Source organism: Erythrolamprus reginae, chromosome Z (genome assembly GCF_031021105.1).
Source record: "Erythrolamprus reginae isolate rEryReg1 chromosome Z, rEryReg1.hap1, whole genome shotgun sequence".
Classification (NCBI taxonomy): Eukaryota; Metazoa; Chordata; class Lepidosauria; order Squamata; family Dipsadidae; genus Erythrolamprus; species Erythrolamprus reginae.
The window spans coordinates 76191836-76768551 of record NC_091963.1 but is presented as its reverse complement, the minus strand read 5'-3'; the positions used below and the strand labels follow the sequence as shown (position 1 = coordinate 76768551).

Sequence of the window (576716 nt, the reverse complement as noted above, 5' to 3'; positions counted from 1 at the left end):
TGGTTACTTGGCCTTTTTGGCTTTTAAGCCAGAGAGATCTTTTTTTGGTTTGTAATTTCTTTATTGAGACAGATAAGTTATTTTTTCATTTACCTCTGGATGAAGTGAGTGGTACATGTAGTCGATAAGTCCTTTAATTTGGAGTAAGAACGTGTTGTAGAGATCATCAGTGGTGTTGTAGTTAGAGAACAGAGATTGCCAGTTAAGAATTGAGAGATTGGCATCCATGAGTTCATAGTTGGCTTTCCTAAAATTGTACTTAGGCGTCACGTTATTCAGGTGAGTGTTAGGATGGTGTAGATTGAGGTTGAAGTTAATCATACTATGATCACTGTTGGGGAAGGGTTCTTTTATATGCAGTCCAGAGATAGCACTTTTGCTATTACAGAATATGAGGTCAAGACAGTTGTTGAGTCTGGTATTGTTTGATACTAATTGTTCAAGTCCCAGGCTGGTGACGGCATTATAAAGGGCAGTATGTATAGGTTCTGTGGAGCATTTGTTTAGGGTCCAGTTGATGTGTGGTAGGTTGAGGTTGTTAGTAGGGAGGTTAATTTTGTTACATGATTAATATCGTAATTTGGAGCTCTGTAGCAAAGTAGGAAGCGGAGTGTAGTATTGAGGGAAAGATTGCATATTAAGGTTTCAGGAAAGATAATATCATGTGCAACTTGGATGTATTTTAGATTGAGTGAACTTTTATAGAATATAGCTACACCACCTCCTCTGTGGTATTCACGGTCCAACCGGAAAACTAGGTAGTTACTTGGTGTGATGATGGAGTCAGGATAGGATGTATTCAGCCATGTTTCACAAACAAATATTATGTCAAATATGTTAGTGTCAAGTAGAAGGAGGAATTCAGACAACTTGTTGATTATACTTCTGCATTGATTAGTTTATATTTGAGATTGAATTTGTGTTCAGGAATGAAATTGGATTGAGTTGAATTGAAATTGGATTGAATTGAGGTAGTAAGGGGTGCACTGGAAGTGCTGGGGATGTCCATTTGTTGATAAGGGATGGTAGGTGGAGAAGTGTAGGATGGTTGAGGAGGGATAGTGGGTTGGGAGATGAAGGGAGGGTTGTGGGTTTTGGTTCTGATGCATTCAGAGCGGTAGTCTATGTATAGGTTAGTTTTGCCATGACCACGATGTCTCTTAAGTTCGGCCCATAGTTCACGAGACCGGATGCGTTGAAGTAGAGTTAGATCTGGTCTGGATCTGAGTTTGTTGTATTTGGTGTTATTTCTGGCATTGGAGTTCATGGTCTTGATGAACTGTTGTTTGGTAGTTTCACTTTTGCAGATTATTCTGCAAAATCGGGGAGCCATTGATCCGTCACTGTACCTCAGTGCAGGGCTGTTTCTAGTGACCTCTAACATGTCATCAGGGGCAATTGTTTGAGGATTCTGGTTGCGGATGATATTACGTATATTTGTTAAATCAGTTTCCCCATTTTCCTCTAGGCCAAAAAGGATGGCATTCTGATGTTTTTGTTCATGTTCCATGGCATCTTTCACCAGGATGAAGATGTCGGTAGTAGGGTTTGGAGGTAGAAGTTTTGGTGGCCTAGGTGGGGTATAAAGTGGTGGTGGTGGGGTGGTATAGGGTACTTGTTTTGGTGTTTTAGTGTTTATCAGATCTTGGATTTTTCTTTTCTATGGAGGCAAACCGTGGTTCCATGCTTTCTGTGTATGATTGTTGAGTTTTAGAGACTGCTGATAGGATTACATCGGACAACTTGCCTAAGGAGTCTGGTTTGAGATACAAGATGGGCAGAAATAGTAGAATGAAGGATTATCTTGAAGAAAAGTGGTGACATGTTTATTTATGTTAAGGCAGGTATGTTGAGCTGATTTTTTGCAGGAGTGACATTTTATAAATCCTTTTTGTATATTAATAGTGTTGTTGCATATGAAGCAAATGTTATCAGAATCATTTACTTGATTTACTTGGGGTTTTTTCTTGCACAGCATAGTTGCTGAAGTGAGATTTAAAAATCTATCTGTTGATTGTTGATTGTTTGACTTGGTTGTACGTTCTGTTGAGATTTTTGAATGAGAAAAATTTGGAAGTGACTGCTAGGTTCCTTTGCAGCCACTATGGGGGAGTTGGAGCGTTGAATGAGAAAGGTTTTAGATATGACTGCTGGGTTACTTTACAGCCACTGGGGGGGGGGGTTGGAGTGTCACTGCTAGCTGAGAGATTTTAAAGCTATGAAGAACAGAGATTTTGAAGAGCAGAGACCAGGGGGGAATCACTTGGTCTTTTAGCCACGTGGTAATGGCGGATCACCCTGTTTATGTGTGGAGGCAGTTGGGATTTTGGTGTTGGACTCCTAACGCTGCTCGGATCAGTTTTTCAGCTTTTGGAAGGCACAGACATTTTTAGATCTGTAAAAGGCTTGCCTTACATCTCCCCTCCACCCAGGTCAGTTTGCAGGGCTGGGAGGGGGGGACTGGCTGCACTTTATGGAGGATTCACTTGAAAGTTGCAGGGCTTGGAAGGCTTCAAAGCTGTGAGGCTGGAGACAAACAGCAGCTTTTGCCTATTCCCATTGAAATTCGTTGTTTGGAAAATGAAAATTTCCCAAAAGTTGAGGAGACTCCCTGGTAACTCTGCTGGGCTTTTAGAAATCAGCTGGGAAGCGACGGAGAGGGAATTGGGGCTCTTCATGGTTCACCTTTCACCCACGTAGTTCAGGTCGCAGGGCTGGTGAAATGATTGCGCTTCAATAAATCTTCTCCCTCCCTCCAGTTGGATCTTATCTCACCCTCTCTCTCTGCTGAGGAATGTACCTCCATTTGGTGTCTTGTAACTTTGTAGTCGTTATCGGTTGCTTTGCTGCTCCTCTTGGGTTGTTGATGTAGCTTTGCTCGTAAAGCACTTTTCCTTTTAGATAAATTATCCTGATTTTATCCTGTTGTAAATTGGAGAATTTTTTTTAGCTTATTTCCTATTTTTAACCTATTTTGACCTAGCGTTAGGACTAGCGATGAGACCTAAGCATCTACCCGGATCGCCATCTTGGACCATCTTGGTGTGTCTGCACACCATCTTGTCTTGGTGTGCAGTTTTGAGGGTAGGAGTTGAAACAGTTTGTATCCAGGATGCGAGGGGTCAGTAAATATTTTCCCCACCCTCTTTTTGATTCATGCAGTATACAGGTCCTCAATGGAAGGCAGGTTGGCAGCAATTGTTTTTTCTGCAGTTCTGATTACCCTTTAAAGTCTTTGTCAGTCTTCTGGGGTTGCAGCACCAAACCAGACAGTTATAGAGGTGCAGATGACAGACTCAATGATTCCTCTGTAGAACTGTATCAGCAGCTCCTTGGGCAGTTTGAGCTTCCTGAGCTGGCGCAGAAAGAACATTCTTTGTTGTGCTTTTTTGATGATGTTTTTGATGTTAGGTGACTATTTTAGGTCTTGAGATATGCTAGAATCTAGAAATTTGAAAGTCTCTACTGTTGATACTGTGTTGTCTAGTATTGTGAGAGGTGGAAGGGTGGAAGGGTTTCTCCTAAAGTCTACCACCATTTCTATGCTTTTGAGTGTGTTCAGTTATAGATTGTTCTGGTCACACCACAAGGCTAGTTGTTCAACCTCCCGACTGTATGCGGATTCATCATTGTCTCGAATGAGTCCGACCACTGTTGTATCATTTGCAAACTTCAGTAGTTTAACAGATGGATCGTTTGAGATGCAGTCATTAGTGTATAGAGAGAAGAGAAGTGGTGAGAGTACACAGCCTTGGGGAGCACCTGTGCTAATTGTGCTTACAAGTATGTTCAGGTACTGCTAGTTGATTTAGTTTGGTTAAGAGAATGTCCGGTATGATGGTATTGAATGCTGAACTGAAGTCTACAAAGAGGACCCTAGCGTAGGTCATTGGAGATTCAAGATGTTGAAGGATGTAGTGTAGAGCCATATTAACAGCATCATCTGTTTGCTCGGTATGCAATTTGCTCGGTATGCAAATTGCAGGGGGTCTAACAGTGGATCTGTGATGGTTTTCAAGTGGAACATCACTAGCCTTTCAAAAGTTTTCATAACTACAGATGTTAGAGCAACTGGTCTGTAGTCATTCAGTTCCTTGATGGAGGGCTTCTTTGGCACTGGAATGATAGTAGAATGTTTGAAGCAGGAAGGAACATAGCACAACTCTAGTGATTTGTTGAAGATTTGGGTGAAGATGGGGGCCAATTGGTCGGCACAGACTTTTAAGCAAGAAGGGGTTATCTTGTCTGGGCCTGGTGCTTTTCCAGGCTTCTGTCTGTGAAATAGATCTTTTACTTACTTTTCTGTGATCACTAGGATTACAATGGGATGGGTTCAGTTGTAGAAGATTTAGCTGTTGTTGGTGTGTCTGGGATGGAGGTTGTACAGATAAGTGGTTGTGGTTTCTTTTCAAACCTGCAGTAGAACACATTCAGGTCATCTGCCAATTGCTGATCTCCTTTAGCTTGGGAAGGTGGTTTGTTGTAACTGGTGATGTTTTTGAGAGTTTTCCACATATTTGCTGCTTCATTTGTTGAGAATTGATTCTTTAGCTTTTCAGAGTAGTTCCCCTTTGCTGTTCTGATCTCCCATTTCTGACCTGATTGCACAGCATTCTATCACCTTTTCTGTAGGCTTCCTCTTTGGCATGATGTAACTGCTTGAGTTTGGCTGTGAACCAAGGTTTATTGTTACTGTATATTTGCAAGTTTCTGGTTGGTATACATAGGTCTTCACAGAAGCTGACATATGATGTTACAGTATCTGTGAGTTCATCTAGGTCTGCAGAGGTGTCTTTAAAAGTATTCCAGTTTGTGCAATCAAAGCAAGTCTGTAGCTTTAACTTTGCTTCCTCAGTCCAAGTCCACCCTGATTTAATTGTTGGTTTTGTGGGTATAAATCTTTGTTTGTAAGCAGGTACAAGGTTAATCATGCAATGATCAGAGTGGCCCAGAGCTGCTCTTGGTAAGGCCCGGTAAGCCTTTCTTACCGTTGTGTAGCAATGGTCTAAGATATTATTGCCTCTGGTGGGGCAATTTACATGTTGAAAGTATTTTGGTAGCTCATCTCTTAAGTTTGCCTTGTTTAAATCTCCCAAAATAATGGCCAGGGAATCAGGGTATTTGGCTTCAGCCTCTGTAATCTGATCAGCTAGGGTTCTTAGTGCCTTTTTTACAGATGCTTGTGGAGGGATGCAAATCACAGATATTAAGAAAGAATGAATCTCACAAGGAGAATAAAAGGGTTTGTAATTAATAATTAAAGACTCCAAGTTTTCATCAGAGAATTTTTGTATAATGGTGATGTCTTGAGACCAGCTGTTGTTGATATATATACATAAGCCTCCTCCCTTTCCCCCCTGATAATTCTGCATTCTGATCTGCGCGAAAAATCAGGAAGCCTGGTATATGCATATTATTATCATCTATTTCCTCATTTAGCCAGGTTTCAGTAAAGCATAGGGCAGATGCGTTGTGAAAATCAGAATTGCATCTAAAGCAGTATTTCATCCATCTTGTTGGCAAGTGAACATAAATTGGTAAGAAAGATGGAAGGAGCAGGGTTTTTTTAAATTCCCTTGTTCCTTAGAATTTCAGAAAAACAAATTTTAATGCAATGGGGGAATACTTAAATCCTGAATTAAAGGGGAGGGATAAAATGGCAGGAGCGAGCATCCAGTGGACTGTATTAAAAAAGAACAACTTAAAAGCCACTGGACTGTATGTAAGGCAAATAACTAAAGGTAAAAGGAAGAAGAAACAGCTATGGTTTAGCAATGATGTAAGGGCTATAGTCAATGAAAATATAGGAGGTATAAAAAGTCTGGAAGTATAGCTGATAGAGAGGTGTATAAAGTGAGACAGAATGAGGCGAAACAGATAATATATGCTGATAAAGCCTCAAAAGAGGAAGAAATAGCCAAATCTGTAAAGAAGGGGGATAAAATCTTCTTCAGATATATTAGTGATAGGAAGAAGAAACACTGCAGCATCACGAAGCTTAGTATCGGCAATAATACATACATTGAGGGGAATGAGGAGGTCACTGACCATTTCAATAGCTACTTCTGTTCAGTTTTCTCAAAAGACACCTTACAATATAATACTATAGATGGATATAGCATTGCTTCCAGCTGTACGGATTCAGCTCCAGTGATCTTAGAAGCCAATGTCTTAGGAGAACTTGAATGATTAAAGATAAATAAGGCAATGGGTCCAGATGGCATTCACCCCAAAGATCTTAAATAACTCAGATTTGTCATTGCTACCCCCGACTGATTTGTTTAACCAATCCCTGTTAACAGGAGATGTTCCTGAGAATTGGAGAATGGCCAGTGTTTTGCCCATCCACAAGGGCAATAGAGAAGAAGCTGGCAACTACAGGCCAGTTAGCTTGACATCAGCTATAGTTAAAGTGATGGAGACTCTACTCAAAAAGGGGATAAATCAGCACCTAAAAAACAATAACTTATTGGACCCAAATCAGCATGGCTTTACTGAAGGCAAATCATGTCAGACTAATCTCATTGATTTCTTTGACTAAGTCAGAAAGGTGTTGGATCAAGATGGTGCGGTGGATATTGCCTATCTGGACTTCAGCAAAGCCTTTGATACGGTTCCACATAAAGAGCTGATAAATAAATTAGTGAAGATTGGACTTAATCCCTGGATAGTTCAGTGGATTTGCAGCTGGCTGAAGCGTAGACATCAGAGAGTTGTTGTTAATAGTGAGTATTCTGAGCAGAGACAGGTTACAAGCGGTGTGCCACAAGAGTCTGTTCTGGGTCCTATTCTTTTTTAATATGTTTGTGAGTGACATAGGGCAGTGGTCCCCAACCTTTTTTCCACCAGGGACCAGTTTCAGCAAGACAATTTTTCTATGGCCCGGTGGGGGCGGAAAGGGGTGTGGTTTTGGGCGGGATTAAGCATGAGGGTATAGCTTATCATTCCATTGTCTCTGTTCCCTCCCCCCCCCTTTTTAATTTTGCGGGGGAACCGAGGTGACAGAGGGAGGAAGTGTAGGAAGGGGCGGTTTCCTGTCTCTTTCCTCTCCCGTTCACTCGGGACCGCCATTTGCCTTTCAGCAGATTCAGAGGACACCCCCCCCGCCACCGCCCGCTCTGGCTGGGATTCCAGCAAGGAATCCCAGAGGAGGGGGAGGTGCCTCCATGGACACAGTCACCTTCCTTTGTGATCGCTGCCTGCTTGGAGTGCCCACCACCAGATCCTGTAATTTTCTTGCAGCAAGGAATCCTTCCAAAAGAAAATTACCAGAGCTGGTGGTGGGGGTTTCATGGTCACACGCACACCACTGGCTTCGCTCCCACCCAGGACCCCGGGAATAGGGTGGGGGAGCCTAGCAAAAAAAGAGCTGCACAATGCCAAAGCCTTTCCGTTTGAGCTGCAGGCAGAGCAAGGGCTTTGCGAGGGCTTCGCAAGGAGGAAATAGACCACTTTCGACAAGAGAAGAAAGACAGGAAAGGAAGAAAGCAAGCAAGCAGGTAAAGGTTTTCTCAGCCCGAGGGAAACGGCGGTCCCGAGTGAACGCGAGGGGAAAGAGACAGGAAACAGCCTGGCACTCGCCGGCTCCACAGCAGCTGCTGACTCCGCGGACCGGTGCAACATGCCTTGCGGCCCGGTACTGGTCCGCGGACCGGTGGTTGGGGACCCCTGACATAGGGGAAGATTTGGTAGGGAAGGTTTGCCTATTTGCCAATGACTCTAAAGTGTGCAATAGGGTTGATATTCCTGGAGGAGTCGGTAATATGGTAAATGATTTAGCTTTACTAGATAAATGGTCAAAGCAATGGAAACTGCAGTTTAATGTTTCCAAATGTAAAATAATGCACTTGGGGGAAAGGAATCCTCAATCTGAGTATTGTATTGATAGTTCTGTGTTAGCAAAAACTTCAGAAGAGAAGGATTTAGGGGTAGTGATTTCTGACAGTCTCAAAATGGGTGAGCAGTGTGGTCGGGCGGTAGGAAAAGCAAGTGGGATGCTTGACTGCATAGCTAGAGGTATAACAAGCAGGAAGAGGGAGATTGTGATCCCCCTACATAGAGCGCTGGTGAGACCACATTTGGAATACTGTGTTCAGTTCTGGAGACCTCACCTACAAAAAGATATTGACAAAATTGAACGGGTCCAAAGACGGGTTACAAGAATGGCGGAAGGTCTTAGGCATAAAACATATCAGGAAAGATTTAATGAACTCAATCTGTATAGTCTGGAGGACAGAAGGAAAGGGGGTGACATGACCAAAACATTATATATGTTAAAGGGTTAAATAAGGTTCAGGAGGGAAGTGTTTTTAATAGGAAAGTGAACACAAGGACAAGGGAACACAATCTGAAGTTGGGGAAAGATCAAAAGCAACATGAGAAAATATTATTTTACTGAAAGAGTAGTAGATCCTTGGAACAAACTTCTAGCAGACGTGGTTGGTAAATCCACAGTAACTGAATTTAAACATGCCTGGGATAAACATATATCCATCCTAAGATAAAATACAGGAAATAGTGTAAGGGCAGACTAGATGGACCATGAGGTCTTTTTCTGCTGTCAATCTTCTATGTTTTTATGTTTCTATGTTTCTTAGTCTGTTTAAAATTCCCACCCTTTTACCTCTTCATTCCTGCCATCTGCATTTCTTTTTGGTGATCCATGATTGCTGGGAAATGGCTTCCTCCTATGCTAAGATCTCTTCTGTTTTTGTAAAGACAGGTGGGGTGAAGTTACAGATAGCTGCTCCTTAAAGAAATGTTCCTTAATTCTTAGCAGATGGTCTGTTGAGTAGGAAATCCGTTGAGAATTGCAAGGAATAGTAGAAAATAAAGGAACTGTTTGTGAGCATTTCGCCGAGGCAGCCTTTGTGGGTGCCATCTTGGTAGATCTAGATTTAGTTAGCTTAAATTAATTTTCAAACCAGGGAAAGAAGTTCCAAGGTTTGGAGAATAAGATGTATTACAAGTTTTTATCCTAGGTTCTGCCTCCAAGTCTTTTTCCTGGTGTTCTGGTCTCTGTGTTTTTAGTTTCTCTATGGTCGCTTGTCGCCTAGGTGCCATTACGTCAATTGGTATTTGTTCGTTTTTATCATTGACTTCTAAATTTGTTTATAGTTAGGACAGCCGTTGAGATTCTTTTCTGCTTCTTTCTGCTTTGATGTCACTGGGGTTTTTTTCATATGTGTCTCAGGAGTTAGAGTTGATTTTTGCTCCCCCTCTATTTCAGTTCTGTCAATTCTCACTGTCCACCTCTTGTTTCTCTGGAGGTTTGAAATTAGATTCAGTTTCTTGGCACCCCCTTGCCAGTACTGAATTCTGAACACCAGATGATCAAAATATTCAAAAGTCCTTTGATCATATGATGCTCTAATTGTCACCACCCCAGATTTCACTGGGTTTCACTATATTTTATATCTTCTACAGTAGAATTGTCTACCAATTTGTTTGCTCTGCTCTCCATTTTGCTCAGCTCTACCTGCTCCGTCGTTCTGCAGCTCTCCATGCTCAGCAGCTGATTGTCAAATTTGCAATATAAAAGAGCTCAAAACAGAGCAGTCCGAATCCTAATCAATCTGATCAAGCCAAATAAATAAATTGTACGATAATCAAATGGAGGATTAAAGGGATGAAATATTTTAGAAAATTTTATTAGATATATACATCTTAAAACAAGACAATGGGTGTTTCATCCTGTGATTATATTTCTATTGCATTATGTCTGATACAAAGACAGTACAACACATATGCCTAACCCCTCCCAAACTGTAACATGTATAGCAACAGAGTATCTTATCAGTTTAACATCGGCATTGAAACAATGATTATTATCTTAATCAATTATAGGCTTAATTTTGCTTATTTCTAACAATTTAGTATTTACATTATTTACAGCTATTCTTTTTCCTATTGTCAACCCAAGTGTAAAAATGTGTTGTTATGGCAAGATTGATTATTGTTTTTAAATTCTTGTGTTAGTTTATTAGATTCTGTGCAGTGAAGAATTTTCCTAATCATGTCTCTCTCCGTTGGTGCATCCTCTTTCTTCCAATTTTGTGCTATGCAAATCCTGATTGCAGTAATTACATGCTGTATCAAATAATAACTAGAAGAAAGACCTCCAGTTTTAGTTGAAGTTTAACTTTGTTTATTTCATAAATCCACATTCCAATTTTATTCCAAACTTTCCTAATTTCGGGACAGGCCTACCACATGTGAAAAAATGTCCCATTTTTGTTCCTGCATCTCCAGTAGTCTGGTTTTAGTTTGGGGTAAATTTGGGCTAGTCTTGATGATGATATATGCCACCTATAAAACATCTTTAAAATGTACGCAGTTGATTTAGTTGTACGCAGTTGATTTAGTTATTTTGTAATTTCTTTTCCAAATTGTCTCCCATTATGTCCGATATTTTTTGCCCAACTGATCATGTTTCCTTTAACCATTTCTACTTTCATTTTATAATTTATCAGAAAACTATATGTTTTTGTTATAATTTTTTTTCCTCTTCCTAATATTAATTTATCAAAATCTATGTTTTTCTCTTGGATCACTAATTTTTTTAATCTTTTTGCCATTTTGAGTAAATTTGTGTATAAGGCCACCTGCTCTAATAAATGTTCTCTTGATTTAATATTTCCTTCCGCATCTAATATTTGATTGTATTTTACCATTTTTTTTAGTTGTGTTGTGTTAGGATTTGTCAAAGCTTCCATACTAGAATACCATCTGGGGATTTTTATATAGTGTTCTTTTTTAAATTTTAACCATATTGTTAATAGGGAATCCCTAATTAAGTGATTTTTGAAATATGTTGGGATTTTATTATTTCCATTCCAGAGTATACTGTGCCAGCCACTTAACATATCGTGGCCTTCCAATATTAGTAGTTTTTCTTGTTTGAGTTCAATCCAATCTTTAATCCAAAGAAGAGTGGCTGTTTGGTAGTAAATTTCAAAATCTGGTAATCCCAGTCCTCCTCGTTTGGTTTTATCTTGTAACCATTTAATTCTTATTCTTGTTTTTTTGCCACTCCATACAAATTTAGAAATTATTCTGTTTAATTTGGTAAACAATTGTTTTTTTTATTTTATAGGTATCGTTTGAAAAAGGTAAAGGAATTTTGGTTAAATTGTCATTTTGATTGTTGATATTCTTTCTAATATGGAGTTTATTCCAATCAGTTAATTGTTTCTCTACTTTTTTTGTTAGTACCTCATAGTTGTCTTCCTTAATCATACTGCATTTTTTTGTTAATACAATACCCAGGTACGTAACCTTCTTAACAATTTGTATTTCCAAAAGTTTTTCTAATTTCTTATCTTGTTCATAATTCATATTTTTGGTTATAATTTTAGTTTTTTGCTTGTTCATTTTTAATCCTGCCACATCACCATATTCCTTTATCTCTTTCATTAAATGTTTCCCAGTCTCCATCAGATTTTCTAATATAAAAACTAAATCATTTGCATATGCATGTAATTTGAATTCTTGTCCTTTGATTTTCAAGCCTTGGATATCTGAGTTTGTCCTAATTTGATTTAACATTATCTCAATTGATAAGTTGTATAGTAGTGGTGATAGTGGGCATCCCTGTCGTACTCCCTTTCCAATTTGGAATTGTTCAGTTAAGTCCCCATTAATCATGATTCTCGCAGATTGGTTATGATAAATAGTTTCAATCATTGTAATAAGGTTGGAGCCAAATTTCATTTGTTTTATCAGTTCTTTCATAAATTCCCAACTCAAATTATCAAACGCTTTTTGTGCATCTAAGAGAAAAACATAGATTTTGATAAATTAATATTAGGAAGAGGAAAAAAAATTTTTCCTAAAATGTTTCATAAAATTCCAGTACATCTGAAATGGTCCTTGTGTTGTTCCTGATAAATCTACCTGGGAGAAAGCCATTCTGGTCTACATGTATTCTATTATTTAAAATTGGTTTTAATCTGTTTGCCATGATGTTCATGAATATTTTATAATCTACGTTGAGTAGGGATATGGGTCTGTAATTTTGTATTTTATGTTTTTCTGAGTCACCTTTTGGTATTAGACTCACCGTTGCTTCTGTCCAGAATTTGGGAATTAGTCCTTTTTCTAGTACCTCATTATATAAAATTGGTAGTATTTTTCCTAAGGAAGTTTTAAATTCTTTGTAAAATTCGCTAGGAATGCCATCTGGTCCTGGCGATTTATTGTTTTTCTGGTTTGTTATTCTAATTCCGTCAGAGTTATTTCCTTATTTAATATTCTTCTATCCATTTCTGCTAATTCTCCTATATCTGCTTTATTTATATATGTTTTTAGATGTTCTTCTATTTTATCTTCCTTTTTTTATAATTCCTTGAAATATTTGATAACGATCTGTTTTTTTGGTTCTATTGTAGATTGTTTCCTTTATTGTCTTCTAAGGAATGTATGTATCACTCCTCTTCTTCCTTTTTTAATTTATAGGCTAACCATCTACCTATTTTGTTTGCATTTTCAAAATAGTTGTTTAGCAATTCTCATTTTAAAGGCTATTTCGTCTTGTGTCAGCAAGTGAATTTTATGTTTAATTTTATCTCTTTCTTTTAATTCTTTGTTTGATATGTCTTCTTGCATGTCTAGTTCTATTTGTTTAATTTTACTTTGGTATTCTTTTAACTGTTTATTTTTAATTATCTTTATTTTGGCCGAATAAGATATTGTTGATCCCCGGACATATGCCTTCATAGTGTCCCATAAGTTTTGTATTGTTGTTTCCTTGTTCCAGTTATTCAAAAAAAAAAAAGTTTAATTCATCTTTTATATATTCTATATATTATTTTTCTTTAATCAATGCCTGATTTCCACGTTATCAAAAGGCCCTCCAGTATTAGCCATCTGAATGGGATTTCTCTTCTCAACAATTTGGCAGTTAGATAATGAAAGTCTCTGCGTCTTTCTCTAATTCTCCTTGGGATTTGTTTTAATATGGTTATTTCTTTATCTTTAAACATTATTTGTTCATTCCTTGTGCATCTATAAATTTCATCTCTAACTGCTTTCTTTGTGAAACAGATGTGTACTTCCCTCGGTACTCGGTTTTTTTTCGCATAGTTGGTTTGGATTCTATACACTTCATCTATGTGGGTCCTCACCTCTTCCTCATCTATTTGTAGGTTTTCTGTTATCAGCTTTACTATCTTACTGGGTAGGGCTTCTGCCGTTTCTGGTACATTTTGGAAGCGGAGGAAGTATGAAGACTTCTCCATTTCTAAAACAGTGATTGCGCCCTCTAGCTCTTTGTTTGTGGCTCTAAGTCTTCCCTCTGCATGTTCGATCTTATCATCTGTTCTAACTATGTTGGTTTCTATGCTTTTAATCCTTTGTTCGTGATTGGTGATGACCTCTTGTACGCCTTCCATTCTGGCTTCGAGTCCTTCAATCTTTCCTGCCATTCTTTCAAAGTTTTTGTTAGTCTCCTCCTGGTTTTGTTTCATTGTCTCTTGTGTCATGGCCGCTGATTCTTGGCTTCTTACCATAAACTCTTGTATTAGCTCTAATGAGGCCTGTATCAAGTCCAGAGTAGGTGGCTGACCCTGTTTATCTGTTGGTGCCATCTCAGTATTTAATTTGGTGCTTGAAGTGTTCGGGGTTCTGGATGGTGCTTTTTTTTAAGGTTCTAGTAAAGGTTGTTGACAGGTTAAAAGTAATTAGAAAGAGATTCCACAGTATCTTGATATCTATGTTTGTTACTTTAGTAATAACTAAACAATACTGTAGTAATAACTAAACAATAACTGTTCTGCATGTCCCAACTGCCCGTAATTACAGGGTAATTAGTCCAAAAAGACACGCACCACACTTATCTCCTGTAATAATTCTTCAATTGTTCTCTCCTATGCATCACTCTCCACATGTGTGGGTCTGTCCTAAGTCCTTGTTCAGAATCCAGGGATGATAAGGAAGATTGATCTCCTCCTGGGCTGTCTGCCAAACTCCCCTCTTCCCTGTCACTCACACTTCCTTGGTCAGAGGAGACTTCGTCAGCAGATTCTATCGGGAGCAAAACAGGCCTGTGGCATGTGGATGTTTCCCCCACATCCACATCCACATTCCTTGGGGCAGGAGCTGGGCCAGAGCTAACCAAAACAGTCTGCATGGAGATCCACCCTATTAAGTCTATTTAAATCTAACATCTTGCTATTTCCAATCCCATTTGTTAATTGCATATTAAAATCTCCTGCCAAAAACATTGTGCCCTCCATAAAGTTATCCAACTTCCTCTTTGTATTTATTATAAATTGTTTTGTTTTTGCATTCGGGGCATAAATTGCCACCAATGTCAATTTCTTTTGATTTATTTTCCCTTTAACAAACTACCACCTCCCTTCTCTATCTTTCTGAACTCCAACCTCCTCAAATAGAACCCTCTGATGAATAAGAATCGCAGTATCTCTACTACTTTGCATTCCTCAGATTCATATACCCATTTCCAATTTCTATCATTAACCAATTTATCCCTTCCTCCACATCTTTTATGCATTTCTGTCAAAATCATAATGTCTACTTTATTTTGCTTAGCCATCCTCAATATTCTGTAATGTTTCAAGTCTGATCCCAAATCATTCACATTTAAAACCATTATAATGCACTCATAATATAAGAAAATAACCCTTTTTCCTTCTTGTTTTGTTCTTGGTTTACTTATTTTCCCCTTCCTCCCCCCAATCCCCCCCAAAGTGCCTCCCCCCATGCTCCCCCCACAAAGGAGGGGGAGGACAAGAATTTCCCAATCATGAGGCACTTCTGCTGGTTACGTTCCTATGTCACTGAGCTCCCCTTTCAACCATTTTTTAATATATTTTTTGGGGGAAATACCCCCCTCCCACCCTCCTTTATTTAACCATTGAAAAAATACCTTCTTTTACTTTTTTCCCATTTCTCCCCCAAAGAGAATAAAAATTGACAATAATTTCTGAAAACATCTCCAAAAAGAGGAGACAGAGCCAGCTTCAACTCTTCACTTCTTTGCTCTCCTCTCACACTGGGCTCTTGGTTTTCTCTTCTGCTCCCTTCTAATGGCCTCCATCTGCTCCAACAACTCCTTCAACTGCTCCTCTCTTTGCCTTTCTTCCTCATCTGGGGTACCATGACCATTGGAATAATCTTCTCTTTTTCTGCTCCTTGTGGCTCTCCAACTGCATCGCTTTCTCCAAACTCGATACCCAGTTGGTTCAATAATACCTTCCCCTCCTCCAATTGTGCCATAAACATCTTATTTTCCTGGAACACCAGAATAGCAGCAGGGAAAGCCCAAGTAAACTTTACTCCACTTTGATATAAATGGCTTGAAAAGCAGCTCTCTTTCAAGGTTTCCCGGAAGAGATCTCTGAGGACTCTTATGCGTTTCCATCTTGATTCAGACCAGCACAACTTTTCAAATACTTGTAGATCATCTCAGCTTTCTTCTCACTGGCCACTGAGGCAGCTTCACTCCAAGCACCCTCCAACCTGCCCACCCCTTCCTCAGATGAGCCGGTCAAGTAGCTGTGGCAGGGGCTACCTCTCCCTGGCTGAGGCAGCTTCCCTGCTGAGCAGCTTGACAGCTTTAAGGCAAGTCTTTGGTGCATGAAAGCGGGCTTTCTGGCTGCACCATGTTGGTGCCAGACAGCCTGTGCAGCAAAGCTGAGGTGAATCAGAAGACACTGCGATGGCTGTTGGATGAAAATGATCAGCTGATCCGCTGCATTGTGGAGTGTCAGAATAAAGGAAGAGCTGCAGAATGTCTCCAACACCAGCACACATTGCACAGAAATCTTATTTATTTGGCTACTATTGCTGATGCATCTCCTTCCCCAAATGTAGAGAAGATACCAGAGTGATACCATTCTCAGCACATCTGTATTTACAGAAAATGAATAAGTGGAGGAAGGGACAGCCAGCTGCACCTGAAGAATCTCAGAACTGAGCTTCCTGTAAAAGGACATGCATTTGCATGATCAGTGAATACTGTTCGATTTCTCTCAGTGTGCAAAAAGAAAATGCAATTTAAGTCAGTTGTAATAACATTTCATTGCAGGAAGTCTTGGAGTCATAGTTTACACAGGCAGAAGTTTTTCATATTTCTTCATTTTGTCTTATGCCAAGAATGCTAAGCTTTTATTATAGACTATAATTTATTTTTAATCTGGAATTATCTTAAGTCCTTATGCATTTGGCAATCTAAAAATGTAAATGAGCTTTCAAGTGAAACTGGGATTGATGCAAAGAACGGGGTAACCTGCTTTCCAAGTGGCTTTTTTATTGTTCTTTTTAGATCCATTGCAATCAAGTTTGAAGATCCTGAGTTAGGGGTTAGGAGTGCAAGGATCTTCAAACCTGGCAAGTTTAAGACTTGTGGACTTCAACGCCTATTCCTAAGGACTGGTGGAGGAATTCTGGAAGTTCAAGTCCACAAGTCTTGAAGCTGTCAAGTTTGAAGTTTGTAAAAAGTATACAGGGTTTTTAAAAGTATACATGGCTGTAAAAAATATTCTGCTACACTGGTATTTTATTAAACAATACTACACCATTTGGTTTAGAATACTTTTTTCCTTGTTTTCCTCCTCTAAAATCTAGGTGCGTCTTATACACCAGAGCATCTTGAACACTAATAATATGGTAGTCCTAATTTGTCTAATTGGAAGAAATCCATTTTAGTCTGAATGTATTATCTTATTCAATTTTTTTTGTTTCTTTCTGCCAAGATGTTCATTAAAATTGTAATCAGTGTTTAGCAGTAAGAAGGGCTGGTAATTTTGTATTAAATTTGAATCCGTACCTACTTTCAACAATGTGTTGATGTGTGACATGCTCCATGATTCTGGTATTTTCCCCTTTGACAAAACTTCATTGTATAATTCTATTTGCAAATTTAATATTGATTGGCTGTTTTATAAAATTCCACAGGGAAGCCATCTGCCTCTTAATTGCATTTTAAAACTTTTCTATGGTTATTTCTCTGTTTAACATTAGTTTATCTTCATCAGTTATCTTAGGACTAGTTGCTTGATGCAAGTAATCTTGGATTATATCCTTCTTCCTCTCTTCTTGTTTATATAGGTTTTCACAATACTCTGCTATAATATCCCTTATCTTTTCTTCATTATTTTGTGAAATCCCTGTTTTATCTTTTAACTGGTATATTATCTTACTTCCCCTCTCCTTTTTAATTTTATAAGCGAGCCATCTACTGTCGTGTTTGCATTTTTGAACTATGTGTTAGCGAACCAAATAGCATTCTGAGAAATAAATCATTTCCACGCCTGTGCTTCTCTCAGTGTACGATTTATTAACAGCCAAGTCTGGATTCGACTTGGATCATTCCAACTCTGAGTCCCTTAGATTACATCCGGTCAAAACCCCATACATCACCATACCCACAAGTGCTGTCATGAGGACCAATCCTATGCAGGATTCCTGATTCCTTTCTGTGTTCATTTACTATGCATCTGCAAAAAGGAATGTGTGGTGGCATATCTCTCTCTCACTTCTCCCCATTCCTCTATCACTAGCAAACTGTGTCAGGCCAACCTTTGACTTCACATAATTACTTTGGGCCTGACACTATGTTTGTTTTGCCAATCTTATATTTCTCACATATTCCTTTTACTCCAAGATGTTCAGTTTATGATTCGCCTCCATTAATGATTCCTTTACCTTTCTATCACCTGCCTTAGTTTGTAATGTACCTACCAGTTGAGTAATTTCCTTTAATATGTTATTATATTGACTCCTTTCCCTCCTATTTTTCATTGCCATATATGATATTATTATACCCCTAGCATATGCTTTCATTGTGTCCTAGAGATTCTGTGTGGATGTAGGTTGCTTCCTATTTTCAATATTAAAAAATCTAATTCTTTCTCTATCATTTGTAAATATTGATAATCCTGGGTGAGTTGTGTGTTGTAAATCCATATTCTAATGTTTTGTTTTGTGTTTTTCTAAGTTATTTTATGGGATTGTGATCCGACCATATGTTAGGGTTTCTATTGTTTCTATATTTTTACTAAGTTCCCTGGATACCCATGCCATATCTATTCTAGTAAATGTCTTGTGTGGATTAGGATAAAATGTATATTGCTTAGTTCTTGGGTGAAGAATCCTCTATAAATCTATTAAATTAAATTATTCCACCATATTAAAAAAAGAAACCCACCAACTTTTGGTAAGGTAGCTTTCCCTGCCTTTTTCTTTTTCTCCCCCACACGATTCTTTTTCCTGTCTATTATCCTGTTAAAATCTCCAACACATTCTTTTATGGTTCTGGTGGCAATGTGAGGTGAAGCAGCTGTAAGGAAGGGATCTCTCCCTCTTGAGGTTGCTTTTTCCTTAGATCCCTGAAATCCTTCAAGACACAGATCATTTGGAGGACAACGTGGGCAAAGAGGGGACAACCAGGCATCAGTTGGCAGAAGGCATTCGCCTGCCAATGGGAAGGACACCCTCCCTATTGGAGATCAAAGGTGCTCGTTGTTGCTGATTTCAGCATGGTGGGCCTGAAACCTTAACGGGCCATGAAAGAAGGAAGCATGTGAGACTGACTGATCAACCCGTTTGCAGTATGTTCATATCTACATCTGGATTTTTATAAGGGTGTTCATAAGGACAGACTTTTTATTATAACAACAGTTAATAATTTGATTAAGAAAAAGATCATCCAATTAGGAGATTAAGGCCATTATAATATTGTTTTTATCATTGTTGTGAGCCGCCCCGAGTCTTCGGAGAGGGGCGGCATACAAATCTAATAAATTGAATTGAATTGAATTGAGAAAGAGACTCATGATCAAAAGAGGCAGCAATAAGTGTTTACCCTTGAGAGACATTCCACAAGAGAATTGTGTTGACTCCTAAATTGGGATAATATTTCATCCCTTTAGGAATTCCGGGACGGTGCGAAGCCCGTGCGACGTGCTGATTAGGGGCTCCTGATCTGCACCCGAGATTTTTCACTTGTAACCGTTTAAACAGTGACAGTTCTCCATGGAGAGGAGAACTAGCTTAAGGGGAAGACTTGAACACTGGGTGGAGGTGCAAACCCCCACTGTAAAGGTCAGGATCCCCGTGAACAAGTGACTCTCGGCCCATAGGCTTAGTGCGCCGATTGTGACAACAGGGAAGCAAAGGAGAGTAAGCAGTAGCAACTGCAGGTTCACCTGGTGCACCAGTTGCGGCCCTATTTGGACCGGGAGTCACTGCTCACAGTCACTCATGCCCTCATCACTTCGAGGTTCGACTACTGTAATGCTCTCTACATAGGGTGTTCGGAAATTTCAGAATATGCAGAATGCAGCTGCAAGAGCAAACATGGGCTTTCCCAAATATGCCCATGTTACTCCAACACTCTGCAGTCTGCATTGGTTGCCGATCAGTTTCCGGTCACAATTCAAAGTGTTGGCCATCACCTATAAAGCCCTTCATGGCACCGGACCAGGGTATCTACCAGACCGCCTTCTGCCGCACGAATCCCAGCAACCGGTTAGGTCCCATAGAGTTGGTCTCCTCCGGGTCCCGTCAACTAAACAATGTCGTTTGGTGGGACCCAGAGGAAGAACCTTCTCTGTGGCGGCTCCGACCCTCTGGAATCAGCTCCCTCCAGGGATTAGAATTGCCCCCACCCTCCTTGCCTTTCGTAAACTCCTTAAAACCCACCTTTGTCGTCAAGCGTGGGGGAAACTGAAACATCTCCCCCTGCCTATGTAGTTGTCTGTGTATGATATGAATGTATGTATGTTTTTTATATATTGGGGTTTCTTGTTTTTTAAACTTTTTAAATGTATTATTGTTATTTTAGATTCTCACTATTAGATTTGTCATTATATATTGTTTTTATCATTGCTGTAAGCCGCCCCAAATCTACGGAGAGGGGCGGCATACAAATCTAATAAATAATAATAATAATAATAATAATAATAATAATAATAATAATAATACAGCTAGATCCACTTACCCAGAATGAACGAAGGTGAAAATATTGGTGATAATTTAAAAAAACTGTGAGTCTCCTGGTTGAAAAAAGCGGCGATCGTTATGTGCGGAGCAAAGTGAGAGAAAGAAGGTGAAGGAAGTTGTTGATGGTGAGTGGAAGTGAATGGCAGACGGCCTGTGAGGAAGAAGACATGTGGAGAGTGGTGAGCGGAGAGAAACCCAAAAAGGAGACCTGCAATGTAGATTGAAGCAATAAAACCAGGTCGGTGATTCCCTATAGAGGAGAACTTGTGGAGTGGTGGAGTATGCGATAGTGTGGACAGAGGGAGAACTGACACCAGAGAGCGGTCAACGAGGGCGGATTTGAGGACAACAACGTGAGGGGAGTTACGGAGGCTGTGTTCGAGAGTGAGGCTGTGTTAGAGAGTGAAGAAAGACATTGAGGCTGGAGATCGTGGTTGGCGAGGTTTGCGATCGAGGCAATAGAGGCTGGAGATCGAGATAAGGCTTGGGGAAGCGTGAGGGAGCAATGATCAGAGGGGAGAACGGAGACAAACGGAGGCTGGGAGACAGAGGTGATAGAGGAACGGAGAGACTAGAGACACCATTGACACGTGGAAAGCTGAAGATCTTTCTTTTCTTAGTAAACTAAATCAACTTGATTTCAATCATTGCTAAAGGTTTGAACTAAATGAATTTGTGAACCACTGATTTTTCTATCTACCCTTATTTACTTATCAACCCATCAATTGACTACCCCATTAACATTTAAACTGTCAATTTTAATGGGTGGGGCTGCTGTAATTAGTGCTACAGATAAAAAGAGCAGTGTGATGGTTTAGCCTCATGGAAGTTTATCTGATTCATAGTTCGTCAAGATCGTGGTTTGTTGTTTCCCTGTTCAAAACTGTGTGTGGAATTTCTGGTCTTTTGGAATTGGACTCAATTTCCCAGTTACTGGGTGAGAAATTGGATTGCATTTAACCTGTGCCTTGTGTATATCAGAAAATCCCTTTGACATTTAAAAAGGGAGTTTTTTCTGCTTTTCTGTTGATAAAGACTTTTAGTTTTCCTTCTATCGTGTGATGTGTGTCTTTCTGACTAATTACCCTGTAATTATGGGCGGTTAGGACACGCTGGCAGAACGCAGACATACCAAATAGCCACTCCGAGTCTTCGGAGAGGGGCGGCATACAAATCTAATAAATAAAATAAATAAATAAAATAAAATAAATAAATAAATAGAGGTACTTACTATTCAGCAAAATATCATTCATTTAGCTGCATTGATTATATATTAATGAATAGGGTGGGCAATATACAAGTTTAAAAAGTAGATATAAAAAGCATTTGGTTGTCAGATCATGCACCACTATTGGCAGAATTGGAAATAGATCAGGAATGTAATCAAAGAATTTGGAGGTTCAATGCAGTGGTAACTTCTAATGAACAAGATAAAGATAAACTGCAGACAGAGTTATAGAATAGAATAGAATAGAATAGAATAGAATAGAATTTTTATTGGCCAAGTGTGATTGGACACACAAGGAATTTGTCTTGGTGCATATGCTCTCAACGTACATAAAATAAAATATACATTTGTCAAGAATCATGTGGTACAACACTTAATGATTGTCATAGGGGTCAAATAAGCAATGAAGAAGCAATATTAATAAAAATCTTAGGATATACGCAACAAGTTACAGTCATACAGTCAACATGGGAGGAAATGGGTGATAGGAATGATGAGAAAAACTAGTAGAATAGAAGTGCAGACTTAGTAGAAAGTCTGACAGTGTTGAGGGAATTATTTGTTTAGTAGAGTGATGGCGTTCGGGAAAAAACTGTTCTTGTGTCTAGTTGTCTTGGTGTGCAGTGCTCTGTAGTGACATTTTGAGGGTAGGAGTTGAAACAATTTGTGTCCAGGATTTGAGGGGTCAGTAAATATTTTACCCGCCCTCTTTTTGACTCGTGCAGTATACAGGTCCTCAATGGAAGGCAGATTGGCAGCAATTGTTTTTTCTGCAATTCTGATTATCCTCTGAAGTCTGTGTCGGTCCTGTTGGGTTGCAGCACCAAACCAGACTGTTATAGAGGTGCAAATGACAGACTCAGTGATTCCTCTGTAGAACTGAATCAGCAGCTCCTTGGGCAGTTTGAGCTTCCTGAGCTGGCACAGAAAGAACATTCTTTGTTGTGCTTTTTTGATGATGTTTTTGATGTTAGGTGACCATTTTAGGTCTTGAGATATGATAGAACCTAGAAATTTGAAGGTCTCTACTGTTGATACTGTGTTGTCTAGTATTGTGAGAGGTGGAAGGGTGGAAGGGTTTCTCTTAAAGTCTACCACCATTTCTACAGTTTTGAGTGTGTTCAGTTCTACATTGTTCTGGTCACACCACAAGGATAGTTGTTCAACTTCCCGTCTGTATGCGGATTCATCATTGTCTCGAATGAGTCCGATCACTGTTGTATCATCTGCAAACTTCAGTAGTTTAACAGATGGATCGTATGAGATGCAGTCATTAGTGTATAGAGAGAAGAGAAGTGATGAGAGTACACAGCCTTGGGGGGCACCTGTGCTAATTGTACATATATCTGATGTGATTTTTCCTAGCTTCACCTGCTGCTTCCTGTCTGTTAGGAAGCTTGTGATCCACTTACAAGTGTGTTCAGGTACCGCTAGCTGATTTAGTTTGGTTAAGAGAATGTCCGGTACGATGGTATTGAATGCTGAACTGAAGTCCACAAAGAGGACCCTGGCGTAGGTCATTGGAGATGTGAATATTACCGTATTTTCCGGCGTATAAGACGACTGGGCGTATAAGACGACCCCCTAACTTTTCCAGTTAAAATATAGAATTTGAGATATACTCGCCGTATAAGACTACCCCTCTTCTGACTGTCAAAAACTGAGTCTAGGTCTATGATGTACTTGCATTGAGAAAAAAATCATTTCTGAACATGATAACACAACATTTTAATTACTAATGATGAAGATCTTATTGTTAAAATTATGAATGAATTATTTAGAGAGAGAGAGCCAAGTGGGAGCACTCTTCTGTCTATCTCTCCATATGTCTCTGTCTATCTGTCTTGTCTGCATCTCATATTTCTCCTCACCACAATTAAGTTTATTATTATAACTCCTCATAATTTGTCAACACAAAAAGGTGAACCTGGCTATTTTTCTTTCTCCTACCATCTATTCTGCAGGTATCTTTCAGTCTAACATGCAGCATGCTGACACCTATGTGAGAATCTATTATGGAATGAGAATCTGTATGTGATATCATGATATGGCAATCCAAACAGCCGATCCATTTTTTCCTCTTTCCGCACTTTCTGTCTTTATCCTCTTGCAATGTCACTTAAACAGATTTTAACTTGTCGGGTTTAATTAGTGACCCTGCCAATTTTCAGTACTGTGCAGTGTGCTATGATACAGAGCAGGTTGAATAATATGACCTCAGCTTTTAAAGTTGTTTTAAAATGTTGCCTAAGAAATATGGAAAGATGATTCTTTTTGGAGGAAAAGTACATTTTCAATGGTTAAACATAAGAACAAATACAAACAGGCAGAAATAAATGCATCCAGTTTAACATTCAATTTTGCAACCACTAATAATGTTGGTCAAGTAGGTACAAAAATACCTGGGGAAATGATCAAAGTCTGGGAAATGGGTCCCTTGTCAGTTAAAAGGAGTGCTGATTTACCACCTGCTAGAGCAGTGATTTTCAACCTTTTTTGAGCCGTGGCACATTTTTTACATTTACAAAATCCTGGGGCACACCACCAACCAAAATTACACAAATCTAATAAATAAATAAATAAATAAATAAATAAATAAATAAATACACACACACACACACACACACACACAAATAACCCCCTCATATATACAATCCCATGTAACATCCCCTTATAAATACAGTCAATCATCAATCATCCCTCCTCAAATTTATACCACTGTCTCATTTCTGGGTTCTTCTCCTGTCTTTCCCCCTTTTCTCTCTCATGTTTCTCATTTCTCTCTCTTCCTCCCTTTTTCCCTCATTCCTTCTCCCTCTCACTTCTCCTCTTTTTCCATCCCTGTCTCTCTCCCCCCCTTACGTGTGTGTGTGTGTGTGTGTGTATATATATATATATATACACACTCGAACCATTTCCAAAACCAGTTGAGGGCTGGGGTTTTTTTCTCTTTTATTCTTTTCAAACACAGGTGTGGGCTGGGGGGGGTGTTTCTTATTATTTGTGTGCTTTTTACCATATGCTTCAAGAATCACCTCTCTCCCTCTCTCTTGTTCTCTCTCTCTCTCTTGTTCTCTCTTATTTTCTTTCTGAGGCTCCTCCCACAATGGTGGCTACAGCGGCGCTGGCGATCCGGCCGCTAGCCGCTCCGAGCGCTGTGGGAACGCCCACCCACCCCTCACAGTCCGGTCCCGGGCTGACAGTAAAGGGGCTGCTTCCCATCCTCCTTCTCAGAAGGTTTCCTTCTGAGCAAGCTGGCAGGAGGATGGGAAGCAGCCCCTTTACTGTCAGCCCGGGACCGGACTGTGAGAGGGGTGGGCGTTCCCACACCGCTCGGAGCGGCTAGCGGCCGCATCGCCAGTGCCGTTGCAGCCACCGCTAATGTAAAGGGGCTGCTTCCCGGCGGCAGGAACTGCGGGGGGTAGCCGGCGTACGCTCCGGCTAACGAGCCCTTGCCGCAGCTATCCGCCGCTTCTTTCTTCTCCGCCTCGCCTCCGCTACTCCCGCCGCCGCCTTTGCTCTCCCCGCCGGGCAAGAGGCAAAGGCGGCGGCGGGAGTAGCGGAGGCAAGGCGGAGAAGAAAGAAGCGGCGGATAGCTGCGGCAAGGGCTCGTTACGCCGGCTACCCCCCGCAGTTCCTGCCGCCGGGAGTGGCGCTCCACCCCAGCAAAGCCGGCGGCGGGAGTGGTGGTGTCCAGCCCTCTAGCCGGCGCCTCGCCAGCTATCCGCCAGATTCGAGTGCCGCCGCCTCAGGCGGCAGCGACAGCAGCAACAGCAGCGCTTCGATGAAGCCGGCGAGGGAGCTCCGGAATCGGTTGGCGCTCGCCCGACGCCTTGTTTTTTTATTTCCCCCTTTGGTTTCTCTTCACAGGCGGGAGTTCGGGAGGCAAGGGAGCGCTCGAGGAGACAGCGTCTTGCGGCATCGCCTCCCGTCGGGTTTACGACGAAGGGACGCTCAGCAACTTCTTTTTCCTTTCGGCGCCATAGCCACCCGCAGTCCCCGGAGCCGGCGGGTTGAGGCAAAGGGCTGCGTTTCCCTTCCCTCCCTCCCTCCTGCCCCCGTCCTGAATGGAAGCCCCGCTCGGCCAAGCAGCCCGGGATCTCCGCCGCTTGCAAACCGGGCGGGCGGAGCGGACCCGCGCTCACTTTCGGCTCCGGGGACTGCGGATGGCTATGGCGCCGAAAGGAAAAAGAAGTTGCTGAGCGATGCCGCAAGACGCTGTCTCCTCGAGCGCTCCCTTGCCTCCCGAATTCCCGCCTGTGAAGAGAAACCAAAGGGGGAAATAAGAAAACAAGGCGTCGGGCGAGCGCCAACCGATTCCGGAGCTCCCTCGCCGGCTTCATCAACGCGCTGCTGTTGGTGCTGTCGCTGCCGCCTGAGGCGGCGGCACTCGAATCTGGCGTGGTGGAAAATCTTTGCCTGCCTCCAGATTTTCCACCACGCCAGATTCGAGTGCCGCCGCCTCAGGCGGCAGCGACAGCAGCAACAGCAGCGCTTTTTCCTTTCGGCGCCATAGCCATCCGCAGTCCTCGGAGCCGAAAGTGAGCGCGGGTCCGCTCCCCCTCCTCAATCCCGCTCCCGGCCTCCTCCCGCCCGCGGCTGTGGAATGGGCGCAGTATCCGGCCTATAAGACGACCCCCCACTTTGGAAAAGATTTTCAGGGGTTAAAAAGTCGTCTTATACGCCGGAAAATACGGTATGTGAATATTTTAGATGTAAGCAATATTCAACAATCAATTGTTTGGGATGCATGTAAAGCTTACATGAGGGGACAATGTATATGTATGGAAGCAGATATAATAAAGAGAAAGGGAGAGTAAGATAAGGGAAATAGATTTGATACAAGAGCATTTGAGATTAACTAAGAGCAGGGAATGCCATATCCTATTAAAATTGAAAAGGAAACAAATTGAATTGCTTTTAGGGAGTTTGACGAGATCCAATGGAATAAAATGAGAATGACAATGCGATACAAAATATTTAGCAGGGGGACAAAGTCAATGCAACAAATGGCAAAATATTTGAAGAAGAGGAAAGAAAAATAATGTATATTGGCATTGAGAGACCCCAGTGGAGTGGTAGATATGGCAAAGAGCAGCTAGAGAAGATAATGAAAAAATATTATGCGGATCTGTATAAAGAGGAGTAGGTAAATATAGGAGTCCTTAATGCTAAGAAAATAGTAAGTGAAGAAGATAAACAAATATTGAATGCAGAAACTACACAAGATGAAATTGCTAGAGTAATTAAAGGGTTAAAACAAGCCAAAGCACCGGGCCCTGATGGCTTCAGAGGAGAATTTTATAAAACCTATATGAATGAATTGTTGCCGCATTTGGGGAAATTGTTTAATAATATATTGCTGTCTCATGATATTCCGCAGACATGGAAGATTTCAGAGATTGTTACCATCCCAAAGTTTGACCGAGATCCAAGAGAGCCAGGGTCCTACCGTCCTATTAGTTTGGCAAATCAAGATTACAAAATATTTATGAAGATACTGGCAAACAGACTTGAAAATATTTTACCAAAAATAATGGAAGAGGATCAATATGGGTTTGTGAAGGATAGGAAGATAAGTGAACCAATTAGAAATGTAGTAAATGTGATGCACCATGCTACTGTTACTAAAAGGAAATTGGGAATTTTGAAATTAGATGTCTATAAAGCTTTTGATAAAGTCAATCACAATTATTTAAATAAATTATGTAAGGAATTAAACATGGGGGACAAATTTTGCGGAACTATAAAAGAGATTTATAAAGGGAATGAAGCATATATAAGAGTGAATGGACAAAGAACCCAGAGAATCAAAATTCAAAACGGCTCCAAGCAGGGATGCCCATTATCTCCAATACTATTTGTAATAGCAATAGAGACATTAGCCAATAAAATTAAGACAAGATAACACTTGGGTAGAATATAAAATAGGGGATTTAGAGCTTAAATTAAATCTATTTGCAGATGATGCAATTATACTGACCCAAACCCAGACATGATTAAAGGTATAAGAAAATTTTTGCAAGAGTTTAAACAGGAATCAGGATTATTAGTCAATATAGAAAAATCAGAGATTATGTGTTTAAATACAGGTCCAAGAGAGCAGATAAAAATTAGGAAGGAATCAGGGTTGAAATTAGGAGAGGCAGGAGGGGAGGGGGCACTAATCTCTGGGGTGACAGAGGGTCAGAATATTCCGGTGTTGCTGGGGAGAGGCAGATATGGTGGGGGCCACAGAGTTAGCCGTTCCAGGGGAACGAGGGACCGTTGCTTAATAACGGTCCCTTGTTCTGGCTCTGTGAGCTCAATCTTGGGTACTGGTGATGAGTGTAATTCTGGCCCTGGGCTCAGGTTGCTGCTGCTTAATGCCAGGTCGGTGGTAAATAAAGGTCTCCTCATCCGGGACTTAATCCTGGATGAGGAGGCCGACCTGGCATGTGTTACTGAAACCTGGCTGGGCCCAGAGGGAGGAGTTCCTCTCTCTGAAATTTGCCCAGCTGGGTTTCAGATATGGCATCAACCTCGACCCCAGGGAAGGGGGGGAGGAGTGGCTATTATAGCCAGGGAGTGCCTTTGCCTACGTGGACTCATTGCTCCAGAGATTGCGGGTTGTGAGTCTCTCTTGATGAAGTTGGACTTAGGGGTTCAGGTGGGCTTGTTTCTCACGTACCTGCCTCCCAGCTGCGTGTCAAAAGCCCTGCCTGTGCTGCTCGAGGAGGTAGCCGGGTTGGCGGTGGAGTTCCCCAGACTTATTGTCTTGGGGGACTTCAATCTGCCGTCACTCGGCAAAGCCTCTGGACTGGTACAGGAGTTCATGGCCACCATGGCAACCATGGACCTGATTCAAGTAATACAGGGTCCGACTCACGAGGGAGGACACGCACCCGACATGGTCTTCCTCTCTGAGCAATTGAGTAATGGTCTGAGACTAAGGGGCTTAGAAGTGTTGCCTTTGTCATGGTCAGACCATTTCCTACTACGGCTTGACTTCCTGGCTCCAATCCTTCCCCGCAGGGAGGCGGAACCAATCAAGATGTTCCGCCCCAGACGCCTGATGGACCCAGAGGGCTTTCAGACGGCGCTTGGGGTTATTCCAGATGCACTCATCCACAGTTCGGCGGAGTCTCTTGCGGAAGCCTGGAACAAGGCTGCAGCGGAGGCTCTTGATCGGATTGCGCCTTTGCGACCTCTCCATGGCGCTAGACCCCGTAGAGCTCCATGGTTCAACGAGGAGCTCCGGGAGTTGAAACGCCAGAAGAGACGTCTAGAGAAGCGATGGAGGAAGAGTAAGTCTGAATCTGATCGAACACTTGTAAGAGCGTTTATTAAGACTTACAAAGTGGCGCTCAAGGCGGCAAGATGCGCGTACCATGCCGCCTTGATTGCATCAGCGGAATCCCGCCCAGCCGCTCTGTTTAAGGTGACCCGCTCCCTTCTTAATCAGGGGGGAGTTGGGGAGCCCTTGCAGAGTAGTGCCGAGGATTTTAACACGTTTTTCGCTGATAAAATCGCTCAGATCCGGGCGGACCTCGACTCCAATTGGAAAACAGAGTCGGCTGACAACGAGTCAGTTGAGGTGACTGGGGCCCGTACTTGTCCACCTGTCTGGGAAGAGTTTGATCTGGTGACACCTGATGAAGTGGACAAGGCCATTGGAGCTGTGAGTTCCGCCACCTGTTTACTGGATCCGTGTCCCTCCTGGCTGGTTTCGGCCAGCAGAGAGGTGACACGGAGCTGGGTCCAGGAGATTATCAATGCTTCCTTGGGGAGGGGATCTTTTCCATCATCCTATAAAGAGGCGCTCGTGCGCCCCCTCAAGAAGCCTTCCCTGGACCCAGCCGTACTTAATAACTACCGGCCAGTCTCCAACCTTCCCTTTATGGGGAAGGTTGTCGAGAAGGTGGTGGCACTCCAGCTCCAGCGATCCTTGGAAGAAGCCGATTATCTAGGTTCCCAGCAGTCGGGTTTCAGGCCCGGTTACAGCACGGAAACTGCTTTGGTCGCGTTGATGGATGATCTCTGGCGGGCCCGGGACAGGGGTTTATCCTCTGTCCTGGTGCTTCTTGACCTCTCAGCGGCTTTCGATACCATCGACCATGGTATCCTTCTGCACCGGCTGGAGGGGTTGGGGGTGGGAGGCACTGTTCTTCAGTGGTTCTCCTCCTACCTCTCCGGTCGGTCGCAGTCGGTGTTAGTGGGGGGTCAGAGGTTGACTCCGAGGTCTCTCCCTTGTGGGGTGCCTCAGGGGTCGGTCCTCTCCCCCCTGCTATTCAATATCTACATGAAACCACTGGGTGAGATCATCCAAGGGCATGGGGTGAGGTATCATCAGTACGCTGATGATACCCAGCTTTACATCTTCACCCCATGTCCAGTCAACGAAGCAGTGGAAGGGATGTGCCGGTGTCTGGAGGCTGTTGGGGCCTGGATGGGTGCCAACAGACTCAAACTCAACCCGGATAAGACGGAGTGGTTGTGGGTTTTGCCTCCCAAGGACAATTCCATCTGTCCTTCCATTACCCTGGGGGGGGATTATTGACCCCCTCGGAGAGGGTCCGCAACTTGGGCGTCCTCCTCGATCCACAGCTCACATTAGAGAACCATCTTTCAGCTATGGCGAGGGGGGCGTTTGCCCAGGTTCGCCTGGTGCACCAGTCGCGACCCTATCTGGACCGGGACTCACTGCTCCCAGTCACTCATGCCCTCATCACCTCGAGGTTCGACTACTGTAATGCTCTCTACATGGGGCTACCTTTGAAAAGTGTTCGGAAACTTCAGATCGTGCAGAATGCAGCTGCGAGAGCAGTCATGGGCCTACCTAGGTATGCCCATGTTTCACCAACACTCCGCAGTCTGCATTGGTTGCCGATCAACTTCCGGTCACAATTCAAAGTGTTGGTTATGACCTTTAAAGCCCTTCATGGCACTGGACCAGAATATCTTCGAGACCGCCTGCTGCCGCACGAATCCCAGCGACCGATTAGGTCCCACAGAGTGGGCCTTCTCCAGGTCCCGTCAACTAAACAATGTCGGTTGGCGGGCCCCAGGGGAAGAGCCTTCTCTGTGGCGGCCCCGACCCTCTGGAACCAACTCCCCCCAGAGATTAGAACTGCCCCTACTCTCCTTGCCTTTCGTAAGCTCCTTAAGACCCACCTGTGTCGTCAGGCATGGGGGAACTGAGACATCTCCCCCGGGCATATACAATTTATGAATGGTATGTGTGTATGTATGTGTGTTTAGAAAATGGGGTTTTTAAAATGTTTTTTAGTAGAAATTTAGATTTGTTATAAATTGTTTTTCACTTTGTTGTGAGCCGCCCCGAGTCTGCGGAGAGGGGCGGCATACAAATCTAAATAAATAAATAAATAAATAAATAAAATAAATAAAATAAAATTAAATACTTGGGAATTTGGTTATTGAGAGATCCAGTAAAATTGAGGGGGTTAATTATGGACAAATATGGAGGAAAATGTTAAAACAGATGAGGAGCTGGAAAGAGAAAAAGTTAAGGAGAAAATAAGAGCATTAAAAATGATGATAGTTCTCAAGATGATGTATCTGTTTCAGATATTGTCAGGGGGCTTATCAGCATCAAAGTTCAGGGAGTGGGACAAAAAAATTAATTATTGGGTTGAAGAAGACAAAAGACCAAGAGTAAGGAAAAAGTGTACAGAGAAGCATTTCAAATTGAAAGATTAATGGACAATGCAAAACTGCTACCAGTACATGGTGGATCACATTCAATTCGAGATTATGGATAAAAGGATGAATTCGGTTAATGAAACTGATTTGCGACAACTGATGGGACATTGGGACAAGGTAAGACGTTATATGGTTAGTAGAATCCGAGACCAAGCTATAAGGAATAAATTGTAATCACTTTATAATATGTAAATACATATTTTGCTCTTGAGTTAAAATGGTATATATAAGAAACACCCCGATTTTAGTGGTGGGCTGTGAATGGTTGCCTGGTGTTGGGCACTGATCACTGAGCACTTGTTTTATGTTGTGTGTGAGTTTTATATTCTATTTCTAAAAATTAATTCAATATAAATACCCCCTAAAAATATGACAATTCAACAATAAAAGAATTTGGAAGAAAAACTGGGTTTACAAACAGTTAAAAAAATTAAATATTTAAGTATTAATTTGACAAACAAATGCTCAAACAAATGCTCAACAATAAAGGACAACAATTATTAAAAATTTACATGTATCCTTTCTGGGTCGTATAGCAATAATTAAAATGAATATTTTCCCCAAAAATTATTTATTTATTTATTCATTTATTCATTTATTTACTTACTTACTTACTTACTTACTTAATTACTTATTGTTTTGATTTGATTTGATTTGTAAGCCACCCCTCTCTGTAGACTCTATACCTATTTCAAGTAGTTCTGGTTAAATTAGACAGATTTTTTTTTACAAATTTAGATAAAATAATAACAAGACTTATTTGGCAAAACAAAAAACCAAGAATAAAGAAAATAAATAAATATAATAAAAGCAGAGGTGGCTTTGGACATCCGGATTGGAAACTTTACCAACAATGGTAACACTAATTTGGATAAGGAATTGGATTAATCTGGATGGTAAACATATTTTGACATTAGAAGGTCATGACCTATTATCGGGCTGGCATTCCTTTTTACGGAATAAAGAAAAAAATCCCAATTGTTTTTTAAGGCATTTGGTGAGAGAAACATTGATTATAACATAGTTGGAAATTAAAAAAGAAACATATTAAAGTTCCAAACTGGCTCTCAACTATGGAAGCTATGTTTTACCCGAATGCATTTAACAGGAACAAAATGTTGAAATACAAGGACATTTTAGATAAAAACAGGAAACTCAAAACAGAGAGGAATTAATCAACCAAAACATGGAAATAGACTGATGGCCATATGGCCAGATACATTCTTGCTATAAGACAAATATGAAGGATAATGGAATTGGAACAGAATCAAGTATATTAGACAAACTTTTACAGGCTCGGAAAACAAAAGTATATCAAAATTTGACAATTATCTTCTATAATAAGAAAGAAATGAAGATCTAGTTAAAGGGCCCATGATAGCCTGGACCCAAAGTATAAGACATCATATCCACTTGGTGGATTGCGAACAGCTATAGAACAGAAATCTCAAATTATCTAAATCAGTATCATATAAAGAGAATTATTATAAAATGTGCTATAGATGGTATTTAGCTCCAACATGTTGGCAGTGTAAAAAAAATTAGGCATCTTCTTTCACATGTGGTGCTTGTGTCCTTATACAAAAAGATTTTGGACTTAGATACACAAATGGATACAAAAAATCATCCAATTACAAGTAGAATTTACACCAGAATTCTTCCTCTTGGGAATATTTAGGAAAAATTACAAGTGTATCAAGTATTTAATACTCCACATTACCACGGCAACTAGGATTACCTTTGTTCAATTTTGGAAAGAATCAGAACACACACCCACACCTGAGAATGTAATAATTTAAAAAATATACAAATGCACCAAAATGGATAGGCTAACAATTGACTTGCAGGGCCAGAAAGATTTGAATATTTTGAAATTTGGGACAGATGGTATCGATGGATCGAGCATAGAAAAACAAAAATGAAAAGAAAGAACTAAAATAGAAATATAATATATAAATAGAAATGCACAAGTATTTTAGCTATATGTAAGTATAATGTGATTAAATGTATATAAATGTATAAAATGTGATAACGTTCAAAGGAAAAATATGCAACAATGCAACAATACAGAATTACTCATTGTATTACTGTTTTTTGAAGAAAAGAATGGAAAATCAATAAATTCTATTTTTAAAAAATTCCAAACTCAGTTAAGGAAATACAGTAATACCTCGTCTTACGAACTTAATTGGTGCCGGGAGGCGGTTCGTAAGGTGAAAAGTTCGTAAGATGAAACATTGTTTCCCATAGGAATCAATGGGAAAGCGATTAATGCGTGCAAGCCGGCTGCCACCACCGAAGGAGGCTTGAGCCTCCCGATCCTCCCCGCCCCTTTGCCATGCATATCATCCTGGGTGAAGCGCTGGGGGGAGGGAGTCAGGAAGGTCCTCCTGCTCCCCCCCCAGCCAAAAACACAAAGGCAGTCTTCTGCCGCCCGCGGAACAATGGGAAGCTGAAGCCGCCGGCGGTTGGAGCCTCCCTTTGCTGCATGCTGCTTCGCCCTGCCTGTGGTGCTGGGTGAAGTGCTGGGGGGAGGGAGTTAAGAAGGTTCTCCTGATCCCCCCCCAGCCAAACACACAAAGGCGGTCTGCTGCTGCTCGCTTGAGCCAGGACAGGAGGGGCGAAGTGAGGTGGAGGGATGGGAAGCTGAATCCGGCGGCGGTTTGAGCTTTCCATTCCTCCACGCCGCTTCTTCCTCCTGGCTCAAGCGGATGGTGGCAGACCGGCTTTGTGTTTTTGGCTGGGGGGGGGAGAAGTAGGACCTTCCTCAATCCCTCCCCCCCAGCCAAAAACACAAAGCCAGGCAGCCCCCAGCCGCCAAAGGAGCCTCCTGATTCTCCCCGCCCCTCTGTCCCGCTCATTGCCCGTGTCTGGCAGAAGCTGCTGCCCGAGTGCTCTTGGCCAGCGGGATGCAAAGTGCTGGGGTGGGGTTGCCAGGCCGGCCCTCCTGCCTCCCCCCCAGCCAAGAACACAAAGCCAGGCAGCCCCCAGGCGCCAAAGGAGCCTCCTGATTCTCCCGCCCCTCTGTCCCGCTCATTGCCCGTTTCTGGCAGAAGCTGCTGCCCGAGTGCGCTTGCCGGCGGGATGCAAAGCGCTAGGGTGGGGTGTGTCCTGACAGCCCCCCATCCCAGTGCTTCGCCTCCCGCCGGGCAAGAGCGCTCGGGTGGCAGCTTCTGCTGGATACAGGCGATGGGTGGGACAGAGGGCGGGGTTAAGCCTCCTTCAGCGGCTGGGGAACTGCCCGGCTTTGCCTTTTTGGCTGCAGTGGGTGCTGTGGTGGGGACCTTTGGGTTTTTGGCTGGGGGGGGAGGTGAGGCGCTGGGGTGGGGTGGCCGGCCCTCCTACCTCCCACCCCAGCCAAATACACAAAGTCAGGCAGCCCCCAGCCGCCAAAGGAGCCTCCTGATTCTCCCCGCCCCTCTGTCCCGCTCATTGCCCTTGTCTGGCAGAAGCTGCTGCCTGAGTGCTCTTGGCCGGCGGGATGCGAAGCGCTGGGGTGGGGTGTGTCCTGACAGCCCCCCACTCCAGTGCTTCGCCTCCCGCCGGCAAATGCGCTCGGGTGGTAGCTTCTGCTGGATACGGGCGATGGGTGGGACAGAGGGGCGGGGTTAAGCCTCCTTCAGCGGCTGGGGAACTGCCCGGCTTTGCCTTTTTGGCTGCAGCGGGTGCTGTGGTGGGGAGCTTTGGGTTTTTGGCTGGGGGGGGAGGTGAGGCACTGCGGTGGGGTGGCCGGCCCTCCTGCCTCCCCCCCCCAGCCAAATACACAAAGCCGGGCAGCCCCCAGCTGCCAAAGGAGCCTCCTGATTCTCCCCGCCCCTCTGTCCCGCTCATTGCCCGTGTCCGGCAGAAGCTGCTGCCCGAGTGCTCTTGGCCGGCGGGATGCGAAGCGCTGGGGTGGGAGGTGTCCTGACAGCCCCCCACCCCAGTGTTTCGCCTCTCGCCGGGCAAAAGCGCTTGGGTGGAGCTTCTGCTGGATACGGGCGATGGGTGGGACAGAGGGGCGGTGTTAAGCCTCCTTCGGCGGCTGGGGAACAGCCCGGCTTTGCCTTTTTGGCTGCAGTGGGTGCTCTGGTGGGGACCTTTGGGTTTTTGGCTGGGGGGGGAAGGTTAAGCGCTGGGGTGGGGTGGCCGGACCTCCTGCCTCCTCCCCCAGCCAAAAACCCAAATGTCTCCGCTGTAGCAGCTGCTGCAAGAGGCTTCCCCGCCCCTCACCCGTGGCCGTCAGAAGAGCGCTCTTGCCCAGCGGGAGGCAAAGCGCTGGGGGGGGGTCAGGACACTCCCCCCACCCCAGCTCTTCACCTCCCACTGGTCAAGAGTGCTCAGGAGGCAGTTCTGCCAGCCACGGGCGAGGACGATCGGGAGGCTTAAGTCTCCTGCAGCGGGTGCTGTGGTGGGGACCTTTGGGCTTTTGACTCTGGGGGGGAGACAGGTGGGTCGGACTGACACCCCCACCCCAGCGCTTCATCTCTCACCAGGCAAGGGGAATCGCTCTGTCAGTAAGAGAACCCACGAACCCGGGCTCAGGTTCGTAAGACGGAAAGTGTTTTTAAGACGAGGCAAAGAAATCTTAAGCCCCGTATCTCGAAAAGTTTGTATGACGAGGCGTTCGTATCTTGAGGTACCACTGTACCATCAATATAATCAATACCTGTGCATTTGCAGTCATGAGATACACAGCTGTAATAGTGGACTGGACTCAAGCAAAACTAAAAGCCTGGATAGGAAGACCAGAAAAATAATGACAATTAATTTTTCTCCTCACAGCAATATTGGCAAACTTTATTTACCAAGGAAAATAAGTGGGCCAGGAATGTTGCAAGTAAATTAAACAGTTGAAGAAGAAAATGGCATTGGAAAAATATCTTACTGAACAGGATGCACTCAGTATGCCAGGAAGGGCTACTGAGTATTGATTGGAAAGACCAAACTGCTCCACAATTAAGACCAAATAAAGAAAGCAAAGAGATATGGGAGGACAAAGTGGCCAGAACATTTTTTTAAATAGGAGACAATAATAGATAATAAAAAGATAATAAAAAGACCTGGCAAACAGAGGGGCTGATTTTGGATGCACAAGACCAAATCTTAAGAACAAATGCATACAAAACCAGAACTGATAAGACAACCACACACAGCAAGTGCCACATTTGCAAAGAAGTTGAAGAAACAGAGGATTGTCTGGTTAGCTATTGCAAGAAGACTGTACAGACTGATTACAAACAATGATAAGACAAAACAGCAACAATAATACATTGGAAGATCTGCAAGAAGTACCAGTTACCTTCAGGGAAGAACTATGGGGCCATAAAATAGAAAAAGTCATAGAAAATGAAGACTTTAGAATTCAAAGACAGGCCCCTGCGACTTAATAGCAATAGCTTTAACACTGAATAGTGGATTTGGCAGACGGCAGAATAGAAGGAAAAGAACTGAGAAAAATTACAAAATACAAAGACTTGTAAAAAAAGTAGAATCATAAAATGTTATATAAAGTCATATAATGTCATATAAAGTTAGAGGGAGTAGGAAGCAGCAGCAGTAGTGCGAGAAAGAGCTCCGGAGTTTTAGAACGAGAACAAAAAAAAAGATATAAATAACCAGGGAGAAAGACTGCAAACCGGGGAAAGAATAAAGGGGGAAAAAATGACAGATATCCCACCTTCAAGCTGCAAGGAGAGTCAAACTGCAAAGTAAGTCTTAATAACTTTCGGGGGCAGCAGGAGCGGCAGCGGGTAAACAGAGACAGTGGAGACGGTTGCGGTGGGAAGGGAAGAAGGGAGCGTCAACCTCAAGATTACAAGAGGCAGGGGACTTAATCCAGGCGATCGAGGCCAGTTGGAGAGGAAGAAAGCCCCTGACGCCCTGGCTGATTCCTCCCTGAGCACTCGACATCACACAGACCCCTCCATCCCTTCATAACCCCTCAGAGGTCCCTCCAGCAACCCTACACCCTGCTTCATCCATTTAAGAGTGGTGGAGCCTCTTAAGGCCAGTTGGATCCCCTCGGAGCCCCTCAGCTACCTCCTCAGAACCCCTCCAGCCCCAACGTGACTTTTACAGACCCCAGGGAGTTGACTGGTCACCATTACGGGCAAACAAACCATGTGGCCGTCCAAGGACAAAAGCGATCACGTGACCAGAACCCGATAGAGCAAACCAGAACCCCCCAACCCGTACAAAACTTGTCCTGAACCTACTTACTCAGCGTTAGGAATCCTGTCAACAGCGAAAGGACTGAATAAATATTAAAAAGAGTCCAGCCGTTGCAAAAGGACTTCAGAAGATGCCTAACCCCCAGCTGTGCAGAGCCATAATTAATTACCTGACCTCAGCAGTAGGAGCCCAGCCTGCAGCGAAAGACCCTGCTAACGCCAGAGTCTAGCTGCTAGTGAAGGACCCTGGAAGATGCCTGATCCCCAGTAAAACGGAGGACTCTGAAAAAGCATTCCTTCCAACTTTAAAACTGCAAACTGCAATTAACTCTTACCTTACCTTGTAAGAGAAGAAACCCTCAAGCATCTCTTGCCATTCACATTCCACCGCCCCCTTCCCCAACCAGAGTGATACAAAACAATAAAGCTACAAGTGGCAAAGCAATAAACCAAGTGAATATGCTTGGCAAAAAAAGGCTCAAAACTCCCAGGCAAATAACATCAGCAACTTATGCTTTAAGTGCAACGACTCAATTATTATACAAGAAGAATCCAAAAAATACCACTCCTGCAACAAATTAGCACATCATATCTGCCTTAACATAAATAAACAAATTACCTCCTTTCTTCAAGATAATTCATTGTTCTATTATTTCTGTTCATCTTGTACTCCCAAACCTGACTCACTCTACAACTTATCTGACGAGATCCTCTCCCTAAAAGCAATAACAAAAGCTCAACTATCATACATAGAAAACCACGGCTTGCTTCCATTGAAAAAATTATCCAAGATCTGATAAAAGATAAATCATCAAATCAAATACACTATACTACCCCACCACCACCTGTCTATACTCCACCAAGTCCTCCACAATCTTTACCTGCAAGCTCAACTACTGACATCCCCACCCTTGTAAATGATGCCATGGAGCGTGAACAAAAGTGACAGAATGCCATCCTTTTTGGCCTTGAGGAAAATGGGGAATCTGATTTAACAAATATACGCAACATCATCCGCTGCCTACATCCTCAAACTTTTGCCCCTGATGACATCCTAGAGGTTACTAGAAATGGCCCGGCACTTAGGTACAGCGATGGATCAAAGGCTCCTCGTTTCTGTAGGATAGTCTGCAAAAATGAAACTTCCAAACAACTGTTCATCAAAACCATGAACTCCATCACCAGAAATAATGACAACTACAACAAACTCAGATCCAGCCCAGATCTACCTCTACTTCAATGCATCCGCTCTCACGAACTACGGGCCGAACTCAAGAGATATCTTGAGCTTGATGAAACTAACCTATACATAGACTACCACACTGAATGCATCAAAACCAAGACCTATCATCCTCCCTTCAAAAATTCCATCCCTCCTCAACCATCCCACACTTCCCAACCCTCATCAACAAATTGTCATCCCTAGTACTTCTAGCCAAGAATAGGAAAGCGCGCCCCTTACTTCCTCAGTTCAATCCAACCTCAATCCATTCCAATTTAAATTCAGCTCAACTCAGCCCAACTACAACCCAGAACTCAAATTCAATCTCAAATGTAAACTAATTAATGCAAGAAGTATAATTAACAAGTTGTCTGAATTCCTCCTCTTTCTTGACACCAACTTATTTGATTTGATCTTTGTCTGTGAAACATGGCTAAATACATCCTATCCTGACTCCATCATCACATCAAGTAACTACCTTGTCCTTTGGTCTGACCGTGAATCCCGCAGAGGAGGCAGTGTAGCTATATTCTATAAAAAATCACTCAATCTAAAAAACATCCAAGTTGTACATGATCTTATCCTCCCAGAAACCATTATATGTGATATTTCCCTCAATATCGCACTTCACTTCCTACTATGCTACAGAGCTCCTGACTCCAACATCACTCATGCAACCAAATTAACCTCATTGCTAACATGGGTAACCTCCTGCCCTTACCCCATTATTTTCCTTGGTGACCTCAAACTATCTCACATTAACTGGACCTTAAATGAATGCAGCATGGAACCAATCCACACTACCTTATACAATGCCGTCACCAGCCTGGGACTTGAACAATTAGTATTAAACAATACTAGACTTAACAGCTGTCTTGACCTCATATTCTGTAATAGCAAAAGTGCAATCTATGGTCTGCATGTAAAAGAATCTTTTTCCAACAGTGATCATAGTATGATTAACTTCAATCTCAATCTACACCAGGATAACTTTCACCTGTATAATGTGTCACCTAAGCACAATTTTAGGAAAGCCAACTACGAACTCATACATGCCAATCTCTCAATTCTCAACTGGCGAACTATATTTTCTAACTGCAATACTATTGATGATTTCTACAACACATTCTTACTACAAATTAAAAGTCTTGTCAGACTACATGTACCACTAACTTCAACCAGAAGTAAAACAAAAAATAACTTACCTGTCTCGATAAGGAAACTACAAACCCAAAAAAGATCTCTCTGGCGTAATAAAAAAGGCCAAGTAACCAACTTCAAAAGACGCTATAAAAGCATTTGCCAACAAATAAAAGCAGAATGTCTCAACTACCACAGTAAATAGGAGGAAAATCTCCTTCACACCAAATCTAACTGAGCCTTCTACAACTTTGTCAACAACAAACTCAAAGACTCTAGACCTATTACACCTCTCGTTGGACTCAACAACAAAGAATACCATGATGATCCATCCAAAGCTAACCTCTTCAACTCTTTCTTTGGCTCTGTCTTCGTTAACAGTAATGGCTCATCCCCCATCTTCACAAATCGCACCTCAAACTCTCTCAACGACTAAACCCAAGTAGACTTCACTATAGACCATGTTGAAAAAGCAATCCGAGACCTCAAACCTTCTCTATCAGTCGGACCAGAGAGTCTTTGCGCATACTTCCTAAAAAAACTTTCTTCTGCTATAGCTGAACCACTAAGCATCATCTTTCAAAATTCCTTCAGGACCAGCACACTCCCCAAGCTATGGTCAAAAGAAGTAGTCATCCCCATCTTCAAAAAAGGAGACCCTTCTCTCGTTGACAACTACAGACCAATCTTGCTATGCTGCGTCTCATGTAAAGTCATGGAATCAATTATAAATCAATCAATCACCCTTTACTTAGAATCTAATAACCTACTCTCTAACAAATAATTTGGATTCAGAAAGAAATGATCCTGCAACCTTCAACTACTTCACTGCAAAGACATATGGACTACGCACCTAGATCAAGGAAAATCCATTGATGCAATTTATATTGACTTTTGCAAAGCCTTCGATTCAGTGGTCCATGACAAACTACTCCTAAAACTCAAATCCTATGTCATCTCAGGATTCCTCCACAGCTAGATTACTGCATTCCTGTCAAACAGGCAACAAGTTGTCAAAATTAGAAGTGCCATTTCCATCCCCGTGCCTGTTAAAAGTGGTGTTCCCCAAGGCAGCGTACTAGGACCTACTCTATTCATTCTCTACATCAACGACCTCTGCAATCATATCACAGGCAACTATGTTCTTTTCACCGACGATGTAAAACTTTTCAACACCACGGACAATACACCCACTCTCCAAAAAGACCTTGACTTTGTCTCAGATTGGTCTAACACCTGGCAACTTCAAATATCAACCAGCAAATGTTCTACCCTGCACATCGGCAAAAAGAATCCGAACCTCATATATAAACTGAATAAACAAAATCTCACAGCCAACCACCACTCAGTAAAAGACCTTGGAATACTAATATCAAATGATCTAAGTGCCAAAGCCCACTGCAACAATATCACCAAAAAGGCTTCTAGAGTTGTTAACCTGATCCTACGCAGTTTCTGCTCCGGCAATCTCACACTACTCACCAGAGTCTACAAAACTTTTGCCAGACCCATCCTTGAATACAGTTCATCTGTCTGGAATTCATACCACATCTCGGACATCAACACCCTTGAAAATGTCCAAAGATACTTCGCCAGAAAAGCCCTTCACTCCTCCACTCGAAACAGAATACCCTACGAAAGCAGACTATCAATCCTAGGTCTAGAAAGTTTAGAACTACGACACCTTAAACACTATCTAAGTATTGCCCACAAGATCATATGCTGCAACGTTCTACCTGTCAATGACTACTTCAGTTTCAATCGCAACAACACAAGAGCACACAACAGATTCAAACTTAATATTAACCACTCCAAACTTGACTGTAAAAAATATGACTTCAGCAACCGTGTTGTCGAAGCATGGAACTCATTACCTGACTCAGTAGTGTCAACCCCTAACCCCCAACATTTTCCCTTAGACTATCCATGATTGACCTCTCCAGGTTCCTAAGAGGTCAGTAAGAGGCGTGCATAGGTTCACCAGTGTGCCTTCCATCTCCTCTCCAATTGTCTCTCCTTATTTCATTTATCTTTTCTTCCTTTCATATATGTTCTCCTATCCTTTTATATCTTTTCTTCTGTCCTTTTCTTTATTTATATTACTACATATCTATTCTCTTCAATGTGTATTATGTATTGGACAAAATAAATAAATAAGTAAAATAAAAATATGTGGAAAACTCTCAAAAACATCACCAGCTACAGCAAACCACCTTCCCAATATGAAGGAGGTCAGCAATTGGCAGATGACCTGATTGTGTTCTACTGCAGGTTTGAAAAGAAACCACTACCACTTATCTGCACAACCTCCATTCCAGACACACAAACAACAAATTATTCAAAAGAAGAACCGCTGAACTTACCTGAACGGTCTTCTCGATACACTGCAAGGAGAGTCCAATGTGGGTTATTCTCTAGTCTCATTGGTAGGGACTGAGTTCAATTTGAATATTAGGCAGGCCCCGCCCCCTAGTACCTCAGTCAAAAAACAAACGAAGGAGCAGTAATCATGAAACCTTTTTCTTTTACTAAATTACCAAAGGTAACAACCAAGATAACATTAAACTCATGAACCAGATAATGAAACAAAACTAGTGGTCCCAGACCCAGCCTGGTGGGTTTGGACTCTCCTTGCAGTGCATCGAGAAGACCGTTCGGGTAAGTTCAACGGTTCTTCTCCAATGCACTTGCAAGGAGAGTCCAATGTGGGATATACCCAAGTTCCAGATCAAAGAGAGGGAGAAGGCTGGACCACGGTCACTGGAGTTGCACATACCCGTTGCAGCACTCACCTCACAAAGGCTGCCTCCGTAGAGGCGAATGAGTCAATGCGGTAGTGTATAATGAAAGTTGATGGCGAAGCCCACGTGGCCGCCCTGCAAATATCCTCGAGTGACGCTTGTGTAGCCCATGCTGCTGATGTCGCTGAGCTATGGGTAGAGTGTCCAGTTATCCCTTGCGGGATCTGCTGACCCTTGGCTCTATATGCTTCTGAAATACAGTAACGTATCCTTCGACTGATGGTCTGAGACGAAACTTTGGAACCCATAGCTTGTGAGGAAAAGGACACAAACAAGGATTCGGAGGTTCTAAATGGTTGTGTTCTGCGAATGTATATTTTTAAAGCCCTTCGCACATCTAACTTGTGCCACCTCAATTCTGAGGGGTGCGTGCCATGAGTACAAAAATCAGGAACCACTATCTCTTGTGCCCTGTGGAACCGTGAATTTACCTTAGGTATAAAAGATGGGTCTAATCTTAATGTGACTCTGTCTGGGTAAAATTGACAGAGATCCGGGCGCACTGACAAGGCTGAAATCTCCGACACCCTCCTGGCTGATGTGATCACTACTAAAAAGGCGGTCTTGATATAAAACATAAGGAAATTGATCTGATTGGCTCGAATGGAGGACCTGTTAAAGCCTGTAATACTAAAGTCAAGTCCCAAGATGGAAATCTATGTATTTTCGCTGGACGAATATTTGAGGCCCCTCTTAAGAAATCTTTGATCCAAGGATGTCGTGTTGGGGGGCGGTCGAAGTCCTGGATTAAGATGGTAGATAAAGTCGCCACATGTCTCTGCAAGGTATTAGGGGCAAGCCCCTTGTCTAGTCCTGTCTGTAAGAAAGTTAAGACTATCTCGGGTGAAGCCGTCTGAGGATCTATTGCTTGTCCTTTGCAAAAGTCACAGAAGGTGGACCACGTGGCTTGATAAATACGGCAAGTAGAAGGTCTGCGCACCGCTTGTATGGTGGCAATGACTGTGTCTGGCAACTGATGACGTCTTAGGCGATCCCCTTCAAGTGCCACACGGTCAGTTGCCACCACTGAGGATCCGGATGAAGGATGTTCTCCTGTCTGAGGGAGATCCGATGGTTTGGGATTCTCCAGTATGGGGAGACAGACAGTTCGATCAAGTCCGCGAACCAAGCCCGGCGAGGCCAATATGGGGCTATTAGTAGTACCTCGGACTGTTCTTCCAGGATCTTTCGAATCACTCTGTGTATGATGCGGATTGGTGGAAACGCGTAAAGTAGATTTGTTGGCCACTGTAGACGAAGCGCATCCACCCCCTCTGCTCCCGGAGAAGGAAAACGGGAGAAGAATCGGGGAAGTTGTGAGTTCTGGGCTGTAGCAAACAAGTCCACTACTGGAGTGCCGAACCGGTTGCATATTTCCCAAAATAGACTGGGTTCCAGTTGCCATTCCACTGCATCCACCGTCCTGCGGCTCAGCCAGTCTGCGCAAACATTCTCTTGACCACAAATGTGCTTTGCCATGAGTGAGGCTAGGTTGGATTCCGCCCAACGAAACAGAGACTCCGACTCTCGCATCAACCTCCGGGATCTTGTCCCCCCCTGGTGATTGATATGAGCTCTTGTGGCTACATTGTCAGTCCGTATCAACACATTTTGCCCTTGAACTAATGGAGCAAAACTGCGAAGTGCTAGAGAAACAGCTTTGAGTTCTAAGAAGTTGATGTTCACTTCTTGTAGATCTTGATATTCCCATAGACCTTGGGTCATGTGAGAAGATAAATGGGCTCCCCATCCCGTCAGACTGGCATCTGTTGTTATAGCCAGAGGAAAAACGTTCTGGAAAGAGGAGCCGCGTTGTATCATCGGCGATTTCCACCATCGTAAGGAGTTCCTGATCTGTGGTCTGAGTGTTACCTTTCACTGTGTATGGCTGGACTTCCTTCTTTGAAATGGAAGGAGTAACCATTGAAGTGGGCGCAGGTGGTGTCAGGCCCAAGGGACTATGTCTATACATGACACCAAGGTTCCCAACAACCTTGATAGGAAGGCCAGAGAAGGTTTCCTTTGGTCCTCTAGAGTTGCTAATAAGTTGAGAATGTTCTGTTGTCTTTCCTGAGAGAGAAAGACCATACATGACTCTGTGTCGATGATTGTCCCTAAATGAGCCAAACGAGTCGTTGGGTTCAGATGACTCTTGCCCCAATTGATTGTGAAGCCGTGTGATTGAAGGGTAGTTAAAGTCTCCAATACATCTCGACGAGCTTGTGTCACTGATTTTGATAACACAATTATGTCGTCGAGATACGCCATGAGGCGTATCGATCGATGTCTGAGGCTCGCTGTAATGATATCTAGCAATTTTGTAAAGGTTCTCAGTGCCGAAGATAGGCCAAACGGCATTGCTCTGAACTGGAAGTGCAAACCGTCGATGCAGAAGCGTAGGAATTGTCTGTGCCAAGGATGGACTGGCACATGGAGGTAAGCTTCTTTGAGATCTATTGATGTAAGTAGATCGTTGTGACGTATGGCTGACAGGATTGATCGAAGTGAATGCATTTTGAACCTCCTGTATAGTACATAGAGGTTCAATTGGCGCAGGTTTAAAATTAAGCGACACCCCCCCGAGGTCTTGGGGACCACGAACACGATCGAATAGAAACCTCTGCCCCGCTGTGAACAAGGTACATGTTCGATTGCCTCTATTTGTAGCAGGTGAGTAATTTCGTGGTATAGTAATTTCCTCTTTTGATGGTCGACCACTAGGGGACACATCAGAAAACGGTTCGGTGGAAGGTGGGTAAATTCTATTCGAAGGCCTTGTGACACCGTAGCAATAGCCCAGGTGTCTGAAGATGTAGTTTCCCAGACACCTGCGAAATTCTGCAGTTTGCCCCCAAGTGGGTATAGGCCCGCTGAGTCACTTGGTACACTTGAACCCTTTATTGTTGGTTCCTCTAAAGGGTCATCGTCCTTGCTGGTAAGGTCTACTACGGTCTCCAAAGTATGGCCTGTATGGTCGGTAGTTGCCTTGATTGAAGGAGCCCTGGAAATATGGCCTCGAACCCTGGACCCCGGTTGAGGAGGGCTCAGACCGAAAGGGCTGCCGTCGGTTGAACGGGGTAAAGCGTCTCTCTGGTCTCTTGTTTGATTTTGGCATAACTTTCTTTTTATCTTTGTCCTCAATGAGGACATCTTCTAACACCTCTCCGAATAGCTTCCCCCCATGGAAAGGTGAGGCTGCTAAGGACCACTTTGATTTTATATCGGCCTGCCAGCTCCGCAGCCAAATTAACCTGCGTGAGGACACTGACGAAGCCATTGCCCTGGAAGCAAACTTCGCTGCGTTCACTGTGACATCCGCGGAATACTCTGTAGCAGCCAGAAGCTTGTTTAGGTCCTGGCGGAGGCGAACATCATTTGGGTCCACTCTGGCTTGTATCTCTTGGATCCATAATATCGTGGCCCTATTAAAAAAAGAGGCAGCTGAAGCAGCTCGCAATGCCCACGCCGCCATCTGATGAGTCTTCCTCACCACGTTCTCAGCCCTCTTGTCCTCGGCCTTGAGACCATCGGAAACCTCAGAGGGAACCAAGGCAGTAGACACTAGACTTGCCACCGGCTTGTCAATGGTGGGGAAGCCCAACAGTGTCTCCATATCTTCTTCAAAAGTATAGAGCTTAAGTTCCACCAGTGAAGGGCCTGGTGCTGTTGTTGGGTTTTCCCATGGGCGCTTTATGTTTTCTAAGAAAATTTGAGAAGATGGGATATGTTCTGTTTGTTTCTTTGGAAGAGTAAACAAAACTCCAGGTGGAACAGCATTGGCTGCGTTATCCATCTGCTTCCCCTCTCCCGCTTGTTCAATGGTCTGTTTGGCCTTATTTAGAAGAATTCTGAATAGAGAGTTCTTAAAAAGGCCCGAAAAGGCGGGAGGTTCTGGTGGCTGGTCATCACCAGATAAATCATTATCAGCATCGCTGTTCTCATCTCGGAAGGACATGAGTTCCCCCAGGGACTCTGGTGCTGACTGAGGGGCTGGAGCTGACCATAGATCTCTGCTTTTAGATGCGGTAGCTGTCGGTGGAGCATAATGTTGTGCTCCCGCAGCTATGCCTTGTGAATAGGCATTTGCTATGAGATCTTGCAAGGAAGAGGGCAAGTTCTGCCATGTATCTTGAGAATTGCAAAATCCTGAGAAGATGTAAAGGTTGCTACAGGTATATGTCCAAACTGTGGTAGATTGGTCATGTGGATATTAGGGGAATAATTAGGCCAGTTAGGTATCTGTCTAAGAGTATCGTTGGGATCAGGCCTCAATACAGGTGTCAGGAGAGTAGGCCGCTCTGGAGACCAATCTTTATCTGTAGCCGAGCCTACTACCCCTTCACTATTCATGGGGGAGGCCAGTGGAAGAGTAGACCCTGGAATTGTGGTAGTTGGTAACAGTTGTTTTTGTGCCTCTAATTGTTTTTCCAGTGCCCTGATTTTTTTCTCTGCCTCTCTTAGCGAAGATGCCTGAGAGGTCTTGGATTTCCCCTTTTCAGCTAAGGGTTTCCCTACTGGTGTAACAGGCTTAGCTGAAGTTGATCCTTCTGTTATGGGGATCATTGGATCTGCCATTATTCTTTATAAAACTTCTTGTTTTCACCACTCACTGTTAAATGTAAAAGGGAGTAGATTTTCCCTCACAGCCAATATCATCCGATATCTGTGCTCAGATTAGTAGGCTTCAACATGCATGCGTGTTGCCTGGGCAGAATTTACCGTTTCATTGCTGAGCTGATCTATAAATAGGGCAAAAAAATGGCGTTCGTAGCCATAGTTGCCATAGTAACCAGTGAGGTTTCTTGCGTAGCCTTGCTCTGCTTAACTAATAGTAAACAAAATGGCCGTGCCTCGTTGTCTAGGCAACCTTTTGGCAACAACAGTAAACTGAAGATCCTCTTGGCTGCCTGCCCGATCTGAGGCTCAGCTAAACATTTTGAGCTGATAGCCCCACCCTCCGTCCTCTCGGCTCTGCAGTCCTTCTCCTGAAGCTTTTAAATCGGGCCTGCCATCTCTTTTAAGGGCCTCCGATGTGTCATCTGGCTGGCGGTATATTCCACGGAGCGGCGGACCCCTCCGATGTCAACCGCCTCTGTCTCTCCGGGCGAGACCACGGAGGTCAGCAACCCGGAGGCTCTCTCCCGCCCTCATTATTCCAATCTTCAAGATGTGAGTTGAGGGCTTCATGGGGGAGGAGCGGTAGTTTTGAGGGAGACCCCACGGAGGGTGTCAGCCCCCTTCTACCTTAGTTGCTTGAAGGTCTTACCTGTTAAACAGAAGAAAGAAGAAAAATTATTTTATTGTATATTAAATATGTGTTAAATTAACAAAATTATTGAGAGAAGAAACTCAAAGTCCCTATACTGCGACTGAGTTTTTTTGACTGAGGTACTAGGGGGCGGGGCCTGCCTAATATTCAAATTGAACTCAGTCCCAACCAATGAGACTAGAGAATAACTCACATTGGACTCTCCTTGCAAGTGCATTGGAGAATGGAAATATTGCCTTGAATGCAATCCCAAAATATCTAAAGCACCACACATCACTGATATAGACAAAATGTCAGCTGGTCAGTTGCAAAAGACAGATTTACTTTACTTGGAATAGCTTACATATTGTGACAATATCTTTAACGCCATCAATATCTTTAACACTGTCTAACCCAGGGTTTTGGATAAAAATACATAAGTCAATCTGAACCTCTTGCAACCAGCCATAATGCCAAAGATGACAAGTGCTGGGAGTTGTAGCAACATCAGGAATTATATTCAGAAAGCCCTCTTAAAATTAGCAGGTTTGAAGAGCCAATTACTAAATAATTTGCTCCTATGAACCTTTATCAGTCACATTATATAGCAAAAAAAAGCTGATCTTACACTGAAATCAACATTATATATCATCTTTGAATATTCAGAGAAACCTTGGAAATAGTAATAATGCAACCTAACATTGCATCTAATGCACCTATAATATCTCAGGCTCACTTCTACATATCTGTACAGTAAATGTGTAATGTGCAAGTCCTACCTACACATACACTCTAAATATCTATTATTCTTGTTCACCACAGAAACAAAATTTCTTTATAATTTAGTTTGTGATAATTATATGAACTCTATCTCTGCATTTTTGTCACCTCAAAGTTTTTGTATCTTATTTACTGAAAAAACTTTTTTTAATCTGCTGGCAAATTCAATAGAAATAGGTATTTTCACTAACCACACTTGTACAGAGCAGTATAGAGAAAAAACAAAGATGTGCCCAGACTGATAGCTTGCCTAAATACAAAAATTTAAATGTAAAATGGGGGGAGGGGGACAAAGCTGAATAATAGAGGTGAGTTGCTTAGAAATAACTTTTATTTTATAAAGCTGAAGTTTGGTCTGTAAACATTTTAGTCACACTTTTAAAAAAGAGGAGGGAAGCTGAAAATGTTTCTTATATTTCATGGCTACACAGATCATATTTATAATATACATATATATTTATATTCAAAATTTGGAGGTCATAAAGATAAAATGAAGAACTGGAGCAAGGTTCATATTTCAGACACATGTTCATGTCCTACAAAGAGTGTCTCTTGACAGAAAGGGTTCACAAGAACCATACCAGTGTCCCTGTAATCCCCATTGGCTGGAGAGCGCGGCTCAGAAAGGTGGTCCTGGAAAACATTGAGGGAAGGAGAAAAAAGATATTTAAAAGTTTCATTACATATTAACTTTCATAAAATGAAATGTGTTATATTAATTCTTGCCATGTAATGGATTATAGCATTGCTTTATATAAAGAACTATATAATTAAGATTTGTATATAGATTAGCTGATTCTGAACTAATGCCCTCCAATTAGAACTTCTTCATAACAAAGCAGCTTGGGATTAAGATAAAGGTACTTCATATACGACTGAAGGACAAAAGCCCAAAATTTATATACTATCAATGCTAACTACAGTACAGTATTGCCATTCCCATGTCTTTAAAAAATAGATAGGTTTTTGTATCATTGATAAGGGTGGAAGGATAGGAGTTGCAAGACCAACTTTTTCATAATATTACTATCATGATAGAAACTAATTGTTGGGTATGCTTTCTGTTAAAATGTCATTGAATCTTCCTGAATTCTCTAGCCGCCAAACATTCAGTAGAATGTTTACCAACAATCAAGTTGAGTTGGAAAAGGAAAAGATCCAGTTGTGAAGATTGTGATACAGATATAAAAAGTGCTTTCAGATCAGGCTGTTCTGAAATAGATCCTATTTCATTCATTAGTGCACTAATCTCCCATTTGTATCACTCCCCCACTTTCCCATTTTCTTTCTTTTTCACCTTCCCCTCTACTACCGAGTGTTATGGAAGAAAATGCTATAGCTTCTTTTTCACCTTCCCCTCTACTACCGAGTGTTATGGAAGAAAATGCTATAGCTACTGTATGTAATCATAATAATCAGATCATTAAGATGATAAGTATGCTTAATGTATCACTATGTTGCATCACATGCAAAGTCATGGAATCAAATATAAACCAATCAATTACCCTCCACCTAGAAACCTACTCTGTGGGAATACGTGGGAACTGGTGTTGGGGTGTGCATGCAGAAAGCATAGTCTCCTTGAGCATGACATGTAAAGATATCAGTTCCCTGGCAGTTCCTCTGCCCCCTAACACTCCTTATCTTGTTTTTCCTCTTGTTAGCCTGGAAAAGTTTGCAACACTTTGCATCTTGAGGTGGGGTGATGAGGCCCCTCTCCCTTTCCTCCTTACTTTTTATCATGAATTAACACTTTGAAAATTGTTGCATATTTGTGTGGCTTTCATTGGTTGCATTTTGTACGCATTTTGTATGCTTAATACGTTGTGAGTTTGAATTGGTTTTAGGGACCCATGTGAAATGTAACATCACATAAGCGTGCCTTTCTTTGTTTGTTTTCAATAAAAGAGGTTTTCCTGGATTTGATCTGTGTTGTCTCATCCCAAGAAAGTGCCTGTCCGAAGTTTTTTCTCTCATTTGGAATTTTATGAGAAACCCGCAGTTAGCAGTGTGTAACTATAGTACTCTAACAAACAATTTACTCTATATGGACAACATATCTCAATCCGGTCAAATCAATAGATGCAATTTACATTGACTTCTGAAAAGTCTTCAGTGGTTCATGACAAACTACTTCTAAAACTCAAATCCTATGGCATCTTAGGATCCCTCCTTAGTTGGATAACTGCATTCCTATCGAACAGACAACAAGTTGTCAAAGTAGGGAGCACTATATCTAATCCTGTTCTAGTTAAGAGCAGCATACCTCAAGCAGTGTACTTGGACCAACACTCTTCATATAAAATAAATTACTGCTATAATGTCCTTTCTGTTAATGATTACTTCAGCTTCAACCACAACAAGACACGAGCACACGACAGATACAAACTTAAAGTAAACTCTGGGACCGCCTTCTGCCACACGAATCCCAGCAACCAGTTAGGTCCCACAGAGTTGGCCTTCTCCAGGTCCCGTCGACTAAACAATGTCGTCTGGCAGGACCCAGGGGAAGAGCCTTCTCTGTGGTGGCCCCGACCCTCTGGAACCCACTGCCCCTGGATATCAGAGTTTCCCCCACCCTCCTTGCCTTTCGTAAGGTCCTCAAAACTCACCTCTGTCGTCAGGCATGAAGGAATTGAAATTTTCCCTTCCCCCTAGGCTTATAGAATTTATAAATAGTATGTTTGTATGTATGATTGGTTATTTAAATTGGGGTTTTTTAGATTATTTTTAATATTAGATTTGTTTACATTGTCTTTTTATTGTTGTTAGCCGCCCCGAGTTTGCGGAGAGGGGCGGCATACAAGTCTGATAAATAAATAAATAAATAAACTGTTGTAAACTAGAAAATACTACTTTACTAACCGAATAGTTGATGCGTGGAACTCAGTACCAGATGCTGTAGTATCATCATCTAACCCCCAAAACTTTACCCTTAAGACTATCCACTGTTGACCTTCCCGATTCCTAAGAGGTCAGTAAGGGGCATGCATAAGTGCACCAGAGTGTCTTCTGTCCCCTGTCCTAATGTTTCTCTTTTACTAGTACCATGTATCATATTATTATATCTTTGTATACGGTGATACCTCGTCTTACGAACTTAACTCATTCTGTGACAAGGTTTGTAAGGTGAAAAGTTCGTAAGATGTAGGAATCAATGTAAAAGTGAATAATGTGTGCAAGCCCAAAACTCACCCCTTTTGCCTTACGCCGCTGGGAATCCCCATCTCCGGACTTATGTTGCCAGCCTTATGTTGCCAGAAGTGCCCGTTCTTGCGCTGCTGGGATTCCCCTGAGGCTCCCCTCCCTGGGAAACCCCACCTCTGGACTTCTGTGTTCTTGCAATGTTGCGATTCTCCTGAGACTCCCCTCATTGGGAAACCCCACCTCCAGATTTCTGTGTTTTTGTGATGCTGCAATTTCCCTGAGGCTCCCCTCGCTGGGATTCAAAGCAACGCCAGCAAAAATGAAGGGAATCCCAGCAAGGGGAGCCTCCGGGAAATCACAGCATCACAAAAACACGGAAGTCCGGAAGTGAGGTTTCCCAGCGAGGGGAGCCTAAAGGGAATCCCAGCAGCGCAAAAAACGGCGCTTTGCTGGCAACGGAGGTCTGGAGGTGGAGTTTCCCAGTGAGGGGAGGCTTCGGCTGGCAATGGAAGTCCGGAGGCGGGGCATCCCAGCGGTGGTGGTTTGGGTTCGTAAGGTGAAAATAGTTCAGAAGAAGAGGCAAAAAAATCTTAAACACCGGGTTCGTATCGCGAAAAGCTCATTAGCTGAGGCATTCGTAGGACGAGGTACCACTGTATCACCAATACATAGTTGACAAAACAAAATAAATAAATAAATAAATAAAGAAGTGTCATTCATATAGAAACATCAACTGATCCTCAAAGAGCCTTGGTGGTACAGTGGTTAGAGTGCAGTACTGCAAGCTACTTCTGCTGATCACCAACTGCCAGCAGTTTGGCAGATCGACTGCCAGCTGTTTGGCAGGCTCAGGGTTGACTCAATCTTCCATCTTTCCAAGGTTGGTAAAATGAGGATGCAGATTGTTGGGGACAGTAAACAGATTAGAGAGGGCTGTAAAACACTGTGAAACGGTTTATAAATCTAGATGTTATTGCTATTGCTATCCTGTCATTAATGAACTTCATTAAAAAAGCATAAGATAAGGCTGGCTGAACCCAAAAGAGCAGATAATGAACTGAAATCAGAAGCTGAATGTAAGGCAGATGCAAAATAAAGAACTGTAATAAAAAAAAGAAATAAAATGAAATGAAATGAGAAAAAACAGATTAAGTTGTGGTGCAATGTAGAAACCAGGTGGGCAAAGAGGGATAAGTTAGAGAAGTGGGGATAAGAGAAAGGAGTGGGGTTTAAAAGCAGGGGAAAGGATAGTAATGTAACAAAACTACTTGGAGTCATATATCAAAAACTATTGATAAAGAGTAATTAAATCTAGGAGGAAGAAAAAAGCATATGAAAAGGAATTATAGTTCAGGAAACCAAGGGATGATGAATCAATGTCATTTTTTTGTCTTTAAAGAACTGTGTGAAAATAAACATTTTTCTTGGTTCCCATCACCACAAGAAGAAAACCATGGGATATACATTAATGTGAACTTCCCCAATACTGCTTTGCCAAAAGGGTTGTAATCTCACCTCAGATGTATCAAAGGACTGTATTTCTCTTGGCAATTCTACTGCATGCCTGTTGAAGTATTCCATGGTGATTGCATTGTTCCAATAACTCAGGTTGTTTTCTGGATTTGATGTTTTCTTTTTTCGTCGCATGCAGCACACAGTTAATAGCACAGCTGTAAATACAAATATTTGGGTTTCTGTTGTGAATCAAGTGGACTTATTGTTGATATGAAACATCTAGAATCTTCTACTTTATCATTGGGCTCTTTCCAAACTCATCCATAATAACATTACATACTACAGCAACTTGATGATGAGATACCTCTGGAGGCTTCTATTTTATTTTATATCAAATAATTATTTACTGATTTAGTGATTGTTTTATTATAAAACTAGACAACATATGACCTATTGGGTCATCCTTTCAGAGTTATTTTCTTACACAAAAAGAGAATATTTAAAATAAATTATTCATAATAGCATTTATATTATATCACCTCCTTCTTTCCATATATAATATAAACTGGTGCTGTTCCCTTTCTTCTCAAAACCCTCCGTAGAGTCCCAGTTAAGCAGCCTCCTCCTCTCCTGTTGGAAAGAGGAAATGAGCTAGGGATCAGGAAGAAAATTACACTCTGTCCCCATCCCATCTGAGATTATCTCTAAAGGCCCCCTCCAGGAAGATAGCTGCTGTGTTCTCCCACTCCCAACTGACCATCCAGCCCAGTCACTATCTCCTTGTCTTTTGCTGTCCATTACACTTAATATATTTCAGATTTTGCTCTCAATTCAAAATCAGCTAGTCGCCAGCCATTTGGGCACAGGAGTCAGAGGAAGATGAAAAAGAAAGCAAAGGCATACCTCTTCAATGCTCTCCTTTGTGCCGTGCAAGCTACAGGTTTCTGAAAATGTAGTTGGGAATCATAGTCATGTATGAACAGGAGTAATAGGACAGGAGTAATAGGGTCCAGATTTTTGTACCTTGATTCAGAAATGTTTGTGCTTTGATGCATTATTTGATTGATTGAAGGTTATAAATAGATGAACAAGCAGGAGTGTTTTAGCAGTGTACTGTATACTGTATTCTTGAGACTATAAAACACGCTCCCCCCTCCAAAAAAAGTGGGTAGAAATGACTGTGTTTTCTTATAGAGTGAATGTTGCTGAAGCCCTGCCCACCCATCAGCCCCCACCTTTCAGCCTCTGCGTCCCAGCAATTTGGCACCTTGCAACAAACAACAAACAGCCTGGTCAGCTTCAGTACAGCCTGATTTAGCTTGAACAGATGATTGGAGGTTAGATCTGCCTCCAGAATACCACTGATCAGCTGTGGGGATCACCGCCACTACCTATCACTGTCTCCACATGCATTTTTGGCCTCTGTGGACCCCAGTTTTGGCTTCTGTGCATCCCGTTTTCAGCCCGTTCCAGGCGATGGGGATAGGCAGGGGTGACAATTTCATTTAAAATTGAAACCAACCACTTGATGTTACAAATATGAGTAAAGAGACCTTTCTCCTCCATCCCAGGTTTCAGATCAACTCTACACCTCCAAGTGAATTTTGAGTAGAAAATGAGCAGGTGGAAATATTAAGCTGCCTCTCCTTTTCAGCAGTTCTCCTTGCTGCATTTCCCCCAAAATATGTGTTTTTCTTGAGGAAGGCAATTTGATTTTCTCAGAACAACCAGCAAGCTAAGTTACTGTGGTTGTTTCAATAAAAGAGTTGGTTTGAGATGGCTTGCTGGTTGTTCTGAGAAACAGTAGAATAATTGGAAATGAATTGCCTCAGCCATGCTCTGACAGCTCTTTTATATGTGAGATGTCGGGTGCAGCAGCCAATAGCAGGCATAGGAGCTCTCGCTTCGCACAATGGCCAATCAGAAGGGTCTTGGCTGTTGTTAGGGACACTGGGACACAACATGTTATATAGTTCAATCTAAATATTGGTCTTCAGGTCTTCAGAAATGTTGATGTTCAAGTCCTAAACTTGAATGACTAAGAATATAAATGTAATCTGATTTCACAGCATGTTGTTTTCTGAGTTAAAATTAGCAATGTGTCTGCTAGAATAGACATTACAATTTTGATTTGGATTACTGGAAGGTTTCTCTTTTTATTTCCACTTGCGAATGGCAGCCATTTTGAAGGTTCCAACAGGGCAGCGGCCATTTTAAAAGCTTCATAGTAAGGGCAGTGACCATTTTGTTGTCATAGTAACTTGAGGCCTATTAATTTTCCTCTAATTTTAAGACCAAGACCTAGAAATTTATAACAAAGGTTTCCATTGCTGATTATTGCTGGCCTTGCTGAATTGCTGATTATGGCTGAGGCCAACAAATCACCTAAGCACAGGCCTGCCAAGAGGACCTCATCTAAATCGTCAGGCCATGGGGCGGATCCTGGTGCCTAAGGCGACACAACGGCTTTTCCAGGATCCTGGGTTAGCCTATCGAACCACAGCTGTTTATGAGTCCATTTGAGGACTGATCCTGATCTGGAGGGTCAGGTGAGAGAGGAGCTTCTGGTAAATCTGCAGGATATCACAAATCCTGCTGGTAGCCAGTCTTTTGACCTGCAGCTGACTGGAGGTGTTAAATCACCCATAGCCTCAGGATGGGATTTTTTCCCCGGCAGCAGAGAGGCTCTAAGGAGATGAAAGATTTCATCTGGGTGAGATCACCTTCTGTCTGATTTAAAGCTTATTTTGAGAAGAAGAAAATACAACTGAAGTTGCTTTTACTATATTTCTTTTTCAAGACTTTGTGAGAAGAAAGAGATGAGGAGATGACGGAACTAGTAATTTCTGGTTTAGCAGCAGGGAAAGTGTTGTGGAAAGGCGTCTCTTTCTGTTTTTTGTGTATTGGAGTGTCTGTGAGTGGCTGGCTAAACAGACAAAAACTGCTTAAGATCTTGGATTAAGGTTTCATTTTTCATGACTTTTTCTTAAAGAGAAGGAGATTAAAGCATGTATTCTTGTTAAAAGATTTTTCTTTTCTTCTTTTTTAGCTATTTATTTATTTATTTATTTATTGGATTTGTATGCCGCCCCTTTCCAGAGACTCGGGGCGGCTAACAGCGACAATAAAACAGTGTACAATAGTAATTTGGTATTGATGATTAAAAATAAATTAATATAAAAACCAAACATACATACATACATACCATGCATAGAATTGTAAAGGCCTAGGGGGAAAGAGGATCTCAATTCCCCCATGCCTGGCGGCAGAGGTGGGTTTTAAGTTGTTTACGAAAGGCAAGGAGGGTGGGGGCAGTTCTAATCTCTGGGGGGAGTTGGTTCCAGAGGGCCGGGGCCGCCACAGAGAAGGCTCTTCCCCTGGGTCCCGCCAGGCGACATTGCTTAGTTGACGGGACCCGGAGAAGATCCACTCTGTGGGACCTAACTGGTCGCTGGGATTCGTGCAGCAGAAGGCGGTCCCTGAGGTAATCTGGTCCGGTGCCATGAAGGGCTTTATAGGTCATAACCAACACTTTGAATTGTGACCGGAAACTGATCGGCAACCAATGCAGATTGCGGAGTGTTGGTGTAACATGGGCATATTTGGGAAAGCCCATGATTGCTCTCGCAGCTGCATTCTGCACGATCTGAAGTTTCCGAACATTTTTCAAAGGTAGCCCCATGTAGAGAGCGTTACAGTAGTCAAGCCTCGAGGTGATGAGGGCATGAGTGACCGTGAGCAGTGACTCCCGGTCCAAGTAGGGTCGCAACTGGTGCACCAGGCGAACCTGGGCAAACGTCCCCCTTGCCACAGCTGAAAGATGTTTCTCTAATGTGAGCTGTGGATCGAGGAGGACGCCCAAGTTGCGAACCTTCTCTGAGGGGGCCAGTGATTCTCCCCCCAGGGTAATGGACGGACAGATGGAGTTGTCCTTGGGAATTTGTTTTTGAATTTAAGAGTTCTTTGGATTCTTTATTTTAATCATATATTTTGATTCTGTTTATATTTTATATATTTTGCAGTCACCTTGTAGCTAAAAAGGTATATGGGAAAGAAGATCTTTTGCAATGTGGGAAAGCCTTACTATCTAGCTTTCTAACCTTGAAACCAGATAATAAAGCCAGCTGCAGTTTATTTACACAGCCTAGCTTGTGCTACAAATTTGATACTATTTTTTACTTTTGTTTAGAGAATCTATTTTGAACATACATAGAAACCTCTTTCTGTGATTTTATAAACAGAATATTGAAATCTATACTTTTTATTTTTATGTGTTTTAAAAATTTTGAGTTGGAGTTTGATTAGGAGAGTGACTGAAACCTTTTAGCATGATAGCTATATTCATATAGGTATAGATATATAATTAGATACTTTTTCTTTTTTCATATTTCTTGTTTTTTATTCAAGTTTTTTATTTAGATTTAAATCATTATAGAGATTTAAATTTATAAATGTTTTTTTTTATTTTTAAAGCCTTAGTTATTATTTCCTTTAAAAAAAAAATTCTGGTTCAGTTTTTCCCCTTTCTTCCTTCCTTTTTTGGGTGGATGATTGCTAAATTTCTTGGGGTTTTTTAAGTATACTTTCCCCCCCTCACTTTTAAATATTTATCTTGGAAGATTCAATTTTTTGGAGGTTTTTTAATTTTTTTCTTCTCCTTTTCATTTTCCTTTCCCTATTTTTTAAAGCTTTTTTGGCCTTTTTTTCCTTCCTCCCCTTTTCTTCTAAATCTTTTTTTGTAACTTTTTTTTCTCTTCTGGAAAACTGGATTTATAATCATTTATTATTTTATTTTTATTTGGTCTCTTTTTGAAGACCTGATCACTGATTCATAATTTGGATTGACTTTAAATTTTGGGTTTTTTTAAATCTTGTTATTTTTCTTTTTTTTAAAAAAATTGTTGGCTGTTTTTTACAACTGGTTTTTATACCCAATTTATTTGATTATTACCTGACTGTATTACAATCTGACTGAACTATGAAATGGCTGCAAAGAAACCTCCCTATGCTTCAAGTACACTGGCACAATCTTCAAATATTTCAGAGAAATTGGAATTTGCTGAAATTAAAAATGCCATAAAGGCTTCAAGAGAGGATGTCAAATTGAGTAGAGAAAGTGCAAATCAAGAGTTCAATATAGTCAAAGAAAACTTAAATGAGGTAATTAAAAATTTAGATCAAGTTAGTTGAGGTGAAAGAAATGAACATAAGAATGAACAACATATTCAAAAAGCAGGAAAAAAATTCGGTTTCATGATGTAAAGATAGAAGAACTGATAATGGAGAGGAAGAGACAAGAACGGATTTCCATAATTTTAGAAATGGATTGTGCTGAATTTTACTTAACGATTTCAGAATATCCCAGAAGAGAAGGGGGAGAATTTACAAGAAATTTTAGGAGATATTTTAGCAGAACCATTGGAAGAAAATAAAGGGAAATTTTTGACTGACATCAATGAAGCTTTTAGGGTGAGCACGAGATATGCTATGAGATACAATTTACCTAGAGAAATTCACATTAGATTTACAAAAAAGTCTCATAGAATTCAAATATTTCAGAAGTTGAGAGTTGATATTCTTAAATACTGCAAAAAAGAGATTACTGTTTTAAAACAGGTGCAAAGGAAAGTAAGAGATCTTCGAAAGGAATATAATTTTTTAACAAGAAAATTACATCAAAGAGGAATCAATTTTAGATGGTTGTTGCTGGAAAGCTTGTTCTGGTTTGGCAAGGACAAAGATATAGATTAGATTCAGTTAATAAAACACAACTATTCTATTGGTAGAGGTTTGAACAAACAGAGGAAGCTTTGAAGGAGATGCATGTTTTAAAAGAACCAATTGAGGGGGGACTTATAGAATTGAGAGAACTTACTGGATGTGGCAACAGGAAGAGTAGAACCTACATCTCAAGGGCAGGAACTGATGTTGATTGAAGAACAACTCTTTGCAATGGAAAGCAAGGAACAAAGAGTGATGACTAGAGTGGCAAAAGAGAGGCAGAAGTCATAACATAGGAAGACAAATACAATTAAAAATGGATGAAAACATTAAATGGATTTCAATAAATGTTAATGGACTTAATTCACCAATTAAGAAAAACAGAACTTTTAATAAACTCAAAAAATTGAATTTGAATATACTGTAATTTGCCTCCAGGAAGTTCATATTAAAAAAAACCATAAGAAACTTTTAGAAAATAATTGCTTTGGAGAGCTCTATACTACACTGATTGATCAAGCTAAAAGAGGAGTAGTCCTCTATATACAGAAGAAAATTGACTCTAAGCATATTTATTCAGACAAAGAAGGAAGAATATTGATGGGGGAAATCAAATTAAATTTGCAAATTTTTTTACTGATTGCTATATATGTTCCAAATGATAATGGAGAACCTTTTTATTAAAAACTACACAAGAAAATTAATGAATTAAACTATTAGAATGTTTGCATATTGGGGGCTTTCAATGCAATAGTAAAACCTGACTTGGTCTATAAGACTAACAAAGGAAATAGACAAAAAAAAAAGACATTGTGTCAGCGAACCAAATAGCATCTGAGAAATAAATCAGATTCCACTCCTGTGCTCACACACAAAGTTCGGATTTATTAACATGGCCATTTTGGCTTCGAGGAACGTCATTCCAACACTGAACCCCCCCCCCCCCCCCAGTTCCAGGCAAAAGTTCATTTCACATCCACACACCCACAAATGCAATCATGTGAACCAATCCGGTGCAGGGATACTAGCTTCTTCATTTTTTCAGTTGACCTCAGACTCTGCATAAAGGAATGTGTGTTGGTTCAATCTCTCTCAAACCCCTCCCGTTTCTAATTGCTGCTGGCTGTATCAAGCCAAAAAACTCTAGTTTCACATAATACTTTGGGCCTGACAGGAAGCCCCCCCTTCCACAAAGACCTATTTCCTGGAACGACAGAATATACATAAGGTATACATTCTAGGTTTGGGGAGAGTTGCCCCTGGTTCAAATTCTATCACACAGTCTGTGGGTTTGTGAGGGGGCAATTCATTGCAATCTTCCTCACTGAAAATTTTTCCCAAGTCTCTGTATTCCAGGGCACCTTCTTGAGATCTGGAAGTGTTCCCTCCTTCATCACAGCCGCTACTAAGGACCCATCTGGCCCATCCTGGGGAGGGGGTTTTCTCCTGTCAGTTTCTGGAATAGGGTTAGAGCCCAGGGGGAGGAAAAGCTTGCGGTATCCCCCCTTGCAATCAATGGTGGGGGTGAATGGTGTCCAGCCAGGCCAGACCCAATATGATTGCTTCCGACATCTTGGGGGCGACTATGAAGCTCAGGAATTCACGGTGTCGGCTTATCTGCAGCTCCACTAACTGAGTCAGGAGTGTAGCAGGAACTCCACCCACTAGAGAGCTGTTCACCTGTTGGAACCGGATGGGTTTCACTAAAGGCCGGGTCTGGATTTTTAACTCCTCCACTACAGTTTTACTGATAAGACATCTTGAGCACCCTGTGTTTATCAGAGCTTGTATTTCTTCCTCCTCTCCCATGGTCATTACGTTAATCCTTGCTTTACTGAGGAATGGATGGATGGGCTCACTCACCATTGGGTCGTCTTCTCCACCGGGCTCCTCATTCCAATTGGGGCTGGTTCCTGAAGGAATAGGTTCTTCACCCTCAATAAAACCCTCAGGAGGGCAAAGCTCTGTTGTTTGAAAGGCCCAGCGACCCTGCAGAGGGGCTTCTTCAGATCCTCTTTCTGCTACTGGGCATGGCTTGTGGGGAGAGGGGGCATGAAGCAGTCTGTCCCCTTATGGCCAGTCTGGTCAGATCGGTAGCAATTTGTTCCCCTCATAAACCCTGAGCAAGAGGAGCCCAGCTAGCAAGGGAAAAGGCGGCATCTTAAAGGATCATTTGGTGCATTGAGGGGTTCCTTCTCAGCAGGAATTACATACATTTAAAACCACTTTAACTAGTACTGTAAAAGCCATTTTCTATTTCTATTGCTTAAATTCAAAGGGGCTGGTGAGAAACTAGTGGCCTGTGCACCTGATGGCGTGCAAATCATATAGCTGTAAACCAAAAATAGTAATAATGCATTCAGGGGTAGTGCGCTTGAGAATGTGATTCTATTTTAATTAAAAATTAATGACTTAGATCAGTGTTATACTTGTTTTACAGCTGTGTAAAATTTCCTTGGTAAGTACTTGTTTTTTCAATAAATTGTTAAGATGTCTGGCTTGGTGCAGTCTAACACTTGTTTGGCTGTTGTGTTCTATAGTACTTTGTGGAATTTGGGGTGCTGCCCTCTTTGCATAAGGACATCTAGTTTATATGGTGAGATCTGTAGGTTGCAGTCCCTAGTTTGTACCCTGCAGTCAGAAGTGGAAAGATTGTCCCAGCCACGTGCTGTAATGCAGCCATGTGTGCAGCCTCCATTTCCTCAGCGCCCCTCGAGGAGAAGGACTGTGTGGACAACTGTTGGTTCAGATAGATTATGCGCAATGGAGCACAGACACAACAATTTTGGTCTCTCTTTATCTAATTTATCTAATTCCTGTAATGTTCTTGCAGATTTAAACAGTGAGGTTGCTGCAGACATTAGTGACCCCTCCCCCGGTAGAGGATGAGAGGATGTTCCAAAGGGAAGTTGTTGTAAGAGAGGTGCATAGTGTTACCAAACCATCAGGTGCAGTTAGTGGAAATAAAAAGAGAATGCATCTTCTTGTAGGTGACTCAACTGTTAGAAGTGTTGATTTGGGACAGAGTAAGGATGTGGTGAGGGTGATGAAGTGTCTCCCAGGGGCCACTGCCAGCAGGGACAGGAGGCAGATTACAAATATTGTGAAGGCTGTAAGTAAAGGGGGCGGGGCCTGGAACCTGAGGCAACACAATGTCTTTTCCAGGGCTCATGTGTTAGCCTGTCGAACCACAGCTGTTTACGTGTCCATTTCAGGACTGATCCTGATCTGGAGGGTCAGGTGAGAGAGGGGAGTTCTGGTGAATCTGCAGGATATCGCAAATCCTGCTGGTAGCCAATCCTTTGACCTGCAGCTGACTGGAGGTGGTAAATCACCCTTAGCTGCAGGATGGTTTTTTTCCCGGCAGCAGAGAGGCTCTACAGCAGATGAAAGATTCCATCTGGGTGAGATCATTTTCTGTCTGATTTAAAACTTAACTTGGGAAGAAGAAAACATAACTGAAGTTGCTTTTTTAAAAATGTTTCTTTTTTAAGACTTTGTGAGAAGAAAGAGATGGGGAGATTCCAGAACTTGTTATTTCCGGTTTAGCAGCAGGGAATGCATTGTGGAATGGCGTCTCTTTCTGTTTTTTTGTGAATTGGAATGCCTGTGTGTGGTTGGCTAAACAGACAAAAACTGCTTAAGATCTTGGACTAAGGTTTCATTTTTCTTGATTTTTTTTTTAAATATAAGGAGATAGAAGCATATGTTCCGGACTCTCTATTTCAACTATACACTTTATACTTTATATTTACTTTTTTATTATTAGACCTTTATTACAGTCAAAGACCATCAATATAATATTAATAATAATTTTAAAAAACAAGAAAAAACCAGAAAAACAGAACATCCAAGAACCGTTTCAGATTCTTAGAATCTAGACATTTTAGTATCTCTTTGATCATAGTAGCAGATTCTTGGGTGATAACAGTTCGTTGACCATCCAAAGTTGGTCGTCACCAAAGTCAACATAGACATGCTAGATGTTGAGGTTTTTGGACATCTGGAGACAAATGACTTACACAATTCATGACTTTTGGCTGAGCAACCAAATTTGACCCATTATAAATATACAAGAGATGTACATATCTCGCTATGAAGGCACACATTTGTGACTAATCCCCACTGCTGCTGCGCAGAATCTGGCCACCTGTGCTGTAATTATGGCCTGTTCATCTTTAAGCAGCCACTGGAGATAGGTAATGTCTGAGTGGCCGGGATACCTTGCAATTAGTGGTAAAATATGTTTTTTCCTAATGTCTGTATAAAAGGAGCATCTCAGGAACATATGTCCCTCAGTCTCCACCTCTCCTGAGCCACAAGGGCAAAATCTTTCAGTGGATGGTATTCTTTTTTACTTGCTGTACAAAACGGCGGATGGAAGCGCACGGCATCGTACAAGAGCAAATGCCCTTCGGTGGCCTGCTGATTCCAGCTGTCCAAGGTATCTGGCAGGAGCCACAACATATCTAGTGGCATCTGGGGCCAGAAACAGTGGTGCTTTACTTAAGTCCTCCTGCCTCTCAATGTCCTCCACCCTTTGTCGCAAGGTTTTTCTTGCTAAATCATAGTTCATCTCAAGTATTGAAGCTGAGGAGAAGCCTAATTTGTGAAGACTGAACTCGATGGCCTTAATCCATGAGGAGGAAAATTCGTCGTGACCTTGCGGAAAAATATTAAGCTTTATCCACATGTTTAGAGACGCTATACAGATTCTTGCTTCGACTTTTATCAGTCCAGTCTCCAGGCGCAGAAGTGCATTTGAAATGCAACATGGTATCTGGAGAATTGCTCTAATAAATTTGGATTGAACTAATTCTAGTGGTGTAAAGTGTAAAGCTGAAGCTGGCGGTCCAAGCAAGGACCCGTAAAGAAGCTGAGCTAGTGACTTGGCCTTAAAAAGCTTAATAGCAGCAGGAACATAATAACCTCCCTTTGTGCGGAAAAAATTGAGAATGGAGCTCACTGATATTTGGCCCAAGGCAGCTGCATATTCTCCATGTGCTTTCCTTGAGCTATTGGCCTGAAAGACCACCCCCAGGTATTTAAAGATGGTTACCTGCTCTATTTTGTGCCCATCAAGATACCATGAGTAAGTTTTTGGCCTTTTTGCAAAGGCCATGATCTTTGTTTTTTCATAATTTATACTCAGGTTATTGTTATTACAGTACTGAAGAAGGGCTTGCAAGGCTCTTTTAAGGCCTACTGGCGTCCTGGCGTCATCTGCATAGAGCAAAAGGGTGATGTTTCGGTCGCCTATTTGGGGGGGGGGGTGATTTGGTTTGTTCAACCAGTTTGCCATATCATTTATATAAAAGTTGAACAGTAGGGGGGCCAAGATGCACCCCTGTTTAACCCCTCTTTCAGTTTTAACTGGCTTTGAGAGGGACCCTTGCATATTACACCGTTTTGGTATGTAGGGCACATAGTAGGGCACGTAGTAAATGAAGAAGCCTTTGTTCAATGGAGGCAGCTTCCAGCTTTTCCCATAATTTAGTCCTAGTAACTGAATCAAAGGCTGCCTTGAGATCTATAAATCCAGTATATAGTGAGACAGGACTATTTGAGATGTATTTTTCAATAAGGTGGCAGAGAACTAAGCACTGATCAATAGTGCCTCTTCCCTCTCTAAAGCCGGCTTGTTCTTCAGTGATCAGATTCTCAAAATCCAGCCACTCCTTTAGCTTGCCTTGTAGGTGTTTGGCGTAAAGTTTACTAATTATATTTAATAGACTTATTGGTCTATAATTGGCAGGGTCATCTCTTTTCCCCCTCTTAAAAATTGGGATCACCATTGCCAAGCCCCAATCCTCTGGGACGTAGCCAGTGGAATCAATATACTGTACGTGAATAGCGCTGCCAAAACTGGTGTCTACCACTCCAAGTTATTCTTTAATATTTCTGAGGTAACCGAGTCAGCTCCCGGGGCTTTGCCAGACCTGAGTTGGCCGATGAGCGATTTGATTTCAGACTCTGAGACTGGGGGCCAATTTGGCAAGTCCTTCATTGTAGATCTTATACTCTCATTAGATGGGTCTTCGTACATCCTCTGAAAGTGAAGTTCCCAGGTGTTAGGATGTATAGGAACATCTAATGGAGTATGTATTTTATCTGAGTGTCTAGCTATTAAATGCCAGAATAGAGAGGAGTTCTTTTGCTTTGCGGCTCCAATAAGCTGTTCGCAGGAGGACCTTTCATCTTGTCTCTTCTTAAGGGCAATTGGTTGCTTATACTGTTTTTTGTGGGTAACAAGATGGTTTAGGCTTGTTTTGTTGCCATTCCCAGTCTCACCTTTGTACAGCTTATAAGCCAAGGTGAGAGCTTTCTTGGCTTCCACACAGTCCTTGTCAAACCATTGTTTCGAGGTAGTATAAGGACTTCTTAGCTGAAAAGTTTTGCTCATATCCTAGAATTGGTTGAAGCTTATAGATTATACTTGTATATGATTCTAGTAGGTTTTGAGAAGGGTTGGCTGTGATAAAGGCTGAGCAAAGTTTTTGAAGATTATCCTCTGATAGAGCTTTTTTCACCTTTTGGTCAAGTTGTTGGGACCATTTGACTCTACATCTTATTGGGCCTGCTGGAGAAATTGCAGGGATAAATTGGTCTGCGAAGGGCATCTGCCTGATGAGAGACTTCATGTATATACATAAAGATGATCGCTTTCCAAGTAAGGAAGGACTTCAAAAATTTTTACATAATGTAATAAGTCCATCGAGATTAGAATATAATAAATGGTGCTGGTTTTGGACCCTGCCATAAAAGTGATCATGCCAGGATAATCTCCAGCCCAGGATCCGTTGGCTATACAGTGATCCCTCGATTATCGCGATCTCGATTATCGCGAAACGCTATACCACGGTTTTTCAAAAAATATTAATTAAAAAATACTCCACGGTTTTTTTGCTATACCACGGTTTTTCCCACCCGATGACATCATACGTCAACACCAAGAGTCACTTCTCTGTCTCTTTCTCTTTCTTTCCTGTCATTCTCTGCTTCAATCATTTTCTCATTTCTCTTTTTTTCTCCCCTTTTTTCTATAATTTCTCTCTCTCTTCCTTCCACTCTTCTCTCTCTCTTTCTTCCTCTCTCTCACTGTCTTCCTTCCTTTCTCATCTTTCTTTCTCTCTCTCTTTCTCTATCTTGCTTCTTCCTCTCTCACACTCTCTTCCTCCCTCTCTCATCTCTTTCTTTCCTTCTCTCTCTTTCTCTATCTCTCCCCCTCTTGCTCTCGAGCGGCAAACGGCGGCCGGGCGGCCGGGCGAACAAGCGAGCGGCAAACGGCGGCCGGGCGGGCGGGTGAACGGGCGAGCGAGCGGCTGGGCAGGTGAACGGGCAAGCGAGCAGCCGGGCGGGCGAGCGGCGAACGGCGGGCGGGCGGGTGCTGGGGGGGCGGGGGCAGCCGGCATTCAAAGCAATCTGTCGGCTTCCGCACTCTCGTCGCTTCCCGCCTCCACCATCTGCGCATGCGCGGCCATGGGAAAAAAAGGCGCGCATGTGCGGTTTTTACTTCCGCACCACTATATTGCGGAAAATCGATTATCGTGAGAGGTCTTGGAACGTAACCCTCGCGATAATCGAGGGATCACTATATACATATTATGTTTATTCGCCATCTTTGCAAGACAGAGGCCAGCAAAATTTGCTTTCTTGTCTTTGAAGAGTCATGTGAGGGAGGAGTTTGTCCTTATGGGAGCCTCTGCTGGTGGATAATGATGATATTTTGCATATAATGTGTAATCATCTGGTCCCAACCTAGCATTGAAATCTCCCCCGAGTAAGACTCTAGCTTTTGGATGGTCCATGTGTAGTTTATTAATATAATTTATTTATTATTTTTATTATTTGGATTTGTATGCCGCCCCTCTCTGAAGACTTGGTCTGTCTCCAGGAAATATTATTTAAATAAAAATATCCAATAAAAATTGTTTAAAAGATTGTTAAAATAAAATAAATAATGTAGGAGGAACTGCTAAAAAACCACCCCACTTGATATAGATTTTTAAAAGTTGAAAAGTTAAAAATAAGTTAAAAGTATAAAATATTTTGTTAAAATGTTTAAATGTAAAATAGAGTTAAAAATTTACAAATAAATTAAAAGTATAAATATAAATGAGTTTTTAAAAAAGCCTATTTACTTTTGGAGGAGCTCTTTACAGCCAGTGCCACCTGTGGGGAAAAAAGTAGTATATGGGAAAAAAGTTTGTTTGCAATGTGCAAAAGTTTTACTATCTAGCTTTCTAACCTTGAAACCAGATAGTAAAGTCAGCTGCGGTTTATTTATACAGCCTAGCTTGGACTACAAATTTGATACTTCTTTTTTTTAACTTTAGTATAGAGAGTCTACTTTGAAGATACTTAGAAATCTCTTTCTGTGTTATTATAAACAGAATATTGAAACCTATACAGTGATATCTTGTCTTACAAACTTAATTGGTTCCAGGACGAGGTTCATAAGGTGAAAAGTTCGTAAGATGAAACAATGTTTCCCATAGGAATCAATGGAAAAGTAATTAATGTGTGCAAGCCCAAAATTCACCCCTTTTGCCAGCTGAAGCGCCCGTTTTCGCATTGGTGTGATTCCCCTGAGGCTCCCCTCCATGGGAAACTCCACCTCTGGACTTCTGTTGCCAGACGAAGCACCCGTTTTTGCACTGGTGGGATTCCCCTGCTGGGATTCCCCTGCAGCATTGCAAAATCCAGAGGTGGGGAATCCCATCAACGTGAAAACGGGTGTTTTGCCTGGCAACGGAAGTCCGGAGGCGGGGCATCCCAGCGGCAGCGGCGGGTTCATAAAGTGAAAATAGTTCAGAAAAAGAGGCAAAAAAATCTTAAACCCCGGGTTCGTATCTCGAAAAGTTCATATGAGAAGGGATTCGTAAGATGAGGTATCACTGTACTTTCTATTTTTTATCTCATGTTTATGCCATTTTTAATTACTATTTAAAGTTGGAGTTTGATTAGGAGAGTGAATCTTTTTAGCGTGATACCTATATTCACATGGATATAGATATATAATAATATAATTATTTTCTTTTTTTTCTATTTCTTGTTTGTTTTTTTAAAGTTTTTTATTGCAGATTTCCGATGTCTTAGTGTGGAGCTGGGCAGAATAACTGATTCAGTGACGTTCTCAGAGGTTTGTGGTCAGGAGGATAAAACAACTTGTATTGCAGAGTTGAATGAGTGGTTAAGGCAGTGATGTAAAACTGAAGGTTTTGGGTATGTTAGTCATGATGTTAGTAGGTGGTCTAATTGGGAGTTGTTTAAGAGGGATGATTTGCGTCCATCACACAGACGTACCCAGGTGCTTAGTGAGGAGTTCAGAACTTTTTTGGACAGGCATTTAAACTAGGTAAAGGAGACAGAGATGTAACCGATGTGGATGATTACTGGGTATAATTGTTTAATTGTTTTTCACCCCTTACAGAGATTCCAATTTATATACCTCAAATTAAAGTATAATACAATACAATGTCAAATGCCAAATTCTTAGTCAAATGAATCAAATTTTTCTAATTATTTATCCAATTATTTCTGGTATATATCATTCATCCTGTGCTACCTCTTTTCCAAATGTTATCATCCGGATTTTAGATAATGTTCTTCACTTTCATTTATATTTAAAGTGCTATAGCTATCTAAATTTATCTTGGCTATTTGCTATTTTTCCTAACTGTGCCATCATGCTTCAGTCCCTTTCTAGTGTTCTTAGAAAACACATTCCTACTTTCATTTGAAAAAACCCACATTTTATCGTAGCTGCCCTTGACAATAGAAAATATCCAAATTTACGTCTCTTTAAAAGCCCAGGAAGGAAAGAAAATAAAAAATTTAAAAAGAAAAAAGTAAAGAAAAAAAAGAGGGAAAAAGAAAAAAGAACACTATTCATATTGTATCTTAATCTATACATAGGAGGAAGGGTTGTTGTTAGAAAATTTAAAATACATTTCCTACTCAATTCATTTATTTCACTTCTTTCATTATATCAGTATATCGTTCCTACTTTAACAGATCAAATAAATATAAATCATTATTATTCCATTATTTTGTGCAACAAGTATCTTTCATTAAAAAGACCAAAGTATTAATACTTTTCCCTAATCTAGCTATTTTCCACTGCCGTTCTTAGTGTGATAATCTACCCTAATCTATAAACTCCACTGCCAATCCCAGTGTAATAATCTTCCCTAATCTATGTGTCACTGCCATATCAGTGCAATAATCTTCCCTATTCTAATTATTTTCACTGCTAAATGCAGTGCCATAATCTTCCCTAATTTACATATTTCCCTAATCTATATATTATCCCTTATTCTAAATATCTTCCACTATTGAACTCAGTGTGATAATCTTCCCTAATCTATTCATTTTAACTCTTTGTTGTTTCATCTGTCTTTCTTATGATGCCCAACATAATTAGTGCTAGTTATTATATCATATTAATCCTACTCCTATTATTATAGCTCTCCTCCCTTTTCTTTTCCCCTTTCCTCCTACTTTGTTTATCACCATGAATCAAATAGGCAATTTATACTTCAATCAATCAGAATAATTAAAAAAGAAAGAAGAGAGCAAAAAAGAAAAGAGGAAAAAAAGTCATCCAAAAATAATCATTATCATTATCAAATATCTCATCTATATTATGCACAATAATCAAAGCTATTTTCAATTTTCTCATTTATAAGCCATTACATTTTCTCCTCTTATATAATTCTTCCATTTTACACTTTATACCACTTGCTTATATATTTGTATATATATATAAAGTATATGTATTTTCATTAGTAAACTCCCATAAGATTAAAATATTAATAAATCCAATTCAATATCTATACTAAATTCCTTTTATAATTTATAACTTTGTGAGAGAAGAGAAAAAAGAAAAAGAAAGTGCTAATATCTTTTAGTAACTTCTAGATATTCTTACAAGTATTTTAATTTTAATTTTCTTAATCGTATTTAATTCTTAAGAGTATTTAATTTCAATTTATATTATTCAATTTAATTTCAGTCAGATCAGGCAGTCCAAATGTAATTTCAGTCAAATCAATCAGTCCAATTAGATCAAATGAATTCAAATCAGTTCAATTCAGTTCAGATAATTTCATCTTGAACATTTTCTTCCTTCCATGCATTAGCTAAACCATCTGCTCACAGCAAGAATATCAATGTCTTTAAACATATAGCAAACCGCTATATTTCCTCCAGCCACACGATGTCGGTAAGTGATCAATTTTCCAAGTCTTCCCTGAATAGCTCTTTTATAGTTCCTTCCGGTTTTAGTGACTTGCTCTTCCAGTCTTATGTTACTCTTTGTTTATAGAAGAAAAGAATAATAGGGATTCCACAACAGAAGTTTAGAATTCCAAATTCCAAAAGGCAAATTTCAAAGAAAACCTATTAGGTAGTTAGAAAAAATCGAATGATGGACAATTTCCTACTTTTCAAAGCTTCTGCTGAAATGCCACATCGCACAGATTGCTGCCTTCTTCAATCTCCGTCCAGCAACCAAGTGCAGAAACAAGAGTCTAAAATCCCACTGAGGCACTCTCCACTTACCACCATAGACAGGAAATCCCTTCTTCCCCTCTCTTAAGTTAACTCCTACAACTCTCTTTCCAGATGGAATTGTTCGGCTACTATCCTGGCATTGCATAGTCTCTGCAGCTGTGTTGGCACAGGCATGGCTGCCTGTCCGGCTTCACCACAGCCGGTGCGAAACGAGCCAGTTCGCGTGGCGGGGCATGCCAGCCCCTGCCAGGCCCCTGGCAGCGTCCCATGCATCACTCTCCCTGCAGGAGAGATCTGGTCAGGTCCATGAGACCCCCCCCCCAATACCCCGATGTGGATGACATCCCTAGACAACGAGGATAATTTGTTTTGTTGAAAACGGAGCTAAATGAAACAGATGTAGTCGTTGAGGATAAAGGACAAACAAATAATGATAACAATGTTTTTCAGGTAATGTGCACAAATGCTCGAAGCTTGAGCAACGAGCTCTGTGAGTTAATGGCCATAATATTTAGAGATAATTTGGATCTGGTTGCCATAACTGAGACATGGTTTAAAGACTTCAATGAATGGGAAATATCCATACCAGGATATACAATGTATAGGAAGGAAAGAGTAGAGAGAAGGGAAGGTGGAGTAGCCATTTATGTTAAGGAAAGTCTAAAAGCAACACTAATTCAAAATACATGTAAAGAGCTGGAGACTCTCTGGGTTAGCATGCAAACTAAAGAGGATTCTGTCAATAGATTTTATTTATTTATTAAATTTGTATGCCGCTCCTCTCCGTAGACTCGGGGCGGCATATGGACTACTCATCTTGACCAAGGAAAATCTATAGATGCAATTTATATTGACTTCTCCAAAGCCTTCGACTCAGTGGTCCACAACAAATGGCATCTCAGGAGCCCTCCACAGCTGGATTACAGCATTCCTGTCAAACAGACAACAAGTGGTTAAAATAGGAAGCACCATATCTACCCCTGTCCCTGTTAAAAGCAGTGTCCCCCAAGGTAGCATACTGGGACCAACTCTCTTCATTCTCTACATCAATGACCTTTGTGATCTCATTACAAGCAACTGTGTTCTCTTTGCAGATGATGTAAAACTCTTCAACACCACCGATAACACAACTACTCTCCAAAAAGACCTAGACTCTGTTTCTGATTGGTCTAACACATGGCAACTCCAAATTTCAACAAGCAAATTCTCTGTCCTACACATCGGCAAAAAGAATCAGAACTCCAAATACAAACTGAATAATCAAATTATCACAGATGACCCCCATTTGGTTAAGGAACTCGGAGTACTAATTACAAAAGACCTAAGTGCCAAAGCTCACTGCAACAACATCACCAAGAAGGTTTCAAGAGTTGTTAATCTAATCCTAAGTAGCTTCTGATCTGGAAATCTCACACTACTTACCGGAGCATACAAAACTTTTGCCAGACCCATCCTAGAATACAGCTCATCTGTTTGGAACCCATACTGCATCTCAAACATTAACACCCTCAAAAATGTCCAGAGATACTTCACCAGAAGAGCCCTGCATTCCTCCTCCTGTAACAGAATACCATATGAAACTAGAATTACAATCCTGGGCCTAGAAAGCTTAGAACTAAGACGCCTTAAACATAATCTAAGTATTGCCCACAAGATTATATGCTGCAATGTCCTGCCTGTCAATGGCTACTTCAGCTTCAACCAAGCGCACATAACAGATTCAAGCTCAATATTAACTGCTCCAAACCTGACTGTAAAAAATACGACTTTAGTAATAGAGTTGTTGAAGTGTGGAAGTGTAGTATCATCCCCTAACCCCAACATTTTACCCTTAGACTGTCCATCATCACCTAACCCCAACATTTTATTCTTAGACTGTCCACGGTTGACCTCTCCGGATTCCTAAGAGATCAGTATGAGATCACTAGAGTGCCTTATGCCCCCTGTCCTATTGTCTCTCCTATATCCTATATATCTTCCCTTCTATCCCTATATTTTTCTTCTATTCTCTCATTGATTATTTTATCCTATACTCTCTCTTCTATTCTTTCTCTAATTCTATTTCCTCGAAGGTGTCCTCTATTATCTTCATTGTGTATTATTGTGTATTGGATAAAATAAATAAATAAAAATAAATAAAATAAATAAAGATTTTTGGATGAGAAGCGAAATGTCTCCTTTTTTAAAAAAAAAGAAAGTCCAATTGTCTCTTGAAAAAGCACCTTTGGGACAATCAGGACCTGGATTATAGAGAATCTCCATAGAAATTTTATTTGTGACTTCCAGGTGGCGACGGAGCTGTGGCGGGAGATCGGGGACCGAGCTCCATCTCAGATTCTCCTTTTTTTCTTCCCAAAGGTCGCAGTTTGCGATTTGATCGGGCTTGGAGGGCTTGATCCAGAACTGGGGGTCTCCTGGATCCCAAGGGGCAGAACGCCACTGCCCTGGAGGGAAGGGATTGCCACGCAGCTTCGGGAATGAAGAACCGTGCCTCATCCATGGCTGGTGCGTGGCCATAGCAGCACGACCACATAGTAGGAAGGGAAGACACATTATAAAAAGTCAATTGAAAATAAAGATCAACAGAGAAGAAGAAAAGAAAAGGACAGTAAAAATCTTGGATTCCACAACCTTTGAACAGTTAAAGAAATTGAAAATAAGTAAGGTGAATAAAGAGAAGTTTCCAGAATTAAATCCTTGGGCGAGTGGAAAACTACCAGCTGAAACTTCTTTTTCCGGCTGGTAGCTGGTGAATGAATTGTAAGAAATAAAGAAAAAAGGATTTAAGGAAATTTCGTCTCTACATGTGATCCTATCACTGGAAAGAATAAAAGAACTTGTCTTTTTATATTAGAACTAGGGGATGAGGATTCGTACGTTGAGAAATTAAATCAAAGAAAATTTAAAAAATTCGAGCGGCTGCTGTTTTCTGGATTTTGGATGAACATTTTTTTAAAATAATAAGTTCAGCTTTAAAGAGACTATGAGAAAAAGTGTATAAAAGTTAAAAGGATTAGAATATGTATAGTGAAACAGATGATTGGACGTTGAAAATAGAGGGCTGAGCTTTGATGGATTAAAATGGATCTTATAAAGTTGATATATGTAGCTGGAATAAATACACAGGAGTGGACTATTTTGAAAAAGACCAGATCGTAAATGGATTAAATTGCATACTTTGGATTATTTTGATATACAATTATTTGAGTACTCGCATAAAAAATGGACAGAAATTTTAATTTGGATTACAATTGAAGATTAATTTTTTGGGCTGAAAGACTTTTGGACTCTTTGTTCATTTATTTGGAATAATTTGAGATTAATGGACTAAACAAAGATTAAGGACTAAGGACAAAGGGAACAAGGAAGAAAAGAAAAACTAAAAAGGATTTAATTAAGAACTCTTGAAATAGACTACACAGAAAATATAGTATAAGTATATTCATTGTTATTTCCTATGGTCTTTTTGGGTATTTTTCTTAGTAGACTGTTAAAGTATAGAATGAAGTGCTCTATTTCCTCCCTCTTGGTCTGGTATACCCCCAACTCCTAATAACCTCGCTGTTTTTGGAATTGCTGTTGCTCTTCCCCCCCCCCTCTTTTTAGTTTTCTGCTATTTTAATAGATTTGATTAAGATATTTAATAATTAATTAACTGTCTAATTAGTAATTACTAGTTTTCTTTCTTTCTTTTGTTCGTCTTTTTTTCTTTTCTTTTTTTGCGAGTGCCATTTTATAATTAAGCTTTATATTACATTATATTATTATATTATAGACATATTGTCTTTTTACATATTAATTGATTATATATCAAGTATATTGATAAATATAAGATTTTTATTTGGAGTGGTTTTAATTAGACTAAGTTGCAACAATTAATTAATTGTGTAATTTGATATAATTTGTACAAGCTTTTTGTATGGTTTTATAATCAAGTTTTAAAATTATAGTGATAAATATAGGTTGTTAAAATAAGATTTGAATAACTAGATTTATAGGTGAAAATTAATTTAGTGTATGAAATTTATATTTACCACATTTTTAACTTGTGTAGCAATCTGATAATTGATAATTTTCTCTTTGATTTTGGAAATATCTATTGAGGTAATTAACAAGGATTTTTAAAATAATAATTTTCTATACTTTTTATATAATAATCATAAGTTAAGTTTTCTAACTGTAAGTAAATAAGTGAATGCCATTTTGGAAAAAAAATTGTTTCACTTTAGATACAAAGAATTTTAGAAATACATTCAGGATGTCAAGTACATCCACCAACATAAAAACATAAAAAAAACAGACTTCAACCTCATCTTTGACATCACAGGAATCTCCACTGCCATCGCCAGTTCAACAAAAAACAATAACAAGTATGCTAGCAAAAGAGAAAGAGAAAGAAAAGGGAAAAGCCCAACCACAGCCAACACCGCAAACAATTCAAGATTCATTAGTAGTCATTCAGGTTTTTATGCAGAAAACTCAGATTTCTATTGACACAAATAGAAAAGAAGCAAGACAGCAGCATAAAGATTTGAAAGCTGAAATGGGCGATCTAAAAGTTGATACAGGAGAAATGAAGTAAAGAATAAAAGAAATAGATGAAAAAATTGTAGAAATACAACAAACTTTGAAAGAGAATGAACAAAGGATTAAGACAGTTGAAGGAAAAATGGAAAAAGTAGAGCAGAGAATGGAAGAATTTGAAGATCATAGTGTCATAATTAATAGAGGATTTGACGAGGCAATAACCCATTTAGAATTGCAACGTGCTTTTTATGGACTGAGATTTCAGAATATTATAGACGAAAAAGACAAAGATTTAAATGCAAAAATGGCAGAGATAATTGGTGAGATTCTTCAGGTTGATCCTCAGGAACTCATAAAAGAAATTGATAAACTTTACAGAGTACAGACAAGTTTTGCCAGAAAACATAATTTACCGAAGGAGGTCCATATTAAGTTTATAAGAAAGACTACAAGAGATGATATTTTAAAATGGATAAGAAATCAAAGTCTGGATTATAAAGGGAAAGAAATTATAATCCTTAAACAGGTTCCAAAAAGAGTCAGAGAAAGCAGAAGGGAATATTATTTTCTGACTAAAATCTTAATTAAGGAAAATATAACCTTCCGCTGGTTTATTCCCGAAGGTCTCTCATTGTATTGGCAAGGTGCGAGGTATTTGCGCATGCGTCGATCCAGATAGACGCACCGAAGGAAAGCTCCCTCATGTGAAAGAGGAAAAGTGAAAGTTAACCCCCGTCAACCCTCTCTAGCTTGGTGAATTGCGGATTGAGAGGAAGCGGATTGAACGGAGCTGTTGAAAACTTTACAAAAAAGAGCTAAAAGAAGAAGCAAGTCACATTTTTAAACGTGAGTAGGGGGATAAGCGAGAACAAAGGAAAAGATGGCGTCCACTTCGGAGCTGGAAGGGAAGATGGATTCATTGCTAACGGCATTTGCCAATATGGGACAGTTACTCCAAGATATGAAAAAGGAGATAGCGGCCGTTGGAGCGGGGGTGGCTGACCCGAAAGAACAATCTAAAACACAAGATCAAAGAATTAGGAAACTGGAGGAGGGAAAGACTCACCAGGAACTCCGCATAATCAACTTAGAGGACAGACAGAGAAGACCTAATCTCCGCCTGAGGGGATTCCCAAAAGATTTTGCGGAGAGTAAACATCTTATTCAAGCAATTTACCAATGGTTCAGTGAAAATAAGGTTACATGTGATCCAGGGGAATTTGAAAGAGCGCACTGGGCTTTTGGATCTCGGAATCAAGGAGATCAAAAAGATATTATTGTGAGGTTTAACTCGGAAAGGAGGGCGGCAGAAATATTCAGAGAGCTAAAGCAGATTTCAAACTTACGTTACAAGGCTATTCCAATACGCGTTTTAAAAGATTTGTCTGCAGAGACCCTCAAGATGAGAAATCAGATGAGAGAAGTCACCTCCCAACTTTACGAAAATGGAATCCGGTTCTCATGGCGTTATCCTGCTACAGTAATTGTTTTTAAAGACTCCAAAGTTTTCCAGGCGAGATCTCTGAAGGAGGGAAGAAATCTGCTTCAACAGCTGGGAATGGATCTGGAGGGTAGTTTCCAGGCGTCGACATCGAAGAGCCAGCCAGAAGCAGGAACCGGGGAGGCGAGACATGGAAGAAGGGAAGATGATATGTTTATGCTTCAACCGATTCGTGCAGCAGAACAAAGCAAGGAGGAAAAAATTGCAGCTTTACAAAAGGAACTGGAATTTCTCCAGGAGAAAGAGAAAAGAGAAGAGCCAAGAGTTACGTGCCAGAAAAAGAAATAATGAACTGAACTGAGCTGATTTGCTAATATGGTATTATGGTTTTCAACTTATTAATCTCTTCTTTGTGTATTTTTCTTTTTTCTCGCTAACTAATAAGGGGAGAAGAGGGAAGGGGGGGAATCTTTTGATATGGTATTAAATGGGGAGAGATAGGGGAACTTTCTAGTTGAACGCAAATCCAAGTGTGCCTCTCGATAACGAAAGGTTTTTTCGTTGCCTCCCCTTGGGGGGGGTGCTAGGGAAGAGGCACTAGGGTGGGGATTCATGGTAACTAAAAAGCATTTTTCCGGTAGGCTCTGTTTTGCAGGAGGGGGAAATGTTTTTAAAATTATGTAAATGGGTGAGACAGTGTTGTTATCGTTGAATGTAAATGGTCTTTCATCACAGAAAAAACGTTATAGGATCATGAAGCTGGCTAGGGACAGTAAGGCTGATATTTTACTTTTATCAGAAACTCATAAAGGAAGGGAAAAAACAGATAAATTAATTACAAATGGCGAGTGGCAACAAGTTTATGAGTGGAGAGGGACGGGAAAATCAAGAGGAGTCGCCATCTTGATCAACCGAAGATTGTTATTTCAATTAATTAATATCAAAAGAGACAAAGACGGTAGAATGCTATTTATTAAGGGGAAAATAAATAATAAGCTAGTAACCTTAGCAGTAATTTATGCCCCCAATGTAAATGCAAAACAATTTATAATGAATGTAAAACGTAAACTAGATAATTTTGCGGAAGGTATAGTGATTTTAGCAGGCGATTTCAACTTGGAATTAACGGCAGGGAGGGGGGAAAGAAAAAATTACATTTAAATAAAATTAATATGACGGATTTACATGAAAATATAGTTAATAGGGACACGTTTTACTCAGCAAGACATAATAAATTTAGTTGCATTGATTATATGTTAATTAATAAAACAGCCGAGGCACGGCTCAAGAAAGTGGAAGTGAAAAGCATTTGGTTATCAGACCATGCTCCATTACTAGCAGTGATCGAGTTAGAGGCCAGCAGGCAACAAAGGATCTGGAGATATAACCCTCTGGTTTCAGCTAAGGAGGAAAATAGAATTAAATTACAAAAGGAACTGAATGGATTCTTTTGTATTAACGCAACAGGTGAAATTAAGCAAACAATAGTTTGGGATACACATAAGGCTGTTATGAGGGGTAATTGTATTAGTACTGAAGCTTTTATTAGGAAATCCTTGGAAGTTGAAAGAAAAAATCTATTAAGAGAAATAGATTTAATCCAAGAAACTTTAAAAATTACAAGAAATAGAGCATGGAATACATTATTATTATTTAAGAAAAAGAAATTACAATCACTTGATGAAGAAAGATGGAATAAAATGAAGATGATTATAAAACAAAGAATCAGGGGATGGGGAAACAAATCAATGAAACAAATGGTACACTATTTGAAAAAAAGAAAAGAGAAATCCCATATCCCTGCTTTAAAGGATAAGGAAGGTGTAATTAAACGTAGTAATGTAGAAATGGAAAAAATAATGAGTGACTTTTATGGGAATTTATATAAAAAAGAACACATTACATTGCAAACCATAGAGGTTAAAGAGAAATTAACGGAAGAAGATAGACAAATGCTAAATGCAAAAATTACAAATGATGAGATATCTAGAGTTATTAAAGGGTTGAAACCTGCTAAAGCCCCAGGTCCAGATGGTTTTACTGCTGAATATTATAAGACTTATATGAATGAATTATTACCGCATATGGAAAAACTGTTTAATAATGTAATTAAGACCTCTGAAACTCCACAGACGTGGAAAATCTCAGAAATTATAACTATCCCAAAGCCGGATCGTGATTTAACTGATCCAAGTTCTTATCGCCCTATCAGCTTATTAAATCAGGATTATAAAATGTTTATGAAAATATTGGCAAACAGGGTGGAGAATATTTTACCAAAAGTAATTGGAGAAGACCAATATGGATTTGTTAAAGGAAGAAAGATTTATGAACCAATTAGAAATTTGGTCAATGTTATACACCATGCTACCAATACCAAAAGAAAACTAAGTATACTAAAGTTAGATGTGTACAAACCCTTTGATAAAGTTAATCATGATTACCTATTTCAATTATGTAAAGATCTAAATATGGGAGATTCATTCTGTAGAATTATAGAAACAATTTATAAGGATAATATAGCTCAAATTAGAGTAAATGGTAACAGAACAGAAATTATTAAAATTCAGAACGGAACTAAGCAGGGTTGCCCACTATTCCCAATGTTATTTGTACTGGCAATTGAGACTTTAGCAAATAAAATTAGGAATGATAAGGAATGGAGAGGTTACCAAATATGAAAATTTGAATTGAAATTAAATTTGTTTGCAGATGATGCTATAGTGATGTCTGAAACCCCAATCGAAATGATGAAAAGAATAATGATATTGCTCCAGGAATTTAAAGATCAATCGGGACTTATGGTTAATATAGAGAAATCGGAGATAATCTGTTTAAATACTGGCCCCAAAGAGCAAATTGAGATACAAAAAATATCAGGATTGAAATTAGGTTGTAAAAAAATGAAATATCTAGGAATTTGGTTGTTTAAAAATCCAATAAAAATAGTGACGGCCAACTATAATTTAATATGGAAAAAAATTCAGAAGCAGATAAAAAATTGGAAGGGGAAAAAGTTGGGAAGAATTGCCAAGATCAGGGCCCTTAAAATGATGATTATACCAAAAATGATGTATTTATTTCAGGTTCTACCTGGTATCTTTCCTGGGGCAAAATTAAGAGAATGGGATAGTAAATTAAATTTTTGGATTGAAGGAAACAAAAAGCCTAGAATAAGAAAACATTGGCAGTTTGCACAAGAGAAAGAGGGGGGGTGGGGTAGCCCGTGCTTAGTTCTATATAGAGAAGCATTCCAAATAGAAAGATTAATGGAGTTACAGTTATGGGGGGGAAAGAAATGGGTAAATTTAGAAAAGGAAATTAATAATATAAATAATAAAGAGTTATTATTTAAAAATTGGAGTAGAACAGAAATCAATAATTTAATTGACCCTCTTAAAGCATGTTTAGAAATATGGTCTAAATGGCAGAGGAAAGGTGGAGCTAGGAATTCCAAGCTATCAACATTACACGTATTGAATATAGGTGATGATGTTAACTTAAGCAGAATTATTAAAGTATTAAATAGCAAAGGGATAACGAGAATTGAACAATTATATGAGAAAGATGGAAGAGTTAGTAGAACTCAATTGGAATGGTGGATTGGTCAACAGATATGGCTGCAGATTAATGCAATAAGCACATATTTAAATAAAAGTGAGAATAAAGAAGCTTTTTTACGAGAAGAAAATTGTTTAGAAAAAATAATAAGAGAAAAGATTAATGAGAGTAAAGCACAAGCCGGTAATATATATAGAATGCTACTGCAGGTGGAAGAGGAAGTAACCAAAAGTTTGACAAGATGCTGGCAAAATGATTTAGAAATAGATGAAAGTGAAATGAAAGAAATAGTAGAAAATATATATAAAATCAAAAATACGAGAGTTAAAGAGATGAGAAGGAAAATTTTACATAAATGGTACTATACACCAGTACAACTTGCACACTTCCAGGGGAAAGAGAAGGGTAATTGTTGGCATGGGTGCCAAGAAAAGGGAATCTTTATGCATATGTTCTGGGAGTGTGCAGAAATTCAGAAATTCTGGAATGAAGTACAGAATGAAATTAACAAAATGTTAAAAATTAACTGGACAATTACAAAAGAAATAGCAATCTTAATTAAACAAAGGAAACTAGGAGAATTCAAGGAAATTAAATCTGCAGCATTGGAAAGCGCTCAAGCGGTGGTGGTATTGGGTTGGAAAGATTCCACAAAATGGACATTACAAAATTGGTACTGGTACATGGTGGACCACATACACTTCAAAATTATGGAAATAAGATTAAATAATTTTGATGAGAACAAATTGGAGAAGCTGATGGTACGATGGAATAAGGTGAAAGATTACATGTTGAGTAGAATCTGTGATGTACATGTGAAAAATAAACTGCAATCACTCTTTTAGTAATATTTAATGCAAGATAGAGCCAAGGAATTATAGATAAACAAATCAAAATCATTGAATCCTCTTGTAAGGGTGGTGGGGGTGATGGGGGGTGTCTTGTTGTTAGGTGATGGGCACATGCACTGTGCACTGTTATATGTTTGTTTTATGTAACTATTTTATAAAAATCAATAAAAAAATTATTAAAAAAAAAAAGTATTGGCAAGGTGCAAGAATAAAGTTTGAGAATGTTGATGATGCCAGAGAATTCTTTGAAGCAAGTGGCCTCAATAAATCCGAACAACCACGCAAGGAAATTGCTAAAAGAAATGGTGAGGAGTTGGGGGCAACAAGCCAAGAGAAGGAGGAATTCTTAGGTGCAAGAAGAAAACAATCACAAATTCAACAAGATTTGATTCTAAGCAGCAGATTACATGAATATAAGGATACCAAGAAATACTACAAATAGCTATGTTATTTCAGAGAGAGGAACACCTCCCTCCGGGCCCAGCAACACGGAATATCCCTGTGTTGCTGGGGAGAGGCAGATATGGCGGGGGCCACAGAGTTAGCCGTTCCAGGGGAACGAGGGATCGTTGCTTAATAACGGTCCCTTGTTTTGGCTCTGTGAGCCCAATCTTGGGTACTGGTGGTGAGTGTAACTCTGGCCCTGGGCTCAGGTTGCTGCTGCTGAATACCAGGTCGGTAGTAAATAAAGCTCTCCTCATCCGGGATCTGATCCTGGATGAGGAGGCCGACCTGGCATGTATTACTGAAACCTGGCTGGGCCCGGAGGGAGGTGTTCCTCTCTCTGAAATTTGCCCAGCCGGGTTTCAGATATGGCATCAACCTCGACCCCAGGGAAGGGGGGGGAGGAGTGGCTATTGTAGCCAGGGAGAACCTTTGCCTGCGTAGACTCATTGCTCCGGAAATTGTGGGTTGCGAGTCTCTCTTGATGAAGTTGGACTTAGGGGTTCAGGTGGGCTTATTTCTCACGTACCTGCCTCCCAGCTGCGTGTCAAAAGCCCTGCCTGTGCTACTCGAGGAGGTAGCCGGGTTGGCGGTGGAGTTCCCTGGACTCATTGTCCTGGGGGACTTCAACCTGCCGTCACTCGGCGAAACCTCTGGGTTGGCACAGGAGTTCATGGCCACCATGACAGCCGTGGACCTGACTCAAGTAGTACAGGTTCCGACTCACGAGGGAGGGCACGCACCTGACATGGTATTCCTTTCCAAGCAATTGAGTAATGGTCTGAGACTAAGGGGCTTAGAAGTATTGCCTTTGTCATGGTCAGACCATTTTCTACTACGGCTTGACTTCCTGGCTCCAATCCTCCCCTGCAGGGAGGCGGAACCAATGAAGATGTTCCGCCCCAGATGCCTGATGGACCCAGAGGGCTTTCAGACGGCGCTTGGGGTTATTCCAGAGGCACTTGTCCACAGTTCGGCGGAGTCTCTCGCGGAGGCCTGGAACAGGGCTGCGGCGGGGGCTCTTGACCGGATTGCGCCTTTGCGACCTCTCCGTGGCGTTAGACCCCGTAGAGCCCCATGGTTCAACGAGGAGCTCCGGGAGTTGAAACGCCAAAAGAGACGTCTAGAGAAGCGATGGAGGAAGAGTAGGTCTGAATCTGATCGAACACTTGTAAGAGCTTTTATTAAGACTTACAAAGTGGCGCTCAAGGCGGCAAGATGCGCGTACCATGCCGCCTTGATTGCATCAGCGGAATCTCGCCCGGCCACTCTGTTTAGGGTGACCCGCTCCCTTCTTAACCAGGGGGGAGTTGGGGAGCCCTTGCAGAGTAGTGCCGAGGATTTTAACACGTTTTTCGCTGATAAAGTCGCTCAGATCCGAGCCGATCTCGACTCCAATTGTAAACAGAGTCAACTGACAACGAGTCAGTCGAGGTGACTGGGGCACGTACTTGTCAACCTGTCTGGGAAGAGTTTGATCTGGTGACACCTGATGAAGTGGACAAGGCCATTGGAGCTGTGAGTTCCGCCACCTGTTTACTGGATCCATGTCCCTCCTGGTTGGTTTCGGCCAGCAGGGAGGTGACACGGAGCTGGGCCCAGGAGATTACCAACGCTTCCTTGGGGAGGGGAGTTTTTCCATCACTCTATAAAGAAGCGCTCGTGCGTCCCCTCCTCAAGAAGCCCTCCCTGGACCCAGCCGTGCTTAACAACTATCGTCCAGTCTCCAACCTTCCCTTTATGGGGAAGGTTGTTGAGAAGGTGGTGGCACTCCAGCTCCAGCGGTCCTTGGAAGAAGCCGATTATCTAGGTCCCCAGCAGTCGGCTTTCAGGCCCGGTTACAGCACGGAAACCGCTTTGGTCGCGTTGATGGATGATCTCTGGCGGGCCCGGGACAGGGGTTTATCCTCTGTCCTGGTGCTCCTTGACCTCTCAGCGGCTTTCGATACCATCGACCATGGTATCCTTCTGCACCGGCTGGAGGGGTTGGGGGTGGGAGGCACTGTTCTTCAGTGGTTCTCCTCCTACCTCTCTGGCCGGTCGCAGTCGGTGTTAGTGGGGGGTCAGAGGTCAACTCCTAGGTTTCTCCCTTGTGGGGTGCCTCAGGGGTCGGTCCTCTCCCCCCTGCTATTCAACATCTACATGAAACCGTTGGGCGAGATCATCCAAGGACATGGGGTGAGGTATCATCAATATGCGGATGATACCCAGCTTTACATCTCCACCCCATGCCCAGTCAACGAAGCGGTGGAAGTGATGTGCCGGTGCCTGGAGGCTGTTGGGGCCTGGATGGGTGTCAACAGACTCAAGCTCAACCCGGATAAGACGGAGTGGCTGTGGGTTTTGCCTCCCAAGGACAATCCCATCTGTCCGTCCATCACCCTGGGGGGGGGAATTATTGACCCCCTCAGAGAGGGTCTGCAACTTCGGCGTCCCCCTTGATCCACAGCTCACATTAGAAAAACATCTCTCAGCTGTGGCGAGGGGGGCGTTTGCCCAGGTTCGCCTGGTGCACCAGTTGCGGCCCTATCTGGACCGGGACTCATTACTCACAGTCACTCATGCCCTCATCACCTCGAGGTTCGACTACTGTAATGCTCTCTACATGGGGCTACCTTTGAAAAGTGTTCGGAAACTTCAGATCGTGCAGAATGCAGCTGCGAGAGCAGTCATGGGCTTACCTAGGTATGCCCATGTTTCACCATCACTCCGCAGTCTGCATTGGCTGCCGATCAGTTTCCGGTCACAATTCAAAGTGTTGGTTATGACCTTTAAAGCCCTTCATGGCATTGGACCAGAATATCTCCGAGACCGCCTCCTGCCGCACGAATCCCAGCGACCGATTAGGTCTCACAGAGTGGGCCTTCTCCGGGTCCCGTCAACTAAACAATGTCGGTTGGCGGGCCCCAGGGGAAGAGCCTTCTTTGTGGCGGCACCGGCCCTCTGGAACCAACTCCCCCCGGAGATTAGAACTGCCCCTACTCTTCCTGCCTTCCGTAAACTCCTTAAAACCCACCTTTGCCGTCAGGCATGGGGGAACTGAAACATCTCCCCCTGGGCATGTTTAATTTATATATGGTATGCTTGTGTGTATGTCTGTTAGTATATGGGGTCTTTTTAAAATCTTAAATATTTTAAATTTGTCAGATTATTTATGATTTGTTTCCACGTGTTGTGAGCCGCCCCGAGTCTTCGGAGAGGGGCGGCATACAAATCTAAGTAATAAATAAATAATAAATAATAAATATGTTGGCGGATACAAAAATATTTTCTGTCAATATTTTCTGTCAATGTCAATGTGAAAAATATTTTCTGTCAACGAACCAAGAAAAAGAAATCAAATATTTTCAAAACTTAAAAAACAAAGAGCACAAATAATTATTTTACAAGAAGTTCATATTAAAAAAACCAATAGAAAATTATTATGTAATTCAAAATTAGGGAATATATTTACTAGCTTAGCAGATCAGAAAAAAAGAGATATTGCAATGTACATCGATAACTCAATAGATTCAAAACAACTATATAGCGATCAGAACGGTAGAATTTTAATTGTACAATTGAAAATAGATCAGAAACCTCTCGTCATTGTATCCATTTATGCGCCGAATGACAATCAAAAAGAATTCTATAAGCAACTACATGATAAGATAAATGACTCGGCCATTGAGAATATGATCATAATAGGTGATTTTAATGCAATTTCAAATAGATCAATGGATCATTCAGGTAAAAAGAAAGATAAGAAAAAGAAAACAATTTTATCAATAACGTTTCGGAAAATGAGTTCAGAATTATTATTGAAAGACATTTGGTGGGAACGACACCCTTTAACTAAACAGTATACCTTTTATTTGAATCCTCATAAAATTTGGACAAGGATAGATATGGCTTGGGCTTCGGTACAAACTGCAGAATACATTAAAGATACTGAAATAGATATAAATAGTTGGGCAGATCATAATCTCTTGGTAATTTATTGGAAAGAACATAGGAAACAAATTAAATGGCAAATGAATAGGAATATTTTACGAGACTCACAATATATTGAATGGATGGAAAAAGAATTAGAAATTTTCTTTAAAATAAAAAAAACCCTCAAAAACATCCTCACAAAATTTATGGGATACAACTAAGGCATATATCCGGGACTTAACGATTTCTTACACTGCAAAAAAAATAGAGAAAAAAGGAAACAATATGAACAATTAGAGTAAGAATTAAAAGATTTAGAAATAGTATTACAAAATAATTCATACGATGAAAAGATAAAAAGAAAAAGGGATTTGGTTAAACATAGAATAAACCTTATAGAACAAGAACAAATAGCTTAAAAAATTAAAAGAGCAAAACAAGAATATTTTGAACATGCAAATAAACTGGGACGATGGTTAGCATTTAAATTAAGGAAACATAGAGAATCAAAAATGATAAAGAAATTGGTAGATAGTAAAGGAGTGCTAAGATTCAGAATAGAGGAGAAAATAAAAATAGTCAAGGAATTTTACAAGAATTTATATAGAAAAGAAGAAGTAAAAGAAGAAGAGATTTTTAAATTTTTAAATTAAATAGATCTACCATTTCTGTCAGAAGAACAACAAGGAAGGCTTAATGCCCCATTTACTATGGCTGAATTGCAGTTGATGTTGAAAAACCAAAAAAATAATAAAGCTACAAGCCTGGATGCTATACCGGCTGAATTTTATAAAATAGAAAGTAATGTACTCACTTTGAACATGTTAGAGATTTTCAATAGGATTATAATGGATGGTAAAACTCCTAGATCTTGGTTGGAGGCTCTAATAACTTTAATACATAAGACAGGTACAGAGAAAGATAAATTACAAAATTATAGACCAATATTTTTATTAAATGTGGACTATAAAAGTTTTACTTCTATTTATGCATTTAGACTTAATTTTTTTTAAATGAAATAATACATAAAGATCAAAATGGCTTCTTACCGGGCAGACAAATAAAAAATAATTTAATATTTAATATTAATACATTAGAATTTTATGAACAACATCCAGAAAAACAAATGTCATTGGTATTTTTGGATGCAAAAAAAGCTTTTGACAACATTGATTGGACATTTATGAAAATACAATTAAACAAAATGAAATTTGGAACAAAATTTGTCAATTTAATAGATGCGTTATATTCGAATCAAACAGCTAAAATTATATTGAATAATGATCAATTAGAAAGTTTTGAAATTTTCAAAGGTGTTAGATAGGGTTGCCCTCTTTCACCTTTATTGTTTATTTTAACTTTGGAAGTTTTATTAATAAAAATAAGAGCAAATAATAAAATTAAAGGATTAGAGATTGGAAAAGAAACTTACAAAGTTCAAGCTTTTGCTGATGATGTGGTTTTTATTGCAGAAAATCCCTTAATATCAATTCCAAATTTAATAGAATTAATAGAAGAATATGGATGTGTTGCAGGTTTAAAAATTGATAGAAATAAGACGCAATTAATAATAAAGTAAATTGGTTCATTTAATTCAGCGTTAGCTATGCTGAACCTCAGTGCCTCATAAATTCCCAGAGAGTCAGATAATGAAGTTTTCCAATTCTACCAAGAAATGTTGTAGTTCTTCTATAGGAGGTCTACAAACCTGTGCATGTAAAAAGTGTAATAAATTAGGTGCTCTACCACTGACATGTCCTCTCCCAATTATAGGACTTTGTTTGAGAAAGTACCCCAAATGCCGGGTTGTTCCTTTGCTTATTCCAACACTTCATTAGCATCACAGCACCCTAGAACATTGCAGCAAACAAATTGGGTCAGTGCAGCATATTTACTACTTAACAAAAAGAACTGTGAGTTTGCTGGGAGAGGGGAAATGGCATGGATCAAGAAAATTTGGGAATTTTTGGCTTAGCTGTTCGAGCTGCTATTACTGATAAAGTTAAATAGTCTTGTAAAGGTTGACATCTGCAGAACAGATATCAGAACTTCTGTCTCTGTCTCTCATCCCCAGATGGGATGCAAAGTCTGATTGCTATTCTGATGAAAGAGGTGACATAAAAAATACTGACATTTCAGCAGACATTTAAGAGAGTTGAAGAACATACTAACTGAAAATTGAAATATCAATGATACAAATAACTTCACTGTCAATTTCTTAATCTTCTCTGATGAACTAGCAATTGGCTATAATTAGCTTCAGTGCCATAATATCAAAAAATAAATTACACCAATTGTTTTCCACAATTATTAAATAAGGTTTCCCAACCAAAGCTTTTCTCTTTTTCTCAAGGAATAAAAGGGTTATAATAGAGACAATGAGAAAGCTGCATCTAAGGCATTATGCAGATGAGTGCTTATTTCCAGATATGTGGGAACTTTTCATGGCAAAATTATGAAAGGATAGTAGATTACTATCTGCTGTGATTTCTCATTTGATCAAAATTATATGCCAAGGATGGGGGGGGGGGGGGGGAAAGGGATGCTCCCTAGTAGAAACACCATGTTTACACTAGAGACCAAAACATATGCTTAATTCTGCTGTGTCCCTAACCCTGCATGGGTGTACAAATATAAGAATGCTGAAATAATTTAGGATAATTATTAATTATATGGAAGTCATATTATGAGGACCACATAAACTTTATAATTAGATTGTTCAATCTTTTTTCTTCATTATCAATATTTGACACATGTAATATTCCACAGGGCATAAATTTATAGATAAACATTCAACTTACAGCATGAGGATACAGGTACACCGATGGCCAAGATGATCCATGCTATATCCACTTTGCTGAAACAAATAGTTGCTCTGTATTGGGGCTTGTCCTTTTCTGTGACATGAGAAACATTTCCTGAGACATCAGGCTTTCTGGTACCAGCAGGTACCAATCTGTTTAGGAAATTCTCTGTAGCTGTTGAAGTGGAACTTGGAAGCCATGTAAAAGATTCCTTAGATGGTGTACTGCTTGGCAAGTTAGCATTATGTTCAGAGGGATGCAGTGTGGTAGCTGGTTCCTCAACAGAGTTCTCTTTTGCATATAAGGAGGAAAGACTGGCATCAACATCATTTTGACTAGATTGTTCAAAGTCTATTTCTGTTGCTCTTGTCCCAGGACCAGAAAAAAAGGCTACCTGATCTGTACTCCTGCTTGGATTTATCCATGAGTTCTTTTTCCACAATATATCTTGTATGCTATACTGTGTAGCTTTAAAAGGCATAGTCACCATTTCAGGAACAGTTGACGGACCAATTGTTGGGGTAATGAGACCAATCTCCAGTGTAATCAGTTCTGATGACCTTCCCTTCTTTATTTTATTTAGGTCTTCGAAGGTATGAATAGAATCAATTAAGTCTGGTGTGCTTCCCTTCAAAGTATTTTGATGACTGGTGTGAATTGTAGGCTGGGTCTGAAAAGGATATTCTGGGGGCCAATTTTCTGTGGTAACAGCAGAATAGAATTCTGGTTTTAGATAAGGTTCTGTAAATGCTGTGAAATTGTCATGGACACCCAGAAATTTTTTTTGTTTATTAAGTGACTTCCTGGACAATGAAGCATTCTGGTTGTATAAATTATAAGATTCTGTGCTGCCAACAAAATGACTGCTGTTTAATTCCTTCTGGTCAACAGAAAGAAGAGTAGTTTCTGCTATACCACTGGAATCAACATTTGTAAGAGTTGTTGTGGGCAAAGATTTGGTAGTGTGATGGCCTCCAAGTCCGGGAGTGGTCTCCATTGCTAAAATACTAATATTGTCCATCAGGAGGCTCTGAGTCAGTACCTGAACAGCAAACACTAATTCTTCTGTTAGCACCAAGATCAATAGAACACCTAGAAAAAATAAATGAGGTATTAATAACATGGAAAACCTGAATGCCATCAAATTCTAAAACTGAAGTGCATTACAATTATACAAAATTATATACAGTGTATGTGTTTATATTATGTTATGTCTGTACAGGAATGCGCAGGCTTGAATTCGTTCAAGAGGTTTATCGTAAAATGGTTATAGGCAACGGCCCTGGAACAAGTTAAGACAACAACAACAACGCCCGTGCCTGGCAGCTATTTATAACCTTGCTGCCAGGCTGAACCAACCAATCACATTCCTGTATTTTCCCGCCCGAGGAATGGGAGCAGTTTAACCATATCAAACTGTCCTCTAGACACAACATATTATATATTATATTATAGTGTATAACATTATATTATATTATAAATATTATATTATATATGATATGTCATAGATGATGTATGATATATGATATTGGCATAAAATGCATGTACCAATTTTATTACATAAATGAGTCTGAATTTAAAAAGAAATACTACATTATAAAGAGAAATAAAATATTGTACTATGGTAGCACCATACCATAATAGGCCGGGAAGCCATGCTTTTGTCAAGATCATCTTTCTCAACTGGAATACTGTGGAACCGTAAATTTTGTAAGATGTTGATAGAAGTTCCATGAGATATTGTAATTGGATTTTTAAAAATTTTGCACACTGCAACCCACTGCTTACTACCCTGTTTCCCCGAAAATAAGACAGCATCTTATATTAATTTTTGCTCCCAAAGATGTGCTACGTCTTATTTTCAGGGGATATCTTATTTTTTTTCAATGAAGAATTCACATTTATTGCTGAACCAAAAAAAACAATATTTATTATATACTGTACAGTAGTTGTCATCACAAACCAGCATAACCAGACAAACTGAATCCTATCAAGAATTTATTACTACAACTATACAATTATTTCCATGTACAACAATTATACTTTCTTCAAATACATGTTATATATGTTCTGTTCGGGAATGCTATGAAACGAAGCCTCTCCTAAGTCTTACTCTCGGGGGTGACTTATTTTCGGGGAAACAGGGTATGACGACAATTTTTATGTGCCATGACTCAGCATGACTCATATTGTTATTATGCTATGTGTGGATTAGAAGTGAATTGAATTCTAAAATTTTCCAATTTTTGGCCATTTTCATAAGTTTCCCATGACCTGTAAATTATTTCACAGTTTCCTCCAGAATGAAGAACTAAAACTCACAATTTATTTGTTTGTTGCCTTGTGCCTTAACTACTACATCACTCTGACTCTTAAAAAATGGAGAATCTTTTTAAAATAATGCATATATTTAAAGAGTGTGAAATTCCATTGGCTCAAGACCCTTTTTGGGTTCCATTCAACTGGAAGTGTTGAAAGTCAGTTCCTAAAATAGGGGGGTGGGGGCAGGACCTTGATTCTGAGAAGTTTTCAGAATCTTTTCCCCCCACAAGTACTGTAGTTGTTTAATGCTAATATTATTTAAATTGAATATATTTCTGGTACATTTGCACAGCTATCTTTTTTTTCCAAAAAACTTTATTAATTTTTAAATAATTTCTTTAAATACAAAATTACAATCATACTTTTAGTAATTCTGCACTGTTACATATAAATATTTAATATCTATTTATTATCATGGCACTCTTATGTAAACCTTATTACTTTAGTATAACTATACACTTCTTTTTGCATATATATATTTACATTTTAACTAATTTTGAGAGTTATTTATGATCTTGTTTCTTTTCCTTAATTCAATCCATTTCTGCCATTGTTCCCACGTCTCATAATATTCTTATTCTTTTTGGCCCCTTAATTCCAAGGTAAGTTTATCCATTTTGGAATAGTCATAAATCTATTAATTATTATTGTATAGGGTACGTGGTGTCATACTTATTTCATGTTTTTTTATATCCGTTTTGTATCTGCATTGTATTTGCACGTATGGCCACCAATCTATAATTATGTTTTGAGTATGTAATTCTTCCCAACTTTTCAACTTCCCAGTTCCATCTAGTAAATCTTTATAATTCCTTATTTTATCCTTATCAAGTACATTGGATATATCATTGCTTCCATCACTGAAAGCCAATTCGGTACTTTAATATAGTGTTTCCTTTTTATCTCTGTCCAGACTAGGTGGTTCCGCCCCAGACACCTGATGGATCCAGATTTCCAGAGGGCGCTTGGGGTTTTATCGGATTCGCTCATACACAACTCGGCGGAGTCTCTTGCTGTGGCCTGGAACAGGGCTGCGACGGAGGCTCTTGACCAAATTGTGCCATTGTAACTTCTCTGTGGCATTAGACCCCGTAGAGCTCCGTGGTTGACCGAGGAGCTCTGGGTGTTGAAACGCCAGAAGAGACGTCTAGAAAAGCAATGGAGGAAGAGTACATCCGAATCTGACCGAACACTTGTAAGAGCTCATATTAAGACTTACAAAATGGCGCTCAAGGTGGCAAGATGTGCATACTATGACGCCTTGATGGCATCAGCAGAATCCCACCCGGCCGCTCTGTTTAGGGTGACCCACTCCCTTCTTAATCAGGGAGGGGACTGGGGAACCCTTACAGAGCAGTGCCTAGGACTTTATCAGTGAAAAATGAGTTAAAGTCCTAGGCACTGCTCTGTAATGACTTTAACTCATTTTTCACTGATAAAGTCGCTCAGATCCGGACAGACCTCGACTCCGATTGGATAGCAGTGTTGACTGACGAGTCAGTTGAGGTGATTGGGGCCCATCCTTGTCCACCTGTCTGGGTGGAGTTTGACCTAGTGACACCTGATGAAGTGGACAAGGCCATTGGAGCTGTGAGTTCCGTCACCTGTTTGCTGGATCCGTGTTCCCCTTGGCTGGTTTCAGCCAGCAGAGAGGTGACACGGAGCTAGGTCCAGGAGATTGTCAATGCCTCCTTGAGGGGGGGTCTTTTCCGGCTCCTTACGAGGAGGCACTTGTGCACCCCCTCCTCAAGAAGCCTTGCCTGGACCCAGCTGTGCTTAATAACTATCGTCCAGTCTCCAACCTTCCCTTTATGGGGAAGGTTGTCAAGAAGATGGTGTCACTCCAGCTCCAGCACTCCTTGGAAGAAGCCGATTATCTAGGCCTTCAGCAGTCGGGATTCAGGCCCGGCTACAGCACAGAAACTGCTTTGGTCGCGCTGATGGATGATCTCTGGCGGGCCCGGGACAGGGGTTTATCCTCTATCCTGGTGCTTCTTGACCTCTCAGCGGCTTTCGATACCATTGACCATGGTATCCTTCTGCGCCGGTTGGAGGGATTGGAAGTGGGAGGCGCTGTTCTGCAGTGGTTCTCCTCCTACCTCTCTGGTTGGTCGCAGTCGGTGTTAGTGGGGGGGCAGAGGTCGACCTCTAGGTTGCTCCCTTGTGTGGTGCCTCAGGGGTCGGTCCTCTCCCCCCTGCTATTTAATATCTACATGAAACCGCTGGGTGAGATCATCCAAGGGCATGGGGTGAGGTATCATCAGTATGCGGATGATACCCAGTTATACATCTCCACCCCATGTCTAGTCGGTGAAACAGTGGAAGTGATGTACCGGTGCCTGGAGGCTGTGAGGGTCTGGATGGGTGTCAACAGGCTCAAACTCAACCCTGACAAGACGGAGGGGCTGTGGGTTTTGCCTCCCAAGGACAATTCCATCTGTCCATCCATTACCCTGGGAGGGGAGTTACTGACCCCCTCAGGGGGGGTTTGCAACTTGGGCATCCTCCTCGATCCACAGCTAACATTAGAGCACCATCTTTCAGCTGTGGCGAGGAGGGCGTTTGCCCAGGTCCACCTGGTGCACCAGTTGCGACCCTATTTGGATCAGGAGTAACTGCTCACAGTCACTCATGCCCTCATCACCTCGAGGTTCGACTACTGCAAAACTCTCTACATGGGGCTTCCTTTGAAAAGTGTTTGGAAACTTCAGATCTGCCCACGTTTCGCCAAAACTCCACGGCCTGCACTCCTGTAGGAAGCTTTTGGAGAGGTGATTTTAGGAGCGATTTGGGGTGGCATAGGAAGCTTTTGGAGAGATGATTTTAGGAGTGATTTGGGGTGGCATAGGAAGCTTTTGGAGAGGTGATTTTGGGAGTGGTTTGGGGTGTAGGAAGCTTTTGGAGAGGTGATTTTGGGAGCGATTTGTGGTGGCATAGGAAGCTTTTGGAGAGGTGATTTTAGGAGTGATTTGGAGTGGTGTAGGAAGCTTTTGGAGAGGTGATTTAGGAGTGATTTAGGGTAGCATAGGAAGCTTTTGGAGAGGTGATTTTGGGAACGATTTGATGCGTAGGAAACTTTTGGAGAGGTGATTTTAGCAACGATTTGGGGTGGTGTAGGAAGCTTTTGGAGAGGTGATTTTGGGAGAGATTTGGAGCGGTGTAGGAAGCGTCTGGAGGGATGATTTTGGGAGCAATTTGAGGCAGCATTAGCCTTTGTTAGGACCTCCATTCCTTGCTTCTCCTCGCTGTCCGTCTCCACTCCGTTAACCTTCACTTTGTCTGCCTGCCACTTTTTTTAAGCCTTAAAGTTTGGGTTTTCCTAACGGGTTTGCACATATTATTTGCTTTTACATTGATTCCTATGGGAAACATTGTTTCATATTATGAACCTTTCTACTTACGAACCTTGTCACGGAACGAATTCAGTTTGTAAGACTGTATTCTGTTATTGTCTAGGTTAATCCAGTCTCTAGCCCAAACTAATGTTGCTGCCATCTGATATAATTTCCAATCTGAAAGGTCAAGACCTCCTCTAGTTTTGTCATCTTGTAGATCAATCTTCGTTATTATAAATTTTTTATCTAATTTAAGTGGGATCATTTGAAATAAATATAATATTTTGGGAGGAATGCTCATTTTAATTATAGCTATCTGTTTCAAAACTTCCCCATTTTTCAAAATTCAAGTCTATTTGTTCTATCAATTTTTCCACTTTATTTTCATTGATTATATTCATTTTAGTTTCCATAATTTCAAATTGAATGTGTTCCACCATGTAAATCTCAATCCTTTTTTGGGATGATAACAATCTCTACTGTCCTCCAGGTCTGTGGGATACTATAAGTTTTAAGTACATCATTAAACAACTTCCCCAAATGCAATATCAATTCATCCATATATGTCTTATAAAATTCCCCTGAATACCCATCAGGGCCCAGTGCTTTGGCTGGTTTCAATCCTTTAATTACTCTAGCTACTTCCTCTTGTGTAATTTCTGCATTTAACATTGGTCTATCTTCCTCATTCACTTTTTTCCAACATTAATGACTCCAACATTAATTTGTTCTTTTTTATAAAGGTCTTCATAATAGTTCCTCATTATTTTCTCCAACTGATCTTTACCATATCCCACTTGGGTCTCTTAATGCCATTATACAGGATTTTTCTTTTCTCTTCTTTAGATACCTTACCATTTGTTTAATTGATTTTGTCCCCCATCCCATAATCATTTGTCTCACTGCCATTCTCATTTTATTCCATTATAGCTCATCAAACATTTTCAACTGTTTCTTCTTTAATTTCAGTAAGGTATTCCACTCCCTTCCTCTTGTAACTCTCAATTGCTCTTGTATCAAATCTATTTCCCTTATCTTAGCCTCCTTTTCTCTCCCCCATCTCTTCCTTATATCAGCTTACAAGCTTGTGCAATGTCCCATCATAACTGCTTTACATGCATCCCATACAATTGATTGCTTACTCTGGCCTACATCATTTATTCTAAAATACTCACATAATTCCATTAGCAATTTAAGTCTATCTTGTTTGTTTGCAGTTACTATCATGTTATATCTCCAAATTCTTTGATTCTTTTCCTGACCCATTGTGACCACCACTATTAGTGGGGCATGATCTGACAACCATATGCTTTTAATTTCAGATTTTTTAACTTGCACATTCCCCATCCTATTCATTAATATATAATCAATGCAGCTGAATGTATTATGTCTTGCAGAGTAAAATGTATCTCTATTTGGAAGATCCCGATGAAGATCAACCATATTAAGTCTATTTAAATGCAGTGATCTTCTATTTGCCATTCCCATTGTCAATTGTGTATTAAAATCCTCAGCCAAAAACACTGAGCCCTTCCCAAAATTGTCTAACTTCCTCTTTGTATTCAATACAATTTTTTTCATATTAACATTTGGTACATAAATTGCTGCCAACATTATTTTTTGTTGATTTATTTTCCCTTTAACAAATACCCATCTCCCATCTCTATCTTTTTGTACTGCCACCACATCTATAGGAAAGCTTTGATGAATAAGGATTGCTATCCCTCTACTATTTTGATTACCCCAGGATTCATATATCCATTTCCAATTATTGTTATAAGTTTATCTTTTTTTTGACGTTTATGTGTTTCTGTTAAAACCATGATATCCAACCTATTATCCCTAGCCATTCTGAGAACCCTGTGACGTTTCAAATTCGATCCCAGTCCATTCACATTTATTTATTTATTTATTTATTTATTTATTTATTATTTTATTCGATTTTATGCCACCCTTCTCCTTAGACTCAGGGTGGCTTACAACATGTTAGCAATAGCATTTTTTAACAGAGCCAGCATCGTGCAGAATGCGGCCACGAGAGCCATCGTGGGGCTTCCCAGATTCGCCCACATTTCTACAACACTCCGTGGCCTGCACTGGCTGCTGATCAGTTTCCGGTCACAATTCAAAGTGTTGGTTATGACCTTTAAAGCCCTACATGGCAATGGACCAGAGTACCTCCGGAACCGCCTGCTACTGCACGAATCCCAGTGACTGATAAGGTCCCACAGAGTTGGCCTTCTCTGGGTCCCGTCAACTAAACAATGTCATTTGGCAGGCCCCAGGGGAAGAGCCTTCTCGGTGGCAGCCCTGGCCCTCTGGAATCAACTCTCCCCGGAGATTAGAATAGCCCCCACCCTCCTTGTCTTTTGCAAATTACTCAAGACCCACCTATATCACCAGGCATGGGGGAACTGAGACACCTCCTCCAGGCTTTTATATTTTATGTTTGGTATGTATGTGTTGTATGGTTTTAATTGCTGGGGTTTTATATATTTTTTCTTTTAATATCAGATTTGTTCACTGTTATATATTTTTTATTATTGTTGTGAGCCGCCCCAAGTCTTCAGAGAGGGGCAGCATACAAATCTAATTTTTTATTATTATTATTATTATTATTATTATTATTATTATTATTATTATTATTATTATATTACCCCCACAATCCGGGTCCTCATTTTACTCACCTCGGAAGAATGGAAAGTTGAGTCAACCTTGAACCGGTGATGAGATTTGAATCACTGACCTACAGATCTACAGTCAGCTTCAGTGGCCTGCAGTACAGCACTCTACCTGCTGCGCCACCTCGGCTCTATATTTAAAGTCATAATAGACCAATCATTCATTGCAAATAAGTTCCGTTTGACCTTTTGAAATGTTCCTAGTTTACATATTTTTCGCTTATATACCCTATTCACACCCCCAGTGCCTTCCACCCTGCTGCCCCCCCCCCTTTATTGGGAAGGACGACAAGTTAAATACTTGTCCTTTCACGAAAGCACTTATTGACTACACCTCCCACAACTGGCTCCCTTAATAGCGAATTTTTTTTAAAAAAATTATGTCTCCCCTCCCAACTCTCCTCAATTTCCCCTCAAAATTCAACTCTTCTTGTATTATGCTTATAATAAATTGTTTTCCTTTTCCCATAAAAAGGGGGAAGGAAATTAACCTAACAATAACAAAAACAATAAAAAAGGGAGAGAGAAAAAAAGTTCCAAAAAAGGGGGAAGAAAGAAGATTACATAAAAATAGAGAGAGGAGGTCATTAAAAATGCTTCATTTCAACATTTTTTTCACGCATGAATGTCTTCGTTCCCTTTCTTTCCTCAGGGCGGCCACTTGGCTTTCAAGGTGCTTGGGCTGGCTTTCGTTTTCCTGCTGCTCCAAATCAATTTGGAAGGGATCTTTCAGTGTCCCTCTTCCACTCGACAAATCTGTTGCAGTATCTTCTTTTAGCAGAAGCTGCAGCCGCTGCCCTGCTGGTTTCGCCACCTTCTTCAAATGCTATCACCAAGTTTTGCAGTAAATCTTTGCCCTCCTGAAGGCATATTCTGAAAGACTGATCACTCTGGAACCCCAAAATAGTTGTGGAGAATCCCCATGTAAATTTGACTCCGTTTTGAAAAAGAATGCTTGTGATTGGTCTCAGGGAAGCCCTTTCCAGGATAGTCTGGCTGGAGAGATCTCTCAAAACTCATTTCATTTTCTCCATGTTTTAAATCAGCCAGGCTTCAGAGATGTCTGTAAAGTCTCTCGGCTCTGCTTTCACTTGAAAAAGCAATGACTATATCTCTCCATTGCATCTCTATGGCCATAAGCCCAGTGGGTTCTTTTGATATCAGACAAATCAATACCAACATGAACAGATTTAAGCCACACCTGAATGGTAATTTCAGGTAATTTCACTCCTTCTCCAAACTGTTGCTTAAAGTCAAGAAAATGTAAGTTGCGTCTCCTCTGGTGATCTTCTAAATTTGCTATTCTAAAGTTTTTTTGCTTTGTGATATCACTAACTTTTCTAGCTTGGACTTCCAACTCCTTTTCAATTAATTGTACAGTATTTTCTCTTTTTGCTCTTGTGAGCCCTTTTTGCGCTCCTTTACATCTTTAGGAAAACCTCCAAATGCATCTTCCATGGCTTTAAATCTCTGCTCCACCGAACAAAACATTGGTAGCAGTTTATCTATCTTTCCTTCCATGCCCAATTTGTCTCTGCCCTCGACCATATTCCCTTTGTCTCTTACTCACTATTTTTTAAATTCCAGAATCCAGCTGGAGGCAGCTTTTTTTGTATCTTAAGAATAATAGTTGTCATCATGGTTGCCATTTCACTGATAATCTTGTTTTGTTCTCCTATTATTTTAGAAATTCTAGCCCAGATCACCATTCAATATTTTTTTATTTTTTTATAACTACTTATATATATCCTACATTATCAAAACTATGATTAAACCATCTGTAGCAACCTAATACCAGTTAACACTAATAAATATTAATAAATAAATATAATAATAAATTAATACTAAAGAATTAATTATATACTTACTACTTAATACTTTAATACTTATTACTTACTTCAATACTACAATCATATCTTCTCTTATCTATCAATTTTACCACTGTTATATTATACAATCAACGAAGCAGTGGAAGTGATGTGCCGGTACCTGGAGGCTGTTGGGGCCTGGATGGGTGTCAACAGACTCAAACTCAACCCGGATAAGACGGAGTGGCTGTGGGTTTTGCCTCCCAAGGACAATTCCATCTGTCCGTCCATCACCTTGGGGGGGAATTATTGACCCCCTCAGAGAGGGTATGCAACTTGGGCATCCTCCTCGATCCACAGCTCACATTAGAGAAACACCTTTCAGCTGTGGCGAGGGGGGCGTTTGCCCAGGTTCGCCTGGTGCACCAGTTGCGGCCCTATTTGGACCGGGACTCATTGCTCACAGTCACTCATGCCCTCATCACCTCGAGGCTCGACTACTGTAACGCTCTCTACATGGGGCTACCTTTGAAAAGTGTTCGGAAACTTCAGATCGTGCAGAATGCAGCTGCAAGAGCAATCATGGGCTTTCCTAAATATGCCCATGTCACACCAACACTCCGCAGTCTGCATTGGTTGCTGATCAATTTCCGGGCACAATTCAAAGTGTTGGTTATGACCTATAAAGCCCTTCATGGCATCAGACCAGAATATCTCCGAGACCACCTTCTGCTGCACGAATCCCAGTGACCGATTAGGTCCCACAGAGTCGGCCTTCTCCGGGTCCCGTCAACTAAACAATGTCAGTTGGCGGGCCCCAGGGGAAGAGCCTTCTCTGTCGCAGCCCCGACTCCCTGGAACCAGCTCCCCCCAGAGATTAGAACTGCCCCTACCCTCCTTGCCTTTCGTAAACTCCTCAAAACCCACCTTTGTCGTCAGGCATGGGGGAATTGAGATATCTCCCCTGGGCCTATATAATTTATGTATGGTATGTTTGTAGGTATGTTTGCTTATAAATGGTTTTTTTAAACTATTTTAAATTTTAAATTATATATTATTAGATTTGTTATTAATTGTTTTTATTATATTGTGAGCCGCCCCAAGTCCACGGAAAGGGGCTGCATACAAATCTAATAAATAAATAAATAAATAAATAAATAAATAAATAAATAAATAAATAAATAAATACTTGTTAAGCTTTAACAATCAGTCAGTCAATGCCTTAATTTCACTAATACACTTAATAGTTATTAAATAAAGTAATATTATAAGAATAGAAAATAAAAGGGAAGAAACAATAAAGAAAAACTAGAAAATAAATAGTAATAATACTTCAGCTAAGGTTCAATATATATAAAATATATAAGTTATTAACTATATAAATAATTTGAGATGGATGGGGTCAATGGCACCGGTGGCATGGAGTTCCCCTTCACCCGCGGGGAACTCTGAATCCCTCTTTCCGGGGGGGTTTGGTTCTGATGGAACCAGGCGAGATCCTCCCTGAAGGGGGAGGGGATGCTGGGGGGATGCTGCCAGGGGTCTGGTTTGGGGTCAGCATACCTCTCCAAATGAACCGGCTTGTTTTGCTGCAGCAGCAGTGTGAAATCGGCTGGGCTGCCATGCCTAAGCTGACGAAGCTGAGCGGATACTGCAACGAAAGGATCTAAAAGTAAGCTGGAAGTCACCTGGGCAGAGGAACTAAGAAATATGCTAGAGCAAGAGAAACAGAATTAAGAATGGTGCTGATGAGTGATTTGGCCGATCGGATCTTGGATTGTTTTTTGTTTTTTTCAATTTTTAAATGGGAGTAAAGATTGGAGGGGAAATGGAGAGGAAGCAGCTAATTGACAATGGATAAAATAGTGGAAAGCTTCTGAAAGGATAGTAAAAGGCCATGATTGAGGATTTTTAAAATTTGATTATTTTATTACTGAATTATCTTCATGAATTTTAATAAATTGGTTTTAATCAGCTGAGAAAACTAAAATTTTAATATATAAATACAGGGTATATACAAGAAAAATGGAAACACCTTGAAAAATCATCAAAGTATCTTTTAATATGGTGTTGGTCCACCTTTTGCAGCAAATACAGCCTCAATGCTCAGATGTATTGATTCATACAAATTACTTGAATCTCTAAAATTGACCATAAATGCTCAATAATGTTGAGGTCTGGTGATTGTAATGACCAGATGAGATGCTGAACTTCATTAGAATGTTCCTCGTGCCATTCTTTAACAATTCTTGCTGTATTGATTGGTGCATTATCATCTTGAAAGATGGCATCCCCCTCTGGAAACAGTTTTTGAACCATAGGATGAATTTGGTCAGCCAAAAGTCCTAAATAGTGATGGCTGTTAATTCTTCCATGAAGGGAAATCATTGGCCCGGCAGATTTTCAAGAAATAGCACCCCAGATCATCACTGAACCCCCGCCATGTTTGATGGTTGGGAGAAGGCAGTCTGGATGAAATGATTCTTTTGGCTGTCTCCAAACGTAAACACGTCTGGAGGTCAGAAAAAGGGTAAACAATGATTCATCAGAGAAAATCACATTTTGCCACTGCTCGAGGGACCATTTCTGGTGGTTTCTACACCACTCTAAATGCTTTGAAACATTTGTCTTTGAGAGCAGAGGTTTTCTAATTGCAGCTCTTCCATGGAATCCAGATTTGTGAAGCTCCCTTCAAACAGTTTTTGTGGAAACTGGGTTCTGTACGTGTCTATTGAGCTCTGCAGTGATTTTAGGAGCTGCAGTCTTGTGATCTGCTCTAACAATTCGCTTTAGAGTCCGACGGTCTTTCTCAGACAACTTCGACTTTCGACAGACCTGTGCTTGGCTGAGGATGTTTTCCCTTCTCTTTCAAAAGCAGTCATTACTTTTGAGACATTACCTCTTCAAACGCCAAACATTCGGGCACTTTCTGTTACACTAACACCTGCCATTCAAGCACCAATAATTTGCCCTCTTTGAAAGTCTGAGAGGTCTGCCATTTCTAGAAGGTTATAACCAATTTCCTTAAATTTCTGTAAAGAAAGGTAGTTTAAAAAACATATCATATAACAGAATTTTTAAAAGAGCATTAAAATATGTCAAGTTTTTATTGATTTGAACATGTTCAAACATTATGCCAAAAATTTAAGTGTTTCCATTTTTTTGTCCAACCCCTGTAAATGTTGTGGTTGGCTCTGGGCCAGCTCCTGCAATGGGGAATTTGGATGAGGCTTTAGGGGAATCCTCGGGTTCACAGAGACTTGTTTTATTGGCAGCAGACTCTGATAGTGAAGTTGATTCACGGCCAAGGACAGACAGTAGGAGAGAGGAATCAGACGGAGAGATGGGTGCAGCCACTCATAGAAACATAGAAACATAGAAGTCTGACGGCAGAAAAAGACCTCATGGTCCATCTAGTCTGCCCTTATACTATTTTCGGTATTTTATCTTAGGATGGATATATGTTTATCCCAGGCATGTTTAAATTCAGTTACTGTGGATTTATCTACCACGTCTGCTGGAAGTTTGTTCCAAGGATCTACTACTCTTTCAGTAAAATAATATTTTCTCATGTTGCTTTTGATCTTTCCCCCAACTAACTTCAGATTGTGTCCCCTTGTCAGTCGGTGCTTCAATTAGTGAGATGTCAGAGTCAGAGGAGGATCCACATGTGGATGCCTGTGTGCGCAGACTCATGGAAAGAAGGGACCAGCTGCGCAGGTGTCCTAAATATAAGGGAGAACACCTATTTCAGAGGCAATTAGGTTAATGTGTTTGGTGATAAATTACGGTTGTTGGGGAGTGTGTGTGTGGGCGTTTATCCGTTGGAGAAAGACCATTGCTACTGTTTGGATTATTCCAGGACTTCTACTGAGTTTTGGACACTTCACAGTTAAAGAACTCTTGTGGACTCATTGACGTGGGTGGCTGTGAAGTTTCACAACTGCCTTATCTGCTCATTTGTTTTGACTTTATTATTATTATTATTATTGTTGTTGTTGTTGTTGTTGTTGTTATTATTTACTACATTAGTATGCCGCCCCTCTCCGAAGACTTGGAGGGGCTCACAACAGCAAAGCACAGTACAAATCTAATGATTAAAAAATAGTGAAAACCCTTAATATAAAAACAGACCTACACCACAAACAAACCATACATAAAATGGATCAGCCAGGGGGAATCAATTTCCCCATGCCTGGTGGCAGAGGTGGGGTTTTAAGAGTTTGCAAAAGGCAAGGAGGGTGGGGGCAGTCCTGTTCTCCAGGGGGAGTTGATTCCAGAGGGTTGGGGCCACCACAGAGAAGGCTCTTTCCCTGGGTCCAACACTTTGAATTGTGACCGGAAACTGATCGGCAACCAATGCAGACTGCGGAGTGTTGATGTGACATGGGCATATCTGGGAAAGGCCATGATTGCTCTCGCAGCTGCATTCTGCACAATCTGAAGTTTCTGAACAGTCTTCAAAGCTAGCCCCATGTACAGAGTGTTACATTAGTCGAACCTTGAGGTGATGAGGGCATGAGTGACTGTGACCAGTGACCCCCGGTCCAGGTAGGGTCGCAACTGGTGCACCAGGTGAACCTGGGCAAACGCCCCCCTCGCCACAGCTGAAAGATGGTTCTCTAATGTGAGCTGTGGATCAAGGAGGACACCCAAGCTGCGGACCCTCTCTGAGGGGGTCAATAATCCCCCCCCAGGGTTATGGACGGACAGATGGAATTGTCCTTGGGAGGCAAAACTCACAGCCACTCCGTCTTCTCAGGGTTGAGTTTGAGTCTGTTGACACCCATCCAGCCTAACAGCCTCCAGACACCGGCACATCATTTCCACTGCTTCGTTGACTGGACATCAGGTGGAGGTGTACAGCTGGGGATCATCAGCATACTGATCTCGCCCAGTGGTTTCATGTAGATATTAAATAGCAGGGGAGAGAGGACCGACCCTTGAGGCACGGCACAAGGGAGAGACCTAGAGGTCGACCTCTGACCCCCCACTAACACCGACTACGACCGACCAGAGAGGTAGGAGGAGAACCACTGAAGGACAGTGCCTCCCACTCCCAACCCCTCCAGCCGGCGCAGAAGGATACCATGGTCGATGGTATCGAAAGCCGCTGAGAGGTCAAGGAGCACCAGGACAGAGGATAAATCCCTGACCTGGGCCCGCCAGAGATCATCCATCAACGCGATCAAAGCAGTTTCCGTGCTGTAGCTGGGCCTGAAACCTGACTGTTGAGGGCCTAGATAATCGGCTTCTTCCAAGGACCACTTGAGCTGGAGCCACCACCTTCTCAACAACCTTCCCCATAAAGGGAAGGTTGGAGACTGGGCGAGAGTTGTTGAGAATGGCTGGGTCCAGGGAAGGCTTTTTGAGGATGGGGCACACGTGCCTCCTTATAGGGAGACAGGAAAGACCCCCTCCCCAAAGTAGCATTGACAATCTCCTGGACCCAGCTCCATGTCACCTCCCTGCTGGCTGAGGGACACGGATCCAGCAAACAGGTGGCAGAATTCACAGCTCCAATGGCTTTGTCCACTTCATCAGGTGTCACCAAATCAAACTCCTCCCAGACAGATGGACAAGGATGGGCCCCAGTCACCTCGACTCACTCGTGTCAGCTGACTCTGCTACCCAATCAGTCGAGGTCCGTCCGGATCTGAGCGATATTATCAGGAAAAATATGTTAAAGTCCTCGGCACTACTCTGTAAGGGTTCCCCAGCGCCCCCCCCCGATTAAGAAGGGAGCGGGTCACCCTAAACAGAGTGGCTGGGCGAGATTCCGCTGATGCAATCAAGGCAGCATGATACGCGCATCTTGCCACCTTGAGCGCCACTTTGTAAGTCTTAATAAGAGCTCTTACAAGTGTTCGATCGGAATCAGATTTCCTTTTCCTCCATCGCTTCTCTCGATGTCTCTTCTGGCATTTCAACTCCTGGAGTTCCTCGGTGAACCAAAGAGCCCTCCAGGGTCTAGTGCCACAGAGAGGTCCCAATGGCTCAATTTGGTCAAGAGCCTCCGTCGCAGCCCTGTTCCAGGCCATAGCAAGAGACTCCACCGAGCTGTGGATGAATGTATCTTGTATAACTCCAAGTGCTCTTGAAAGCCCTCTGGGTCCATTAGGCGTCTAGGGTGGAACCACCTAGTCGGTTCCGCCTCCCTGCGGGGAAGGATTGGAGCCAAGAAGTCAAGCCGCAGCAGAAAATGGTCTGACCATGACAAAGGCATGACATCTAAGCCCCTTAGTCTCAGACCATTACTCAGCTGCTCCGAGAGGAATACCATGTCGGGTGCATGCCCCCCCTCGTGAGTCGGACCCTGAACTACTTGAGTCAGGTCCATGGCTGTCATGGTGGCCATGAACTCCAGTGCTAACCCAGAGGATCCACCGAGTGAAGGCAGATTGAAGTCTCCCAGGACAATGAGTCTGGGGAACTTCACTGCCAACCCGGCCACTTCCTCGAGCAGCATAGGCAGGGCTGTTGACACACAGCTGGGAGGCAGGTACATGAGCAACAAGCCCACCTGAACCCCTAAGGCCAACTTCACAAGGAGGGGCTCATAAACTGCAATCTCGGGAGCAGCGAGTCTACGTAGGCAAAGGTTCTCCCAATCATAATTTTTTCATTTTTTCTCCAACAAAAAAAACAATACATAGTTTCCAACACAAAGTCCAGCTTATTGTCAAACATATACAAATTTTTCCTTTTTACCTTGTAATCATTCAATGGAGGATCTTATATCTCTTTCTTTCACAAAGTATAGTGGTACCTCGTGATATGAACCGCTTGTCATACGAACTTTTCGAGATATGAACCGGGGGTTTAAGATTTCTTTGCCTCATCTTAAAAACCCTTTCCATCTTACGAACCCGAGCCGGGGTCCGTGGGCTCTCTTACTGCACCTGCGTAGTAACTTGCTTCGTATCTTGCCTAAGCCACCCCAAATCACTTCCAAAGTCTTCCAAACTCACCTCTCCTTTCAAAATGCCACTTTTCTCCTTGCTGCCTTTCTTCACTCCATTTGCCTTCGTTAGGACCACGATTTGGCTGGCATAGGAAGCTTTTGGGGGAGCGATTTTTGGAGAGATTTGGGGCAAGATACGAAGCTTTTGAGGGAGTGATTTTGGAGAGATTTGGGGCAACATACGAAGCTTTTGGGGTAGTGATTTTTGGAGAGATTTGGGGCAAGATAGAAAGGTTTTGGGGGAGCGATTTTTGGAAAGATCTGGAGCAAGATAGCTTTTGGGGGAGCGATTTTTGGAGAGATTTGGAGCAAGATGGGAAGCTTTTGGGGGAGCGATTTTTGGAGAGATCTGGAGCAAGATAGCTTTTGGGGGAGCGATTTTTGGAGAGATTTGGAGCAAGATGGGAAGCTTTTGGGGGAGCGATTTTTGGAGAGATTTGGAGCAAGATGGAAAGCTTTTGAGGGAGCAATTTTTGGAGAGATTTGGAGCAAGATGGGAAGCTTTTGGGGGAGCAATTTTTGGAGAGACTTGGAGCAAGATGGGAAGCTTTTGGGGGAGCGATTTTTGGAGAGATTTGGGGCAATATACAAATAATAATAATAATTATTATTATTATTTTATTAGATTTGTATGCCGCCCCTCTCCGAAGACTTGGGGCGGCTCACAACAATGATAAAAACAATATTATAGTGGCACAAATCTAATATTAAAAGAAATAACTAAAACCCTATCATATTAAAACCAGACAACACATACGTACCAAACATAAATTACAAGGAGCCTGGGGAAAAGATATCTCAAATCCCCCATGCCTGGCGGTATAGGTGGGTCTTGAGTAATTTACGGAAGACCAGGAGGGTGGGAGCAGTTCTAATCTCCAGGGGGAGTTGATTCCAGAGGGCTGGGGTCGCCACAGAGAAGGCTCTTACCCTGGGGCCCGCCAGACGACATTGTTTAGTCGATGGAACCTGGAGAAGGCCAACTCTGTGGGACTTTATCGGTCGCTGGGATTCGTGTGGTAGCAGGCGGTTCCGGAGGTACTCTGGTCCAATGCCATGTAGGGCTTTAAAGGTCATAACCAACACTTTGAATTGTGACCGGAAACTGATCGGCAGCCAGTGCAGGCCACGGAGTGTAGCAGATACGTGGGCGAATCTGGGAAGCCCCACGATGGCTCTCGCGGCCGTGTTCTTCACGATCTGGAGTTTCCGAACACTTTACAGAGGTAGCCCTATGTAGAGAGCGTTGCAGTAATCGAACCTCGAGGTGATGAGAACATGAGTGACTGTGAGCAATGACACCCTGTCCAAATAGGGCAGCAACTGGTGCACTAGGCGAACCTGGGTGAACCTGGTTTTAAAGTCAGTCTATTCCTCTCTACACAATCCATAATTTTCTTTAAAACTTCGCTTTCAGTTGGTATTCTATTCAATTTCCAATTTTGTGCGTAGACAATTCTCGCAGCCGTTACTATGTGTACAATTAAATATATTTCTTCTTTATTGAAACCTTCCAGTAAAATACCCATCAGGTATATTTCAGGTTTCAATTCAAAAGGCTTTTTCAGAATCTTCGGTATCCAGTGTTGAATCCGTATCCAATATTTTTGAGCTTCTGGACAAGTCCACCACATATGGTAAAAAGAGCCAGGTAAATCATCACATTTGCAACATTTCATCGGCAAACCTTTAAACATCTTAGCTAACTTCTCTGGTGACATATACCATCTATAAAACATTTTATACATATTTTTTTAAAATGCAGTTGACATTGTCATTTTATAATTCCGTTCCCATAATTGCTGCCAACTATATCGATTGTATAGCCTATATTTCTCATCCATTTTATCATTGTGTCCTTCACCTGCTCAAAATCTAATGCAATAGATAAGAAGTACTTATAATTTTTTTTAATTAAAGTGTCCTCTTGACCAAATATAATCTGATCTAGCTCAGTTTTTTGTAAATTGATACTCTCTATTTTAAAATCTTTATCTGTCCTTGATGTCTTTTAAGACATGTTCTTTCAGCCTCATAATCACTTGCATCTCCTTGAAGCTTCTTCTGTTTGTTCAAACTTCTGACAATAGAATGGTTGTGCTTTACTAATTGAATTTAATCTATATCTTTGTCCTTGCCAAACCCGAAACAAGCCTTTGGGCACCAACCATCTAAAATTAATTCCTCTTTGGTGTAATTTTCTTGTTAAAAATTGATATTCCTTTCGAAGATCTCTTACTTTCCTTGGCACCTGTTTTAAGACAGTAATCTCTTTTTCATGATACTTAAAAGTAGCAACTCTCAACTTTTGAAGTATTTGAGTTCTATGGGACTATTTTAGTAAATCTAACGTGAACTTCTCTAGGTAGATTATGTCTCATAGCAAATCTTGTGCTCACCCTTAAGGCTTCATCGATGTCAATCAAAAGTTTCACTTTGTCTTCTTCCAATGGTTCTGCTAAAATATCTCCCCTTCTCTTCTGGAACATTCTGGAATTGCAAATAAAATTCAGCATGGTTCATCTCCAAAATTATGGATATTCGTTCTAGTTTCTCCTCCTCCATTATCAGTTCTATCTTTACATCATGAGACTGGATCTTTTCTTCTGTTTTTTGGATATGTTGTTCATTCTTATGTATAATTTCTTCCATTTCTTTCACCTCAGCAGTAACTTGATCTAAATTTTTAATTACCTGATTTAAATTTCCTTTGACTAGATTGTACTCTTGCTTTGCATTTTCTCTACTTAATTTAATATCCTCTCTTAAAGCCTGTATGGCATTTTTAATTTCAGCAAATTCAAATTTCTCTGAAATACTTGATGCTTGTGGTGGTGTGTTCAAAGCATAAGGAGGTCTCTTTGCAGCCATTTTGTAGTTCTGTCAGATTATAATCCAAACAGGTAATAATCAAATAAATTGGATATATATATAAAAAAGCAACTGTAAAAAACAGTCAACAAAAATTATTTTTTCAAGAAAAGAAGAAAAAGAAGAATAACATAATTAACACCCCCCCAAATTAAAAATCAATCCAAGTTATAAATTGGTGATCAGATCTTCAAGAAGAGGCCCAGAATAAAAAAATAAGTGTTAATAAATCTTATTTTCCAGAAAAGGAAAAAATTTACAAAGAAAGATCTAAAAGAAAAAGGGAAGGAGGGAAAAGAAAGGCCAGGTATAACTTTAAAAATAGCTTTAATAAAAGGAGAAGGGGGGAAAAACTCCAAAAAACTGTTAAAGCTAGATACTTAAACTTTAAAATTCAAGTTAAAATTTAAATTAAACTCGAGCATAAGCCGACTCGAGTATAAGACGAGGCACCAGTTTTTGCCAAAAAAACCCTGGGAAAACTTATTGACCCGAGTATAAGCCGAGGTTAGAAAATGCAGTGGCTACTGGTAACTTATAAAAATGGAAACCAATAAAATTACATTAATTGAGACGTCAGTAGATTAAATGTTTTAGAATATTTATTTTAAAGAAAACCAGTAAACTAGCTCTGTAAATTTCAAAGAGGGTAAACAAAAGCAATCTGGTAATAACAATAAATTAAAAAGTAAAAAAAGTAGCTCAATTAGCAACCAAGCTAAAAACTATTTCTAACCCTAACCCAGGGATCTTTAAACTTGACAGTTTTAAGACTAGTGGACTTCAACTCCCAGAATTCCTGCACCAGCCATGCTACTTCAGGAGTAGGAGTTGAAGTCCACAAGCCTTAATCTTTTCAGGTTTGAAGACTCTTGCATTTTTAACCCTAACCCAGGGATCTTTAAACTTGACAGTTTTTAGAAGCCTGGAGAGAGTTCATGCCGTCCCCCCCCCTTTAGTTTGCTGACTGGCTCGCTGGCTGGATCTCCCTCCCACCCTGATCCTCCCTCCTCCTCCGTCTCCCTTTATTGCCCCATGTGTTGTTCGGGGAAGCAGATTTGCTAAAGAGATCCACTTGGGACGGCAGCAGGGAAAGGAGGAAGAGGAGGAGGAGGAGAGCCAGAGTAGACTGTAGCTGCGAAGGAAAAGGAGGAAGAGGAAAGAAAGAAGAAGCCTCGCCTCTTTCCTTTCCTCCTCCTCCTTTTCCTCCATGACCGCAACTGACAGGAGAAAACAAAAGAGAAGGGGAAGCAGCCGACAGTATATTTATTTACCGGTATTTAAATATTTTAAAAAGAAAGAAAGCAAGTGAGGAAGTGAGAGAGATGAGCTGCAGTGTCCTTGTAGCAGGCAGGAGAGCGAGAGAGAGAGAAAAAAACGAGCCTTCTCCGGTGGTTGTTGGGAGCTCCAACGGGAGGAGCAGTAGCCTGGCCGAGCAGAGCTGCCCTGCTGTAGTGCATATGTGAATTCGGCACCAACTCTTCTTCCTTCGGGCGGGCGGAGAAGGGTCGTTTCTTTCTCGCGCGCGGTCTCCTGCTGGCTACAAGGACACTGCAGCTCGTCTCTCTCGCTTGCTCACTTGCTCTCCTGCCGGCTACAAGGACAGGGAGGCACAGCGTCAGGACTGTCTCCCCGCGGTGTCCTTGTAGTGGGCAGGAGAGAGAGAGAGAGAGAGAAATGAGCCTGCTCTGGCGGGCATTTGGAGCTCTGGCAGGAGGAGCATTAAGCTGGCCGGGCAGAGCTGCCCTGCTGCAACGCACACGAGGATTCAGGACCAACTCCTCTTCCTTCTTTCTGGTGGCATCTCTGCAAGGATGGTCTCAAGTGTCCCCCTCCTCAAGCATCCCCCCCTCCCGAAGACAACGCTTTCTCTTTCCCCCACCAGCATTTCTGTCAACGTCTCACCCGGCTCCAGTTCTTCAGGTGGCTCAGTTTTTGAAGCAGCGGTAGATTCCTGCTTCTGTCTTCTCGCCGCCCCCCACCTCACCAGCTTCCCATTGCCCTCCCCCACCCTCTCTTTTCTGAACCTCGATGCCGGCATCATTCCTCCACGCCACCCTTCTCTCCTAATTGAAAGTTGGAGCCGCGGAGAGTGGAAAAGTGTGACCTCTGCAGCCCAGTCCCTGTGTCCGGCTGTCAGAGATGGCATTACGTATTTACACAGACAGCGATGCCCTCCCAAAGGTGCCCCCAAAGCTGCCGAAGCCGGGAAGAGGCGGCACCTGCCATAGCTCCCTCACCCTCCCAAGCCACCAATGCCTGCCGAGCTCCCGCGGGGCGCCCTCTTGTGGTGACTTGTCAGTGACCCGAGTATAAGCCGAGGTCGGGTTTTTCAGCCCATTTTTTGGTCTGAAAAACTCGGCTTTTACTCGAGTATATACGGTAAGTATAAATTTAAAAATCTAAATCCAAATTTAAAATTAAAAAATATGTAAATATTTTAAAATAGGAAAAAAATATGTCTACTCAAAAAATGAAAGGAAAAAAAACCAAAAGATTCAACGAAGAAGGAAAAACGATAGTTAAAATAATAGTTAAAACTTTAAAAATAAAATAAAATTTTAAAAAAGTTTAAAAGTTTAAAAATCTATAATAGTTTCAATCTAGAATAAAAAACTTGAAAAAGCAAACAAGAAATAGAAAAAAAGAAAAAATCTATTATTATATATCTATGTCCATGCAAATATAGGTAACACGCTAAAAAAATTCAGGCACTCTCCTAATCAAACTACAGCTATAGATAATTATTTTAAAAATGACATAAACATGACATAGTTTCAAGTCCAAAATCTTAAGCAGTTTTTGTCAGCTTAGCAAGAAAGAGGTTTCTGTGTATCTTCAGAGTAAATTCTCCATACAGAGGCAAAGAAATTTTTTAAAATCAGATTTGTAGTCCAAACTAGGCTGTGTAAGTAAACCGCAGCTGGCTTTATTATCTGGTTTCAAGGTTAGAAAGCTAGATAGTAAAAACTTTCGCACCTTGCAAAGGATCTTCTTTCCATATATTATTTTTTCTGCCCACAAGGTGGCAGCAAAGTAAATATAAAGTATAAGGTGTATAGCTGAGATAAAGTCCAAAAGTCCAAAGTCGGGAAAAAAATCTCAAAATTTCACAATCTCAAAATCCAAACCGCAACATAGCTTTAAAAAGAAAATGAAAAGAAACCCAGAAAGATGAAAACTTAGCCCAAGAAATTAAGCAGTTTTTGTCTGTTTAGCCAGCCACACACAGACACTCCAATTCAGAAAAAAACAAACAGAAAGAGACACCATTCCAAAATGCATTCCCTGCTGCTAAATCGAAAATAACAAATTCCGGAGTCTCTTCATCTCTTTCTTCTCACAAAGTCTTAAAAAAGAAACATTAAAAAAAAGCAACTTCAGTTGTATTTTCTTCTTCCCAAGATAAACTTTAAATCAGACAGAAAATGATCTCACCCAGATGGAACCTTTCAACTTCTTTATAGCCTCTCCACTGCCGGGAAGAAAGCCATTCTGATTTACCACCTCCGGTCAGGTGCAGGTCAAGGGACTGGCTACCAGCAGGATTTGCGATATCCTGTGGATTCACCAGAAACTCTCCTCTCTCCCAAGGGCCTCCAGATCAGGATCAGTCCCCAAATGGACACATAAACAGATGTGGTTGGACAGAGTAACCCCGGAGCCCCGGAAAAGCCATCGTGTCACCTCAGGCTCCAGGCCCCGCCCTCGGCAAAGGTTCTCCCTGGCTATAATAGCCACTCCTCCCCCTCTTCCCTGGGGTCGATGCTGATACCATATCTGAAACCTGGCTGGGCAAATTTCTGAGAGAGGAATTCCTCCTTCCGGGCCAAGCTAGGTTTCAGTCACACATGCCAGGTCACCTTCCTCCTCCAGGATTAAAAGCCGCATGAGGAGAGCTTTATTTACCACCGACCTGGCATTGAGTAGCAGCAGCTTGAGTCCAGGTCCTGGATTACACTCGTCACCAGTACCCGGGGTTGAGTTCATGGGACCGGAACAAGGGATCGTTTTTAATCAGCGATCTCTTCTTCCCCCAGGATGACCCAGCCTCTCTGTCCAAGTCCTTCACCTGGCAGATCCTCTGATGCTGAGCGCTCCCACCAAACAGCGCACCAGCATCTTGGGTCCATTCGATGGGCCCAGGCTGTTCTTCTCAGCATCTCTGGTGTTTTAAAGAGATGCCAGCAGCCCCATCCGGCACGCTCCCCTGGAAGCCTCCTCTGGCGCCACCCAAGTCCCAGCGGCTCGCACCCGCTGCTCCCCTGGGTGCCTTTTTGCTCTCAGCGTCTTCAGTGTTCTTTAAATAGACACTAGCAGGCCCCTCCCCATGCACTTTCAGGAAGCCCAAGGCAGCAGCTGCTTTCACGCTCTTTATGACACACTTTATCCCCTGCTGCTGAGTGCCCACGGTTCAAGTCATTGTCCAGTTATTTATACAACACGTTTTCCAGCTCCATAGCCTTCCGGACCGGGTGGTGTCGGACAGGGGGACCCAATTCACAGCATGGTTCTGGAAGGAACTGGTGTCAGCTTTGCAGGTGCAAGTCTGTTTAGTATCTACGCAGCACCTCAGACCGATGGTGGCACCAAGAAGGTCATCAGCATTCTCGAACAGTACCTGCAGTGCTTTGTGTCAGACCGGCAGTCCGAATGGTCACACTGTCTCCCAGTGGCCAAGTTTGCCTTCAATAACTCCCGCCCTTTTATGCTAATTATGGGTTCCATCCCCGTTTTTCTCGCTGACCCTTTTGGATTCCCCAGTCCCAGCTGTGGAGGACTTTCTGTCTGAATTACAGTCAATTATTTTACAGAATTACAGAAACATGGACATTACAGATTTTATTTGCAGCACAAAAACTGAATTGAAGCAGATGGAAGGAGATCTGGACAATGATAAAGCTACAAATTTATTAAAAAAATAGTTTATTGAGTTATTAAAAAAAAGGAGGAAAGGGGCAAAGGGAAAAATATACTAAAATAAAAAAGGACACAAAAAGCACATATCGGAATAACATGAGGAACTATATATATTAAGCTAGGATAGTAAAGTATGCATAATAAAGTAACATTTCTGTTCAAAGTCGAGATTACACAACTATAGCAACATAACTTCAAGTCAAATATATTTACGAGTTCAAAAATGGGTTAGCTTAATTAATTGTATTAGGGGATGAAAAGGGTAATGAGAGATATATAAGAAAATGAAGTTTAGTTAGGGGAGAGAGAGGAAAAGGGAAGATCTGTGTGGTAGCAGGCAATTTTGACTTGACGACTTTTGAGTTGTGACGTATGGTAGGTGTATATGATAAAAAGAAAAGAGTAGGATTGTAAGTGTTTGCAGGTAGATATTGTTGATTAGTAATAATGAATCAATATCAATGGGATTCAGTTCAGACAGCCTATGAAACTGATGTACTTTAAATTGAATGTGAACGGTATTAAATTTTGTAATTACAACGTGGTCTGTTATGAGATGGAAACGTGCGTTTTAATAATTTATTTTGTCTTAATGGTGGTTGCTTCATATTTTTTTGTTGGATAACCATTGGAACCACTTCTCCCAAGCCCCGTAGAACTCTGAATCATTTTTGTTTTGTAATTCCATCGTCATTTTAGATAGTTCAGCACAGTCCATAATTTTTGTGATAATATTTATAGTAGTAGGGATATTTTCCTGTTTCCAGTGTTGGGCATAGGTAATTCTAGCAGCTGAATGATAAGGTATCTATCTTCTTTTTGCCTGAAGATGCCTAGCAAGAATAGTTCAGGTTTAGGTACCATTGTTATCGATATGACTTGGTCTATAATTTTTTTAACCTCTGACCAGAATTTTTTAGCATATATACAGGTCCACCATAGATGATAGTAGGTTCCTTGTAGTTTTTTACATTTCCAGCAGGTAGAGGGTATACGAGGGTACATTTTTGAGAGTCTAGCTGATGGTAGGTGCTACCTATAGATCATTTTAAATAAATTTTCTTTGTACAATGTCGCGAGCGTCATTTTATAATTAATTGTGTATATTTTTCCCATTCTGATAGATTTATTGTATACCCAAAATTTTATACCCAAGCAATCATACAGCCCTTAACTTGTTCCTCTATAGTATCTTGTCTTAGTAACTAACTATATATTTTAGAGATCATTTTTAAGGTAGGTCCAAATAAGATTACATCAAGGGGGTTTGTGTTTTGGAAGCCAAAGGTGTTCTTCTGTTGTTTGTATTTAGAATTTATCTGCATATAGGTAAACCAATCTAGGGTTATTCCATTCTCATATAGTTGTTGTTTTTGAAAGTATAGTGTTGTTATGGTCTAGTAGTTTTGAATAAGTTAAAATTTTTGAAGAAGAGAAAATGGTTGGGTAAGTAAGTGCTTCATTGGGAGATACCCATTTCAGAATTGCAAGGTTTTTCTTAATCTGGTACCATATGGATATTAAAGAGTTTCTTATATAATGGTGCTTAAAGTAGCTTGGGATTTTACTTAATTGCATTGTTAAGAATGAGTGCCACCCAGACTGCAAGTCAAAACCATCTAGGGTCAGTAATCTTGTGTTTTGAAGGGTTATCCAGTCTTTGATCTTTACTAAGATAGCGGCTTGATAGTACAGGTAAAAGTTAGGGAGGCCAAAGCCTCCTGTAGATTGATGGTCCTACAGGTTATTCAATTTTATTTTTGCCTCTTTTTTTTTACCAAATGAATTTTAGAATTATCTTATGCAAATGTTCAAAAAATGATTTGTTTAGTTTAATAGAGGCTACTTGCAATAGGCATAGATATCTAGGGAGAATGTTTGATTTGATTGCGGCAATCTTTCCCATCAAAGATAGTTTTAACTTTGTCCATCTTGCTAAATCTTTTTTTATATCATGTGAGTTTAACAAAATTGTCTTTTTTAAGCTTTTTGAATTTGAAGAATTTGAAGAAATCCAAATACCTAGATATTTAAATTTTTTGACTATTTTTAGAGTAAGAATTTGTTCTAATAGAGTATTTCGAGGTTTTTTTTTCATATTTTTAGTTATAATTTTGGTTTTGTCTACATTGATTTTAAGGCCAGCTATTTCTCCAAATTTGTGAAGTTCCTCTAATAAAATGTGGGCTGAATCTAATGGGTCTTGAATTATAAATACAATATCATCTGTAAAAGCTTGTAATTTAAAATGTTCCCTTTTTATTTTGATTCCTTTGATTTGTGAATTGTTTCTTATATTCTTTAATAGTTTCTATCGCAAATATAAAAATTAAAGGTGCTAGAGGGCAGCCCTGGCGGACACCTCTCATTATTGATATTTTTTCAGTGCTGTGATTATTGAAAAGCAGTCTGGTGTGAGTAGATTGATTTGATTAAGTTAACAGTTATCTCCAAATTTCATATATTCTATTTGAGCTGTAAAATATTCCCAATATATGGAGTCAAAAACCTTTCTTACATCTATGAATATAAGAGCAATTGGTTTATCAGAATTTTTATCATAGTACTCAAGAGTATTAAGTATGATCCTTGTGTTAGAGCTAATATTTCTTGCCGGTAAAAATCCATTTTGATCTGAATGAATAATATTATTTAAAATCTTTTAAAGTCATTCTGCAATTATTATGGAAAATATTCTATAATCAGTATTTAATAATGAGATAGGTCTGTAATTTTTGAGGTATTTTTTGTCTTTATTTTCTTTCGGAATGATAGTTATGTAGGCTTCGGACCATGTTTTGGGTAGTTTACCTTGTGTAAAGGCTTCATTGTAGATCTCTAGCATAATTGGTTCTAGTAAATCCTGATGGTATTTATAAAATTCTGTGGGAATACCATCAGGTCCCAGAGTTTTATTATTGTGCTGTTTTGTAGTAGCAAATTTAAATTCGGTTAAGGTAATATTCTTGTTTAGTTTAATACATTCTTCATCCGTTAATGTAAAGGTTTCGTTTTCAAGTAGGTAATCCTTGATTGCACAGTTATCTATTGTGTCTGTTTCGTATAGTTCTTGGTAGAATTGCCTTATTATCTGTTTCTTCTCTTCAGTGTTTGATTTTAGTGTGCCTAAGCTATGGTAAAGGACTTCTATGGTTTTTTCAGCTTTTTGTTGTGCCAATTTAAAGGCTAGCCAACGACCTGGCTTGTTTGCTGATTCAAAATTTAACTGTCTTATTGTTTTAATTTTATCAGTAAGTTGTTGTTGGGTTACTAAGTTTATTTCATGTCTTATGGATTTAGTTTCAATTACGGTCATTGTGTCATCTGGATTTTGTTGGAGAAACTTTTCTGCAATCTGAGGTTTTGTGTTAAGGTTGTTAAGTTTCTTTTTTTGTTGTTTTCTGGAGTTTGCCAGGTAGGAAATGTATATTCCATGGATGTAGACTTTTGTTGTATCCCAGATGGTATGTGGAGATGTAGCTCCATTGCAATTGAACTGGAAAAAAGTTGGTAATTCATATTCTATAGAGTTTTTAAATTGTTTTTCATTTATGGTGGACTGATTCATTTTTGCCATGTTGTGGTATTCGAATTTTTAAGAGTTCGAAGTTAGGGTTGTGGTCAGCCCAGGAACCAGATAAGATCTGTATATGTATTATTTGATTTGTGATGTAGGAATTAGACCAAGCCATATCGATATAGGACCAAGATTTGTGTGGATAGGAAAAAAAGGTACATTGTGTCTTATCTAGATGGTGTGCTCTCCATATGTCTTTTAATGAAAATTCATAAATTAAGTCATCAAACGTAGTTGGGAGTATTTTTCTTAAGTGGTGTTGTTTATTGCTCTTGTAGTCTTTTATTTTATCTTGTGCGGCATTAAAATCGCCCATAATGGTGAAGTTAGACAGGTTCATTTCCAGTATGTTTTCGTGTAGCTTTGTGAAGAATGTAGATTGTTTAATAGAAGGTGCATAAATTCCTATTATTATTATTTCTTCTTTCCCAATAGTTATCTGGACCATTAATATTTGACCATCAGAGTCATTGTAGATGAGTTTTGGTGTGTATTGGGGTTTAATATACATAGCTATTCCTCTTCTTTTAACTAGTGCTGAGGTGGTAAAGAGTTCGCCAAGACTTGGAAGAAGTAGCACCAAGTTATCTTTTTTGGTAATGTGAGTCTCTTGTAGGCATGTTATATGGAAATTGTAGTTTAGTAAATTGTGAAAGATTTTTTTCCTCTTCCTGTCTGAATTTAATCCATTTATATTGGTTGAAAATATCGTAATGTCATTTTTATGAATAGGTATAGATGAGTTGTTGTGACTTTTATTTTCTTGCTTCAGCCTTTGCTCTTGTAATCGGCCCCTGTCTTTCATAATTGCCTTGTGTTTGTCTCAAATCACCATCATGAGGGTGTCTCAAATGCCATCCTTATCTGGAGGGTTGTCATCTGAGCTTAGTTCTTCCATGGTCATTTTATCTTTACTATCTGCTTCTTTCATAAATCAGACTTCTAGGGGTTTTAACAGTTATTCATAAAAATATTTTGTGTCTTCTGGGGTGTTGATTTTATATTTCTTATCGAATAGGGTCACCAGCATTCCTTCAGGCATCAACCATCTAAACATAACTTTGTTTTTATTTAGTTTATTTGCCAAAGATTAGTACAGTTTGCGTTTTTCTCTTACGCGTCTAGGAATCAGCTGGAACACAGTGATCTCTTTTCCCCTATGAGAAATTACGTTTTCTTTCGATGCTCAATAGATTTCATCTTGAGTGTTTCTTTTAGTGAATCTAATATGGACCTCTCTCGGCAATCTGTGGCATCTTGCAAACAAGGTTGAGATTTGATAAATTTCGTCCATTTGTTCTATCATTTCCTGTGTCATTTTCCTGTTATTTTTGCCAAAATTTCAGCCATAGTTTGAGGGAGGTCTTGGTCATCTGATTCTGTTACATTTTGAAATCGAAGATAGAAAGCCAATTTCTCCAGTTCCAAATTCATCAACCACTTCTTCGAGATTTTTATTAATATATTCAGATCTTGCTTCCGCAAATCGCAGGTGTGTCTCCATTTGTTCATTAATCTCTTCTATTTTGTTAATTTTTTGGTCATTTTTCGTCAAAATTCCATGGAAGTTTTCCATTTTGTCATCCAACTTTTCCATTCGATCATCCAGATTACCAACATGATCCTGTATTTTTTTAATGTCCTCTTTCATTATTCCCATATTTCTGGACATGGCTTCATAGTTGCGGTCGATGGATTTTTGCATCTTTGTCATCATGTCAAATAATGAGACCAATGTGATGGTCTGAGGTGGTTGCAAGGATTGAGCCGTTGTTGTTTTGTTGTTGGGAAACATTTCAGATGAGCGTTGGGAAGACGGTGTAGTCGGTTGTGAGACATTTTTTCCCCAGGTCTTCATTAATGTTGTCTGGTTTTTCGAAGACATTTTGAATATTTTCCAAAAGTGGTCCATGTTAGTCAATATTCTCTTCAAAGAGAGTTCAAGTTTTGGGTTAGAGGAAAAGATTGATCAAAAGTAACAGATAGGGTGAGTAGTAAAAGATAAGATTATCATAAAAAATAGATTAGTTATCCAAGAAAATAGAATAATATTAATGGGTTAATAGGGGATGGATTCAGAAGCGCAATATAGTCAATCTATATTAAATATATAATCAACCTATATACTATAATCTATAATTCTGTAATCAATCCAGTCAATGAAATATAGTCAAAGTATTAAGCAATCAATAGTGAAAATAATTAATTAGTCAGTTATTTCAGTCTAGTGATGAATTAATAGGGGATAGACTCAGAAAGAACAATATAATCAATCAATATTAAATATATAATAGTTCTATCTGCTGTAATCTATAATTCTGTAGTCAGTCCAATCAATGTAATATAATCAGAGTATTAATCAGATATTTCAGTCTAATACGTATGCAAATTAATTGGATAATTAGTTTAGATCTAGTAACATTTCAAAGAGAAAAAATATGTTTAGTATACTTAATCAGTCCTTTATAAAACAACTATATAACTAAGGTGTCACAATAGCGTTGTTTTTATCTCCCAGTTGTATAACAATAATAAATGTTATTGTTAACTTAATTTTAAGTAATATTAGAATTAGAATTATATGAAAAAGAAATCAATCAATGATTAGACACAATATAGAGCTTATATATAGTATCAGCCACCAAATATTAAATTAATTTTTAAGTTTAAATTAAGGTTAAGTATACAGAAGGATCACAAAGAAAAAAAAAGATACCGTATCAGAATTATATATATCTAAATCCTTTATATAATCAGAAAAGGAAGAAAAAATCTTTTGTTGGATTTTCCACTGTAACCCCCTCAATGTACTTATAGAGTTCCACAAATTGTAGATATTGTTCTTTCTTTTCTTCTTTTGTAAAAGCGAAATATGGAGTCCAAAGTCAGGTTTAGTGGGTCAGATATAAAGAGGGAATTTGATTTAATTCATTCATTCAGTCATTCAAACAATCAGTATTCAGTCAGTAAGTTGATGGTTGCACTAAGTTTACTATAAGTTGATATAGTCCAAGTTCATAATATGTCCATATAGAAGATAAATCCACCAGTGGGGCAAAAGAAAAAAATATGGAGCGGAAAAAAAGAGGGGGAGAAATTGAAGCAAGTCCAAAATTTCACAAAGTCAAAAAAGAGCACAAAACAAAAAATAGACAATACAAGGTTCGAAAGAAGAAAGGCAGAGGGGAAATAGGTTCTGGTTGATAGATAGTCTCAGTCACCTCCGACTCAATTCACTTCTCGATAGTTCAAAACGACATCGGTAAACTTTTAAAAACACCTTACACGTTCCTTCTACATGTTCCAGGTACCTTTCACCTTTTGTAAAGAATATCCAAGGTTTTTTCTTTCCATCTCTGTGGCTACGGTCTTTTAAACTGGAGTCCAGCAAGCATGATCAGTCACGATCAGTCAAGGTTTTTTGGCTGTCCCAGCGAATTACTGCTTAATCACTGCCACCATGCCAGTTGGTAAAGATCGTTATTGCCGCCATTTAATTTAGCTGGCACAATCTCAAAACTCTCAAAGCATTTAGTTCTACAAAAGGGATACTTTCTTGTCCATTCGAAATACCAATCACTCACAGTCTTGCTCTTACTCTCAAATCCACCAATGCTTCAGTCGTCCTTGCGGCTTCCATAAAAGTGTCAGGGACGTTTGCACTTCCGGATCGGTCTGTAAAGCCGATCTCTTTGAAAGTCAGCAGAGGGGATTTCCCCACTGTCTGAGGGGCTCACCGGCCACCCCCAGGTGCGCTGGAGATTCCCCTATCAGATTGTGGGCTCTACGGGCCCACAATCGCCCGCAGAAGCGGCCGAAATCTTTCAAAAGCCGAATCTACCTTGGAGCGGCCGAGAGAAGCCTGGCACCAGTGCAACGTCACTACCGGAAGTCTCAAATTTATAAGATAGACTTTATTTGCAATATTAATATTATTAAAATTGAATTGTGAAAATGTAGCAGGTATTTGGTAAATTTAAACAAGAAAATAAAAGAAGAGCTGAAAGAAGAAGGAGCAGGTGGAAGAAGATTTGGACAATGATAAATTTATAACTGTATGTGGTTTTTAAATGGATTTCTAGAGATAAATTTGAATTTATTGATTATCTGAATTATAAGATTATTATAATGGGAATTATATTGGAAAAGAGAAGCAGGCGAAAAGGGATATAATAAAGGCATGATTTATTTATTTTTATTATTTATTTATTATTTGGATTTGTATGCCGCCCCTCTCCGAAGACTCGGGGTGGCTCACAACAAGTGAAAAAACAATCCAATACATAATCCAATTAATTAAAATATTAAAAGTTTTAAAAAACCCCTATACTAACATACACACACACAAGCATACCATGCATAAATTCAGCGGGCCCAGGGGGAGATGTTCACTTTCCCCATGACTGACGGCAAAGGTGGGTTTTGAGAAGTTTACTGAAGGCAGGAAGAGTAAGGGCAGTTCTGATCTCCGGGGGGAGTTGGTTCCAGAGAGTCGGTGCCGCCACAGAGAACGCTCTCCCCCTGGGGCCCGCCAACCGACATTGTTTAGTTGACGGGACCCGGAGGAGGCCCACTCTGTGGGCCCTAATCGGTCGCTGGGATTCGTGCGGCAGAAGGCGGTCTCGGAGATATTCTGGTCCGATGCCATGAAGAGCTTTAAAGGTCATAACCAACACTTTGAATTGTGACCGGAAACTGATCGGCAGCCAATGCAGACTGCGGAGTGATGGTGAAACATGGGCATACCTGGGTAAGCCCATGACTGCTCTCGCAGCTGCATTCTGCACGATCTGAAGTTTCCGAACACTTTTCAAAGGTAGCCCCATGTAGAGAGCATTACAGTAGTCGAACCTCAAGGTGATGAGGGCATGAGTGACTGTGAGCAATGAGTCCCGGTCCAGATAGGGCCGCAACTGGTGCACCAGGCGAACCTGGGCAAACGCCCCCCTCGCCACAGCTGATAGATGGTTTTCTAATGTGAGCTGTGGATCGAGGAGGACGCCCAAGTTGCGGACCCTCTCTGAGGGGGTCAATAATTCCCCCCCAGGGTAATGGACGGACAGATGGAATTGTCCTTGGGAGGCAAAACCCACAGCCACTCCGTCTTATCCGGGTTGAGCTTGAGTCTGTTGACACCCATCCAGGCCCCAACAGCCTCCAGGCACCGGCACATCACTTCCACCGCTTCGTTGACTGGGCATGGGGTGGAGATGTAAAGCTGGGTATCATCCACATATTGATGATACCTCACCCCATGTCCTTGGATGATCTCGCCCAGCGGTTTCATGTAGATGTTGAATAGCAGGGGGGAGAGGACCGACCCCTGAGGCACCCCACAAGGGAGAAACCTAGGAGCCGACCTCTGACCCCCCACTAACACTGACTGCGACCGGCCAGAGAGGTAGGAGGAGAACCACTGGAGAACAGTGCCTCCCACCCCCAACCCCTCCAGCCGGTGCAGAAGGATACCATGGTCGATGGTATTGAAAGCCGCTGAGAGGTCAAGGAGCACCAGGACAGAGGATAAACCCCTGTCCCGGGCCCGCCAGAGATCATCCATCAACGCGACCAAAGCAGTTTCCGTGCTGTAAGCGGGCCTGAAACCCGACTGTTGGGGACCTAGATAATCGGCTTCTTCCAAGGACCGCTGGAGCTGGAGTGCCACCACCTTCTCAACAACCTTCCTCATAAAGGGAAGGTTGGAGACTGGACGATAGTTATTAAGTACGGCTGGGTCCAGGGAGGGCTTCTTGAGGAGGGGGCGCACGAGCGCTTCTTTATAGAGTGATGGAAAAACTCCCCTCCCCAAGGAAGCGTTGGTAATCTCCTGGGCCCAGCTCCGTGTCACCTCCCTGCTGGCCGAAACCAACCAGGAGGGACACGGATCCAGTAGACAGGTGGCGGAACTCACAGCTCCAATGGCCTTGTCCACTTCATCAGGTGTCACCAGATCAAACTCTTCCCAGACAGGTGGACAAGTACGTGCCCCAGTCACCTCGACTGACTCGTTGTCAGTCGACTCTGTCTTACAATTGGAGTCGAGGTTGGCCCGGATCTGAGCGACTTTATCAGCGAAAAACGTGTTAAAATCCTCGGCACTACTCTGCAAGGGCTCCCCAACTCCCCCCTGGTTAAGAAGGGAGCGGGTCACCCTAAACAGAGCGGCCGGGCGGGATTCTGCTGATGCAATCAAGGCGGCATGGTACGCGCATCTTGCCGCCTTGAGCGCCACTTTGTAAGTCTTAATAAAAGCTCTTACAAGTGTTCGATCGGATTCAGACCTACTCTTCCTCCATCGCTTCTCTAGACGTCTCTTTTGGCGTTTCAACTCCCGGAGCTCCTCGTTGAACCATGGGGCTCTACGGGGTCTAGCGCCGCAGAGAGGTCGCAAGGGCGCAATCCGGTCGAGAGCCTCCGCAGCAGCCGTATTCCGCAAGAGACTCCACCAAACTGTGGACGAGTGCCTCTGGAATAACCCCAAGCGCCGTCTGAAAGCCCTCTGGGTCCATCAGGCGTCTGGGGCGGAACATCTTAATTGGTTCCGCCTCCCTGCGGGGAAGGATTGGAGCCAGGAAGTCAAGCCGTAGTAGGAAATGGTCTGACCATGACAAAGGCAATGTTTCTAAGCCCCTTAGTCTCAGACCATTACTCAATTGCTCGGAAAGGAATACCATGTCAGGTGCGTGCCCTCCCTCGTGAGTCGGACCCTGTACTACTTGAGTCAGGTCCATGGCTGTCATGGTGGCCATGAACTCCTGTGCCAACCCAGAGGTTTCGCCGAGTGACGGCAGGTTGAAGTCCCCCAGGACAATAAGTCCGGGGAACTCCACCGCCAACCCGGCTACCTCCTCGAGTAGCACAGGCAGGGCTTTTGACACGCAGCTGGGAGGCAGGTACGTGAGAAATAAGCCCACCTGAACCCCTAAGTCCAACTTCATCAAGAGAGACTCGCAACCCGCAATTTCCGGAGCAATGAGTCTACGTAGGCAAAGGCTCTCCCTGGCTATAATAGCCACTCCTCCCCCCTTCCCTGGGGTCGAGGTTGATGCCATATCTGAAACCCAGCTGGGCAGATTTCAGAGAGAGGAACACCCCCCTCTGGGCCCAGCCAGGTTTCAGTAATACATGCCAGGTCGGCCTCCTCATCCAGGATCAAATCCCGGATGAGGAGAGCTTTATTTACCACCGACCTGGCATTGAGCAGCAGCAACCTGAGCCCAGGGCCAGAGTTACATTCATCACCAGTACCCAAGATTGGGCTCACAGAGCCAGAACAAGGGATCGTTATTAAGCAATGATCCCTCGTTCCCCTGGAACGGCTAACTCTGTGGCCCCCGCCATATCTGCCTCTCCCCAGCAACACTGGAATATTCCGACCCTCTGCCACCCCAGAGATCAGTGCCCCTTCCTCTCCTGTCTCCCGAGCATCAGGTGGGCCAAATCTGTCGTTCATACTATTTTCATTCATCTCATGCATACCACAATCCCACCCACTCCAACCATCACACTCACACCAATCATTCATCCTATGCACAATATTACATACACCCCAGTCATCCATTCATTAAGAAACCCCCCAATAATATTAAGATTAAATTAGTAATAATTAAAATAGATTAACTTGATTATTAAAATACAATAAGAAAAATATCTAAATTTATCTAATTTAAAAAACTATAAATATTATATATATATTATATATATATATATATATATATATATATATATATATATATATATATATATATATAAATAAATATGATTATTAAAGGAGGACTAATTTGAGAAAAATAAACAGCAATAGACTATGATAAATATTTTTGTAAGTATCTGGGATCTTAAATGAACAGATTAGGGAAGATTATTATTTTGGGAATTATGGTAAAATCAAATTGATGAGGGAAGATTGTTACACTGAGATGATTAGTGAAAAACAGGTTAGGGAATATTATTACACTGGGCATGCCAGTGAAAGATATATAGAGCAAGATTAGGGAAGATTATTGACAGTGAATATAAATAGATTAGGGAAGATTATTACACTGAGTTAGACAGTGGAAGATAAATAGAATAGGGAAGATACATAGATTAAGGAAGATGCATGGATTAGGGAAGACTATTACACTGCGAATGACAGTGAAGAATGTATAGATTAGAGGAAATTATTATACTGAGATTAACAGTGAAAATAAATATACAGTAATACCTCATGATACGAACTTAATTGGTGCCAGGAGGAGGTTCGTAAGGTGAAAAGTTCGTAACACGAAACAAAGTTTCTCATAGGAATCAATGGAAAAGCGATTAATGCGTGCAAGCTCAAAATTCACCCCTTTTGCCTCATTTCTGCCGGCATTCGGATTTTGTTCGGGTGTGGGTGGAGGGGGGGGAGACGGGGGGAGACAGCGCAGGCTGCCCAGAGGGAGCCTCGTGGGTGGATTAACGGAAAAGTCAACAGTTACTGTCCGGCTTGCAATGACTGGAAGGGAAGGGAGGGAAACGCACGGGCGGTTTGTACGTGCATCTTCTCTGATTTCCTTCCTCCCTTCTTCCCCCTCTCCCTCCTGGCCTCCCTCCTCCTCCTGTATTCCGCCTCCCTCCCAGCCTCCGGGCCACATTCTCCGCGCCACCGGCTGGCTGTCATCTTCTAAAGAAGCAAGAAGAGGAGGAGGAGCTGGGCGCCTTCCTCCACCACCACCAGCGCCCAGCTCCTCCTCCTCTTCTTGCTTCTTTAGAAGATGACAGCCAACCGGCTGCGCGGAGGGTGGGGATGGTGTGCGTGTGTGGAAAGGGTCAGCGGGAGAACTGGGGGGAGCCGTGGCCACTGCCCCGTGGAAGGGACCCGGCTGGGAAGCTCACGAAGGTGTGGGCTGGGGTCTTTCCGGGAGAGCAAGCAGCAGGCATGGGCTGGGGTCCCCCCAGTTCTTCCGTGGACCTCTTCCACACATCCCGACTCCTGCAGCCTCCGCGTTTTTCTTTCGGCCTCGGGCTGGAAAGGGGGAGCTAAGCCAGCCCAGTGGCTTTTTACATTGGGGAGATGTTACCAGCCTAGCGGCATTGATTCCTCCCACCGCTTAGCTCCTACCATCCACCCAGAAGCCGAAAGTTCTGACCTTTGTTCACCAGCCTCCACGTTTTTCATGTTTGCATCCTGGACAGGCGGGCGGGCGAGGAGGCGCGACCGACTGGCTCAGGCTCCGGCTAGGACGGGCAGCGGCTGGGCGCAGCGGTGAGGGTGCGTCCGACTCGGGGCTGGCGGCGCCCGATGCACCAGGGAACATCAGCTCAGCGGATCAAGCCCGGTTCCTTTCGGCCCAGCATCCCGGGCCAAGCGGCTGCCTTCCGTCACTGAGCCTGGCTGGCCCGGAAGATCGTAGCGCGCGTTGGCTGCGCCGGCGAGGGAAGCCAAGCCGGCAGCAACGTCGCCGCCGCCGCAGCCAACGCGCGCTACGATCTTCCGGGCCAGCCAGGCTCAGTGACGGAAGGCAGCCGCTTGGCCCGGGATGCTGGGCCGAAAGGAGCCGGGCTTGATCCGCTGAGCCTGGCCGGCTTGGCTTCCCTCGCCGGCGCTGGCAACACGCGCTGCCATCTTCCGTCACTGAGCATGGCTGGCCCGGAAGATGGCAGCGCATGTTGCCTGCGCCGGCGAAGGAAGCCAAGCTGCGGCGACGTTGCTGCCGGCTTGGCTTCTCTCACTGGCGCAGGCAACATGCGCTGCCATCTTCCGGGCTGGCCAGGCTCAGCGGATCAAGCCCGGCTCCTTTCGGCCGAGCATCCCGGGCCAAGCGGTTGCCTTCCGTCACTGAGCCTGGCCGGCCCGGAAGATCGCAGCGCGCGTTGGCTGCAGTGGAGAAGGCTTGCGATGGAGGGTGGAGGAAGCGGCCATGGGAGGGCGAGCTGCCTCAGGGAGGAGGATCGGGCGGGACCAGGTGGGGGCTGGAATTTCTCCGCTGGGAAGAAGCGGCGATGGATCATCCGTCTACCTCTGTCGGCTGCTCCGGGCCACAGGGGCGAGGGGCGCTGCTTCTCTGGTCGCCCGGTTCTCTCCTGCCTCCCGCGCCGATCGAAAGGGACTGGAGCGGCAGAGCCGAGCACGCCTTCCGCCCTTTCATCCTCGCCCCTGTGGCCCGGAGCAGCCGACACAGGTAGACGGAGGATCCATCGCTGCTTCTTCCCAGCGGAGAAATTCCAGCCCCCACCTGGTCCCGCCCGATCCTCCTCCTCCCTGAGGCAGCTCACCCTCCCATGGCCGCTTCCGGGAGCGGCCCGGAGCAGCCAACAATGTTGCCCGCTGCGTCGGGTGCCACCAGCCCCGAGTCGGACACAGCATCGCCGCCCCCGCCGCCGCCCCCAGTCGCTGCCCGCCCCGTCTCGCTGCCCGCCCTGTCTCGCTCGGCCACGCCTCCTCGCCCGCCGCCCACCCGCCCAAGATGCAGACCTACTGCCTCGCCTCACGCCCGCCGTCGGCCCGATCCTGCGCCTCCTGCTTCCCCCCCCCAGCCAAAAATACAAAGGCGGTCTGCCGCCACCCGCAGAGCAATGGGAAGCTGAAGCCACCGGCGGTTTCAGACTCCCTTTGCTCCAGGCTGCTCCGCCCTGCCTGTCATGCGGCGGCAGACCGTCTTTGTGTTTTTCGCTGGGGGGGGAGCAGGAGGACCTTCCTGACTCCCTCCCCCAGAGCCGGACCTCCTGCCCTCCCTCCCAGACAAAAACCCAAAGTGGCCTCCCGAACCCGAACGTTTTCCGTCTTACCAACCTGCCACCGCCGCCGAGAAGCCCCGCCGCCCGGCTGTCACCTTTTAAAACAGCCGGGGGGCTTCCCAGCAGCCTCCCAAAGCCGAACGCCAAACCCGAACATCCGTGTTCGGCTTCAGAAGGCTGCTGGGAAGCCCTTCGGCTGTTTTAAAAGGTGACAGCCGGGCGAACACCGAACCCGGAAGTTCGGGTTTGGGGTTCGTAACATGAAAAAAGTTCGTAAGAAGAGGCAAAATTTTTAAGAACCCCGGGTTCGTATCTCGGGTTGTTCGTAAGACGAGGGGTTCGTATCTTGAGGTACCACTGTATTAGAGAAGATTATTATACTGGGATTGACAATGGAAGATACTTTCAGTGAAAAACAAATAGAAAAATATGTTATATGATAATTATTTGCTAAATTTGAAATGATATATTTGTAAAATGAAAGAAATGATATGTTTAAGCACAGAAAGAAGATAATGCAATTTAAAATTTGAATAATAATAAATTTAATAAATTCAATAATTTTTAATAATAAATAAAATAATAAACAAATAAACTAATAAATGTAATAATGCATTTAATAAATTTCATTTCCCCCCTCTACTGTTATTGTTATACAGTGATACCTCTACTTACAAACTTAATTCATTCCATGACCAGGTTATTAAGTAGAAAAGTTTGTAAGAAGAAGCAATTTTCCCATAGAATCAATGTAAAAGCAAATAATGTGTTCAATTGGGGAAACCACAGGGAGGGTGGAGGCCCTGTTTCCTCCCAGGAGATTCCTTGAGAGGCCCCATGGAGGCTTCGCCCCGCTTTTTCTGGCCCTGTTTCCTCCCAAGAGATTCCTAGAGAGGCCCCACAGAGGCTTTTCCCTGCCTTTTACGGCCGTTTCCTCCCATTAGATTCCAAGAGAATCCCCATGGAGGCTTCTCCCTGCCCTTTTCAGTTACAGTTTCAGAGGCTTGGGTTTGTACATGGAAAATAGTTCTTGAGAAGGGGCATCTTGAACACCCGGTTCTTATCTAGAAAAGTTCATCAGTAGAGGCATTCTTAATTATTTATAATAATAATAATTTATTAGATTTGTATGCCACCCCTCTCTGCAGACTCGGGGCGGCTTAGGTAGAGATGCCACTGTAATTAGATATAAGGCATGATAATTGATATTTTGTTGTTGTATGTTGTAAATTTGGAATTTTCCTCTTAAAGGACAGTTATATATAAGAAATGGATTGAAGCACTATGGCACAGAGTTACTAGAAAAAAGCAAATAGCCAAGATAAATTTCGATAGCTAATAGCATTTTGAACCTGAATGAGAACAGAAAACAATCTTTGAAATCCGGATGACAAAATTAGAAAAGGAGGTAGCATAAAATAAATGATGTATAGTGAGACAAATTAGATAAGTAATTAAGAATTTTAATTAAGAATTTGGCAATTGATACTGTATTGTATTGTTTTGAAATTTGAAGGTATGTGAATTTGTATTTCTGTAAGGTGTGGAGAAAAAAATTATACCCCCCAAAATCCTATATAAATAATTTATATTATCTTTCTAATATTTAATACTTAATACAGTATATTAATATATAGTGGGGGGAGTTTTTAGTCAGACACCAGTTGTGCAAGTTCCCCCACTTAAAAAGATGAGAGAGGCCTGTAATTGACATCATAAGTAGACCTCAACCATGAGAGACAACATGAGAAAACATATCCAGAAAATCACATTTTCTGATTTTTAACTAATTTATTTGCAAATTATGGTGGAAAATAAGTATTTGGTCACCTACAAAGAAGCAAGATTTCTGGCTCTCACAGACCTGTAGCTTCTTCTTTAAGAGGCTCCTCTGTCCTCCACTCATTACCTGTTGTAATGGCACCTGTTTAAACTTGTTATCAGTATAAAAGTCACCTGTTCACAAACTCAAAACAGTCACACTCCAAACTCCACTATGGTGAAGACCAAAGAGCTGTCGAAGGACACCAGAAACAAGATTGTAGCCGTGCACCAGACTGGGAATTCTGAATCTGCAATAGGCAAGCAACTTGGTATGAAGAAATCAACTGTGGGAGCAACAATTAGAAAATAAAAGACATACAAACCACTAATAATCTCCCTCAATCTGGAGCTCCACACAATATCTCATCCCTTAAGGTCAAAATGATCACAAGAACGGTGAGGAAAAATCTCAGAACCACACTGGGGAACCTAGTGAATGACCTGCAGAGAGCTGGGACCAATATAACAAAGGCTACCATCAGTAATACACTATGCTGCCAGGGACTCAGATCCTGCAGTGCCAGATGTGTCCCCCTGCTTAAGCCAGTATATGTCCGGACCCATCTGAAGATTGCTAGAGAGCATTTGGATGATCCAAAAGAGTATTGGGAGAATGTCATATGGTCAGATGAAACCAAAGTAGAACTGTTTGGTAGAAACACAACTCGTCGTGTTTGGAGGAGAAAGAATGCTGAGTTACATCCAAAGAACACTATACCTACTGTGAAGCATGGGGGTGGCAACATCATGCTTTGGGGCTGTTTCTCTGCAAAGGGACCAGGATGACTGATCCTTGTATATGAAAGAATGAATGGGGCCATATATCGTGAGATTTTGAGTGCAAACCTCCTTCCATCAGCAAGGGCACTGAAGATGAAATGTGGCTGGGTCTTTCAGCATGACAATGATCCCAAGCACACCACCAGGGCAACAAAGGAATGGCTTTGTAAGAAGCATGTCAAGGTCCTGGAGTGGCTAGCCAGTCTCCAGATCTCAACCCTATAGAAAACCTTTGGAGGGAGTTGAAAATCCGTGTTGCCCAGCCACAGCCCCAAAACATCACTGCTCTAGAGGAGATCTGCATGGAGGAATGGACCAACATACCAGCAACAGTGTGTGGCAACCTTGTGAAGACTTACAGAAAATGTTTGACCTCTGTCATTGCCAACAAAGGATATATAACAAAGTATTGAGATGAACTTTTGTTATTGACCAAGTACTTATTTTCCACTATAATTTGCAAATAAATTCGTTAAAAATCAGATAATGTGGTTTTCTGGATGTGTTTTCTCATGTTGTCTCTTATGGTTGAGGTCTACTTATGATGTCAATTATAGGCCTCTCTCATCATTTTAAGTGGGAGAACTTGCACAACTGGTGTCTGATTAAATACTTTTTTCCCCACTGTAAATTTAGATAAGGGAAACGGGAGATAAGAGAAAGAGGGAAACCTTTCTTAGTTATACTGACAAAAATATTCAAGATCCAAAGTCAGAAATCCATTACCCATGTTAATTCAATAAAAGATTAAAGTTGCAGTTTCACTTTTTCACCTTAGTCCTGTTCAGTTTTTCACGTTATTCTTTTTCCCCCCCTTCAATTCCTTTGGGCTAATCAGTATTAATCAGCACAAGGTGTTCATTAATGGAGTCAGTTGGTCTCCCCCCGCCCCCCGGCTCCAACTACAAAATATTCCGTTTTGCTCTCTTCTTCACCCTAACCCAGTCCAAAAATCCAAAAATTAGTAAATCACCACTAGTCCAGCAAAATCAGGATCTCTGAAAATTCTATAGTCTCTTGTAGTTTCTTTCCCCTTCTTGTCTTAACTCCTCACCTTCGGTTTATTCAGCTGTCAAATCAAAGATCTCTGTCTCTCATTCAGCATGCTGGAAACAGTCCTTGCACTAGTCCTTTTGCTGACCGCCAAAGTTAGTTTAGAGCTATAATTAATGGTCGTTTTGCTTTCAATTCCCTTTTCTCTCTGTACTTTCAATTTTTGGGGAATCTGGCACTAATTTTCTTTAATCTGATGCAGAATACTATAATTAAGCGCTCCTTTCTATGCAACTCGCTGGAGTGCCATGTTCACCATGCAGAGCACCCACTAACAATTCAGGATCAGGTTAGAGAGAGTCCCTCCGCCACCAGGTAGCTGCCACCATCACAGCAGCTCCTGGAACACCTCTCCTTCTCTGCTAAGTCCTTCACACTTTTCATATCTTGAAGGGTCCCCAATTGCTGACCATTTCAGGCTTTGAAGACGGAGAGACCGTCCTCTGCCTTCTACCTCACTCTGTGCCATCACCAGAAGTCCTAAGCTTTTAGGATCTTAAACCACTGCTATGCTAGTCTTTGATTGTAATAAAGGTTGAATCTTAATTTTTTAAAGGTCCAAATTTCACTTATGGATGTAGCATTATTGTGAGTTACATATGACAGAGGCAGAAATGGGAAATGCAAAACCATAGTAGAAGTCGCTTGATAGTGAGATGGATGGCATATAAATTTAATAAGAATGATGCTTCTTGTAAAAACTTATATTCTACTATCAAACATCAACATTGGCCTATCCCAAATCCTTGGGAAAGATTCATTAGCTTAGGTGTTGGCAACCTGTGGCTCCGGAGCTACTTTATTTATTTGTCTGTTTGTTTGTTTGTTTGTTTCTTTGTTTGTTTGTTTATTCATTTATTTACTTGAGTTGGAAGGGACCCTGTAGCTCATCTAGTCCAACTCCCTTATCAAGCAGGAGTCCCTATAACATTTCAGACAAATGGCAGTCCAATCTCCCCTTGAAAGTCTCAAGTGTTGGAGCCTTCACAACCTCCATAGGCAAGCCGTTCCATTAGTTGATCACATCACACTGTCAGAAAGTTCCTCCTTATTTCCAGATTGAATCTCTATTTGGTCAGTTTCCATCTATTATTCCTTGCCTGTCCCTCTGGTGCTTTGAAAAACAGCCTGACCCCCTCCTCTCTGTGGCAGCCATCCAGGTATTAGAACACTGCTATCATGTCTCCACAGGTCCTTCTCTTTGCTGAACTAGCCAACCCCAGTTTCTGCAACCTCTCTTTGTATGTTTTAGTTTCCAGACACCTTATCATCCTGGCTGGTCTCTTCTGTACTTTCTCTAGAGTTTCAATGTCTTTTTTGTAGTGTGGTGACCAAAACTGAATACAGTACTCTAGTTGTTGTCTAACTAAGGCTTTATAGAGTGGTATTAGTATCTCCCTAGTCCTAGATTGCTTCCCTCTGTTCAGGCAATTTAGGATTGTATTGGCCTTTCTGGCTGCTGCTACAAATTGCTGGCTCATTTTTAGTTGGTTGTCCACTAAGACTCCAAGATCCCTCTCACAGTCACTGCTATTGAGTGTGATTTCACGCAGTTTGTATGTATGTCTTACAGATGCCTCCAGGAATATCAACCCTATTGCACACTTTAGAGTCATCGGCAAATAGGCAAACCTTCCCTACTAAACCTTCCCCTATGTCACTCACATATTAAAAAGAATAGGACCCAGAACAGACCCTTGTGGCATACTACTTGTAACCAGTTTCTGCTCAGAATACTCGCCATTAACAACAATCGTCTGATATCTATGCTTCAGCCAGCTGCAAATCCATTGAACTATCCATGGATTAAGTCCAATCTTCACTAATTTATCTAATTTATGATTGTCTAAGCAGGGGCACAAAACAAATTGGAAGAACTTCTGGCTAGAATTTTTCTAAGCTCAGCTACACCACTATTTATGTTGTATCATAATCATGATTTTTGCTGAGATTTTGAAAGAAAAAAACACTTCACCTTCAAATGTAAGGTAAGTAAGTTAATTCTTGGCTTTAATGTGCTATTAGCTTGTCATAATCTTTTTAAACAAGATGTTTATCCAAATCTTGTGGCTTCCTGATATACTGGTGCACATTACCTAAAGTTCAAAGTCAGAGAAATATTATTCTAGAGACCTTCCATAGAATCAATGGCATCACGTATAATGTCCTTTTAGGATGCCCTCTGGTTTAATACTTTAACTCTTTCATGTTCTAGGCAGCCCTACCAAAATGCGCCGGGAGCGCACCCTGCGCCTGCCTACACCCAGCACACGCACGCAATTTCAATGTTTTGCTTCCCGCATGCATGAAAGCAAAAAACCCTGAAAATTGGAGACAAGAGTTGCTGTTGTGAGCGACCAGCAAAACAAGGTAAGAGCGGCCAGCTCCCACCACGCCGCACACCCTCACTCTCCCTGCCACTCCCCCCACCGTGCCACTTGCCCTCACTCCCCCGCTGTGCCGCTCACCCTCACTCCCCTGCCATGCCGCTCGCCTTTGCTCCCCCTGCCGCACCCCTCACCTCTGCTTACCTGGATCACCTCCTGCAAGGGTCATGGCATAGGGAACAGGCCAGGTGGCCCCAATTCTGGCCGTGCGGCCTGTTCTGTGCTCTCCCGCATTGCAGGCATCTCTCCTGCAACCCGGGAGATCAAAGAGCTTTTTGCAGCCTGCCCCAACTGCTGCTTTAGGCGTGACAGTGGGATTCGGCTGCTGCACATGCACAGCAGCCGAATCTCGCTGCCGCGCCTAGAAATCTCTTTCCAGCAGCTGCTGCACCAAAAAATCTCTTTCCGGCAGCAAAATAGCATGGAAGCAAAAAGCCATAATTTTTACCTATCTGCTCAATTTCCGTCAATAATCATAATCATAACTATCATCATCATCATCATCATCATCATAATTTATTAGACTTGGAGCGGCTCACAACAACATAAACAGTGTACAAATCCAATTTTAAAAAATACAATTTAAAAACCTTATAATAAAATAATCACACAATCCAATCAAACCATACACCAACCTTGACAATTGGGGTGTGTGTTAATTTTCCCATGCCTGGCGGCAAAGATGAGTTTTTAGTAATTTACGAAAGGCGAGGAGGGTGGGGGCAGTTGTTCTCTTTGCTGAGCAAGGACATTTTTCATTTGGAAGGATATTGAAGGAGCCTCTTTAAATCACAAGGAAGTAAAAGGAATGCTCCCTAGTAAATCTTTGGATTACGTTTTAATCATCGTGTGAATTTCAGTGGAAAGGGTTACTGCTTATGTAGCCATTTTCTGTCAATGTCTAAATGACATTCCTCATGTACCCAACCTTCCGTCACCATCAATCTTGACTGTGATTACAAGATTACAGCCTTTTTTATCAGCTAATATAGCTTGAAAAGCAAAGGCAGAAGCAAATTCTTGTGCTCAGACCTGCTCAATCTTTATTTCTTTGCTTGAGCTAAGAAAGCAAAACTCATTAGGCTTCTTCAAATTAGAAAAGCATAAAAAAGCATAAAAGTGGAAAGGAAGATTATTAACTAATCTCCCCAGAGATACGGAAGGCAAACAAAATAAAGTCGTATCTCAACAAATATTCTGATGTATTGCTTAATTTGCAGGAATGAAATATCTTTTAAGAAGGCACATAAAACTTTTTTTAATGAAATCTGTGTTATACCATCTTTTAAAATGTAAACATTATTTGTTTTAGAGTCTAGATGTGTATTTGTTTCTGAAATGGGAAACGTTCAATGCATCTTTTATTGCCTAACTTTCATGAAGATAACAATTAATCAACTGTCAATATCATTGTACAGCAGATTTCAAATATTCCAAAGTTAGTGGTGTAGTGTGGTTTTTTCCATTTTATCCACTATTTTGGAGATTTCAATGGTGAACTAGCAAACATACCAGCCTTCCCTTGTCATGTCAGACTGATTTGGCAAATAATCTTTATTTTTATCAAATCATCAGAGCTTCTCCCCTCTTTCCTGTATTACTTCATTTTGTTTCATTTTTTAGGAACCATTTTGCCAAAATACAAATAGATTTTTTACACTTTTGGGATTAAACATCAGGGGAGGCTATTGGAATGTTATAGTTTAGAAGCATTATTCAAAGTATAATCTTCTGGGAAATACATTCTGCTTTTTAAATATAGCATGAGGTTAATGCCTACTTCGTAAGGGTAGGTGCACTAAAGGAAGAGATGAATACATAAAACATCTGATCCCAACATTTGTTGCTTCAAAGCACAATTTTTAGCATCCAGGTCCACTGATCATATTTGAGGCTGATGGGAATCCTATCCAAAACATAGTTGAAATTAGGGTGCATTCAGTAGAAGCCTTTTAAAAATCTATTTCTAAAATATATGGAGAATTAAGGACTGGGTCATGAGTAAAAACCACTCAATGAGGCATCTAACAGATTGACTTGTTCCTGAGCCATCTATAGTTTAACGGAAACCACCCAATCAACCCATTTGTCACTAAGATTTGTTTCCACAGAAGCCAATTCGGTCCAAGAAATAAGAATCGTAGTTTACTGTCGGCTTATCAAGCCTTCGGAACAATAGTATAAACAGATTTTTTATATACGATCAGCCATTCAAGCGGTTTTCATTGTCGTGCAAGGCGAGATTTCTTTATAGTCAAGTGTAGCTGCTATAGGCAAACACTTCCAGACAGTCGCCTTTACTTGGAAATGATCACCTGGACCATTTAATAACCCCTTGAAAGGAGGAGCGACGGGAATAAAAATGGGTTGCGGCCGCGGCGGGAGGCAGGGAAAGAGGACTGCATTTTAGCATAGCTGGGGAATGAGGGCTCACCTGAAAATATCATTTGGACTCAATGTCATCAGACATTCTCACCTGCCGGCCTCATGCGGACTTCCAATCAGCTTCATAGCAAGGCGTCGAAAAGCCAGACTCAGAGATCGCCCTCTAATGCTAGCGTCTTTTGGGGAGTCGAGGGGATGGGAACCGAGGGTGTAGGCGTGTCTTGCAAAAACAGATAGCTTCGCGGCGGCTCTTTTGCAGAGGTTTGGTAAGGCGAGGACCACGCACGGCCTATTTTTCCCCGCCCCCAGAAAAGCTGCTTTGTATTCTACTTTGAGCGATTCTGCCCCCCCCCCCCGCAATTGTCCCCGCCCAATACGATATTGGTCTTCTACAACAGTGTTGTTCTCCGATCCTACGGGCATCTCGAAGTGCGCTTGTTTGCAAGCGGCGAATCCTGTCCCTCCTTGTGCCAGACAATTGCGGGAGGTGCCTAAATGTTCTTAAGTGGTCAAAATAACCAAGGGTAAACTGATCCATTTTATCAGAGTGAGGAAGCTCTTATTTAGCATTTAGCTTTGAATTCAGTAACTTCATTCAGTCAAAGCAATCAAGTTTAGCTAATGTTTAGTTTATTATTTATTTAATCAGATTTCTATGCCGCCCTCCTGGCACTCAGGGCAGCTCACAGTAAACAACTATAGAATATAAAGAAATGTAATATTAAACTACATTAAAATCTCAATATTAAGACAAATATCTAAACATAAGTTATACTCTAAAACCCCTAAATATTTAAAAACCAATCGTTCCCATTCATTCCATCATTCTTCATTCATGAGCCAAGAGTGGGTGTTGAAGTTTCAGTGGACCCAAGCCGGTGGGCAGATGCATCTACAATGCCTTACAGAAGGCTGGGGGGATGGGGACGGTATGAATCTCTGAGGGAAGTTGATTCCAGTGGGTAGGGGCTGCGACATAGAAGGCTCTTCCCTTACGCCCCGCCAGACAGCATTGCCTGGTTGACAGGACCTGGTGAAGGCTAACTCTGTGGGACCTAACTGGTCACTGGGATATGTGAGGCAGAAGATGGTCTGATAGATAATTTGGTCTCATGCCATGTAGGGCTTTATAGGTCATAACCATTGTTCCCTCTAAGCTGCGTGGGCGCGTGCCTGCGCAGACATCAGGAACCCACTGCGCAGAATTTTTTAAAGCCACACAAAGCCATGCAGTCCCAAATTGCTCTGCCGAAGAAGAAGTTTGGCCCCACACAGTTACCGACCCAAGCAAGATGGCGGCATATATCAGGCACTTCCGCCCCTCTTCCTCGGAGTGATACTTTCAGCTGGCTTCACTGAGTCCGGGCGGCAACAGCAGCGGCAAGTAGGGGCGGAGGGATGGATGCTGCCACTACAGATAGGAAGGAGCCAGGCAGCCAGCTGAGAGTGAGGTAGGAGAAAGTAGCCTGCTTTCTCCTGCCAGGGTGCCCGGCTGCGCTGATTCTCGGCGATGACATGGGAGGGCAGCTCTGCCCTTTTGATTTAATATTAACCACACTAGCACAGAGATTTCTCTCTCTGTGGTAATGTGGTTAATGTTAAACTAAAAGGACAGACTGCCCTCCCTGGTCATTGCCGAGAGTGAGTGCAGCTGGGCACCTGGGCAGGAGAGAGAGGAAGGAAAGAAGAGAGAGAAAAAGAGAGGAGGAGAAAGAGAGGGGGAGAGAAAGGGAGGGAGGGAGGAAGAGAGAGAAAAAGAGGAAGGAAAAGAGAGGAAGGAAGGAAGAGAGAGAGAAAGAAAGAGGGGGAAGCGTGGAAGGAAGGAAGAGAGAAAGAAAGAAAGAAAGAAAGAAAGGGGGAGAGAAATAGAAAGGGAAGGAGGGACGAAGAGAGGGAGGGAGGGAAGGAGGGGAGAGAGAGATGGAGGAAGGAAGAGAGAGAGAGAAAGAGAGAAAAACAGGAAGGAAAAGAGTAGGAAAGAAAGGGAGGGAGGGAGAGTACAATGCAGTCAGGCGGTAGGGAAAGCAAGTAGAATGCTTGGCTGCATAGCTAGAGGTATAACAAGCAGGAAGAGGGAGATTGTGATCCTGCTGTATAGAGTGCTGGTGAGACCACATTTGGAATACTGTATTCAGTTCTGGAGACTTCATCTACAAAAAGATATTGATAAAATTGAATGGGTCCAAAGACAGGCTACAAAAATGGTGGAAGGTCTTAAGCATAAAACTTAACAGGAAAGACTTAATGAACTCAATCTGTATAGTTTGGAGGACAGAAGGGAAAGGGGGGACATGATCGAAACATTTAAATATGTTAAAAGTTAAATAAGGTTCAGGAGAGAAGTGTTTTTAATAGGAAAATGAACAGAAGAACAAGGGGGCACAATCTGAGATTAGTTGGGGGAAAGATTAGAAGTAACATGAGAAAATATTATTTTACTGAAAGAGTAGTAGATGCTTTGAACAAACTTCCAGCAGACGTGGTTGGTAAATCCACAGTAACTGAATTTAAACATGCCTGGGATAAACATATCCATCCTAAGATAAAATACAAGAAATAGTATAAGGGCAGATTAGATGGACCATGAGGTCTTTTTCAGCCATCCATCTTCTATGTTTCTATGATTCTATGAGAGAGAAAGAGAGAGAAAAGAAGGAAGAGAGAGAGAGAGAAATCAAAATCTAGTTTGAATCTAGTTCTACTGTTAAGGTGGCATTTTGATACTTAGCAGAGGTGTCATCTAATTATCTGCTATCCAGGGTTTTTGTGGAGGATTTACAAGGCCGTGTATGTAATCGAAAGCAAATTGATCATGTTTAATGTTTCTATGCAAGATAATGACCAATTCCCTTCTAATTTTATTGTAAATGTATTGTACAGATGTCATATTTTCAGTTTAGAAAAAAAAATTAGCAACCTATTTATGTACAAATGTTTAAAAGTATGGCTTTTTCTAATTGGATATTGGGGGTTTTTAAAGTCTCATTCAAGGCCCATTTATTTATTTATTTATTTATTGGATTTGTATGCCACCCCTCTCCGCAGACTCTGGGCGGCTAACAACAGCAATAAAAACAGCATGTAAATCCAATCCTAAAAACATCTAAAAACATCTAAAACCAAACATACATACAAACAAGCATACCATGCATAAAAATTGTAAAGGCTTAGGGGGAAAGAATATCTCAGTTCCCCCATGCCTGACGGCAAAGGTGGGTTTTTAGGAGCTTACGAAAGGCGATGCTAAATGATGTTGCTTTTGCTTTTGCAAAAAGCAAATAACAAAAACAAAACAAAAAAATCAAAACAAACTCCTTAAGGCGCAAGTCAGCTGAAAGTTTTAGAAAGATTGTTAAAAAAAAAAATATTTACATCTATTTAACAGACATACAAATTATATACAGAAAAAGACAAAAGTACATCCCCTCCCCCAGACACTGGCTGTCTTGTCCACAGCCTCCTTCTACAGTATACTCTTTTTTGGTAATGTTACCATTGGTTTTGTCAATAATGTGTAGTCTATATATATGACATATATTTAAGTTCTTAATCTGTAATTTATGGACACATAACAGTTGGAGAAACAGTTGTATTTGAATCTTTAAGAATTTTTGACTTAATTTGTTAATTAATTATGCAGCGTTGCTAATATTTGTTCTTTGATTTAACCATATATAGAAATCATTCCAAATCTGGTAGTATTTTGTGTTTTCCTGTTCTTTTAGCTCCAATGTTAATTTATCTGCTTCTGCACAGTCAAGCATTTTTTTAAATCAGATTTCGATCATTAGGCATTGATTCATTTTTCCAGAATTGAGCTATGGATATTCTTGTTACTGTTATTAGGTGTTGAGTCAAATAGTATTGTTCTTTTTTCATATTTTTTTCAATAACACCAAGTAAAAATATTTCCAGTTTCATTTTTAATTTAATATTAATTATTTATTTTATCCATTTTTGTAGTTTACACCAAATTTCTTTAACTTGTGGTCAGGTCCACCACATATGGAAATAGGAGCTATGTTTCTTGCCACATTTCCAGCATTTGTGTTTGAGATTTTCATACATCTTGGCTAGTCTGGCTGGGGGCATATGCCACCTATAAAACATTTTGATTGCATTTTCTTTGTAAGAGGTAGATCTGGTCATTTTGTAATTTGTATGCCACATTTTTTCCCATTGATCTAATTGTATGGAATGTCTGATATTCTTTGCCCAGGCTATCATGTTACCTTTGACAATTTCTTCTGGTTATTATTTTCTAACAATAGTTTGTATGTATTATTAATTGCTTTGTTGTTTGTTCCTAATAAGATTTTGTCTAGTGGTAGATCATGTTTCTCGATTCCATACTTTTCTTTATCAATTCGTAATCTAAATTTTATTTGATTATAAGGCCACCAGTCTATTTTAATTCCTTCTTCTTTTAGCTGTGCTAATGGTTTCAGGTTTGTCTCTTTATCTAATACTTGTGAATATTTTACCATTTTCCCTAGACTTATAGTATTTGGGAAAGTTAATGCCTCCATACTTGAGAACCATAATGGTATTTTGATATAAAATTGTTTTATTAATTGTGTTCCAGGTATCTAATAATGATCTCCTGATCAGGTGTTGTTTGAAATATGAGTGTGTAGTGGACTTGTTGTCCCAGATAAAACTATGCCAACCAGTTTGTATATCGTTACCTTCTAAGGCTAATAATCTTACATTTTTAAATTGTATCCATTCTTTGACCCATACTAAAACTGCCACTTGGTAGTATATTCTAAAGTCGGGTAGTCCCAGTCCACCTTGCTTCTGACTATCTTGCATCCAAAACAGAGTCGACTGACAACGAGTCACTTGAGGTGACTGGGGCACGTACTTGTCCACCTGTCTGGGAAGAGTTTGATCTGGTGACACCTGATGAAGTGGACAAGGCCATTGGAGCTGTGAGTTCCGCCACCTGTCTACTGGATCCGTGTCCCTCCTGGTTGGTCTCGGCCAGCAGGGAGGTGACACGGAGCTGGGCCCAGGAGATTACCAACGCTTCCTTGGGGAGGGGAGTCTTTCCAACACTCTATAAAGAAACGCTCGTGCGCCCCCTCCTCAAGAAGCCTTCCCTGGACCCAGCCGTATTTAATAACTATCGTCCAGTCTCCAACCTTCCCTTTATGGGGAAGGTTGTCAAGAAGGTGGTGGCACTCCAGCTCCAGCGGTCCTTGGAAGAAGCCGATTATCTAGGTCCCCGACAGTCGGGTTTCAGGCCCGGTTACAGCACGGAAACCGCTTTGGTCGCGTTGATGGATGATCTCTGGCGGGCCCGGGAGAGGGGTTTATCCTCTGTCCTGGTGCTCCTCGATCTCTCAGCGGCTTTCGATACCATTGACCATGGTATCCTTCTGCACCGGTTGGAGGGGTTGGGGGTGGGAGGCACTGTTCTCCAGTGGTTCTCCTCCTACCTCTCTGGCCGGTCGCAATCGGTGTTAGTGGGGGGTCAGAGGTCGGCTCCGAGGTCTCTCCCTTGTGGGATGCCTCAGGGGTCGGTCCTCTCCCCCTTGCTATTTAACATCTACATGAAACCGCTGGGTGAGATCATCCAAGGACATGGGGTGAGGTATCATCAATATGCCGATGATACCCAGCTTTACATCTCCACCCCATGCCCAGTCAACGAAGCGGTGGAAGTGATGTGCCGGTGCCTGGAGGCTGTTGGGGCCTGGATGGGTGTCAACAGACTCAAACTCAACCCGGATAAGACGGAGTGGCTGTGGGTTCTGCCTCCCAAGGACAATTCCATCTGTCCGTCCATTACCCTGGGGGGGGGGAATTATTGACCCCCTCAGAGAGGGTCCGCAACTTGGGCGTCCTCCTCGATCCACAGCTCACATTAGAAAACCATCTCTCAGCTGTGGCGAGGGGGGCGTTTGCCCAGGTTCGCCTGGTGCACCAGTTGCGGCCCTATCTGGACCGGGACTCATTGCTCACAGTCACTCATGCCCTCATCACCTCGAGGTTCGACTACTGTAATGCTCTCTACATGGGGCTACCTTTGAAAAGTGTTCGGAAACTTCAGATCGTGCAGAACGCAGCTGAAAGAGCAGTCATGGGCTTACCTAGGTATGCCCATGTTTCACCATCACTCCGCAGTCTGCATTGGCTGCCGATCAATTTCCGGTCACAATTCAAAGTGTTGGTTATGACCTTTAAAGCCCTTCATGGCATCGGACCAGAATATCTCCGAGACCGCCTCCTGCCGCACGAATCCCAGCGGCCGATTAGGTCCCACAGAGTGGGCCTTCTCCGGGTCCCGTCAACTAAACAATGTCGGTTGGCGGGCCCCAGGGGAAGAGCCTTCTCTGTGGCGGCACCGGCTCTCTGGAACCAACTCCCCCCGGAGATTAGAACTGCCCCTACTCTTCCTGCCTTCCGTAAACTCCTTAAGACCCACCTTTGCCGTCAGGCATGGGGAAATTAAACATCTCCCCTGGGCACGTTTAATTTATACATGGTATGCTTGTGTGTGTGTCTGTTAGTATATGGGGTTTTGCTTAAATCTTTAAATATTTTAATTAATTGGATTATCATGATTGTTTCACTTGTTGTGAGCCGCCCCGAGTCTTCGGAGAGGGGCGGCATACAAATCCAAATAATAAATAAATAAATAATAAATTTGAGTCTAATTCTTGGCTTTTTATTTTGCCATATGAATTTAGATATTATTTTTTCTAGATTTTTAAAGAAAGTTCTTTCTAATTTAATTGGGATCGTTTGAAAAAGGTACAAAAATTTGGGTAGTATGGACATTTTGACTGCCGCAATTCTTCCTAATAATGAAATTTGGAGCTTAGCCCAGCTTTCTAGTTATAGTTTTGTATTATTTATTAACTGATCGTAATTATCCTCTTTTATGGTAATACATTTGGGTGACATATTTAATTCTTTCTGTAATTTCCAAGTCTAGTTCTCTAGCCAAGTTTACTTTGTCTTTTGTTATCATACTTTTGGTCGTAATTTTTGTTTTGGATTTATTAATTTTAAATCCTGCTAGGGCTCCATATTTGTTTTATTCTTCCATTAGTTTTGGGCCTGCTTGGGTCAGGTTTTCAACAATGAAGGCAATATCGTCAGTGAAGGCTTGTAGTTTGAATTCTTGTCCCCTGGACTTAAGACCTGTTATCTCTTTGTTGTTACGAATTTGATTTAATAGTGTTTCAATGCATAAAATAAAGAGCAAGGGTGTCAAGGGACATCCCTGCCGAACTCCTTTATATATTTGAAAGGTATCCGTAGTGTCTCCATTAATTATTATTTTGGCTGTTTGTTTTGAGTATATAGTTTTGATTGCTCTGATAAAGTTTGATCCAAATTTCATCTTATTTAATAATTCAAGTAAAAATTCCCAATTTAGGTTGTCAAATGCTTTTTGTGCATCCATAAATATTATTGCCATGGCTTTTTCCGAGTGTATTTTGTAGTATTCTAAAACATCAAGAATTATTCTAGTATTATTTTGAATATGTCTGTCTGGAAGAAAGCCATTCTGATCTGAATATATCCATTTGTTTAGAATTAATTTAAGTCTGTTAGCCATTATGGCAGAAAAAAATGTGTAATCAGTGTTTAATAATGCAATGGGTCTATAATTTTCTTTTTCTTTTTTTTCTTTGGGGATTAAGGTTATCAAGGAATCGGTCCACGAATTTGGTATTTTGCCTATGGTTAGCACTTTGTTATATGTTTCTAGCATCAAATTGTTGAGCATATTTCCTAGTTCCTTGTAACATTCTGCCGGTATTTCATCGGGTCCTGGGGTTTTGATATTTTTTTCTTTTTGGATATCTATTTCTAATTCTTCCTTAGTTATAGGTTTGTCCAATAATTCTCTATTTAATTTTGTTAATCCTTCTGGATTACATTTATTTAGGTAATTGCGTATATCTTGTGGGGTGCCTCAGGGGTCGGTCCTCTCCCCCCTGCTGTTCAATATCTACATGAAACCGCTGGGTGAGATCATCCAGGGGCATGGGGTGAGGTATCATCAGTATGCGGATGATACCCAGTTATACATCTCCACCCCATGTCCAGTCAACGAAGCAGTGGAAGTGATGTGCTGGTGCCTGGAGGCTGTTGGGGTCTGGATGGGTGTCAACAGACTCAAACTCAACCTGGATAAGATGGAGTGGCTGTGGGTTCGCCGAGTGACGGCAGGTTGAAGTCCCCCAAGACAATAAGTCTGGGGAACCCCACCACCAACCCAGCTACCACCTCGAGTAGCACAGGCAGGGTTTGTGACATGCAGCTGGGAGGCAGGTACATGAGAAACAAGCCCACCTGAACCCCTAAGTCCAACTTCACCAGGAGGGACTCGCAACCCGCAATCTCTGGAGCAACGAGTCTATGTAGGCCAAGGCTCTCCCTGGCTGTAATAGCCACTCCTCCCCCCCCTTCCCTGGGGTTGAGGCTGATGCCATATCTGAAACCCGGCTGGGCAAATTTCAGAGAGAGGAACTCCTCCCTCTGGGCCCAGCCAGGTTTCAGTCACACATGCCAGGTCAGCCTCCTCATCCGGGATCAGATCTCGGATGAGGAGAACTTTATTTACCTCCAACCTGGCATTGAGTAGCAGCAGCTTGAGCCCAGGGCCAGAATTACACTCATCACCAGTGCCCAGGGTTGGGTTCACAGAGCCGGAACAAGGGATTGTTATTAAGAAGCGATCCTTCGCTCCCCTGGAACGGCTAGCTCTGTGGCCCCCACCATAGCTGCCTCTCCCCAGCAAGACCGGGATATTCCGACCCTCTGCCACCTCAGACATCAGTGCCCCCTCCCCTCCTGCCTTTCCAGTGTCAGGTAGACTAATTAAATCATTCATACCATTTTCATTTGTTTCATCCATACCAAAATCCCACCCAATCCACCCATAACAGTCACTCATTTCATACATATTCCATCTAATTTAAATCCCCCTTCCAATAAATTAGTTAAAATATTAATAATTAATTAAAAACTCCATATAAATTCCTATTAATTATTAATATAAACATCAAATTATTCTAAACTTGAGTACCAAATTACATTAAGTTACTCTTAAGATCTTAAAAGAATAACATATTAATTATTAAAAATTGGTAAAGTGCAAAATTATAAAGTGCTAAAAATATATAGGAAATAGTTAACAAATCAATTGTCCATCAAGTCAGCAATACAACATCAGTTCTAAAAGGTGAGTTTTGGGGAAAAAATATTCGGGGAAAAGATGTTCAGGGAGAAGTCCTAGCAGATTGTTCTTCAGGGTTTTTGGTGCCAGCCACTGCCACTGGCTGGCACTCTTGGTCTTTCACTGGGTTCTCAGTCCCTTTCACTCCTCTGCTCTTACAATGTTTCCAAGTCACCAGTCCCTCTGCAGTCTTATAATATTTTAGTAAAGATTCCATGTGGTCTTAGTAGGGCGAACTTCAATCACTGTCTCAGTCTCAGTTCCTCCTTCCTCCTTCCTCTTTCTTCTCCTGCCTCTCACTAGTTTATTCCTCCACAGGCCCTCCGGCGCCAGGTGCTCCCACCATACAGCTCCTCGGTGTCTCGGGTCCATACAGTGGAGACAGGACAATTCCAAGCGTTGCCCCTCTCTCTCCCCTCTCTCCTTTTCTCTCGGCACACGCTCTCTCCTCCTCCATCTTTCCTCGCACACTCGAGACCCCTCCAGGGGACCCCCAACTCCAGGAGACTTCCTCCGAAAAACCTCCTCCGAAGTCTGGGTCGTCCAAGCCAGTTGGCTCTTGGTTGGCTCGGCTGGCTCCCTCTCCCTGGCCGCCACCCCCCTCTCCGACTCATCCAACTCACTCCTGGCAGTACAGCTCAGCTACAAATGGCGGTCGCTATTCCACCGCGTCTCCGCCGATCCGGCCCCAGGCGTGTTCATGGCCAAACAGCTCACCACCGCCACGAACACCGCCGAATCAAGAATCTCCAAAAACGGGGACACTTTGCCTCCCCAAATCTCCAAAACAGGTATGCTGACTCAAATGGGGGGTTCCTATATTCGGTAGTCCGGTGGAGCTATAATTCCACCCTCCTTCTCCTTCCCCCACCAGAACTGGAAACTTTCCCCTTCTGTTGCTTTGTCCTTGTCTTCCTGACTTTTGGATTCAATCTCCGGGCTGCTTTCTCTGTTTCTCTCTAAGTTTTCTTCTATAAATCTGTCCGCTTTCTCGTAGGAGTTGATAGGATTCTCCTATCCTTCCATGTAATTAATACTCTTTCTGGGATCAACCATCCCTTGTCTAATCAGTTTATTAGTTAAAAAGTGAAAGTCCCGTCTTCTTTCCCTTATTCTTTTCGGGATTTGTTTTAATATTATTATTTTCTTCCCTGCGTATGTTAATGGCTCCCCTCTTGTACTCTTATAAATTTCATCTCGGACCGCCTTCTTTGTAAATCTAACATGTACCTCTCTCAGTAACTTAAAACGTTTGGCATAATTTGTTTGGACCCTATACAGTTCATCAATATGGTTATTAAGTCCCTCTTCATCAATTTCTAAAAGTGATGTTAATATTTCGATCATTTTTTTTAAAGAGATCTTCGTCGTTATATTCCGGTATATTCTGGAAACGTAGGTAGAAATTAGATTTCTCCATTTCTAACATTGCTACTGCCCCCTCGAGCTCTCTGTTGGCTGCCCTTAGTCTCCCTTCTGTTCCCTCTATCTTAGACTCTGTCCTTACAATAGCCTCCTCCATTGTTTTGATTTTCTGATTGTGATTGTCAATTAATTCTTGTATATTTTTCATTTGGGTTTTAATCTCTTCCATATTTCCATTCATGAATTCAAAGTTCTTATTTGTTTGATCTTGATTTTGAATTATAGTTTCCTGAGTTTGGTGCATAGTCTCTTGTGTCTTCTTCATAAATTCCTGGATTAAGTCTAGAGATATCTGGATAGATTGAAGAGATGGGCCTTGTTCTTGTTTCTCCATTGGTATCATTTCTGTTGGTTGTTTGGGTCCAATTGAGAGCGGTGTGGTTGGGACTTGTTTCTTAAGAGATTTTGTTTATGTTTGTGACATATTTACTACTCTAAAAAAATTACTCCACACTTTCATTAAATAATACAGTTAACTATCAGAAAATTAGTAGTGTTAATAGCGTTAATTATATTGAGGAATATAACCATGGTGTTATGTAGTTATTATAAGGTTAATGGTATTATAAATTTAAATTTGTTTTTTACAACACGTCACTTCATATACTGTAGTTGTATCTAACAATTACAATACTTTGCCTTCTAGGCTCTATATCAGTTAATCTCAAAAAAGAAGAGGAAGTATATAACAAAGAGTGATAAAATATCAACCTACAGTTGTCAATTATCAATTAGTATTCCCTTATACTTATGTATTTCTATGCTTATGTACTTATACTTATGTATTTCTATGCTTATATACTTATATCAATTATTATATTACTTATAACACTTTTTATCATTAAATCAGTTATTATAGATAGATCCTTAAGTCGTTTGAAATACTTAACTAGAATTGATGTCACTTATTCATTTATAACTCTTAATCACTTAAACACAGTAATGTAATCATTAAATTACTTATTATATATAAGTCCTTAAATCAGTTGAAATACTTAATATTGTTAATATTTTAAAATCAGTTAATCACTTGTATCTATTAAACAATAAGTCACAATTATCTGCTCCAATAGAGTGATAGGCTAATAATTAATTAATTATGACATCTAGCTGGTATACAAGTAATATTCAATTAATATTCAATTAATATTTGGTGATATCTCAAAATATTCAACTAGTAATAGTAGTATTAAACAAAAAAGTAATTAATTTTTCAGGCAAAAAGTGAAAATAGTAAAACGGGGAATTTAGGGTTGGCTATAAGGCAGTAAAAAAGGAAAGAAAAAAGAGGAGCATCTCTGGTAGTAAAAGGGGAAGGGAAAAAAAAGTCTAGCAGTTCCGGTAGATTGATCCTTTGTCAGAAAGTTATTTTTAGTCCTACATTGACATTTTCGCCATTGCCATTGCAGTCTTAAGTCTTTAGAATTAAGTCTTTAAGATTATCTTCTTTTCCAAATCTTGGCAAGTAGAGTCAAAACAAATCCAAATTATATGATGAAGTTCTAAGTCTTAAAGAGTTATTATTGTTATTGTTCAAAATTAGTCAGTGGGGAGTTCTATGTAGAAAAAAACACACCAATCCCCTTCTCCATTTACAATGATATATATAAAAAAAGGAAAAAGTAAATGTTGGTGTTCAAATAGTTCCATGTCCACGCAGAATTCTCTAATTCTGGTTACTGAGTCAATCAATCAATCAATCAATCAATAAGTCAAACAAAAAGAAGAAAAAGTGAGTTAGTTAATTGACGTTCTAGCATAGGTCAGCAAATTAGCTATTTTCCCAAAAGGACCTGTTCCGGGCGTAAAGAAAAGAAAGCTGAGAAAAAAGAGATCAAATCGGAATCGCCTCTCTTCTGGACAATGAGTTTGCACTTTCCTGCCAGTTCACAGTTTCCGGTCCTTTCGCCCCGTTTTTCCCTCACTCACATGGCACCGCTGTTTCCCTCTCATCCGGAGCTACCCTTGCCGCTATACACTTGAGAGCCTCTATATGACAGGTCTGTCTTATCTCCTTCTCGTTAAATGCTGTCTTCCTTGATTCAGCTGGTAATGTACCATCTCCCTCGCGATATCTTTCCTCGATCTTTTAAAAGGCTGCCATGTCTTTGGGCCGTAATGTCAAACACTGGCTTCTTTCCTGTCTGGCCGTAAGGGATCTACCTGAGAATAGCGGGGTTTGCGCTCACCCCAGTTGTCCTGCAGTATTCCCTTCCTTGTCGCTCGCCCCTCTAGGGTTTACATTGCCTTAAAAGGGGCATCCAAGCCGGGAAATCTCGGGTTAGAAAGAGCAGCGGCTCCCTTAACTCTGCTCCGCCATGGCCCCGCTTTTATTTGCTGCTAAATGAGGTTGCTTTTGCAAAAAACAAATGACAAAAACAAAACAAAAAAATCAAAACAACCTCCTTAAGGTGCAAGTCAGCTGAAAGTTCTAGAAAGATTGTCACTCATGCCCTCATCACCTTGAGGTTCGACTACTGTAATGCTCTCTACATGGGGCTACCTTTGAAAAGTGTTCGGAAACTTCAGATCGTGCAGAATGCAGCTGCGAGAGCAATCATGGGCTTACCTAGGTATGCCCATATTTCACCATCACTCCGCAGTCTGCATTGACTGCCGATCAGTTTCCGGTCACAATTCAAAGTGTTGGTTATGACCTTTAAAGCCCTTCATGGCATTGGACCAGAATATCTCCGAGACCGCCTCCTGCCGCATGAATCCCAGCGACCGATTAGGTCCCACAGAGTGGGCCTTCTCCGGGTCCCGTCAACTAAACAATGTCGGTTGGCGGGCCCCAGGGGAAGAGCCTTCTCTGTGGCGGCACCGGCCCTCTGGAACCAGCTCCCCCCGGAGATTAGAACTGCCCATACTCTTCCTGCCTTCCGTAAACTCCTTAAAACCCACCTTTGCCGTCAGGCATGGGGGAACTGAAACATCTCCCCCTGGGCATGTTTAATTTATACATGGTATGCTTGTGTGCGTGTCTGTTAGTATATGGGGTTTTTTAAATCTTCAAATATTTTAAATTTAGTCGGATTATTTATGATTTGTTCCACTTGTGAGCCGCCCCGAGTCTTCGGAGAGGGGCGGCATACAAATCCAAATAATAAATAAATAAATAAATAATGATACCGTATTTTTGGTGTATAAGATGCACCAAATTAGGCTGATAATTAGGGTACATCTTATACACTGAATGTAGCTTTTTTCCCAGCCCTAACTAGCTGCTAAAGATCTTCCCAGCTCTTACTACTTGCAAGCTCTTTCATTGTTAATCTTTGCCAAGAATTTATTCCAGACCCAGTCTTTTTAGGGGGGGTTTAATTGCTTTACTTACTTTCCAGTCCTAACCAGGTGCTATTAATGTACTCAAGTTCTTTCATTGTTACTCTCTGTGAAGATTATTTTCAAGCCCTAAGTCTTTGCAAGGTTTGTTTCATTACTCTAACTTGCTCTGAATAAATTTCTTTCAGCTCTTTCACTGTTACTCTCTGCAAAGAAGAATGTTTTCCAAGCCCTAAGTGCAGGGTTTTTTCTATTGCTCTACTTGCAATGTAAGGAAGATCTGAGGAAGGCTACGCACTGGCTGGGGTGTGAGTTCAGATGGGGGGGTAGTTTTCAACCAGGTTCTTTTCTTTTAAAGAGAGAGAGAGATAAAAAGGGGTGGGCGAATAACAAGCTTCTCTAGAGAAAGAAATGTGTATCTCCCATCAATTGCAATGTATAGACAGAAAGACAGAAAAAACCCAGAATTACACTGCAATTGATGGGAGACACACATTTCTTTCTCTAGAGAAGCTGATTAATCGCCCACCCCCTTTTTCTCTCTCTCTCTCTTTAAAAGAAAAGAACCTGGTGGAAAGCTAACCGCCCCCAGCCAAACTCACACTCCAGCCAATCCCAGGTGCGTACCCTTCATCAAATTTTCCTCAGCTGGGCTTGGCTTCCCACTCATGGCTGCTATGTCTTCAGAGCCTGGAGTTGTCATGCAGTTGCAGAGCATGCCAGCTCTAAGTCCAGCTAGAGCAGAAGGGGTTGTGAATCTGAACTATGGGGTGGGTAGGTATGGGTGGGGGGAGAGAATCAGGAGGAGAGCCGAGTCTGGCATGACTGATGGAGGAATTCTGGAAGTTGAAGTCCATAAATCTTAAAGCTGCAAGTTGGAAGATCCCCATGTTAGAGGGTATTCAAACCTACAAGGATCTTCAAACCTGGAAAGTTTAAGGCTTGTGGACTTCAATTCCCATTTCTGAACTAGCATGACTGGTGGAGGAATTCTGGGAGTTGAAGTCCACAAGTCTTAAAGCTGTCAAGTTTAAAGACACCTGAGTTAGAGGTTAGGAGTGCAAAGGTCTTCAAACCTAGCAAGTTTAAGGCTTGTGGACTTCAACTCCCTTTTCTAAGCTAGCATGGCTGGTGGAGGAATTCTTGGAGTTGAAGTCCACAAATCTTAAAACTGTCAAGTTTGATGTTTGTAAAAGGTGTACATGGTTTTAAAAAGTATACATGGTTGTAAAAAGTATTCTGCTACACTGGAATTTTATTAAACAATGTAATACCACACTATTTGGTTCAGAATGCTTTTTTCCTTGTTTTTCTCCTCTAAAATCTAGGTGTGTCTCATAAACCAGTGTGTCTTATACACTGAAAAATACGGTAATTCATTAACAATCAAGGCATGTCAAACTGATCTGTTTTTCCTGAACTAGATAATGGATACTAGATGTAGAAGCTATTTACGGTTATTCTTGGTTTCTGGAAGTATTGCCTACAAGGTGGGAAGATGTTCCTCTAATTGATGTCTCTTGTGGCTTGTACAGATATTTTAAAATGTGAAACATTTTTTAACTGCCTTGTATAATAATAACAACAAAGTTGGAAGGGACCTTGGAGGTCTACTAGTCCAACCTCCTGCTTAGGCAGGAAACCCTACACTACTTCAGACAAATGGTTATCCAACATCTTCTGGTGACAGGCTGTTGCGCAGATTCATTCATTGTTCTAACTGCCAGGAATTTTCTCCTTAGTTCTAAGTTGCTTCTCTCCTTGATTAGTTTCCACCCATTGCTTCTTTTTCTACCCTCAGATGCTTTGGAAAATAGGTTGACTCCTTCTTTGTGGCAGCCTTTGAGATATTGGAACACTGCTATCGTATCACCCCTAGTTCTACTTTTCATTAAACTAGACATACCCAGTTTCTGCAACCATTCTTCATATGTAGTGTTGGGCGAACCGAACTCGCACAATTCAGGTTCGTACTAAATTTTGTATAGTTCGTGATGCCGAACCCGAATTTTGCCAAACATCTGTGCCGAAGTTCGGGGTTTGGGACGAATCCCATAACGTGGCAAAGTGATGGACCAATGGACAGCCTTCTTCTTACCTGAAGCCATGCGGTCTCCTGACATAAAGGTAAATAATAATAATAATAATAATAATAATAATAATAATAATAATAATTTATTAGATTTGTATGCTGCCCCTCTCCGAAGACTCGGGGCGGCTCACAACAAGCGATAAAACAATATTGTACAGGCACAAATCTAATATTAAGAAAAAAACTAAAAACCCTATCAATTTAAAAAACCAAACAGCACATACATACCAAACATAAATCATAATAAGCCTGGGGGAAAGGTGTCTCAAATCTCCCATGCCTGGCGGTATAGATGAGTCTTAAGTAGTTTACGGAAGACAAGGAGGGTGGGAGCAGTTCTAATCTCCGGGGGGAGTTGATTCCAGAGGGCCGGGGCTGCCACAGAGAAGGCTCTTCCCCTGGGGCCCACCCAGACGACATTGTTTAGTCGACGGGACCCGGAGAAGGCCAACTCTGTGGGACCTTATCGGCCGCTGGGATTCGTGCGGTAGTAGGCGGTTCCGGAGGTATTCTGGTCCAATGCCATGTAGGGCTTTAAAGGTCATGACCAACACTTTGAATTGTGACCGGAAACTGATCGGCATCCAATGCAGGCCACGGAGTGTTGTAGAAACGTGGGCGAATCTGGGAAGCCCCACGATGGCTCTCGCGGCTGCGTTCTGCACGATCTGAAGTTTCCGAACACTTTTCAGAGGTAGCCCCATGTAGAGAGCGTTGCAGTAATCGAACCTCGAGGTGATAAGGGCATGAGTGACTGTGAGCAATGACTCCCTGTCCAAATAGGGCCGCAACTGGTGCACCAGGCGAACCTGGGCAAATGCCCTCCTCGCCACAGCTGAAAGATGATGTTCCAATGTCAGCTGTGGGTCGAGGAGGACGCCCAAGTTGCGCACCCTCTCTGAGGGGGTCAGTAGTTCCCCCCCCAGGGTAATGGACGGACAGATGGAATTGTCCTTGGGAGGCAACACCCACAGCCACTCCATCTTGCCTGGATTGAGTTTGAGTTTGTTGACACCCATCCAGTCCCCAACAGCCTCCAGGCACCGGCACATCACTTCCACTGCTTTGCTGACTGGACATGGGGTGGAGATGTACAACTGGGTATCATCCGCATATTGATGATACCTCACCCCATGCCCTTGGATGATCTCACCCAGCGGTTTCATGTAGATATTAAATAGCAGGGGGGAGAGGACCGACCCCTGAGGTACCCCACATGGGAGAAACCTAGAGGTCGACCTCTGACCCCCCACTAACACCGACTGCGACCGACCGGAGAGGTAGGAGGAGAACCACTGGAGAACAGTGCCTCCCACTCCCAACCCCTCCAGTCAGCGCAGAAGGATACCATGGTCGATGGTATCGAAAGCCGCTGAGAGGTCAAGAAGCACCAGGACAGAGGACAAGCCCCTGTCCCGGGCCCGCCAGAGATAATCCATCAACGCGACCAAAGCAGTTTCCGTGCTGTAACCGGGCCTGAAACCCGACTGTTGGGGCCCTAGATAATCAGCTTCTTCCAAGGACCGCTGGAGTTGGAGCGCCACCACCTTCTCAACAACCTTCCCCATAAAGGGAAGGTTGGAGACTGGACGGTGATTGGCCATGTGTCCTGCTGACCACTGATTGGCCAGCAGGATGCATGGCATAGATTGGTCCCCAAGGGCAGCTGACCTGCCTCTATAAAAGGCAGCACCATGCAGTCCATCCCCATTGTAAGAGATACCAGCTAGGGAGGGAGATTTATTGTTAGTTCTACTGAGAGGGAGAGATAGCTTAGGGAGATTTCAAAGACCTACACACTTTGTTTCTGCTACACAGAAAGGGAGATATTGTCTTCAAAGACTCTTCATACAAGTTAAAGAGACAAGAAAACTTGGGTTAGCATACCAGCCTAGACAGCTATACAGGGCTGAAGAAGAAAAAGACAGGGGGGGCAGGGGGGCAGTTGCTCTCTGCTACACTTCCAATTTTAACGTTCATTTTATTTATTTTGATTTTGTGGGCACAAAAATATTGCTTTGTGGGTAGTTTGTGGGTGATTTTCTCTCTGCTACACTTCCACTTTTACATTTTTAAAACTTTATTTCATTTTATTTATTTATTTTCATTTTGTGGGCAAAGACATGGAAGGGCAAAAAATATTGCTTTGTGGGTAGTTTTTGGGTGATTTTCTCTCTGCTACACTTCCACTTTTACATTTTTAAAACTTTATTTCATTTTATTTATTTTGATTTTGTGGGCTGCAAGACTGCAACTCAGTAAGCCCCCCCCCAAAAAGGTTGATGAGTCTGACCAAGCCTGCTGTTCCTGCCAAAAAGTTTTCCAGTGTGTCCTGGTGTCCTTGTCCTGGAAGCAACGCCTGCCTTCCAGGACCAAAGCTATTAACTGTATCCAGAGTGAGGGAGACTGCTGTTCCTGTCTGCCAAAAAGTTCTCCAGTGTGGCCTGGTGTCCTTCTTGTCCTGGGGGGGAAGCTGAGATCTATCTGTATTAACCAAAACACTTTCCTTTTTATCTTTTTCTCTAAATATAACAGCAAGTTCAGATGCTCAGTGAAACCATTAACACAATACCAAATAATATGCATTAAAGTATCATTGCATTTAAAAAAAATATGCATTTAAAAAAAATATGTATTGAGCAGCTCCTGTCCACACTTCCAGTGAAAGGGGAAAATTATTTGCATAAGTTCTGGGTTCGTGCAGAATTCTGTTACTGTAGAAGGGATACATCAGTAACTTTCTTTCTGTGTATTTCCTTTTCCTCTCTATTAATTAATTATTATTATTTTATTTGGACTTGCATGTCGCCCCTCACCGAGGACTTGGGGTGGGTCACAGCAATCTAAATTAAAGCCACATAGATCTCTCTGTCATATATATTTTGGGTCCACCCCTGGGCCACTTTCTTTCAATTTCTTTCTCTGCGTTTCCTTTTTTTATATATATAAAAAAGCCACTAGAGCTCTGTCAATTTATTTTTTGGTAAAATAAGGACCAATTCCTATCTCTGCATCTCCTCCTTCTATCTAATCTGAAGCCTCTAGTGCTCTCTGAAATTTTGGGTCAAACATGGGGCCACTTCCTGTATCTGTGATTTTAATGATTTTCTGCCTAATACAAAGGCTCTACTGCTGTCTGGGCATTTAAGTTTTACAGGGCATTTTTTTCTCTAATTCTAGGTCCACCTGAATGCCGCATCTTCTTCTGTTCCTCGGACCAGTGTCACTGCAGGCCTTCAAACATGAAGAAAGCTGTGAAAAAGGGACATGGCCATGCTGCTGCTGATGGCAGTGATGGAGCTGGTGCTGCAGGGGCAGGTAGAGGGCATGTAGCATCTGCGCCTCCTGCCCTTTCCTCTGGTGCAAGCAGGCACCTGGGTTTGATGCAAGAAGAAGTTGGAGATGACATGGCATGCAGTGCTACCTTTTCCTTGTTATTGCCTTCTACACACTCCACCACATCTCCATGTTCAGTGCCCAAGTCATTACCCCCCTCCAAAGCAGCAAGGCCATCTCACCCAGAAGCAGTGGAGTCTTTAATGCTGTTCACTGACACTTGCAACTGGGATGCCATGGGCCGTCCACCTGCCCAATCCGCAGTTGCAGACCTTGGGCTTCCAGATAGCCAGGAGCTTCTGCTGGAGAAAGAGGAGGTGTCCATGGCATCATCGGGGAAGATCAAGATCGATGATGATGAGACTCAGATAACTTAAATGTTGAGTCTGAGAGGGAGGCTAGCGGGGAGGAGTCGGTGGAAGAAGATGACGAGGTGCTAGATCCCACGTGGACTGAAGGCCGGCAGAGTTCAGAGGAGGAAGAGACTGTGGTAGTCCCACAGCCCCAGACAGCCAGCAGAAGTGGAGGGAGAAGGCTGCAAAACCTTGGCAATGTCAGATTCCTCTTCTACAAGCTTCCAACTCCGGAATCCCCCCTTTACAAAAAACAAAATGCTAATTTCTTTATTTTGAATCCCTCTGTCCTGAGGCAGAGAGGGTTGTGAGTGTGTGGATTCCGATGACCCTGGCTCGGCGATCATGGGAGCCTCCACGTTGCAAGCAGCCGCCAGGAGGGCTAGATGCCGGCCAAGCCAAGCCTCCCAGCTGGCTGCTGTGGAGGTGAGGGAGGCACGGCGTCAGGACCTTCTCCCCACCCATTGGGAGGGCAAGGACACCATGGGCAGAAATTCCTGACACCACTCCCCTCTCGCCACCACAGTAGCTTCCACTGGCTGAGAAGCTTGGCTTCATATGAAACCTGAGGGGGTGTGTGCAGGAGGGGCAACTCCGGACCTGGAGCCTGACATCCTCACCAGTGCTTTGCCTCCTGCCGGGCAAGAGGGCTCAGGAAGCAGGTTCTGCCAGCTGGCTAGTGAGGATCCTGCCAGCCGAGTGATGGGTGGGAAGGAGTGGTGGGGAGAACTCGGAGGCTCAAGCCTCCTTCGGCGGCAGTGGACTGGCTTTGCATGTTTGGGTTGGGGGGCAGGAGGACCGGCCTGACAACCCCCCTAGCACTTTGCCTCCCACCGGGCAAGAGGGCTTGGGAGGCCAGTTCTCCTGGCGGGCTGTGGAGGATCCTGCCGGCCAAGTGATGGGCAGGAAAGAGGGGCGGGGAGGACTCGGAAGCTCAAGCCTCCTTCGGTGGCAGCAGCCCAGCTTTGCGTGTTCAGCTTGGGGGGGCAGGGGGGCCGGCCTGACACCCCCCTGTCGGGATTAGAAGGACCCTACCTTAAGCAAGGTGCTCAGCCCGTGAGGAGTGAGCCAGGACCTTCCGGAGGTGATGGGTATTGAAGCACAGACAAAGCATGTTCGAATGAACAAGTTACTTTTTATTAAGAAAGTATAAAAATAATAAATGTCTTAGGAGACATTAGATGGCACATCTTCTAGCTAAGAAAGACGAACCAAAGAGTAATGGACTCTAGATAGAGACCGCCCTTCTTCATCAGAAAGAGGGGATGTGAGCAAACAGGTTACATCACACAGGAGGAGCTATCTTACTAGAAAGAGTTAACTCTCTAACTACTGGATGTTTCTCAATGTCGTTGGGGGCTGGCAATTTCCAGCGCGACACCCCTTCTTTGTCAGTCATCAGAGACATAAGGGACATCAGGACATCAAGACATCAATTCACTTGAGGCACATTTTGTTGGTGAGGTATTCATGTTGATCAGCTGGCAATGGCTTATTCAGCAAGTCAGCGATCTGCTCAGTAGTAGCCACATACTGAATTTTCACGAATCCATCTTTCACCTTCTCTCTGGTATTTTGATACCGGATGTGAATGTGCCGTGAACGAGCTCCAACAAATTCAGCTTCAGCAATGAATGCAACTGAAATATTATCCTCCATAATAACAATTGGTGTCATAGGACTTTCCCAAATACTATCAATGAGAGGAAAAAGAGACATTAATGCATTACAGCAATCAGAAACACATGCATATTCAGATTCAGTTGAAGAGCAAGAAATAAACTTCTGCTGCCTAACTTTCCAAAAGAAAGGACAACCATTTAAAAACATGATATAACCAGAAGTACTTTTTCGTGTTTCTGTGTCACTTGCCCAGTCAGCATCAGCATAACAAATCACTTCAGGGTACTCAACATGATCTGGCTCGAGGTACAGCTTCTTGCCCTTCGTGAGCTTCATGTATTTGAGCAGCTTCTTTATGCAAGACCAGTGAAACGTGGTTGCTTTCCCAACGTATCTGGACAGTAGATTCACACTCAGTGAAATGTCAGGTCTCGTCCAGCTGCTGATGTACAATAGCAATCCAATCACTGACCGGTACAATGTTTTGTTCTCAAAATCAGGATACTCTTCTCGGGTTAACCTGTAAAAGTCAGTTTGCATAGGAGAACGACAAGTATGCGCATCAGACATGTTACAATTTTGCAAAGCTGGTCAACCTTACTTTCTTGTGAAAGAGAGAACCCCTTCTCAGTTTTCTCAAACTGAACACCTAGATAATCATTGATATGCCCTAGGCTTTTCAAGGTGAAATGTTTCTCAAGGCCCTTAGCAAAAGTTTGACTAGTGCTTTCATTGAGACCCACATAAACAATATCATCAACATAAACAAGAACAATTTCATAAGTCTTACCTTGCCCTTTTGTGAACACGCATCCATCAGATTTGGACTTAATAAAGCCCATTGAATTTAGCTTTTGGGATAACAATTTGTACCAGCAGAGGGCACTCTGCTTGAGGCCATATAAAGACTTTCTGAGAGACCAGACCTCTCCTTCTCGGTTCTGGAATCCGGGAGCACCCTTGACGTAGATCTCTTCATTCAGATCAGCGTTCAAATAGGCAGTCTCTACATCGAACTGAAAAACCTCTAAACCCAAAGCAACAGCAGTGATTAGGGCAATCTTGACACTTTCATTTCTGACTGTGGGTGAATATGTATCAGTGTAGTCATCCGGATAAACTTGAGAGAATCCTTGAGCTACAAGTCTAGCTTTATACAGCTTTTCCTCATTAGGTTTTTGTTTGACTTTATACACCCAGCGTGTGCCAATGACTTTCTTCTTGTTAGGAGGCTCCACCCTTTGGAACACTTTAAGTTTCTTTAAACAGTCCAGTTCGCGTTCCATAGCCTCATGCCATTTTTCTTGTTCAAAGTCAGGCAAAAGTTTGATCTGGTGAAAATGATCAGGTGGAAGTGTAAGATTGTTACACATGAAAAGATAAGGAGATTCAGATACTTGCTGTGCAAATCTCTTTGGAGGAGTTCCTTTGGTAGTCCTCTTGGAACGTCTTGGAATGTTGGTCCATCCTTCATCATCATCTCCGCCTTCAAGTTCATCACCAGAGGTTTCCTCGGCAACTGTCGAAGGCTGTTCATCATCTGGAACATCAGGAATATCTGGCACAGCTCCCTGGTCATCAGGTATCGCCACACCTTCCTTAGGAAAATAAACTGAAGTATCATTACTATGTATACTGGACCAATTTGTGTCTTCCTCAAATTTGGCTGAATTAGAAATGTAAACTCTATGATGAGAGTCAGCAAATTTGTGGTACTTGGAGACTTCATCAAAGCCGATGAATCTCATTCTTTCTGACACAGGACCTCCTTTTCTTCTCTGTTCAACTGGAATGTTAACAGTGGCATAACAACCAAAAATGTAGATATTTTGAATGTCAGGTTTCTTGCCATGGAGCAAGTAATAAAGAGTGTCTTGTATGACGTTACTCCATGTTCTGTTAACAATGTAATTAGCATACCTTAATGCTTCGCCCCAGTATGAAAAGTCCATGTTTGCATCCTCATTGAGACAACGAAACATTGTCTGCAAAATCCCGTTCCTGCGTTCGCACACACCATTATGCTGTGGCGTCCCCGGTGATGAGGTCTGCTGGCGGATTCCATTTCTGGCCATCCATCCTTGGAACTCTTGTGACATAAATTCGCCTCCACGATCACTTTGAATCCGCTTGATCCAGACGTCGTGTTGGGTGAGTATCTCTGCAGCAAAGCCTTTAAAAGCCTCAAACGCCTCTGATTTTTGTTTTAAAAGAAAAACATAGCCAAATCGTGAGTAACTGTCAACTACAGTTAAGAAATACTTACGTTTACCAACAGTAGGCCGAAATGGACCGACAACGTCGGTATGGACCAATTCAAAGATGCGTGTACAGAGCCGGACAGCCACCTTGGGAACTGGGGAGTGCTTGGATTTGGCAGAGTTACAAATTTTACAATCTAAGTAAACCTTGCAAGCCCCATCAATTGTGAAACCATCAACATATTCAGACATCTTTGCTAAGACGGGGTAAGAAGCATGCCCCAAGCGACGATGCCATCTGTGAATGCACCTGGAATGAAAAGATTTATTTGTTAACACATGTTTAACATTTTTAATAGCATTGGGAACCTCAGGGGTTTCATTGGTTTTAGGAACCTTTGAACTAGCGGTGGCACCAGGGTTTCTCTCTGGACCTGTGCTAACGCCCTTTGGAACGCTTATACTTACACTACCTTTGTTGGCAGGTTTGGGTTGCAAATAAAAGACACCTTTGATGGGAATGGCAGTAGCAAGAAGTTTGCCATCCTTGATAATGTTAGTATCAGTAAGTTCAACGTTTATTACAACCTTCAATTCTTCTCTCAGGCAATATCCACTAAGGATGTTGTTCTTGGCAGTTGGAACGTAGAAAACATTTGAGATAAGGGAGTCCAGTTCTTTGACGAAGACTTTTCCTTTTCCTTCCACCTTGGAACGTAGATCACCAACTCCGAATACTTCCTTGACATCTGTCGGGTGTAGCTCACTGAAGGATTCCTTCCGGTACGCGATGTGTGCCGCTGCTCCGCTGTCTAGGGTCCATAACTCACGAATGTCGTAGAGTGGACTCTTGTCAGGAACAATGCTGAGGTGGATGGTACCAACATAAGTAGGTTTCTCATCTTTTGAGTCTTTGGGAGTTGACTTGGCAGCTCCAGAACTCTTTCCTCTGGATCCTTTCTTGTGTGCGCCTTTAGGCTGGGTTGGATAAGGTGGATGATCAGTCTCGCCAGACTTCACACTTTGCACATCAGGAGATTTGCGAGTGTCATCCTTCTTAAAAGGTTTCTGGCGTGAGTACTTTGGAGTACTTGTTTTCTGCTGACCGCCCTTGGCCAAGTTAGATTTAAATGCTGCTGACATAGGTCTAAAGCCAGTGTTCAGCAACTCTGCTTCTTCAGTTAGCATGTTACAGAGTCTCTGAGTAGTCTTCTGGGCCAGTGGGAGTATACTGAACTTGTAAATAACTTCCTTCCATTCAGGACCAAGGGAAGTTATAATAGCCGCATTTACTTGATTATCATCATAGCGGTATCCTCTTTCTTCTAAATCCTTATGCATAGTAAGAAGTTTAGATAAGTGAGGTGCGAGTTCACCCCCAGTTGAAAGTTTAGTGTTATTAAACTTGGTTATCAGTATGAAATTGCCTTCATCTGATATTGGCCTAAACATGCCGTCTATTGACTCTAATATCTGAGCAGAAGTAATGTCACGTGTGTCATATCTTTGTGACAATTGTGAGTCCATGCTCATAAGAATGAGTAGCTTGGCTTTTATGTCAGCTTCCCTTTCTTCTGCAGTCCAGCGCCTTACTGGGGGATTATGAGCAATCCCATCTATGTCATGAGCCAGTAGGTGCAAATTTATTCTGTGAAGCCACTTCTAATAATTGTGTCCATTAGGTAACAGCACAAACTCACCTTTCAGAGCAGAAGAGGTGATGGTCTGCCTCGTTGATGCAGTCATCTGGACCGCTTGGAGCGGCTGGGGTTGAGCCCCAACCCCTCCTGGCAAACCTTGTGGCTGTCCCACCTGGGGAAGTTGTGCTTGCATCTGTGCAATAAAGACTGGAGGTCTCTGCGATGAAACAGAAGGACCTGGAATAAATCGAACTTGTCTCTGCATTTCCGCTGCCATATCTGCTTGGGAAAATCCCTGTCTGGCTTCAGGTAATGCCTTTTCCTTTCGGGCATTCCATCCACTAGTGGCCGCTGTTGCATAACTTGTAGCAGTGGGGGAAACCCTCCCCCCTCGGCTTGTAGTTTCAAAATGCAAAAGCTCCGGGTTTTTTTCTTTGGGCTGGTTAGCCCTCCCTTCCTCAATTGGAATGTGTTCTATGTTATAGGCAGGCGGGAAGATATGGGTCACCACGGGAGAATGACTGATGTACGCATGCTTATCTTGGGGTGAGTGGGAGGAATGGATTCCTTCTGTCTCTCCCTTTGGAGAATGAGCATACGTGGCACCTCTCAGGGACATAACCTCCATCTTTTCTGTAATAAGTTTAAGCTGGAGTTTCTTCAAAGATCTTAATTCAGTCCTGGCATCATCAGCCTTTTTTAAATAACTGAAATAGATTTCTCGCTGCTCTATATTTTTCATAGTAGGTAAGTTATCAAAGTGGAGACAGACTGATTCTAACGCGTGAATTTCCTTCTCATCCTTTTCAATGAGCTCTTCAATTGTCTGCAAGTTTAGGGATGTTCCCTGTATTTTAGCAGAAGTGAGAGAGCTGAAATCATCTAAATGCTTCATTTTGGCTGATGCCTTAACATGCATAGCAGATGATTGAGATGGGAAGAGAGTTAACGTCTCGTCGTCTTCTTCATCGCTAGGGTTAATTGAAAGACTGCCGGAGGGACCACCCTGGGCAGATTTACATTCCTCCTCCCGATTCCCAACATCATCAATCATGTAAGATAGACTTACAGTTTGCTGAATGCTGTCGTCAGCTGGAATGGCTTCCTTCTCAGAGTGCAAAGACATTGTAGGATTCCGTTTACTATCCGTTACACGGATAGTCTCCTTGAGTTCGGCGAGCTGCTGACTCGTGAGAGAATCTACGTAGGATTGCGTAAGAGGATTGCGCCTTTTCTTCGCTGGCATCTGGAGAAATTCCTAGTGAGCTTACGGGGTGTAAGCGGGGTCTATTACTTCAATAATAACCGTCACTCTGCCTACCATGTCGGGATTAGAAGGACCTTACCTTAAGCAAGGTGCTCATCCCGTGAGGAGTGAGCCAGGACCTTCCGGAGGTGATGGGTATTGAAGCACAGACAAAGCATGTTCGAATGAACAAGTTACTTTTTATTAAGAAAGTATAAAAATAATAAATGTCTTAGGAGACATTAGATGGCACATCTTCTAGCTAAGAAAGACGAACCGAAGAGTAATGGACTCTAGATAGAGACCGCCCTTCTTCATCAGAAAGAGGGGATGTGAGCAAACAGGTTACATCACACAGGAGGAGCTATCTTACTAGACAGAGTTAACTCTCTAACTACTGGATGTTTCTCAATGTCGTTGGGGACTGGCAATTTCCAGCGCGACACCCCCCAGTGCTTTGTCTCCTGCTGGGCAAGAGGGCTCAGGAGGCCAGTTCTGCCAGCGGGCTGTGGAGGATCCTGCCGACCGAGCAATGGGCAGGACGGAGGGGTGGGGAGGACTCAGAGGCTCAAGCCTCCTTCAGCAGCAGTGGCCCGGCTTTGCGTGTTCAGCTTGGGGGGGTAAGAGGGCTGGCCTGACACCCCCCCAGCACTTCGCCTCCCGCCGGGCAAGAGGAGGAGGAAGAGGGGCATCTCAACGAGCCGCTGGAAAGACAAGGGAAAATCCCAGGTGCTTTGGCTGGCATTCAGGAGGCGGAGAATCCCAGTGGGGGGCGGGAAACTAATGGGAAATCCCAGCAGTGGCAGTCACAAGGCAGGGGAATCCCTGCGGCATTAAGAGAGCGCACACGCAGTAAGAGAACCCATGGACCCGGGCTTGGGTTCATAAGACGGAAATGGTTCTTAAGGTGAGGCAAAGAAATCTTAAACCCTGTGTTCATATCTCGAAAAGTTTGTATGACGGGTTCGTAAGACGAGGTATCACTGTACTAGTTAAAATGACTTTGAACAGCCACTAGTTTCTCACCAGCCCCTTTGAATTCAAGCAACAGAAATAGAAAATTGCTTTTACTGTACCTTCCTTCTTTCACACAGCCTTAAAGTTCCTGCCTCAGCCTCTGTGAACTGAAACTGAATGGGAAATGCCTATCCTCTTTAATTCTATTTCCCAGCCAGACATTCCTCCCCCTGGGTCTGTGAATGGTCAGTTTGAATTCAAACTGCAAATGAAAATGGTCCTTTCCACTTCCCCTTTTTCCCAGCCCCTTTGAATTCAAGCAACAGAAATAGAAAATGCCTTTTACAATACTAGTTAAAATGGCTTTAACAGAGTTTCCGGGTTGTGGCAGCGCTGCAACGGGAGGTAGGGGATAGAGCTCTGTCCCCAAACCTCCAAACCTCTTCTCGGATGCCACTTTTTGTGGTCTGATTGGGCTCAGAGGACCTGGTTCTGGAATAGGGGGTCTCTTGGATCTGGAAGGGCTGATCGCCATGGCCCCAACAGAGAGGGATTGCCCTGCAGCTCTGGCAAGAACAACCAAGACCCAGCGATGGCAGGCTCTCGGCCATAGCAGCGCACACACGCAGAAGGAAGGAGGAACATTATAAAAGAAGTCAAATAAAGCAGATCAACAGAGAAGAAGAAAAGGTAAAAGAAAAGTGAAGAGCATTGAACCAGATAGCATAAGATTAATTCTATAAGGAAAGATTTTGAAATAAGGCAAACATAGAGAAGTTTAAAAGAACTTAAAGCCAGTATGAGTGGAAAATTACTAACTGGAACTCGATTACTCTTGACCACACTGTGAGAACAAAAAAGCTGTGTAAACTGCATTAATATTTCTCTTTTCCCTATATTTTTGATAATCCTAACCCTGGAAAGAGCTAAAAACTAAGAAATTAGAAACATACTTCAATTAAGACTTAGGGGTTTAGGATTTGTACTGCATGATTCTTTATAAACCAAAGCAAAGGGAAATTGTCCTGGAACATAAACAGTTAACCGTGTGATCTTAAAGAGACAGTGTGAAAGAAATTACAATGTGAAATACAAATACAAAGACAAATGGACTAAAATAATAAATGTGGAATAATAGATTTGAAAATTATGAATTGACTATATGATGCTATAAAGTAATTGAACCAATACCATTAGAATAGAAAGAGAAAACTTCAAATTGGTGGATTAATTCAAGAGAGTCTTAAACTATATCTGGATTAATTTGATTTTACGATGGAATAATTTAGACACTGTAATTGGACTTTTGATCTGGAATACCTATGAAGCAAGAGGATTAATTTGAAAGTGACTGAAATAAAACTTGGACAGAATTTTTATCTTATTGGATTACAATTTATAAATAGAAGATCTTTGCTATTACTTGTGTAATAGCTCTTTGTTTATGTTGGAATAAATTCGAGATTTAAAGACTAAAGACTAAACCAAAGAAGAAGAAAGAAAGAAAGAAAATCTGATACCAACATTTCCACAGTGAATATATAGTGAACTTTCCTTACATATTTCGGGGGTTTTTTTTCTCTTGTAGTCTGTTAAAGTATAAAATGAATTGCTAAGTTTTTTATTTTCTCCCTCTTGGTTCAGTATACCCCCAACTACCAACTACTTAATTGTTTTGGATTCTGTTTTAGATATTGTGATTTAACATTATTATAATATAACATATATTCTTTTTTTATTCTTTTTTTCATATATATATTAATTGACTTATTACCAATATATTGATAGATATTAGATTTTTTATTCAGAAGTGTCTCTAAGCTGCAATAATTAATTAATTATAATTTGATATATAAACTTCATAATTAAGGTTTGTTTCTCTTTTTTTACTGTACTTGTTTAACTGCTTTGTACTCTTCAACCTTAGTACTTAGTATTTTTCAATTACTTTGTTTTCCTTATTATTGTGATTTCATATATTTGAATAGACTATATCTAATTAATTATAAAACAGTGAGATAAATTAGGTTACATAACAAAATTCTGAATAACTACACATACTTAAAGTTTTTTACTTCATTTATACTGATAAATGAATTGTAGTTTTTTTACTTCATTAATATTTTAACTAAATATTAGTATTAAGTTTATTATATAGATATATTTAGCTAATCAATTGATGTTTTAACAATTAACTTGGTTAAAAATTATTTGATATATTATATAGAAAAATATTCACGTTATTAAGTACATGCCATTTTGGAAGTATATTAATCTTAGAGGTTTGAGAAAGTCTTTTAGGATGTCAAGCACATCAACGATAATCAAAACCACAAAAAACCAGACCTCGACTCCATCCTCAACCCCAAAAGGATCCCCATTGCCATCCCCACTACACCAAAGGACGATAACAACTATGTTGGCCAAGGATAAAGACAAGGACAAGGAGAAAGGTTTGGCCCAGCCAACTCTTCAGACTATTCAAGACTCTTTGCCAGTTATTCAAGACTTTATGCAGAAAACTCAAATTTCTATGGAAACAAATAGAGAAGAAGCAAGAAAATATCATGGAGATATAAAAACAGAAATGGGAGACCTGAAAGTAGAAATGGGAGGCTAAAAGTCAAAGTGGGAAATGTAAAATAAAGTATGAAAGTAATGGATGGAAAAATGGAAGTTATACAATAAGCTTTAAAAGATAGTGATCAACGGATGAAAACAGTGGAAGAAAAGATGGAGAAAGCAGAACAGAAAATTGATGATTTTGAAGAGCACAGTAGTATAGTCAATAGAGGATTCGACGAAGCAATAACTCATCTAGAGCTCCAACGCACCTCGCACGGACTGAGATTTCAAAATATAATGGAAGAAAAAGATGAAAATTTAAGCTCAAAAATGGCAGAAATAATAGGTGAGACTTTACAAATGGATCCTCAAGAATTGATAAAAGAAATTGATGAAATTTATAGGGTTCAAACTAGCTATGCCAGAAAGCACAACTTATCGCGGGAGGTACATGTTACGTTTATCAGGAAGACAATTAGAGATGATATTCTAAAATGGACAAGAAATGAAAGCCTGAACTACAAAGGAAAATATATTATAATATTAAAACAAGTTCCAAAAAGTGTGAGGGAAACCTGGAAGGAATATTATTTCCTTACTAGAATATTAATAAAAGAAAACATAACTTTCCGTTAGCTTATCCCCGAAGGTATCTCCTTATATTGGCAAGGTGCTAGAGTAAAGTTGGAGAACATTGAGGAAGCAAGGGGGTTCTATGAAGAAAGCGGTATCAACAGGTCTGAACAACCACATAAAGAAACTAAGGACAAAGAAGAGGAACAGGGGGCATCCGGCAAGGAGACAGAGGAAATACAAGATGCTAGAAGAAAACAAACACAAGCACAATGAGAATTGGTATTAAGCAGCAGACTGTGAGAACCTAAAGAAACCAAGCAATATTATAAATAGAGATGTCATCAGACATTAAAAAAAATTCAGTAAATGTAAATGGCTTAAATAACCCAAGAAAAAAATACCAAATATTTGCAAAACTTAAAAAACAAAGAGCACAAATAAATATTTTACAAGAAGTGCACATTAAAAAATCAAATAGAAAATTATTATGTAATCCAAAATTAGGAAATATGTACACAAGCTTAGCGGATCAAAAGAAAAGAGGAATCGCAATGTACATAGAAGAAAAAATAGAGGGACTTCCGGGGGTGGAGCCAGGCTGAAGCGACGTGCAAGTCAGAAGCTCCTGGTTTGTACTCGAGATTTCCCGTTAAAAAACCAATTAGTGGTGTTAATTCTTCTTGGTGGGAAGAATTACAGTGAGGGGAAGCATCCAGCTATCGGGGGGTCTGCAACTCCCCCCCCTAGCGGGTGGGAAAACCCCGTGTTTTGGCGGGGGAAAAAGCCGGGGTTTTGTCCCCAGCCCGAAGGCCTGGCTTGCTAAACTGTCATCAAGGAAGCAAAAAAACCTGAGCGGCGGCGGCACCAGCGGTTTGGAAAAAAAAAATCTTCTTTTATATATATCTACAACAACATTAATAATACTTACCCAGGAAGATTCAGAGGTGGAACAACGATATAGTCTCCTGCAATCAAGAAGTGGCGATTGAAGAGAGTGGAGCGCGTTATCGGCTGAGGGAAAAGTAAGTCGTTGATGGTGGGCGGAAGTGGTTGCAGCTGGCTGGAGAGCTTATATTGAAGCTCGGGATAGAGAGCGGAAAGCGGGACGGAGACCCTAGAAGGACCGGAGTTGTAAGGCCGGCGTGCTGGGAAAGCGTTGCAACGAGTTGGAGTGAGACCGGGGAACGGTTAACGAGACGGGAGACTTGGAACTTGGAACGTGGGAGACGCAGACTTGGAACGTGGGAGACGCAGTGCTGCTGGATTAAGAAGACTCCTCTACAGCCATCTACCATCTCGAGGGAAACAAACAAGCAAGAGACAAGGAAGAACGGCGAGAGAAGTTTCGAGAGTTGCGAGAGGTTTGAGAGCTGAGACAACCGCCGTTTGCGTTATTTGCCCCTCCTCCCCTCCAGCGAGTTCAGAGATCTAGCCACCATTAAAGAAACTCGGCTGGGAGGCGACAGAGACGACAGAGAAGAGGCGGAAGAGGGTGAAGGAGGGCTAAAAGCCAAAAAGCTTGTTGCTTCAGTATGGTCTGTGGGGGGTTGTAAAATTTAAGCTGTCTGAAAGAAGGAGAAGAACAGAGAGAAGAGAAGACGCCCGTCTCTTCTGTATGCCGAGTGGGAGAATCGTTGTCGACATTTAAGATACCTCGTGCTCTGGTGAATTACTGACTGAACTGCTGACGCCTAATTGAAACCAACGCTGCAAATTTCGACCCGATTGAAACGTGTCGTATTTATAATTACTTATGTTAGTTACTTATATTAGTTACTTATTTTCTTAGTGCATTTTATTAACATTATTACTATTACCTCTACTATTATTAATATTATTAATATTGATTATTGTAATTGTTAGTTTTGTGTTGTTCTTTCCCCACTCTTTCTTTCTTTCATTTTTTTTTTCTTCTCTCCTTTTGCTGATTTACTTTTGCCTGTCTTTCTTCTCTTTTTACATTCCTTTTCTTGTCCCTCCTTATGCCCACGTGCTCTCCCTAATTTAATCTCTCTCTCCTTCCCTCCCCCCGTCCTCCTCCTTTAACTAAGATTAAGAAACCTTATCTCTTTTTTGGTTTCCCTCGGTTTAACAATCAAAATGATTAACTGTGACTAATTGTGATTAATTGATTGTTGACTTAGGGGTTACACCAAGAACCTTAAATTAATTGGTATTTGACAGTTGATATTAAACAATACTGTGAAGGATTAATTAATAATTATTACATATAGTGTTTATAACAGTACTTATAGAACGTTGTAAGGCTTTTTAAGACTAAGCTTGAATTAACTTAAGGTAGACCTATACTATTTATAGTATTTATAATATTTATATTTATAATATCTATACTATTTATTATTTTTTATTAACTGTTAACTAAGACTTAATTAACTTACACAATCTTGATTACTATCAATATTAATATTAGAGTATAGTTTTTATGAAGGATTAACTATTTATCTTAAACTGTATTTAAATCTTATTTCTATCTAAACTCTACTCATATTCTGATTGAACACTATTGTAATTGACTAACTGCCAATACGTGAACAATTAAGTGATAGACATAGATATAACTAATTAGAAATCAGAAACTTTGTACCCTGTATTTGACCTTTCCCTACTAATATTGGAGATATTGCATTAGAACGAACCTAACTATTTTAATCTCCCAAACAAGACTATTCTTGAACTGTGACTTAAATAACATCCTTATCTTTACGACTCAATTGAACACGTGGAAAGGTCACTACTTTGGGATAATTTGGATAATTTGTCAACTATCTTCGTCTGGTTAGGGAGCATGACAACTAATTTCTCTAAATACCAAAAAAAAGCTACACCAGGAACTCCGACGATGCAAACTGTAAAACCAAACACAGAAATGGCAACCACTGACAAAAATTCTTTGCAATCGATTCAGGCCTCACTAAGTTTGATTCAAGAGTTTATGGTCCGCAGCCAAGAGGTAGCTACAGTTACTCAAGAAACCATAAGGCAAAACCACGAGGAAACAAAACAAAACTTTGAAAAGATGTCTGGAAAGATGGAAGGCCTGGAAAATCAACTTGAAGGTATACAAGAAATCATAATTAACCATGAACAGAGGATACAAAATATTGAAACAGACACAAAAAGAATCGATGAAAGAAGAATTGAATCAGAAAGAAGATTAATTGCGGCCAATAATGAGCTCGGAAATTCAATCGCAATCCTGGAGATGGAGAAAGCAGCTTATTTTCTTCGCTTCCAAAACATTCCGGAAAATACAGACGAAGATCTATTTAACAAATTATCCCAGTTGATTACCGACAACACACAGATCGAACTAGAGGAGGTCAAGGACCACATTGACGAAATTTATAGAATACAAACAAACTATGCCAAGAACCACAGATTACCCAGAGAGGTCCACGTAAAATTTACCAAAAAATCTATTAGGGATGAAATATATAAATCAACAAGAAGTGGGAAAATCATGTACCAAGAAAAAGAAATTATAATACTCAAACAAATTCCGAAAAGAATAAGGGAGAAAAGAAGAGAATTCCATTTCTTCACGGCAAAACTACTGAGAAGGGGAATCCCATACCGATGGCTAATTCCGGAGGGTCTTCTGGTAACATGGAACGAAAAAAAAATTAAAATAGACTCGTTCGAGAAAGCGGACTATTTTATTCAAAACAATCTAGAGCAAGACACAGAGATTCGGCAGACCATAGAGGAACTATCACAGGAGGTGAGACGGAGGGAGGATAGAGGAGAGGAAGAACAAGGTGAGGAAAGACAACAAAAAGAACAAAGGGTAACAACAAGAGCGGCGGCTAAACGTCAATAAAGGAAGAGAAGGTAACCGGAGAGGAGAAAGAGGAAAATGACACGAAAGACACTTGAGTTGATCTCTGTAAACATCAACGGATTGAATTCTCCGATAAAAAGAAAACAGATAATGACAAAACTATTAAAACAAAATTCAGATATATCATGTCTTCAGGAAGTACATATTAGGAAGCAAGATTGTAAACTTTTAGAAAATAAAAAACTAGGTAAATTATTCACAGCCCTATCAGACTCAAAAAAGAGAGGGATTGCTTTGTACATTAAGGACATTTACCAACCAGAAAAAATCTATTCAGACGAAGATGGCAGAATTCTAATTGTAAAAATTAAAATAGGTTATAGAGAAATAGCGATAGTGGCGATTTACGCCACAAACATAAAACAGAAACAATTCTATCAAAAATTAGCTGAACAACTAGCACAGGTACAAAAAGGGGACATTTGTATTATTGGAGACTATAATGCAGTGAACGACCCCAAAAAAGATTTTAAATCTGCAAAGAAAAAACTAAAAGACAGGAAAACACTACCACCAGAATTCCAGGAAATAGCAAGGGAATATAGACTGGCAGATATCTGGAGAGAAAGACACCCATTTGCACGGGAATACACCTTCTACTCAGCACCGCAAAAGTCATGGTCCCGAATTGATATGATTTGGACAGACCAAAATTTTGGGAAGTTAATCCATGAAATTGAAATAGGTCCAAACATTTGGGCAGACCACCAACCAATATTGATGAAAATTAAAATACCGACCCCAGGTCAACACCGGTGGTCCATAAACCAACTGTTATTTCAAGATCAGGATTATATCAAACATATCAAACAAGAACTAAAATTATTTTTAAGAGATAATTGGAATACTGACACTACTATTCAGAATATTTGGGACACAACAAAAGCATTTATGAGAGGCATAACAATAGCTTATTTAGCAAAAAAAAAAGAAACAGAAAGATAGGAAATTAAACGAACTTAAGACCAAATTAAAACACGCAGAATTAGAAGCCCAAAAAGACCTCCAAAACGGGAAAATAAGAGAAGAGATAGATGCAATAAAACACAATATCAATTTAACAATACAAGATGAAATTGCCACAAAACTAAGGAAAACCAATCAATATCAATTTGAAAACGCGAATAAAATAGGCAGATGGCTTGCTTATAAACTAAAAAAGCAAGAAGAAGAACGATACATACAAATGCTAGAAGATAAAAATGGGGAATTACAACATACACTGGGGGGAAAAAAGAATATAGTAACTGAATATTATGCTCATTTATACCAAAAGGAAGAAACAAATCAATCCCAACTAAATAAATATCTTGAAGCGGAAATACAAAAGATATCAGAATCAGATGAAACCATACTAAACAAAGAAATAACTAAACTAGAAGTGGAATACGCAATAACCAAACAAAAGAACAGTAAAACTCCAGGTACAGACGGGATACCGGCCGAATTCTATAAAGAACTAAAAGACTACTTATTAGAAATCCTAGTAATAATATTTAATGAAGTATTGGAAAAAGGCTTGCTACCAATATCCTGGACACAAGCCTTGATAAGTCTAATCCCGAAAGACCCGGAAAAAAAGAAACATATACAAAACTATTGGCCCATATCCCTCCTCAATGTCGATTATAAAATATTCATGACAATAATAGCGGAAAGATTTAAACCAATTTTAAACAAAACAATAAAGGAAGATCAAAATGGCTTTCTCCCAGGCAGATACATAAAGAACAATACAAGAATAATTCTTAACACCCTAGAATACTATGAGACACACTCCGAAAAACAATTAGCACTAATATTCTTGGACACCCAAAAAGCTTTCGACAATTTAAGGTGGAAGTTTATCCTTGAACTAATTAAAAAAATGCAATTCGGCCCCAAAATGATAAACATGATCCAAACTATATACAATATGCAATCCGCTCAAATTATATTTAATGGGGAACTAACAAGATCTTTTCAAATTGCAAAAGGTGTTAGACAAGGATGTCCTTTATCTCCACTTCTATACATCTTGGCAGTAGAAACACTTCTTAATCAAATAAGATCCAACATGGAAATTATAGGTCTTAGAACAAAAAAACACGAATTTAAAGTTCAGGCTTATGCAGACGACCTAGCATTCATCTTGGAGGACCCAATAGAAACAGGGGAACACCTGCTGAGAGAGATACAACGGTATGGAGAAGTGGCCGGCTTAAAAATCAATAAACAAAAAACTAAAATTATAACTAAAAATATGGACACTAAACAAGAACATGAATTAGAGACAATATTAGGAATCCAAACTGTCAAAAAAGTCAAATACCTGGGCATAACACTAACAAATAGATGTGGTACAATACAAAAAGATAATTACGATTCCCTCATTAAGAAAACAGAACAACAGTTAATTAGGTGGAATAAAATTCATATCTCACTATCAGGGAGGATAGCCACAATTAAAATGTCTATACTACCGAAATTTTTATATTTATTCCAGACGATCCCAATAAAATTAAACCAAATTTTTTTTTAGCAAAATAAATACAACAATTTCAAAATTCATTTGGGCGGGGAAAAAACCAAGGGTGAGATTTAAAGCCTTACAAGACAGAGTAACACAAGGTGGATTTGGATTACCAAACTTCCAAGTCTATTACGAAGCATCGGTCCTTTCATGGGTTAAAGAGTGGATAACCCTCCAAGATCAAAGACTTTTGGCCTTGGAGGGTCATAACATTCTCCAAGGATGGCACAGTTTCCTATGGAGCGAAAAAGGGAAAACGCCAGTATACTTCAGATGTCACATGATCAGGGACTCCTTAATAAATGTGTGGTTAAAAACTAAAAAAGAACATTACCACAAAATCCCAAAATGGTACTCCAGTCTTGAAGCCCTCAGACACCCAAACTTATTTCAATCAATAAAAATATTGAATTACAACCACATATTAGATGAGAAAGGAGATATAAAATCCAGACAGCAACTAAGAAATCAAAATATCGATATTGACTGGTGGTCCTATGCTCAAATTCTGACGAAATGGAATAGAGACAAAAAAAAAGAAGGGATCCAAGAAAAAGAAAGTATAATCGATAAAATATTATTAGGATATCCGAAAAAATTTATAACCAAAATGTATAATTATATGATGGGGTACTCTATGGAAACTGAATTAGTAAAAGGAAATATGATTACCTGGGCTAAAAACATAGGGCATCCCATTTACATTGAACAATGGGAACAAATGTGGAGAAACCTGAAAATTACTAAATCAGTTCCATACAAAGAGAACCTACAAAAAATGTTTTATAGATGGCATCTATCACCAACGAGACTGGCCAAGATCTACCCTACTATAAAACCAAATTGTTGGAGGTGCAATAGCAAAATTGGAACATTTTTTCATTTATGTTGGACTTGCCCCCTCATCAAAAAACTATGGAAAAAAATCCAAACATGGATACAACAAATCACAACAGTTTCCTTAAAACTCACACCAGAAATATTCCTCTTGAGTATAATTGATTTGAAAAACAAGAAAGAAGACACGTACCTAATACACCATATAATTACAGCTACCAGAATAACAATAGCACAAAACTGGAAAAGAGATACTATACCAACTGAAAGAGAAATCATCAAAAAAATCTATGACTGTGCAGAAATGGATAGGCTTACTCAAAAACTCAAAAATAAAGAAGACTCGAAATTCTACAAAAATTGGGAAAAATTTTACAATTGGGTAAAAAGTAAGAAAAGAAATAAATGAAGAAAGGGGGAAAATATAACGAAATACTACAAAACATAGATATATTAAAACACTAAAATATTAAAATACTAGTGGAAAGCGTAGAAATGACTGTAGAAAAACTCTAGAATTCTGAAGGATAATATCGGACTACTAAGAATACCTTGATCAATCCAGCACGATTTCTTCTCAAATGTAAATATATATTGATATAAATACTACTTTAACGAAACCGCGGCTTCCATATGCCGCCCAAACAAACAATTTAGACCTTTTAGAACTATTACAGTTCAATGGGGGGGAGGGGTTGGGAGGAAGACCCAAAAAACCCAAAAGATAACGAACTATAGAGATGTATTATGTTAACCACAATAGGCTATGATATGTATTGGTTTAACAAAATAATTTGAATGGAGTAATCATGGCATAACAGCAAGTATGTGTCAGGTTATCACAATGTTGTGAATCGATGTATCTTTCTCCCTTTGTACATAATCTTTTTTGTAAAACAATAAAAATTATTTTTCAAAAAAAAAAAGAAGAAGAAAAAATAGAGACAAAACAATTATATAGTGACCAAGAAGGTAGAATTTTAATTGTACAATTAAAATTAGAACCAAAACCTCTCGTCATTATATGTATATATGCACCAAACGACAATCAAAAACAATTTTACAAGGAATTACACGATAAAAGAATTGAACTATCAATTGAAAATATGGTAATTGTGGGTGATTTTAATGCAATTTCCAATAGTCAAATGGATTATTCAGGTATAAAGAAAGAAAAGAAAAAGAAATCAATTTTGCCAAAAACCTTTGGGAAATGAGCTCAGAATTACTGCTAAAAGATATTTGGCGTGAACGCCAACCACGAAACAAACAATATACTTTTTATTCTAACCCCCATAAAATATGGACCAGGATAGATATGGCTTGGGCTCCAGCTCTTACCTCTGAATTTATTACTGATATTCAAATAGAAACAAATAGCTGGGCAGATCATAACCCATTAGTAATTTACTGGAAAGGAAAGAAAACAAAACATTTGGCAAATGAATAGAAATATTTTGCGAGATCCTAATTATATAGAGTGGATTGAAAAAGAACTAGAAATATTTTTTAGTATAAATAAGAATAAGGAGACAACGCCATAAAACTTGTGGGATACAACAAAGGCATATATTTGTGGATTGACAATTTCTTATGCAGCAAAAAAAATAAAGAAAAAAAGATACAATATCAACAATTAGAGAAAGAATTGAAGGAACTAGAATTAGAATTACAGTGTAATCCATATGATAATAAAGTTAAAAGGAAGTTGGATTTAGTAAAACATAAGATAAACTTGATAGAACAACAAGAAATAGCTACAAAAATAAAAAGAGCTAAACAGGAACATTTTGAACATGCAAACAAGCCGGGAAGGTGGCTAGCTTATAAAATGAGAAAAGACAGAGAAACTAAAACAATAAAGAAATTAGCAGATAATAAAGGCATAAGACACAGAGCAGAAGAAAAGAAGGAAATAGCCTTAGAATTTTATAAAAATTTATACCAAAAAGAAGAAATAAAAGAAGATAAGATTTTTAATTTTTAAAGTTCTATTGACATACCAATATTAACAGAGGATCAACGACAAAAGCTTAATGCTCCATTTACAATGCTTGAATTACAACAAATACTTAAAAATCAGAAAAATAACAAAGCTACAGGTCCGGATGCTATACCTGCTGAATTTTATAAACTAAATAGTAGTATTCTTACCTCAAATATGCTGGAGATTTTTAACAAGATAAAAGCAGAGGGAAAATTACCCAGATCCTGGTCAGAAGCTTTAATAACATTGATACATAAATCAGGAACGGAGAAGGAAAAAATTCAAAATTATAGACCAATATCGTTATTGAGCATAGATTACAAAATTTTTATTTCCATTAGATTTTAAAATGTTATGAATGATATAATTCATGAAGATCAAAATTGATTCCTCCCAGGTGGACAAATTAAAAACAATTTAAGGACAATTATAAATACATTGGAATTTTATGAACAACACCCTGAAAAACAAATGGTGTTAGTATTTTTAGATGCTAAAAAAGCATTTGATAACGTTAACTGGACTTTTATGAAACTGCAATTAAATAAGATGAATGTTGGTACAAACTTTTTAAATATCATTGATGCTATATACTCAAATCAATCAGCTAAAATTATCTTAAATAATGAACAAACAGAAAGGTTAGAAATATATAGAGGAGTTAGACAGGGCTGCCCCATCTCACCATTGTTATTTATTCTAACATTAGAAACATTGTTAATAAAAATAAGAGCTAACAGTGACATTAAAGGACTAGAGATTAAAAAAGAATCTTATAAAGCTCAGGCATTTGCTGACAACGTAGTTTTTATAATAGAAGACCCTTTGACATCAATATTAAAATTAATGGAATTAATAGATTATGGAAAAGTGGCGGGTCTGAAAATTAATAAGAAAAAAATGCACTTACTAACAAAAAATATGACAGATCAACAGAAAAATCTATTAGAAAGTAAAGAAAGTAAAATATTAAGGTATTTGGATTACTGCCAAAACTATATCATTAAAGAATGATAACAATGAGAAACTGTTAGGTCAAATTAAAAAAGATTTAGAAATATAGAATAATTTACAATTAACATTACTTGGAAGAATTTCTACAATAAAAATGAAAATTCTTCCCAAAGTATTGTTTCTGTTTCAGGTAATTCCAATTAATCCAGGAGAATTTTTTTTAAAGAACTGACTAAGATCACAAAAAAATTTATATGGCAAGGGAAAAAACCAAGAATAAAACAGAGTGCTTTAGAATATTTGAAGATGAGGGGTGGGCTCACCCTTCCAAACTGGAAGTTATATTACCAAGCAGCAGCCTTATCTTGGATAAAAGAATGGTTAACTTTGGAAAATAGAAGATTATTAAATCTTGAAGGACACGATTTAATGTTAGGATGGCATGCCTTTATTTAGTATGATAATTATAAACAACATTCTTATTTTAAAAGACATACAATTAGAAAGGCTTTATTAAATGAATGGAATGCAATAAGGAAAAATCATTTCTTAGTTATGCCAGAATGGATTTCTCCAATAGAAGCAATATGCCCCCCAAATCTATTGCAAGAAGATAAAATTTGGAAGTATAGGGATGTATTAGATAATCAACTGAAATTAAAAACGAGACAAGAGTTACAACTGGCAGGGGTAGTAACTGACTGGTGGCAGTATACGCAGATCAAATCCAGATTTCAAAAAGATGTAAGAACATATATATTTAAGAAAGATAATAATATACTAGAGAAAATATTAATTAAAAGTCAAGGAAAATTGATTGGGAAGGTATATAAATACTTGATTAACTATAGGACGATAGGTTGGATTTTAAAAGATAATATGATAAGTTGGTGTAAAAATATAAGAAAAGAAATAGATGACTTCCGGTTTTGGCGTTGCTCTGTCAGCTGGGTGGTCTCTGTCTCTCCTCGGGGCTACTCCGGCTTTTCGTGAACCGCGGTGTCTTTCTGGCAGCCCCTGGCCCGGAGAGTTGGGGGTTTCAAGGGAGGAACTTCCATCGCACCCGGGGGGTGGTGGGCAGACCCCCCTGAACAGCGAGGACTTCTCCTACCGCCTCACGAAAAACCCAATCAGTTTGATCGGCCCAAAGAGCAAATGCTTTGATTCCTCTGTGGAAGCTGCTGAATATACGACAAGAAGGAACTGAAAGTGAGAATTTTGACTTTTCTCTGATAGCGTACGAATAGTGTTATATATGGTTAGAAGGTTATGGAAAGTGAATCCCTGCTGCTTGTGTCAACCGGACTGAGGTCGAAGCTTACTGCCAAGTTTGGAAGGCAGCGACTGCGTTAAAATGGCGATGGTGTTAAAACGATCTGCATAGGTGACCAGAGAGAACGTAAATTTTACTCTAACAACTATATTAAAGTCCCAATAATTGACATTTAAAGCCTTTTCTATATGGATTTCTACCTATTTTTGGATTTTTGGGATCTTATTTGATACTCGGAATTACAATTGAACCTGTGGATTATAATTTGGCTTATACCTTATGGCGATATAACGTCGGAGTCTACCTACGATCGAAACATCCAGGGGGGAAAGGGAAAAGAGAGAACACTAAAAGAAGAATTCACAACGCTGAAAATAGTGATCATTTGACGACTCCAGAAGATTCCAGAAGAACTTAGTGGCCTTGTGAATCTTTGACCTTTCTGATAATTGTGGATAATTGCATACAGCTTACTGAACATTGATAAAAAAAAAATTCCTGTTAATCATCAGCGGACTGGACATTCTCTATGAACATTCCAGAAAAAGACTAAATATTATCTTTTAGATTAAATAACTTTTTGTAATAACTCTCTGGCTTTAGAACTTGAGTAACTTACATATTAACAACACCACTTGAAATAACCCACCTTCAGACAACGACTAGAGGATAAGTTTTGATTTTTTCTCAATTAATAGTAACCATATTCTTAAAATAACAATAAATATTTGATTTAATAGTAATAATAATATATTTATAACATTAGTAAAATTGTTTATTTTGTTTTAATCAATGCATAGTTAATTAATTTTCTCTCATTAATTTATTGGTTAGTAATTAGTAATAAGTATTGCCTAGTAATTATACCCGCTTAGTGAAAGCTGTTTAGCAATAGTTTAATATTTATTAATGATAGCTGGTTAATAACATTTAAATATCTATTAGTGTTATAGTGTTTGATACTTCCTTGAGCTGTTTCTTCCTTTTTTTTCTTTTTGTGCTAGTTACTCTTGAGAATTAATTTTCTGTAATAATAAGCACTGAAACCGAATTTAGTATCACAGTTTGAGAGATTAGTTCTACTATATTTCTGTATTCCTTTATTCATACCTTATTACTTGATTTTGGTTTGCTAACAAATGAACTGTTGATAAATGAATTGATACTCTTTAAGACGATACCCTTTAAGATTAAGATTCTGTCTCTCATTTTATATTCTCTATTCTTCTCCTTCATACCCAGAGATAATTGTCAATAATATCTTTATACTTTTTATATGCTATACAACGCTTATATATTTCCTATCTATACCTATACTCTTTAATAATTCTGTGGCTCTGTAACTACCTCTTCACTACCTACGAAAATATAGTGCTACCCCGCTACATAATTCTAAATTACTCCAATAACTATAATCTTATTACACATTTGGAAATATTTTTGGATTAAATTTAAAATGTCTACCTCAAGTATCAATACAATAACGAAGGCCTGGAGAAAGACGACGGCTCAACCCTTGACACCCTCTAACCAGCAAGGCTCTGACAATCCTCCCAATCTGCCAAACCCACCAAATGAAAGAAACCCACTCGATCAGACTACAACTACAACATTAACCTCCTTGCAGGAGATGATACTTAGGATGCAGGAGTCTATCGACAGGAACTATGCAGCAATCACAAACACTATGGGAACAATGAAGGAGGATATAAAGAACATTGACGACCGGGTTGGACGACTCGATGGAAGGATGGAAATGGTGCACAAAATTCTTACAAAAAACGATCAAAAAATCCAAAAAATTGAAGAAGTCAATGAAAGAATAGAAACACGCCTCCAAGATGCTGAAGGTAGAACTGAGTACATCAACAGAGATCTCGAGGAAGCCATTATAAATCTGGAATTGGAAAAATCGGCGTTTTATTTAAGATTCCAAAACGTAACTGAATCAAAAGAAGATCTACCCCAAGTTATGGCAGAAATCCTAGCTATGATGACAAATAAACCTGCACAAGATATTATACAACAAATGGATGAAATATATAGGATTTCTACGCCTTATGCTAGAAGAAACCGGCTGCCCAGAGAAGTCCACATTCGCTTTCTGAGGCATACCTTCAGAGACGAAATATATAATGCATCTAAAGACAATTCTGTCTCTTTTAAACAGAAAGAAGTTATAACGCTTCGTCAAATACCATGACGAGTAAGAGAAAAAAGAAAACCTTACCAGGCGTTGGCACAAAAACTTAATAACAACAAAATACCTTTTAGATGGCTCACCGCGGAGGGCATGCTCATATCTTTGAGTAATAAGAAACATAAGATTACCACGGCAGAAGAAGCTAAAGATTTCCATGAGCACGTTATTAAAATAGTGGAGGAACATTATCCCCTGGAACAAGAAACAAAAGATAAGACCTGTGTTGATGAAGTAAGTTCCAAAGATGCCCTCTCAGATAAAGAGATTAGAGATGTTTCTAGAAGACAGGAATATGGCAGAGAAGGTACAAAAACCAGAGCCCAAACTGAAGCCAGAAAAGAGAAGAGATGAGAAGGTTGAAACCAACCATCAGTACAAGGAAATAACATTATTCTCAGCAACCATTAACGGTCTAAACTCCCTTTCGAAGAGGAAGAAAACTTTCCACAAAATAATAAAACAAGACTTTGATTTAATCTCCTTGCAAGAAATCCACATTAAATAGAGATGCCGAGAAACTAAATTGCCTCAGACTTGGTAAAAAATTTACATCACTTGCAAATGTAAAAAAAAGAGGAATAGTGGTATACGCCAAACTAACTCTTACCCCAAAATTAATTTATTTTGACAATAATGGTAGGATTTTAATAATACAAATTTCTCTAGGTCTAAAAAGAGTCAATATAATTACAATATATGCCCCATCAATTCAGAACCCATATTCTTTTCCAATCTTCACAAAAAAATTCTAGAATTAAAATTAGAAAATATAATGATAGTGGGCGAGTACAATGCAATACTTAACAAAAAACTGGACTACAAAGGCTCTAAAGCCAAATCTAGAAAACAACTCCCATCAACTTTTGAAGATTTGAGTACAGAATTTGCACTACAAGATGTCTGGTGTTACTACAACACAGATTGTCTAGAATATACGTTCTTTTCTGCCCCCCACAAATCATGGTCACGCATCGACATGATTTGGTCTACCCCGGAAATTATTAACAAAATTACGCAGGTCCAGATACTTCCAAATACATGGGCAGACCATAATCCCATAACTTTGAAAATAAGAATCCCTTCAATCTGGCAATTTCGAAGATGGTCTATGAACCAAGCAATTTTTAATGAAAAAGAGTTCCAAAATTTAATTCAAAATGAAATTCAGATTTTTCTTCAAATAAATCAGGATGGAACAACATCAACACAAAATGTGTGGGATACTTTAAAAGCCTACATAAGAGGCATCTATATTACATATACAGCCAAAAAGAAAAAAAACAAAAAAAAATTCAATTTGACATATTAAATATAAAAATTAAAAAACTAGAAGAAAAACTACAAATAATTCCAAATAATGATAAAATACTATCTGAAATAAATTTGACTAAACGTGAAATAAACATAAAAACTCAAGACGAACTATCTCGAAAATTAAGAATGTCTAGGCAAAAACAATTTGAATTCGCCAATAAACCTGGTAGATGGCTATCTTTTCAACTTGCTCAACAGAGAAAAGATAAAAACATCGAAGCTCTATATGATGAACAGGGAGTCTTAAAAACCTCCCACAATGATAAAAAGCAAATAATTGAAAAGTTTTTTGCCAACTTATATAAGAAGGAAGATATAGATGAACACTTGATTTTAGATTTACTACAACATTCAGACTTAACCAAAATAAAGAAAGAACACGAAGAACTCCTGAATAAAAAAATAACTGCTTTTGAATTAGACAAAGCAATTGCCAATCAAAAAAATAATAAAACTCCTGGGCCAGATGGCATCCCCGCTCAATTATACAAAAAAGCATCAGAAAACCTGAACCCCATACTTCTTAAACTATTTAATGAAGTACTAGAAGAAGCCCTAATCCCCAATACATGGAACGAAGCTTATATAACATTAGTACCGAAAGACGAGAAAAATAGGTCCCATATCGTCCGATATCCCTACTAAACTCAGATTACAAAATCTTTGCTACAATTATCGCTGACAGACTAAAAAGGATTTTAAACATTATTATACACACAGATCAAAATGGTTTCCTCCCGACAAGGAACATTGGAATGAACACCAGAATTATACTTGACTCTATAGAATATTATAACAAAAATATTGATAAGCCTGCTGCGTTCATATTTGTGGATCTTTATAAGGCTTTTGATAGTTTACACTGGCAATTTCTTATTTCACAATTGGAAATTGTGAATTTTGGTAATCACTTTGTCAATCTAATTAGAGTCCTATATACTAGTCAACAATGATATCACAGATAAGATATATATTGGTAAAGGTGTCAGACAAGTTTGTCCAGTAGCCCCACTACTTTTTATATTGTCCTTAGAAACTCTGTTAAATAACATAAGAGCAAATAAACAATTACGAGGTCTCAAAATAAAACAAGAACATTTTAAAGTTCAGGCTTTCGCTGATGATATGGTGTTCCTATTACAGGACCCATTAAAAACAATTACAAATTTTATCAAAGAAATTGAGAGATTTGGTACTGTGACTGGATTAAATATTAATGCAGAAAAAACTAAAATGATAATTAAAAATATGTCTCATATTCAAATAACAAAACTGGAAGAACTATCAAAACTTAAATCCACAAAGAAAACTACCGTATTTTTCGCTCTATAAGATGCACCTGCTGATAAGACGCACCTAGATTTTAGAGGAGGAAAATAGAAAAAAAATATTTTGAGCCAAAAAGGGGAGAGGAACAGAGGAAGGAGTGAAAGAAGGGAGTGAGGGAGGAAAGAAGGTAGGAAGGAAAAGGAAAGCAAGAAATGGAGGGAGGAAAGGAAGGAAGGAAAGAAAGAAAGAAAGAAAGGGGGAAGGAACAGGAACAGAGGAAGGAAGCAAGGAAACTTATGAAAGGGGAGAGTAAGAGAGGAAGGACTGAAGGGAGGGAGGGAGGGAAGAAGGTAGGAAGGAGAAAGAAAAGAAGAAATAGAGGAAGGGAAGGTAAAAGAGAGAAAGAAAAAGAGCAAGAAAGAAAGAAAGAGAGAAAGAAAATGAAAGAGAAATAAAAATAGAGAGGGGGAGTGAAAGAAATGGAAGGCGGGAAGGAAGGAGAGAAAGCAAGAGAAAGAAAGAAAGCAAGAGAAAGAAAAAAGAATGAAAGAGCAAGAGAGCAAGAGAGTAAAAGAAAGAAAGAAAGAAAGAAAGAAAGGCAACTTCAAAGAAAGGCTCACTGAGCATCTCTCACTCTCTCTCTTTCTATCCCTCTTTCTTTCTCTTCCTTTCTCTCTCTCCTCTTCCTTTATCTCCTCTCTCTCCCTCCCTCTCTTTCTCTCCCCCCTCTCTCCCCCTTTCCCTCTCTTTCTCTCTCTCCCTCTCTTGCTATCTCTCCCCCCTCTCCCTCTCTCTCCCCCCTTTCCCTCTCTCTTTCTCTCTCTCCCTCTCTTGCTATCTCTCCCCCCCTCCCACTCTCTTTCTCCCTCTCCTTCTCTTTCTCTCTCTCCCCCTCTCTCTTTCTCTCTCTCCCCCCTTTCTCTCACTCTCTCTTTCTCACTATCTTGCTGTCTGTTGCTCTCACTCACTCTCGTTCTCTCTCCGTTCTTCTCAGCGGTGACGCGCGCACGCCCTGCCCGCCTCACCTTTGCCGAGAGGGCTCTCAGCAAGGGGGTTGTAGGAGAGGCGGGGCCGGCGGCAAAGGTGATATTCAATGTCGGGGGCGCACGGGCGGTTGCACGCGCTCCCTATCTCCCTGCTAGCCCACTCGGAATATTCAAAATAAGAAAAACCTTCACCGGCAAAGGCTTTTCTTATTTTGAATATTCCGAGTGGGCTAGCAGGGAGATAGTGAGCGCGTGCAACCGCCCATGCGCCCCCGACATTGAATATCGCCTTCGCCGGCCTCCGCTGAGAAAAGCCTTTGCCGGCATTTCCTCTCGGCGTCAAGGAGGCGCAGCGGCGGGCGGAGAGAGGGAAGCGGGGGTAGCGGCGTCCCTCCTGGCCTTGGCGGGCCGCCCGACCCTCCCCACCTCCTGCAAACGCGGCGGGCGGCGGGGGGAGAGCGAGGAGCCGGCTCCGGCGGGCGCAGGGCTTGGCTGGCTGGCTGGCGGGGGGAGCGCCGCTGGTGGTGCGGAGGGAGACCCTCCTCCGGGAGGGAGGGGGCCAGGCAGCAGCTAGCCAGCCAGCCGGCGGGATGGCGCTTCCGAGTTCGCAGCCTCCCCCCCCTCCCTGCCTGCATCTTCGCTCCATAAGACGGGGCTGATTTTTCATCCTACTTTGGGAGGAAAAAAACTGCGTCTTATGGAGCGAAAAATACGGTAAATATTTAGGCCTATGGATTACAGCGAATTGTGCAACAATTAAAAAAGACAATTATGACAAACTCACTAAAGACATAGACAAAACTTCCTCTCTCTTTAATGGGAAGGATAGCCACAAGGATAGCCACAATTAAATCAAATATACTCCCAATATATTTATATTTATTCCAAACCGCCCCAACAAAACTAAATAAAACCTTATTTGAGTCACTACATAAAATGTTCCACAAATTTATCTGGGCAAAGAAGAAGGCAAGGATAAAATTATATATATGTTTGACCACCGCACAAGAGGAGGATTTGGACTCCCTAATATGAAGCTGTACTACAAAGCCTCAATACTAAACTTAATTAGGGAATAGATATTGCTGAAAAACAGAAGGCTACTAGCACTAGAAGGCTATGACCTTCTTACAGGATGGCATGCCATCTTACTGACGGAATTGCACAAAATAGCCCCTTATATCAAGCAACATTACATTTGTAATGCACTAATTCATGTGTGGCAATTTATTAAGAAGAATTATTACTTAGCCACTCCAAAATGGATTTCACCAATTGAAGTACTGTATTTACTTGTCCTAATCTTCTTCCCACAAATAAAATAATAACTTATGAACAAGTACTCGACTCAAATGACCTCTTAATATCTAAACAAACCCTTGCAGAGATTGGCTTCAATTTAGACTGGTATTAATATATCCAATTACACAATATTTAAACCAAACACACAAAAAATTTTGGATTTCAAAAAAATATTATATTAGATAAGATTCTTTTCGGCCCAAAAAAGAAAATAATATCTAATATATATAATATCCTCTTACAGCAATATAATATAGAAGAAATAGTTAAAACAACAATGATTGCTTGGGGTCAAAATTTTGGGTATAATATTTACCTTAATGAATGGGAAAGAATATGGACAAAAAACTATAAATATACAATTGCCACTACTCAGAAAGAAAACCAATATAAAATGTTCTATAGATGGCACTTACCACCAGCTAGATATATCCAAATATGTCTCCAAAATGCTGGAAGTGCAATGAAAAAATTGGCACATACTACCATATGTGGTGGACATGTGAAACAGCAAAAGCTTATTGGTTAAAAAAAAATAGAGCAGATTACTTCTATAAATATACCCCTAAAGCCAGAACTGTTCCTCTTACGAATAATAAGACAAAGGATTAATAACGATGACTATTATATTATAATTCAAATCCTTTCCGCAGCGAGAATCCTCTACACCCAATATTGGAAACAGGAACAAACGCCTACGATTCTAAACCTTCTAATTAAAATCATGAACTATGCCGAGATGTCTAAATTGACCATGGAATTACAAAACCAAGATGATACGATCTTTTACCAAGTCTGGGGCAAATGGTACGAATGGCTAAGAGAAAAAAAATTTGCTCTAATAATCCAAAAAAGAAAATGACTCAACAAAATAAGTTATTATTGAATAATAAATTCTTAAGAGATACCCAAATTAATACATGATAGAAGATACAACTCCTATGTAACATTGGAATAACCTACACTCACAACCCTAAAATTAATCAATAGAATTCTACAACTACTCTAAGAAAGGGAATAATATACTAAAGATAAATACGGACTCAATGTCCTATGACAATGATGTACCAGCCTTTCGCTGGTTTTCTCTTCTTTTCTTCTCAGTCTCTTTTTCTCTCTCCTTGTTTCCCTACTTTTTCTTTCTTTCTTCTGCTTTTTCTCCCTTTTTTCCCTTCCTTTTCCCTCTCTTCGTGATATCTTTAAGACTGAACCAAAAAATTTGAATATTGATTTTACAAGATTTAAACAGAGTTTAAATCAATACAATTGATTACTAATAATCAACTCTATGAATATAATGAAAAAAGCCTTAAAGTACCCTTTTCTTTTCATACTTTTATTATGTATTAATATTCACCACTATGGAAGCTGTACACTTCTATATATTATTCCGTTTGTACTGTTATTGCTTTTTCCATTTTGTCATGATTATTTTTCTCTCCCTTCCCTTATCTTCCTTTTTTAATTGTATATTTAATAAAGATTATCTATTTTTTAAAAAAGGAAAAGAAATAGATATAGACACATGGGAAAAGGCCTGGACATACAACTGGAAGATAACTAAATCAGTCTCTTTTAAAGAAAATCAAATAAAAATGTTCTATAGATGGCATTTGCCACCAAATAGAATCTCAAAGATGTTTCCAAATACATCCCCTAATTGTTGAAAATGTAAAAAAGAAATTGGTACATATTTCCACCTATGGTGGACTTGTCCAAAAGCAACGAATTATTGGAACAAGGTAGAAAGATGGCTAAGAGAAATAACACAACAAGAAATCAAGAAGACCCCAGAATTTTTCTTATTAGGTATTACAAAATATAAATATAAAAAAGAAATATACTATTTAATAATTCATATTCTAGTAGCTGCAAGGATTGTCTTTGCACAAAAATGGAAAGATAAGGAAATCCCCAAGGATGATGAGGTTTTTGGTAAGATTATAGAATGTGCAGAATTAGATATGATGACGAGGCGGTTGAATAATCAAGTGGATACAGAATTTTATAAAACTTGGCAAAAGATTTACTGCTGGTGGAATTAAAAAATGCTTAATGATGTTGAAGTATAGAGTTTTAATAGTTAAATGTATTAGATATAGAATAGATTATATAAAGAAATTTTATCGAGACGTTTACTTTTCTGAACAGATCTAAATTATAATAAACTTTTCCTTTTTATATTAAGAAGACTTCTATATTGAGCGGAGCAATTGTAGCTCCTTTTTATGTTAGGCATTATGTTTTGTTTATTTTATGTTTGTCTGTCTTGTAATGTCTTATTATTTTGAAAATAATAAAAATATTTAAAATAAATAAATAAAATGGCTTTAACAGCCACTAGTTTCTCACATGTCCCTTTGAATTCAAACAACATAAATAGGAAATGGCTTTTACAGTACCTTCCTTCGCTCAGTCAGCCTCAGAGTTCCTGCCTCAGCCTCTGGGAACTGAAACTGAATGGGAAATGGCCTGCCCTCTCTTTTATTCTACTTCCCAGCCAGACGTTCCTCCCCCTGGGTCTGTGAATGGTCTTTTTGAATTCAATCTGCAAATGAAAATGGTCCTTTCAACTTCCCTTTTCCCCCAACCCCTTTGAATTCAAGCAACAGAAATAGAAAATGGCTTTTACAGTACCTTTCTTCTCTCACTCAGGCTCAGAGTTCCTGCCTCAGCCTCTCTAAATGGTCCCTTCTCTGTGAATGGTCCCCTTTTTCCCAGCCCCTTTGAATTCAAGCAACAGAAAGGGAAAATGGCTTTTACAATACTAGTTAAAATGGCTTTAATAGCCACTAGTTTCTCACCAGCCTGGCTTTTATAGAACTTTCCTTCTCTCACTCAGCCTCAGTGTTCCTGCCTCAGCCTCTATGAACTGAAACTTTAATTGGTATTGTTGCAAATAAGAAAAGTAATATATTCATCTTAATTAATGCAATTCAGTGATAACTGAAGAGCTTTCCATTTCTTCCAATCTTCCTCAATCTGTTTTATAGGTTTTATATAGTTATCTTCTTTTAATGTTGAAGATCTTGCTGATATCTGGATCCCCAAATATCTTATTCTTTTCAAAATTTGGATATTTAAATTGCTTTTAGTTCCATTTTTTGATTCTCTGTCATTCTTTGCAATCAATTTTCCCCCAAATTTGTCTTCTCTTTATTGATTTTAAGTCCTGCAACTTCTCCATACCTCTCCATTTGAGATAAAAGCTTTGGACCTGATACAAATGGATCTTCAGGTATAAAAACCAAATCATCTGCAAACTCTTGTAACTTACCATATTTTTGATGTATAAGACACACCTTTTTTCTTCTTAAAAGAGGCTGATAATTTGGGTGTGTCTTATGCTCTAAATGTAGCTCTTTTTTCAGCCTTAATAGGTGCTAACGATCTTCCCAGCTCTTACCTTGCAGGCTCTTTCATTGTTCCTCTCTGTGAAGAATGTTTTCCAAGCCCTATGTCTTTGCAGTTTTCTTTTTCATAGCTCTAACTTGCTCCAAATAAGTTTCTTTCTAGCTCTAACCAGATGCTAACGATGTTCTCAGCTCTTACTGGCTTGCAAGCTCTTTCATTGTTACTCTCTGTGAAGAATGTTTTCCAAACCTTATCTTTGATTTTTTTTCATTTTCTATTTGCTCTGAATGTTTCTTTCCAGCCCTAACCAGGTACTAACAATGTTCCCAGCTTTTACCAGCTTCCAAGCTCTTTCATTATTACTCCCTGCCAAAAATGTTTTCTAAACCCTGTCTTTGTAGCTTTATTTTTCATTATTTTAATTGCTCCAAATGCTTATTTCCAGCCCTAACCAGGTGCTATTAATGTTTCCAAACTCTTTAATTGTTACTCTCTGTGAAGAATTTTTACCAAACCCTAAGTCTTTCCAGTTTTTTCCCCACTTGTCTAACTTGCTCCAAATGTTTCTTTCCAACCCTAACCTGGTGCTAATGATGTTCCCAGTTCTTATTGGCTTGCAAGCTCTTTCATTGTTACTCTCTCAGAATAAAGTCTTTTTAAGCCCTTAACCAGGGGATAAAATAATGTGCTGAAGCTGACCAGACTAAAGATGCTAGGCAGATGAACACCTGGTAAGCAGATTTCCCCCCTATTTTCCTCTCCAGAAACTAGGTGCATCTTATACTCCAGTGCGGTCTATATTCCCCAAAATAGGGTATATTCTTCATCTCATATTTTAAGTCCTATGATTTCCTTATCTGCTCTTGCATTTCTATTTAGTACTTCTCATATCAAAATAAATAGCAACGGTGATAATGGGCATCCTTGTCTTGTTCCTTTGGTAATATTGACCTTATTAGTCATTTCTCCATTTATTATTATCTTAGCTGTTTGTTTGTTTGTTTGTTTGTTTGTTGTGTATTGCTTCTATAACATCTCTGATCACAGTCACCCATGTCCTTATCACCTCGAGGTTGGACTACTGCAACAATCTCTACATGAGGCTATCTTTGAAAAGCATTCGGAAACTACAAATTTTGCAAAAAGCAGCCGCACAAGTAGTTGCAGGCTTGTCCAGACACTCCCATATTTCTCCAACACTCCATGGTCTGCATTGGCTGCCAATAGGTTTCTGGACTCAATTCAAAGTGTTGGTTATGACCTATAAAGCCCTACATGACATGCGACCAGAATACCTCCAAGACCCCCTTCTGCCACATGAATCCCAGTGACCAGTCAGGTCCCATAGTCGGCCTTCTCCAGGTCCTGTCAACTAGACAATGTCATTTGGTGGGCCTAGGGGAAGAGCCTTCTCTGTGGGGGGCCCGACCCTCTGGAATCAGCTCCCTCCAGAGATTTGTACTGCTCCCACCCTCCTTGCCTTCTGTAAGTCTGAAGACTCACTTATACCACCAAACCTGGGGCCATTAGATCTTGCCTCCTGGCTAATAAATATGTTGAGAGAATGTGGAGTGAATGGAATGATTGTTTTTGATGGGGTTTTTTTTGGGGGGGGGTAGTTCTTTTAATTAACTAATTGGATTTTAACTGTTGTGTACTATATATTTTATATGTTCTGAGCAGCCCCGAGTACTCAGAGAGGGGTGGCATAGAAATCCAATAAAAATAATAATAATAATAATAAATAACATGAAAAAATTTCACCCCAAAGTTCCTTTATATTGGTTTAGGAATTGCCAGTTTAAATTATAAAAAGCCTTTTTTGCATCCAAAAACATCAATCAAGAAGCCTTCCCTGGACCCAGCCATTCTCAAGAACTATCGTCCAGTCTCCAACCTTCCCTTTATGGAGAAGGTTGTTGAGAAGGTGGTGGCGCTCCAGCTCCAGTGGTCCTTGGAAGAAGCCGATTATCTAGGTCCTCAACAGTCTGGATTCAGGCCCGGCTACAGCACGGAAACTGCTTTGGTCGTGTTGATGGATGATCTCTGGCAGGCCCAGGACAGGGGCTTGTCCTCTGTCCTGGTGCTCCTTGACCTCTCAGCGGCTTTCGATACCATCGACCATGGTATCCTTCTGCGCCAGCTGGAGGGGTTGGGAGTGGGAGGCACTGTTCTCCAGTGGTTCACCTCCACCTCTCCGGTCGGTCGCAGTCGGTGTTAGTGGGGGGTCAGAGGTCGACCTCTAGGTCTCTCCCTTGTGGGGTGCCTCAGGGGTCGGTCCTCTCCCCCCTGCTATTTAATATCTACATGACACCGCTGGGTGAGATCATCCAAGGGCATGGGGTGAGGTATCATCAATACGCCAACGTTATACATCTCCACCCTATGTCCAGTCAGTGAAGCAGTGGAAGTGATGTGCCGGTGCTTGGAGGCTGTTGGGGCCTGGATGGGTGTCAACAAACTCAAACTCAACCCAGACTGGCTGTGGGCCTTGCCTCCCAAGGACAATTCCATCTGTCCGTCCATTACCCTGGGGGGAGAATCATTGACCCCCTCAGAGAGGGTTCGCAACTTGGGCGTCCTCCTCGATCCACAGCTCACATTAGAGAAACACCTTTCAGCTGTGGCGAGGGGGGCGTTCGCCCAGGTACGCCTGGTGCACCAGTTGCGACCCTATCTGGACCGGGAGTCACTGCTTAGTCACTCATGCCCTCATCACCTCGAGGCTCGACTACTGTAACGCTCTCTACATGGCGCTACCTTTGAAAAGTGTTCGGAAACTTCAGATCGTGCAGAATGCAGCTGCGAGAGCAATCATGGGCTTTCCCAAATATGCCCATGTTACACCAACACTCCGCAGTCTGCATTGGTTGCCGATCAGTTTCCAGTCACAATTCAAAGTGTTGGTTATGATATGAATAAGAGGAATAGATCAAAATTTCTGTACAAGAAAGAGCTTGAAGTAAAACAGAATATTGGAACAACAGTTACAGATAAACCCTCAGGATGTAAAAATTCAAGGGATGTTGGTCTTAACTAAACACAAATTAAATTTAATAGAGGATGAAGAAGTATCCAAGAAGATGAAATTAGCAAAACAATTTTTTTTGAACAGGCAAATAAGCCTGCAAGATGATTGTCCTGTAAAATTAGGAAAGATAAAGAACAAAAATTGATAAAACAATTAATAAAACCACAATATAGAGAGGAGGAGCTAAATAAATTGTTTGGAGCTATTATAGAGACTTATATAAACAAGAATTTCTAGATGATGGAAAAAATTGTCAATACTTGGAAGAAGCAAATCTGCCTAAAATACCAGAAACGTTTAGGGATTTTTTCCCCCCATCATAATTTTTTTATTTTTTTCTCCAACACAAAGTTAAAAACAATACATAATTTCCAACACAAAATCAAGCTTATTATTAAACATATACAATTTTTTTCTTTTCACTTTGTAATCATTCAATGGAGGCTCATATCTCTTTCACCAAACCACTGTAGAAACATATAATATACAGTGATCCCCCGATCATTGCGGGGGTTCCGTTCCAGGACCCCCTGCAACGAGTGGGTTTTCGCGAAGTAGCGCTGCGGAAGTAAAAACACCATCTGCGCATGCGCAGATGGTGTTTTTACTTCCCAGCAGCGAGGAGCCGAAGATAGGGGTTTCCCCGCCGCCCACGCAAACTCCTCGCTGCTGCCGCGCCCGCCGCTCACCCGCCCTGAAAGGGAAAGCCCCCCCAGGCCGGCTCCGATCCCCCCAGGCCGGCTCCGATCGTTTTAAAACAGGCGCGCCGCTTCTCCGCTGACTCCTGGCGAACTTCCCCGCTTTAGGAGTCAGCGGAGAAGCGGCGCGCCTGTTTTAAAACAATCGGAGCCGGCCTGGGGGGGCTTTCCAGCAACCCCCGAGCCCGGGTTGGGGGCTCGGGGGTTGCTGGAAAGCCCCCCCCAGGCCGGCTCCGATCGTTTTAAAACAGGCGCGCCGCTTCGCAGCTGTCTCCTGAAGCCGAACGCTAACTTCCGCGTTCGGCTTCAGGAGACAGCTGCGAAGCGGCGCGGGTGTTTTAAAACATCGCAGCCGGCCTGGGAGGGCTTTCCAGCAACCCCCGAGCCCCCAACCCGGGCTCGGGGGTTGCTGGAAAGCCCCCCAAGGCCGGCTCCGATCTTTTAAAACAGGTGCGCGGCTTCTCCGCTGACTCCTGGCGAACTTCCCGGGTGAAGGGCGAAGGGCGGGCGAGCGGCGAAGGGCGGGCAAACGGCGGGTGGCCGGGCGAAGGGCGGGCGAGCGGCGAATGGCCAGGCGAACGGCGGGCGAGCGGGTGCTGGGGGGGGCTTCGCCCTCCCGCCAGCAAGAGGGGGAAGACCCAGGGAAGCCGCCCAGCAACTGATCTGCCCGGCGCCATCTACGCATGCGTGCCCATAGAAAAAAGGGCACGCATGCGCAGATGGTGTTTTGACTTCCGGGTTGAAAAATCGCAAATTAGCCTGTTCGCAATGGTCGGGAACGCAATAACCGGGGGATCACTGTATATTCAAAAACCTTATAAAATATAGCTTTTCTCCATCTAATATTAAAACATTACAATAACCTTTACATTAATTGCTGGTCATCAAATTCACCATCTTATTTGAGCCTTACAAATCTGTTGAGCTAATTGTTCCAAAAGGCATAATTCTTCATATTGCAACAAAACGTCTAATAAACCATAATTCTATATGTCTAATAAAGTAGTTATTCCCATAACAAAGTACAGTGGTACCTCAAGATACGAACTTAATTGGTGCCGGGAGGAGGTTCGTAAGGTGAAAAGTTCGTAAGATGAAACATTGTTTCCCATAGGAATCAATGGAAAAGCAATTAATGGGTGCAAGCCCAAAACTCAGAAACCGGGAAGCCGGCCGCCACCACCAAAGGAGGCTTGAGCCTCCCTTTGCCCCACGCTGCTTCGCCCTGCCTGTTGTCCTGGGTGAAGTGCTGGGGGGAGGGAGTCAGGAAGGTCCTCCTGCTCCCCTCCCCAGCCAAAAACACAAAGACAGGCAGGGCGGAGCAGCGTGGAGCAAAGGGAGGCTGAAACCGCCGGCGGCTTCAGCTTCCCATTGCTCCGCGGGAGCGGCAGACCGCCTTTGTATTTTTGGCTGGGGGGGGAAGCAGGAGGCGCAGGATCGGGCCGGTGGCGGGCGCGCCGCGAGGTAGCAGGTATTTCACCTTCCCTCCCAGGCAAAAAGATGCCGGGGAGAGGGGCACGCCTTCCGCCTGGGAAGTCCGGCCCCATCATCCCAGAATGCCGGCAACTTTTTGCCTGGGAGAGAAAGTGAAATGCCGCTCGTAGCAGCTGCTACGAGCGGCATTTCACCTTCCCTCCCAGGCAAAAAGATGCCGGGGAGAGGGGCACGCCTTCCGCCTGGGAAGTCCGGCCCCATCATCCCAGAATGCCAGCATCTTTTTGCCTGGGAGAGAAAGTGAAATGCCGCTCGTAGCAGCTGCTACGAGCGGCATTTCACCTTCCCTCCCAGGCAAAAAGATGCTGGGGAGAGGGGCACACCTTCCGCCTGGGAAGTCCGGCCCCATCATCCCAGAATGCCGGCAACTTTTTGCCTGGGAGAGAAAGTGAAATGCCGCTCGTAGCAGCTGCTACGAGCGGCATTTCACCTTCCCTCGCAGGCAAAAAGATGCCGGGGAGAGGGGCACGCCTTCCGCCTGGGAAGTCCGGCCCCATCATCCCAGAATGCCGGCATCTTTTTGCCTGGGAGAGAAAGTGAAATGCCGCTCGGAGGTCCATTGTTTTCGGCTGGGGGGGGGCAGGAGGACCTTCCTGGCTTTCCCGGGCAGCTGGCTTGAGCCTTGTGCCGGTCAGCAAAGCCAGCTGCCCGCCGGAGACGTGGAGAAAAAGAAGGGAAAGAGAGGGAGGGAAAGAGGAGAGGAAAGAAGGAGGGAGGGAGGGAAGGGAGAGAAAAGTGAACGAGAGGGAGAAAGGGAGGAAGAGAGGAAGGAAGAGATAAATATAAAGGGGGAGAGGGAGAGGAAGAGAGGAAGGAAGGAAGGAAAAGAGAGACAGAGAAAAAAGTGGAAGGAAGAGAGAAGAAAGAAAGAGAGCGAGAAGATAGGACTGAAGAGAGTGAGAGAGCAAGAAAGAGTGAGAGAGGAGAGAGGAAAGAAGAGAGTGAGAGGAAGAAAGCAAGAGAGAGAGGAGTGGAAGGAAGAGAGAGGGAGAGAGAAATGATAGAAAAAAAGGGGGGGAAGAGAAATGAGAAAATGATTGAGGCAGAGAATGACAGGAAAGAGAAACAGAGAGAGAAGTGACTCTTGATTTAAAGTATATGGTAAAAACACTTAAATAATAACAGAGAAAACCCCCCCAGCCCTCACCTATTTTTATTAATAGTTATGTTTTTGGATTTGCTGGTTGTTTTAGTTTTAATAGTAATAGAGTTTTGTTTTGTTTTATTATTAATTTCTTTTAATAAAAAAGAAGGGATTTATTATATTTATTTATTTGTACTTCTATGCCGTCCAGTCCCAAGGGGACTGCCGTTCAGACACTATACTTTTCCGCCCACCCCGGAAAAAATTAGAGGGAACATTGACTGAAACTGCCCTGTTTACAGCTTCTGGAAGTTGGCCCAAGTGTCATTCTTACTAAAACTCAGCATTTTGCAACCCTTTATTTGAGGTCTTCTAGAATCCCCAATTTTTAGTCTTTTGAACTAAAATTTTGCACAGCATAGTTTTATATTATAAACTATGTGCCAAATTCCATCAAAATCTGAGATGGTAAAGTGGGGACCCCTGGTTCACTTGACACATTAGCTATTCAAAAAAAATGCTGCAACGATAAAAATAGCTTTTGCTCCCCAGAAGCTGCTTCTGTTATTTCTCAGCACCTAGAGGAATTTTGCGTACTTTTCCCATAAAACGTAGTACTTTAAATCTGTTCAGTTTGTCTTCCTGAAATTAAAAAAAATGCTGTAACCTAAATTAATATAACGGGCTTTCCCAAGCCAATGCAAAATTCATTGCGTGACTCGGCTTTTCCTTTGTTTTAGAAACCTTTTCTCTCTCCCTGCAGTGGAGACGATTGTCATCATCAACCAGCGGCCTCGAAAAACGCGGGCTTTTGTACAACTGTTATCATCTAGAATGGTCGTGCTTTGACTGGAGACTGATAGGGGTTGTGTTCCAACACTTCCCGAGGAGGCCAGAGCAAGGTTGGAGAATCTGGCGGCTCAGAGCCCGCACAAGCTTTTCCCGCAAGTACTTAGAGGGCACCTTCTCTTCCGACGAGCCTGAGCCTTGGAACGTCACGAAAGAACAATGAAAGTTGGCCCTTCGCTTTTCTTCGCACGAGAGTGCCTCAGCCCACTGCAGCTGCCCGGGAAAAAGCTGTTACGTCACTGTCTACTTCCTGCTTTGGTTGCCCGCCCCCCAGCCGAAGATTTTCCCGGTCAGCAGCGCCTAGTGGGATCGACGAGCGACAGAGCGAGCAAGTTGCCCGGCTGGTTATCTGTTTTCCCATTGCTCGTCAACATTCCCTTAGTTTCTGGAAAGTTAAGTGATTCTTCTGGAATTCTCCTGAGTAAAACTCTCCACATTGATCCTCCATTTGCTTGGATCATTTTCCTTCCTCTACGATTCTTCCGTTTCTCTGAACCAAATGAGCAACGGATAACACGGGAAATAATAAGGCAGGCTGGTATGAACCGTGGTAATTTTTCTTGTTATTGGGAAAATGACAGGAAGAATATTTGCAGCAGAGCTTTAACGACCATACTGTAAATATTTCTGCCTGTTTGCTGGGTAGTTTGCTTTGATTACATAAGACTGAAATCCCAGCTCAGGCAGATAAGGGTTCAGTCAGTTTTGTTTCCGAGGAAATATGTGGAAGGTTGGCAGCCTAAGCAATATCTTCTGTGGACAACCAGCACTAAATTATTCCCAATAACGACAACAAGAACATTTCCTTCACCATGACTGTACAGAGAATTGTTACCAATGTTAACGAATTTTGAATCTGTAGTAATAACAGCCTTGTCAATGAAATATGTATTATGTGCAGCACTCTGCCCTTTTCTACAAGGCTTTAAAAGAATAATTATTTTTTATTTCAACTTGGGGGAATATTACTACTTTGCACACATAAATTTAAGTATTTTCCAAATTTAAATATTTTCCCATTCAGCTGTCTGGTTGGAGCAAAAGCATAAATTTATGGATAACTAGATAGGAAGAAAGAAAGTGATTTGGGGCAATATCCTAGTCTCAAGTGTCAGGCAGTAGCTTGGCATTAAAGAAAGTCTATATCCTGTAGGATTTTGAGATAATTAGAATGCCATTTTAGGAAACGTGTGCATAAGGGAAGTTCTTCAGCTATGGGATCTGCTTCATCTTTGGTTAATCCAATGGTCACTGTTGGGGAGGTGATTGAAGATCCATATGAGGGAGGAGGTGGTGAGGCCTGTGAAATTCCTGTTGAAGTAAAGCCCAAGGCGCGTCTTCTGCGTAGTTCCTTTCGGTGGGTAGGTGCATCCCGGCCTGGAGGCCTCATTGGTGCAAGCTTCAAGTCTACTGCTTCTGTACAAGAGCTGGAATGGATGGCAGAGTTTGAACGTCTGAAAAAAGAATATGAGATATTTCGCATTAGCAAGAACAACGAGGTGACTGCCATGATAAAGAAAGAAGCCAAGCTGGACAAAGAAAACAAGCGCTTGAGGGCAGAGCTTCAGGTATGGGCACCATGGGGCATTGGTGCCAGGATTGACAAAAATGAAGTTTTCTTTTTCTATTTTTGTTAAAATAGAAATCTCTGGCTACCTTTATTTTGCTGTATCGTAATTTTTACCAGACTCATCCAGAATAGCTAATAGGGATGCTAAAAGTTGTAGATGAGCTGTATTTGGAATGTCATTTAAACCCTGAATTAAAAGATCAAATGTATTCAAATTATATATAGGAAGAGCTTTCTGATATCTAAAAAAATTAATAGTCAGAGTGGATAAATGAAAATTTTCAGACCAGGGGTTAATAATGTCACTTTTTCCTTCCCCTAGGCACTTCAGAAAACATACCAGAAAATCCTCAGAGAAAAAGAAAGCGCTGTAGAGGCCAAATATCAAGCTATGGAAAGAGCAGCTACATTTGAACATGATCGTGACAAAGTTAGGAGGCAATTTAAAGTAAATAATTTATTGGCTTTGCAGGATAAATGAGCATGTTTCGGAGAGCCTTAAGCTTTGCTTAAGAATAATTTTTTTTTTACAAGAAAAACTGTTAATGATGGAATTCCTCTTCTTAAACAGCTTAGGAAAGGACACGGTATGTATGGAACTGTCCTAGAAATCAAGAATAGTAGCTTGTAACCTTGAATAAAAGGATCATTTTATATTAAAAATTATTGCAAGTTCCACTTGTTTCTTTGAGATATTTCCATTTTATCTACACAAGTTGATAGGTAATTGGGATTCTGTTGCTTAAGACTTAGGGGGAAAGGTAAACTCTTAATTGAATAGATGCATTAATTTTATGCATAGAATGAAATATGAATAATATTTTAAAATACACTTGCTCAGAACATTTTCATTTATAGATTTTCAGAGAAACGAAGGAAAATGAAATTCAGGATCTACTGAGGGCCAAGCGAGAGCTTGAAGCAAAACTTCAGAGGTTGCAAGCTCAGGGTATCCAAATAGTTGATCCTGAAGAATCAGATTCAGATGACAGCTGCACAGAAATTACTGGTATGAATGATGTTGCTTTTACCAATTGACTAGATATGTTTTATAAATCTGTACAGTGAAACAGACAAAAATGCTTTATCAATATTTTGTTAAAAAATAAAAAAAAATTATAAGCAATAACAATAGCTAAATTAATTATTGCTTAATCCTCCAAACTATTGATTGATTGGCCCTTGGGTCATGTGAAAGTGCAGAATTCCAGAAACAAATTATTATCAAAATTTGATAAAAGCAATTTCAAATGGAATTGGATTAACTACAATTTAAAACCCCTCAACAATTGATTCTCCTTAATCCTTTAAACAAGGATTCTTTAATTTCTCCTATTTTCAAATAGTGACTTCTCTCCTTTCTCTTTAAAATACTATGTCAATTGAATTTTCTTATTGCAAAGGCAGTACTTTGATCTGGGCATATCATTTTTTTAAGATTGAGAAATGAAGAAAGAAACTTGACAGTAATATAAAAGTAGATTTGTAGAGTTACCAGTTCTAGCCCATAATTCTGGAATTTCCTAAAGCACTTGGTCATCCATGTAAATTTTAATCAGCTCTGGTCTAACTTAGGGTTTTCAATCTTATTCTGATTCTGATTTCCTGATTAGTCAGAATATTTGAGGCAGGAGAAGAAGGCTTCTCCTTTTCATAATATTCTGAAAACTTCAACTCCCACTAATACCATAATAATATATTTGTTATGGATCAGTGGTTCTCAACTTTCTAATGCCGCAAACGATTAATACAGTTACTCATGTTATGGTGACCCCCAACCATATGTCTAGCACCAATTCTCCCAACAGAGCTTTAAGCTGATTGGCAGGAAGGTCAGAGGGACACCCCCACTGTAAACACCTGATTGGTCAGATTGTAAAAATACGTTCCAAGGCGTCAGAATAGAAGCTTTAGTTCCTAATACCATGGTCTTAGGCAACCCCTGCGAACCCCAGGTTGAGAACCACTGTTAAAGATGAACTTTTTTGTATCTTGCATCTTCAAGCCAAATATGTTTTACAATGACATGTGTCAATGTATAAGAAATTATGATCTGCGATACCGATAACAAGTCAGCCAATGGGAACTGTTTGGTTTGGTGACTAAGAAGCAGGATCTGTTGTGAGCCATGGGCGATGGCTCAGAACCTGGGTGTGGCTTAATTTAACTGGTCTGTATAGTTTGTCCTTGGATTATTGCTTTTGTGTTTCTGTGTCTCTGGTTCAGATTGCTTCTTGTCCTTGTACTTTCTACATGGGTATTGTATAAATGCATCATGTTTTATATTGTATATAAACAAGTTTCTTCTATAAAGGAATCCTGCTGAATTATTTACTTATGTGCTGGTTGAATCACTGCAAAATCACTGCAAAAATCTGATAATATGTTCTTTAATTATAGCTCCATTAGTTTCCTTTCAGAAAATGCCCTTTGCTTTCTGTTCTTTGCTTCTGAGGAATAATTGTATTTCTGATTAAATTTAATTTACTGAATTGGCATTATTTCCTTCATTTTAAGCCTCTGGAGGTCAGACACAATATTGGATGGGAGGAGCCTTGGGAAGTGAGCCTTCCATGGGCAGCATGATGCAGCTTCAGCAGTCTTGTAGAGGACCTGAATTTGCACATAGTTCCATAGATATAGAAGGACCATTTGCAAATGTCAACAGAGGTAAGTACCGTATTTTTCGCTCTATAAGACGCACCTGCTGATAAGACGCACCTAGATTTTAGAGGAGGAAAATAGAAAAAAAATATTTTGAGCCAAAAGGTGGGCTAAAATATTTATTACAATAACAGAATAACTTAACATGAACAATAGCCAACAGCAGCATTAAGAACCATCATTACTGTAAAAGATAAGGTCTCTAGTCATTGGGAAATCCCAAAAATTCCTCACAACTGTCCGAACTTGTCTCGCTCAGTGGCTCACTATCACTGGTGTCAGGGTCTTCATAAAGGACATCATCCTCTGAACCATCCAAGGCATTACTGATGCCACATTTCCTGAAGGAACTTACAACCGTTTCATCCTTCACGGCTTGCCATGACGTTTTCACCCACTCACAAACTTGAGTGATGGTGGGCCTTTTCAATAAAGCAGAAATGAGAAGCTGAGAGCTGGCAGGCAAGGAGCCTTGCATGTGCTGTTGGAAGGGGGCTTGGTGGTCCTGGGAGATGGTGAACATTGTTCCTTCTTCCCTCTCAGCACAGAGGGGTGGCTTCCTCCTGCAAGGAGAGCTCTCTTCTTCCACAAGTTTCAGATGAGAAGCCTCACCTGGGTTCCCGGAGCTCCTTAGAAATACAGTAGAACTTCCCAGCAGCAGAGGGGGGGGAAGGCAGAGTCAAGAAGGGCTCCGCCCTGGTTCCCCGCTGCTCCTCCCCAGTGCAAAGCGCAGGACTGCCGCCTCCCCCCAGGATCTCGTGCTTGCGGCTTCGGGCAGGGGGCTTGCGGGGAGCGGCAAACGATTGCTTGGAAACGGAACCGCCGGAGAAAAAACAAAGTGAGAGCTGGCAAGCGGGGGGGGGGAAACGGGGACTGCCTTCGGCGAGAGTTCGGGGGGGGGTTGGGGCACGCAGGGGCTGGCAGGCAGGGAGGGAGAGAGGCGCCAGCATCGGACTGCTCAGGAAGGGCAGCGCCTTCCCTAACCGGGCAGCCGGGCTGTCGAGAGGGGCGTCCGGAGCGCTCCAGCAAGGCGGCGGTCTCCAGATGAAGACCTCCCCTGGACGGCGATGGGAGACAGAGGCTGTCCGGGACACTTTTGTTGAGTATAACGCCCCCCCCCCTGCTCCAGCGCCTCCCCCCCCCTGCCTGCATCTTCGCTCCATAAGACGCTGCTGATTTTTCATCCTACTTTGGGAGGAAAAAAACTGCGTCTTATGGAGCGAAAAATACGGTATTTGCTTCTCCTTGAAGCAAGAATGAGAGTAACAACAATAAGTCCTATTAAAAGCCCAAACCTAAATATTGAAAAGTTCTAGGTTTAAAACTTGTGGAGTGTGGAGCTGGTCTTCAAAGATGTAGTGCTTCATCTGCAAAGGTATTTAGATTTTCATTACTGTTTACTATTGGTGAAGAATTTATATTTGTATAAATTTCTTTCTGTATTAGGTCAAATATTTCTTTATAAATGGCTAGCAATGCCAGGTAAAATATAATCTGCTGACAGAAGTTGTTTTTCTCTCTTGTTATATCTTAAATGGGTATTCCATTATTATTTTTCTTTTTCTTTTAAAGCTGGCACATCCATGTTCATTACTTTTTAAGCATAGTATCATTTTGTCCATAATTGTCACAGAAGTTTTCATCCTTCCCTTGTCTTTTAATGTGATCTTCATTTTTAAGGCATATGTATGAAATATTAAACCTAATATTTGATAAATAGAAAGGAATCTCAATCCAGCATAAGCCATAACAAGTTTCTTGATCAATAATTCTGATCTGTACATTTAGGTCTAATAATTATTAAATTTAGAATGAAATGAAATGAATAGAATAGAATCCTTTATTGACCAAGTGTGATTGGACACACACGGAATTTGCCTTTGGTTCATACACTCTTAGTGTACATAAAAGAAAATATACATTTGTCAAGAATCATGAGGTACAAAATTTACTGATTGTCATAGGATACAAATAACAATCAGGAAACAAGATTAATATAAATTGTAAGGATACAAATAACAAGTTACAGTTATACAATCATAAGTGGGAGGAGATGGGTGTTAGGAATGATGAGGAAAACAGGTAGTAAAAAGTAATGCACCCTTAGTGAGTAGTTTGACAGTGATGAGTGGATTATTTGTTTAGTAGAGTGATGGTGTTTGGGGAAAAAAAAATATTCTTGTGTCTAGTTCTCTTGGTGTGCAGTGCTCTATAACGATGTGTTGAAACAATTTATGTCCAGGATGCGAGGGGTCAATAAATATTTTCACAGCTCTCTTTTTGACTCGTGCAGTATACAGGTCCTCAATGGAACTCAGGTTGGCAATGATTTTTTTTCTGAAGTTCTGATTATCCTCTGAAGTTTGTGTCTGTCTTGTTGATTCCTCTGTAGAACTGTTTCAACAGCTCCTTGGGCAGTTTGAGCTTCCTGAGTTGGCGCAAAAAGAAAATTCTTTGTTGTACTTTTTTGATGAATTTTTTAATATTAGGTGACCATTTTAGGTCTTGATATATGATAGAACCTAGAAATTTGAAAGTCTCTATTGTTGATACTGTGTTGTCTAGTATTTAGCTGTGCTTGCACAAAGGGAAATAATTTTCTTACAAGTAAAGCCAATATTTGACAATGTGTATATTAGAAGCAGAAAACATAGAATAAATATTTTAGAAGCTTTTGGCACTTTTTACCAGCAGCATTTAGTGTGGACAATGTGAAAAATGATCCAGGAGATCCAGCTAACCAATAAAGAGAGAAATAAATGCTATCTAATCAGGGTCCTGTTGTCTGAGCTACTTCTTGCTATGAAGTAATAAAAATCACCTTTGTTCTCATATACCTCACAAAAAGGAAATTGCTAGCATCTTCCTATGTTTTCAGTACATTTATTTGTAACGTTTGCAAAAGAACATCCGAGATTGCTATAATAGAAGCTGTGTGACAAAAGATGAACCCAAAGAACAAAAGACGAACAAAAAGATGAACAAAATAGACCTAAATCACACTTCAATACAACAAAATCCTCAACCAATAACCCATCCACCATTACCATATGATCAACCACCTCCTCATCAACACACCAACCACCCAAATAACATAACCCTACTAATCAAAGACACCCTTGAAAGAGAACAAAAACGTAATAGTAATGCCATCTTATTTGGCCTAGAAACTACTAATGGATCTCATATCAATATGATTTGCAATATCATTGCGCCAATATTCACTACGGACTAAATCTTTGAAGTGTCTAAGGACGGCCCCGGGTTCAAATACGGAGGTGGCTCGGCAGCATCTCAATTTTGCAGAGTCATTTGCAAGAATGAAATTAGCAAACGTAAATTCATCAATACTATAAACTCTATTATCCGAAACGACTCTAACCCCAAAAAACTTCATGCAAGACCAGATCTATCCATATTACAACGAATACAATCCCATGAGCTTCATGCTGAATTTAAAAAGCATCAAGATCAAGGACAAACCAACCTGTACATTTACTACCGAGCAGGTTGCATTAGGACCAAGACCCATATACCACCATCCAACTCTCCAAACTCCATCATCCAAAACCATCCTACCATATATACAGAGCAACCCACTGTCAACCAAGCACAACCCACCATGAACCTCAAGCCTCAAACAACTATAGCTCAAATCCATCCTAACTACCTACCTACCTCCAACCAAGACCAACTATTAATCAACCAAGACTAGGGATGCACGCCCCTTACTTCCTCATCATCAACCACTTCTAACATTAAATGTAAACTAATAAACTCAAATATCCGAGCTTCTTATCTTACTAAAAACAGCCAAATACGACATCATATTTATATGTAAAACATGGTTAAACACATCTCTCCCCAACTCCATTATTATAATTAACAACTACTACATTTTCCAATCTGATCGTGAAACTTGTAGAGGAGGTGGAGTTGCAATCTTCTATTTAAAAAAATCACTCAACCTAAAGGAAATCCAAGTTAAACAAGATCTTTACCTTCCATAAATTATCATGTGAACTAACTTCAGTTACCACACTCCGCTTCCTCCTAGGTTATAGAGCCCCTGACTACAACATCTCACATGTGAACAAGCTAACCACACTACTAAAGTGGGCAACCTCCTACCAACATCCTTTTATATTTCTTGGCGATTTAAACCTACCTCATATTAAATGGTCGCTAAATGAATGCACAACTGAACCCATCCACTCAAACCTCTACAATACTATCACTAGTCTAGGACTAGTGCAAATAGTGACAGACAACACCAGACTCAACAACTGCCTAGACCTCATATTCTGCAACAGTTTACCTCAATTTATGGACTCCAAGTAAGAGAACCCTTTTCCAACAGCGACCACAGCACAATCGACTTTTGCCTCAATGTACATCTTAAAATAAAGAATCTCAAAAACAAGACAACCAATTTCAACTTTAAAAAAGCCAACTATGAAAACATAGAATCTTATCTCTCATCTTTTGACTGGACCACAATATTCTCCGGCTGTATCACCATAGATGACTATTACAATACATTCTTGCTCGAAGTTCAAAGAGTCATAAAATTATATGTACCTCTAATATTCACCAAACCAAAAAAAATAAATTACCCATAAAAATAAGAAGGCTGCAATCCAAAAAAAGATTACTTTGGCATAAAAATAAAATGGCCATGTTGCAAACTTTAAAAACTGCTATAAAAATTTATGTCATCAAATAAAGACTGAATGTACCATTAATGAACTATCACATTAATCAAAAAGAAAACCTACGTACGAAATCCACTCGTGCCTTCTATAACTTTGTAAACAATAAACAAAGACTCTAGATCCACCCCACCCCTTAAAGGACCTAACGATAAAGAGTATAATGATGAAACAATTAAAGCCAACCTCTTTAACACTTTCTTCAGCTCAGTCTTTGTTAACAGCAACGGTTCATGCCCAACATTTCCTAGTCGCAACTCAACTAGCTTCAATGATCTAACACAAATTGAATTACAGAGGAAAATGTTAAAAAATCATTATACAACCTAAAACCTTCCCTTTCTATCGGACTGGATGGACTATGTGCATATTTCTTTAAAATATGCATGGTAAGAAAAGAAAAACTTTTGTTGATTAGATCATTTCACAGGAAAAAGAAAAATATATCTACTTCATTTCTCTATATATACATCTGCAAACGCTTGGACTTTATAACATTCTTTTTTGATCTCTAGTCTTTTAATTTCCTTGTTTTCTCTAGTTTTAATTAACAATGTATCCAGTGTTAAAATAAATAACGGGCGAGAGAGGGCAACCTTGTCTGACCCCTCTTTGTATCTCTAATCTTTCTGTTTGATCATTGTTTATTATAATTTTGGCTGTTTGGTTCGAGTATATGGCGTCTATCAAGTTGATAAATTTTGTGCCAAATTTCATTTTGTTGAGTTGAATTTTCATGAATGTCCAATTCACATTATCAAAAGCTTTCTTTGCATCGAGAAAAACCAAGTCCATTTGTTTCTCAGAGTGGCATTCATAAAATTCCAATGTATTAATAATTGTCCTAAGATTATTTTTAATTTGTCTGCCCGGCAAAAATCCATTCTGATCCTCATGTATTATTTCATTAAAAAATTTTTAAAGTCTAAATGAATGCATAGATAGGGGGCCACAGAGTTAGCCATTCCAGGGGAACGAGGGACCGTTGCTTAATAACGGTCCCTTGTTCTGGCTCTGTGAGCCCAATCTTGGGTACTGGTGGTGAGTGTAACTCTGGCCCTGGGCTCAGGTTGCTGCTGCTGAATGCCAGGTCGGTAGTAAATAAAGCTCTCCTCATCCGGGATTTGATCCTGGATGAGGAGGCCGACCTGGCATGTATTACTGAAACCTGGCTGGGCCCGGAGGGAGGTGTTCCTCTCTCTGAAATTTGCCCAGCCGGGTTTCAGATATGGCATCAACCTCGACCCCAGGGAAGGGGGGGAGGAGTGGCTATTGTAGCCAGGGAGAGCCTTTGCCTGCGTAGACTCATTGCTCCGGAAATTGCGGGTTGCGAGTCTCTCTTGATGAAGTTGGACTTAGGGGTTCAGGTGGGCTTATTTCTCACGTACCTGCCTCCCAGCTGCGTGTCAAAAGCCCTGCCTGTGCTACTCGAGGAGGTAGCGGGTTGGCGGTGGAGTTCCCCGGACTCATCGTCCTGGGGGACTTCAACCTGCCGTCACTCGGCGAAACCTCTGGGTTGGCACAGGAGTTCATGGCCACCATGACAGCCGTGGACCTGACTCAAGTAGTACAGGGTCCGACTCACGAGGGAGGGCACGCACCTGACATGGTATTCCTTTCCGAGCAATTGAGTAATGGTCTGAGACTAAGGGGCTTAGAAGTATTGCCTTTGTCATGGTCAGACCATTTTCTACTACGGCTTGACTTCCTGGCTCCAATCCTTCCCCGCAGAGAGGCGGAACCAATGAAGATGTTCCGCCCCAGACGCCTGATGGACCCAGAGGGCTTTCAAACGGCGCTTGGGGTTATTCCAGAGGCACTCGTCCACAGTTCGGCGGAGTCTCTCGCGGAGGCCTGGAACAGGGCTGCGGCGGGGGCTCTTGACCAGATTGCGCCTTTGCGACCTCTCCGTGGTGCTAGACCCCGTAGAGCCCCATGGTTCAACGAGGAGCTCCGGGAGTTGAAACGCCAAAAGAGACGTCTAGAGAAGCGATGGAGGAAGAGTAGGTCTGAATCCGACCGAACACTTGTAAGAGCTTTTATTAAGACTTACAAAGTGGCGCTCAAGGCGGCAAGATGCGCGTATCATGCCGCCTTGATTGCATCAGTGGAATCCCGCCCGGCCGCTCTGTTTAGGGTGACCCGCTCCCTTCTTAACCAGGGGGGAGTTGGGGAGCCCTTACAGAGTAGTGTCGAGGATTTTAACACGTTTTTCGCTGATAAAGTCGCTCGGATCCGGGCCGACCTCGACTCCAATTGTAAAACAGAGTCGACTGACAACGAGTCAGTCGAGGTGACTGGGGCACGTACTTGTCCACCTGTTTGGGAAGAGTTTGATCTGGTGACACCTGATGAAGTGGACAAGGCCATTGGAGCTGTGAGTTCCGCCACCTGTTTACTGGATCCGTGTCCCTCCTGGCTGGTTTCGGCCAGCAGGGAGGTGACGCGGAGCTGGGCCCAGGAGATTACCAACGCTTCCTTGGGGAGGGGAGTTTTCCCATCACTATAAAGAAGCGCTCGTGCGTCCCCTCCTCAAGAAGCCCTCCCTGGACCCAGCTGTGCTTAACAACTATCGTCCAGTCTCCAACCTTCCCTTTATGGGGAAGGTTGTCGAGAAGGTGGTGGCGCTCCAGCTCCAGCGGTCCTTGGAAGAAGCCGATTATCTAGGTCCCCAGCAGTCGGGTTTCAGGCCCGGTTACAGCATGGAAACCGCTTTGGTCGCGTTGATGGATGATTTCTGGCGGGCCCGGGACAGGGGTTTATCCTCTGTCCTGGTGCTCCTTGACCTCTCAGCGGCTTTCGATACCATCGACCATGGTATCCTTCTGCACCGGCTGGAGGGGTTGGGGGTGGGAGGCACTGTTCTTCAGTGGTTCTCCTCCTACCTCTCTGGCCCGTCGCAGTCGGTGTTAGTGGGGGGTCAGAGGTCGACTCCTAGGTCTCTCCCTTGTGGGGTGCCTCAGGGGTCGGTCCTCTCCCCCCTGCTATTCAACATCTACATGAAACCCCTGGGTGAGATCATCCAAGGACATGGGGTGAGGTATCATCAATATGCGGATGATACCCAGCTTTACATCTCCACCCCATGCCCAGTCAACGAAGCGGTGGAAGTGATGTGCCGGTGCCTGGAGGCTGTTGGGGCCTGGATGGGTGTCAACAGACTCAAGCTCAACCTGGATAAGACGGAGTGGCTGTGGGTTTTGCCTCCCAAGGACAATCCCATCTGTCCGTCCATTACCCTGGGGGGGAATTATTGACCCCCTCAGAGAGGGTCCGCAACTTGGGCGTCCTCCTCGATCCACAGCTCACATTAGAAAAACATCTCTCAGCTGTGGCGAGGGGGGCGTTTGCCCAGGTTCGCCTGGTGCACCAGTTGCGGCCCTATCTGGACCGGGACTCATTACTCACAGTCACTCATGCCCTCATCACCTCGAGGTTCGACTACTGTAATGCTCTCTACATGGGGCTACCTTTGAAAAGTGTTCGGAAACTTCAGATCGTGCAGAATGCAGCTGCGAGAGCAGGCATGGGCTTACCTAGGTATGCCCATGTTTCACCATCACTCCGCAGTCTGCATTGGTTGCCGATCAGTTTCCGGTCACAATTCAAAGTGTTGGTTATGACCTTTAAAGCCCTTCATGGCATTGGACCAGAATATCTCCGAGACCGCCTCCTGCCGCACGAATCCCAGCGACCGATCAGGTCCCACAGAGTGGGCCTTCTCCGGGTCCCGTCAACTAAACAATGTCGGTTGGCGGGCCCCAGGGGAAGAACTTTCTCTGTGGCGGCACCGGCCCTCTGGAACCAACTCCCCCCGGAGATTAGAACTGCCCCTACTCTTCCTGCCTTCCGTAAACTCCTTAAAACCCACCTTTGCCGTCAGGCATGGGGGAACTGAAACATCTTCCCCTGGGCATGTTTAATTTATATATGGTATGCTTGTATGTATGTCTGTTAGTATATGGGGTCTTTTAAATCTTTTAATTTTAAATTTGTTAGATTATTTATGATTTGTTTCCACGTGTTGTGAGCCGCCCCGAGTCTTCGGAGAGGGGCGGCATACAAATCTAAGTAATAAATAAATAAATAAATAAAATATTTTGTAGTCCACATTTAACAGGGATATTGGCCTATAGTTTTGTATTTTATCTTTCTCTGTTCCTGGTTTATGTATTAAAGTAATTAAAGCCCCAGACCAAGATCTTGGAATTTTATCATCTGCAATGATCTTATTAAAAATCTCTAGCATGTTCAAGGTAAGTATGTTACTATCTGTTCTGCCGGCTCCTGGCACGAGCCTTCAATTAAATGTAAAAGTAGCAAAAACAGACACACATACAGGACAAGGCAACAATAGTTTCTTTATCCAAAGAAAAATAGAAGAAAAACCCTCTTTTGAATTCAAAGGGCTCACTTGTAAAAACAAACAACTTGAATGCAGTGAAATAACAAAAACAACAAACTTAAATCCATTAACCACTAGCTGTGATTTCATCACAGCTATTCCTTTTCAGACGTTGTAAACTCACTATGATTTATGGTCAGAGTCCTGAAATCCAAACACAAGGTCCTGGGAAAATCCAGAATGGCAATGCAAACTCCACAAGTATGATCAGATAATCTTCCACACTGTGAGGCCGGCACGCTGTCCATTTAACAGCAGCCCTAATTAATTGAACCAGACCCAACCACAGGTGGACTCCTGTAATATCTGCAAAGCTGTTCTCTTCTAGGCATAGCTCTATGCACGCGTGGGTCTATACAGCTTCCTCATCAGAGTCTATTGAAGATAAGGAAGATGATGACTGGCTTCTTCCTGGGCTGCCTGCCAGGCCCCCCTCTGAAAGTCCCATCTCACAGACACTCCCTTCTTCCGAGGATAATTCGCTGCCCAAAGCTGTCGGCAGCAAAAAAGGCCTGTGACATTTGTATGTTTCACCTACATCCACCCCCACAGTCCTTGGGGCAGGAGCTGAGCCAGAGCAAACCACAACACTATCCAGTTCTGCAGGTATTGTGTCTGGGCCAGTAGCTTTATTATTTTTTTGGTTTTTAAGTATTTATTGTAATTCTGCCATAGTAAATGGTGCATTAAGCCTCAGTTGTTGATCCTCTGATAGAGGTGGAAAATTTGTAGAGTCTAAAAATTTAAAAAATTCTTCTTTTATTTCTTCCTGTTGATATAAATTTTTGTAAAATTCCACTGCTATTTCCTTCTTTTCATCTGTTCTATATCTTAGTACACCATTACTATCTTCTAGTTTATTTATCATTTTAGATTCTTTTTGTTTTCTCAGCTTGTACGCTAACCAGCGCCCCGGTTTGTTTGTTTGTTTTACCCTCTTTATTTTTTCAGCTATTTTTTCTTGTTCAATCAAGTTTATTTTATGTTTTATTGTCCATTTTCCCTTTGACTTTACTATTGTGTGAATTTCTTTGTAGTTCAATTTCTAAGTTTTTTAATTCTTGCTCTAGTTGTTGATAATTTTTCTCTTTGTTTTTTTTTGGCTGTGTAAGAAATCGTCAGGCCCCGGATAAAGACCTTGGCCGTATCCCATAAGTTTTGTGGGGATGTTTCTGCATTTTTTTTAAATAATAATTTTTATTGATTTTTTAAAAATGTGAGACAAACAAAACAAACAACATTTAACATGTATAGGAACTACCATTGCTCCTCTAATCATAGAAGTCTTCTTAATACAGAAATAAAAAACTAATTCTATTTTAGATCAATACAGAAAAGTAGACTTATCGATGAAATATCTCTTTGTATACAATACTAATATAAAAATCTAAACTTTCAAATATTTTCTGTTCATTATATAGTTATAGTTAAAGTAATTAAACTCAATTAATAAAAATAAACTTATTCATCAAATATCACTATATGTTATATTTAACTATTCCATATTTTATTTTATTATTTTTAATAGTCCTTTTTTACATTCCACCATTTATAAACTTTTCCCCACGTTTTATAAAATTCAGTTTCCACTTGGTTATTTAACCATCTCATCATCATATCCAATTCTGCACATTCCATAATCTTCCTAAAAACCTCTTTGTCTTTTGGAATTTCCTTTTCTTTTCATTTTTGTGCAAATGCTATTCTTGCTGCTACTAATATATGAATTATTAAATAGTATATTTCTTTTATATATTTAATATCAGTAATACCTAATAAGAAGAATTCTGGGGTCTTCCTAATTTCCTTATTTGTAATTTCTTTCAACCATTTTTCTACCTTGTTCCAATAGATCTTAGATTTTCGGCATGTCTACCAAACATGGAAATATGTGCCAATTTCTTTTTTACATTTCCAACAAATAGGTGAGGCACTTGGAAACATCTTTAAGATCCTGTTTGGTGGAAGATGCCATCTATTGATTTTCTTTGAAAGAGATTGATTTAATTATCTTCCAATTATATATCCAAATTTTTTCCCATGTATCTAAATTTATTTCTTTTCCAAAATTTTTACACCAGCTAATCATATTATCTTTTAATATCCAACCTATCGTCCTGTAATTTATTAAATATTTATATAACTTCCCAATCAATTTTCCTTGATTTTGAGTTAGTAATTTCCCAAGTGTATTATTGTCCTTCTTAAATATGAATATTTTCACATCTTTTTGGTATCTAGAGTTAATCTGAGCCTACTGCCACCAATCTGTCTCTACCCCTGACTCCTGCAATTCTTGTTTTGTTTTCAGTTTTAATTGATTATCAAGTAAATCTCTATATTTCCATATTTTACCTTCTTTTAACAAATTAGGATGAGAGATTGCTTCAATTGGTGAAATCCATTCTGGCATTACTAAAAAATGATTTTTTAAAAATCTCTTTCCAAACATCTATTAATGCCTTTCTGATTATATTTCTATTAAAATATGAATGAGTTTTGGACTTTTCATACCATATGAAGGCATGCCAGCCTAACATTAAATCTTGACCCTCTAAATTTAATAATCTTCTGTTTTCCAAGGTTAACCATTATTTTATCCATGATAGCTTCCAATTTGGGAGGGCAAGTCCTCTCTCTTTCCGATCTTCTAATGAGCTTTGTTTTATTCTTGGTTTCTTACCTTGCCATATAAATTTTTTTAGTGATCTTAGTTCTTTAAAAAAAATCGCTCCTGGATTTATTGGGATTACCTGAAATAAAAATAATACTTTGGGAAGAATATTCATTTTAATTGTAGAAATTCTTCCTACTAAGGATAGCTGTAGATTATTCCTTTATTTGACGTAGGAGCTTTGTATAGTTATCATTTTTTAAAGACATGACTTTAACAGAAATCTAAATGTATAAATATTTAACTTTTTTTGTTATTTGCATATTTGTTAATTTTTCTAATTGTTTTTTCTGAAAATCCGTCATATTTTTTATAAGCATTTGTATCTTTTCCTTGTTAATTTTCAGACCAGCTACTTTTCCATATTTTTCTATTACGTCTACTAGTTTTAATATTGATGTCAGAGGGTCTTCTATTATGAAGATCACATCATCAGCAAATGCTTGAACTTTATAATTTCTTTTTTAATCTTCAGTCCTTTTATGTTATTTTCTGTTCTTATTTTTATTAATAATGTTTCTAATGTTAAAATAAATAATGGTGATATGGGGCAACCGTGTCTAACTCCTCTTTGTATTTCTAATCTTTCAGTTTGTTCATTGTTTATTATGGTTTTTGCTGATTGGTTGGAATAAATCACATCAATTATATTAAAGAATTTAGTTCCCACATTCATCTTATTTAATTGTATTTTCATAAAAGTCCAATCTACGTTGTCCAATGCCTTTTTAGCATCAAGAAATATAAGTGCCATTTGTTTTTCAGGGTGTTGTTCATAATATTCTAAGATATTTATGGTTGTCCTCAAATTATTTTTAATTTGTCTACCTGGTAAAAATCCATTCTGGTCTTCATGTATTATTTCATTTATAATATTTTTAAACCTAAGTGCATATATTGATATAAAAAATTTATAGTCTACATTTAGTAATGAAATTGGTCTATACTTATCAATTTTCTCCTTTTCTATTTCCTTAATGTTATTAAGGTTTCTGTCCATGTTCTAGGTAATTTACCGTCCACTATTATGTTATTGAATATCTCTAACATATTGGAAAAAAGTATTTCACTATCTAACTTATAAAATTCTGCGGGTATTGCGTCAGGGCTGGTGGCTTTATTCTTTTTCTGGTTTTTAATAGATTGCTGTAATTCTAACACTGTGAAAGGGTTGTTAAGTTTTTGTTGCTATAAAAATTGCCATAAAAAGGCAAGACACTCAAAAGAGGAATACTAGTATAATTAATCAAGAAAACAAACAACTTAATAGAAGGGAAAAAAAGAAAATTTAACTGTCGCAACAATTTTAAAAATACACTCTAAATTAATTAATTATTTTCTCAGCAATAATTCAATATATTAAATATCAAATATTCAATCTATACATTTATCTGTGAATTGATGTATAAAATAAAATTAAAAAAATAAAATTGAGTAAAATATGATTAAGGAATATATTAGGAAAGAAAAAATAAAAAAGAGAAAGAATAAAGTAATATATAATTAATCAGTTAATCTAAAATGAATAGAAGATACTCATAAGAAAGAAAGAGAGAAAAAAGATGAGAGAGAGAAGAAGAAAAATAAAAAGGTTTTGGGGGGTATACCATATCCGGGGTGGCACAGCAGGTAGAGTGCTGTACTGCAGGCCACTGAAGCTGACTTGTAGATCTGAAGGTCAGTGGTTCAAATCCCATCACCGGCTCAAGGTTGACTCAGCCTTCCATCCTTCCTAGGTGGCTAAAATGAGGACCCGGATTGTGGGGGCAATAGGCTGGCTCTGTTAAAAAGTGCTATTGCTAACATGTTATAAGCCGCCCTGAGTCTAAGGAGAAGGGCGGCATAAAAATCGAATAAATAAATAAATATCAAGAGGGGGAAATTAAAAATCTAACACATCATTCTATACTTTATCTAATAAAAAGGAAACAAAAGACCCTAATATGAGATGTAACCAAAAAGAGAAAAAATATAATGTAAAAATGTAGATATAAAAATGTAAAAAATATAAATGTAAAAATCTAAAAAAGAAGAACGGAAATCAATAAGCACTTAAGTAATATGTTCAATACAAGTAATTCCATAGGTAACAAAAAATGGAAAAATAAGGTTTTCAAAATTTAATCATTCAAGTCGTTTTTAAGTCCTTAAATCCTTAAAGTCTTATATCTTCGTTCTGGTCTTGTATTCTTATGTTCCCAAATTCACAGTTGTTTTTTAATCCTTAAAAGCAAATCAAATCAAAAATCCAAGGCCCAAAAGAAAAAAGACTAAAATCGTCTATCACTATCAACGAGAAAAAAGGTAAGAGAAAGAAACAATAGGTAATAAAAGTAAGAAAAAAGGGAATGTCTGATCCTTTTAGTCCATTAATCCTGACGCTGCAGCCGTTTGTAAAATAGTCCCTCTACGAAATCCGCCAAATCATAAAAGTCCGTTTTATACTGTTGAATCAAATTGAGTTAAGTTGTTTTATCTCATAGGAAAGTTAAAAATTTAAAAATTGATCGGTGTTTCCCGAAGTCGAATGTATTTTCTGCATATATTTTAACTTTAAAATTCTATTTTCTTAAAAACACATCGTTCTTCCATGGCCGGAAGTCGTCAAATATAGTCAAATACAATATTTTCAGTCAATTAAATTCCCCTTTTGTTTAAATTTCATCCCCTATTACAATCAAATTTGTTGTTCTTCCAGGGATGTGAAGTATTAAGGGGTATATCTTTCTGTTAAAGTTTAGTTATTTGTAAAAAACAGTAGATAGGTAAAATTAACGAAAATAGATCCAGTTGTAGCTTGAATTTATGCCCAAGGATATTACTTAGAGAGAAAGAAAAACTTTTCTTTGTTCGCCTTTTTAATTTTTTTATTTTCTCTATTCTTTTATTTTCCTTGTTATTATGAAAACCAAAAGAGTATACCTTGTTCTGTGCTTGCTTTTCTTCTTTTCTGCTTTTCTTCTTTCCTCTGTGAATTATTAATGCTCCCTCCTTCGTGAGCAAGCCGCTATGGCCGCAACCCAACTGGAGTGCGGTTCTTCATTGTTTGGGGCTGTGGGGTTGTTCTCCCCCTTCGGGGCAGTGGCGTTCTGCCCCTCGGGACCAGACGACCCCCTGTTCCAGATCGAACCCTCCAAGCTTGCTCAAATTGCAATTGCAATCCCCCAATTGTGAAAAAAGGAGCAGGAGGTTGGAGCTTTATCCCCATCGACCCGGCGCGGCTCGTTCCTCACTCGGAAGTTACATTTTTATTTGTTCTGAAAAAAAACTTCTAATTCCCTTTCTATCCACTGTAAGTATTGAGAATCTTGTAAAATATTACGGTTCATTTGCTAATTGATTTGTTTCTTAATTCTCTTCCAGAAAATTACTAACGGATTGTGGTCTGCCCAACTATTTGTTTCTATTTCAATATCCTTTATATGTTCAGAGGTGTGTGTGGATGCCCAAGCCATATCTAGTCCAAATTTTGTGGGGATTTGAGTAAAAGGAGTACTGTTTTGTTAATGGGTGACATTCCCGCCAAATATCTTTGATAATTCTGTACTCATTTTCCAGAATGTCATTGGTAAAATTGTTTTCTTTTTCTTTTCCTTCTTCTTGCCGGAATAGTCCATTGTACTATTGGAAATTGCATTGAAGTCAGCAATCAAAATCATATTCTCAATCGCTAATTCTGATATTTTGTCGTGCAGTTTTCTAAAAAATTCTTTTTGGTTTTCATTGGGTGCATAGATGGACACGATAACAAGAGGTTCCAAGTCTAATTTCAATTGTAGTATTAAAATTCTATCATCCTGATCACTTTATAATTGTTTTGAATCTATTGATTCATCTATATACACTGCTACACCTCTTTTCTTCTGGTCCGCTAGGCTGGTATAAATTTTACCTAATTTTGGATTCCATAATAGTTTTTTAAAAGATTTTTTGATATGTACTTCTTGAATAATAATTATTTTTGCTCTTTGTTTTTTAAGTTTAGCAAATATTTGATTTGTTTTTCTTGGATTATTTAGTCCACATTAACAAAAAATATTTTCGTGTGTCCCGACACATCTAGTTGTAATATTTCTTGGTGTCTTTGTGTTCTCTCAATCTGCTACTTAGAATCAAATCTTGTATTTGTGGTTGTTTTCTACTTGCTCCTGATGTATCCTCGCTCTTCTGGCTGGTGGCCCCCAACTCATCTCCGCTTCCTTTACTGTCCTTGCTCAGTTGTTCAGATCTATTCAGGCCACTTTCTTAAAAAAAAATCCTTAGCATCATCAACATTCTCAATGTTCACTCTTGTTCCTTGCCAAAACAATGAGAGACCTTCTGGGATAAGCCAGCGGAAGGTTATGTTTTCTTTAATTAATTTACTAGCAAGAAAATAATCCTCCTGCTTTCATGAACTCTTTTTGGAACCTGTTTTAGAATTATAATTTCTTTACCTTTATAATCTAAGCTTTGGTTTCTTGACCATTTTAAAATGTCATCTCTAATTGCCTTTCTTGTGAATTTTATATGGACCTCCCTCGGTAAGTTGTGCTTTCTAGAAAAGCTTGTCTGTACTCTATAAAGTTCATCAATTTTTTTATTAGTTCCTGAGGATCAGCCTGTAAAATCTCTCCTAATATCTCCACCATTTTTGTACCTAAATCTTCATCCTTTTCCTCCGTTATGTTTTGAAATCTCAGCCTGTAAGAGGCGCGTTCTAGTTCCAGGTGGGCTATTGCCTCATCAAAGCCCCTATTGGTTGCACTGCTACATTCTTTCTCCATTTTGCCTTCTACTGTTTTTATCCTTTGATCGTTATTTTTTAGGTTTTGCTGTATGTTTTTGATTTTTTCCTACATTTCTTTCATTCTTTCATCTCTCCCATGTCAGCTTTAATTTCAGTTTTAAGGTCCTCATGTTGTTGTCTTGCTTCATCTCTGTTGGTATCTATTGATATTTGGGGTTTCTGCATAAAGTCTTGTATTACTGACAGTGAGTCTTGAATGGTTTGCAGAGTAGGTTGCGCACCTGCACCAAGTGTTCCAGAGATCGTAGTTTGTCTAATCCAAAAGTATAATCCAATTATCATCAATTAATCCAGTTTAATCCAATTTCTGTCAATTAATCCAAAGTTCATAAATCCAATCACGTCATCCAGTTAGAGTCTCACAATTTGCAGTCTCAAAAACAAATATTCAGCTCCACTAGGTTATTTCAGCCTTTTCTTTCTCTTTTATCGTCCATATTACAGGCTTCCTTTGCAACGTCTCTTTAAATCAGTAGTAGTGTCATCATCATGTGCACAAGAAAAGCAACCGCTCCAAATCTCATCAACTTTGAATTATATTGTCTAAATCCAGCTCCTAAACCCTCAGATCCCATGTAAAATAGTGTTCTTTTCAGGAAAAGGACTGCTAAAGTTTAAAACAATAGTAATATACTTTTATTCCTTTGTTCTTGTTATTAAATCACGGCAAAGAACAAGTTCCGGTTTGTGAATTTCCACTCACTCTGGCTGTTGAATCAGGAAAATTCTCACATTCGCCTTAACTTTCAGTTTTTGTGAAAACTTATCTTGTGTATTCTTTTTAAATTTCTTTTTTTTAACTTTTCTTTTCCTCTGATGATCTATTTACTCCGATTGACTTCTGTTTGAAATGTTTTTTTCTCCTTCCTCCTTCATGGTCGTGCTGCTATGCCTGGGCGCCTGCCATGGCTGCTGCCCGGTTCTTCTTTCCTGGAGCTGTGGGGCAATCCCTTCCCTTTGAGGCAGTTGTGATCTGCCTCTCGGGTTCCAGGAGACCCCCTGTTCTCTGGTCAGACCCTCCGAGTCTGATCAAACCGCAAAAATGGACTGGAGGTAGAAAAAGGAGGGTCAGGGACGGAGCTCTGTCTCCGGCCTCCCGTCACAGTGCGTTCGGCACCCGGAAGCACACTCCAAAGCCTTTTACAAAGACTTCCTAACTGCATGGCCGAGAGCGGAAAAGAGAGCCGAGGCCGGAGAGGGAGGGAGCGTCCTCCCTTTCTCTCCACCACCTGGCATGGCGGCAGCGTTTGGCAGGCTTCCTGGCATTTTTACCGACTGGGAAACAGGCAAGGCAAGTTTGCAGACAGGTCCTTCCTTTCCAAGGACTCAGCAAAACCCTTTAGCTTCGCCAAGGCTTCCTCCCTCCATCCGCTTGCTCCCAAGTAAAGGTCCTTGGCTCTTTCTCTCTCCCTCCCCGTCCCAAACGGCAGCCCTCCTCCCGCCCTGACATTTCGAATCACTCCTCTTTTAAAGGTCTGTTTGGCCCAGCCAGACCTGGACAGGCTACCTGGCTTTTAAGGATAAGGGCAATGATTCAACAGTCCAATTCAGAAACCTGAAGGGGCCCCAGCTCAAGCCGCAGCCTCCCACGATTCCTCTCCTCTCCAGCCCTGTTCCTGTACAGTCTGGGTAAAAAAACCAGGTAGCCCGCCGAATGCCGCCGCCGCTGCCATGGGAGGGCTGCCGTTTGGGATGGGGAGGGAGAAAGAGCCAAGGAACTTTACTCGGGAGCAAGCGTTCAGAGGGATTGTCTGCTGGAGAAATGAGCAGAAGGTGTCTGTCTCTGCTTTGCTCGCAACTAGAAGCGTCCAAGGCAGCCTGGTCGATGCACCGGGATTTACGAAAATGCGAGGCGGCCTCATTGTCTCCTTTTTCTTTCTTGTGAATGACTTTAAGTGACAGCTGCCAGTAGTTTCCCTTTAGGGAGAGAGAGAGCGCGATTCACCTCGTCCCACCCCTATGGTCGCTTCTGCTGAGGCAGCCAAAAGAGAGTGGTGCCCATGGATTGGTCTTCTCTCTCCTGCTATTTAATATCTACATGAAACCGCTGGGTGAGATCATCCAAGGGCATAGGGTGAGGTATCATCAGTACGCCTGTCAAGCTGCCAATCAGAATTCAGACAAATAAAACTCCGAGTCCTTTTTATAAAAGGTCAAAAGTGAATTTATCAAAATGAGAACTAGAAGCATCGAAAGAAAATAAAAGTCAGAAAATGGCGCGATACCAAGCATATATCAAAATCCCTTTTCCACCCCCATTTGGGATTATGCCCAATACTCATTGTCCATATTCATCAGGTGGGACATGTTGGCCCTCACGTCACTCTTCAGGAATTTTCCCACTAACGGTCTCCTCCTGGTACCTAGGAAAATAAAATTTAACTCTCCTCCTATGCTCTTCCCAACCTCCCTTCTTCTCTAACCCACCCCGTAACTCTATGACAACCAAGCGAAAGATAGCAGCAGCACAGCGAAGGATGACATTTTGACCCCCTGGAACTGGGACTTCAGTCCTAGAAAAGAAAAAAGAACAAACAACACCAATATATATATCTAAACATCAGGGCTTATCAGGGTACTTCGTTCTAAGCCGATCAATTTCCCTGTGAGCATTCATGTGCTTCTTGTCAACCCATTCTGCATGAGATGCAAGATTCAGTAAATATTGAATCTTCCCCCTGTGCTTTCTTGAATCCAGCACTTCTTTAACCTCAGAGGGCTGCACTCCCTCAATCAGTAAAGGGGCAGGGGGATGTGCTTGCGGCGGACGTAGGTCACTAGTCCGTTCCGGTTTAAGTAAACTTACGTGGAACACCGGGTGAATTTTCCTTAACGTTTTCAGCAATTCTAATTTCATTGCTACCGAATTCACCTTCTGTACAATTGGGAAAGGACCCACATACTTAGCCCCTAATTTCTTTGACTTTTGAGTGGTCCTCAAGAACTTTGTGGAGAGGTAGACCGTATCCCCCACCTTATAATCTACTGCAACTCTTCTTTTCTTGTCAGCCTGGGTCTTTTGTGTATTATGAGCCTCATCCAACACTTTCTGCGCTATAGGCCAGGTTGCTTTGAGCTGTGTTACCCAATCCTTTAATAATGGATGCTTAGGCTCATCCTGGGGTAGTTCTGGAATTGGCACAAAATCCTGTCCACTCACCAATTTAAATGGAGTGAACCCAACAACCCTAAAAACTCCTTCCAGAAGTTTGAGGTGAATTGTACCCCTCAGTCTGATATGGCTCTCTCAAGAAGGCGATACACATGTTGTATGAGCATTTTTGCTAATGCCCTGGAAGTGGGGATCTTTGAGCATGCCACAAAATGAACCTGTTTGGAAAAAAGGTCAGTTACAACCCAAATAACAGTATTCCCCACACTCTCAGGTAGGTCACAATAAAATCCATAGAAATGTCTTTCCAGGATGCCACAGGTTGCATCAGTCCTTGGGGAAGACCCGGGGGCCGCTTTACTGCCGCCAACTTGGGCAGCTTGCCACATAAGTGTTGATGTCCTTTTTCATGGAAGGCCACCAGAACTGCCTGATTAGCAAATGTAACATTTTCAGGAATGCGAAGTGACCAACCACTTTGGAATTGAGTCCCCTCTCCAATATCAGTGACCTCATGGAGACAGGAACATATAAGCGAGATCCTATCCAGGCCAGGCCACTTCTCTTGGTGCAATCCCCTTGGTGAAATTGAAAACCAAATATCAGATTCTAGTGGTTTCTGAAGATCCGCAACCAGACTGTCAGGAAGCTCAGTCTTCCCTGAACTCCGTTGTCTGGCAAGGGCTGGGCACGCCATTTGTGAAGCCCGAATCACTGGTTGAATTAGTTCCAGTCTCCCGCTGTTGTATTGCGGCAATCTAGACAGCGCATCAGCCATGAAATTGTTACCCCCCGGTATATAGCGCAGCGAGAAATTGAACCGACTAAAATGCTGTGCCCACCTAGCCTGTTTTGGGGACAGTTTCCTGGTTTTTTTTAAAGCTTCCAAGTTCTTGTGATCAGTCCACACTTCAAATGGTTGCTTGGCACCTTCTAGAAAGTGTCTCCAGGAGAGTAAGGCCCAGCGCATTGCAAACACTTCCTTTTCCCGCACAGCCCACCTCTGTTTGGTTTCAGTTAGCTTTCTAGAAGTGTACACACAGGGGCATAGTCCCTGTTCTTCATCCTTTTGTAACAATACTGCTCTCATGGCCACATCACTTGCATCCACTTGTACCACAAAAGGCCGTTCTAGATCAGGGTGTTTGAGAATTGGCTCACTCACAAAGTCTTTTCAGCTTCTCAAAAGCTGCTTGACACTCCATGGACCACGACAATGGGCTGTTGGACTTGGGCTTATCCTTTCCCTTGGTTTTCAGTAAGTTGGTGATCGACAGTGCTATCTGAGAAAATGCTGGGATAAATTGTCAGTAGAAGTTAGCGATCCCTAGAAAACTTTATAACTGTTTCCTAGTGCATGGAGCTTCCCACTCCAAGACTGCCAACACTTTCTCCGGATCCATCTCCACACCTCGGTGTGATATGCAGTAACCCAAGTAGTCAATTTTGTTCTGGTGAAACTCACACTTTGCCAAGTTGGCATACAGTTCCGCGGCTTTGAGTTTCTTTAAAACCTCCTGACCAGAGCCAAGTGTTCCTCTGGGGTCTCTGAATATATTAATATGTCATCCAAATAGATCAAGCATCCTTTAAATAAGTGCTCATGCAGTACTTCATTAATCAGTTGCATGAAAACTCCTGGTGCCCCCTGTAGGCCAAAAGGGAGTACCCTGAATTGAAAGCATCCCAGTGGAGTGTTGAAAGTGGTTTTCCACTCATCTCACTCTTTTATGCGCACCCGGTAGTACGCCTCACGTAAGTCCAATTTCGTGAAAAACTTCCCTTTAGCCAAGTAGGTCAGCACGTCCTTCATTAGTGGCAATCTAAATAATAAATAAATAAATAAATAAATAAATAAATTGTATTCAAAAACCTATAGTCTACCACTAGGTGGAGCGAGCCATCTTTCTTCTCTCGGAACATGATAGGGGCCACCATTTGAGGCCTCGCTGGTTGTATAAAGCTCCTCGCCAAATTCTTGTCAATGAACCTGTGTAGCTCACCAAATTCTCCATGGGTTAAAGAGTACATCCTAGGTTTAGGCAGTTTCGCCCTGGGCGATATATCAATGCTACAGTCTGTGGCCCTATCGGGTGGCAGCTTATCAGCTTCCCTTTCCCTGAAAACTGCCGTAAGATCCCAATATTCTTTAGGGATTTTCTCCTCCCCTGCAATTCTTTCCAAATCAGGGTAGTGGTGGTGGTTGTTTTCTCCATCCAAGTTCTGCTAAGACAAACCCCAGTTCCTCCTTTCCTTTGTAGGTAATGGTGACAGCACCAGTGCGCCAGTTAATTTTAGGGTTCCACTTTTGTAACCAAGGCAGTCCCAATATAACTGCATTATCGGGCAAAGGTCCCACAACAAACTGTATAGTCTCTTGGTGGGACCCCATCGTCACGATAAGAGTCCCCGTCTCATGGGTGGCTGGCTCCCCCTGCCATCGATCCATCCAACTGGGTAAATGAAATGGGGTCCCTCAGGCCTCTTAATTTGAGGCCCAAACACCGCCACCTCAGGAGACATAAGTATATAAGACATAAGACATAAGTATATAAGACATAAGACATAAGTATATAAGACATAAGACATAAGAAATAGTAGGTGAGATTCTACAGATGGACCCTCAGGAAGTAATCAAAGAGATTGATGAAATTTACAGAGTACAAACTAGCTATGCGAGAAAACCTACCAAGGGAAGTACACATCAAATTTATTAGGAAAACCATAAGAGATGACATTCTGAACTGGTCAAGAGACGAAAGTTTAAAATATGGAGGTAAAGACGTTATAATACTAAAACAGGTACCAAGAAGAGTTCGTGAAAGCAGGAGGGAATACTACTTCCTAACGAGAATTTTAAATAAGGAAAAAATAATTTTCAGATGGTTGATCCCAGAAGGAATTTCTTTTTTCTGGCAAAGATCCAGAATAAAACTAGAAACAGTTGACGAAGCAAGAGCCTTTTACGAACAATCTGGACTGTCTAGACACGATATATCATATAAAGAAATTGGAGCGGGAGGAGAGGAAAAGGGGGCGACCTCAAGGGGGGAGGAAGAAACTCAAGATCCTAAGAACAAACAACAAGAATTGGTACTAAGCACCAGACTCGGAGAACCTAGAGAAACCAAAAAGTACTATTAATAGAAATGTACTCAGATTTAAAAAATTTCTCTGTAAACGTAAATGGATTGAATCACCCAAGAAAAAGAAAACAAATATTTTCAAAACTTAAAAAATTAAGAGCTCAAATTATGATTTTACAAGAAGTTCACATTAAAGATATGAGTAGAGATTTATTATGTAACTCTAAACTAGGTAATTTGTTTACTAGTTTAGCTGCAAAAAAAAGGAGAGATATAGCGGTCTATATTGACGATACGATTGAGGCCAAACAACTTTACAGCGACAATAATGGTAGAATTCTAATTTTGCAAATAAATTTAGAAACAGGACCTCTCGTCATTATATCGATTTATGCTCCAAACGAAAATCAAAAATTATTCTATAAAGAACTGCATGAGAAAATAACTGAATTATCTATTGATAATATGATTATAATTGGAGACTTTAATGCAATAGCCGATAGCAAAATGGATTATTCAGGTAATAAGAAAAAGAAAAAAAAAACGATCCTACCCATAACCTTTTGGAAACTCACCTCAGAATTAATATTACATGAGTTATGGCGAGAGTGCCATCCTACAGATAAACAATATACTTTTTTCCCGAACCTGCACAAAATATGGACTAGAATAGACATGGCATGGATTTCAACTCAGATTTCTGAGTGTGTCTCAAATGTCGAAATTGAATTAAATGATTGGGCGGACCACAATCCATTGACAATTACTTGGAAGGGAAACAAAAAACCAAGAGATTGGAGAGTGAACAGAAATATTTTACGCGACCCTCAATATAAAGATTGGATAGAAAAAGAACTGGAATTTTTTTTCAATCTAAATAACAACATAGACACTACAGCACAAAATCTATGGGATACAGCCAAAGCATATATACGTGGATTAACAATATCTTACACAGCAAAAAAAAACAAAGAAAAGAAACACCAACTTCAAAAATTGAGGGCAGAATTAAAAGACTTAGAAGTAATATCACAAAATAATCAAGGTGAAGACAAGAATAAAAAGAAAAGGGAGTTACTTAAACACAAAATAAATTTAATAGAACAAGAACAGGTAGCTGAAAAAACCAAACAGGCTAAACAAGAATATTTTGAACATGCTACTAAACCAGGATGCTGGCTAGCATTTAAACTAAGGAACCAAAAAGAGGCAAGAATAATAAAAAAAACTAGAAGATAGCAAAGGCATACTTAAACATAGAATTGAGGAAAAGAAAGCAATTGCTTTAGAATTTTATAAAAATTTATATCAAAAAGAAGATAAAAATGAAGATGAAGTTTTTGACTTCTTAAGTTCAGTAGACTTACCTACTTTAACAGAAGACCAACAACAGAAATTAAACGCACCATTTACCATGTTAGAATTACAGCAAGCACTTAAATGTCTGAAAAATAACAAGGCCACTGGCCCAGATGCCATACCTGCCGAGTTCTATAAATTAAATAGTAACATACTTATAACAAACATGTTAGAAACATTTAATAATATAATACTAGATGGTAAAATTCCCAAAACATGGTCTGAAGCATTAATAACTTTAATACATAAATCTGATACCAAGAGAGAAAAAATTCAAAACTATAGACCAATTTTATTATTAAATGTGGATTATAAAATTTTTGTCTCAGTATATGCCTATAGATTAAAAAATATTATGTCTGGATTGATACATGAAGATCAAAATGGGTTTCTTTCAAATAGGCAGATTAAAAATAATATGAGAACAATTATAAATATATTAGAATATTATGAACAGCACCCGGGAAAACAAATGGCATTAGTATTTTAAGACACACAAAAAGCATTCGATAACGTGGACTGGCTATTTATGAAATTATTACTTAACAAAATGAATTTTGGAACCAATTTTTTTAACATAATTGATGCCATATACTCTGCTCAAACAGCAAAAATTATTTTAAATAATGATCAAACAGAAAAATTTCAGATACAGAAAGGTGTCAGACAAGGTTGTCCTATCTCCCCATTACTATTTATTTTATCACTAGAAGTTTTATTGACAAAGATAAGGAAAGATAAAAATATAAAAGGTTTACAAATCAAGAAAGAAATATATAAACTACAGGCTTATGCTGACGATGTTGTCTTTATATTAGAAGATCCATTAAACTCTATTTTAAAGTTAATAGACCAGTTAGAAGAATATGGATCGTTGGCTGGTTTGAAAATAAATAAAAATAAGACACAAATATTAACTAAAAATATGATTGATTCCCAGATTCAACAACTGGAAATAAAATCAAATATGAAAATAACCAAAAAAGTTAAGTATTTAGGTATTTGGATAACAGCAAAATCTATGACATTAAAAGATAATTACACCAAACTTTTAAAACAAATCAAAAATGATTTAAAGACTTGGAGTAATTTGCAATTGTCACTATTAGGCAGGATCTCTACAATCAAAATGAACATTCTACCCAAAGTATTATTTTTATTCCAAGTAATTCCAATTAACCCAGGAAAAGATCTTTTTACAGAATTAAATAGAATAACAAAAAAATGTATATGGCAAAAAAATTTATATGGCAAGAATAAGACAGTGTGCTTTAGAAGATATAAAAGAGCGAGGAGGCCTCGCCTGCCCAAACTGGAAGTTATATTATCAAGCCGCAACTTTGACTTGGACCAAAGAATGGCTTACTTTACAAACCAGAAGATTATTGAATCTAGAAGGACATGATTTAATGTTAGGATGGCACGCCTTTATATGGTATGAAAAGTATAAAACACATTCCTATTTCAAAAGACATATCATTAGGAAAGCACTTATAGATGTTTGGAATGAAGTTAAAAAAGATCACTTCTTAGTTATGCCGGAATGGATATCTCCCATTGAAGCCATAACTTTTCCAAATTTATTACAAGAGGATAAGATCTGGAAATATAAAGATTTAGTAGATAATCAGTGGAATTTGAAAACAAAGCAGGAACTGGTGGAATTGGGCTTGGCAATTGACTGGTGGCAATACACACAGATTAAGTCGAGATTTCATAAAGACAAAACAACATATATACTTAGAAAAGATAATAATACAGTATATTAGGCAAATTGCTAACCACAGATCAAAGAAAATTGATAGGAAAAACATATAAATGTTTAATAGTAAAAACATAGAATGGATATTGAAAGATAATATGATTAGCTGGTGTAGAAATTTAAATAGAGAGATAGACCTAAATACGTGGGAAAAGGTTTGGACGTATAACTGGAAAATAACAAAGTCAACTGCTTATAAAGAAAACCAGATCAAGATGTTTTATAGATGGCACTTACCACCAAGTAGAATTTCAAAAAGGTACCAAACTAATTCACTTTGCTTAATGTCAAGCTGCCAGTCAGAATTCAGACAAATAAAACCCAGAGTCCTTTTTATAAAAGTTCAAAAGTGAATTTATCAAAATCAGAACTAGAAATATCGAAAGAAAAGCGAAGTCTGAGAAAATGGCGCGATACAAGCATATATCAAAACCCCTTTCCCACCCCCCTTTGGGATTATGCCCAATCCTCATTGTCCATATTCATCAGGTGGGAAATGTTGGCCCTCACGTCACTCTTCATGAATTTTCCCTGTAACGGTCTCCTCCTGGTACCTAGGAAAATGAAACTTAACTCTCCGCCTGTGCTCTTCCCAACCCCCCTTCTTCTCTAACCCACCCCGTAACTCTATGACAACCAAGCGAAAGATTGCAGCAGCACAGCGAAGGTTGACAGCCAGTGATACCCAGCTGTACATCTCCACCCCATGTCCAGTCAACGAAGCTGTTGATGTGCCAGTGTCTGGAGGCTGTTGGGGTCTGGATGGGTGTCAACAGACTCAAACTCAACCCTGATAAGACGGAGTGGCTGTGGGTTTTGCCTCCCAAGGACAATTCTATCTGTCCGTCCATCACCCTGGGGGGGAATTATTGACCTCCTCAGAGAGGGTGCGCAACTTGGGCGTCCTCCTTGATCCACAGTTCACATTAGAGAAACATCTTTCAGCTGTGCCAAGGGGGGCGTTTGCCCAGGTTCGCATGGTGCACCAGTTGCGGCCCTACTTGGACCGGGAGTCACTGCTCACAGTTACTCATGCCCTCATCACCTCGAGGTTCAACTACTGTAACGCTCTCTACATGGGGCTACCTTTGAAGAGTGTTCGGAAACTTCAGATCGTGCAGAATGCAGCTGCGAGAGCAATCATGGGCTTCCCAAGGTATGCCCATGTTACACCAACACTCCACAGTCTGCATTGGTTGCCGATCAGTTTCCGGTCACAATTCAAAGTGTTGGTTATGACCTATAAAGCCCTTCATGGCACTGGACCAAAATATCTGTGAGATCACGGCCGGTTAGGTCCCACAGAGTTGGCCGCCTCCATGTCCCATCGACTAAACAATGTCGGCTGGCGGAACCCAGGGGAAGAGCCTTCTCTTTTTTTTTTTTTTTCAATTTTTTTATTATTTTTCATAAAAACAAACAAATACATACAAACAATAAACATAAAGTGGGGGTATATTTCCCCCGCTTCTTATGAAAGTATACATTCAAATATAGAAAAAGAATACATAATTAAATATATGTTAACTATTATAGTAAAAAAAGTTAATAAGTTTGAGTTAAAGTTTTACAGGTCTTGATGTGAATGTTAAGTAGGGTTAGTATAACATAATTACCAAAAAATACCTTTAATATAATCCTAATTACTATAGTAAAATAGTGTCAAACCTTCAATCCAAACAATAAAACTAAATTCAACTATTATACATCGAAGATCTTGGTATGTTGCTTATACTTATACATACATACACTACTATATCATAATCGTCAAAAAGTCCTTTTAAACTAATATTAATATTATTATCACCTAGGTAAAAACTAATACAAAAAAAACAACTAAAGATATATCTTATTTTTTCTTAACTATCCATTTATAAACATTGTTCCATGTTTCATAAAATTTAGTATCCTCTTGATCGTTTAATCTTCTTGTCATCATATCCATTTCAGCGCAATCTAATATTTTAGCTATGACCTCTTCTTCCTTGGGGATTTCCTCCCCTTTCCAATTTTGCGCATATATTATTCTAGCCGCAGTTAATATGTGTATAATTAAATAAAAAATTTCTTTCTTGTAGGTCTGATTTGTGACACCTAGTAAGTAAAATTCCGGGGTATTATCTATATCTTGCTTTATTATTTCTTTTAATATTTTTTCAATCATTTTCCAATATATTTTTGCTTTACCACATGTCCACCATTGATGATAATAAGTTCCTATATCCTTCTTACATTTCCAGCATATTGGGGATGTTTTGGGAAACATTTTTGCTATCCTATTTGGTGGGAGATGCCATCTATAAAACATTTTGATTTGATTTTCTTTTAGGGAAACTGATTTAGTCATTTTCCAATTGTTAATCCATACTTTCTCCCATGTGTCTATATCTATTTCCTTGCCAATATTTCTACACCATCTTATCATAGTATCTTTTAAAGTCAACTCTATATTTTTATGAGCGATAAGTAATTTATATATTTTCCCTATCATTTTTGTTGAATTAGTGGTAATTAAAGTAGTTAAAGGATTCTTACTTTTATTAAAAATGTAAAGAGTTTTATCCTTCTGATATCTAGATCGGATCTGGGCGTAGTGCCACCAATCTATTATTATCCCTTCTTCTTGTAATTCAATTCTAGATTTAAGCTTCATCTGATCATTTAATAGTTCTTTATATCTATAAGTTATTTTCTTATCCTTTATAGACTTTGGATGTGTTATTGCTTCTAAAGGAGCTAGCCAGTCTGGGATACTTAAAAAATGATTTTTCTTTATGTCTTTCCATACTTCTAATAAGTATTTCCTTAATGTATGCCTTTTAAAATATGAATGGTTTTTGTCCTTATCATACCATAAAAATGCGTGCCATCCAAGCATTAAATCATGTCCTTCTAGGTCAAGTGTTCTTTTATTATCTAAAATTATCCAATCTCTAAGCCATGTTAATGCAGCGGCCTGATAATATAGTTTCCAATTTGGAAGGCCAAATCCTCCTCTTTCTTTAATATCTTCTAAACAATTCATTTTTATCCTTGCTTTTTTACCTTGCCATATAAATTTTTTAACTAAGTTTGTTAAAGTTTTTAAAAAGATACCCCCTGGGTTTATTGGTATTGTCTGAAAAAGAAATAAGACCTTGGGTAAAATGTTCATCTTGATTGTTGCAATTCTTCCTAAGAAAGATATTTTCAAATTATTCCACATTGCTAAGTCTTTTTTAATTTCTGCTAGTAATTTCATATAATTATCATTTTTTAATGTTATTGTTTTCGCTGTTAAATTTATTCCTAAATATTTTACCTTTTTTACAGTCTTTATTCCAGAAATACTTTCTAATTTAGTTTCTAGTGTTTTATTCATATTTTTGGTCAAGTAATGTGTTTTGCTTTTGTTTATCTTTAAACCTGCTACGTTTCCATATTGTTCAATGGTTTGTAATAAGGTAGGAACTGTTGTAGTCGGTTCTTCAATTATAAACATTAGATCGTCTGCAAAGGCCTGGAGTTTGTAGGTTTCATCTCCTACGGTTAAACCTTTTATTTTGGGGTCCGCTCTTATTTTAATTAATAAGGTTTCAAGGGTCATAATAAATAACAATGGTGATATAGGACATCCTTGGCGAACTCCCTTATTTATGTCAAGTATTGGTAATTGACTGTTATTCAATATTATATTCGTTGTTTGTTTTGAATATATGGTATCTATTAGGTTAACAAATTTTGGGCCAAATCTCATTTTATTTAATTGCATTTTTATAAATATCCAATTAACGTTGTCGAAGGCTTTTTGAGCATCCAAAAACATTAAAGATGCCGTCTTGTCTGGGTGTTGTTCATAGTACTCTAGTATATTTATTACAGTTCTAATATTATTTTTAATTTGTCTCCCTGGAAGAAACCCATTTTGGTCTTGGTGTATTATTCCATTTATAACTCTTTTGAGTCTCTCTGCATAAATGGCAATAAAGATCTTATAATCTACATTTAATAATGATATAGGCCTATAATTTTTAATTTTTTCTGGTTCTGTACCCTGTTTATGTATTAAGGTTGTCAGTGATTCTGACCAAGATTTGGGGATTTTTCCCTCAAGTCTACATAAATTAAAAGTTTCTAACATATGGTTTCTTATTGTTTCGTTGTCTATCTTGTACCATTCTGCAGGTATGGCATCTGGGCCTGTGGCCTTGTTGCTTTTCTGTTTTTTAATTGTTATTAGGAGTTCCTCCATTGTTATTGGTCCATCCATAGTGGCCTGTTGATCTTCTGTTATTTGTGGTAAATTTGAAGCCTCTAAATAGTTAAAAACTTCATCTTCAATAACATGATCTTTAGCATATAATTCTTTATAAAAATTATACACAATGTCTGCCTTACCTTCTGTGTCATATTTTATTTTACCATCTTTATCTTCTAATTTTTGGATTAATTTTGATTGACTCTGTTTTCTAAGTTTATACGCTAGCCATCTGCCAGGTTTATTTGCATGTTCAAAATATTGTTGCTTTGCTCTTTTGATCTTTTCAGTTAGTTGGTTTTGTTCTATAACTCTAATTTTATGTTTAATTACATTTATTTCTGTCTTTAGATCTCTGTTCTTAATGTGTTGCTGCGATAAGGATTCTAATTGTTTTAGTTCATTTGTTAATTGTAAGTACTCTAATTTCTTTTCCTTATTGTGTTTTGCTGTATAGGATATTGTTAAACCTCTTATATACGCTTTAACTGTATCCCATAAGTTCTGTGGAGTAGTGTCTGATGTTTTATTAATTTCAAAAAATATTTTTAATTCCTTTTCAATCCAATTCTTATATTTCTTATCATTTAATATATACCTATTCATCCGCCAGTTGTTCTGTTTATTATTCATCGTCATATAGACCACTATTGGGTTATGATCAGCCCATGTATTAACGTCTATCTCGACCTCTCTTATTTGTTCTGCCACCGTTTTTGGTGCCCATAACATGTCAATTCTCGTCCAAATTTTGTGAGGATTGGAGTAAAAGGTAAATTGCCTTTTGTGAGGGTGTCTTTCCCTCCAAATGTCGCTTAGTAATAATTCCGCTTTCATTTTTTGAAAAGTACTAGGTAGCAAATTTCTTCTTGTTTTTTTGCCTTTTCCCCTTTTTTTATTACCTCCCCCTCCTGAGTGGTCTAATTGTCTATTCGCGATAGCATTGAAATCACCTATTATCAATAAATTATCAATAGCTAAATCTATTATTGTTTGGTGTAAATTTTTATAAAATGTCATTTGGTCTTCATTGGGAGCATAAATAGAAACAACCACTAGAGGTCTAGGTTCAATATCTACTTGTACAATCAATATCCTACCCTCTTTATCCTTATATATTTGTTTGGAATTTATAGAATTCTTGACATACATCACTACACCTCTTTTTTTTTGGTCTGCTAATGCAGCATACATTTTTCCAATTTTGGGATTCAACAGTAATTTTTGGTTATCTTTTTTAATATGAACTTCTTGTAGTATTGCAATCTGAACATTTTGGTTTCTAATTTTAGAAAAAATTTGCTTCCTTTTTCTTGGTTCGTTAAGTCCATTAACATTTACGGAAAAGATTTTTAAGTCTTTATTCGTTGTCATTTAATGGGTTTTTTGGTTTCTCGCTGAGGTTGAACTCTTCTAGCACCTTGGTCCTGCTCTATTACTTGGGCAGTTGCCCCCAAGTTTTCTTCTTGCTGAGTTGGTAATTTTTCCCCTGGTTGCTGTTGAACTAGTTGTAGTTGGACCACTTGTTGGTTACTTGCGTAGTCGGAGTGACCCAAACCGCTCTGTTCAAGAAAGTACATGGCTTGTTCTACGTTTTCCAGTTTGTACCTTGTAGAACGCCATGTCAGAGAAAGTCCTTGTGGAATAAGCCAACGGTAAGTAATGTTTTCTTTGATCAAAATTTTAGTTAGAAAGTGGTAATCTCTTCTGTTTTCTCTGACACTTCTTGGAACTTGCTTTAGTATCTTTATTTCTACTCCCTGACGTTGGGGCGGGGAGTTTCTTGAATGATGAAGTATCTCATCTCGCAACGCCTTTCTTGTAAACTTAATATGTATCTCTCTTGGGAGGTTGTGCCGACGGATATAGCTATTCGAGATTCTGTAAACTTCATCGATTTCTCTCTGTAAAGCTATGGGGTCCTCTTGAAGTATAGCTCCAATAATTTCCGCCATAGTCGCTTTTAAGTCTTCATCTTTTTCCTCTTTTATATTCTGAAATCGAAGTCCGTACGAAGCTCGTTGCATCTCCAGCTGGATAATAGATTCATCATATCTTCTGTATCTCTCATCGGCTCTCCCTTCAAGATAATCCATTCTTTTCTCATTTTTATCAGATTGTTCTTCAACTTTTTTAACTCGGTCGTCACTTTCTTGAAGTGTTTGTTGGATCTGCTTTATCTGGTCTTTCATCTCACCCATATCAGCTTTCATTTGGGCCATCTCCACTTTAAATTCTGCCAAGTCAGCTTTTATGGCTTCTCTTTGTTGTGTTGCCTCCTCCTTTATGGCTTCTCTTTGTTGTGTTGCCTCCTCCTTTATGGCCTCTCTTTGTTGAGTGGCGTCTTCTTGTGATTTGACCATGAAGTCCTTCAAAGTGTTCAAAGTCTCATGTATAGTTGCAAGATTGGACTGCATTGTTTTGTCTTTGTCTTTGTCTTTGGTAGACATGGTTAACACTTGATGCGAAGGAGAAGAATGCGGTGACACTTGTGGAGATAGGGTAGTTGGTGTAGTTTGTTTTTTTGTTGTTTTAACAAGGGTTGAGGTGTGGGACATTATCAAATTAGAATCCACTATTTCAAATTTTAAGGTTAGTTTCAATTTTATATGTAGTGAAAAGGAAAAAAAATTACTATAAATTCCAAATCTGTTCAATGTATTTTGTTTCCCTTATAATATGGCTATACCAATTCAATAACAATTCAATTAATAACAGAATTCAAAAAAAAGAAGGGAGAAGAAAGAAAAGAAAAAAGAAATATTATTATTTAGTGCCACAGAAAAGAAAACAGGTATTAGCCTTTTCAAGTAAAAGAAAGACAAAAAGTAAAAGAAGGGAAGGAATATGAACTATATGTAGGAAACAAAAGAAAAAAAGTTGGAGGGGAAACTTTAGGAGGAGGGAAGAAAAAAGAGAAGGGAAAAAAAATGAAGTAAAAAGAGTTGTTCAAAAAGAAAAGGAAGGGGGGTAATATTTTGGTTCAACTATTTAGAATAGAGCAGGAACCCAAGGTTTATTAACAATGCATATGGTTCAAACCAAACTTCTTCTAGTAATAGAAATGTCCAAGAATAGGGAAAAAAGTCAAAGAAAAATCAGGAAAAAAACAGATAATTATTCAAAGACACAATAACAGTATTGTATACTTAAGTTCTTCTTATAAATCCTGTAGTTTTGCTAGGAAGTAGAGATGAAAATCCAAATCTCAAAGGGTAAAGTTATATTTGATTTCAATTCAAAATTCAAAGAGTAAAACAAATCCAAGGCTTGCTTGTGTTCAAAATGAAGTCAGTTTATTTTCCAAATTCAAGACAGGAACAAAGAAACAGATCCCAAGATGGAGTCAAGTTAATTTCCGTGCAGCAGGCAGATGTTAAACCAAAGAGTTCTCAGCAAATAATCCAAAAGGTGTCAGCAAATAATCCAAAAGGCTCAGCAAGTATTCCAAATAGGTTAATCCAACAATAAGTAATCCAAAAAAGAAGTGATTTCAATCTCTTCTAGATTCCATTTAGTTCATAATTATTAAGTTATTTCATGTTGTAAAAAGGAGCAGCAGAAGAAAAAAAAAAGGCAGCAAGACTGTGTTCCTCCGCTTCAAAAATTAAGTCCAGAACATTATGATTTTAAAAGTCTATCAACAACAAATTCTGATCATCACTAGGAATTTCCTTTAGCAGTTAAATTTTTCTAAATAGTCATGTCAAATTTAAACTATTTTGTTAAACCATAAAGTCAGAAGATTATTTTATAGGTTCCAAAGTTCACGTTCAAGATGGAAAAGTAAAAGTGAAAAAAAAAATTAGGTCCGGCTGTTATTTGCGGATGAGTTTAAACAAGAAAAAACTTTCACTTTCGCCCTAGAGAAAAAAAAACTTTTACTTAGAACTTTTACGATCTTCTGGCTTTAAACACGAAACACAATGGAGATTTTTACCTTAGGTCCTTTCTCTGCTATATTCTTTTTCAATGTAGATGTAGATATTTATACTTTCGCTTCTTTGACTTTTGTTCTTCCCGCTGAGTGAGGGGAGAAAGCGCTGGCCGGTCCTCTTAATCAAAGAGGAGCGGTTCTCCCGTCTCCGAAGCTGCGGGGCGAACCGCTGCCTCCGGAGTCCTGGCGATGGGTCCTCGGGCAGAGGAGAGCCCCCTGTTCATGGATCGGGCCATCCGGGCCCGATCCGATCGCAAATGCGACCTTCGGAGGGGGTAGAAAGGATTCGCCTGGCAGAGCCCTGCCAGACACGTCCTGCTCGCGATCTCCACCAAACCGGAAGCCAGAGCCTTCTCTTTGGTGACCTCTGGAACCAGCTCCCCCCAGATATTAGGATTGCCCCACCCTCCTTGCCTTTCGTAAACTTCTTAAAACCCACCTCTGCCGTCAGGCATGGGGGAACTGAGACATCTCCCCTTGCCGATGTAGTTTTATGTATGTTATGTTTGTGTGCATACTTTTTAAATAATCGGGCTTTTAGACTTTTAATGTTAGATTTGAGGCTGCCTCGCATTTTCATAAATCCCGGTGCATCGACCAGGCTGCCTAGGACGCTTCTAGCTGTGAGCAGAGCTGAGACAGATACCTTCTGCTCATTTCTCCAACAGACAATCCCTCCATCTGCTTGCTCCCGAATAGAGGTCCTTGGGTCTTTCTCTTTCCCTCCCCATCCCAAACAGCAGCCCTCCCATAGCGGTGGTGGCATTTGGCAGGCTACCCGTTTTTTTTACCCAGACTATACAAGGACGGGGCTGGAGAGGAAAGGAGTCGTGGGAGGCTGCAGTTTGAGCTGGGGCCCCTTCAAGTTTCCGACTTGGACTGTTGAATCATTGTCTTTATCCTTAAAAGCCAGGTAGCCTGTCCAGGTCTGGCTGGGCCACCCAGATGTTTAAAAGAGGAGTGATTCGAAATGCCAGGGTGGGAGCAGGGCTGCCGTTTGGGACAGGAAGGGAGAGAGAAAGAGCCAAGGACCTTTATTCAGGAGCAGGCAGATGGAGGGAGGAAGCCTTGGTGAAGCAAAAGGGTTTTACCGAGTCCTTGGAAAGGAAGGACCCGTCAGCAAACTTGCCGCCTAAGGACTCCATTGGGCACCGCTCTCTTTTGGCCAGTGCAACAGAAGCGATCGCGCGGGATGGTGAGTGAGGTGAATTACACGCTCTCTCCCTGAAGGGAAACTACTGGCAGTTGTGCGATCGAGGCCCGTACTGGGAGGGTTCTGGCACGGGAGACGCTGCAATGGGACACTCCGCACCACACTGACTGCAAGGGACTCCCATCCCTCCCCATTGCCTTCCAAGGACGCCGTAAGCCTGGCTTCTTCCACACCCCCTCTTTCGCTGCCTTCCAAGGACTTTGCTAGCCTTGCTTTATCCACCCGCCACCCTGGGGTGGTTGTGGAGAGCTCCTTGGACACGCTGTTTTCTAGCAGAAGGGATGGGGGTGTGTGAAGACCCCGCATGGGCCCAGTTCCCTTAGGATCATCAGAGCCTGCAAAGAGAAGCGAGGGTTCGTAAAACGAAAATGGTTCACAAGAAGAGGCAAAAAGATCCTGAACGCCCGGTTTGTATCTCGAAAAGTTTGTATGAAGAGGCGTTCGTAAGACGATGTACCACTGTATATGAATTTTCATTAGTAAACTCCCATAAGATTAAATTATTAATAAATTCAATTCATTTTGCATATTCAGTTCTTTTTATAATTTTATAACTGATAACTTTATGAGAGAAAAGAAAAAAAAGGGCTAATAGCTTTAAGTGTTTTTGAATTTTCTTAAAAGTACTTAATTCTTTAAAGTATTTAATTTCAAATTATATTGTCCAATGTGATTTCAGTCAAATCAGGCAGTCCAAATGTAATTTCAGTCAAATCAGGCAGTCCAAATGTAATTTCAGTCAAATCAAGCAGTCTAATCAGGTCACATCAGTTCAAATAAGTTCATTTCAATTCAGTCAATTTCATCTTGAATACTTCCTTGCTTCTATACATTATCTAATTCACCTCTTCCTAGCAAAAATATTCAAGTCTTTAGACATATAACAAACTGCTATATTTCCTCTGGACGCAGTGTCGGCATAGGCATGGCTGCCTTTCCGGCTTCACCACAGCCGGTGGGAGACAGGCCAGTTTGCCTGGGGTGGCATGCCGGCCCCCTACCAGGTCCCTGGCAGCACCCTATGCGTCACTCTCCCTGCAGGAGAGATCCAGTCTGGTCCAAAAGGACCAGAATCCCTGGGCAATGAGAATTTGGTGCCATTCCTAAGGAGATAGGGAATGGCACTGCTGCTATGGCCATTAGACCCCGTCCTCTCCCTTATTATCCTTTCTATTACTAGGTTCTGTCTATGTTATGTTATGTTCATATTGTAATACTATATTTGTCTGACAAACAAACAAACAAACAAATAAATAATAAATAAAAAATTGTCAACAAAAGCACTTCTCTAAAGCAGCTTTTTGCCTCTATGAGCTGTGAAGGTGAAATGACAGCATCTCAGCAATTTTGCAAACTCTTTGCCCAGTTGCTGTGACAGTATTGTATTTTTTGGAGTAAAAGATGCACTTTTTTCCTCCCTAAAAGAGGCTGATAATTTGGGTGCAACTTATACTCTGAATGTAGCTGTTTTTTCAGCCCTAACTAGCTGCTAACGATCTTCCCAGCTCTTACTTTGCAGGCTCCTTCATTGTTACTGTTTGCAAAGAATGTTTTCCAAGCCTTAAGTCTTTGCAGAGTTTTTTCATTGCTCTAACTTGCTCCTAATAAGTTTCTTTTCAGCCCTAACCAGCTGCTAACGATGTTCTCAGTTCTTACTGGCTTACAAGCTCTTTCATTGTTGCTCTCTGCAAAGAATGTTTTCCAAGGCCTAAGTCTTTGCAGGAGTTTTTCCAATTGGTATAACTTGCTCCAAAGGTTTCTTTCCAGCCCTAACTACCGTATATACTCGAGTATAAGCCGACCCGAGTATAAGCCGAGGCACCAATTTTTGCCACAAAAACTGGGAAAACGTATTGACCCGAGTATAAGCCGAGGTTAGAAAATGCAGTGGCTACTGGTAACTTATAAAAATGGAAAACAATAAAATTACATTAATTGAGACATGTTTTAGAATATTTATTTTAAAGAAAACCAGTAAACTAGCTCTGTAAATTTAAAAGAGGGTAAACAAATTAACAATATTAACAATAAATTAAAAAGTAAAAAAAGTAGCTCGATCAGGAACAAAGCTAAAACCTAAGAGTTAAAATCCTTCAAAACTGGATTCCTTCTCATCATTAATTGGATTTACATTATTGTTCTGTTTTTATATATGCTGTGAGCCACCCTGAGTCCTTGGAGAGGGATTGCATACAAATCCAATTAAATAAATAAACAAACAAACAAACAAACAAACAAACAAACAAATAAGTGTATCCAAAGAAGAGCTTCAGCATTAGCTGCTGTGAGGTTATCAGCATAGAAAACCAAATAGATAGATAGATAGATAGATAGATAGATATAGATAGAAAGATCGACAGACAGACAGACAGAAAAATAGATAGATAGATAGATAGATAGATAGAAATAGATAGATAGATAGATAGATAGATAGAGATAGATAGATAGAAAGATAGATAGACAGACAGACAGAAAAATAGATAGATAGATAGAAATAGATAGATAGATAGATAGATATAGATAGAAAGATAGATAGACAGACAGACAGACAGATAGAAAAATAGATAGATAGATAGATAGATAGATATAGATAGATAGACAGACAGACAGACAGAAAAATAGATAGATAGATAGATAGATAGAAATAGATAGATAGATAGATAGATAGAGATAGATAGATAGAAAGATAGATAGACAGACAGACAGAAAAATAGATAGATAGATAGATAGAAATAGATAGATAGATAGATAGATAGATAGATATAGATAGAAAGATAGATAGACAGACAGACAGACAGACAGATAGAAAAATAGATAGATAGATAGATAGATAGATAGATATAGATAGAAAGATAGACAGACAGACAGACAGAAAAATAGATAGATAGAAATAGATAGATAGATAGATAGATAGATAGATAGATAGAGATAGATAGAAAGATAGATAGACAGACAGACAGAAAAATAGATAGATAGATAGAAATAGATAGATAGATAGATATAGATAGAAAGATAGATAGATAGACAGACAGACAGATAGAAAAATAGATAGATAGATAGATAGATATAGATAGAAAGATAGATAGACAGACAGACAGACAGATAGAAAAATAGATAGATAGATAGAAATAGATACAGGTAGATAGATAGATAGATAGATAGATAGATAGATAGAAAGAAAAATAGTTAGATAGAAAAATAGATAGATAGAAATAGATACAGATAGATAGATAGATGATAGATAGATAGATAGATAGATAGACAGATAGATAGATATAAAGATAGACAGACAGATAGAAAAATAGATAGATAGATAGATAGATAGATAGATAGAAAGAAATAGATACAGATAGATAGATAGATAGATAGAAAAATAGATAGAAAAATAGATAGAAAAATAGATAGATAGAAAGATAGACAGATAGAAAAAGAATTCCTGTCTAGCTCTGTCTCATAACACATTATTAGATCCTATCCAAGCAAGGACAGCAACTACCACAAAATACCATTTTTTAAACAGTTTAAATCCTTTCAAAGGAGGGGGAAGAGAATCTGACAGCAGGGGGCCTTTTTAATCCGACTCACCATTGCAAATGGCTGCCTTCTTTGCTTGAGGCAGGGAGAGGAACTACGGCGTGCCAGAGGGGACAAAAGCTGGTGCCTCCTCGCTCTGGCTCAAGCAATGGCGCCCTCGTGTGGTGACTTTGTCAATGACCCGAATATAAGCCGAGGCTGTGTTTTTCAGCCCATTTTTGGGGTTAAAAAACTCGGCTTATACTCGAGTATATACGGTAAGTGCTAACGATGTTCCCAGCTCTTACTCACTTGCAAGCTCCTTCAATGTTATTTTCTGGAAAGAATGTTTTCCAAATCCTGTCTTTGTATTTTTTTCTTTTTTATTGCTTTATTTGCTCTGAATGTTTCTTTCTAGCCCTGACTATGTGTTAACAATGTTCCCAGCTCTTTCTGGCTTGCAAGCACTTTCACTGTTACTCTCTGCGAAGAATGTTTTCCAAGCCCTTAATCTTTGCAAGGTTTTTTGCATTGCTCTACTTGCTCCAAGTGTTTCTTTCTAGCCGTTAGTGATGTTCTCAGTTCTTACTGGCTTGCAAACTCTTTCATTGTTAGTCTCTCCAAATAAGGTTTTTTTAAAGCCCTAACCAGGGTATAAAATAATGTGCTGAAGCTGACCAGACTAAGGACACTAGCCAGATGAATATCTGGTAAGCAGATTCTTTTCCCTATTTTCCTGCCCAAGAACTAAGGTGCATCTTATGCTCTGATGTATCTTATACTCTGAAAAATACGTATGTTGTTATGGCAGCTGAATAGGAAGAACAGGAAACAAATTCCAAGTAGTGTAAAGCAAATAGAAAAGAATGAACGGGTGGAACGGGACATGGAATCTCCATGAGAGGTTGGTAATGGGAAGAGAAGAAAATGTGGTTTGATGGTTTTTATCTTTTATTCTTTACAGGTGATTGGGATGCAGCTGTTGCCAGCTTATTGCAAGTCACTCCTTTGTTTTCTCACTCTTTGTGGAGTAACACAGTAAGAGTGTATCTTATTAACACTGAAGAGACTCAATTGGAAGTAGACATTTTCATAAAGGTGAGAAAAACGTGCTGCATAACATTCAATTCAATTCAATTTATTAGATTTGTATGCTGCCCCTCTCCATAGACTCGGGGCTACTGATTGTTATGTCTGTCTTTATTGTCTCACATTATTGTGACAGAAACTATATGCAGTTTTCTTTATATGGATGAGCAACTGGCCTAATTTTATAGAATTCAGTGGAAGAGATAAAGTTCAGTATGAGAGCACTGGTTTTGTTTGAATAAGATTTAATAAGATTTAAGATTAATTCTTGGCATTTTGTAATATAAAAAGAATCTGGGTGGAATAACATTATGGACAAGACTTTGTCTGAAATATTAGATGGGCATTATCTGTTGAATAAATCAAGATACATCACTTTCCTTACATAAAATGATAAATTGATGTTTTTAGATTTATGATGTTTTTAGATACAATGGTATCTAACGTGATTCAGTGAATCATTTAAATGGAAAAATAGAGACTTTATTCTACCTAAATATATTGGAATAGTAGCTAGTTCTATAATGCTAAAACATTATTTTGGATTTGGATTTGCTTAATATGAGAATTCCCACTCAATTAATCAAAGTGTTTGGTTATATTTTGTTTCCACCCCACTCTAATCTAAGTTAATGACAGCCTTAATTGCTGTTGATTTTTTTAAAGTATCATTTTTATTTTTTATTCTTCAAATCACTTAATTTAGTGGGCAGACTGAGCGTTGACGGTTTGCACCCTTCTCCCTCTTCTGCTGGTTGCTTGGGACTGTGGGACCACCACAGCCTTTTCCTCCTCTGAACTCTGCCGGCCTTCGGTCCACGTGGGATCTAGCACCTCATCATCCCCCCTGGCCCCCTGGCATCTTTTTCCACCAACTCCTCCCCGCTAGCCTCCCTCTCAGCCTCAACATTGCAGTATGCTGCAGGAACGGGGATCTGGGTCTCATCATCATCCATCGTGGTCTTCCCTGATGATGCCCTGGACACCTCCTCGTTCTCCGGCAAAAGCTTTTGGCTATCCGGAAGCTCAAGTTCTGCAACTGGGGATGGGGCTTGTGGACGGCCCATGGCATTCCAGTTATAAGTGTCATCGAACAGCTTTAAAGACTCCGCTGCTTCTGGGTGAGATGGCCTTGCTGCTTTGGAGGGGGTGATGATGAGGGCACTGAACATGCAGATGTGGTGGAGTGTATAGAAGGCAATACAAAGGAAAAGGTAGTGCTGCATGCCATATTATCTCCAACTTCTTCTTGCATCAAACCCAGGCCCCTGCTTGTGCCAGAGGAAGGGGTATGAGGTGCAGATGTTACACACCCTCTCCCTGCCCCTGCAGCACCAGCTCCATCGCCACCACCACCACCACCAGCACGTCCACGTCCCTTTTTCGTGGCTTTCTTCATGGTTCAAGGCCTACAGTGACACTGGCCCAAGGAACAGAAGAAGGTGCAGTGTTTAGGTGGACCTAGAATTAGAAAAAATAATGCCCAGACAGCAGTAGAGCCTTTGTATTACGCAGAAAAACATTAAAATCACAGATACAAGAAGTGGCCCCGTGTTTGACCCAAAATTACAGAGAGCACTAAAGGTTTTAGATTAGATAGAAGAAGGAGATGCAGAGATAGGAATTGGCCCTTATTTTACTCAAAAATAAATTGACAGAGAGCTCTAGTGCCTTTTTTTACATAGAAAAAGGAAATGCAGAGAAAGAACGTGGCCCTGATGTGGTGGACCCAAAAGTACAATTGCCAGAGGTCAATAGCGAGACAAAACTCACCGTCCACCCCTATTTATTTATTTATTTATTTATTTATTTATTTATTTATTTATTTGATTTTTATGCCGCACTTCTCCTTAGAGTCAGGGCGGCTTACAACATGTTAACCATAGCACTTTTTAATTACTGGAATGGCTCGATTGATCACTCAATCTGCATGTTGGACAAGTCTATCGCTGAGAAATCTACGAATATCCCAGAGCTCAAAACAAGGTGCTTCTGCTTGATGAATGGACTTCAATTCCCAGAATAGCGTACCCATGTTTGATCCAAAAACAAATTTATAGAGAGCACTAGAGGCTTCAGATGGGATAGAAGAAGGAGATGCAGAGATAGGAATTGGCCCTTGTTTTACCCAAAAATAAATTGACAGAGAGCTCTAGTGGCTTTTTTTTTACATAGAAAAAGGAAATGCAGAGAAAGAAAGTGGCCATGATGTGGTGGACCCAAAAGTACAAGTGCCAGAGGTCAGTAGCAGCAGTGCAAGACTGACTGGCCTCCTTAAAATTAATGGAAAACCCTGGTGTATCCCTTCTACAGTAACTTTTCCAAAGCAATCTGAATGTAGGACAAATCTATTATTGACCCAGAGGTCAGACTCAGTAGCAACAATGGAAGACTGACCTGCCCCTTTTAATTACTTGAAAGGACTTCTATTCCCAGAATAGCTGCTCTGTAGTTGACCCCAAATTAAATTGAGAGAGAACACTAGAGGCTTTAGATTAGATAGAAAAATGAAATGCAGAGAAAGAAATTGGCCCAGGGGTGGACCCAAAAGACATGCCAGAGAGCTCAATGTGGCTTTAATTTAGATTGCTGTGAGCCGTCCCGAGTCCTCAGAGTGGGGTGGCATAAAAGTCCAAACAAACAAATAAACAAACAAACAAACAAACAAACAAACAAATAAATAAATAAATAAAGGCAAAGAGGAAATGCAGAGAAAGAAAGTGGCCCTGTGGTTGACGGAGAATGACGTACTTCTGCACGTACCCGAACTATGCAAGTTAGGTTCCCCCTTCCAGTGGAAATGTTGAAGACAGGAACTGCAATCATGGTCAGGATCAGGAACCTTAAATGTCTTTGTTCCTGGTTGTCAGACGTGGCACCCAGGAGAAGGCAGGCACTGGAAAACATTGGAACTGAGGTAGACAGGAACTGCAGGCTTGGTCAGGATCAGGAACTTTAAATGTCTTTGTTCCTTGGTATCAGACATGGTACCCAGGAGAATGCAGGCACTGGAAAATACTTGAAATGTTGAAGTCTTGGTCAGGACCAGGAACCTTAAATGACTTTGTTCCTGGGTGTCAGACATAGCACCCAGGAGAATGCAGGCAATGGAAAACACTGGAAATGTTGAAGACAGGAACTGCAGTCTTGGTCAGGATCAGGAACCTTAAATGTCTTTGTTCCTGGGTGTCAGGCTGGGCACCCAGGAGAAGGCACTGGAAAACACTGGAAATGTTGAAGACAGGAACTGCAGTCTTGGTCAGGATCAGGAACCTTAAATGTCTTTGTTCCTGGGTGTCAGGCTTGGCACCCAGGAAAAGGCACTGGAAAACACTGTAAATGTTGAAGACAGGAACTGCAGTCTTGGTCAGGATTGGGAACCTTAAATGTCTTTGTTCCTGGGTGTCAGGCTTGGCACCCAGGAAAAGGCACTGGAAAACACTGTAAATGTTGAAGACAGGAACTGCAGTCTTGGTCAGGATTGGGAACCTTAAATGTCTTTGTTCTTGGGTGTCAGGCTGGGCATCCAGGAGAAGGAAGGCACTGGAAAACACTGGAAATGTTAAAGACAGGAACTGCAGTCTTGGTCAGGATCAGGAACCTTAAATGTCTTTGTTCCTGGGTGTCAGGCTGGGCACCCAGGAGAAGGCACTGGAAAACACTGGAAATGTTGAAGACAGGAACTGCAGTCTTGGTCAGGATCAGGAACCTTAATTGTCTTTGTTCTTGGGTGTCAGACTGGGAATCCAGGAGAAGGAGGGCACCGGAAAAGACTGGAAATATTCAGGACAGGAACTGCAGTCTTGGTCAGGATCAGGAGCCTGAAATGACTTTGTTCCTGGATGAGCCGCTTGGCATCCAGGAGAAGGCAGGCACTGGAAAACACTGTAAATGTTGAAGACAGGAACTGTAGTCTTGGTCAGGACCAGGAACCTTAAATGACTTTGTTCCTGGGTGTCAGGCTGGGCACCCAGGAGAATGCAGGCAATGGAAAACACTGGAAATGTTGAAGACAGGAACTGCAGTCTTGGTCAGGATCAGGAACCTTAAATGTCTTTGTTCCTGGGTGTCAGGCTTGGCACCCAGGAAAAGGCAGTGGAAAACACTGTAAATGTTGAAGTCAGGAACTGCAGTCTTGGTCAGGATTGGGAACCTTAAATGTCTTTGTTCTTGGGTGTCAGACTGGGAATCCAGGAGAAGGAAGGCACCGGAAAACACTGGAAATGTTGAGGACAGGAACTGCAGTCTTGGTCAGGATCAGGAGCCTGAAATGACTTTGTTCCTGGATGACCCGCTTGGCATCCAGGAGAAGGCAGGCACTGGAAAACACTGGAGATGTTGAAGACAGGAACTGCAGTCTTGGTCAGGATCAGGAACCTTAAATGACTTTGTTCCTGGGTGTGAGGCATGCCACCCAGGAGAATGCAGGCACTGGAAAACACTGGTACTGAGGTAGACAGGAACTGCAGTCTTGGTCAGGATCAGGAACCTTAAATGTCTTTGTTCCTGGGTGTCAGACGTGGCACCCAAGAGATTGCAGGTACTGGAAAACACTGGTACAGAGGTAGACAGGAACTGCAGTCTTGGTCAGGATCAGGAATCTTAAATGTCTTTGCTCCTGGGTGTCAGGCTTGGCACCCAGGAAAAGGCACCGGAAAACACTGTAAATGTTGAAGACAGGAACTGCAGTCTTGGTCAGGATTAGGAACCTTAAATGTCTTTGTTCCTGGGTGTCAGGCTGGGCATCCAGGAGAATGCAGGCACTGGAAAACACTGGTACTGAGGTAGACAGGAACTGCAGTCTTGGTCAGGATCAGGAACCTTAAATGACTTTGTTCTTGGGTGTCAGGCGTGCCACCCTGGAGAATGCAGCCACTGGAAAACACTGGTAATGAGGTAGACAGGAACTGCAGTCTTGGTCAGGATCAGGAACCTTAAATGTCTTTGTTCCTGGGTGTCAGACGTGGCACCCAGGAAAAGGCACTGGGAAACACTGGAAATGTTTTTTTTTAAAAAATTATTTATTTATTTATTTATAAAAAAATTATTATACAAATAATACAGAATACATCACATTGTACAAAACATGAAATAGTGGTCGAAACAAAAGAAAACAGTCGAATAATATATCAATTTACAAAGTACAAATTTGAAAACTTGTAAAGGGGAGGGAAAGAAGTAAATAGGGAGGGAAAAAGATAGAAAGGACAGGAAACATAGAAAGGATAGAAAGGATAAAGAATTCGGCGAATGTCCAGGAGAGCTGTATTGAAAACGAGAACTGGTTCCTATTTTATTAGCTCGTTGCCATGGTTCGGTTTGTTCATCTAAATTGATAAATGCCAGTGTTGAATTAATCAAATTATAGAGATTTTAGGGAGTAGTAGTAAAGATACTATCAGTATATATATAAAGTCTCTTAATACTATGTAAAATAAAGAATATCTATATACCAGATTTGTAACTGGCCGTGTTTATATCCATCGTATCAATCTTATGGCGTGTTATTCTCACTCTTTTTTCCTAACCAGTTGTAGAAAGGATCCCAACAGTTATTGAATGTGGCCTTTGTTTCGTTTCTGACTAATATAGTTAATTTCGTCATCTCTGCGCAGTATTTAATTTTTTTTATTATTGCATCATTCGGAGGTATCTCCTCGTTCTTCCACCACTGCGCAAAGGTTAGTCTGGCTGCTGTTGTTAAATGGACAATTAAATGTATTTGGGATTTAGGTAGATTTTTTCTAATAATGCCCAGAAGAAAACATTCAGGGGTTTTTTCTATGTTCAGTTTGAGTATTTCGTCAATCCAGAGTCCGATTTTGTTCCAATATATCTTAGCTTTTGTGCATTGCCACCATAGATGGAAATAGGTGCCTATTTCTTGGTGACACTTCCAACAATATGGTGAAAGTTTATTATTTAGTTTTGTTAATTTAATCGGGGTAATATGCCACCTGTAAAACATTTTGACTAAATTCTCTTTGTAGGACGTGGCAATGGTCAGTTTATAATTTCTACTCCAAAGTATTTGCCATTCCTCTTCTTTGATCTCTTTTTTGAGGTCCAGATTCCATTGTTTTACATTGATTTTTGTGTTAATATTATCCAATTCGTTATAGTTTAGGTAACAGTAGAATTTTTAAATTAATTGTTCTTGGGAATCTGTACATAATTTGTCTAGCAGGGCATTTTTAATTATTCCAGGTTTACTTTTATCCTTGTTGAATTTAGTTTATATCTGTAAGTATTCCCACCATTCCGTTTTTTGACCGAGGTTTTCTAATTCTATTCTTGATATAATTTCGCCATTGGAATTTAGTATATCCTTGTACCTTATTATATTGTTTTTTTTATGAAAATTGGGATGAACATATGCTTCTAATGGGGCGTACCATGTAGGGATTCATTTGTAGAGTTTAGACTTAATTTTTTTCCAGGTATGTATTAAAGATTTCCTAATCAGATGATTGGTAAAATATTTATGGGTCCTTGGCTTCTCATCCCAAAGATAGTAGTGCCATCCTAAGTGGAGGTCGTGACCTTCTAAGCTGAGTAATCTGATGTTAGATAAGATCACCCATTCTCTCATCCAAGTTAGGGGATGCGGCAATGTAATAGTATTTCCAAATTCGGAGTGCCAGACCTCCTTCTTCTTTTCTATCTTGTAGATATTTTAAGCGAATTCGAGGGCGCTTGTTCTGCCAGATAAAGTTGCTGGTAATTTTGTTCAATTTTATAAAGAATTCCTGTTTCAATTGAATTGGGATTGTTTGGAATAGGAACAATATTTTGGGCAAGATGTTAAGTTTTATAGCCGCAATCCTCCCTAGTAAGGAGAGTTGTAGATTTTTCCATTTCAACAGGTCAGATTGTATTTTATCTATTAGTTTATTGTAATTGTTTTCTTTTAGACTAGACACGTTATTCGTCAAATTAATGCCAAGGTATTTAATTTTTTTAACTATTTGAATATCAAGTTTGGCTGTTAAAAAGGCTTTCTGCGGATCTCTCATATTTTTGGTTAAGATTTGAGTTTTAGTTTTATTTATTTTAAGCCCTGCCACTGTGCCGTATTCTTCTAGGACGGCCAGTAATTTAGGTCCTGAGTCTAAAGGGTCTTCTAGAACAGTGTTTTTCAACCGGTGTGCCGCGGCACACTAGTGTGGCGCGAGAAATGGTCAGGTGTGCCGCGAGGCGGCTCGGGGCCCCCCGCTATTGCCCCCCGCCGCCGCCGCTATTGGCACCCTCCTGCGGGAGGCCGGCAAAGGTTGCTTTGAAAGTCGGCCCCCTTGCGCCCATGGCTTCTCGTCGCTTCCCCGAAAGCTGTGCGTGTGTGTGCATGCGCACCCCAAAATACCCCCGCATGCACCCTTTTTCACGGCCCGCGCGCTCCTCATCCCCCTGCCAGCCCGCGGGGGGGCGGGGAGGCGCCGGCAGCAGAAGGGAAGGGAGCCGCGGCCGCCCCTGCCTCCCCATGGTGCCTCCAGCCCCCTCGGCCTTTCGGCGCTGCCCCCCGCCCTCCCCCTCTCCTCCTCCGCTGTCTCCTGCCTTTCGGCGTGGCTCCTCCCGCACCCGGAACGCACGCCCTGCCCGTCTCACCTTTGCCGAGAGCACTTTCGTCCCGGGCTCTCAGCAAGGGGGTTGCAGGAGAGACGGGGCAGGCGTTCTCTCAGCGGAGGCCAGCGAAGGTGATATTCAATGTCGGGGTGAAGGCTTTTCTTATTTTGAATATTCCGAGCGGCTAGCAGGGGGATAGGGAGCGCGCGCAACCGCCCGCGCGCCCCCGACATTGAATATCACCTTCGCCAGCCTCCGCTGAGAAGAACGGAGAGAGAACGAGAGTGAGTGAGAGCAACAGACAGCAAGATAGAGAGAAAGTGAGAAAGAGAGAGAGAGAAAGGGGGGAGAGAAAGAGATAGCAAGAGAGAGAACAAGAGAGAGAAAGAGTGTGAGAAAGAAAACAAGAGAGAGAGAGAGAAAACAAGAGAGAAAGTGAGAAAAAAAGAGAGAAAGAGGGAGGGAGAGAAAGAGAGAGAGAGAAAGAACAAGAGAGAGAGAAAGAAAATAAGAGAGAAAAAGAGATAGCAAGAGAGAGAGAAAGCAAGAGAGACAGATAGGGAGAGGAAAGGAGAGAGAGAAATGAGAACAAAAAGGGGAGAAAAAAGGAGAAATGATTGAGGCAGAGAATGAGAGGAGAGAGAAACAAAAGAGAGAGAGAGGGGTGATTCTTGAAGCATATGGTAAAAAGCACCCAAATAATAAGAAACGCCCCCCAGCCCACACCTGTTTTTGAAAAGAATAAAAGAGAAAAAACCCCAGCCCTCAACTGGTTTTGGAAATGGTTCCAGTGTGTATACACACACACACATAAGGGGGGGAGAGAGACAGGGATGGAAAAAGAGGAGAAGTGAGAGGGAAAAGGAATGAGGGAAAAAGGGAGGAAGAGAGAGAAATGACAAACATGAGAGAGAAAAGGGGGAAAGACAGGAGAAGTACCCAGAAATGAGATATAAATTTGAGTAGGGATGATTGATGATTGACTGTATTTATAAGGGGATGTTACATGGGATTGTATATACGAGGGGGTTATGTATGTATGTATGTATGTATGTATTTATGTATTTATTTATTTATTTGATTTGTGTCATTTTGGTTGGTGGTGTGCCCCAGGATTTTGTAAATGTAAAAAATGTGCCGCGGCTCAAAAAAGGTTGAAAATCACTGTTCTAGAATAAATACCAGGTCGTCCGCGAAAGCTTGTAGCTTATAGATTTCATTTTTGCACTTTAACCCTTTTATATCTTCCTTTTTTCTAATAATTCTAGTTAGTACTTCTAATGTTAGGATAAACAGTAGTGGGGACAGTGGACACCCTTGTCTCGTTCCTTTGTGAAGGGAAATTTTTGTCGATATATCTCCGTTAAGGATGATATATGCTGATTGGTCGGTGTATATAGCTTTTATTGTGTTTGTGAATTTAGGGCCAAATTCCTTATATTCAAGTTGTTTGAATATAAATTTCCAGGACACGTTGTCGAACGCCTTCTGGGCGTCAAGAAATATTAATGCCACTTGTTTTTCACTGTGGGTTTCGTAGTACTCCAGGGTGTCCAATACTATTCTAATATTGTTCTTTAGCTGTCTCCCAGGGAGGAAGCCATTTTGATCCGAATGTATGAATTGATTTAGGAATCCTTTAATTCTACTAGCTAGAATGGAGCTGAAGATTTTGTAGTTGGCGTTTAAAAGAGAAATAGGACGATAGTTAGCTATATCTGTAGGATCCGTATCTTTTTTTGATATTAGCGCTAGATTTGCTTCTGTCCAGGATGTTGGTATTATGCCTCTATCTAGGGCCTCGTTTAATGTTTATAATAGGGCCTTTTCGATTTCTTTGGGGAGGTCTTTATATAATTCAGTTGGGAGGCCATCGGGGCCCGGGGCATTATTATTGTTTTGCCCTTTAATTGCTTCTTTTAATTCTATAGCGGTGATTGGCTTATTTATTATATCTTTCATTTCTTGTGGTACTTTAGGAAGATTGGCCTGTTCTAAAATTTCTTGTATTTTTTGGTCATGTGCGAAGTTAGGTGTATTTTCAGGATTATCATAAAGCTTGCTAAAAAAGTCACAAGCAATCTTTTTTCCTTTCCAAATCATGACATATTTCCCCATTTGTTGTCTTGAGACAATTTATGAGTTTCTTTTCTTTTTGTTTTTTGAGTTTATTGGCTAACAATTTGCTAGGTTTATTAGCATTTTCAAAATTGTATTGATTGCTACTTTTAATTTGTTGTGCTAGATTTTGTTGATCTATTAAGTTTAACTCATGTTTTATTTGTGACATTTTTTGTTTAATTTCTTTTTTGGGGGGATATTTTTGTAAGTTTTCTTCTAGAAATCTATAATCTTCTTCTAGTTTAACCAATTTCTGCTTTTTTAGTTTATGTTCTTTAGCCATATACGAAATAGCTATTCCTCTAGTTACGGCTTTGGCTGTGTCCCATACATTTTGAACACTGGTGTGTTCTTTAATATTTTCTTGGAAGAAAAAGTTCATTTCCACTTGGAGTTTCTGTTTAAAACTTTCCTGGTTGAGTATAGATTTTTGAAGCGTCCATCTAGATCATTGTTTAGTTCCTTTCCATATTACTTTAACCCTGCTGTTCTGTTCGAAAAAACTCCCTAATCTTATGTTCCCGGGTCTATTTGACCCGGACTGCAAATTGGTCATTTTAGGTACTTATACAGTAATACCTCATGATACGAACTGAATTGGTGCAAGGAGGAGGTTCGTAAGACGAAAGGTTCGTAAGACGAAACATTGTTTCCCATAGGAAACAATGTAAAGTCAATTAATCCATGCAACCAAAAAAACTGCTTTCGGCGACTGCTGGGAAGCCGCGCGGCTGTTTTAAAAGGTGACAGCCGGCCTGGGGGGCTTCCCAGCACCCCCCCGAACCCGGGTTCGGGGGGGTGCTGGCAAGACCCCCAGGCCGGCTGTGACCTTTTAAAACAGCCGCACCGCTTCCCAGCTGTCTCCTGAAGCCGAACGCTAAAGCCGAACTTCCGCATTCGGCTTCGGGAGACAGCTGGGAAGCGGCGCGGCTGTTTTAAAAGGTCTCAGCCGGCCTGGGGGGCTTCCCAGCAACCTCCCGAACCGAACCCGGGGTTCAGAAAAAATTTGCCTCTTCTTACGAACTTCGAGTTACGAACCGGCGTTCGGGAGGCTTCTGGGAAGCCCCGCCGCACGGCTGTCACCTTTTAAAACAGCCGCGCGGCTTCCCAGCAGTCTCCGAACGCCGGTTCGTAACTCGAAAAAAGTTCGTAAGAAGAGGCAAAATTTTTCTGAACCCCGGGTTCGTATCACGAGTTGTTCGTAAGACGAGGGGTTCGTATCTTGAGGTACCACTGTATTTGGTCTTTTTGAAAGCTTTTTTCACCTGTAAACAAGTTTGAACATTTCTGCACACAATGGAATGAAAATTGAATTGAAAAAATTAATCCTTATTGGTTTATTTTGCACATAAATGTGCCTCCCCCCCCGTTTTTGTGATTTTTTTTTAGGTTTATTGATAATTTTGCTTGCAAAATGCATTCTATTTTACTAAAGATGGTGTGGGATTGGTAGCTTGAACCTTTCTGAACATAATGATATGAAAATTGAACTGAAAAAAATGATCCTTATTGGTTTATTTTGCTCATAAATGGGCCCCCATGCTTATACTCAAATAGGCTTATACTCGAGTATAAAACAATATGGTCTTATATAAACCAATAAGAATCATTTTTTTCAGTTGATTTCTATTTTTCTTATGTTTAGGATTGTTCAATTTAGTATATCAAAACTTTTGGGGGAATATTCCTTAGAGATTTGTAGCCTAAAAAAATATAAATTGACAAAAAATTCAGAAAGCATGGGGGAGGGGCTTTTTGATCTTAATAAAAATATAAGCCTCAATTTTTTCAGTTCAATTTTCATATCATTATGTTCATAAATGTTCAAACTAGTTTTCCAGTGGAAAAAGTTTTCAAAAAGACCAAATTCAAGTACCTAAAAAAAATCATTTTGGTCCGGGTCTATATGACCCGAAACAGTCAACGTGATTTTTTTTTTTGCCCAGAAATTTTTTTCCCCCACCCCCACAAATATTTTTTTGATGATCAGCCATGTTAAAATGAGTAAATGAATGCATAAGATATTAAAAATATTTTGGATTTGAAGCCTGCGTAAATATAAAGTGAAAATGGTTGCAAGCAGCCGAGGGGGGGGGGGGGGCCTTATTTCTGATGTTAAAAAACCAGTAAGAATCATTTTTTTCAGTTCCTTTATATTTTTCTTATATTCAGAAATGTTCAAGCTACCAATCCCACACCAACTTCAGTAAAATAGAATGCATTTTGCAAGCAAAACTATCCATAAATTGAAAAAGAATTCACAAAAATGGGGGGGCATGCATTATATCAGCAAAATAAACCAATAAGATTTACTTTTTTCATTTCAATTTTCATATCATTGTGTGCAGAAATGTTCAGACTACTTTCCAAGTGAAAAAAGCTTTCAAAAAGACCAAACATAAGCACTGCAAATGAAGAGTTTTCGGTCCGGGTCAGGGTGACCCGGGAACAGAAGAAGTGTGACTTTTTTTGCCCAGCAAAAACTAAGTTCCCCACCCCCCAAAAAAAAATTCTCATAGAGAGAACCCCTGAAATGATGAAAAGTCATGAAATTTCAAGTTTCAGATATGCAGGGAAAACTTTTTACAGGGACTCAAACATGGCTTTCGGTTCACATACGACCCGAACAGAACAGCAGGGTTAAGCGCGTTGTGGTCTGAGATAAAATTGGGTTCTATCTCTACCGATTGAATTTTTGTGTTAAGTTCTATTGTAGTCCAGACCATATCCAGTCTTGACCAAGATTGGTGCCTATCTGAGTAGAAAGTGAATTTTTTAAGGTTAGGGTTTCTATCTCTCCAACTATCTTTAAGTTTTAATTATTTAATTAAATCGAAAAAAGCTTTGAGTAATATTCTTTTCTTTTGTTTATTCCTCCTATCGTTATTATAGTCCAGGTCCTTGTCGATTATTCCGTTGAAATCCCCTAATAAGCAAATATTGTCAGTAGCATATTCTTTTATGATATTTAGTAATTTTTAATAAAATCTTTCTTGGCCTTCATTCGGGGCGTAGATATTGATTAAGGTTATTGTTTCCGATTCTTTTTGTAATTCTAATATCAGGACTCTACCTTCTCTATCTTTATATTTCAATTCAGCTTGAATATTAGGATTAATAGAACAGATTACACCTCTCTTTTTTTCCGAGGCTAGAGATGAAAACAGGTTCCCAAGTTTATTTCTTTTAAGAAGATGTTCAAATTTGTTTTTGATATGTATTTCTTGCATTGCAATAATGTCTAGGTTTAGTTTAGCAATTTTATTTAGGATTTGATTTCTTTTTTTTGGCGCATTCAATCCATTTATATTAATTGAATATAACTCAATTCCCCTGTTAGACGTTTTTTGTGCCAAGTTTGGGTTATCTGTACTTAGGTCTAGTTGCCCTAGTACTTCTAGTCTCTTTTGGTAAGCCTGCGTAGCCATTATTTCCAGAAGTTATATTATCGGTAGCCAGTGTTCCTTCCGATCTATTTGGAATCTGGTCCGTTAGTTGTTCACTAATTGGCGTAGGATTCCTTGATTCTTTATTGTTTATTGTATCAGTCGTCCGATTGTTAGTAAAATGTTTTTCAAAAAATTATTCGGCTTTATCGACCGAGTCTATTTTTATCTTTTTATCTTGCCAGGTCACAAGCATTCCCTCTGGGACAAGCCACCTGAAGTTTATGTTTTGCCTGGTCAGTTTAGCTGATAAGAAAGTGTATAGCCTACGTAGGTCTCTAACGTGCTTCGGGACTTGTTTTAGAATAACCAATTGTCTCCCTTTGTAATCTATGGGGTCTTCCCGTGCTCTATGGAGAATTTCGTCTCTGACTGATTTTTTAACTAGTTTGATATGGACTTCCTTGGGGAGGTTATGGCGTCTGGCATAATTGGTGTTAATTCTGTAGACTTCGTCAATTTCATTTAACATTGTGTCTTTTTCGATGCCCAGCGCCTTTGATAGGATGTCGGCCATAATGTCTGGTAAATCCTCACTTTTCTCCTCCCTAAGGTTTTGAAATCTAAGGAAGTGGTTGGCTTTTTCACTCTCAAGTTGGATTACAATATTTTCTAGTTCTTTATTGGCATGGACTAATTTTTCAGTCAGGTCTTCCATTTGTTTATGATCCTGGTCAATCCTATCTTCCAGATCCTGAATTTTTTGTTCTTGTTTTAACATCTGTTGTTGGAAAGCCTCATGCCTTTTATCCATATTTTGCATCCTTTCTTTTAACTCAGATGTATCGTTTCTCACTTCACCTATTTCTTTTTTAATATCTTCATGATTCTTAAGCATTAACTCCTGCATTTGGAGCAACATAGATTGAAGATCTTTGTATGAATTAGACCTTTCTCTGGGCAGCATATCGTCCAGTGATCTCTGGGTAGAGGGGCTAGGTATAGCTGAGGTGGATTGATTGATTGACCTCTTCCCCGATCCCAGTCTAGTCAAGTTAGAAAGGCTTGTCATTTTGACAATATTCCACCAGCTAGCCCACTTATTTAAATCTCTAATAGTCCGTTCCAGAGTTAGATAGAGAGAGATTGCTTAGTTGATGTGTTAAGTACTCAGATAGAGAAATAGCGATTCAGATAGTTAGTATTGAAGATCCTCAGGTCAGTTAGCATATAGGGATAAAAGGGTAGGCGATGAAAGATAGGTGAGAGTGTACTTTATATCAGGTAGAGCAGATAAATATAGATAACACTATAACCAAATGTGCGAGGTTATTAGAAGGGAGTACAGTAACTTAGCGATTGCTTTCGATAATTATGGGATTTGTAAATAATTCTTCCCATCAAAGAAATTCAATCAAATTTTATAGTAATAACAGTATATATATATCAATGGGGGTATTTCCTTATATTTTCTAAAAATGGTGAACCTTCAAAAAGAGAGATGTATAATTCATTCAAAATTCCTTAAAATCTTAAGAGCTTTGAAACGTGCTAAGTAGTGTTAGTTAAATGATAAAGGCAGAATTATATATACAAGCTAAGCAAGATTGGTATAATTCATTTCTAACGATCTATAGTAAATCTAATGACTAGTATTTCTAAGAGGTAGTATTGATAAACTAAAAAGTCCTAATATCTAATAATTAAAGGGGAAAATCTCTTAGTATAATAACAATGTAATAAAGTATCCTAGTAAGCTACTGATAAATTAATAATTTACTAGTAAGTTAATATCTGTTAATATATATAGTTAAATAGTATATAAACATCAATTAATATCTTATTGTAATAAATTATTCTAGTAGTCTGTTAATTAATTAATATATTATTTAAATTATATGAATTATGTAGATGTCAATTAATATAATTAATAATCAGTAGAAATACCTACATAAATTGTAAATGTAAATGAAGCGAATTTTGTAGCCAATGAGATTATATGTTTAGATCAGTGTGTCAGACCCATCCTTAGTTCCTTCGAGTCGAAATCCAAAAGTTCAGGTTAAGCTCCGTGGATGTAGCAAGCTATAAGTTAGATTGATAAATAGCTTGGCAGTTATGTTCGTTTGAAGCAGTTCCGAGTATCTTTTATCTCCGGGGGTGATGTATGCTTGTTCCACTTGCGTGGCTTCACAGTGCCTTCCCGGGTTGTGCAAGGATCTTGTGTATCGATTCCTCTCCTTCCCGCAGTTCTACCAAAGCGATGAATAAAGCCTAGTCTAGTCGAAGACGACAGCCTTTTGATCATACAGGAGAGGTCTCCAATATGAACTTCAGCCGCTTATACCTAATAGTTCCTCCGGCGGCTCGCCTCCCCCGATAAAGGATCAAAGCGCCACCTCCAGGCACCTATTCCCCCATAAGCAGAGTAGGATGAGCAAGGTTCAGAGGGATCGGAATAACCACCCAGGCTCACCAGAATGTGACGCAGCAACAAATCGGAGAGTCGAGAGAAGAAACAGAAAGTAAATGAATCACGCTGTCCAATCGGATTCTCTATACAAGCTTCAAAAATGAGAGGAGAAAAAGAGGGAGCACTTTTAGAAATTTAGAATTCCCTCGGGGGACGTCAGGTCTTCTTAATGCGTATTATAAGCTTCGGGTGATGTTGTTAGATCGTTATGATTTTTTCAAATAGTTATTTTGACTCGAACGTTAGCTCGCCGCCAGCCGGAAGGAGGAAGATGACAGTTCCTCCCACCACCTTCTCGGGTCGTAGCTGTTTGTACTTTTAACTTAAATGACGTTGCCCCCGTGGAAAGAAGAAAAAGAAAGCTTGCTTCTAATCGTAAATCTCACATTCAATCCAGTTCTGGTATGTTAATAATCAGCTCCGCCGTCTCGGTCGCCAACGCTAGCCTCCGTTTAGCCACCTCCAGCTGGGAACGCTCTAGGCCGCCATGTTGCTCCTAGCTTACAGGCACTCAGTCGAGTAGGGGATTGACCGTTCCGTTGATCGGGCTGCCGTCTCAAAATCGAACTAACGGCACCCCCTATCCGCCAGACCCTTTTTCGCAAGGTCTGTGATCCCGTAGGACCGAAGAGAACCTATAAAAACGGTGGTGTTTGACGGAGCGCAGCTCCACACCGTCCATTCAGTTCCTCAGTTGGCTCCGCCCCCCGGAAACACTGGAAATGTTGAAGACAGGAACTGCAGTCTTCGTCAGGGTCAGGAACCTTAAATGTCTTTGTTCCTAGGTGTCAGACATGTTCACCCAGAAACATAGAAACATAGAAACATAGAAGTCTGATGGCAGAAAAAGACCTCATGGTCCATCTAGTCTGCCCTTACACTATTTTCTGTATTTTATCTTAGGATGGATATATGTTTATCCCAGGCATGTTTAAATTCAGTTACTGTGGATTTATCTACCACGTCTGCTGGAAGTTTGTTCCAAGGATCTACTACTCTTTCAGTAAAATAATATTTTCTCATGTTGCTTTTGATCTTTCCCCCAACTAACTTCAGATTGTGTCCCCTTGTTCTTGTGTTCACTTTCCTATTAAAAACACTTCCCTCCTGAACCTTATTTAACCCTTTAATATATTTAAATGTTTCGATCATGTCCCCCCTTTTCCTTCTGTCCTCCAGACTATACAGATTGAGTTCATTAAGTCTTTCCTGATACGTTTTATGCTTAAGACCTTCCACCATTCTTGTAGCCCGTCTTTGGACCCGTTCAATTTTGTCAATATCTTTTTGTAGGTGAGGTCTCCAGAACTGAACACAGTATTCCAAATGTGGTCTCACCAGCATTCTATATAGCGGGATCATAATCTCCCTCTTCCTGCTTGTTATACCTCTAGCTATGCAGCCAAGCATCCTACTTGCTTTCCCTACCGCCTGACTGCACTGTTCACCCATTTTGAGACTGTCAGAAATCATTACCCCTAAATCCTTTTCTTTTGAAGTATTTGCTAACACAGAACTGCCAATACAATACTCAGATTGAGGATTCCTTTTCCCCAAGTGCATTATTTTACATTTGGAAACATTAAACTGCAGTTTCCATTGCTTTGACCATTTATCTAGTAAAGCTAAATCATTTACCATATTACAGACCCCTCCAGGAATATCAATCCTATTGCACACTTTAGAGTCATCGGCAAATAGGCAAACTTTCCCTACCAAACTTTCCCCTATGTCACTCACAAACATATTAAAAAGAATAGGACCCAGAACAGACCCTTGTGGCACACCGCTTGTAACCTGACTCTGCTCAGAATACTCGCCATTAACAATAACTCTCTGATGTCTATGCTTCAGCCAGCTGCAAATCCATTGAACTATCCAGGGATTAAGTCCAATCTTCACTAATTTATCTATCAGCTCTTTATGTGGAACCATATCAAAGGCTTTGCTGAAGTCCAGGTAGGCAATATCCACGGCACCACCTTCATCCAACACCTTTGTGACATAGTCAAAGAAATCAATGAGATTAGTCTGACATGATTTGCCTTCAGTAAAGCCATGCTGATTTGGGTCCAATAAGTTATTGTTTTTTAGGTGCTGATTTATCCTCTTTTTGAGTAGAGTCTCCATCATTTTAACTACAAATGATGTCAAGCTAACTGGCCTGTAGTTACCAGCTTCTTCTCTACTGCCCTTCTTGTGAATAGGCACAACACTGGCCATTCTCCAATCCTCAGGAACTTCTCCTTTTAACAAGGATTGGTTAAACAAATCAGTCAGGGGGGTAGTAATGACAGATCTGAGTTCTTTAAGAACTCTGGGGTGGATGCCATCTGGACCCATTGCCTTATTTATCTTTAATCGTTCAAGTTCTTCTAAGACATCGGCTTCTAAGATCACTGGAGCTGAATCCGTACAGCTGGAAGCAATACTATATCCCTCTATAGTATTATTTTGTACGGTGTCTTTTGAGAAAACTGAACAGAAGTAGCTATTGAAATGGTCAGCGATCTCCTTATTCCCATTAATGCATGTATTATTCCCGGTACTAAGTTTCGTGATGCCACAGTTTTTCTTCTTCTTATCACTAATATATCTGAAGAAGGTTTTATACCCCTTCCTTACAGATTTGGCAATTTCTTCCTCTTTTGAGGCTTTAGCAGCATATATTATCTGTTTCGCCTCCTTCTGTCTCATTTTATACACCTCCCTATCAGCTATACTTCCAGACTCTTTATACCTCCTATAGGCAGCTTTTTTTTCATTGGCTATAGCCCTTACATCATTGCTAAACCATAGCGGTTTCTTCTTCCTTTTACCTTTAGTTATTTGTCTTACATACAGTCCAGTGGCTTTTAAGATGGCCTTTTTTAATACAGTCCACTAGGTGCTCGCTCCTGCCATTTTATCCCTCCCCTTTAATTCATTATTTAAATATTCCCCCATTGCATTAAAAATTGTTTTTCTGAAATCCAATACTTTGGTTGCATTATAGCATTGCTCACAATTAGTTTTTACATCAAACCACAAACATAGATGGTCACTGCATCCTAAATTTTCTCCCACCTTGACATCTGAAACCCAATTCCCATTCGTAAAAACTAAATCTAGAATATTCTCCCCTCTAGTTGGTGTCTTAACCAGCTGTGCCAGAACTGCTCCTGTAAAGGCCTCTACTATATTCTTACTTTTGCATGTAAGGGCACTGGGGATATTCCAGTCAACATCAGGCATGTTGAAATCACCCATAACCACAATATCTCCCTTTACTGCCATTTGGGTAATTTCATCCACCATCTTGTTGTCATATTCCTCGGATTGCCCTGAAGGCCTATAGATCACCCCAATTCTAATGACAGAACCTTCTTTATTTTGCATGCAAATCCAGAGAGTCTCTAGATCTTGACATGTATTGTGAATTAGTGTTGTTTTTAGACTTTCTTTAATATAAATGGCTACTCCACCTCCCCTTCTCTCTATTCTATCCTTCCTATACAGTGTATATCCTGGTATGGATATTTCCCATTCATTAGAATCCTTAAACCATGTCTCAGTTATGGCAACCAGATCCAAATTATCTCTATATATTATGGCCATTAATTCACAGAGCTTGTTGCTCAAGCTTCGAGTATTCGTGCACATTACCCGAAGAACATTATTTTCATTATTAGTTTGCCCCTTATCATCAACAACTACATCTATTTCATTTGCAGCTCCCTTTTCATAAGCTTCCAAAAACTGCTTTATCCTCATTGGTCGGGGACAGAAATCACCCACATCAGTTACATCTCTGTCCCCTTTACCTAGTTTAAATGCCTGTCCAAAAAAGTTCTGAATTCCTCACCGAGCACCTGGGTACCTCTGTATGATGGATGCAAACCATCCCTCTTAAACAACTCCCTATTAGACCACCTACTGACATCATGACTTACATAGCCAAAACCTTCAGCATTACACCACTGCCTTAACCACACATTAAACTCTCTGATACACATTGTTTTATCCTCTTGGCCACAAACCGGTAACACCTCTGAGAAAGTCACTGAATCAGTTATTTTACCCAGCTCCACACTTAGACATTGAAAATCTCTTTTTACTACATTAACATTTCTCTGGGACAAATCATTTGTGCCAAGATGCACCACCACATCAACGTTATTACCTTTACTCACAGCCTCAACAATGTTTGTAATCCGCCTCCTGTCCCTGCTGGCAGTGGCCCCTGGGAGACACCTCAGCACCTTCACCACATCCTTGCTCTGTCCCAAATCAACACCTCTAACAGTCGAATCACCCACAAGAAAATGTGTCCTCTTTTTATTTCTAACTGCACTTGATGGTTTGGTGACATTTACGACAACTTCCCCTTTGAACATCCCCTCATTCTCTGCCTGAAGGTCTGTAAGGTGCGTTTATAAGTGCACCAGTGGGCCTACCATCCCTGTCCTAATTTATCCTTTTATTTTTGTTTGTATTAATTTCATGTGTTCAAATCATATTTATATTTATATGTACTATCTAATACATGCTGGACAAAATAAAAACAAACAAATAAATGTTTTCCTTTATTATCAAACCACTCATCAGAAAGTTATTTTCAAATTACAAGGATTGGTCATAACTGAAGGCTTACATATATTATTAAAAATATTGTTGTATGATATTTATGTAATTTCAATAGATTTCAACAGCAACAATGAGAATTGGTAATTCAGTCTTCATCGCCATACGAATGCTTTAGAGAAATGTACCATGTTTCCCTGAAAATAATACATGTCCCCATAATAAGGTCAATCAGGCTTTTCAGTGCATGAACTGAAATAAGCCCTCTCTCCCATAAGGCCTCCCTAACTACTTTCTGTTGAAAGGAGTGGGGACAAGCTGGGGGCCACTCTCTGTGTCGGGCATTCTTTTGGCCAGGAGAGCGAGACCAAGCAAGAGGCGGGTACATGCACACTACATGGGATTAGCTTCATTCCTCTGGGCTCTGCCTTCAGAAATTTGAAACACATTCCTGCCTGCGAGGGAGAAGAGATAAGCATCTATCCCTGCCTTGCCTCCTCGCAGGAGGAGTGTCTTTCAAAATGCTGCTGGAGATGTGCTCGTACCTGCCTCTGACTGGCTCTCTCTTTCTCTCTCCCTCCCTGCCCCCAGCTGGAGAGCCGGAGGCGGGGGAGGATCAGTCGACACAACACTGAGGAACACAATGGAGCTACAAGTTCCAGGTAAGACATGTGTCTTGTGACCCGCCCTGCCCTGCCTGACCTGCCATCCCCAAATTGCACCCCACCATGTGATACGCATCCTACCTGACACTTGCAACTCTGTCGCATTCCTCTGTGTTTTGTCCAGAGAAGCCCATTGTAAAATAAAATTTATTCTGAGATCAATAAGTTTTCTTTTACAATGGGCTTCTCTGGACACAACACCAAGGAATACAAAGGAGCTACAAGTCCCAGGTAGGACACACATCTTCAGGCCCAACAGGCCCAACATGTCTCTGTGAAACTCATCATGCCAACATTGCTGCCTTGTGGAGCTGGACTCTGCAAAGTTTGTGCCATAGCACAAACAGTAGCAGGATCTCTGCTGTGCTGTATGATGAAGCTTATGGCAGGCCTGCAGTTCGTGCATGCAACGGCACAACAAGTCCTGCTTGACAAGACAGAGATGGTGCGCTAGCCACTTGGCCGGCACCAAGAATAGGGAGAGGAGGTGGTGGTAATGGGACATCCAGTCCCACGCTCACTGCTTGCTGCACTTCCAAAATAATTCTCCCCCTCCCCCGATAAAAGGCCAAGGCCATATTTTGGGGTTCAAAAAATATAAGGCCGTCTTATTTTCGGGCAACAAGGTAGTTTGGTGTAGTGATTAAAGTATCAAGAAAAGAAAATCCAGAATCCATCAACTTTCATCATGCCATTGGCACAAATGGAAAACAACTTCTGAAAAAAATCTTCCTAAGAAAATTGCAGGGACTTTGTATAGATAGTCTTGGAGAATTTGAGGGATACTTAGGAGATATTTGAATATATTTTAGTTTATTGGGTAATCTTTAAATCAATGTAAATGTACTTGTTATGATGGGTAATAAATTTGCATTGTGTTGTCCAAAGAAAAACCATTTTTACCTGATTTTGGGTAATTTACCTTAGTGTGGGAAGCATTGATCTACAATATTTATGATTTAAAACTCAGGTCATATTCATATGACTTGATATTTTTGGAATGCATTTCAATAATAATAATAATAATTATTATTATTATTTATTAGATTTGTATGCCGCCCCTCTCCGAAGACTCGGGGCAGCTCACAACAATAATAAGAAGTTTTAGCTCTTGTGGATTGAACAGCTGCCTTTAATATGAATACAACTGAGTATAATAATCAAGTATATTATTGTTGTTGTTATTGTTATTATTTTATTCACAAAAACAGCAATACACAGCAAATGAGATTGATATGCTAGATTTTGTATCACAATATCACAAGTCAAACATTTCCCAAGCATCTAGGACTGTGTGATGTATTTTTGGTATGATGTGTGCAGATGTATTTTCATGTGATGCGGTAGCCTTTTGCAACTGACAGATTGTGACTTTGTCAATGTTTATTGTTTTCAAATGCTGGCTGAGGACTTCTGGCACAGCACCCAGTGTGCCGATTAATACTAGGACCACCTGAACTAGTTTATGCCTGAGTCGTAGTTCGATTTTAAGATCATGATATCGGCTAAATTTTTCTTGTTGTTTTTCATCAAATCAACTGTCACCTAATATGATGACATCAATGATCCACACTTTTTTCTTTTCCACAATCGTGAGGTCTGGTGTATTGTGTTTTAAAACCTTATCAGTTTGAATTTTTAGTATGTTTGTGAGTGACATAAGGGAAGGTTTGTCTACTTGCCAATGACGCTAAAGTGTGCAATAGGGTTGATATTCTGTAATGTTGCAAATGATTTAGCTTTACTAGATAAACTTCAGTTTTATTAATTTATTTATTCGATTTTTATGCCGCCCTTCTCCTTAGACTCGGGGCAGCTTACAACGTGTTAGCAATAGCACTTTTTAACAGAGCCAGCCTATTGCCCCTACAATCCGGGTCCTCATTTTACTCACCTTGGAAGGTTGGAAGGCTGAGTCAACCTTGAGTCGGTGATGAGATTTGAACCGCTGACCTTCAGATCTACAGTCAGTTTCAAGTGGCCCGCAGTACAGCACTCTACCTGCTGCGTCACCCCGGCTCTTAATTAATGTTCCCAAATGTAAAATAATGCAGTTAGAGAAAAGGAATCCTCAATCTGAGTATTGTATTAGCAGTTCTGTGTCAGCAAGAACTTCAGAAGAGAAGTATTTAGTGGTGGTGATTTCTGACAATCTCAAAATGGGTGAACAGTGCGGTCAGACGGTAGGGAAAGGAAGTAAAATGCTTGGCTGCAGAGCTGGAGGTATAACAAGCAGGAAGAGAGAGATTGTGATCCTGCTGTATAGAGCACTGGTGAAACCACATTTGGAATACTGTGCTCAGTTCTGGACACCTCACTTACAAAAAGATATTGATAAAATTGAACAGGTCCAAAGACGGGCTACAAAAATGGTAGAAGGTCTTACACATAAAACTTATCAGGAAAGACTTAATGAACTCTGTATAGTCTGGAGGACAGAAGGGAAAGGTGGGACATGATCGAAACATTTAAATATGTTAAAGGGTTAAATGTTTTTAAATGTTAAATGTAAAGGGAAATGTTTTTAATAGAAAGTAAACACAAGAACAGGGGGGCCCAATCTGAGGTTAGTTTGGGGAAAGATCAGAAACAACGTAAGAAAATATTATTTTACTGAAAGAATAGTAGATGCTTGGAACAAACTTCCAGCAGAAGTGGTCGGTAAATCCACGGTAACTGAATTTAAACATGCCTGGGATAAACGTATATCCATCCTAAGATAAAATACAGGAAATAGTATAAGGGCAGACTAGATGGACCAGGAGGTCTTTTTCTGCCGTCAATCTTCTATGTTTCTATGTTTCTAATATGAAAATCCCAAAGTATTTTGACATGTTTGTTTTCAACTACTTTTTCAGGTTTATGATCCCACGAATTCTTTATCACTGGTAGATGTAATTGTGGCACAGGTTCCAATGGAGCATCTGGGCCACATAGTTGTGCCTCTGTTTGTAGTGTGTCTGTGTGATTTTCTTGCAGCCACTGAGGATATGATGAATTATTTCATCAACTTCCTTGCAAAGTCTGCATTTTGGGTCATCAGCTGATTTTTTGATCCTTGCCTTGATTGCATTTGTTCTGATTGCTTGCTCCTGGGCTACAAGAATCAACTCTTCTGTCTCCTTCTTCAGTATTCCATTAGTGAGCCATAACCAGGTCTTCTCCTTATCAACTCTTCCTTCAATCTTGTTGAGGAACTGCCCATGGAAAGCTTTACTGTGCCAGCTGTTGGCTCTGGTTTGCATTACAGCTTTCCTATACTGATTCTTGGTCTGCTGTGCTTTCTGGTTGATCAATCAATGCAGGTTGTTCACTTTCTTTGATGTATTCTACCAATGCATGTTTTTCTTCTTCTACTGTTTGTTTTACTTGTAAAAGTCCTCTGCCACCAGATTTTCTGGGCAGATATAGTCTCTCGACATCACTATGAGGGTGAAGTGAAGAGTGAATGGTCATGAGTTTTCTCGTTTTTCTGTTCAAATTATCCAGTTCAGCCTGTGTCCAGTTAATTATGCCTTATGACAGGTATAGCCTATGTGTTTATGGGCTTCATCGTATTGCCTCCATTGAGCTTGCATTTGAGAATTTTTCTGACTCTTTGTGTGTATTCTTTGCTGACTACATTTTTCACATGCCCATGTTTGATGTTGTCCAGTTGTAGTATGCCCAGGTGTTTATAGGCCTCTGACTGATGACACTTTATGGCTTGACCATTAGGCATATTTATGCCCATGCTTTCAGTGATTTTACCCTTCTTCACTGCTACTGTGGCACATTTGTCCAAACCAAACTCCATGCTGATATCAGTGCTAAAGATACAGTATACAGACAGTATTGGTCAGAGAGTGCATTTCAGTTTTTCCATACAGATTACCCTTTTTATTCCTACAGAATGTTAAATGCTGTCTTTAGAAAGATACATCTATAGTTTGTAACTGAATGTCCATCATTATAGAGCAGTATTGACAAATATTTTCAGCACTGTGTGGCAAAATGGGAGCACAAATGGGTCCGTGTGCCAGAAACTGGAGGAGGAGTTGCTTTCCAGCCACCTGATCTTCTGGTTTCTGGTGCACATGAATACACAAAGGCCAGCTGGCCAGTACACATGCACACATTGGAACCTGGAAGAGTGCCAATGTAGTGCCTCCTCCAGCCTTCCACCGATAACAAGCCAGCGCAGCTCCTGTCCTGCCCTTTCTGCCAAGGCTTCCCGAGCGGTGCGTCTATTATCTTGGTGCCAGACAGATGTTCCTTTGGTGTGTTCTCTGCTTCTGTGGCAGTGCTGCTTGTCCTCAGTGGCTGGAGGTTCTCCTCCAACATCCCACCTGCACACGGCAGGGTGAGAACTGTGCAACTCAGCTGCCCCAGGAGAGGAGCTGGGCCAGTGCTACTTGTTCTTGGTGGCTGGAAGGGGGAGGGGTACTTCTCCAGCATCCTAGCCTCAAGCGGCAGGGTGAAAAGTGCTGTGCAGCCTTCGCAGCCCCACCACCCCAAGAGAGCAGCAGGGAAAGCTCTGCTTGTTCTTCATGGCCACCCACCCCACTATAGAGAACAAGCAGTGCTGCCGCATGTGCTCTTCTGAGGTGACAGGGCTTTTCAACCTGTCGCTTGTGGCCAGGGTTCTGAAGGAGAAATGCTGCCCACCTTGCTTGCCTCTGAGAATAAGCAGCATTGTTCCTGCTACTCTCCTGGGACTGTGGGGTTGTGCAGCAGGTCTCACCATCCTGCTTGCAGCCAGGATGCTGGAGGAGAACTGTTGCCCCACTGAGAACAAACAGCGCTGCTGCTGCTCTTCGAGGGTGCCTGAGCTGGTCAGGTGCTCCAGATCACAGATGCATATCAGTGCTATGGGGTGGAAGGCTTGGGCTACGCAAGAAATCAGCAGAGGTGGGGCGGAAGGAACAGATATGAAATTTTATTAGATTTCTTGGGTGTTGCTTTTTTTGTTTTTGTTGTTATTATTGTTATTGTTGTTACTGTTGTTGTTGTTATTATTATTATTATTATTATTAACAATACAACACAGCAAATGAGATCACTATGCTGGATTTCGTATTTCATCACCAGTTGGGCGCTTCCCAAGCACCTATGTGTGCCGATCCCAGTAAAGCGGCCTTCTGCAATTGACAGATGGAGATTTTATCAATTTCAATGATTTTCAAATGTCCACTGAGATCCTTTGGCACTGCACCCAGTGTGCCAAGGAGCACCAGGACCACTTTCACTGGCTTATGCCAGAGTCATTGCAGCTCGATTTTTAGATCTTCGTATTTCACTAATTTCTCTAGCTGCTTCTCCTCAATTCTGCTGTCCCCTGGGATTGTAATGATCCATACTTTCCTTTTCTCCACAATCATGATGTCTGGTGTACTATGTTTCAAAATTCGGTCAGTCTGAAGTCAGAAGTCCCACAGTAGTTTTGCTTGCTCATTTTCGACCACATTTTTGGGCTTATGATCCCACCAGTTACTTTGCCACTGGTAGATGATAGTTCTGGCACAATTTCCAGTGGATCATCTGTGCCACAGCATCGTGTCTATGCTTGTAGTCAGTCTTTTCAATCTTTTTGCAGCAGCTGAGTATGTGATTGATTGTTTCATCTGTTTCTTTACAGAGTCTACACTTTGGATAATCTGTTGATTTTTCAATTCTGGCTTTGATAGCATTTGTTCTAATGCCCTGTTCTTGTACAGCCCATATTAATCCTTCTGTCTCCTTTTTGAGTGTTCCACTTGTAAGCCACGATCAGATCTTTTCTTTATCCACTTTGCCTTCAATCTTCTCCAAAAACTAGCCATGCAATGCTTTGTTCCGCCAGCTGTCCATATGACATTGATTTACAATTTTTCTGTACTGGTCCTTGGTTTGCTTCACCTTGAGAAGCTTTCTATTGTTGACTTCTATCAACACTGGCTCTTTGCTCTCCTTCAGATAGTCAGCTAATGCTCTTCTTCCACTGTCTGCCTCACTTGCAAAAGTCCTCTGCCACCTGTTTTCCTTGGTAAATATAGCTTGTCAATTTCACTGCGAGGTTGTAGTGCATGAGGGATCATCTTTAATTTTCTGGTAGGAAAGGCAAAGGGAGGAGCAGCTGAAGGAGTTAACAGGGCAGGTGGAGGCCATCAGAAGAGAGCAGAGAAAAACGAGCCCAGGAGAAAGGAAAGAAGGGAAGAGTTGACTGATTCTATCAACCCCCCCCCCCCCCTTGGGGATGTTCTGGAACTTAGTGCTAATTTTTATTCTTGTTGGGGGGAGAAGGGGAAAAGGTAAAAGAAGTTTAAAAAAAGTAAAAGAAGGTATTATTCAAATGGATAAGGGAGGGTGGGAGGGGAATTTTTCTCTTTAATTATATTCAAAAGTGGTTGCAAGTGGAGCTCAGCAGCGTGGAAATGCAATCAGGAGAAGTGCCTCATGACTGGACAAGGGTTTTTCTTGGCCTCCCCCTTTTTTGGTGGGGGGAGCACGGGGAAGTACTTAGGGGGGGCTGGGATGAGGAAGGGGAAAATAAGCAAACCAAGAGCAAAACAAAAGGGGAAAAGGGTTATTCTTGTATATTATGAGTGAGTGTACTATAATGGTATTAAATGTGAATGGTTTGGGATCAGATTTGAAATGTTACAGGATATTGAGGATGGCTAAGCAAAACAAGGTGGATATTATTATTTTGACAGAAACACATAACAGAAGGGGAGGAAGGGATAAATTGATTAATGATAGAAATTGGAAATGGGTATATGAATCTCGAGGAACGCAAAATAGTAGAGGTACAGCGATTCTTATTCATCAGAGAGTTTTATTTGAAGAGGTTGGAGTTCAGAAAGATAGAGAAGGGAGGTGGTTGTTTGTTAAAGGGAAAATTAATCAAAAGAAGTTGACACTGGTGGCAATTTATGCCCCAAATGCGAAAACAAAACAATTTATAATAAATACAAAAAGGAAGTTGGATAACTTTATGGAGGGCACAACGTTTTTGGCAGGAGATTTCAACATGCAATTAACAAATAGTATCGGAAATAGCAGGATGTTACATTTAAATAGACTTAATATGGTGGATCTCCATGCAGATATACCAAAAAGAGGCACTTACTATTCACCAAGATATCATACATTTAGTTGCATTGACTATATATTAATGAACAGGGTGGGCAATATAGAAGTTAAAAAAGTAGATATTAAAAGTATTTGGTTGTCAGATCATGCCTCATTACTGGCAGAATTGGAAATAGGTCAGGAATGCAATCAAAGAATTTGGAGATATAATGCAGTTGTAACTTCTAGTGAACAAGATAAAGATAAATTGCAGACAGAATTATGTGAATTTTTTAGAATTAATGATGTGGGCGATATTAAACAATTGTGTGGGATGCATGTAAGGCTTATATGAGGGGACAATGTATATGTATGAAAGTAGATATTAGAAAGGGAAAGGAAGATAAGGGAAATAGAATTGATACAAGAGCAGCTGAGATTAAATAAGTAGGGATTGGAATATTCTATTGAAATTGAAAAAGAAACAATTGATGGTGTATGAGATACAATGGAATAAGATGAGAATGACGACGGGGCAAAAATATTGAGCTGGGGGACAAAATCAATGCAACAAATGGCAAGATATTTGAAGAAGAGGAAAGAAAAATAATGTATATTAGCACTAAGAGACCCGAGTGGAGAGGTTAGATATGGTAAAGAGCAGCTAGAGAAGATCATGAGAAAATATTATGAGGATTTGTATAAAGAGGAGTAAATATAGGAGTCCTTAATGTTGGGAAAATAGTAAGTGAAGAAGATAAACAAATATTGAATGCAGAAATTACACAAGATGAAATTGCTAGAGTAATTAAAGGGTTAAAACAAGCCAAAGCACTGGGCCCAGATGGATTTACAGGAGAATTTTATAAAACTTATATGAATGAACTGTTGCCGCATTTGGGGAAATTGTTTAATAATATATTGTTAACTCATGGTATCCGGCAGACATGGAAGCTTTCAGAGATTGTTACCATCCCGAAGATTGATTGAGATTTGAGAGAGTCTGGGTCCTACTGTCCTGTTAGTTTGGCAAATCAAGATTATAAAATATTTATGAAGATATTGGCAAACAGACTCAAAAATATTTTACCAAAAATAATAGAAGAGGATCAATATGGTTTTGTGAAGGGTAGGAAGAGAAGTGAACCAATTAGAAATGTAATAAATGTGATGCACCATACTACCGCTACTAAAAAGAAATTGGGAATTTTGAAACGTTTATAAAGCTTTTGGTAAAGTTAAACGTAGCTAACGTACCATATTACAGACCTGGAGGGGTCTGTAATATGGTAAATGATTTAGCTTTACTAGATAAATGGTCAAAGCAATGGAAACTGCAGTTTAATGTTTCCAAATGTAAAATAATGCACTTGAGGAAAAGGAATCCTTAATCTGAGTATTGCATTGGCAGTTCAGTGTTAGCAAAAACTTCAGAAGAGAAGGATTTAGGGGTAGTGATTTCTGACAGTCTCAAAATGGGTGAGCAGTGTGGTCGGGCAGTAGGAAAAGCAAGTAGAATGCTTGGCTGCATAGCTATAGGTATAACAAGCAGGAAGAGGGAGATTGTGATCCCCTTATTTAGAGCGCTGGTGAGACCACATTTGGAATACTGTGTTCAGTTCTGGAGACCTCACCTACAAAAAGATATTGACAAAATTGAACGGGTCCAAAGACGGGCTACAAGAATGGTGGAAGGTCTTAAGCATAAAACGTATCAGGAAAGACTTAATGAACTCAATCTGTATAGTCTGGAGGACAGAAGGAAAAGGGGGAACATGATCGAAACATTTAAATATGTTAAAGGGTTAAATAAGGTTCAGGAGGGAAGTGTTTTTAATAGGAAAGTGAACACAAGAACAAGGGGACACAATCTGAAGTTAGTTGGGGGAAAGATCAAAAGCAACGTGAGGAAATATTATTTCACTGAAAGAGTAGTAGATCCTTGGAACAAACTTCCAGCAGACGTGTTTGGTAAATCCACAGTAACTGAATTTAAACATGCCTGGGATAAACATATATCCATCCTAAGATAAAATACAGGAAATAGTATAAGGGCAGACTAGATGGACCATGACGTCTTTTTCTGCCGTCAGTCTTCTATGTTTCTATGTTTCTATTTATACAAACTATGTAAGGAATTAAATATGGGGGACAAATCTTGTGAAATTATAAAAGAGATTTATAAAGGGAATGAAGCGTATATAAGGGTGAATGGACAAAGAACGCAGATAATTAAAATACAAAATACAAAATGGCACCAAGCAGGGATGTCCTTTATCTCCAATGTTATTTGTAATAGCAATAGAGACATTAGCCAATAAGCCAACAAGATCATAATTGGGTAGTACAGTATTTAAAATAGGGGAAATAGAACTGAAACTAAACCTATTTGCAGATGATGCAATTATATTGACCCAGATCCCAATGGATATGATTAAAGGCATAAGAAATATTTTGCAAGAGTTTAAACAGGAATCAATATGAAAAAATCAGAGATTATGTGTTTAAATACAGGTCCTAGAAATTAGGAAAGAATCAGGGTTGAAGTTAGGATTAAATAAAATTAAATATTTGGGAATTTGGTTATTGAGAAATCCAGCAATAATTGAGGAGGAGAATTATAGACTAATATGGAGGAAAATGTTGAAACAGATGAGCTGGAGAGAAAAAAGGCTAAGGAGAATGGCTAAAATAAGAGCATTAAAATGATGATAGTTCCCAAAATGATGTATCTGTTTCAGGTATTGCCAGGGGGCTTATTAGCATCCAGGTTTAGAGAGTAGGATAAAAAACTTAATTATTGGGTTGAAGAAGTTAAGAGACCAAGAATAAGGAAAAAGTGGTTAATAGTGAATGAAAAAAGAGGGCGGATGGGGAATTCCTTGTTTGGAGTTGTATAGGGAAGCGTTTCAAATTGAAAGATTAATGGAGCTGCAATTATTCGAAAATAAATAGGTGAAATTAGAAAAACAGATGAACGGGATGAAGAATAGAGAATTAATTTTTATAACTTGGAATAGGAGCGACTTAAATAAATTAATAGCTCCCATGAAAGGGACTATGGAAATTTGGAAAAAATGGCAGGGGAAAATAGGATTACCGTATATACTCGAGTATAAGCCGACTCGAGTATAAGCCGAGGCACCAATTTTTGCCACAAAAACTGGGAAAACGTATTGACCCGAGTATAAGCCGAGGTTAGAAAATGCAGTGGCTACTGGTAACTTATAAAAATGGAAAACAATAAAATTACATTAATTGAGACATGTTTTAGAATATTTATTTTAAAGAAAACCAGTAAACTAGCTCTGTAAATTTAAAAGAGGGTAAACAAATTAACAATATTAACAATAAATTAAAAAGTAAAAAAAGTAGCTCGATCAGGAACAAAGCTAAAACCTAAGAGTTAAAATCCTTCAAAACTGGATTCCTTCTCATCATTAATTGGATTTACATTATTGTTCTGTTTTTATATATGCTGTGAGCCACCCTGAGTCCTTGGAGAGGGATTGCATACAAATCCAATTAAATAAATAAACAAACAAACAAACAAACAAATAAGTGTATCCAAGGAAGAGCTTCAGCATTAGCTGCTGTGAGGTTATCAGCATAGAAAACCAAATAGATAGATAGATAGATAGATAGATAGATAGATAGATAGATATAGATAGAAAGATAGACAGACAGACAGACAGAAAAATAGATAGATAGATAGATAGAAATAGATAGATAGATAGATAGATAGATATAGATAGAAAGATAGATAGACAGAGACAGAAAAATAGATAGATAGATAGATAGATAGATAGAAATAGATAGATAGATAGATAGACAGATAGAAAAATAGATAGATAGATAGATATAGATAGATAGAAAGATAGATAGACAGACAGACAGACAGATAGAAAAATAGATAGATAGATAGATAGAAATAGATACAGATAGATAGATAGATAGATAGATAGAAAGAAAAATAGTTAGATAGAAAAATAGATAGAAATAGATACAGATAGATAGATATATAGATGATAGATAGATAGATAGATAGATAGATAGATAGATAGACAGATAGATATAAAGATAGACAGACAGATAGAAAAAGATAGATAGATAGATAGAAAGAAATAGATACAGATAGATAGATAGATAGATAGATAGATAGAAAAATAGATAGATAGAAAAATAGATAGATAGAAAGATAGACAGATAGAAAAAGAATTCCTGTCTAGCTCTGCCTCATAACACATTATTAGATCCTATCCAAGCAAGGACAGCAACTACCACAAAATACCATTTTTTAAACAGTTTAAATCCTTTCAAAGGAGGGGGAGGAGAATCTGATAGCAGGGGGCCTTTTTAATCCGACTCACCATTGCAAATGGCTGCCTTCTTTGCTTGAGTTAGGGAGAGGAACTACGGCGTGCCAGAGGGGACAAAAGCTGGTGCCTCCTCGCTCTGGCTCAAGCAATGGCGCCCTCGTGTGGTGACTTTGTCAATGACCCGAATATAAGCCGAGGCTGTGTTTTTCAGCCCATTTTTGGGGCTAAAAAACTCGGCTTATACTCGAGTATATACGGTATATAAATCAAAACTGTCATTGCTATATGTAATAAATAGAGATAACGAAATAAATTTAAATAGGGTTATAGGAGAGTTGAAGGGAAGAGAGATAATTAAGATAGAACAGTTATATGAGAAGGATGGGAGGCCGAGTAGAAACCGTATAGAATGGTGGTTGGGTAAGGGAAGATGGCTACAAACAAATGCAATATGTAAATATTTGAATTAAAGAGAGAATAAAGAAGCACTATTAAGGGAGGAGATAGAATTAGAGAAAATAATAAGAGAAAAAAGTGAGGATTCCAAGGCACAAGCAAGTAATATATATAATACGTTAGTGAAGTCAGACGGGGATGTGATCCAAGGACTGATTAAATGGTGGCAAAATGAGATACAAGTAGAGACTCAAGAGATGAAAAATATACTAGAGAATATAAGGAAAATCAAGAATACAAGAGTTAGGGAAATGAGAAGGAAAATATTGTATAAGTGGTATTACACACACGTTCCACTCACATACTTTTAGCAGAATGTTAAAGGTATTTGTTGGCATGGGTGCCAAGATAAAGGAATGTTTATGCATATGTTTTGGGAATGCCCAGTAGTGCAGAATTTTTGGCAAAAAGTGCAAGAGGATATTAATAGGATGTTAAATATAAGATTGATAATCACAAAGGAAATGGCAGTATTAAAGTAATGAGATGGGAGAATTTAGAGAAATAAAACAAGCAGTGATAGAAAGTGCTCAGGCGGTAATAGTCCTGGGTTGGAAGGATGCGACAAAATGGACAATGCAAAATTGGTACTGTTACAAGGTGGACCATATTCATTTTGAGATTATGAATAAAAGGATGAATTTGGTCAATGAAATTGACTTGCGACAACTGATGGGATGATGGGACAAGGTAAGATGATACATGGCGAGTAGAATCCGAGACCAAGCTATAAGAAACAAATTGGAATCACTCTATACGGCGAAAAACATCAAAATATAGGAAGTTTTTTGTACTTAACTCAGCGGTTCTTTCGTAATCCGGAAGGTGAACACTCTCTGCTTAGGAAGGTCCTGAGCCCCTGCTGCTCTGTAGTGTTTTTGTTCACTTTTTGCCATGGAGACATTGCAGACGAGTCAGCTGGGACTCGGAAAATGGCGGCCGCTAGTTTAATAGAGCCACCTGCCGCCTCCTGCTGCCTTTTGCACCCATATTAAGAAGACGGGAGATTTGAATCCTGGAAAGAGGAGGATTCATCTCAGGGAGTCTCCTGGTGCCCTGCTGTTCTGTGGCGTTTTTGATCATCTTTCTCCACAGAAATATCACGACCTAATCAGCTGGGGCTCGGAAAAAAGGGCAACCGTTAATTAGAACAGAGCTGCCTGCTGCACATTGGGAGAGGGGGATTGTGGGAGCTGAGCTGGACAGCCAGTTTTTCACCTCCGAGCCAGACGGTCCTGAGACGCTGTGGCGCCAAATGGTGGGGGCGCCTGATGTTGGAGGGACTATTGGAGCGGGGGTTGATGCACAAGACTGGGGCCATTGCCGTGGGAGAGGATCACATTGAGGGAGGAGAAGGAAATCGAGGCCGAGGCTGTTCTCGCGGAGCTTGATCGGCTGGGCTGTGGGAAAATGGCAGCCGCCCTGGATGATTGATTACTTCGAGAGAACGGGAGGCTTAGAGGCTGTTGGTTGGAGGTGTTGCTGCCTGAAGCGGCCCAAAACAGCGGGACTCTCCGGACAAACCAGGAACGCTGGTGCACTGCTAGATGGGGGCGCCCAGCGTCAGAAGATCTGTCAGGTGAAAAGGATACATGGAGAGACTGGGCTGGCTTTGCCATTGAGAAAGAGACCCGTGAGAGGAGTGAGGAGGCTGGGGATGAGGTTGAGGCGACACCAAGGCGGTGCTAGGAGTGTTTGGACGCCGGGCAATGTCATTTGCCGGACAGAGAACAGTGAGAGGAGACCTGGGAATGTCGGCTGGTGGCAAAGGCCAACAACAAGGAACTGGAGGAAGGGTAATTGGCATCAAGAGGAGACTTTTTCTGCCAAGCGTAAGACACTCCCCCCGGGATTTTTGAACACTCTAATTAATTTTAATTAATCCAGAACTTAACTAAGATCTCAACATTGTCTTGCCGTTGACCAATTTCCTATATTCCATTCTATATTTATATATATTATCTTAAATTATTAGATTTTATACTCTCCAATTTGTGTTTTAATAATTAACTTATTTTTAACTAAATTATTGGGGAGTTTCTTAATTAGTATTTTAATTACTGTGAATTAATTCATTTTTAATTAATTGGGGTTTTTTAACTAATGGATAACTGAGGTGAGTGCAATAATGTATATGGGATAAATGATTGGTGTGAGTGGGGTGCATGCGATGAGTGGAGTTATGGCATGGATTAGATGATTGGAAATGGTATGAATGATATATTTGGCCCACCTGACGCTGGAGAGGCAGGAGGAGAGGGGGCACCGATCTCTGGGGTGGCAGAGGATCGGAATATCCCGGTGTTGCTGGGGAGAGGCAGATATGGCGGGAGCCACGGAGTTAGCCGTTCCAGGAGAATGAGGGATCGCTGTTTAATAACGATTCCTTGTTCTGGCTCCGTGAGCTCAACCCTGGACACTGGTGACGAGTGTAACTCTGCTGCTGCTCAATGCCAGGTCAGTGGTAAATAAAGCTCTCCTCATCCGGGATTTAATCCTGGATGAGGAGGCCGACCTGGCATGTGTAACTGAAACCTGGCTGGGCCCGGAGGGAAGAGTCCCTCTCTCTGAAATTTGCCCAGCCGGGTTTCAGATATGGCATCAACCTCGACCCCAGGGAAGGGGGGGAGGAGTGGCTATTATAGCCAGGGAGAGCCTTTGCCTGCGTTGACTCGTTGCTGCGGAGATTGCAGGTTGTGAGTCCCTCCTGATGAAGTTGGACTTAGCGGTTCAGGTGGGCTTGCTTCTCACATGCCTGCCTCCCAGCTGCGTGGCACAAGCCCTGCCTGTGCTACTCGAGGAGGTGGCCGGGCTGGCGGTGTGGTTCCCCAGACTTATTGTCTTGGGGGACCTCAACCTGCCATCACTCGGCGGATCCTCTGGACTGGCACAGGAGTTCATGGCCACCATGGCGGCCATGGACCTGACCCAAGTATTACAGGGTCCGACTCATGAGGGGGGGCACGCACCTGACATGGTATTCCTCTCTGAGCAACTGAGTAATGGCCTGAGATTAAGGGGCTTAGAAGTGTTGCCTTTGTCATGGTCAGACCATTTTCTACTGCGGCTTGACTTCCTGGCTCTAATCCTCCCTCGCAGGGAGGCGGAACCAATTAAGTTGTTCCGCCCCAGGCGCCTGATGGATCCAGAAGGCTTTCAGAAGGCGCTTGGGGCTCTTCCAGATGCACTTGTCCACAGTTCGGCAGAGTCTCTGGCTGAGGCCAGGAACAAGGCTGCAGCGGAGGCCCTTGACCGAATTGCGCCGCTGCGACCTCTCCGCGGCACTAGACCCCGTAGAGCTCCATGGTTCAACGAGGAGCTCCGGGAGTTGAAACGCCAGAAGAGATGTCTAGAGAAGCGATGGAGGAAGAGTAAGTCCGAATCCGATCGAACACTTGTAAGAGCTCATATTATGACTTACAAAGTGGCGCTCAAGGCGGCAAGATGTGCGTATCATGCCACCTTGATTGCATCAGCGGAATCCCGCCCGGCCGCTCTGTTTAGGGTAACCTGCTCCCTTCTTAACCAGGGGGGAGTTGGGGAGCCCGTGCAGAGTAGTGCCGAGGATTTTAACACGTTTTTTGCTGATAAAATCGCTTGGATTCGAGCGGACCTCAACTCCAATTGTAAAACAGAGTCGATTAACAACGAGTCAGTTGAGGTGACTGGGGCTAAACGTCTTTGTCCATCTGTCTTGGAGGAGTTTGACTTGGTGACACCTAATGAAATGGACAAGGCCATTGGAGCTGTGTGTTCCGCCACCTGTCTACTGGATCCGTGTACCTCTTGATTGGTTTCGGCCAGTCGAGAAATGACACGGAGCTGGGTCCAGGAGATTGTCAATGCCTCCTTGGGGAGTGGGTCCTTTCTGGCTCCTTATAAGGAGGCACTTGTGCGCCCCCTCCTCAAGAAGCCTTCCCTGGACCCAGCCATACTCAATAACTACTGTCCAGTCTCCAACCTTCCCTTTATGGGGAAGGTTGTTGAGAAGGTGGTGGCACTTCAGCTCCAGCGGTCCTTGGAAGAAGCCGATTATCTAGGTCCTCAGCAGTCTGGATTCAGGCCAGGCTACAGCACGGAAACTGCTTTGGTCGCGTTGATGGATGATCTCTGGCGGGCCCAGGACAGGGGCTTGTCCTCTGTCCTGGTGCTTCTTGACCTCTCAGCGGCTTTCGATACCATCGACCATGGTATCCTTCTGCGCCGGCTGGAGGGGTTGGGAGTGGGAGGCACTGTTCTTCAGTGGTTCTCCTCCTACCTCTCTGGTCGGTCGCAGTCGGTGTTAGTGGGGGTGCCCACAACCATAATTCAATGCCTGCGGAGGGTGAAAACAGCTTCCCCCACCCCCGAAGCCCCCAGAGGCTGGAAATGGCCTGTTTCCCAACTTTTAGGTTTAGGTTTAGGTTTTTTGGATTTACATGCCGCCCCTCTCCGCAAACTCGGGGCGGCTCACAACAATAATAAAAAACAGTACAGTACACAATACCAAATCCAATGCCCACCCATCCAGTTCCAATTTAAATTAATAATCTCATAAAAAACAGTATATATAAAAAACAGGCACACAGTCAATCAATCAACAAAACAACATGGGCAAGGGGGAAGTGTTTTAGTTCCCCCATGCCTGACGGCAAAGGTGGGTCTTAAGGAGTTTACGAAAGGCAGGGAGGGGGGGGGGCAATCCTAATCTCAGGGGGGAGCTGGTTCCAGAGGGTCGGGGCCCCCACAGAGAAGGCTCTTCCCCTGGGTCCCGCCAGATGACATTGTTTAGTCGACGGGACCCGGAGAAGGCCAACTCTGTGGGACCTAACCGGTCGCTGAGATTCGTGCGGCAGGAGGCGGTCCCGAAGATATTCTGGTCCGGTGCCATGAAGGGCTTTTAAGGTCATAACCAACACTTTGAATTGTGACCGGAAACTGATCGGCAGCCAATGCAGACTGCGGAGTGTTGGAGTGATATGGGCATACTTGGAGAAGCCCATAATTGCTCTCGCAGCTGCATTCTGCACGATCTGAAGTTTCCGAACACTTTTCAAAGGTAGCCCCATGTAGAGAGCGTTACAGTAGTCGAGCCTCGAGGTGATGAGGGCATGAGTGACTGTGAGCAATGAGTCCCGGTCCAAATAGGGCCGCAACTGGCGCACCAGGCGAACCTGGGCAAATGCCCCCCTCGCCACAGCTTGGTGAGCCCAGTAGTTTTTCACCCTCCCCAGACTCCAAAAGTTTCCCTGAAGCCGGGGAGGGTAAAACCGCCCTCCCCATCTTCCCCAAGGCTCTCTGGAAGCAAAAAATGCCTTCCCAGAGTCTCTGTGGGGCCAAAAATCAGCTAGCTGGCACACATGCACGTTGGAGCTGAGCTAGGGCAATGGCTCATGTGCCAGCAGATATGGCTTCGTGTGCCACCTGTGGCACCTGGACCATACGTTCGCCATCACTGCCTTAGAATAATCAAAATTGATGATCCTTCTCTGGATCCTATCTTAACTGATTACATTGGGTGCACATAAGTTTCAGGTCTTTTGATTGCTCAGAACATATTGGATTTTTCTTCTAACAAGATCTGCTTGGGTTTATGTAATGAAAATGTGAGTATTTGTTCTTACTATTTGGTCTGAAATTGTTGTTTGTTTCTCTAGTTATAATTGATACATTTTATTTTGTAATTTGAATTTTGCTTTTGAATTTAGGGAGGTTTTAATTTGCTTCTATGAACCTATTTATCTATTTATTGTATTTATATGCCGCCCCGAAGGATGTATTATGGAAAAGGCATTATTTGGTATACTTTTGATATGTACAAATCATTATTAACTTCTGCTCCTAAATTACAAGATTTCATTGTAATAAGACTAAAAAAATAGGAATTCCTCCTAGATCCAGAGGAATTGTTAGGTTCAATGATGCAATGATATTACTACTTCAGGAAATAATTTATGGTCAAAAGTAAGTATAATTTTTAATTATAGTTTATATTAACCCCAGTTCATTATATAGACATATGTTGTTTATTTAGCTTTGGTTTTTAATTATGTGCATATCAAGTTTTCTGATTTGTAAACTATGCAAATTTGATTTATAGTTTATAGCTTAGCTTTATATGAAAAACATGTATGCTTTTTATTTTTTCTTAAATTTCAGAAATACTGTCCAAAACTTCAGAAATATTGTGAGGCGATGGAATATTTTTTTCAAGTTGTCTATTTTCCAGTGGAAAATGAGAGTTGTCTAAATGCTTTAAGGAAATGGGAAATTGAGAAAAGTTCTTTAATAATTTTGTTTTTACATTTAAATCTGCCAAGGTGAGTTAATACCCATAATAAAAACATTAAGCGGAGTAATTTTGGGATTTTGGGGAGAAAAGTAGAGGAATATTTTAAAGAAAGGTATACAGGTAAAAGAGAACATTATTGAATTAAATTTCAATATGAAATGTAAAATATGAGAGACTAATTACATGCAAGGCAAGATAGTTCAATCTGTGATTTGTCATAATTGTGATGATTATGGGGTACAGCTCATGAAAACCCCAATCCTCCATCTCAGAAAATTAGACTACTGTATTTTTCAGCATATAAGATGCACCAGTATATAAGACGCACCTAGATTTTAGAGGAGGAAACAAAGAAAAACAAATCTGAACCAAATGGTGTAGTACTATATTGTTTAATAAAATATCAGTGTAGCAGAATACTTTTTACAACCATGTATACTTTTTAAAACCATGCACACTTTTTACAAACTTCAAACTTGACAGCTTCAAGACTTGTGGACTTCAACTTCCAGAATTCCTCCCCCAGTCATGCTACCTTAGGAATGGGAGTTGAAGTCTACAAGCCTTAATCTTACCAGGTTTGAAGACCCTTGCATTCCTAACACCTAACTTAGGAGCCTTCAGAGATAGAAGGGATACATTAAAGCTTCTGTCTCTTGTCCTCCGAATCTGACACTTCCTGAGGCTGACAGGGAACACTCACAACAATATGTAGTTTACAATAAGTGATTTTAAAATAAATTTAGCATAAAAGATTATTGCATGAAAACAAAATCTAATAAATAATACAGAAGAGACACTTCCCGCAGTCAAGCAAAGTTGTTCATATCAGAAATGAAGATTTAGTTGACTTCAGAACAGATTTGCTTGAAATATGTTTTTTATTTGTTAAAATGAGCATTAAAAGTGGACAGGTTCAGTCTTAGCCATGCACTCAAAACAACAGGCAAACCCAGTCAAAATAGGTTTCTGCTATAATGGCAATTTCAACACAGGGAATCTATTCCATTTCATTTGTATTTGGCAAATGATAAATGTTTAGCTTACCTGCAGTGTATCTGTAGTTTGTAACACCCCAATGAAGGGTTGTCTGTCGGCACACGTGTGCTCAGTGATACAGTTCTTCAGCTGCATGGCAGGAACTTTCATGTCTTCCTCTCATGGTTCCTGAACTTTAATTTTTACAGCACTCTATTAAGCACTCTACTCAGAAGAGATTGGGCAACCATTACAGACATTCTATCTTTATTCTCCCCCTCACAGTCAATCTTCAGCATTTTGTTAATCCATAGGCATTATTTATATTGGCTGGGGTATATTTGGAGTGATCAGTGTTCACAAGCTATTAAATTCCACAGAGAAATAGTTTGGTAATATAATAGCAACTCTTTATTACAAAGAAGCAAATGTGCAAATATGTTTTGGAAATGCAAATTGGGTTTCATAGCAATTTATTTTCTTTTTTGCATTATTTTTTTTTTTTTACTTTGCTGTTGATTAGGAGAGGTTAATAATGGAAACAGTGCAGTGTGATACTGTCCTGCTCAGAAATTTCCCACCAAGGTTTTCTATGAAAAGCACTTATTTAATTATAAAGTTTTTTAAATTGGTTTTTATAGTAATAATAAAACATTCACACAACACATAACAATGTGCTCAATGCTCAAACTGCCCACCACCAAACATCATTCATACCCCTCCACCAAGGTGGGGGCATATTTTCTATATACCATTTTAATTTAAGAGCAATATATCTACTTACTTATTATAAAGTAATTCTAATTTATTCTTTGTACATTGGTCTCGAATTCTACTAATCGTATATCCTCTTGTCTTGTCCCCATAAAAAGCACTTTTTAACCATGTTCTGTGGGGATATTTTCAACCATCATAATTGGCATAATCTAATTCAGGCAGTGAAAGCTAGATCTAAAACACAAGTAGATCTCATATAGATAACTTAAAAATAAAGGTGAAGATTCTGTATATAATCCATGACATCTTTGATAGCATTGGGCAAAGACTTCTGAAATCCTGAAGACCACTGCCTTGATGGGCAATACTGAGCAAACTGTTCTCATTCGTTATAGGGTATTGTTATACACTTTATACTTGTATTACATTCATAACTGAGATCTGATGCTCCAATTCCTAATCAAGATGTGAGGTAATAGATATTTGGGAGGGAGGATATTCCCCTTTACGCATTTTAAGGTAGGAATAAGGGATTCTGTGAACTTTAAATGATCTGGTTTGACTAGTTAGATTTGAGTTTTTAGAAAAATATAATATTGGGGTTAATACTGATTAGGGCAGTAAAAGTATTATAGCACAATAATGCTGATTTCTAATTTAGGCATCTACTAGATGAGTGTGAAGAAGCCTTTTTGAAAAACCCTGAAGGGAAACCTCGTCTCATTTACCACCGACTAGAAGATGGTCAAGTCAGTTCAGATTCTGTGAAGCAATTAATTGAGAAAGTTCATTTTGTGAATAAAGCAAAGGTAACAAATCAAAAATTCTACAAAAGTGGAGCATTTACTGTGATTGGTATATTCTTGTTTATGTAATATAGTTATAATACATGATATTAATAAGATTTGCAGATCATTATTTATATCATAAAAGGTAAAATACAACAGAAAAAAACCACACACAGACAAAAGCATACATTCAGCACTAACAACAACACAAGAGAGAAAAAGATGATCCAAATAATAAAAAAAACAAACATAGATTTTTTTCTGGGTGCAAAATAAAAGCAATACATTTTCTCCTTTCACAAATATATATAACAGAAATATAAAAACAGAAGATTGACGGCAGAAAAAACCTCATGGTCCATCTAGTCTGCTCTTATACTATTTCCTGTATTTTACCTTAGGATGGATCTTTGTTTATCCCAGGCATATTTAAATTCAGTTACTGTGGATTTACCAACCACCTCTGCTGGAAGTTTGTTCCAAGGATCTACTACTATTTCAGTAAAATAATATTTTCTCACGTTGCTTCTGATCTTTCCACAAACTAACTTCAGATTGTGGCCCCTTGTTCTTGTTTTCACTTTCCTATTAAAAACACTTCTCTCCTGAACCTTATTTAACCCTTTAACATATTTAAATGTTTTGATCATGTCCCCCCTTTCCCTTCTGTCCTCTTTTTTAAAATGAATTTTTAAATTAATTTTTAGAAATAGAATATAAAACTCACACACAACATAAAACAAGTGCTCGGTGATCACTGCCTACCACCAGACAACCATTCGCATCTTACCACCAAATTGGGGGTGTTTCTTATATACACCATTTTAACTCGAGAGCAATGTCTCTATTTACATATTGTAAACTGATTCCAATTCCTTATAACTTGGTCTCAGATTTTACTAACCATATATTGTCTTACTTTGTCCCATCGTCCCATAAGTTGTTGCAAATCAGTTTCAGTAACCAAAATCATCATTTTACTCATAATCTCAAATTGAATGTGATCTACCATGTACCGGTATCAATTTTGCATTGTCCATTTTGTCGCATCCTTCCCACTCAATACTATTATCGCCTGAGCACTTTTATCACTCCTTGTTTTATTTCTCTAAATTCTCCCATTGCATTACTTTTAACTAATATTGCCATTTCCTTTGTAATTATCCATCATGTATTTAACATCCTATTAATATACTCTTGCACTTTTTGCCAAACGTTCTGCGCTACTGGGCATTCCCAAGGCATATGCATAAACACTCCTTTATCTTGACATCCATGCTAACAATTATTTTTAACATTCTGCTGGAAATATGCAAGTTGAACAGGTGTGTGGTACCACTTATGTAATATTTTCCTTCTCATTTCCCTGACCCTTGTATTCTTAATTTTCCTTACATTCTCCACTATATTTTTCATCTCTTGCATGTCACATACCCAACTGATTGCACTAAAATCTTATATATATTACTTGTTTGCGCCTTGGTAGCCTCACTTTTTTCTCTTATTATTTTCTCTAACTCTATCTTCTCCCTAAATAGTGCTTCTTTATTATCCCTTTCATTCAGATATTTGCATATTGCATTTATTTGTAGCCATCTTCCCTTACCCAACCACCATTCTATACGATTTCTACTTGGCCTTCCATCCTTCTCATATAACTGTTAGTTATCCCTCTTTCCTTCAACTCTCCTATAACCCTATTTAAATTTGTTTCATCATCTCTATTTATTACGTATAACGATGACAGTTTTGATTTATATAATTCTATTTTCCCCTGCCATTTTTTCCAAATTTCCATAGTCCCTTTCAGGGGACAAATGAATTTATCTAGATCACTCTTATTCCACCTTATAAAAATTTATTCTCTATTCTTCATCCCGTTTATCTCTTTTTCTAGTTTCACCCATTTATTTTCAAATAATTGCAGCTCCATTAATCTTTCAATTTGAAATGCTTCTCTATACAGCTCCAAACAGGGAATTCCTCATCCGCCCTCTTTTTCGTTAGCTATTAACCACTTTTCCCTTACTCTTGGTCTTTTGTCTTCTTCAACCCAATAATTAAGTTTTTTGTCCCACTCCCTGAAATTTGATGCTGATAAACCCCCTGACAAACCTGAAATAGATACATCATCTTGGGAACTATCATCATTTTTAATGCTCTTAGTTTAGCCATTCTCCTTAACTTTTTCTCTTTCCAGCTCTTCATCTGTTTTAACATTTTCCTCCATTTTTGTCTATAATTAACCTCAATTTTCGCTGGATTTCTCAATAGTCAAATTCCCAAGTATTTAATTTTCTTTAGTCCTAACTTCAACCCTGATTCCTTCCTAATTTCTATCTGCTCTCTCGGACCTGTATTTAAACACATAATCTCTGATTTTTCCATATTGACTGATAATCCCAATTCCTGTTTAAACTCTTGCAAAAATTTTCTTATACCTTTAGTCATATCCATTGGGGTCTGGGTCAGTATGATTGCATCATCTGCAAATAGATTTAATTTCATCTCTAAATCCCCTATTTTATATTCTACCGAAGTGTTATCTTGTCTTATCTTATTGGCTAATGTCTCTATTGCTATTACAAATAGCATTGGAGATAATGGGCATCCCTGCTTGGTGCCATTTTGAATTTTGATTCTCTGCGTTCTTTGTCCATTCACTCTTATATATATATCTTTTATAGTTCTGCAAAATTTCTCCCCCATAGCTTTACTTAACTTTATTAAAAGCTTTATAAACGTCTAATTTCAAAATTCCCAATTTCCTATTATTAACAGTAGCATGTGCATCACATTTACTACATTTCTAATTGGTTCACTTATCCTCTTCAATTATTTTTGGTAAAATATTTTCAAGTCTGTTTGCCAGTACTGTATCTTCATAAATATTTTGTAATCTTGATTTGCCAAACTAATAGAACAGTAGGACCCTGGCTCTCTTAGATCACAGTCAATCTTTAGTATGGTAACAATCTCTGAAATCTTCCATGTCTGCGGAATATCATGAGTCAGCAATATATTATTAAACAATTTCCCAAAATGTGGCAACAATTCATTCATATAGGTTTTATAAAATTCCACTGTGAACCCATCTAGGCCCAGTGCTTTGGCTTGTTTTAACCCTTTAATTACTCTATCAATTTCATCTTGTGTACTTAATATTTGTTTATCTTCTTCACTTACTATTTCCCCAACATTAAGAACTCCTATATTTATCTGCTCCTCTTTATACAAATCCTCATAATATTTTCTCATTATCTTCTCTAGCTGCTGATGGAAGCACTTGACTTTTTGGCATCATAATGTTTGAACATGTTCAAATCAATCAAAACTTGACATATTTTAATGGTTTTTAAAAATTCTGTTATTTGATATGTTTTTTTTAAACTACCTTTTTCTTAACAGAAATTTAAGGAAATTGGTCATAACCTTCTAGAAATGGCAGACCTCTCAGATTTTCAAAGAGGCCAAATTGTTGGTGCTTGAATAGGAGGCGCTAATGTAACAGAAAGTGCCCGAATGTTTGGTGTTTCAAGAGGTAATGTCTCAAAAGTAATGACTGCTTTTGAAAGAGAAGGGAAAACGTCCCCAGCCAAGCACAGGTCTGGTCAAAAGTCAAAGTTGTCTAAGAGAGACCGTCGGACTCTAAAGCGAATTGTTAGAGTGGATCGCAAGGCCACAGCTCCTAAAATCACTGCAGAGCTCAATAGACACGTACAGAACCCAGTTTCCACAAAAAGTTCGAAGGGAGGTTCACAAATCTGGATTCCATGGAAGAGCTGCAAGATGTTTCCATTTTTTGGTCCACCCCCTGTATTTCCAATTCTGCCAATAGTGGTGCATGGTCTGACAACCAAATGTTTTTTATGTCTACTTTTTAAACTTGTATATTGCCCACCCTATTCATTAATATATAATCAATGCAACTAAATGTATGATATCTTGCTGAATAGTAAGTACTATTGTACTTAATAGTAAGTAAGTATTGTACTTAATAGTAAATAGGCAATTTATAATTCAAACAATCAGAATAATAAAAAAGAGAGCAAAGAAGAAAAGAAAAAACAATGTCGTCCAAAACTAATCATAATCATTATCAAATATCTCACCTATATTATGCGCAGTAATCAAAGCTGTTTTTGATTTTTTCATTTATAAGCCATTAAATTTTCTCCTCTTATATACTTCTTCCATTTTACACTTTATATCACTTGCTTATATATTTGTATATTTTATTATTTATTTATTTATTTATTAGTTGGACTTGTATGCCGACCCTCTCCGAAGACTCGGGGCGGCTCACAACAAGTAAAAACAGTCACAACAATCCAATTAATTAAAATATTTAACGATTTAAGAAAAACCCCATGTAGTAGCAAACACACACACAAGCATACCATGTATAAATTAACATGCCCAGGGGAGATGTTTAGTTTCCCCATGCCTGACGGCAAAGGTGAGTCTTAAGGAGTTTTCGGAAGGCAGGAAGAGTAGGGGCAGTTCTAATCTCCGGGGGGAGTTGGTTCCAGAGAGCCGGCGCCGCCACAGAGAAGGCTCTTCCCCTGGGACCTGCCAACCGGCATTGTTTAGTTGACGGGACCCGGAGAAGGCCCACTCTGTGGGACCTAATCGGTCGCTGGGATTCGTGCGGCAGGAGGCGGTCTCGGAGATATTCTGGTCCGATGCCATGAAGGGCTTTAAAGGTCATGACCAACACTTTGAATTGTGACCGGAAATTGATCGGCAGCCAATGCAGACTGCGGAGTGATGGTGAAACATGGGCGTACCTAGGTAAGCCCATGACTGCTCTCGCAGCTGCATTCTGCACGATCTGAAGTTTCCGAACACTTTTCAAAGGTAGCCCCATGTAGAGAGCATTACAGTAGTCGAACCTCGAGGTGATGAGGGCATGAGTGACTGTGAGCAATGAGTCCCGGTCCAGATAGGGCCGCAACTGGTGCACCAGGCGAACCTGGGCAAACGCCCCCCTCGCCACAGCCGAGAGATGGTTTTCTAATGTGAGCTGTGGATCGAGGAGGACGCCCAAGTTGCGGACCCTCTCTGCGGGGGTCAATAATTCCCCCCCCAGGGTAATGGACGGACAGATGGAATTGTCCTTGGGAGGCAAAACCCACAGCCACTCCGTCTTATCCGGGTTGAGTTTGAGTCTGTTGACACCCATCCAGGCCCCAACAGCCTCCAGGCACCGGCACATCACTTCCACCGCTTCGTTGACTGGGCATGGGATGGAGATGTAAAGCTGGGTATCATCGGCATATTGATGATACCTCACCCCATGTCCTTGGATGATCTCACCCAGCGGTTTCATGTAGATGTTAAATAGCAAGGGGGAGAGGACCGACCCCTGAGGCACCCCACAAGGGAGAGACCTCGGAGCCGACCTCTGACCCCCCACTAACACCGACTGCGACCGGCCAGAGAGGTAGGAGGAGAACCACTGAAGAACAGTGCCTCCCACCCCCAGCCCCTCCAACCGGCGCAGAAGGATACCATGGTCGATGGTATCGAAAGCCGCTGAGAGATCGAGGAGCACCAGGACAGAGGATAAACCCCTGTCCCGGGCCCGCCAGAGATCATCCATCAACGCGACCAAAGCGGTTTCCGTGCTGTAACCGGGCCTGAAACCCGACTGCTGGGGACCTAGATAATATATATATATAAAGTATATGTATTTTTATTAGTAAGCTCCCATGAAATTAGAATATTAAAATATTAATAAATCCCATTCATTAAATATACTCAATTCTTTTTGTAATTTATAACTTTGTAAGAACTTTGTAAAAACAGAGAAAAGAGAAAAGAAAGTGCTAATATCTTTTAGTAACTTCTAAATATTCTTACTAGTATTTTAATTTTAATTTTCTTAAAAGTATTTAATTCTTAGAAATATTTAATTTCAATTTATATTTATATTATTCTATGTAATTTCAGTCAGATCAGACAATCCAAATGTAATTCCAGTCAAATCAATCAGTCCAATTACATCAAATCGTCTCAAAGCAAGAATACTGTCTTTAAACCAGAAGCAAACTGCTATATTTCCTCTGGCCACACGATGTCGCTAGGTGATCAATTTTCCAGGTCTTCTCTCAGAATGACTCTTTGACTGTTACTTCTGGTTGCTGTCACTTCCTGTTTTATTCTGCCATTGTTCCTTGTTTATAGAAGAAAGGAAAGATAAGGATTCCACAACAAAAGTTAAAAATTCCAAATTCCAAAAGGCGAGTTTCAAAGAGAACCAGTTAGGCAGTTGAAAATAATCCAAACGATGGGCAGTTTCGCTACTTTAGGAGCTTTTGCTGAAATGCCACATTGCACAATTAGCTGCCTTCTCCAATCTCAGGCCATTTTAACTCTGTCCAGCAACCAAGCGAGAAACAAAAGTCTAAAATCCCATTCAGGTACTCTCCACTTACCATCATAAACAGAAAATCTCTTCTTTCCCTCTGCAAGTAATTCCTCCAATTCTCTTTCCACATGGAATCATTCGGCTATCCTCTCGGCATTGTGTAGTTTCTGCAGCTGTGTCGGAACAGGCATGACTGCCTGCCTGGCTTCACCACAGTCGGTGCGAGACAAGCCAGTTCGCCCAGCGGGGCATGCCGGCCCCAGCCAGGCCTCTGGCAGCGTCCCATGCGTCACTCTCCCTGCAGGAGAGATCCGGTCTAGTCCAAAAGGACCAGAACCCCTGGGCAATGGGACTTGGGAACATTTCCCAGGAGAGAGGGAAATATCCCGGTGCTGCAGTTATGAGATCCCACCCCCCACCCCCCAATTTAGCTCTGTTCTTCTCAGTGGCTGAGGTTTCTCCTCCAGTATCCAGCTTCACATGGCAGGATGAGAACTGTGCAACCCAGCCACCCTAGGGGAGAAGCTGGGGCAGTGCTGCTTGTTCTCGGTAGCTGGAAGGGGAAGGGGTTCTTCTCCAGCATCCTAGCTGCAAGACAGAGTGGAACCTGCTGCGCAGACCCACCACTCTAGGAAAGCAGCTGGAGCAGCACTGCTTGTTCTCAGCAGCTGGAAAGGAGACAATTTCTCCTCCAGCATCCCAGCCTCAAGTGGCAGGGTGAAAAGTGCTGCGCAGTCTTCTCAGCCCCACCACCCCAGGAGAGCAGCTGGGAAGCTCTGTTTGTTCTTCATGGTTGCCCAGCCCACCACTCAGAACAAGCAATGCTGCTGCTTGTGCTCTCCCGAGGTGACAGGGCTTTGCAGGAGCGGTTCTCAAACCTGTCCCTGGTGGCCAGCATTCTGGAGGAGAAATGCTTCCCCCCTCACTTGCCTTTGAAAACAAGCAGCACTGTCCCTGCTACTCTCCTAGGGCTGTGCAGCAGGTCTCACCCTCCTGCTTGTGGCTGGAGGAGAATTGCCATCCCCACAGAGAACAAACAGTGCTGCTGCTGCTGCTGCTCTTTTGGGGAGCCTGAGCTGGTTAGGTGCTCCAGATCACCAATGCATATCGGTACTGTAGAGTGGAGGGCTGGGACCATGCAAGAAACCTGCACATTTGGGGAAGGAGGGAAGCCCTAGCCTACTTGTCCATCGCAATTATAGAACCTCAAACTCATATATTAGGGGAAATATAGTGGTACAATTATCTAATAAGCAGGTGTGTACTAATCAAAATGTGTTCAGTTTTATGCTTTTAAAGAGTACATTGATATAGAGAATAAAGATATTTTGAACTTTTCTGTGCATTTTTATATATATATTTATTTTATTTCTAAATAACATAGGCTTCACTCAAGATTTTTATATGGAATCTTGATATTTAATGCTTGTATTAAGAATTGTGGGAAGCTGGCCTTCATCAAAAGTATGTAAATTTTGTTGAATATAGCTTTATAAATCTTTCTGTTATTAAACCTTGCCAGCTATAAGGTGACCTAATGATGATTTCTTTTCTTCCTAAGATCATCAACCACATGGGAAGACTAGAGGAAGGAGCATATGAAATATATAGTTATGTGGAAAAGATTATAAAACAGGTATTATCCATTATCTTTTGCACTGAAGATTATATGGATGATGAAAAAGCAGCATATAAATGTTCTAATTCTTTCTTAATTGTAGCACATTCACTTAGAATTCTTGATTCTGTTTTCATAAGTCATAACATTTAATTATGCCTTTGAACTTTACATCTAAAATGTTTTAAATATTTATATAAAGCATGAATAGTATGAAAGTGTTTGCAAATTCTAACAAATGTCAGTGTAATTAACTTAAAAAGCAGCTCATTTTAAAATGCTTATTGGCTAGTATATGCTATCTGATGTTTGACTAGATCAGTGGTCCCCAACCTTTTTTCCACCAGGGACCAGTTTCAGCAAGACATTTTTTCTATGACCCGGTGGGGGCGGAAAGGGGTGTGGTTGGGAGTGGAATTAAGCATGGGGGTGCCAGTCCTCCCCATCCCTCTGTTCCGCCCATCGCCCTGTGGCTGGCAGAACCTGCCTCCCGAGCCCTCTTGCCCGGCGGGAGGGGAAGCACTGGAGGGAGGGGGTCAGGCCGGCCTCCCCTCCCCAGGCAAAAATGCAAAGGTGCGCCACGGCAGAAGCCGAAAGAGGCTTGAGCCTCCTGGCAATGTTCCCTCTAATTTTTTCTTCGTTTGGACAGGAAAGTATGTCTGAGCGGCAAATTTTCATGCCTGGGCGTGGATCAGTTAGAAACAAAAGGGAGTCACGTGACCCCAGGACACACAGCAACGGTCATAAATATGAAATGGCAGCAAAATTTTGATCCTGTGATCATCGGGCTGCTGCAAAGGTTGTAAGTGTGAAAAGGGTGCATAAGTCACTTTTTTCAGGGCCGTTGCAACTTTGAACAGTCAGTAAATGAACTATTGTAAGTCGAGGACAGCCTGCCTTCCCCCTTGATGTTTTCTGTGGAGCTTCAAAATGGACCTCTGATCTGCTGATCTGCTTCTAAAAGAGTGCACTGGTCAGACAGATAATCCTCGACTTCTGTTCTGATCCCAGTGGAGGCCAACCTATCTCCTGAGTAAGACGGTTATTACGTGAGTTCTGCCTCACTTTACCACCTTTCTTGCCACAGTTGTTAAGTGAATCCCTGCAGCTGCTTGTGAGAAGATCTCAGAAGAAGTTCACATAACCCTGGGACATTGCCACCATCATAACTATGTTGTCAAGTGTCCAAAATTTGATCCAATAACCCATTTGTTTTTCTAACAAAGTCCCTCCTTCCTAGAAGGAACAATAGAAAGAATAAAATGGAAAAAGGGATTAAAAGGAGATACAAAAAAAATAAAGAAAAGGGTTCGGTTTTGTTGTACATACTCCTAGTCAGTTGGAGGAGGATGAAGATATTGAAGACTCTGATTCAGATAGTGTTTATGAATTAGTGGGGGGCCCGGGGTTACAGGTAGTAGAACAGGTGGGAGGCCAGGATGGGGCTATGAGTTCAGGATCTAGCGAGGGAGAATCGGACGCTCGCTGGGTTAACCCTAAATTCAGAAGGGCCCAAAAACGTAGAGAACAGAAGTCTGGAAGAAGATATTAAGGAGAGGAATGGGTTAAATACTGTAGTGATGTATTTGGCACGTCAGGGGGTCAGTGGGGAAGAAGGGTGGAGTTTCAATGTTGCCGATGAGAAAAATGGATGTTTTTCTTGCCACTCTCAAGTAAGCAAAAGTATTCTATGTTGATTAACAGTCAGGGCTGCTGTGGAGAAGGAGAAGGAATGTGAGAAATGCGGTCAAGGGAGATAACGGACCAACAGATAAGTGCGTGTATGAAATGTGTTTGAATTTCAGAAGAGCAGAGAAATAAATGGAGTTTCTTTATTCATGATATAATGCATTTAATAAGAATTATTTGTAATTGCTAAATTTCTACCAGAAACCAGAACAGGTTCAAAGTTCTGCTCAGATTAAAGAAATTGGAGTTTGAGAAGGTTTGATTAAGCTTGGAGTATTGTTTTGTTTGCTCTTTTTAACTTTAATTATTTTTTCTATTTAGATATATGAATTTAGGACTTGCTGATCTGTTTTAATAAAGTTACAAGTATTGATTATAATACGATATGTAGTATGTGATACTGATTTGGATTAATGCATAAATGGAATTGAATTTAGAATTGTTGGGTAGATTAATTATTTTAATGATTTTTAATTGATTGAAAATAGAAAATATTTAGAATTTCCCCACCTTTTTTTTCTTTTTTCAAATTGACTGAAATTTAAAATTAATAATTAAGTAAGAAATGTAGATAAGTATTAATTGGCTAAATGTTAGATGGGCTGAAATAATTTTTAAATTTGGGATTAGGTAAATATACTATTTAGGGGGGGAAGAAGTCTGAAATCCGTGGATATTGCCTACCGTGGATATTGCCTACCTGGACTTCAGCAAAGCCTTTGATACGGTTCCACATAAAGAGCTGATAGATAAATTAGTGAAGATTGGACTTAATCCCTGGATAGTTCAATGGATTTGCAGCTGGCTGAAGTGTAGACATCAGAGAGTTATTGTTAACGGCGAGTATTCTGAGCAGAGTCAGGTTACAAGCCACAAGGGTCTGTTCTGGGTCCTATTCTTTTTAATATGTTTGTGAGTGACATAGGGGAAGGTTTGGTAGGGAAGGTTTGCCTATTTGCCGATGACTCTAAAGTGTGCAATAGGGTTGATATTCCTGGAGGCGTCTGTAATATGGTAAATGATTTAGCTTTACTAGATAAATGGTCAAAGCAATGGAAACTGCAGTTTAATGTTTCCAAATGTAAAATAATGCACTTAGGGAAAAGTAATACTCAATCTGAGTATTGTATTGGCAGTTCTGTGTTAGCAAATACTTCAGAAGAAAAGGTCTTTTTCTGCCGTCAGACTTCTATGTTTCTATGAAATCCATATATGTTTATGTTTTGTTTTGAATTTTCTTTTGTTAACATCTGATTGGCTATACAAGGTTTTCTTGGTTTACAGAAAAATGTATAAAGAAAAAAGGAAGCACTTTGGTATAATGGTTAATAAGTTAGAAATATAATTGGCGTTGTACTTTTTGAAGGAACATTAAGGAGGGAATTTAATTAAAAGAAAATGTATGTAACTGGATTACAAAATTAGAAAAAACGTTTGCAACTTTTTTGATGATTGATATTAGTTACTAACAAAATACTGCATTTTATTCATGGCAAATTAGATGGTACTCTCTATTGTTTGAATGTATATTGAGAGGGGAAAAAATTACCCCCCCCAAAGTATTTTTTTCCTGTCCCTCCATTCATTTCATTCTTCCTCCTTCCTTCCTTGTTCTCTCCATTTCTCCTTCCTTCCTTCCTTCCTTCTCCACTTTTCTCTTTCCCTCCCTCTTTCCTTTTCTTTTCTCTCCACTTCTCTCTCTCTCTCTTTTCCCTCTCTTTTTCTTTCCCTGCAGGTCTCTCTCATTTCTGTGTACTTCTCCCTCCCTTTCTTCTCTCCCTCCTTTGTTTCTCCTCCATTTTTGCTCTCATTTCTTATTTTTTATTATTTCTCTCACCTTCCTTTCTGTTTTTCTCTCGCTTTGATCTCCCTTTTGCTTTCTCTCAGACTGCAGGATTGGGGTGGGGGCCGATGGAATGAGCCCCTTCGCACCGATCAAGGCCACCCTGCAGCCTGCGGAGGGCAGGCTGCTGCACTTATGCATGGCCCGTGACAGCTGAGGATGATGGGCGTCGTGGTCCTCCTCCCCGCGAATGCCCCCCTCACACTTTTCTCCTGGGGGAAGGGGCGCCAGGCTCAATGGGAGGTGGGCAGCTCCAGGCGTAGGGCCAGTTTCCTCCCTCCCAAGAGCCTGGCTATGCAAGCAAGGGTCCAGCCAGCGCTTCCCTCTGCTGCAGCTGCCCCGGCAAGCCAGCCAGCCTGACAAACGGATGCGCGACAGAAGGGGAAGAGCAACTCGCTGCGGCACTTATCCATGCTCCGAGCCGGCTGAGTATGATGGGTGTTGTGGTCCTCCTCGCGGATACCCCCTCACGCTTTTCCACTGGGAAAAGGGGCGCCAGGCTCAGTGGGGGGCGGGCAGGGTGGGGGCTGATGGAGCGAGGCCGCCCCATGGGCTTTTTCCAGCAGTGAGGGATGCCCTTCCGCTTTCCCTCAGTTGCCGCCATGCACACCGTGTCACTTGCCCGGCGGTGGACGTTTCTTGCGGGGTCCCTGTCGGCAGCGCCCCTATTTGGGATGCCTGTGGCGACTAACTGCCCCCATCCAAACTGGGGGTAGTGCCGGCAGGGACCCCGCGAGAAGCGGCCACCGCCGGGCAAGTGACACAGCGGTTGCGGCGGCAACTGAGGGGAAGCGGGAGGTGAAGCGCTGGAGGGAGGGGGTGGCGGCAGGAGGGCCGGCAGCTGCTGACTCTGCGGACCGGTGCAACATGCCACCCGGGCCGCGGGCCGGCAGTTGGGGACCCCTGGACTAGATCACTTTAACACTTATCTTTCAAAAACATGAGTATCTGTCAATATTTTGAAAGTACCTAGTTTATCCACATGTCATTTAGTATCCAGGTTTTTCTGAAGATTGTAAAATGTTTATAACCTAATGCTTTAGTTTCTGCGATAGAGAATTTTCTGTTCCAGAAATGTGTAAGATGACAATTAAGGAATCCTTTGTTAATTTTGGTTTTTGTTACTATTGAATACAATAAAGATACAAAACTATTTGGTTGTACAAATGGTAAAAGAGTTCCACACTGAGCAACATCTTCCCTCTTTTAACAAATGTACTATATAGTAAACAATATTGTCTACTAAAAATTCTTTTTTTCTCCAAGGAAATTCCATAGTCTTCTTGTATGTAAAGAAATTGTGAAGAGTCCTTTCTTCATGCTTCAGAGGAATCAAGAAGAATAATGATACTTTCATAAGATTTGCTTCTATTCTCATTCAGGATATATTGCTCTGTGAAGTTTCACATATAGAAAAGAAAAATGTGACTGATAATGGTGACTCTTCAGTTCCTGAAGGGGAACTGCTTGGAGATGTGCTATGGGATGCACATGATGAACAAGAACAAATGGAAGCTTTCCAGCAGGCATCTAATTCAACATGTGTACTAGGATTTGACAAAGTAAGTTCATATCCACTCCAGGAAGGAAATGTATACAATGTTTGTGGGTTTTTTCCTTTTTCTTTTTTTCCCCTTTTTTATAAAATTTTATTACAAATATATACACATTTACATACAATATGTTTTATATTAATACAATGCTAAATCAACGCATAACAAATAAACGAACAAACAAACATGACAAACAAACAAACAAACAAAAAGAAAATATTCTTTAAAAAAAGATCTAATTGCTTATTTAAGTACATTAATAACAATAACTATTCACTTAGTATATTTTATAATATTTGTACTTGTATTCCCTTCAGGAGGTAAGTTTTGAATGATTTTTGATTTTAAATTATTTTCTGGTGAAGCATGTTGTGTCCTCAGCGTATACCATTTTCTCTTGTAGGTTGTCACTGTTTCTTTAAATCATTTAATTCTTTCTTATCCGCCTTCTTTTATTCATATTCAATTTCTTTAATGTCATACAGATCTTTTTTTATAAAAAGGTTTTTTGTATATATGTCTTTTGTATTTTTTTTTCTATGTAATGAAAAGGATATAAAGTATTGTTAATTTGATTTTTTCTTTTGAATTTTATTTCTTTTCTTAAACCAGTTATAAAGATGTATCCAGGTTTTATCGTGTTCGGAATCCTCTTTATTGTTTAATTTAATTGTTAGTGCGTCAAATTCAGCACAGTCTAATATTTTTTAAATTATCAAATCGTCTTCAGGTGGTTCGGGTTGCTTCCAATTTTGGGCTATCGTTATTCTAATTGCTGTCAATATATGAATTAATAAGTAGTGTTTGTTTTTTTCAATTTTTTGATCTATAATTCCCAGGAGAAAGGCTTCAGGTTTTTTATTTATCTTCATTTGTAAAATCTCTTCTATCCAATTCTGCATTTTGTTCCAGAATTTTTTCATTTTTGAGCAGGTCCACCAAATGTGGTAGTATGTCCCCATTTTTTTACACCTCCAACATTTTGGGCTTGTTCCTTTATACATTTTGGCTAATGTTGCCGGTGGAAGGTGCCACCTATAATACATTTTGTATATGTTTTCCTTATAAGCTGTAGATTTTGTTAATTTATAATTTTTGGTCCAAATTGATTCCCACTTATCTAAATTTATGCTATAACCAAAATTTTTGCCCCAACTATGTATACTATTTTTAACGATGTGTTCCTCCATTTTATAGTGTAGCATATATTTATATATTTTGGAAATCATTTTTTTTTCTTGGCCTAAAATTATCTTATCTAATTCTATCTCTTTTATTTGTATTTCCTTCTTTTTCCCTTCTTGATATTTTGATTTAATTACGTTATACACCCACCAGTCGATTTTGATTCCAATTTCTTCTAATTGTTCCCTAGTTTTTAATTCCCCATTTTTTCCTAATGTTTGATAATAATTTAACATTTTGTTTAGTTCTCTTGAGTTTGGATATACCGTCGCCTCTAAGCTCGAGTACCATTTGGGAGTTTGGTGATAGTACATTTTTTTGATTTTTTTCCAAGTTGTGTATAACGAGTTTCTTATTATATGTTGTTTGAAATAATTATGTGTTTGTTCTTTATTTTCCCACAGGATAGCATGCCACCCTATTCTCATATCGTGTCCTTCCAGTATTAGTAGTCTTTTATTTTCCAATTTAAACCAATCTTTCAACCAATCCATACTTGCTGCATTATAATATAATTCGAAATCTGGTAGTGCAAATCCTCCTTGTTTGATATTATCTTGCAAATATTGTATTCTAATTCTAGGTTTTTTTCCGGCCCAGACGAATTTTGTAATCATTCTATTTAATTTTTGAAAAAAGTCTTTTCTTAATATAATTGGAATCGTCCTAAATAGATATAGAATCTTGGGTAAGATGGACATTTTTATTGTTGAGATTCTACCTATGAGCGAGATAGGCAATTTGTTCCATTTTTCTAATTTCTTTTTTATTTCTTTTATTAAAACCGTGTAATTATCTTCCTTTATTGTGATCGCTTTTGCTGTTAATTTTATTCCCAAATACTTAACTGTTTTTACTATTTGTAGGCCTAATCTGTCTTCTAATATTTTCTTCTCTGTATTTGTTAAATTTTTTGTCAGTATTTTGGTTTTTTGTTTATTAATTTTAAGTCCTGCTACTTTTCCGAATTCAGTAATCTCCTTTAATAAAATTTCCCCTGATTCAATTGGATCTTCTATATTGAATACTAGATCATTGGCAAATGCCTGAATTTTGTATTCTTGTCCTTTCAAATTTAATCCTTTAACATTTTTATTTAACCTTATCTGATTTAATAAGATTTCTATGGCCAAAATAAATATTAATGGGGAAAGGGGGCATCCTTGCCGTACTCCCTTTTCTATTTTTATATTTTGCGTTAATTGGTCGTTTATTATAACTTTTGCCGATTGTGTAGAGTATATTGTCTTGATTGCTTTTATAAATTTTTCTTTAAATTTCATTTTGGTCAGTTGTTTAATGAAGAAGTTCCAATTCAAATTATCGAATGCTTTTTCCGCATCTAAAAATATTAATGCCAAATTCTTTCCTGGGTTTACCTCATAGTATTCTAAAATATTTATAATGTTTCTCAAATTATTTTTTATATTTCTGTTTGGTAAAAAGCCGTTCTGGTCCGGATGTATGATTTCGTTAATTATCCCTTTAAACCTTTCTGCTAATATTGTTGTAAAGATTTTGTAATCTGAGTTTAGTAATGCAATTGGTCTGTATTGTTTTATTAAATATCTTTGTTCCAAATCTTTTGGTATTAGTGTTATTAACCCTTCCTTCCAGGATTCAGGCATTGCTCCTTTATCTAACACCTCATTCAACATCTGTAGTAATAATTTTTTGACTGGTTCATATATTTCTTTGTAATATTCGGCTGGTATTCCATCTACTCCTGGGGTTTTGTTATTGTTTTGTTTTTTAATTGCTAGCTCTAATTCTGTCATAGTTATGGTTTTATCCATTCTATCAATGTTAGTCTCCGATATTTGGGGTAGTTCAATCTCGTTCAAATATTGATCTATTTCTTCCTCTTTTATATCATCTTTCCTATATAGCTGTTCAAAATAGTTTTGTATTATCTTTTTTTTTTCTTCTATATCAATTTGTTTTTTTCCCTTTTCATCTTCCAGTTGTTGGATATATTTCTTCTCTTTCTGTTTTTTAATTTTATAGGCAAGCCACCTTCCCGGTTTGTTCGCATGTTCGAAGTAGTTTTGTTTTACACTTTTGATTTTTTGGGCTATTTCTTCCTGTGCTATCAAGTTAATCTTGTGTTTAATTACATCTCTTTTTTCTTTTAGTTCGATTTTTTTTGGATCTTTTATCCATTCGGCTTCTATTTGTTCTAATTCTTTTTGATTTTCTCTCATCTCCCTATTTTTATCCTTATTTTTTTTACTAGTGTATGCAATGGTTATCCCCCTTATATATGCTTTGGTTGTGTCCCATATGTTTTGTATGGTTGTGTCTTCATTCCAGTTTTTTTCTAGAAAGATATCTAATTCTTTTTTTGAAAATTCTTTGTATTTGTTTTCTTGTATAATTTTTGTATTCATTGTCCATCTATTTTTTTTGGTTTGGTTTCCTCTAATTATAATACTGGATTGTGGTCTGCCCAAAAGTTAGGTTCTATTTCTGCTGATATTATCTCTTGTTGTAATTCTATGTTTGTCCATATCATGTCCAATCTGGACCATGAGTCGTGTGGGTGTGAATAATAAGTATATTTACATTCATCCCTGTGTCTTTCCCTCCATGTATCTTTTAATTTAAATTCCTCTATAATATCTTTGAGTTTTTCTGGTATGGTTTTTTTCTTTTACTCTTTTCTTTACCTTTATAGTCTTTGTCGTAATCTATTATTATATTAAAGTCCCCAATCACACAAATGTTTCCTTTTTCAATTTTTATTATTTTTTGGTACAACTTTTTATAAAATAGATTTTGGTCTTTATTGGGAGCATAAATCACAATTAAATTTGTTTTTTTTTTATTAATTTCGATTTCTATTATAAGTATTCTACCCTCTTCATCACTGTCAATTACTTTTGGATTTAACCAGCTTTTAATATATAGTGCAATTCCTCTTTTTTTTCATTTGCAAGTGATGTAAATAGTTTCCCCAGTTTCGGGTATTCCAATACTTTCTTATCCTTTTTCTTTACATGGACTTCCTGAAGGCATATTACATCTAGATTTTGTTTTGTTAGTTTTGTAAATGTTTGTCCTCTTTTTTGAGGAGAGTTCATCCCATTTATATTCACCGAAAATAATTTAATTTCTTTATTCATTCTTCGTCAACTATCTTGCCCTTTTGCTGCTTCTAAGCTCTCTGTAGTTTTCTGTTTTCTCCCCTTTCCCCTTGCTTATCTTGTCTGTTCTCTCTTCCTCTATCTCTCCCTCCTCTTGGCTTGTTGTCTCCAGTTCCGTGCTACTTTCCCCTTCTTTCTTCAGATGTTCTCGAATAAATTTGTCTGCTTGTTCTAGTGTTTCTATATTTATTTTCTTCCCCTTCCACGTTACCATTACCCCCTCTGGCACTAACCATCTAAATTGTATCTCGTTTTTTATTAATTTGTTTGTAAAGTAATGGTAATCCCTCCTTCGTTCCCTAATTCTTTTGGGTATTTGTTTCAATACAATGATGTCTTTTCCTTTATACGTTAAGACCCCTCTGGTATTCCTATATATCTCATCTCTCAGGGGTTTTTTGGTGAATCTAAGGTGAATCTCTCTGGGGAGTTGATGGCGACGTGCGTAATTAGTTTGCACTCGGTATACCTCGTCTACGTGGTTAATTAGTTCGTTTTCATTTATTTTTAACTCTTCAGCGAAGAGTTCCACTACGGTCGCAAACAAGTTCTCCCCTTTTTCTTCTGGTATATTTTGTAGCCTAAGATAAAATGAGGCTTTTTCGAATTCTAATTGGGCAATGGCCCCTTCTAAATCTTTGTTTACCCTCCTGAGGTCTTCTTCGTTTTTAGTTAATCTTAACTTATTCGCCTCGGTTGTCTCTTCCACTTGCTGTATTTTAATTTCCTGTTGGTCTACTGCTTCTTTAACACTTTCTATTATATTATTAAATTTGGCAAAATTTTCATTTACTTCCTCGAATTTTTTTTATGTCTCCTGATGGTTTTTAATTATAGTTTCTTGAGTTTGGTTAGAGGACTCCTGTTGTTTTATCATAAATTCTTGAATTCTGTCTAGGGAATTTTGTAAACTTTGAAGCGAGGGTGTCTGATCTTTAATCTCTCCTGTAACAATATCGGAAGTTGATGAGGATTTCTGCACAGCTGGTGATAGTAAGGTTAAATTACCCCTTCTCAACGACTTAGTGTTTGTTGAGTTGCCATTTGTGATAAGTTTTAGCTTTCTAATGCTTAATTCAATATCTAATCAATCTATTCAATATCTAATCAATCAATCAAGTTACTCTTTAAGGGTTAGTTCAATATGTAACAGTCGATCCAATCAATTTATACAACTTATTTTTCAAAAGAGAAAAGAGGTAAGGTTAATGCTTTCAATTATTATCGGCGTTTCAATACTTAAACTATATTTAATCTATCTTAGCTTATCCTTTTCTAATTTGTATTTGATATTCTAACTTATTTATTTACTCCTTAATATCTAATATCTTAATATCTAATACTTAATGCTGTAACATTTAATACTTAATACTTAATCAATACTTAATACTTAATACTTAATCAATATTCAATATGCAATGCACAATATATAGTATACAATTAATTAATTATTGGTTAGGAAATCAATAGTTGAATAATAGTTAAGTCAATTCTTATAGGTATTCTAGATAAACAATTTCTAAGAGTAGAGTAGAGGTAGAGTAGAGGTAGAGATTTAAATAATAATGAATTAGCAAATTCTTACATCCATTAATCACTTAATTAATTCGTTAGTTGATTGCATTTAATTACAGTTTACATTTAATTACAGTTGATCAGAGATGTTATTAATTAATAATAGCAATTACTTTGATTTCATCTAATTGTTTTCCAGTCCAGTGTCTGTCTTTTGTTTCCTTTAATCTTATATATTAACCAATAGATGTTCCTTGATTCTAATATTTATTTTAGTCCAGATTTAGTCCAGATTGTTCCAAAAATGGGTAGGTCTAATTTCCTAAGGGAAGGTCTGCTATAGTAGTATTGAAAACCAGTCCAGTCAAGTTGATATCTGTTAAGTCAGGTTCCTGTCTCTTTAAAGTTATACCTTCTGTGTTTACGGGATTTTAAGTCCTTAAAAGTCCAAAGGCAAACGCAAACCAGATAGATCAAATAAATCAAAAGGATCGGCTAAGCAAATGGAGGGGTGTAGATCTCCAGGACGTTATCTTGCTGTTTCTGCTTTCTATTTTCGTAGCTCTATGTTTTCGGAAGTGGGGGAGGTTTGATCACGTTGGTGTGACGTCCGTAGTGAAAGCTCACGCCGGAAGGTTGTTTTTGTTTTTTTTAAATCGCCGCTTTCGCTACTCCTATTCCATCTGGTAATCCAAGTATTTGTAAAAAATTTAGTCTTCAAACTTTAAGATCGTATCACTCGGTTATATCCGTCTCCGCTCCGTTCCGTTCCGTCCCTCCGACCCAGCTCTCCTGTCACACACCCGGATCTCCTGTCACCGCACGCTGTCTCTTGCTTCTCCTGTCGCTCAACCCTTTTAATCGCCGCTTGTTTCAACTTTGAGCTCTTCTATCCTTTTACCGTCTTTCCCACGATTGTTCAATTACACCAGAAGTTTCCAAATTAAGTTTGTTATTTTGGGGCAATTGCTGAGGCTCACCGATCTCTTTTCACTTCCTCCTCGATGTTTACGGGGCGGCCATGTCTTAGGGCCAGCAAACGCTGGCTTCTTTTTTGCCCGGTCCTGGCGGTTCAAAAAAGCTTGTGCCGGTGTGAGCTAGCGACTCTCACATCGGGCACAGCATAACCACCTCTTACGACACCCTTCCCTCCAAGTTGGGTGTCTGATCTTATATTTAAAGGCAATAAAAGTCGTGCTGGGAGAGCAGCGGTTCACTCACCAGCTCCGCATCGACCAGCTCCGCATCGACCAAGCCCCTTTTTCATTGTTGAAAATATTTTTTAAAAAAACCAGATTTGAGAATAATTTTGGGCTTATCTTAACTGGTAATATATCTTTTTCCTCTTGAATATGACAGCATTTAAATATTTTTATGTTGCTGTAATACTTTATATTAATGTTCTGTTTTACCTTGCATACATAACTACTATATATTTTGGAGTATAAGAGGCACTCTTTTCCTCCCTAAAAGAGGCTGAAAATTCAGATGCATCTTATATTTTGAATGCAGCTTTTTTCAAAGCTTCCCCCCCCATCCCTAACTAGGTGCTAATGATCTTCCCAGCTCTAAACTTGCAGGTTCTTTCATTGTTATTGTCTGCAAAGAATGTTTTCCAAGCTCTCAGTCTTTGCAGAGTTTTTTCCATTATTCTAATTTGCTCCAAGTAAGTTTCTTTCCAGCCCTAACCATGTGCTAACAATGTTCCCAGCTCTTACCTGCTTGAAAGCTCTCATTGTTACTCTGTCCTAAGAATGTTTTCCAAGCCCCATCTCTGCAGGGTTTTTTGTCATTGCACTAACTTGCTCCAAATGTTTCTTTCCACTCCTAACCAGGTGCTAATAATGTTCCCAGCTCTTACCGGCTTGCAAGGTCTTTCATTGTTATTCTCTGGGAAGAATATTTTCCAAGCCCTAAGTCTTTGCAGTTTTTTTTCCATTGATCTACTTGCTCAGAATTTTTCTTTCCAGCCCTAACTTGGTTCTAACAATGTGCCCAGCTCTTACTGGCATGCAAGTTCTTTCATTATTACTCTCTCCAAATAAGGTGTTTTTAAAGCTCTAAACAGGGGATAAAATAATGTGCTGAAACTGACCAGACTAAGGATGCTAGCCAGATGAATATCTGGTAAGCAGATTCTTTTCCTTATTTTCCTCCCCATAAAGTAAGGTGCATCTTATACTCCGGTGCGTCTTACACCCTGAAAAATATGGTATTACTTCTGGGACCACCTTCTGCCGCATGAGTCCCAGCGACTGGTTAGGTCCCACAAAGTCAGCTTTCTCCGGGTCCCGTCAACTAGACCAGTGTTTTTCAACCAGTGTGCCGCGGCACACTAGTGTGCCGCGACACATGATCAGGTGTGCCGCGAAGCTCAGAGAGAAAGAAAGCAAGAGAGAGAAAGCAAGAGAGAGAGAAAGCAAGAGAGAAAGAAAGCAAGAGAGAGAGAAAGCAAGAAAGAAAGCAAGAGAGAAAGAAAGTAAGAGAGAGAGAAAGCAAAAGAGAAAGAAAGAGAGAAAGAGAAAGAACAAGAGAGAGAAAGAAAGCAAGAGAGAACAAGAGAAAGAAAGAGAGAGAGGGAGGGAGGGAAATAGAGAGAGAGAAAGACATAGAGTGAGGTAGGGAGGGAGAGAGAAAGAGAGCAAAAAAGAGGAAGGAAGGAAGAGAAAGAGGGAGAGAGAAAGAAAGAGGAAGAAAGGGAGAGAAAGAGGGAGGGAAAAAGAAATAGAGCGAAGGGGAGGAAGAGAGATAATTTTTTGTCCAAACTTTTTTTATCCCCCCCCCCCCGCTCAATGTGCCCCAGGGTTTCGTAAATGTAAAAAATGTGCCGCGGCTCAAAAAAGGTTGAAAATCACTGAACTAGACAATGTTGTTTGGTGGGATCTAGGAGAAGAGCCTTCTCTGTGGGGGCCCTGGCCCTCTGGAATCAGCTCCCCCCAGAGATTTGCACTGCCCCCACCCTCCTCACCTTCTGTACAAGTTTAAAGGCCTATCTGTGCTGCCAGGCTTGGGGGCCATTAGACCCTAGCCCCCTGGCTGACAAGTGTAGTATGTCTTGCTGTGTGAATGGGAATGAATGATTTTAAATGTTATTAGAGTTTCTTATTATTTTATATTATATTTTATATATATTATATATATATTATATTATTTTATTTTTAGAGTTTTTTAGCTATAAATTGGGTTTTTTAGATATGTATACTGTTTATTGCTCCAAGTCCTCGTAGAGAGACGGCATACAAATCAATCAATCAATCAATCAATCAATAAATAAATAAATAAATAAATAAATAAATAACACACTGATAACTTTTCTCTGACCTCATTTCAGTTTTTCTATGTCCCTTTTAAAGTCCAGAACTGAACTTATTATTGCAAGTAATGGGGTATCTGGAGATATGCATATTATACCATGTAACAATTTTCAAAAAAAAAATTGTTCCCAGTTGTTGTGTGTTTTCCTGATTGTACCTTAAATGAATTGAAAAAAGTTATTATTCCCTGTAAACTCTGCTCAGCACAATGATATTTTGAAATTGATATATTTTTAAGGATATTCGCAATATTCGCAATGTAATCCGTGCCCTGGGCTCAAGCTGCTGCTACTCAATGCCAGATCGGTCGTGAATAAAGCTCTCCTCATCCGGGATCTGATCCTGGATGAGGAGGCCGATCTGGCATGTGTTACTGAAACCTGGCTGGGCCCAGAGGGAGGGGTGCCTCTCTCGGAAATATGTCCAGCCGGGTTTCAGATATGGCACCAGCCTCGACCCCAGGGAAGGGGGGGGGGAATGGCTATTGTAGCCAGGGAGAGCCTCCATCTGCGTAGACTCGTCGCTCCTGAGATCGTGGGTTGTGAGTCACTCCTTGTGAAGTTGGACTTAGGGGTTCAGGTGGGCTTGTTACTCACGTACCTGCCTCCCAGCTGCGTGTCAACATCCCTGCCAGTGCTGCTCGAAGAGGTGGCCGGGCTGGCGGTGGAGTTCCCCGGAGTCATTGTCCTGGGGGACTTCAATCTGCCGTCGCTCGGCGGTTCCTCAGGATTAGCACAGGAGTTCATGGCCACCATGACAGCCATGGACCTGACTCAAGTAGTTCAGGGTCCGACTCACGAGGGTGGACACACACCCGACATGGTATTCCTCTCGGAGCAATTGAATAGTGGTCTGAGACTAAGGGGCTTAGAAGCATTGCCTTTGTCATGGTCAGACCATTTTCTACTGCGGTTCAACTTCCTGGCTCCAATCCTCCCCCGCAGGGAGGCGGAACCGATTAGGAGGTTCCGCCCCAGACGCCTGATGGACCCTGAGGGCTTTCAGAAGGCGCTTGGGGTTTTACCAGATACACTCGGCCACAGCTCGGCAGAGTCTCTTGCTGAGGCCTGGAACAAGGCTGCAGCGGAGGCTCTTGACCGAATTGCGCCACTGCGACCTCTCTGTGGCACTAGACCCCGTAGAGCTCCATGGTTCAACGAGGAGCTCCGGGAGTTGAAACGCCAGAAGAGATGTCTAGAGAAGCGATGGAGGAAGAGTAAGTCCGAATCCGACTGAACACTTGTAAGAGCTTTTATTAAGACTTACAAAGTGGCGCTCAAGGCGGCAAGATGCGCGTACCATGCCGCCTTGATTGCATCAGCGGAATCCCGCCCGTCTGCCCTGTTTAGGGTGACCCGCTCCCTTCTAAATCAGGGGGGAGTTGGGGAACCCTTGCAGGGCAGTGCTGAGGAATTTAACTCGTTTTTCGCTGATAAAGTCGCTCGGATCCGAGCGGAACGCGACTCCAATTGCATAGCAGTATCGGCTGACAATGAGTCAGTCGATGTGACTGGGGCTAAACGTCTTTGTCCATCTGTCTGGGAGGAGTTTGACTTGGTGACACCTGATGAAGTGGACAAGGCCATTGGAGCTGTGAGTTCTGCCACCTGCTTACTGGATCCGTGTCCCTCTTGGTTGGCTTCGGCCAGTCGAGAGGTGACACGGAGCTGGGTCCAGGAGATTGTCACTGCCTCCTTGGGGAGGGGGTCCTTCCTGGCTCCTTATAAGGAGGCACTTGTGCGCTCCCTCCTCAAGAAGCCGTCCCTGGACCCAGCCGTGCTTAATAACTACCGTCCAGTCTCCAACCTTCCCTTTATGGGGAAGGTTGTTGAGAAGGTGGTGGCGCTCCAACTCCAGCGGTCCTTGGAAGAAGCCGATTATCTAGGGCCTCAACAGTCGGGTTTCAGGCCCGGTTACAGCACGGAAACTGCTTTGGTCGCGTTGATGGATGATCTCTGGCGGGCCCGGGACAGGGGCTTGTCCTCTGTCCTGGTGCTTCTTGACCTCTCAGCGGCTTTCGATACCATCGACCATGGTATCCTTCTGTGCCGACTGGAGGGGTTGGGAGTGGGAGGCACTGTTCTCCAGTGGTTCTCCTCCTACCTCTCCGGTCGGTCGCAGTCGGTGTTAGTGGGGGGTCAGAGGTCGACCTCTAGGTTTCTCCCTTGTGGGGTACCTCAGGGGTCAGTCCTCTCCCCCCTGCTATTTAATATCTACATGAAACCGCTGGGTGAGATCATCCAAGGGCATGGGGTGAGGTATCATCAATATGCGGATGATACCCAGTTGTACATCTCCACCCCATGTCCAGTCAGCGAAGCAGTGGAAGTGATGTGCCGGTGCCTGGAGGCTGTTGGGGACTGGATGGGTGTCAACAAACTCAAACTCAATCCAGACAAGACGGAGTGGCTGTGGGTGTTGCCTCCCAAGGACAATTCCATCTGTCCATCCATTACCTTGGGGGGGGGAACTACTGACCCCCTCAGAGAGGGTGCGCAACTTGGGAGTCCTCCTCGACCCACAGCTGACATTGGAACATCATCTTTCGGCTGTGGCGAGGAGGGCGTTTGCCCAGGTTCACCTGGTGCACCAGTTGCGGCCCTATTTGGACAGGGAGTCATTGCTCACAGTCACTCATGCCCTTATCACCTCGAGGTTCGATTACTGCAACGCTCTCTACATGGGGCTACCTCTGAAAAGTGTTCGGAAACTTAAGATCGTGCAGAACGCAGCCGCGAGAGCCATCGTTGGGCTTCCCAGATTCGCCCACGTTTCTACAACACTCCGTGGCCTGCATTGGCTGCCGATCAGTTTCCGGTCCCAATTCAAAGTGTTGGTCATGACCTTTAAAGCCCTACATGGCATTGGACCAGAATACAGTGATCCCCCGATCATTGCGAGGGTTCCGTTCCAGGACCCCCCGCAATGATCGGTTTTTCGCAAAGTAGCGCTGCGGAAGTAAAAAAACCATCTGCGCATGCGCAGATGGTGTTTTTACTTCCGCAGCGCTAGCGAGGAGCCGAAGATTGGGGTTCCTGGGAAGGGGACTCAGCTGGGAAGCGGCGCGAGCGAGGGGCGCGAGCGAACGGCTTCGCCGCCGCCTGCCTGCCCGCGCACCCGCCGCTTCGCTTCAGGACTCAGCTGGGAAGCGGCGAGAATGAACGGCGTGGGCGGGCGAAGGGCGGGCGAGCGGCGGGCGCGCGGGCAGGCAGGTGGCGGAGAAGCCGTTCGCTCGCGCCCCTCGCTCGCGCCGCTTCCCAGCTGAGTCCTGAAGCCAATTCGCTTCAGGACTCACCTGGGAAGCGGCGAGAATGAACGGCGTGGGCGGGCGAAGGGCGGGCGCGCAGGCAGGCGGCGGAGAAGCCGTTCGCTCGCGCCGTTCGCTAGCGCCGCTTCCCAGCTGAGTCCTGAAGCCAATTCGCTTCAGGACTCAGCTGGGAAGCGGCGAGAATGAACGGTGTGGGCGGGCGAAGGGCGGGCGAGCGGCAGCGAGGAGTTTGCGTTGGCGGTGGGGAAACTCCTCGCTGATGCCCGCCGCTCGCCCTCCCGCCAGCAAGAGGGGGGGAAGACCCAGGGAAGCCGCCCAGCAGCTGATCTGCCCGGCGCCATCTACGCATGCATGCCCATAGGAAAAAGGGCGCGCATGCGCAGATGGTGTTTTTACTTCCGGGTTCAAAAATCGCCATATAGCCGTTTCGCAATGATCGGGAACGCAATACCCGGGGGATCACTGTACCTCCGGAACGGCCTGCTACCGCACGAATCCCAGTGGCCGATAAGGTCCCACAGAGTTGGCCTTCTCCGGGTCCCGTCGACTAAACAATGTCGTCTGGCGGGCCCCAGGGGAAGAGCCTTCTCTGTGGCAGCCCCGGCCCTCTGGAATCAACTCCCCCCGGAGATTAGAACTGCTCCCACCCTCCTTGTCTTCCGTAAACTACTTAAGACCCATCTATACCGCCAGGCATGGGGGATTTGAGACACCTTTCCCCCAGGCTTATTGTAATTTATGTTTGGTATGTATGTGCTGTTTGGTTTTTTTAAATTGATAGGGTTTTTAGTTTTTTCTTAATATTAGATTTGTGCCTGTACAATATTGTTTTATCGCTTGTTGTGACCCGCCCCGAGTCTTCGGAGAGGGGCGGCATACAAATCTAATAAATTATTATTATTATTAATTATTATTTCAAGATACTTAAGAAGCTTCTGGAATTGTGAGAACTATCAAGAAGTTTCTAGAACTGTCCAGAATTATCTAGAACTTTCTGGGACTGTACAGAATTGTAGGTGGCTTTATAACTACAGTTATCTAGGGCCACTATAGCCCTTCCTGAGAGATGGAGAGATAGGATCTAATTGATTGGGATTACATAGTAAGTGGGCAATGGCCATCACAGACAAAGGGGAATTGATCTAGACCAGTGGTTCTCAACCTTTCTAATGCCGTGACCCTGTAATACAGTTCCCCATGTTGCGGTGACCCCAATCCCAAAAATAAATTTGGTGGCTACTTCAAAACTAATTTTGCTACAATTATGATTCAAAATGTAAATATCTGATTTGCATTATCTTTTCACATTGCTACAAATCTAACATAATTTAAACATAGTGATTATGTTTATTAAGGGCCGGCCGGTGGCAGCGGTCAGCACAAAAGAGCCTGGGAAATTGAACTAGTAAACCCAAGTCTCAGACATTTCCCACTGACCTTGAATAACTCCAGAACTGACCTTTTCTAGAACTTAGATGCTACTCGACTGATGGACTAATGAACTGTAATATCTCCTATATTCTTAACATTTTAAAAATATTTCTAATTTTAATTTTTTAATAATTAATTTATATATTTTAATATTGATTATTAATTAATATCAATTTTAGACTAAATTTTAAAGTAAATTGGGGGGGTTAAATTTGATGGATAATTGGGGCGGATGTGATAATATGTATGAAATGAATGATTGCTATGGGTGGGCTGGGTGGGATTTTAGTATGGATGAAATGAATGGAAATGGTATGAATGATCTAATTGGCCAACCTCACACTGGAGACGCAGGAGGGAAGGGGACTGATCTCTGGGGTGGCAGAGGGTTGGAATATTCCGGTGTTGCTGGGGAGACGCAGATATGGCAGGAGCCACGGAGCTAGTCATTCTAGGGGAACGAGATATCGCTGCTTAATAACGATCCCGTGTTCTGGCTCTGTGAGCTCAACCCTGGGCACTGGTGATGAGTGTAATTCTGGCCCTGGGCTCAAGTTGCTGCTACTCAATGCCAGGTTGGTGGTAAAGAAAGCTCTCCTCATCCGGGATTTGATCCTGGATGAGGAGACTGACTTGGCATGTGTGACTGAAACCTGACTGGGCCCGGAGGGAGGAGTCCCTCTCTCTGAAATCTGACCAGTTGGGTTTCAGATATGGCATCAGCCTCGACCCCAGGGAAGGGGAGGGGGAGGAGTGGCTATTATAGCCAGGGAGAGCCTTTGCCTGCGTAGACTCGTTGCTCCAGAGATTGCAGGTTGTGAGTCCCTCTTGTTGAAGTTGGACTTAGGGGTTCAGGTGGGCTTGTTTCTCACGTACCTGCCGCCCAGCTACATGTCAAAGGCCTACCTGTGCTACTCGAGGAGGTAGCTGGGCTGGCGGTGGGGTTCCCCATACTTATTGTCTTGGGGGACTTTAACCTGCCGTCACTCGGCGAAACCTCTGGACTGGCACAGGAGTTCATGGCCACCATGACAGCCATGGACCTGACTCAAGTAGTACAGGGTCTGACTCATGAGGGGGGGGGGCACGCACCCGACATGGTATTCCTCTCTGAGCAATTGAGTAATGGTCTGAGACTAAGGGGCTTAGAAGCGTTGCCTTTGTCATGGTCGGCCCATTTTCTACTGTGGCTTGACTTCCTGACTCCAATCCTTCCCCGCAGGGAGGCGGAATCGACTAGGTCATTCCACCCCAGACGTCTGATGGACCCAGAGGGCTTTTAGAAGGCGCTTGGGGTTATTCCAGATACACTCGTCCACAGTTCGGCAGAGTCTCTTGCTGAGGCCTGGAACAAGGCTGCAGCCTAGGTTCTTGACCAGATTGCGCCGTTGCGACCTCTCTACGGCACTAGATCCCGTAGAGCACCATGGTTCAACAAGGAGCTCTGGGAGTTGAAACGCCAGAAGAGATGTCTGGAGAAGCGATGGAGGAAGAATAAGTCCGAATCCGATCAAACACTTATAAGAACTCATATTAAGACTTACAAAGTGGCGCTCAAGGCGGCAACATGCCCGTATCATGCCGCCTTGATTGCATCAGTGGAATCCCGCCCGGCCGCTCTGTTTAGAATGACCCGCACCCTTCTTAACCAGGGGGGAGATGGGGAGCCCTTGCAGAGTAGTCCCGAGGACTTTAACACGTTTTTCGCTGATAAAGTCATTCGGATCTGAGTGGACTTTGCCTCTGTTTTGATACCAGGTTCAACTGACAATGAGTCAGTTGAGTTGACTGGCCCCGTACTTGTTCATCTGCCTGGGAAAAGTTTGATCTGGTAACACCTGAGGAAGTGGACAAGGCCATTGAAGCTGTGAGTTCCGCCACCTTTTTACTGGATCTGTATCCCTCCTGGCTGGTTTCGGCCAGCAGGGAGGTGACACGGAGCTAGGTCCAGGAGATTGTCAATGCTTCTTTGGGGAGGGGGTCCTTTCCGGATCCCTAGAAGGAGGCACTTATGCGCCCCCTCCTCAAGAAGCCTTCCCTGGACCCAGCCATTTTCAACAACTATCGTCCAGTCTCCAACCTTCCCTTTATGGGGAAGGTTGTTGAGAAGGTGGTGGCGCTCCAGCAGTCCTTGGAAGAAGCCGATTATCTAGGCCCTCAGCAGTCAGGATTCAGGCCCGGCTACAGCATGGAAACTGCTTTGGTTGCGTTGATGGTTGATCTGTGGCAGGCCCGGGACAGGGGTTTATCCTCTGTCCTAGTGCTTCTCGACCTCTCAGCAGCTTTCGATACCATCGACCATGGTATCCTGCTCTGCTGGCTGGAGGGGTTGGGAGTGGGAGGCAGTGTTCTTCAGTGGTTCTCCTCCTACCTCTCCGGTCAGTCACAGTCGGTGTTAGTGGGTGGTCAGAGGTCGACCTCTAAGTTTCTCCCTTGTGGGGTGCCTCAGGGGTCATTCCTCTCCCCCCTGCTATTTAACAACTACATGAAACCGCTGGGCGGGATCATCCAAGGGCATGGGGTGAGGTATCATCAGTACGCGGATGATACCCAGTTGTACATCTCCACCCCATGTCCAGTCAATGAAGCAGTGGATGTGATGTACCGGTGCCTGGAGGCTGTTGGTGTCTGGATGGGTGTCAACAGACTCAAACTCAACCCTCATAAGATGGAGTCGCTGTGGGTTTTGCCTCCCAGGGACAATTCCATCAGTCTATCCATCACCCTGGGGGGGGGATCATTGACCCCCTCAGAGAGGGTCCGCAACTTGGGCGTCCTCCTCGATCCACAGCTCACATTAGAGAAACATCTTTCAGCTGTGGCGAGGGGGGAGTTTGCCCAGGTTCACCTGGTGCACCAGTTGCGGCCCTATTTGGACTGGGAGTCACTGCTCACAGTCACTCATGCCCTCATCACCTCGAGGCTCGACTACTGTAACGCTCTCTACATGGGGCTACCTTTGAAAAGTGTTTGGAAACTTCAGAACGTGCAGAATGCAGCTGCGAGAGCAATCATGGGCTTCCCTAAATATGCCCATGTTACACCAACACTCCGCAGTCTGCATTGGTTGCCGATCAGTTTCCGGTCACAATTCAAAGTGTTGGTGATGACCTATAAAGCCCTTCATGGCACTGGACCAGAATATCTCCGGGACCGCCTTCTGCCGCACAAATCCCAGCGATCAGTTAGGTCCCACAGAGTTGGCCTTCTCAAAATTGCCCCCACCCTCCTCGCCTTTCATAAGCTCCTGAAAAGCTCTGTCGTCAGGCATGGGGGAATTGAGATATTCCTATACAATTTATGCATGGTATGTTTGTGTGTATGTTCGGTTTTTAATAAGGGTCTTCTAATTATTTTAAATACAGTGGTACCTCGAGATAAGAGTTTAATTCGTTCCGGACCTGGGCTCTTAAGTCGAGCAGCTCTTATCTCGAACGACTTTTCCCCATAGGAATTAATGTAAATAATTTTAATTGGTTCCAGCCCTCAAAAGACTCACAAAGTTAGTCTAAATTATGCAGAAAGACATGTTTTTAATGAAGAAATGTACATGTACATATAAATGAATAATGAAGTTTCTTTCACTTAACTTGTAAACTTTCTTAAACTTTTAAATTTACATATGTTCAACTTCTCTGCCACCCAATCCTATAGGACAGAGGTCCCCAACCCTTTTTGCACCAGGGACCGGCTTTAAGCGATCAAGAGAGGAATGGGTGAATGAATGGACGGAGGGTGGGAAGGAAGGAAGGAAAGAGGGAAGGGACAGGAACAGAGGAAGGAAGCAAGGAAACTTATGAAAGGGGAGAGTAAGAGAGGAATGAGTGAAGGGAGGGAGGGAGGGAAGAAGGTGGGAAGGAGAAAGAAAAGAAGAAATAGAGGAAGGGAAGGTAAAAGAGAGAAAGAAAAAGAGCAAGAAAGAAAGAAAGAAAGAAAGAAAGAAAGAAAGGGGGAAGGGACAGGAACAGAGGAAGGAAGCAAGGAAACTTATGAAAGGGGAGAGTAAGAGAGGAATGAGTGAAGGGAGGGAGGGAGGGAGGGAAGAAGGTGGGAAGGAGAAAGAAAAGAAGAAATAGAGGAAGGGAAGGTAAAAGAGAGAAAGAAAAAGAGCAAGAAAGAAAGCTGCAAGCACCCCCCCGAGCCCCCCAGGCCGGCTGCAACCTTTTAAAACACGCGCGCCGCTTCGCAGCTGTCTCCTGAAGCCGAACGCGGAAGTTAGCGTTTGGCTTCGGGAGACAGCTCCTTGGCGCTTGTATCTCGAATTTGGGCTTGTAAGTAGAACAAAAATATCTCTCCCCTCCCAGCTCTTATCTCGAGTTGCTCTTAAGTAGAGCAGCTCTTATGTCGGGGTTCCACTGTATTAGATTTGTTATATGTTGTTTCATTATTGTTGTTAGCCGCCCCGAGTCTACGGAGAGGGGTGGCATACAAATCAAATCAAATGAAATAAATAAATAAATATGTTGAGAGAAATTTTTTAAAAAATGTACACCTCTCCCCCGCCAAAAAGTCCTTCCTTCCTCCATCCCTCTATTCATTTCATTCTTCCTTTTCCATTTCTCATTCCTTCCCTCCTTCCTTTCCCACTTCTTTCTTCTCTCCCCCTTTTTTTCTTCTCTCTCATTTGTTTCTTTTTCCTCTCCTTCATTCTTTTCCTCCATCATTTTCTCATTTTTCTCTTTCTCTCTTTCTCTCTCTCACATTCCCTCCCCCTCATTTCTTTTTTTCTCTCTCTCTCTCTTTTGCTTTCTTTCTCTCTCCCTCTCTCTCTCTCTCTTGCTCTCTCTTGCTCTCTTGCTCTGTTTCTCTCTCCTTTTCTTCTCTCTTCCTTCCTCTTTCTCTCCTTTTCTTCTCTCTTCCTTCTTATCTTTCTCCCTATCCCTCTCTCTCACTCTCTTGCTCTCTCTCTCTCTTGCTCTCCTTTTCTTCTCTCCCTTCCTCGCTTTCTCTCTCCTTTTCTTCTCTCTTCCATCCTGTCCCTTGCAGGGTGTGGTAGTTGTAACAGTTGTGTAGTAGTTACATGTAGTTGTATGATAGTATTGTGGGTGGTTTGTTACATAGAATAGAAGTGATAGTTTATTTTAAAAACATGTTTGCTAAGAAGAAAAGTAAAGTATATTTCTTATAAGAAAGCCTATTGCAGTATTTTCTTTTCTTTGAAAATTTCAGTTACTTCAGTTTTTGATCTGTGGCTAGTTGGCTACCTTCTGCGTATGTAATTCTCGACATTCCCCCGGTCCACTAATTTTCTCACTTTGTCAAAGAATGCTATAAGATTAGTCTGGCGGGGTGGCCCCATGGCAAAGTGGAGCTAAGAATGCAGTTGCTGAACTTAACCCGAGGTTCTCCGCCTTTGATTACGAGTTAATGGCATCACAGAACCTCCTAGGTGGGAGTGAAAAGAAGAGGAGCATCCGAAGGCAGTGTGGGAAAGCGCAGTCTGCGCTGAACTAGATGGATTCCTCGTGATCGGGCGGAGAAGAACCCGTTGTTTCTATAATGCACTTGCAAGGAGAGTCCAATGTGGGTAATTCTCTAGTCTGATTGGTAGGGACTGAGTTTAATTTAAATAGTAGGAAGGTACCGCCCCCTCACCCTTCAGTCAAAAAACTCAGTTGCAGTAAAGGGACTTAGAGTTTTTTCCTCTTAAGCATTCTTAAGCATTAGCCGCCCCGAATCTACGAAGAGGGGCGGCATACAAATCCAATAAATAATAATAATAAAATTCTATTGTCTTAAATGAAATTTTAATGTATTAAATAACTTTTTTGTTCGTTCTCCTTATTAACAGGTAAGAAGAGTCTTCATATTAACTTACTTTAGAGCAGCAGAGGGGAGACACTCTCCGGGGGTCTCACCCTCTCGGCTGCAGCTCCTCCCCCTATAGACTCTCATTCAGCCATAATGTTACTTCTTCTATTATATAAAGAATTTATCTGAAAAGAGAGTGAGCCACCAGGTTGCTGACCTCCGCGGTCTCCCTGGTTGTTTAAAAGAGCGGTTGACTTCGGAGGGGTCCGCCCCCTCCGAGGAACATTCCCAATCTGTTAGCTAGCGAGGACTCGAGCCGCATTCAACAGCTACGTGTGGAGATTGCTGGCCATTCACGAGGAGGAAGATCACGGCATTAATTCCAAAAACAAAAAGGAAGAAACTTCGTATTTAGTGGGGCCTCAGATCAGGCGAGAAGCCTAAGCAGTGCCTCAGCCTGTCACGGTTGCCATGGAAACTGGGACAAGGCACAACGGCTGCTATTTTGAAATGAGGGGGAGATACCAGGGTCACCATGGCGACGGTTACGGTCGCCCTTTGGGGCAACTAAGGAGTTTTATTTAACCAATGAGTTGCTGGTTGGGCCTTAGCAACACGCATGCCCAGTAAACCCTTGCCTGTCATTTTGCCTGCTCAAGCAAAGAGACAGAGTGTGAGGTGATAAATTTACGGTTGATCTTCAAACGTAAGTTAAAAGGTGGATAATTATGGCAGAGCCAACAGTCCTCAGGGTAGATGAGTCTGCTACACCTAAACCCAGTACCCCAAAAGAGAAGACCTAATCAGAGAAGGGAAAAGCCAAATCCTCTCAGACTTCCTCCCTCAGAGAAGCTGAGAAGAGAATACAAGCACTAGAAAAGCAATTGGAAGCAACCCAAAGACAGTTACTGCCCACGGTTGTACACAGATGCAGGAACCATTATCCCACCGGCCTCCCCCTTAATCAATTTAAGAGTAGTAGGCTCCGCAACGGAAAGGGACTGGTCCCCTGAGAGGACTATACAACAATCTACAGTCTTCAAAGCTGAGCCACTTAAACAGACACCAGTTTGGTCCTCCTATCCACCAACTACTCAGATGGCCCAACTATCACATTATGGACAGTTTCCAGCTGCAACATTCACGCCTTCTGCTGCATGGGTTCATGATACACAAGACACATGGCAGAATATGCCCCCAGCATTGCAAGATCTCATAGCCAATGCTTACTCACAGGGCATAGCAACAGGAGTTCAACATTATACCCCGTCAGTAACTCCAAGATTCAGGGATCCTTGGGTTGCCCCAATACCTCAATCCATATCAGGATCAATGGATGAGGAGGTTCCTTCCAGAGAGGAGGACAGTGACAACGATTTGTCAGGGTATGAGCACCCCCCAGAACCTCCTGCTGTTACACGCCTATTCAAGCCATCACTATTCCGTGTACTACTGAATAAGGCTATGTTGACCATTGAGGAAGCAGGTGAGGGGAAACAAGCTGCAACTTCGACAGCCACAGTGCCAACCGGTGTCCTGTTTGCAGTACCAAAGAAGGAAACACAACATATTCCTTCTTCTGAACTCTTTTTAGAAAATATAAAATGGCCATGGGAGAACCCAACAGCTGCCCCAGGCCCATCATTAGTAGAACGTAAATTTTATACTTTTGAGGATGATATGGAGAAATTGCTGGTTTTCCCGACCATAGACAAACCAGTAGCAAGCCTGGTGTCTAGTGCCCTGGTGCCTTCAACCGTTTCGGACGGACTTAAAGCTGAAGAAAAGCGGCCTCAGCAGCCTCATTTTTAAATCGAGCCACTATGTTATGGATTCAAGAGATGCAATCCAGACTGAATCCAGAGGATAACAGACTTCGCCAGGATCTTAACAAACTCTTGGCGGCCACTGAATTTTCTGCAGATGCCACTGTGAGTGCAGTGAAGTTTGCATCCAGAGCAATGGCTTCTTCGGGTTTTTCCCGTAGATTAATATGGCTGCGTAGTTGGCAGGCCGATGTCAAATCCAAGTGGAACTTGGCGACTTCTCTCTTTCATGGGGAAAAACTATTTGGGGAATCCCTAGAAGGAGTACTTGTAGAAGATACACATAAAAAGAAAGTAGTGCTAAGAACAAACAGAAGAACCGAAAGACGTTTCAACCCTTATAACAGGCGACAGCCCTTTCGGTCCGAGCCCTCCTCGGCAGTCACCCAAGGTTCGAGGCCATTTTGTCAGGGCTCCTTCAATCAAGGAACTTTCCATTCAGACAGAACGTACTTTGGAGATCGCAACAAATCTTTTCAACAAGGACGTCACCCCTTCAGAGGATCAAACCCCAGAGGGTTCAAGCGTAGCAAATAACTTCGCTCGTATCTGCCCACTTGGGGGCAGACTACAGAATTTCGCAGGTGTCTGGGAAACCACGTCCTCAGACGCCTAGGCAATTGCTACAGTGTCCCAGGGCTTGCACATTGAATTTGTTCATCTTCCCCTGAACCGTTTTCTAACCACAGTGACCGACCCACAAAAAACACCACTGTTATATCAGGAGGTGGCTCACCTGCTACAAATAGAAGCGATCGAGAAGGTTCCCTTGCTCCAAAGAGGCAAAGGGTTTTATTCAGTAGTATTTATAGTTCCCAAGGCCTCCGGGGGATGCCGCCTGATTCTAAATTTGCATCAATTGAATCTCTACGTGCTGCACAGAAGATTCAAGATGCATTCGCTTCGTACTATTCTTTCAGCCATACAACACAAGGACTAGCTTACGTCAATACACCTGAAAGAAGCTTATCTTCATGTGCCTATTCATCCTGGGCACAGACAGTTTCTACGATTCTGCCTAGATGGAACACATTTCCAATTCAAAGCAATGCCGTTTGGCCTAACTTTGGCACCAAGAACCTTTACAAAATTAATGGACATTCTCATGGCAAGCCTCAGGCACAGGTCGTTGCGCCTAATGGCGTATCTCGATGACATATTAGTGTTATCAAAATCCACAACACAGGCAAGTCGAGATGTACACTCAACCATAAGGACTCTTCAGTCTCACGGATTGACAATCAATTGGGAGAAGAATCATTTGACCCCGACAACCATATCGCACCTCGGGACGGTCATCAACACCGAGGCATATATGATCTTTCTATCCCAGGACAGACAGACAAATATTCTAAACTTGTTAGAGGCGCTGGGAAGTCAAAAGAAACCTTCTCTAGCCTTTCTCTCAGAGGTGTTAGGCACCCTGGTATCCTGTATAGACATCATACCTTGGGCTCGGCACCATCTCCGGCCACTCCAAAGGCTGCTTCTACCTTTTCAAAGATTAAAATCCAGCCACACTCAAAGAAAGGTGTCTCTCAGCTCAAACCTCAGGAAATCCTTACAATGGTGGGCATCTCCAATGATCCAACAAGGGTCGTCATTCCGGAACCCAGTTCCTCTGATGATAACAACCGATGCCATCTTTCATCCCACATGGCACAGGGCCTCTGGCAACCTCAGGATTTGCGGGAAGTGAATATCAACTTCCTTGAGCTGAAAGCAGTTTCGTTAGACCATCACAGTTTTGCTCACCTGATAAGGGGACAGCATGTTTTAATACGGACAGACAATGTGGCCACGCGAGCCCATATCAATCACCAGGGGGAAACAAGATCTGGGAGTTTGATGCGGGAATCAGAGTCATTGTTCCATTGGGCAGAGTCCAATCTAGCCTCACTCATGGCGGAACACATCTCCGGACAGGAAAATGTCTGGGAAAACAGGCTAAGCCGCAAGACATTGGACCCGGCAGAATGGCACCTAGCACCCAGATTATTTCAGGAAGTATGCAATCGGTTTGGTACCCCAGTGATAGACCTTTTTGCCACTGGTGAGAACACGCAACTTCCCTGATTCTTCTCCCGCTTCCCTTCTCCAGGAGCGGAGGGGACAGATGCCTTATACCAGCCATGGCCACCAGGACTACTTTACGCATTCCCACCAATGTGTATCATCCAAAGAGTGATACGAAAAATCTTACAAGAACAGGCCAAAATATTATTGATAGTCCCATATTGGCCTCGCCAGGCTTGGTTTGCGGAACTGAAGAATCTCTCCATCTCCCCATACTGGAGGTTTCCAGATCACCTGGTTTCCCTCAACCAAGGGGACATCCTTCATCCGGACCCACAGTGGTGGCAACTGACCGTGTGGCACTTGAGGGGGATCGCCTAAAGCGCCAACATCTACCAGACACGGTCATTGCTACCATACAAGCTGCATGCAGACCATCTACTAGGAGAATTTATCAGGCCACATGGTCAGCATTCTGTGATTTTTGCTGACCGCTGGAATTAGATCCTCAGTCGGTGTCACCGGAAATTGTGCTAACCTTTCTCCAAAAAGGACTGGACAAAGGCCTTGCTTCGAATACTTTGCGAAGACATGTAGCAGCATTGTCTACAATATTAGTTCAAGTTCACTACCGCCCCCTGACGCGGCACCCATGGATTAAAGATTTCTTGCGAGGGGCATCCAATATCCGACCACTGACAGTCCACAGATATCCATCTTGGGACTTGTCCTTAGTTTTAGGAGCTTTAACAGCCCCTCCATTTGAACCGATTCGAACGATTTCCTCATGTTTCCTATCAATAAAAAACAGGTTCTTGGTGGCGATCACCTCAGCCAGGCGCGTGTCTGAAATTTCGGCCTTGTCTGTACGCCCGGATATGTGTCAATTCCACCCAGACAGAGTCATATTAAGACTTGATCTGGCTTTTGTGCCAAAAGTGAATTCCTGGTTCCACAGAGCCCAGGAGGTGATTTTGCCAGACTTTTGCACTCATGGTACTCACCCCTCGGAGATGAGGTGGCACAAGCTCGATGTGAGATGAGCTTTGAAAATCCATGTACGTAGAATACAATCCTTCAGAACATCCGAAGCATTATTCGTGTCTTTTTCATCGCAAGCCATGGGCGTCACAAACCATCATTCGATGGATCCGGGACTGCATTTCAGAAGAATACAAAGCAGAGGGTCACCGGATTCCGCAAGGAATAACAGGACATTCTACACGTAGCGCCGCCACATCAGCGGCATGGGCTACACAAGTGTCGCTCAAGGACATCTACAGAGCGGCCACGTGGGCGGCTCCATCGACATTTACTGTATTGATTCATTTGCTTCCTCGGAAGCAGCCTTTGGGAGGCAAGTGTTACAAAGGGTGTGCTCAACTCCAGCGCCCCTGCCTTCTCCCGCCCTCTAATTGGAACTTGGGTATATCCCACATTGGACTCTCCTTGCAAGTGCATTGGAGAAGAACCATATTCAATAAAATGGGTTTACGGCTTACTGCTCCTTCATTTTCTTTTTTGACTAAGGGGCCAGGGGGCAGTACCTTCCTAATATTTAAATTAAACTCAGTCCCTACCAATCAGACTAGAGAATTACCCACATTGGACTCTCCTTGCAGTACATCGAGAACACCATTCAGGTAAGTTCAACGGTTCTTTACATGCGGCCCAGAGACATGGCAGCATAGCTACCAGCAAGGGAGAACAAGGAGTGAGAAACGGTGATTTTCCAGAGGGATCAGAGAGAAACAGCTAGTGGCAAAATGCGGATGCAATCAGATAGTCCGGAAAGCTCCTGAGAAAGCTGATAACTAAGGGCAGACTTTTAGTGAACGTGGCAGCACTGAAGTGAGACAGAGCTGAAGGAGCGGAAAGCAATGCAGGTAAGAGATGGTAAATCTGTCTTTTTTTAATTTGTCCTTTTGGAGTGGAGATCAAACAGAGGGGGGATCACTTGCAAACTAACAGTAAGCCGCTAAAGTGGATGATTAAAGAAGACCCCTGAAGGAGGAGACCAGAGAGTGAAGGACAGTGAAAGACAGTGATTTGTACTTGCAACAAGAGAGACAACTCTGTTATTTGTGTCAAAGCGATTACTGTTGAACTGTGCTGAAACGAACTTCGTTTGATCTGACTAAACTGTTTTCTGACTGTGTCGTGGGTAAAGGAAATACATATCCACTGTTTGATGTTTAAAGAACTTTAGGAACAATTTATTCTGAACTGATGGAAACGTAATGGGCTAATGATCTTCTTGGTTGAAGGGGTAATTTAGATTGTTAACTACTGGAGCTGATTTAATCAATTTGGACTTCTTTTTTTCTCGGTATACATTTTTTATTGTTTTTCACACCTTACAGAGATTCCAATTTACAAACCTCAAATTAAAATATAATACAATACAATATCAAATGTCAATTTCTTAGTCAAATTAATCAAATATTTCTAATTATTTATCCAATTATTTCTGGTATGTATTATTCATCCTGTGCTACCTCCTTTCTAAATGTTATTATCTGGATTTTAGATAATGTTCTTCGCTTTCATTTATATTTAAAGTGCTATAGCTATCTAAATTTCTCTTGGCTATTTGCTATTTTTCCTAACTATGCCTTTGTGCTTTAGTCCCTTTGTAACATTCTTAGAAAATACATTCCTACATTCATTTAAAAAGAAACCCCCTCATTTTATCATAACTGCCCTTACAATAGAAAATATCCAAATCTGCATTTCTTTAAAAGCCCAGGAAGGAAAGGAAACAAAAATAAGGAAAGAAAAAAAGAGCAGAAAAGAATAAGAAAAGAAAAAACACTATTCATATCGTATCTTATCTATACATAGGAGGAAAGGTTTTTATTAGAAATTTTAAAATACATTTCCTACTCAATTCATTTATTTCACTTATTTCATTATATCAGTATGTCATTTCTACTTTAATAAATCAAAATGAATATAAATCATTATTACTCCATTATTTTATGCAAAAAGTATCCTCCTTTTAAAAAAACCCAAACACCAAAGTGATATTCTTCCCTAATCTAGATATTTTCCACTGCTGTTCTCAGTGTGATAATCTTCCCTAATCTATAAATCCCGCTGCCAATCCCAGCGTTATAATCTTCCCTGATCTATGTGTCACTGTCATATCAGTGCAATAATCTTCCCTATTCTAATTATTTTCACTGTCATACTCTTCCCTAATCTATGTATTTCCCTATGTATATTATCCCTAACTCTAAATGTCTTCCACTATCGAACTCAGTGGCAATCTTCCCTAATCTATTGATTTTAACTCTTTGTTGTTTCATCAGTCTTTCCTACATGATACCTAACATAATTAGTGTTAGTTATTATCCCATATTAATCCTACTTCTGTTATTGTAACTCTCCTCCCTTATCTTTTACCCTTCCTCCCACTTTATTTATCACCATAAATCAAATAAGCAATTTATAATTCAATCAATCATAATATTAAAATAAAAAGAGAAAGAAAAGCAAAAAAGAAAATAGAAACATATTCATTACCAAATATCTCATTTATATTATGTGCAATAATTAAAGCTATTTTCAGTTTTTCCATTTATAAGCCATTAAATTTTCTCCTTATATAATTCTTCCATTTTTCACTTTATATCACTTGCTTGTTTATTTGTATATATATATAAGCTCTCATAAGATTAAAATATTTTTAAAAATCCAGTTCATTAAGTATACTCAATTCTTTTTGTAATTTATAACATTGTAAGAAGAGAAAAGAAGGTGCTAATATCTTTTAGTAACTTTTAAATATTCTTACATGTATTTTAATTTTAATTCAAATCAATTTAATTCAGTTCAAGTAATTTCATCTTGAACATTATCTTCCTTCCCTGGGTTTAGCTGATCATTCTTCCCATCTTCACACGGCAAGAATACTATATTTAAACCTATGACAAATGTAATTTCAGTCAAATCAATCAGTTCAATTAAATTGAATCAATTCAATTCAGTTCAAATAATTTCATCTTGAACGTTGACTTCCTTAATGCGTTGGCTGGTCATTCTTCTGTAGCATACTGTATTTAAAACCAGTAGCAAACTGCTATATTTCCTCCAGCCACACGATATCGCTTGGTGATCCAAGCCTTCTGTATGTGGCTCTTCTCTGAATAGCTTTAAATAACTCTTTTACTGTAACTTCCTGGTTTCTACTTCCTGCCTTACGATGTTCTTTGTTTAAAGAGGAGAGAAAGATAAGGATTCCAAAACAAAAGTTAAAAATTTCCAATTCCAACAGGCGAATTTCAAAGAGAACCAATTAGGTAGTTGAAAATAATCCAAATGATGGGCAATTTTGCTATTTTAGAAGCTTTCGCTGAAATGCCACGTTGCACAGTTAGCTGCCTTCTTCAATCTCAGGCCATTTGAACTCCATCCAGCAACCAAGCAAGAAACAAAGGTCTAAAATCCCATTCAGGCATTCTCTGCTTACCATCATAGACAGAAAAACTCTGCTTTCCCTCTGCAAGGTAACTCTTTCCAATTCTCTGGAATCATTTGGCTATCCTCCCGGCTTGGATAGTCTCTGCAACTGTCAGAATAGGCAATCCTGGGTCTTGAAATCTTAGAACTACGACGCCTTAAACATGATCTAAGTATTGCCCACAAGATCATATGCTGCAGTGTCCTGCCTGTCAAAGACTACTTCAGCTTCAACCACAACAACACAAGAGCACACAACAGATTCAAGCTTAATATTAACCACTCCAAACTTGACTGTAAAAAATATGACTTTAGTAATTGGGTTGTCGATTGGGTTGTCGACTCTGTAGTATCATCCCCTAACCCCCAACATTTTACCCTTAGACTATCCACGGTTGACCTCTCCAGATTCCTAAGAGGTCAGTAAGGGGCGTACATAAGCGCACTTGAGTGTCTTCCGTCCCTTGTCCTATAGTCTCTCCTATATCTCGTATTCTCTACTATATCCTCTATAACCGTCATTGTGCATTATTGTGTATTGGACAAAAATAAATAAATAAAATAAAATAAAGACAGAAGGACGATTGAGAACGGAAAATAAAGAATTAGAGGGAGCTATAGTAATGTTAGAACTGGGAAAATCGACTTTCTATTTACGCTTCCAGAATATTCCGGCATCTAATGAAGAGGATTTGTTTAAGAAAATGGTGGAAATATTAATGGAACTACTAGAGATAGATGAAGATGGATTAAAAAATCATATCAATGAGGTTTACCTGCTGCAAAGCAATTATGCAAGACGCCTTAAACTGCCAAGAGAAGTCAATGTAAGATTCACGAAAAAAGCAGTAAGAGACAAGATATATAAAAGCACCAGAGGTGAACCAATGGTATACCAAGGGAAAGAGATAATAGTAATAAAACAGATATCTAAATGGATAAGAGATAGACATAGAGATTTCCAATATTTGTCATCAAAGCTGGCAGCCAGGAGGAGAGGCAAAGAGGACAGATACTACTGAGAACGACAGTGAATTTAACAACTTTAACAGTTTCTATGACACCAGCAAAAAAATTTTAAGACTAGGTAAGATACCAGGAACCTTGGTGTGTTTAGTGTGGGGTGATTTGGGAACCTTGGCCCCTCCGTTGCAGTGTTTGTGAACTGAAATGAGAATTGAGTTGGAGGCAGAAGATGGCAGGTGGAGAGCATGCTGAGAGGAATTAAGTTGGTGTTGATTCGCCCTAAGCTGCCCTGCTCCTCACTGCCCATTGCTGTTTGGATTGTGTGACCTGCTGAGCCCACGAAGGACCACAGAGCACGGAGTGTAGAGAACAGAGAAACTGGCATCATTAGCCTACCAGTGGATGAGAGCAGCTGGGAGGGCAAGAGTGAGATCGATGCCTGGGAGAAGCAGCATTGCTGCCAAGAGAGCAAAAAGCGGAGGAACCAGCATCACTGGCCCACCAGCGGGTGAGAGTAGCTGGATAGGTGGGAGCAAGACTAATGCCTGGGGAAAACAGAGTTTGTTGCTCTACTACTGTGTTGCTGAGTGAGCGGAGAGTGGAAGGTTGGCGTTACTGGCCCACCGGTGGGTGAAAGCGGCTGGAGGGACGGGAGAGAGATCATTGCCTAAACGAGCCTCAAGTCATTGTAAATAAGAACAGCTGATGGCTTTTTAGGAGCCGACAAGAGAGGCAAAACGAAGATGGAAACAGAACACAGAGAACGGATGCTTACATCTACGGGGGGACAGAGAAACCAGTGTTGGGGACCCATCAGCGAGTGAGAGTGGCTGGAGGGGCAGGAGAGAGTCCAAACAGAAGCTATTGCCAGCCCTTGTCAGTGGGTGGAAGCAGCTGAGAAGGGTAGTTTATATACTGTGAAAGGCTGATGAGGAGAAGACTCGCTTGACTATTTACCACCATTTAAAAAACACTGGGAGGAGGACAAAAAAAATTCTGCACATGGGGATCTTTAGTGATACTAACATGCTAGTGACCCCCACCTGTTTTTCCCTGAACCGCAAAGTTAATTTTTTATTTGACTGGTCTGGGGGGAATGGGAAAGAGAGACATGAATTTTGGTGAACTCATCCTCACTCTACGAAGGGACCCTGATACAAGAACTACTATACTAATAGCACTTTATGTAGCACCTTATTCATCTGCATGCACTGGAGAGAGGACAGTCCTGACAAGACCGGACATATATTATTGTTTACTGGGATCTTGCTCTATTTAATTGCCAGTGCCTATTTATTGTTGCCATTTAATTAATTAATCTTTATTAATTTATGGGGGGGGAGTTAATTCTTTTTTAAGGATGGGAGGTAATGATAGATTGAATGAAGAGAACGAGTGAGTTGAATGGATTTATAATCTCGTTTTAATCAATTATTGCTGTATTATAATTAACTTATAGAGGGGTTATTTTGGAGATGGATATTTGGAATTGGATAGAGAATATGTATGAAATGAATGGGATAAATGCTATGAATAGAAGGGTCAGTTTACCCGGCGATGTAGAGGCGGGAGGAAGTGGGGAGCCCATCTCTGGGGTGGCAGAGGGCCAGAATATTCCAGTCCTGCTGGAGAGATGCAGATATGGTGGGAGACATGGGGTAGGCTGTTCCTGGAGAACGAGAGCTCGCTGCCTGAAAGCGATCCCTTGTTCCGGCCCCATAAGCTCAGCCCGGAGCACTGGTGAAAAGTGAAATCTGGACCCTGAACTCAGGATATTGCTACTCAATGCCAGGTCGGTTGTAAATAAAACTCCCCCATCCAGGATCTACTGGAGGAGGAGGCCAACCTGGCATGTGTGACTGAGACCTGGCTGGGCCCAGAGGGAGGAGTTTTCTCTCTGAAATGTGTCCAGCTGGGTTTCAGATATGGCACCAGCCACTACCCTAGGGAAGGGGGGGGGGGAATGGCTATTATAGCCAAGACGACTTTCAGCCTATTCAGACTCGCTGCTTCTGAGATTGTGAGTCCCTCTTTGTGCAGCTGGATCTAGGGGTTCAGGTGGGCTTGTTGCTCATGTACGTGCCTCCCAGCTGCGTGTCAACAGCCCTGCCTGTGCTGCTCGAGGAGGTAGCCAGGCTGGCAGTGGAATTCCCCAGACTTCTTGGGGGATTTTAATCTGCCATCCCTCGGCAAATCTCTGGGTTGGCACAGGAGTTCATGGCTGCCATGGCAGCCCTGGACCCAACCCAAGTAGTTCAGGGTCCGACTCACGAGGGGGGGAGCACACTCCTGACATGGTATTCTTCTCGGAGCAGCTGAGTAATGAGATTAAGGGGCTTAGATGATGATGATGATGATGATGATGATGAATATTATTATTATTATTATTATTATTAATTAGATTTGTATGCCGCCCTTCTCCGAAGATTCACGGTCAGATCTGTCATGGTCAGATCATTTTCTGCTACGGCTTGATTTTAAGACTCCAATCCTCCTCCGCAGGGAGGAAGAACTGATTGGATGGTTCCACCCCAGGCATCTGATGGCTCCACAGGGCTTTCAGAGAGCACTTGGGGTTTTGCCAGATTCACTTGTATACAGTTCGGTGGAGTCCCTTGCTGCAGCCTGGAATATGGCAGCAGGGGGGGCCCTTCACTGCATTGCACTGTTTAGACCTCTCTGTGGCAGTAGATCCCAGAGAGCTCCTTGGTTCCATGTGGGGGATGAAACGCCAGAAGAGACGTTTAGAGATGCATTGGAGAAAAAGTAAATCTGAATCTGACCGGACACTTTTAAGAGCTCATGTTGAGACTTATAAAGTGATGCTCAAGGCGGCAAGATGCTCTTATCATACTGCCTTGATTGCATCAGTGGAATCCCACCTGGCCACTCTGTTTAAGGTGACTCGCTCCCTCCTTAATCGTGGTGTGTGTGTGTTGATGAACCCTTGCAGGGTAATGCTGAAGACTAACAAGTTTTTTGCTCAGATTCGGACAGACCTTGACTCCAATTGGATTGCAGTATTGGCTGACAATGAGTCAGTTGAGATGACGGGCCCATTCTAGTCCATCTGTTTGGGGGGAGTTTGAGCTGGTGAAGTGGACAAGGCAATTGGAGCTGTGAGTCCCACCACCTGTTTGTTTGACCTGTGTCCCACCTGGCTGGTCTCGGCCAGCAGGGAGGTGACACGGAGCGGGGTCCAGGAGATTGTCAACACTACTTTGAGGTAGGAGGTCCTTTCCAGCCCTCTACAAGGAAGCACTTGTGCGCCTCCTCCTCAAGAAGCCTTCCCCTGGACCCAGCCGTATTTAATAACTTTCGTCCAATCTCCAATCTTTCCTTTATGCGGAAGGTTGTTGAGAAGGTGGTGTCGCTCCAGCTCCAACTGTCCTTGGATGAAGCCGATTATCTAGGCCGTCAACAATCGGGATTCAGGCCCGGCTACAGCATGGAAACCGCTTTGGTTGCTCTGAAGGATGATCTCTGTTGGGTCCGGGATGGGGATTTATCCTCTATCGTGATGCTCCTTGACCTCTCCGTGGCTTTCAATACCATCGACCATGGTATCCTGCACTGACTGGAAGGGCTGGGAGTGGGAGGCACTGTTCTTCGGTGGTTCTCCTCCTACCTCTCCGGTTGGTTGCAGTTGGTGTTAGTGGGGGGTCAGAGGTCGACTTATAGGTCCCTCCCTTGTGGAGTTCCTCAAGAGTTAGTCCTCTCCCACCTGCTCTTTAATATCTCCATGAAACCCCTGATGACACCCAATTATACATCTCCACCCCGTGTCCACTCAGTGAAGCAGTGGAAGTGATGTGCCGATGTCTGGAGGCTGTTAGGGTCTGTATGGGTGCCAACAGGCTCAAACTTAACCATGGCAAGACAGAGTGGCTGTGGGTACTGCCTCCCAAGGACAATTCCATCTGTCCATTCATCACCTGGGGGAGGAACTTTTGACCCCCTCAGAGAGGGTCTGCAACTTGGGCATCCTCCTCGATCCACAGCTGACCTTAGAACATATTTTGGCTGTGGCGAGGGGGCATTTCCCCAGGTTCACCTGGTGCACCAGTTGCGGCCCTACCTAGATAGGGAGTCTTTGCTCATGGCCACTCATGCCCTTTTCACCTCGAGGTTCAACTACTGCAATGCTCTCTACATCGGGTTATCTTTGAAAAGCATTCGGAAACTATAAATTGCGCAAAATGCAGTCGTGCTAGCAGTCTTGGGTTTGCCCAGAGACACACATATTTCTCCAACACTCCGCAGTCTGCATTGGTTACCAATTGATTTCCAGACTCAATTCAAAGTGTTGGTTATGACCTATAAAGCCCTATGTAGCATCGGGCCAGAATACCTGCGGGGCCGCCTTCTGCCGCATGAATCCCAGCGACCAGTTATGTCCCACAGAATTGGGCTTCTCCAGGTCCGATCAACTAGACAATATCGTTTGGCGGGATCCTGGGGAAGAGCCTTCTCTGATTTGTATTGCCCCCACCTTCCTCGCCTTCCGTAAAAGCTTAAAAAACTTAAAGCCTGTGCCACCAGGCTTGGGGCTATTAGACCCTGGCCCCCTGGCCGACAAATGTAGTATATTTTATGATGTGAATGGGAATGAATGATTTTAAATGTTAGTAGAGTTTTAAAGTTTTTCTAGTAAAACTAATTGGATTTTTAGATTTGTACATTGTATATTGTTTGCTATGTTGTGAGCCACCCCGAGTCCTGGGAGAAGGGCAGCATACAAATCCAATCCAATAAATAAACAAAAAAACAAACAAACAAACAAACAAATAAATACATAAATAAATCATGGGATATCAATTAGATGGTTGATCCTGGAAGGACTTTTAATCACTTGGAAAGATAAAAAAATTAAAATTGATTCTTATGAGAAAGCAGATAATTTCATTGCAGATAATATAGAAAGAAATGGAGAAAGCAGCTCAAATTGGAATCCCGCAGCCAAGAAGAAAAAGATACAGAGGAAAGGGGAATACAAGAAAACAAAAGAGAAGAGAGAGCAAAAATAGTAACCAGAGCGGTGGCAAGAAGACAGGATCATTCTGAAGCGAGTTAAAATATTTTCGGTTAATATCAATGGTTTAAATTCGATAATCAAAAGAAGACAAACAATAAATAAATTACAAAAAGAAAATGCGGATATAGTTTGTTTGCAAGAAACTCATATAAGAAAAGTAGACTATAATATGTTGGAAAACTCCAAACTTGGAAAGCTCTTTGTAGCATCAACTGAAACAAAAAAGAGGAATTGCTGTTTATATACATGAATGGTTAAATCCTAAACAATTATATTCTGATGAAGAAGGTAGCATCCTAAGTATAGAAATTTAAATAGATTATTAAAAAACAATGTTTATTTTATTTTATGCTCCAAATATATACCAAAAAGAATTTTTACAAAAAACTTTCTGAACTGATTAATAAAACACAAGGCCAAAGTATTTGTTTGATTGGAGATTTTAACACGATTGTCAGTCCAAGCAAAGACTATAAAATAGAGGGAGGGGGGAGAAATAAAAACAAAACTACTACCCAATTTTTTTTTTTTGACATAGTGAAGGAATTCAGACTTAAAGATTTATAGAGAAACATAGAAACATAGAAGATTGATGACAGAAGAAGATCTCACGGTCCATCTAGTCTGCCCTTATACTATTTCATGTATTTTATCTTAGGATGGATATATGTTTATCCCGGGGAAAGGCACCAGAGGGAAAATCAATATACATATTTTTCACCCCCTCATAAATCATAGTCTAGAATAGACATCGCATGGGCAAGTATAGAAATAGAAAATAAGATAGAAAAAATTAAAATTGGAACAAATATTTGGGCATTATAACCTAATTATAATGACCTTAAAGTGAACAGAAGGAAAGAATAAAAGATGGACAATGAATTCAAAAGTAACGAAAGAGAAGGATTATATTAAATATAAGGAAAATAAACCATATATACTCGAGTATAAGTCGAGTTTTTCAGCACCAAAAATGTTTTGAAAAATCTGACCTCGACTATACTTGAGTCACTGACGGCGCTCGGAGCAGAGGGCGCCCGTGGGAGACCGGCAGGCATTGGCGGCTCCGCCGAGCAAGCTGTGCAGGGGCGGGGCAGGTGCTTCCTCTCCCCAGCTGAAGCAAAGGCAGGCACTCCTGAAGCACTTGGTGAAAGCAGCCGCTTCACTGGGAGAGCTTTCACGAAAGTGCTCTCAGCGAAGGGGCTGCAGGAGGGGCAGGCCATATGCTCCCGAAGCGCTCGGCGAAAGCCCTCTCGCAGCCCCTTTGCAAATGTGGAATTTATTAATTAACTTGATATAGAGATACTTCCTAATGCCTGGGCTGATCATAATCCTTCATTATTAAAATGGAGAGAACTAACCAAGAGAATGAAACCAAGAAGGATGATGAAGCAAGCGATCATTACAGAAACTGAATTCATCAAAATAATGCAACAAGAACTAGGATATTTTCTTCAAATTAATAATGATGGTAACACCTCACTTCATAATACATGGGACAAAATGAAGGCCTACATAAGGGGAATTTACATAGGATATGTCATTAAGAGGAGAAACCAAAGGAAAGATAAACTGGATAAATTAACAACAAAGTTACAAAAAATAGAGAAAACTTTACAAGATAAACCAAACAATTATAAAGTGTTAGGAGACTTGAATACTATTAAACATGAAATAAATCTAATAACAGAAGAAGAAATTTCTTGAAAACTGAGAACTGCCAAACAAAATTACTTTGAATCTGCAAACAAACTGGGGAGATTAGCCCGATTAACAAAAATTAGCCCAACAGAAAGTAGATAAAACAATAGAAGCATTGTATGACTCACATGGAAATCTGAAAACAGAAATTATATGAAGAAGAAGAGATGGATAGGGATATGATTATAGAATTTCAAGGGGGAATAGATAGGACAATATTAACAGAAGAAGATCGAGATACGATTATAAGTTACCAGTAGCCGCTGCATTTTCCACCCTCGACTTATACTCGAGTCAATAAATTTTCCCAGTTTTTGTGGCAAAAGTAGGTGCTTATAATCGAGTCGACTTATACTCAAGTATATACGAGTAAATTTCTTTTTAAAAGAAAATTGGAATAATAAAATGATTCAAAATCTATGGGACACTGCCAAGTGCACATTGGAGGGTTAACTAAAGCATACATTAGTAGGGAAAAAGAAATAAAAATAAACTAATGGAAGAATTACAAGATCAGATTTAAAATTTAGAAAGTAAAATGCAAATTGACCTTTAAAATGAAAACCTAGGAGATGAAAGAGATAAATTAAAACATAGGATTAACCTGATAATTCAAGAAGATATAGTGACTCAAATTAAGATGGCGAAACAAAATTATTTTGAGTATGCGAACAAAATTGGCAAATGGTTAGCATATAAATTAAAAAAAGAAAAAAGATTCTCCATTGCATCTGGAAGGAGAGTCCAACATGGGTAATACTCCAATTCTATTGGTAGAGACTGAGTTAAAATTTACATATTAATGAGCACCGCCCCCTCTGCTCTCCCCATGAGCCAGTTTTAAAACTCAGTCTTAGAGTAGAGACATACTGAATTGTAGCTTAGGGGTTTTAGTAACCTTAAATTAATAAAAATAATTCTGTAAAATGTTGTTACCGTTTTAATCCTTTTTCTTTGTGTTTCAGACGCTGCAATGGAAGAGGAGCAGACGGTCAGGGGTCTCTGCCCTCAGTGGGCAACATCCCCAACGAACCTTCTCAGGGGTTGTTTGCCTTCCCCCAGTGGGAGCACCCCGTAGAGAAGCACCCAGCCTGGGGGTCCCTGGTCTCCGAGACCATACTGGGGCTGTCAGCCAAAGGTGGGGGGGTCCGCCCCCCCCACTGGGAGGCTTGAAGGCGTCTCGCATGGAGCGAGGAAAGCCGAGCGCCTTACAGCTGACAGGGAGGTCAGCGCCGGAGCCGCAGCAGACGCAGGGAGATCGGAGCGTCTCCAAGCTGCCGGCAAAGCCAGCACAGCAGCCGCCGCAACCGCCAGAACCCCTCGCGGGGTCGTAGCGGGCGGGAACCAGCCTGGGGAGCTGGGAGAGGGCGAGGAAGCCCCATTCTCCAGCCGCCCGGCGACGGAGGGACCCAGCAGCGATCCGGAAGGTCGCGGACGCTGGGCGCCGCCATTTTGAGTAGCGGCTAGAGCGGCAAGCGCCTTTTGGCGCGAAAAGCAGTTGGTCGGGCGGCAAAAGGGCGCGAACGAGCTAGATGGCTCTAGTGCGCAGGCGCGGACCCGGGGAGACCCGAGACGCCATTTTTGGGAGCTTTTGCTGACGAGGCAGGCGAGAACCAAGCCACCGGAGGTCAGCCAACATTTAGCCTGATATAATTCACTCCCAACCATGAGTAATATGGAGGAGAATCAGGGAAAGGAGGTCACAGGCTCTCCTGCCATCCCTAAAGACAAGGTGAAGGGGAAAGCCAAGGAGAAAACAAAGCATTCATCTTCCTCCTCCTCCTCCATTAAAGAGGCTGAAAAGCGCATTAAGGCGCTAGAACAAAAGCTGGAAGCAGCTCTTCAATCGCCTCCAGGGAGCCTTCCTCTGACTCAAAGGCATCCTTTGGACCCTATGTCACCCCCATCCACCTTTGGGCCTACAGGGGTTACGCCTGAGAAGGACTGGTCACCAGATAGGCAGTTTCTACCCCTGCCTCAAGTTATGCCCTCACCCAGCACATCCTGGGCCAGACCAGCTTCAGCAACACAGGCACCACGAGGCCTCCAAGGGCCATCAGCTACCTTCACCCCCACAGCGGCGGGCTTGCGGTCCCAGCCCGGGGCGTGGCACAATTTACCCCCAGACCTGCAGGACCTTATCGCGAATGCGTACTCGCAGGCTCCCGGGGTGCAACAGTATGGAGGGCCTTCACAACACACAACAGATGCATGGTCGGCTCCGCCCCCCTCGGGTTTTGGCTCTTTATTGGAAGAACAAGAGCAGTTTGAGGAAAGTGAACCGGAGTATGGCTTTTCCAAGGATGAGGCTGCACCAGAACAGGCCCCTTCGGTTGGCTTGTTCAAGCCAGCACTCTTCAGAACCTTATTGTCTAAGGCCAAGCAAGTGATGAACCTGCCGGGCTCAGATAAGACTCCGGAAGCCACTGAGTCCGGTCAAACTTCGGCCTCGCTACTGGACGAGCCTCAACCCGAGTCTGACCATTTTCCTGCATCAGGCATTTTCGTAAAGGGGATCAAAAGACCTTGGCAGCAACCTGCGGCGGCTCAGGGACCTTCCACCCTCGAGAGGAAATTTTACACCTTCGACGAGGAGGTGGAAAAGCTGCTCGAATTTCCCCCAATCGACCAGCCGGTCGTTACGCTTGTCTCCAGCGCGTTGGTCCCCTCAGAGACCGGGGAATGCTTACGACCGGAGGAGAGGAAGGCGGAGACATTACTCCGTAAAGCCCACCAGATGTCTGGCTGGGGATTTCGGGCTGCAGCAGCAGCGTCATTCATCAACCGCGCTTCCCTCATGTGGATCAAGGAAATGCAATCCCGCCTAGGGCCCGAGGACGGGCGCCTCCGCCAGGACTTAAGTAAGCTACTGGCGGCGACAGAATTTTCGGCGGACGCCACTCTTCACGCGGCCAAGTTCGCCACCAGAAGCATGGCAACCACATTGTCATCACGCCGCCTGCTGTGGCTACGGAACTGGCAGGCAGATCTTAAATCTAAGTGGCGCCTAGCCTCCGGTCCCTTCCAAGGTTCCACCCTCTTTGGGGACTTGTTGGAGAAGGTTTTAGTGGAAGACAAAGATAAGAGGAAGGTCCTTCCTAGAGCTCACAGGAGGCTGGATAGGAGGTTCACGCCATATTCAAGGCGGCAGTCCTTTCGCTGGGAGACTTCCACCGGTTCCGCTCAAAACCAACGTTCCTTCTCCCAGGGACAATACAACCAGCAGTCCTATAGGAGTGACCGTGGCTCCTATCAAGATAGGACAAGGGGCTATCATCAGTCCAGGAGGCCCTTTTGTGGAAACTCTCAAAGAGGGTTCAAACGCACGAAATGATGCGACCGGCCCGCAGCCAATCGGAGGGAAGCTGCAGGGGTTCTGCAAGGCCTGGCAGGCGACTTCCTCCGACAGGTGGGCCATAGCAACAGTTACACAAGGGCTCCGATTGGAATTCATCCAAACACCTCCCAGCCGGTTCATACGTTGTCCCATACCAAGGGACATTCCAAAGAAATTGCAGTTGCGCAAGGAAATCTCACATCTGTTGGAAATCCAGGCCATCGAATCGGTGCCGCAACAGGACGAGGGCAAGGGATTTTACTCCATGATTTTCATAGTTCCCAAACCCTCAGGAGGCTGCAGGTTGATCCTCAACCTGAAGCAACTGAATCTTTTCATAAAATACCGAAGGTTCAGGATGCACTCCTTGCAGACCATTCTGGCTTCCATTCGATACCGGGACATTTTAACATCTATCGATCTCAAGGAGGCATACCTGGATGTCCCTATCCATCCGGACCATCGCAGGTTCCTCAGATTTGTCACCGAAGGGAAGCACTATCAATACAGGGCCATGCCATTCGGCCTGTCCTCGGCCCCCAGAACGTTTACAAAGCTCCTGGACGTACTGACTGCCAGCTTAAGGGCTCGATCCATCAGACTGATGGCGTACCTGGACGACATAATCATCTTGTCCAGATCCCAGGTAGCGGCAGAGAGAGAGCTCAAAGAGACTTTTCGCACCTTGGAACTACATGGCTTCACAATCAATGTGGAGAAAAGCCAGCTAGTGCCTACTACCAGACTACTACACCTGGGAGCTATTATCGACACTCAAGAGGGCACGGTGTCGTTGTCACCGGAGAGGCAACACAATATCCGGCGATTAATTTCCGGCCTTCGCAAAGGACCAGTAACACTGTCACTGCTGTCAAAAATACTGGGGACCCTGGTGTCAGCCATTGGCATCGTTCCCTGGGCCAGGTTCCATATCAGGACACTACAGTGGTTCCTGCTGCCTGCTCAGAGGAGCAAGGTGAGCCACTCACACAGACAAGTCTGCTTACCACAGAGAGTCCGGGAGTCCCTCCAATGGTGGACATCTGCCACCATAAGCAAGGGCTCCCCCTTCCAGATAACAGATCAGGTCATTTTGACCACCGACGCCAGTCTTACAGGATGGGGAGCTCACATTGGAGCTCACATGGCTCAGGGACTGTGGACTGCGGAGGACCTCTCAGCGGTCAACATAAACTTTCTGGAGTTAAAAGCTGTTTTCTTAGCGCTAAAGACATTTGCATCCCTGGTTCATCGACAGCACGTGCTGGTGCTCACGGACAATGTGGCGACCAGAGCTCACTTGAATCACCAAGGGGGCACGAGGTCGCGGCGTCTCATGGAGGAGACGGAAGCACTATTCCGCTGGGCCGAACAACATCTGCGGTCTCTAGCAGCGGAACACATCGCGGGGATCTCCAACACGCAGGCGGATTGGCTGAGCCGCTCTACCTTGGATCCGTCAGAATGGAGACTGGATCCGGTCCTGTTCCAACAGGTGGTGAGCCGGTTTGGCCTTCCCCCTAGTGGACCTATTTGCCAGCCCCATGAACGCCCAACTCCCGAGGTTCTACACGAGGTTTCCAGAACGGGGCGCAGAAGGGGTCAACGCTCTCCTGTCGGCCTGGCCACCAGGACTTCTCTATGCCTTTTCGCCAACGAACCTCCTACCGAGAGTAGTGGAAAAGATCCTGAAAGAGAGAGCGGAGGTGTTGCTGGTGGCTCCTCATTGGCCTCGACGTCCGTGGTTCTCCGACCTGGTGACACTGTCGGTGTCAGCCCCTTGGAGAATTCCGGACCGGATGATATCCCTCAGTCAGGGAACCTACAACATCCGGATCCCCAATGGCTTCAACTGACCGTTTGGCACTTGAACGGGTCAGGTTACGAGGATTAAAACTACCGGAAAAGGTCATTGACACCATGCAGGCGGCAAGGCGTCCATCTACCTCTCGGATTTATCAGACGACATGGGCGGCCTTCTGTAGCTTCTGCGACAAACACCAAATCAATATTGGACAGGCTTCAGTGATTACAGTTCTAGAGTTCCTGCAGACTGGACTGGATCGGGGCTTAGCCCCTAATACTCTTAAACGGCATGTGGCGGCCCTTGCGACCATGATACAGGTTGAGGGTGTCCGTTCCTTGGCTTACCATCCTTGGATTAAGGATTTTCTACGGGGAGCTGTAAACCAACATTCCCCGCCGATCCGGAGGTTTCCATCATGGGACCTTCAACTGGTCCTTAAGGCCTTGACAAAGCCACCGTTTGAACCGTTGAGAACCATACCATTACGACTCTTGTCGATCAAGACAGCCTTCCTTGTAGCTATTACGTCGGCTCGAAGAGTGTCCGAAATAGCGGCATTGTCAGTGCGACCTGACCTTTGTGTATTTTACCCTGACCGAGTGGTGCTGAGATTGGACCCTTCATTTATACCGAAGGTAAATTCAGAGTTCCACAGGAAACAGGAGCTCATCCTGCCTGATTTTTGCACCCATGGCAATCACCCATCGGAATTGCGATGGCATAAGATCGATGTACGCCGTGCGGTCAAGATTTACGTTAGACGCACAGAGAGTTTTCGGAGGACGGAAAAGTTGTTTGTTTCATTCTCTTCGGATAAAAAGGGACTTGGACTCTCATCAAGCTCCATTAGTCGTTGGATCAGGGACTGTATTGGGGAAGCATACAGAGCTCGTAACCAATCGGTTCCACCGGGAGTGACTGCTCACTCGACGAGGAGTGCGGCGACGTCAGCAGCCTGGGCCACCCAGGCGTCCATAGACGACATCTGTAGAGCTGCAATGTGGTCGGCTCCGTCGACCTTCATACGACATTATAAGTTGGACTCCTTTGCTTCTGCAGAGGCGGCATTTGGGAGACGTGTGTTACAAAGAGTTTGTTTATCTCCAACGTCCCTGACAAGACCTTTTCCCTCCCATGGGCCGTAAATCTCTGGTATATCCCATGTTGGACTCTCCTTCCAGATGCAATGGAGAAGAACCGTTGTACCTACCTGAACGGTCTTCTCAGTGCACTGGAAGGAGAGTCCAAACCCACCCGGTATAGTTTGGGTGCAGGGACGCCGGAGTTGGCAGTTAGTCAGTTATTAGTTGTTAACAATAAAAATTGGTTATCCTCTTACTATGTTTCTTCGTTTTAAAACTGGCTCATGGGGAGAGCAGAGGGGGCGGTGCTCATTAATATGTAAATTTTAACTCAGTCTCTACCAATAGAATTGGAGTATTACCCATGTTGGACTCTCCTTCCAGTGCACTGAGAAGACCGTTCAGGTAGGTACAACGGTTCTTTTCAACAATTAGAGAATAAAAAGGGGATGATACAGTTTGCACTGGATGAAAAGGAAAAGATAGCAAGGGAATATTATCAAACACTCTATCAAATAGAAGAAATTGAGAAAGGGAAAGTAAAAAATACTTAGATAAGTTTCACTCAGAAGAAATATCTAAATTTGATAGAAAGATGTTAGATAAAGAAATAACCGCTGATGAATTAGAAAGAGCAATTAGGAAACAGAGAAATAATGAAACACCAGGATCAAATGGGATATCAGCTGAATGCTACAAAGAGTTATATATGCTAATTTCATATAATGAAGTTCTAGAATTAGACAAACTGCCAAAATAATGGATGGAGTCACTGATAACCTTGATCCCAAAAGACACTAAAGAAAGACAAAACATTTCAATTTACAGACCCATCTCCTAGTTAAATGCCAACTATAAAATATTTACTACTTTATGACAGATAGATTAAAGCCAGTTTTAAACAATTGGATTCACTCAGATCAAAACGGATTTCTGCCAGGTAGACATATTCAAAATAACACAAGGATAATTTTAAACAGCTTAAAATACTACAAGACTCACCTGGGGAAGGCTGTGGCATTAATGTTTGTAGATGCCCAAAAGGCCTTTGATAATTTAAATTGGGAATTTTTGTTTGAACTATTAGTACAGATGAAATTTGGAAAGAAATACATCATAATGATTAAGACAATATATACCGAACAATGGGCAAAAATTATATTAAATGGGGACATAACAGAACATTTTCAAATTTTTAAAGGAGTGCGTCAAGGATGTCCACTATTCCCCCTGCTTTTCATCTTTTCCATTGAAGTATTACTAAGACAAATTCGAGAAAATTAAGAAGTGACAGGATTAAAGACCAAAGGACAAGAATTTAAATTACAAGTGTTCACCGATGATTTAGTTTTTATCATTGAAGATCCATTATTAGAAGAAATAGATAAGAAAAAATAAGACATATAATCTATTTTTAGTTAACTTGTTGCTTTTGTTTTTACTTGGGTAATATCAACACTAACATTAGTTTAAATGTATTGCTTAATGACTATGGTAGAATTAGTTTATATATAAGAATTAGTTTATATATAAGTAATATAGTAAGAATTTTGGTTTTATACATATATCAGTAAAAATGTAAAAAACTTTAACCTAAATTTAGCAACTTTTTAACATTCAATATATATCTAATTATGTATTCTTTTTCTGTATTTGAATCTATACAGTAATACCTCATGATACGAACTTAATTGGTGCAAGGACGAGGTTCGTAAGGTGAAAAGTTCGTAAGATGAAACAATGTTTCCCATAGGAATCAATGGAAAAGCCAATAATGCGTGCAAGCCGATTAGGAAAATCCAAAACATTAAGGCTTTAAAAAAAAAAGCTGTCGGCAGACGAAGCTGAGGCGAACGGAGTGGGGGGAGGGAAACCCATGGAGATCCAGAGGGGAGAATGGGGCAGGAAAGAGTGCAGAAAAACGGAGGAAACCCATGGAGATCCAGAGGGGAGAATGGGGCAGGAAAGAGTGCAGAAAAATGGAGGAAACCCATGGAGATCCAGGGGGGAGAATGGGACAGGAAAGAGTGCAGAAAAACGGAGGAAACCCATGGAGATCCAGAGGGGAGAATGGGGCAGGAAAGTGCAGAAAAACGGAGGAAACCCATGGAGATCCAGGGGGGAGAATGGGGCAGGAAAGAGTGGAGACAAATGGAGGAAACCCATGGAGATCCAGAGGGGAGAATGGGGCAGGAAAGAGTGCAGAAAAACGGAGGAAACCCATGGAGATCCAGAGGGGAGAATGGGGCAGGAAAGAGTGCAGAAAAACGGAGGAAACCCATGGAGATCCAGAGGGGAGAATGGGGCAGGAAAGAGTGCAGAAAAACGGAGGAAACCCATGGAGATCCAGGGGGGGAGAATGGGGCAGGAAAGAGTGGAGAAAAACGGAGGAAACCCATGGAGATCCAGGGGGGAGAATGGGGCAGGAAAGAGTGCAGAAAAACGGAGGAAACCCATGGAGATCCAGAGGGGAGAATGGGGCAGGAAAGAGTGCAGAAAAACGGAGGAAACCCATGGAGATCCAGAGGGGAGAATGGGGCAGGAAAGAGTGCAGAAAAACAGAGGAAATCCATGGAGATCCAGAGGGGAGAATGGGGCAGGAAAGAGTGCAGAAAAACGGAGGAAACCCATGGAGATCCAGGGGGGAGAATGGGGCAGGACAGGGTGGGAAAAAACTGGGAGGAACTCAAGTCTGGAGGTGGGGCATCCCAGCGGCCGGCGGCAGGTTCGTAAGGTGAAAAAAGTTCGTAAGAAGAGGCAAAAATATTCCGAACCCTGGGTTCGTATCTTGAAAAGTTCGTATGACGAGGGGTTCGTATCATGAGGTACCACTGTACTTTCAAGATAAGCGGGGGAAAAGTATCCCCATTTTGTGTTTAATGTTTGTATGTTTGTTTGTCTATTTTATGAAAAATCAATAAAAATATTTTTTTTAAAAAGAAAAGAAACCAGAAATATTTTTACTTGGCATTTTGGAAAAGCCAATGAAGAAAGAACATTACTATTTAATTCAACACATAATAAAAGCAGTAAGGATAAACATTTTATTTATTTATTTATTTATTTATTTATTTATTTATTTATTTTGTCCAATACAACATCATCATCATTATTATTATTATTATTATTATTATTATTATTATTATTATTAATTAGATTTGTATGCCGCCCCTCTCCATAGACTTGGACAATACATATTGAAAAGAATAGACATGTAGTATTATATATAAAGAAAAGGATAGAAGAAAAGGTATAAAAATAGAGGAGAAGATATATGAAAGAAAGAAATGATATATGAGATAAGGAGAGACAATTGGACAGGGGACGAAAGGCACACTATTGCACTTATGTACGCCCATTACTGACCTCTTAGGATCCTGGAGAGGTCAATCGTGGATAGTCTCAGGGAGAAATATTGGGGGTTAGGGGTTGGCACTATTGAGTCTGGTAATGAGTTCCACGCTTCGACAACTCGATTGCTAAAGTCATACTTTTTACAGTCAAGTTTGGAGCGATTAATATCAAGTTTGAATCTGTTGCATGCTCTTGTGTTATTGCGGTTGAAGCTGAAGTAGTCATTGACAGACAGGACGTTGCAGCATATGTTCTTGTGGGCAATACTTAAATTGTGTTTTAGGCCTCGTAGTTCTAAGCTTTCTAGATCCAGGATTGTTAGTCTATTTTCGTAGGGTATTCTGTTTCTAGAGTAGGAGTGAAGGGCTCTTCTGGTGAAGTATCTTTGGATGTTTTCAAGGGTGTTGATGTCTGAGATGTGGTATGGTTTCCAGACAGATGAGGTGTATTCAAGGATGGGTCTGGTGAGTAGTGTGAGATTGCCGGAGCAGAAGCTACGTAGGATCAGGTTAACAACTCTAGAAGCTTTTTTGGCGATATTGTTGCAATGGGCTTTAGCACTTAGGTAATTTGATATTAGTATTCCAAGGTCTTTTACTGAGTGGGGGGTTGGCTGTGAGATTTTGTTTATTCAGTTTATATATGATGCTTGGATTCTTTTTGCCGATGTGGAGGGTAGAGCATTTGTTGGTTGATATTTGAAGTTGGTAAGTGTTAGACCAATCTGAGACAAAGTCAAGGTCTTTTTGGAGAGTAGATGTGTTGTCCGTGTTGAAAAGTTTTACATCGTTGGCGAAAAGAACACAGTTGCTTCTGATATGATCGCAGAGGTCTTTGATGTAGAGCAGTGTTTCCCAAACTTTTTTGAGCCGCGGCACATTATTCATATTTTCAAAATTCTGGGGAACACTGAACGGGGGAGGGGGAGGGGGGACTAAAGAAAAGTTTGGACAAAAAAAATATCTCTTCCTCCATTTCACTCTATTTCTCCCTCCCTCTTTCTCTCTCTTCCTTCCTTCCCTTCTTTCTCTTTCTCCATCCCTCTTTCTTTCTTCCTCTCTTTTTTGCTCTCTTTCTCTCTCCCTCCTTCCCTCCCTCTATGTCTTTCCCTCTCCCTCCTTCCCCCCTCTCTTTCTCTCTCTCTCTTGCTTTCTTTCCCTCTCTTTCTCTTGCTTTCTTTCTCTCTCATTCTCTCTCCCCTCCTTTTTCTCTCTCTCTCTCTCTCGTTCACCACGCTAACAACAGAGAGAAAGAGAGAGAGAGAGCCGGAGAGAGAATGGAGGGCACCGTTGTCTTCGCCTCCGCCCGCCGGCTCTGCAGCTAAGAGGCAGCAGCCATCAGCCCCCTCGCCCTCCCAGACGTCCCCAGTGCCCGGCCACGCGCCGCCTCCCGTTAGCCCGGCCGACTTTTCCCTGCTGCCGTTTTCTCTTCATGGCATAAAGCAACACAGTCCCGGACTCCCGGATCGCTCGCTTCTCCGGTCAGCAAAGCCATCTGCCCAGGAAAGTGCCGCACCGGGCAGCCGGCTTGCTGGCCAGAGAAGCGAGCGATCCGGGAGTCCGGGACTGTGTGGCTTTGCGCCATGAAGAGAAAACGGCAGCAGGGAAAAGTCGGCCGGGCTAACGGGAGGCGGCACGTGGCCGGGCGCTGGGGACGTCTGGGAGGGCGAGGGGGTTGATGGTTGCTGCCTCTTAGTTGCAGAGCCGGCGGGCGGACGCGAAGACAACGGCGCCCTCCATTCTCTCCCCGGCGGCGGAGGAGAGGGGGCAGATTGCGCCCCAAGACAGGAGGCGGCGGCGGCGAGTGGGCGGATCGGGCGGGCAATGGGGAGGGCAGAGAAGCCAGGGGTGCGTTTGGCCGGAGGCACCGTGGGGAGGCAGGGGCGGCCGCGGCTCCCTTTACTCCTACTGCCGCACCTCCCCGCCCCTGCCTCCTTTTTCCCGCCTTCCTTCTTTGGGGCCCAGCAGGAGAGCGCCGGAAACAGCTGCATCGGGCAGCAGCCGGGGGACAGCTGCGAGTGGGAGCTCCAGGTCGGAGGCACTGGCGGTCCGGCACTGGCAGCACCCCGCCCAGCTGGAGCTTCCAAAGACTTCGCGGCACACCTGGCCGTGTCGGCACACCGGTTGGGAAACGCTGATGTAGAGAATGAAAAGAGTATGACCTAGTACGCTTCCCTGGGGAACGCCACTTTTGACAGGGACAGGGGAGGAAATGGCACTTCCAATTTTGACAACCTGTTGCCTATTTGACAGGAATGCAGTAATCCAGCTGTGGAGGAATCCTGAGATGCCATAGGATTTGAGTTTTAGGAGTAGTTTGTCATGGACCACTGAGTTGAAGGCTTTGCAAAAGTCAATATAAATTGCATCAATGGATTTTCCTTGATCTAGGTGGGTAGTCCATATGTTTTTGCAGTGAAGTAGTTGAAGGTTGCAGGATAATTTCTTTCTGAATCCAAATTGTTTGTTACAGAGTAGGTTATTAGATTCTAAGTAAAGGGTGATTGATTGATTTATAATTGATTCCATGATTTTACATGAGACGCAGCATAGTGATATTGGTCTGTAGTTATCAACGAGAGAAGGGTCTCCTTTTTTGAAGATGGGGATGACTACTGCTTTTGACCATAGCTTGGGGAATGTGCTGGTCCTGAAGGAGTTTTGGAAGATAATGCTTAGAGGTTCAGCTATAGCAGAATAAAGCTTTTTTTAGGAAGTATGCACAAAGACTGTCTGGTCCGACTGATAGGGAAGCTTTGAGATCACGGATTGCTTTTTCAATGCGATCTACAGTGAAGTCGATTTGGGTTAGGTTGTTGAGAGAGTTTGAGGTGCGATTTGCAAAGATGGGGGATGAGTCATTACTGTTAACAAAGACAGAGCCAAAAAAAAGAGTTGAAGAGGTTAGCTTTGGATGGATCATCATGGTATTCTTTGTTGTTGGTGTCGCGCTGGAAATTGCCAGCCCCCAACGACATTGAGAAACATCCAGTAGTTAGAGAGTTAATTCTGTCTAGTAAGATAGCTCCTCCTGTGTGATGTAACCTGTTTGCTCACATCCCCTCTTTCTGATGAAGAAGGGCGGTCTCTATCCAGAGTCCATTGTTCTTTCAAACTTTCCGGTCCATCTTTTCTTAGCTACAAGATGTGCCATCTTTGTCTCTCAAGACAATTATTATTTTATGCTTTTTAAATAAAGTAACTTGTTCATTCGAACATGCTTTGTCTGTACTTCAATACCCATCGCCTTTGGAAGCTCCCGGCTCACTCCTCACGGGCTGAGCGCCTTGTTTAAGGTAAGGGGTCTCTCCATCCCGACATGGTAGACAGAGTGACGGTTATTATTGAAGTAATAGACCCCGCTTACACCCCGTAAGCTTCCTAGGAATCTTCCCTCATGCCAGCGAAGAAGAAACGCAATCCTCTCACGCAATCCTACGTGGATTCCCTCACGAGCGAGCAGTTAGCCCAACTCAAGGAGACTATTCGTGTAACCGATAGTAAAAGGAATCCTACAATGTCTTTGCACGGTGAGAAGGAATGCCTTCCAGCTGACGACAGCATTCAACAAACTGTAAGTCTATCTTACTTGATTGATGATGTAGAAACCAGGGAAGAGGATTGTAAATCTACCCAGGGTGGTCCCTCCGGCAGTCTTTCCATTAATCCTAGCGACGATGAAGAGGAGGAGACGTTAACTCTCTTCCCCTCGCAATCATCTGCCACGCAGGTTAAGGCACAAGCCAAAACGAAGCACTTAGATGATTTCACCTCTCTCGCTTCTGCTAACATTAAGGGAACGTCCCTAAACTTGCAGAAAATTGAGGAACTCATTGAAAAGGATGAGAAGGAGATTCACGCATTAGAATCAGTCTGTCTCCACTTTGATAACTTACCTACTATGAAAAATATAGAGCAGCAAGAAATCTATTTCAGTTATTTAAAAAAGGCTGATAACGCCAGGACTGAATTACGATCTCTGAAGAAACTTCAGCTTAAACTTATTACAGAAAAGATGGAGGTTATGTCCCTGAGAGGTTCCACGTATGCACATTCTCCAAAGGGAGAGACAGAAGGAATCCATTCCTCCCACTCACCCCATGATAAGCATGCGCACATCATAAATCCTCCCATGGTCACACACTTCTTCCCGCCAGGCTCTAACATAGAACACATTCCTTTCGAGGAAGGGAGGGCTAACCAGCCCGAAGAAAAAAAAATGGTCCCTTTGCATTTTGAATCTGTTGACTACAGAGGGGGGAGGATTTCCCCCACTGCTACAAGTTACGCAACAGCGGCCACTAGTGGATGGAATGTCCGAAAGGAAAAGCCATTACCGGAAGCCAGACAGGGACTTTCCCAGGCAGATATGGCAGCTGAAATGCAGAGACAACAAGTTCCATTTGTTTCAGGTCCTTCTGTTTCATCGCAGAGGCCTCCAGTCTTTATTCCACAGATGCCTGTACAACTTCCCCAGGTGGGACAGCCACAAGGTTTGCCAGGAGGGGTTGGGGCTCAACCCCAACAACTCCAAGCGGTCCAGCTGACTGCATCAACAAGGCAGACCATCACCTCTTCTGCTCTGAAAGGTGAGTTTGTGCTGTTACCTAATGGACACAATTATCGGAAGTGGCTTCACAGAATAAATTTGTACCTACTGGCTCATGACATAGATGGGATCGCTCATAATCCCCCAGTAAGGCGCTGGACTGCAGAAGAAAGGGAAGCTGACATAAAAGCCAAGCTACTCATTCTTATGAGCATGGACTCACAATTGTCACAAAGATATGACACACGTGACATTACTTCTGCTCAGATACTAGAGTCAATAGACGGCATGTTTAGGCCAATATCAGATGAAGGCAATTTCATACTGATAGCCAAGTTTAATAACACTAAACTTCCAACAGGGGGCGAACTTGCACCTCACCTTTCTAAACTCCTTACTATGCATAAAGATTTAGAAGAAAGAGGATATCGCTATGATGATAATCAAGTAAATGCGGCTATTATAACTTCCCTTGGTCCTGAATGGAAGGAAGTTATTTACAAGTTCAGTATACTCCCACTGGCCCAGAAGACTACTCAGAGACTCTGTAACATGCTAACTGAAGAAGCAGAGTTGCTGAACACTGGCCTTAGACCTATGTCAGCAGCATTTAAATCTAACTTGGCCAAGGGCGGTCAGCAGAAAACAAGTACTCCAAAGTACTCACGCCAGAAACCTTTTAAGAAGGATGACACCCGCAAATCTCCTGATGTGCAAAGTGTGAAGTCTGGCGAGACTGATCATCCACCTTATCCAACCCAGCCTAAAGGCGCACACAAGAAAGGATCCAGAGGAAAGAGTTCTGGAGCTGCAAAGTCAACTCCCAAAGACTCAAAGGATGACAAACCTACTTATGTTGGTACCATCCACCTCAGCATTGTTCCTGACAAGAGTCCACTCTATGACATTCGTGAGTTATGGACCCTAGACAGCGGAGCAGCGGCACACATCGCGTACCGGAAGGAATCCTTCAGTGAGCTACACCCGACAGATGTCAAGGAAGTGTTTGGAGTTGGTGATCTACGTTCCAAGGTGGAAGGAAAAGGAAAAGTCTTCGTCAAAGAACTGGACTCCCTTATCTCAAATGTTTTCTACGTTCCAACTGCCAAGAACAACATCCTCAGTGGATATTGCCTGAGAGAAGAATTGAAGGTTGTAATAAACTTTGAACTTACTGACACTAACATTATCAAGGATGGCAAACTTCTTGCTACTGCCATCCCCATCAAAGGTGTCTTTTATTTGCAACCCAAACCTGCCAGCAAAGGTAGTGTAAGTATAAGCGTTCCAAAGGGCGTAAGCACAGGTCCAGAGAGAAACCCTGGTGCCACCGCTAGTTCAAAGGTTCCTAAAACCAATGAAACCCCTGAGGTTCCTAATGCTGTTAAAAATGTTAAACATATGTTAACAAATAAATCTTTTCATTCCAGGTGCATTCACAGATGGCATCGTCGCTTGGGGCATGCTTCTTACCCCGTCTTAGCAAAGATGTCTGAATATGTTGATGGTTTCACAATTGATGGGGCTTGCAAGGTTTACCTAGATTGTAAAATTTGTAATTCTGCCAAATCCCGGCACTCCCCAGTCCCCAAGATTGCTGTCCGGCTGTGTACACGCATCTTTGAATTGGTCCATACTGACGTTGTCGGTCCATTTCAGCCTACTGTTGGTAAACGTAAGTATTTCTTAACTGTAGTTGACAGTTACTCACGATTTGGCTATGTTTTTCTTTTAAAACAAAAATCAGAGGCGTTTGAGGCTTTTAAAGGCTTTGCTGCAGAGATACTTACCCAACACGACGTCTGGATCAAGCGGATTCAAAGTGATCGTGGAGGCGAATTTATGTCGCAACAGTTCCAAGGATGGATGGCCAGGAATGGAATCCGCCAGCAGACCTCATCACCCGGGACGCCACAGCAGAATGGTGTGTGCGAACGCAGGAACGGGATTCTGCAGACAATGTTTCGTTGTCTCATTGAGGATGCAAACGTGGACTTTTCATACTGGGGCGAAGCATTAAGGTATGCTAATTACATTGTTAACAGAACATGGAGCAGCGTCATTCAAGACACTCCTTATTACTTGCTCCATGGCAAGAAACCTGACATTCAAAATATTTACATTTTTGGTTGTTATGCCACTGTTAACATTCCAGTTGAACAGAGAAGAAAAGGAGGTCCTGTGTCAGAAAGAATGAGATTCATCGGCTTTGATGAAGTCTCCAAGTACCACAAATTTGCTGACTCTCATCACAGAGTTTACATTTCTAATTCAGCCAAATTTGAGGAAGACACAAATTGGTCCAGTATACATAGTAATGATACTTCAGTTTATTTTCCTAAGGAAGGTGTGCAGAGTCCTGATGCCCAGGGAGCTGTGCCAGATGTTCCTGATGTTCCAGATGATGAACAGCCTTCGACAGTTGCCGAGGAAACCTCTGGTGATGAACTTGAAGGCGGAGATGATGATGAAGGATGGGCCAGCGTTCCAAGACGTTCCAAGAGAACTACCAAGGAACTCCTCCAAAGAGATTTGCACAGCAAGTATCTGACTCTCCTTATCTTTTCATGTGTAACAATCTTACACTTCCACCTGATCATTTTCACCAGATCAAACTTTTGCCTGACTCTGAACAAGAAAAATGGCATGAGGCTATGGAACATGAACTGGACTGTTTAAAGAAACTTAATGTGTTCCAAAAGGTGGAGCCTCCTAACAAGAAGAAAGTCATTGGCACACGCTGGGTGTATAAAGTCAAACAAAAACCTAATGAGGAAAAGCTGTATAAAGCTAGACTCGTAGCTCAAGGATTCTCTCAAGTTTATCCGGATGACTACACTGACACATACTCACCCACAGTCAGAAATGAAAGTGTCAAGATTGCCCTAATCACTGCTGTTGCTTTGGGTTTAGAGGTTTTTCAGTTCGATGTAGAGACTGCCTATTTGAACGCTGATCTGAATGAAGAGATCTACGTCAAGGGTGCTCCCGGATTCCAGAACCGAGAAGGAGAGGTTTGGTCTCTCAGCAAGTCTTTATATGGCCTCAAGCAGAGCGCCCTCTGCTGGTACAAATTATTATCCCAAAAGCTAAATTCAATGGGCTTTATTAAGTCCGAATCTGATGGATGCGTGTTCACAAAAGGGCAAGGTAAGACTTATGAAATTGTTCTTGTTTATGTTGATGATATTGTTTATGTGGGTCTCAATGAAAGCAATAGTCAAACTTTTGCTAAGGGCCTTGAGAAACATTTCACCTTGAAAAGCCTAGGGCATATCAATGATTATCTAGGTGTTCAGTTTGAGAAAACTGAGAAGGGGTTCTCTCTTTCACAAGAAAGTAAGGTTGACCAGCTTTTGCAAAATTGTAACATGTCTGATGCGCATACTTGTCGTTCTCCTATGCAAACTGACTTTTACAGGTTAACCCGAGAAGAATATCCTGATTTTGAGAACAAAACATTGTACCGGTCAGTGATTGGATCGCTATTGTACATCAGCAGCTGGACGAGACCTGACATTTCACTGAGTGTGAATCTACTGTCCAGATACGTTGGGAAAGCTACCACGTTTCATTGGTCTTGCATAAAGAAGCTGCTCAAATACATGAAGCTCACGAAAGGCAAGAAGCTGTACCTTGAGCCAGATCATGTTGGGTACCCTGAAGTGATTTGTTATGCTGATGCTGACTGGGCAAGTGACACAGAAACACGAAAAAGTACTTCTGGTTATATCATGTTTTTAAATGGTTGTCCTTTCTTTTGGAAAGTTAGGCAGCAGAAGTTTATTTCTTGCTCTTCAACTGAATCTGAATATGCATGTGTTTCTGATTGCTGTAATGCATTAATGTCTCTTTTCCCTCTCATTGATAGTATTTGGAAAGGTCCTATGACACCAATTGTTATTATGGAGGATAATATTTCAGTTGAATTCATTGCTGAAGCTGAATTTGTTGGAGCTCGTTCACGGCACATTCACATCCGGTATCAAAATATCAGAGAGAAGGTGAAAGATGGTTTCGTGAAATTTCAGTATGTGGCTACTACTGAGCAGATCGCTGACTTGCTGAATAAGCCATTGCCAGCTGATCAACATGAATACCTCACCAACAAAATGTGCCTTAAGTGAATTGATGTCTTGATGTCCTGATGTCCCTCTTGTCTCTGATGACTGACAAAGAAGGGGTGTCGCGCTGGAAATTGCCAGCCCCCAACGACATTGAGAAACATCCAGTAGTTAGAGAGTTAATTCTGTCTAGTAAGATAGCTCCTCCTGTGTGATGTAACCTGTTTGCTCACATCCCCTCTTTCTGATGAAGAAGGGCGGTCTCTATCCAGAGTCCATTGTTCTTTCAAACTTTCCGGTCCATCTTTTCTTAGCTACAAGATGTGCCATCTTTGTCTCTCAAGACAATTATTATTTTATGCTTTTTAAATAAAGTAACTTGTTCATTCGAACATGCTTTGTCTGTACTTCAATACCCATCGCCTTTGGAAGCTCCCGGCTCACTCCTCACGGGCTGAGCGCCTTGTTTAAGGTAAGGGGTCTCTCCATCCCGACAGTTGGGTCCTAAGAGAGGTGGAATAGGTCTAGAGTCATTGAGTTTGTTGTTGACAAAGTTGTAGAAGGCTTGGTTAGATTTGGTGTGAAGGAGGTTTTCCTCTTGTTTGCTGTGATAGTTGAGACATTCTGCTTTTAGTTTTTGGCATATGCTTTTGTAGTGGCTTTTGAAGTTCGTTACTTGGCCTTTTTTGCTTTTACATCAGAGAGATCTTTTTTTGGTTTGTAGTTTCTTTATCGAGACAGGTAAGTTATTTTTTCTTTTACCTCTGGATGAAGTGAGTGGTGCATGTAGTCCGATAAGTCTTTTAATTTGGAGTAAGAACATGTTGTAGAGATCATCAATGGTGTTGCAGTTAGAGAACAAAGATTGCCAGTTAAGAATTGAGAGACTGGCATCATTGAATTCATAGTTGGCTTTCCTAAAATTGTACTTAGGTGTCACGTTATTCAGGTGAGTGTTAGGATGGTGTAGATTGAGGTTGAAGTTAATCATACTATGATCGCTGTTGGAGAAGGGTTCTTTTATATGCAGTCCATAGATAGCGCTTTTGCTATTACAGAATATGAGGTCAAGACAGCTGTTGAGTCTGGTATTGTTTGATACTAATTGTTCAAGTCCCAAGCTGTTGACGGCGTTGTAAAGGGCAGTATGTATAGGTTCTGTGGAGCATTCTTTTAGAGTCCAGTTGATGTGTGGTAGGTTGAGGTCACCAAGGAAGATAATGGGATAGGGGCAGGAGGTTGCCCACGTTAATAGGGAGGTTAATTTTGTTGCATGAGTAATGTCGTAATTTGGAGCTCTGTAGCAAAGTAGGAAGCGGAGTGTAGTATTGAGGGAAAGATCACATATTAAGGTTTCAGGAAGGATAAGATCATGTGCAACTTGGATATTTTTTAGATTGAGTGAATTTTTATAGAATATAGCTACACCACCTCCTCTGCGGGATTCACGGTCAGACCGGAAAACAAGGTAGTTACTTGGTGTGATGATGGAGTCAGGATAGGATGTATTCAGCCATGTTTCACAAACAAAGATTATGTCAAATATGTTGGTGTCAAGTAGGAGGAGGAATTCAGACAACTTGTTGATAATACTTCTTGCATTGATTAGTTTACATTTGAGATTGAATTTGTGTTCAGGAATGAAATTGGATTGAGTTGAATTGAAATTGGATTAAATTGAGGTAGTAAGGGGCGCGCTTTTCTATTCTTTGTTGGAAGTGCTGGGGATGTCCATTTGTTGGTAAGGGATGGTAGGTAGAGAAAGTGTAGATAGTTGAGGAGGGACAGTGGGTTGGGAGATGAAGGGAGAGTTGTGGGGTTTGGTTCTGATGCATTCAGAGAAGTAGTCTATGTATAGGTTAGTTTCACCATGATCACGACATCTCTTAAGTTTGGCCCGTAGTTCTTGAGAGCGGATATGTTGAAGTAGAGTTGGATCTGGTCTGGATATGAGTTTGTGGTATTTGGCGTTATTTCTGGCGATGGAGTTCATGGTCTTGATCAGCTGTCCCCAAACTACGGCCCGCGGGCCGGATGCGGCCCGCTGAGGCAATTTATCAGGCCCGCAGGGAACGCAGGAGATTTTATCAATACATATAAGCTCCCGAATCTCCTGTCCATTCACCGCGGTCTGCTGCTGAGCAAGGAGGCGGTGCAGAGGCAAGGTACAGGCCCACTTTCCTCCCCGCCCCTTGCCTCTGCACCGTCTCTTCCTCACCTCATCCTCCGCGGTGAATGGACAGGAGATTCAGGAACCCCCCTGAATTTGCCCGAACGGAGGCGGCGGTGGCTTCAAGGGACCAACAGCTGGTCCTTCTCGGCGCTGCGTTTCTGCAGCCTCCAAGCTCTGCTGTTGTCCCCGGGCACTGTTACCTCTAAGCTGCGCTGAGAGAGAAAGAGAGAGAGAGCGGAGGACGGCTTGCCGGTCCACGGCCCCCTGGATGAGCGGCCCCGCATGGCCCCAGCAGCGGATTTTGCCGTCACCTCTGCCCACATCCGGCGCTCCAGCAAAGAGGCAGCAGCCACATCCACCCTTTTGCCCTCCACGGCGCCCGGCCCCAGGCCACCGCCACCTCCTCCTCCCAGTAGCGGGCCCGACCTCTTCCTGCAGGAACGGGTGGTGGGGTGGAAGTGGTTGGACTTATCTACACGTGCGCCTGCTGACTTGGAAGAGGGGAAAGAAAAAAAATCTGCGTCTCCAAAGAGGGGGGGGAAAGAAAGAAAAAAAAGAGCTCCAACTTGGCGGAAGGCAGGAGGGGAGAACCGAGTGTGCTGCAGCAAGTTTGCTTGGCGAAAAGGCGGCTACTCCTTTCTGGGGCTTTTTTTTCTTCCCTGAGCGTGCTGCAGCAAGTTTGCTTAGCTTTCTGGGGCTTTTTTTTCTCCCCCTCCACCACCCCTTTCCGAATGTTGTTTGCCGCTTAGGAGTGACCCTCTCTTGGGCTTGTTGTGGATGCAGCGCAGATGACATTCAGACAGGGGTGGTGGAGGGGGAGAAAAAAAAGCCCCAGAAAGCCAAGCAAACTTGCTGCAGCACGCTCGGTTCCGCCAAGTTGGAGCTCTTTTTTTCTTTCTTTTTCCCCCCTCCCCTCTTTGGAGGCGCAGATTTTTTTCTTTCCCCTCTTCCCAGTCAGCAGGCGCGTGTGTAGATAAGTCCAACCACTTCCACCCCACCACCCGTTCCTGCAGGAAGAGGTCGGGCGCGCTACCAGGAGGCGGAGGCGGTGTGGGGCTGGGCGCTGGGCACCGTGGAGGGCGAAGGGGTGGACGTGACTGTGCCTCTTAGCTGGAGAGCCGGACGGGGGCGGAGGCGATGGCGAAGTCCGGTACTCTCCGCTCTCTCTCTCTCTGTCTCTCAGCACAGCTTAGAAGTAACTGCCCGAGGACAGCAGCGGAGCTTGGAAGCTGCAGCAATGCAGCACCAAGAAGGACCGTGTGTTGGTCCTTTGAAACCGCCTCCGCCTCCGTTTGGGTGAATTCAGGGGGAGAGGGGTGGACGTGACTGTGCCTCTTAGCTGGAGAGCCGGGCGGAGGCGACGGCGAAGTCCAGTGCTGGGACCATGCAGAGCTGCTCATCCAGGGGGCCGTGGACCGGCAAGCCACCCTCCGCTCTCTCTTTCTCTCTCTGTTGCCAGCGTGGTGTATGAGAGAGAGAGAGAAAAAGGAGGGGAAAGAGAAAGAAAGCAAGATAGAGAGAAAGAAAGCAAGAGAGAGAAAGAGGGAGAGATAGAGAGGGAGAGAGAAAGAGGGAGAGATAGAAATAGAGTGAGAGAGAGAAAGAGAAAAATGAGAAAATTATGGAGAGAAAACGAGGGAGAGCAAAATGAAACAAATGAGAGAGAAGGAAGAAAAGTGAGGGAAGAGAGGTGGAGAGGAAGGAGGGAGGGAAGGAAGGAGAAATGGAGGGAGTTTCTTGATTTAAGTTTAAATTTACATGTTAATAAAAATGTATAAATTACTTTATTACTTAATTACTTCTTATTTTAAATATTGTATTTGTTCCCATTTTGTTTTTTACTTTAAATAAGATGTGCAGTGTGCATAGGAATTTGTTCATAGGTTTTTTTTTATAGTCCGGCCCTCCAACAGTCTGAGGGACAGTAAACTGGCCCCCTGTGTAAAAAGTTTGGGGACCCCTGGTCTTGATCAACTGTTGTTTGGTAGTTTCACTTTTGCAGAATATTCTGCAAAATTGGGGAGCCATTGATCCATCACTGTACCTAAGTACAAGGCCGTTTCTAATGACCTCTAAGATGTCATCAGGGGCAATTGTTTGAGGATGCTGGTTGCGGATGATATTACGTATATTTGTTAAATCAGTTTCCACATTTTCCTCTAGGCCAAATAGGATGGCGTTCTGACTTTTTTGTTCACGTTCCATGGCATCTTTCACCAGGGTGGAGATGTCGGTAGTAGGGTTTGGAGGTAGAGGTTTTGGTGGCCTAGGTGGGGTATAAAGTGGTGGTGGTGGGGTGGTGTAGGGTATTTGTTTTGGTGTTTCAGCGTTTATCAGATCTTGGATGTTTTTTTCTATGGAGGCAAGCCATTGTTCCATGTGTATGATTGTTGAGTTTTACAGACTGCTGTTAGGATTACATTGGACAAATTGCTGAAGGAGTCTGGTTTTGGAGTACAAAATGGGCAGAAATAGTAGAATGAAGGATTATCTTGGAGAAAAGTGGTGACATGTTTATTTATGTTAAGGCAGGTACGGTGAGCTGATTTTTTGCAGGAGTGACATTTTATAAATCCTTCTTGTATATTAATAGTGTTGTTGCATATAAAGTAAATGTTATCAGAATTATTTACTTGGGATTTTTTCTTGCTTGGCATAGTTGCTGGGGTGAGGCTTAAAAATCTACTTGTTGATTGTTGATTGCTTGACTTGGTTGTATGTCCTGTTGAGATTTTGAATGAGAAAAATTTAGACGTGACTGCTAGGTTCCTTTGCAGCCACTGGGGGGGTTGGGGGTGGTGGAGTGTCCTGTAGAGATCTTAAAGCTGTTGAATGAGGAAGGTTTTTAGATGTGACTTCTGAGTTACTTTACAGCCACTAGGGAGGGTTGGAGCATCACTGCTAGATGAGTGATTAAAATTAGGAAGAACGTATTTACAGAGACCAGGGGGGATCACTTGGTCTTTGTTAAATTAGTGAGCCACGTGGTAATGGCGATCACCCTATTTATGTGTGGAGGCAGTTGCTCGGATCAGTTTTTCAGCTTTGAGAAGGCACAGACGTTTTATGATCTGCAGAAGGCTTTCCTTTTGTCTCCCGTCTACCCAGGTCAGTTTGTAGGGCTGGGGAACTGGCTGCGCTTTCTGCAAGATTCAGTTGAAAGTTGCAGGGCTTGAAAGGCTTCAAAGCTATGAGGCTGGAGACAAACAGCAGCTTCTGCCTATTCCCTTTGATATTCGTTGTTTGGAAAGTGAAAATTTCCCAAAAGTTGTGGAGACTCCCTGGTAACTCTGCTGGGCTTTTAGAAATCATCTGGGAAGCGCCGGAGAGGGAATTGGGGCTCTTCGCGGTTCACCTTTTACCCACCTAGTTCAGATCGCAGGGCTGGAGAAACGACTGCGCTTCGTTAAAGCTTCTCCCTCCCTCCGATTGGATCTTATCTCTCCCTCTCTTTGGTGCGGAACGTACCTCTGTTTGGTGTCTTGTAGCGAAGTCCGAGATTTGTTATCGCTTGCTTTGCTGCTCCTTGTGGGTTGTTGATGTAGCTTTTGCTTGGAAAGCACTGTTCCTTTTAGATAAATTGGACCTAATTCACTAGCTACTATCCTGATTTTATCCTGTTATAATTTGGATATTTTTTTTAGCTTATTTCCTATTTTTAACCTATTTTGACCTAGCGTTAGGACTAGTGATGAGACTGAACATCTGCCTGGATCGCCATTTTAGGTTCATTGCACAATATTGGAAACAGGAAACAATACCATCCAAAAGAAGCTTGATTAAAAAGATCCTTGATTGCACAGAAGCAGATAAGATGACAATGGAACTCAAGGAACAAGAAGATACGAAGTGTTACGAAGTATGGAAAGAATTCTACGAATGGCTTAAAAAAAGATGGGAAAGGAAACTGTATAAAAGACTTGTGAATAAGTTTAAAAGGGTTTAAACATTTTAGATTTATTTAAGAATTTTGCAATAACTGACTATATGTGAGAGTAGATAGGAAAAGAGGATTGAAGAATATAAATTATTTGAAATCTGGTTATACTTATGTCCAAGTAGTATCTTCTGATAGTATTCATTGTGTGATAAACCCGGAAGTTTAAACTAAGCTGTCAATGAGACAGCAGGGGTGGGTTGAGTTATGTACAGTCTGTCTTTGTTTTGTCTATGGTTTTCTCTTTCACTTACCCTTTTTTGCCTGTTTTGATGATGAATGTAAAGATTCAATGATTGAGAAAATGTCCCTTTAAATGTATATATTTGAAATACAATTCTTTTTTTTTTAATTAAAAAAAAGATTAGTCTGGCATGATCTGTTTTTGACAAATGTTGGCTTTTTGGTTATTACTTTGTTTGCTTCTAGGTGTTCGTTGACTCGTTGTTTGATTACCTTTTCCAAGATATAATATATCTGTTAATGTATATTGTAACTGCATTGGTCTAGGATGTTTGTTGATGGTTAACTAATTATCCTTTGATGTTTTTCAAACTGTATACTGCCAAGACAATTCTCCCCAATTCTGCACTTACAATTCAATTTTCCATTCTCAAAAGTTTTACTGTATATCTTTATTGTATATCTTTTAGGAGTTTTTTCATAGAACAAGTGGTCAATGGTAAAAAAAAGATTCATAGAAAAAGACAAATATAGTTCAAACTAATATTCATAAGAAGAGTTAAAAATACTTCCTGAAGTGTATCTAATATACAGCACTGTGCTTACCTCCAGATCTTCTGAGAAAAATCATATTTGTACTTAAAGAACAAAACTTTTATTATTTCATATGTGACAGGCATAATAACACTATATACCTAGGCAAGGGCAAGAACGTTTTTGTAAGCAATCAAACAAAGACAAAATCATATTTAAGAAATGGTTTAAAAATCAAAGAGAAAATTCTTCAAACATCTGCAGGGCAAAGCCATTTTATGAACCACCTACACAAGGCCATCAAGGTGCTTGTATAATGGTGAGCAGAAAGAACAAACTATTATATCATTGCTGCATTGTGTGAAAATATTAAATCAAAAGCAACAAATCACGTAGCCTATAGCTATAACCTATGAAGGTGGTCTAAATGTTAATTATCTAATTGTATACCAGTGGTATCCTATTTTATCAAACCTCCATATTTTTATAAAAACAAAAATAACCTTCAAATTGGATAGTTTGGGTATATTCCTGCACTGCATAACTATTTTTTCCTCAATATATTATTCCTGGAATGAAAAAAAAGATTGCTGAAGTGTCAGGAAAGAATGAGAGAATTGCAATTTCATTTTGTAAAATTCAGTGAATTGAGATCATGGTATTAGAAAATAAAAATCTTGTCTCAAAGTACTCTAAAACTTAATTGATTTGGTATCCTCCACACACTAAATTTACCATCCTTCAATTTTTCATGCTTTTCAAACAAGTGAGAATTGTAATGGATCAAATATGAATCACAGCTATGATAATGTTCAATAATGGTTATGATTAGTAAATTCTGTTTCAGCTTTTTATTTCATTTATCGCATTTAGAAATTTTCCATATTCTTACAGAGGGAATCTGGATAGTGTACAAATATAATGTAATTAAAAGAGAATAAAAACATAAAATCTGAATATAAAAATGTAAAGAGAGACAAAGTTAGTTAAAAGTTGAGATTAAAAGTTAATTAAAAGGTGGGAGCATATGTAAATTCTGACAAGCCTCACAGCTGCTTGATTTTCTCTACTCCAAACAAGAATGCAGATATTTTTGAAAAGCCAAGTAGCTTCGGCTGTTAGTGGAAAAATGTTCCAAAGGACAGTAACACCAGAAAAGTCTCTTCTTAGCTCTTTCCAGTCATAATTCTTTAATTAACAAGATCCTTTATGGGCAGTTAACCCAATGCCAATGTTTTACATGCACATAAATTATTATGGAAATTTAATCCAAAATTAATCTTTGGATTAACATAGTTAGCTTTATAATCAAGTAAATGTAAATGTTTGGCCCTAACTCAACAATTATTCATTATATTGTATTGTTTCATTTACAGTATTATGAAAGTCTGAACGATTTGGTAGCAGCCCCTGCACCAATTCCACCTCTCCTTGTAACTGGAGAGCCAGGCTCCGGAAAATCTCTCCTTTTATCAAAATGGTATTGTACATCTTGTTTTTAAAAAACTATTTCTAGAAAATGTATGTTTTAAAAAAATGTTTTCCTCCTTCATCAAATACCAAGCTGTACATGCATGTTTAGATATGCATTCATGTGCATTCTCGATTTCCTTTAAATGCTGCTTTACTAGCCACTTCATAACACAGATATAATATGCTAAACCAGTTGACATAGTATTAATGAATCACTACATCTATACTATTTATATTACAGTGGTACTTCAAGATACGAACCCCTCGTCTTACGAACAACTCGTGATACGAACCCGGGGTTCAGAAAAATTTTGCCTCTTCTTACGAACTTTTTTTGAGTTACGAACCGGCGTTCGGAGACTGCTGGGAAGCCGCGCGGCTGTTTTAAAAGGTGACAGCCGGGCGGCGGGGCTTCCCAGAAGCCTCCCGAACGCCGGTTCGTAACTCGAAAAAAGTTCGTAAGAAGAGGCAAAATTTTTCTGAACCCCGGGTTCGGTTCGGGAGGTTGCTGGGAAGCCCCCCAGCGCGGCTGTCACCTTTTAAAACAGCCGCGCGGCTTCCCAGCTGTCTCCGAACGCCAAACGCAGAAGTTTGGGTTCGGTGTTCGGCTTCGGGAGACAGCTGGGAAGCCGCACGGCTGTTTTAAAAGGTGACAGCCGCGCTGGGGGGGCTTCCCAGCACCCCCCCAAACCCCGAACTTTTGCCGAACTTCCGGGTTCGGGGTTCGGGGGGGTGCTGGAAAGCCCCCCAGCACGGCTGTCACCTTTTAAAACAGCCGCGCGGCTTCCCAGATTTCTCCCGAAGCCGAACGCGGAAGTTCGGGTTTGGCATTCGGCTTTGGGAGACAGCTGGGAAGCCGCACGGCTGTTTTAAAGGTGACCGCCGCGCTGGGGGGCTTCCCATCCCCCCCCCGAACCCCGAACTTTTGCCGAACTTCCGGGTTTGGGGTTTGGGGGGTGCTGGGAAGCCCCCCAGGCCGGCTGTCACCTTTTAAAACAGCCGCGCGGCTTCCCAGCAGTCGCCGAACACCGTTTTTTTGCGGGGGGTTTTTTGGTTGCACGGATTAATTGACTTTACATTGTTTCCTATGGGAAACAATGTTTCGTCTTACGAACCTTTCGTCTTACGAACCTCCTCCTTGCACCAATTAAGTTCGTATCATGAGGTATTACTGTATATGCAATGTGCTCTGTCATAAGATTTTGGCTGCCCTCCCCCCTCCATTTGCTCCCCAGAGTTCTTTTGCAGAGAGTTAGCCAGGTTCTGTATATTACATATTTGTTAACTTTATCACGGACTCTTCTTCATCTAGGTTTTCAAGATCCTCAACCAGCTATCCTTGTGACTATTCCCGACATTTTATTTTGGTGGGAATGTTGTTCAGCAGGGAAAGGAAGAAAAAATATTTCACCTGTGCAGTGACATAATTTAGTTGCATTTCTTAGTGTTTTACTGTAATCTGTATAAGGTAAACCCATACAGATATTTAAAGTTTAAAATGTGTACATATACCACTATTTACTTTCTAAGGACTGTTAGTTTATTTACCTTAACTTCTTCCAGAATTTAAACTCTTATTGATGACCTCATTCAGATTTCTAGTCTAAGACCAAATGCCAAAAAACTGCAACACAGAAGTTTAAATCTTTGGAAAAGAATGGCAGTTCGTTGGTAAAATGAGGTACATATAACACATTCAGTTCCTAATATCTCAAGACAAGTCTGGAAAAAACTTACAAGTTCCTGGAGAGCTCCTGCCAGTTACGGTAGTATATTAACTCTAAACTAAATGGACCAGTCCCTTAATACAAGGATCAAGAGATTTTCTTTTCCACTTTTTTGAAACAATCATTAATATCTAGTTGATAGTTCAATGTTTAAAAAATTAAATATGGCCATATGAAAAAAACCTTTGCAGTGTAACAAATCTATATTTTGATAGAACTACAGTATTTGTAATATTTGAGTCGATAAGTACTGGTATATTTCTTTCTTATTAGGATTCAGTTACAGCAGAAGCATTCTCCAAATACACTCATTCTCTATCATTTTGTTGGGAAACCAATGTCAAGCAGTTCAGAACCTACACTGATTCTCAAACGTCTCACTTTAAAGGTAGGTCTATTTTACTGTGTATCAGCATGTGGGAACCAGAATACTTTTTTACATAATAAAATGAGAATTCTATTTCACTATATTATACCTAAATTTCTTTTTTATATTTTCATTTGATGTTTTCAAAAAATATATCAATCTTAAAAAGGAACTAGAAAAACAGATAAAATATTTAAGACAAATTAATAAACTTTGGGATTTAAAAATGTCATAGATATATCAGTATAAGATTAGTTGATTATTACTCTGAACATATAATATTTTATAGTCTAAAAATCAAAATTAACCCCTAAAATAAGCATTAATATTGAGAACTGTAGTTAACACAGTATAAATTACCAAATGACATTATAAGTATAGTAAATTAAACTGTGTCAAATCTATTTTGATTTAAACATCTTGTAAAATTAAAATATAGATTCTGTGACTGCAGAAATTCAAAATTTTGGATATTTACAAATCAATATGTTGTTGGAGTGTAATAACTTCAAGATTAAATTTTATTTTCATTTGACCTTATTATCAAATTTGCAAAAGCAAAAAAGTCTCTATTATTATAAAATATCAATCATTCTTCTGTCTTCTATCTTTTCCCAGCTATCTGGCTAAGGAATAAACTAGGCCATATTTCCTAGGTTACTGGCTAGGAAATCCTAATTCCTTGTCTTTATAGTTTCTATAGTTTCTAAGACTCAAGGTTTCTTTGGCTAGAAGGCACTTTAGAATTTCATATAAACCGGACTTCCGGGTGGGGATCGAGCCGCGCCGGGAGGACGGGGATAGTGCTTCGTCCCCGTCTCTCCCTTTTTTGACGCTGTAGGGCGCAAATTGCGTTTCGGCCAAGCTCGGAGGGCTCGACCTAGAACAGGGGGTCTCCTGGATCCCAAGGGGAAGAACGCAACTGCCCCAGAGGGGAAGGAATACCCCACAGCTGCAGCGATGAAGAACAGTGCCCCAATTTGATTGTACACGGAGGAGGAAGCGAAATATCTAAACAGAAGTCAAAAGAAATAAAGATCTACAGAAAGAAAGAAAAGTATAGAATAAGGTAAAATTTTGGAGTTTAATTTGTTGAAAAGTGAAAGAACTTGAAACTAAAAAGGCGAACAAAGAAAAGTTTTCCTTTTAAGAATCAAATCCTTGGGCAAAAGTAAAGCTACAACCAGATCTACTTTTCTTTTTTAACTATTTGCTTCTTTCTTATAAATGAACTTTAACAGACAAGATATATCAAAGATTAAACACTGGACATTGATAATTTCTCATTGAATCCTGATGAAATAAATTACCCTGATTCTATAAAATGGATTTTTGAAGTTTGAATAAATTTCTAAGCGGACTATTTTACAGAAGATTGCAGCGTATGGATTAAACTACCCTTCATAACGAACCTACACATAAATGGATAGAATTCCCAATTTGGATTATAAATAGAAGATAAACTTGCACTTTCTTTTTTATATATATACTTTTGTGGATTTATGGATTGTCGTCAATTCCCCTGGACTCTTTTTTGTGGATTGGGAGTGGTTGCGCGGCTGAGGACTGAATAAACATTACAGACTAAGGACTCTAAGATTTAAGAAGGATTCAACCAAAAAAAACCCAAACTTTTATTCCCCTTCTTTTTGGAATTATCTACATTGAAAACAAGTATATTTTTGACTTTTTTCTTCTTATTGTATTTTATATTTTATGGTTTCTTTTTTATTATAGAAATAGAATGATGTGCTAAACTTTCAATTTCCCCCCTCTCAATTTGGTATGCCCCAAACTTTATAGATAGGTTGTTCACTAAATGAAGATGTGTTTTTCTTCTTCTTTTTTCCTTCTTTCCTTTTTAGCTTTCCTGTTGATTTTACCGATTAAATAGATTAATAGGTTGAATTAAAATTAATAATTAACTAACCAATTATACACTACCAATTTTTTTCTTTCTTTAAAAAAAAAGTACTGTCAAATATTTGTTTTACTGAGGGGTTTTAACTAGAATAAGTGATAATAACCAATTAAGAGTGTGTTTTGAAAAATTATACATATAGATTTTTGGTTAAGTTTTCTTTCTCTTTTTAATATAGAGATATATAGATATATTACTTATTATTGGATTGCTTAGTATTCTTCTTTGATATTGTATTATTGTATTCAACTTGCTTTTTTTCATTCTTTCATTTGTATTATTGTATTAATGTATTCATTTTAATTATAGTTGTTATAACATAATAGTTACAATATTAAGATTAAATAGTCTAGACATTAATATTAGAGGTATGAGAAATTCTTCCAAGATGTCAAGTACGACCACCATCACAACAACAACAACAACAAAACAGACATCGACTCCATCCTCCACTCCAAAAGGTTCTCCAGTACCATCTCCACTACAACAAAGATCAATAACAACTATGTTGGCCAAAGAAAAAGAAAAGGAGAAACTCCGACAGAACCAGACTTTCAGACTATACAAGATTCCTTGGCCATTATCCAAGACTATGCAGAAAACTCAAATTTCTATGGATACAAACAAAGAAGTAGTGAAAAAATATCTTGAAGAAAATAAAAGTTGAGATGGGAGATCTCAAAGTTGAAATGGGTGATCTCAAAGTTGAAATGGGAGAAGTGAAAGGAAGCATGAAAGAAACGGATGGAAACATAAAAGTTATACAACAAAATTTGCATGATAATGAAAAAAGAATTAAAACAATGGAAGATAAAGTGGAGAACATAGGACAGAAGATGGAAGAATTTGAAGAACATAGTTTTATAATCAACAGAGGCTTTGATGAAGCAATAGCCCATCTCGAATTACAATCTGCCTAACACAGACTGAGATTTCAAAATATAAGTGAAGAAAAGGATGAAGATTTAAGCGTAAAGATGGCAGAGATAATAGGAGAGATCCTGCAGATGGACCCACAAGAACTCTTTAAAAGAAATAGATGAAATTTACAGAGTCCAGACCGGCTATGCACAATCTGGCAAGAGAGGTTCATATTAAGTTTTCCAGGAAAACAATCAGAGATGATATTTTAAAAATGACAAGAAACCAAACTTGGAAGTATAAAGGGAAAGACATCATAATCTTAAAACAAGTTCCAAAAAGAGTAAGAGAAAGCAGGAGAGAATACTGCTTTCTTACTAGTATTTTAACTTAAAAAAATATAACCTTTCGATGGTTGGTACCAGAAGGACTTTCCTCATACTGGCAAGGATTGAGGATCAAGATTGAGAACGTAGAAGAAACTAGAACCTTTTTTACGCAAAGCGGATTGAACCGAACCGAACAACCACGGAAAGAAACCAAAGACAAAGAAGAGGAGCAGGGGGCTGCCTGTAAAGATGTTAGAAGGAAACAACCACAAATACAATAAGAATTGGTATTAAGCAGTAGATTATGAGAACCCAAAGAAACCAAGAAATACTACAAATAGAGACGTTACCAGATCTAAAAATTTTCTCGGTCAACGTAAATGGATTGAATAACCCTAGAAAAACTTAAAAAACAAAGAGCACAAATAAATATTCTGCAAGAAGTACATATTAAAAAATCAAATAGAAAATTACTAAGTAAACCAAAATTAGGAAATATCTATACAAGCCTAGCTAATTAAAAAAAAAGTGTAGCAATGTATATTGATGAAGCAATAGATTCAAAACAAATATATATTGATCAAGAAGGTAGAATCTTAATTGTACAATTAGATTTACAACTGAAACCTCTCGTTATTATATCTATATACACACTGAATGATAACCAAAAACAATTTTATAAGGAATTACATGACAAAATAATTGAATTATCAATAGAAAATATGATAATAGTTGGTGACTTTAATGCAATCTCTAACAGTCAAATGGACCATTCAGGTAAAAAGAAAGAAAAGAAAAAAAAGGTAATCTTACCAACAACTTTCTGGGAAATGAGCACTGAATTGTTGTTAAAAGATGTATGGCGTGAATGCCATCTACAAAACAAACAATATACTTTTTACTCAAACCCTCACAAAATTTGGACTAGGATAGATATGGCTTGGGCATCAGCCTACACGGAACAGATTAGGGATATCGAAATAGAAACCAATAGTTGGGCAGGTCACAACCCACTAGTTATATATTGGAAAGGTAAGGAAAATCCCAATAATTGGCATATGAAGAGAAATATTCTGCGAGATCCTCTTTATAAAGAATGGATCGAAAAAGAATTGGAATTTTTCTTCGATATAAATAAAAATAATGAAACAACCGCACAAAATCTCTGGGATACATCAAAGGCATATATCCAGGGCCTGACAATCTCCTATATGGCAAAAAAAAAAAAAAAACATAAAGAGAAAAAGATAAAATGCCTAAAATTAGAGGAGGAATTAAAAACATTAGAATTAGAAATGAAATGCAATGAATATGATAATGAAGTTAAAAATCAGATGGACCTACCAAAACACAAAATAAAATTGATAGAACAAGAACAAATAGCTGAAAAAATAAAAAGAGCAAAACAAGAATATTTTGAGCACGCAAATAAACCAGGAAGATGGTTGGCTTATAAACTAAGGAAAGACAGAGAATCTAAAATTATTTAAAAATTACTAGATGGTTAAGGAACAATAAGACATAGAATAGACGAAAAGAAGGGAATAGTGTTAGAATTTTATAAAAATTTGTATAAAAAAGAAGAAATAAAAGAAGAGATTTTTGATTATTTAAGTTCTATAGATTTACCTACATTAACAGAAGAACAGCAACAAAAACTTAATAAACCCTTTACAATGTTTGAATTACAGTAATCTCTTAAAAATCAGAAAAATAACAAAGCAACAGGACCAGATGCAATACCTGCGGAATTTTAGAAATAGACAGTAATATACTCTCTTTGAATATGTTAGAGATATTTAACAAGATAATAGCGGATGGCAAATTGCCTAGATCATAGTCAGAAACTTTAATAACATTAATACACAAAGCAGGAACAGAAAAGGAAAAAATTGAAAATTATAGACCAATTTCGTTATTAAATGTAGACTATAAAATTTTTGTATCAATATACGCATTTAGGCTTTAAAATATTATAAATGAAATAATACATGAAGATCAGAATAGATTTTTGAGGACAATTATAAATACTTTGGAATATTACGAACAACACCCAGAAAAACAAATGGTACTAGTATTTCTAGATGCCAAAAAAGCATTTGATAACGTAGATTGGGTTTTCATGAAAATGCAATTAAATAAGATGAATGTGGGAACCAAATTTTTTAACATAATAGACGCTATTTATTCAAATCAATCAGCTATTATTTTAACACTAGAAACATTATTAATAAAGATAAGAACAAAAATGACATAAAAGGATTACAGATAAAAAAAGAAACATACAAACTCCAAGCATTTGCTGATGATGTAGTCTTTATAATAGAAGATCCCCTGACATCAATATTAAAATTAATAGACCTAATAGAAGAATATGGGAAAGTGGCAGGTTTGAAAATAAATAAGGAAAAGACATAATTACTCACAAAAAACCATGATGGATTCACAAATAAAACAATTAGAAAACTTAACAAAAATGAAGATAACAAAAAAAGTAAAATATTTGGGTATTTGGATCTCTGCCAAAGCTATATCTTTAAAAAATGATAACTATATAAAACTTTTAGGTTAAATTAAAAAAGACTTGGAAATTTGAAATAATTTACAGTTATCCTTATTAGGAAGAATTTCTACAATTAAAATTCTCACTAGAAGTATTGTTTTTATTTCAGGTAATTCCAATAAACCCGGGAGGAATTTTTTTTAAAGAACTAACTAATATTACTAAAAAAATTATATGGCAACTTCACTAGAAAATCGAAGAGAGGGGTGGGCTTGTCCTCCCAAACTGGAAGTTATATTACCACGCGGCAGCATTATCTTGGATAAAAGAATGGTTAACTTTGGAAAATAGAAGATTATTAAATTTAGAAGGCCATGATTTAATGCTAGGTTGGCATGCATTTGTCTGGTATGAAAAGTTTAAAACCCACTCATATTTTAAAAGATACACAATCAGAAAGGCATTATTAGATGTTTGGAATGAGATAAAAAAAATCATTTCCTGGTGATGCCAGAATGGATTTCGCCAATAGAAGCCATTATTAAAAGAAGGTAAAATATAGAGATATACTTGATAATCAACTAAAACTGAAAACAAAACAAGAATTACAGGAGGTGGATGTAGAAATGGATTGGTGGCAATACGCCCAGATCAATTCCAGATTTCAAAAAGATGTAAGAATATTTATATTTAAGAAAGATGTAAGAATATTTATATTTAAGAAAGATAATAATATATTAGGGAAATTACTAATCCAAAATCAAGGAAAACTGGGAAGGTGTATAAATATTTAATAAACTACAAGACAATAGGCTGGATATTAAAAGATAATATGGTGTAAAACCTAGGAAAAGAAATAGACCTAGATACATGAGAAAAGGTTTGGATATATAACTGAAAAATAATTAATCAGTTTCTTTGAAAGAAAACCAAATCAAGATGTTTTATAGATGGCACTTGCCACCCATTAGGATTTCAAAGATGTTTCCAAGTACTTCACCTATTTGTTGGAAATGTAAAAAAGAAATTGGCACATACTTTCATACATGGTGGACATGTCCAAAAACAAAGATTTATTGGAAATTGGCTAAAGGAAATTACAAACAAAGAAATTAGGAAGACCCCAGAATTTTTCTTATTAGGTATTACAGATACCAGGTATAAAAAAGAAACATATTACTTAATAATCCATATTTTAGTAGCTGCAAGGATCGCTTTTGCACAAAAATGGAAAGAAAAGGAAATTCAAAAAGACAAAGAGGTTTTTAGGAGTGTGCAGAATTAGATATGACGAGATGGTTAAATAACCAAGCTGAAACAGAATTTTATAAAACTTGGCAGAAGGTTTACAACTGGTGGAATACAAAAAAGATTTATAGAGATATCAAAACAAAGTATTGAATAGTTAAATTTACTAGATTGAATATATTACATAGCGATATTTGATAGATAAGTTTATTTTATTTCAAATTGATTTTAATTATTTTAATTATAATTATATAACTGGAAAGTATTGAATTAAGTTAAGATTTTTATGTCAGCATATATTATATAGAGATACTTTATTGATAAGTTGACTTTTCTGTATTGATCTAAACTAGAATTAGTTTTTCTTTCTGTATTAAGAAGACTTCTATACTGAGTGGAACAATTGTAGCTCCTTTTTGTGTTAAATGTTGTATGTCTTGTCCTGTCTTATATTTTAAAAATTAATAAAAAATATTATTTAAAAAAAAGAATTTCATATAAACCATTCTGTAAGAGTATAACTGTCCCTTTCAAAGGCCTAACAATGCTGCATTCTGGTTAGTACATAATTTGTAATATTTGTCACTTTCTTTTATAAAGTCTTAATAATAAGTAAAAATAAATAATAATAATGTCTCAAAACTATTACTCTATTGTGCAGATGTACCCAGGTTCGCATGGTGCACCAGTTGTGGCCCTATTTGGACCGGGCGTCACTGCTCACAGTCACTCATGCCCTCATCACCTTGAGCCTCGACTACTGTAACGCTCTCTACATGGGGCTACCTTTGAAAAGTGTTCGGAAACTCCAGATCGTGCAGAATGCAGCTGCTAGAGCTATCATGGGCTTTCCTAAATATGCCCATGTTACTCCAACACTCCGCAGTCTGCATTGGTTGCCGATCGGTTTCCGGTCACAATTCAAAGTGTTGATTATGACCTATAAAGCACTTCATGGCATCGGAACAGAATATCTCCGGGACCGCCTTCTGCCGCACGAATCCCAGCGACCAGTTAGGTCCCACAAAGGTGACCTTCTCCGGGTCCTGTCGACTAAACAATGTCGTTTGGCGGGACCCAGGGGAAGAGCCTTTTCTGTGGCGGCCCCGACCCTATAGAACCAACTCCCCCCAGATATCAGAATTGCCCCCACCCTCCTTGCCTTTCGTAAGCTCTTAAAAACCCACCTTTGTCGTCAGGCATGTGTGAATTTAAATATTCCCTTCCCCTGTGCTTATAAAATTTATGTATGGTATGACTGTATGTGTGACTGATCTTTTAAATGGGGGTTTTAGATTTTTTAATATTAGATTTGTTTACGTTGTCTTTTTACTGTTGTTAGCCGCCCCGAGTCTGCGGAGAGGGGCGGCATACAAATCAAATCAAATCAATAAACAAACAAACAAAGCGACATTGGGTCTGTCATTAGGCTGAGGAAAAGGAAAATATATAACATGCTGAGTGATTTTTGTGATTAGAATCAGTATGCTAAGTAAATTACAGAACATTTAACTCCAGTTTAGTTTTGTTCTTGGCCTTAAACAATGGGGGTAGTATATAAACTAAACCTGGAATTAGAGGTTGTTAATTTATTATTTCCTGTTCCAGGCTTTGAACAGAAAGAAGACAGGATGACGTAGCCACACATTTTTTTCTAATCTTTTTCTTAAATAGAAACCTCTTCAACCATATGAAGTTTAGAAAGATCTCATCTGTTTCATTTTTAGATAAAATATTATTTAGATAAAGCATTTTTGTTTCTGTTTATTCTTCCACAGCTTGTGCAAAATTCCTGTTCAGTTTCATCTACTTCATTGGAACCAGCTAAATTATTAGAAGAATTTCCTCGTTGGTTAGAGAAACTTTCTGCTCGCCAGCAGGCCGGCATTATAATAATTATTGATTCAATTGATCGGATACAGGTATAGTATTCTTTGATTTCCGCTTTTACTGAAAGATGGATTTAGAATTGCTTCAATTTTTTTTAGTACTTTAAGATTTTTTTTTTTTTTTGCACAATGCACCAAAAATCTACAGAGAAAATATATTCATATTTGTAACTGCATACACATGAAAATAAGAAACCTAAATAGTACTGGGGCAGAGTATTGTTCCTGAGACTGGATTCACATATGCTAAGCTACGGTTTATTTTATATATACAAATCAAACAGTCCAAGCAGTACAATAAACACATAAATTATAGTATAAGAAATGTTTAACAATAAAACATTGCTTGCAACAAAATCTCATAATAAAGAGGCCAGGAAAAGGTCCTTTTTTCTGGAGATAGTTATTATAATTTATGTAACATTAGACACGTAGTTTGAGGTTGTCTATATGTAGAGTTCTATTTATGTAGGCACCTGAAAGAAAAAAATAATGTAAAGTGTATTTTTCAATGAGAAAAATATTACAGCATTCTGAATATTAAATTAACCTTATGTCTCTCAGCAAGCTGAAAAGCATATGAAGTGGCTGATTGATCCACTGCCAGTGAATGTAAGAGTTATGGTATCAGTGAATGTTGAAAGTTGTCCACAAGCTTGGAGGTAAACTTGTTTTGTTATACAACAAACTGCTATTTAGCTGGGAAAAATCAGGCATGATAGTTTTTAATCTCAGTTGCAGACAGCAAGTTGAGTGCCTTATAAGAGCCAGCTCCATCTGTACAATCCATATGGCAGAATGTTTTTATTATGAATCCATGAAGACAAATCTGTGAGGAAAGCAACATGCTTTTTGTAACAAGATGACTGTGATGGTCATTCAGAAAATATGCCTGCGCCTGTATTGTACCACTTCAGAATGCTAGTGGTATATGTGTTTACATGTGAAAAAAAGTATATCACAGTAGATTTTTTTTGGGTATAAGACCGTGATGGCGAGCCTATGGCACAGCTGCCACAGGTAGTATGCAGAACCATATCTGAGGGCACGCGAGGTGTTGCCCTATGTCAGCTCCAGCACACATGTTCATGCTGGCCAGCTGATTTTCAGCCTTTCGTGTGGCGGAGGGAAGTCATTTTCGCCTTTTCCAGGTTTCAGGAAAGCTTCCTGAAGCCCAAGGAAGGCGAAAAATGGCACAACTGGCCTATCAAAAGTTCAGAAATGAACTCCAGTAGGCCCATTGGGCCCATTTTTCTCCATCCATAGGCTCTGGAGGCTTCAGTGAGCGACGTCGGTGTGCATGTGTGGGGGGGGAGTGCAGGGGGGTTGTGCCTGCATACATGGGGGGAGGTCATTGCATTATAGGTGTGGGCACACAAGTGCGTGCCATTGTGGGCACATGCACCCTTTTGGCGCCCGAGCAAAAAAAAAGTTCACCATTACTGGTGTAAGACTATCAAACTATTATTTCCCTCCAATGCCAACAGGAATGAAGCCTTGAGTGCTCTTTATAGCATTATCAATGACTTTCAGCCTGGAGGGGGTTTTTTTTATTGTGGTAGGGGATTTCAATCATACTAATCTGAAAGGAGCTCTCCCTAATTTCCATCAATATGTGGATTTTGCCACTAAGTTATTACTGACTATAAGGCAGCAGCTTCCCTGACATATAAGAGTGACACAGATTCTCTAAACAAGCTAAATATGTTTTTGATTATTTGAGGCCACAAACAATATTCCAGCAAGGAAGGCTGTACTCAGGTTTGATACAACTGCTGTTCAGAAAGGCTTGCAGAAAGTCAATACTCAGAAAGCTGCTGGTTCTAATAATATCCCTGGGCAAATAGTGTGCTGACCAATTGACCACTGTTCTCACAGACATCTACAGACCAATATCACTATGCTGCATCCCATGCAAAGTCATGGAATCAATTATAAACCAATCAATTACCCTCCACCTTGAAACTGATAATCTGCTCTCTAACAAACAATTTGGATTCAGAAAAAAACTATCCTGCAACCTACAGCTCCTCCACTGCAAAAACATATGGACTCTTCATCTTGACCAAGGAAAATCTATAGATGCAATTTATATTGACTTTATATTGACTTCTCCAAAGCCTTTGACTCAGTGGTCCATGACAAACTACTCCTAAAACTCAAATCCTACAGCATCTCAGGATCCCTCCACAGCTGGATTACAGCATTCCTGTCAAACAGACAACAAGTGGTTAAAACAGACAACAAGTGGTTAAAATAGGAAGCACCATATCTATCCCTGTGTTATGCTACCAGTCAGAATTCAGACAAATAAAACTCAGAGTCCTTTTACAAAGGTTCAAAAATGAATTTATCAAAATCAGAACTTGATGCATCGAAAGAAAATAAAAGTCTGAGAAAAACTGGTGCATACATCATATATCAAAAAAACCCATTCCACCCCCTGTTGGGCATTCGCCCAATCTCCATTGTCCAGGTGCATCAGGTGGCACATGTTGCCCCTCCCGTCACTCTTCAGGAATTTTCCATCTAACGATCTCCTCCTGGCACCTGAGAAATCGAACCTTAACTCTCCTCCTGTTGGGCACACTTCCCAACCCCCCCCCCCTTGATCTCTAACCCCATCCCGTCTCTGACAACCAAGCAAAGAATGCAGCAGCATAGTGAAGGCTGACATTCGGCCCCACTGGAACAGGGACTTCAGTCCTAGAAAACAAAAACAAACAACGCCAATATATACAATTCATCATTAGGGCTTATCGGGATATTTCGTTCTAAAACAGTCAATTTCCCTCTGGGCATTCATGTGTTTCTCATCAACCCATTCCGCATGAGATGCTGGAAAATGTTTCCAAGCTACTAAATACTGAGTCCTGCCCCTGTGTTTACGGGAATCCAGCACTTCTTCGACCTCAAAATGTTGCTCACCCTCAATGAGTAAAGGGGCTGGGGGATCCGCTTGCGGTGGCCGCAAGTCACTTGTTTGTTCCGGCTTAAGTAGACTCACGTGGAAAACCGGCTGAACTTTCCTCAGCTCCTTTGGCAGTTCTAATTTCATTGCCACCGAATTCACCACCTGCATAATACAGAAAGGACCTACATACTTAGCTCCTTAGCTCTCCGTGCATCGGAGGGGGTGCTCGCCACCGCCCCCAGGTGCAGGATTGCCCCGCAGCGCCAAGCGCAAAGATCCGGGGCTGGATCCCACTGGCGCTCGGCCATAGCGGTACTTCCACACAGAGGAAGAACAAGGAAAAACAGGAGAAGTCAAAAAGAGTATCCGAAACAAAGAAAACTGAGAAGAACGAAGATTAAAGGTAAAGTGGTCATTACCCCCACAAATAAATCCATACGTTGATCCAATAAATTAAAATAAGGCGAAGAAGTAATTTTTTAAAAAAAAAGAAACTCTGCCAACGTGAGCGGATTTTCGGAAGCGGAAACGGCTTTAGCTCATGTAATTTTAAGATGGCAAACTTTTTTTCTTAACGTTATTCCTGGAAGGTTACTTAGTACATCGAAACCGAGGGAATAAGAACTGATTAAATTGAATGTCAAATCTAAAATACTTTGTCTTGAAAGCGGATTGCCTTGAAAGTGGACTGTGCATGAGACATTTGCAGTATTTGAATGCTGTTTAGAAGAAAAAAATTTAACATACAAGATGGAGGATTAATATTTACAAGAACAAAGAAGCTGACTTGATTTGATCTGGACATGTTGAATTGCTTTGTTTTCGCTTTTACTATTTTCCTTTTTGAATATCATATCCTGCTTGAATTATAGTTTATTACTTTCTGGGTTTTTTTTCTCTGTCTTTTTTGGGAAAACATTGTTAATGAAGATATAATTTTTTTTATATTTTTTTTTACTTTCTATTTTTTAGTTTAAAGCTCTATTTGGATTATTTGGACTATCCGGATATTGGACTCATTGGGATTAAAACCTGATTTGCTTTTTTCTCTGAAGAACAATAAGAACATTTCATTGACTTAAATACTGGATTTACAAATATCAAATGAATTAAATGAAATTTGAACATTGAACATTGATTTATTTTTAACTCATCTTCAACCTGGACTTTGGGAAAAAAGAAAAAGAAATATAAGATTGAACTGTTTTATTTTAATTACGAGAAGAATAACCTAAAAACGTTCTGGAGTCTTTTTTAACTTTATAAATGAATTGCTAAATTTTTCCTCTCTCCCCCCTCTGACTGATGGCTCCCTGCACTCCTCTATCCCCTTCTCATATACAGTTTGATACCAAGTGTTCCTTTTTTCTGCTCTAGGATTGTTCAGATATATAGAATATATAGAAATTGTTTCTAAGCAGAATTATAACAGATTTTAAATGAGTGTTTAATAATAATAATTATACTATTTGACCCAGCAATCTAGTGATTTGGAATAATTTGATATTATAGTTTTATATTTTTCAACTGAAAATCAAGTTTGCATAGTGCTGGAAGCACTCTTATATACATAAGCTGTGTAAGTATTGTTGATATATTTTCTCATTTATTTATTTTTAATTATTGTTTTCCTCTGCCTTTATTGACTCTTGGCTGTATCTTTTTCAAAATGTTTTTTCCTTATTACGTTTCATTATAATAATAACATTAAAGACTGTAAGATTATTAAATTGATGCCATTTTGGAAACGATTAAAATTTATAGGTCTCAGAAGATCTAGAAAAGCACCTAAGATGTCTACTACTTCTCCCATGCCTCCTGGAAGGAGAGTCCAGCATGGGTTTATCTCAAGTCTTATTGGTAGGACTGAGTTTCAAATTAACATAAATACATAATAATTAGGTACCGCCCCCTTGCTGCCCCAAGTATCCAGTTTTAAAAAACTCAGTCGAGGTTAAGGACATGAGTTTTTCTCTCCCTTTAGGTGGAGTATGTAATGTAATGTAATGTTAATTAAATTCGTTAATTTGAACCTTGTAATTTTTCCCTTTTGTCTTTGAATAGGTTTGTGGTTTTTTGATGGGGTCTCTGCCCTCTGCGGGCACCACCCCCACCTTTCTCCTTTTGGGGCCTCTTCTCTCAGCGGGTACTGCCCACCGAGGAGCAACTGGGCTTTTACTGTGATAATATTGTGACCTGAGGGTCCAATCAGCCCAATCACCCCAGATGGGGGGTGTCCGTCCCTCCCCATTGCCGGGGGCGGCGGAAGCCTCAGACGCCGGGAATAAAAGCCGCAGCGGCCATTACAAGCCGCCGAACAGCTGATTGAGCGCTCGCGAACGGCGAGCAACAAACGGAGGCTTTGCCGAGCAGCAGGAAGTCGGATGGCGGTGAAATAGCTGTTTCCCGGTCCTTGCGCTGCCGGTGTGGTCGCCCTATGAGGCAATTCTTCAGGCGCCGCCATGTTTGTTTTGGCTATATGCCAGGAGCGCGAACGGCATCACTTTGCCGTTTAAATTGGCGCGAACTTGGCAGCTGGCCAGGTTGTCAGCACTATAAGATCTGCCCAGAGACAGTTGACAAGGTCATGTGGTCGGCTGACAGCCAATTAAACTCCGTTTCGCTGTCAGCCCTGCCTGCATGTCTTTACATGCGAGTGAGAGCCTTCTATTGCTGTTAACAGTCTTTTGAGGTGCCTTGCTTTTGTGATTCGATCGTGAGTACGCTGCCCCATATTAAAATAAAATATGGCAGACCAACTTGTCAGTGGGGAGGAGCAGGCCCAGCCAGTTCAAACACCGGTCAAAGGGAAGGATAAGGCCAGCAAGCCTAGAAGTAAGTCCTCCCAATTGAGCTCCTCTCTTCGTGAGGCTGAGAGGAAGATCAAGGCCCTGGAGCAGCGTTTGGAGGCGGCCTTGTCCCCCCCCCATCGTAGGAGGACTGTCCATAGGCCCTTTCTAGCCTCTTCCTCCAACTGCTCTTTCACCTGCTATTTCCATGGGACTCCAGGGCACCGCAACGGAGAGGGACTGGTCCCCTGACAGGCAGGCCCCCCCTCCATTGCCATCAACCGCAGCGAGACCTGAGAGGCCTTCCTCTTCTCATAGCCAGGCACTGCCTCAGGTGGGGTTACAGACACCAAATTATGTTCCCTCATCTACCTTCACTCCAACGGCAGCGGGTCTTAGAGACCATACTGATGCTTGGCAGGCCTTTGCATCTACCTTACAGGACATTGTGGCCAATGCATATACGCAGGGCATAGCTGCAGCAACACAACGAGCCAATGTCTTCCCATCTCAGCCTATCCAACCCAGAGACATCTGGTCAGCACCACCGCCCCCTACTGGGTTGGATTCTATGTCAATTGATCACACCAACTTTGAGGACGACAGTGACCACGGAAATGGCCTGTCGGATGATGAATTCGCCGTTCCGGAGCAGCCAGCAGTGGCGGGCCTTTTTAAACCCTCCTTGTTTAGGGTTTTATTGCACAAGGCAAAGCAAGCCTTAGATGTGCCAGGAGCAACACCGCTAGTGGAGCCATCAGACGGGCCACGCACTTCGGCGGCTTTATGTAAGGAGCCCGCCAAGGAATCGGACAGGGTTCCTGCACTGGAGATTTTTCTTGAGAATGTTAAGCGCCCGTGGCAGCATCCTGTGGCGGCGCAAGGGCCTTCCAACCTGGAACGCAGGTTTTATACCTTTGATGACAGCATGGAGAACCTGCTCCAGTTTCCCCCTGTGGACAAACCAGTGGCCACATTGGTCTCCCGCGCGGTTATACCTTCAGAGACGGCTGACAATTTAAAACCAGATGAAAGGAGGGCGGAGACACTTCTCAAGAAGACCCACCAGATGGCCGCTTGGGCTCTTCAAGCAGCTTCCACCGCCTCCTTCTTCAGTCGGGCATCCATCATGTGGATCCAGGAGGTTCAGGCGAGGCTGGGTCCTGACGAGACTCGATTGCGACAGGACTTGAATAAGCTCCTCGCGACGGCGGAATTTTCCACGGATGCCACCCTGCATGCCGCCAAATTTGCCTCCAGGGCTATGGCTTCCACCATTTCGTCAAGGCGTCTGCTTTGGCTAAGAAACTGGCAGGTCGATGCCAAGTCGAAGTGGACATTGTCTTCGGCCCCCTTTGAGGGCACAAAATTGTTTGGGGAGGCCCTTGATCCTGTTCTGGTGGAGGATAAGGATAAGAGAAAGGTCCTCCCAAGATCTTTCCGTCGCCAGGACCGAAGGACTGGTCCGTAATCCCGTAGGCAGTCCTTTCGGTGGGACTCGTGGTCCGCCACTTCACAGCAGGCCAGACCTTACTCACAGGGTGCCTTCTCCACATCCTATAGGAATGACAGACCGTATTCCCAGGAACGGGGCAGAGGCTTTTCCCAAACCAGACGACCATTCCGGGGATACCAGCAACGGAACGCCAGATGTGCCAAGTGACTGCCTGGACGGCATTCCTTTGGGGGGCAAGCTACAAAAGTTCAGCGAGAGATGGCGAGCTACTACTTCAGACCCCTGGGTCTTAGCCACTATCTCACGAGGGCTAAAGATCGAATTTATACACAACCCTCCACACCATTTTACCACATGTCCCGTCACCAGAGATTCCGAAAGGAGGTCTCTCTTGGACCAGGAAATTCTCCATCTTTTACAGATCCAAGCGATCGAACCCATTCAGGACAGTTCCAAAGGTACGGGATTCTATTCGAAGGTGTTCCTTGTACCCAAGGCCTCCGGGGGTTGCAGGCTCATCTTGAACCTCAAACGTCTGAACCAGTATATTCTGTACCGACGGTTCAAGATGGCCTCCCTCCGCTCCATCCTGACCTCTGTTCGAGCAGGGGACCTTCTTACTTCAGTGGATTTAAAGGAGGCCTACCTGCATGTCCCCATACACCCGGCTCATCGACAATTTTTCCGATTCTGTCTACACAACGTCCATTACCAGTACAGGGCAATGCCCTTTGGCCTGTCATCGGCCCCACGTACCTTTACGAAGATACTGGATGCACTGCTGGCCGATTTGCGGTCCCGGCCAATCCGAATTCTCGCATATTTGGACGACATCTTGCTTCTGTCTCCAACCCGCCAGAGGGCGCACGAGGACTTGCAAAGCACGATGCTTTGTCTACGACGTCACGGCTTTACCATCAATATGCCAAAAAGCCATTTGATTCCTGCCACCAGACTCATTCATCTGGGTGCGGTGATAGACACGGCCTCTCAGAGAGTATATCTATCTCCGGAGCGACAGCACCGCATCTGCTCTCTGGTAGGTGGCCTTCAACAGAAACGGAAGGTTCCACTGTCTTTTCTGTCAAAGGTGCTCGGGACCCTGGTCTCCTGCGTGGACATTGTTCCTTGGGCACGTTACCATTATCGACTGCTTCAGTGGACCTTGCTTCCATTCCAGCGTCGAAGATTAAGCCATACCCACCATTTAACCTTCGTGGGACGCGAGTTGCACCTCTCCCTACGCTGGTGGAGATCTCCAGCGCTGCGGCAGGGCACTTCCTTCGGACCATGCCGCCATACTATCCTCACCACGGACGCCAGTCTGTTGGGGTGGGGCGCCCACGTTCATTCCCAGGTGGCTCAAGGCTTCTGGAGCCCCCAGGAACTATGCCCAATCAATATCAATTTCTTGGAACTGAGAGCGGTCCGCTTGGCCTTGCTGGCCTTTGCCACCTTGCTAGAAGGTCAGCACGTCCTCGTACGCACGGACAACGTAGCGACCAGGGCACATTTAAATCACCAAGGTGGAACGCGCTCTCTCAGGCTGATGGAAGAGACGGTCCTTCTCTTCGACTGGGCGGAGACTCATCTCTCCTCTCTCCATGCAGAGCACATTGCGGGGGAGGACAACAAACAGGCGGATTGGCTCAGCCGCCAGGAACTGGACCCGACGGAGTGGCGGCTCGATCCGGGTCTGTTTCAAGAAGTCTCGCGTCGGTTCGGAGTACCAGTGGTGGACAATACCCAGCTCCCGAGGTTTTACTCCCGTTTTCCATCTCCGGGAGCCGAAGGAACCAATGCACTACACCTACTGTGGCCAAAGGCTCTGCTCTACGCCTTTCCTCCGATCCCGCTTATCCCATCGGTGATAAGGAAGATCCTGATGGAGGGAGCGGAGGTGCTCTTGTTAGCGCCTCATTGGCCTCGGAGACCTTGGTTTGCGGACCTCAGGGAACTGTCCATCTCCCCACCGTGGAGGATACTGGACGACCAGATATCCCTCAGCCAGGGGTTCGTGTACCACCCGGAACCCCAATGGTTCCACCTAACCGCATGGCATTTGAAGGGGACAGGTTGAGGAGCTGTCTTCTTCCCGAGAATGTCATCGCAACTATTCAAGCGGCTCGACGACCTTCCACAGTCCGAATTTATCAGGCAACATGGGCAGCCTTCCATTCTTTCTGCATTGACAGGAACCTTCGACCAGAGGATTCCTCAGTCATCCCTGTCTTGGAGTTCTTGCAGAAGGGTTTGGAGAAAGGTCTGGCGCCTAACACACTGAAACGCCAGGTCGCAGCGCTTGCCACCATTATAAAGCGGGACGATGGGGGACCTTTAACTTGTCACCCTTGGATTAGGGATTTTCTCAGAGGGGCTACCAACACGCACCCCCCTCCTGTTCGTCGTTTTCCCACATGGGATCTAACCTTGGTACTTCAGGCCCTCACAGGGCCACCCTTTGAACCGTTAAGGACTATTTCATTGCGTTACCTCTCATTCAAGATGGCTTTCTTGGTGGCAGTCACCTCGGCAAGGCAGGTGTCCGAACTGTCTGTGCTGTCGGTAAGATCAGACTTGTGTCATTTTTATCCGGACAGAGTTTGTTTGCGCCTGGACCCCACCTTTCTCCCAAAGATCAACACTCACTTTCACAGAGCTCTAGAGTTGGTGTTACCGGATTTCTGTGCTCGTGGTAATCACCCCTTAGAACTTAAGTGGCACAAGATAGACGTACGCAGAGCATTGAAGCTTTACATCAGGCGTACCTGCAGTTTACGCAAAACTGAGGCTTTGTTTGTGTCATTTAGTTCTAGTAAACTGGGCCTCAAGGTATCTTCCAATACCATTAGTCAATGGGTGAGACTGTGTATAGTTGAAGCATACAAGGCGAGTGCACGGACTCCGCCGACTGGTATACAGGCTCATTCGACAAGGAGTGCGGCTTCCTCGGCGGCTTGGGCGTCGCAAGCACCCCTTGAAGATATCTGCAGAGCCGCGGCGTGGAGTTCACCCACAACATTTATTCGTCATTACAAGTTGGATACTTTCGCTTCGGCTGAAGCGGCCTTTGGCAGGCGTGTACTCCAGAAGGTGTGCGGGGAGGTACCACCCATGGTTCACAATCTCCCTCCCTGAAACTTTAAACCTTGGGTATATCCCATGCTGGACTCTCCTTCCAGGAGGCATGGGAGAAGAACCGTTGTACCTACCTGAACGGTCTTCTCGATGCCCTGGAAGGAGAGTCCATACCCTCCCGAAGAACCATGGGAGTTCTTGCTTGTTTGATACTAGTGTTTATTATGTGTTTATTATGGTTGTTAATAAAGTTGATTATTCTTACATCTTTTCGTTTTTTAAAACTGGATACTTGGGGCAGCAAGGGGGCGGTACCTAATTATTATGTATTTATGTTAATTTGAAACTCAGTCCTACCAATAAGACTTGAGCTAAACCCATGCTGGACTCTCCTTCCAGGGCATCGAGAAGACCGTTCAGGTAGGTACAACGGTTCTTCTACTATTATAAAAACTTCAAAGAAACAAACCACAACTCCAACTGCTATGCCACAAAGCTCCCCCTCACCATCGCCATCTCCCCTACCACAAACAACAATAACAAGTATGTTGAGCAAGGATAAAGAAAAGGAAAAAGAAAAAAATCTGGTGCAACCAACTTTGCAGACCATTCAAGATACATTGGCCTCGCTCCAAATGTCTATGAAAGCCAACAGAGATGATGCACGTGAAGAAACCCAAAAACATTACGAAGGCATACAAGCAGAAATGAGTAATTTGAAGGCTGAGATGGAGAATGTGAAGGGAAGTGTACAAGCAATGGATGGGAAAATGGAAGCGATGCAGCAAACCTTAAAGGAAAATGAACAATGGATGAAAAAGGTTGAAGACAAAATGGACAAAGTCGAAAAGAGAATGGATGAACTTGAGGACCACAGTACAGTGGTAAATAGAGGATTTGATGAAGCTATTACCAACTTAGAATTACAACAAGCGTCACATGGGCTGAGGTTCCAAAATGTGCATGAAGAAAAAGATGAAAACTTAGGTTCGAAAATGGCAGAAATAATAGGCGAGATTCTACAGATGGACCCACAGGATGTAATTAAGGAGATTGATGAAATTTATAGAGTCTTTGGGGTACAGATAAAAAAAATAGCCAACATCCTAAGAAACCCCAAAGACAATATCCAGCTAGAAAACCAGGGAGTTTATCAAATACCGTGTAAAATCTGCCCAGCCACATATATTGGACAAACTAACAGGAGAGTAAATGCACGTGTTGCAGAACATAAGAATGCATTAAGGAAAAAAGAAAAAACATCCTCCCTTTTCCAACACTTCAAAACTACAGGACATGAAATTGATTTTGACAGTACTAAATTAATTTCCAAAACAGAACACTACAGCAAAAGAATAATCATGGAAGCCATCGAGATAGAAAAACATCCCCAAAATATGAACAAGCGGGATGACACCTCCCGCCTACCAGACATCTGGAAACCAGCCCTCATTAACAAACGTATCCCAGCCATAGAAACTGAAACCAGACTCAGAACACACATTGCAAAACAACCAAGTAGCCTGCAAGCTCCAACTACTGAGGATATCACGCCTAATCCACAATCATTAAATAATCAGCATACCTCAGTTACATCAATGACCCCAGGTGTTACCCCACTGATTCACCAGGAAGTTTCTACACAGCAGGCAATTGCTGAGCCATCAAACTACACCCAGCCACCAGTATTTATAGAAGGAAGGCAGCTCAGGTCTCGCTGTGTTCGCCTTAGAACAAGGACAGAAGCACCAGCCTGAAGATGACGAGTGGGACCTCGTCGAAACGTCGCCAAAAATTTCCAAATCCTACACGGGAAGAAACCCGAATATACCAAGACCATCATATATATATATATATGCAGTGTTTTATTAGTTTTATGTTAACTCACCTTTGGATTTAAACATAAACTTTAAATTAACAGATTACAATGTACTGGGTGTTTCTCTTTTTCCTTTTAAAATATATTACTTGAGTATCACTGAAAAGTGTTCGGAAACTTCAGATTGTGCAGAATGCAGCTGCGAGAGCTATCATGGGCATTCCCAAATATGCCCATGTTTCGTCATCACTCCGCAGCCTGCACTGGCTGCCAACCAGTTTCCGGTCACAATTCAAAGTGTTGGTTATGACCTATAAAGCCCTACATGGCATCAGACCAGAATACCTCCAGGACCGTCTGCTGCCACACGAATCCCAGCGACCGATTAGGTCCCACAGAGTTGGCCTTCTCCGGGTCCCATTGACGAAACAATGCCGTCTGGCAGGACCCAGGGGAAGAGCCTTCTCTGTGGCGGCCCCGGCCCTCTGGAATCAGCTTCCCCCCCGGAGATTATGACTGCCCTCACCCGCCTTGCCTTTTGCAAACTTTTGAAAACTCATCTATGCCACCAGGCATGGAGGAACTGATATATCCTTAGCTGCCTTTGACTATGGTGTGTTTGGGTTGTATGACTGTTTTTAATAGGGTTTTTTTAAAAGACTGTTTTAACATTGGATTTATATATGGTGTTTTATTTGTTGTGAGCTGCTCCGAGTCCTCGGAGAGGGGCGGCATACAAATCTAATAAATTATTATTATTATTATTATTATTATTATTATTATTATTATTTGAATATATAAATGTGAGCATTTCTTCAGAAAGGCAAAGATATAACATTTATTAAAAAAGGACAAATATCAAAGTGGGAATTAAAAGTGGAGGTTAATTAGATAGAAAATCTGGATAACAAAATTAGTTTTTTTTAGGGGGGCAGGAATTTGGCATTATATACTTAAAATAAAAGGGCTTATTTGGAATCAGAAGCAATAAACTAGAAAATTAGTGGCTGGTACAGTTTTCAAAATGAATTTTACAGCAATAGTCTGTTAATATAAGTACTATTTTAACTTAACAGGTTGGGACATCCAGGAAAGGTATTAGAGGAAGTAGAAAAGAAGGGAGAGAAGGAGTGAGAGGTGGAGAGAGAGAGATAGGGGAAAAGAAGAAAGAGGGAGAGAGGAGTCTAGGAGGAGTGAAGGGAAAGTAGGTAGGAGGAGGAAAGAAGGAAGGAGGAAGGGAGGGTGCAAAAAAGGGTAATTAAAGGGGCCGACTGCTGTTAACAATTTTTTAAAATTAAATAGGGGTCTATGAATAAAGGGTATGTATAAAATGTATAATTATGAACTCTACGATGTATGCAATATTGGAAGGTATATACTGCTTAAAAAATAAAGGGAACACTCAAATAACACATCCTAGATCTGAATGATTGAAATATTCTCATTGAATACTTGGTTCTGTACAAAGTTGAATGTGCACAACAGCATGTGAAATGGATTGTCAATCAGTGTTGCTTCCTAAGTGGACAGTTTGATTTCACAGAAGTTTGATTTACTTGGAGTTACGTTGCGTTGTTTAAGTGTTTCCTTTTCTTTTTTTTTGAGCAGTTTATACATGTTGAACTATATTCGTGAAGGTGGAGAAAAATAAAAAACTTTTTGGAAAAAAAAATTCCATAGATGTCACTTTCTACTTTTTCATTGAAAGGTTGTGGCCTACCCTTCATCTTGAACCATTAACTATCAGGTATGTGAAATATCTGATTAATGAAGAATGCAAAAGTGAAAGTCTGAAGCTGACCAGAGAACAGGTATTGAAATATTAATTATTTTTCTTTCTATTTACCAAGCTCAATTATAAATGTTTCAAATTAAAAAGAGAAACAATTACTCTTTCGCATATATGTTTAAAGAAAAACATCAAAATTTTCTGCACTAAAAATGAATAGTTCATGGTTTAAAATGTATGAAAGACAACAAACCCCTATTTATAATAGCAGGTTATTTACCATTGAAATTATGCTTGTTCAATTGCTTGCTATTATAATTAGTATGCCTATATCTTCTCTAGATTATACCTGTGAATTTTAGATTTTAAACTGCAGAATACATGATTATGAATAGGTAAAAAGGTTTAGAAAAATCAAGTAACATTTCAAAAAAGTTCTTGATACATCTTTTTCATGCTGTAGTAAGTCTGAGAATGTAGGCAACAAGTATTTTCTTTGTGATTATCTAAATATTGATGTTTTGTTCCAAGAATCCTCAACCATGGTTATACTAGTATGGATTTCTGAAAATCATAGTTTTTTAAAAAATCAGAGTTCCACACTTGTCCCCTTATTTCACTATATTGGAACTTGATCTGTAATGCACTTTTATTATTTAAAAAAACATTTTAAAAATAAAATGCATTTTTGAAAATTATTTTATTATACTTAGCTTTGTATACTTATTTATTTATTTATGAAATTTATTTGTAACAAGGTGACCCATCCCAAAGGCAATATGTGTAAAGGGCAGTCGTATGATTATGCTGATGTGATGTTTCTTGTATTCAATATAAACCTATGTATTCATAATAGTTTTCAATCTTTGTTAGAAAGATTTATTTTTTTTTGTTTTCCTCCCCATTAGGAGAAGAAGCTTGAGAAACACAGCAATTCTTCTTCAAGATGTACTGCCCTCTATGTCACCCTTTTGGGCAGAATGGTGGCTGGGTATGTTAAACAAACTGATATGCTGTTGCTACTAGAAAATAATAGTTAAAAACCCAGATCCAATAAAATTATTGCTTGGTATTAAATAACAAATATATGTAAGTAGTACATTGTCCAAATGGAATTTTGCAGTTTGCATTCTTCTTTAATGACATGAAATAAGTTCCCAAGCTTTTTGACTTTTAGTTGGGTAGAAGATTCTTTTGTATTTATAATAACAATGCTGGCTGTCTCAGCCAAGAAATAGAGATGAGCACTGTGCCCTAAAGTCAGATATTAATGAACACAGCAATATTTACCTTTAATTCCAATAATCTATTAAATTCAAGATCTGTAATTTGTAAGATACTTCTTTTTGGGAAAAAAGAATATCTTATTAGGAAATAAAATAAATGCTACATACAATAAAACTTGATTTAATTGATCTTAGAGATTTTGAATTTGATTGTTACAACTTCCAGCCTTTGAACTTTGTTCAAATTTTGAGCAATAATAGACCCTGCCTGAACAACTTGATTAAGGATTATGAAGGAGTCATTCAATACAGTTGGTAGCCCAATCTGGCTCCAGGTGCTGCATGGTTGCCATTGCTGAGCAACATGGTCTCCAAACTTAAAACTGTATTGAAGATACCTTCATTATGGTTGATTTGACTTTGTTTCCTTCTGCAATAGAAACATAGAAACAGAGAAGTCTGGCGGCAGAAAAAGACCTCATGGTCCATCTAGTCTGCCCTTATACTATTTTCTGTATTTTATCTTAGGATGGATATATGTTTATCCCAGGCGTGTTTAAATTCAGTTACTGTGGATTTACCAACCACGTCTGCTGGAAGTTTGTTCCAAGGATCTACTACTCTTTCAGTAAAATAATATTTTCTCATGTTGCTTTTGATCTTTCCCCCAACTAACTTCAGATTGTGTCCCCTTGTTCTTGTGTTCACTTTCCTATTAAAAACACTTCCCTCCTGGACCTTATTTAACCCTTTAACATTTAAATGTTTCGATCATGTCCCCCCTTTTCCTTCTGTCCTCCAGACTATACAGATTGAGTTCATGAAGTCTTTCCTGATACGTTTTATGCTTAAGACCTTCCACCATTCTTGTAGCCTGTCTTTGGACCCGTTCAATTTTGTCAATATCTTTTTGTAGATGAGGTCTCCAGAACTGAACACAGTATTCCAAATGTGGTCTCACCAGCGCTCTATATAGCGGGATCATAATCTCCCTCTTCCTGTTTGTTATACCTCTAACTATGCAGCCAAGCATCCTTCTTGCTTTCCCTACCGCCTGACTGCACTGTTCACCCATTTTGAGACTGTCAGAAATCACTACTCCTAAATCCTTTTCTTCTGAAGTTTTTGCTAACACAGAACTGCCAATACAATACTCAGATTGAGGATTCCTTTTCCCCAAGTGCATTATTTTACATTTGGAAACATTAAACTGCAGTTTCCATTGCTTTGACCATTTATCTAGTAAAGCTAAATCATTTACCATATTACAGATGCCTCCAGGGATATCAACCCTATTGCACACTTTAGAATCATCGGCAAATCGGCAAACCTTCCCTACCAAACCTTCCCCTATGTCACTCACAAACATATTAAAAAGAATAGGACCCAGAACAGACCCTTGTGGCACACCGCTGGTAACCTGTCTCTGCTCAGATTACTCGCCATTAATAATAACTCTCTGATGTCTACGCTTCAGCCAGCTGCAAATCCATTGAACTATCCAGGGATTAAGTCCAATCTTCACTAATTTATCTATCAGCTCTTTATGTGGAACCGTATCAAAGGCTTTGCTGAAGTCCAGGTAGGCAATATCCACAGCACCACCTTGATCCAACACCTTTGTGACATAGTCAAAGAAATCAATGAGATTAGTCTGACATGATTTGCCTTCAGTAAAGCCATGCTGATTTGGGTCCAATAAGTTATTGTTTTTAGGTGCTGATTTATCCTCTTTTTGAGTAGAGTCTCCATCATTTTACTATAACTGATGTCAAGCTAACTGTCCTGTAGTTACCAGCTTCTTCTCTACTGCCCTTGTGGATAGGCACAACACTGCCCATTCTCCAATCCTCAGGAACATCTCCTGTTAACAGGGATTGGTTAAACAAATCAGTCAGGGGGGTAGCAATGACAGATCTGAGTCCTTTAAGAACTCTGGGGTGGATGCCATCTGGACCCATTGCCTTATTTATCTTTAGTCGTTCAAGTTCTTCTAAGACATCAGCTTCTAAGATCACTGGAGCTGAATCCGTACAGCTGGAAGCAATGCTATATCCCTCTATAGTATTATTTTGTAAGGTGTCTTTTGAGAAAACTGAACAGAAGTAGCTATTGAAATGGTCAGCGATCTCCTTATTCCCATTAATGCATGTACTAAGCTTCGTGATGCCGCAGTTTTTCTTCTTCCTATTACTAATATATCTGAAGGTTTTATCCCCCTTCTTTACAGATTTGGCAATTTCTTCCTCTTTTGAGGCTTTAGCAGTGTATATTATCTGTTTCACCTCCTTCTGTCTCATTTTATACACCTCTCTATCAGCTATACTTCCAGACTCTTTATACCTCCTATAGGCAGCCTTTTTTTCATTGACTATAGCCCTTACATCATTGCTAAACCATAGCGGTTTCTTCTTCCTTTTATCTTTAGTTATTTGTCTTACATATAGTCCAGTGGCTTTTAAGATGGCCTTTTTTAATACAGTCCACTGGGTGCTCGCTCCTGCCATTTTATCCCTACTCTTTAATTCATTATTTAAATATTCCCCCATTGCATTAAAATTTGTTTTTCTGAAATCTAATACTTTGGTTGCAGTATAGGATTGCTCACAATCAGTTTTTACATCAAACCACAAACATAGATGGTCACTGCAGCCTAAATTTTTTCCCACCTTGACCTCTGAAACCCAATTCCCATTCGTAAAAACTAAATCTAGAATATTCTCCCCTCTAGTTGGTGTCTTAACGAGCTGTGGCAGAGCTGCTCCTGTAAAGGCCTCTACTATATTCTTACTTTTGCATGTAAGGGCACTGGGGATATTCCAGTCAACATCAGGCATGTTGAAATCACCCATAACCACAATATCTCCCTTCACTGCCATTTGGGTAATTTCATCCACCATCTTGTTGTCATATTCCTCAGATTGCCCTGGAGGCCAATAGATCACCCCAATTCTAATGACAGAACCTTCTTTATTTTGCATGCAAATCCAGAGTCTCCAGATCTTTACATGTATTTTGAATTAGTGTTGTTTTTAGACTTTCTTTAACATAAATGGCTACTCCACCTCCCCTTCTCTCTATTCTATCCTTCCTATACAGTGTATATCCTGGTATAGATATTTCCCATTCATTAGAATCCTTAAACCATGTCTCAGTTATGGCAACCAGATCCCAATTATCTCTAGATATTATGGCCATTAAATCACAGAGCTTGTTGCTCAAGCTTCGAGCATTTGTTCACATTACCCGAAGAACATTATTTTCATTATTAGTTTGCCCCTTATCATCAACAACTACATCTATTTTATTTGCAGCTCCCTTTTCATAAGCTTCCAGAAACTAATTTATCCTCATTGGTCAGGGACAGAAATCATCCACATCAGTTACATCTCTGTCCCCTTTATCTAGTTTAAATGCCTGTTCAAAAAAGTTTTGAATTCCTCACTGAGCACCTGTGTACCTCTGTATGATGGATGCAAATCATCCCTCTTAAACAACTCCCTATTAGACCACCTACTGACATCATGACTTACATAGCCAAAACCTTCAGCTTTACACCACTTCCTTAACCACACATTAAACTCTCTGATACAAGTTGTTTTATCCTCCTGGCCACAAACCGGTAACGCCTCTGAGAAAGTCACTGAATCAGTTATTTTACCCAGCTCCACACTTAGACATTGAAAATCTCTTTTTACTACATTAACATTTCTCTGGGACAAATCATTTGTGCCAAGATGCACCACCACATCAACGTTATTACCTTTACTCACAGCCTTGACAATGTTTGTAATCTGCCTCCTGTCCCTGCTGGCAATAGCCCCTGGGAGACACCTCATCATCTTCATCACATCCTTACTCTGTCCCAAATCAACACCTCTAACAGTTGAGTCACCCACAAGAAAATGTATCCTCTTTTTATTTCTACTAACTGCACTTGATGGTTTGGTGACACTATGCACCTCACTTACAACAACTTCCCCTTTGAACATCCCCTCATTCTCCGCCTGAGAGGCCTTGCTAATATCTACAACATCCTTACTATTTAAATCTGCAAGAACATTATAGGAATTCGATACAGAGAGACCAAAATTGCTATGTTTTTGCTCGACTGCACGTAATCTTCCTGAACCAACAGTTGTCCACACAGCCCTCCTCCTCGGGGGGGGGGGGGCTGTGGAAGTGGAGGCTGCACACATGGCTACATTACAGCACGTGGCTGGGACAATTTTTCCACTTCTGACTGCAAGCTACAAACTAAGGACTGCAATCTAGAGATCTCGCCATGTAAACTAGATGTCCTTATGCAAAGAGGACAGCACCCCAAGTTCCACAAGGTACTACGGAACACAATAGCCAAACAAGTGTTACACTGCACCAAGCCAGTCATCTTAACAATGTATTGAAATACAAGTACTTAGCACGAAAATCAACAATCCCTATTGCTATCAAATTTTGCTGATTTTGGTTTATATTTATATGATTTCCACTCGTTTTTATCCTTCCCAGTCTAGTCCTGCCCCAGTCTAATCTGTGAGTGGTCTGTGCTTGAACACAAACTGCCAATAAAATTGTCCCTTACATCTGGTTAGGGCTGGAAAGAAACTTATTTGGAGCAAGTTAGAGCAATGAAAAACCCTGCAAAAACCTAGGGCTTAGAAAACATTCTTTGCAGAATGAAACAATGAAAGAGACTGCAAAGTAACAGTTGGGAAGATCATTAACAGCTAGTTAGGGATGGAGGGGAGGGGAAAGCTGCATTCAGAGTATAAGACACACCCAAATGATCAACCTTTTTTAGGCAGAAAAAAGGTGTTTCTTATACTCCGAAAATACGGTATATTATACCCTATATTCCTAGCCCACTAATCATGTTTCCCTTGACTATCTTTTCTTCCATGTTATATTCATGGAAGTAATGTAACAATCATGGAGTCAAGTAAAAATTTATAATTTTCCTCCCCTATTAAAATTCTATCTAGCATTGTATATTGTTTTCGAATTCCAAAGTTCTTCCTGTCTTTTTGTAATCTAGATTGAAGAGGAGGGGGGTCTCCCTAGGCACCCTGCAGACAATACAGCCAGGTCCCTCCTCTAATTTTTGAGAGGAAAAGAATGAGAAAGAGAGGGAGAGGGAAGAGAAAAACAAATGAAAGAGGCAGCAGGGGCCCGCTGACGTCAAACCCTGAGCCCAGGGAAGCGGTGTGCTTTTCAAACGCGCCGCTTCCCCTGGCAGCCAGCTTTTTGGCTCCTCCCCTGCTGCCACGCTGGGGGCTGCCCCCGCTGCCTGGTCTCTTCCGCCGCCCAATCATGTGTTGGAGCCGGGGACAACGGGCCCGGCCTCGGCCTACTCGTTCCTGAGCTTCGCCTCCTCCCCTGCTGCCGTGCTGGGGGCTGCCCCCCGCCGCTGGGTCCCCTCCGCTACCCAATCCCAGTACCGGTGGTGGCAGAGGCGCCCACCTTGCCCCCGACGGTGACATCACGTGCATCGTCACCCTTGAAGACCGTGGACGGCGAGGGGCCCGCGATGGCTGGTAAGGAGGTGGCCCTGGGGGGGAACGGAGGGGAGGGAGCCGGTTGTCCAGGTGGCATTAGTCCGGCGGGTGCATGTGGCCGAGTCCTTCCTGCGTTTCCAGGGCAAAAGAGAGATATAGAAAGAGAGAGAGAGAAAGAAAGCAAGAGAGAGAGAGAGAGAAATGAGAGAAAAAAGGGGAGAAAAAAGAGAAACTAGAAAAAGATTGAGGCAGAGAATGAGAGGAAAGAGAGAGAAACAAAGGAGAGAGAGAAGTGTCTCTTGATTTAAAGCGTATGGTAAAAAGCACCCAATTAATAACAGAGAAAAAATCCCCAGCCCTCACCTGTTTTTTGAAATGGTTCAAGAGTTCACACACACGGGGGGGGGGGAGACAGGGATGGAAAAAGAGAGAAGTGAGAGGGGGAAGGAATGAGAGAAAAAGGGAGGAAGAGGGAGAAATGAGAAACAAATGAGAGAGAAAAGGGGGAGAGACAGGAGAAGGACCCAGAAATGAGACAGTGAGGAGGGATGATTGATTATTAAATATGGATTGACGATGGAATAATGGTAAAATATATATTTAGATGTTGTTTAATATTAGGATGTATTAATTCATAAAATTGGATTCGAATTTTAGAACTACAGTATATAGAATTACATAGGTAAAATTAATGGAAGATACATAGGATAAATAAGGGGTTTATGATATGTATGTATGATTTTATGACTTTGCAATATGTAGAAGATTGATGAAAGTTAATAATAGTAAATGCTAAGTGCCTGGAAATTAATTGAGCTTGGAAATATTGAATGAAATTTAGAAAAGTAAATATGGAAATATATTAATTGACACATTGACAAATGTGGAATATGGAAATATATTTATTGACAAATAGATTTTCATAGTATTATTAGATTACTATAATACTATGATAAATATTTCAGAAATGAAGATTTTAAAGCATGGATTTATTAATAGTTGTGTTTTTGGTTTTGCTGGTTGTTTTAGTTTTAATAGTGTTCTGCCAGTGTGTTTCAACCGCCCGTAATTACAAGGTAATTAGTCCAGGAAGACACACACCACATGATAAAAGAAAAACCCAAAAGTTTTTATAAACAGAAAAACAGAAACAGCTCCCTTTTTAAATGTCAAAGGGATTTTCTGGTACACACAAGGCACAGGTTAAATGCAATCCAATTGCTCACCCAATAATTGGGAAATTGAGTTCAATTCTAAAGTCCAGAGAGTCCACACACAATCTTGAACAGCACAAAACCCACGATCTTGATGAAACAATGAATCAGATAAACTGCCATGAGGCTAAAACACCAGGCTGCGCTTTTATCTGTAGCACTAATTACAGCAGCCCCACCCAACCACAGGTGGCCTCATTTTCTCTTGTAATAATCCTTCAGTTGTTGTCTCCTATGCATCACTCTACACATGCGTGGATGTGTCATTAATTCTTGTTCAGAATCTAGGGATGATACAGATGACTGATCTCCTCCTGGGCTGTCTGCCAAACTCCCCTCCTTCCTGTCACTCACACCTCCTTGGTCAAAGGAGACTTCATCGGCAGATTCCACTGGGAGCAAAACAGACCTGCGGCATGTGGCTGTCTCCCCCACATGCACCTCCACATTCCTTGGGGCAGGAGCTGGCCCAGAGCTAACCACAACAAATAGTAATAGATTTTGGTTTTGTTTTATTATTAATTTCTTTTAATAAAAAAGAAGGCAATTTTTTTTCCTAATTAGGAAAAAATTGTATAAGGTTTTTTTGTTTCTTTTAAGAAGAATGTATAAGAAGGAGTAGTAGGCATCACGGCCTATCTGGATTTATAAGAGGATAATGATATTAATTGAAATATAAAATAACAGAATAACATAGTGAGAAGGGACCTTATTCTGCCCCAGCACCGAGCCCCAAATAATTACACAATTTCAGGCGCTGAGGCATGAAAATTTGTTTGTTTGTTTGTTTGTTTGTTTATTTATTTATACATACATACATACATACTTCTATGCCACCCAGTTCCGAAGAGACTGCCGCTCAGACACTATACTTTTCCGCCCACACCGAAAAAAAATTAGAGGGAACATTGGCCACCAGTTGATTATAATTCCTTGGTTCTCTAATTGTTGCCTTGTTTTTAATTTCCCATTTTCATCCAGTATCTGTTGATAATTAACCATTTTATTTAGTTCTATTGTTTTCAGGTGCATTGTAGCATCCATCCCAGAAAATCATCTTAGTATTTCCCTATAATGGATTTTTAAAATCTTGTTCCATATATCCATTAATGCATCCCTTATCATGTGATTTCCAAAATATGTAGGTGTCCCATTTTTTTTGTTCCATCCATGTAATAGGTTATGTCTTTCTAAAGGCAGGAGTCTTTCATTCTAAAGTTAAATCCACTCTTTTATCCATATTAATGATGAAGTTTGGTAGTAAAGTTCAAAGTCCAGGTGTCTGAATCCCCCCCTGCTTTTGTTTATCCTGCAACTATTTTAGTCTAATTTTTTCCTTCCCATATAAATTTAGATATAATCCTGTCTAGTTTTGCAAATAAATAAATAAATTAATTAATTAATTTTATCACGATAGTTTGGAAAAAATACAAAAATTTAGGCAAAATTGACATTTTAATTGTGGGCATTCTTCTTCTGTGTAGTTTATTCCATTTTTTCAGTTGTCTTTCTGTTTTCTTTAGTAATGCTTTAGAGTTTTCTTCTTTAATTGTGATACATTTAGCTGTCGATACTATCCCTTAAAATTTAACTTACTTTGCTATTTGAATTTCCAAGATTTTTTTCTCATTCTTGATTTTGTTCATTTCTCATGTTTTAATTATAATCTTAATTTTCCATTTATTAATTTTAAGCCCTGCCAAATGCGCATAATAATTTATCTCTCCTAGTAATTCTTGTCCTGTCTAAAGTGAGTGTTCTATAATAAACACCAAAACATCTGCGTAAGTCTGAAGTTTGAATTCTTGTCCTTTGATTTTAAGTCCTCTAATTTCTGAGTTTTTTAAAATTTGTCTCAATATTGTTTCGATAGAAAAAATAAAAAGCAGAGGCGATAGGAGGTTCTCTTGACGTACTCCTTTCCAATTTTGAAAATTCTCTGTTAATTTTCTATTTATTATAAATTTTCTTGAATGTGTATTATAAATTGTCTCAATTGTTCTAGTATATTTACTTCCAAATTTTATTTGCTTTAGTTGTTCAATTATAAATTCCCATTTCAGATTATCAAAGTTTTCTGGGCGTCCAAGAACAAAAGTGCCACGGATTTCTCTGGATGTGCTTCATAAAATTCTAATGCATTCAGTATTATTCTAGTGTTATTTTTAATGAATCTATCTGGTAAAAACCCATTTTGATCCATATGTATTCATTCATTTAAAATTGGTTTAATTCTGTTTGCCAGGATTGTGGTAAATATTTTATAATCAGCATTAAGTTATGAAATTGGCCTGTAGTTTCTTTTGGTACCAGGGTTACCAATACCTTGGAATTCTTCTACCATTTAAGGCTTCATTAAATGTGATTAATAATAGCTGTTGTAGTATTTTTCTTAGCTCTTTGTAGCACTCGTTTGGAATCCTATCTGGCTCTGGTGTTTTGTTATTCTTCTGTTTCTGGATCGCATTCTCTAATTCTGTTGCCGTTATTTTTTAATTCAGATTCTCTTTTTATTTCTGTTTTATTTCTGTTAATTCTCCTAAGTCTGTTCTATTTATATATGCTTTTTCTTTCTTATAGATCTCTGTAAAATATTCCACTACTATTTTCTTTTCCCCTTCTATTGTAAATTGCTTGTCCCCCTTTTGATCTCATAATTGTTGAATGTATCTCTCTTCCTTTTCTTTTTTTTAAATTTATATGCTAACCATTGACCTACTTCACATTTTCAAAATGATTGTGTTTGGCTGTTTTAATTTGTAAGGCTATTTCTTCTTGAACCATTAAATTAATCTTGTACTTTAATCTATCTATCTCTTCTCCTAATTCCTCATTTTGTAGGGTTTTTTGCATTTCATTTTCTATACTTTGATATTTTTTTTGAGTCTCTTCTAATTGTTTATTTTTGATTTTCATTTTTCTGGCCCCATACTGTTGTGGTTGGCTCTGGGCCAACTCCTGCCCCAAGGACTGTGGGGGTGAATCCTCCCAGTGTCAGAGGCCTATTTTACTGCCGACTGCTTCAGGCAGCGAAGTATCGTCGGAAGCAGGGAGTGACTGTGAAATGGGACCCCCAGATGGGGGCTTGGCAGGCAGCCCAGGAGGAAGCCATTCCTCATCCTCCTTATCTTTGCTTGACTCTGATGAGGAAGCAGTTATAGACCCACGCATGCGAAGAGCCATGAAAAGAAGAGAGCAGCTACAGAGGTATTACAAGAGATAAGAGAGTTCACCTGTGGTTGGGTGCGGTTCAAGTAATTAGGGCTGCTGTTAAATGGGCAGCGTGCTGGCCTTTCAGTGTGGAAAATTGTGTGTTTGTGATTGTGGATTTGCCTTGACTCTTCGGATTCTCCAAGGACCCTGTGCTTTGATATCTGGACTCTGAACGTAAATCATAGTTAACCATGTGAGTTAAACCAAGTCTGAAGGAGAGTAGCTGTGACGACATTCACAGCTACTTGTTAATTGCTTTGTGTTTTTTTCTTTTGTTATTTCACTGCCTTCAAGTCTGTTTTACACGTGAGCCCTTTGACTACAAAAAAAGGGTTTTGCTTCTATTTTTCTGTGGATAAAGAAAGTATTGTTGACTTTTCCCATGTGTCTGTTTTGGCTACTTTTGCATTTAATTAGAGGCTCGTGCCAAGAGCCGGCAGAACATATACGCTATAGTTAACCCCAAATATATGTTTTAGTGGCATCCCACAGGTTTTGAATTGTCATCTCCTCATTCCAATTTTCCTTTAACAAGTATTTTAATTCTTCCTCCCTATATTTAATATAATTTTTTCTTTTGTCATATTTTGATTCATTGTCCACCTTTTATATTCTTTTTTTGTTCCTCTTAGAGTTAATATTATTGAGTGGTGGTCAGCCCATATATTGTCCACTTCCTTTTTGAGGTGGGGAAAAGAAGGTAAATTGCCTCTCTTGCAGATGTCGTTCTCTTCATGTCTCTTAATCTGTGTTCTCTTGCCATCTCAAGAAACCTTGTTGGTAATGGTTTCCTCTCTTTAGTTTTCTTTTTTCCTGATTTATACCCTTTTAAAATATCTGAAACCGCATTAATATCTCAAATAATATATACACTCCTTCCTCCTAATTGATTGTGTTTTCTTGCGTAATTAAATTTTACTCTGTTGACCTCATCTATGTGATTTTTAAGTCCTTCATCTATTTGAAGAGTTTCTGTTAATAGATCAACTATTTTATTAAGTAAATCTTCTTCACTGGTTTCTGGCACATTCTGAAAACATAAATAAAAAGCCAATTTCTCTATTTCCAGAGAATAGAGACGTTCTTACACACTCTACACATACATTTTTATAAGCTTCAGTGGCTTTATAACATTAAACTATTAGGTTAAGTTAGAGATAGGCAAAATTGGGCTGTGGACTTCAACTCCTACAATTCCTGAGCCAATCATGCTAGCTCAGAAATTCTGGGAGTTGAAGTCCACATATCATAGAAGGGCCAACTTTGCCTACACCTGAACTAGGTGCTTTCATCAGCCTTTTTGTTATTATAGTTTAGAAGTTGTTGCATAACTTTTGATCATGGAACTTCATGTCTTGATTATTGGTACTTTTATCATCTGTTGATCTCCTGAATTTTTCAAATTAGTCTGTCTTGATTTGATCTTAAATTTACATGCTGATATGAAGTCAGATCAACTGTATATAGAGTATCAAGCAGTATATACAGTATCAAGCAGTATGTCTTGATATGATACCTAGAAAATGTGATTTGTTAGGCAAGCCTGTAAAGAAATTATATTTCATTGAAATTGGATCCTTCCTGACTCAGATAATCTTTGGTGTCCTTCTAATGAGTAGAATGATTGCTTCTGTATATTCAGTTATAGCATAGTATTATGTGTGAAACAAGGTATTGGTTAGCATTATGTTAAATGATAAAAACCTATTTCAATTTACCATTTGGTGCGGAATCATCCAATTATTTTTGATGCAGCAAACCGTGGTTAATCAAACTTTGCCTTAGCCTGATATATTTTATTATTATTATTATTATTATTATTATTATTATTATTATTATTATTATTATTATGTCAGTACAACACAGCAAACGAGATCACTATGCTGGATTTCGTATTTCCTCACCAGTCGGGTGCTTCCCAAGCACCTAGGACTGCGTGATGTAGCGGCGAATTATGTTTGCCGATCCCAGTAAAGCAGCCTTTTGCAATTGACAGATGGAGATTTTGTCAATTCCAATGGTTTTCAAATGTCCGCTGAGATCCTTTGTCACTGCGCCCAGCGTGCCAAGTACCACTGGGACCACTTTCACCGGCTTACGCTAGAGTCGTTGCAGCTCGATTTTTAGATCTTCATATTTTACTAATTTCTCTAACTGCTTCTCCTTAATTCTGCTGTCTCCTGGGATTGCGATGTCGATGATCCATACTTTCTTTTTCTCCACAATCACAATATCTGGTGTGTTATGCTTCAGAATTCAGTCAGTCTGAAGTCGGAAGTCCCACAGTAGTTTTGCTTGCTCATTTTCGACCACTTTTTCGGGCTTATGATCCCACCAGTTCTTTGCCTCTGGTAAATGGTAGTTCCGGCACAAGTTCCAGTGGATCATCTGTGCCACAGCATCATGTCTATGCTTGTAGTCAGTCTGTGCGATCTTTTTGCAGCAGCTGAGTATGTGATCGATTGTTTCATCTGTTTCTTTAATTATTATTATTATTATTATTATTATTATTATTATTAATTAGATTTGTATGCCGCCCCTCTCTGTAGACTCGGGGCAGCTCACAACAATAATTCAACTGTTTAAATATAAGCATTGGAATGAATGTCTACCTCTTCATAGTGGGTGGAGTGAACATCCAAGTATGGGATGACACTATCCATTCAACTAGTGAGGACTGAGTCTGTCAAATTGTAAATTTCGGCCTCTGCCTCCATATCTCCTCTTTGACTCAGTCCTTGGTCTGAAAAGACGTGTGTTCCCTTGATCCCAACTTGGAAGTTTTTTCACCCTTTACTCAGGACTTATCAACTATACATTTTTCCTATCAGGGTCTTCCATTAACAGCTTGGAGACACTGGGCAAAGAACTGTGGCTCTTGCCGCCCTACTGCCGAGTCTATAGCCGAGGCCACTTGCTGTAGGCGGGGGGGGGGGCAGTCCTTTTCCAACCAACCTTTAGACACTTCTAACTCCATGCCAGATCCAGCAACACCCAGACTCTGGACTCACTTTCCTACCCAAATAATATCAGACACTCCACTCAGGTTGGTGCAGGCCCTGTGTGAGCTAATATGGCTCCACATGAATGTCCAGGGATGCTGGCCCTAGATAATTAGAGCCTCAATATTTTGGACTCAGATCCCCGGGGTAAATGGGAGGCTCCTCCTAGACAGGAGCTCCTGGGCTCTAGTCCACTCTCCTCTCTACTATACCCGACTCCAACATGCAATCCATCACTAATGAGGCCATAAAACAGGGCATCAAGCAGACATGAGGCAGCAGGTTTGCCAAGCTCCTCCTTGCCCTGCATCAGCTGCGCAATCAGCCCCTGTGCCCCCATGGATTGCCATGAGGTGGTATGTCAACAGGTATAAGGACCGCCAGAGATGGTACCCCAACAGATACTTTCCAGATTATTCCATGGGGTCTTGATCGCAAGGGTCCTAAGCTGATGACCAGCTCAAGCTAAACCTTTTAGAAGACAAGGTTTCACCTCTGACCCATCCACATCCTCGATCCTGTTCGACCCCGGGCTGTTCTGGCTTCTGACATGAAATATTGGGACATGGTGGCCCTCTGCTGATTGACATGAGCTTTTGCAGCCATATTGTCAGTAAGGATAAGAACATGCTGTCCAACACTCAGATGTCTCAATTGTTTGAGTGCCAGATAAATGGCATGGAGCTCCAGCCTGTTAATCCCTAACCATGATTCCATCGGAGTCCATCTGCCCTAGATGGCAGATGACTGGATATGAGCCCCCAACCATACAAATTGGCATTGGTTGTGATGACAATTCTGCATGGCTCCTGGAAGAAGCAGCCTTTTGTGAGCTATCGGCATATATCTGGGCTGATATATGCTGATACATGCATCAGCCCAAGGACTTCGGCTGTCGATGTGTTGCGTCCCACAAATGCAGGTGTGCCCAAGGGGTGATATTGATGGTGGAAATCATTTTTCCCAGGACCATAGAGAGCAGGCTAAGTGAGGTCCTATGGTGCTGGAGGACCTGTTGGACTAATTCAGAGATGCTATTCTGGCACTCCTGGGAAGGTACATTCTGCACTCCAGAAAATCCACAATGGTGGGTCAGGCGGGTTTTTGGGAGGAGATGACTATTGTTGAAGTTGATAGAAAACCCATGATGTCAGAGGTTTATAATTGTTATAATTGTTACTTGGATATCCTACACCTCTTGGTGCATAGAGGCAGATTGAATCAAGATATCATCCAAGGACACGTATGGATATGGTCTAGAGCAGTGATTTTCAACCTTTTTTGAGCTGCGGCACATTTTTTACATTTACAAAATCCTGTATTTATTGTATTTTTCCCGTGTCAAACAAGTTACTTTAGGTTACAAACAATCTTTCTCTCCCTTGTTAACAAAATGCAGTATACATTACCAGATGCTCTTATGTATTATTTATTTATTTTATTCCATGTCAAACAAGTTACTTTAGGTTACAAACAATCTTTAACATGTGAGCTTTAGTTATACAGATATACAACAATTGTGAAGATTCTTAATATTTGCCTATTTCTAGTGAAAATTCTAAAGTATTTATTATCCTTTTAAACATTTTGTATTATATCTTTTAGCACCAAAAGCACAGAAGATATTGATGTACTTTTGCAGAGGTGTTCTGAGTGTCAGGATGTTATGGCTCTTTACCAACTAGTTTTGAGATCAGTTGAAGCGTCCTTGAAAAGTGAAAAGGAGAAAAGGCTCATGAAAGAGGCAAGTTTGTAAGACTGATGCAATAACACATCTAATGTTATGGATATGGCACTTAAGACAGTGTTTTTTAAGCTTGACAGCATTACAGTTTAGAGCAGTGATGGTGAACCTTTTCCCCCCCGTGTAAGTGTGCGCACTCGCGCATGTATGAGTGCCCACACCCATAATTCAATGCCTGGGGAGGGCGAAAACAGCTTCCTGCTACTGAGATTGTTGGGGGTGAGTCTCTCCTTGTGAAGTTGGATCTACGGGTTCAAGTGGGCTTGCTGTTAATGTACCTACCTCCCAACTGCGTTGCAACAGTCCTGCCTGCACTACTTGAGGAGGTAGCCAGACTGGCGGTGCAGTTCCCCAGGCTTATGGGGAACTTAATCAGAGCCAATTAAGTGGTTCTACCCCAGGCACTTAATGGACCCAGAGGGGTTCCAGAGGACGCTTGAGGATATACTGACTCCTTTGTACACAAACCAGCAGAGTCCCTGATGATGGCCCAGAATAGAGCCTCACTGGGGGCTCTTGACTGGATTGTGCCTCTGTGACCTCTCTAAGGCAGTGGATCCAGGAGAGCTCCCTGGTTTATCGAGGAACTCTGGGAGATGAAGTGCCAGGAGAGACATCTAGCGCGAAATTGAAGGGCCAGTAAATCTGAATCTGACTGGACATTGTTAAGAGCCTATATTAGGACCTATCTAATGGGGATAAAGATGGTAAAATGTTCACATCTTTCTGCACTTATTGCATCCATGGAATTGCGCCCAGCGACCCTGTTTAGAGTGACCTATTCCCTTCTTAACATGGAGGGAGCGGATGACCCTTGCAGGGTAGTGCTGAAGAATTTGTCCAGTTTCTTGCAGATAAAGTTGCTCAGATTTGGGTAGACCTGGACTCCGATTGGGCACTGTCAACTGAGACGATATGGACAATCTTAGTCCTGTTGTATAGGATGAGTTTGACATGGTGATAACTGAGGAAGTAGACAAGGCCATGGGAGCAATGGGCTCCTCCACCTGCTTATTGGACTATGCTCCTCCTGGCTGGTTTCAGCCAGCAGGGAGGTGACATGCTGCTGGATCCAGGCATTGATTAACGCCTCCTTGAGTGAGGGGTCTTTTTCACAGTCTTTAAAGGTTGCTGTGATATGACCCCTCGTCAAGAAGCCCTCCCTGGATCCAGACGATTTAAAAAACTATCGACCAGTCTCCAACCTGCTTTTTATAGGTAAGGTTGTTGAGAATGTGGTGGCACTCCAGCTCCTTCAGTCCTTCGATGAGACTGATTATCTAGACCTGTATCAGCCGGGATTCAGGCCTGGCTAGAGCACTAATGGATGATCTCTAGTGAGACCGAGATTATGGTCATTCTACCATGTGGTGCTCCTTGACCTCTCAGCGGCTTTCAATACCATTGACCATGGCATCCTTCTGTGACAGTTGGAGGATTTGGGAGTGGGGGACACCATTCTTCTGTGATTTTCCTCCTATCTCTCCCACCAATTGCAATTGGTGTTGGTTAGGGGACAGAAGTCGACCCTTAGGCCACTCCTTTGTGGGGTGCCACAGGGGTTGATTCTCTCCCCCCTCCTATTTAATATCTACATGAAACCACTGGATGAGATTATCCAACAACATGGGGTGAACTATCATCAGTATGCTGATGATACCAGCTTTATATCTCCATTCCATGCCAATTTAGCGAAGCGGTGGATGAGATGTGCTGGTGCCTGGAGGCTGTGAGGATCTGGATGAGTATTAACAGATAAAACAAAATCAACCTAGACAAGACTGAGTGGCTGCGGGCATTGCCTCTGAAGGACAATTCGATCTGTCCATCTTTGATTCGGGTCCATCTTTGATTCGGGGCACCCACAGAGTGGGTGCGCAACTTGGGTGTCCTCCTAGATCCATAGCTGAGACTGGACCACCATCTCTCGGCTGTGGCTACGGAGGCTTTTGTTCAAGTTCATCTTGTGCACCAGTTTCGGTCCTATTTGGATCAGGAGTTTCTGCTCACAGTCACTCATGCCCTTATCATCTCACATCTCGATTATGGCAATGCGCGCTACATGGGGCTACCCTTGAAAAGTGTTCAGAGACTATAGTTGGTCCAAAGTTCAGCTGCGCGAGCTAGGTACAACCATGTCGCACCAGCATGCAAGCTGCATTGGCTCCCAGTAGGTCTCCAGACACAAATCAAAGTGTTGATTATCACCTTTAAAGCCCTACATGGCTTAGGACCAGATTATGTATGGGATCACGTTCTGCCACATATAGTGGCTGGTTAAAGCCACAGTGGCTGGTTAGGGCCCACAGAGTTCGTTTTCTCAAGGTTCCTTCAACCAGACAATGTTGGCTGGTGAAACTGTGTTGGAGGGTCTTGTCTGTGGTGGCTCCAGCTCTATGGAATCAACTCCCCCCTGAGATCTACATGATCCTCACCTACTTGCCTTCCAAAAGGCTATAAAAACATGTCCTGGGGCTGATGGTTTTATGGTCTTATCTTGTCCCAGCTGAAAGGATGAATGTTTCAAAATTAAGGATTTTAAAATATTGTTTTATTGTTTTTATATTGCTGTTCGCTGCCCAGAGTCTGCAAGGAGTTGGGCGGCATACAATTCATATACATACATACATACATACATACATACATACATACATACATACATACATTAAATACATTAAATACATAAATAAATAAATAAATAAATATTTTGTTTGTTTGTTCTGTAGATTCTATGCCTCATCAGTGTTAGTCACAATGGAATCAGTGAATCAGAACTCATGGATCTCTGCCCTGAGCTATCGTGGGAAATGCTGGCCTCCTTAATTTACAGTATGCACAAAATGTGCATTTTGACATATAGGTGTGGTTTGTTAATGTTTCAGCATCTTCAGGTATTTTGGCAAAGAAATTTGTTACCTAATGATCTAACTGTGCTTACTGCATCTAGTCATTTGCTAGTTTCTGCTAATGCTTTGGACAGATTTTTTTAAAATTAAAAAATAATTGAGTTAAGGTCAATTAATATATCACTACTAATGTAATTTTTATTTCCAATATTCACACCACTTCCTTACGAGGTTGTTCTTAAGAAAATAAATTATTTTATCCACTACTGATGGAAAATCTATCACCTAACAGGCAAGAAATGGCAAGTAAAATTCACTACATGTTTCACTATAATAAATAGCCTAATATTTGTAAAAACACGGGTAACAAAATGCTTGGAACAATTCCTTTAGTGTGGGGGCGGGGCACCATTCCTGATGCTACCGGAACGGGCTGGGAGAGCATGCACATGCACACCCGATGCAAGATTCAGCTTCTGCATGTGCAGAGAAGCTGAATCTTGTGTGAGGATGCATACGTGTGAGATTTCTAGGTTTTTTCGCTTCTGCGCATGTGCAGAAGCAAAAAGATCCAAAATAGGACAAAATAAGGTAAGTGACCACCGCCGTTCACCCCCCTGCTCGCTGCAGCTGCCCCTTCCTGCCCCCATTCTCCTGCTCAACGCCGCTGCACCACTAGCGGCGGTCAACCCCACCACCCACTCTGCCACCCCACCTGGCCCTTACCTTGCTCCGGTACATGACCTCCTGCAGGGGTGCTGAGAAGATGGGCTAGGGTGCGGGGAGCAGCCAGGTGGTTCTGAGCTCTGGCTGCGCGGCCTCTCTGTGCTCTTCCACACCACAGGCATCTACTGCTGCATGAGATAGCAGAGAGCAGGCCACATAGCCAGAGCTCAGGCAGGCTGCTTTTGCCACTGGCCCCAGCTACCACTCTAGGCACCGCAGCGACATTTAGCTGCTGCTCATGTGCATCAGATGAAATCTCACATGTAGACGTCCTTCCGGCAGCAAAAAATATAATTTTCTTTGCTTCCGTGCATGTGCGTAAGCAAAAAAAAAATAGTAATTTTTTACCAGTTGCACCGGTTGCAGATGCATGATTCATGCATGCCTGGCGGTAATGGAGCAAAGCTACATGCTCCATTGCTGCCACCGGAACGGCGTTCTCACTCTTCCAGCCCATAGCCTGTCCCTGATTTAGTGGTTATAATAGCTCTGAAAAAGTTATAACGGCTCTGAAAAAAGTGACTTATAACTGTTTTTCACATTACAATCTTTGCAGCATCTCCATGATCATGTGATCAAAATTCAGATACTTGGCAAATGGTTTATATTTCTGAACATTGCTGTGTCCTAAGGTCATGTGATCACCTTTTTTGACCTTCTGACAAGCAAAGTCAATGGAAAAGCCAGATTCACTTAACAACTGAGTTGCTAATTTATCAACTTTACAACTGAGGCAAGAAAGGTTGTAAAATGGAGCAAACCTTACTTAACAAATGTCTTGCTTAACAACAAAATGTTAGGCTAAGTTGTATCGTAAGTCAACGACTACCTGTACACGCATAAGCCTGGATTTTTCTTTTATTTCCTGGGAAGTGACTTACTGCTTATTGTTTATCATTCTCATTGGAGAGTTACAGTTACTGCAGGGTTGGTACGGTCTGGCTTTGTTTGATTAAACAATGTCATCTGTGGAGACCCAGCAAACACATCTCTCTGTAGTAGTATTCTGGAATTAGATCCAGAGATCCCCACAGATTTAGAGAGGCCCTTCTTTGCTATAGTTTAGAATAGCGGTTCCCAACCTTTGCTGCTTAGCATCCTCATAGAGTGGAGGGAGAGGGGGGAGAGGAGCTGGACTGCATGAGCAGCAGGTTGACATACATATACATGGGTGCACAGCTTTTGTAAGTTGAGCTATGTGCATGTGTCCACATGCACTGGCCTGCTGCTTGTGGAAGTGGAGCCCCCTTCCAAATAGATCATGGTCACGTAATGGGCTTCAGCACAGAGGTTGGGCACCCTTAGTTTAAAAGAATCATAACCTGGCTGTTCATCCAGGCCTTGACAGAGAATGTGAGATGTACTTAATTTATTTAACTTTTATTTTCTACCTAATGGATTAGTTTTTTTATTTGAATGTTAGGAGCTTCTCAGAGGCATTGAGTTGAGCAGCATACTAGTGTAATATGTTACTGTTTTTTTAACTATTGTTACCCATTAGAACTAATACTTCTTTTCAGGCTTGGGAAACAGTGAAAGTGGAATATATAGAAGGAAGTCAGAATGGTTTTGCCTCTCACAGAGAAAAACTGATAGACTACTTTACCAGACAATTGAGGTAAGATTTTCAGATTATGAGATATAGAAATGATTTAATGACTGTTTAAATATTTAATAAATGATGAAGGTAGCTTTGGTTATAACTGTCTTGTTGTAAGCAGGATTTCTCATCAGAAAATTCATCCAGTGCAGATTTTGGTACCCATGGTAAATGGCTTCACATAGTCATAATTTGAAGCATGTTTTGGAAAATTTTAAGCATGTAGATATATTTTTTTACATTCTTGTTATCTGTATTTTCATTATCTGTGACTTTGCTGTAAGAGGATAAAAACTATGAGTATTATGATTGTTCTACATATTGCACACCAAGTGATTGTAGCTTAAATATTAAATGATAGGACAGCTAAAGGACTATCATATAACTCAGGAAACCCATATTTCAAATCTCATTTCCACCAGTGTTTCATTTTATTATTTGTTTGTTTGCTTGTCTATTTCTTTAATTGCACTTTGCACCAGCCGAAGCCTAATGGACTTCAGAGTGCATTGCACAGTTCAAGCAAGCAGTTGAGAACTAGATCTTTCTCATTCCCTATCACTGATGAGGGCTGGCCTTGGAGGAAACAGCTACACCAGTGCAAAACCATGCCGTCCAGCCCTAATTCACATAATTGTTCCAAATGGATAACATGGATGGGAATGTTGAAAGCTGATATATTTTACTAGAACTTTTTCTGTGTTATGCTATTTTTCCAGGCAGGACATTCCTCCCCCTCTTTTCCTTTTATATCGTAGTTCTGATGCACCAATAGAAGAAAATCCTTAATTTTATTTTCTATCTTTTTAATATTATCACTATAAATGTAAAACATTTACAGGTAGAAAGAACAGATATATATTTCATGTTCAAATAGTAAATGCTTTTGTTAAATAGTATTATAATTCTATGGTAACGTAGATAGTTACTCCCATTCCCTTGCAATTTACATATTCTTCCACTACAATCACTCTAGTGAAGAAAGAATGATATGGAGGAGTGCAGATGAATTGCCCTGGTTGTTCCAGCAACAAGGAGACAAGCAGAAGTTACATAAATGCTTATTGAATCTTTTTATCTCTCAGAATCTTTATAAAAGGTAAGGATGAAGTATATAGATGATATATATATATATAGATATATAGATATATAGATATAGATATACAGTGGTACCTCAAGATACGAACCCCTCGTCTTACGAACAACTCGTGATACGAACCCGGGGTTCAGAAAAAAATTGCCTCTTCTTACGAACGTTTTTCGAGTTACGAACGCCAAACCCGAACTTCCGGGTTCGGCGTTCGGAGGCTCCTGGGAAGCCGCCCGGCTGTTTTAAAAGGTGACCGCCGGGCTGGGGGGCTTCCCAGCACCCCCCCGAACCCGGAAGTTCGGCAAAAGTTCGGGGTTCGGGGGGGTGCTGGGAAGCCCCCCACCCCAGCGGTCACCTTTTAAAATAGCCGTGCGGCTTTCTAGGAGCCTCCCGAAGCCGAACGCGGAAGTTCGGGTTTGGCGTTCGGCTGCGGGAGGCTCCTGGAAAGCCGCCCGGCTGTTTCAAAAGGTGACAGCCGGGCTGGGGGGCTTCCCAGCACCCCCCCAACCCTGAACCCGGAAGTTCGGCAAAAGTTCGGGGTTCGGGGGGGTGCTGGGAAGCCCCCCAGCCCGGCTGTGAAATGCCTCTCGTAGCAGCTGCTAGAGCCGCCGGCATTTCACCTTCCCCCCCAGGCAAAAAGAAGCCGCGGAGAGGGGCATGCCTTCCGCCTGGGAAGTCCGGCCCCATCATCCCAGAATGCCGGCCTTTTTGCCTGGGAGGGAAAGTGAAATGCCACTCGTAGCAGCTGCTAGAGCCGCCGGCATTTCACCTTCCCTCCCAGGCAAAAAGATGCCGGGGAGAGGGGCACGCCTTCCGCCTGGGAAGTCCGGCCCCATCATCCCAGAATGCCGGCCTTTTTGCCTGGGAGGGAAAGTGAAATGCCGGCGGCTCTAGCAGCTGCTACGAGCGGCATTTCACTTACCCTCCCAGGCAAAAAGATGCCGGGGAGAGGGGCACGCCTTCCGCCTGGGAAGTCCGGCCCCATCATCCCAGAATGCCGGTTTTTTTTGCAAGGGAGGGAAAGTGAAATGCCGCTCGTAGCAGCTGCTAGAGCCGCCGGCATTTCACCTTCCCTCCCAGGCAAAAAGAAGCCGCGCTGCTGCTCCAGTCGCCCGGTCCTCTCCTGCCTCCCGCGCCGATGTTCCCCACTGCGTCGGGGGCCGCCAGCCCCGAATCAGACACACCCTCGCTGCTACCGCTGCCGCCGCGCCCACTGCCCGCCCCATCCTCGCTGGAGGTCTAGCCATAGTCGGAGCCAAGTCCGCTCGGCCATGCCTCCTCGCCTGCCGCCCAGCCGCCCAGGATGCTGACCTGCTACCTCACGGCGCGCCCACCGCCGGCCCAATCCTGCGCTTCCTGCTTCCCCCCCCCAGCCAAAAATACAAACGCGGTCTGCCGCTCCCGCGGAGCAATGGGAAGCTGAAGCCGGCGGCGGTTTCAGCCTCCCTTTGCTCCACGCTGCTCCGCCCTGCCTGTCTTTGTGTTTTTGGCTGGGGGGGGAGCAGGAGGACCTTCCTGACTCCCTCCCCCCAGCACTTCACCCAGGACAACAGGCAGGGCGAAGCAGCGTGGGGCAAAGGGAGGCTCAAGCCTCCTTTGGTGGTGGCAGCCGGCTTCCGGGTTTCTGAGTTTTGGGCTTGCACGCATTAATTGCTTTTCCATTGATTCCTATGGGAAACAATGTTTCGTCTTACGAACTTTTCACCTTACGAACCTCCTCCCGGCACCAATTAAGTTCGTATCTTGAGGTACCACTGTATATCTTCCCGTGTAGGAATCAGAGATTTCTGGTGACATTTCGACGAGGTCCCACAGGCTGGTGCTTCTGTCCTTGTTCTAGGGTGAACACAGCGAGACCTGAGCTGCCTTCCCTCTATAAATACTGGTGGGTGGGTGTGGTAATTCAGTTTCCAGGTGGTCTTTGTCGGCTAGGCGTTTGGTTCTGGAGATGAGGGTCTTGACTACGGAATTGATCTGTGCAGGGTGGTAGTGGGATTTTGCGTTCAAGTAGTGGTTGGTGTGTGTCTTCTTCTGGTAGACGGTGTGTCCTAGGGAGCCACTGGGTTTTTTGTAAATTAGGACATCCAGGAAGGGAAGTTGGTTCTTGGTTTCTGTTTTCATGGTGAATTGCATTTTGGGGTGTAGGTTGTTGAGATGTGTGAGGAAGCTGTCCAGTTTTTCTTTTCCATGTGGCCAAATTACGAAGGTATCATGTACAACAGAAGCCTCCCTCAATACAGACATACACACCAAGAACCTCCACATTTTGGAAAAACACCAGAAGCCCAAACCCTTTCCACAGCAACTCATGAAGCAACTCATGAAGGAAAGAAAAATTTCCTAATCTACAAAAAACCCAATGGCTCCCTATGACACACTGTCTCCAATGGATTCCAAAGAGAAGCAATCACCAACCTAATCCAAAAAGAGACACCCCCCAAGAACCAAGACACAGAACAGGACAACGGCATTACCCTCCTCCCTTACATCAAAGGCACCACAGATAAAATCAGCAAAAGTCTCTTTTATATTTGTTTTTTATTGATTTTTAACAATTTTAATATACACACAACATAAAACAGCATAGTGAAAAGTGCCCACCAGCCCGACACACACACATACCCCACCACCAATTCGGGGGTGTTTCTTATATAACCCACTTTGATCCAAGAGCAATATATCTATTTACATATTATAGAGTGATTCAAATTTATTTCTTATAGCTTGGTCTTGGATTCTACTCATCATATATCATCTTACCTTGTCCCACCCAAAACATATGCATAAACACTCCTTTATCTTGACACCCATGCCAACAAATACCCCTGACATTCTGCTGAAAGTGTTCGAGTTGAACGGGAGTTTAATACCACTTATGTAATATTTTCCTTCTCATTTCCCTAATTCTTGTATTCTTAATTTTCCTTATATTTTCTACTATATTTTCCATCTCTTGTATCTCATTTTGCCACCATTTAGTCAGTCCTTGAATCGTGTCCCCATCTGACTGCACTAGCAACTTATATATATATTGGTTGCTTGTGATTAGATTAGATTAGATTTATTGGATTTATATGCCACCCCTCTCCACAAACTTGAGGCGGCTCACAACAATAATAAAAAAACAGCACAGTACATAATACTAAATCCAATGCCCACCAATCTAATTACAATTTAAAACTAGTAATCTCATAAAAACGGTATATATAAAAAACAGGCACACAGTCAATCAATCAACAAAACAACATGGGCAAGGGGGAGGTGTTTTAGTTCCCCCATGCCTGACGGCAGAGGTGGGTCTTAAGGAGTTTACGAAAGGCAGGGAGGGTGGGGGCAATCCTAATCTCAGGGGGGAGCTGGTTCCAGAGGGTCGGGGCCCCCACAGAGAAGGCTCTTCCCCTGGGTCCCGCCAGACGACATTGTTTAGTCGACGGGACCCGGAGAAGGCCAACTCTGTGGGACCTAACCGGTCGCTGGGATTCGTGCGGCAGGAGGCGGTCCCGAAGATATTCTGGTCCGGTGCCATGAAGGGCTTTATAGGTCATAACCAACACTTTGAATTGTGACCGGAAACTGATCGGCAACCAATGCAGACTGCGGAGTGTTGGAGTGATATAGGCATACTTGGAGAAGCCCATAATTGCTCTCGCAGCTGCATTCTGCACGATCTGAAGTTTCCAAACACTTTTCAAAGGTAGTCCCATGTAGAGAGCGTTACAGTAGTCGAGCTTCGAGGTGATGAGGGCCTTTATGCCCTCACTTTTTTCTCTTATTATTTTCTCTAACCCTGACTCCTCCCTCAATACTACTTCTTTATTCTCCCTTTCATTGAGATATTTACATATTGCATTTATTTGTAGCCATCTTCCCTTACCTAACCACCATTCTATACGGTTTCTACTTGGCCTCCCATCCTTCTCATATAACTGTTCTATCTTAGTTATCCCTCTTCCCTTCAACTCTCTTACAACCCTATTTAAATTTGTTTCATTATCTCTATTTATTACATAAAGTGATGACAGTTTTGATTTATATAATCCTATTTTCCCCTGCCATTTTTTCCAAATTTCCATAGTCCTTTCATGGGACCTATTAATTTACCTAAGTCGCTCCTATTCTACTTTGTAAAAATTAATTATCTATTCTTCATCCCGTTTATCTGTTTTTCCAATTTCGCCCATTTGTTTTCACATAATTGCAACTCCATTAACCTTTCCATTTGAAAAGCTTCCCTATACAGCTCCAAACAAGAAACTTTCCATCCCCCCTCTTTTTCGTTCGCAATTAACCACTTTTTCCTTATTCTTGGTCTCTTATCTTCGTCAATCCAATAATTAAGTTTTTTGTCCCACTCTTTAAACTTAAATGCTGATAGCCCCCCTGACAGCACCTGAAGTAGGTACATCATTTTGGGAACTATCATAATTTTCAAAGCTCTTATTTTAGAGATTCTCCTTAGCTTTTTCTCTTTCTAGCTCCTCATCTGTTTCAGCGTTTTCCTCCATATTAATCTATAATTCACCTCCTCAATTTTCGCAGGGTTTCTCAATAACCAAATTCCCAAATATTTAATTTTTTTAATCCTAATTTCAACCCTGATTCTTTCCTAATTTTGATCTGCTCTCTTAGACCTGTATTTAAACACATAATCTCTGATTTTTCCATATTAACTGACAGTCCCGATTCCTGTTTAAACTCTTGTAAAATATTTCTTATACCTTTGATCATCTCCATTGGGGTCTGGGTCAATAAAATTGCATCATCTGCAAATAAGTTTAATTTCATTTCTTTTTAAAAAAATAATTGTTATTAATTTTCTTCATTAAAAAAACCATAACATACAATAAAAAACAATACAGTGCAGAAATATACATACAAAAATAAAAAATAACAACAAAAAACCCCCTAATCACAACAAACACTTAAGAACAGTATATTAACTTATACTTATTTTGTACTTTGTGAGGAGAAAAAACTAATCTTTCTCTTTTATTATTTTCAATAAGATATAGCTCCATTTCCTGGAATTAATATGTAATATTTCTTTCATCTGGCATTGAATAATCGGTGTTCAGTCATTTATTTTGGTTTATTATTGATTTGTCCATAAATTCGTTATTTTCTTACCGCCTCATGTTAAATTTGTGTTAAATATTCAATAACTTAAAAATATTGTTTCTATCTATATGTTACAAATATATAAGTAATGAAATTAATTATAATTTCCAAAAATACAATAAAAAGAAAAGATATATTTAAGTAATATATTATTACCTGTATTTTAATTTTAGTTTTCTTTTGTTTTTGCAAACCAATCATAAAAATACTTCCAAATTTTATAATAGTCGGTGTCTTCTTTGTTTCTTAATTTTAGTGTTAACGCATCTGTTTCTGCACAATCAAATATTTTCTTAAGGATAAGTGGGTCATCCGGTACTTTTGATTGTTCCCAGCACTGTGCAATTGCCATTCTGGCTGCAGTTAATACATGTATTATTAAATAATATTTATCTCATTCTAATTTTTGATCTATGATACCTAACAAATATGCTTCGGGTTTCATAATTACTTTGACTTTGAGTATTTTCCACAACCATCTTTGTATTTTGGTCCAAAAATTTTTAATCTTTGGGCACGTCCACCAAACATGGTAATATGTTCCCCTTTTTTCCTCACATTTCCAACATTGTGGTTTTAATTTTGGGTACATCTGTGCTAACCTTGCCGGTGGGAGATGCCATCTATAGTACGTCTTGTAAAGATTTTCTCTATATGCTGTTGATTTTGTTAGTTTATAGTTCTTTGACCAAATTATATCCCATTTATCCAAATTAACATTGTAACCAAAATTCTTAATCCAATTATGTATATTACCCTTAACTATATATTCTTCCACTTTATAATTTAGTAAATATTTATATAATTTAGAAATAATGTTTTTATCTTGACCTAATATTATTTTATCCAGTTCAGAATCCCTTCTTTGTATACCCATTATTTTATCTTTTTGAAATCTTGATTTTATTTGGCTATAAGGCCACCAATCTACTTTTAAGCCACCCTTTTCTAATTGGTCTCTATTTTTTAGTTCACCTCTTTCATCTAATAGTTGCTGATATTTAATAATCTCTTGTAGGTTTTTAGTATTTGGATGTGTAATTGCTTCCATGCTAGAGAACATTTTGGGATTTGTGAATAGTGGGCTCTTTTAATCCTAATCCATATTTCGTATACCGAATTTCTAATTATGTGGTGTCTAAAATATTTATGCACTTTGTCTTTATCGTCCCACAAAAATGCATGCCATCCCATCATTAGGTCGTGGCCTTCTAGTGATAGAAGTCTCTTATTCTCCCCTGCACTGCTTGGAGAGTCCAATGTGGGTTATTCTTCAGCCTCATTGGCAGGGTCTGAGCTAAAAATTAACATATTTATTATGTCCCGCCCACCACTGCCCCATCAGATCAGTCTTAAAAACTCAGTCATAGTGTAGGAACTATGAGTTTTCTTCTCCAGAGAGAGAGAGAGAGAATCCTTTCCTATTTTTCTCTAACTGACTTCTTTTTCCCTTTCTTACAGGAGGAAGAGACTCCAGGAATTTTGAGAGCCACTGCCCTCTGGGGTATTGCTCTCCAACTCTTCAATCCCTGAGAGACCACTGCTCTCCGGAGTATTGCCTTGACGACAGGGATCGCTGGATTGGGGTCCCTGACGCCGCGATCAGACACCCCCCCCCAATCTCTGCCATCCAGTTAAGCCAGCGCAACACAGTACCTCTGATTCTCAGAAATCACCGATAAGGAGGACTCGCAGCATTCACGGCGTTCCCCGAAGCGGGGAATCAGCTGTTTGGCGGCTCAATCCACCCGCAGTCAACAGCGCAGCGATAGCGCGGCAAGCAGGCCGTTCATAGCGGCGCCGAGGGACAGGGATCCAAGGGGCCGCCGCAAGGATCGCCCGCCGCCCGAGGTTGCGCCCACCATTTTGCGGCATTGTCCAGGCCTCTTTGAACACCTCCGTCATTTTGAGGCTAACCTTACCTCACGGCTGCCATTTTGAAGGGGTTGTTATCAGGGCAGTAAGGGGAATGAGTAGACTAATTCTAGCCATGGCAACAGAAGCCAAACAGGCCTCTGCTTGGACCTCAGCCAATCACAAGGCAAGAGGGCGATGACACGTTACTCAGGGGACCCAAGTCTCACTCATTTCACCATTTTGTCTTGCATCGTGTAGGAGCTTTCTCTTGTAGCAACAGTACTGTGAATATGATTATTTCACCTAATTATGTCTCAACAACCACAGGGCAACCCCAGCGATCCTGCTGCTTCTGCAGTAGTTAAGGGGAAAGATAAAGGCCCTAGCTCCAAATCCAAAGGGAAAAGTTCTCATACCTCAACTGCCCTAAAAGTGGCTGAGAAGAAAATCAGGGCCCTTGAGGCTCAGCTAGAAATGGCCAAACCAAAGCAGGGGCCTGGTCCATCAGCCAGTATTATCCCACCTCATCAACAGAGCCCTTTGGCCTCAACTACCTTTCCAACAGTTACCTTTGAAGGGCTTGCTCTGACTGGAGTGGGGGATCTGTCGCCAGACCGCCTCCTGAGCGCTCCCCCGCCATCTGAAGGGATTCAAAGGTCAGAGTGGACCAGACCAGCTTCCCAACCATGGCGTCAACCACCCCAACCTGCAGCAGCTACCTTTACCCCAACTGCAGCAGGGTTCGGGGCCCATGGATAACTGGCAGAATATGTCACCATCATTGCAGGATATGATAGCATTGGCATACTCGCAGGGCATCACGGTAGGCGCCCAGCAACGCCAATCCCCATTGCCACCTCGTACCAGTAGAGAGAACCTTTGGGCAGCACCTGCATCCGCCCCATCCTTAAATGATTCCTTCCAAGAAGATCGTGGTTTAAGAGAGGCGCCCACAGATCCAGAGGCGGAACTCTCTGAAGATGACACCAACTTACCCGAACAGCCCGCCTACGCTGGACTATTCAAACCGTCTCTCTTTAGAGTCCGATTAAACAAAGCAAAGGCCACACTGACCTTAGAAAACACAGAAAAGCCGGCAGGCCAAGAGGTGGGCATACTGCCAGCGGCTAGACTTATTAATGAGCCTCAAACGGAATCTGAACACATCCCTTCCGCTCCTATTTTTTCAGAAAATATAAAAAGGCCCTGGCAACATCCAGCAGCAGCCCTGGGTCCCTCAGCATTGGACAAGAAATTTTATTCCTTTGATCCAGATGTAGAAAACCTGCTTCAGTACCCCTCGGTGGATACTCCGGTCACATCGTTAATATCTAACGCCTTAGTATCATCAGATATGGCAGATGGCTTGGGGCCCAACGACAGGAAGGTGGAAAAGCTGATTAGAAGAATGCATCAGCTATCCGCCTGTTCCTTAAGGGCAGCATGAGCTGCATCATTTTTTAATAGGGCCTCAATCCTGTGGCTACAGGATATCCTCCCTAGACTTGGCCCAGAGGACACTCAGCTTCGCCAGGACATCAACAAACTCATTGCCTCCACTGAGTTTTCCGCTAACACCACCTTAGCGTCTGCAAGGTTTTCATCCCGAGCAATGGCAACCAATCTTTCTTCTCGGCACCTACTGTGGCTTCGTTCGTGACAGGCAGACGCAAAATCAAAGTGGCGCCTGGCCACCGCTCCTTATCAGGGCTCCTTTGGGGAGTCATTGGACTCTGTCCTGATTGAGGACAGAGACAAGAAGAAGCTGTTACCGAGGTCAGCAAGGAGACAGGACAGACGGGGAGCCCCATATTTCCGAAGACAGCCCTTTCGGTCGGACCCATCCACGATTGCGTCCCCGGTCGCCAGGGCCTATGGACAAGGGGCCTACACCCAACCATCTTACAGGTTGGACAGAACCAATTACGGGGACAGAAACCGCCAATTCCCACAACCCTGCAGACCCTTCCGGGGTGGTAACGGGGATACCGCAGACAGAAGTGACTCCACCCACGTGAAGCCCATTGGTGGACGCCAGCAGTTCTTCACCAACTCTTGGGAAGCTATATCCACCGACACATGGGCCTTAGATACCGTGGCATAAGGCCTACGTATAAACCTCTTACAAACCCCACCAAACAGATTCATGCAATGCCCAACACCGATTCAGCCACGAAAGCAGTCTCTGCTTTTCCAAGAGGTCCAACATCTTTTGGACATTAGGGCAATAGAACCAGTACCAACAACGCAGCGGGGACAAGGATATCTACTCCATAGTCTTCGTAGTCCCCAAAGCGTCTGGCGGATGCTGTCTAATTCAGAACCTCAGACAGCTAAACATTTACATCCACTATCAGAGGTTCAAGATGCATTCCTTACACACTATCCTAGCATCTATCCGACATCATGATTGGATGACCTCCATAGACCTCAAGGAGGCGTATCTACATGTACCGGTCCACCCACATCATCAGCGCTTCCTTCGTTTCTGCATCCAAGGTCAACACTTCCAATACAAGGCCATGCCCTTCGGCTTATCCTCGGCCCCCAGAACTTTCACCAAACTCTTAGACGTCTTGACAGCCAACCTCAGAACGCGCTCCATACGCCTTCTTGTCTATCTGGATGATATAATTATTCTATTCAGAAGCCCACAACAAGCCAAACGGGACCTTGCGCAGACATTAGAGTCCTTGGACAGATGCGGGTTCACAATCAATTGCAACAAAAGCCACCTGCAACCAACCAGATGTCTACTGAACCTAGGCACTACGATAGACTCATCAACCGGCATCGTCTATCTCTCATCAGAGAGACAACAGAAAATAATGACAATGGTAGACTCAATACAACACCACACCAAAGTTCCCTTGGCATTTCTATCGCAGCTGTTAGGAATGTTCATATCATGCATAAACATCATACCATGGGCTCGTCTGCATGCTCGTCCACTACAGTGACTTCTACTCCCCTTCCAGAGGACGCGACTGAGCCACTCCAAACATCAAGTGCACCTAACGGCAGCGGTTCACCATTCCCTTCCTTGGTGGACATCTCCGGCTCTAACCAGAGGCTCCCCCTTCCTCTATCATCAAGAGGTGACCATCCCCACAGATGCAAGTCTCTCCGGCTGGGGAGCACATTGCGGATCTCAGGTTGCCCAGGGCCTGTGGTCGACAGAGGATTTAATGGACCCCAACATCAACCTGCTGCAGCTGCAAGCAGTTTTCAGAGCGCTACACACCTTTACGGACAGGATAGAAGGACAACACGTCCTTATCTTAACAGACAATGTAGCAACACGGGCTCATGTGAATCATCAGGGAGGCACGAAGTCGGGCCGCCTGATGCAGGAAGCCCACACCCTGATTTCATGGGCAGAAGTGCACCTGGCCTCGATTCAGGCAGAGCACATCTCAGGATCAGAGAACACTCAGGCGGATTGGTTAAGCCGCACAACTATCGACCCCGGGGAATGGTCCCTGAACCCAGAGGTCTTCCAGGACATTGTTCACTGCTACAGCAAACCAGGGGTGGACCTATTCGCCTCACACTACAACAACCAGGTTCCACGGTTCTATTCCCGTTTTCCATCCCTGGGAGCCGACCGAGTCAACGCACTTCTCTCGCCATGGCCGAGAGGACTACTATACGCCTTTCCTCCGATCTGCTTGATACCCAGAGTAGTCTCCAAGATCATCTTAGAATCAGCGGAGGTGCTCCTAGTTGCTCTGTTCTGTCCCAGACAGCCATGGTTCGTGGACCTGATGGATCTGTCAATCTCCCATCCATGGAAGATCCCATACCACCGGCTCTCCCTGACACAAGGGTCAGTAGTTCACCCAGATCCTCAGTGGTGGAGACTTGCCGTGTGGCAATTGAAGGAAACCGCATGAGGAGGGAGCACCTTCCTGAGAAAGTCATCCATACCATCCAAGCTGCACGGCGACCATCAACAACTCGCATATAGCAAGCAACCTGGGCAGTTTACTGCAGGTTCTGTAAGACTCAAGGAGTTCCACCTCGCTCGTCTTCCGTTCTTCACCTTCTAGACTTCCTACAGAAGGGGCTCGATGAGGGATTGACCCCCAACACTTTACGCAGGCAAGTGGTAGCTATAGCCACGGTCCTACTACCAAACCCCCTTTGCCCAATTTCACATCACCCATGGATAAAGGACTTCCTCCGGGGGGGGGGGGTATCGAACCTTTCCCCACCAGTTATCCATCGTTTCCCATCCTGAGATTTGCCTTTGGTCCTACAGGCCCTTACAGGACCTCCATTCGAACCATTCACCTTTTATCAGTTAAGGTGGCCTTCCTGGTGGCCATAACATCAGCGAGCAGGGTATCAGAGTTATCAGCATTATCAGTCCGTCCGGACCTCTGTGTGTTCCATCCCGACAGGGTAACTCTGCAATTAGATCCCAGTTTCTTGACCAAAATCAACACTAGATTTCACAGGTCACAGGACATAGTTCTGCCTGATTTTTGTACCCACGGATCACACCCGTCGGAGCTCCGATGGCATAAGGTGGACGTTCGCAGAGCAGTGAAGATACACGTACGCCGTACAAACACCTTCAGGAGATCGGAGGCATTATTTGTATCATTTATCCCAGGATCCATGGGTAACAAGGTATCAGCCAAGACAATCAGTAGATGGATCCCCTCTTATTTATTTATTTATTCATTTATTCATTCATTCATTCATTCATTCAATTTTTATGCCGCCCTTCTCCTTAGACTCAGGGCGGCTTACAACATGTTAGCAATAGCACTTTTTAACAGAGCCAGCCTATTGCCCCCACAATCTGGGTCCTCATTTTACCCACCTCAGAAGGATGGAAGGCTGAGTCAACCTTGAGCCGGTGATGAGATTTGAACCGCTGACCTTCAGATCTACAGTCAGCTTCAGTGGCCTGCAGTACAGCACTCTACCTGCTGCGCCACCCCAGCTCTTGCATTATTGAAGCATACAAGGCACATTCTACACCTTTACCAGCTCGTGTCACAGCCCACTCTACTAGGAGTGCAGCCACTACTGCTGCTTGGACCACACAAGCTCCAATTGAGGACATTTGTCGGGCTGCAACTTGGTCTGCCCCCACGACCTTCATAAGACACTATCGCCTAGATTCGTTTGCTTCAGCGGAAGCAGCCTTCGGCCGAAGAGTGCTGCAAAGGGTTTGTGCTCCGGCGCCCCTGGTCCAGCCTATCCCGCCCTAATTCTGTTGCTTGGGTATATCCCACATTGGACTCTCCGAGCAGTGCAGGGGAGAAGGACCGTTGAACTTACCTGAACGGTCTTCTCGCTGCACTGTGAGGAGAGTCCAAACCCGCCCGGCTTATTTGGCCCAGGGACTCAATTCTCTGTTATACCTTTGATAGGTTAATAAAATTGTTTCTTTCACTATTCCTTCGTTTTTATTGACTGACCTGATGGGGCAGTGGTGGGCGGGACATAATAAACATGTTAATTTTTAACTCAGTCCCTGCCAATGAGGCTGAAGAATAATCCACATTGGACTCTCCTCACAGTGCAGCGAGAAGACAGTTCAGGTAAGTTAAACGGTCCTTCTCCAATTTTATCCACTCTCTTAACCAGTCTATACAAGATAAGTGATAATATAATTCAAAGTCAGGTAATCCAAAACCTCCTTGTTTTTTGTTGTCTTGTAGATATTGTAATTTTATTCTAGTTTTTTCCCCTATCCATATAAATTTAGTTATAATTCTATTTAGGTTTTGGAAAAAATCCTTCTTAAGGGTTATTGGGATTGTCCTAAACAAATATATCTTTGGTAGAATTGACATTTTTATTGTAGATATTCTCCCAATAAGAGAGATCGGTAATTTATTCCATGTTTCTAATTTGGTTTGTATTTTCTTAATTAATTATGTGTAATTCTCTTCTTTAAGTGTACTGGCTCTAGCCGAAAGATTTATGCCCAAATATTTATTTTTTTTAAAAATTTGTCATCCTAATTTATGTTCTAGTTCTTGTTTTTCTTTCTTAGTTAAGTTTTTGGTGCGTCTTCTACCACACGAATCCCAGCAGCCGATAAGGTCCCACAGAGTGGGCCTTCTCCGCGTCCCGTTGACCAAACAATGTTGTTTGACGGGCCCCAGGGGAAGAGCCTTCTCTGTGGCGGCCCCGGCCCTCTGGAATCAACTCCCCTCGGAGATTAGAATGGCCCCCACCCTCCTTGTCTTTCGCAAATTACTCAAGACCCACTTATATCACCAGGCATGGGGGAACTGACACATCTCCCCCAGGCTTTTTATATTTTATGTTTGGTATGTATGTGCTGTATAGTTTTAATTGCTGGGGTTTTATTTTATTATTATTATTATTTCCAAATTGAAAAATTTCTTCGAGTAGTTTGGTTGGGTTCTTCAATATTAAAAACGAAATCATCGGCAAAGGCCTGTAACTTATATTATTGTCCTTTTATTTTTAGTCCCTTTATATCTTTGTTGGAGCGTATTTGATTTAATAAAATTTCTATTGCCATAATAAAAATTAGGGGAGAGAGGGGGCATCCCTGTCTAACTCGTTTTTCTATATTAATACTTTCTGTTAAATCTCCATTGAGAATTATTCTCACCGTTTGTTGGGAATAGATAGTCTTATAAATTTTTATTTAAAGTTCATTTTAATCAATTGATTAATTAAGAATTTCCAATTTAAATTATCGAAGGCCTTCTCTACATCCAGGAAGATTAAAGCTAGGCTTTTTTCCGGATGAGCTTTGTAGTATTCTAAAATATTGATAACGTTTCTCAAATTATTTCTTATATTTTTATTGGATCTTCCTTTTTTTTCCTGGTGTTTTGGTCTGTATGTATCACCTCATTAATAACCTTTTAAAATCATTCCGCAATTATGGTTGTAAAAATTTTGTAATCTGAATTTAATAAAGCTATAGGTCTATATTGTCTAATCAAATGTTTTTGGGTAGAATCTTTTGGAATGAAGGAAATCAGTCCTTCTCTCCAGGATTGTGGGATTTCTCCTTTATTTAATACTTCATTCATTGTTGTTAACATTATTTATTTGATATGTTCTTGTATTTTTTTATAAAAATCTGAAGGAATTCCATCTGTCCCAGGAGTTTTATTATTATTTTGTTTTTTGATAGCATTTTCTAATTCTATCATTGTTATATCTTCTTCCATCCTATTAATATTTGTTTCTGTTATTATTGGTAATTTACCTTTATTTAAATATGTTAATATTTCTTCTTTTATTTCTTCTCTTTTATAAAGCTCTTGAAAATAGTTTTTAGCTATATATTTTTCCTTTTCTATGTCAAATTGTTTATTTCCTTGTATATCTTCTAATTGCTGAATATATTTTTTCTCTTTTTCCTTTTTTAATTTATAGGCTAGCCATCTACCTGGCTTATTCACCTGTTCAAAATAGTTTTGTTTAGTTAATCTAATCTTTTGAGCTATATCTTCCTGGATCAAGAGATTTATTTTATGTTTTAATAATTCTTTTTCTTCTTTGATTTTGCTATTTTCTGGTTCATTTTGTAATTTCTTTTCCAATTCCATTAGCTCTTTCTAATTTTCTTTAGTTGATTAGTTTTAGCTTTATTTCTCTTACTGGCATATACTATTGTCAATCCTCTTATTGCCTTTGTCTTTGTCGTATCCCAAATATTTTGAGGAGTTGTATCTTTGTTCCAATTAAAATCTAAGAAAATTCCTAATTCTTTCTCCATATATACTTTGTAATGTTTTTCTTCTATTATTTTGGTATTCATTGTCCATCTATATTTTTTACTCTTTCCTTCCTCAATTATAAGTGAAATTGGATTGTGGTCAGCCCAAGAGTTAGGTTCAATTTTAGTTTCCAAAATATCATTTTCTGATGTTATATCCGTCCATATCATGTTTAATCTGGGCCAGGTTTTGTGTGGATTGGAGAAGAAAGGATATCCTTGTTCTTCCGGGTGTTTTTCTCTCCACACATCCTTTAATTTCTATTCTTCTTTCTATTTTTCCCTTTTCCTCTATAATCTTTTTCTATATTTGCTACCGCATTGAAATCACCTACTATGCAAATATTTTCTTTACCATATTTTCTTATTGTTTGATGCAAGCTTTTATAAAAAGGTTTTTGATCAGAATTTGGTGCATATATCACAATGAGTAGTATTTTTTTCCCCTGTATCGATTTCTATCATTAAAACTCTTCCTTCCTCATCTCTATACAACTTTTGGGGATTTAACCAATCTTTTACATAAACTGCAACCCCCTCTCCTTTTTTCCCCCATTAATGAGGTAAACAATTTCCCTAAGTTTGGTTTTTCTTATCTTTTCTTTTTATATGCACTTCCTGGAGACAGATAATATCCACATTCTCTTTCTTCAATTTACAATATATTTGCCCACCTTTTTTTGGAGAATTCAATCCATTGGTATTTACAGACAACAATTTTATTTGTTTATACATTTTCTTATAAATTGCTATGTTCTTTTACCACTTCTGAGTTCACGTTTTGTTTCTATTCTCTCTTCTCTTCTATTTCTCGATTTACTAATTCCTTCTTCTCCTGATTCTCTCTCTTCTTGGCATCCTGATTCTAATTCGATACTACTTTCCCCTTCCTTATTTAGGTGTTCCTAAATAAATTGACTGGCCTGTTCTGGTGACTCTATAGTAATTCTTTTTCCCTTCCATGTGATTAGCACTCCTTCAGGGACTAACCACCTGAATTGTATTTCTTTTTTTATTAATTTTGATGTCAAATAATGTAAATCCCTTCTCTTTTGTCTCACCTTCCTTGGGATTTGTTTTAACATCGTTATGTCCTTCCCTTTATATGACAATAGACCCCTTGTGCTTCTATAAATTTCATCCCTGTGTTTTTTTAGTGAACCTAATATGTATCTCCCTAGGGAGTTGGTGGCGTCTCGCATAATTAGTTTGTATGCAGTACACTTCATCTATATGTCTAACTAGGTCTTCATCAATTTTTAATTCTTCTGCAAAAATCTCAACCGCTATTCCCAAAAGGTTTTTACCTTTTCCCCATGGCACATTTTGTAGTCTTAAATATAGTGAGGCCTTTTAAAATTCCAACTGGGCTATTACTCCTTCTAACTCTTTGTTTATCTTTCTAAGCTCATCTTCACTTTTTAAAAATTTCAGTCTATTATCCTCCACTGTCTCTTCAATTTTCTTTATTTTGCTATCATGTTTATCGACCGTCTTTTGTATACCCTTAATTGTGGCATTAAGTTTGATAAATTTTCCCTGATTTCATTTCATTTTATATCCTGCCCAACAATGTTCCGTCTAATATTTTTTCAGTGTGGGCGGAAAAGTATAGTGTCTGAGCGGCAATCCCCTGGGCGGCATATATACATATATATATATATATATATATATATATATATATATATATATATATATGTTAAAATGTTTTCAGCTGGAATTTTAAAATTAAGGGAGACTAGGATGGTCCCATTTCGGCCTTATTAGGCCTCATCAGCTAGCCACACCCCTTTCTTTTACTGGGATTCGATCTGGTGAACTCTGCATTGTAAAGCAGAGAACTAGCAGTTAGAGCTATTCGATCTGAATCCTTCCAGCTCTGTACCAGGGAGGGGCTATATGTTTTTCTTAAGTCGGATCACCCTGGTATATTTAAGGAACGTCACAGCTCCTTTTTGCCTCTAGGCCCAACCCAGGACCACTACAAGGCAGTTAATATATTTATAGCCGACAACTATATTCTGTATGTGTTAAAATGTTTTCAGCTGGAATTTTAAAATTAAGGGAGACTAGGATGGTCCCATTTCGGCCTTATTTTGGCCTCATCAGCTAGCCATACCCACTGGGACTTGAACCTGCAACCGTTGCCTTGTAAGGCAGAGAATTATCCTCTAGGCTACAGTATCCAATCCCTTCAGCTCTGTACCAGGGAAGGGTTACATTTTGTGTCGAATCACCCTGGTATATTGAAGGAACATCACAGCTCCTTTTTTGCCTCTCGGCCCAACCCAGGGCCATTTCCAAGGCAGTTAATTTTTTTATTGATAGCCGACAATTCTATCTGTATGTGTCACATGTTTAAGCTGAATTTGAAAATTAAGGGAGACTAGGATAGATCTATTTCGGCCTTATTTTGGCCTCATCAGCTAGCCATACCCACTGGGACTTGAACCTGCAACCGTTGCCTTGTAAGGCAGAGAATTATCCTCTAGGCTACAGTATCCAATCCCTTCAGCTCTGTACCAGGGAAGGGTTACATTTTGTGTCGAATCACCCTGGTATATTGAAGGAACATCACAGCTCCTTTTTTGCCTCTCGGCCCAACCCAGGGCCATTTCCAAGGCAGTTAATTTTTTTATTGATAGCCGACAATTCTATCTGTATGTGTCACATGTTTAAGATGAATTTGAAAATTAAGGGAGACTAGGATAGATCTATTTCGGCCTTATTTTGGCCTCATCAGCTAGTCATACCCATATATAAAAGAAAAAAAACCCTTCTTTTTTATTAAAAGAAATAAATAAAAAAAACAACCCAAAATCCATTACTATTAAAACTAAATCAACCAGCAAAACCAAAAACATAACTATTAATAAAAATAGGTGAGGGCTGGTTTTTTTTTTCTCTGTTATTATTTAAGTGCTTTTACCATATGCTTTAAATCAAGAGTCACTTCTCTCTGTTTCTCTCTCTTTCCTGTCATTCTCTGCCTCAATCATTTTCTCATTTCTCGTTTTTTCTCCCCTTTTTTCTATCATTTCTCTCTATCTCTTCCTTCCACTCTTCTATCTCTTGCTTTCTCTGTCTCTCTCTTGCTTTCTCTCTCTCTCACTCACTCTCTTCCTTCCTCTCTCGTCTCTTTCTTTCTCTCTCTCCCTCTCTTGCTCTCTCTCTCTTTTTCTCACTTTCTCTCTCTTGTTTTCTTTCTCTCTTGCTTTCTCTCTCACTCTTTCTTGTTTTCTTTCTCACACTCTTTCTCTCTCTTGTTCTCTTTCTCTTGCTATCTCTTTCTCTCCCCCCTTTCTCTCTTTCTCACTTTCTCTCTATCTTGCTGTCTGTTGCTCTCACTCTCTCTCGTTCTCTCTCCGTTCTTCTCACAGCGGAGGCTGGCGAAGGTGATTATTTTGAATGTTCTGAGCGGGCTGGCAGGGGGATGGGGAGCGCGCGCAACTGCCCGCGCCCCCCCAACATTGAATATCACCTTCACCAGCCTCCACTGTGAGAACGCCTGCCCCGCCTCTCCTTCAACCCCCTTGCTGAGAGCCGGGACGAAAGTGCTCTTGGCAAAGGGACTGTGAGACGGGCAGGGCGTGCGTTCCTGGTGCGGGAGGGAGCCGCACCCAAAGGCAGGAGGTGGAGGAGGAGCAGAGGGGGCGGGTGGGGGGCAGCGCCGAAAGGCCGAGGGGGCCCAAGGCACCGTGGGGAGGCAGGGGTGCCGAGGCTCCCTTCCCTTCTACTGCCTGCGCCTCCTCCCCGCCCCCCCCGCAGGCTGGCAGGGGGATGGGGAGCGCACGCCCGTGAAAAAGGGTGCGCGGGGGGGTATTTTGGGGTGCGCGCTTGCTCACGCGTGCAGCTTACGGGGAACGCTGCTGCCCAAAGTGTTTATCTTGTCTTATCTTGTTAGCTAAAATCTCTATTGCTATTACAAATAACTTTGGAGATAAAGAACATCCCTGCTTGGTTCTGTTTAATATTTTAATTCTCTGCTTTCTTTGTCCATTCACCCTTATATAAGCTTCATTCCCTTTATAAATCTCTTTTATAGTTTCACAAAATTTATCCCCCATATTTAGTTCCTTACATAATTTATATAAATAGCTATGGTTAACTTTACCAAAAGCTTTATCCGCATCTAATTTCAAAATTCCCAATTTCCTTTTAGTAACGGTAGTATGGTGCATCACATTATTTACATTTCTAATTGGTTCACTTCCTTCCCTTCACAAATCCATATTGATCTCTTCAATTATTTTTGGTAAAACATTTTCTAGTCTATTTGCCAATATTTTCATAAATATTTTATAATCTTTGCCAAACTGATAGGATAGTAGGACCCAGGCTCTCTTAAATCTCAATCCATCTTTGGAATAGTAATAATCTCTGAAAGCTTCCAAGTCTGTGGGATATAATGATTTAACAATATATTATTAAACAGTTTCCCCAAATGCGGCTACAATACATTCATATAAGTTTTATAAAATTCCCCTTTACAGGTTTACACCCATCTGGGCCCGGTGCTTTGGCTTGTTTTAACCACTTTAATTACTCTAGCAATTTCATTTTGTGTAATTTCTGCATTCAATATTTGTTTATCTTCTTCATTTACTATTTTCCCAACATTGAGGACTCCTATCTTAACCTGCTCCTCTTTATACAAATCCTCATAATATTTCCTCATTATCTTCTCTAGCTGCTCTTTACCATATCTAACCTCTCTGCTATAGTCTTTCAGTGCTAATATACATGATTTTTCTTTCCTCTTCTTCAAATATCTTGCCATTTGCTGTATTGATTTTGTCCCCCAGCTCAATGTTTTTTTGTCGCATCATCATTCTCATCTTGTTCCATTGTTTTTTAACTGTTTTTTAGTTAACTTATTGGGGGGGTTTTAGTGGTGGATGCCTATGATTATTGGAATGAATGGGGCTATATGTATCGGGTGGATGGTTATGGAATGAATGGGGGGTGGGTGGGGTGGATGGGATTATGGTGTGAATGAGGGGAATGAGAGGGATATGAATGATATACTTGGCCCACCTGACGATGGAGAGGTAGGAGGGGAGGGGGCACCTATCTCTGGGGTGGCAGAGGGTCAGAATATCTCGGTCCTGCTGGGGAGAGGCAGATATGGTGGGAGCCATGGAACTGGCCATTCCAGGGGAAGAAGAGATAGCTGCTTAATAACAATCCTTGTTCCGGTTCCGTGAGCTCAACCCAGGGTGCTGGTGACGAGTGTAATCCTGGCCCTGGGCTCAGGCTGCTGCTACTCAATGCTAGGTCGGTGGTAAATAAAGCTCTCCTCATCCGAGATTTGATCTTGGATGAGGAGGCCGACCTGGCATGTGTGATAGAAACCTGGCTGGGCCCGGAGGGAGGACTTCCTCTCCGAAATTATCCCAGCCGGGTTTCAGGTATGGCATCAGCCTCGACCCCAGGGAAGGGGGGGGGGGTGACTATTGTAGCCAGGAAGAGCCTTTGCATGCGTAGACTTGTTGCTCCAGAGATTGCGGGTTGTGAGTCCCTCCTGGTGAAGTTGGACTTAGGGGTTCAGGTGGGCTTGTTGCTCACGTACCTGCCTCCCAGCTGCGTGTCAACAGCCCTGCCTGTGCTGCTCAAAGAGGTAGCCGGGCTGGCGGTGGGGTTCCCCAGACTTATTGTCTTGGGGACTTTAACCTGCCGTCGCTCGGCGAAACCTCTGGGCTAGCGCACGAGTTCATGGCCACCATGACAACCATGGACCTGACTCAAGTAGTACAGGATCTGACTCACGAGGGGGGGCACGAACCTGATATGGTATTCCTCCCTGAACAATTGAGTAATGGTCTGAGACTAAGGGGCTTAGAAGTGTTGCCTTTGTCATGGTCAGACCATTTTCTATTGTGGCTTGACTTTCTGGGTCCAATCCTTCCCCGCAGGGAGGCAGAACCGATCTCATTTCAGTGTGGAGAGGAGGAGCAGCAGGCTTTTGTAGCTCTTAAGGACGCTTTCATGAAAGAGCCCTTGTTGCAGCAATCCGTGTCGGCCGTTTGTTGTTGAGACTGACGCCTCTGATGTTGCCGTCGGTGCTGTACTTCTACAGGCCCATCTTGTTTTTTTTTTAATAAAATATTTTTTATTATTTTCAAAGTAATACGAACAAAGACATACAACATTGAACATTTAAGGAGCTACTATGCTTCTCATAGAAGTCTAACTAATACAAAATATAAAAAGCTCTAACTGTTACAAGATCTAAGCAGAAAAGCCACACTTGAAGATTACATTATCATTAAATTTAATTATAGATTTTTAAAATTAAGATTATTGATTGAGTTTCTTTATATATATATATATTTTTTGAACAAAAAATAATAATATACTTATATGTATATATATATCAAAAAGCAATAAACAAATTATTAGTAATACAAAAAGAAAATAATATAACACTTCTGAGTTAGTTATAATATGAACTATATAAACTATATAATTCTATCTTATAATTTTTAAGTAATCATTTATTCTTATATGTTTAATTTTTAATACTATTTTTAACATTCCACCAATCATATACTTTATCCCAAATTTTATAAAATTCTGTTTCAGTTTGATTGTTCAACCTTTTAGTCATCATATCTAGTTCTGTACACTCTATAATTTTTTTAAACACCTCAGAATCTTTCGGTATCGTCTTTTCTTTCCATTTCTGCGCGAATGTTATTCGTGCCGCCGTCAATATATGTATTATTAAATATTAAATTTCTTTTTTATACTTTATATTTGAAATACCCAATAGAAAAAATTCAGGAGATTTTTTAATCTTCTCCTTTGTTATTTCATTTATCCAATTCTCTACTTTATTCCAAAATATTTTTGTCTCCGGACAGGTCCACCATGCATGGTAATATGTACCAACTTCTTTTTTGCATTTCCAACAAATGGGCGATACCGAAGGAAACATTTTAGAGATTCTATATGGTGGAAGGTGCCATCTATAAAACATCTTAATTTGATTTTCTTTGAAAGAGATTGATTTCGTTATTTTCCAATTATACATCCATATCTTTTCCCAAGTATCTAAATCAATCTCTTTGCCAAAATTTTTGCACCAACTGATCATATTATCTTTCAATATCCAACCTATCGTTCTATGATTTAGTAAATATTTATAAACATTTCCAATTGTCTTTGTTTGATTTTGGAATAATAATTTGCCCAGTACATTATTTTCTTTTTTAAAAATGTAAGTCTTTACGTCTGTTTGATATCTAGAACTAATCTGCATATAATGCCACCAATCTAAATCTATACCTAACTCGTATAACTCTTGTTTTGTTCTTAATTTTAATTGATTATTTAACAGATCACTATATTTCCAAATCTTACCTTTTCCTTTAAGATTTGGGTGTACTATGGCTTCGAGGGGTGAAATCCATTCTGGCATTACTAAAAAATGATTTTTCTTTATTTCATTCCACACTTCTATCAATGCCTTTCTAATAACGTTATTTTTAAAATATGAGTGGGTTCTTAACTTATCATACCATACAAATGCATGCCACCCGACCATCAAGTCGTGGCCTTCTAGGTTAAGCAATCTTTGATTTTCTAGTGTAAGCCATTCTTTTATCCATGTCAGAGCCGTAGCATGATAGTATAGTTTCCAATTTGGGAGCCCCAGGCCCCCTCTCTCCTTACGGTCTTCTAATGAATTTTGTTTTATTCTTGATTTTTTACCTTGCCAAATAAATTTTCTTATTATCTTATTCAATTCGGCAAAGAATTTCGCTCCTGGATTTATTGGAATCACTTGAAAAAGGAATAATATTTTTGGAAGGATATTCATTTTAACTGTGGAGATTCTTCCTACGAATGATAATTGTAAATTACTCCATATTTCTAAATCTTTTTTAATCTGACTTAATAATTTTAAATAATTGTCGTTTTTTAAAGATAGGGCTTTGGAGGTCATCCATATCCCTAAGTATTTCACTTTTTTCGTGATCTTCATGCTTGATAAATCTCCTAAGTGTTTTCTCTGTATTTCCGTCATATTTTTTGTTAGTATCTGTGTCTTTTCCTTATTTATTTTCAATCCTGCGACTTTCCCATATTCTTCAATCACATTTATTAAATTTAGGATAGATTCTGTTGGGTCATCTAAAATAAAGACTACGTCATCTGCAAATGCTTGTGTTTTATAAACTTCTTTTCTGATTTTCAATCCTTTTATTTTCTGATCTGCTCTTATTTTTATCAGCAATACTTCTAAAGTCAAAATAAATAACAATGGTGATATTGGGCAACCTTGTCTTACTCCTCTTTGTATAACTACTTTTTCTGTTTGTTCACTGTTTATTATAATTTTAGCAGTTTGTTCAGAATATATAGCGTCTATTATGTTAAAAAACTTTGTTCCTACTTCCATCTTATTTAATTGTATTTTCATAAAATTCCAGTCCACGTTGTCAAATGCTTTTTGAGCATCTAGAAATACAAGTGCCATTTGCTTTTCAGGGTGCTGTTCATAGTATTCCAAAGTATTAACAATTATTCTTAAATTATTTTTAATTTGTCTTCCTGGTAAAAATCCATTTTGGTCACTATGTATCATGTTGTTTATAATACTTTTAAGTCTATTGGCAAATATTGATATAAAAATTTTATAATCTATGTTCAACAATGAGATAGGTCTATAATTTTCAATTTTTTCTTTCTTGGTATCAGCCTTATGTATTAAGGTTATTAAAGTTTCTGACCAGGTTTTTGGTAATTTACCTGTTGTCAATATTTGATTATATATCTCAAGCATGTTGGAAGAGAATGTTTCTAAATCTAGTTTGTAAAATTCAGCTGGTATTGCGTCTGGACCGGTCGCTTTATTATTTTTTTGATTCTTTATAGATTGTTTTAATTCTATATCTGTAACGGGTCTATTTAATCTTTGCTGTTGGGCTTCCATTAGAACTGGAAGTTTTATTTGTTCCAAATATTTAAAAATTAAATCCTCGCTTATCTCTTCTTTCTTATATAATTGTTTATAGAATTCCGAAGCTATTTCCTTTTTGTCTTCTATTCTATGTTTTATTGTACCTTTTGAATCCATCAGGTTTTTTATAATTTTATTTTCTCTCTCTTTTCTAAGTTTATATGCCAGCCATCTTCCAGGTTTATTTGCATATTCAAAATAATCTTGTTTTGCTCTTTTTATCTTTTCTGCAATTGATTCTTGTTCTATTAATCTCAATTTATGTCTTATTAATTCTCTCTGATTTTTTAATTTGTCGTCCTTATCCTCTTTTTGCATTAAAATTTATAATTTTCTTAATTCTTCTGCTAATGTTTCTTGGTATTCTTTCTTTTCTTTATTCTTTTTTGCTATGAATGCTATTGTTAATCCACGTATATATGCTTTAGTTGTGTCCCATAAATTTTGAGGGGTAGTATCTGCATTTTTATTTATTTTTAAAAAAATCTTTAATTCCTTCTCTATCCATTTCTTATATTCAGGATCTTTCATTATAATTCTATTCATTGACCAATTCTTTATTATCTTTTTACCTTTCCAATATATGGATAGAGGGTTATGGTCCGCCCAAGTGTTTGTTTCTATTTCTATTTCACTTATTTGTTCCATTATATGAGTAGGGGCCCATGCCATATCAATTCTAGACCATGTCTTATGTGGATTGGAATAAAAAGTATACTGTTTATCTTTTAAATGCTGCTCTCGCCATACGTCTTTTAATGCCAATTCTGTTCTCATTTTCCAAAATGATGCCGGTAATATTACCTTTTTTTTCTTTTCTTTTCTTTTCCCATTATAATCCATTTGGTCATCTGATATTGCATTAAAGTCTCCTATTATTATCATATTTTCAATTGATAACTCATTAATTTTCTCATGTAGGTCTTTATAGAATTGTTTTTGATTATCATTTGGTGCATAAATTGAGACAATTGTTAAAGGTTTTATTTCTAAATCTAATTGTACTATCAAAATCCTTCCATCACCATCATTATATATTTCTTTGGATTCAATTAAATCATCAATATACATTGCTACACCTCTTTTCTTTTGATTGGCCAAACTTGTGTATAATTTTCCCAATTTTGAGTTCTTAAGGAGACTTCTTTTTGATTTTTTGATATGGACTTCTTGTAGGATGCTTATCTGGGCTTTTTGTTTTGTAAGTTTGGTTAATACTTGGTTTCTCTTCCTTGGGTTGTTCAATCCATTTACATTAACTGAAAATATTTTCAGATCATGTGTCATCTTTATTTATAGTACCTTTTGGGTTCTTTTGGTTCTCGAAGTCGGGTATCCAAAATTAGATCTTGTGAAATCTGTACCACCAACGCTTCTTCCCCTCCACCACCTGCGGCCCCCATCATTTCGTCGCCAGGATTCGGTTGAATCTGAATTTGTACGGTACTGTCAAGTCCACTACGTGCCAGAAAGGAGCGTGCTTGTTCTACACTTTCTATTTTCACTCTCGTTGATTGCCATGTTAGGGTCAAACCTTCTGGTATCAGCCATCTGAAGGCAATGCTCTTTCTGATTAGAATACTGGTAAGAAAATAATATTGTCTTCTAGCCTCTCGAACTCTCCTCGGAACTTGTTTCAAAATCGCAATTTCTTTTCCATTACGTTGGAAAGACTCATTTTTTGTGTATCTCAGTATCATATCTTTGACAATTCTTCTTGTGAACTTAATGTGGACTTCTCTAGGTAAATTGTGGCACCTAACGTATCCAGTCTGAACTCGATAGACTTCGTCAATCTCTTTTACCAGTTCTGTTGGGTCCAACTGCAAAATAGCTCCCATAACTTCTGCCATTTTTGCAGGCAGATCTTCATCTTTTTCTTCTTCGATGTTTTGAAACCTCAGGCCATGTTGTGCGGAGTGAAGTTCTAGATTGGTTATTGCTATATCAAAGTCTCTACGGGCAGCGTAGTTACGGTCTTCGTATTCTTCTACTCTCTGTCCCACATCTTGGATTTTCCCTTCTGTCACTTGTATTCTCTTTTCGCTGTCTTGTAATTTTTGTTGAATAACTTTTATATTTCCATCCATTTCGGCAACATTTCCTTTTACTTCAGTTAATTCAGTTCGAAGTTCTGCAATTTCTTTTTTAATTTCGTCTTTCATCTCCTTCATCTCTTGCCTCAGTTCCTGTAAGTAGGTTTTCATTTCCTCTTTGTCTGTGTTGCTTTGAGTTTTTGCCTCGGTTTGTAATGCCTTGATATCAGCTAATGCTTCTTGGATAATCTGAAGACCAAGGTCCATCGTAAGCTTGTCTTTTTCTTTCTCTTTGGCTAACATTGTGGGTATGGTCGTTTGTTGTAACGGTGATGAAGTTGGAGAGGTCCTGGGTGTTGAAGTTGGAGCAGGAGTAGTTGGTTGTTTTTGCGTTGTTATTGTAGTCACTGAAGTCACACTCTGTGCCCTGTGGGAACCTTTCATAATCCAAAATTTACTGTTATTTATTTTATGTTAAAAAAAAATATTTTAATCTGGATCTTATGTATCTTAATAGAAAAATGAGGCAGTAAAAGGAAAAAAGAAAGATTAAATATATTGATTTAATTCAATTAATGCTGTAATTAATTGTTGAGTTTAATTAAAAGGAAAGTAAAAAAGAAAAAGAAAGTAAAGGGGTAAAGGTAGAGAAAGAAAAAATATTTTGGTGAGTTCCTAAATTCCTTAAATGGGGGTCAGGTAGGGGAAAGGAAGAAACCAATATTCTAGCACATATCTATTTAATAATAATAAAAGAAGAAAAAATATAGAGGAGGGAAAAAAAGGGGAAGAGAAAAAGAGGAGAAGAAAAAAGGAGAAAAGTAAAAGGGAAGAAGGATACAGAGGATTTCTTCAAAAAAAGGTAAATAGAAAGTAAAAGCAATACCTAGAAAGAATTTCTTTTAAGAAGACAGAAAAGAGAGAGAAGTAAATATTTTATATATATTTTTAAAAAAATATATAGAAAAATATATTTTAAATTATTTAAAAAATATACTTATATGTGTAGGAATGTAAAAATAAAATAAAATGAAAAAATAAAATAAAATAAAAATTAATCCAATTAATAAACAGACTTTTTGTTAGAAAAGAGAGATATATCAAAAACTCTAAAGGAAAAAGGGTTCAAAAATTTCTTATGAGTCCAAAACCCCCCCAAAAAGAAACAGTAGGCCTAACTTATGCTCTAATAAAATTATCCAGAGAAAAAGGGAAAAAAGAGAAAATTAGGTCCAAAATCAATGTCCAGAGTAATTTCTACATTCAAATACCAATGAGATAGTCCAAATTTCTATATTATATATTTAAAAAGAGAGAGAACAACGAGGAGTAAAAAAAGTAAAAATACAAAAAATATCCTTACGCCTCTAAAATCACACAAAAAATAGTCCCAGCAAGTCCAAGGAAAGATTTATAATAGAATAAAGATAATATCAAAAGTTTTAAAAATAGAAAAATAAGATGTATACTCCAAAATTCATTTAAAATATTTATAGCTTCAGAAAAATTCCATTGAAAAAAAAAACGTAAATTGAATTAGTTCAGTTCATTAGTTCCACAATGCTCAATTGATTAATATATTTTACTTCATTCACTCCATGATTTCCAAGTCAAACTTTAGTTTTAGAAGAGAAAAAGTTATATTTCAAAATTATAACAAGAAAAAATATAGGAAGAAAAGGGAAAGTAGACACACCACACTGTAATCTTAAAGTAGCAAAAAAAAAAAAGTGAAAGTTATACTCAGTTATAACAAAGGCAAGTAGTTCCGGCTGATCTTCTCCTCCGTGGATGGATATCACTTACAGTTTTCTTCTTTTACTGTATTCGCCTTGGGGTTAAAAATCTTCTTTTTCCCAAACTTATGATGATACCAAGAGAATCTCGTGTGATGCTGTAAGACTCCTTTATCTGCTGATCTATTTTTTGTAGACTTCTTCTATTTTTTGACCTTCCGCTTTCGGCGATCGCTATGGCTGCGACCAGGCAGCCGCCTGGGCGCAGCTCTCCATATCCACAGCTGCGGGGCTATCCCTAACCCCCGGGACCGTGGCGATCCGTCCCAGGGTGTCCAGGAGACCCCCTGTCCTGTGCCGACCCCTCCGGAGTCGGCAGAACGCGAAACTGCGTCCTGCAGGCTGGAAAGGAGGACAGCGGTGCCGGAGCTCAGCCTCCGCTCCTCCGGCGCGATCGGGCTCCCACCCGGAAGTCTACAGGCCCATCTTGAAGGTGGCACCTTGTTTCCGTGTGCCTACCTCTCCAGAAAACTCACGCCCTCGGAAAGAAACTACACGATCTGGGAAAAGGAAATTTTGGCAGTCAAGTCGGCGTTCGAGACATGGAGACATCTCGAGGGCAGATTTTATAAATGCTTACTGAAAAACAAAATGGAGGAAATCTTTGGAATTATAATTTGCAATTAACTATCTCTCCTGCGTATCAAGAAAACCTGTATAAAATTTTCTATCGTTGGCACCACACTCCAGTTAGACTGGAAAAAAATTATCAAGGGACTTCTCCATACTGTTGGAAATGTAAAGGCAAGTTAGGCACATATTTTCATATGTGGTAGTCCTGTGAGGAAGCTAGAACATATTGGGAAAAAAAATATAGAAATGGATAAAAGAGATTACATCAATAGAGATTAGATTCGAACCAGAAACACTTCTATTGGGAATGGTTGACACTAATATTAAAAAGGATGATAAATACCTAATTATACTTTACAATTGTTTGGTTTATCTTGTAAAGTTTTCTCTATGTTTTGTAACTTTGTTGTTAATTTATCCAGTTTATCTTTCCTTTGGTTTCTCCTCTTAACGACATATCCTATTTAACTTCCCCTTATGTAGGCCTTCATTTTGTCCCATGTATTCTGAAATGAGGTGTTACCATCATTATTAATTTGAAGAAAATATCCTAGTTCTTGTTGCATTATTTTAATGAATTCAGTTTCTTTAATGATCGCTTGATTCATCATCCATCTCCTGGTTAGTTCTCTTCATTCCAATAATGGAGGATTATGATCAGCCCAGGCATTAGGAAGTATCTCTATATCAAGTATTTCATTAATAAATTCCACATTTGCGAAAGGGGCTGCGAGAGGGCTTTCGCCGAGCACTTCAGGAGTTATGAAAATTGAAAGGAAAAAAAATTCATGCTTATTTGTTTATTTTGCTCATAAAAGCCCGCCCCCTTTTTGTGCAATGTTGTTCATTTTCATCTAGATTAGGCTACAAAATCTGATTATTTTTTTTGACCATCTTTGGCCTTTGCATACTAATTTGAATGTTTCTGAACATAATGGAATGAAAATTGAAATGAAAAAAATGATGCTTATCTGTTTATTTTGCTCAGAAATTGCTCCCCCCCCCATGGCTATGTGCAATTATTTCACTTTATTTATATATGAATGTAAGCCTAGTTTGGCTACCGAAGCTGCGATTCTAGTAGCAAAATTTTGCTCAGTTTATACTCAAGTATAAGCCTAATCTATATAGAAAGTGAAATAATTGCCAAAGATGGTCAAAAAATTTGGAAGTGGCAGGCCAATCTATATAGCCAGTAGCTAGAACCAATCTTTTTATACTCCGGGTCTAAAAGGACCCGGAGGGTGTTGTGGTTAGCTCTGGCCCAGCTACTGCCCCAAGGACTGTGGGTGTGGGGGAGACATCCACATGCTGCAGGCCTGTTTTGCCCCCGGTGGAATCTGCTGATGAAGGCTCCTCTGACCAAGAAGACATGAGTGACAGGGAGGAGGAGAGTGTGGCAGGCAGCTCAGAAGGAGATCAATTATCTAGCTCCTCCTTGGATTCAGAACAAGAGCTAATGATACAGCCACGCATGCGGAGAGCGATGCATAGGCAACAACAACTGAGAGATTATTATCAAAGAAAATGAGGCCACCTGTGGTTGGGTGGGGCTGTGGTAATTAGTGAGGCTGCTATAAATAGTAGCCTGTGTGTTTGGCCATTGAGGAGGATTATCTGATCGTTGTGTTTCGTGCCTGCTTTGCTGCGTTTGACCTTTTGTGTGCTGATTTTTCCCTGCTTTGAAACTAAACCAGAGCAAAGTGTGTTTCACTTTGTGAAAGAAGAAGGACTGTGAATTGGCTCACAGCTGCAAGCTAAGTATCACAGAACTGATAAGGGACTTGTACCAATTACCAGTTTGTTTGTAGACGAATGCTCTTTGCTATACAAAAAGAGGGCTTAGTTTAAGTGAATTTTCATTATAAAGAACATTGTTTTGAATTTTCAAACGTGTGTGGGTCTGAAATTTGTACCTGTGAATTTTCGGGAGGAGTCTACCAGAGAGCCCGACAGAACAGAGGGTAACAAGTGTAACTTTTTTTGCCCAGCAAAAACTAGCCCCCCCCCCAAAAAAAAAGCCTCCACCACCCTTAGAAAGAATTCCTCAAATGAGACAAAGTTATGAAATTTCAAGTTTCAGATATGCAGGGAAAATATTTTACAAGGTCTCAAAAATCGTTTTGGGTCTAAAAGGACCTGAAGGGAAGATTGGGGTTAAGACTTGCTTGACCAAATTGATGTGGTCATGCAGATTCTGGCTGTAGAAAGGAATATCATTTAAATACACAAGAACACCATTGTAAAGGTGGGAGTGTAATACTTCATTTATGCACTGCATGAACACAGCTGGGGGCCCTTTAGGCCAAATGGCATAACACGGAATTGGAAACTCCCTAATGAGCAATTGAAAGCAGTTTTCCACTCATCCCCTTCCTTTATTCTGATGTGGTAATAAGCTTTTCTCAAATCCAGTTTGGTGAATATTTCTCCCTTAGCTAAATGATTGAGTAAATCCTTCATAAGGGGGAGGGAACAAGTGCTCTGTATGCACAATGCATTTAAATTTCTAAAATCAACCACTAGGTGACTCCCTCTGTCCTTTTTAAAGAGAACTGGGCTGCTATTCTGGAATTAGCAGGCTGAATGAATCCCCAACGAAAGCTCTCAGCGAAGGGGCTGAAGGAGGGGTGGGCGAGGCGCTCCTGAAGTGCTCGACAAAAGCCCTCTCGCAGCCCCTTCGCTGAGAGCACTTTCGCCGAGTGCTTCGGGAGCACCTGACCCTCCCCTCCTGCAGCCCCTTTGCTGAGAGCCAATCCTGCAACACCCTAACCCAGAGTGAAAGTTTGTGATCCTGTCAGATGCCAGCAATGTGGCAATAGCAGTTGTCACAAGACAATGGAAAGGGATAGCTGTTGTATACCTTTCCAAGAAGCTGACCCCCACCAAGAGGAGGTGGGTCATATGGGAAAAAGAAGCTTTTGCTATACATGTGGCACTGGAGATATGGAAGCATTTCCTAGAAGGTGAAACAATTACTTTCAGGGTGTGGACTGATCATAAGAACCTTGAGGCATTAAAGACTCTTGAAAGCTTTCTCTTAAGCAAGTACGATGGGTCCAATACTTCAGACGTTTCAACTTCACACTGAAACATATGCCATCCAGGAAGAATCTCCTTGCTGACACTTTGTCACGGAAACCCCAGTATAACAGCCAAAGAGAGGAAGAAGTCCATCCAATCATCCCCTCCTGAGGGAAAAGAGAAGGCTGCACCTGTCCGCATCCAAGACCAGACTAGGAGACAGTCCTCACTAGGAGAAGGAGTGGGAGAACAAATTGAAGTCAGCTTTGCTAACCGATCCATGGTTCAACAACCACAAGGAAATTCTAACACTGAGGGAAGGGTTGGCTTGGAAGGGAACCAAGTTATATGTGCCTGCTAGCCTGCGATTAGAAATTCTCCAATGAGGTCATGACTCCAGACTAGGGAGGCATTTTAGGTTCCTGAAAATATTACATCTGGCATGGAGGCAGTTCTGGTGGCCTCAGATGAGAGCAGAAGTTGAAGATTATGTAAGGAGTTGTGCCACCAGAAAACATATCCTGTAAATCTCCTGGGTTGCTGCAGCAAGTCACCAACCCTAGTAGACCCTGGGAAGAAATAGTGATGGATTTTATCATGGAACTCCCCTAGAGCAAGGGTAACACTGTTATTTGGATTGTCATTGATTTATTCTCTAAACAAACTCATTTCATCCCTTGTTTGGGACTACTCACTGCCAGATACCTAGCTAAGTTATTCCTAAAACACATTTACAGATTGCATGGAGTTCCCTGTAGAATCATACCAGATCGGGGCATCCAGTTCACCGTCAGATTCTGGAAAGAATTCGTTCTTGCCATTGGTTCCAACCAAGGACTTGGCTCAGCTTTCCATCCTTCCACAAAGGGAGCAGTTGAGAGAGCTAACGCCCTGGTGGAACAATACCTCAGATGTTATGTGGGCTACAAGCAGGATAATTGGGCTGAACTGTTGCCTTTTGCAGAAGTAGCATACAACAACTCCATACACAGCAGCACGGGACTAACTCCTTTGCAGGTCACCAGTAGGCAAGATTCCGTTCCCATGCCGGAACTACCTACAGAACCTCCCTTGTCCATCATGTTGACGGAGTGGATGGAGAAACTAAAGAGAAGATGGGAGGACATCAATAGTGTGCTTGTTCAGGCCGCGGAAGCCTACAAGAAGTAAGCAGACAAACATTGATCACTTTAACCCACTTTTAGAGTGGGAGATAAGGTTTTCTTGTCAACCAAGTACATTCAGTTAAACCTGCCTAGCAAAAAGCCAAAATTTCTGGGCCCTTTTCCAATTGTGAAAGTAATCAACCAAGTCACCCTATATTCCACTGTAACCATGTAAATATAAAATAATGCACTTAGGGAAAAGGAATCCTCAATCTAAGTATTGTATTGGCAGTTCTGTGTCAGCAAAAACTTCAGAAGAGAAGGATTTAGGGGTAGTGTTTTCTGACAGTCTCAAAATAGGTGAACAGTGCAGTCAGGCGGTAGGGAAAGCAAGTAGAATGCTTGGCTGCATAGCTAGAGGTATAACAAGCAGGAAGAGGGAGATTGTGATCCCGCTGTATAGAGCGCTGGTGAGACCACATTTGGAATACTGTGTTCAGTTCTGGAGACCTCACCTACAAATTAAGAGAGCCAGGGTCCTATCGTCCTATTAGTTTGGCAAATCAAGATTAAAATTAAAATTAAATTAAAATTAAATTAAACCTATTTGCAGATGATGCAATTATACTGACCCAGCCCCCGGTGGAGATGATTAAAGGTATAAGAAATATTTTGCAAGAGTTTAAACAGGAATCGGGATTATCGGTCAATATGGAAAAACCAGGGATTATGTGTCCAAGAGAACAGATAGAGATTAGGAAAGAATCAGGATTGAAGTTAGGACCAAAGAAAATTAAATATAGTACTTGGGAATTTGGTTATTGAGAACATTCTTGGAAAACATTATTCGGAGAAAGAAAACAATGAAAGAGCCTGCAAGGTAAGAGCTGGGTAGCAGCTAGTTAGGGCTGGGAATGTGGGGGAAGCTACATTCAGAGTATAAGATGCACCCAAATTATCAGCCTCTTTTAGGGAGGAAAAAGCTGTGTCTTATACTCTGAAAAATATTAGCCAAGAAATATGAAGGAGTGCATCCAGTCTTATATGCACTTGTGCCAAACAAACAGACTGCTACATATGAAAGGCTTTGTTAAATCCTAATACTTACAATCAGCTCCATTCCATTCCATTCATTGTGACTGAACTTGCGGCCATTAATGCCATTAGGAAATGCTTTCTGGAAGTAGCTGTGAAAGGTTGCCTTTTTCATCTTGCACAAAATATGAAGAAGCATTTGGTTAGAGATGGAATTGCATATGACTACAATACAGATCCTGAGTTCGCTGGGAGGGCAAAAATTGTAGTGTCTCTGGCTTTCGTGGCTGTTCCAGACTTCGATAAATATATTTCTGCTCTGGAAAGTTGTCTTCCAGAACTGCTGCTTCATCTCCTGCACTGGTTTGAGAATACCTATGTTAGCCATCCTGCAAGGCAGGGCTGTGGAAGGCAGACATCTCTTTTCCCAGCAGCCATGTGGAATGTTTCCCACAGAGCACAGATGACAGAGGATATTACAAACAATCTCTCAGAAGCAGCTCATCAGAGGCTTAGAGCTCAGTTGGGGATGTGTCATCCAATCATTTGGAAATTTATAGATAGCCTGCGCAAGGTTCAATGAGGCAGGGATGCATTTTATGAAAAACTTTTCAGCAAAAATTTCCTTCGGTATCCGAACAAAAATTCGGATACCGAACAGCCACAGAAAATTTTGTTAATTATCCGAAATATTACTGGCGGGGGCAGCTGCAACACCGGCAGCTTCGGGGGGACTCCTTTCCTCAGTGCTTCGTCTTCTACCTATAGGCAGCTGCACCAACTTTCTCCTTCCCGGCGGCGGCAACAGCGGCGGCTTCACTTCGAGAGCAACAGCGCCGGGAACATCATGTAATGAAGGGAAGCTGCTGGAGCAGTGGCAACTGCTGAGATGGCTCCAGCGGCTTCCCTTCATCGCGTGACGTTCCCGGCACTGTTGCTCTTGAAGGGAATCCACCGCTGTTGCCGCCGCCGGGATGGAGAAAGTTGGTGCAGCTGCCTACAGGTAGAAGACGAAGCACTGAGGAAAGGAGCCTCCCAAAGCTGCCGGTATTGCAGCCGCCCCCACCCTTCCTGCAGCTTGGAGCGCTTAGACTATAGTGCTCCTCAGATTTTTTATCCCATAGGAAATAAAGAAAATAGATTTAATTGGTTCCCAGCGAGTCAACAGGGGCTGGGAACCAATTAAATCCATTTCCATTATTTCCTACGGGATAAATTAATTCGGTACTCGACCAAATCGGTTCTCGACCACACTTCTGGAACGAATTGTGGTCGAGAACCGAGGTACCACTGTATTTGCATGCCACTGCAAACAATTACCAAATAGATTACTAAAGACTGGTTTTAAGTGACCTTGTTTCTGGTATATGTTTAACATACTATGAACCTCTAAGGCAGCGGTCCCCACACTACGGCCCGCGAGACGAATGCGGCTCGCTAAGGTCTTTTACCTGACCTGCCGCAGCGCATGAGATTTTACCGATCAATATAATAAGCTCCTGAATCTCCTATCCACTCACCGTGGTCGGCTGCTGAGTGAGGAGAAGGTGGAGAGGCAAGGGACGGGGGGGAAAGCGGGCCTGCAATTGGCCCCTTCCTTTGCTGCCTTTAGGGAGAAAAACTGTTGCTGCCCTATGGCAGAGCAGCAACAGTTCCTCTCTCTAAATGCAAGAAAGAAAGGGGCCAATTGCAGGCCTGCTTTCCTCTCCGCCCCTTGCTTCTCTACCTCCTCCTCCTCCCCACCTCTGCGGTGAGTGGACGGGAGATTCAGGAGAAGGCGATTGGCAATTCAAAAACTGTCCACTGAAAGTCACAGCTAAGTGCGCCATGGGTAAGTGTGTGTGTGGGGGAGGCGGCTGCTTGCAACCCCCTGACCTCCACCGCCTCCCCCCCTGCGGCACAAGGCAAGCACATCTCGTTGCTGACACAGGCAGTGGGGAGCGCTCTGTCCCCCTTCAGGGCCTCTGACAGCCCTTCCCAGCAGAGGCGCCCCATCTGCCTCCCCAACAGCTCCCGCCGCCGGCATGCGGCTCTGCTCACCCGAAGCCTGGCGTTGACGCAACTCCAGTCTTCTCCCGCCCTGACCCAAGTGGTGGGGACCGCCCTGTCCCCCTTCAGGCCCTCTTTGACAGCTCTTGGCATCAGCAACCGCCATGGCACCCTTGTCGCAGCAGCCGCCCTGCGCTGGCCAGTAAAGCCGGCTGCCCGGGAGACCAGCGCAGGAAAGCGGCGCATTTAAAAAGCACAGGGCAGCCGCCATGACAACAACGGCCCCGTGGCGGCCGCTGATGCCGAGAGCCCAAAGCCCGCTCTCCAGCGTTAACGCCAGGCTTCGGGTGAGCAGAGCTGCGTGCCGGCGGCGAGGTGGCAGCAGTGAGGTGGCCGCGCCGGGAGAAGGCTGGAGTTGCATGGAAAGTGGCACCCGCTGGCATTGTTCCTTCTAAGGGACCATCCCGCACAGAAACTTTTAAAGTGGCGCAAAGCCACACAGTCCCGGATCGCTTGCTTCTCCAGCCAGCAAAGCCGGCTACCCAGCTTTGCTGGTCGGTGCAGGAAAGCGTCGCGTTTGAAAAGTGCATGTTTAAAAAGCTCGCAACTTTCCCAGGCAGCTGGCTTTGCTGGCCGGAGAAGCTAGCGATCTGGAACTGCGGCACCTTGGTGGCCTTCAACCGCGGTCTTTCGTGGCGCCCCACCACCTGTTTCTGCAGGTAGAGGTCGGGCGCGTTACTGGGAGGTGGAGGCGGCGCAGGGCCGGACACTGGGTGCCGGGGAGGACAAAGGGGTGGACATGGTTGCTGCCTTTCATCGGACAAGAATATCTCCGGGACCACCTTCTGCCGCACGAATCCCAGCGACCGATTAAATCCCACAGAGTTGGCCTTCTCCGGGTCCTATCGACTGAACAATGTCGTTTGGCGGGTCCCAGGGGAAGAGCCTTCTCTGTGGCGGCCCCGATTCTCTGAAACCAGCTCTTCCCGGAGATTAGAACTGCCCCCACCCTCCTTGCCTTCCGTAAACTGCTTAAAACCCACCTTTGCCACTAGGCATGGGGGAATTGAGATATCTCCCTCGGGCCTATACAATTTATGTATGGTATGTTTGTATATACAGTCATACCTCGTCTTACGAACCTAATTGGTTCCAGGGGAAGGTTCGTAAGACGAAAGGTTCGTAAGACGAAACATTGTTTCCCATAGGAAACAATGTAAAGTCAATTAATCCGTGCAACCAAAAAAACCCCCCGCAATAAAACGGTGTTCGGCGACTGCTGGGAAGCCGCGTGGCTGTTTTAAAAGGTGACAGCCGGCCTGGGGGGCTTCCCAGCAACCTCCCGAACCCGGAAATTCGGCAAAAGTTTGGGGTTCGGGAGGTTGCTGGGAAGCCCCCCAGGCCGGCTGTCACCTTTTAAAACAGCCGCGCGGCTTCCCAGCAGCTTCCCGAAGCTGAACGCCAAACCCGAACTTCGGCGTTCGGCGACTGCTGGGAAGCCGCGCGGCTGTTTTAAAAGGTGACAGCCGGACTGGGGGGCTTCCCAGCAACCTCCCGAACCCGGAAATTCGGCAAAAGTTTGGGGTTCGGGAGGTTGCTGGGAAGCCCCCCAGGCCGGCTGTCACCTTTTAAAACAGCCGCGCGGCTTCCCAGCAGCTTCCCGAAGCTGAACGCCAAACCCGAACTTCGGCGTTCGGCGACTGCTGGGAAGCCGCGCGGCTGTTTTAAAAGGTGACAGCCGGACTGGGGGGCTTCCCAGCAACCTCCCGAACCCAGAAGTTCGGCAAAAGTTCGGGGTTCGGGGGGGTGCTGGGAAGCCCCCCAGCCCGGCTGTCACCTTTTAAAACAGCCGCGCGGCTTCCCAGCAGTCTCCCGAAGCCGAACGCCAAACCCGAACTTCCGCGTTCGGCGTTCGGAGACAGCTGGGAAGCCGCGCGGCTGTTTTAAAAGGTTACAGCCGGGCTGGGGGGCTTCCCAGCACCCCCCGAACCCCGAACCCGGAAGTTCGGCAAAACTTCAGGGTTCCGGGGGGTGCTGGGAAGCCCCCCAGCCTGGCTGTGACCTTTTAAAACAGCCGCGCGGCTTCCCAGCTGTCTCCCGAAGCCGAACGCCAAACCCGAACTTCGGCGTTCGGCAACTGGTGGGAAGCCGCGCGGCTGTTTTAAAAGGTCACAGCCGGGCTGGGGGGCTTCCCAGCACCCCCCGAACCCGGACGTTTGGCAAAAGTTCGGGGTTCGGGGGGGTGCTGGGAAGCCCCCCAGCTCGGCTGTGACCTTTTAAAACAGCCGCACGGCTTCCCAGCTGTCTCCCGAAGCTGAACGCCAAACCCGAACTTCCGCGTTCGGCGTTTGGAGACAGCTGGGAAGCTGTGCGGCTGTTTTAAAAGGTGACAGCCGGGCTGGGGGGCTTCCCAGCAACCTCCCGAACCGAACCCGGGGTTCCGAAAAATTTTGCCTCTTCTTACGAACTTTTTTCGAGTTACGAACCGGCGTTCGGGAGGCTGCTGGGAAGCCCCGCCGCCCGGCTGTCACCTTTTAAAACAGCCACGCAGCTTCCCAGCAGTCTCCGAACGCCGGTTCGTAACTCGAAAAAAGTTCGTAAGAAGAGGCAAAAATTTTCTGAACCCCGGGTTCGTATCACAAGTTGTTCGTAAGACGAGGGGTTCGTATCTTGAGGTACCACTGTATGTCTGATTAATAATGGGGTTTTTAAAATATTTTTAAATTATTAGATTTGTTATGAATTGTTCTATTGCTATTGTGAACTGCCCTGAGACTACCGAGAGGGGCGGCATACAAATCTAATAAATAAATAAACACACACACGCTCACAAGCAGAGTGGAGGGAAACAGAAAGGAAGGAATGAGGATTTTTTCCAATGTGCTGCTTAGGAGAGTCCAACGTGGGTTACACTCTAGTCTTATTGGTAGGGACTGAGTTTGAATTTAAATAATTAATTCTGTCCTACCCCCTGCTTGCCCCAGAGGGCTCAGTTTTAAAAACTCAGTCGTAGAGTAGGGACGTTATATTTTATCCTCTCCAACTGACACCATGTTGGACTCTCCTAAACAGATAAGGTAATTTCTTTTACTTTTTTCTAAGCAATTGGTTGGTTAGCTGGTCCGCTGGCAAGAACCGCCTTGTTTTTTTTTTTATTATATGGGTCCCTTTCCTCAGTGGATACTACTCAGGAGCTGGCTGGTTAATTTTTTCGTTAAGGGAGCCTCACCCTCCACTGGCCAGGCTCAAGAACATTGGATTGCCTATGCATCGGGCAGGCCACAGTTCTCAGCGGACATTGCCTTCTAAGACAAGTCTTTTATGGCCAAGACTTACCGAGGCAGCCGTGAGGGTCCGTCTCTCCGCTGCAGCTGATTTGATCCTGGATGAGGAGGCCGACCTGGCATGTATTACTGAAACCTCGCTGGGCCCAGAGGGAGGATTTCCTCTCTCTGAAATTTGCCCAGCCGGGTTTCAGATATGGCATCAACCTCGACCCCAGGGAAGAGGGGGAGGAGTGGCTATTATAGCCAGGGAGAGCCTTTGCCTACGTAGACTAATTGCTCCAGAGATTGCGGGTTGCGAGTCTCTCTTGATGAAGTTGGACTTAGGGGTTCAGGTGGGCTTGTTTCTCATGTACCTGCCTCCCAGCTGCGTGTCAAAAGGTCTGCCTGTGCTGCTCGAGGAAGTAGCCGGGTTGGGGTGGAGTTCCCCGGACTTATTGTCTTGGGGATTTCAACCTGCCGTCACTCGGCGAAGCCTCTGGACTGGCACAGGAGTTCATGGCCACCATGACAGCCATGGACCTGACTCAAATAGTACAGGGTCCAACTCACGAGGGGGGCATGCATCCGACATGGTATTCCTCTCTGAGCAATTGAGTAATGGTCTGAGAATAAGGGGCTTAGAAGCATTGCCTTTGTCATGGTTGGACCATTTTCTACTACGGCTTGACTTCCTGGCTCCAATCCTTCCCCGCAGGGAGTGGGAGGCACTGTTCTTCAGTGGTTCTCCTCCTACCTTTCAGGTCGGTCGCAATCGGTGTTAGTGGGGGGTCAAAGGTTGACTCCGAGGTCTCTCCCTTGTGGGGTACCTCGGGTCGGTCCTCTCCCCCCTGCTATTCAATATCTACATGAAACCGCTGGGTGAGATCATCCAAGGGCATGGGGTGAGGAATCATCAATATGCGGATGATACCCAGTTGTACATCTCCACCCCATGTCCAGTCAGCGAAGCAGTGGAAGTGATGTGCCGGTGCCTGGAGGCTGTTGGGGCCTGGATGGGTGTCAACAGACTCAAACTCAACCCTGATAAGACGGAGTGGCTGTGGGTTTTGCCTCCCAAGGACAATTCCATCTGTCCATCCATCACCCTGGGGGGAGAATTATTGACCCCCTCAGAGAGGGTACGCAACTTGGGCGTTCTCCTCGATCCACAGCTCACATTAGAGAAACATCTTTCAGCTGTGGCGAGGGGGGCGTTTGCCCAGGTTCGCCTGGTGCACCAGTTGCGGCCTTTTTGGACCGGGACTCACTGCTCACAGTCACTCATGCCCTCATCACCTCGAGGCTCGACTACTGTAACGCTCTCTACATGGGGCTACCTTTGAAAAGTGTTTGGAAACTTCAGATCGTGCAGAATGCAGCTGCGAGAGCAATCATGGGCTTTCCTAAATATGCCCATGTCACACCTACACTGCGCAGTCTGCATTGGTTGCCGATCAATTTCCGGGCACAATTCAAAGTGTTGGTTATGACCTATAAAGCTCTTCATGGCATCGGGCCAGAATACATCCAAGACCGCCTTCTGCTGCACGAATCCCAGCGACCGATTAGGTCCCACAGAGTTGGCCTTCTCCGGGTCCCGTCAACTAAACAATGTCGGTTGGCGGGCCCCAGGGGAAGAGCCTTCTCTGTGGCGGCCCTGACTCTCTGGAACCAGCTCCCCACAGAGATTAGAACTGCTCCTACCCTCCTTGCCTTTCGTAAACTCCTCAAAACCCACCTTTGTCGTCAGGCATGGGGGAATTGAGATATCTCCCCCGGGCCTATATAATTTATGTATGGTATGTTTGTAGGTATGTCTGCTTAAAAATAGGGTGGTTTTTTTAAACTATTTTAAGTTTTAAATTGTATATTATTAGATTTGTTATGAATTGTTTTATTGGGTTGTGAGCCGCCCTGAGTCCACGGAAAGGGGCGGCATACAAATCTAATAAATAAATAAATAAATAAATAAACCATCCACTCCGGAATGCCTGGAGCCGAGGTCCAGGGTGTGCTCTTTGGTGGTTTTTGTTTTTTGCGCCGCAGCCGCTCACCGCACCAATCAGATGTTCGGCGGTTTTTCCCCAACCCCTTTTATTGACCCGGCATGGTAATGGCGTCCCCCTCGTCAACCTGGGAGCTGCCATTTTAAGAAGCGTCGTCATAGTAACCAGGTTACTAGCGAGCGCATGCACGAGCCGCCGGAGACCTTTTAAGAGACCTCCGGCTTCCTTGTTTCATTATTGGCTCGGCTAGTGCAGCAGCGCAAAGTTTAATCAGCTGTCGGAATTTTATTTTATTTTATTCCTTTGCAAACAGCACAAGAGACGGGGGCTTTGCTTTTTCCTCCCTGGCCTACTAGTAGGCTTCTGAGAGAAAGCCTGACTCTGAGGCAAGGCGACACCTGGTGTCCATTGCTGGTGGTGCGTGCAAAAAAATCTTTTTCTTGACTGCTTCAATGACTGAAACTAAAGAACAACAGCAATGGGCAGAGGAACCTGTACCACTCCCAGCTGTGGTTAAGCCCAAGGACAAGGCTCCTTCTACTAAGGCAAAGTCAAAATCTTCTCAATCCTCAGCATCCTAAAAAGAGGCTGAGAAGTGGATTAAGGCTCTGGAAAAGATGATGGAGCAGACCCAGAAGCAAACCTGGGCTCTACCTCATAACCAATTTCAACAGCCTTGGAGCCTACCATCCTCCCAAATGGTTATGCCTCTTCAATCCATGGCTACTTCCATGGACTTACCAGAGCCCGCTTCTGCGACCACAAATAAAGACTGGTCTCCTGAGTGTGGAGAGACACTTCCCTTGCCGGGGCCCTCAACCCACACAACCTTGCCAGGGCAGGATGCGGGCCTGCAGCCTCCACCTCTGGTGAAAACAAAGTCAGTGCCATCAGCCTCTTTCACACCTATGGCTGCAGGCCTGCGGTTGGGCCCTGATGCTTGGCATCACCTCTCCCCAACGGTGCAGGACATAATTGCCAACGCATATTCGCAGGGCATCGCCACGGGCATCCGGCAGCGCCCTCCCACACCTACCAAGGGCCAGCAACCAGAGATATGGCCCATGCCTAATGCCCACTACTCCTACCAGGACTCGCTGGGGGCTCAGCCCCCGTCACACAATGAGGAAAGTGGGGCAGAGGATGAGTTCTCTGAGGATGAAGAGACGTTTGCTGAGCAACTGGTTTTTACTGGCTTGTTTAAATCTGCACTGTTCAAAACCCTTTTGCACAAAGCGAAGACCACAGCTAGGCTGGGTTCCACTACCAAGCCTACCGGCCCATCAGTAGGGCTGGACCCTACTGCAGGACTTTTTACTGAACCAGAAAAGGAATCCGACTTCATCCCTCGTCTTCAATTTTCATTGATAATATAAAGTGCCCATGGGAGAACCCTACAGCGGCCCCAGGCCCTTCCTCCATCGAAAAGAAGTTCTATGGGTTTGGCCCGGACATTGAAGGATTGCTATAGTTCCCTCCTGTGGATCAACCGGTTGCCAATCTTGTTTCCATTGCTGTAGTCCCAGCTGACATGGAAGGCCTGAAGCCGGACGACCGCAAAGCGGAAACCCTCATCCGCAAATCACATCAGTCAGCAGCCTGGGCATTGCGGGCTGCCCATGCAGCTTCAGTTTTTAACCGCACATCCATCGTTTAGATTAAAGAAATGCAATCCAGACTGGGCCCAGAGGACGCTAGACTCCGTCAGGACTTAACTAAGCTTCTCGCTGCAGTGGAGTTTTCCGCGGACGCAACACTGAACTCCGCTAAGTTCGCGGCACATTCCATGCTGGCCACTATGTCCTCACGCCGCCTTCTCTGGCTAAAAAGCTGGCACGCCGATGCAAGATCTAAATGGCGACTTGCAGCAGCCCCCTTCAGCGGGGAGAAACTATTTGGCGAGTCATTAGACTCAGTATTGGTTGAGGACAAAGACAAGCGCAAGGTCCTCCCTAAGGCTTAGAGGCGTGCTGATAGAAGACCAGCACCATATTCCCGCAGACAGACCTTTTGTTACGACACCACTACAGCCTCTTCCTTTGGGCAAGCCCAGAGAACCTACAACCTACTATCGACAGGATAGACTGCCCTTCACAGACAGGAATGCAGGGGGATACCGTCCACACACCCAACCCAAACGCCCATTTAGGGGTCAACCCTCCAGAAACTTTCGGAAATCCAAATGACTCATCCACAGATGCTCCCATTGGAGGAAAACTTCATGGTTTCCTTGCACAATGGGAAGACACTTCTTCAGATTGCTGGGCCATAAACAACATCCAATCAGGACTGTGTCTCGAATTCCTTGCCCTCCTGCCCAACCGGTTCTTCAGATGCACCATCCCCACCAACAGAGCGGAACAGGAGTTACTCCAACAAGAAGTCCAACACCTGCTGGACATTGCGGCCATCGAACCGGTACCCCCGGACTAGGAGGGAAAGGGATTTTATTCACACATCTTCCTAGTGCCCAAGAATTCAGGGGGACATCGTTTAATTCTCAATTTAAAGCAACTGAACATTTATGTAAAGTACCGCAGGTTCAAGATGCAGTCACTCAAATCCATCCTAGCCTGCATCCGTCAGCACGACCTCCTGACCTCCATAGACTTACAGGAGACATATTTACACATACCAATCCACCCGGAGCACAGGAGATAGCTACGGTTTTACCTTGGAGGTACCCAGTTCCAATACCGGGCCATGCCTTTCGGGCTATCCTCAGCACCCAGGACATTTACCAAGTTGCTAGATGTCGTAATGGCGGACTTACGCCTCCAGTCCCTAAGACTTCAAGCCTACTTAGACGACATCATTATTCTATCCAGGTCACCGAAACAAGCACAGGTCGATCTATCCCACACCATCCGGTCCCTGCAGGCCCATGGATTCTCAATAAATCTCCCGAAGAGTCACCTGACACCTACAACATCGCTTCGTCATCTCGGCACAATCATAGATACGGTCAGTTGCCACGTCTTCCTGTCACCAGACCGTCAAGCATCCCTACTAGAGACAGTACAAGCAGTATGTCACAATCACAAAGTACCACTGGCCTTACTATCCAGGCTACTGGGCATGTTTGTATCATGCATTGACGTGGTCCCCTGGGCAAGACTCCACACACGACAACTACAATGGTTCCTCCTGCCATTTCAGAAGAACAAAACCAGTCACACCAGCAAGCTGGTTCAATTACCGCCCAGGGTCCGCCACTCCCTTCAATGGTGGACAACATCAGCTATCCACCAGGGCACCTGCTTCAAGGAACAGATGTGCATCACTGTGACAACTGACGTGAGCCTATCAGGTTGGGGGCACACACGGCACACCAAATAGCCCAGGGCAGCTGGATACCAAAAGAGCTTGCCAACAACAGCAGCAACTTCTTGGAGTTAAGGGCGGTATCGCTAGCCCTACGCCAGTTCCTTCCCCAGGTGGCAGGCCGCCCAGTCCTCATCTTCACAGACAATGTGGCCACCTGGGCATATATAAACCATCAAGGAGGCACAAAATCACAATGCCTCATGAAGGAAGCAGAGACACTGGTTTCCTGGGCAGAACAACACCTGCAGTCCTTGAGGGCGGAGCATATAGCAGGGACTCTAAACACACAAGTGGATTGGTTGAGCTGGGCAACATTAGATCCAGTGGAATGGCGGCTGGATCTGAACATATTCCAGGACATCTGTCTACCGTTCAGCACGCCACAGGTGGATCTGTTTGCCACCCAGGACAATGCACAGCTCCCCCGCTTCTTCTCACGCTTCTCGTCTGCAGGTGCGGAAGGTGTCAATGCCCTACACTCCCCCTGGCCGGAAGGACTTTTTTATGCCTTTCCCCCGATGGCACTCATCCCAAGGGTAGTGAACAAACTGCTGTCGGAGAGAGCGGAGATTCTGCTGGTAGCGCCACACTGGCCACGCCGCCTGTGGTTCTCAGACTTACAAGATCTATTGGTCTCCAGACCATGGCGGATTCCGGACAGTCAGGTATCCCTCACCCAGGGGTCGGTTCACCACCCAGACTCTCAATGGTGGCACCTCACTGTCTGGCACTTGAGGGGCGCCGATTGAGAGCACTCTCCTTACCTGATAATGTAATAGGAACTATCCAGGCGGCCCGGCGGTCTTCAACGGCCAGGATTTACGACTCTACGTGGTCAGCATATTACACCTTCTGTACTTCAAAGAATCTGGACCCATTGCAAGAGTCCTTAGAACAGATCTTGTCCTTCCTCCAGGCAGGGTTCAAAAAAGGACTAGCACCGAACACCCTTCGCCGGCAGGTAGCAGCGTTGTCCACAGCACTCCACCTGGACAATTTGAGGTCACTGTATCACCACCCCTACATTCGAGACTTTCTCCGCGGTGCTACTAACATTAGACCGCAGGTGGTGCACAGATATCCCACCTGGGACCTCCCACCGGTCCTTCGGGCATTAACTGGCCCGCCATTTGAACCAATGCGCTCAGTTCCACTTCGCATACTCTCGTTTAAGACCGCCCTTCTGGTAGCAATTACTTCAGCTAGAAGGGTGTTGGAATTATCAGCCTTCTCGGTACGGCAGGATTTATGCATTTTCCATCACGATAGAGTGGTCCTGCGACTGAACCCGGCATTTCTACCGATGGTCAACACACCATTTCCCTGTTCCCAAAAGGTCATCCTTCTGGATTTCTGCGCCCAAGCCGCTTATCCTCTGGAACACCGCTGGCATAAACTAGATGTCTGGCGAGCCCTCAAACTGTACATCCGTAGGACACAACCGATTAGAAAATCTGAAGCTTTGTTCATCTCCTTCCTCCCGGCCACTCAGGAACTCAAGGTCTCCTCCCAAACAATTGGACGATGGATAAAATCTTGCATAGCGGAAGTATATATTGCACGGTCCCAGCAGGTACCACAAGGGATTACAGTGCACTCCACCAGAAGTGCGGCCACATCCGCCGCCTGGAACACACAGGCGTTAGTGGAGGATATTTGTCGCGCAGCCACATGGTCGTCCCCAACAACGTTCATTAGACATTACCGCCTCGATGTCTTTGCCTCTGCGAAAGCAGCCTTTGGCAGGAGAATACTTCAGCGAGTCTGTGCCCCTTCTGCTCCCCTGACCAGGCCTGATCCCTCCCTGTCTCCATAGCTTGGGTATATCCCATGTTGGACTCTCCTAAGCAGTGCATTGGAGAAGAGCCGTTGTACCTACCTGAACGGTCTTCTCAATGCACTGCGTGGAGAGTCCAAAACCCAGCCGGCCTTTTTCTTGGCCCAGGGTCGCAGTTCCTTTTTATAGTTCTGGTTTCTTCCTGTAACAGATAAAGTGTTTTTATAAAAAGAAAATATGTCTACGCCTTTGTTTTAAAACTGAGCCCTCTGGGGCAAGCAGGGGGCGGGACAGAATTAATTATTTAAATTCAAACTCAGTCCCTACCAATAAGACTAGAGTATAACCCACGTTGGACTTTCCACGCAGCTCATTGAGAAGACCGTTCAGGTAGGTACAACGGCTCTTCTGCGGGTTTTAGGCCTTTTAATGTAAAAATTGTTATTTTAGATTTTAATATTAGATTTGTTACTATATATTGTTTTTTATCATTGCGGTGAGCCACCCCGAGTCTGCGGAGAGGGGCGGCATACAAATCTAATAAATAATAATAATAATAATAATAATAATAATAATAATAATAATAATAATAATAGAAGGGATAAGGATTGCACTCTTTCGCCACCCCCACCAACCCCCCCTTTCCATTTCCCCACTGGGAATGTAACCATTCTTTCCAAGGACTGCCAAATCTTTCTTAAAAGATCTGAATTATTTAAGAAAGGGAGAATACACCTGTAAAGTCACTTGTCTTGCAGCTGAAGAATATGATATTTGATCAGTCTTGCTGTCTGTGTGCAAAGGAGAAGAAACAAAAGACTATTAAAAGAGATAGACATGAAGGAAGAGGAGTGGGGGGAGGAGAGGAAGGCAGGCAGGCTAGGCCAAACTGGTGCTAAAAAGAGAAGGGGAGAGAGAACACACATAGAGAGCAATTGATGCAAACAGAAAGGGAAGGAAGGGGAATGGAACTCAGTTCAAACTTGATGAGTTTGCGGGGATGGAAGGAAAGTCATTGATTCTGCAAACACTCATAGAGAGCAATTGATGCAAATAGAGAGGAAGAGAAGAGGAATGGAACTCCGTTCAAACTTGTTGAGTGTGTTTTTGTGTGTGGGGGGAGGGGGGATGGAAGGGAAGGCATTGCTTGCTCCTCTGATTGGCTGGCAGCAAAGTGTCCTGTGCACTCAAAAGTGAATGTTGTTTTGTGTCCATTCGGAGAAAGTCCTGTGACTAAGTGACTGTGACGGGAGGGTGACAGAAGAACTAGGGCCCTTTCAGCAAAAGAGAAATGGCAGTGCCCAATCGTCAGAGACAGCAGCCTGGAGACCAAACAGGCATGGCCAACAGGGGGAGGCGGACAGTCCTATTCTGTTGTCAGGAACATTATTTCCTAACAGAACAATGCAGTTCTGTAAGAAGGACAGCCATAATTCTGATCACTAGCTTTCAAAATTGTATGCTAAGTATTTCAAAGGTAGCATGGCAGAGATAGATTATAAGATATATATCCACTTGATGAAAATGTTTGTATTTCAGTTCCTTTCTAAAATTGGAATGATGTTTTTTTTATTTTGTATTGCCAGATTGGTTCATACATTGCTGTAATTGAAAAAAAAATTATGTGCTTTTTATTGTGGTCCAATTCACCTATAAAGCAAAGCTGTTGCACTAAAACAAAAGCTAACAATCTATGTAATTATTTCACATAATATATTAACCTAACCAATAAGATTCTTAGAATATTTTAATGAATTACATTTTCTGCTTGTAGGGGACATTTTGCAGAACTACTCAGCTACTGGCAGCTTCTTGGAAAAGATAAAAGCTCTATGGCAGTAGAATATTTTAGTTCTCTAAAGTTATATGAGAAAAATTGTGAAGGAGAAGAAAGCATGATCTGTTTGGCTGATTTTTATGAGACCCTGGGACAATTTCTTAAAGACCTAGGTCTTTTCAATCAGGTAAGTACCTCTCCAGAAAGGAAGACACATTCAGATCTCTATTTTTCTAGTGGTAGATGTAGAATCAGATTTCTGGAGAAACTTGAGTTTTTACTTGAACAACTTTAGGCTTTCCTTTAAACAAACTGTTTTTTATGATATGGAAATTTGACAGCAGATATAAGATATTTATATAAGTTTAGCTGTGTGATTAATTGATTGATTGATTGATTGATTGAGTCTACAGAGAGGAGCGGCATACAAATCAAATAAATAAATGATTGATCAGTGCAACTGATTTCATATGATGATTTTTACTGAATCAAACAACTTAATGTAAAATTAAGCCAACAACTGATATTAAGTCTAGGGTCAGGTGTGTGTATGTGGGTGTGGGTGTGTTACTGCTTATCTTTTGCTAAAAAGAAAAACCCACCTTCTTCACAGGCAGTTGCTCCATTGCAGCGCTCCTTGGAGATTCGAGAGACTGCCCTTGATCCAGATCATCCCACAGTGGCCCAGTCACTTCATCAGTTAGCTAGTGTTTATGTGCAATGGAAGAAATATGGCAATGCTGAGCAGTTGTATAAACAAGCACTTGAAATTTCTGAAAATGCTTATGGGTCTGATCATCTCAGGATAGCTCGTGAACTTGATGCTCTGGCAACATTATATCAGAAGCAGAATAAGTAAGGAAAAACCATATTCTATTCAGAATCTGTTGCCCCTTCATTTTAACAAGATCTTTTTTTAACAAGTGCTGGTAGAATTTTCAAAGAGAAACTGCCACCGCCACCACTAACCTCTTGTCCTGGTCAGAGGGATGGAATCCGCCGGGACGTGGCAGCCCCAACCTTTGGGAGGGTGGGGCTGGAGCAGAGGGGCGGCTGCGAAGGGGCTGGCTCAGCAAAAGCGCTCCCAGTGAAGGGGCTGTGAGAGGGTTTTCTCTGAGCGCTTTGGGAGCCCCCTGCCCCGCCCCTCTCGCAGCCCCTTCGTGGGAGCGCTTTTGTCCAGGGCTGTCAGCAAAGGGGCTGCAGGAGAGGTGGGGCGGGCGTTTCAGAAGCACTCGGCAAAAGCACTCCCAGTGAAGTGGCTGCGAGAGCGCTTTCTTAGAGCGCTTTCTCCAAGCACGGAATCCCAGCGGGAGCTGTAATTAAATGGAAAATCCCGGTGGTGTCAGTCACAAGGCAGAGAAATCCCTGTGGCAGTCAGAGAGCGCACATGCAGTACGAGAGCGCAAGCGCAGTAAGAATGCCCACGCACCCGGGCTTGGGTTTGTAAAACGAAAATGGTTTTTAAGACAAGGCAAACAAACCATAAACCCCGGGTTCGTATCACGAAAAGTTTGTATGAAGGGGCATTCGTTAATATGAGGTATCATTGTACTATATTTGTTAGTTTGTGTATTATCTGCCCCATTCATTTTATAAATTACTGTAACTAATGTTTCTGAAATATTTTAAGGAATTGCTTTAATTTTGTTTCATCTTAGCTTTTCTACAAAAACTAAGTAGGTTTGCCTGAAGCAAATATACTGATGGAAGGGAAGCAGAAAATTTCAGAACTCATAAGCTACATTAGGAACTTATCATGGAAAAAAGAAAAAAATAGAAAATACCTTTGCCAAGAAAATAATACAGATTGGTTCATAGAATCATTAGAAGGACAGTTCAAGTTCAAACATTCATAGTCCCAGCTAATACTTACCTGAAAGCTAATTATTGACCTGGGTGTCTCTACTGTCACCCAATCTGATAATCTGTGGGCTATTATTGAGGAAACAAATGAAAGAAGAAAACATAAAGATGAAATTAGAAGGAAAAGGTTTAAATCTATATATGTTTAAGCCTGCAGCAATATTCTAAAGAAGAGTTATATACTCCTGTATAGGCAGGACGTCTCCATTTGTTGATTTTTATTGGAACCAATACCCATTACATCCTTAGAAATGATGATCTTCTAAATATATTCTACTGCTAAAACTTCTTTTGATCTGCCACTGTCATTATTAATTGACTTTTTCATTTAGATTTGAACAGGCTGAACATTTTAGGAAGAAATCTTTCAAAATTCAGCAAAAAAATGCAAGACGGAAAGGCAGTCTGGTAAATACATATAACTTTACTGTATAATGTTCGGTGTCTTTTATTTTTAAGAAGGGAGAATTTTCATGCAAATATTCTGTCTTTCTGTCTGTCTGTCTCTCATCTAAATGGATAGGTAATTTGGGGGCTATATGTATATACTTTATAATAATTTAAGCTTCTCCTTTCCTTGCTTTAAAGTATAGTATCAAACTGGAGAGGACCTATTGTACAGTAGTGCATGCATTTTTGTGGAACAATCTATATTCAGATTCTTTCATGGATTCTGCAGGTTGACTCCAAGCATGTTTTCCCTTAGTTTTACCATTGGACTTTAGAATATCAAGGTAATAATTTCTTCATTTGGTTTTAGTATGGATTTGCTCTTCTTCGTCAACGATCTTTGCAGCTGGAAGAGCTAACTTTAGGTAAAGATACCTCAGAAAATGCTCGAACACTTAATGAGCTTGGAGTTCTCTACTATCTTCAGAATAATTTGGAGTAAGTAATAACCAGGTGACAACTGATACATATATATTAAGTTGAAGGGATTTTGGAAGCTAACTAACTACAATAGTTGCATTAATTCTATGCAAGAGTTCCATTTCTGGAAGTACTGATATCGAATAATTTGTTAATAAATATATTAAGAATATTAAATGAACATTTTCTACTTGCTTAAATGGTAGCAAAATTAATGTAATTAAAATGAATGACCTTTTTGTTTGCATTAACTCATTATCTTTGTAATAAAAAACATGAAATGTTGAGTTTATCAAAGTCCCAAAGGAAAACTTGATATTTATTTGCCAGTAGAAAGCATGTTATTAAAGACAGCTTTATTCTAATGCAGATCACATAATAATAATCTATCTCTCCTTCTTCCTCCTGCTCTTGCTCCTCCTGCTCCTCCTCCTGCTTCTCAAGCAATTTCAACTAAACTTAGTACAATTATGACTTACTATCTGGCGAAAAATATTATACAGATAAGACCTTAGGGGTGGCTTATAGGAACAATGGTCATGTTTTGTATACTGAACCTAGCTCAGCAAGAGTGATGTTCTATACACCTAGCTCAGTGTTTTTCTAAAAAGGCCTAGGCCTCTCTCACACAGTAGGCCTCTGAAGGGAGTCTGATTAAGCCAGTACATAGGCCTTTGATTAAGCATGCCATGGCCTAAGCGGATAACCCACCCACCCTTTTCTCACTGCAGCGGCCCGGTCCTGCATGGAACAGTTTTGGCCTGTGTTCCCAACTTAGGCCTAGGCCTCCCTCACACAGTGGCCTACAATGTGAAGGGAGCCTGATTAGGCCACTGCAGAGGCCTTTGATTAAGCATGCCACAGCCTAAGCAGATCATCCACCCCACCTCACAGCTTCGTCCTGTGTTCCCAGGATTGTCCTTTGCCCCAATATATCACTTGAATGACGGGATGACTCCAACCAAGGTGAAACAGATATGCAGAGATGAGACTCAGTCTATTTCAGGAGGGGAGGGGAGGCACAGCATGTTCCAGTCCTAGGTCCAGTTTGAGAAAATAGTAAAACAGGTGGTGGCAGAGGCAGGGGAAGTGGCACTTCTAAATCCCCTTCCACAGGTTCTGTAGCTGGGATTTAAACAAGGTCCTTATACTTTTAAAACCCTGTAAATAAAATTGCTTTGATTTGACACTATAGATATAATTCATTCTTTTTTCTGTCTAATACAAGATTGGATTAAATAAATACTTATGGCATGCATGCCACAGGTGGCATGTGGAGCCATATCTGCCGGCATGCAGGCCATTGCCTTAGCACCGGCCAGATGATATTTGGCTTGTGTGAAAGCTCTCAGATGGTATTGTTGGCCTCTGGAAGGGTGGGGGAGGGTGTTTTCCAAAAATACCTGGGGAGAAATGGGTGAAAAATGGGCCTACCAGGCCCACTAGAAGTCAGGAAATAGTCTGTTTCCAGCTTTCAGAAGGTCTACGAAGGGGCAGGGGAGGCCGTTTTTGCCCTCCCCAGGCTCCAGGGAAGCCCTCTGAGCCTATATAAGGCAAAAATCAGGTTTTCCAGACCCACTGAATGTTGGGAAATGAGCGAGGATGTCACACTCTGTGGGGCAGTATGGTTGCAGTCTTGCACGCATGCACAGAGGGAGTGTCATGTGTGCATGTGCAGGGGGGTGGGTATAGGGGACATTGAATTATGGGTGTAGGTGCATGTGTATGGAATCCTAAAGCCATCCCTAAAGCCCCTGAATAACTCCTGTGCGTGATCTTTCAACCCGTACCCTTGCAGCCAGTGTGTGAGTCAGTTCAACCTAATTGGGCGGGGTCCCTTTTCCCTGGTTTTGCTGGCCCAATCTGGACCCAGAGGTCCTGTCCTGATTGACCCTCCCTGGTTTGTTTCTGGGGCATGCATATCACTATTCCTGCTAAGCTGAGCAGTGCGCCATGGCGCACTGAGCAGCAGCTTTCAGCGCACGGTTTTTGAACCCTGCCCAGGAGCCAATCGCCTACCTTTTTCAAAAGCCTGAACTTATTCACAGGCTCAGGCAGCAGGGCGGTGGGAGAGAAGGTGGTGGAGGCGAGGAGTTTGCAAATGGCCGCCTCCCCTCTCCCCGCGGCACAAGGCGAGCACGGCTGTCTGGAGGTTGCTGTCAGGGCAGCAGTGACCCGCTGACGTCAAGCCCTGTGCTGGCCAGCAAAGCCGGCTGCCCAGGGAAGCGGCGCACTTTTCAAATGCATGCTTTTCAAATATGCTGCTTCCCTGGGCAGCTGGCTTTGCTGGACGGTGCAGGGCTTGACGTCAGCGGGCCCCTGCTGCCCCGACAGCAACCTCCAGACAGCTGTGCTCGCCTCCTTTCCCACTGCCCCGCTGCCTGAGCACGTGTAGAAAGTCGCTTTTGCAAAAGGTAGGCAAAAAAAGAGAGGGGGAAGGAAGGAAAAGGGAGAAAGAAAGAGAAAAGAGAGAGAAAGAAAGGAAAAGAAAGAGGAAGGAAGAGAGAGACAGGGAGGGAGAGAAAGAAAATCAAAATCTAGTTTGAAACTAGCTCAACTGTTTAAGTGGCATTTTGATATTGATAGAGTTGCCCCATTCCGAGGTCACTGTTATAGACACACAATATTTTATTTTGAAATTCTCTTGAGGCAAAATATGGTGGGTTTTTTAAAAACCATTTTTTTTTTACTGCAGATTAAGATCAGCAAAACAATATCAATCATCCAATTTCTTAATATACTTTAATTTTAATGTCCATCTACTGCGTAAAAACCTTTGGTAGCTTATAATTAAAAAGAAAAATAACAAATATCAAAAGAAAAATGCATGTTACTGAAAAACAACATGGTTTCTTCCCTATGGCAAGAGTGGTAGAAATTTGAGGAGGGATGATTGATTATTAAATATGGATTGACTATGCAATGATAGTAAAAGATATACAGTGATATCTCATCTTACGAACCCCTCGTCATACAAACTTTTTGTGATACGAACCCAGTGCTTAAGATTTTTTTGCCTCTTCTGAACTATTTTCACGCTGGGATGCCCTGCCTCTGGACTTCCATTGCCAGCCGAAGCGCTGGGATTCTCCTGAGCCTCCCCTCACTTGGAAACCCCGCCTCCAGACTTCTGTTGCCAACTGAAGCGCTGGGATACCCCTGAGGGTCCCCTCACTGAGATTCAAAGCAGCACCAGCAAAAATGAAGGGAATAGGATAAATAACGGGTTTGTGATATGTACTGTATGATTTTATGACCTTGCATTATGAATTTATAATATATTTAGAAATGTAGAAGATTGATGAAAGTTAATAATAGTAAAATGCTAAGTTCCTGAAAATTAATTGAATTTGGAAATATTGAATGAAATTATAGAAAAAAAATTAAATAATTAAAAAAATAGGAGACTTCTGGGGCGGAGTTAAGGGAGCCGCTGCTCTTTCTAACCTGAAATTTCCCAGCTTGGATGCCCCTTTTAAGGCATCGTAAACCCTGGAGGGGCGAACGACAAGGAAGGGAATACTGCAGGACAGCTGGGGTGAGCGGAAACCCCGCTATTCTCAGGTAGATCCCTTACAGCCAGACGGGAAAGAAGTTGGTGTTTGACATTACGGCCCAAAGAAATGGCAGTCTTTTAAAAGATCGAGGGAAGACATTGTGAGGGAGATGGTACATTACCAGCGGAATCGAGGAAGACAGCATTTAACAAGAAGGAGATAAGACCTGTCATATAGAGGCTCCCGAGTGTATAGCGGCAAGGGTAATTCCGGACGGGAAACAGCAGCGCCGTGTGAGTGAGAAAAAGACGGAGCGAAAGGACCAGAAACTGAACTGGCAGGAAAGTGCAACTTCATTGGCCAGAGGGAGAGGCGATTCCGATTTGATCTCTTTTTTCTCAGCTTTCTTTTCTTTACACCCGGAACAGTTTCTTTTAGGAAAATAGCTAATTTGCTGACTTATGCTAGAACTTCAATTAATTAACTTACTTTTTCTTCTTTTCTTCTTTTTGTTTGACTTATTGATTGATCGATTGACTCAGTAACCTAATTAGAGAACTGCGTGGACATGGAACTATTTGAACACCAACACTTACTTTTTGCTTTTTTTATATGTCATCGCAAACGGAGAAGGGTGTTGTTGTTGTTTTCTGCATAGAACTCCCCACTGATTAATTTTGAACAATAACAATAACTATAAGACTTAGAAGTTCATCATATAATTTGGATTTGTTTTGACTCTACTTGCCAAGATTTGGAAAAGAAGATAATCTTAAAGACTTAATTCTAAAGACTTAAGACTACAATGGCAATGGCGAAAATGTCAATGTAGGAATAAAAATAACTTTCTGACAAAGGATCAATCTACCGGAACTGCTAGACTTTTTTTCCTTCCCCTTTTACTACCAGAGACGATCCTCTTTTTTCTTTCCTTTTTTACTGCCTTATAGCCAACCCTAAATTCCCCGTTTCACTATTTTCATTTTTTGTCTGAAAAATTAATTACTTTTTTGTTTAATACTACTATTACTAGTTGAATATTTTGAGATATCACCAAATATTAATTGAATATTAATTGAATATTACTTGTATACCAGCTAGATGTCATAATTTAATATATTATTATTATTACTCTTAATAGTTTTACTAATTAATTAATTATTAGCCTATCACTCTGTCGGAGCAGATAATTGTGACTTATTGTTTAATAGATACAAGTGATTAACTGATTTAAAAATATTAACAGTATTAAGTATTTCAACTGATTTAAGGACTTATATATAATAAGTAATTTAATGAGTAGATAACAGTGTTTAAGTGATTAAGAGTTATGTGAATAAGTGACATCAATTCTATTAAAGTATTTCAAATGACTTAAGGAACTATGTATAACTGATTTAATGATATAAAGTGTTATAAGTAATATAATAATTGATATAAGTATATAAGCATAGAAATACATAAGTATAAGTGCATAAGCCTAGAAATATATAAGGGAATACTAATTGATAATTGTCAACTGTAGGTTGATATTTTATCACTCTTTGTCATATACTTCCTCTTCTTTTTTGAGATTAACTGATATAGAGCCTAGAAGGCAAAGTATTGTAATTGTTAGATACAACTATATGAAGTGACGTGTTGTAAACAACAAATTTAAATTTATAATACCATTAACCTTATAATAACTACATAACACCACGGTTATATTCCTCAATATAATTAATGCTATTCACACTACTAATTTTCTGATAGTTAACTATATTATTTGATGAAAGTGTGGAGTAATTTTTTTAGAGTAGTAAATATGTCACAAACCTATACAAAATCTCTTAAGAAACAAGTCCCAACCACACCGCTCTCAATTGGACCCAAACAACCAACAGAAATGATACCAAAGGAGAAACAAGAACAAGGCCCATCTCTTCAATCTATCCAGACATCTCTAGACTTAATCCAGGAATTTATGAAGAAGACACAAGAGACTATGCACCAAACTCAGGAAACTATGATTCAAAATCAAAATCAAACAAATAAGAACTTTGAATTCATGAATGGAAATATGGAAGAGATTAAAACCCAAATAAAATATATACAAGAAGTAATTGACAATCACGATCAGAAAATCAAAACAATGGAGGCTATTGTAAGGACAGAGTCTAAGATAGAGGGAACAGAAGGGAGACTAAGGGCAGCCAACAGAGAGCTCGAGGGGACAGTAGCAATGTTAGAAATGGAGAAATCCAATTTCTACCTACGTTTCCAGAATATACCAGAATCTAACGACAAAGACCTCTTTAAAAAAATGATCGAAATATTAACATCACTTTTACAAATCGATGAAGATGGGCTTAGAAACCACATTAATGAACTGTATAGGTTCCAAACAAACTACGCCAAATGTTTTAAGTTACCGCGAGAGGTACATGTTAAATTTACAAAGAAGGCGGTCCGAGATGAAATTTATAAGAGTACAAGAGGAGAGCCATTAATATATGCAGGGAAGGAAATAATAATATTAAAACAAATTCTGAAAAGAATAAGAGAAAGAAGACAGGACTTTCACTTTTTAACTAATAAACTGATTAGACAAGGGATTCCATTTAGATGGTTGATCCCAGAAGGAGTATTAATTATATGGAAGAATAGAAGAATCAAAATCGACTCCTACGAGAAAGCGGACAGATTTATAGAAGAAAACTTAGAGAGAAACAGAGAAAGCAGCCCGGAGATTGAATCCAGAAGTCAGGAAGACAAGGACAAAGAAACAGAAGGGAAAAATACAAGTCAAGACCTAAGAAACGAAAGAGAGAAAATTTTTACTCGAGCAACAGCTAGGAAGCAATAATATGGAGAAACGAGTAAAAATATTTTCGATCAATGTCAACGGATTAAACTCTATAATTAAAAGGAAACAAACATTCAAAAAACTCAAAAGAGAAAAAGCAGACCTGATTTGCTTACAGGAAACCCACATTAAAAAATCAGAAAAAAAATTATTACAGGAAACTAAACTTGGCAAGTTATTTTTGGCTTCAGATGAGAACAAAAAAAGAGGTATAGTGGTATATATAAAAGAATGGCTTAACCCCAAACATATATATTCAGATGAGGAAGGTAGAATTTTGATCCTCAAAATTTCATTAGAACAAAAGAAAATCTCAATAATTGTAATTTACGCACCAAATACTAATCAAAAGGAATTTTATAAAGAATTACACGAACAAATTAACATGACTCAAAACCCAAATGTATGCCTATTAGGTGATTTCAATGCCATTGTTGACCCGGTAATTGACTACAAAAGAGGGGGGGATAGGAATAAAACAAATAATAGAAATCGACTACCCCCTGTTTTTTTCGACATGGTGGAAGAATACAGACTTAAAGATATTTGGAGGGAGAGAAATAAATTTAAAAAGCAATTTACTTACTTTTCGTCACCCCATCAATCATGGTCCAGACTGGATATGTTCTGGACGAATAGTGAGATTGAAAAAAAGATAGAAAAAATTAACATCGGAATGAATATTTGGGCAGACCACCACCCAATAATACTAACACTTAAAACAGCTAAAAAGGGAAATAAACGATGGACAATTTATCCCAATATAATGAAAGATAAGGAATATATAAAATTTATGAATAAAGAACTAACCTTTTTTTTTTAAGGACAATTGGAATAAAGATACCTCCCTACAAAATATCTGGGACACCACAAAAGCCTACATTAGGGATCTAACAATTTCTTACATAAGCAGGATAAATAGAAATAAAAATCAGAAATACAAGAATTACAAGAACAAATAAAAAAACTAGAAATCAAACTACAAAATGACCCACAAAATAACCTCATAGGCGAAGAAAAAGATAATCTTAAACATAAAATTAATCTGATTGTACAAGAGAATATAGCTATACAAATAAAAAGAGTAAAACAAAACCATTTTGAGCAAGCAAATAAAGTAGGCAAGTGGCTGGCATATAAACTACAAAAAGAAAAAGAAAATAAATATATCCAACAACTAGAAGATGATAAAGGAGTAACACAATTTACATTAGCAGATAAAAAGAAGATAGCTATGGAATTTTATCAGACTCTATACCAGAAGGAAGAAATAAAAGAGAAAGATATATGCAATTACCTAAATAAATGTAATCCAGAAGGATTAACAAAATTAAATAGAGAATTATTGGACAAACCTATAACTAAGGAAGAATTAGAAATAGCTATCCAAAACCAAAAAAATAACAAAACTCCAGGACCCGACAGAATACCGCCAGAATGTTATAAGGAACTAGGAAATATGCTGAACAATTTGATGCTAGAAACATATAACGAAGTGCTAACCATAGGCAAAATACCAAATTCGTGGACTGATTCCTTGACAACCTTAATCCTCAAAGAAAAAAAAGAAAGAGAAAAAATAGCCAATTATAGACCCATTGCATTATTAAACACTGATTACAAAAATTTCTCTGCCATAATGGGTAACAGATTTAAATTAATTCTAAACAAATGGATACATTCAGATCAGAATGGCTTTCTTCCAGACAGACATATTCAAAATAATACTAGAATAATTCCTGATGTTTTAGAATACTATGAAATACTCTCGGAAAAAGCCATGGCAATAATATTTATGGATGCACAAAAAGCATTTGACAACCTAAATTGGGAATTTTTACTTGAATTATTAAATAAGATGAAATTTGGATTGAACTTTATCAGAGCAATCAAAACTATATACTCAAAACAAACAGCCAAAATAATAATTAATGGAGACACTATGGATACCTTTCAAATATATAAAGGAGCTCGGCAGGGATGTCCCTTGTCACCCTTGCTCTTTATTTTATGCATTGAAACACTATTAAATCAAATTCGTAACAACAAAGAGATAGCAGGTCTTAAGTCCAGGGAACAAGAATTCAAACTACAAGCCTACGCTGACAATATTGCCTTCATTGTTGAAAACCCGACCCAAGCAGGCCCAAAACTAATGGAAGAATTAAACAGATATGGAGCCTTAGCAGGGTTTAAAATTAATAAATTCAAAACAAAAATTATGACCAAAAATATGGTAACGAAAGACAAAGTAAACTTGGCTAGAGAACTAGACTTGGAAATTACGGAAAGAATTAAATATTTAGGAATAAACATGTCACCCAAATGTATTACCATAAAAGAGGATAATTACGATCAGTTAATAAATAAAACAAAACTATAACTAGAAAGCTGGGCTAAGCTCCAAATTTCATTATTAGGAAGAATTGCGGCAGTCAAAATGTCCATATTACCCAAATTTTTGTATCTTTTTCAAACGATCCCAATTAAATTAGAAAGAACTTTCTTTAAAAATCTAGAAAAATTAATATCTAAATTCATATGGCAAAATAAAAAGCCAAGAATTAGACTCAAATGGATGCAAGATAGTCAGAAGCAAGGTGGAGTGGGACTACCCGATTTTAGAATATACTACCAAGCGGCAGTTTTAGTATGGATCAAAGAATGGATTCAACTTAAAAATGTAAGATTATTAGCCTTAGAAGGTCACGATATACAAACTGGTTGGCATAGTTTTATCTGGGACAACATGTCCACTACACACTCATATTTCAAACAACACTTGATCAGGAGATCATTATTAGATACCTGGAACACAATTAAGAAACAATTTTATATCAAAATACCATTATGGTTCTCAAGTATGGAGGCATTAACTTTCCCAAATACTATAATACAAATACCCTTCATGGCACCGGGCCAGAATATCTCAGGGACCGCCTTCTGCCGCACGAATCCCAGCGACCAGTTAGGTCCCACAGAGTGGGTTCTCTCCGGGTCCCATCAACCAAACAATGTCGCTTGGCGGGACCCAGAGGAAGAGCCTTCTCTGTGGCGGCCCCGACCCTCTGGAACCAACTCCCCCCAGAGATTAGAATTGCCCCCACCCTCCTTGCCTTTCGTAAGCTGCTTAAAACCCACCTCTGCCGCCAGGCATGGGGGAACTAAGATACACTTTCCCCCTAGGCCTTCACAATTTTATGTATGGTATGTTTGTATGTATGATTGGTCTTTATATAATGGGTTTTTAACTGCTTTTTTAGTATTGGATTTTGTTGTACTGTTTTACTGCTGTTGTTAGCCGCCCCAAGTCTGCGGAGAGGGGCGGCATACAAATCCAATTAATAATAATAATAATAATAAGTCTAGGGAAAATGGTAAAATATTCACAAGTATTAGATAAAGAGACAAACCTGAAACCATTAGCACAGCTAAAAGAGGAGGGAATTAAAATAGACTGGTGGCCTTATAATCAAATAAAATCTAGATTACGAATTGATAAAGAAAAGTATGGAATCGAGAAACATGATCTACCACTAGACAAAATCTTACTAGGAACAAACAGCAAAGCAATTACTAATACATACAAACTATTGTTAGAAAATAATAACCTAGAAGAAATTGTCAAAGGTAACATGATAGCCTGGGCAAAGAATATCGGACATTCCATACAATTAGATCAATGGGAAAAAATGTGGCATACAAATTACAAAATGACCAGATCTACCTCTTACAAAGAAAATGCAATCAAAATGTTTTATAAGTGGCATATGCCCCCAGCCAGACTAGCCAAGATGTATGAAAATCTCAAACCCAATTGCTGGAAATGTGGCGAGAAACATGGCTCCTATTTCCATATTTATTTTTATTTTATTTATTTATTTATTGTTAGAGTTGAAAGGGACCATGCAGTCCAACCCCCTGCCTGAGCAGGAATCCTAAAGCACCCCAGCCAAATGGCAGTCCAGTCTCCTCTTGAAAGTGTCCAGAGTTGGGGAGTTCACAACATCTGCAGGCAGGTTGTTCCACTGGTTGATCACTGACTGTCAGGAAGTTCTTCCTTATTTCTAGGTTGAATCTCTCCTTGGTCAGCTTCCAGCCATTGTTCCTCGTCTGGCCCTTTGGTGCTCTGGAGAATAGAGTGGCTCCCTCCTCTCTGTGGCAACCCCTCATATACCTGTATACAGCTATCATGTCCCCTCTGCCCCTCCTTTTCTCTAGGCTATCCATACCCAGTTCCCACAACCTCTCTTTGTAAGTCTTGGTTTCAAGTCCCCTAATCATTTTGGTTGCTCTTTTCTGCACCTTCTCCAGAGTTTCAATGTCTCTTTTGAAGTATGGTGACCACAACTGGATGCAATACTCCAGATGTGGTCTGACCAGGGCATAGTAGAGTGGTATTAATACTTCCCTGGTCTTGGAGTGCATCCCCCTGTTGATGCAGCTTAGGATAGTGTTGGCTTTTTTGGCCGCTGCTGCACATTGCTGGCTCATGTTTAGTTGATTATCCACCAAGACTCCAAGATCTCTTTCGCAGTCACTACAGCCTTCAGCGAGCAGGGTTCCCTCCACGCAGCATAGGGTTAATACCCCCGTGGGTTTAACCCTCTAGCCTGCAGCTCCTCCTGAGTTGATCCCACACACAAGGGCTGATTTGTGGGTCTCGGAGAGAGCACTGGGTTGCTGGCCTCCACGGTCTCGCCCGGTTAAATAGGAGGCGTTTGACGTCAAGGGGGGCAAATATACTGGAGGAAGACAGTCCTGCTCGGAGATGAGTCAAGAGGACCGAGGACGTCCCCCCCCCCCACAGACCTTGCAGCCAGGAGCGGTGATCTCCCTCAGAGCGCCAGTCGGAGATCGCCGGCAGGGGAAGTGGCCATTTTGGGGGTTTAAAGGGTGGGAAGAGTAAGAAAGCTCCCGCCCGTTTCCCAGGGCAACCACAGTGGCCATTTTAAACACCCGAAAACAGCCGAGGACACAGTTCCCCTCAGGGGGCCTATGCTGTCTCCGTGACAACCAAATTCAGCCATTTTACATACACAGTTTCGGAACGCAAGGGCTAGAGCGAGCGTGACGTGGGAGCATAGCTCCAAAAATACATGTCATAATCGCAGGCCCAATCTGCCCCGGAGACACACAGGCGCAGTTGGAGGCCTAAAACAATTTCTCTGCTCTCTCTCTCGCTCAACGCACGGTGAAGGAGCGGAACGGTTGTCTCACAGAGCCTTGATTTTTCTATGTGTAAGTGTTATCTGTCCAGGGGAGAATTAATATGGCAGAGTCAGCCCACACCGGGGAGGAGGCCGCTTCTATCACCAGGCCTAGTACCCCGAAGGAAAAGGGCCAGAGGTCCAAATCCTCTCAAGGTTCCTCACTCAAGGAAGTTGAGAAACGAATAAAGGCCCTTGAAAAACAGAGACAACACAGAAAGAAATAGGGTCTGCAGCATTGCCGCATCTGGCCTTTGGCCCCACACCACCGTCAACCTCCCCCATGATGGCCCCAGGGGTTGTAGGCTTGGCGACAGAAAGGGACTGGTCCCCTGAACGCCCCCTGCAGCCGGTACCCTCTCATACACCTGAGATCTACAACACTGGTAGGCAAGCCCCTGTGTGACCTAACATATACCCACCTCACAGGCCACCCTACCTCAGCAGTATGGACAATCACAGTCAGCCACCTTTATACCAATGGCGGCTGGCCTGTGAAATTCTCAGGATACATGGCAGAACATGCCTCAGGCGCTACAGGACCTAATCGCCAATGCATATTCCCAAGGGCTGACAATGGGAGCACAACAATATGCTCAGGCGGGACCTGCTCCAAAGAGATTTAGGGACCCCTGGATGGGGCCAGCCACTCACTCCCTGACTGGGTCTATGGAAGAAGACATGTCTTCCAGGGACAATTTTAGCGATGCTGATGATGATCTGTCCGGGGACGAGCAACCGCCGGAACAGCCGATTTTCACAGGTCTTTTTAAAACGTCTCTCTTCAGGGTCTTGCTCAATAAGGCAAAACTGACTATTGACCAGGCGGGGGAGGGGAAGCAAGCAGAGGCTTCTGCATCACCCCCCCAGTTGGAGGACTATTTGTACTGCCCAGGCAGGAGACGGTACATATCCCATCGTCTCAGCTGTTTCTGGAAACTATCCAACGACCATGGGAGAACCCGGCAGCAGCACAGGGCCCATCAAATTTAGACCATAAATTCTATACCTTTGACCAGGAGATGGAAGATCTACTAGGCTTCTCGACCGTAGACAAGTCGGTGACAAGCCTAGTCTCTAATGCCCTGGTCCCATCCGAATCACAGGAGGGCTTGAGGGCAGAGGACAAGAGGGCGGAGAACGTGGTGCGGAAAACACACCAAATGGCGGCCTCTACGCGCCGCCTCCGCGGCCTCATTTTTCAATAGAGCCACCATCTTATGGATTCAAGAAATCCAGTTAAGAGTTGTGAGAAATACATATAGAAGATAGGGCCTGAGAATCTTGTGTTATAGATATATTCTAGAAGGGAAAGTGAACTTTTAAACTTTGGCACTCATAGCCAGTTAGGAAGTTGCACAAGACAGAGAAAAACATGTTTATTAAGAAACAGAATGCTGAGGATGTGCGCCTTCGCTAGGACCTTAACAGCCACAGAATTTTCAGAGGATGCCATGGTAAACATGGCCAAGTTCGCCTCCAGAGCCATGGCCTCTTCAGTGTCCTCCCGCAGATTGATTTGGCTTCGCAACTGGCAGGCGGATGTAAAATCAAAATGGTGCCTGGCATCTTCACCGTTCAAAGGCAAAAAACTATTTGGGGAGATTTTGGATGAAGTCCTGATCGAAGATAAGGACAAGAAAAAAGTGATGCCCAAGACAAATAAAAGACAGGACAGGCGCTTCACCCCTTTTCAGAGGTGCCAGCCCTTTCATTCAGAGCCCCCCTCAACTAACACCCAAGTCTCAAGGCCATACTTCCAGGGCTCCTTTAACTAGGGGACCTTCAGGTCGGACAGATCCTCCCTTGCAGATCACAACAAGTCCTACCAGGGGCGCCGTCCCTTCAGAGGAGCAAGCAGAGGGTTCAGAAAGAACAAATGATTCCGTAATCAGCTTCCCCTTGGGTGGCAGACTAATGCACTTCGCAGGCCCTTGGGAAACCACGTCTTCAGATGCTTGGGCAACCGCCACAGTATCCCAGGGGCTGCGGATCGAATTCTTTCGCCCTCCACCACACCGCTTCCTCCCATGTCATCTTCCATCGGATGCTCGAAAGAGGGCTCTACTGAGAAGTCTCCCACCTATTAGAGATAGGGGCCATAGAGGAGGTTCCCTTAGGACAGCAGAGCAGGGGCTTTTACTCGGTCATTTTTCTGGTCCCGAAATCTTCCGGAGGAGTCCGGTTAATTTTGAACCTATGCCAACTGAACCTTTATGTCAAATACAGGAGGTTCAAAATGCATTTGCTAAAATCCATCCTCGCCTCCATATGACACTGGGATTTTCTGACATCCATAGACCTAAAGGAGGCATATCTCCACGTACCCACCTTTCCACTCCACAGACAGTTCCTGAGATTCTGTTTGGATGGAGCTCATTACCAGTACAGAGCAATGCCCTTTGGACTATCCTCAGCCCCGAGGATGTTCACGAAATTGTTGGATGTCCTCACAGCCAGTCTCAGGTACCAGTCGGTGCGCCTCATGGCGTACCTGGACGACCAGACAAGTCGAGACCTACACCTAACCATTCGGACCCTTCAAAATCATGGCTTCACCGTCAACTGGAACAAGAGCCACCTGATCCCAACAACACACCTAGCGCACCTGGGCACGATCATAGACACAAACTTAGGCATGGTCCTCTTGTCCCAGGAGAGACAGACCACTATCCGAAAGCTATTGAGGTCACTAGACAACCAAAGGTATCCTCAGCTTTCCTTCCTGTCAAAACTTCTGGGTACCCTGGTATCCTGCATAGACGTTCTACCATGGGCGAGGTACCATCTACGCCCTCTACAATAGTTTTTGCTGCCCTTTCAGAAGAGAAGGTCCAGCCACACACACAGGATAGTAGTCTTCAACACCAGATTACGGAAGTCCCTACAATGTTGGGTATCCCCAGCGTTGAAACGCGGTTCATCATTCCTGGGACAGACCCTAGTCACTGTAATGACAGACGCCAGCTTGACAGGGTGGGGAGCTCACCTCTCCTCTCAGATGTCTCAGGGACTATGGGGACCCCGGGACTTACAAGACATCAATATCAATTTTTTGGAACTAAAAGCAGTCTCACCGGCCCTCCACAGCTTCGCCCACATGTTACAGGGTCAACATGTCTTAATTCTAATGGACAATGTCTCAATGTGCTCCCATATCAACAGACAGAGGGGAACAAGATCACAGAGACTGATGAGGGAGTTGGAGTCGCTCCTTCGGTGGGCGGAAGCCAATCTAGCCTCCCTGTCAGCAGAACATATATCGGGAGTGGAGAACGTTTGTGCGGACTGCCTGAGTCGGAGGACTCTCGACCCAGCAGAATGGCGACTAGATCCTGGGATTTTCCAGGAAATAACCCTACGGTTTGGGAGCCCGGTGATAGACCTGTTTGCAACCTGCCACAACACACAACTTCCACGCTTCATCTCTCGCTTTCCCTCTCCAGGAGCGGAAGGGGTGAACGCACTACGCCACCAGTGGCCACCGGGTCTGCTCTATGCCTTTCTGCCCATTTGCATCATCCCAAGGTTGATCTGCTGCATACTGGCCACGTGGAATCTGGTTTGCTGACCTGAGGGATCTCTCGATATCACCCTGCTGGATGATCCCAGACCACCGAATCTCCCTCAGCTAGAGAGCAATGACGCATCCCGAGCCTCAGTGGTGGCAACTGACCATGTGGCACTTGAGCGGGATCATCTGAGATGCCAGCTCTTACCGGATATGGTCATAGACACTGCAAGCTGCTCGCAGACCCTCCACCAAACGCATCTATCAGGCCACATGGTCGGCCTTCTGCAACTTCTGTGGACAGCAGGAGGTGGATCCACAGAGGGCGTCAGCTCTATTGTTTTAACGTTCCTTCAGGCAAGCCTGGATAAGGGTCTTGCCCTCAGTACGTTGCGTAGACATGTGGCCTCATTATCAACCATAATAGAGAAGGACCACTACCACCCCCTTACAAGACATCCATGGATTAAGGACTTTTTAAGAGGGGCCGCTATCATCAGGCCACCAACGATTCACCGTTTCCCATCTTGGGATTTGACACTAGTTTGCAAGCCTTGACAGGCCCCCCTTTCAAACCTATACGTTCAATTTCCTTACGTTTCCTGACTATCAAGACTGCATTCCTGGTCGCAATTACCTCAGCCAGGAGAGTTTCAGAACTATCTGCATTATCGGTCAGACCGGATCTCTGTCGTTTGCACTCAGTTAGGGTCGTCTTGAGACTGGACCCAACATTTGTTCCCAAAATAAACTCCTGGTTTCATAGAGCACAGGAGATTATTTTACCGGACTTCTGCACGCATGGAACCCACCCCTCAGAACTGAGGTGGCATAAACTTGACATTCGACGAGTCTTGAAGATCTACATTCGCAGGAGACAACCTTTCAGAACATCGGAAGCTCTGTTTGTGTCCTTTTCGACTCGAGCCATGGGCAACAAGGCTCTTCTCAGACTATCAGCTGCTGGCTGCAAGACTGCATAGCAGAAGCATATAGGACCAAAGGTCACCAAATTCCACAAAGAATAGCGGGACACTCTACCCGTAGCGCGGCCACATCGGCGGCCTGGAGGACTCAGGCATCTCTGGAGGACATTTTCAGGGCAGCCACATGGGCGGCCCTGTCTACGTTCATTAGACATTATCGGATCGATTCCTTTGCTTCGGCAGAAGCAGCCTTCGGGAGATGTGTGCTACAAGTGGTGTGCTCATCCCCAGCGCCCCTGGTCCAGCCTTCTCCCTCCCTCTGATTCAAGCTTGGGTATATCCCACGTTGGACTCTCCTTGCAAGTGCATTGGAGAAGGACCGTTGAACTTACCTGAACGGTCTTCTCGATGCACTGCAAAGAGAGTCCAAACCCACCCAGCTCTAGGGACCAGGGCCTCTGTTTGGTTTAAAGTTTATGGTTTCAAGATTTCTTGGTTCTTGTGGTTCAATAAAATTGTGTTCCTAATTACTGCTCCTATATTAGACTGGAGGGCTGGGGGGGGGGGCGGTGCCTGCCTAATATGTAAATTAAACTCAGTCCCTTCCAATCAGACTAGAGAATAATCCACGTTGGACTCTCCTTGCAGTGCATCGAGAAAACCGTTCAGTTAAGTTCAACAGTCCTTCTCTTTTATCGAATTACATTTAGCTGATAGCCAAATTCCAAAATATTTCACTTTTTTAACGTATTTAATTCCTATATTTTCTTTCAATTCCTGTATATGCTTTTTTGACATGTTTTTAATTAGTATTTTTGTTTTATCTTTATTAATTTTGAGACCAGCTACTCTTCCAAAATTTTCTATTTCTTTTAATAATTCTAGACCAGATATTAGTGGATTTTCTATAATATAAACAATGTCTGCAAAAACCTGTAGTTTGTAATGTTGATATTTAATTTTTCTGATTTCCTGCTTTGCTCTTACTCTATTGAGAAGAATTTCTTCACAGAATTTTTTATTTTCTCGCCAATCACAGTACAATGTAAAGTACCAACAACATCAAACTGGTTAGATACATCAATAATTCAATTTAAAAAGTTATGGTATACAAATCCAATGCTACCTCCTTTACTTTTGACATCTGGATAATAAATAGCTGCTCACATTTCTTATATTATATTAATATGTTATTTGCTAAAATGTCTTTTAAGCTGATACAAATTTTAAATGCCTCAAGTTAATTAGGCTGTAGTATTCCAAATTTCTCCACATCTCCATTTCAATTTTTATATATATTTATTAACCCTTTTTTATTAGTAAATGCCCATTAAAAAGGATTTTAAAAAAAATAAAAACACCAACACCTTCTAATATACAAATCAAAGGAAAAAAGACCAATTAAAAATCTCAAAAATTGACCAAATTAGCCATATTGTAAAACCTAATTAATAATAGTTCCTTTATATAGGAATCATAAAAAAATGAGTAAAAATTAAAAAATAGAATTTAAAAAGTAGAGAGGAAAAAAATGAGATAAAATAAAGAGGAAAGTATATATAAAAAGAAAAAAAGGTGAATGACAAAAGTACTACTAAAAAATAGGAAAAACAAAGAGACAAAGCAAACCAAAAAGAGAAGAAGAGGGAAGAGGAAGAAAAAGAAATCTTTCCTCCTTCTCTCACCAACATCCCAAAATAGCTCAGTATAACACCATCAAAAATTACCAAACCTTAAAGTTCATCTATAAACCACTAAACTCCTCCATCCCAGTCTAAATCATGAAACAATTATTCTAATTGAGAAAGAAAAAAAAACATTGATTTCAACCCTTCCTAATGTCTATATATTGTGAAATAATCACGTCCTACTCTAGTTTTATCGTTGTGTACACAACGGAATTTTCATGCCCTATAGCGCTGCAATCCCAGCAAAATCTTCATACCCTACTCTAATCCTATCTTGAGAACCTCCTGCCCTATTCCTTAACAAAAAAAAATAAAAATAAAAAAAGGAGAGGAGAAAAAAAAGAAACCTCTAATGACCCATTGGAATCAATCTAAGTATATCGCTGCATACCCAGCAGAATCTTCATGCCCTACTCTAATTTTATCGCTGCAAACCCAGCGGAATCATCATGCCCTAATCTAAGTTTATTGATCCCAATAAATAAAAGAAGTTCCCCTTCTTTAGTCCAATTTAAAGTTATAGCCTTCCATAAATTAATACACCTTTCAAAAATTATGATCTGTATTTTCTATAATTCCATAAATTCTGTTTTCAGTAATTACCACTAAAATAATTTCTTTTTCTTTATATATAAACAGAAAAGAAAAGAGAAGAAAGAAAAAAACCTCCTCCAATAACCCACTGGAATTAATTTCTCAATATTTATTTATTTATTAGATTTGTATGCCACCCCTCTCTGAAGACTGCATACCCAGCTAAATCTTCATGCCCTACCCTAATTTTATCGCTGCTTACCCAGCGTAATCCTCGTGCCCTACTCTAATTGTATTGATCCAAGTAGATTTTAAAAAAGTTCCCCTTCCTCAATCCAACCTTCTTTCTAAATTGTGATTTGAAAAATCTATAATTCTGTAAGTTCTAAATTCAATGATTACCACTGACAAGATTTATTTTCCTTTGAGAAAGAAAAAGAAATCAAGCATGATCTTCTGTTTCCAGGTTTCTTATAGTTTAAATCAGTAAATTAAATGTCTTAATTCAGTGTCCCAATATTACAAACATAATCTTCTATTTCCAAATTTCTTAAATATGAATCAGTAAACTAAATATGTTAATTCAGTCTCCAAATATTATCTGTAATAATTCAGTTTATTACTAAGCCACCTCAATTAATTCCATTATTAAATCCATTATTAAATCCATTATTAATTCCATAATCCTTTTATGTTTCATATTGATTTTACATAACAAAAACCTAATGACAGTGTTTTAAATTTGACCCAAAAAATAGTTTTATAAATTCAAGCAAAAACATCTTAATGATATATTATTCACAACATAATTATCTTTGTTCCCTTTAGTAAATTCCTCCTCCATCAAGCCCTTCTATCTCCCAATCGAAATACAATCCCTCTAACCTTAAAGTTTCCTTAAAATCTAAGCTAATTTTAGTTAAGGTAGTTGCCATCTTTGCATTGTTCAATTTTTTTTTAAAAAAATGTTTTTTCCTTAAATGTGCCGTTGTTGTTATCAAAAATATTTCAAGTTCATAAATCTTTCTCCAAATAAATCCATTTGCAGCTCCGATTTGAATATAAAAGAAGCAGTTTTTGTAGAAGTTGGGTTTCTTGCCAAACTTTATAACCAAGTTATGTAACCATTCTCTGCAAAATTCCTTACTCCACGATTGCTATTGCTATTATCATTCATGTTTCCACTCCACAGTTCTTTCTCCCACTGTAGCTCCAGATGTAAGTTCAAAAGTGTCTCTACCAGATAGAATCCAACGTATACAAGCTTAAATGCCAATGTCATCCTCTCTTCATGAAGCTAAGAAAACTACAAAGAGAATCCATCCTTGCAAGATACACAACCAATAAACAACCATTTGTTAATCCTCTATTAGCTTCTTTTACCTATAGTAATGCAAATCCTGAATCACAATGCAACAGCTCCTTGAAATAAAAAGACAGCAGACCAAATTCACACCAATACGTCACTTCCTTAAATGCGGAGGGAAATAATTCCGACAAGAAAAAAAAAATCCACTCTCACCAGCACACCATTAGGTACTTCTTCACTTCGCCTATGCTCAAGCTTTTTTTCTCTTCCCAGATGTTACCGGTCTTCTTTCATCTCCTGCATTGAGTTGCCTTCCCGCAACTATTGTCAGCACAGACATTGCTGTCTGGCTGACTTCGCACCACCACCGGCGTGAGACAGGCCAGTTCATCCGATGGGGGTTTGCTGACCCCCTGATCAGACCGCCGGCAGCGTCCCCTATGTCACCTCCCCTGCAAGGAGGTGAAGACTCGGTTCAGAAGAACCAAGACCCCCAGACAGTGGGGATTCAGGGCTGCCCTCATGGGAGCAAGGGCAGCTCTGTGTTGTCACGACTATTGACCGCGCCCATCCCCCTATTGAGAAGAATTTCAATGTAAAGAGTATATAATAAAGGGGAGATTGGGCAACCTTGCCCAACACCTTTTTCAGTGTTAATTTTATCTGTTTTATCTCCATTCATTAAAATAGTAGCTGTTTGACCCGAATAAATATTTTCTATCAATCTATTAAATTTCTCTCAAAATTGCATCATTTTAATTAGTGTAATTAAAAAATTTCTTTTTACATTATCAAAGGCTTTTTGTACATCGATAAAAGGGAGAGCCAATTGTTTATCTGATCGTAATTCGTAATATTCTAATGCACTCATTATTATTCTAGTGTTGTTTCTAATGTAACAGTTAGGAAGAAAGCCATTCTGATCGGGATGTATCAGCTCATTTAATACTGTTTTTAGTCTTTCTGCAATTATTAAAACAAATAGTTTATAATCCGCATTTAGTAGTAAAATGTGTCTATAATTTTGAATTTGGCACTCATCCAATCCTTCCTTCTGAATTAAAGTAATATATGCTTCCCCCCAAGAATTTGGAAATTTATCTTTTAAAATTTTATTAAACACTTCCAACAGTCCTTTTTCATATATATTAATAACAGTTTTATAAATTTCAACCGGAAGGCCATCCGGCCCTGGGGTCTTGTTGTGTTTTTTTTTGCAGTGCTTTCTGTATTTCTTCTTGTGTGATATCTCTATTTTATTGTTGTTGGTATTATTATTATTATTATTATTATTATTATTATTATTATCATCATCATCATCATCATCATCTTAATAGGTGTACTTGTAAGAAAGGCCCAATGAAGTGGAAGGGATGCCTGTTCAAAAGGATCCTTGACTCAAGTGTTTCCTTTCTCAAGTATTCAAAGGAAAATAAAATAAAACGTTCTGGTGACTGGTACTTAAATATGCAGGGATTGCAACGGAAATAGTATTACACAAAGGCCACAGAAAATTCCCCCTTCTCAGATTCTTTTTCATAAAAGCAGCACTCAGCTTATCCTCTACTAATCTCTTCTCACTTCACTTGCAATTTAAATTAGAGGTAGGCTGTTCCTTTAAATCTAAACTCCTTGATTGCTGTAAAGCACAATCCAAAGAAAAATTCCTCCTAGCTAACTATGCAATACAGAGATTAGTAGCAGCTTTATAGTAAAATCCCACAAGGTACAACTAAATTAAGAATCAGTAATTAAATCAAATAGCTAAATTAGAGCCACAATTAGATCCCACAAGGTACAATTTGCCTCATGGTAAAATAACCCCCAGCTACTTGCAGTTCTCCATGTGGCTAATGGGGGCGGGGAGTCCCTCGTTGAGCGCTGATGATCCTAATTTCCTCTTTTCTGGCTTCCTTTCTCTCCTGGCATGATCCTGAGCAGCGAGGAAGCAACAAGAGAAGAGGTCTGTTGAGGCGAAGAGCAGAGAAGCGAAGGGAAACATGGGTGGAGAGCAGCCCCTGAAATAGGGCGGTAGCCATGCCCATGCATCCCAGCAGTCCCTGCAAGTCAATTAGGTGCTACAGCATCTGGAAGGCAGTGATTTTGCTCCTCCTCGCCTTCTGCAAATGTCAGCCAGGTTTTAGTTCACCTGGCCTCTCAATTCTTGTGTCTAGTTCTCTGGGTGTGCAGTATTCTATAGCGATGTTTTGAAGGTAGGAGTTAAAACTATTTATGTCCAGGATGCAAGGAGTCCATAAATACTTTCACAGACCTCTTTTTGACTTGTGCAGTATACGGGTCCTAAATGGAAGGCAGTTTGGCAGCAATTGTTTGCTGAACCAAACAGTCATGGAGATGCAGATGACAGACTCATTGATTCCTCTGTAGAACTGTATCAGCAACTCCTTGGGCAATTTGAGCTTCCTGAGTTGGCACAGAAAAAAACATTCTTTGTTGAGCTTTTTGTGATGACATTTGTGATGTTAAGTGACCATTTTAGGTCTTGAGATATGATAGAACTTAGAAATTTGAAAATCTCTTCTGTTGCTATTGTGTTGTCTGGTATTGTAAGAGGTGGTAAGATGGGAGGGTTTCTCCTAAAGTCTATCATCATTTCTATGGTTTTGAGTATGTTCAGTTCCAGATTGTTCTGGTCACACCACAAGGCTAGTTGTTCAAGCTGCCAACTGTATGCAGTTTTATAGTTGTTTTGAATGAGATCAATCATTGTTGTATCATCTGCAAACTTTAGTAGTTTAACAGATGGATCGTTTAAGATGCAGTCATTGGTATAGAGAGAGAAGTGGTGAGAGTACACAGTCTTGGGGGGGGGGTTGTGTACTAATTGTACAGATAGCTGATGTGATTTTACCTAGCTTCACCTGCTGCTTCCTGTCTGTTAGGAAGCTTGTGATTCACTTACAAGTGTGTTCATGTACCGCTAGCCGATTTAGTTTAGTTAGAAGAATGTCTAGTATAATGATGTTGAATGCTGAACTAAAGTTTACAAAGAGGACCCTTGCATAGGTCTTTGGAGATTCAAGATGTTGGAAGATGTAGTGCAGAATCATATTAACAGGATTATCTGTAGATCTATTTGTTCGGTATGCAAATTGCAGAGGGTCTAACAGTGGATCTGTGATGGTTTTCAAGTGGGACATCACAAGCCTTTCAAAGATTTTCATAACTACAAATGTTAGAGCAATTGGTCTGTACTCATTCAGTTCCTTGATGGAGAGCTTTTTCGGCACTGCATTTGAAGCAAAAAGAAACATGGCACATCTCTAGTGATTTGTTAAAGATTTGGATGAAGATGGGGGCCAATTGGTCAGCACAGACTTTTAAGCAAGAAGGAGTTATCTTGTCTGGGCCTGGTGCTTTTCCTGGTTTCTGTCTGTGAAATAGATCTTGCAATTCCTTTTCTTGATCACCAGGGGTTGTGAATACAGTGGGATAGGGACAGGTTAAGAGACTACCAACAGTCGAGGCGTCCCTTTCAGGGTGGCAGTCAGAGAGGTTTTAAACGCACCAAATGACTCTGCCACGCTTCAGCCTATAGGAGGCAAACTCCAACACTTCAGTGCCTCCTGGCGGCTCACATCCTCCGACAAATGGGCATTGGCCACCGTCCCACAAGAACTCTGGTTGGAATTTCTCTATCCACCACCCAATCGTTTCCTACATTGCCCAGTGATACGAGATCCACAAAAGAGACTACAATTACGTCAAGAAATTGCTCACCTGTTAGACATTCAAGCCATAGAGCAGATGCCCTGTCAAGACGAGGGCACGGGCTTTTACTCAGTGATCTTCATTGTACCCAAGGGTTCAGGAGGCTGCAGATTGATCCTCAATTTAAAGCAACTGAATACCTTTATATGTTACAGAAGGTTCAGAATGCATTCCTTCCAAACAATCCTAGCATCAATTTGGTCTCAGGACTTTTTAATGTCCATAGACTTGAAGGAAGCCTACCTACATGTTCCCATCTACCCGGTCATTCGGAGGTTTCTCCGTTTCTGTTCAGAGGGGATTCACTACCAGTACAGGGCCATGCCATTTGGCCTTTCATCGGCACTCCAGACCTTTACAAAACATTTAGACGTATTGACCGCCAACCTCCGATCTCAATCCATCTGGTTGATGGCCTACTTGGATGACATAATTATAATGTCCAGGTCCCCGTCAAGGGCACGGGAAGACCTGGCCATAACCATACAGACACTGGAGACTCATGGTTTTACCATCAACAGGGAAAAAAGTCAATTTTCTCCCACTACCAGACTAATACACCTGGGGTCCATCATAAACACGCTTTCAGGCACCGTATCGCTCTCTCCAGAGAGACAGAGCAACATCCACCAATTGATTTCCAGCATTCATTACCAAAGGCGGGTCCCTCTGTCGATGCTCTCCAAAATACTGGGGACCTTGGTGTCTGCCATAGGCATCATACCGTGGACCAGATATCACATCCAGATTCTTCAGTGGTTTCTACTTCCCGCGCAGAAGACCAAAGTGAGTCATTCTCACAAGCCAGTCCACATACCTCGAGAGGTCAGAGAGTCCTTAAGGTGGTGGACATCCCAAGCATTAAGCAGGGGCTCTCTTTTCCACATACAAGATCGTGTCATCCTTACAACAGACGCCAGCCTTTTGGGATGGGATGCTCACATTGGACCTCACATGACCCAAGGTCTCTGGTCTGCAGAAGACTTGTCACTGGTCAATATCAACTTCCTCGAACTCAGGGCAGTGTTCCTGGCTCTACGATCATTTTCTCATCTCGTTCAGGGCAGACACGTGTTGGTGTTAACGGACAATGTCACGACTAGGGCCCACCTGAATAACCAGGGGGGCACGAGGTCACACCGTCTCATGAAGGAAACTACCAACCTTTTCGAGTGGGCTGAATCTCACCTAGTGTCATTGGCAGCAGAGTATATTGCCAGAACCAGCAATACTCAAGTGGACTGGCTGAGCAGAGCTACCCTGAATCCCTCAGAGTGGAGATTGGATCCAGAACTATTTCAGCAAATAATCCACAGATTCGGGATTCCACTGGTGGACCTCTTTGCGAGCCACCGAAACGCTCAGCTTCCGAGATTCTACACAAGCTTTCCAGAGCTGGGAGCAGAAGGGGTCAACGCTCTTACTATCCCCTTGCCCCCCCCCCAGATTACTATATGCCTTCCCTCCAATGAGCCTCATACAAAGAGCAGTGGACAAAATTCTGCAGGAAGGGGCAGAAGTGCTGATGGTGGCACCACACTGGCCAGGACACCCGTGGTTCTCAGACCTGGTGGCACTATCAGTATCCCCTCTGTGGAGAATCCCGGATCAGGACATTTCCCTCAGCCAGGGGATTCTACGATATCCAGATCTCCAGTGGCTTCAACTGACCGTCTGGCACTTGAGAGGAGCAGACTGAGACACTATCAATTACCGGAGAAGGTCATCGCCACGATGCAGGCCACACGACATCCATCAACCTCCAGAATATACCAGGTGACATGGGCAGCTTTTTGTGAATTTTGTGGAAAACATCAACTCAACCCTAAAGAGGCATCAGTGATTCTTGTCTTGGAACTCCTACAAGCAGGGATGGAGCGAGGCTTGGCCCCTAATACTTTGAGAAGACAAGTGGCGGCCCTTTCAACCATGATTCAAGTATCAGAGGCACGCTCGTTATCCTACTACTTCAGACAAATGGTTATTCAACACTGAAAGTTTTTAAGAAGATGTTGGATAACCATTTGTCTGATGTAGGGTAGGGTTTCCTGCCTAAGCAGGGGGTTGGTCTATAAGACCTCCAAGGTCCCTTCCAACTTTGTTGTTATTGTTATACAAGCCAGTTAGAAAATGTTTCACATTTTAAAATATCTGTACAAGCCACAAGAGACATCACTTAGAGGAACATCTTCCCACCTTGTAGACAGTACTTCCAGAAACCAAGAATAACCATAAACAACTTCTACATCTAGTATCCAGTATCTAGTTCAGGAAACACAGACATCTGTACACTATATTTACAATAAAATTAGAAGGGAATTTGTCATTATCCTGCATAGAAACATTAAATATGATCAATGTGTTTTTGATTACGTACACGGCCTTGTAAATCCTCCACAAAAAGCCTGGATAGCAGATAATCAGATGACACCTCTGCTAAGTATCAAAATACCACTTGAACAGTGGAACTAGTTTCAAACTAGATTTTGATTTCTCTCTCTCTCTGTTCCTTCTTCCCTCTCTTTCTCTCTCCCCCTTTCTTTCATTCTCTCTTCCTTCCTCTGTTTTCTCTCTTTCTCTTCTTTCTTCCTTCTGTCTCTTTCTCTCTCTCTTCCCTCCTCCCCTTCCTCTTGCTCTTTCTCTCTTCCTCCCTCCTTCAGTTTCTATTTCTCTCACTCCTCCCTTTCTTTCTCTCTTCCTCTCTTTTTTTGTCTCTCTTTTCCTTCCTCCTCTCTCTCTCTCTGTTCCCTCCTTCCCACCCTCTTGCTCTCTTTCTCTCTTCCTCCCTCCTTCCCTTTCTATTTCTCTCCACCCTTCTTTCTTTCTCTCTTCCTTCATCTCTTTCCCTGCCTTTCCCTCTCTCTTCCTCCCTCCCTTTCTTTCCTCCCTCTCTCCATTTCTTCTTTCCTCCATCCCTTTGTTTCTCTTTCTTTCTTTCCTTCCTTTCTCCCTCTCTTAGCAAAGTTCTTAGTTTTGTGTGTGTGTGTCTATCTCTCCCCCCCCCCCCACAGACAGGAGCCGAAGGATTTACCTGAAGGAGTATATAGTTTTTTTTTTAAAAAAACGCTTGGCTTCTGGAAGTTGAATCAAGTTGAAAAATGCTCTTTGGCTTTGTGAAGGTTTGACTTCCTGAGAGGGGATCAGTTCGTGAAGGGAACAAAAAGAGGGTCCGGCTTGTATGTGTGTGTGTATGGGGAGGGGAGGCTTGGGTTGGAGTGCTGAAGTGAAAGAAAGAAAGCAGAGCTGAAGGAAAGTGGGTGCGGGCATTTTTTATTTCCTTTTCTTTTTCCCGAGCTCAAATGCTCCGTACTTCTCAGAGTCCCGTGGCCTGCCTTTATTATTATTATTAATTATTATTTATTAGATTTGTATGCCTTCCTGGGCGGCCGCTGTTTCGGGCTTGGTCCATTAAAAGGCTGGATCCCAAATCCCGCGGAAAGCCTCACTTTGACCACCAGAGAGAGAGAGAGAGAAAAAGTTTTAAGCAGCTTGTCTGAAAGAGGAATAGTGATCAAAAGCGTAGCCGGGCACCCCGGCAGGAGAAAGCAGGCTGCTTTCTCCTACCTCACTCTCAGCTGGCTGGCTCCTTCTGATCTGTAGCCCCTACTTGCCGAGTGCTGATGCCATCACTGTTGCCGCATGTACTCAGCAAACCTGAGGCCGGAAAGAGGGGCTGAAGTGCCCGATGGGTGCTGCCATCTTGCTTGGGATGGTAACCGCATAGGGCCAAACTTCCTCTTCGGCAGATCTTAGCAATCTTAGCCAAGAAGAAGCGAGCGAGCGATCCAGGAATGCACGGCTTTACACCACTTCAAAAGTTTCTGTGCGGGGGGGTTCCTAATGGCTTAGAGGGAATAATGATTAACATGACAATATACTATATGTCAGAGTTATTTTGAACTTGCAGTGGAAAAGTGGAGGATACCATTTACAGTGGTACCTCATGATACGAACGCCCCGCCATACAAACAACCCGAGATACGAACCCGGGGTTCAGAAATTTTTTGTCTCTTCTTACGAACATTTTCCGTCTTACGAACCCGTCGCTGCCGCTACCGAGAAGCCCCATCGCCCAGCTGTCGCTTTTTGAAACAGCCGGGGGCTTCTCAGTGTCCTCCTGAACCCGAACGCCAAACCCGAACTTCCGGGTTCGGCATTCGGGAGGCCGCCAAGAAGCCCCCCGGCTGTTTCAAAAGGTGACAGCCAGGCGGCGGGGCTTCTTGGCGGCCTCCCGAATGCCGAACCCGGAGGTTCGCCAAAAGTTCGGGTTCGGAAGGCCGCTGAGAAGCCCCGCTGCCCGGCTGTCACCTTTTAAAACAGCCGGGGGACTTCTCAGCGTCCTCCTGAACCCGAACGCCAAACCCAAACTTCCAGGTTCGGCGTTCGGGAGGCCGCCGAGAAGCCCCCCGGCTGTTTTAAAAGGTGACAGCCGGGCGGCGAGGCTTCTCGGCGGCCTCCCGAATGCCGAACCCGGACTTTCGGCAAAAGTTCGGGTTCGGGAGGCCGCTGAGAAGTCCCGCTGCCCGGCTGTCACATTTTAAAACATCCGGGGGGCTTCTCAGCGGCCTCCCGAACCTGAACTTTTGCCGAACGTTTGGGTTCGGGAGGTCGCTGAGAAGCCCCGCTGCCCGGCTGTCGTCTTCCCCCAGCACTTCGCCCAGGACAACAGGCAGGGCGAAGCAGCGTGGGGCAAAGGGAGGCTGAAACCGCCGGAGGCTTCAGCTTCCCATTGCTCCACCCCGCTTCGCCCTGCTTGTCATCCTGCCTCAAACGGGCAGCGGCAGACCGCCTTTGTGTTTTTGGCTGGGGGGGGAGCAGGAGGACCTTCCTAACTCCCTCCCCCCAGCCCTTCGCCCAGGACAACAGGCAGGGCGAAGCAGCATGGGGCAAAGGGAAGCTGAAACCGCCGGAGGCTTCAGCTTCCCATTGCTCCGGGGGCGGTTTTGCCCCACACTGCTTCACCCTGCCTGTTGTCCTGGGCGAAGTGCTGGGGGGAGAGAGTTAGGAAGGTCTTCCTGCTCCCCCCAGCCAAAAACACAAAGACAGTCTGCCGCCGCCCACGGAGCAATGGGAAGCTGAAGCCGCCAGCGGTTTCAGCGTCCCTTTGCCCCACGCTGCTTTGCCTGCTTGTCCCCCTACAGCCAGCAGGATTAAGCCTCACAACTCCACCCCCTCCCTTGGGGAGGGAAAAAGGCAACAAACACGAGCAAAAGAGGTAGATCTCCCTTCAGCCAGCATGATTAAGCCCACAATTAGGCTTACCGCAGGGGGGAGGGAAGGGTGTGGCCCCGTGACGCGGGCAATGAGCAGACTGAGTAATGCTTTATAAAGATGTTTGTCTCCCACGGCATTTTAAAACTCTGACGAAGTTAGCAGCACGCTAACGAAAGCTAAGTGGTTTTATTAAAGTTTCTATGTTCCGGTGATCGAGATGGCTGCTGCCTCATCATTCACGTATGTACCTGGAACTCGCATTTTTAGGACTATTCTTGATATATATATATATATATATATATATATATATATATATATATATATATATATATATATATATATATATATATATTATATTATATATATATAATGTATATATTTAAATGTATTAAAAATATACATTTCCTCCCTAAAAACTTATCCAGTCTTTCCCATTCATACACATTCATCCAAAACTTCTATTGACTAATTAATTAAAATATTATCCAAATTAAAGGTACATAAAAAAGAAAACATTTATATGTATGTATGTATGTATGTATCAAATGTTTGTTTTTGTTTTTTTAGCTGAAATTTTAAAATTAAGGGAGACTAGGATGGTACCATTTCGGCCTTGTTCTGGCCTCATCAGCTAGCCACACCCTTCCTTACTGGGATTCGATCTGGCAGCCTCTGCCTTGTAAGGCAGAGAATTAGCAGTTGAGCCACCAGACCTTGATCCCTCCAGCTCTGTACCAGGGAGGGGCTATATGTTTTTTTATGTCAGATCACCGACATTTTTTATATGTGTGTGTGTGTGTGTGTGTGTGTGTGTGAAATGTTTGGGTTTTTTTAAGCTATATATATAAAAGGCCCTCAAATAATCCAATAGTGCAATAAGGATATTAAAAATTTCATAAGTACTACTAAAATATTATAAAATGTATTAAAATATATTAATATATATTAATATATAAAAATATATTAGAAAGCTTAACAGAAGCTCAGTCTTAGGGGAAAAAGTCTCAGTCTTAGGGGGGAAAGTCTCATATTTTAATATGACATAAAGACACTACAGCAGGAGTTCTTTCTTCAGAAGGTTCTTTTACTTTTTCAGTAATAGTATCAAAAACTACCGTATATACTCGAGTATAAGCCGACCCGAGTATAAGCCGAGGCACCAATTTTTGCCACAAAACTGGGAAAACGTATTGACCCGAGTATAAGCCGAGGTTAGAAAATGCAGTGGCTACTGGTAACTTATAAAAATGGAAAACAATAAAATTACATTAATTGAGACATGTTTTAGAATATTTATTTTAAAGAAAACCAGTAAACTAGCTCTGTAAATTTAAAAGAGGGTAAACAAATTAACAATATTAACAATAAATTAAAAAGTAAAAAAAGTAGCTCGATCAGCAACAAAGCTAAAACCTAAGAGTTAAAATCCTTCAAAACTGGATTCCTTCTCATCATTAATTGGATTTACATTATTGTTCTGTTTTTATATATGCTGTGAGCCACCCTGAGTCCTTGGAGAGGGATGGCATACAAATCCAATTAAATAAACAAACAAACAAACAAATAAATAAATAAATAAATAAGTGTATCCAAAGAAGAGCTTCAGCATTAGCTGCTGTGAGGTTATCAGCATAGAAAACCAAATAGATGGATGGATGGATGGATGGATAGATAGATAGAAAGAGATAGATAGATAGATAGATAGATAGATAGATAGATAGATAGATAGATAGATAGATAGAAAGAAAAATAGATAGATAGACAGATAGACAGATAGAAAAATAGATAGATAGATAGATAGAAATAGATACAGACAGACAGATAGATAGATAGATAGATAGATAGATAGACAGACAGACAGGGAGACAGACAGACTAGCGAGACAAGCAAAACTTGCTAAACACAGACAGCTCTTGTGGTTTTGTATCCTAAATATGCAGGTCCTATTTAGAATCAAACTCATTTTTAAAATATGTAAAATGCTTCCCCTCATACTTGTTAATTGAAACTTGCTCTCAAACCCACTTTATAAAAGGCAACTTTTAAAGATCCACAAACACACTTTAGGAATTCCTGTCTAGCTCTGCCTCATAACACATTATTAGATCCTATCCAAGCAAGGACAGCAACTACCACAAAATAGCATTTTTTAAACAGTTTAAATCCTTTCAAAGGAGGGGGAGGAGAATCTGAGAGCAGGGGGCCTTTTTAATCCAACTAAGGGCAATGCAGAGAGAGCAAGGAATAGTTACTGTAAACCTGTTGACAAATACACACAGGGAGTAAAAAAAAAAAGCCTCTGGGTTTCAGCAAGAGATAGCTGGCTTTTTTCACGGTGGGGGGGAGAGGGGGCATGCACACACACACACACACACACACACGACCTCACCGGCTTTCCATTGCTTTTTTCCCCTCTCGGTTGGAGCACATAGCTGGCTCCTTTGCTTGAGCCAGGGAGAGAAGGCAACAGCCCCACCCCTCCCACAGCTCCTACGGCGTGCGAGAGGGGACAAAAGCTGGTGCCTCCTCGCTCTGGCTCAAGCAATGGCGCCCTCTTGTGGTGACTTTGTCAATGACCAGAGTATAAGCCGAGGTTGTGTTTTTCAACCCATTTTTGGGCTGAAAAACTCGGCTTATACTTGAGTATATACGGTATTTACTCTATAATATATTACAGAACAAACCACTATGCTAAACACCTAACCACACTATCACAGCAAACCACACAGAACTAAAACAGACCACACCAAAACCACACCCATACAGGGGTGTATTACAATATATACAAGCATTGACCAATCAGGTCATAGAACAGATTGCATCATTCTGCTGAAGCACCGTAACTCAGCATTCCCTCTACTTTGCAGTAATTACAGCATTTCCACTGTACTACAATATTACCTCAAGTTTAAATTCTGACACCCCTTCTAACATTCAAGTACAGTGATACATAGTTCATTTAACATTCTACTGTGTTTTACATCATACAATGGCTTTGTTAATTCATCTACAATATTAAAATCAGATTCTATGTAACACAGTTTGATGTCTCCATTTTGTATTAATTGTTTTACATTGTGGTGCTTTACAGCAATATACTTTGTTCTGGCTTTTAAATTTTCTGCTTCAGCTAACATACAGGTCTGTTAATCTTCAAATACAGGCATAGGTTTTACAATGTTTTCACCAAGATCCTTTAACAATTGTTTAATCCACAATAATTCACAAAATGCTTTGGATAATGCTGCAAACTCCGATTCAGCTGTTGACAAACGTATGGAAGTCTGCTTTGTTAATTTCCAAACAATTGGCACATTTGCATATTTTACATAACCTGTACATGATTTCCTGTCTTCCAAACTAGCAAATGAACTATCTACCATTTCCTTGCTTCCTTGCTTCCAAACTAGCAAATGAACTATCTACCATTTCCTTGCTTCGATGAAATATTAAATCCATATTCTGAAGTACCTTTTAAGTATCTTAATACTCTTTTAATTCCTTGCAATCTCATATTGTTGGTTTTGAAACTCAACACTCCTACAGCATATGAAATATCGGGGCGTTGTATAATTTGCTATGTATAAAAGACTGCCTATTATGGATCTATATAGATCTGGATATTCAAACATTTCATTATTACCTTGCTTGTGGAAATCGACATACACAGATTTAGCAATTTACTTTTTCTATTAGCTCTACGATTTTTTTTTGGCTTAGCATAACACCTTTTTCATTCATATTTATCACATCTATGCCAAGATAATGTTTAAGATACCCTAAGTCCTTTACCAAATGACTTACTCAAGTCAACAAACACTGTTTTGATTATGTGATCAAATATACACATAGGCATCTGCTTCACTTCTCTTGAAACCCATCTTTAACAATTTTACATTCAAACACGTGTTCCAATTTCTAGGAGATTGCTTCAACCCATATATTGCTTGCTTTAATTTATAAAACTTACTGGTGTCATTAAGCTCAAAACCTGGTGCTGGTTACAAATACACCTCGTCCAATAATGTAGCATTTAAATATGCACATTCAAAATCCAGATGTTTAATTTTAAACCCTTTCTTAAGTGCTGATACTAACATTAATCTCATTGATTTGGCTTTTGCTGTAGGGTAAATATGTTTTATCAAAATTATACATGTAGTTTTGTACATAACCTTGAGCCACTAATCTAGTTTTGTATTTCAAACTGCCATCTAGCATGGTTTTCAATCTGTAAATCCATCTAGAACCTATCGCTTTCTGATCCTTGGGTAATGACACAATTTCAAAAAGTTTTGTTTTTTCAAAACCTCAATCTTAACATTCTTTGCCTTCTAATTAATTACTTCTTCTGGTGGCCTCTGTAACATTTCATTGTAACTTTGTGGTTCACACATTGTATTACAAACAGATACACTGTGTATAGCCCTATCTCTCTGGTGGTTTACCAAAATTTGCTCTTTCAGAACATCATTACTATCTGCAATGTTGTGAGCCGCCCCGAGTCTCCGGAGAAGGGCGGCATACAATTCTAATAAATCAATAATAATAATCTATACTTCATCTGACTCAGAAACACTTTCCTCTGTACTCTCCTGTTTCACACCAGAAGGCCACCAGAAGAAGTAATTAATGTGTACTGTTGGATAACTTCTTATTTCAGATTACCCTGATGTAATGTGGTTTGATTACTGCTTAAAAACACTTCTGTATTTGCATAAATATGATCCCAACCACTATGCTTTTCAAAATTAGCACTTCTGGATATTACAACTTTACCGTAACATATTGAAAACCTATATCTTTTTGAATGCTCGTCATACCCACAAATCTTAATCTTCTTCATTTAGATTACCCTTTAAGTCTTCTCTTTTCTGAAATTAAAACATTAGCATATGACTCAAAAATTCTTAAATATTTTAAATTAGGATTCTTTTTAAACAACATGAAATATGGCATTTGGTTAACACTAGAACTCCACGTATGGTTTAAAATATATGTTGCTGTCATCAGGGCTTCTGCTCATAATAAAATTGCAAATCAGAGAGTGTCGTGGCTTGCGCCACAATGAGATGGCATCCCTTGAGCTCCTGCGGGGGGATGCCGATTCCCCACTGTTTGGGATTGCCAATTCCTGTTTGGATTGGCCTTGAACTGCCCTGAAGGGGGGTGAACAAGGGGTCTTCGCCGACAGCCATTTTGGGGGTTGGCTTTCCCCGTGGTGGGCTGGCAACTGACCTCGACCGGCAGTGGGCAAAACGGCCTCAGCCGCCATAGTCGCAGCAGTTACATGCTAGAAAGAGATAAAACATCAGGATTCATCTGGAAGGAGAAGAAAGTACGTTTTTGTGCTGGAAAAGCGGATTGTGTGGAAAGGTGAGCTGTTTTTGCCGAAAGAAAACTTTGATACCAATTTTTCTAATTTTTTTTAAAAATTGTGTTAGAACGAAGTGTGGAAGCAGCCGGACCATCAAAGGCTTTTTAAAAATTCAACACTAAATAGCTTTTTAAAAAATTCATTTTCAAATTTTTGTGTTACAAACAACAATAAAACATGACAAAGTGTCAAAACAATAATTACACAGTTATATAATAAATCATTTTTGATTCCCAGGTCACTGGATTCATAAGAGATTATACAGTTCCATAAGTCCTTATGAAAAAATTATCTATTGAGTAGATTTCATGTTGAAGATTTTTATGGATAAGCAACAAAACACCTGCTTTCCTTTCCTTTGCCGAAGAACCTAATACCTTTTCCACTCATAATTTATGCATCCTAAAAATATTTGTTTCATTCAAATGTGTTTTTTGCAATAATGCTATGTCTGCATTTAACCTTTTTAAATGGCGTAAAACTTTCATTCTTTTCGAAGGGGACCTTTTCAGATTCCAACTGACCAACTTCATATTATGGGTTTTGGTTTATCCCAGGTATTGTTTGTTCAATGTATAGTTGGGTATATGACCATTCAAGTATAGTTTCAATTATATTTTTGATTATGGTATTAGTTTTAAGGTTAATTTTGATTTTAGTTTTGGTTAAAAGTTTTAATTTTAGATACGAGATCTTATACAGAAATCAAACTTTCTAACTCAATAGTAATAGAATAAAACAATAGTAAAAACACAGAAATTCCCAATTAACTAATAACGTTTCTTTAAATTTTAAATGGCTTCTCTTTTTTCTGGTACCAGTTGGCCATCTCCTTCTTCCCTCCCCAATAATTGTAGTATTTCTATGTAACACCTTTTTTCCCCCTTTAAACTTCTAAAAAATGTAACCAATTAACTTTGAAGTGGTAAGAATATAATCACCTCCCTTCTCCATGTGCCATCTTCAGTCAAGTAGTAGCTTTGTCTTTAAGAATGAGTACTCAAAGTCTAACATGTGTTGTAAATTGTTGAATGTCCATGCAGGATGTTGGAAAGTAAGTGGCTCATCTAAGGTATTTTAGTTCCTATTGTGTGGATTGTAGATTGCCTTGGAAGGTCTGCCTTTTACTGTTGAAGCTGTCTTATGTCCCAAAGCTGGCCAGTCTTCATCTTGTAATAGAGTAGTCTGGGTTTTTTCAAATTTGTTGCATGAAGTTCCCTCTTTTCAGCATTGCTCCTTTGATACCAGAGTTGATGGTAAATCCCGGTCTGGATTGATTGGAGAGCTGGATTGCTGTGCATCTTGGTCTTCAAGCAGAAATATTAGGCTGCATGACTCTATTTCATCACGAGATGGCAGTAGATGTCTTTGAGCTTCTTCTGCCGGGTTATAAATTGTATAAAAGCCATTAGAATTTCTGATTTTTAAAATGGCTGGATAAAGTAATTTAAAATGCACCTTTTGTTTTGCTAGTGTAGAGCATATTCCACTAAATGTTTTTCTTTTTCTTGTAACCTCTGCTGAATAATCTGCAAATAGGAGGATTTTGCAGCCTCTCACTTTAACTGGGTCTCTGTGATTTCTATACGTTATCAGCAATTCTTCTTTCTCCACATAGTCTAGAAATTTCATTATGACCTGTCTAGGTCTTCCAGCACCTTTCTTTGCATTGTCCAAATTTTTGGGGCATATCACCCCTATCCTGTGGGCTCTTTCTATTTTAAAAGGGTGAGGAAGATCCAAAGCAGCAGGTAAGTCCTTTTCACAAATGGCATGCAATTCCTTTGCAGGGATATCTTCTATAAGACCTACCATTCGGAGGTTATTCCCTCTGGAGTGATTTTCTAAGTCCTCAATACGTTCATGTAATTTGGTAGTTGCTTGGATCACATCTTTAAGCATGCTGTAGTTTTCCTCCACTTCTGTTGCTATTGTAGTCAAGCGTTTTCTGTTTCTTCAAGGTGCAAGCCCTGTTGTGCTATATCAACTTTTATAACATTTAGAGTCTCTTGTATTGCATTTGTGAGTGTATCTTTAAGGTCTAGAGCAAGCAGTTTAGCAACTTCAATTGCCATGTTTCTGTAATCCAGTGCTTCAAGGGTTAATGTAATTGAGTATCTTGCTCAGTAATTAAGGCTTTTGCTTGGGAGGTTTGTTGTCTTTGAAATTTGGGATCTGGAGAGGGAGGCGCCATTTTGGAGACAGTAATTGTATTCCTCGTGCTTTGTTCAGCTGTGATTCTACGTTTGTGTCTGCTCTATAAAAGATAACGTTCCATAAAATACAGAGGCACCAGCTGTGAAAGTTCCCACCTGCTAGGAACCTGATTTTTGTTTGTATGAGCTGCAGAGCAGGCTTTCTGGAGGAGGGTTGAACAGAGCTCTCGGCTCAAGCTGCCTGTATACCAGCAGTGGAACCAGAAGCCATCACTAAATAGCTTTTAAATTAGTCAAAACTCATGAATTACATATTTGCTTTGCTTTTGAAATTTTGGAATTAAAATTTGATTTTGGAGACTATCGAAATTTAATCTGGAAAGATTTGGAAAGAAGTGAAGGGATTCAAAGGCTGCTCTGAATTTTTGTGTTGGTGACATCTGTTGTTGAGGCTGAAATAGTAGTCAATTGGATTTGTTATTCTTTCTTCATTGACTATGACCTTCACGAGATGGAGCTTTATTCGGGACACATTGGTCTTTTCAAATTTGGACAAGAGGGAGGAAATAAGAGATTTATTCAAAGAGATTACGCAAGACATTTATGTCTGCAGAGATCAATATGGAAATGTTAATGTTGTTTCAACTGGAAGGTTTAACCAAGACTATATAGAAAATGATGAAGAGGAAGAAGAAGAAAGGAGCTATGAACAGCTGGGAAAAAACCTCCTCAACAGCAACATAATGATGCAAATACAAAAACACTGCCAATTGAACTTTATTTTGAGATTGATCAAGGGAGGAAGGAATCCCAAAAGATAAATGATTTAGGAGGTGGTCAGTTTAAAGAGGGGGTCACATGTTTAATGATGATTACAGTGATCCCTCTATTATCGTGAGGGTTCCGTTCCAAGACCCCTCGCGATAATCGATTTTTCGCGATGTAGGGTTGCGGAAGTAAAAACACCATCTGCGCATGCGCGCCCTTTTTTCTATGGCCGCACATGCGTAGATGGTGGAGTTTGCGTTCCCTGCTGCCCACGCAAAGGGGAAACCCGATTCGGCTCCTCGCTGCTGCTGCTGCGCTACCGAGCAGATCAGCTGCTGGGCGGCCGAAGGAACCTTCCCTGGGTCTTCCCGGCCGCCCACGCAAAGGGGAAACCCCAGCTCCTCGCTGATGCCCGCCGCTCGCCCGCCCGCCAGCAAGAGGGGGAAGACCCAGGGAAGGTTCCTTCGGCCGCCCAGCAGCTGATCTGCTCGGCGCAGCAGCAGCGAGCAGACGAAGATCGGGATTTCCCAGCCGCCCACGCAAAGGGGAAACCCCGGCTCCTCGCTGATGCCCCCGCTCGCCCGCCCGCCGCCCGCCAGCAAGAGGGGGAGAGATAGAGAAAGAGAGAGAAGGAAAGAAATAGATGAGAGAGGGAGGAAGAGAGTGTGAGAGAGGAAGAAGCAAGATAGAGAAAGAAAGATGAGAAAGAAAGATGAGAAAGGAAGGAAGAGAGTGACGTCATCGGGTGGAAAAATCGCGATATAGCGTTTCGCGAAGATCGAGATCGCGAAACTCGAGGGATCACTGTATATGAAAATAAGCATTATTATTGAGAATAGATGTGGACCTCCCGTGGCTGCCTGTGGTGTAGCAGCTGTAAAGAGGGGATCTCTCCCTCCCGAAGCTGCTTTTTCTTTAGATTCCTGAGATCTTTCGAGGCACAGCTTGTTCGGAGAACGAAGTGGACAAGGAGGGGAATTCCGGCCATCAATTGGTTAAGGCATTTCCCAATTGAGGCAAAAGACACCCTCTCTATTGGGAATCAAACACACCTTTCTTCGCTGGCACCAACATGGCGGGCCTGAAATCATTCCCGTTCCGGTTGGGAAAGGAGGAGAGTGAAACCATAGCTCCACCGGACTACGGTTTAAAACATCGAAAAATATAGAAAACATGGAAAACTCCCATCGAGTCAGCAAACCTGTCCCAGAGGTGAAGTGTCCCTGCTTCCGGAGACCTTTGATTTGGCGGTGTTTGTGGCGGTGGCGAGCTGTTTGGTCGCGAACATGCCCTGGGCTAGATCGGCGGAGACGCGGCTGCCATTTACAGCTGAGCTGTGTTGTGCTGTCGGGAGCTAATTGGAGGTGCTAGACAGCGCGTTTGCAGCTCGTTTGCAGCCCGAGACCTGGAGGGTGAGCATTTGCTGCTGGATGATCGCTTTCCTATGGTTTCTTCTGTCTCCTTCACTGTAAAGACTGCCGGACCGATCAGCTGGGAAGCGGTAATGGCGGCAGCTAATTAGAGCGCAGCTGCCTCCCACCCGCTGCATGTTGCTTCCTCTGTTGCCGCGCTTGAAAGGATGGGGAGATTTGGAGGTTGGAGGAGAGTACCCCACAATGGAATCCTGATACCCTGATACCCTGCTGCTCCGGAATGCTTTTTGGGTGGTTTTTACTGGGGAAGCATTGCCGAGAAGACTGAGCACCAGGACTAACCAAGGCTGGACCTTCAGTGCTGGATCTGTTCCTGGAACGCTGTGGTGCCGAATGGTGGGGGCGCCCGTCGTTGAGGGGACCATTGGAATGGAGGCCATGGTGCAGGTCTGGAGTCGGAGAGACTATTGTGAGGGGAGATGCCATCCAGGAAGAACAGTGGTCATTGGAGGGCGACTGAAGCAAACGATAGGAGTAAAGAAGAAGAACATAGGGTTGGGGAAGTTGGGGGAGATAATAACTGAGCCTTATACACTTGGACTGGGGTCAGGGCCAACACTTGGTGATCCTTTTTCCCCAGAAGCCATTTACCTAGACTTTGACACCATCTCTCTGCTGACTGTCTCCTTTTTCTATGTTTTTCTATATTTTTAATATATTCCATATTTTTAATATATTTTATTCTTAGCTATTTTTATATTTTTATATTTTATCTGTTTTTAATATTTAACTAATTAATTAATTGTATTTTATATATTTATTAGTGTTTTAAACTGTTATCAATTTAATCTATTTTTAGTATTGGGGGTTCTTAAATTTAAATCTGGGGGTTCTTAAATTTAATCTATTTTTAGTATTGGGGGTTCTTAAATTTAAATTTAAGGAGATCGCTGACCATTTCAATAGCTACTTCTGTTCAGTTTTCTCAAAAGACACCTTACAAAATAATACTATAGAGGGATATAGCATTGCCTCCAACTGTACGGATTCAGCTCCAGTGATCTTAGAAGCCGATGTCTTAGAAGAACTTGAACGATTAAAGATAAATAAGGCAATGGGTCCAGATGGCATCCACCCCAGAGTTCTTAAAGAACTCAGATCTGTCATTGCTACCCCCCTGACTGATTTGTTTAACCAATCCTTGTTAACAGGAGATGTTCTTGAGGATTGGAGAATGGCAAGTGTTGTGCCTATCCACAAGAAGGGCAGTAGAGAAGAAGCTGGTAACTACAGGCCAGTTAGCTTGACATCAGTTGTCGTTAAAATGATGGAGACTCTACTGAAAAAGAGGATAAATCAGCACCTAAAAAACAATAACTTATTGGACCCAAATCAGCATGGCTTCACTGAAGGCAAATCATGTCAGACTAATCTCATTGATTTCTTTGACTATGTCACAAAGGTGTTGGATGAAGGTGGTGCCGTGGATATTGCCTACCTGGACTTCAGCAAAGCCTTTGATACGGTTCCACATAAAGAGCTGATAGATAAATTAGTGAAGATTGGACTTAATCCCTGGATAGTTCAATGGATTTGCAGCTGGCTGAAGCATAGACACCAGAGGGTTGTTGTGAATGGCGAGTATTCTGAGCAGAGTCAGGTTACAAGCGGTGTGCCACAAGGGTCTGTTCTGGGTCCTATTCTTTTTAATATGTTTGTGAGTGACATAGGGGAAGGTCTGGTAGGGAAGGTTTGCCTATTTGCCGATGACTCTAAAGTGTGCAATAGGGTTGATATTACTGGAGGCGTCGGCAATATGGTAAATGATTTAGCTTTACTAGATAAATGGTCAAAGCAATGGAAACTGCAGTTTAATGTTTCCAAATGTAAAATAATGCACTTGGGGAAAAGGAATCCTCAATCTGACTATTGTATTGGCAGTTCTGTGTTAGCAAAAACTTCAGAAGAGAAGGATTTAGGGGTAGTGATTTCTGACAGTCTCAAAATGGGTGAGCAGTGTGGTCGGGCGGTAGGGAAAGCAAGTAGGATGCTTGGCTGCATAGCTAGAGGTATAACAAGCAGGAAGAGGGAGATTATGATCCCGCTATATAGAATGCTGGTGAGACCACATTTGGAATACTGTGTTCAGTTCTGGAGACCTCACCTACAAAAAGATATTGACAAAATTGAACGGGTCCAAAGACGGGCTACAAGAATGGTGGAAGGTCTTAAGCATAAAACGTATCAGGAAAGACTTAATGAACTCAATCTGTATAGTCTGGAGGACAGAAGGAAAAGGGGGGACATGATCGAAACATTTAAATATATTAAAGGGTTAAATAAGGTCCAGGAGGGAAGTGTTTTTAATAGGAAAGTGAACACAAGAACAAGGGGACACAATCTGAGGTTAGTTGGGGGAAAGATCAAAAGCAACATGAGAAAATATTATTTTACTGAAAGAGTAGTAGATCCTTGGAACAAACTTCCAGCAGACGTGGTAGATAAATCCACAGTAACTGAATTTAAACATGCCTGGGATAAACATAGATCCATCCTAAGATAAAATACAGAAAATAGTATAAGGGCAGACTAGATGGACCATGAGGTCTTTTTCTGCCGTCAGACTTCTATGTTTCTATGTTTCTTAAATGGATGATTGGGATAGAGCTACTTGTGTGCATGAGTTGAATGGCTGGTATGATTGGGATGGGTGTGGTTATGGTATGGATGAGATGAATGGTAATAGTATGAATGGTAGTTTTGGCCCACCTGACGCTCGAGAGGCGGGAGGGGATGGGGCACCGATCTCTGGGGTGGCAGAGGGTCGGAATATTCCAGTGTTGCTGGGGAGAGGCAGATATGGCGGGGGCCACGGAGTTAGCCATTCCAAGGGAACGAGGGATCGTTGCTTAATAACGATCCCTTGTTCTGGCTCCGTGAGCCCAATCTTGGGTACTGGTGATGAGTGTAACTCTGGCCCTGGGCTCAGGTTGCTGCTGCTTAATGCCAGGTCAGTGGTAAATAAAGCTCTCCTCATCCGGGATCTGATCCTGGATGAGGAGGCCGACCCAGCATGTATTACTGAAACCTGGCTGGGCCCAGAGGGAGGTGTTCCTCTCTCTGAAATTTGCCCAGCCGGGTTTCAGATATGGCATCAACCTCGACCCCAGGGAAGGGGGGGAGGAGTGGCTATTATAGCCAGGGAGAGCCTTTGTCTACGTAGACTCATTGCTCCGGAAATTGCAGGTTGCGAGTCACTCTTGATGAAGTTGGACTTTGGGGTCCAGGTGGGCTTATTTCTCACGTACCTGCCTCCCAGCTGCGTGTCAAAAGCCCTGCCTGTGCTACTCGAGGAGGTAGCCGGGTTGGCGGTGCAGTTCCCCGGACTTATTGTCCTGGGGGACTTCAACCTGCCGTCACTCGGCAAAACCTCTCGGCTGGCACAGGAGTTCATGGCCACCATGACAGCTATGGACCTGACTCAATTAAGATGTTCCGCCCCAGATGCCTGATGGACCCAGAGGGCTTTCAGACGGCGCTTGGGGTTATACCAGAGGCACTTGTCCACAGTTCGGCAGAGTCTCTTGCGGAAGCCTGGAACAAGGCTGCAGCGGAGGCTCTTGACCGGATTGCGCCTTTGCGACCTCTCCGTGGCGCTAGACCCCGTAGAGCTCCATGGTTCAACGAGGAGCTCCGGGAGTTGAAACGCCAGAAGAGACGTCTAGAGAAGCGATGGAGGAGGAGTAGGTCTGAGTCTGATCGAACACTTGTAAGAGCTTTTATTAAGACTTACAAAGTGGCGCTCAAGGCGGCAAGATGCGTGTACCATGCCGCCTTGATTGCATCAGCGGAATCGCGCCCGGCCGCTCTGTTTAGGGTGACCCGCTCCCTTCTTAATCAGGGGGGAGTTGGGGAGCCCTTGCAGAGCAGTGCCAAGGATTTTAACACGTTTTTCGCTGATAAAATCGCTCAGATCCGGGCCGATCTCGACTCCAATTGGGAAACAGAGTCGACTGACAACGAGTCAGTCGAGGTGACTGGGGCACGTACTTGTCCACCTGTCTGGGAAGAGTTTGATCTGGTGACACCTGATGAAGTGGACAAGGCCATTGGATCTGTGAGTTCCGCCACCTGCTTACTGGATCCGTGTCCCTCCTGGTTGGTCTCGGCCAGCAGGGAGGTGACACGGAGCTGGGTCCAGGAGATTACCAACGCCCCCTCCTCAAGAAGCCTTCCCTGGACCCAGCCGTACTTAATAACTATCGCCCAGTCTCCAGAAGGTGGTGGCACTCCAGCTCCAACGGTCCTTGGAAGAAGCCGATTATCTAGGTCCCCAGCAGTCGGGTTTCAGACCCGGTTACAGCACGGAAACTGCTTTGGTCGCGTTGATGGATGATCTCTGGCGGGCTCGGGACAGGGGTTTATCCTCTGTCCTGGTGCTCCTTGACCTCTCAGCGGCTTTCAATACCATCGACCATGGTATCCTTCTGCGCCGGCTGGAGGGGTTGGGAGTGGGAGGCACTGTTCTTCAGTGGTTCTCCTCCTACCTCTCCGGCCAGTCGCAGTCAGTGTTAGTGGGGGGTCAGAGGTCGACTCCGAGGTCTCTCCCTTGTGGGGTGCCTCAGGGGTCGGTCCTCTCCCCCCTGCTATTTAATATCTACATGAAACCGCTGGGTGAGATCATCCGAGGGCATGGGGTGAGGTATCATCAGTACGCTGATGATACCCAGCTTTACATCTCCACCCCATGTCCAGTCAACGAAGCAGCGGAAGTGATGTGCCGGTGTCTAGAGGCTGTTGGGGCCTGTATGGGTGTCAACAGACTCAAACTCAACCCGGATAAGACAGAGTGGCTGTGGGTCCTGCCTCGCAAGGACAATTCCATCTGTCCGTCCATTACCCTGGGGGGGGGGAATTATTGACCCCCTCGGAGAGGGTCTGCAACTTGGGCGTCCTCCTCGATCCACAGCTCACATTAGAGAACCATCTTTCAGCTGTGGCGAGGGGGGCGTTTGCCCAGGTTCGCCTGGTGCACCAGTTGCGGCCCTATCTGGACCGGGACTCATTGCTCACAGTCACTCATGCCCTCATCACCTCGAGGTTCGACTACTGTAACGCTCTCTACATGGGGCTACCTTTGAAAAGTGTTCGGAAACTTCAGATCGTGCAGAATGCAGCTGCGAGAGCAATCATGGGCTTACCTAGGTATGCCCATGTTTCGCCATCACTCCGCAGTCTGCATTGGTTGCCGATCAATTTCTGGTCACAATTCAAAGTGTTGGTTATGACCTTTAAAGCCCTTCATGGCATTGACCAGAATACCTCCGAGACCGCCTCCTGCCGCACGAATCCCAGCGGACCCGATTAGGTCCCACAGAGTGGGCCTTCTCCGGGTCCCGTCAACTAAACAATGTCGGTTGGCGGGCCCCAGGGGAAGAGCCTTCTCTGTGGCGGCCCCGACTCTCTGGAACCAACTCCCCCGGAGATTAGAACTGCCCCTACTTCTCCCCTGCCTTCCGTAAAGTTCTCAAAACCCACCTCTGCCGTCAGGCATGGGGGAACTGAAACATCTTCCCTGGGCATGTATAATTTATGTATGGTATGCTTGTGTGTGTGTTTGTTAGTATATTGGGGTTCTCTTTAAACTTTTTAAATATTTAAATTTATTTAGATTCGTTACGATTTGTTTATGCTTTGTTGTGAGCTGCCCCGAGTCCGCGGAGAGGGGCGGCATACAAATCTAAATAATAAATAAATAAATAAATAAATATATAGCGGCCCACAACAGAGGGAAGTGAATGAGATATACAGATCAACTCCGTAAGCCAGTAAGTCCTAACTGAATACTGTGAATAGCTATAAGGACAGACTTTTATAGAAACTGTTTTAGATCTTTGATTTAAGAAATCAACAATCCCGTTAGGAGATCTAGAAGAAAGGGACTTACAAATTGAGAAGGCGGTGACGGCGGGTATGAGAAGAAAGGTCAGCTAGGTGCCAAGATTGCCGAAATTAAAAAGGCTGGGAACATTGTGCAGACTCCTAAAATGGGGCTGATAATCTTTCCTAGGATTATTTAGACTTTTCAATTGCTCCATTGGAACATTATTTATTTAATATTAGAGTGGATTTCATAAGATCGTGACTAATGTGCTTCTGACTTTTGACTCCATCAAGATTCGGAAAACTGACAGTCAGCTGAGCGGCAGTAAGGACGGAAAGCGGCAAGGGACAAGAGGTGGACATAAGATCCTTGGGTGCCGACACTTGAATTGATTAGTGAATTATTGAAATACTAAATTGGGTCCATGTGGACCCTGAATGAATATTGTAAGAATTGGGACTGGCACTTGCTGTGGAAGCCAGAGTGAATTTCAGGAGAGAAATTTGAGAAGAGGAGATTGCTTGAAAGGAAAACATCCAGGTGTTTTGAAGCAGCTCCGACTGATCTGCAGTAAGAGATTTCGACTTCAGGCTTTAAGATTAGATTTTGAGATTCTGAGCGGGACTGCATCGAATAAAACTTGAAATAACAATTCGTTGAACCAAAACCTCCTCTTTCTTTTTCTTGTGTTGCTACAGCCTGTTTGTAAATAAATTTGGAGGGGGAACAAGCTGGAGACTGAACTGGAAATGATGTAACACTCTACTGACTGTCAGAGAACATAAAGCTACTAAAGAAAAGAACTTAAAGCTTCCAGGGGAAGTTTATAAAATTACAGTAGAATATATTTAATATAATCAGTTACTCTCTTATATAAGCAAGTGCTATTAGAAACCTATTAATTATATTCATATAGATATATTGAATACATAGAATATTATAGCAATAATTATTTACCATAGATAATAGTTTAATTTTGTACTGCATATTAATTGTAACACACTTAATTTCTCTTTGAAATTACATTTATAGCATTAAAATATTTATTGTTTAAGTGTCTTAGGATATTAATGCACATTAGATTGACAAAGTATAGCTGATAGGTGTATCAAATGAGACAGAAGGAGGCAAAAACAGATAACATATGCTGCTAAAGCCTCAAAAGAGGAAGAAATTGCCAAATCTGTAAAGAAGGGGGATAAAACCTTATTCAGATATATTAGTGATAGGAAGAAGAAAAACTGCGGCATCACAAAGCTTAATACCAGGAATAATACATGCATTAATGGGAATAAGGAGATCGCTGACCATTTCAATAGCTACTTCTGTTCAGTTTTCTCAAAAGACACCTTACAAAATAATACTATAGAGGGATATAGCATTGCTTCCAGCTGTACGGATTCAGCTCCAGTGATCTTAGAAGCCGATGTCTTAGAAGAACTTGAATGATTAAAGATAAATAAGGCAATGGGTCCAGATGGCATCCACCCCAGAGTTCTTAAAGTTCTTCATTGGAACTAATTATTGACCTAAAACTGGGCAACAATTTTGAAAATATAATCTATAACACATATACTCGTCAGTCTGCCAGGGTGATAATAATGACATGACAAAACTAATCCCCCTTGAAAAGGGGGTCCGCCATGGCTGCCTGGTGTTGCCTCTTCTGTTTATTTTATCACAAGAAATATTATTAAATAAAATCCAGAATAGTAAAAAAATCAAAATAAAAGATGAAAAATATAAACTACAGGCTATGCCGATGATGATGTTAATAATAATAATAATAATAATAATAATAATAATAATAATAATTTATTAGATTTGTATGCCGCCCCTCTCCGAAGACTCGGGGCGGCTCACAACAACATAAACAGTGTACAAATCTAATTTTTAAAAAATACAATTAAAAACCCTTATAATAAAATAATCACATTCTCCAATGCACTGCTGCGGAGAGTCCAAGATGGGTGATACTTCAGCCTGATGGCTCCGCCCTGTAGCCATCCCCAATAGCTCAGTCTAAAAACCTTAGTCATAGTGATAGGGACTAGAGTTTTTCTTTCTTGTGTAAATAATTGGAAGGCTGGAAAATACGCGCGTAATCAAGGGGGCGTCAGAAAAACAGCGCTCACCATTTTGTGCCTCAGAAAGAGTCACACCTACTCTCGAGGGAGTGATTGCCATTTTGGAAAGTGTTTAGTGCTGTTGAGAGTGTGGAATATTGCTTCCTCGACTAAGCCAGCCGCTTTCCTTACAATACTTCAAAATCGTGTATGTTAGTACTATAGTCTTGCTGTACAAATCGTGAGTACTTGACCATGGTGGATCAGGCGTCCAGTACTCCCACTGAGTCCTTGTCCAGGAAGGAGGAGACCCCAAGGCCCAGTTCCAAGGGACAGTCCTCCGAGTCAAAACCTAAGTCCTCCTGACATAAAGGAGGCAGAAAAGAGGATTAAAGTGCTAGAGACTCAGCTAGAGGCCGCCCAGAGGCAGGCCTCGCTGCACCAACCCTCCTCTTTGCAGGCCCCAGCCTTGGCTCAAGCATCTTTGCTTCAATGGCTCCCCACCTGTTCCCCAGGGACTCATATGGGGGCAATGGCATTGGTACACGGCACTGATCTTTCGCCTGATAGACAGGCCACACCTTACCAGTCAGTTGAGATGCCCCTAAGACCAGGTAGCGCTGCATCTCAGACAAATCCGTGGTTCCAACTCGCGCAGGCCTTCCCGGGGCCTCAATATCCATCAGCAACATTCACCCCTTCAGCAGCAGGCCTACGCACCAACGATGCATGGCAAACTATGCCCCTGGCATTCCAGGAGATGTTGACCAATGCATACACTCAGGGGCTGTCGGCAGGCACGCAACAGACAGTCAACACTAGCCATACCAGACCGCCTAGAAGGGATCTTTGGTCAGCACCACCACCCTCTTCCTTTTCACAGGAGTCTGAGATGGATGAAGGAGAGGTGGACACTGACCAAGAATGCAAGCTGTTGGAGGACGAAAATCCTCCCACCGAACAGCCAATTTTTGTATCACTCTTTAAGCCTCATCTGTTCGATGTCCTTTTAAGAAAGGCCAAACAAATTACAGATATAGGGGGCTCCACCAAACCATCGGAGGCTGCAGCAGGGCTACAAACAGCAGCCCGTCTATTCTTGGAACTGCACAAAGAATCATGCCACATTCCATCATCACAGATTTTTATAGAAGGGGTTAAGCGTCCGTGGCAACACCCGGCAGCGGCATTAGGGCCTTCGGCGGCGGGGCGGCGTTTCTACAATTTCGACCCCGAAATTGAAGACCTTTTGTCGTTTCCCACCATTGACCAGCCATAGCAAGTCTGGTCTCGAACGTGGTGGTGCCATCAGAACTGGCGGAAGGGCTAAAGTCGGATGATAGGAGAGCGGAAACCTTAATCCGCAAGACACATCAAATGGCCTCCTGGGTGCTCAGGGCAACCAACTGAGACCGACCGGAGAGGTAGGAGGAGAACCACTGAAGAACAGTGCCTCCCACTCCCAACCCCTCCAGCCGGCGCAGAAGGATACCATGGTCGATGGTATCGAAAGCCGCTGAGAGGTCAAGAAACACCAGGACAGAGGATAAACCCCTGTCCCGAGCCCGCCAGAGATCATCCATTAACGCGACCAAAGCAGTTTCTGTGCTGTAACTGGGCCTGAAACCCGACTGCTGAGGGCCTAGATAATCAGCTTCTTCCAAGGACTGCTGGAGCTGGAGCGCCACCACCTTCTCAACAACCTTCCCCATAAAGGGAAGGTTGGAGACTGGGCGATAGTTATTAAACACGGCTGGGTCCAGTGAAGGCTTCTTGATATGGGAAATATGGGAACCTACTTTCATATATGGTGGACATGTCCATTAATCAAGAAATTTTGGTCCAAAATACAAAAATGGATAATGGATATGATCAAAGTCAAAATAAATAAGAGACCAGAAGCATTTCTTTTTGGAATCATAGATCAGAAACTAGATCAAGATAAATACTAGTTAATGATTCATATATTAATGGCAGCCAGAATGGCAGTAGCTTAAAACTGGAAACAACCCACCCTACCAGACAATTCATTGATAATTTAAAAATAATGGACTGCATGGAGGCAGATGCCTTAACATTAAAATTAAGAAACAAAGAAGATTCCGTTTACTATAAAATTTGGAACTCTTTTTATGATTGGTTCAAGAAAAGGAAAGAAATCTAAAAATATAACATGACTACAATTGAATTAATATTACTAGAATTTTGGAATTATAAAAATAAGTATTTATGCTTCAGTATATATTTAGAGTGATGATATGTAGGACCTCAAATATTGTATATATAATTAACATAAGGTGGTAGGAATAATAACTGATTTATAGGTAGAAATTAATAACCAAAATAATTAACCCGGATGCTGATTGTATTTGCCAGAATTTAAATGACCGGAATGAGTTTTATAATTATTGCTACATGAATATATAATATCCCTCCTTTCCGCGATGTAAGTTTACCTTTACTGCTATCCGTAAGTGTGGTTTTTTCTTTTTTTGTTGTTTTGTTGTCTGATTTTGTTTTGCTTTTGTATTTTTTGTTGTTTATAAATATGTTTATTTATGTCTTGTTAATGATTTTAAATTTTCAATAAAAAACATTTTTTTTAAAAAAAAAATTTAACATTCCAATCCTACGTTCAACAATTCCATTCTTCAATGGTGTTTAAGGATTTGTCATTCTATGCACAATCCCCTTTGAATTTAACTATCTCTTAAAGTTATAACTAGTAAATTCAGCACTTCTGTCTGTTTGCAGTTTAGCAACTTTGCAAGAAAATTAAATTTTAAATCTTTAAAATACTTCACTTGTGTTTTTCAATAAAATACAGTGGTACCTCTACCTAAGAATGCCTCTACTTAAGAACTTTTCTAGATAAGAACTGGGTGTCCAAGATTTTTTTGCCTCTTCTTAAGAACCATTTTCTACTTAAGAACCTGAGCCCAGAAAAATTTCCCAGGAAATTTGAGAACGGCCAGTTTCCTGCCATTCCCCCTTTAATCCTGGCCATCTCGGGCTTTTCTGGGCTGCCAGAGGAGCCATTCAGTGGCGCTTAAGAAGGCTTTGGCAGTCCAGAGTGAACAAAGCATTTTCCTTTCTCTGGGCAGGGAATAAACCTTGCCAGCACCCAAAGAAAAGAAATGAAAAGAGTAAATGGAGCATTTCCTTTCTCTGGACACTTGGAGAGGGAATAAACCATTTCGCCGTGGTGACTCCCTTGCGCTGCCTCCCATACAACCAGTGCGTGGTGGCCTCCTGGAGCATCTGGGTGCGGAAAGGCAAAAGGCTTCTCCCTGGCCAGATCAACTCAGCTCCAGCCAAACCGAGGAGTCACCACAGTGAAGGAAAAGTCCAAGTCATTGATGAAGATTTTGTAGAATATTAGGCCTAAAACAGAGCCTTGGAGTACTCCACTGCCTACATCCTTCCTTGTAGATGTAGTTCCATTGAGCACTACACATTGAGTGCGGATAATTAGCCAGTTTTGAATTCATCTGGAGATGTTGCTGTCCATCCCACATTTTTCTAGTTTATTTAATACTAAGTTATGGTCTACTTTGTCAAAAGCCTTAGTGAAGTCTAAGTAAACCATATCGACAGCGTTCTCCCGGTCCACTAATTTTGTCGCTTTGTTAAAGAATGCTATAAGATTAGTCTGGCATGATTTGCCATGTTGGCTTTTGGTTATATTACTATGTTTGCTTCTAGGTGTTTGTTGCCTTGTTGCTTGATTATCTTTTCCAAAATCTTCCCTGGTATTGAGGTCAGGCTGATAGATCTGTAGTTTCCTGGATCTGGTTTTTTCCCTTTCTTAAAATGGGAACTACATCAGCTCTTTTCCAGTCCTCTGGCAATTTCACAGTGCTCCCAGATCTTTGAAAGATATAGTTCAGTGGTTCTGAGATCTCGTCTGCCAGTTCTTTCAGAGCCCTGGGGTATAATCCATCTTGTCCTGGTGATTTGAATTAGTCTAGGGTGGAGAGGTGTTCCCTTACCATTTTCTTCCCTACTTTACTTGTATTCCTGATATGTTTTTTGTGATGCTGTTTTTGATAAGTTGGGCTGTTTTTTCCCTTTGTGTAAAGACAGATACAAAAAACGTGTTGAATAGCTCTGCTTTCTCCCTGCTGCTTGTCACCTTCTTGCCGTTTTCTCCCTGCAGTAGACCAATTGTTTACTTTACTTTTTTCTTGTTTTCAATATGTTGGAAGAAGCTTTTTTGTTACTTTTCACTCTTGTTGCAAATTTGTGTTAATTGTGAGCATTAGTTTTCCTCACTTCATCTTTACAGGCTCGGATGATTTGCTGGTATTCTGCCTTAGTTATTTCTCCTTCTTTCCACATTTTATACTTGTCCTTTTTGTTTTTCAATTTGTCAGAGAGTTCTTTGTGGTTTTTTGTGACCTATTATTATTTTTCTTCTTCATTTGGCATTGAACTAGTCTAGACTTTTATAATCTCACTTTTCAAAATTTCCCAAGTTTCTTGAGTTGTTTTCCTCTTGAGGATTCTCATCCATGGAATCTTTCTGAAGTTCTCTCTGAGTTTATTGAAATTAGCTCTCTTAACGTCCAAGACTCTAGTTTGACTTTGTTCTACTATTTGTGTTTGCATAATGTTGAATTCCAGTATTGCATGATCACTTGCCCCAAGGTTCCTGTAGCTTGAACACCTTCTATAATTTCATCTCTGTTAGTGAGAAATAAGTCTAATATGGCTGATCCCCTTCTTCCCCTCTCTACTTTTTGGGTAATAAAGTTGTCCTCTAGGTTTGTTAGGAACTTGTTGGATCTTCCACTTGGGGCAGAGTTTGTCTCCCAGTTGATGTCAGGATAGTTAAAATCTCCTATTACTATTGTGATGTGCTTCCTACATACCTTAGTTAGTTGACTAGCAAAAAGTTCATCTACTTCCCCTGTTTGGTTGGGTAGCCTATGGCAATGTCATTTCTCCCACCCTCTTTAATATTGACCCAAATTCATTCAAGATTGTTTTCATTATTGCTGTGCTCTATTTTTGTAGAGGTGTAGTTATTTCTTATATATAGTGCAACTCCACTTCCTCTTTTATTTGGTCTGTTTCTTTTAAATAATTTAAATCCCTTTAGCTGTATATTCCATTTGTCAGTTTCATCCCACCAAGTTTCCATAATGGCAGCTATATCTTATATTCCCTCATTTACTTGAATTTTTAGTTCAACCTGTTTATTCCTTATACTCTGTGCATTGGTGTATGGACATTTAAGTCCATTTTGATTGGCCCTGTGTTTACTGTCTACATAACCTGTTTTGTGCCTGACTGCCCTATCTTTCTTGCCACTTGTTTGATTACTGCACATGGTATGGCACTCTCTATTAAATGCTTGGCTTTGCTTGACAGCAGGCTGATAAACTTACCCTTATCTTTGCTGTGTGCACTATTACCCTATTAAGTTTAGATTGTTGGGAACAGGGATGATCTGTATCTATTAATTCTCTATCTCTGCTGTTCAGTTTAAATGTTTATCCAGGAAATCTGTGAATTTAATACCAAGTGGCTCAGTCCCTTTCTTTAATGGATTCATTTTTAAATATTTTTATTGTATTTTTTAAAAAGACTAACAAAGACGTACAACATTAAACACTCAAGGAGCTGCCGTTGCTCCGCTTATCTTAGAAGTCTAACTACTACAAAAAGTAAAAACCTAACTGTAATCAGATCAATACAGAAATAGCACACATTTATATTAGATACTTGTTGAATTTAGATCTATATGTTAATTAAATGTCTTTATCTGTGAAATACTTATTCAAAAAAATATAATATAATGAATAGCATATCTAACTTTATCATACTATAAACATTTTTAAACTGTTATACTCTATCTTATAAAATTTCAAAACTATAAGTTCAAAAAGTTCTAAATTCTTGTTACTTTAACTTTTAATATTATTTTTAAAGTTCCACCATTCATATACTTTATTCCATATTTTATAAAATTCTGTTTCTGCTTGATTATTCAAGCGTTTTGTCATCATGTCTAATTCTGCACATTCCATATTTTTTTTATAAACTTCTACATCCTTTGGTATTTACTTTTCTTTCCATTTCTGCACAAATGTAATTCTTGCCGCGACCAGTATATGTATTATTAATTATTACATTTCTTTTTTATACTTACCCAATAAGAAAAATTCAGGAGATTTTTTAATCTTCTCCTTTGTTATTTCATTTATCCATTTCTCTACTTTATTCCAGTATTCTTTTGCCTCTGAACATGTCCATCATACATGGTAGTACGTACCAATTTCTTTTTTACATTTCCAACATATAGGTGAGACTGTTGGAAATATTTTGGAGATTCTATATGGTGGAATGTGCCATCTATAAAACATCTTAATTTGATTTTCTTTGAAGGAAATTGATTTTGTTATTTCCCAATTATACACCCAAATCTTTTCCCATGTTTCTAAGTCTATCTCTTTGCCAAAATTTTTGCACCAGCTGATCATATTATCTTTCAATATTCCTATTGTTCTATGATTTATTAAATATTTATATATATTTCCAATTGCCTTTACTTGACTTTGGAGTAATAATTTACTTAATACATTGTTTTCTTTTCTAAAGATATAAGTTTTTATATCCATTTGATATCTGGAACTAATCTGTATGTATTGCCACCAATCTAAATCAATGCCTAATTCTTGTAACTCTTGTTTTGTTCTGAGTTTTAGTTGATTGTTCAGTAAATCCCTATATTTCCAGATCTTACCTTCCTTTGCTAAGTTTGGATGTGTAATGGCTTCTATAGGTGAGATCCATTCTGGCATTACTAAAAAATGATTTTTCTTTATTTCAATCCATACATCAATCAGTGCTTTTCTAATTATATTATTTTTAAAGTATGAATGTGTTTTAATCGGATCATACCATATAAAGGCATGCCAGCCCACCATTAAATCATGGCCTTCTAGGTTAAGTAACCTTTGATTATCTAAGGTTAACCACTCTTTTATCCATGTTAGGGTGGTGGCATAATAACATAATTTCCAATTTGGGAGGCCAAGTCCTCCTCTTTCTTTACAATCTTCTAACGCATTTTGCTTTATTCTTGGTTTCTTACCTTGCCATACGAATTTTTTTATTATCTTATTTAATTCTATAAAAAATTTCAATCCTGCGTTTATTGAAATAACTTGGAAAAGAAACAAAATTTTGGGGAGAATATTCATCTTAATTGTAGATATTCTTTCCACCAATGTTAATTGCAAATTGTTCCAAACTTCTAAGTCTTTTTTGATCTGACCTAATAATTTTAAATAATTATCATTTATTAAAGATATGGCTTTGGAGGTCATCCATATCCCTAAATATTTCACCTTTTTTGTAATTTTCATATTTGATAGATCTTCTAAATGTTTTTTTTTGTGTCTCTATCATATTTTTTGTTAAAATCTGTGTCTTATCTTTATTTATTTTTAATCCTGCGACTTTATTTATTTGTTTATTTATTTGTTTATTTGTTTATCCGCAGACTCAGGGCGGCTCACAGCAAGATACAACAATTCATAACAAATCCAAATATAATTTAAAATATTTAAAAAGAACCCCATTTTACTAACAAACACACACACAAACATACCATGCATAAATTGTACATGCCCGGGGGAGGTGTTTCAGTTCCCCCATGCCTGACGACAAAGGTGGGTTTTAAGAAGTTTACGGAAGGCAGGGAGAGTAGGGGCAGTTATAATCTCTAGGGGGAGTTGGTTCCAGAGAGTTGGGGCCGCCACAGAGAAGGCTCTTCCCCTGGGGTCCGCCAACCGACATTATTTAGTTGATGGGACCTGGAGAAGGCCCACTCTGTGGGACCTAATCGGTCGCTGGGATTCGTGCAGCAGAAGGCGGTCTTGGAGATATTCTAGTCCAGTGCCATGAAGGGCTTTAAAGGTCATAACCAACACTTCGAATTGTGACCGGAAATTGATCGGCAACCAATGCAGACTGCGGAGTGATGGTGAAACATGGGCATACCTAGGTAAGCCCATGACTGCTCTCGCAGCTGCATTCTGCACGATCTGAAGTTTTCGAACACTTTTCAAAGGTAGCCCCATGTAGAGAGGATTACAGTAGTCGAACCTCGAGGTGATGAGGGCATGAGTGACTGTGAGCAATGAGTCCCGGTCCAGATAGGGCCGCAACTGGTGCACCAGGCGAACCTGGGCAAACGCCCCCCTCACCACAGCTGAAAGATGGTTCTCTAATGTGAGCTGTGGATCAAGGAGGACGCCCAAGTTGTGGACCCTCTCCGAGGGGGTCAATGATTCCCCCCCCAGGGTAATGGACGGACAGATGGGATTGTCCTTGGGAAGCAAAACCCACAGCCACCCCGTCTTATCCAGGTTGAGTTTGAGTCTGTTGACAGCCATCCAGGCCCCAACAGCCTCCAGACACCGGCACATCACTTCCGCTGCTTCGTTGACTGGACATGGGGTGGAGATGTAAAGCTGGGTATCATCAGCGTATTGATGATACCTCACCCCATGCCCTTGGATGATTTCACCCAGTGGTTTCATGTAGATATTAAATAGCAGGGGGGAGAGGACTGACCCCTGAGGCACCCCACAAGGGAGAGACCTCGGAGTCGACCTCTGACCCCCCACTAACACCGACTGCGACCGACAGGAGAGGTAGGAGCAGAACCACTGGAGAACAGTGCCTCCCACCCCCAACCCCTCCAGCCAGTGCAGAAGGATACCATGGTCGATGGTATCGAAAGCCGCTGAGAGGTCAAGAAGCACCAGGACAGAGGATAAACCCCTGTCCCAGGCCCGCCAGAGATCATCCATCAACGCGACCAAAGCAGTTTCCGTGCTGTAACCGGGCCTGAAACCCGAATGCTGGGGACCTAGATAATCGGCTTCTTCCAAGGATCGTTGGAGATGGAGCGCCACCACCTTCTCAACAACCTTCCCCATAAAGGGAAGGTTGGAGACTGGACGATAGTTATTAAGTACGGCTGGGTCCAGGGAAGGCTTCTTGAGGAGGGGGCATTGGTAATCTCCTGGACCCAGCTCTGTGTCACCTCCCTGCTGGCCGAGACCAACCAGGAGGGACACGGATCCAGTAAGCAGGTGGCGGAACTCACAGCTCCAATGGCCTTGTCCACTTCATCAGGTGTCACCAGATCAAACTCTTCCCAGACAGGTGGACAAGTACGTGCCCCAGTCACCTCGACTGACTCGTTGTCAGTCGACTCTGTTTTCCAATTGGAGTCGAAGTCGGCCCGGATCTGAGCGATTTTATCAGCGAAAAACGTGTTAAAATCCTCGGCACTGCTCTGCAAAGGCTCCCCAACTCCCCCCTGGTTAAGAAGGGAGTGGGTCACCCTAAACAGAGCGGCCGGGTGGGATTCCGCTGATGCTATCAAGGCGGCATGGTATGCGCATCTTGCCACCTTGAGCACCACTTTGTAAGTCTTAATTAAAGCTCTTACAATTGTTCGATCAGATTCAGACCTACTCTTCCTCCATCGCTTCTCTAGACGTCTCTTCTGGCGTTTCAACTCCCGGAGCTCCTCGTTGAACCATGGAGCTCTACGGGGTCTAGCGCCACGGAGAGGTCACAAAGGTGCAATCCGGTCAAGAGCCTCCGCTGCAGCCTTGTTCCAGGCCTCCGCAAGAGACTCCACGGAACTGTGGACGAGTGCCTCTGGAATAACCCCAAGCGCCGTCTGAAAGCCCTCTGGGTCCATCAGGCATCTGGGGCGGAACATCTTAATTGGTTCCGCCTCCCTGCGGGGAAGGATTGGAGCCAGGAAGTCAAGCCGTAATAGGAAATGGTCTGACCATGACAAAGGCAATGCTTCTAAGCCCCTTAGTCTCAGACCATTACTCAATTGCTCGGAAAGGAATACCATGTCAGGTGCGTGCCCTCCCTCGTGAGTCGGACCCTGTACTACTTGAGTCAGGTCCATGGCTGTCATGGTGGCCATGAACTCCCGTGCTAACCCAGAGGTTTCGCCGAATGACGGCAGGTTGAAGTCCCCCAAGACAATAAGTCCAGGTAACTCCACCGCCAACCCAGCTACCTCCTCGAGTAGCACAGGCAGGGCTTGTGCCACGCAGCTGGGAGGCAGGTACGTGAGAAGCAAGCCCACCTGAACCCCTAAGTCCAACTTCACAAGGAGGGACTCGCAACCCGCAATCTCCGGAGCAACGAGCCTACGCAGGCAAAGGCTCTCCCTGGCTATAATAGCCAGTCCTCCCCCCCTTCCCTGGGGTCGAGGTTGATGCCATATCTGAAACCCGGCTGGGCAAATTTCCGAGAGAGGAACTCCTCCCTCCGGGCCCAGCCAGGTTTCAGTTACACATGCCAGGTCGGCCTCCTCATCCAGGATTAAATCCCGGATGAGGAGAGCTTTATTTACCACCGACCTGTCATTGAGCAGCAGCAACCTGAGCCCAGGGCCAGAATTACACTCATCACCAGTGCCCTGGGTTGAGCTCACGGAGCCGGAACAAGGAATAGTTATTAGACAGCGATCCCTCGTTCCCCTGGAACGGCTAACTCCGTGGCTCCTGCCATATCTGCCTCTCCCCAGCAACACCGGGATATTCCGACCCTCTGCCACCCCAGAGATCGGTGCCCCTCCCCCTCCCGCCACTCCGGCGTCAGGTGGCCCAAATATATCATTCATACTATTTCCATTCATCCCATCCCTGGCATAACCCCACCCACTCCAACCATCCCACTCATACCAATCATTCATCCCATACACATTATTGCACCCACCCCAGTTATCCATCGGTTAACCCCCCCCCAATTGATTACAAATAGATTAAATTAGCAATAGATTAGTGCACTAATAATATATATTACAAATATATAAGATATAAAATTATAAATCTGAATAAGTTAATAAGTTAATATAAAAAATATAAAATCAGATCTTGGTCAATAAATCAATCCAGGTATGAAGTCCTCTATAGATCTTCCACATAGTCTTAGAGTCTTAAAGTCTGCTGTTTTTCTATAATCTTGCCACTAGGGGCGCAGTTCTTCTATGGTCTTAGCAGTAGTTAAGAAGGGGATGGGAAGATTGGGGGGGGGGAGATGACAAACGATGACAAAAACAGGAATTTGACGATAAACTATATCCCCAATCTAATTGGCCATGATGATTCTAGGCAGTTAATTCCATAGTTCTCACCCCCTCTAGTTCTTCTGGTCACATTAGTCTCCATGAGCACTCATACTGGGCGTCTGTCTCCTTCATCCCATTTTATCCCCCCTTGGCACCAGCAGCTCTCACCCACTGGTGCCATGCGGGTGTGTGTGTGTTATTTCTGGACATTCCTCGCCCACCATATCTCCGCAGATGTCCTCCACCACCGACAGCAGGTCGCTCCCACCGGCCTGGATCGTCAGCGGCTTTGGTCTCACAAGCAGACAGGGTCACCTCAGTTTCAGCGCTGGTCCCTGCTCCACTCCGCTCTGCTCCGTTCCCCTCCTTTCCGTCGTCCTGTCGCCTCCACCGCCTCGGCACTGGCACTGGTCACTCTCACTCACCAATGCCGCGCCAGGAAGCTCGGCTCGGTCTGGCTCTCTGCTTTCACAATTCCCTTCCTCTCCTTTGGCGTTTTGCATTTTGCATTCAGGCACGGCCGCCATCTTCCGCGTCCCAGCTAATCGCCCTGAAGAGCTCTCTCGGCATCGCAGCCTCTAGCACCCCCAACAGCGCCCCCAACAGCAGCAAAAGCATTTAGGTTCTAGCTGCCTCAACGGGGGACAAGATAGCAGATCGACTTCGGGTCATTTCAAAACTGGATTGGTTCATTCCTGATGATTTTTTCACCGTAGTCTTAGAGGAGCGGCGGACCCACCATCTCCCATATTCCCATATTCTTCAATTAAATTTATTAACCTTAAAATAGATTTTATGGGATCTTCTAAAATTAAGACCACATCATCTGCAAATGCTTGTACTTTATAAGTCTCTTTTTTTATCTTCAATCCTTTTATCTCCCTGTCTGCTCTTATTTTTATCAACATTGCTTCCAGGGTTAAGATAAATAACAATGGTGATATTGGACAACCTTGTCTTACTCCTCATTGTATTGCCACTTTTTCGGTCAACTCACTATTTATTGCATGTATTATATTAAAAAACCTAGTTCCAACCTCCATCTTATTTAATTGAATTTTCATAAAATTCCAGTCTACGTTATCAAATGCTTTTTTTGCATCTAAGAATATAAGCGTCATTTGTTTTTCTGGATGTTGTTCATAATATTCTAATGTGTTTATTATTGTTCTTAATTTTTTTAAAATTTGTCTTCCTGGTAAAAAACCATTTTGGTCACTATGTATCATATTATTTATAATATTTTTAAACCTGTTAGCAAAGATTGATATAAAAATTTTATAATCTACATTTAACAATGAAATTGGTCTATAGTTATCAATTTTTTCTTTTTCTTTACCCACTTTATGTATTAAGGTTACTAACATTTCTGACCATGTTTTAGGTAATATACCTTCTGCCATTATTTGATTATATATCTCAAACATATTTTTAAAAAAGTATGTCTATATCTAACAGGCCCGTCGCTTTATTATTTTTCTGGTTCTTTATAGATTGTTTTAATTCCATTTCTGTAACAGGTTTATTTAGTCTTTGTTGTTGTGTTTCGGTTAATACTGGTATGTCTATATTTTTCAAATATTCAAAAATTAAATCCTCGTTTATTTCTTCTCTCGTATATAATTTTCTATAAAATTCTAATACTATTTCCTTCTTTTCTTCTATTCTATGTTTCATTTTACCTTTTGAGTCTATCAGATTTTTTATAATTTTGTTTTCCCTCTCTTTTCTTAATTTATACGACAACCATCTTCCTGGTTTATTCACATGTTCAAAATATTCTTGGTTTGCTCTCTTTATCTTTTCTACTATTGGTTCTTGTTCTATCAATCTCAATTTATGCTTTATTAATTCTCTCTGATTTTTGGCTTTATCATCATTATCAACTTTTTGCATTAACGTTTCTACTTTTTTGAGATCTTCTACTAATTTTTCATAACGCATTTTCTTTTCTTTATTTTTTTTGCTATATAAGAGATTGTTGGCCCACGTATATATGCCTTTGTTGTATCCCATAAGTTTTGAGAGGTAGTGTCACTATTTTTATTTATTTTAAAGAAAATCTCTAATTCTCTCTCAATCCATTTTTTATACTCTGGATCTTTTATTATGTTTCTATTCATTGACCAGTTATTTATTTTCTTTTTACCTTTCCAATATATCACTAAAGGACTATGGTCTGCCCAGGTACTTGTTTCTACAGTGGAACCCCGACATACGAGCAGCTCTACTTACGAGCTACTCGAGATACGAGCTGGGAGAGTAGAGAAATTTTTGTTCGACTCACGAGCTTCCATTCGGGATACGAGCCGAGAAGAGCCGGCCTGGCTTGCTTTGCTTCCCAGCTGATGCAGAGCCGAATAAAGCGTCACGCCCCTCTGATGCTTTCGGCGGCTTCCGAAGCGATGCTGGGCTCTTTTGCCGCCAAAAGCGTCAGGGGGGCGTGACGCTTTATTCGGCTCTGCATCAGCTCGGAAGCAAAGCAAGCCAGGCCGGCTCTTCTCAGTATCCAGCTCTTGGTGAGTCCTTGGCTTCTGCTGGGGGTGCAGAAGCGGGCGGGGGAGGGGGCAAAAAAAACCGCCCGGACAAGCACTTGCTGCGAGGCGGGCGGGGGGGAGGGGGCAAAAAAAACGCCCGGACAAGCACTTGCTGCGAGGCGGGCGGGGGGGAGGGGGCAAAAAAAACGCCCGGACAAGCACTTGCTGCGAGAGGGGGGGGGAGGGGGCAAAAAAAACGCCCGGACAAGCACTTGCTGCGAGGCGGGAGGGGGGGGAGGGGGCAAAAAAACCGCCCGGACAAGCACTTGCTGCGAGGCGGGCGGGGGGGAGGGGGCAAAAAAAACGCCCGGACAAGCACTTGCTGCGAGGCGGGCGGGGGGGAGGGGGCAAAAAAAACGCCCGGACAAGCACTTGCTGTGAGAGGGGGGGGGAGGGGGCAAAAAAAACGCCCGGACAAGCACTTGCTGCGAGGCGGGCGGGGGGGGAGGGGGCAAAAAAAACCGCCCGGACAAGCACTTGCTGCGAGGCGGGCGGGGGGGAGGGGGCAAAAAAAACGCCCGGACAAGCACTTGCTGCGAGGCGGGTGGGGGGGAGGGGGCAAAAAAAACCGCCCGGACAAGCACTTGCTGCGAGGCGGGCGGGGGGGAGGGGGCAAAAAAAACGCCCGGACAAGCACTTGCTGCGAGGGGGGGGTGGCAAAAAAAACGCCCGGACAAGCACTTGCTGCGAGGCGGGCGGGGGGGGGGGCGGCAAAAAAAACGCCCGGACAAGCACTTGCTGCGAGGCGGGCGGGGGGAGGGGGCAAAAAAAACGCCTGGACAAGCACTTGCTGCGAGAGGGGGGGAGGGGGCAAAAAAACCGCCCGGACAAGCACTTGCTGCGAGGCGGGCAGGGGGGAGGGGGCAAAAAAAACGCCCGGACAAGCACTTGCTGCAAGAGGAGGGGGGCGGCAAAAAAACCGCCCGGACAAGCACTTGCTGCGAGGCGGGCGGGGGGGAGGGGGCAAAAAAAAACGCCCGGACAAGCACTTGCTGCGATGCGGGCGGGGGGGGCATTCACCCACCCGGACAACGCCGGAGCGCTACCGCCGCCGCCGCTGCGGGGAGAGGCGGGCATTCACCCGCCCGGACAACGCCAGAGCGCGGGGAGAGGCGGGCATTCACCCGCCCGGACAACACCGGAGCGCTACCGCCGCCGCCGCCGCTGCGGGGAGAGGCGGGCATTCACCCGCCCGGACAACGCCGGAGCGCTGCCGTCGCCGCCGCTGCGGGGAGAGGCGGGCATTCACCCGCCCGGACAACGCCGGAGCGCTACCGCCGCCGCCGCGGAGCGCTACCACCGCCAGAGGGGCTCCTCCGGAGGGGCGCACGGGGAAGGGCTTGAGCTGCCGCCTTCTCCTTTCCCCGTGGGAGCACCTGAGTCAGAGGTCTTGCCGGGCCGATTGCCGAGCGGGGGCGGGGCGCGGAAGGAGGCGGGGGCGCTGCCGCACCGGCCCCCTCAGGCCGCTCCGTCCCTCTCCGAAGACACCCTTGGCCATTACAGATCTGGCAGCCCCGGTCGAAGGGAAAGTTCCTCCGTTCCGCTCCAGAGCCGCCGACCCGGGCCCTCCAAGGCGCAGTGGGTGTGCGGGGGAAGCTGAGGGAATCCACCGGACTCTGCCTCCGGCTGCAGCTTCCTCTCCAATTGGTCCTGGAACGTGAGGAATAAGTTTCTTTCTTTCTCCACCCTTCAACCTTCTCCTCTGAGGCTTCCTCCCATATGTGCCTCACGCAGCTTCGCAGCCTCGTTTTTCCTTCGAGGGGTTTGTGTGTGCCTTTCATTCTTTCAGCCACCCTTATTCCTCACGTTCCAGGATTCCCTGCCTTTTATTCTTTCAGCCACCCGTATTCTTTACGTTCCAGGATTCCCTGCCCTTCATTCTTTCAGCCACCCGTATTCTTTACGTTCCAGGATTCCCTGCCTTTTATTCTTTCAGCCACCCGTATTCTTTACGTTCCAGGATCCCCTGCAGCGCAGTCAGCCGGAGCCCCTTTAGCGCCCTGAGGACGCACCTGACTTCGGGCGGGAGGCTGGCAAAAGGCGCCCCGCTCGGAAACCTGGACCGGATCTCCCGTTTGGTTTGCGCAGGGGAGACCAATTGGAGAGGAAGCTGCAGCCGGAGGCAGAGTCCGGTGGATTCCCTCAGCTTCCCCCGCACACCCGCACACCCACTGCGCCTTGGAGGGCCCGGGTCGGCGGCTCTGGAGCGGAACGGAGGAACTTTCCCTTCGACCGGGGCTGCCAGATCTGTAATGGCCAAGGATGTCTTCGGAGGGGGACGGAGCGGCCTGAGAGGGCCGGTGCGGCAGCGCCTTCGCCTCCTTCCGCGCCCCGCCCCCGCTCGGCAATCGGCCCGGCAAGACCTGCCTCTGACTCAGGTGCTCCCACGGGGAAAGGAGAAGGCGGCAGCTCAAGCCCTTCCCCGTGCGCCCCTCCGGAGGAGCCCCTCTGGCGGTTGTCCGGGCGGGTGAATGCCCGCCTCTCCCCGCAGCGGTGGCGGCGGCGGTAGCGCTCCGGAGTTGTCCGGGCGGGTGAATGCCCGCCTCTCCCCGCAGCGGCGGCGGCGGCGGTAGCGCTCCGGCGTTGTCCGGGCTTCTCACTGCCGCCTCAACAACAGCCACGGGAGGGGAGTCGCTGGAGCTGCCCCCGGACTTTCCACAAGCCCAATGCCGCCAGCTCACATGCCCACCTCTCCCCGCGGCAGCGGCGGCGGCGGTGGCGGTAGTGCTGCCCGGCGAGGAGGAGGAGGAGCTGGGCTCCGGAGGGGCGCACGGGGAAGGGCTTGAGCCGCCGCCTTCTCCTTTCCTGCTGCTGTTGTTTCTCGCCGCAGCCTCGCGTGCTACTTATCCCTCGCTGAGGCGAGAGAGCCGCGGGGCAAACAGCCGGCACCGGGCGCAGCCTTTTGCGAGGGAAGCCACCGACGCAGCAGGAAAGGAGAAGGCGGCGGCTCAAGCCCTTCCCCGTGCGCCCCTCCGGAGCCCAGCTCCTCCTCCTCGCCGGGAAGCACCGGGCATGTGTTTTAAAACATCGGAGCCGGCATGGGGAGGCTTTTAATCAGCCCCCGAGACCCGAACCCGGACTCGGGGGTTGATTGAGAGCCTCCCCATGCCGGCTCCGATGTTTTAAAAGACACGCGCGGCTTTTCTGCTGCCTCCTAAAGCGGGGAAGTTCGCCAGGAGGCAGCAGAAAAGCCGCGCGTGTGTTTTAAAACATCGGAGCCGGCATGGGGAGGCTTTTAATCAGCCCCCGAGCCCCGAACCCGGACTCGGGGGTTGATTGAGAGCCTCCCCATGCCGGCTCCGATGTTTTAAAAGACACGCGCGGCTTTTCTGCTACCTCCTGGCGAACTTCCCCGCTTTAGGAGGCAGCGGAAAAGCCGCGCGTGTCTTTTAAAACATCGGAGCCGGCATGGGGAGGCTTTTAATCAGCCCCCGAGCCCCGAACCCGGACTCGGGGGTTGATTGAGAGCCTCCCCATGCCGGCTCCGATGTTTTAAAAGACACGCGCGGCTTTTCTGCTACCTCCTGGCGAACTTCCCCGCTTTAGGAGGCAGCGGAAAAGCCGCGCGTGTCTTTTAAAACATCGGAGCCGGCATGGGGAGGCTTTTAATCAGCCCCCGAGCCCCGAACCCGGACTCGGGGGTTGATTGAGAGCCTCCCCATGCCGGCTCCGATGTTTTAAAAGACACGCGCGGCTTTTCTGCTGCCTCCTAAAGCGGGGAAGTTCGCCAGGAGGCAGCAGAAAAGCCGCGCGTGTGTTTTAAAACATCGGAGCCGGCATGGGGAGGCTTTTAATCAGCCCCCGAGCCCCGAACCCGGACTCGGGGGTTGATTGAGAGCCTCCCCATGCCGGCTCCGATGTTTTAAAAGACACGCGCGGCTTTTCTGCTGCCTCCTGGCGAACTTCCCCGCTTTAGGAGGCAGCGGAAAAGCCGCGCGTGTGTTTTAAAACATCGGAGCCGGCATGGGGAGGCTCTCAATCAACCCCCGAGTCTGGGTTGGGGGCTCGGGGGCTGATTAAAAGCCTCCCCATGCCGGCTCCGATGTTTTAAAACACACGCGCGGCTTCTTTGCTGACTCCTGGCGAACTTCCCCGCTTCAGCCGACGTCTTTTCCCCTCAGCCCTCGGGCTTGCACGCATTAATCGCTTTTACATTGTTTCCTATGGGAAACAATGTTTCGACATACGAGCTGTTCGACGTGCGAGCCTCTTTCCGGAACCAATTAAACTCGTAAGTCGGGGTTCCACTGTATTTCTATTTTACTGATTTGTTCCATTATATGTGGTGAGGCCCAAGCCATATCAATCCTGGACCAGGTCTTATGTGGGTTATGTCAGATTATAGGAGATCAATCACAGCCCGCGTGAGCTGCAATTAATGAAATCTGGAGGCGACGGATAAAGTTACAGAAACGGTCTTCAAAACGAAATTACTTTTATTAATAAAAACAATAAATCAGCTGTGCCTGGTCCCAGGCTTTCGCTATACGTCTACATTGCTTGAGAGTTAAAAGAAAGATGGAGATACTTCTTCTTCTTCACCGAGAAGAGAGGAAGTGATGCTGGCTATCTAGACAGGATTTTACATCATAATGGGTGGAGCTAAGTTAACATACACAGAGTTAACTATTTAATTACTGAATGTCTCTGAATGTCTCGGGCTGGCAATACACAGCGTGACACCCCTTCTTTGGCAGTCATCAGGGACATTGGTTCACATAAGGCACATTTTCTTGGATAGGTATTCGTGTTGATCAGCTGGCAATGGCTTATTCAGCAGGTCAGCAATCTGTTCAGTAGTAGGCACATATTGTATTTTCACGAATCCTTGTCTTACGTATTCTCTTGTATTTTTATATCTTATGTCGATGTGCCGTGAACGAGCTCCAACATATTCAGTTTCAGCTATGAACGTGACTGAAACATTATCCTCCATAATAACAATTGGTTTCATGGGATTTTCCCAAATACTATCAACGAGAGCAGAAACAGAGGTTAAAGCATTACAACAATCAGAAACACATGCATATTCAGCTTCAGTTGAAGAGCAAGAAATAAACTTCTGTTTTCTAACTTTCCAATAAATTGGACAACCATTCAAAAACATGTAACCAGAAGTACTTTTTCGTGTTTCTGCATCACCTGCCCAGTCAGCATCTGCATAACAAATCAATTCAGGATACTTAACATGTTTCGGCTCTAGGAACAACTTCATGTCCTTTGTATTATTATTATTATTATTATTATTATTATTATTATTATTATTATTAATTAGATTTGTATTCCGCCCCTCTCCGTAGACTCGGGGCGGCTCACAGCAACAATAAAACAATGTAAAACAAATTTAATAATTTAAAAAACACTACAAACCCCATTATTAAAAGCAAACATACACGCATATGTGCAGGGGATTGGGGCACAGGGGGGATTGAACTATAGGCATGGGCACACATGTACACGTGATAGCATGCATGCCGGCACTTTTGGCACCTGAGGGAAAAAAGGTTTGCCATCACTGCCTCACTTCATTACAGCTAAAATCATAAATTGGAATATTCCTAGCCCAAACCATGGTATCAGTGTGGTCAAGCACCATTAATTCAAAGTCCATCTCTTACATTCATTTATTTTATTAATCAAATGTGTACACTGCCAATTTCATTTCAAGAGTTGGAACAAAATTGCTCAGTTTAGACACATAAGGACTAGAACATAATTCTATATCTACTTGAATCAGTATTTTTTCTGAAGCTTTGGGAGAATCAAATTGCAAACAAACTGATCACATGCTGAAAACCTTTGCTTTTATATTCTTCTTATCACTGAAGGGAAGGGAAGGGAAGGCAGGTAGATATAACATTGTTCCAAATAAAGATAAGAAATTCCCTAGACATAACTCTAGTTTATATCCACTGTAGCAAAATAATCAGGTTACAGAATTATTGAAGAAGAAAATAATTTAACTTAGGCAAAAAATAGATAACCATTTATTAGTAAAAGTCATCTTAAACCGGGAAATAGGGGATTTTTTAAAGGACTCTTTTTAGGATACTCTTTTTGTATACTTCATGTATCTCAGCAGTCTCTTTATGCATGTCCAATGGAATGTAGTTGCTTTGCCAACATACCGTGACAAAAGATTCACTCAGTGAGATGTTGGGTCTTGTCCAACTGCTGATATATAGTAATGACCCAATTACTGACCGATAAAGCATTTGGTCTTCAAATGGAGGATACTCTTGTTGAGTTAACCTGTAAAAATCAGTTTGCATAGGAGAACGACAAGTATGTGCATCAGACATGTTACTATTATGCAAAAGTTGGTCAACCTTGCTTTCTTGTGAGAGGCAGAACCCCTTCTCAGTTTTCTCAATCTGAACACCTAGATAATCATTAATATGCCCTAAGCTTTTTAAAGTGAAATGTCTTTCTAGACCTTTGGCAAAAGTTTCACTCATGTGTTTGTTAGGACCAATGTAAACAATATCATCAACATAAACAAGAATAATTTAATAAACTTTACCTTGCCCTTTTGTAAACACGCATTCATCAGAGTCGGACTTAATAAAGCCCATTGAATTTAACTTCTCTATGAGGCAGCGATGCCACATGAGAGCAGACTGTTTCAATCTGTAGAGACTTTTCTGCAAGTACCAGACATCCCCTTCTCGGTCCTTGAACCCGGGCGCACTCTTTACGTAGATCTCTTCATTTAGATCAGGATTCAAATAGGCAGTCTCGATGTCAAACTGAAAAACTTCTAAGTTCAAAGCAATAACGGTAGTTAGGGCAATTTTGACACTTTCATTTTTAGCTGTGGGTGAAAAGGTATCTGTGTAGTCTTCAGGATACACCTGTGAGTACCCCTGTGCTACTAGTCTTGCTTTGTAAATCTTTTCATCATTTGGTTTTTGTTTAACCTTGTACACCCAACGTGTGCCAATAATCTTCTTGTTTGTTGGAGGCTCAACTTGTTGAAACACTAAGTTTCTTTAAACTGTCCAGTTCATTTTCCATAGCCTCATACCATTTTTCTTGTTCAGATTCATGTAAAGGTCTTATTTGAGAAAAGTTCTCAGGAGGAAGTATAATATTGTTACATAAGAAAGGAAAAGGTTTGTGTAATACTTGCTGTTGATATCTCTTTGGAGGAGTTCCTTTGGTGGTTCTCTGTGAACACCTTGGAACCTTGGTCCATCCTTCATCATGATCATCTCCGTCTCCAATTGCATCGCCAGGAACATCATCTGCGACTGTTGAAGACTGTCCATCATCTGGAACATCTGGATCATCTGGAACAGCTGCCTGAGAGTCAGGTTTCGCTGCACCTTGAACATCATCTTTAGGAAAATAAACTGAAGTATCATTACTGTGTATTCTGGACCAATTAGTATCTTCCTCAAATTTAGCTGAATTAGAAACAACAGTTCTATGATAAGTGTCAGCAAATTTGTAGTACTTTGAGCTTTCATCAAAACCAATGAATCTCATTCTCTGTGACACTGGACCCCCTTTTCTTCTTTGATCTAGTGGAATGTTAACTGTGGCATACGAGCCAAAAATGTGGATGTTTTGAACATCAGGCTTTTTTGCATGAAGCAAGTAGTAAGGAGTCTCTTGTATAACACTACTCCATGTTTGGTTAACAATGTAATTAGCATACCTGAGTGCTTCGCCCCAGTATTGATTGTCCATGTCAGCATCCTCTAGAAGGCAACGAAACATAGTCTGTAGGACCCCCCTGGCGTCTCTCTGAGATCCCATTCAAAGCAGGGGATGATGGTGCTGACGTTTGATGATGGATTCCGTTCCTTTTCATCCCATCCTTGGAACTGCTGGGACATGAATTCACCACGATCACTCTGGATTCTTCTGATCCGGACATCGTATTGCGTAAGTACTTCTGTAGCAAAGTCTTTAAAGATCTGAAAAGCCTCAGATTTTTGTTTCATTAGAAACACAAAACCATATCTAGAATAACTATCAACAATAGTCAAGAAATACTTACAGTTACCTTTAGTAGGCCGAAATGGACTGACAATGTCAGTGTGGACCAAATCAAAAATGCATGTAGACAAACGTAGGGCATGCTTGGCAACCGGGGCTGCCTTTGACTTGGCAGAATTGCAAATTTTACAATCAAGATGAACTTTGCAATCACTATCAACTTTAAAACCATTCACAAACTCAGGCATCTTTGCTAAAACTGGATAAGATGCATGGCCCAAACGACGGTGCCATCTATGAACACACCTGGAATGAAAAGATTTGTTTGTTAATACAGGTTTAACATTTAAAACATCATTGGGAACCTCCTGGACTTCATTGGCTTTAAGAGCCTTTATATCTATAGTGGCAGCAGGTTTTCTCTCTGGACCTGTGCCTTCGCCCTTTGGAATTTTTATACTTACATCAACCTTTGGAGGAGGATTTGGCTTTAAGTAATAAACACCTCTAATAGGGATACCAGTAGCAAGGATTTTGTCATCCTTTAAGATGTAAGCTTCTGTTAGTGTATGAGTCACTTTAGTCCCCAAATCTTCATTCAGGTGGTACACGCTGAGTATGTTGCCTTGGGCACTTGGAACATAGAAGATATGCGAAATGAATTTGTCCAATTCTTTTACGTAGACAGTTCCTTCTCCTTCAACTTTACACAGATGAGCTGCTACAGCAACCACTTCTTTGACGTCAGTCTTGTGAAATTCTGTGAAAAGTTCCTTCTGGTACACGATGTGAACAGCTGCTCCGCTGTCCAATGTCCATAAGTGATGAATGTCATATTGTGGACTCTTGTCTGGAACACTGTTAAGAAGGAGGGTGTTGACATAAACACGTTTCTCACCTTTTGAGTCTCGTTGAGCTGATCTGGAATTGCTGGAGCCTCGGCCCCTGGATCCTCTCGAACGTGTCCCTCTGGGCGGAGTAGGATATGAAGGAGATTCAGAATCGCCAGATTGAGAACTTTGGGGATCATTGGATTGAGAGCGTTGAGCGTCATCTCTTGGGTTGTTTCTGGCGTGAATATCTTGAAATGTAGCCCTTTTGTTGATAGCTTTTAGCCAAGGTAGGTTTGTATGCAGACGACATAGGTCTGAGTCTAGTATGCATTAGCCCTTCTTCAGTTAATATTTTACAGAGTCATTGAGTAGTTCTGTGGGCTAATGGCATGCTATTGAATTTAAAAACAGCTTCTTTCCATTCATGCCTGAGGGAATTTATGATTGTAGCTTTTAATTGCAAAGAATCAATGTTATAGCCTCGCTCTGATAAGTCTTTGTGCATTGCTAACATCTTAGATAAATGTGGAGCAATTTTCTCTCCAGGCTTTAATTTTGCTGAATGAAGGTCAGAGATTAACAGGAATGTGCCCTCTTCTGAAACTGGTCTATACTGTATATTGTCTATCTTTTAAATGGTATTCTCTCCATATATCCTTCAATAATAGTTCTGTACTCATTTTCCAAAATGTCACAGATAAAATTACCTTTTTTTCCTTTTCTTTCCTTTTTCCAGTGTAATCCATTTTGTCATCTGAGATTGCATTAAAATTTCCTATTATTATCATATTTTCAATTGCCAATTCACTTATTTTTTCATGTAAATCTTTATAGAATTGTTTTTGGTTATCATTTGGTGCATAAATTGAGACAATTACAAAAGGTTTTGTTTCTAGATCCAGTTGTACCATCAGAATCCTTCCATTGGTATCATTATACATTTCTTTAGATTCAATTGATTCATCTATATACATTGCTATGCCCTTTTTCTTTTGGTTTGCCAGACTAGTATATAATTTTCCCAGTTTTGAGTTATTCAGAAGACTCCATTTTTTTTTTTTAATATGAACTTCTTGTAAAATATTTATCTGCGCTTTTTGTTTTTTAAGTTTAGTCAATATTTGGTTTCTTTTCTTCGGATTGTTCAAGCCATTTACGTTGACTGAGATAATCTTCAAGTCAGATGTCATCTCTATTTGTAATATTTTTTTGCTTCCTTTGGTTCTTGAAGTCTAGTTTCTAAAATTAATTCTTGTGATGCTGGTGGTTGTTTCTTCTTTACTTCTGGTATTTTTTCCCCGCCTCCGCCTGTGGCCCCCATCATGTCATCGCTACTCTTTGGTTCTATCTGAGGCTGATCAATCCTATCCAATCCGGTACGTGCTAAGAAAGATCTTGCAAGTTCCACACTGTCTATTATTACTTTTGTTGATTGCCAAGTTAGGGTAAGGCCCTCTGGTACCAACCATCTGAACACTATATTTTTCTTGATTAAGATACTTGTAAGGAAGTAATATTCTCTTCTGCTTTCTCTCACCCTTTTCAGATCTTGTAATTCCTTTTCCATTAAGTTGAAATTTCTGGTTTCTTGTCAGTCTCATGATCTCATCTTTGATTACTCTTCTTGAGAACTTAATATGTACTTCTCTTGGTAGATTATGATGTCTTGTATATCCAGTTTGGACTCGGTAAACTTCATCTATTTCTCTTTTCAATTCTGCTGGGTCTTCTTGCATAATTCCTCCTATCACTTCCGCCATTTTTGTAGGTAAATCTTCATCTCTTTCTTCTTCAATGTTTTGAAATCTCAGGCCATGCGATGCGGATTGGAGTTCAAGGTTGGTTATTGCAATATCAAAGCCTCTACGAGCATTGTAGTTATGATCTTCATATTCTTCCACTTTCTGCCCCATAGCTTGGATTTTTTCCTCTGTAACTTTTATTTTTTTTCCACTCTCTTGTAGATTTTGTTGTATGACTTTTATATTCCCATCCATTTCTGCCATGTTTCCTTTTACATTAGTACCTCAAGATACGAGCTGCTCTATATACGAGCATTTCGAGATACGAGCTAGGAGTGGAGAGATATTTCTGCTCTACTCCCGAGCTCAAATTCGAGATACGAGCCCCTCCGAGCGCTCACCGCCTGTCCCTGTCAGCGGCCCAGCCACCTTCACCTGCCCGGACAACCGCCAGAGGGGCTCCTCCGGAGGGACGCATGGAGAAGGGCTTAAGCCGCCGCCTTCTCCCTTCCCCGTGGGAGCGCCGCACCTCTTGTCTGCCCGGCCCGAGAGGCACGAAACCACCGCTTATGCCAGGCGGCCTGCCTGGAACGCCAGCAATGCCACCGGGCCGATTGCCGAGCGGGAGCGGGGCGTGGGAGGAGGCAGTGCTGCACCGGACCCCTCAGGCCGCTCCGTCCAGGATGGGGCTCCTCCGGAGGGGCGCACGGGGAAGGGCTTGAGCCGCCGCCTTCTCCCTTCCCCGTGGGAGCGCCGCACCTCTTGTCTGCCCGGCCCGAGAGGCACGAAACCGCTGCTTATGCCGGGCGGCCCGCCTGGAACGCCAGCAATGCCGCCGGGCCGATTGCCGAGTGGGGGCGGGGCGCGGGAGGAGGCAGCGCCGCACCGGACCCCTCAGGCCGCTCCGTCCGGGATGGGGATCCTCCGGAGGGACGCACGGGGGCTCCAGAGGAGCCCCATCCCGGGCGGAGTGGCCTGAGGGGTCCGGTGCGGCGCAGCCTCTTCCCGCGCCCCGCCCTCGCTCGGCAATCAACCCGGCATCATTGCTGGCATTCCAGGCGGGCTTCCCGGCATGAGCTGCGGTTTCGTGCCTCTCGGGCCGGGCAGACAAGAGGTGTGGCGCTCCCACGGGGAAGGGAGAAGGCGGCGGCTCAAGCCCTTCCCCGTGCGCCCCTCCGGAGGAGCCCCTCTGGAGGAGCCCCTCTGGCAGTTTCCGGGCGGGTGAAGGTGGCTGGGCCGCTGACAGGGACAGGCGGTGAGCGCTCGGAGGGGGCACAGCCCGGAGCGAGACTTGGCCTCTGCCGCGGCTGCTGCCTGCCTGCTTCTCTCTCCCTCCTTCCCCGTGGTGCTTGGCGAATGGAGAGGCAGTCGCCTCGCCTGCTGCGCCGCTCTGCTTCGCTCCCCCCCTCCGCAGACCCAGAGACAAAACAAACAGAAAGGAGGCGCGGAGCGGGGGGAGCCGCCTGGCAGACCGCCTTTGTGTTTTTGGCTGGGGGTGGGGAAGGATGACCTTCCTGATTGCATGGCATCCTGCATGCAGGATGACATGCATGGCAAAGGGGCGGGGAGGATCGGGAGGCTCAAGCCTCCTTCGGTGGTGGCGGTCGGTTTTTTTGGGGGGGGCTTGCACGCATTAATCGCTTTTCCATTGATTCCTATGGGAAACAATGTTTCGTCTTACGAGCTTTTCGCCTTACGAGCCTCCTCCCAGCACCAATTAAATTTGTAAGTCGAGGTATTACTGTACTTCTGTTAATTCTTTTTTAATCTCATCTTTCATCTCTTTCATCTCTTGTCTCATCTCTTCCAGGTACTTCTTCATTTCTTCTTTGTTAGTCTCAAGTTGAATTTGTGTCTGAGTTTGTGTCTTCTGCATAAGATCTTGAATGCCAGCCAATGCATACTGAATAGACTGGAAATTTGGATCTGCAGATGACTTTTCTTTCTCTTTTTCTTTCTCTTTGGCCAACATTGTAGTTATGGTCCTTTGTTGTAGCGGAGATGATGTTGGAGAGACTTTGGGTGTAGGAGTTGAAGTTGGAGTTGCAGTAGTCGCTTGTTTTCGGGTTGTTGTTGTTGTCACCGAAGTCACACTTTGTGCCCTGTAAGAACCTTTCATATTCCAAAATTTCTACTTTGTTTAGCAATTACTTAAATCAATCAATGTTTAGCAATTACTTAAATCAATCTTATTTATTCTCAATTACAGAAGAAAAAAGTTTTAAATCTATAATACTAGTAATGAAAAATATTATTTAAAAAAGGGAAAGAGATATCAATTCAATTCTATTAATGCAGTGATTAATTAATTAAAGAAAAAGAAAAGAGAGAAAAAGAAAAAAAATAATTCAATCTTTTAAAAACCAGAGCTCATGGAGGGGGGGGGGGACCAGGTGGAGAAGGAAAAGAAACAGAGCTTCTAACACATAATTAATTAATAATAACAAAAAATAAAAGGGAGACTATAATTCTAACGGAAAAAGGTATGGAGAAGAGAGGAAAACTTTTAAGAATTATTTTTTACATTTTTTTGGAGAATGATATTGTTTTTAAAAAAGTAAAAAAGTGAGGAAATAATAATAACAATAAAAATTTTAAAAACAGATTAAGAAAGGGGAAAAAAAGAATATCAAAATCAAAAAAAAGGGTCCAAAAAGAACCTAATAAGTCCAATATATCAGATATGAATTATGCTTTAATGCAAATGTCCAGAAAGAAAAACTCCAAAGCCAATATCGAACTTAATATCTATAATATGCAAGTTGAAACAAAAATAATAATAAAATCCACGTCTTTTTATTATATTAAAGAAAAAATACTGGAAAAAGAGAGAAAAAAGATCCTTACACCTCCAATGTCTGGTTAGAAAAAAAAAATAGTCCCATGAATTCCGAGAAAAAGAAAAGAAAAAAATAGAAAAATACAGTGGAACCTCGACATACGAGCAGCTCTACTTACGAGCTACTCGAGATAAGAGCTGGGAGGGGAGCAACATTTTTGTTCGCCTCCCGAGCTCACATTCGGGATACGAGCGCCAAGGAGCTGTCTCCTGAAGCCGAACACTAACTTCCGCTTTCGGCTTCAGGAGACAGCTCCTTGGCGCTCGTATCCCGCGTGTTTTAAAAGGTTGCAGCCGGCCTGGGGGGCTGGGGGGGTGCTGGCAAGCCCCCCAGGCCGGCTGCAACCTTTTAAAACACGCGCGCCGCTTCGCAGCTCTCTGCTGAATCCGGAACGCTAACTTCCGCGTTCGGATTCAGCAGACAGCTGCGGAGCGGCGCGCGTGTTTTAAAACGTCAGAGCCGGCCTGGGGGGCTCGGGGGCTTCCCCCCGAGCCCCCCAGGCCGGCTCTGACATTTTAAAACACGCGCGCCACTTTGCAGCTGTCTTCTGAATCCGGAACGCTAACTTCCGCGTTCGGTTTCAGAAGACAGCTGCAAAGCGGTGCGCATGTTTTAAAACATCAGAGCCGGCCTGGGGGGCTCGGGGGGAAGCCCCCGAGCCCCCCTGGCCGGCTCTGACGTTTTAAAACACGCGCGCTGCTTCGCAGCTGTCTGCTGAATCCGAACGCGGAAGTTAGCGTTCCGGATTCAGCAGAGAGCTGCGAAGCAGCGCGCGTGTTTTAAAACGTCAGAGCCGGCCTGGGGGGCTCGGGGGGAAGCCCCCGAGCCCCCCAGGCCGGCTCTGACGTTTTAAAACACGCACGCCGCTTCGCAGCTGTCTGCTGAATCCGAACGCGGAAGTTAGCGTTCCAGATTCAGCAGAGAGCTGCGAAGCAGCGCGCGTGTTTTAAAACGTCAGAGCCGGCCTGGGGGGCTCGGGGGCTTCCCCCCGAGCCCCCCAGGCCGGCTCTGACGTTTTAAAACACGCGCACCGCTTTGCAGCTGTCTCTGAACGCTAACTTCCGCGTTCGGCGGCAGCGGGTTTTTTTGTTGTTCACGGATTAATTGACTTTACATTGTTTCCTATGGGAAACAATGTTTCGTCATACGAGCGTTCTGACTTACGAGCCTCCTTCCAGAACCAATTAGTCTCGTAAGTCGGGGTTCTACTGTAGAGCACAGTCCAAAATTTCTTCCAAATATTTAATGTTTCAGTGAAATTTCATTCAAATAAGATGATTTAAGTTCAATTCAGTTTATTCAGTTCATTCATTCGTATATTCAATTCGTTTAGATATTCCTACTTCATCCAATTTGACTAATTAGCAATTCAGTCTTTTTATTACTATTAAAAAAATAATATAATTATAAAAATATGAATAATAAGAGAAAAAAACACACTATGATCTTAAAATTCAAAAGAGAAAAATATACTATTAAAGTTAACAAAGACAAGTAGTTCCGGCCGTTTTTAATCTATAATACTAGTAATGCGTATGGATATCACTTACAATTTTTTTTACTTTGTTTATGTTCGCCTTTCAATCTGGGATCTTCTCTTTTTCAAGCTTGATTGTTCAAATACCGAAGGATTATCTCGTAGTGCTGTCAATCTTCTTTATCTGTTGATCTGCTTCTTGGTAGATTTCTTTGTTCTATCTTTTCTACTTCCTTCTTTGGAAACCGCTATGGCTGCGTCCAGGCAGCCGCCTGGATGCAGCTCTCCATAGATGCAGCTGCGGGGCTTTCCCTAGCCCCCGGGGCCGCGGCGATCCGTCCCGGGGGATCCAGGAGACCCCCTGTCCTGGGCTGACCCCTCCGGGTGTCGGCACAGCTCAAATTGCGCCCTGCAGTCCTGGAAAGGTAGGATGCGGAGACGGAGCTATGTCTCCGCACCCCTGACGTGGTCGAGCTCTAGCCGGATGTTCTTTGATGGATTCAAACCATCTCTTTTGTACAGTTTTTCATTGGACCAGCTGCAGACATCACTAATAAAGTCAGAGTCTTCCCTTTTAGACCACTCTTTTAGCCACAAATTAAATTCTGATACACTTTGGCATTTCCCTTTTTGTTCCTTATACACTGGTCATACCTCTGAAAATATAAGCCTACAATCTACACTACAAAGTTCATACCCCAAGCTCTGGAAGTCATTCTGCACAGAGAGTACATCTTTTTGGGACATATCATTTGTGCCAAGATGTATAATCCTCCAATCAGTTTGAATTTACAGAGGCTGGGGAAATAGGAACTGGCTGAGAACTGTGAGTTTGAGTAAGAAAAGGAGGAGAAAAGTAGCGGCCAGAGAACTAGACTCTCAACCCTACCGAATCAGGATACAACTCTCCCACCACACTCCCACACTCATCTTGCAAAATACCTACGCATAACCTACAAAAGAAACTAACAAACTAAAAGCATAACTTCCATCATTCTACTCTCCCACACCCACCTTGCAAGCAATCACACACATGGAAGACAAACCAACTACACACACGGAAGATGTACCGACCACACAAATGGAATACAAACCCACCACACACGTATGAGGAAGGAACTGACTCCATGGTGATTTGCAGATTGTGTTCTATGTACACACTTCTGCCCTCAAACCTCCTAAACTTTACATGCAACAAATGTAAATTAATCCAACTACTTGAGGAAAAAACAGAAAACAAGAGAAACCTAAAAACTCTGAAACACAAACAGGAAAATGAGAAAGACCAACAAACTCCTAGCAGAACCAACACCTCAGAGGAGCAAAATGGAATCAACCCTCCAGAGTATGAAAACAGCTGTACACATGTCACCTGACCAAAACAAACACCAAAACTATGTCAAAAGCAACTCAACCACATCCAATTTCACTAGCTACAAGCAACCATTACCATGGACTCCCAATAGAAGAAAACAAACAGCAGCTTATGAAGAAGCATCAATAAGAATCCTCAATAAAACAGCACCACCAGATTTATTTATTTATTTATTAGACTTGTATGCCGCCCCTCTCCGAAGACTCGGGGCGGCTCACAACAGTAATAAAAACAATATAGCAGTGGAACAAATCTAATATTAAAAAACATATAAAACCCTATCATTATTTAAAAAGACCAAACAGCACATTCATACCAAACATAAAACAAAGTATAAAAAAAGCCTGGGGGAAAGGTGTCTCAACTCCCCCATGCCTGGTGGTATAAGTGAGTCTTGAGTAGTTTACAAAAGTCAGGAAGGGTGGGGGCAGTTCTAATCTCCGGATTGAGTTGGTTCCAGAGGGCTGGGGCCGCCACAGATAAGGCTCTTCCCCTGGGGCCCGCCAAAAGACATTGTTTAGTCGATGTGACCCAGAGAAGGCCAACTCTGTGGGACCTTATTGGTCACTGGGATTCGTACAGTAGCAGGCGGTTCCAGAGGTACTCTGGTCCAATGCCATGTAGGGCTTTAAAGGTCATGACCAACACTTTGAATTGTGACCGGAAACTGATTGGCAGCCAATGCAAGCCACAGAATGTTGAAGAAACGTGGGCAAATCTTGGAAGCCCCACGATGGCTCTCGCGGCTGCGTTCTGCACGATCTGAAGTTTCCGAACACTTTTCAAAGGTAGCCCCATGTAGAGAGCGTTGCAGTAATTGAACCTCGAGGTGATGAGGGCATGAGCGACTGTGAGCAATGACTCCCTGTCCAAATAGGGCGGCAACCAGGTGAACCTGGGCAAACGCCCTCCTCGCCACAGCCAAAAGATGATACCACCACAACAACAAAAAATTTCCGTAAACAACCCCAGCCAAAGAAAAAAAAGGAGCGTGTTCATAATAGGGGACTCAATTCTCAGGGGAAATGAACCTGCCATCTGCAGGCCTCCATGGAGCCAAAATTTCCGACATAACAGAAAATATAACCAAGATAATAAAACCACCGACTACTACCCCCTATTAGTATTCCATGTGGGAACAAATGATACGGGAAAAGACCTGAAAAAAACAATGGGGGACTATGACTAGATGGGCAACAAAATTAAAGACATAGGTGCACAGGTAGTTTTCTCATCCATACTACCTACGAGAGGATGGCATCCCACAAGAGAACAAAAAATTCTGCAATTTAATAACTGACTAAAAGGTTGGTGTTGCCAAAGAAACTTTGAATTCTTCGATCACAGACTTTACTTTCTCCAGGACTGGCTTTTAGCAAGGGACGGATTATACCTCACCAAGACTGAGAAGAATGTCCTTGGAAACTGATTGGCCCAACTCGTTAGAAGGGCTTTAAACTAATACCATGTTGGGTGGGTGACTATATTCCAGAACCTTCAGAACCTATCACCAAACAAGGTCCCTCAGCAAACAAGGTTAACAACGAACCAAAGAGGGAAGGGAAGGGAGATATACCCAAGCACCAATCAGGAGACACAAAGGGCCCACCCAAAATCAGGCACAAAGAACTCAAATGCCTCTTTACAAATGCACAAAACAAACAGGAAGAACTGGAAATACTAATCCACAAAGGTGAACCCGACATAATTGGAATAATTGAAACCTGGTGGGACGAAACACATGACTGGAACACACAGATTAAAGGATACAAGCTTAAAAAAAATAGGTCACACAAAAAAGGAGGTGGAGTTGCAATGCATATAAAGGACCATAACGATGCCACAGAGATACAAGTAACAAGAGAAGAAAACCCTCTAAAAGGTATATGGGTCAACATTAAAGGAAAAAAAGTGTGACACAACAATATGAGTGTACTACGAACCACCAAACAGAACAGAAACAATGGGCAGCTTCTTTACCAATCAGCTAGCACACATATGTAAGAAAAATAACACAGTAATAATAATGGGAGACTTCAATTATCCAGACATCAATTGAAAAATCAACTCTGCACCAAGCGAAAAATTAAACAAATTCCTAACCAGCCTTGCAGACAACTTCATTGACCAAGAAATGGTGGAAGGAACTAGAGGGGCAGCCACATTAGACCTAATATTCACAAACAGAAGAAACTATAGAAGGAGTTGAAACTGAAGGGGCCCTTGGTGAGAGCGACCACACTATTATAAAGTTCAACATAATGCTAACACAAACAACAGGACCCAAAAACACTAAAGTCCCAGATTTTAGAAAAGAGGACTTCAAGAAACTTAGAGAAAACCTGAGAGTGGTCCCTTGGACAGAAGTCCTACAAGGCAAAACTACACAAGAAGCTTGGGAGACTTTAAAAACCATGATTATTGAAGCACAGTACAACACCATCCTGATGAAAAAGAAATACACAAAATCCAAAAAGAAACCAGCGTGGTTACACAAAGACCTCATAGACAAACTGAATGGGAAAAAAAAGACAAATACAAAAAATGGAAAGAAGGACACATAATAAAAGCCAAATATCAACAGACAGAATCTGCAAACAAGAAATCAGGACAGCAAAGGCCCAGTATGAACTAAGCCTAGCATCAAAAGTCAAAGACAATTTTTAAAAAAGTTTTTTTCAACACATAAAGAGTAAAAAAAAAAACCCAAAGAAACAGTTGGTCCACTAAAAGGAGAAGATGGCAAAGAAATAACAGACTATACAGACAAAGCAGAACTATTCAACACATTCTTCACATCTGTCTTCATTCAAAAAGAAGCTGTAAACCAACAAACTAATAGCACAGATGCAGGATATAGAATAGAAATTCAACTCTACATCAGCAAAAAGACAGTAAGAGACCACCTGTCAGAACTCAACATGTACAAATCTCCAGGACCAGATGGACTATACCTCAGAATCCTAAAGGAACTGGCAGAGGTCATCGCCGAACCACTTTATCACATCTTCCAAAGAACATGGCTTACAGGAGAACTACCAGATGATTGGAAACGAGCTGATGTGGTCTCCATCTATAAAAAAAGGCAAAAAAACCAACCCAGGAAACTACAGACGGATCATCCTTGCATCAATACCCGGGAAAATAATAGAAAAAATAATCAAGTAACAGATCTGCCCCCACCTGGAGACAAATAACATGATAACCAACAGCCAGGATGGGTTTGTGAGTAACAAATAATGTCAAACCAACCTCATCTCATTCTTCAATACTGTGACCAAATCAATTGACCAGAGCAACGCAGTGAACTTAGTATATCTGGATTTCAGCAAAGCTTTTGACAAGGTTGACCACAATTTATTACTCTGCAAACTAGAGAAAAGTGGGATAGATAGCAACACTACCAGGTGGATCGGCAACTGGCTGACCAACCGCACCCAGTGAGTAGTCCATGTCCACATGGAAAGAAGTCAGTAGTGGGGTGCCACAAGGATCAGTCCTAGGCCCAATAGTTTTCAACATATTCATTAATGACTTAGATGAGGGAGTAGAAGGGGAACTAATCAAATTTGCAGATGACACCAAGCTGGCAGGAGTGGCCAACACCCCAGAGGATAGATACAGGATACAGAGGGATCTAAACAGACTAGTGCAATGGGCCCAAACAAACAAAATGAAGTTCAACGCAGAGAAAAGTAGGGTCCTACACCCAGGTAAGAAAAACCCAAAACATACATACAAACTGGGTGAAAACCCTCTCAATAGCAGTGAATGTGAGAGAGATCTTGGAGTTTTAGTGGACAACAAATTAAACATGAGCCAACAATGTGCAGTGGCGGCTAAAAAAGCCAACATAATCTTAAACTGCATAAACAGAGGAATACACTCCAAGACAAGGGAGGTGCTAATACCAGTCTATAATGCCCTGATTAGACCACATCTAGAGTACTGCATTCTGTTTTGGTCACCACACTTCAAAAGAGATGTTGATACTCTAAACAGTGAAGAAGAGAACAATCAGAATGATAAAGGGACTAGAAACTAAAACATACAAGGAAAGGTTGCAGGAATTGGGGATGGATAGTCTAGCAAAGAGGAGGTCCAGGGAGGACATGATAGCAGTCTACAAATACTTGAGAGGCTGCCACAGAGAGGAGGGGAACACATTGTTTTCCAAAGCACCAGAGAGCCAGACAAGGAGCAATAGTTGGAAGCTATCCAGGGAGAGATTCAACCTGGAAATAAGAAGGAACTTCTTGACTATGAGAACGATCAATCAGTGGAACGGCTTGCCTGCAGAGGTAGTGAACGCTCCAACACTAGTGACCTTCAAGAAAAGACTGGACTGCTATTGGAGTAGTGTGATGTAGAGTCTCTTGCACCAGCAGGGGGTTGGACTAGATGACCTACAAGGTCCCTTCCAATTCAAATAAATAAATAAATAAATAAATACGTACGTACGTACGTACATTAGCATCAACATCACAGTCCTTACTAGCATTCGTGACTATCTTAAGACTATGCCTCTTGTCTCTGCTGGCAGTAGCACCTGCAGACATCTGGCCTCTTTGAAAAGAACCGTTGGACTTATCTGAACGGTCTTCTCGATGCCCTGGAAGGAGAGTCCAACATGAGTAATTCTCTAGTCCTATTGGTAGAGACTGAGTTTAAATTAACATATCAACAAGGCACTACCCCCTGACTGCCCGCTTTCTCTCTCCCCCCTCTTTCTCTCTCTCCCCTCTTCCTACCTATTTAACGGTGGCCAGCTCCGTCTTGATGCGGGCTGCCGCCGTCTTGAATCGGGATTGGGTGGTGGAGGGGACCCGGCGGTGGTGGGCAGCCCCCAGCTCAGCAGCGGGAGAGAAGGCGAAGCCGAGTGGGCCAAGGCCGGGCCCGTCGCCCCTGGCTCCAGAGGGCAGCCCCAACGCAACAGCGGGGGAGGAGAAGGCGAAGCTTTTCAAATGCGCCACTTCACCAGGCAGCCAGTGGGGTTGCCAGCTGATGCAGAGAGTGAAAGTGATGGAGAAATAGACCTGGATAAACCCCAGGAATCACCAGAGGTCGCAGATATGTTAATGGGGGATTGTTCCAAATCAGAGGATGAAGGGGACATTAGAGTGGATGAGCCATTTTTAGATGCTAGATTCAGGAGGTTAACAAAGCAGACAACACTTGTATGGCAAAAGGAAGTAATTTGTAGTTTTAACTCTAGGGGGTTTGCTGGCCACTCCCAGACAGGTATAAAAGGGAACGATCTTGGGTAATTCTAGTTGGAGTTTCAACATTGATTTCATGGACACTGTGTTAGATTTGGGGTTCCAGAAAATGCTCCTTGAAAATACCTGATTTCTGCCTGCCAGAATGTGTTGAGCTGAACTGTATACCCTATGACTCATTGCCTGCTTTATCTTGCTGGAATGCAATTAGGCCTGACACTGGTGGCTTTCTCAGAGGTTTATCTGATAACTTCCAAGCAGTGAACTCTATTACATGAACTTTTAAAGACTGAATTCTTCCTGTAAATATTGCTTTTTCATATAAAGAGTGTGATTCAAAGCTTAAATCGTTGGTTTTAGCCTTTTGTTTCAATCTGAAAAGCCTGGGATAGAACACTGCCCAGGCTGCAACTTCAGGTTATAAAGCTATCTCATCAGGATGACCTTAGTTCTGGCAGTTTCTCTTTAATATAAAGCCTTGAAACGCTGCCAAACCCTAGCTGCATTATCTTCTTGCTTGATATTCACTAATTCACTGTCCTCCACTCCCAGAGTCAGAGTTGCTTTAGTCTTATCATTCAGTCTTCTCCGGTTCATATCGTCATCTACAGGTGGTGTTTCAGCTATCTCCCAGAGACCTTCTGTAATGAGACAACTCTGCATCTTAATGCTCTACGCATGATATACTGCTCAAAAAAATAAAGGGAACACTCAAATAATACATCCTAGATCTAAATGAATGAAATATTCCCATAGAATACTTTGTCCTGTACAAAGTTGAATGTGCACAACAGCATATGTTGCTTCCTAAATGGACAGTTTGATTTCACATAAGTTTGATTTACTTAGAGTTACATTTTGTTGTTTAAGTGTTCCCTTTATTTTTTTGAGCAGTGTAGTTAGTCTGCTGAAAATGCCATTTTCTAAATTCAAACAGCCCTTTCTCAAAAGAAAAACTGTTCAACTTACTCAGGAACAAATATTCTGTCGTAGACCTGGCTGTGTCTCTTCCAGAAACCTGGTTTCTTGCCAACTCTGGTTACCTGCTTATGTCTACCTTCCTACCATCTCTGGTTTCCTGTCAGCCCTGGTTTCCTGCCTGTGTCTGGTTTCCTTCCATCTCTGGGCCCATAGCCTGTCAGAGTTATTTTGAACTTGCGATGGAAACATGGAGGATACCAGTCACTAGATAGTTTACACTATATTACAGAACAAACCACTATACTAAACACCTAACCACACTATTACAGCAAACCACATCAGAACCACACAAAACCATAACATAACAGACCACACCAAACCACACCCATACAAAGATGTATTATAATATATACAAGTATTGACCAATCAAGTCATAGAACAGATTGCATCATTCTATTGATGCACCATGACTCAGCATTCCCTCTACTTTACAGTAATTACAGCATTTCCACTGTACTTGCAATATTACCTCATGTTTAAATCCAGACAATAAACACTGATACTTATTTCTAAACTAACTGATAGGACAGCAGAACTTTTCTTGACACGCTCTTTGGAAATGAGAGAACGGATTCTTGGACCCAGTCATCCTGATTGTGCCCAGTCACTGAACAATTTAGCAGCTCTCAACAATGAAAAGAAGAACTATTACAAGGCAGAGGAATTGTATAAGCGAGCACTGGACATCAGGAGAAGAGCATTAGCACCTGACCATCCTTCTTTGGCTTACACTGTGAAACATCTAGCTGTGCTTTACAAAAAGCTGGTAAGCATTGATATCTAACATTATGGATACCTTAGAATTCATGATCATTGATTGTCACTGGGTTGGACTATTGGCATTAATGTGCCAAGCTGGGAAGCAAAAACATATCCATCTCTGGTTACATACTTCTGTGCATTAAGTACACCAAAGTGTTCTAACTGAATTTTTATTTCAGAAGTATTATTAATTATCCTTCTCCAGAACTATAAAAGCAGTGCACTTTCTCTAACTGCGAGTCTGTTTTTTTTATTTATTTATTTATTATTATTATTATTATTATTATTATTATTATTATTATTATTATTATTAATTACTTTTTGTGTGCCCATGCAATGCAAGAGAGAGTGAACTGGCAGCAAGGTAAGTTGGAACCCACCCTTGAATCAGACCAACTTTTGATGTGAATTAGGGGCTATAAAGAGAACAAGTTGGTCTATTTATGAATTGGAAGAAAATGAAGTTGGGCTTCCTCTTGTTACCTTGATACATTTTCCATATGAAATTTTAATTCCCATCCAGAAAAATGATCCTGTTTCTGGATAATATTTGGACAAACATCTGCCTATTTGGTTTATATACAAGTTACCTGAATCAGTTACTCTGTGCTCTAAGTGTTTGTAATTCAAACTGTTATGCACATCCCTAGCAGATTGAAGAAAGGCAGTGGTTCTTAAACTAATCCAGTACTCTCTTTCCCGAGGTTGGAAAAGATCTGGACTGCTGTTTTATACAAATACCTTGGTAGCAATCACAAAGTAGATTCTCATTCAGAAACAAGCCATTATAAATTGCTTGATTACCTCGAGAATTTGTTTAAATTACCCCTAATTTAAGAAGCAATTGGTTTGTTGGTTAAAACACTCAAATATGAGATCTACTCCTATAGGAAAATTATCCAGATGAATTTGTGTCAGACAATCTGTATCAGTCCTAGGGGAGGAAAAGACTTTGAAACCACTTCCATAAATGTTGCTTAAAATTGTATGGACGAGTCTGTGGAGTTATCAGTAGTCAACACTGACTTGTGGGGAAAAAGGAAGGGGGGGAAAAGCACCTAGAATATAAACGTTTCAGTTTTGAAAAGTTTTTGTTTTGATATACAGCGATACCTTGTCTTACAAACTTAATTGGTTCCGGGACCAGGTTCTTAAGGTGAAAAGTTTGTAAGATGAAACAATGTTTCCCATAGGAATCAATGGAAAAGCGATTAATGCGTGCAAGCCCAAAATTCACCCCTTTTGCCAGCTAAAGTGCCCGTTTTTGCACTGCTGGGATTCCCCTGAGGCTCCCCTCCATGGGAAACCCCACCCCTGGACCTCTGTGTTTTTGTTATGCTGCGATTTCACTGAGGCTCCCCTCGCTGGGAAACCCCACCTCCATATTTCCGTTGCCAGCGAAGCGCCTGTTTTTGCACTGCTGGGATTCCCCTGCTGGGATTCCCCTGCAACATCACAAAAACACGGAAGTCTAGAGGTGGGGTTTCCCATGGAGGGGAACCTCAGGAGTATCCCAGCAGTGTAAAAATGGGTGCTTCGCTGGCAACTGAAGTCCGGAGGTGGGGCATCCCAGCGGCGATGGTGGGTTTGTAAGGTGAAAATAGTTTGTAAGAAGAGGCAAAAAAATCTTAAACCCCGGGTTTGTATCTCGAAAAGTTTGCATGATGAGGCGTTTGTAAGACGAGGTATCACTGTACTTTTAACTAACTAATGTTTGCTTTGTTTCCTAGGGAAAGCTTGATAGAGCTGTTCCCCTGTATGTGCTTGCTGTTGAAATCAGACAAAAATGCTTTGGTCCAAAACATCCTAGTGTGGCTACTGCTTTAGTAAATCTGGCAGTTCTTTATTGTCAAATGGTAGGTTTCCTTTCCTTAATTAAACAAACAGGTAAAATATATGATGATATATACTGTTTATCTTAAAATTCATATATCGGATACTCTGAAAAACACAGATAAGCAAATTCTCCACTGCACTGGGAAGGAGAGTCCAACATGGGTAATTACCAATCCTATTGGTAGAGACTGAGTTAATTTAAATATTTAAATACGAGGTAGTCACCGCCCCTTAGCAGCCCCCAATACCTCAGTTTTAAAAACTCAGTCTAAGAGTAGAGACTGTTTTGTTGTGTATCTTCTTAAGAATTAATGTTTTTAATAAATAACTTGTCTTTCTTTTTTCTCCTTTTCCCCTTTCTCTTGCAGAATGAAGAGGAGCCTTTGGAAAGGGGTTTCTGCCCTCCGTGGGCATTACCCCCACCGTTTATCTTCCCGGGGATCCCTTCCCTCAGAGGGCATATCCTCAGCGGGAAGCAACTCAGCCTGGGGTCACTGGCCTCAGAGGCCATACCCGGCTGAGAGCCGAAGGTGAGGGGGTCCGCCCCCCTCACTGGGAGGCTCGGGGATGACCGTTCCCCTGAAAATGAATTACCTGGCGCAGGGCCAGCGCCCATCAGCTGTTCGGCGCTGAGTACAAAGCCGCGCCGCCGCCGCGTTTTTTTCCCCGGCCTTTTGGGAGCCTTATGAGCCGCTGGATCGGCAGGGAAGGCTGAACGGCAAATCCTTTGAGGTGGGGAGGTAAAAAGGTCCCCGAGAAGGAGGGATGCGGCTGGCTATGGGGAGCGACCTTTCTTGAGGCAGATTCCCCCGCGCCCGCCATTTTGGGGCTTGCAATGACAGCGCCCGCCATTTTGGGGCTTGCAATGACAGCGCCCGCCATTTTGGGGCTTCAATGACATTTGGAGCAGTTTGACAGCCCTGTCTTTCGAGCGGGAAAGGAGTTGCTCTCCGCCCACTTGGTGGGCGCGACCAACAGTGGATGTGCTCAGGAGTCAGGCCCTGAAGGGGTTAAAGCCACCATTTTGCTGTCAGCTCTCGTTGGAGTAGCATTGCTTCTGTATTGAAAAACGTTAACTACAGTTAATTGTGAGTAGCTATGGAGGAGAAGACCTCTGACAAGGCATCCTCCCCCAGCACGGGGCCCAAGGATAAGGGGAAGTCAAAGCCCAAAGATAAATCCAAGGCTCAGGCCTCCTCCTCCTCTCTCAAAGAGGCAGAGAGGCGAATTAAGGCACTGGAGCAGAGGCTGGAGGCAGCCATTCTGACACCTAGAATTGCCTCGCCTCTCCCTGCGCAGTTGGTGTTTCAGGCCAGGGATCCACAAGCTCCATATTCTGGGTTGAGACCAACTGACACCCTGTCAGAAAGGGATTGGTCCCCAGAGAGGCAGGGCCCATTTCTGCCTGCAGCTGGTCAATCTGCATTAGGCCTTAGTCAAGCCAGGCCTCCTTCAGCACCTCATTCTATGAAAAGTGGGCCTTCAGCAACTTTTACACCCACTGCAGCTTGGCTTAGAGTGCACCCTGACACATGGCAACAGATGTCTCCAGCGTTGCAGGAGCTTGTCACTGATGCATATTCCCAGGGGATGGCAGCAAAGGTGCAGAACACACGTCACCCTTGTCCAACAAGAAATCCTTGGTCAGTACCGCCCCTCTCGGGTATGGGGTCCTGGGTTGAAGAGCCTTCCCAATTGGAGGAAACTGAGAAAGAGTATGATTTCTCAGATGACGAGACCACTCCTGAACACCCGGCAGTGGCTGGTCTCTTTAAGGCTTCTTATTTCAAGGTTCTACTCCATAAGGCAAAGCAAACAGCGGACTTGCCAGGTTCTACTAAAGTTACAGATTCTACTGAGGACCCTAAACCGTCTACAGTCCTCTTCAAAGAGCCTCAGCCCGAGACTGACCATGTGCCATCCTCGGATATCTTTAAACAAAGTATCAAGTGCCCTTGGCAGACTCCAGCAGCGGCTTAAGGACCTTCGGTCATGGAGAGGAAATTCTATACTCTGGATGAGGATATGGAAAAGCTGTTGGAGTTTCCGCCCATTGACCAACCAGTAATGACTCTTATTTCAAAGGCTTTGGTTCCCTCTGAGACTGGCGATAGCTTGAAACCAGAGGATAGAAAGGCGGAGATTTTATTGCGTAAGTCGCATCAAATGGCCAGTTGGGGGTTTAGAGCAGCCACGGCTGCCTCCTTTTTCAATCGGGCCTCCATAATATGGCTGCAAGAGGTGCAGGCCCGTCTAGGCCCAGAGGATGGCCGTTTACGACAGGACATCAGTAAGCTATTAGCTGCAGCGGAATTCTCTGCAGATGCTACCCTCCATGCAGCGAAGTTTTCGGCTCGAGGAATGGCAACTTCTCTGGCTTCCAGGCGACTCCTTTGGCTAAGGAACTGGCCGGCGGACCTTAAGTCCAAATGGAACCTGGCTTCCTCTCCATACCAAGGAGAAAAACTGTTTGGGGAAGCCTCGGATCCGGTCCTCATTGAGGACAAGGACAAACGGAAGTCCCTTCCCAGAGCATACAGACGTCAGGAGCGTCGGGCTAACCCCTTTCCAGCAAGGCCAGTATGGTCAGTCAGGCTTTCGAAGTGACCGTGCGGCCTTTCAAGACCGACCGAGGGGATATCAGCAAGCGAGACGGCTCTTCAGGGGAAACCAAAGGGGCTTCAAACGCAACTCCAAGTGACTTGTATCCGCTAACGCCCATAGGAGGCAAACTACAACTTTTCAGTGCCTCCTGGAGAAGTATCTCCACCGACAAATGGGCGCTAGCCACAATTTCTCAAGGGTTGCGTCTGGAGTTTCTTCAGCCCCCACCACACCGATTTGTCCAACGTCCATCAACACGAGATCCGCTGAAAAGACATCATTTGCGGCAGGAGATAGACCATCTTTTGGATATCAAGGCGATAGAGAGGGTGCCCGAACATGCCAAAGGCACGGGGTTCTATTCCATCGTTTTCCTCGTGCCAAAGGCGTCAGGGGGGTTCAGGATGATCCTAAATCTAAGGTCCCTGAATGCCTTCATCCGGTATCGGAGATTTCGAATGCACTCTCTCCAATCGATTCTCTCCTCGATTCGTCATCACGACTTTCTAACGTCGATAGACCTGAAGGATGCTTACCTGCACGTTCCCGTTTGGCCGGCCCATCGTCGCTTTCTCAGGTTCTGCCTGCACGGTACCCACTACCAGTACAGGGCGATGCCGTTCGGCCTGTCCTCGGCGCCTCGGTCATTTACAAAGCTGATGGACATCTTGACGGCGCATATCAGGGCCCAGTCTGTACGGGTGATGGCATACTTGGACGACATCATCGTTATGTCCAAGTCACTGCCCCAAGCACAACAGGATTTGACTCTTACTCAAAACGTCCTGGAGCGACATGGCTATACCATCAACGAGGAAAAGAGTCATCTTTTTCCCTCTACAAGCATCCAGCATCTGGGGTCTATTATAAATACTACTCAGGACACGGTATCTTTGACACCAGAAAGAATCCTCAACATTCGGCGACTGGTCAGCAATCTGTGTCGTCAACATCAAGTATCGTTGGCCAGGTTGTCCAAGGTACTTGGGACTCTCGTATCATCCATAGGAATCGTACCATGGGCTCGACACCACATCAGGAGTCTCCAATGGTTCCTACTGCCGTACCAAAAGGACAAGGTGAGCCACTCTCACCGGCAGGTGAGGCTTCCAGCATACGTCAAACACTCACTAAAATGGTGGTTGTCCCCAGCGTTATTCCGGGGTTCCCCTCTCCACAGCCACGAATGCTTGGTTCTGACCACAGATGCGAGTCTGTCGGGTTGGGGTGCTCACATGGGTCCTCATATGGCCCAAGGCCTATGGTCTCAGGACGACCTGACCCCTATCAACATCAATTTCCTGGAGCTCAGGGCCGTGTTTCTGGCACTTCAAGCCTTTACTTGCTGGGTTCGAGGCAGAGATATACTGGTCCTAACAGACAATGTAGCGATCAGGGCCCACCTCAATCATCAGGGGGGCACAAAGTCACAGCGCCTCATGCTCGAGACTACGGCTCTCTTCGATTGGGCCGAGCTTCATCTGTCTTCATTGCGGGCGGAGCACATTGCAGGGACCAGCAATGTGCAAGCGGACTGGTTGAGCAGGGCGACCCTGGATCCGTCGGAATGGCGACTCGCCCCGGCTCTTTTCAACAGCATAGTCCGCCGCTTCGGGGTTCCATCAGTGGATCTTTTTGCAACTCTGGACAACGCCCAATTGCCCAGATTCTATTCCAGGTTCACAACGCCAGGAGCGGAAGGGGTCAACGCTCTTCTGTCTCCCTGGCCCAAAGGCCTGCTTTACGCATTTCCACCAACATGCCTTATTCAAAGAACATTGGACAAGATGGTGCAGGAAAGAGCGGAGTTGATATTGATGGCTCCCCACTGGCCGAGACGCCCTTGGTTTGCAGATCTGATAGCCTTTTCTGTGTCTCCCCCGTGGAGGATTCCAGATTGCGAGATATCGTTGAGCCAGGGGTCAGTATGTCATCCGAACCCTCAATGGTTCCAGCTGACCGCCTGGCACTTGAGAGGCTCAGATTAAGAAACCAATGTATACCGGACAATGTTGTATCTACCATGCAAGCTGCTCGTCGTCCGTCTACGGTACGAATTTATCAGGCTACCTGGGCGGCCTTTTGTAAGTTTTGTTTAGAACAGCGTGCTAACCCGCAACAAGCCTCGGTTATTCTGGTGTTACAGTTCCTGCAAGCAGGAGTGGATAGAGGTCTGGCACCAAATACCTTGAGGAGACAAATAGCGGCTCTCGGTGACCATTGTACACGTGCCTCAAGCTCGTTCGCTAGCACAACACCCTTGGATACGGGACTTTATTAAAGGAGCAGTCAACTCCCACTCACCTCAGATACATAGGTTCCCAACTTGGGATTTGTCTCTCGTGTTGAAAGCTCTTACTGCACCTCCCTTTGAGCCGCTAAGGTCTATTCCACTTCGACTGCTAACGTTTAAAACGGCATTTCTTGTGGCAATCACATCAGCGCGCCGAGTGTCCGAATTGTCGGCCCTGTCTACTCGAGCGGAATTGTGCGTGTTCCACTCAGACAGAGTGGTGCTGAGACTGGACCCGGCCTTTATACCCAAGGTCAACTCTGGATTTCACAGAGCGCAGGAATTGGTCCTTCCTGACTTTTGTACACATGGCCAACATCCCTTGGAGTTGAGGTGGCACAAGGTGGATGTTAGGAGGGCATTAAAGATTTATATCAGAAGGACTGCTGAGTTCAGGAAAACTGACAGGATGTTTGTGTCATTTGCTCAAAGATCTATGGGACTTGGGGTCTCATCTAAATCCATTAGTCGCTGGCTTAGGGATTGTATTGCAGAAGCGTACAAAGCTAGGTCTCAGTCGCCTCCGGCTGGCATAACTGCGCATTCCACCAGAAGTGCGTCTGCGTCTGCAGCATGGCATACCCAAGCATCTATTGAACACATTTGTAAGGCAGCGACTTGGGCTTCGCCTACAACCTTTATCCGTCATTATAAACTTGACTCGGTTGCTTCGGCTGAAGCTTCCTTTGGGAGGCGTGTGTTGCAGAGAGTGTGTTCCTCTCCGTCGACCGTGGCACAGCCTTTTCCCTCCCAGGGGATGTGAACTTTGGTATATCCCATGTTGGACTCTCCTTCCCAGTGCAGTGGAGAAGAACCGTTGTACATACCTGAACGGTCTTCTCGATGCACTGGAAGGAGAGTCCAAACCTACCCGGCGTAGTTGCCAGGTCGCCGGAGTATTTGGGTTGCGAGGTTTAAAGTTAATTGTTATATGGTTGAAGTTCAATAAATTGTGTTACCTCTATACTGTCTTCGTTTTTAAAACTGAGGTATTGGGGGCTGCTAAGGGGCGGTGACTACCTCGTATTTAAATATTTAAATTAACTCAGTCTCTACCAATAGGATTGGTAATTACCCATGTTGGACTCTCCTTCCAGTGCATCGAGAAGACCATTCAGGTATGTACAACGGTTCTTTCATCAGCATGAAAATAGAACTGAAAATATTTCTTTAATTTGAGCCAAATTGATAGAGATAAAGTGCATCAACAGGCTGCTTATTATATAAAAGATGACTTTTAGGGTTTTTTCCTGTTATATTTTTCCTTCCCATTTAAAAAAGAAACACAAAGGAAGGGCACATATGCAAGAAGGACCATTTAACTTACCTGAACGGTCTTCTCGCTGCGTTGTGAGGAGAGTCCAATGTGGGTTATTCTTCAGCGTCATTGGCAGGGACTGAGTTAAAAATTAACATATTTATTATGTCCTGCCCACCACTGCCCCATCGGGTCAGTCAATGAAAACGAAGGCATAGTGAAAGTAAACAATTTTATTAACCTAAGAGTATTAAACTATCAAAGGTAGAACAGAGAACTTATCCCCTGGGCCCAATAAGCCAGGTGGATTTGGACTCTCCTCACAGTGCAGCGAGAAGACCGTTCAGGTAAGTTCAACGGTCCTTCTCCCCTGCACTGCTCGGAGAGTCCAATGTGGGATATACCCAAGCAACAGAACTAGGGCGGGATAGGCTGGACCAGGGGCGCCGGAGCACAAACCCTTTGCAGCACTCTTCGGCCGAAGGCTGCTGAAGCGAAGGCATCTAGGCGGTAGTGTCTTATGAAGGTCGTGGGGGCCGACCAAGTTGTGGCCCGACAAATGTCCTCAATTGGAGCTTGTGTGGTCCAGGCAGCAGTAGTGGCTGCACTCCTGGTAAAGTGGGCTGTGACCCGATCTGGTAAAGGTGTAGAACATGTCTTGTATGCTTCTATGATGCAAGAGCAGATCCATCTACTGATTGTCTTGGCGGATACCTTGTTACCCATGGATCCTGGGAGGAATGATACAAATAATGCCTCCGATTTCCTGAAGGTGTTTGTACGGCGTACGTATATCTTCAATGCTCTACAAACATCTACTTTATGCCAGCGGAGCTCTGACGAGTGAGATCCGTGGGTGCAAAAATCAGGCAGAACTATGTCCTGAGACCTGTGAAATCTAGTGTTGATCTTAGTCAAGAAACTGGCATCTAATCGTAGAGTTACCCTATCTGGATGGAAAACACAATGCCGATAATTCTGATACTCTGTGCGCTGATGTTATGGCCACTAGGAAGGCCACCTTAACTGATAAAAGGCGAAGTGCGACCTCCCTTAGTGGTTCGAACGGAGGTCCTGTAAGAGCCTGTAGGACCAAAGGCAAATCCCAGGATGGGAAACGATGGATAACTGGTGGGGAAAGTTTTGAGGCCCCCTGGAGAAGATCCTTTACCCATGGGTGATGTGAAATTGGGCAGAGAGGGTCTGGTCTTAGGGCCGTGGCTATAGCTGCCACCTGCCTGTGCAGAGTGTTGGGGGTCAATCCTGCGTCGAGTCCTTTCTGTAGGAAATCTAGAAGGTGGAGAACGGAAGATGAGCGAGGTGGGACTCCTTGAGTCCTTCAGAACCTACAGTAAGCTGCCCAGGTTGCTTGGTATATGCGAGTTGTCGATGGCCGCCGAGCAGCTTGGTTAGTATGAATGACTTTTTCCGGAAGGTGTTCCTTCCTCATGCAGTCCCCTTCAATTGCCACACGGCAAGTCTCCACCACTGAGGGTCTGGGTGAACTATTGACCCCTGTGTGAGGGAGAGCCTGCTGTATGGGATCCTCCACGGAGGGGAGATTGACAGGTCCATCAGATCCGCGAACCATGGTTTTCTGGGCCAGAACGGAGCAACTAGGAGCACCTCCGCTCGTTCTGAGAGGATCTTGGAGACTACTCTGGGTATCAAGCAGATCAGAGGAAAGGCATATAGCAGTCCTCTCGGCGATGGCGAGAGGAGTGCGTTGACTCGGTCGGCTCCCGGGGATGGAAACCGGGAGAAGAACCGAGGCACCTGGTTGTTGTAGTGTGTGGCGAATAAGTCCACCTCTGGTTCGCTGTATCGGTGAACAATGTCCTGGAAGACCTCTGGGTCGATAGTTGTGCGGCTCAACCAATCAGCCTGAGTGTTGTCTGATCCTGAGATGTGCTCTGCCTGAATTGAGGCTAGGTGCGCTTCTGCCCATGACATCAATGCGTGGGCTTCCTGCATCAGGCGACCCAACTTCGTGCCTCCCTGATGATTTATATGAGCCCTTGTTTCCACATTGTCAAGATAAGGACGTGTTGTCCTTCTATCCTGTCCGTAAAGGTGTGCAGCGCTCTGAAGACTGCTCGCAGCTCCAGCAGGTTGATGTTGGGGTCCATCAAATCGTCTGTCGACCACAGGCCCTGGGCAACCTGAAATCCGCAATGTGCTCCCCAGCCGGAGAGACTCGCATCTGTGGTGATAGTCTCTTCTCAATGATGGAGGAAGGGGGAGAGCCTCTGGTTAGGGCCTGAGATGTCCACCAGGGGAGGGAGCGACGAACTGGTGTTGTTAGGCGCACTTGGTGTTTGGAGTGGCTCAGCCGTGCCTCTGGAAGAGGAGAAGAAGCCACTGTAGTGGGCAGGCATGCAAATGAGCCCATGTACAATGTTTATGCATGAAATGAATACTCCCAGGAGTTGGGATAGGAACTTTGGTGCGGTGTTGTATTGAGGCTATCATTGTCTGTATTTTCTGTTGTCTCTCTGATGAAAGGTAAACGATGCCGGTTGATGAGTCTATCGTAGTGCCTAGATGTAGTAGGTATCTGGTTGGTTGTAGGTGGCTTTTGTTGTAATTGATTGTGAACCCGCATTTGTCCAAAGACTGTATTGTCTGTGCCAGGTCCTGCTTGGCTTGTTGTGGACTTCTGGATAAAATAATTATGTCGTCCAGATAGGCAAGAAGGCATATGGAGTGCGTTCTGAGGTCGGCTGTCAAAATGTCCAAGAGTTTGGTGAACGTTCTGGGGGCCAAGGACAGTCTGAAGGGCATGGCCCTGTATTGGAAGTGTTGGTCTTGGATGCAAAAACGAAGAAAACGTCGATGATGTGGATGGACTGGCACATGTAGATACGCCTCCTTGAGGTCTATGGAGGTCATCCAGTCCTAATGTCGAATAGATGCTAGGATAGTGTGTAAGGAGTGCATCTTGAACCTTTGATAGTGGATGTAAATGTTTAGCTGTTTGAGGTTCAGAATTAGCTGACATCTGCCCGATGCCTTGGGAACTACAAAGACGATGGAGTAGAATCCTTGTCCCTGCTCCGTTGTCGGTACTGGTTCTATTGCCCCAATGTCCAAAAGATGTTGGACCTCCTGGGCAAGAAGAGACTGTTTTCGTGGCTGTGGCAGTGTTGGACATTGTATGAATCTGTTTGGTGGGATTTGTAAAAAGTTTATCCGTAGGCCGTGCGCCACGGTATCTAATGCCCATGTGTCGGTGAATATAGTTCCCCAAGATTCGGTGAAGAACTGCAGCCGTCCACCAATGGGCGTCCCGTGGGTGGAGTCACTTCTGCCTGCAGTATCCTCCTCTGCTCCCACCCCGGCAGGGTCTGCGGGGTTGTTGGAATTTGCGGTTTCTGTCCCCGTAATTGGTTCTGTCTGACCTATAAGGTGGTTGGGTGTAGGACCCTTGTCCATAGGTCCTGGCGACTGGGGACGCAGACGTGAATGATTCGGACCGAAAGGACTGCCTTCGGAAGTATGGAGCTCCACGTCTGTCCTGCCTCCTTGCTGATCTTGGTAATACCTTCTTCTTATCTTTGTCCTCAATCAGGACAGAGTCCAATGACTCCCCGAAGAGCTTGGAGCCCTGATAAGGAGCGGTTGCCAGGCGCCACTTTGATTTCGCGTCTGCCTGCCATGAACGGAGCCACAGTAGGCGTCGAGTAGAAAGATTGGTTGCCATCGCTCGGGATGAAAACCTTGCTGCCGCTAAGGTGGCACCTGCGGAAAACTCAGTGGAGGCAATGAGTTCGTTGATGTCCTGGCGGAGGCGAGTGTCCTCCGGGCCAAGCCTAGGGAGGATCTCCTGGAGCCATAGAATTGAGGCTCTATTAAAAAATGATGCAGCCGTTGCTGCTCTTAAGGACCAGGCGGATAGCTGATGCATTTTTCGAATCAGATTTTCCGCTTTCCTGTCGTCAGGCCTCAAGCCATCCGCCATATCCGATGGAACTAAGGCGTTGGATATTAATGATGTGACCGGGGTATCCACTGAGGGGTACTGAAGCAGATCCTGTACCTCTGGATCGAAGGAATAAAATTTCTTGTCCAATGCTGAGGGACCCAAGGCTGCTGCTGGTTGCTGCCAGGGCCTTTTTATATTTTCTGAAAAAATAGGAGCAGAAGGGATATGTTCAGATTCCCTTTGAAGCTCATTAATAAGTCTAGCCGCCGGCAAGATGCCCACCTCCTGACCTGCCAGCTTTTCTGCATTTGTTAGAGTCAGTGTGGCCTTTGCTTTGTTTAATAGGACTCTAAAAAGAGACGCTTTAAATAGTCCCGCGAAGGCGGGCTGTTCGGGTAAATTGGTCTCATCCTCAGAGAGTTCATCCTCTGGATCTGTGGGCACCTCTCTTAAACCACGATCCTCGTGGAAGGAGTCATTTAAGGATGGGGCAGATGCAGGTGCTGCCCAAAGGTCCTGTCTACTGTTATGAGGTGGTAACGGGGATTGGCATTGTTGAGCGCCTACTGTGATGCCCTGCGAGTATGCCGACGCTATCATATCTTGTAATGATGGTGACATGTTTTGCCAGTTATCCGTGGGCCCCCTGAGTCCTGCTGCAGTTGGGGTAAAGGTAGCTGCTGCAGGTTGAGGTGGTTGAAGCCATGGTTGGGAAGCTGATCTGCTCCACTCTGACCTTTGGAGCCCTTCAGATGGTGGGGGGGGCGCTCAGTGGGCGGTCTGGTGACAGATCCCCCACTCCAGTTAGGGCAGGCCCTTCAAAGGTAACTGTTTGGAAGGTAGTTGAGGCCAAAGGGCTTTGCTGATGAGGTGGGATAACATTGGCTGATGGGCTAGGCCCTTGCCTTGGTCTGGTCATCTACAACTGGGCCTCAAGGGCTCTGATTTTCTTCTCAGCCTCCTTTAGGGCCGTTGAGGTCTGAGAACTTTTCCCTTTAGATTTGGAGCTAGGGCCTTTATCTTTCCCTTTAGTTTTTGAGGAAGCCGTAGGGTCGCTGGGGTTGGCCTGCGGTGGTTGAGACATAATTAGTGAAATAGTAACACTCACAGTACTGTTGCTACGAGAGAAGGCTCCTGCCCGATGCAAGGCAAAATGGCAAATGAGTGAGACTCGTATCCCCTGAATAACGTGTCATCAATCTCTCGTCTTGTGAGTGGCTGAGGACCAGGCAGAGGCCTATCTTGGCTTCTGTTGCCTTGGTGACGCCCCCTTTCAAAATGGCGGCCGTGAGGTAGGCTCAAATTAGCCTACTCATTCTCCCTTATCGGCCCCTTCAAAATGGCAGCCATGACGCAAGGCGGGAAAAACTGGTCCCCCAAAAGGCCGGAGGTAGTCCCAGGAGGCTTTGGCCAAGCCGCAAAATGGTGGGTGCAACTTTGGGTGGTGGGCGATCCTTGCCTCGCCCCCCCTCCCCCCGGATCATTGTCCCTCGTTGTCGGCCTGATCGGCCTCTCTTGCTGCTAACCGCGGGGGGTGAGCCACCAAATAGCTGATTCCCTCTTCGGGAAATACCTTGAATGCCGCGGGCTCCTCTTGATCGGTAAGCTCTGATACTGAGGCACTTGTTACGCTGGATAACAGGATGGCCGAGATTGGGGGGGTCTGATCGCGGGCATCAGGGACCCCAATCCAGCGATCCCTGTCGTCAAGGCAATACTCAGTGGCCTCTCAGGGATTGAAGAGTTGGAGAGCAATACCCCGGAGGGCAGTGGCTCTCATGATTCCTGGAATATCTTCCTCCTGTAGAGAAAGGGGAACAAATCATTAGTTAGAGAAAAAATAGACAAAATCTCTCTCTCTCTCTCTCTCTCTCTCTCTTTCTCTCTCTCTCTCTCTCTCTCTAAGAAAACTCATAGTCCCTACACTATGACTGAGTTTTTAAGACTGACCCGATGGGGCAGTGGTGGGCGGGACATAATAAATATGTTAATTTTTAACTCAGTCCCTGCCAATGAGGCTGAAGAATAACCCACATTAGACTCTCCGGGCAGTGCAGAGGAGAATGGCTCAGTGGCTAGCCAATTTTGAGTTTGAAATTCATGGAAAAACTTAAACTTTCCTCCCCCAAATCTGTCTTTCTTATGGAACAGAGGAAGAAAAGGAGGAAATGTTAAGGAGTGTGCAGAGCAACCCTTGAGTTATCAAGGACAAGTACATAGAAAACATAGGATTGCAGTAGATATCCCCGAGATATGAGTAATTATTCAGTCATAATAGTTATGACTGCAGGTAATACAGAATGCAGCTGCGTGAGCAATCATGGCCTTCCGAAATATGCTCATGTCTCTACAACACTCAGTGTGCTGCACTGGTTGCCAGTTGGACTCTGAACACAATTCAAAATGTTTGTTATGACCTATAAAGCCCTATATGGCATGGGACCAGATTACTTACAGGACTGTCTTCTGTCTCATACATCCCAGCGACCGGTCAGGGCCCACAGGGTCAGCCTTCTCCAGGTCCCATCAGCCAAACAATGTCATCTGGCGGGGCCTAGGGGAAGGGCCTTCTCTGTGGCTGCCCTGACCCTTTGGAACAAGCTCCCCCCAGAGATTCGTACTGCTCCCACTCTCCTTGCCTTTTGCAAAGTTTGAAGACCTACCTCTGCCGGCAGACTTTGGGCCATTAAAAATTTGACATCTTGCTCTGTCCAAGGAATGAATGTCGGATGTGTGATGTGTTTAGGGTTTTTTAAAAAAAAAATTAATTTTCAAATTTTATGTTACAAACAATAATAAAACATAATAAAGTGTCAAAACAGTAATTAGACAGTTATATAATAAATCATTTTTGATTCCCAGGTCATTGGATTCATAATAAATTATACAGTTCCATAAGTCCTTATGAAGTATTCCTTTCATCATAAATAAAGATTCATATATTTCTGCAAACATACAAAATATACCATATACTTAAACAGTGGTCCTACCCTTTGAAGCGAACATATTATTTTTCCTTCCTTCATCAACTGCTCTTTAAGTTATTTAGAGTATCCCCAAGGAACCTTTTAACCTTTCTTGTAAATTCCATTCTATCAGAGTGAATGGACAGATCATTATGTCCAACTCTGTCTGTGTAAAGTATCTAGATCCTCAGCAGTCTGGATTCAGGCCCGGGTACAGCACGGAAACTGCTTTGGTTGCGTTGATGGATGATCTCTGGCGGGCCTGGGACAGGGGCTTGACCTCAGCGGTTTTCGATACCATCGACCATGGTATCCTTCTGCGCCAGCTGGAGGGGTTGGGAGTGGGAGGCACTGTTCTCCAGTGGTTCTCCTCCTACCTTTCCAGTCGGTCGCAGTTGGTGTTAGTGGGGGGTCAGAGGTCGACCTCTAGGTCTCTCCCTTGTGGGATGCCTCAGGGGTCCGTCCTCTCCCCCCTGATATTTAATATCTACATGAAACCACTGGGTGAGATCATCCAAGGACATGGGGTGAGGTATCATCAATATGCCGATAATGCTCAGTTATACATCTCCATCCCATGTCCAGTCAACGAAGCAGTGGAAGTGATGTGCCGGTGCCTGGAGGCTGTTGGGGCCTGGATGGGTGTCAACAAACTCAAACTCAACCCTGACAAAACAGAGTGGCTGTGGGTCTTGCCTCCCAAGGACAATTCCATCTGTCCGTCCATCATCCTGGGGGGGGGGGAACTATTGACCCCCTCAGAGAGGGTTCGCAACTTGGGCGTCCTCCTCGATCCACAGCTGACATTGGAACATCATCTTTCGGCTGTGGCGAGGAGGGCTTTTGCCCAGGTTCGCCTGGTGCACCAGTTGCAGCCCTATTTGGACAGGGAGTCATTGCTCACAGTCGCTCATGCCCTCATCACCTCGAGGTTCAATTACTGCAACACTCTGTACATGGGGCTACCTCTGAAAAGTGTTAGGAAACTTCAGATCGTGCAGAATGCGGCCGCGAGAGCCATCGTGAGGCTTCCTAGATTCACCCACGTTTCTACAACACTCCGTGGCCTGCATTGGCTGCCGATCAGTTTCCGGTCCCAATTCAAAGTGTTGGTTATGACCTTTAAAGCCCTACATGGCATTGGACCAGAGTACCTCCGGAACCGCCTGCTACCACACGAATTCCAGCGACCGATAAGGTCCCACAGAGTTGGCCTTCTTCGGGTCCCGTCGATTAAACAATGTCATTTGGCGGGCCCCAGGGGAAGAGCCTTCTCTGTGGCGGACCCGCCCTCTGGAATCAACTCCCCCCACCCTCCTTGTCTTTCGTAAATTACTCAAGACCCATCTATACCACCAGGCATGGGGGAGTTGAGACACCTTTCCACCAGGCTTTTTTATATTTATGTTTGGGTATGTATGTGTTGTTTGCTTTTTAAATATGATAGGGTTTTTATGTGCTTTTTAATATTAGATTTGTTTTCACTAGAATATTGTTTTTATTATTGTTGTGAGCCGCCCTGAGTCTTCGGAGAGGGGCGGCATACAAATCTAATAAATAAATAAATATACTCAGAAAGTGCCTACATTTTCTAAAAAATGGGGCTGTGAACTTGCTTTTGGATTTTTCTGCTTCTAAGCATTCTACATGAAAGAGTTGTTTCATTTGATCTATCACCACGCCCACCCTACAGACTGCGGGTTCCAGCCAGCATTTTAGTAAACATTTTTTGCTAACTAGCAATAGAATAGGGTGGTTCCAAAGTGGTAGATATTTTGATATCTGGAATGATAGGTGGTATTTTATTCGTACGACCTTCCATGTTGCTAGGGTATCACGGAAAACTATTGATTTTTTAATATATGATGGTAATTGAGCTATCTTAACATGTAGTAAGGTGGCCAAGTCCCAGGGTGCACAGTATTGAGATTCTAAATCATATGCTGAAAAAATACTTATGCCTTTTAACCAGTTACAAATGTGCCTCATCATGCATACTAAGTTGTATCCCCTAATATTAGGAGCATTAATCCCTCCTTTTTCCTTTGCAGCTATCAGCTTATGGTAATGGATGCGTGGGCGCTTGCCCTGCCATAAAAAATGGGATATAGTGTTGAATTTCATGAAACTGATTGTCGGGAGCTCCAGAAGGATCTCTTGAAATTGAGTGAGTGGGCAACCAAGTGACAAATGCATTTTAACCTAAATAAGTGCAAGTTATGCACATCAGGGCAAAGAACCCCAATTATACCTACCAACTGATGGGGACCAAACTTTCTGAGACAACCCAAGAAAGGGATCTTGGAGTTTTGGTGGACAACTCAATGAAGATGTCAACCCAGTGCGCAGCAGCAGTAAAAAAAAAGCAAATTCCATGCTTGGCATGATTAGGAAGGCAATCGAAAATAAATCAGTAAGTGTTGTATTTCCTCTGTACAAATCAATGGTGAGACCACACTTGGAGTACTGTGTACAGTTCTGGTCACCGTACCTCAAGAAGGATATAATGTAACTGGGAAAGGTGCAAAAAAGGGCAACAAGAATGATAAAGGAAATGGAGCACCTCCCTTAGGATACCAGGTTGGAACACCTTGGTCTCTTCAGTCTTGAAAGATGGAGTTTAAGGGGTGACTTGATCGAAGTGCATAAAATCATGCATGGGATAGAAAAGATGGATAGTTTTCCGTGATACCATAGCAACATGGAAGATTGTACGAATAAAATACCACCTATCATTCCAGATATCAAAATATCTACCACTTTGGAACCACCCTATTCTATTGCTAGTTAGCAAAAAATGTTTACTAAAATGCTGGCTGGAACCATGGAACTGTGCTTTATCATCTTATCTCATGGGTATGAAAGTCGCCCCCACTTCTAGAAACAACAATCTGGCTGACCAGAGCCATAAAATGGTTTTACCCGTGAGTGGATTAGTCAGAGGGGGGGGGGGAATCCCCCTGCCATCAGCAAAGTCATGACATGGTGATCTGTGATCATAACTTCATCATCATCATCATCATCATCATTAATAATATTATTAATATTATTACTACCAAAACTCCTACTACTAGTATTACTAATGTTATTACTACAACCGCTACTACTTTTATAACCTTAATCACCCACTTCTTCTTGCCAACTTTATCGTCCTACCCACATATGCCACATACTGGAGGCCCTGGCCACCTGTTACCATGCTCCACGCAAATTACCGGATCCTATGGGTTGGAACACTGCCTTAAATTAATTTTAACAAATTGTATTTCTCAAATGGTAGCAATTTCTGTCTGAACATCAGCTATTCCCAGATGAGAAAGTTGGATATTTGACACACATCAACAGCACTAGCCCCTAGTGCTCTTGCAATAAAGCATATGTTTAGTTTAATAAAACAGGATACCTAAGCAGGTAAATTCATGCTTAGCACCACTTACTAACAATCAGAATAGTATATCTATTGCCAAGTTGGGGAGGTCAGTTACTTAATTGGAGGAAAATTAAAACCAATTCATCAACCCAGCACAGGCAGGAAATGCAAAAAGATAGTAGGAAGAGGCAATGAAATTGCTTTCCTCTCCCACTGGCCTCATCACCCATGCTAGTTTAGCACAGTCCTCAAATTCATTAACTATATCCTGAAGACAATGTGAAACTTGGATGGCCAATTTAAGGCTTGTGGGCTCCAACTTCCAAAATTCTCCAGCCAGCTGTATTGTCTTAATAATTCATTGCGATACAGGACATGAGGTATATTCATTCTCACCAGCAGAAGTGTACAAAAGGTAGCTTAGCTTCACAGGATCAAGCAGCTGGACACAACAATGTTGGTTTGTTTAAACAAGACAACAACATCAAATTAAAATTAACTCATACAATCCAGATTGTTGATGGAAATATGCAGACTGTGTAAACCACTCAGAGGGCAAAGGTTTTAAGTCTAAATGCTATTGAAATTGATATTTTGCACATGCCCAGCTTAATAGCATCTAAATTCACAGTGGCAAATGTGCATGGTCTAACATCACTGCACATGTAATGCCTTGCTTGTTCTGATGTATTTGCTTACACCTTCCTGTTGTATTTATTGCATTAAAATGGTGTATTATAAATTACATCTCCAATGTGCACTATTAACAAATGATGCATTTTTTAAAAAAAATTATAAACACAGTGCGCATTTAACTGTTTCCTTTTTTATGGCCTATGTTAGCCCTGAACCTTATTCAGGAAAGAAGAAGCTGACTGACCTACTGGCTCCCAAGAGATGCCATTACAGGGCCAAAACATTTGATAAGGAATCCTTATAGAAAGATACTGATTTTCCAAATCTTTAAGAGATTAACAAACTTCCAGCAGACATGGTTGGTAAATCCACAGTAATTAAATTTAAACATGCCTAGGATAAACATATATCCATCCTAAGATAAAATACAGGAAATAGCATAAGGGCAGACTAGATGGACCATGAGGTCTTTTCCTTTCTCCAATGCACTTGCAAGGAGAGTCCAGGATGGGTAATTCTTCAGTCTGATTGGTAGGGACTGAGTTTAATTTAAATATTAGGCAGGTGCTGCCCCCTTAGCCCTCCAGTCTAAAAACTCAGTCGCAGTAAAGGGACTTTGAGTTTTTTGTTCTACCAATAGTGTTTGGTTTTGAGTGTTTAGGCATTGAATAATTATTTATTGTGAATTAATTAATTAAGTAATTAACTTAAGTATTGTTAAAAATTTAAAATTTTTAACTTGCCTTTTTTTCTTTATCCTTTCTCCACAGGTGCAGCTGGGGGATTTCTCCTCAGGCAGCTCTGGTTTCAGACCTCCAGTAGGTCTAATCCAGTTGACTGCAGCTCCTCCTTTTCTGGAAACCCACACAGGGGCCTGTATGTTGGGTTCAGGAGTGAGCGCCCGGGGAAACTACCTCCGAGGTAGACTCCAGAGGAGAGGAGTGGGTTGACGCCGCGGGGGGGTCCGCCCTCCCCCGTGGCGAATATACCAAGGGGTCAGGACGCCAGAGGTCCTCAGCAGGCCCTCAGATGACAGCCGCGCCCCCCCCCCCGTCGCCCCCACAAGAAAGCGATCCAGCGCGGAATCGGGCGCTTTCAAGGCCCCGGGAGAGGCGGGAACCTGGAAGGCTTTCCCGCCCGTCTCTTGAAAGGCTCCGGCGGCCATATTGGTTGAGAGGCCGGCAGTGAAGGATCTCGCGCCAAAGCTTTGGGCGTTGCCAAGGCAACCGACCGGCGGCCATTTTTGTTGTGAGCTGGTTGACAGCGAGGCGGGGTTTAGCGGCCCGTTTAGGCGCGCTAGCAAGCAAAGCTGGAATCTGCCCTAGCGACACGCAGGCGCAGAGGAGGAACTTAGCTGTCATTCTGCTCTCGGGTCGGTTAGAGCAGTTACGGAGTTTTGGACTTGCTTGCTATACCGGCACAGGCAATCTCACCTTGAGTGACAGTATGACAGATGAGGCAGGCCAGCTGGTGGAGGAGGCCGCCGCAGGGCCTAGCACTCCGAAGGAGAAACCCCAGAAGGCTAAAACCTCTCAGGGGGCCTCTGTGAGGGAAGCAGAGAAGCGCATCCGAGCGCTGGAGAAGCAATTGGAGGCTTCTCAGAAGGTAATGGGCCCTGTTCCTTCTGCCAATCAGCCCAGCCCTTCGATGGCCTTCCCCATGTTCCATCCGGGGGTGGTAGGCACGGCCACGGAGAGAGATTGGTCTCCAGAACGGGTGAGGCTGGCAACACCCACACCCAGGGCTGAGAGACAATGTGCTGTAGGACCTTCTGCATATCCAGCCTTTCCATCAGCCCAGTGTGGTCAGACGGCTACCTTCACTCCTACTTCTGCAGGCCTGCGCAGCTCCAATGATGCCTGGCAGAGTATGCCACAGACTTTACAAGACCTCATTGCCACTGCCTATACCCCGGGAGTGGCCATAGGGGCTCAGCAGCATCAGCAGGCTCCAGTGGGACTCCCTCCAACGAGGTCCAGAGACCCCTGGACTGCCCCAGCCACCTTTTCCTTGGAAGGCTCGATGGATGAGGAGCGGTCATCTAGAGACAATTTCAGTGGGGCTGAGGATGAACTGTCTGGTGATGAGCAGCCCCCTGAACTGCCCAGCTTTACTGGTCTCTTCAAGTCGTCCCTCTTTAGGGTTCTGTTAAATAAAGCAAAGATGACCATCGATCAGGCAGGTGAGGGAGACCAGGCAGCGGCGGCTGAGACGGCCCAACCTGCTGGCGGCCTGTTTGTCTTCCCCAAGCAGGAAACGGTTCACATTCCGTCTTCCCACCTGTTCAGGGAGACTATCCAACGCCCGTGGGAGAACCCGGCTGCTGCCCAGGGACCATCTAATGTTGATCGCAGGTTCTACACGTTTGATCAGGCGATGGAGGACCTGCTGGAATTCCCATTAGTGGATAAACCTGTGACGAGCCTGGTGTCTAATGCCCTTGTTCCCTCGGAGTCTCAGGAAGGTCTGAGGGCAGAGGACAAGAGGGCGGAAAATGTGGTACGCAGAACTCACCAGATGGTGGCCTGGGCTCTTCGAGCCGCTTCGGCGGCATCGTTCTTCAATAGGGCCACGATTCTCTGGATCCAAGAACTACAATCCAGGGTTGATCCGGAAGATAGCAGACTCCGCCAGGACCTCAACAAACTCCTGGCGGCCACGGAGTTTTCGGCGGACGCTACAGTCAACGCCGCCAAATTAGCTTCCCGTGCAATGCCCTCCTCAGTCACCTCCCGTAGACTCATTTGGCTCAGCTGGCAGGCGGACGTTAAATCCAAATGGAGCCTGGCATCTGCCCCATTCAAAGACAAGAAGCTGTTTGGGGAGGTCCTGGACGATGTCCTCATTGAGGATAAAGATAAGAAAAAGGTCATGCCGAAGGCAAACAGGAAACAGGATAGGAGGTTCACTCCCTATCAACGGAGGCAGCCCTTTCGGTCTGAGCCCTCCTCGACGGGCACCCAGGCGTCAAGGCCGTATTTCCAGGGCTCCTTTAGCCAGGGGTCCTTTCGAGCGGACAGATCCTTCCAGGCTGACAGGAATAGATCCTACCAAGGCCGCCGCCCCTTTAGAGGAGGCAACAGAGGCTTCAGGAAGGCAAAGTGACTCCAGGGACAGCAACTGTTTGGGCGGAAGGCTGAGGTCCTTCCATGGCGCATGGGAGACTACCTCCTCAGACACCTGGGCGGTATCCACAGTTGCCCAGGGCTTGAGGATAGAGTTCTTCCGCCCTCCGCCACACAGGTTTCTCCCGTGTCGCATTCCATCAGATGGGGAAAAAAGAAGACTCCTATACAAAGAAGTCTCCCACTTACTGGACATAGGAGCTATAGAGGAGGTTCCCCTGGAACAACAAGGCAGGGGCTTCTCATTCCCAAGTCGTCGGGGGGAGTTCGGCTGATTCTGAACCTGAGGCACTTGAACCTCTATGTCAAATACAGGAGGTTCAAGATGCACTCTCTCAGGTCCATACTTGCAGCTATCCGCCACTGGGACCTCATGTCCTCCATAGACCTGCCTCCATGTTCCGATATTTCCTCCTCACAGACAATTTCTCAGATTCTGCCTCGCCGGAGCCCATTTCCAGTACAGGGCAATGCCCTTTGGCCTATCCTCGGCCCCGAGGGCATTTACGAAGTTGCTGGATGTCCTTACGGCGCACCTCAGATGTCAGTCGGTACGCCTCATGGCGTATTTGGACGACATCATGATTTTGTCCAGAACGCGGGATCGAGCACTAAGGGACTTACATTTGACCATCCAGACCCTGCAAGACCATGGCTTTTCCATTAACTGGGACAAAAGCCACCTGACTCCCACGACCCGCCTGGCCCACTTGGGGACGACGATAGATTCCAAACTGGGCGAGGTGTTTCTGTCCCGGGACAGGCAGTCTACAGTCAGGAAACTGGTGGGAGAGCTACGCCTCCAGCAGTACCCAAGTCTTCTATTTCTATCCAAACTCCTGGGAACACTAGTGTCATGCATTGGCATATTACCGTGGGCGAGGTACCACCTTCGACCATTACAGTGGTTCCTTCTCCCATTTCAGAAGCAGAAATCAAGCCATTCTCGCAGGAGGGTTTTCCTCAATGCCAGGGTTCGCAGATCTCTCCGGTGGTGGGTGTCTCCGGCCTTGAGCAGGGGTTCCCCATTTCTGGAAAAGGAATTCCTCACGGTGACGACCGATGCAAGTCTGCGAGGGTGGGGAGCACATCTTTCCTCACGGATGGCCCAGGGTCTGTGGTCACAGCAGGACCTTTGCAATGTCAACATAAACTTCTTGGAATTGAAGGCAGTTTCACTGGCCCTCCACAGCTTTGCTCACCTGGTGAAGGATCAGCACGTCCTGATCATGACCGACAATGTCGCCACGCGTTCCCACATCAACAGGCAAGGGGGAACAAGGCTGATGTCAGAGGCGGAGGCTCTTTTCAGGTGGGCGGAGGCCAATCTGGCATCACTCTCAGCGGAACACATCTCGGGGGTGGAGAACATCTGTGCAGACTGGCTCAGCAGGGAGACCCTGGATCCAGGGGAATGGCAACTGGAACCCGAGATCTTCCAGGAGATCACCATGAGGTTTGGGATGCCGGTCATGGATCTGTTTGCAACAGATCTCAACTCCCAACTTCCTCGTTTCTTCTTCCGATTTCCATCCCCGGGAGCGGAAGGGGTGGATGCACTGCTCCTCAGATGGCCTCGGGGTCTTTTATATGCGTCTCCACCAATTTCCATCATCCCCAGAGTCATTCGGAAAATATTGTAGGAACAAGCAGAGGTGCTGTTACTGGCCCCCTTTTGGCCCCGTTGGATCTGGTTCGCAGACCTGATGCAACTTTCAATTGCACCATCCTGGAGGATTCCCGACCACCGGATCTCCCTCTTCCAGGGAGCCATGTCACACCCGGAGCCTCAGTGGTGGCAGCTGACCGTGTGGCGCTTGAGCGGGAATGGCTGAAGAGACACGCTCTGCCGGACACGGTTATCGATACCATTCAGGCTGCCCGTAGGCCTTCTACCAGGAGGATCTACCAAGCCACTTGGGCGGCTTTTTCTACGTTCTGTACACAAAAACAAGTAGATCCTCAGACGGCCTCACCTCCTATGGTCCTGACATACTTACAGGCCGGTCTGGACAAGGGCCTTGCCCCGAATACCCTTCGTCGGCATGTGGCTGCTTTATCCAGCATCATTACAATGGACAGTCATCGTCCCTTGAGCAAACATCCATGGATAAGAGACTTCCTGAGAGGGGCTGCTAATATTAAACCGCCAGTCATACATCGATTCCCGTCATGGGACCTGTCCTTGGTGCTACACTCACTAACAGGCCCTCCATTTGAGCCTCTACGACAGGTTTCGGTACGGCTGTTGACTCTTAAGACTGCCTTTCTGGTAGCTATTACGTCTGCCAGAAGGGTCTCAGAGATATCGGCTTTGTCTACCCGACCGGACTTATGTCGTTTTCATCCGGACAGAGTGGTCCTTAGGCTTGACCCAGCTTTCCTCCCTAAGGTGAATACCACCTTTCACAGGGCACAAGACATCGTGCTGCCGGATTTTTGTACTCATGGGTCTCACCCCTCAGAGTTGAGGTGGCACAAGCTGGACGTGAGGAGAGCCCTTAAACTCTACATTCGCAGGACTCAGTCCTTTCGATCTTCAGAAGCTTTGTTTGTGTCCTTTTCATCAAGATCTATGGGGTCTAGAGTTTCCTCCCAGACCATCAGCCGCTGGCTCCGCGAGTGTATTTCGGAGGCCTACAGAGCTAGAGGTTCTCCTGTGCCACAGGGGATCACGGGACACTCGACTCGCAGTGCCGCCACCTCGACGGCATGGAGGACACAGGCGTCTTTAGAGGACATTTGCAGGGCTGCCACTTGGGCTGCTCCCTCAACCTTTATAAAGCACTATCGAATAGACTCCTATGCTTCAGCAGAGGCGGCTTTTGGGAGGAGGGTTCTACAGGAGGTTTGTTCCTTTGCCGAGCCACTGGTCCAGCCTTCTCCCTCCCTTTGAGTTTTTCTTGGGCATATCCCATCCTGGACTCTCCTTGCAAGTGCATTGGAGAAGGACCGTTGAACTTACCTGAACGGTCTTCTCGATGCACTGCAAGGAGAGTCCAGACCCACCCGGCTCTGGACCAGGGACCATCTTAAGGTTTACGGTTCGTTTCTTTAAAGTTTGTTGTTTTTTCATATGGTTCAATAAATGTGTTGGACTTTACTGCTCCTTCGTTTTAATTTAGACTGGAGGGCTAAGGGGGCGGCACCTGCCTAATATTTAAATTAAACTCAGTCCCTACCAATCAGACTGAAGAATTACCCATCCTGGACTCTCCTTGCAGTGCATCGAGAAGACCGTTCAGGTAAGTTCAACGGTCCTTTTCTATGTTTCTATTAAGGAGGCAGTGTTCCTCAAAGAACATTAAATCACCAATTAAAAGTGAGTCAGGGAAATTAATTGGTGGACAACATTTGGAGAATTTCTGCCAAAAACTAGCCCTTTTTTTAATCTCCAAGAACCGTTTCTTTGGAAAAGCCCCTCATCATTTTCAATTCTGGCTTATTTTGCTTCTCCTGAAAAGTAAATTAGAACTAGCTTTCCTTTCAGTGGGTTAATAAAGTAAATTAACAAGAATTTGTTCCAAATAATTGAAAAACCACCCTCATGTTTTCAGAAGCCAACGAAGAACAAACTCTCTAAAAATAAATTATCATCCTCTCCTAGAATTACTAGCAGGGAATACATCTATCTACTTGCCAGAAACGGTATATTATTATTATCATTATTATTATTATTATTATTATTATTATTATTATTATTATTATTATTTAAAACAACTGACGTTCCAGAGCCAAGGCATAAAATCCCAAGTTGTAATATTAGAGATGGCAGTGCAGGATGGCTATTAAAAGTCCACGCTGCTATACTGAGAGGAATAATAGAAGAGCAGAAACCTGATTTACAGGTTTCCCTCCCTCCGTTGGGGCCCGACCCTCCTGGCTGCCTACCCCCCTCCCTGCAATAACCTTGTGTTGCCCTGTGATCATTGCTATCCCAGGGGCTTGGAGCAGTCATCCTTCGTCTTCCTCGTTGAAGAGAACGATTGTTGTTCGTGGAGTCGCTCTACCAGCAGCCTCTATCAGCTGCTCTGAGTCTCCCTGCACCCCCCGCCTGAGGAGCCTCAAACTGCGCTCCTAGCTGCAGCCTCCCAAGGTGAGATCTTGCTAGTCCTCCCAGCTGCCCTTCCCTCCAATACCTAAATTGCCCTTGGAGATCGCTACAATCCCAGGGGCTCAGAAACAGCGCCGTGATTTCTTTTCCTGTTTCGTTCTTGCTTCCTAGTTGCCTTGTAAGCAACGTTGCCCCTGGTGATTTCTGCGATCCCAGGGGCTCTGAAATGGCACCGTCCTCTCCTTCTTCCTTGGCACCCCTCAGAAAGAAAAAAAGGGGGGTAGCTCCGACGGCTCACAGAAGAAGTCAAAAACGAAGTTGTCTGCAGGGCGGCATGCTGGCGAGGAGGCATGGGTGGCGCTATAGGCCCTGAAATAGGGTGATAGCCACGCCCATGCCTCCCGACGGTCTGTGTGAGCCACAAAGGATGCTGGGAGCTATCGCGAGAGATCTCCCCTGCACCGATTGGCGCCGAGCTAATTCTCGCCTCTACAAATGGCGGCCAGGCGTTTAATCGGCCGCCCTTTCAAGAAGGGGAATTGTTTATATTGGATATAATAGTTTGGAAAAAGACATCATTTTTATTAAATGATTACATCCCAAAAAAGAAATGGGGAGGTTATGCCATCGTTGTAGTTCTTGAATTATTTTTGTAATTAATGGAGGAGCCGGAGTGGTGCAGCAGATAGAGTGCTGTACTATAGGCCATTGAAGCTGACTGTAGATCTGAAGGTCAGCAGTTCAAATCTCATCACCAGCTCAAGGTTGACACAGCCATCCATCCTTCCGAGGTGGGTAAAATGAGGACCCGGATTGTGGGGGCAATAGGCTGGCTCTATTAAAAAGTTATTGCTAACATGTTGTAAGCCGCCCTGAGTCTAGAGAGAAGGGCGGCATGAAAATCGAATAAATAAATAAAAATCGAATAAATAAATATATACCGATTCTGCTGTATGTCCAATTTTTATGTCTAAGTATTTCACAAAATTTGATACTACAGGTATCCCTACTATCTCTTTTCCTGTACTTCCCATCGGTCTGTTTCCTTCCAGGAATAGGATTTCACATTTAGATTTATTTATTTTGAACCCCGAAAATGAGCCAAAGTCCTTAAATAAAGTTAAAATTTTGGGGAGATCCCTGCATGGGTCAGACATGAACAGAAGGATATCATCTGCAAAAAATGTGGTCTTAAGTGTAGAAAATCCTATTTGTATTCCTTTAAATGTATTTTGTTCCACTAGATATCTTGCCAGGGGTTCAATGGTCAGATTGAAAAGTAGGGGTGAAAGAGGAGACCCTTGGCGAGTCCCCTTCAACAAAGAGAAAGGTGTGGATATAAATCCTGTAGTACATATTCTTGCCTTAGGTGCTTGGTAGAGGCCTTGTATATAGGTACAGAAAGGACCTTGTAGTCAATATGGTCACGTACCTGTCCCAGCCACTGCCATTTCACACTATCAAAAGCTTTCTCAGCTTCTATAGTGATTAGGCCTGGTGCTGCTCCCAGCGATACCCTGGTAGATGCCTGATCCAGAGCTAATAGAGCTTTCCTCACGTTGGTAACTGCAGCCCTGCCTTGGGTAAAGCCTACCTGTGTAGGTGTTATTAATGTAGGGAGAATATTTGCCAATCGGTTTGCCATTAACTTGGATATAATTTTTAAGTCTACATTAATAAGTGATATTGGTCTAAAAGAGGCTGGTTCATCACAAGTTTTCCCAGATTTTGGCAATAATTTGACATGTGCTATATTTAAAGAGTTTGATAATTGGCATCCTGATAGCAAAGAAGAATACAGTCCTGTAAGAAATGGAGTAATTTGTTCCTGCATTGTTTTATAAAAGTCCCCTGTGTAGCTATCTGGGCCTGGGGCTTTGCCTGTAGGTAGTGACTTGATGTTTTTTTGTACTTCCTCTGCCGTGATTGGGGCGTTTAATATCTCTAGTTGTTCTGTAGATAGCCATGGCATATGAACCCTCTGAAGGAATTCCATTCCTTTGGTAACATTTACTTTTGTATCGGTGTAAAATTTAGTGAAGTAGTTTCCTAGAATATTTATTATTTCCTTGGGATTAGTAGTATACGTTCCATTGGGTCATTTGAGCCTGTGTATATTTGTCTGTGATAATGTACCCCTTGCTAGGTTGGCCAGTAGTTTGCCAGATTTATTTCCAAACTGGTGTAATTTCATTTCCAGTAAAGACCGTACGAATGCCCCCTTCTGCTCTGCCCATATATCAAAGGCCCTTTGGGCCTCAACCCATCGGTCTTTGTTTAAAGTGGTTGGGAATGAGAGGAAGTTCATATAAGCAGTTCTCACCTCAGCAGATGTCAAGGCATATTGCTGTCTTATCTTTTTTATTGATTGGACATCGGCCATAATTCTACCCCGTAAGAACAGCTTTTGCTGTTTCCCAAAAGAGGATTTCACTTACATATTCATGCCACCATCTCCTGAGTAACAGGTCAAAATTTCCATCTTTTAGTAGAAAGGATGGGAATCTCCAAATATAATTGTTACCTTTTGGGTATATTTCTTGCATATTCAATGAAACGGGAGTGATTTGAGATTACTAAATCTTCAATATTTACTGATGAGGTCCTAGGTAGAAGGGATGGGCTGAGTAAAATATAGTCAATACATGACCACGAGTCATGGGGGTGTGAATAATGGGTATATTCTTTCCCATTTGGATGCTTGAAGCGCCAAGTGTCCAGTAGTCTGCAAGGCAAGTCTGGGTTTCCCCCAGTGTACAATGCTCATATTTAGTTTCCTATTCTCCAGCACTGAGACAACTTCATTCATATCTCCTCCCAATATCTTATTAGGGAAAGCATCTCCTAATAACAGGGATTGGATCTCTATATAATAAGTATGCTGTCCCGCATTTGGAGCATACAAATTATATATACTAAGCTCCCCTATTGGACTAGATATTCTGACATTTAAAAGTCTACCTGCATCATCGGTATCTATTGAGTAGATTTCATGTTGAATATTTTTATGGATAAGCAACAAAACTCCTGCTTTCCTTTCCTTTGCCAAAGACCCTGCTAGAGATCAACCTTTCTAACTCAATAAAACAATAGTAAAAAAACAGAAATTCTCAATTAACTAATAACGTTTCTTTAAATTTTAAGTGACTTCTTTTTTTTCTGGTACCAGTTGGCCATCTCCTTCTTTCCTCCCCAATAATTGTAGTATTTATATGTAACAGCTCCCCCCCCCCTTTAAACTATTTTAGTTTATATTGTGTGCATTGTAGATTGCCTTGGAAGGTCTGCCTTTTACTGCTGAAGCTGTCTTATGTCCCAAAGCTGGCCAGTCTTCATCTTGTAATGGAGTAGTCTTGGTTTTTTCCAGATTTGTTGCATGAAGTTCCCTCTTTTCAGCATTGCTCCTTTGATACCAGAGTTGATGGTAAATCCCGGTCTGGATTGCTGTGTATCTTGGTCTTCAAGCAGAGATCTTAGGTTGCGTGACTCTATTTCATCAGGGGATGGCAGTAGATGTCTTTGAGCTTCTCCTGCCGGATTATAAATTAAGAGCCATCAGAATGTCTCATTTTTAAAATGGCTTCATAAAGTAATTGGAAAGGCACCTTTGGTTTTGCTAATTCAGAGCATATTCCACTAAATGTTTTTCTTTTTTTTGTAACCTCTGCTGAATAATCTGCAAATAGGAGGATTTTGTAGCCTCTCACTTTAACTGTGTCTCTGTGATTTCTATAGGTTCTCAGCAATTCTTCTTTCTTCACATAGTCTAGAAATTTCATTATGACCTGTCTAGGTCTTACAGCACCTTCCTTTACGTTGTCCAAATTTTGGGGGCGTATCGCCCCTATCTTATGGGCTCTTTCTATTTTGAAAGGATGAGGAAGACTCAAAGCAGCAGGTAAATCCTTTTCACAAATGGCGCGCAATTCCTTTGCAGGGATATCATCTATAAGACCTACCATTCGGAGGTTATTCCTTCTGGAGCGATTTTCTAAGTCCTCAATACGTTCATGTAATTTGGTAGTTGCTTGGATCACATCTTTAAGCATGCTGTAGTTTTCCTCCATTTCTGTTACTATTATAGTCAAGCGTTTGTCTGTTTCTTCAAGGTGCAAGCCCTGCTGTGCTACATCAGCTTTTAAGGCATTTAGAGTCTCTTGTATTGTATTTGTGAGTGTATCTTTAAGGTCTGGAGCAAGCAGTTTAGCAACTTCAATTGCCATGTTACTGTAATCCGGTGCTTCAAGGGTTAATAAAATTTGAGTACCTTGCTCAGTAATTAAGGCTTTTACTTGGGAGGTTTGTTGTCTCTGAGATTTGGGATCTGGAGAGGGAGGCGCCATTTTGGAGAGAGTTTTGTATTCCTTGTGTTCTGTTCAGCTGTGATTCTAGGTTTGTGTCTGCTCCATAAAAGGTAACGTTTCATAAAATACAGAGGCACCCACTGTGGAAGTTCCCACATGCTAGGAACCTGATTTTTGTTTGAGCTGCTGAGCAGGCTTTCTGGGGGAGGGTTGAACGGAGTTCTCAGCTCAAGCTGCCTGCATACCAGTGCTGGAACCCTGTTTGTTTAGTTTTAACTCTGGGTTTCTAATATATAGTTTTACGTAGATTTCTTTAAAAAAAAATAATAATTAAATTTTATACATTAAAAAAATTACATTCAAAAATATACCAAGACAAATACAAATATAGATCCAGCTATTTTTCCAGTAAGTTAACATCCAACTAATTTCTTGTTATTCATATGTTGTAAAATTTTATATCTATACCTATATTCTGATACACACATTTTTGTTATAGGTCTGTTTTCCTTTTTTCTATCCATTTATACCATGTTGTCCAGATATTATAATAATCTGAGTCTTTTTTATCATTTATTGCTATAGTTAGTCAATCCATTTCTACACAATCATATACTTTCTTAATTATTTCTCTTATCCTCAGATATTTTTAAATCATTCAATCTTTGTGCGCATGCAATTCTCGCTGCAGTCACAATATGGAGTAAAATATATTTTATGTTTCTTGAATAGGTTTTTCTTATAATTCCCAATAAAAAAAATTCCAGAGTGAAGTCAATATTAATTGTTGTCAGAGAGGGGTGGGGCCAATGGCCACGATGGCACAAAGTTCCACTTCGCCCATGGGGGTGCTTCGAATCCCCACCACCTGGGGGTCCTGGTATCCATGGAACCGGTCCAGATCCTCCCTGGAGGGGAGGTGAAGATGGGTCGCTGCCGGGGGTCTGGTTTGGGGTTGGCATAGCCCCCAGATGAATCAGCATGACCTACACTGGTGGCGGTGCGAAATCGGCCAGGTTGCCATGCCTGAGCCGACCTAAGCCGTGGCGCTGACACCGCAATGCAAGGATTGAAGCAGCGAGGGAACACCTGGGAAGAGAACTCTAAGAACTGTGCTGGAGAGATGAAGGAGGAATTTTAAGCTGTGCTGGTGAGTGAAGTGGCCAAATAAAGATTGGAGACTGTTTTAGCTTATTTTGTGTTCGGAATAAAAAATAAAGTTACTGGAAATGGAAGGAAGCAGCTGTATCTGCGGTGAGGAGACAGTAAAAGCTTCTGAAACAGCAAGAGCCCAAAAGTGGATTTAACAAGTGAAGATATATATATTGGATTATAGTAATATCCTAAAAAAATTATAAGAAGATTGATTTACTTTTTATTTACCGAGAGATTTAAGCTTTCAAGTAAGAAAATAAAGGAACTCTATGGAATTTGCAAAACACCCCCACCTGCTGGTTGGAAGACTTACTACAAGAGAAAACTTGAATTTACTTTCCGACAAATGCTGACTTTGTTTTGGGAAGAGAATGTTAAGAACTGTGCTGGAGAGGTGAAGATGGAATTTTATACTGTGCTGGTGAGTGAAGCAGCCAAATAAAGATTTGAGACTGTTTTAGCTTATTTGGAGTACGGAGTAAAAAATAAAGTTACCGGAAATGGGAGAAAGCAGCTGTATCTGTGTTGAGGAGACAGCGAAAGCTTCTGAAACAGTAGGAGCCCAAAAGTGGATTTAACAAGTAAAGATATATAATTTGGATTACAGTAATATCTTCAAATTTTAAGATGATTTTATTTATTTATTTATTTATTAGATTTGTATGCCGCCCCTCTCTGAAGACTCGGGGCGGCTCACAACAAACAGTACAAATCCAAGAGTTAAAAGAATTTTTTCACTTCAATTTTATTTCATTGTGTTCAGAAATGTTCAAAATAGTATACTAGTGAAAAAAAGTATTGAAAAAAAACATTCCAGTAGCTAGAACCAACCTTTTTTTACTCCAGGTCACATATGACCCGGAGGACTACAAGTGTTCAAAACATAATATTTTTTTCATTTCATTATGTTCAGAAATGTTCAGATTAGTATACCAATGCCAAAGATGGTAAAAAAATTCTGATTTGGCAGGCTCTTCTATCTATAAATTGAAAAAAGTGCACACAGACATTTCTGAGCAAAATAAACAAATAAGCATCATTTTTTCATTTCAATTTTCATATCATTGTGTTCAGAAATGTTCAAATTAGTATACTAGTGAAAAAAGTATTCAAAAAGACCATTCCAGTAGCTAGAACCAACCTTTTTATACTCCGGGTCTAAAAGGACCCAAAGGGTAACAAGTGCATAGTAAATGCGAGGAGCTTACCAGGGTTAAAGTGGAGTTTAGAAACTGGTAATCTCCTCTCTGTTCTCTTACTCTCCTTGGTATCTGCTTTAGTATGTTAATCTCCTTTTCTTTATATGTCCAAGTGTGCCCTCTTGTAGCCATATATACCGCATCCTTAATTTTTCTCCTAGCAAACCTCACATGTACTTCTCTTGGTAAATTATGATGCTTGCCATAATTAGTTTGGGTCCGGCATGCCTCATCTATTTCCTGTTTGTCCTTTTGAAGTATTTCAACTATTAATTCAGCCATTTGATTTTCTATATCCTCCTCCCTATTTTCTACAATGTTCTGAAATCTAAAAAAATACGAAGATCTGTCCATTTCCATATTTATCAAGGAGTGTTCCAATTCTTTGTAGGTTTTGTTTGTTTTATAATCCATTTTTTCTATCTTCTTTTCATTCTGTCCTACTTTTGTACCGATTATTTTAATCTGTTCCTCATTTTTTTTCACCATGCCCTGCATTGTTTTCATATTGTTGTTCAATCGTAAAATATCTAGTTTTAACTCAGCGTGATTTTGTGTAATGGCCTCCTGTAACTTTAACATTATCTCTTGGACCATATTTAATGTTGTATAAAGGTTGAACTACTTGCTTTTTCCATTAACATCTCATCAATTGGGCACTGGGTTGCTGGAGAAGCAGCCCCTGCAGCCTCAATAGCATCTGGGGTTTTACCTCCTTTTGTTATTTGTATGGTTGCAGTACTCAACATTTCTTTTAATATTTTATCTTGTTTTTCTAATATACTGAAAATCCTATTCCAAATTACCATCCGGAGACCACAAACAGAGTCTACGGAGAGGGGCGGCATACAAATCAAATAAGTAAATAAATAAAATAAATCTTGCTTAATTCAATCAGTTAGAATTAAATTTACCTTATATAAGACCTTATATAAAATGAACAAACTGGTAATAAATCTACTTATCTCTATAACAGGGGTCCCCAAACTTTTTACACAGGGGGCCAGTTCACTGTCCCTCAGACTGTTGGAGGGCCGGACTATAAAAAAAACTATGAACAAATCCCTATGCACACTGCACATACCTTATTTTAATGTAAAAAACAAAATGGGAACGTACTATTTGGGGGTGGAAAGAAGTCTGAGATTCATATATGTTTATGTTTTGTTTTTAATTTTCTTTTGTTAACATCTGATTGGTTATACAAGGTTTTCTTGGTTTATAGAAAAAGCAGAAGCTCCAAGACAGTGGCACCAACGTCGGGTCGCAGTACATTGCTGGCGCTGCGCTGGGCCTGGGCACAGGGCTGGCACTGGCCCGCTGGCTGGGCCGGGACGGAGGTGCCAGCCCCATGTCCAGCACAGCGCCAGCAATGTACGTAACACATCAAGCCGCTGGCGCCGGTGCCTTGCAGCCAACCGCCCCACCGCCGTCTTACGGCTACTGCTTAGTGCCCCCCCCGCTCGACCCACATTTGGCGGCACCACCTTCGTGGCTTGCCCTGCTGCCCCGCGCCCGCCAGAGCTGCCCAGTGCAGCTGAAGCCCGGGGCGGAGTAGGCGGCGGTGGCTGCTTCAGGCCCGCCCCCAAGCTGAGCTTCCTTTGGCTTCCTTCGATGCAAAGCTGCAAAGCTCACCTGCCGCCTCGAAGGAAGCCAAAGGAAGCTCAGCTCAACGAGGACCGGGTGTTGGTCCCTTGAAGCTGCAGCCGCCGCCGCCCACCAAGGAGATCCCTTCGCCCGAACGGAGGCGGCGGCGGTGAGCTCAAGGAACCAAGAGCCGGTCTTTCTCCGCGCTGAATTGTTGCAGCTTCTGAGGCCGCATCCGCCTCCAGGCGAAGGGATCTCCTCGGTGGGCGGCCTCGGTCCGAAAAGGACCGGCTGTTGGTCCCTTGGCGGAGGCAGAGGCAGCCTCAGAGGCTGCAACAATTCAGCACCGAGAAAGACCGGCTGTTGGTCCCTTGAGCCCGCCGCCGCCACCTCCGTTCAGGCGAAGGGATCTCCTCGGTGGGCGGCGGCGGCGGCAGCTTCAAGGGACCAACAGCCGGCCCTCGTTGAGCTGAGCTTCCTTTGGCTTCCTTCCTTTCTCCACCAAGGAGATCCCTTCGCCCGAACAGAGGCGGCGGTGGCGGGCTCAAGGGACCAAGAGCCGGTCTTGTTTACTGCCCCCTCCAGACGCTCTTGCAGGGCTTCCAGGCTCCCCGCGGGCAGCGAAGAAGCAAAAAAGCAGCACTCTCCCGCTCTCTCTCTTCCTCTCTTTCTTGCGTTATTTCTCTCTCACACTCCCTTTCTATGTCTCCCTCTTTCTCTCTCTCTCTCTCCCCCTCTCCGCAGCAGACCCCCCACACGCCAAAAGTGCCCAAGCGCGCGCAAACCTCACCGGTGCAAAAAAAAAAAAGCAAAAAAGCGGCACTGGAGGGACAAAGACGGTCTGCAGCTGAGCGTCTGGAGGAGGAGGAGGAGGCGGAAAGCCAGGGGGCGGGGAGGAAAGCAATTGGCCAATTTCTTTCTCAGAGGAACTGTTGCTGCTCTGCCATAGGGTGCTTTCCTCCCCGCCCTCCTGGCTTTCCTCTTCCTTGCCGCCGCCAGACGCTCGGCAGCAGAGTGGAGATGACATTCGGAACTTAGTATATTATAGATGGTAAAATTTCGTACGCTGCCACGGGCCGGGTAAATGACCTCAGCGGGCCGCATCCGGCCCGCGGGCCGTAGTTTGGGGACCGCTGCTCTATAACAACCTCTTTGGATATAAAATATAAATATCAGTCTTTATACTAAATAAGATATAAAAGTAAACATTTAGATTAAATTAAGTCAAGTTTAAGATTTAACTATCAAATATATTAAAAGAAAGGAGAAAATGAGAGGCAAGGAAAGACAGCTATAACACTATGTTATTAAATATCCTTATTCTTATCAGTTAATACTAAGTAACTCTAAGAGGAAAAAGTCAAATAGGATGAAAAAAAATAGGAGTAAAAATATTTAGTACAAAAATAGTTAGCAAAAGTAAAGTTGTAAAAGTCCAAATATTCAATTTCCAAAAGGGACAGAAAAATCCTCTAGTTCAAAACATAAGAGATACCTTGTAACAGTCTTGGTGGCAACAGATAGTATAACAGTAACAGGCTACTGTTCGTTTTATAAATAAACTTCTCAGCAAGACTTCTGAGCAAGAATTCCTCAAGAGAAGGAGGGGAAAAAAGGTTTCTCTAAATTTCTATCAGTATTATTTACGAAGCACAGTTTATTTCAATTATAAGTTGTTTAAAGTCGAACACCCTGGATTCTGTTGTAACCCTCTCTGTCCATATTTACCAAGTGCTCAGCAGTTTCCCATCTGGTGACCATGTGTTCCTGTGCTCCAAGAATCAGCACCAATCTCCTCAATCCTTCTTTTACAAAGTTTTTCCCTGTATTGGTGTCTTTTTTTTCCTGGATTGGGGCAAATCTCTGGACCTTCGCAGCAGCAAACGCCTTCACCCCGCTGCAGTCCGGGATGCCCCTCTTCCTCCACGTCGTCCTTCAGATTCATGTACCTCGAAGGGTCTCCAACAGCGAAAATTAAACAGCCATCAAGAACGGAGCTCGTTTTTTCCCACCTGCAGAGCCCACACTCCCACCGGAAGTTTCCCCCTACCGGAAGTTTTATGTAGATTTCTAACATGTTGTAAGCCGCCCTAAGTCTCAGGAGAAGGGTGGCATAGAAATCAAATAAAACAAACAAACATAGATACATTAAAGTGCAATTAGTGTTTACTTTTAGAAATAGTACAGTCAAGTTAAATAGTCCAGGTCATACACATTCAAATCAGTCAATATCTCTCAATACAATAATCTTCTTACAGGCCTGTCTTTGTCTTACATGTCAAACATACAGCTTATAAATACATCAAACTATCACAGAGCTAACCATATCAGGCAAAGAATAATGAATGACTCAGCAGAGAGAATCATGCTCTCTATCGCCCTCTTATGGTAATTTGCAACACCATAGCCGATTGGAACTCAGTAATACATTTAAAGCTATATTACCTTAATACATACAAACATACATAGTTGGCTTGTTTATATATTGCCAACCCAACTATTTGGACAGAGCCCTAACAAAAGGATCTTATGTTTGCACATAACTGCTAAACTTTGGGGAGAGGGGATATTCAATTCCTGTTGCCATAAACCTTGTACTATAGACAATCAGACTGATTTTCCAGCTTTAAAATGAATTTTAGTAAATATTTTAAAAATGCATGCCTAATTTTGTTTTATTATTTTTGGTTTTTTAGAAAAAACACCAGGAAGCGTTGCCTCTGTATGAACATGCACTGAAAATTTATGAAGACAGCTTTGGACATATGCATCCTCGTGTAGGGGAAACATTAAAAAATTTGGCTGTGCTAAGGTATCAAGTAAATGTGTTTGTTTTATTCTAGATAAATTGCCACTAATTATAGCAGCTCCTAACATTTATATGTTGGTAGTGAATGGATGGTACTGAAGCATTTATGCCTTTGAGCCACTTAATCTGCTTGTAGCCTATGCAAAATCCAGCTAGGCAGAGGCTGCGTATCACTGAATGACTGAATAAAATTTTCTCCATATTGTTGAATTTAGGCTATAATGGGAAAGATGGTGGATGGAGGATGGTGGACTTAGAAAGATGTTGGATGTTGGACTTGGAATGAGGATGTAGATTATAAATCTTTAACAGAATAACAGAGTTAAAAGGATTGTAGGCAGTGATAGGCTCCTATAGGTACAGTCAGGTACGCAGAACCGGTTGAATTTTTTTTTTTTTTCCCCTTCTGGGCTCTGGGTATGTTTTTCCTATTGCAGTAAATGAAATTGAATGTGTATAATTTTAGAAGAACTGTGCGTGCATGTGTGTGTACATACACATACAGTTTATATAGTAGATAATGTATATTTTTGTTTGTGCTTGTGTGTAATATGTATGTACACATATGGCATACAGGGGTGGACAAAAACATGGAAACACTTGATTTTGTGGCATCACAATGTTTGAACATGTTCAAATCATTCAAAACTTGACATATTTTAATTTTTTTTAATTCTGTTATTTGGTATGTTTTTTTAAACTACCTTTTTTAAAATAGAAATTTAAGGAAATTGGTTATAACCTTCTAGAAATGGCAGACCTCTCAGACTTTCAAAGAGGTCAAATTGTTAGTGCTCGAATGGCAGGTGCTAGTGTAACAGAAAGTGCCTGAATGTTTGGCATTTCAAGAATTAATGTGTCAAAAGTAATGACTGCTTTTGAAAGAGAATGGAAAACGTCCTCAGTCAAGCACGGGTCTGGTCGAAAGTTGAAGTTTCTGAGAGAGACTCTAAAGCGAATTGTTGGAGCAGATCACAAGACCACAGCTCCTAAAATCACTGCAGAGCTCAATAGATACATACAGAACTCAGTTTCCAGAAAAACTGTTCGAAAGGAGCTTCACAAACCGGGATTCTACGGAAGAGCTGCAATTAGAAAATCTCTGCTCTTAAAGACAAATGTTTCAAAGCATTTAGAGTGGTGTAGAAACCACCAGAAATGGTCCCTCGAGCAGTGGCAAAATGTGATTTTCTCTGACAAATCAATGTTTACCCTTTTTCCGACCTCCGGCCATGTTTAATCATTTCATCCAGACTGCCTTCTCCCAACCGTCAAACATGGTGGGGGTTCAGTGATGATCTGGGGTGCTATTTCTTGGAAATCCGCTGGGCCAATGATTTCCCTTCATGGAAGAATTAACAGCCATCACTATTTAGGAATTTTGGCCGACCAAATTCATCCTATGGTTCAAGAACTGTTTCCAGAGGGGGATGCCATCTTTCAAGATGATAATGCACCAATCCATAGAGCAAGAATTGTTAAATATTGGCACGAGGAACATTCTAATGAAGTTCAGCATTTCATCTGGCCACCACAATCACCAGACCTCAATATTGAGCATTTATGGTCGGTTTTAAGGATTCAAGTAACAAGTCGATTTCCACCACCATTGTCTCTAAAAGACTTGGAGGGCGCTTTAACTGAAGAATGGGCTAAAATTCCTTTGGAAACAATTCACAATTTGTATGAATCAATATCTCAGAGAATTGAGGGTGTATTTGCCGCAAATGGTGGGCCAACACCATATTAAAAGATATTTTGATGATTTTTCAAGGTGTTTCCATTCTTTTGTCCACCCCTGTATATACATAGAAAAAAATAGTATATTTTGGATGTTCAGTAATAGTAAACAGATAGGGGAATTGTATCTCTTTGAGGTGAGAGGCCAGGCACCCTAACCCAGAGCCTTGACATAAGTGACGTCAAGTTGGCCACCTTTAAGTCACCAACCACATTCCCACCTGATCACATGGCTGACAAGCCACGCCCAGAGTGTGGTAGTAAAATTTTTTGCACCTCTTCACTCTAATTCAAACTCCTGCTCAAACAAAAGACCTTTAAGACTTTATTAAGTCCTACCCTCTTTTCTCCCCAAAGCTATGAAGGAGGTGACTTTGAAAAGGCTGCTGAGCTTTATAAGAAAGCCATGGAAATTAAAGAAGAAGAGATGATAATGGGTGGAAAAGCTACTTCTCATCACTCATCAACTGGAGATGCACTCAGCATTAAAAGCGATTTTTCTCACAAGTATTTTCAACATGGACCAAAATAAGGGAAGGTAGTATATTAATCATAAGAAGGAAATATTTTTGCTGAAAAGAAATAATGTTCCATTTTAAAAGAGTGGAAAAAGAGAAGAGAAAAACAGTTAAAGATTTGTATTAGTTTACTAACATTGATTTTGAGCATATTATATTCAGCTAAAGCCCACTGTTTTTTAAAGATTTGGCTAATGTTTTTAAAAAATGCTATTAATTTTTTCTACCTTTGTTAGAACAACTTGAGTTGTTCTGCCCCCATTAAGTAAGTAAAGCATTTACTGGCCATTTGGGTTTTTGGACTGCCTTTTTTTTTCATTGCAGAAAGTAGTTACAAAACAAAACAAGGAGTTAACAGTCTGCATGTTACTGCAGAGGCTTTAATCTCAATGAGATTATATTTTTATTTTTAAAAATTAAATGTATACTCAAAGTATTAAAATTTGACTAATACAGATAATATATGTAGTCTTTAAGTTATGATGATAATTGACCCCAAAATTTTGCTAAGCAAGGCTATTTTAAGTGCATTTTATTCCATTTTAGGACATTACTTGTCCAGAAATGATGTTCACACGACTCCAGCACAGTGCAACTGTCATAAATGTATTCAAGAATAGAATAGAATAGAATTTTATTGGCCAAGTGTGATTGGACACACAAGGAATTTGTCTTGGTGCACATACATAAAAGAAAAAGATACATTTGTCAAGAATCATGTGGTACAACACTTAATGATTGTCATGGAGGTCAAATAAGCAATGAAGGAACAATAAATATTAATAAAAATCTTAGGATACAAGCAACAAATTACAGTCATATACAGTGGAACCCCGACATAAGAGCTGCTCTACTTAAGAGCAACTCGAGATAAGAGCTGGGAGGGGAGAGATATTTTTGTTCTACTTACAAGCCCAAATTCGAGATACAAGCGCCAAGGAGCTGTCTCCTGAAGCCAAACGCTAACTTCCGCGTTCGGCTTCAGGAGACAGCTGCGAAGCGGCGCGCGTGTTTTAAAAGGTTGCAGCCGGCCTGGGGGGTTCGGGGGGGTGCTTGCAGCTTTCTTTCTTGCTCTTTTTCTTTCTCTCTTTTACCTTCCCTTCCTCTATTTCTTCTTTTCTTTCTCCTTCCCACCTTCTTCCCTCCCTCCCTCCCTTCACTCATTCCTCTCTTACTCTCCCCTTTCATAAGTTTCCTTGCTTCCTTCCTCTGTTCCTGTCCCTTCCCCCTTTCTTTCTTTCTTTCTTTCTTTCTTTCTTTCTTTCTTTCTTGCTCTTTTTATTTCTCTCTTTTACCTTCCCTTCCTCTATTTCTTCTTTTCTTTCTCCTTCCCACCTTCTTCCCTCCCTCCCTCCCTTCACTCATTCCTCTTACTCTCCCCTTTCATAAGTTTCCTTGCTTCCTTCCTCTGTTCCTGTCCCTTCCCTCTTTCCTTCCTTCCCACCCTCCGTCCATTCATTCACCCATTCCTCTCTTGATCGCTTAAAGCCGGTCCCTGGTGCAAAAAGGGTTGGGGACCTCTGTCCTACAGGATTGGGTGGCAGAGAAGTTGAACATATGTAAATTTAAAAGTTTAAGAAAGTTTACAAGTTAAGTGAAAGAAACTTCATTATTCATTTATATGTACATGTACATTTCTTCATTAAAAACATGTCTTTCTGCATAATTTAGACTAACTTTGTGAGTTTTTTGAGGGCTGGAACCAATTAAAATTATTTACATTAATTCCTATGGGGAAAAGTCGTTCGAGATAAGAGCTGCTCGACTTAAGAGCCCAGGTCCGGAACGAATTAAACTCGTATCTCGAGGTACCACTGTAGTCCTAAGTGGGAGGAAAAGGATGATAGGAATGATGAGAAAAACTAGTAGAAATAGAAGTGCAGACTTAGTAAAAAGTCTGACAGTGAGGGAATTATTTGTTTAGTAGAGTAATGGCACTTGGGAAAAAACTGTTCTTATGTCTAGTTGTCTTGATGCACAGTGCTCTGTAGCGACGTTTTGAGGGTAGGAGTTGAAACAGTTTATGTCCAGGATGTGAGGGGTCAGGGGTAAATATTTTCCCCGCCCTCTTTTTGACTCGTGCAGTATACAGGTCCTCAATGGAAGGCAGGTTGGCAGCAATTG

At 41.9% G+C, this 576716-nt stretch overlaps 2 protein-coding genes across 5 annotated transcripts; one reads left to right on the top strand and one right to left on the bottom strand.

Moving 5' to 3' along the window:
• Nucleotides 1-48602: 48602 nt before the first annotated feature.
• TMEM108 (transmembrane protein 108) lies at nt 48603-186675 on the bottom strand. 4 transcript variants are annotated; one of them, XM_070767407.1, is made up of 4 exons: nt 186632-186675; nt 87619-88713; nt 52901-53055; nt 48603-48871 (listed from the first exon to the last, which is right to left on the bottom strand). In XM_070767407.1, the coding sequence occupies exons 2-4, from the start codon at nt 88640-88642 to the stop codon at nt 48749-48751; spliced, it is 1302 nt and encodes a 433-aa protein (XP_070623508.1). In that variant the 5' UTR covers nt 88643-88713; nt 186632-186675; the 3' UTR covers nt 48603-48748. The 4 variants fall into 4 exon arrangements, with proteins under 4 accessions (XP_070623508.1, XP_070623506.1, XP_070623507.1 ...); XM_070767405.1 differs by lacking the exon at nt 186632-186675 and adding an exon at nt 135279-135514; XM_070767406.1 differs by lacking the exon at nt 186632-186675 and adding an exon at nt 135321-135514.
• An 8363-nt stretch (nt 186676-195038) lies between these two features.
• Nucleotides 195039-576139, top strand: NPHP3 (nephrocystin 3). Its single transcript, XM_070726361.1, has 27 exons — nt 195039-196307; nt 196632-196757; nt 197168-197318; nt 198827-198979; nt 238737-238870; nt 277575-277735; nt 280064-280211; nt 288125-288199; nt 293096-293275; nt 355280-355383; nt 357377-357491; nt 366111-366254; nt 366786-366883; nt 379986-380088; nt 380915-380997; nt 395762-395900; nt 398627-398791; nt 400993-401090; nt 402049-402171; nt 449547-449736; nt 450163-450404; nt 451745-451820; nt 452173-452300; nt 534977-535217; nt 536944-537069; nt 572222-572337; nt 574432-576139. Exons 1-27 carry the CDS (start codon nt 195954-195956, stop codon nt 574604-574606), a joined length of 3948 nt encoding a protein of 1315 aa, XP_070582462.1. The 5' UTR covers nt 195039-195953; the 3' UTR covers nt 574607-576139.
• The last annotated feature ends 577 nt before the right edge of the window (nt 576140-576716 follow it).

What these genes read in the sequence shown, in the direction of transcription:
- TMEM108 (XM_070767405.1), bottom strand. An exon ending in TGTACCTGTATCCTCATGCT is followed by an intron (nt 53,056 to 87,618) that starts GTAAGTTGAATG and finishes TTGTATTTACAG; the next exon opens with CTGTGCTATTAACTGTGTGC. An exon ending in AGTCCTTTGATACATCTGAG is followed by an intron (nt 48,872 to 52,900) that starts GTGAGATTACAA and finishes AATGTTTTCCAG; the next exon opens with GACCACCTTTCTGAGCCGCG.
- NPHP3 (XM_070726361.1), top strand. Translation starts at nt 195,954, where the DNA reads ATGGGATCTGCTTCATCTTTGGTTAATCCAATGGTCACTGTTGGGGAG. An exon ending in GTGTACTAGGATTTGACAAA is followed by an intron (nt 293,276 to 355,279) that starts GTAAGTTCATAT and finishes TTTCATTTACAG; the next exon opens with TATTATGAAAGTCTGAACGA. An exon ending in CTGTGCTTTACAAAAAGCTG is followed by an intron (nt 535,218 to 536,943) that starts GTAAGCATTGAT and finishes TTTGTTTCCTAG; the next exon opens with GGAAAGCTTGATAGAGCTGT.